The sequence below is a fragment of the Geotrypetes seraphini genome, chromosome 6 (genome assembly GCF_902459505.1).
Source record: "Geotrypetes seraphini chromosome 6, aGeoSer1.1, whole genome shotgun sequence".
In the NCBI taxonomy this organism is placed as follows: Eukaryota; Metazoa; Chordata; class Amphibia; order Gymnophiona; family Dermophiidae; genus Geotrypetes; species Geotrypetes seraphini.
Genome location: NC_047089.1, coordinates 4937418 through 5497031, shown reverse-complemented (window position 1 = coordinate 5497031; position 559614 = coordinate 4937418). Strand labels below are relative to the sequence as shown.

At 44.1% G+C, this 559614-nt stretch overlaps 21 protein-coding genes and 2 pseudogenes across 39 annotated transcripts; 16 read left to right on the top strand and 7 right to left on the bottom strand.

Moving 5' to 3' along the window:
* The first annotated feature begins 19737 nt into the window (after positions 1-19737).
* Positions 19738-20694, top strand: LOC117362328 (olfactory receptor 52E4-like). The gene has a single exon (XM_033948559.1). It carries the CDS (start codon positions 19738-19740, stop codon positions 20692-20694), a length of 957 nt encoding a protein of 318 aa, XP_033804450.1.
* A 16217-nt stretch (positions 20695-36911) lies between these two features.
* LOC117362440 lies at positions 36912-37836 on the top strand (annotated as a pseudogene).
* Positions 37837-53995: 16159 nt separating this feature from the next.
* LOC117362327 (olfactory receptor 52E2-like) lies at positions 53996-54943 on the top strand. Its single transcript, XM_033948557.1, has one exon. The coding sequence runs from the start codon at positions 53996-53998 to the stop codon at positions 54941-54943; it is 948 nt and encodes a 315-aa protein (XP_033804448.1).
* Positions 54944-66700: 11757 nt separating this feature from the next.
* Positions 66701-67645, top strand: LOC117362442 (olfactory receptor 52R1-like). Its single transcript, XM_033948807.1, has one exon. It carries the CDS (start codon positions 66701-66703, stop codon positions 67643-67645), a length of 945 nt encoding a protein of 314 aa, XP_033804698.1.
* Positions 67646-73126: 5481 nt separating this feature from the next.
* Positions 73127-77018, top strand: LOC117362518 (olfactory receptor 52A5-like). Its single transcript, XM_033949014.1, has 2 exons — positions 73127-73135; positions 76065-77018. Exon 2 carries the CDS (start codon positions 76065-76067, stop codon positions 77016-77018), a length of 954 nt encoding a protein of 317 aa, XP_033804905.1. The 5' UTR covers positions 73127-73135.
* A 17680-nt stretch (positions 77019-94698) lies between these two features.
* LOC117363141 (olfactory receptor 52A1-like) lies at positions 94699-95975 on the top strand. The gene is given in 3 exon segments (XM_033950472.1): positions 94699-94741; positions 94962-95431; positions 95434-95975. Coding segments are annotated over 2 exon segments (966 nt in total). The 5' UTR covers positions 94699-94741; positions 94962-95007.
* A 7263-nt stretch (positions 95976-103238) lies between these two features.
* On the top strand, positions 103239-117579 carry LOC117363142 (E3 ubiquitin-protein ligase TRIM39-like). Its single transcript, XM_033950474.1, has 6 exons — positions 103239-103277; positions 104249-104329; positions 104583-104605; positions 110830-110933; positions 115681-115710; positions 116892-117579. The coding sequence occupies exons 2-6, from the start codon at positions 104261-104263 to the stop codon at positions 117410-117412; spliced, it is 747 nt and encodes a 248-aa protein (XP_033806365.1). The 5' UTR covers positions 103239-103277; positions 104249-104260; the 3' UTR covers positions 117413-117579.
* Positions 117580-126070: 8491 nt separating this feature from the next.
* Positions 126071-127003, top strand: LOC117362654 (olfactory receptor 52A1-like). Its single transcript, XM_033949397.1, has one exon. It carries the CDS (start codon positions 126071-126073, stop codon positions 127001-127003), a length of 933 nt encoding a protein of 310 aa, XP_033805288.1.
* An 8189-nt stretch (positions 127004-135192) lies between these two features.
* Positions 135193-144524, bottom strand: LOC117363138 (putative olfactory receptor 52P1). 3 transcript variants are annotated; one of them, XM_033950467.1, is made up of 2 exons: positions 144508-144524; positions 135193-136117 (listed from the first exon to the last, which is right to left on the bottom strand). In XM_033950467.1, the coding sequence occupies exons 1-2, from the start codon at positions 144522-144524 to the stop codon at positions 135193-135195; spliced, it is 942 nt and encodes a 313-aa protein (XP_033806358.1). The 3 variants fall into 3 exon arrangements, with proteins under 3 accessions (XP_033806358.1, XP_033806360.1, XP_033806359.1); XM_033950469.1 differs by lacking the exon at positions 144508-144524 and adding an exon at positions 144481-144491; XM_033950468.1 differs by lacking the exon at positions 144508-144524 and adding an exon at positions 144099-144115.
* Positions 144525-153839: 9315 nt separating this feature from the next.
* Positions 153840-154787, top strand: LOC117363137 (olfactory receptor 52K1-like). The gene has a single exon (XM_033950466.1). The coding sequence runs from the start codon at positions 153906-153908 to the stop codon at positions 154785-154787; it is 882 nt and encodes a 293-aa protein (XP_033806357.1). The 5' UTR covers positions 153840-153905.
* A 14901-nt stretch (positions 154788-169688) lies between these two features.
* LOC117362326 (olfactory receptor 52E4-like) lies at positions 169689-170678 on the top strand. Its single transcript, XM_033948556.1, has one exon. The coding sequence runs from the start codon at positions 169689-169691 to the stop codon at positions 170676-170678; it is 990 nt and encodes a 329-aa protein (XP_033804447.1).
* A 15971-nt stretch (positions 170679-186649) lies between these two features.
* On the bottom strand, positions 186650-187612 carry LOC117362325 (putative olfactory receptor 52P1). The gene has a single exon (XM_033948555.1). The coding sequence runs from the start codon at positions 187610-187612 to the stop codon at positions 186650-186652; it is 963 nt and encodes a 320-aa protein (XP_033804446.1).
* Positions 187613-206612: 19000 nt separating this feature from the next.
* Positions 206613-219848, bottom strand: LOC117362011 (zinc finger protein OZF-like). The gene is made up of 3 exons (XM_033947725.1): positions 219723-219848; positions 217917-217998; positions 206613-208288 (listed from the first exon to the last, which is right to left on the bottom strand). The coding sequence occupies exons 1-3, from the start codon at positions 219732-219734 to the stop codon at positions 206772-206774; spliced, it is 1611 nt and encodes a 536-aa protein (XP_033803616.1). The 5' UTR covers positions 219735-219848; the 3' UTR covers positions 206613-206771.
* A 472-nt stretch (positions 219849-220320) lies between these two features.
* On the top strand, positions 220321-244271 carry LOC117362816 (oocyte zinc finger protein XlCOF6-like). Of its 3 annotated transcripts, none has more exons than XM_033949824.1 (4): positions 220321-220998; positions 225402-225528; positions 226545-226658; positions 238694-244271. In XM_033949824.1, exons 2-4 carry the CDS (start codon positions 225495-225497, stop codon positions 240757-240759), a joined length of 2214 nt encoding a protein of 737 aa, XP_033805715.1. In that variant the 5' UTR covers positions 220321-220998; positions 225402-225494; the 3' UTR covers positions 240760-244271. The 3 variants fall into 3 exon arrangements, with proteins under 3 accessions (XP_033805715.1, XP_033805714.1, XP_033805716.1); XM_033949823.1 differs by lacking the exon at positions 220321-220998 and adding an exon at positions 221009-221297; XM_033949825.1 differs by lacking the exon at positions 220321-220998 and adding an exon at positions 222358-222484.
* Positions 244272-255377: 11106 nt separating this feature from the next.
* Positions 255378-280248, top strand: LOC117362622 (E3 ubiquitin-protein ligase TRIM39-like). 4 transcript variants are annotated; one of them, XM_033949274.1, is made up of 8 exons: positions 255378-256092; positions 261301-261396; positions 263922-264152; positions 268080-268102; positions 270159-270268; positions 271715-271720; positions 271823-271852; positions 278846-280248. In XM_033949274.1, exons 1-8 carry the CDS (start codon positions 255679-255681, stop codon positions 279370-279372), a joined length of 1437 nt encoding a protein of 478 aa, XP_033805165.1. In that variant the 5' UTR covers positions 255378-255678; the 3' UTR covers positions 279373-280248. The 4 variants fall into 4 exon arrangements, with proteins under 4 accessions (XP_033805165.1, XP_033805167.1, XP_033805168.1 ...); XM_033949276.1 differs by lacking the exon at positions 261301-261396; XM_033949277.1 differs by lacking the exon at positions 263922-264152.
* A 9324-nt stretch (positions 280249-289572) lies between these two features.
* LOC117362721 (E3 ubiquitin-protein ligase TRIM39-like) lies at positions 289573-312520 on the top strand. Of its 3 annotated transcripts, none has more exons than XM_033949579.1 (8): positions 289573-289986; positions 295011-295106; positions 296694-296924; positions 299937-299959; positions 300937-301046; positions 303366-303371; positions 303470-303499; positions 312191-312520. In XM_033949579.1, the coding sequence occupies exons 1-8, from the start codon at positions 289573-289575 to the stop codon at positions 312196-312198; spliced, it is 918 nt and encodes a 305-aa protein (XP_033805470.1). In that variant the 3' UTR covers positions 312199-312520. The 3 variants fall into 3 exon arrangements, with proteins under 3 accessions (XP_033805470.1, XP_033805468.1, XP_033805469.1); XM_033949577.1 differs by lacking the exon at positions 312191-312520 and adding an exon at positions 306507-307551; XM_033949578.1 differs by lacking the exons at positions 295011-295106; positions 312191-312520 and adding an exon at positions 306507-307551 and having other exon boundaries at positions 289575-289986.
* LOC117362324 lies at positions 312222-314141 on the top strand (annotated as a pseudogene).
* Positions 314142-323364: 9223 nt separating this feature from the next.
* Positions 323365-333331, top strand: LOC117363130 (E3 ubiquitin-protein ligase TRIM39-like). 2 transcript variants are annotated; one of them, XM_033950453.1, is made up of 7 exons: positions 323365-323779; positions 325823-325918; positions 327925-328155; positions 329580-329602; positions 329751-329860; positions 330987-331016; positions 332459-333331. In XM_033950453.1, the coding sequence occupies exons 1-7, from the start codon at positions 323366-323368 to the stop codon at positions 332980-332982; spliced, it is 1428 nt and encodes a 475-aa protein (XP_033806344.1). In that variant the 5' UTR covers position 323365; the 3' UTR covers positions 332983-333331. The 2 variants fall into 2 exon arrangements, with proteins under 2 accessions (XP_033806344.1, XP_033806345.1); XM_033950454.1 differs by lacking the exon at positions 330987-331016.
* On the bottom strand, positions 328036-368144 carry LOC117363129 (E3 ubiquitin-protein ligase TRIM39-like). 6 transcript variants are annotated; one of them, XM_033950447.1, is made up of 8 exons: positions 367625-368144; positions 364179-364274; positions 358891-359121; positions 357703-357725; positions 354653-354762; positions 344665-344822; positions 340320-340349; positions 331418-332101 (listed from the first exon to the last, which is right to left on the bottom strand). In XM_033950447.1, exons 1-8 carry the CDS (start codon positions 368036-368038, stop codon positions 332006-332008), a joined length of 1158 nt encoding a protein of 385 aa, XP_033806338.1. In that variant the 5' UTR covers positions 368039-368144; the 3' UTR covers positions 331418-332005. The 6 variants fall into 6 exon arrangements, with proteins under 6 accessions (XP_033806343.1, XP_033806338.1, XP_033806342.1 ...); XM_033950450.1 differs by lacking the exon at positions 331418-332101 and adding an exon at positions 338515-338756 and having other exon boundaries at positions 367625-368143; XM_033950452.1 differs by lacking the exons at positions 331418-332101; positions 344665-344822 and adding an exon at positions 328036-328441 and having other exon boundaries at positions 367625-368143.
* ART1 (ADP-ribosyltransferase 1) lies at positions 366377-424144 on the top strand. Of its 4 annotated transcripts, XM_033950457.1 has the most exons (6): positions 405117-405217; positions 405364-405502; positions 415795-415875; positions 416853-417594; positions 420631-420669; positions 423881-424144. In XM_033950457.1, the coding sequence occupies exons 3-6, from the start codon at positions 415810-415812 to the stop codon at positions 423985-423987; spliced, it is 954 nt and encodes a 317-aa protein (XP_033806348.1). In that variant the 5' UTR covers positions 405117-405217; positions 405364-405502; positions 415795-415809; the 3' UTR covers positions 423988-424144. The 4 variants fall into 4 exon arrangements, with proteins under 4 accessions (XP_033806349.1, XP_033806348.1, XP_033806346.1 ...); XM_033950458.1 differs by lacking the exons at positions 405117-405217; positions 405364-405502 and adding an exon at positions 366377-366534; XM_033950455.1 differs by lacking the exon at positions 405364-405502 and having other exon boundaries at positions 405125-405186.
* LOC117362323 (olfactory receptor 52M1-like) lies at positions 377238-378255 on the bottom strand (the record flags this gene model as incomplete). Its single annotated transcript, XM_033948554.1, has 1 exon — positions 377238-378255. A coding segment is annotated over one exon (936 nt), but the record flags the coding sequence as incomplete, so codon positions are not given.
* A 1925-nt stretch (positions 424145-426069) lies between the features above and the next one.
* Positions 426070-439454, bottom strand: LOC117362322 (E3 ubiquitin-protein ligase TRIM39-like). The gene is made up of 5 exons (XM_033948553.1): positions 439059-439454; positions 438153-438279; positions 429045-429248; positions 427231-427260; positions 426070-426582 (listed from the first exon to the last, which is right to left on the bottom strand). Exons 1-5 carry the CDS (start codon positions 439452-439454, stop codon positions 426083-426085), a joined length of 1257 nt encoding a protein of 418 aa, XP_033804444.1. The 3' UTR covers positions 426070-426082.
* Positions 439455-443377: 3923 nt separating this feature from the next.
* On the bottom strand, positions 443378-558933 carry LOC117362480 (protein sel-1 homolog 3-like). Its single transcript, XM_033948902.1, has 24 exons — positions 558811-558933; positions 540590-540683; positions 538452-538980; positions 524658-524784; positions 517692-517813; positions 510134-510249; positions 504103-504155; positions 502370-502580; positions 501501-501639; positions 498448-498591; positions 494843-495048; positions 487602-487781; positions 482838-482957; positions 481509-481649; positions 478473-478535; positions 470370-470543; positions 463610-463737; positions 459844-459927; positions 451245-451335; positions 449814-449901; positions 447855-447964; positions 447602-447729; positions 446298-446400; positions 443378-444266 (listed from the first exon to the last, which is right to left on the bottom strand). The coding sequence occupies exons 2-24, from the start codon at positions 540653-540655 to the stop codon at positions 444165-444167; spliced, it is 3225 nt and encodes a 1074-aa protein (XP_033804793.1). The 5' UTR covers positions 540656-540683; positions 558811-558933; the 3' UTR covers positions 443378-444164.
* Between the last annotated feature and the right edge of the window lie 681 nt (positions 558934-559614).

Here is a 559614-nt window from a genome sequence, read left to right as displayed (position 1 = left end):
ATAACAAGCAGCTAAAGAAGCCTATCCCTGATTTACTTCTCCCAGCTCTCATAGCTGATCACGCCAGCATAAGAATTGCCATACTGAGACAGACCGAAGGTCCATCAAGCCCAGTCTCCTGTTTCCAACAGTGGCCAACCCAGGTCCCAAATACCAGACAGAAACCCAAAGAGTATCAACATTCCAGAGCTGAGATTGTGATGTCATGATGCCTCATTCCACCAATGCCTAAGAGACAACCTCAGCAGTGATGTCACAATGGCTTGATTGTCCTAGACTTGGCTCACATAAGAGTGGCTGTATTGGGACAGACCAAAGGTCCATCAAGCCCAGTATCCTGTTTCCAACAGTGACCAACACAGGTCCCAAGTACCTAGCTAGATCCTAAATAGTAAAATACAGCAGTACGTCTGATATTTGGTCTGAAAAAAATCTAAACATATTACTCCATATGACAAAAAATTACATTGAGGCCAGAATTATATTTAAATTTGTATGTTTATGCTCTAAGATGTTGGTAGGTTTATCACCCACTTATCTTTTGAGACATTTTGACTTTTCAGCAAACTCTCGACCCAAGCAAGGAAACCCTTTGTTTTCATTTCATTTAAAGGGATGTACTTCCAAAAGATTTTTGGATAAAACTTCAAGCTGGTGCTTGGAGCAACCATAAGTGATTTGCTCCTGAACGCATTTTCTTTGACGACCTATCTATTCGATAAATTTGTTTAAGAAATTTCAGTCATGCATTGCATTTGTTCATGTATGTACTTCTCTGTGTTTGGCAGACTCTCTAGATGTAAATCACTCCAAACTGTAAGGTACTGCGGGTTATAAATATATTTTTATTATTATTAAAACAACTGAGCATGAAACTCAGCACCACAAATCCAATACCATTTTATTCCTGTGCATTCAAACAAAAACTGGCAGAGAATTGTTGGCTTTTTGAAAGTTTTTTTCACAGGTTGAAAAGCTCTTTAAAATATAGGGAAATCATCCATGGAGCTCTGAGAGAGAGCGAGGCAGGCTGTGTTAGTTCTTTCTCAATGACAGAGAAAACAGTTTAAAAATATTTCAGGGTCTCCTGTTCGGGAATCAGAGATAAAGCATAGATTTCATAGAAAAAGGAACTGAAAGAGAACACAGCACAGACAAGCAGACCCTGAAGAAAGCACGATGGCTGAAACGTTGGTTCCACTTTTTCAGACATGACAATCAGGACAAGTAAAATAATCAAACAAACTTATCTTGATCAGTATTTGAAATCTGTGTCCAATATTTAAAAAAAAAAAAAAAATGCTGGCAACGCCATTTAAAATATTCACGTATATTCAGCATTGCTTTATGTGTGATCAATGGTGCTGAATATACAGTATGTGCAGCCACTGAGCTACACACAAAGAAGCATAAATATTCATGGAAAAAAGATTTGCATTCGATGGAGGCAATGTATGCAAACCAATCTCGTGCCTATTCATTGTGGATATCCTGAAAACCTGATTGGCAAGGGGGTACTCCAGGACCGACTTGAGAAACACTGCTTTAGGAAGCATGTCCCATCATAATGTATGTTGGACTTGTGCATAACCCCTTCAAGAGGGCCTGGGTCTAGGACAATTCATTGCAGCTGTTTTAGTGCGGCCAGTTCAGAGCCGCCATTTTAGCACTGAAGTGGCTGCAATGAATGCTCTCTAAATTTAGAAGTTTTGCTCTTTTGGGGGGCAATGCCCTCCCAGAACCCCAGCTCATGTAGGCTGATGGACAGCAGGCAGAGAACCAGTGTGCATGCGGTGAGTTTGAGCTTTGGGGGCAGAGAAGCCAATAAATGAGGCTGGAGGGAGGGCTTGGCTGCTCTCGGGGAGGATGTTACAATGCTACCTGCTGCAGGGGGGGGCCAGGGCATGGGCCGAACAGCTGCAGGTGGGGCTGGCAGGCTCTTCAACATCTTCATGCACTTCTGTGCTCAGGGAAGAGAAGCCACTGGCTACCAGCCGTCTTGACTCCACTCAGGGCTCCGTCTCTAGGATGGTTCATCGTGGCTGTTTAGCACAGCTGCGATGAAGCGTCCCGTGATGAATTGTCCCCTGCTGCCTTCAGGATCCACAATATCTCAGAAAAACCAGGTAAAACATTATTTCCAGTTTCCCACGAGCCAATGAAACTACTTCCTTCTGCCATTGCAGGGCACTACACGCTTTCCACACACAGACTTCATGGGGCCTGCACAAATTCTCTTGCAGTCATTGCTTTCATCTTGGTAAAATGATGTTTGTAAAAAAAATAAAATTATAATAATAATAATAATTGATGACTACTTTTAACTCAGAGGCACAGAAAACATAGCGTCACTGAAACTGCATGAAATAACTGATACCAGCACACAAGATTTTCCCCTTTCCAATGCAACTTGCCAGCAGCGATCAAATGGGAAAAAAGTGGGAAAACATTCCGAGGTCTGCGTCAGTAACTCAATCTTTGTTTTATATAGCCCACAGGGCCTTATGGACACCTTATGAAGGGTCAAAGCTATCACAAGAGGGTTCAAAAAACAGCTGGTCTTGTCAGACTGATACAGGAACATCCAGACCCATCTGGTTTGATTGTCCTTTTGTATATCAATTCTGGCAGTAAGTGTGGGGGGAAAATAGAATCTATTTTTAAATTTCATATTCCACTCACATATAAAATTATTTTACGTTCCACCTTAAATAAATATGAAGCTAGATTATTAGAAATATTGATGGGATTGGCACTTCAAATTGGAAGAATAGCTCTCAGAAAGTGCTTGGTGGAATATTTTATATCTAGTATGAAACTAGGAGGAGGTTGCAGCAATAAAAGCATTGTTGCACACAGCATTTTAGAAAAGTTTGGTATTTATTAGATTTGTGCATATTTAAGGGCTTCTTCTAAACCGCGCTGCTCCTGACGCTCATAAGAACTTTATGAGGCCATTCAGCGTGGCTCCCTGCACTAAAACCGCTAGCACGGATTAGTAGAAGAGGGGGTAAGTGATGAACATTTAATGTTAATAGTTAAGTGAAAAACAGCAGATATTCATGGTATTATACTGTGATACTGTATTAAACTATATTCAAGAAAAATATTTTATCAGAGGTTTGACTTTGCAAACGTCCTCCAAGTGAAGCCGGGTCTTGGTGTAGGGGGGAGTTCTGTGATAGCAGGAGAGGAACTGGATGGTGATGGGGGGTGGGGGGGTGATAAGGAACTTCAAGGGAGGGAGTGGTTATTATGGAATGAAGACCAATGGCGGCATCTATGCCAGAGAGTGCTTGTGAAGTCATGTCTCTGCGTGCTTTCCATTCTTATTTTAAATGAAGAAAACTCCTAAAGTTCAGGGTACAGTAGGGAGAATTTAAAGTTGAGAAGATCATGTTTTGCTCCACCTCTTCAAAATACAGTAAACACTAACTCATGCTCAGTAGCGTGGCGAGGGTGAGAGGCGCCTCTCCGTTGCCCTCTTCTCCACCCCCCACCTCCACACACTCCTTTCCTGCCCCCTCTTGCCACACACACACGCCGCTTCCCTTTCCACGTATCTCTGTAACGTTCCTGGCGCCAGCAGAAACCCCCAAGCTGCTGTTTGCGCCAGTGTTGGCTTTTCCTCTGATGTCACTTCCTAGGGGCGGGTCCAGGAAGTGACATCAGGAAGGGCCAACACTGGGTGCAATAGCAGCTTGGGGGGTTGCTGCTCATGCCAGGAGCATTACTGCGGTACGGGGGAAGGGAAGTGGCGTGCATGCGTGGCAGTGGGGGGGGGGCAGAGATGGAGCAGGGGTGCCTGGGGTGGACCACTCCCCCTTAGTACACCACTGCTCGTGCTTACCACAGCTTATAAAGCACTGTTTCGAGTTGCACGCAGGCATCTTGAACAGTGGCGTAGTAAGGTGGGGGGGGCACCTCTTCCCACTCCTCCTCTCGCCACACGCGCACCCCCTTTCCCTCCCCCCGTACCTCTAGTTGTTCAGCACCACAAGCAATAACTTCCTCATGCTCCTCATGACATCACTTCCGGGTGCCGCTCTTATGAAGTGACATCAGAGGGAGAGCCGACAGGGTCGCAAGGAGCACAGTGAAGTTCTTGATGCTCACAGCGGTACGGGGGAAGGAAGGGGGCTGCATATGCAGCATGGGGGAGGGGTACCACCGCCCTGGCCGCCTCTCACCCTCACTATGCCACTGAACCCGCAGTAGTTTTGGGATCAGCACACACTATCCAGGTGCTAAAATGAGAATTTATTTTTTAGCACTGGGGCAAGTCTTGGGGAAGGTGCTTTGAACTAATTGGCGCTAATTAGTGTGCGGTTATCACATGGTGGTGGGTGCTCAGGTGCTAATGGCCATGTGCTGATTGGGAAATTAGCGTGTGGCCATTAACAGGAAAAAATAGGAAATGAAGCCATGTTACCGTCACGCTAAAAGTGGCCTCAGTGCACGTAAGAGACTCGTGCTGGGGATTGTGCACGGCTTAGTAAAAGGGCCACAATATTTATGAGCTAAAGTTTTATCCCTTCTTTACTTTAGGAGCAACCCCCCCCCCTTACAAATCCGTGGAAGCAGTTTTTAATGCAGGCCAGTGTGCTGAATGTTCTGCGCTGCTCCCAACGCTCATAGGAACTCTAGGAATGCCGGGAGCAGAGCAGAGCATTCAGCGCTCTGGCCTGCGTTAAAAAACACTTTTGCAGTTTTCTAAAGGGGGGGGAGTTAAGTGATTAATGAACTAGGAAAAGAGCACTTACCTGTTTTACAATGAAGAACTCGTTATTCCTAATGGCAACCTTCACGTAGGAAGACTTCTTTCAAACATAGGCCCTCTTTTACTAAGGTGCGCTAATCACTAAGGCTTGCATATTAATCTATGGACATGTTGGCGTTTAGCGTGCGCTAATTCAATTAGCAAACCTTAGTAAAAGAGGGGTTTAGGGATCCTTTTACGACTTTATCGCGTGTGACTTTTTATCATGCGCTAATCCCCACGCTAACCGAAAAACTACCGCCTGCTTAAGAGGAGGCAGTAGTGGCTAGCATGCGCGTTAAACCGCTACTGCAGCTTCGTAAAAGGCGCCCTTAGTCTTGAACCAAAATTGTTTTTCGAACGTTTGCGATGAAACAGGGTGTTGCGTCTCTTCCATGACCTACGGGCTGGCTGCCTTTTTTCATAAGTTAACTGTTTCTGAGCCTTGAAAGATTGCGTTCAAAATATCGTGGCAGGGAACAGAGCAGTCGACATTTGTGAAACACAGAATAGCGTTGCAAATGGGCAGAAAAATCACAGTCTACAATTATAAATTCCCTTCTATTATTTGAGAGTTTATCTAATGTGAATTGCAGATCCTAATAGGAAGATACAGAGGCTGGGCTATGACTGGGGACTTTCTTGTCTAGAGAGGACAATTTTCGAAGGGGTTTCCATGGTAAAGAAGTGGCCTGATACCAAATTATCCATGCAACGTGTAAATAAACTTAGGGCTCCTTTTACATAGGTGCGTTAGGGCCTTAACGCGTGGAATAGCAGGCGGTAATCTTTCAACTAGCGTGCGCCCTTAGATATATGTCCAATCTTAGATATGTTGGCATGTGAGTTTACCGGCAGTTTGGAAAAGCTTTTTTCCTGAGGAAGGGAAAGGGGTTTGCAGTCAAGAGCATCATTTTGAAAAATCAAGCGTACGCCTGTAATTGAATCCAGGAAATTTGCGCCCCACCCAGTAGCAGGTGAAAAGGCAGTCCCATACTTTTTCTCAACATGAGAGTGTGTGCAAATGTTTAGTTTGAAAATTCAGCAGAGATCAAGGGGGAGGGATGTGCATGTTGCCTTTTTGTACTTTTCACATACAGGTACTTCAAGCATTTTTCCTGTCTGTCCTGATGGCATTGGAGGATTAAGTGACTTGCTCAGGGTCACAGGAGCAGTACAGGATTTGAACCCACAACCTCAGGGTGCTGAGACTGTAGCTCTAACCACTGCGCAACACTCTCCTCCAATACAATATCAGAAGTGAGCCAGGTATAGAGCAATGAAGCCATTGTGACATCACTGATGAGGCTGGTTCGTATTGGTGGAATGAGGCATTATGACATCACAATCTCAGCTCTGGAATGTTGCCACTCTGGGTTTCTTGCAGGCATTATAACATCAGGGAAAGGGATTGGGACTTGGATACTGCCTTTTTGTAGTTTTACAACCACATTCAAAGCAATTTACATGTGATACTTGAAGCATTTTTCCTGTCTGTCCTGGTCTGTACCTGGGGCAATGGGGGGATTAAGTGACTTGCCCAGGGTCACAAGGAGCAGTGTGGGGTATGAACCCACAACCTCTGGATGCTGAAGCTGTAGCTGTAACCTCTACACCACACCCTCCTCTGAAATTTCTCCCTTTCATAATTATCCATAAATTTTATGGGATTGCTGTTCCTGCCATTTCTAATCATAAACCTTGCTTGTAGGGGGCTTTTTGCAGTTTCAGTGGCAGAGCCTAAATTTTCAGCTCTTGGATAGTAATTTGACTTAAAGACATCCTAACACCCAACTGATCACAGCCTTTGCCCATGAACATAGAACAGAAGAAGTGCCATAGGTCCTTAATATTATTGATGAACATAAGCTAAGCGATGAAGAATTCGATTAAAAAAAAAAACAACCAACCCGTAAACATCTACTTATAGACCAGATGTTCTATTGTGCTGTTAATACACCAGCATTTTCCTAAGAGATATACTCACCGAACTCCAGATAGCACTTGAACAGGCAGGAACACTCGACTCAGATATTTCATCTGAAACTTCTGTGTGTCAGGGTTGCAGTGAGGAAGTATTTAACATCCAGGACGGACCTCTCACGAGGGATTGCAAATCTCCGGGGATCCTCAGCCCTAGTTAGATGTCATTAGATTGAGCTGCTAAGTTGAAAACAGCTTCCTAGGGTAGACGGTCTTAGATGAATTCTGACAACCCTGTTCTTCCCCCTCCCACATCTGGAAGAGGAGAAAGCTTTGTGTTGACATCTACTTGAATTCCTTGTGTTGACGTCTACTTGAATTCCTTGTGTTGACGTCTACTTGAATTCCATCATTTAGGAGTTAGGAGGCTATGCTCTAAGCGTGAATTTTATATCAGTAATTGCACATGAAACTGTATTGAAGAGTGAAAATGTAAGTCGGCATTTTAGTGTCAACATTTAGGTGTGGCTGCCAGTGGATGTAGCGAGGGTGAACAGCGCTTGGGGTGGTGGCACCCCTCCCCATCCCTCTTCCCCGCACCCCCCTGCCGTACGCACGTGCCCCTTCCATGTACCTTTCTAACTTCGGCACGAGCAGCCACTAATGTACTGCCCATGTCGGCTTCGGCGTGGGTCCCGGGAGTGATGTCAGAGAGAGCGCCGAAGCCAATGCAGGCAGCAAGTTGGTGGCTGCTCGTGCTGAACTTTAAAAGGTATGGGGAAGGCAAGGGGGTGTATGCACAGCAGGGGGAGGAGCAGGAAAGGGGGGTCGGTGCCCCGAGCAAGATGGTGTCCGGGGCGGACTGCCCTCTCGCCCCCTCCTTACTATACCACTGGTGGTCGCTTAAGCTATTTCAATGGCTGGTGTCAATAACCATGACTAAATGTTGCAGTCGTGTCACTGACAGTATTCTAGAACGTTAGTGCATAAGTGCTAGGTATGCCCCGATCCACCCAGGCTCTTCTGATGTCCATGGCCCCATCAAAACAAACTAACACCACAAGAAGCTCTTCAGTCCCCCGAAGTAACCTGTTCAACTCTGTAACTCTTCTGGAAATGTCCAGATAACCTCTTTTGTAATCCGCCTTGAACTGCAAGGTAATGGCGGAATAAAAGTCACTAATGTAATGTCCACAAAAAAGAGTACCACCGTTTTTCAAATATATCCTTCTAATGGCCCTTAGATCTTGCTCATGGACAAAACTGATAACGAGGGTTGTGCATTTCATTTCATCAGAAAAAGAACCTTCAAGAAGATCCATAATGTCATGAGTTCTTTATCTTGTTGAACATGGTTCTGAGTCCCAGATTGATTCAAAGGCTGGTCCCATGCGTCATTCTTCTTACCATTATTAACTGACAAATAATATGCCTTATTAATAGACAGAATAGCATCTGAAGGAAATCTCAAATTTTCCAGAAGAAGCTTATAAACACATCCACAGGGGACCTACCTAAGATTTTAGGACAGTTTAAAACTCTCAAATTTAACCATTTCTCCAATTGTTCAATTTTTCTTGAAATAAACTTTTGATCTTTTATTAATGCTGAAACAGTCTCTTTTAAGTTATTTCTCTCAGTTGTACTTGAAAAATCTTATCCAAACAACCTTGACATACTTTATCCACATTATAGTTTATAGTTTATTTAATTTTTGATTAAACGCTTTTTTGTTTCTTCAAAGCGTTGTACAGAATATAAAATAACATTACAGCAAAAAAGAAAATATAACATTTAGAACAAACTTTCTATAAACTACATAACTGACTATAGAACGTACTAGGTAATTATGGGCTGGCATGCAATAAACACAAATGGTAAAGGGGGTAAGAAATACAATTGGTAAAGTAAATGAAAGAAACATTTAAGGTAAACACAAAAGGAATTAGGGAAATGGGCATGAATTAAAAACAAATATTATTTAATCTCTAAAATGAGCCTCTTTTTTTTTTTTTTTTTCCAGTTAAAAGCGTCGTTAAAAAGGAAACATTTTAAGTTGCTTTTAAATTTTTTTAAGTTTTTTTCCATTTTTAAATATAGTGGAAGAGCGTTCCAGATTGTAGGGGCTGTAACTGAAAAAATTGAGGTACGGCGTGTGCCAATATTTTTTAGGGAAGGAATATTGAGGTTAAATTGAGATCTGGACCTTAGGGATCTTGGTGGGTCGTATGGAATCAGTAATCTATCTATGAAGGCTGGGGCATTTGACTGCAGAGTTCCGAATGTTAAAAGGGCAATTTTATATGTTACTCTTTGTGAGACTGGCAACCAGTGGGCATTTTGAAGGAGAGGGGTTACATGATCATACTTCTTTGCTCCAGAAATTATCTTAATAGCAATATTTTGAATCAGCTGCAGACGTTTTAAGTCTTTATGATAAATTCCTTTTAAAAGTGAGTTACAATAATCTAATTTTGATATAACGAGTGAAAGTATCAGAATATTGAGGGAACTAATGTCAAGAAGAGGGGCTAATGATCGGATCATTCTCAGTTTATAGAAACAGTTTTTAACTAAGGCGCTTATTTGTGGTCGAAATGTTAACTTATTGCCTATGAGAACACCTAAAATTTTTGTGGTTGTGACTGATGATAGTGGAATGTTATCAATGGCATTCCACTATCATCAGTCACAACCACAAAAATTTTAGGTGTTCTCATAGGCAATAAGTTAACATTTCGACCACAAATAAGCGCCTTAGTTAAAAACTGTTTCTATAAACTGAGAATGATCCGATCATTCTCAGTTTAATTCTGAGAGATTAAATCCACTTTATCTGAGGAAATACTTTTTTACGGAAAGGGTGGTAGATGTGTGGAACTGTCTCCCAGAAGAGGTGCTGGAGACAAAGATTGTGTCTGAATTCAAAATGGCCTGGGATAGGCACTTGGGAATGGGATCTCTCAGAGAGAGAAAGAGAATGGTTACTGCAGATGGGCAGACTAGTTGGGCCATTTGGCCTTTGTCTTCCGTCATGTTTCTGTTTCTATTTACCTGGCTTTCTTTTCTATTTACATGGCAGTCTTTTCTACCATCCCATCTAGCTTCTTTATCGCTTTCGAAAGTATTCTCAGAACATAAGAACTGCTATCTCCGGATCAGACCTTTGGTCCATCGAGTCCGGCGATCTGTACATGTGACGGCCCAACCAGGGTCACCACCAGCTTCAAAGCCATATTTTCAGCATCTATAAGGTCTCCAGTTTTAACTAGCTCCACCTAAGCCTGGTCCTGGCCTATCTTCCTTGAGTTTCCCAGGACCTAGCACCAAATCTCTTGATTCTTCTGGGCATGGTGGAATGTTAGCCATCGACAGTGGCGTGTAACATTCCTGGTGCGAGCAGCAACCCTCCAACCTGCTGTCATGTCAGTGTTGTCTCTTCCTCTGATGTCACTTCCTGGACCTGCGCCCAGGAAGTGAATCAGAGGAAGAGCTGATGCTGGTGCAACAGCAGGTTGGAGGGTTGCAGCTCGCACCAGGAATGTTACAGAGGTACACAATCAGGCTTCAGAACCAACCACAGCACAGAGACCCTACTGGGCTCACTCATGAACACCGCCAGAGAATGCCTCAGCACAGGCAAAAAAATGCTAATTATCCAACTAGATCTCTCCGCAGCCTTTGACCTAGTAGACCATAACATCCTTCTACAAATACTGGACTCAGTAGGAATCAGTGGAAAGGTACTATCAAGGTTTAAAGGATTCCTACAATCCAGAACATATAGAGTTAAAACAAACAAAGAAAAATCTGAGCCATGGTCTAACCTAGTGGTCTCAAACTCACGGCCCGGGGGCCACATGCGGCCCGCCAGGTCCTATTTTGAGGCCCTCGGTATGTTTCTCATAATCACAAAAGTAAAATAAAATAGTTTCTTGATCATCTGTTGGAGCTACAGCCTCAGCACCCTGGGGTTGTGGGTTCAAACCCCGTGCTTCTCCTTGTGACCCTGGGCAAGTCACTCAGTCCTCCATAGCCCCAGGTACGTTAGATAGATTGTGAGTCCACCGGGACAGAGGGAAAAATACTCAAGTACCTGATTGTAAAACCACTTAGATAACCTTGATAGGTGGTATATAAAAACATAATAAACTTGAAACTTTAGCTATAAATGACAGTATTATTATTAAAACTTAGCCAAAAGGAAAGATTTATCAACAGTTTTACCTCATGCAAAATTGTCATTTCTTTAATAAGACATTAACTATTTTTTTTTTAGGCCCTCCCAGTACCGACAAATCAAAATGTGGCCCTGCAAAGGCTTTGAGTTTGAGACCACTGGTCTAACCCCTGCGGAGTACCCAAAGGATCACCTCTTTCTCCCACACTCTTCAACCTATACATTGCCTCCCTCGGCTCCTACCTAGACAAACAAGGTCTAACCTCCTACAGTTATGCAGACGACATCACCATTCGATCACCCAGCACCATCCATGGCAGACACGATACACAGAACACTTGAAACAACAGCAACATGGATGAAAGACCACAAACTAAAACTAAATCCGGACAAAACAAACTTCATCCAACTCAAAAATAACAAAATCCCAACCGTAACAAACCTTGTCATAACCTTGTCTACAACGTACTACTTCCAACCCAATTAAAAACTCCGGGGAGTGCTAATAAACAGAGGCTGTACAGTGCAGCCACAAATCAACAAAACAATAAAAAAAAATCATTCGCAGTCATGAGAAATCTGAGGCAAGTCAGAAAATTCTTCGACAGAAAACAATTCCAACTCTTGGTACAATTCCTAATCCTAAGTCTAATAGACTACTGCAACATACTATATCTCCCTTGCACAGCAACCATGATAAAACAACTACAAAGAATACAAAACACAGCCCTAAGACTGATCTACTCACTGAAGAAATTCGACCACCTCACAGAGGCATACCATGACTCACATTGGCTCCCAATACAAGCGAAGTACACTTCAAATTTTACTGCCTACTATTTAAAGCAATAAACGGAGACAGCCCTGCCTATTGGAACAATCGACTACCGTAATTCAATCCACCTCAACCACGCACCATTCGCACATCCTCCAACCAAAAACATTTAAAGAAAAAAATTATATGACAATCTCCTAGCCACTTGAGCTGCAACACTTGACCCACAACTCTACAACCTACTGACCACGACCACAAACTACAAAACCTTCAAGAAAGAAATAAAAACCCTTCTATTCAAAAAACACATAAAACCCAACTAACACAATCAAGAAAGTCCCAAGCATCACCTGCAACTACTACATATGTACCTCTAATATCATGACAACTCAGATGTAATCCTTAGCAACTCAAAGAAATGTACAAACTACTCCCTAAATACTTCTAATCTCCGTACAATCCATTTGTAATCTGCCTTGAACTGCAAGGTAATGGCGGAATAGAAATCCCTAATGTAATGTAATGTAATCACTTATTCAAAATTCTAAGCGATGTACAAAAATGAAAATTACAAATTTCAGGAGGACAGAATAAACAATTTGAACTAACCAGACAGAACATACAAAACAAAAGGGAAAAAAGGGAAAAGAAATACAATTGTTGATAGTAAATAAGACAAATAAGGAAAAAAACAACAGGGAGGATAAAAGCGTAAGACTTGAAATAAGTCAGACAATAAAATGCATTAAAGGATCCTAATCTAGCTTACTAACAGTCCAATGTATCTTTAAAAAGAAAGCATTTTAACTTGCTCTTAAATCTGTCAAGAGGAGAAGATAAATTGTCGACATGTATTAATGTTTTTTGTGAGAGGGAACGATTAATAAATGTTGGCCACGGATTTGGACTTGGAGGATGAGATGTACAGCGTCAGCATCTTTGAGACAAACATGGTTTTTTTGTTGCACGGAAGATTTTGGACCCCTGTTAGATTACAAAAGTTAGATAGTTCAAAATCTAATAGATGCTGGCACTGTCATCTAATGAGACTCTAGGCACCCAAATCACCACTTTTTGAAAGAAGAGTATTCCCATATAATATGCCCGTTAACAGTAAGAAGTAATCCCACTGCTGTACAGCACTTCTTTCAGAGTAACTTCACTATTATGTTTAAGGTCCTCAGCGGGCCACCACACACTCAAATCATTTATGCTCCCATTCGTCACTGGACCCATAACTATGATTATAATTTTTGTTGAAAAAGTTTTTATTAATGCTAAAAATACTTAGCTTATGATTTTGACGCTAGCCGGGAGGGTTCAGAAACATCAGCCACCAACATGTTTCGCCCGTGTAACTCTAGGGCTTTATCAAGGCTCCCTCTCCCTATTCAAAAGTAAAAGACATACCTAAGTATGACTAAAACCATAAAGTATGAAATAAGCTAATATTAAATAGAAACTCCTACCGTTCGTAGTCGGTTTACTCCCGCCATCACGCCATATACGAAATGGCGGTCGGGTTCATTCACAGCTGATTTATACGTGACCCAGACGTCGACGTCCCAGGAGTTCAGGGACGTCAGAGTCTGACGTCAAAACTTACGCTATCCATTTCAACCTCTATTTTATATCATTTACATTATTTATCTTAAGAATATACAGAAACCCCAGGATCTAGCCTCATATTAGGGAAGCCCACTCTAGTTCATTATTAAGTCCATAAGGGACCACTGTATTAAGGCGATAAATCCAGCGCTGTTCAATGTAATTAAGTCGGCTCTCCCAATCCCCCTCAACTTCTTTCTCAAGTATCTGATCTATAACCCTCCATTTAATGTGTTCAATCCCATGACCCTTATCCAACCAATGTTGGACAATGGGGGCTTGTACCGCTCTATTATTAATACGAGATTTGTGTTCATTGAGGCGCACATTAATAGCTCTTTTGGTGCGCCCCACGTACACTAGATTACAGGGACATACAATTATGTATACAACCCTCCTGATTTTACAAGTTGTATCAGCCCTAGATCTCACCAGGTAACCTGCTGAGGATCGCCGGCCAGCTGTAGCGAACCTCACAGGCCGCTGTCCACCTTGGCAGCGTTTCATACCGACGGGCCAGATTTACTATAAAATTTAAAATGTCTGGCGGGCCAATTATTAACACCCCGTGGGTCAGATTTGGCATATCTGCATTATGACATCACAATCTCAGCTCTAGGATGTTGCCATTTAGGATTTTAAAGCGTTTGAGGCTTGTGCAGACAAGGGCGGAGGTTGCCGGAATGGGGCAAAGACAGGAAAAGAACTCAGGATGGGGCGGGAAAATGAGTTCCTGCGGGGACAAGGAAAAATTTGTCCCCATGTCATTCTCTAGTAGAAAGATCTTTTTAAAACAATGACATCACCTTAGAACAGTGACAGGTAATGTTGACTGCTCTATGACACACTGCTGGGATTGATGAAGACGGTGAGATTCAGCAGCAGCCCAACGAACCAATTATATTGCTTGAATTTGCATATTTTTGCCTACAATTTTCAGAGCACCATATCTAGGTGAGGGGAAATCGACAAGGGGGTGCTGGAAAGTTCTCAGCCCAACCAAGAAGAGAATGATGTGAAAGTGGCTCAATCAATGATCTGAAATAATGTCAGAACAGAGAATTTTGTTTCTGCATATTGACACTTCGTAAGATGAGATAGTCCTCTTTTCAGCTCCAGTGGCAAAAATAACACTCAGAATTTAGGAAATTGGCTGGTTGAGAACTTTTCAGCATCCCCTCTTAAAAACAGATCGTCTTTACACAAAAGAGCTCAAACAGGTTGAACTTCCAGATCGTTGTCCCCTGAGAGCCTTTCAGCAGAGTCCAGACTCCAATTTATTACATCAATTCACTGAGGATTTACAAGGAGGGATTATAAAATTCCGACGCTGGCTCGGACGATAACATTTTGGCTCCCCATGACATGTCCTATGAAGATGAACAGAGTCATTCCTTTGCTCGTACCAGGCTCTATTCGGCGAGAATATACTCCAAAATACCTGCAGAGCTTTGGTGAGTAGCAGGGTTGAATTATAAGCTTATCTCTGATCTTAAGAAGAATGACCTTGCAATGCTAATCTAACCATTCTCTAGTTCAGGGGTGCCCACACTATTTGGGCTTGCAAGCTACTTTTAAAATGATCTACCAACAATAAAATTTAAAAAAAACACAAAGCACACTGTACGCAGAGAAAATGTGAATTATCATTTATATTCTGGAGTTTTTTCAAAGAGGTGAAGGCAGATGACTTTATGCCATGTCACCTCAGTAACAACTATACAAAAATAGACAAATATACCCCCTCCCCTTTTACTAAACCGTGATAGTGTTTTTTAGCACAGGGAGCTGCGCTGAATGCCCTGTGCTGCTCTCAATGCTCATAGGCTCCCTGCGCTAAAAAACGCTATTGCGGTTTAGTAAAAGGGGGCCATAGTACAAAATATAGACAGCAGATAAAAATTCTCAAAATGGACACATTTTGATCACTAAATTGAAAATAAAATCATTTTTCCTACCTTTTTGTCTGGTGATTTCATGAGTCTCTGATTGCACTTCTTTCTTCTGACTGTAAATCCAATATTTCTTTCTTTCTCTCTCCCCCTGCCCCCCTCTTTCTTTCTGCCTTTCTTTCTCTCTCCCCCCTGGCCCCTCTCTTTCTTTCCTTGTCTCTCCCCCTGCCCCCCTAAGCCATCGTGATGATTTCTCCACTTCCCCGATTCTTTCCCTACCCCCACCCCAAGCCACCAATGCGATTTCTCCCTGCTGCTTCCCGGAGCCAGACTGGCGCGTACAAGTGCCAGGCCCACAAAACTTCACTTCCGACGTCAATTCTAATGTCGGGGAGGAAGTTCCAGGCCAGCCAGGCAGCGATTGGCCGGCCCATAACTTCCTCTCCGACATCAGAATTGACGTCGGAGGTGAAGTTTTGTAAGTCCGGCGCTTGTACACGCCAGGCCTGGCTTAGGGAAGCAGCAGGGAGAAAAAGATCGCAAAGGCAACGCGATTGACTCGCGTTGCCTTTGCGATCTACTGGTCGATTGCGATCGACCATTTGGGCACCCCTGCTCTAGTTAATAGGTTTCACTTGGATTAATTGTGTTTTGCTTTATTTCTACATATTAACTTTAATTATCCCCCCTTTTTTACCAATGCATAACATGGGTTTTAGCGCCAGCAGCGGCGGTAACTGCTCCGACGCTCATAGGAATCGCCGGTGGCGGTGCTAAAACCCACGCAATGTGTCGGTAAAAGAGGGGGCTAAAGCGATAACTTAAACAGCATGGAGTAATCCACTGTCAAGAGGTAAATATGCTTTTTTTTTTTTTTTTTGCCTCATTGCTTCGTGCTCTGCAAATAATTTTAGTGGGCAGACACTTGTATTTTGTTAGTGTAGCAGAAAAGAATGTCATCCATGGTGGGAATGTGAAAAAGCTCCTTTCCCTTTAACCATTTTTAATCCACTTTTATCCCATACACATTTCAGGATTTGAACATTTTAAAAATCAGATACCTCAGCAAAAATCATAAGATTATACCATCTCAGCCTCTAAATTACATCTCATCCGTTCATCTACTGCATTGTAAAGGAACAGAGATCTGACACCCTACAAAAGATTCAGGTTGATTTAAAAATTTGATATATCGCCTTATCAAAAATTCAGAGCGGTTTTACATAATATAAAAACAGAGCATAATAAAAATGTACATTAAAAACAAATTACAAACAATGCTACAGACAATCAAACTCACCAACGAACATAAACTTACCAATCCAAGACGGAGAAGGGCAGAAATACAGTTTGTATGAAGAGAAAGAGAGGAGAAGAGGGATCAAGACCAAAGGAAGGGGGACAAAGTATACAAAGGCTAGAATTATGTAAAATAAGCTAAAATGATTAAAAAATGGCAAGATGACAACACTCAGAAGATAAAAAGCAGGATATTAGCTTTAAAAAGCTTGAACAAACCGATGGGCTGCTGGATATAATCTTGTGTTCAGTTTTACCTCTGTTTCTAATTCACTTCTATTGTCCTGTTTCCCCAATAACATCCAGGTGAGGTTACAAAAGACTTATTTGCAACCATTAGACTAGGGTCCTCTTTTACTAAGCTGCGCCAAGTGTTTTAGCGTGCCTTTAGTGGGCGCTAAACCAACATGTGCGCTAAAGCATCCATAGGATAACACGCACATGTTAGCATAGTGCATCTTAGTAAAAGAGGGGGAAGGACTGTCTCGTGGTCTAACCCACCGTCTGTCCAACTGTGCGCCACGAGGAGATTCCAGAATTTGACTTCATTTTTAGTGAAACGGTGTGGTGGCTGCGTTAGTCCACGTTCCAAGGCAATAAAACAAAAAAACAAAGGAAATACGGTGATACCGTTTCAATTTTATTTTTTTGCATTTAGTCCAATAAAAAAAGGTATCACTTTCCCCCTTTTTTACGAACGCATAGCGTGGGTTTTAGCGCCAGCAGCGGCAATAACTGCTCCGATGCTCATAGGAATCCTGTGAGCGTCGGAGCAGTTACCAGCACTAAAGACCGCGCTATGCATTCGTAAAAGAGGGGGTTTAGTTCCTTTTTTTTATTTCTTTATATTACTTTATTTTAAAAAATTCCCTTCCTAAGTGTACACTAGAATAGATGACACGCAAGAGTCTGTCAGTGTTATGAGCGTCTGCGTGCGTAAGGATACAACCGCCCAGACAAGCAGCTTTCTTTGACGTGATCAGTCCTAGAAAACTAACGGAGAGTAAATTTTTTTTTTTTTATGCCGTCATTATCCTAACTTGAGCAACAAAGCAATCGAGGCTTTGTTACCGTTTGGATCTTCTTATCTTTGCGAACTTGGATTTTCAGCTCTGACAGAAATGACATCGAAAAAAGAGAACAACTGCAAACGGTGGATGACGAAATGCGTGTTTGCTTGTCAACTGTCGAGCCGCATTTTGAGTTAACTTGCACTCAAAAACAAGCGCATCCATCACATTAATTAGCAATTGCAGTCTGTCTACTTTAGTTTCACTGTTGTTACAATTATCCATACGTAGCTTAAAGAACTTTATCTTCACATTTTCGTTGCCTGTCATAATTATGGAAAGTATTGTTCCGCCTTTGAAGCTTCTTCACAAACCCTGTTTCTGGCCAGCGATCGACCATGCCCACAGGTTTCCCTATATCCAGCCTGCTGAAATCTGTACAGGTTTTCTATCCCATCTCAAATATACCCCCTCCTTTACTAATGCGTAGCGTGAGTTTTAGCGCCAACAGTGGCGGTAACTTCTCCGAAGCTCATAGGAATTCTGTGAGCATCGGAGCAGTTACCGCCACCAGCGCTAATCCCCACGCTACACATTAGTAAAGGAAAGGATTACTTTTTAAATTGGTTTTACAGTTTTATAATTTCAATTCTAGTGTGTTGTGAAAAAACTTTTTCTGTATTTAGTATGCTAGAGCTAAAAAAGTTTGAGAGACACCTGGACTAATCCAATTGATATTCAAAGTGTTTTAAGCGGGCAGGAGAGGGTGACTTCCATATTTGGAAGGCTGACCTCTAGTGGTAGTTTGGCTATCTTTCTTTTTTTTAATGCTTTATTGATTTTCCAAGTATCAACAGTGCAATACACAAGTATATATACATATAATAATTCAAGAAAAGCACATTCATCTTACATGTATCCAAAATGTATATGTATTTTTACACGATGTTGCAATCAGAGAAATTCAGATGTACATTTGGATTAGAGAGCGGGGTCAGAAATAGGATGGTCACTGAAGAACAAGCATTGACTCCTATTACAAGCACCTTCTCCACCCCAATCATGTGCTAATTTCTTGTTTATTCAATAAAACATAAATAAGTGACTTAACGTGGAGCCATGTTTTGGCGGAGGAACCGCCCGCTTCAGGAATCTAAATATCTACAAAATCTAAAAATATATGTGAATATCGATTTCCATATATACAAAATAATTTTCAAACATATCTAGAGTTACACAAAACAATAAAAACATAAGATCATCCAAGATATAAAATTTTACAAGGGGCCGCTAAAAAGTTCTGTTGCGCACCATTACTCTTTTGTAACCGTGAACATACCAATTTCAGAAAAGCCACTTTGTACATGTGAATATCCACAAACAAAGCAAACCACAAAAGAGAAAAAGAGACTCCTCCCACACCAATGCGAGCCCTCCGTTCCCTCCGTATGAATTTCTAAATTGTCATTCTCACTTGATTGATCCATATGGGCAAAGTTTGGAGAACATAGAAACCTGATGGCAGATAAAGGCTAAATGGCCCAACCAGAGCATCCACTATCTCCTCCTCTCCCTATTGGCTAAGGCTCTTTACACTTGCATTGTGAGGTCATAGAGCTTTATGATTATAGAAACATGATGGCAGATAAAGGCCAAAATGGCCCATCCAGTCTGCCCATCCGCAGCATCCGCTATCTCCTCCTCTCCCTATTGGCTAAGGCTCTTAACATTTGCATCTCCTCTTCCTATAGGCTAAGGCTCTTTACACCTGCATTGTGAGGTCATAGAGCTTTATGATTATAGAAACATGGAAACATGATGGCAGATAAAGGCCAAATGGCCCATCCTCAGCATCCACTATCTCCTCCTCTCCCTAAGAGATCCCACGTGCCTGTCCCATGCTTTCTTGAATTCAGATAACTCATTCTTTGTAGCATAGATCAGATGTTGTTAAGTGCATGTTAAAGTTCATTACATCATACATCATCCCATTAAACAATGTCTAATAAGTAAAGAGAAAATGAATGTATAAAGTCATTATTGTTAAGATGTTCAGCATCAACTTGATATACTGCTCAAGAGAAGCCTTTTAGAGCGGTTTCCGATGGAATAAAATAAAAGGAACCACATTGGAAATGGAAAAGAGCTACAATGATGGATAGGCCAGGAAAGAAGGAAATTAGGGAAGAGTCAGGAGGGGGAAAGGGGTGATACAAGGAATGATCAAACTTCTCATTTTCTACAGGGAGCGAAAACTCCAGCCTTCTCAAGAGCTCGACAGCTGCAACATTATGTCCGGATCCAACGGCACTCACTCGTTCCCTGCATTCTTCATCCTGCTGGGTATCCCTGGCCTGAAGGATCTGCACTGCTGGATTGCTATCCCTTTCTGTTCTCTCTATGTGATCGCCCTTCTCGGAAACGGAACCATCCTGCTGGTCATCAAAAGCGAGCAAAGTCTCCATGCCCCAATGTACTACTTCCTGTGTGTGCTGGCCGTTGTGGACCTAATTCTCTGCTCGTCCACACTACCGAAGATGCTTGCTATCTTCTGGTTCCAGGCTACCGAAATTGATTTCAGCGCTTGTGTCACACAGATGTACTTCATCCATCTCTTTACAGGGACGGAGTCAGGGGTCTTGTTGGCAATGTCTTTTGACCGCTACGTTGCAATCTGTAACCCACTGAGATACGAATGCATTTTCACCAATGTCTTAATAGCAAAAATAATTGTATTTGTTATTTTAATGAGACCCGTCGTCCTGATCACTCCGTTTATATTCCTGGTGAGGCGACTGGATTTCTGCGGAAACAATGTCATTCACCATTCATATTGTGAGCACATGGGCATAGTGAAACTCACCTGCACAGAAAACATAAGACCTAACATTGCATATGGTTTGTTTTTGGCATTTTTAATGATCGTCGATATTACATTGATAGCTGTTTCATACACAAAGATCCTCAAAACAGTTTTAAGGCTCCCCAGGGAGGCTCGGCTGAAGGCTTTCAGCACCTGTACTGCCCACGTCTGTGTGATTTTGTTGTTTTACACACCTTCTATTTTCTCCTTCCTAACCCACCGATTTGGGCATAACATAGCTCCCTCTGTTCACATACTCTTGGCGAATGTTTACGTTCTCCTGCCTCCTACATTAAACCCTATCATCTATGGGGTGAGGACAAAACAGATCAGGGATAGGGTGCTTCATCTGTGCTACCTGAAGAGACATACAGCGTTAAAATGACGGATATGAAAACACGGGAGATCCCTGAAATGATCTGTTTTCATCAGTCATTCTTCCGATCGATCATTATTCATTTTCCAACATGGAGATTTTTTTCATTCAAAAGCCAGTTTTTCCCCGTTTAATATAGGAAGTGCATCTCAAGTCCAGATGTGGCTATTTTTGGGGACTGACCAAGATGTACATTTATCGTGATCATCTGTACAGTTATTTTATGATAAGTTCTACAGTTTCAAACCTAAGATACACTTGTTGGGGAATTTTATATATGGCGTCTAGCATTATTTGCTATGGGGGTAATAATAATAATAATAAAAAAAAAAAGTCTAAAAAGTGTCCTAAATGGCTACTTGGACGATCAAAAAGCCTGATCATCCAAGTACCCATAACCAAAGCTGACTTTTAGACGTATCTAAAACCAGCTTAGGCCTTTCCCCTGCCTCTAAACGCACAGAAAGAATAGAGGTGTATTTAGAGGAGAGGAAAGGGCGGGAGGTGGGCCGACCTACACCTAGGCGTACAACACCTATAACCAAAACAGTTTAGTTGGCACTTAGACTTGTTTGACTTAGACGAAAGAAAACCAGGTCTAAGTGTCGAAAAAAGGGCCGCTGGCGCCATCAGTTCAGCGGCCCGGCAACCTAACCTAGAGGTCTGCACGGGAACGGGGATCGCGGGGATCCCGCGGGTCCCGCGGGGATCCCGCGGGTTCCCCCCCTGGCCCACGGGACTCCCACGGGGACGCCCCCTGGCCCACGGGACTCCCACGGGGATGCCCCCCTGACCCACGGGACTCCCACGGGGACGCCCCCTTGCCCACGGGACTCCCACGGGGATGAAAACAACCTACCTAAATTCTGGCGATGCAGCTTACAAGTCTGGCGTCGCGTCGGGAAATAGCCATGTTGAGCAGTGAGCTCAGCACGTACACAGATGAAAGCCTTGCTTGCTGATTGGTCCGGCGGCCCCGCCCCACCGTGCCGCCGGACCAATCAGCAAGCAAGGCTTTCATCTGTGTACGTGCTGAGCTCACTGCTCAGCATGGCTATTTCCCGACGCGGGCATTAGGCTGTTTTTTGTCATTTCGGGTGGGGGATGGCAGCGGCAGCAGCAGCCTGAAAAAGAAATCATCCTGGCCGGGTTCGGTGTCATGCTCCGGAGCTTCTACAGCCTTCCTATCTCCCTCTCCCTTCCCCTGCTCCGCGGCTCTCTTCGGCAACTCAGCAGCAGCTTCTGACGTCGGGGCCTACCCTCTGCGAGTCCCGCTTGTTTCAACTTCCTTTTTCCACAAAGGTGGGACTCGTAGAGGGAAGGCCTCGATGTCGGCAGCTTGTCTTGATCACCGCTGCTGACGAGTTGCTTAAGAGAGCCGCGGAGCAGGGGGGTGTTGCCAGGTGCAGGTAGAAGGGAGAGGGCCAGATGCAGGACTCGTGGGTGAGGGAGGAGAAGAGAGAGGGGAGAGAAACAAAAGGAAATATTTCATACTGGGCTGGGCCGGAGTGGAGAGAGGGTGGAAAGATTCTGGCTACAGGGTGCATTAACAAAGGAAAAGGGGGGAAAGCTGAAAATGGAGATAGTGACACAAAGAAGAGAAAGGGTAAGCAGGACCTTCTGAATAAGGATAGAGATACAGAGGGGACATGAAGAGGAGGTGAAATAGAGACATAGAAGTAATGCTGAAAAAGTGTGTGTGGGGGGGGGGAGATAAAGACATTGAAAGGGCAAATGGTGAATATGGGGTAAAAGACAAGGACAGAGACAAATGAAGATTCTGAAAAAGTGGTGAGATAGGGATATAGGTGAGATGGACACAAAGAAGGGTGATGCTGGAAAATAGGTGGAATGGTAATTCTGACAGACACAGAAGGGAAATGCTGGATCAAGGAGAGATGGGGCTCAGGCTGGATGGAATGAGGAGAAATGCCTTGTTGGCCCGGAACTTCCTCTCCTACGTCAGAATTGACGTCAGGGAGCGGAATGCTGGTCAGCGCGACGCTTCTGCAGGGAAAGCTTGGGACAGCGGTGGCTTGGGGACTATTCCCCGATGGCGGTGGCAGCAAACCGAGTGGCTTGGGGGAGGGCACGGAGAAAGAAAGAAAGGGGGCAGACAGAGAGACAGAAAGAAGGGGGAACAGGGAGACAGAAAGAAAAAGTTGGGGGAGAGAATGAGGTCTGGAGGAGAGGAAACATACAGGAGGCTGAAAGAAAGGAAGAAAGATTGGATGCACAGTCAGAAGAAGAAAGTGCAACCAGAGACTCATGAAATCACCAAACAGCAAAGATAGGAAAAATGATTTTATTTTCAATTTAGTGATCAAAATGTGTCTGTTTTGAGAATTTATATCTGCTGTCTATATTTTGCACTATGGCTCCCTTTTACTAAACCGCAATATTGTTTTTTAGCGCAGGGAGCCTATGAGCATTGAGAGCAGCGCGAGGCATTCAGCGTAACTCCCTGTGCTAAAACCTACTATTGTGGTTTAGTAAAAAGGGAGGGGGTGTATTTGTCTATTTTTGTATTTTGTTACCGAGGTGACATTGCATAGAGTCATCTGCCTTGGGAAATGTATATGGCAGATATCTTTGTTTTGTGTTCAAAAGAAAAGGAAATGCATTTCTGGTTTTATTTCTAGTGTTGAAGTACTTGTTGGCCCTTGCTGTGACTGGTGGGGATCCCCAAGCACCGCCAGCAGAGGACCTCCTCTAGAGATGGTCAGAACTCCCCTCCACCAAGCGCAGCAGTCGCTGGCAGCATCCATGAGCCACTGAGGTGCCAGCATCTGTGACTCAGGGACGCTACTGCTGCCTGCCAAGCTTGGCAAAAGGGACCCCAGGCCAACTGCAAAGGAAGTCCTCAGCTGACAGTTTGTGGGTTCTCATCAGCTGAGTATTTATATTTTATATTTACATTAGAGGTTCTGGTAGAAACCCATTTACAAAGTATGTATTCTTCCCAATTAATATTTCCAAATTAATAGTCTCTTTGCTTATTTGTAAATGTGTCTCTACCAGAGCCTTTAATTCAGTAGCATAATTAAATAAAATAACTATTTCTGAAGTTTATAGGGAAGGATGGTGACGGAGGGGATTCCTCGCGGGGACGGGTGGGGACGGAGGGGATTCCTCGCGGGGACGGGTGGGGACGGAGGGGATTCCTCGCGGGGACGGGTGGGGACGGAGGGATTCCTCACGGGGACGGGTGGGGACGGAGGGATTCCTCACGGGGACGGGTGGGGATGGGTGGGATTTTGGCGGGGACGGGTGGGGACGGGTGGGATTTCTGTCCCCGCGCAACTCTCTAACCTAACCATCATGGAAGGAGAGATGCCTCATCTCCCCTACCGCGATGCCATCACTCTTCTACCCGAACTGCCACGACCCGCGGCAGTTCGGGTAGAGGAGTGATGGCATCACGGTAGTGGAGATGAGGCATCTCTCCTGCCGCGATGCATCACTCCCCCCCCACACACAACATCGGGGCAAGAGGGAGCCCAAGCCCTCTTGCCCCAGGCACTCCCGACATATCGGGGCAAGAGGGAGCTCAAGCCCTCTTGCCCAGCCAACCGCGGCACCCCCAACTCGTTCGGGCCAGGAGGGAGCCCAAGCCCTCCTGGCCCTGGCGACTCTCTACCCACCCCCCCCCACCCCCGACTCGATCGGGCCAGGAGGGAGCCCAAGCTCTCCTGGCCCAGGCGACTCTCTACACCCCCGACTCGCTCGGGCCAGGAGGGAGCCCAAGCCCTCCTGGCCCAGGCGACTCTCTACCCCTCCCACTACATTACGGGCAGGAGGGATCCCAGGCCCTCCTGCCCTCCTGCCCTCGATGAACCCCCCTTCCCCCAATGTCTGCCCCCCCCCCCAGAACCACCGACCATCCCCCCGGCCGACCCGCGACCCCCCGGCCGACCCCCACGAACCCCCCACGAACCCCCCACCCCCCTTCCCCGTACCTGGTTTGCAGTTGGCCGTCCGACGGGTGCCCAAACCCGCCAGTCCGGCAGGCTGCCACCGGCAGAATGAGGCCGGATTGGCCCAGCCATCCCAAAGGCCCGCCCACAGGTGGGGCCTAAGGCGCCTGGGCCAATCAGAATAGGCCCGGCAACCTAACCATCGCGGCAGGAGAGATGCCTCATCTCCCCTTCCGCGATGCCCCTCCACAAAGAATCAAAACCTCCACCCCCTCCCCCTTTTGGTTCTACCCTACCCTCTCCCCCTCCACACACTCTCTCCTACTCCTTACAACTTCTACTACTTTGTCGCCTACAACTTTGATCAACTGATATTGTACCATTTGTAACTCTGATTAACTGATGTGAACCGCCTAGAACTCCCTGGGTATGGCGGTATACAAAAAATAAAGTTATGTTATGTTATGTTTGTGGCATAGACGTTGTTTTGTTTCATTATGGCTAAAAAGTGTAGATGTGGTGTGGGTGTACTTTTAGACGTAGTGGAGATTGGGCGTTTAGGCAGAGGAAGGCCATAATGAAAACATGGACGTTTGTTTTGGTTATGGACACTTTCCCTGCTTCTGGATTGAACGTTTAGAGACTTAGGCCAAAAGGGGACTTAGACGCTTTTTTTTGATTATGCCCATCCACGTCTGTGCTGATTTTTGATGCAGAAAAGCATTATAACAGAAGCGAGGCATCCAAACGGGCACAAAGGCCCTGATTCCTTAAAAGAGGCCTACAGTTAGGTATAGAGAATGACACGGGGACAAATTTTCCTCTGTCCCATTCCGCAAGTTCTTTTCCTATCCCTGCCCCATTTCTGCAAGCTCCAACCTCATCTACCCAAGCCTCAAACACTTTAAAATCCTAAGTAGCAACATTCTAGAGCTCAGATTGTGATGTCATAATGCCTCATTCCACCAATGCCTAAGCTCCGTCTTCATCTGCACAAGCGTCAAACGCTTTAAAATCATAAGTGTTCGAGGCTTGTGCAGTTAAGGCAGAGCTTACAGGAACGGGGCAGGGACAAGGACAGCGACAAAACTCGCAGGGATGGGGCGGAGAAATTGAGTTCCTGTGGGGACGGGGACAAATCTTTCCCCGTGTCATTCTCTAGTTAGGAACCAAGATCATCACGCCTGGTCAATCCAGGCGCCTAACTTGGAGCCTCTTTTACAAAGCCACACGAGCGAGCGCTGCACGGCAAATGCCCCATCACTCATTCAATCCTTATGGGCATCGGAGCATTTACCGCATCGGCCTGCACTATCGGGCTTTGTAAAAGGAAGGTTAAATTTTTTAATTGGTTCAGTTGGAGCAGTTAATTGAACAGCACCGTTAAAAACCAATTTTAAAAACCATTAAAAAAAAAATAATTGAGGGGTAAACGCTTAACGTGATAGGCACGATGTGGGCATCTACACCGAGGCACCTGCCCAAAAAGTAGGAGTGGTTACAGGTGGAGTTTGGGCATGGAATATATAGATGATTCTATCTAGCTTCAAATAATTGAGGAAGGAGGGGGAGGAGAGAGGCCTGTACAGGTGCGAACAGATGAAGCTTTGAAGATCTCCATGACCCTGGAGGTGAAGACAGACCCCATGAAATCCCCAGAATGATAGAAATGGGCCAACACTGTTTAAAGGCCTGAAAAACACCCTGAGGCTGTCACTCAATCTCTGCTCCTGCTAAAACGAGCAAGTGAAGCGAAACTTACTCTACGCACAGAACCTGGCTCACATCTGCTGAGAAATGTACGTGTGAGAATGGACATTACCAGAAATGGGATTACCACATATTCTTAAGCATATAAAATTGCCTATTGAGCACATATAGTTTTGAAATAGGCAGGCCCTACTGGAAAATTGATGACCTTGTTATCGAAATGACATATGTCGGGAAAAAGTAGCATTTGTAGTAAATGGGCATTACGCACAGTATGACTCAAGAAAAGCGAAATGTTAACCAATTAAGAAACCGATAAGTGAAATGACAATTGTAAGTAACCAATAGAAACTAAAAATGTAATATATACCAACGTGGTCTCAGGCTGTCAAAAATATATTAAAGGATAGTCTCTTGCGGCCTGTTTCAGGACAGACACCAGCGCTTGATGTATATTATCTGTTGGCTCCATATGCTGAAAGACTTGTTCTTGTTTATTAATAAAATATATATATTATACCAGCATACTGAGTGTCGTGAGGTCAGTTATTGAAGGCCCAAACAGGGGGCTTTTCATAATGCCAACCTAGACCCACCAACAAATAAAAAATAGGTTTATGTTCATCGTCATCTAACACTGATCTGGGTAAGAAAAATAACTTTGCAAGGGAGTGCTAGAAGAGATCATACTCAGTGATGTAGCTCCCTCCTCTCCTTCCTCACTCCTTCCCTGCCCCCAAGCCACCTTTGCGCCCTTCTTCCTCCCGTGTCTCTTTAAATCTTCACCAACTTGAGCAGATTCTCTGGCCTGCTGCTTACGCCGGCACTGGCTTTCCCTCTGATGTCACTTCTGGGCCCTGTGACTCGGAAGTGATTTCAGAGGGGAGCCACGCTGGTGCGAACAGAAGACCGGAGAAGTTGCTGGTGTTGGTGAGGATTTAAAGAGGTGGGGGGAAGGGAGGGCATGAGCATGGTGGTGGTGGGGGTTGGAGAGGTGCCAGCGCCCTCACCAAGATGGCACCTGGGTCGGTACACCCCTTCCTCCCTTACTATGTCACTGGTCACATTCTAGTCTGATCTACATATATGACCCTTCTATAGGGGTACATTACTATAATAAGGCTCCCATAGGAACCCTACACTCTAATCCCACCAGAAAAAGTTGGAACAAAGCCACAGAGGAGCCCTTTTACTAAAGCCTTGTGTGCTCATTTTCAAAACACCAAGATGTCTAAAAAAACCAGCATAAATCGACACTTGGATGTTTTTTTCCCACCAAAATGGCTAAGTGCCGATTCTTGAAAACGGCTTTCTAGCAGACTTTTTCCCCACTGAGCATTCAAAGTTCAAGGGGGCGTGCTGGAGGCATGTTATGGGTGGGATTTGGGCGTACTTAACGCTTGGATGTCTTGCGGCTATAATTGAATATTTCCCAAGACATCCAGGACATGATTTAGTCTGGAGCTAGACCTGATTTTGAAGTATTTACATGCCACAAAGATACCCAAACTGACTGGATGATCCCAGGAGGGATTAAATCATGATCCCCTCCCACCCCCAAATATCTGAATGAAACAGTATATTAGGGTTGTCCAGAAAAACCTAAACTTGGAAAAACTGTGTGAATTGACGCTTTTCCCATTAATTTTATTGTGATTGATCAGAAAATATTGGAAGCTCTTTCAGTTTATGTGGATGAATTTTTAAATCCACTTGTACAGCAGACGCCAGCATATATTAGGGATATGATTAATCACTTTGCACAGTAAACACAGATGGGTTATTGATGGTAACTCATGATCTATGTTCATTAGACCACAGGATGAAGCAGGATGAAGTGAAAACTATTTTTACTAGACCAAGATCACATTTAGTACCAACACATTTTCTTATGTGATTTACTCACTAGTAATGAAAAGGAGTTTTTGTTTCTTTTTGATGATAAATTGTACGGTGAAATGTCAGGGGTGGCGATGGGTATCACCATTGCACCTTTGGTAATGAACTTATTTATGGCCTCCTTTGAAACACGATAGGTATTTCAATCTCCCTATAACGAACATATTGTAATCTGGGTACGCTTTATTGATGATGTGTTTTTTCTTTGGAAAAATACTAAGGAATGATTATTACAGTTTGTAGACTGATTAAATACACAACATGATAAGGTGGGGTTTACTTTGGAGTGTAGCTCTACAAAGATCTTGTTTCTGGATATGAAAATTCAACAGGCAAACAGAAGAACACCTCGCCTTGGGAAATACGCAGACAAAACAGAAAGGCAAGGGAGGTATCTTTTCAACCAATAATCAAGTCTTTATTAGAATCAAATAGTCCCAACAAGGATCCCAGTTTTGGCGTGTAGAAAATGCCTTCCTCGGGGTACACTTGACTGGTGGACGCTAGGTACAAAGCAAGCAGCAGCGTTCATGGCAGTTCAAAACGATCGATGAACGCTGCTGCTTGTCTACACAAGATTGCTTTGTACTTAGCGTCCACCAGTCAAGTGTACCCCGAGGAAGGCATTTTCTACACGCCAAAACTGGGATCCTTGTTGGGACTATTTGATTCTAATAAAAACTTGATTATTGGTTGAAAAGATACTTTCTTTGCCTTTCTGTGTTATCTATGAAAATTCAAACGATTGTTCAGTTCTAAGTCTTCCTTTAGATCTTAACTCCAGCAATTCCACTATATTCTTGTGAAACACTATTTATTTGTATGGCCCTTCTGACTGCAACTGAGCACCACACTAACTCAGGTTCCATGGCCTAAAACCACTTCTTCAGGGGCGCAAGAGTGCTGTGTCGATTCTCCCTCCTTTGACATCCCAGGAGTTCCAGCAGATCTTCTCTCCTCCAACCCATCCCATCTGCCGTCTCAACTGAAAGCTGTACACTTCTTGGACTCCCTCCAAGCAAACAAAAGAATTTGGGGATCCACTGGGCTCTTTCCTAGCTGCTGGACTCGCACCGACACCCAGACTTCCTTGTCTGACCTAAACCGCCTCCTCAACACAGCGTAGCCAATCTTTCCCTGCTCTGCTCTCAGGATCTTTACTTTTTCACCTCTAAGCGCACTTCTTCTCTCTGTTACTCCAGCAGAGGTGACCCCTGTTTCCTTTCTCCACAGCCTTCATTGGGGATTCCCCACAAGATACTCCACAGTAGAGAATGGCACGGGGACAAATTTTTCACTGTCCCCACGGGAACTCATTTAATTGTCCCGTTCCTGCAAGCTCTTGTCCTATCCCTGCCCCATTCCTGCAAGCTCCGTCCTCATCTGTACAGGCCTCAAACACTTTAAAATCATAAGTATTTGAGGCTTATGCGGTTAAGGCAGAACTTGCAGGAATGGGGCAGGGACAGCGACAAAACTCGCTGGGACGGGGCAGGGAAATTGAGTTCCTGCGGGGACAGGGACATATTTGTCCCTGTGTTATTCTCTACTCCACAGGTCAATGGCAGGGATTATGGGCAACCAAAGGCTGCAGTGCGGTAACAGCCCCGAAGCCCATGGAGATTCAAAGGGCTTCTGGGCTGTTGCCGCACGGCAGCCGCTAGCGCAGCTTTGTAAAACAGGCCCTTTGTGCTGTGCTTCACAGACACTTTTTTCATCCAAACTCCAGTGTCAATTACATTCATAACTGTATCAAGGGAAGGGTAAGGAGTGCAAAGGAGAGGGGAGGGAGAGGATACAATGGCTGTAAGGAGAAGGGAGGAGATTAATAACAGCAAGAGAAGAAAGGGGGCATGCGAGGGGAAGGAGAACAGAGAGATGAGCGAGTACAGGGACTGGAGAGGTGTGGAAGGGGGAGGGAAAGACGAGAGAACACAGGAGGGAGGGAGGGAGCAAACAAACAACACCACTGGTTAGACAGCTACATTAATGGAGCTAGACTGACCTATGACGCCTTTAGAAAAGCCATAAAAACTGCCTTATTCGACAGAAATATCACTTAAAAAGTATCTACACCAAACCCTAATTCAAATTCTATTATTTCAAATATGTCCACTCCTGCGTATGTCTGAAATTTTTTAACAATTTTTAACAATCTGTATATTGTAATTCGCTGTTTTTTAAGATTCTCTGATTATCTGCAAATTGTAACTCGCTGACTGTCCAGCTCTCTTCAATGTGAACCGCCTAGAAGTCTCACAACTGTGGCGGTATAGAAGAATAAAGTTATTATTATTATTATTAAGTATGGTGAGAAAAGAGGAGTGTGGAAAGAAGTTGCAAACACCTAAGTGCCACAAACACAAACCTACACTTGTAAACACACCGCATAACATTCCTTCATACATCAGCTTGTTTCAGGTTTCAGGTTGATTAAAAATTTGATTTAAACGCTTTTATAATGATTTCAAAGCGATGTACATAAAAATAAAAAGGTTATTCATAATTAGGACTTACAATGGACTAACAATACTTGGAAACAAAAGAGAAAAGGCTTGAACTACAATTTGGGAAAGAAAAGAACACTTAAGGGGACCCTGTTCATGGAATTACCTGGTCTTTAAAGAGTTACATCATTAAGAGTGGATAAAGAAGATCAAGGATTATCCTCTGCTAATTACCGAAGGCATCTATGAAAAGGAATTTCTTCAATGAGCTTTTAAATCGCTCTAAACTTGTGTTTTCCGAAAGATAAGTGCGAAAAGGGTAACTTTAGAAAATTATTAAAGACGCAGCTATTTGTTGATGCCTTTTTTTTAGGTATGTCTGACAAAGTTGATGAACTAACCATGATCTTTCTACCCAGATTATGGTATCTCTTGTTTATTTTATTATATGTCTTCAATTATTCATCCATTTTAAATATTATGTATGTAAATCTTGTAAACCGTTTAGCTGTAAACAGTATATAAATTTTATTGAATAAATAAATGATTCCATTGCTTTAACAGAAACTATTTCATTCCGCCTTGTATTGATTATCTTTAGTGAAGATACTACAAGAAGGTTTTGGTTTGTTGATCGTAAAATTCTAGAAGACAACTCCACACGCTTCTACCTCCACTCCAAGTTGCTCACAATATGCCCTCACCATCCACGTCTAACCTACTTCTAGTTCCAGCAGACCTCCCTCACATATCCAAACTCAAAAACTATAGTTCCCCTGTAGACACAGAAGCACACTGTGCCCTCCCCACAATTTGCCACTCATAGTGGATATCATACACTTGATCACTCATAAAATCCTTCTAGCCACACAAGCAGCAAAACTAGACTACCAACTCTCCAATTTACTGATAATGACTCCAGACTACAAATCGTTCAGAAAAGAAATAAAAACCATCCTATTCAAGACATCCTTGAAGACAAACTAACACCGCAAGACTCATCCTAATTCTCTGAAGCAACTCGATTTACTCTTCAAGTCCTCTGGAAATGGCCAGATAATCCGACTTGAACCGCAAGATACTGACAGAATAGAAATCACTAATATAATGTAATGTAATCCTTACCACCCTGCTGAGACAGTTTATTAAGTCTCTTTGCTGAACCCTGTATAGACATATTTAAGCAGCTGAAAGAGAAAACACCCCTGTGCAATCTTGTTTTTCTTTTATTTACACATTTGGCATCAAAATTCATTACAAAAATTTTTTTTTTAAACTCAACATTAATCCTTTCAACACAGACTCGGCAGAAGTCCAGTCACTGGTCCCAAGAGCTGGGTGGGAAGTCTCTTCTGAGACTGTTGTCAGGAGTGTGCTGTTACTGGGAGTGGCTATCATATTCCTAGACTCCCCAGGCTTAAGTGACAATTCCGTGGTGGGTTTTTCCGATACAGTGTCAGGAGGGAGAGACAGTTGTACTCCCAATTGTAAACAGGTATTGCACAATGCTGTCAGAGTCATGGAGATCCCCGGAGAGCCATGACCCTGTTAGGATCAAAAGGACATATATATACAGAAGATTCATCAGCCGAGCCGTTATTTACAAAAGGTTCTCCATGTTGAAATGGTAAGTTGCTTGATTGCTTTATGTTTCAAGTTTATTTCGTATTTGATAAAATCGCTTTTATCAAAGATTACAAAGCGATGAACATTAAAAAAATAAATAAAATTATTATTTTAAAAGAGGGAGAGATACAATATAGGGATAGACAGACATACATTTCATAGGGAAATCGGGGAAGAACTACAATTTGATATAGGAAAGAGAACAAATAAAGATGAAACAATAGGAGTTATATTATATTGGATCAGTACTTGCCTACTTCAGAATTGAAATAGTAACTCAACTAAAAGCTGATTAATTAAAGGCGTCTCTATACAAAAAACTTTTTAGTTTTGATTTAAATTTTTCAAAGTTCTTCTCTTACCTGAGCTGGTAGTAGGTTCCACGTTTGGGGAGCGGTGACAGAGAAGAGTGTGTTAGGTCTAGTATTTATAATTTGTAGGGATGGAGTAGTAAGTAGACTTATGTCCTCGGAGCGGGAAGGAGAATACGGAATAATGACTTGGTCTAGAAATAGCAGCGCATTGAATTGTAAAACTTGAAATGTTTATTTATTGATTTTTATTGATTTATTGGTTACATTTAAATAACAAAAACACAGGTATATCCAGTTCAAACATAGCATATAAATGCTCATCAAATAAAGTCAAAGGCAATAGTTTATCAATGATCAAATGTGCCAAAGCTTAAAAGAAAAAATAAAATAACAAAGTTTAACATCTTGGCAGGCTAAGAGATGTGGCACCTTCTTTAAATCATCAGTTACACTCTCCAGCAAACAAAATAATAATTTAAGAAACTATCTCAAAGGTCTATTTCTAAGGATATCTTCTAACTGGACTGGATCCAGAAACACATATTTGTCACTTGCAAATGAGATAAGGCCTTTACGAGGGAATTTTAAGAAGAAGGTCGCGCCCACTGCTAAGGCCTTAGGCCTAAGTGATAGAAACTGCTTCTTCTTTATCTGAGTCTGCTTAGAAACATCAGGAAATATGAACACTCGTTGGCCACAAAACAGAGCTTGTTTCTTAGTAAAGTACAACTTCAAAATAACCTGTTTCTCTAGTTCTGTTTTGGAAACTACCAAGAGTGTAGCACGTTTTGTAATTGTGTCCTTAGAGGACTCAAGAAAATTAGACAGATCCAAACTGTTTATAAGTTATTCTATAGTTGATAGGAAGCCAATGTCCATGTTGATATATGACTTAAGGAAAACCTCTGGAGTCTGTGGTTTCCCAGACCCTCCCATTATCCTTGAAGCATTTTGTCTTCTAGAAAATTCAAAATGTGAGGTATTAGGGCATTAGGCTCACACCTGTTAATCTGTTAAATTTCAGCTTTATATGGAACAATATGTTGCAGACACTCAGCTGAGACCTATTTTTAGGTAGGACACGATTTATTTATTAGGATTTATTCACTGCCTTTTTGAAGGAATTCAGTCAAGGCAGTGTACAGCAAGAAAAAGTCAACACATACCCCTTTTGAGAAAAATGATAAGCATTTCATCAAAACTTGTGATTCTAGCTGAGGCAAACTGTACCCTGAGAAATTCACAGCTCCCTTTTCTGCCTTTTTCCTGACTTTGTCTTCGGTTGAATCCCTTGTTTTTGTGTTTTTGTTTTGCAAAATGCAGCCACTTATCCTTGTTTTCTTCTTAGGCAGTTGTCAGAAAAAGAAATCATCTGAATCATATCTAAAACTGCCCGAGGACTGCTTTAAACATTTGTGATGACAATCACTGATGGACATCTAAGTTACTCCAGAGATTAAACAGATGCCAACATCTGATCACCTACAAATGGAAGGAGAATTGTCCTTGCCAAAGCCCCATCTGCTCTCATTTTATTCCACAGTTTTTCTCCTTTAATCGTTTCGGGGTAAACCATCAAAATTGGCTGTCTTGTGGCTTTATTTAGGGTCCCTTTTACAAAGTGGCAGTGGTGATTCTCCCACAGGAATCGAATGGGCTTTGGTGCATGTGACATGGGGGAATCACTACCTTGGTTTCGTAAAAGGAGCTCTTAACATTTTAGAGTCTGACCGTTTTACTTCTGTATCAGTTGTGGTTTTCTAAGTGCACACCGTCTTACTCTGACTTATTTCTTTTCTATTAGGGATTGGCATTTGTGAAGTTTTGGGGTTTTACGTCGGCTGGGGAAGCCATCCCTCACTGTGTTTCTACTCAGTCTTAATATGTACTATTTACAGTATAGGATCAATTCATATCAGACATTCATATATAGTTCTTCTCTATAAATAATTGCCATTTATGATAACTGACCTTCTGACCTTCTGAGGAACTCTATGAGCGTCAGGAGCAGCGCGGTTCCCTGGGCTAGAAACTGCTAGCGCAGTTTAATAGAAGAGGCCCAAAATATAGTGGAGACAGGGTTTTCCCTGACATGTTTCGCCAGCAGGCTGAATTATGCACATCGCCTAAAAAATCAATATCGCAGTAGATAATCAAGTCAATTCAATTGAGACAGGCTATCTGCAAACATAACAGATGATGCTTTGGGAAACGCTGAGAAGCAGTCAGGTTTTCCTCATGCCGAATTGCTCCACTCCACAGGGCCAGCAACAGCAAAGCCGCTCTTTCTGGTACTATCAAGATGAAAAGTACAAAAGTCCCATTCGGGCGCCAGATGGATTACATTGTTGAAATCTAGAATAACATAACATATAAATGGGTTTTATACTGCAAAACCCTACAATTCTGTGCAATTAACAAAATAAAGAGGACTGAACAATCCCAGCGAAATGAAAACCAGCAAACTTCAGTCATTTCCTAAAATGTAAAGAAGAAGTTGAGCAGGCTATTAATCGACGAAGATTAGGGTTACCACTTACCAGATGTCTTGATTTCCCTGAACATGTCTTCCTTTTGAGGACATGTCCAGGGGTCCGGACAGCTTTTCAAATCGCATCCGTGGACTTCCTCCCTGCCCAAGAGCAGGCAGTGTGGGGAGGGGGGGAAGGAAGGCCTGGGGGCGGGATTAGGGGATTACAGGAAAGAACTGGGCGGGCCTGGGGGCAGGTCTAGGAGAGTCCGGATTGTCCAATTGGAAAATCTGGTAACCCTAACGAAGATCAAGATCCCAGCTTGTAGGTACAGGGAAGAATTCAGGGACAAACACATGTGAACAAGAAAAAGGTTATGGCTTGGAGAGGCCTCTTGGCTTTTCTCCCCATAGGCCTGCTTCACATCAACAGTGGAGTAGAGAGGGTGGTGCCCCTCCCCGCCCTCTTTTCTGTCCCCCTCCCCCATCTGCTCCTTCCCCGCCCCTCCTGCTGTGACGCGTGCCCCTTCCCTTCTCCCATAACTCCTTAAGGTTTCCGTTGCAAGCAGCAACCCCGACCTGCTGTTCGCGTCAGCGTCAGCTCTTCCTCTTATGTCACTTCCTAGGCGCGGGTCCAGGAAGTGACATCATAGAAAGAGCCGACACTGGTGCGAGCAGCTTTAAGCTTTAAAGAGGTACAGGGAAGAGAAGGGAATGCGAGCGTGATAATGGTGGGGGGGTACCATCGCCCCCTCCAAGGTGGCGCATAGGGTGGACCACCCCCCACACCCCTTCCTTATTATGCCACTGGTAATCAGTAACAAGGCACTGACACTGAGGAAGGAGAAGAGGGCCTTCAAATGAGTGCGATTTCCATCCACAGACAACTAAAGTCATCCAGAAGGGTTTTTTAGGACAGTTCTGAACTTCAGACAGCCCTGTCCTGTTGCATTTTCTTTTCAAATACAATACAATACTTATATTCCGCCATTAAACCTCTCAGCTTTGCGCAGATTACAAATTTAATATACTGGATAACAAAAAACTTCCTGGAATTACATAAAAATCATAAAATTCATTCATATATTTCAATCTTATACTTCCCAAACTCAAATCAGTCTAGATATTCTTCAAAAATTATGGCCTTGACTATATTTCTAAATTTGACAGAGTTCATAATCTGTCTCACTTCCAGTGGAATGCTACTGCATATAAGAACTGGTTGATATTGGAAAGGAGAAGTAAGCATTTTCTTAAATTTCACTCCTTTAACTGAGTGATAATTTAACTTTAGACAATTCCTGCAATTAAAAGATGATTTCTTAAATGACGAGATTACAAATTGAATCAAATAGGAAGGCGCCCAATCATGATATATCTTAAACGTTACAATACTCACTTTAAATCTAATTCTGGCTTCTACTGGTAGCCAACATAAAGATCTTAACGATGGAATAAGTTGATCGTATTTACTAGCAGAAAAAAAAAAGCTTTGCTGCAGTAGTTTGAATAATTTGCATTTTTCAGTTGGCGAATTGATATACTCTTGCCCCCAGAGGGATTATATTCTAAGTTTGCATTTGGGGCATGTTGAGCGACTCGCCCAAGATCAAGTAGAGTCGTAACAGGGTTTTAGGCCACTGCCCCAACCGTTCGGCTACTCTTACACTTTAGTTATAGGATCTGCAGGAAAAGGGGGCATCGGAGGTGCAAATTCTAATGAAGAAAATGTTGATGAAGACAGAAATCCATGCAGTTAGAATCCTCTTTCGTAATTATTGTCCTGTGTTTATTTCCAGGAACCAAGTTTCTGCCTGAATAGCCCAACAACGCCCAATGTGTCATGCCAACTTTGAATAACAGCACTGCCAATCCTTCTACGTTCAGCCTCATCGGCATTCCTGGGCTGGAAGGTGTCCAGTGCTGGATATCCATCCCTTTCTGTTTTATGTACACTGTAGCCCTGCTTGGCAACTGTACCATCCTCTTGATTATAAAAACAGAGGCAAGCCTTCATGAGCCCATGTACTTTTTCCTTTCTATGTTAGCTGCCACCGATATCATTCTATCCTCTTCCACATTGCCTAAAATGCTGGCTATATTCTGGTTTGATGCCGGAGAAATTGGTTTTAATGCTTGCCTGACCTAGATGTTCTTTATTCATTCCTTTACAGCAATGGAATCGGGATTCTTTCTGGCCATGGCTTTTGACCGCTACATTGCGATCTATAACCCCTTAAGACATTCGATGATCTTAACCAATCCGGTCATTGGTAAGATTGGCTTGACGGTTGTGTTCAGAGGTGTTGTCTTCTTTTCTCCTCATCCATTCCTGGTTAAGACATTGTCATTCTGCCAAACGAACGTGATCCACCACACCTACTGTGAATTCATGGCCGTCATGAAGCTTGCATGTGAGGACACGTTCACTAGCAAGGCCTACAGTGGCATCTTTGATAGGGGTCTTTGATCTTCTCTCCACTGCCACGTCATATGTTTTCATCCTTCGGTCAGTCTTAAGACTTCCATCCAAGGAAGCAAGCCTCAAGGCTTTCAGTACGTGTACTTCTCACATTTGTGTGATCCTGGTATTTTATAGAACTGCTGTTTTCACATTTTTAACACATAGATTTGGCCCCAATATTGCACCTCAAATTCATATCACTGTGGCAAACATCTACCTTCTTGTGCCCCCCATGTTGAATCCTATCATTTATGGAGTGAGGACCAAAAAAATTCGACAAAGAGTGTTTAAGATGCTCTACTAGAAAACTGTGTGAAGACTGTAGAATATTTTATATATGCTGTAAAACCATTATAATTATTTGATAGAGCTTGAGTTTCCAAAACCAAATTCCCCTTGATGGAACAGAATGGTTTTCTGCTGTCAACCACCATTTCAGTTCCCAGTAGAAGTAGTACTATAGTAGTCTTTTAAGAATATTTTTTATCTTCTCATTTTTTAAAATATACTTCCACCCCAAATGAGACCTGGACACTTTGGACACTCATACTGAAAGCCACTCCTTTGGTTGGCAGGAGTTGCTGCCCTGGATTGAGAACCTCCTCTTTGCAGAGTGTCCGAACGCTACAAAGAGAGTTCAAGTCAATTTAAACAATTAGCCCCCCTTCCAAAACCGTAGTATGGTTTTTAGCACCAGCCGCAATGCTAACAGCTCCGATGCTCATGAGCGTCGGAGCTGTTACCGCTACAACCGGTTCTACGGTTTTGGGCTCATGAGCGTCGGAGCTGTTACCGCTACAACCGGTTCTACGGTTTTGGAAAAGAGGGGGGGGAGGGTTAGGTGCCTAACACTGCCTGACTTACAGGGATCAGTGTGTTTTAACATAAATAGATGAAGGCTCATTTATATCATGGGAGAGTAAACTGGCAAGAGGTTCCGTTTATTGTGGGAAAGATTCAACTGAGATTGATGTGATGACTGACAAGAGAGATGCCAAGCAACACGTCTTTGGTTTTGCTATCAACCAAAATACGCGCTCTGGGAATAACAGTGTTTCGATGACACTTTACGAAAAGCTAAAGGAGGCTTGGGAAATATTATGATCACTATCAATTTTGTTTATTTGCACAATCTCTTTTTTTTTTTTTAATCATTGATAGACTATTGTAATATCATTTTTTTGGATTGCCCTAAACTGTTATTGTGCGAAATACAAACTTTGCAAAAACACGGTTATCAGGCTTATATTTGGATTGAGAAAAGGAGATAGAATTACACCCCATATGTTGAAACTGCAACTGGCTTCTGGTTGAAGCTAGAATTCAGTTCAGATTTTAAATATGTCAAGGAGATGTTCCTACATATATACCTCCATTGTTATGTTATTCAGGAAATTAAATTATAAGGTTTAAGACAACAATCCTTTTTCAATTTCTTCAGGTGAGAGGGTTAAAATATTCTAGAGTGTCTGCCATGGCAGCTGAACTTTGGAGAACTTTACCAGGTCAGATTGGCTTGGTAAATAATTACCAGAGTTTTAAACATTTGTGTTGAAAAAGTTGTAAATTCTTTTGATATTCTTATTCTACTGTAATTTTATTTTTTGAATGTAAACCGCTGTGAATCTTTTGAGGTATTGGCAGTACACAAATAAACCCCCTCCTTTACAAAGCTGCGCTAGCGTTTCTAGCGCCGGCTGCCGTGGTAACAGCTCTGATGCTCATAGAATTCCTACGAGCGCCCGAGCTGTTACCGCCTTGGCCAGCTCTAATAACGCTAGCGCAGAATTTGGATTGAATTGTATCTTAGCATGTCAAATTTGTTTCCAAGTTGTCTTAGATGAAGGCATTACAGAATGACATGGGGAAAAAAATTGATCACTGTTCCCGCCCTGTCCCCATGAGCTCAGTCCCCGTCCCCGCCCTACAAACTGTCAGATCCCACCCGCAGAAGCCTTGAATAGTTATGATTTTATACTGAACTTATTTTATTAAAGTATAAAAAGAGACAATATTCTGTACAATTGTCATTTTATAAACACAAATAATACAGAGCAAGGATCAACAAAACCCCTGTCTCCCCTCCCTTTCACAAATATTCCCTCCACTACAGTATTGTGAAAAGTGAACAAACCAAATTACTACAGAATGCTACATAGAAAAATCAAGTTAACAGAATACTTCAGTCACACACGGCAGGAATAGTGTTAGGGGAGAGCAATTAGGTCAACTGCCCCCTGGTCGGAGAGAGAGACCTAAGCCAGCTGGAAGCTAAAGAAGCACAGCCTGAGCTTTGCAGTTCCCAGTTATGTCTAATACCAGCTCTAGCAGGATACTTATTTCAAATCTGAAATATTCCAATCACAAAATATAAAATAAATTTATTTTTTCTACCTTTTGTTGTCTGGTAATTTTATTCTTCAAATCACATTGGTCTCAGGCTTTGGTATCCTTCTTTCTTCATCGTGGCATAGTTGGCTCCTGTAGGTAAAATAGGCCCAAGAGGAGCTGGGGAGGAGATGACAAGTCTGACATGGGCTCAATTTTTTTACCACAGGAGCAAGACTTTTCACTGCTCCCATGGGGCAGTAAAAGGTCTTATCCCCATTCCTGTGGTAAACCAGTTGCAAATGTCTCCATTCCTGCGGATTTACTACGGTGTCCACGGTTTACCTTGGTAAATGTTCCCCGCGTCATTCTCTAGAAGGTATGTCAAAAGCTTAAGAAGGTATGAATGAGTTGACATGGAAATGTACTTAGATGCCTAGTCCCCTATCGGTGGTTTTAAACAGCACCACCCAGAGAGATAATGCTGGCAAAAAAACACTCTCTAACCGCTACAGCACTCTCTGGATAATGCCAGGGTGGAACAACTAAAGGACCAACTAAATGTGTACCAGCATCTAGGGCACTGTTTGAACATAAGAACGTAAGAATCGTCATACTGGGACAATGCCTACTTGTTTTGTTGATCTGGGAGAGAGCAGTCCATGCAATGGAGAAGAAAAAGAGGCCTCCAAAAACCACAGTTCATGAAAGAAGCCTCTAAAAAGTATTTTCTGAAATATTCAGTACACACAAATACTATATTATTAGGTACAGAAACAGCTTAAAATGCACTGGAGGGGCTGATTCTATAAACGGTGCCTAAATCGACCAGCGCTTACAAAAATGGCGTCAGCCTAATGTCAATTACACTTAGGTATAGGATTACCAGATTTTATGTCTGTAAAATCCGTATCCATAGAGCCACCCCCAGGCCCACTCAGTTCCAGCCATCCCCGCCCCAGACTTGCCCTTTGCCCCGCCCCTAGCCCCACTCCCTCAGTCTGCTCGTCTCGGTCGGGAGGGCATCTGCGATGCGATCTGCTTTTCAAACCCCGGACAAAGTGCCAGGATTTGAAATGCCGTCCGGACGCCCCGACATGCCCTCTAAAAAGAGGACATGTCTGGGTAAATCTGGACGTTTGGTAGCCCTGCTTAGGCCCCATTTATAGAATTGCGGATGGCGGCGATTGAAATGTAGTCCAGGGTTTTAAGGGCCTACACTTCAGGCACCTACGTTTTTGGAGAATCTTGCTCAGCGGCACCTAAATCGTGCTCTGCCCTTGGAAACGCCCACGTAGGCATTAGGCATCGCTGAGCACCATGCAGTAGTCACCTGTCTCTTATAGAATCGGAGAGATGCCTATCGCCCAATTAATTTTTTCCCTAATTATTGAGGCTATATTTTGCCAATTATGAAAGCGCGGAGGAGGTTTTTAGCGCCAGCCAGCGTGCTGAATGCTGTGACGGTCATAGAATTCCTATGAGTGTGGGAACAGCGCAGAGCATTCTGAGCACCAGCCGGGGGATAAGTTAGGCGCTCTTTATGTAATCAGGCCCTGGATGCTTATCAAACAAAAGAATCACTTGCTAGATTTTCTTTCTTTTCCATTCCTTCACCCCTTCCTTAATTTAAGGTCCCTTCCTCTTCACCATCACCTCACTCCAAGTTCTTAATGCCCACCCTTCATATATAAGGTTCCCCCCACTTTTATTTTAGAAATCATTTCTTGTTTTTCCTCTTCAACTGCTTCAATTCCTCTACTGAAGGTGATTGATTGGTGTGATGTGGAAGAGATCCAGAGGGTAAATTACACATCATCTGATCAGCCACCGGTCATTGAAAATGATAAGCTTTGCTTGGAGATGGTGGATTGCTGGCTGGCTTTGTCTTCAATGCTAGTATTTTATTTGCTAAACATTTTGGAAGTTAACTATTTCAGTCGACTTTTCCTTGTCAAGTTTATACAGAGTCGAGCTCCTTTTGGTTGATGACACAGTCTATAAAACTAAAGGCTCCTTTTACTAAGGCGCGCTACCGTTTGTAGCGCACACAGGAGATTACCGCACACTATGCGGTTAGAACTAATGCCAGCTCAATGCTGGCGTTAAGGTCTAGCGCGCGCGGCAAGTAGCGCACGCGATTCCGTGCGTTAAAAGCCCTAATGCAGCTTAGTAAAAGGAGCCCTAAGTTTTAGTTTAGTTTAGTTTCAGATATACAGTGTTCCCCCGGTCGTTCACGGTTGGCAGTTCGCGGTCCCGGTCATTCGCGGTATTTTCCAACCACCGACAAGGAGAGGGCAGCAGGAGAGAGTAGCCGGAGCGCCGCGAGTGCAGGAAATCACTCGTGATACGCTCCAACCGCCTCTTCCTGCACTAAGTCGGGCCTTATCCAATCAGGAGCTGCTTTGACACGCAGCTCCTGATTGGATAAGGCCCTACTTAGTGCAGGAAGAGGTGGTCGGAGCGTACCGTGAATGATTTCCTGCACTCCCGCTGCCCTCTTCAAGCTCCCCCATGAAAAACCGTATTCGCGGTTTTTCGAGATTTGCAGGGGTTACTGGAACGGAACCCCCGCGAATATCGGGGGAGTACTGTAGTATGATAACAGAGATCAAATACATAGACAAAATGGCAAAACAAGTCCTGCTTGTTCATTTTACAATGGAGGTAGGCACTGGGAAAGAGCTGAATCGTCAAGGGTTCCAGGAAAGTGCTGGCCAGAGAGCAAGGGAAGCTATTCACCAGTATGAGATACCTCTGAGCCGTAAACCTAACATCTGTGCCTCTGACATCTGCTGGAGGATAAAGAAGAATTTTAGCCTCTAGGTTGCAGAGTTTCCTTTTGAAGTTAATAATCTGTTGGAAAATCCGGTGGCATTGTCATATGATACTGTTTTATTCGGTATGTCGATGAGAATTAAGAGTCAAATATCATCTAATAATAATAAACTCTTACTCATCATGACAGGGGTTGCTATACAACATATTACGAAAAATTGGAAAAACTGGGATCGTCTACTCTAAATGGTACCTTTTGGTGGAATTCTTTGTGTCACATTTTCAAAATGGAACATGTTCTGGCCATCCAGCAGGGGCATTTAAAGAAATTTAGGGAAGTTTGGGAACCATTAGAAAAATACTGTAAAGACTGATAACATTTTTTCTTTTCCTTTGCTGATTGTACACATCCAGGGAGGGGGGAGGGGAGGGTGGGATACTGAAGGTCTATCGAGTGGGAAACTGATGGGAGGGGAGGGGGGTATTTGTATTGAAGGAGTATTGTAAGAGCTCTAAGTGATGTGAAATGTGAATCGATTGTTATTGAAAGTTTTAAAATGAATAAAGATAAATTAAAAAAAAAAGAAGTTCTGCACGGCTATTTCCACGGGTGGCTGATATACCAAACTGCAAGGATTCAGACTAAGTTTTCAGGCAACACTGGATGGCATTGCAATCTTTGGTTTATTGTTCTGTATTTTAACTTTTATACACCCTTGACATAACCATACTGGGTTTTTAATAGGGTTGTGTTTATGAAAACAATACATTTTATCTATTGTTTTAGAAATATAAGAACATAAGCAATGCCTCCACTGGGTCAGACTGAGGTCCATCGTGCCCAGCCGTCCGCTCACGCGGTGGCCCAACAGGTCCAGGACCTGTGCAGTAATCTTCTATCTATACCCTTCTATCCCCTTATCCAGTAGGAATTTGTCCAATCCTTTCTTGAACCCCAGTACCGTACTCTGCCCTATTACGTCCTCTGGAAGCGCATTCCAGGTCTCCTATCAACTTTTCCGAGTGCCCTCTTGTTCTTTTATTATTCGAAAGTTTGAAGAATCTGTCCCTCTCTACTCTCTCTATGCCCTTCATGATCTTATAAGTCTCTATCATATCCCCTCTAAGTCTCCTCTTCTCCAGGGAAAAGAGTCCCAGTTTCTCCAATCTTTCTCTATCTGTCTCTCTCTATTTCTGTCTCTCTCTCTTTCTTTCTATATCTCTTTCTATATATTTCTCTCTGTCTCCATTTCTCTCTCTCTTTCTGTCCCTCTCTACTCTCTCTATGCCCTTCATGATCTTGTAAGTCTCTATCATATCCCCTCTAAGTCTCCTCTTCTCCAGGGAAAAGAGTCCCAGTTCCTCCAATCTTTCTCTATCTATCTATCTATCTATCTCTATTTCTCTCTGTCTCCCTTTCTCTCTTTCTTTCTGTCCCTCTCTACTCTCTCTATGCCCTTCATGATCTTGTAAGTCTCTATCATATCCCCTCTAAGTCTCCTCTTCTCCAGGGAAAAGAGACCCAGCTTCTCCAATCTCTCAGCATATGACAGAAGTTAAAGGTTATGCATTGTATGATTGCAAATTTTGCTCTAATAATATTTATTTCCATAAAGTCTTACAGTCTGACTGCACTTTGCGTTTTGACATCGTTAACCATGTTTAAGATCCCCACTTGCGTCTCTATCATATCCCCACCCCCACCCTCCTGACTTGCCTCCAAAGTAGACATATTGAGATTTTTTGTTCCTAAATGTCTTATGATGAAGACCACTGACTATTATAGTAGCCTTCCTCTGGACCGACTACATCCAGTTTATATCTTTTTGAAGGTCTCTAGAATTGTACACAATTGTACTTTTTGAAGTCTCTAGAATTGTACACAATATTCTAAATGAGGCCTTTCTTCCCTAAAAATAAAGGAAAATATTTAAACATTCTAATTCTTATGACTTGTTGAAAGGACATGAGATTGTGAATTTAAAAACTACAGAGAGAAATTTTTTGTTGTTGTTTTGAAATGGAACCTATATAGCCAGCTCCATACCAGCCGTTACCAATCCAGTCCTCGGGGCACACCTGGTTCACTGAGTTTTCAGGACATTTACATTCCTCAATGAATATTCATGAGTTAGATTTGCATGCAATCTACACTAGATGGGACTAGATGTGCCTTGGGGAATGGTTGATCCATACTATGCAATACAGAGTTAAAAAAAAGAAACGAGATGAGAATGAGAGTTAATTAATGAGAGATGAGAATGAGAACTCAATAATCTCATAATAACAAGCAGAAGGGTTGGGATTGCTGCTCCTCCAGTGGGATTCTCCTCCGGAACCAGCTTCCACTTTATATTCTCTGATATATTAACTTCTCCAAAGAGATGAGTACGAGCTGTGTCCGGTCTTATCACACCTTCTTACATGGCAGATATTGCTTCTTTATGACTAGATGGTGAGTAAATAGTTTTATTAATTTGTATCCTTTTCATTTTCCAAAGATACGAATAAGATCTCCTAAGGAAGTGGACAGTAGTTGTCCAAAATTTTGAAAGTTACTCGACGTTTACAAATATATTATTTGTCAATTGCTATAAGGCGTTCTGATAAGGACACTACTGATGTGATAGTGGATTCAAATCTGAATGTTTCTGATAGCCTGGGAACTTCTAATGCTGATTTGATGACACCATCTACATTCCTGGTTTCCTTGGCTTTAAGATCAGACAGATCATTCGTGTCCAATTGCCTGACATAGAAACAGAAAAAGGCAGCTAAAGACCATCTGGTCTGTCCAGTCTGCCTTGGAGCGTTGTTAAGGCTCAGCTATGGTCTGGGCAGAAATTGAAGGGAGTAGGTGGAAGTATAGACACTTTGGAAAAGGAGTTCAATTTGGCAAAGAGAAGGTGAGGACAGGTGGCAAAAGAGTTTGTCAAATGGACATAGTATCTTGTTTATCAAGTGCAATAGCAGATTGGCAGAAGGTCAGCAAGACTCTGGAGTGTATGGAATCAGCATGGGCGTAGAATTTTAGCTAAAGGCTCCATGCAGAGCAGGCAGAGGAATGTAAGTAATGGATTCTGGAGGTTTGGTGCATCTTGCAAAATGGAGAATGGGAGGAATGAGAGTGTCCAAAGCTCTAAAGACTAAAGACAGCAGTCAGTTGAGGATGTTAAAGAATATGGGGCTCATTTTCAAAGCACTTAGACACACTTCTTTATGGAGCGTGTGGTTGATGCGTGGAATGCGCTCCCGAGGGAGATGGTGAAGAAAACGGTGACAGAGTTCAAACAAGTGTGGGATGAACCCAGAGGAGAACTTTCCAGAAATGTTTAAGAGATGAGGAATATCGTAAGGATGAGAGTAACTAGAATTATCTAGGAGGTGTTTAAATAGAGGAAATAGGGTACAAATTACTAGAGCAATTACGATGTAAGTATAGTTTACTTAGTTGTAATGGTTAACCTGTTTAGGAGGGTGTAAATATAGCATACTTAGTGGGCAGGCTTGCATAGCCTGTGTCCCATATATGGATATTCAGTTGAGGACGGGCTGGGGAGGGTTTCAATGGCTGGGATGGTTAAGATGGGCTAGAGTGAGCTTGGATGGAGACTAAGCACACTACCGGGCAGGGCTCTGGGTTTCTGGCCCATAAATATCTAAGAAAAGGACCATTTAAATGAAATGATTGATTTATGGAGCATGTATGGTTGGGCAGACTGGATGGACCACTCGGGTCTTTATCTGCCGTCATTTATGTTACTATGTTACACAAAGAACCATAGAAACCTATCGTACCTTGTGTGTCTAGGTGCTTTGAAAATGAGCCTCTATGCATTTAACTCTCTGACACTTGATGAAATACGTGTTTATGGACCTCATAAATCATATGCATGCTGCCTAGACATCTCTTATAAGAGGCTTAGGGTCTCTTAGCCTCCCCAAACCTCAAAGCGGGTATATCAAATCTAATCCCCCTCATTTCCTTCTGCTCTCTCCTGCTACATTCCCAGATCAGCAATAAAAGGAATGCCTTATTGTCTCTCTTCCTCCTCTTCCTTCCTCTTCCTCTCTTCTCCTTTCTTTCTCTTCCCTTTCCTTCTCTCCCTCCCGCTCACCCTTTTGCTGCTTTTCCAGGTCGGGTGGTTCAGTGCTGCGAGCTATGTAAAGTCATGTGGGACCATGTTCCTGTGTGTGCCACCGCTAGCTCAGCTGTACCAGCCCTTCCGACATATGAAGTTTATATCAGAGGGCAGGAAGATAGCAGGAGAGAGGGGAAGAAAACAAGGGGGATTTGATTTGATATACCTGCTTTGGGTAGGACTAATATAGTCTGACCCAGGAAAACTGCAGGGGGAGCAAGAGGGAGTGGAGGGGGGGGGGGAGAAAAGAAAGGAGAGATGTTGATGGATGGGATGGGGAAGAAGAGAGGGAGAGAGAAACTGGACAGTCCTGGATCTTCTAGACTACTGCAACATCCTCTATCTCCCCTGCCTCGCAACCTTGATAAAACAACTACAAACAGTACAAAATACAGATCTGAGACTTATCTACTCACTGAGGAAACACGACCACATCACAGCGGCATACCTCAATTCACACTGGCTCCCAATACAAGCAAGAATACTTGCAAATTCTACTGTCTACTATTTAAGACCATAAACTGAGACTGCCCAGCCTATTTGAACAACCAACTAATCAAAACAACCACAACCAGACATAGGAGAACCCACACTCCATTCATGTACCCTCCAATCAAACGTCAAGCGAAAAAAAATGTACGATGGCCTCCTGGCCACTCAAGCAGCAAAACTAGACTACCTATTCTCCAATTTACTGATCACGACCCCAGACTACAAAACCTTCAGAAAAGAAATCAAAACCCGGCTATTCAAGAAATAGACAAACTAACACAGCAAGAATCATCTCAATCCCCAATAGCAACCCGTTCCACTCCATAACTCCTTATGTATTCCTAAATATCCAAATAACTCCTTATGTAATCCGCCTTGAACCACAAGGTAGTGGCAGAATAGAAATCACTAATGTAATATAATATGCTGATGAAGGAAAAGATATAAAAGAGGAGAGAGAGAGGGAGACAGTAATGCTTAATAGAGGAGAAGGGACACAGTGAGAAAGACAGTGTAATGTTTAATGGGGGAGAAAGGACAGAGAGAGAGAGAAGGGAGAGAAGTGAGACAGAGAGGGAGATGGGTAATGCTGGATAGGGGAGAAGGAGAGAGAGAGAGAGCTGATGGAGAAAGATCCAGGCATGGCAACAGAGCAGTGGGGCACCTTACAGGACACTGCTGTGAACTTCACAAAAAGGGTGCCACATAAGCATCTCAAAAGAACTTCCTTATAGGTTATGATGAGCTCCCCTAAACACCCCAAAACCTACTACAGCCCCAATAGCCCTTAAAGTACTAAATTTGATGGAGCAATGGATGATTGAATTCAGACTAAAGCTTAATTCAGAAAAAACAAAATTTTTTGTAGCTCCGCCTCACCCGTTTGACACTGAAACATCAATGTGCATCAATAGTCTTAGTTATCCTGTTCAATCTGCTATGAAGGTATTGGGTGTAACATTGGACCAGAGCCTGACCATGAAAGACCAGGTGGACTCCTCGGTTAGAAAGAGTTTTCTCACCCTCTGGAAGCTTTAGAGCATACTTTGATGTTTCATCATTTAGAATTCTGGTACAATCCCTTATACTGAGCCAACTTGGATTATTGTAACATCGCCTATTTGGCAATTTCCCAGAAGAATATTTGGCGATTGCAAATGATACAAAATGCGGTGGTCAGGCTACTTTGTGGGTTGAAGAAGTTCGATCATGTAACATCTTCCTACCGACTTCTACACTGGCTGCCGATGGAGGCATGTGTGAAGTTCAAGTTTGGATGGTTCTGCTTTAAGGTACTATACGGTTTAGCCCCTAAATTTATAACTGACCTTTTCTCTTTCACAACCAACAGACATGAGAGAAGCTCACATCTGAATTTGTTTCTCCACCGGTTAGAGGATGTAAATTAAAAAGACACCATCAACATCTTTTCTCACATCAAGCAGCATTATGGGATAAAGATCTGGAACAACTGCTTATGGGGAATTTAGGAAAAACCTCAAAACATATCTGTTCCTGAAGTATTTAGGTAACTGACCTATACAATCTTAGTCCACAACAACTGATCTCTAGAGTTATTAATCACTAACCCTTAACTTTGTTAATTCTGCTCAATTTGTAACATCTTTTAATCATTGTAAACCGCTTAGAACTTCACGGTCCTGCGGTATATAAACTGTTATTATTATTATGGCTGCAGGTGGCACCTATATAGCAGTAGGGTAGGGTTTTGGTGGGCGCACATGTTCCATCATAAATGTAGTGGATAGAGTGGCTTATGGGCCTGGGTCCTCCTCTCTATAATTCAATAGCCCACCCCCACAGCTACTTAAGACACTTGTGTGCAGCTCTACTAGACTTTCCTATACCAGGTGCTGATGTTCCAGAGACAAGTATGTGTGTTTTTATTCTGATCTTTGTGGAGATGTGAGGGGGTCAGTGTGCACTGGGGGAGTGTGTGTGGGTCTTTATTTTGTCTCTGAAGTGGTTATCTGGTCACTTTGGCACTTTCGCCTTCCAAGCAGCCAAGCTGAACCCATGGCTAGCACAAATGATACTAGAGGCCCCCACTTACCTCGGGTTCAGAAAATCACTTAAAACCTACCTATTCCGCAAACAAGACCCGAATTGTTCCCCCCCCTGACAATATCTCCCCCCCTCCCCAATCTGGCCCCCGTATGAGGCCTTCCCCCTTTTTTTCCCCACCTTCCTCATCCTCTGTCTAGTTCAAATAAAGCTGATAAATAATTGAAACTCTGTTACTCTGTAATTCTAATAACAAATCTGTAATTCTGACAAATAATTGTAAATCTGCCTGTCTATGCAGACCCTAATGTAACTCGATGTAAACCGCCTTGAACTCGCATGGGTATGGCGGTATATAAGAATAAACTATTATTATTATTATTATTATATCTGTTTTCACATTGTCTCACAACGTCTAAGTTTCGTCCAGGATGTCTAGTAAAACATTCAATTATCCCTTCAGGACGACTAAGTTTAGGTCCGCCCACATGTTGCCCTAACCACTCTTCCAGATACACCCTTTTCAGCTCTGGGCGCACAACGGCATTCAGAGGCATAAGAAGTCCCGCTGCATGCCCAGAAAGTCGGTTTGGTTAATTTGCTGTTATCATATCTAGTGAATGGCCTTTTTGGTCTGTGGCAGAGCGTGAGGCCTAGAGACTGTTCTGCAGGATCTCTTTTGAGCTGACGTACAGAGCTAATGGTCTCAATTTCTAGGAATCTTTTTCCTCTCTCTGTTGATGTGTATCATCTTGTAGGCTGCTGGGCGAACCTTTAGTGTTACAGGGTCAGATCTTTCCCCCTCACCACATTGTAAGAGCAGTTTATTTGTTACTGACGGGTCAGAAAACTGTGGAAAATAATAGACAAGCTGGTTCTCCTCAAGTTGGCTGAGTTCCTCGAGACATCCACGGAACTTATTTCTGGGAAGTCAACTCTTGTGGTGACATTTGTGTTGGAGCCTGATTGCAATTTGATATTGAACTAACTTTAGATGTATGAATGAGTTGGGTATTTTTGGCTTGATTAGAAGAATATTTACTGAGCTGTTGTGAGTGAGCCAAACATAACATAACTTTATTTTTCTATACCGCCTTAATCAAAAAAATTCTAGGCAGTTTCCACAAAAGAGAAAAACTAGACATTAAAAAATTAAAATTATGTTAAAGATAAAAGCACAGATTAAGAGATAAATTTGTCAAATAATAATAAAGCCAAGGATTCTGGCTCTGGCAAAGACATTTATTGTGAAATTTTCTTCACGTTACTTTATAACATTTGAGTCTAATTCTTTTTTTATTTCTAGAGCTGAAACAACTCTTGGAATTATTGAATGCAATGGAAAAGCCAGTTTCCGTAATGCTTAACCAGCTGTTCTAAGACCATGGTGTAACCCTTTTCTCTGAATACATTTTCTGTTCTTTAATGCAGTCTTGAATATTGATTTCCAAATTGTGGGTTAAAGTACTTTCTTTTACTTCTTGTCTAGGATTTTCTTATTTTTTGATTTTGCTGTATATTTCTAGTTCATCCATAGAACAATATTTAATTGTTCCATCTTAAATTCTCATCCAAGTAATTCATCTTAGAAGTTTTAACAACCCTCAGATACACCACCTTCGACTCCTATAATTCATAGTCTTAGGCTTTAAGTGTTGTTTCCTCATCAGATCTTATTTTTACTAACGATCTTATTTAAATATATAAATAGTTTAGCTTTATGTTCTTAATGAAGTGACTTATCTTAATTGTGGTCTTTCTTCCGGGACAACTTTGCCAACATGTTTCACCGAAAGGTTTTGTCAAGGCTGTTTATCCCTGCAAATATATAAAATTACCATTCAAATCTTTTACATCCTCATCAGTCATATCCCCCTAAGAATCTTGCTAAACCACTCTCTGATAACAGAAATCACTCGATATGTAACCACTTGTAACTACTCTCGCCTTGCTGTTTGCAACTCTATGATCAATTTGATATGTAACCACTCGTAACTACTCTCGCCTTGCTGTTTGCAACTCTATGATCAATTTGATATGTAACCACTCGTAACTACTCTCGCCTTGCTGTTTGCAACTCTATGATCAATTTGATATGTAACCACTCGTAACTACTCTCGCCTTGCTGTTTGCAACTCTATGATCAATTTGATATGTAACCACTTGTAACTACTCTCGCCTTGCTGTTTGCAACTCTATGATCAATTTGATATGTAACCACTTGTAATTTCTGCCTAACTAATGTGAACCGCCTAGAACTCTTCGGGGTATGGCGGTATACAAAAATAAAGTTATTATTATTTTATTTACCTTAGAAAAGCTCTGCACTACTCTGACTGACCACAGTATGTATTAACATGGCCGCCACATTTCACAATGTCTTTTAAATCCCAGCGGGGCGGCACTTACGATGATATCATCACGTACGCCAGAAGATCGCTCCGCAGGGAAACTTTTCTCATAAATCAAAGTGGTACAATGAAAACTTGTACTAAAGATGAAAACTTCTAATATGAATTACTTGGATGAGAATTTAAGATGGAACAATTAAATATTGTTCTATGAATGCAACACAGATAGTTTTCATTGTTCTCATTTAAAGACAGAATTTCAAAAAAACAGTGCTGTATATCAATTTATTTCTATTCGTGCCATTTTTGCTGAATGTATATAATAAAAGTTCTATAAAGAAAACCCAGAAGGCTAGAGGGCAAGGATGTCTGAGACCAGATTGCAGTGAAAGTTACTCAAGAATACTGAAAGCAGCATTTCATTGTAGGGAGGGGCTTGCATGCATCTGCAGGAACGTCAGTGATTGGAGATAGCAGAGTTCTTTATCCTACAATTCTATGCAGATTACAAATGATTCAGGTAAACTAAACCTTAAGTTTGCATACCGTATCATCTCCATAAAGATAGAGCTCGGCACGGTTTACAGGTAATTCAATAAGTGAGAGAAGGACATAATAAAAAATTAGAGGTTATGAACAGGATAGCTAGCTTTACAATTTAAATAGATAGCTTTACGTTTTGGAGAAAAGCCAGGTTTTCAGATGCTTTCGGAATAATTGGAATGAGCCTAGGTTCAGCAGCGGGGCAGGGAGGTTGTTCCAAAGCTCAGTGAATTTGAAGAAAAGGGATTTCCCTAATTTACCTCCATGCATGATGCCTTTTAACGAGGGGAAAGATAGTTTGAGTTTATGGGCGGATCTGGTAGTGTCAGGTCTCGAGGAATTCCAAGGTACTCAAACGTTTTTCCCTAACTGCCCTGGTGGGCTCCCACTCTATCTAAAGTTTGCAGTTAATTCTTTCAATGGAAGGGACATCCCCAAATAAAAAAGAAATCTCTTGATTGCCTGTTGCTTCTTCTATGGTGATACCTATCTCCAATCACTGAAGTTCCTGCAGAAACTCTAAGTCTATTTAATGTGATCTTCCATCAAAGTATACTGTAAGAACAATCAGGAAGTGACAGTTTAAATATTAAAAAAAAAAATCCCATGATCTACCAAGGAAGTTTAATTAATCTAATCTAATCTTTGGTTTATATATCAGGTCATCTCCCAGTGGAGCTCGACTCGGTTCACAGGAGAGAGCATCATATGACAACGATGACGCCATCTCCTTGTGCTGTCACCATCTTAATATACTCAACATCCAGTCTCTGATTGATAGTCTTGTTAATTATACCTCCTTAGTTTCTAATAGGTTGTTTTGGGTGAATCAATATGGTGACAATCTCCACCTACTGGCTTCCACCATCTCCTGCTACTCAAACCTTCCTTGGGCTGCACTGAGAAGAGTGAGAGGCCTGTGCAAATGAATGATCACTGTGAGCAAAGATTATACACTAAGCAGGAAGTAACTACAGTTGTACACCGAAAAACAATACAGGCAATGCATTGTGCAACCAGTCTTGATCACCACATCTTAGGTCTCAGTTTTCAAGTAGGACTCAAAGCGTTTAAATTTTTGGTAAATTCAGAAAGCATAAACGTGTTTTCTAATCACAGAATTTGATAAATGTATTGTGTCGGTCTTGTGACTTCTTGCCCTTGATAAATTCTCATCTAACCATATGGTTTAATATTTGTAATGTTCACTTGCTGAGCAATCCTTTCTTTCAGTTTATTTACTTCCTCTTTTACTAAGCCACGGTAGATGTTTCTACCACGGCCCGGGGCGCTAAATGCTCCGATACTGCTCAGTCCGTCGGACCAGTGTTGGAGCATTTAATGCTACGGGCCATGGTAGAAACCTCTGCTGTGGCTTAGTAAAAGAGAGGGGTTAGTTATTATTGTTCTCATTTCTTGGTCATCTCAAACCTAGGCAGATTACACCCAAAACATACACAATCAGACTTGGGCAGACTTGATGGGCTATAGCCCTTTTCTGCCGTCATCTTTCTATGTTTCTAATAAAAAAACAACATTAAAACATAAAACAATTTAACAGAAATTGCACAGAAATGCCCTCTAACAGTGTTTCCTAATTGAATATTTTAGGTATCACCATTGAAGAAGCAACAGGCAATCAAGAAATCTCTTTTTTTGGGGGGATGTCCCTTCCATTGAAATAATTAACTGCAAATGTTTCCGAAACTACGATATTAGTTGGCTCCTCTATTAAAGGTCTGCTCTTCTCAGCAATCACCCCCTATGTTACTCAAGACAAAGAACTTTTAATCTGCCGATCACCATGTCAAAGTCTAACATCACAATTACCAATCCTGACACATTCATTCTTGTAGGAGTCCCAGGGTTGGATTCCTCCCAGTTTTGGTTCCCCATTCCTTTCAGTGCAATGTATGTTATCTGTCTTATAGGAAACATTTTACTTCTTGTTATTATAAAAACAGATTCCAGCCTACACACCCCCATGTATTATTTCCTTTCCTTATTAGCCCTGAATGATATGTTTATTACCACAGCAACAATTCCTAAAATGGTGGGAATCTACTGGTTTAAGAACCCAGAAATTAATTTCACTGCCTGCCTCGTTCAAATGTATTTTATCCACAGCATCACAGCCTTTGGGTCTGGTATCCTTTCAGCTATGGCCATAGACAGGTACATCGCTATATGTCATCCTCTAAGATATGCAACCATTTTAAGCAATCCGAGAATAGGCAAAATAGTCATGGCTATATTATTGAGAGCATTAGGCATCCTTTTGCCTCATCCAATCTTACTGCAAAGATTGTCATACTGCAAAACCAATGTGATTCCCCATTCCTACTGTGAGTTCATGTCAATCGCAAAGATCTCCTGTTCAGACCTATCTGGGACTAGTGCATACGGCCTGTTTGTCGTGACTTCAGTTGTAGGGGTAGATGTGACTTTGATCATGGTATCTTATGTCATGATTCTCAGGACTGTGCTAAACCTTCCATCAACGGGAAAGAGACTCAAAGCACTTAGTACCTGTGGCTCCCATTTGTGTGTCATCTTACTTACTTATACTCCGGCACTTATTTCTTTTTTAATGCTCAGGTTTGCCAGGAACTCTCCTAAATACATTCAACCTCTCATGGCCAACGTCTACTTGTTCTGTCCGCCCATGCTGAACCCCTTTGTTTACAGTGTGAGAACAAAGCAAATTCGCCAAAGAATACTGTTTGCAATTAAATGGGAAAAGAGACTCTAACACATCCAACAGGTTATACATTAAGGCCCAGATTCTATAAATGATGCCTGAAGTTAGGTGCCTAGATTGACGCTTCTAGCCGATCTACGCACCTAATAATAGGTTTAATAGGTGCTGATGACTGACCATTAGCACCTTGTAATTGTCTATGTAAATTGCAGTCAATTGGATGGTAGGCACCTAAAAAAGCAGGCATGGTTAGGGGGAAGATCATGGGGTACCACTGGGCATGATTCTATAAAGAATGAATAACTTTTATCGAAACACACTTAAGCAACACCTTCCAGGCGCCTCTGTGTTAGGCATCATTTGTAGAATTGGGCCATAAATGCCTGATGATTTAGGATTTTCTCTAATGAAAGCTTCAGCATATACGAAGGGCTCCGTTATTTCACCTTCCTCGTAGGCAATTTGGGAAGGGAATCAAAGTGTGCTCCTGCACAATTTGCACCGTCTTGGGTAGAAAACTGATTGGTGTGAAATAAGTCACTCGGCAGACCTAAACATGCCTCCAGGATACTCACTTTATACTGTGAATAAAAATCATTTATTGCTAGTCCAATTGTTTATTCTTTTCATTTTATCTTTAATTTCATCAGTCCTCTCTCCCTTGCTGGGATGTGGATAAACCTTTTGGACCGTTGTACTTCACATGGTCTGTTATTCCAAAGCTCTTTGGTGAGACAAGAGATTGCGGACATGCTGGCCTTTGGGGAGCTGAGGGGCCAAGAGTAATGTGTCACACGTGAGGTCCCCAAAATATTGGGGGGTGCTTGGGCACCCCAGTGCTAGCACTTATGCCCCTATGCATCACTTGCCGACCAACACCTCCCCCCCCAAGCTCTGATATCAGGCCTCCTAAAGCAGGAGAAGCAACGGCAGTGGACGGCCTAAAGAGGAAATGCTTAGGACAGGCTTTTCGCTGCCAGAGCGCTGCCACTCCTATTTTAGGAGGCATGAAGGTATGCGGGGAGGAGAGTTAGTCACTGAATCAGCGAGACCGATTTTTAAAGAAAATACATCGACTCAAATCAGCGAATCAGGCATTACTACTCGGCATGTAAACTTCTAATGGATCAAACGGTGACTAGTCTCAGAAATAAAAGTGATAATTATATGCACAAAGAAAGAGCAAAGCAAGCTGTGGTACGTCTCAGTCATGAGCTCAAAAGACATCATTCTCCAGACACGAATAAATGAATTAAGCAAAGCAGTAAATGGCCTCAAAGTGACAGAAGACAGCACACCGAATGCCATTATTTATCCCTATTTACTCTGGGCTCCTTTTACTAAGGTGTGCTAGTGTTTTTGGTGCACGCAGGAAATTACCGCGCGCTACACTGCTCAATGCTGGCGTTAAGGTCTAGTGCACGCGGCAATGTAGTATGCACTATTCTGCGCGTTAAAACCCGCAGTAAAAACTCCTTAGTAAAAGGAGCCCTCTGTATTACCCGTTTAATGCCATCTTTAGATCTGCCTCGTTGTATTGTAGGAACAAGCATCTGTTATTTGAATGTTCTAGAGCAGGGGGACCCACACTTTTTGGGCTTGCGAGCTACTTTTAAAATGACCAAGTCAAAATGATCTACCAACAATAAAATTTTTAAAAAACACAAAGCCCGCTGTACGCAGAGAAAATGTGAATTATCATTCATATTCCGGGGTTTTTTTTTTTCAAAGAGGTCAAGGCAGATGACTTTATGCAATGTCACCTTAGGAACAACTATACAAAAATAGACAAATATACCCCCTCCCCTTTTACTAAACGGCGATAGCGATTTTTAGCGCAGGGAGCTGTGCTGAATGCCCCTCGCAGATCCCGACGCTCATTAGCTCCCTGCACTAAAAACCGCTATTGCGGTTTAGTAAAAGGGGGCCATAGTGCAAAATATAGACAGCAGATATCAATTCTCAAAACGGACACATTATGATCACTAAATTGAAAATAAAATCATTTTTCCTACCTTTGTTGTCTGGTGATTTCATAAGTGTCCGGTTGCACTTTCTTCTTCTGACTGTGCATCAAATCTTTCTTCCCTTCTTTCAGCCTGTATGCTTCCTCTCCTTCAGACTTCATTCCCTCCCCCAACTTTTTCTTCCTCTCTCCCTGCCCTTTCTTTCTCCCTGCCTCCCTTTCTTTTTTTTCTCTCTTCATGTCCCCTTTCTTTCTTCCTATTTCCCTTCTTTCCTTCTGTCTCTCTGCCTGCCCCCTTTCTTTCTTTCTCCCTGCCCTCCCAAGCCACTGCCGCCGCTGCCATCAGGTATCAGGCCCCAAACCTGCCGCCGCCCCAAGCTCTCCCTGCTTTCCTGCGTCGGGCCGACCAGCATTCCTCTCCTCGACGTCAATTCTGCCTTTGGAGAAGAAGTTCCGGCCCAGCCAGGCAGCAATTGGCTGGCCCGAACTTCCTTTCCGACGGTATAATTGACATTGGGGAGAGGAAGGCTGATCGGCCCGGTAGATCGCCAAGGCAAAGTGAGTCTATCACGGAGCCCGGGATGTGCTCTGCGATTGACTCACTTTGCCTTGGCGATCTGCTGGTCAATCGCGATCGACCTATTGGGCACCTCTGTTCTAAAGAGTGATTTTTAGGCGCTTCAGTGGTATTATGCCATCATGGTATTATATCTTTGTTATCTGAATGTTCTTCCATGTCGTCTGTTATGTTATTCCTTAACATATTTTGACATTTATCATATTTCTCTTCTTTGATTCTTCTCCAAGGCTGTTAAATGTGTACATTTTTTATACTGTTTCATGTCAGTCTTATCATTAGGTTTCAGTTTATGATTTCCAAGGTTGCCTCAAGTTTCAAGTTTAATTAAAAATTTTTATACCGCCTAATCAGCCTTCTAGGCGGTTTACAAAGTCATAGAAGAAAACAATAGTTAAAATACAAATTTAAAAGGACAGGGGACAACAGACTTTTAGAGACATAAAACCATAACAAGTGGAAACGAGAGGATAATAGGCAGGAACTACAATTTCAAAGATAAAAGATAACAGTTTAAGGGAAAAACCAATAGGAGGGTTAATAAAAATAAAATCATTCTAAGTCGCCCTTAAAAGGGCAGTTAAGTTTCAAAGGCATCGTTAAAAAGAAAGGTCTTAAGCTTTGCCTTGAATTGATTAAGAACTGATTCATTGCGTAAGTAAGTTGGAATGCTATTCCAAAGAGAAGGCGCAGTCGCCGAAAAGATAGAAGATCTCTTTGTATTTATGTATCTTAGTGACGGAACAGAGAGAAGATTATGAGCTGACGATCGAAGAGCCTTAGAAGGGTTGTATGGGATAAGAAGATTATTAATGAATTCTGGTTGGTTCTTTTGTTGGATTTTGAAAGTTAACAAAAGTATTTTATAGGTGATTCTATGTTCTGCTGGTAACCAGTGAGTTTTATGTATGAGGATGATTTGAAAAGTTTGGTAAAAAAGCAAATTAAACAACGTAGAATCCATCGAGGACTACACACTTAGGGCATTAACGCGCTGAATAGTGCGCGCTAAATTGCCACGTGTGCTAGACGCTAACACCAGCATTGAGCTGGCGTTAGTTCTAGCCGCGTAGTGCGGATTTAGCACGTGCTAAAATGCTGCGTGCGCTAAAACCCCTAACGCAACTTAGTACAAGGAGCCCTTAGTCCAGCACGTTTCCCGTTTTGATGTTCATAGGAAAAACAGCTCACCAAAAAAAATGGGAAACGCGCTGGACTAACCCCCCTCCTTCACTAACGCATAGCGTGGGTTTTAGTGCCGGCAGGGGCGGTAACTGCTCCGACATTCGTAGGAATTCTTTGAGCGCCAGAGCACTTACCGCCGCTAAAACCCACGCTACGCGCTAGTAAAGGAGGGGGTAAGTGTATAGCCCTCCAAGGAGACGATGACGCTTAGCTTGCTTTTTTACCCAACCACCCTCGTATTGCATTTATGCTTTTATTTAGTCATTTTACTATTCTTACACTATTAACAAAACTGTACATTTTACGTTAAACTGCGCCTACTGTCCACTGCCTTGGGTGAATCTCTTCATAAAGGTGGTTAATAAATCTCAATAAATGAATAGAATTGCTAAGGTGATCTTTCTCAGTTTGCTATCAAGAAGAGAAATGAGACACATTGAAAAGCATTTGTCAGAATATAAGCTCTCCGTTTTGGACGTGCTCTTTGGTACCCAACATGCATAAAATTTAGCCATAATTAGCCCATCCGTGATGATGTCAACCTCCGTGCAAAGGGGGTTGATCATGATCCATCGAACAAATATGGATGGGTAAAGAACAAGATGAACCACAGCCAAGCCTCTCTCACACAGACCTGAATTTTTAAAAAGAGAACGACCTCAGATGGTGGATAATGAAATGCGTTTTTGCTTGTCAACTATCGAGCCACATTTTGAGTTAATTTGCACTCAAAAACAAGCACATCCATCACATTGATTAGCAATTCGTTTATCTACTCTAGTTTCACCGTTGTTACAATTACCCATACATAGCTTAAAGAACTTTAAATAAATAACTCTCAAATTAAATCTTTTGTTAGTTTTGCAATTTTATAATTTCAGTTATAAAGAGCTGTTATAGACATTTGCTCCATTTAGTGTTCCGGAGCAAAAAAAAGTTTGAGACACTGCCGTAGTGGGTAAAATCAGCTCCAGATTCTGAGGCTCTTTTTCCGTAGATTGCCATAATAACTCAACAAGAGCTGTATTTCACATTTCTCTTTTGCTATATCCACGTGGGTTCTTTGATATTAGTATTTGATACTTGGTAACCACGGGTTGTTATTTCATTGTATTCTATAATATGTCCCAGGTTTGGCACGTTTTGACGAAAACATCTATTTCCCCTCATTCACAGCTTATCTAAAATGGCACTTCACCTGTCTCTTATGGTCTTCTGTTTCTGTGGTGGTCCAGGATCAGAATGGGTTACAAGATTACATACTTAGAACATTCAGTGGAATGCGGTTTCAGTTGCAGGTGATTAATACATGACGCAAAGATCGAATAGAGGTTTATCTACAAGGAATAAGGAATTTGAGAAAGAGAAGCTATAAGGGTAGGGTGTAGGGATAACGCTAGGTATTTTGTTTCTATTCGCCTTTAACACATCATTTCGGATTACAGCTAATTCCAGGGTTGATAGAAGGTAGACACAAGCTACATATGAGTAGTGGTTTCCATACAAGGAAGTTAAGAAATTAGCAGGAGAAGATACGTGGCTGGAAGCATAAGTATGACAAAAGCTAAATTGTTTCTGATTGCTTATGCAGGTTTAGGATTGCTGCTGATTCCAGACTTAATGGCTACTATGGAAATTTCCTCATTGAGTGGATTGGTCCGAGGGAATTAAGTAAACAGATAGAGGGGCATTTTTGATAGTGTGTCTAAGTTTGACTTTGGATGTTTCCTGCAAGACATCCAAATATTGGGCTGGTGAAACATCCTTTTTAAAAAACTGCTAGATGTCTAAAAAATTTTTCCTGAGAGTGTCCTATTTGGACAGGTTGACCTATAGGATGTCTAACTTTTTTGGCCATTTTCGAATCCCAAAATGTCCATGTTCAAAACATCCTAATCCAGACCATTTGGACCTGGGAGGGGCCAGCATAGTAATGGATTGGCCATATAGACATCCCAACAGAGCAATGGGACAGGTTAAAGATCACTGCTGTGAACGTCACTGAAAGGATGTCAGATGTATATCTAATCTAATCTAATTGTGCGTCGCTCAAAACTATATATGCTCAAGGCGACTGTAAAGAGAGGTAAGAGGGGAGAGAGAGGAGGTGGATAGATAAGAGGGAGAGGAAGGGAAGAGAAAAAGAGAGGAGAGAGGAGGAAGGGAGGAAGGGAAAGGAAGAGAGGAGAGGGTGAAGGAGATTAAGTATCGAACAGATGGGTTTTCAGTTTTCTTCTGAAGATGATGTGGCAAGGTTCAGTGCTGGTCTTTTCTGTAAGGCCATTCCAAGTTTTGACTCCTAGGAAGGTAAGCATGGAGTGGAAAACTCATTTATAGTGAAGAGTATATCTCACCATAACCCTTTATAATATATGGTGAGCCCCCCAAAAACTCCTCCCAAACTTACTATACCCACCTGTGTTTCACCCCAATAGCCCATATGGATGTAGGTGGCACTTATATGGCAGTATAGTAGGGTTTGGGTGGGCTTATACTTAATGCAATGGATGGACTTATACTTAATGCGATGGATGTTGTGCCTTATGGGCCTGGGTCCTCCTCTCTATGGTTCAATAGCCCCTCCACAGGGTAACTCTACACACTTGATGCTCTATTAGGCTTCCCCCTACCAGATGCTGCTGTTCTCATTTTTATGTGCTGGAAGAGGGTCAGTGAGCACTGGAAGAGTGTGGGGGTGTTTTACCTCAATGCATGAAGTGGTCATATGGTCAGTTTGAGGACCTTTGTGACCCTTAGATGCTTCTAAAACAGGTCTAGTTCTGAATGCCTAAGTTCTGTCCAGGACATCTTGGAAAATGTTTGATTATTGCTGCAAGATGCCCAAGTCTAACCAGCCCGTATGCACGCTCAACGCCCACCCACAACGTACCTCCACCATGTCCATCTCAAGCGCTGGACACACAAAAGATGGGACACCTTCCTAGACATCCAGAAGGGTGGTTTTGATTAACGGCATTTGGACGTCCTAGCGATTAGGACGTCCAAGTGCCGATTTAGGACACTTTTTGGATTATGAGCCCCATAGGTTTTCACTGCTTTCCTGAAGTTTAGGAATGAATTGAGTGAGCAGATTGGTTGAAGGGTTTGCTTCCAGAGTGTGCGTATGAACTTCTGCATGTAATAGCGAGAGGCCAGGCGGGACTGTCAGGCATTTTTCTTCATGCGATCTTAGAGGGCGGTTACGTGTTCAGGTTGGGAGCTTGTCTTGCTTGAATTATTATTACCATTACAATTAGATATTTACATGCCATTAAAAAGATAGATAATGATTTTTGGTGAGTTTCTGAGGAGGAAACATGTTCTGAATGATCTTAGACTTTGAGAAGCTCTTAATATAATACAATGGGGAATTTTGTTATGATTTATTTTGGTGGTAAAGGAAAAAAAAATTAAGTAGTGTAACTAGACCCAAGATGATGGAAGATCTATTGGGATTCTTTACCATACAGAAACATTTAATTCTCAGTACATACTCTTAACGTGAGGGATATCTTTGTGAGGTAACATCATATTTAATCTCGAGGTTAGTTGCTAATCCAGAAGGGGAGAAGGATGAGATGTTTCAGAGTATATAAATAAAATGCAAACATTATATTATGGTTGAGGCTGCACTGAAGGCTGACTTCAATGTATGCTTTGTGCAGAATCCACCCTGAAGATGCATAACCCCCTAGACATCTAAGCTACTGTCTAAGGTAAGAGCATTGGTGACAGATTGTCTTATTTTTGTCATTGCATGCATTTGGATGAGTGAAAAAGGTTTAATAAAATTTCCCCTCCCCCTCCCTGCGTATATTGACTGGAATATGCTTATTTGCATCATTGAGAATTCAGTCACATGTAAATCTCAGTTGCCTAAGCAGAATTCTCTCGAGACCTCGGAAACTGCCCAGACTCCGAATTGCCCGGAGCTTCTGCTTCAGATGTTTAGAAGTTAAGCTATAAATGATCACGCGTTTATTAGAGAGAGAGATTTCTACATACAGTTCTTCAAAATGCCACTCCAACCTTGTCAACGCTAATATCTGATCTGAGCTGGGACATAATTCTGGTGAGTTATTGTTTGGAAACCTTATTAATTATAAGTAATTCTTAAAAATAAGATGACAAGGTCATATCAATGATTACTTTCATTCAGGTAGTCTGATAGTTCAACTCTCCTACACAATACACTAGTTTCTCCAATTTGCATATCATTTTACTCCAGGCCATGGGACATCAGTGAACGTGTCATTACAAGTCTCTATTCCTAGATGTTAGAGGATCATAAAATGTAAGTCAGAACACAAAGCAAAGGTGAAATTCAGCAACTGCAGACAAGAAGAAGGAGAGTTCTTCAATTTTAGGACTTTTTTCCTTACCTGAGTTTTTATGAATTTATGCTATAATTAGATTGTTTTCAGGTTATTGCAGTCTAATGTTGGGGACCTATATAGCAGCGAAAGATTTCTATAGCTAGCAAAACTAATTTCTGGTGTGCTAAGAGCAGATAGAGTAGCTGGTTTTAAGAAGGGTTTGGACAATTTCCTGGAGGAAAAGTCCATAGACTGTTATTGAGAAAGACATGGGGGAAGCCACTGCTTGCCCTGGATCGGTAGCATGGAATGTTGCTTTCATTGGGGTTCCGGAATCTTGCTATTCTTTGAGATGCTGGAATGTTGCTTCTCTTTGGGTTTTGGCCAGGTACTAGGGACCTAGATTGGCCACCGTGAGAATGGGCTACTGGGCTTGATGGGCCATTGGTCTGACTCACCAAGGCTATTCTTATGTTCTAACATGTGCCAAGTATAGGCCATTGTGACATCACTGCTGAGGTTGGCTCTGAGGCACTGTGGAATGAGGCATTATGACATCACAATCTCAGCTCTGGAATGTTGCTTTCATCGGGGTTCTGGAATCTTGCTATTCTTTGAGATGCTGGAATGTTTCTACTCTTTGGGTTTTGACCAGGTACTGGTGACCTGGATTGGCCACCGTGAGAGCGGGCTACTGGGCTTGGACCATTGGTCTGACCCAGTATGGCTGTTCTTATGTTCTTAATCACAGAATCACGGCTTCAGAAAAACTTAGGCATTGGTAATGTACACCAGGGTTATAGAGGCCTATATTACTGGCGCCCAAGTTTGACTGAGAATCGTGGCTAATGGTGCCTAAGGTGATATCTACCTCTAACCACATCTATGTTGATCTTAAGCGCCATTAGACACCATGCTTAGATTTTAAAAAATAAGCTTTTAATCGGTTTTTACGGTTTGTGCGGTCAATTACCACACTGATTAAAACCAATTAAAGCAGTTAAGTTAAGCAGTGGTAGGGCTCCAACCGCCATTTCTAGAATCCAGGCCATGGTGCCTCTTCTCTTGAGAGGATGGGTGAGAGCGGTGCTTAGTTTGTTGTGTAAGGGAAGCGCATTGTCAAAGCGACCAGCAGCTCCTTATCTGGTCCTGTTCAGACCTTTATCTTTCTGTTTGTACCATGCTGCCTGTAAGCATTTTTCAGAAGAGATAAATTGCAAAGTTAGTAGAGCTCGGACTTTTTTCCCCCTGTATATTGAGCATCACTATAGAATTTACATTTCCTTCTGTTAAATTATGTCGTTACAAAAGATTTCTGGAGAGAACTCTCTCTTTTCAAGCTGCTAAAATGAACGGTTGGTTCGGTAAAATTATGTTGGGATCTTCTTCTTATCTTGATTTTAGAACTATTTTAAAAATTTGTATCGTAACTGCTTTTCTGTTTTAAAAAATTCCACTCTTCTTTTATGTAATGTATCACCTTTTAAATTGCATTTTTACTGTACGATCGGTTCTTATTTGCTGTAAACCGTTCAGAACTATTCTTTTAAATTGTACTTTCCTTTTAAATCATATTCTCCACTGTAGGATCAGTTCCTGTTTATTGTACATTGCTTAGAATTATATTTTCTTTTTAAATTATATTCTTCACTGTATGACTAGTTCTTATTTGTTGTAAACCACCAAGAACCATTTTTAGTTAGACGGTACATAAAAAATAAAATTATTATTATTATTATTATATGTAGTACTAAAAATAGCACTTTGAGGCTTTCAAAAATATATTTGTGAGACTGGGAGCCACTCAATTCAACTAGTGATGCATTAGCAACGAATATACACAGCTGAGGATGGGTTGACTTGTTTCTACATTTCAAAGAATTCTAGAAGGTGCCACAGCCTTCGATTAGTTTATTGGAAAAAAAAAAACCCTCACAAAAAACCTTGGTTCACCCAAGTAATTGTAAGGATACAGTATAGTTTAATATCCAAGTTCCAAGTTTATTCATTTCTTGTTATACTTTCTATCCCAGGTATCTAGACGGTTTACAATAGATATTAAAAAAAAGAAAAATAAAAAGAAGAGAAGAAAAATCTAAAAATATTAAGGAGGGGGAGGACAGACTAGACGTACTGGAAACCTGGGGAAGGGAAGTAAAGAATATAGGAACATAGGAGCATATTGGAAATAGAACATAAGAATTGCCGCTGCTGGGTCAGACCAGTGGTCCATCGTGTCCAGCAGTCCGCTCACGCTGCGACCCCCAAGTCAAAGACCAGTGCTCAAAATGAGTCCAGCCTCACCTGTGTACGTTCCAGTTTAGCAGGAACTTGTCCAACTTTGTCTTGAATCCCTGGAGAGTGTTTTCCACTATAAAAGTCTCCAGAAGAGCGTTCCAGTTGTCTACCACTCTCTGGGTGAAGAAGAACTTCCTCACATTTGTACTGAATCTATCCCCTTTCAGCTTTAGAGAGTGCCCTCTCGTTCTCCCTACCTTGGAGAGGGTGAACAATCTGTCTTTATCTGCTAAGTCTATTCTCTTCAGTACCTTGAATGTTTCATAGAAAACATAGAAACATAGAACATGACGGCAGAAAAGGGCCACGGCCCATCTAGTCTGCCCACACTAATGGCCCACCCCCTAACTACCTCCATGAAGAAATCCCACATGCCAATCCCATCTTTTCTTAAAATCTGGCACGCTGCCGGCCTCAATTACCTGTTGTGGAAGATTATTTCAGCGATCAACCACCCTTTCGGTGAAGAAATAATTACTGGTGTCGCCATGAAATTTCCCACCCCTGATTTTCAACGGATGCTCTCTTGTTGCCTTGGGACCTTTAAGGAAACAAGAGGGCATCCGTTGAAAATCGATCATGTCCCCTCTCAATCTTCTCTGTTCGAGGGAGAAGAGGCCCAGTTTCTCTAATCTTTCGCTGTATGACAACTCCTCCAGCCCCTTAACCATCTTAGTCACTCTTCTTTGGACCCTTTTGAGTAGTACCGTGTCCTTCTTCATGTACGGCGACCAGTGCTGGACACAGTACTCCAGGTGAGGGCGCACCATGGCCCAGTACAGCGGCATGATAACCTTCTCCGATCTGTTCGTGATCGCCTTCTTTATCATTCCTAGCATTCTGTTCGTCCTTTTCGCCGCTGCCGCACATTGTGTGGATGACTTCATCAACTTGTCGATCAGAACTCTCAAGTCTCTTTCCTGTATTCATGCATGAGATTTTTGTCACCTACCATGCATCACTATACACTTATCCAGGTTGAACCTCATCTGCCATGTTGATGCCCATTCCTCAAGCCTGATTATGTCACGTTGCAGATCTTCACAATCCCCCTGTGTCCTCACTACTCTGAATAACTTTATATCATCCGCAAATTTAATCACCTCACTTGTTGTACAAATGTCCACATCGTTTATAAAGATGTTGAAGAGCACAGGTCCAAGCACTGAGCCCTGTGGCACCCCACTGGTGAGTGGTATAATGGGCTATGATTATGTTCATGTTATATAGCAAAAAAAGTTTCTAATTGCAAAGTTTGTATTATTTTCTGTAAATTAGAAAGAGAAAAAATACTGAGTAAAAACTTTTTGAGGACCTCAAGAATTTGACAAAACATTTAGGACTTTCAAGAATATTCTAGAAGTTTATTAAAGCCCCTAATCTCTTTTCCTAACTGCTTTACTATTTCTTTCTTTGTAGAGTATGACAAGCTTTCCTGTTGCTCCGAAGGACCTCCCACGCCCATCATGACACTGCGGAATATGACCAGCCTCCAAATGTCTTCTTTTCTCCTGATAGGTATTCCTGGCCTGGAGGATTTCCACTTCTCTATCGCCTTCCCTTTCTGTTTCATGTACACTGTAGCACTCGTGGGGAACTTCACAATCCTGTTCATTATCAAAACTGAGCAGAGCCTCCACGAGCCCATGCATCTATTCCTTGCCATGCTAGCCATCACTGACCTCATCTTGTCCACGTGCACCATTCCTAAAATGCTGGGCATCTTCTGGTTCAGCTCCAAAGAAATTTGTCTCGAGACATGTCTGATCCAGATGTTCTTTATTCACTCATTTTCGGCCATGGAGTCGGGGATTTTGCTAGCCATGGCCTTCGATCGTTACGTTGCCATTTGCTATCCTTTGAGACATTCAACTATCCTGACAAGCCAAACCATAATCAAAATAGCACTCGTGATTGCAACAAGAGGGGTCACCCTGGTGATGCCGTTCACTTTTCTAGTGAAAAGATTGCATCTGTGTAAAACCAACATTATTTACCATACTTACTGTGAACACATGGCTCTGGTGAAGCTCGCTTGTGAAGATGCGACTGTTAACATTGTCTATGGCCTTTTCGTAGCTCTGTTTGTGGTGGGGTTTGATATAGTTTTCATTGCTCTGTCTTATATTATGATTCTCAAGTCTGTCTTGAACCTTCCATCCAACCAGGCTCGATTCAAGGCCTTCAGCACTTGTGGCTCCCACATCTGTGTCATTCTGATGTTCTACATCCCTGGGCTTTTCACTTTCTTAACACACAGATTTGGTCACCATATTGCTCCCAGTATCCACATTCTACTGGCAAACAGCTACCTCCTCGTTCCACCCATGATGAATCCTATAGTCTATGGGGTGAAAACACAGCAGATTCGGACCAGGGTCCTCAAGGTGCTCCTGTGGCATAGGATCTGAACTCAGCCATGAGTTTTTTTCTTCTTTCAGTAGAAAGTTTAATTTAGTGGAATGTTCCATGTCAAAGAATTAATCATTTCACAATGTACTTTTTGCTGATAATTCAGGGATTCCTAATTTAAAAAATTAGACCAATTAGGGTTGCTACATTTGTTCAAGAAAGAAAAATCACATGTGGCCCCGCCCTGTTCTACCCAAGACTCATCTCCCCCCCCCAAGCATCTTCTCTTCTCCTTCCCGGAGTCTAGACCGCATCTGGAGGGCCTCTGAGTGTGCATGGATGTGAATGGGCTCATGTGTGTGATATCATCGCATCACATGCATGCATGCTTGGAGACCCTCAGATGTGGTCCCGAGCTCAGAGCCTTCCAAAACCTGGAGAAACTGCCAGATTTTGAAAATCCATCCGAACACCTGGACAGCCCTCTAAGAAGAGAACATGTCTGGGTTTTCCTAGATGCCTGGTAATCCTAGACTGAATGATTTTGAGCCAATCTCCTTGCTCGTTTTATCTAATTGGAGCTGAGGCAATTATTCAGAGAGTCGTTTGGAAGAGAAATAGCATTTCTGAGCTCTCGTTTCCAGATTTTCTCACTTTCTGTCTGAAGATGAATCAAAGCAAAGGCCACAGTAATCCCCAAAGCCATAACATAATGAGATCCCCCCTCCCCCCATCCATTAGATCACTAGACAAACTATGGAACTTCAAGAAGGCCGTGAAAACCTTCCTCTTTACTAACCCAGCACCCTCAGTGCCTCCACAACCTGTCTGATGAAACTCAAATGCAACTCCTAGTATGTAATTTGTAAACTGCATAGCTAATATGCGGTGTATTAAATAACTAAATTAAAGTGTTTGCTACTGAAACTCAAATGCCATTCCAAGTACAACTTAAATAAGATATCTAACTTGCTTATCCCAAAATTAATGGGTGTAGATATAAGACCTTCTAGCAACAATTTTGGTTAGGTAAATGTAGTCAGCAAGCTATGTTATTGGAAATTGATTAAGACCACTTTGTTAGATAAGTTTATTACTTAGTGAGTTTTATTATTGAAATTCTATTTTACAAATATTTGTATTTTTTACTATATTATTGTACTTCGCTGATTGTCCAGCTCTTTTTGGTGTAAACTGCCTAGAACGTTTGGTTATGGATAAAAGAATAAAGTTATTATTATTACTACTAATGGCCACTACTAATATAATTTAAATGTGCTACCTTCTATAAATCGAAGGCCACTCCTGGTGTAACTCAGTTGCTACTTACTGTAATGCAGAAACTGTACGCGGAGATGCTGCCTCACTACTTATGTGATGTCTCTCATGTCCTGACCTATATTGCGAATGTACTCTTGTAACCCATTCTGGGCTCCTTTGGGAGGACGGGCTAAATAAAGACATACCCCCTCCCCTTTTACTAAGCTATGATAGAGATTTGTACCCTGGCCCAGAGCACTAAATGCTCTGACGCTCATGGAATTCCTAAGAGTGTCAGAGCAGCGTTGGCTTATATAATGCCCTGGGCCACGATAGAAACCTCTACTGTGGCTTCGTAAAAGAGGGCCATGAATAGAAGGGATCTCAATTGCTGAAAATAAAACGAATAGACTCGGAAATATTTCCAGATGTCTGCTTCTGGGAGATATGTTGTAGACCAGTCAAGAAAATGAGGGTCAGATAAATGGTTTTCCAGAAAAGGGAAAAAGGCCTGAAGAGGTCCATAATAGGCTAAAAGAGATCTCAATGTCTAGCAAAAAGCTGTGTTTTGGCACTTAGAAGCCTGCAGCAGGATTTGTGATCCCATGGCAAATGCACACAAGCAGACAAAACCTTTCATGGCATTCTTGCTAGTGAGTTGCTTCCTCCATGAAAGGCTTGGGAGAAGCTTGCTGAAGCAGAGACAGTATTACGCAAAGTCTTTCTGGGGAGCTCACTCCAGTGTACTCCAGAGAAGGCTTGTGATTGACCGTCAGGTCCTGCGATTTCCTTTGCAGAGACTGTCAGGGCCGCCATCAGGGCAGTACTACCAGTCCTGCATTCAGGGGCCTGGAGCTGACAGGGGGCCCGGGCTCCCCCAGGGTCCTAGGACTCCTAGGCCACCATAGCACAAATTCCTGTATTATGCTTCTGCTGTGCACAACAATAAACAATGAACACTGCTGTCATACTTTTTTTTGTCCCCTTGCCGATTTCCTGATAGCACCCCCCCGGACAAAAGTGGGGGGAAGGGGTGCGTGGGGGGGGGGAGCCCAATAGGATTGCTCAGTAAGGGGCCCAGAAATTTCTGATGGCGGCCCTGGAGACTGTAGTTAGGGATAAAAGTATGTCCTGAATTTCTCCTATTGCACACCATTTTCAAATTGGTCCCAGACAAGTTTTGGCAAGAGTGTTGATATATAGAAACAGTGGCATAGTAAGAGGGGGTGGGGGGATGGGTGGACCACTCCAGGCACCATTCTGCCCTCCCTTCGTGCTCCCCGTACCTCTTTAAATCATCACTAGCACGAGTAACTGCTCCAGCCTGCTGCTTGCGCCAGCTTGGCTTTCCTCTGATGTCACTTCCTGGCTAGGAAATGACATCAGAGGGAAAACCAGCGCCAGTGTGAGCAGCTATTTGCGCTGGCAAAGACTTAAAGAGGTGTGGGGGAAGGGAGGGCCTGAGTGTGGGGTGGGGGTGGGGTGGAGAAGAGGGTGCGGGGGGGGGAGGGGGGAGGGGGGCACCGCCCTGGGCATCTCCTACCCTCGCTGTGCTAGTGACTGTAAATCCCAGCGTCATGGCTAAATGTTAACACAGGTTTTACAGTCTGATGGTAGCCATAGTTCTCTGTCAAGTCAAGTGAATTCCACATCACACGTTGAATATACGAAGGGGGCCATTTCCTTATTTCATATGCATAAAGGACTAAATTTGGGCCCTGATAAAATACACGCTGAGCGCTATTCTTTAAATGGCGCTCTGGGTTGGCTCAACTTGTAGGTGCAAGGATTTACACCAACTGAACCCTGCGCCTCTTTCTAGAATAACGCTTATCAAGATGCATGAATAAATCCAAATTGTTGCCTATTAGCCCAGTAATGAATTGCTGCCACTCAGTTTCAGGCTGTGACCCCGTGTCCGTGTGACTTCCGAAAATGTTAACAATGCTGCTTCTTGGTCTATTTTATCAAATCCTTTTAATATTTTAAAAGTCTCTATCAAATCCCCTCGCAGTCTTTTCTTCTCCAGGGCAAACAGTCCCAGTTTTCTGAGACGTTCCTCGTAGCTCAAATTCTCCAGAAAACTGGGACTTGTTCGCCCTGGAGAAGAGAAGACTGCGAGGGGATTTGATAGAGACTTTTAAAATATTAAAAGGATTTGATAAAATAGACCAGGAAGAAGCATTGTTAACATTTTCGGAAGTCACACGGACACGGGGTCACAGCCTGAAACTGAGTGGTAGCAGATTCAGGACAAACGTCAGGAAGTTCTGTTTCTCACAGCGAGCGGTTGGCGCTTGTAATGCTCTCCCGGAGGAGGTTGTGGCGGAGACTACTGTTCTGGGTTTCAAGCGCAAAGTTGGATGCACATCTTCTTGAAAACCATATCGAGGGATACGGGAAATCCGGGTCTCCCAAAAGATATACTTAAATGGGCCACCGCGTGCGTGGATCGCCGGACAAGATGGACCTCGGTCTGATCCGGTGAAGGCATTTCTTATGTTCTTATGCTAACAGACTTGTTAAATTGCATGTGCAAATTGGACACCCCTCTTTGGGCACCCAGTTCCTCTGCAGTTGCCTCTTGTAAAATGAAAGGCCTTGGAGCGACAGAAAGGACTCGTACTTTTATGTGATCTGCATGTAGGGATGTTTGGGGGATCATGTAGGAGCAGCACACAGGCCAAGTGCATAGAGCCCCATCTTACATAGAACCTAGGGCTTGGAATTCTGATGCTCACATTACTCCTCTCCTCAAGTCACTTCATTGGCTTCCTATCCCTTTCCACATACAATTCAAACTCCTCTTACTCACCTCAGTATCTCTCCTCCCTTATCTTTCCCTATACTCAGGTAAGTCTCTCTTATCTGTTCCCTTCTTCTCTACTGCCAACTCCAGGCTCTGTCCCTTCTGTCTTCCTACACCTTATGCCTGGAACAGACTGCCTGAGTCAGTACATCAAGCTCTGCCTCTGGCAGTGTTCAAATCTAGGCTAAAAGCCCACTTTTTCGAGGCTGCTTTTAACTCCTAACTGACCAATGTCTGTTTTATCGTTCCCTCTGTGAGAAATTCCCTATCTATCCTGTTTGTCTGTCGAGCAGGGATTGTCTCTGACATGCTGCATACGTCTGGCAGCGCTATAGAAATATGGTATTTATTTATTTTATTTTAAAAATTTCTAGACTGTTTTAAGCCAAAGTGGTTTACAAAATGTTACATACGTAAAATTTAACAAAAAATAAAACAGATAAGCACAAATAATCAAATCCTTCGGAAAATCAGCAAAAATCACTCCTTAATGAAACACATTTACAAACAATTGTGTTTTAAGTGCAGTAGTTCTCTGAATGTACTTCGGTCACCATATTTCCGTATTTGCCCAACAAGGGAGTTCCACAATCTTACCCCTGCACAACAAAAAGTCCTTACATTGGATTCCACGTCTTTTGGATTAGCAGCGCTGAATTTTCAGAGTGCAATGATTTTTTTTTCGGTTGGTAACTAGAATCTGCTGACATACAGTTTTTTCAAAATCACATATAGGAATGCACATGTATGTGTAGGCATGTCTGGTGGGAGCAACCATAAGAACATAAGACTATAAGCATAAGACCAACGGTCCATCAAGCCCAGTAGCCTATTCTCACGGTGGCCAATCCAGGTCACTAGTACCTGGTCAAAACCCAAGGACTAGCAACATTCCATTCCTAAAGAACAGCAAGATTCAGGAATCCCAAAGAGTAACAAAAGATTCCGGAATTCCCAGAGTAGCAACATTCCGGAATCCCAAAGAGTAGCAACATTCCAGGGCAAGCAGTGGCTTCCCCCATGTCTTTCTCAATAACAGGCTATGGACTTTTCCTCCAGGAAGCTATCCAAACTTTTCTTAAAACCAGCTACGCTATCCGCTCTTGCCACATCTTAGACGTTCGGTACTAGACCTGCTTTAGAAGCATCTAAGTGCCACAGAGGTGCCCAAAATAACCAGATGACCACTGCATACATCAAGATAAGACATCTCCACACTCCCCCAGTGCTCACCGATTCCCTTCCACCACACAAAAATAAGAACAAAAAGGTACATACCTGGTATGGAGGAAATCTAGTGGAGCATCAAGTGTGTAGAGTTACCCTGTGGGTGGGCTAGTGAACCATAGACAGGAGGATCCAGGCCCATAACCCCTACATTTATAATGGAAAGTATGAGGCCACCAAAATCCACTAAAATTCTACTATACTGTCATATAGGTACCACCTGCAGCCATTAAACATTCTGGTCCATTCCTTAGTTATCTCCTGTTTAGATTATTGTAATGCACTATAGAAAGGAATCACCCAAATAAGAGCTTAGGCGCTTACAAAGGATACAAAACAGTGCAATAAAGATTATTGAAAACGCAAAAAAATTTGATCATGTCACTCCACTTTTAATAAAAGCTGACTGGCTCCCAAATTTTAATAAAACTTGAAACATGTAGGTGCTTGTACATATACCGTCTCTATGGCTATCTATTTCAATAGCGCTACCAGATACAAAGGAGACAGTCCCTGCTCGAAGGAGCTTACAATCTAAGCGGACACGACAGACAAACAGATGCCATGGATACAGTTAAGGGGGACGGTTAATCTTCTGACTAGGGTGGTGGGCATTGGGGAGTAAGATTATGGATTGAAGGCTAATCTAATCTAATCTAATCTAAGGCTTGGCTTTATATACCGAATCATTATTCTAAGAAAGCTCGACTTGGTTTACAAAAGTTAACTAAACAAATAAAAACCATAGAAGATGAAGGATAAATTTCAGGAAAAATTAATTTTCAAAGTGTTTAGCAAATAAAGTGGTTTAAAAAAATTGACGAAAAAATTGAAGCGAACCAGAACTCCTTAAAAGAAACGGAAGATCATTCCATTCAAAAAGGTGGGTTTTCGGTCTGCTTCGGACCCTTCTACCTATGTATATAGATACTCAATGCTCTTTTCATTATATCAGCAGCACGGAATATTCAGTCCTCGGTATAAGCAGATAATTTATCTATTTTGATTAGGTTGGCGATTGATACAGTCAGACTTAAATGTCCCATTGCTGCTGTCCAGTTAAACTTAATCCATGAGAGAAAGTGACCCTTTTGTCACCTCTTTAGGTACCATAATTATTAGACATCATTTTCTGAAAGTAGATTATAATTTAAAAGATTTATGTAATAAATTCCAAAGTTAAGCATAAATTCTTTGGAATGCCAATCTCAGTATACATTTTGTCTCATTGTTACTCTTCTTCAAATAGACCAGGGTGTCCTTCTGGGACAGCTGAGTTGCTGCTGGGATTCCCAGCTGAGTATGAAACCCCGAAGCAAGACGGATAAAAGGCCGTGTGAGCATCCCCTCCAGTTAACATTCGCTTGGGGAGATTACGGCAGACTTGAAGCTCTGGCTGCCAGTGTGGGATTTCTGGGTAAGCTGTTCTGATCTGAGGAAGAAGGGGTGACCTTGAAAGCTAAGTTAGTCCAATAAAAAATGTATTTTTATTTGTTTTCCTTTATGGTTTGGTTTTATTTCTACATATTACCCTACGAATATACTGTCTGCTATGTTGATTAAGTAGTGAGTGTGTAAGGCATCAAATGTTCCATAAGGGATGTCAGATTAACCTCTGCTTATCTGGCTAATAGTTTTTCCATAGCTACGCACAAATGCAGTAGAAAAACGCGTGCTCTGTTCAGTTTCCCTTCTGTAAAAGGTTGTAAAAGCAGGAAATTCCTAAATCACTCTTTAGCATCTTAGGCAGCTTCTCATGAAAAAGAATTTCGATCATTGTTGCTCACAGCTGTTTCTTACAGACATTTTAGAAAACGGCTAAAAACCTATCTTTTCTCCAAATACCTGACTAGCTGACTCCTTCAAATAGACGATTATGTTTAATGTTTAGAATCTTTTGTAAACCGCGTAGAACGTTTTGGTAACGTGGTCTATAAGAATTATGTTATGTTATATGCTATGACACAATTACCTTTATTTTAAGAGTAATTCATACCTTTCTTAAATGACCTTAAGAGACATTCACCCCCATTAGTTCCTCATAACTGTTTGCTTTTTCTGAGTCTGAATTCGAGGAGAGCTACATCTACTTAGACAAGTTATTTCCTTACATCAATAAGTTTACAGTCTATGATGGATGGTCTCATGGCCAAGTGGGTGAACCTTTTGAGATATCTGTGCTGGTCAACCCAGTTGTATATATGTGATGCATGTTATACAACTTCCTCCTTGGTGCCTCCAAGATAAAGAGTTGCTACATACATCCGTGCTGTGACCAGGATACCACACACGAGTGGGCATTTTCACCTGTCATTTGCAAAAGAAATGCTGGCCGATTCTATATAGGTCACCAAACGTCGTGTGTCAATAATTGAGCACGCAAGGCAGAGGCCCGTTCCCGTTAAATAGTCAACAAGGCACAATCAATAATTGTTAAATGGGAACAATTTGCAATTATACGTGCAGCTGTCCTAGTTGCTATCCCGTAACGATCGGCCCTAAATTTCATAGTGTGCAAGTGAAAAGGGGCATGGCCACGGGAGGGACATGAGTAGATCAGGAGCGTTCCCAGAAGTTAAGGGTGATGTTATAGAATACAGTCCTTCGCACACCAAATTTCTAGAAATTAAGGGCCATTTCTACCAGGTTTCACTAGGTATAAATGTTAGTGATAAAAGTCAGACGCGGGAATCGACTCTTAAGCTCTGTCCTACGAGGGTGCTGAGCACAGAGCACCCTTGATAGCATGCAGGTTTGGTGTGAATTATTCTGGCATCTATCTTTGAGATCCATTTATACAATTCCCCCCCAATTTCTTGCATTAAGGTGCGGCAAAATCTAACACATGTTAATCAAAGGACCCCCATAGTCTACATATGCAAACCACTTTGACGATTTATCGAACAGCGGTCTATAAATACCAATAAACATAAACATCTCAAGATGCCTCCACAAATGTCTACTCCTACTGCATTTAGACATCATGTAGGCTGTTGATCCCTATACATAGTTTTAGCTGGGAAAAGTTTGGGCATTTACAAAGAACATATCCACCTAGATGTAGGGTTTTTGAAAATGAGCCTCCCCCTTAAATATATTATAACAATAAATCATTGATTAAATACCTGTCTTTATTGCTTATTTACACAGGCAAAACGTTTTCCTTGATGCCTTAGTGGAAGATGATGTCGTCTTTCAATTCTACTATCATGCGCCCATCGGTCTTCATCCTAATTGGGATTCCAGACTTGGAGACTGTTCATTACTGGATTTCCATTCCTTTCTGTGTGTTCTACATAATTGCACTTCTTGGAAATGCTACTATTATGACTGTCATCTCCATCACTTCAACTCTCCATGAACCGATGTTCGTATTCCTCTTCATGTTGGCTCTCAATGATATCTGTTTATGCAGTACTATAATACCAAAAATGTTGGGTATCTTTTGGTTTGATTTTAAGAAAATTAACCTGGATGCTTGCCTTGCTCAAATGTATTTTATTCATGTACTTACAGGAACAGAATCAGGCGTTCTCTTAGCCATGGCCTTTGATCGATATGTTGCAATCTGCAACCCCTTGAGATATGGTTCCATAATGACTACTAATTTGATAGCAAAAATTGGAATAGTGCTTCTGCTCCGACCTGCAGTTCTTGTAGCCCCCTTTCTCTTCCTTATTAAAAGGTTCTCGATCTACAAAACCAATGTCATCTCCCACTCCTACTGTGAGCATATGGCAGTAGTAACACTTGTACAGGAAGACATAAGAATCAATAGTGCCTATGGTTTGTTTGTAGCCTTTTTTGTTATAATTATAGATGTCATTCTTATCAGCTTATCTTATATCCTGATCTTTAAAGCTGTCTTTAGACTTCCATCCAAGGAAGCTCGTCTCAAGGCATTCAGCACCTGTATACCACACATCTCTATCTTCTTAATGTTTTACGCTCTTGCTCTCTTTTCTTTCTTATCCCATCGCTATGGTAAAAGTATCCCTTCCTACATTCATATTCTCCTATCAAATCTGTACCTTCTTCTTCCACCAACATTAAATCCTATGGTATATGGTGTGAAGACCAAGCAGATCCGTGACCGGGCATTAATGCTCATAGTCTTTTGGAAAAGAACCATTTAGAACAACTAAGCCAGATCTTCATGTACTGTAGAGAGGAGACTAGATCATTGGACTAAGGGAATGAACGTGTGAAGACTAATTTCATAACTGGGAGCTCACTATGGGGGGGGGATTCTATAAATGGTGCCTAATGGAGGAGAGTGTGGTGTAATAATAATAATAATAATAACAGTTTATATACCGCAGTACCGTGAAGTTCTATGCGGTTTACAATGATTAGAAATGTTACAGATTGAGTGAACAAAGTACAGATTGAGCGACAGGTGGTTCTTGCACTCGGTTGTTAAGGACTAAGATTGAATGGGTTGGTCTCCTAAGTATTTCAGGAATAGATGTGTTTTCAGGCGTTTCCTGAATTCTCCATAGGAGTAGCCACAAGCAATTGTTCAAGGTCTTTACCCCATAATGCTGCTTGATGTGCGAGAAGATGTTGATGATGACTTTTAAATTTACAACTTCTAACTGGTGGAGTATTTAGAGCTACAGCCTCAACACCCTGAGGTTGTGGGTTCAAATCCCACGTTGCTCCTTGTGACTCTGGGCAAGTCACCTAGTCCTCCACCTAGTCCACCTAGATAGATTGTGAGCCCACCGGGACAGAGAGGGCAAAATGCCTGAAATTCCTGTATGTAAACCGCTTTGAGTGTGGTTGTAAGACTCAAAAAGGTGGCATACAAGTTCCTTTCCCTAACAAGGAATCTTGATGATATTTGGGATTGTGTCAGGCTCCCGTGACCTGGATTGGCCACCGCTAGAAGCAGGGCTAGATGGACCATTGGTCTTATTTAATCTTACAGTTAGGAGTTAAAACATGAGCCCTAAGTCATATTCAATGACAGCAGAATTGGGTGCCAAATTTGTTATTAGAATGCTAGCGCAAGTCCCTATTTTCATGCCTAACTTAAGGCAGAACCATATTTAAAGCTGGCTTAAATACTGGCACCTAAGATCAGCAGTTGGACACATGAATGTAACTGTTCTACAAAGCATGTGCTGAACTAGTTGTATGCCCATGCCCCGCCCATGCCCCTCCCTTGGGAACACCCCTGTGTACTTATGCACGAGGACATTTTATAGACTCTGTTGTGTAACCCACATTTGAGCCCTCTTTTGGACTCTACCATCCCTTATCTCCTATTGGCACACTCTGGGCTCCTTTTACTAAGCTGTGGTAGCGTTTTTAGCACAAACTAACCCCCGCGCTGCGCGGAAAAACTAACGCCAGCTCTATGGAGGCGTTAGTGTCTAGCGCACGCTAAAACCGCAGGTTTTACTAATGCAGGTTAGTTAAAAGGAGCCCTATAAGTTTGGTGACTAATTTGTGCTTGATTTCTGGTGCACTATATAGAATTCCAACCTATATGCACTGGTTATGATGCTTATGTAAGTTTATTTTATTTAGAAAACAGCACTTTTCTTTATGGAATGCTAGCAGAAATGGTTGAAAACACCTGTACAGTGCTCCCCCGTGAATTCGTGGTCGGTGGTTCGCGGTCCCAGTCGTTCGCCATATTTTCTGACCGTGAATGATTGGGCAGGGGAGGCAGGAGAGGGCAGCCGGATCTCCTTGGATTGGGGTGTGTTTTTTGCAGATCCCCTGGATCTGGAGGGAAGTCGGACCTCCCGCTGCCGACTGTAATCACCGACTGCAGGAGGACTCGAACCTTGGACAGCCCGCAGATAAAAAAAACTCTTTCCCTACCTCTCCATAAAGCCCACTCTGGGGATTGACCAGGCAAGGGAGACAGGAGAGGGCAGTTGGAGAGACAGGAGAGGGCAGCCAGAGCGCCAGCGAGTGAAGGAAATCACTCGCTGTATGTTCTGACCGCCTCTTCCTGTACTAAAGTTGGGCCTTACCAATCAGGAGGCCCGACTTTACTTAGGACAGGAAGAGGTGGTCGGAGCATACAGCGAGTGATTTCCTTCACTCGCCGGTGCTCCGGCTGCCCTCTCCTGCCTCTCCAGCTGCCCTCTCCTGCCTAAAAACCGTATTTGCGTTTTTTAAAAATTTGCGGGTGTTCCTCCTGGAACAGAATCCCTGCGAATTTCGGGGGAGTACTGTACACTAAGGCCTGATCACTCATGCCAATGTCAAATCAATGTCTCCACCATCAGTTCATGACTTGTACTTCACCAGTTGCCAGTATTATATAAGATATTGCCTTCTTGCCTCCGATAACTGGGCAGCTCCTTTGAAAATGACCCTCTTCAAGTTTGAGACTGGAGGCTACATAAAGCAAAGGAGAGCAGAGCATGTCGACTTCTGTATTTTGATATCTGTTGTATGGTTTTATTTCTTATTATTTATTGAAGAAAGAAAAAAAAGTCACCTAAAATGGTGAACAGTAGATTTAAATTAGACACAGGCATTAGACAATTTCAACACATTAAAATATTCATATGGCTGCGTGTATTGAAGCACAGTGAAACATTAATATGCAATTAGGGGGAGGCTTGAGGAGTGGCCTAATGGTGGAGCTGCTGCCTCTGCACCCTGAGGTTTTCCTTTTGATCCTGCGTCCTCCATTGCTCCAGGGTCAAAATAAGTACCGTAGTCATGTGTACGAGAGGGTGCTGTAAAGTTGGTTGGGCTGAGAACATTTAAGCAGCCCCTCGTATGTAATAAAAGCGAGCCAAGTATAGGACAATGAAGCCATTGTGACATCACTGATGAGGTTGGCTCTTATTGGTGGAATGAGGCATTATGACATCACAAGCTCAGCTCTTCACACTGAAAAGTTCTCAGCCCAACCAAGAAGAGAATGACGTGGACATGGTTCAATCAGTGATCTGAAACAATGTCAAAACAGAGAATTTCATTTCTGCAAATTGGCTCTTAACGAAATAAGATAACACTCTTTTCAGCTAGAGTGGCAAAATAACGCTCAGAATTTAGGAAGTTGCTTCGTTGGGCTGAGAACTTTTCAGGAGCCCCTCGTATGTGATAAAAGTGAGCCAAGTGTAGGACAATCAAGCCATTGTGATATCACTGATAAGGTTGACTCTTATTGGTGGAATGAGGCATTATGACATCACAAGCTCAGCTCTTCACACTGAAAAGTTCTCAGCCCAACCAAGAAGAGACAAAGGGCTAACGGCAAAGCAGAATATGAACAGAACATCCCTAATTAATCAAACAAAATAATGAACCTCTTGTGCATTGATAGCAAGGAGAAGGAGACTCTGCAGTGAGGAATCGTAGGAGGAACATGAAAGTGGAGAGACCCAGGAGTATCCTAAGGAAATATATTTCATGGAAAGAGTGGTAGAACTGGAATGGATTCCCAGTAGAGGTGGTGAATGGAATTCAAGCCAGCATGAGACAAGAACAGAAGATCCCTCAGGGAGACAAAATGGAGCGATTCATCGCGGGCGCGATGAAACGGTCGCGCTGAATCGTCCCGTCACAGGGGAGGCTGGACTTCAGGCAGCTCAGACAGAGATGCCCCAACCCCCTCCTTAGTACCTGCGATGAACAGCTTCTCCTCCTCAGTGCCAACCCCCACTCCAGTACCTGCGACAAGCAGTAGAAAGCTCTGGCAGCAGCTTCTCCCCCCCAGGGCCTGGGTTCCCTGCCAGCTGCTGCTGCCTGCTTCTTGGCCTTGCCCAATGGCCTGATGCTCTGGAGCCAACTTTCATGCAGGTCACGGGAGGACTTGCTTGGAGGTCTAATTCTTGGGGGAGGGGCATCATGGTAGAAGTTTTGGGGTGTGGGGTAGCATGGTTCCCCTCAAACACTGAATTGGATTTATTGCGGCCGGTTCATTGTGCTGAAGTGGCCACGATGAACCCATTGAATTATATATGACACAGACCAAAGAGTGGTTTTAATATTATGGCTGCAGCATAGACCGTGGCGTAGCGAGGATAGGATGCGCCTGTGCCCACCTCTCTCCCTCCTCCCTGCTCCTTCCACGCCCCCCTCACCGCCACACTCGCGGTCTCCCTTTCCACCCCCTTATCTCGAAATCTTCGCCTGCGCCAGCATCTTCTCTGACCTGCTGCTTGTGCTGGCGTTCCCTCTGACGAGAACGACAAATGTTGAAGATAGAAAGTGAGGTAAATTGGAAAACTCCACAGTCCAAAAAATTCCCTCACTTATCAGGGTAAATCACCAAAAAGGCAAAATTGCTCAATTTAGAAATGACTTCTTCTTAATGAATCAATCCAGAACAACTGGTCAGTCATTTTTACTCATCCTTTATTGTGATATAAATTGCTTGCACCAACAATAGTATGCCCGACGGGACCTGTTTGGCCTAAGCAGGCTTTTTCAAGGGTTCCAACTGGGAGCACTGCATAATACAAATACAAAAGAATTTTTAATGACACAATTACCCTAAAACTGCATCTTAACTCATAAATTAATCTATATCATTCTTATGAAAAAATTTAACATCTACACATTAAAAATCATCACGATTTACATACATATGTTCAAAAACCCTCTCAATGACAAAATTTCATCAAATACATCTACATATTGAAAATCTGCATCATGTACATTCTCCCCATTACAAAGTTGAATTAAACCTCATATATAAATACATTCAATCGAATATTATTTGATTGAATTCAATAAAAAACCAAACTAAAACCTCATAAATAGATTATTTTGGAAATCGTAAATATCCTAACAATTAAAATCCCTCCATATATCCTAAACCTCATAATGCAATGAACTATCAGTTCAACCCCAAATAATTGCTACCAATACATAAAACATTGTATGACCTATCATTTCCCAAATCTCCATGGTTTAACTCATTTTATATTAAATAATGAAATACATGAACCAAAAGTTTTCTCACTATAAATTTTACATTAAATTCTGATTAATATAAACACAAATGCTTTGAAATAAATTTTCTAAATACAAAACAATATAAAATGCTATCTAATTCATCAAAGATTTATTAAAAGTACTTTTATCCAATTAAATAACGCTCAAAGTACTATGTTTGAACCAATACGTTAATGGTGACAAGTACTAAAACGGCTCTATCGGCCAATCCTATAAAAAACCACCGTTAACAGAAGATATGAACACCAAAGCCATAGGGTTAAAACAAAACTTAATTCCAACTCGATGAGTCATCTATATAAATATCCAATGGTAAAGTGCATTCAACTACACACACACACCTATAGTGCAAAGGCACCTCACAAATCTCAACCACACTAATCGTTCAAATTTACCGACCTGATTTCTGGCATCCTCTCATTTACGGGTCGGGAGCAGCTCTGTGTCCAAGCGCTGACGCTGGACGCCATTTATAGTCAACAGCGCATATGCATTAATCGGGTCAAGACGTGACCCTAGCGTGCTTACTAAAGCATAATTTAACCAAACGTACTGACGCTCTTTGTCAATGCGCTGACGCTGGACGCCATTTACAGTCAACAGCGCATATGCATTAATCGGGTCAAGACGTGACCCTAGCGTGCTTACTAAAGCATAATTTAACCAAACGTACTGACGCTCTTTGTCAATGCGCTGACGCTGGACGCCATTTACAGTCAACAGCGCATATGCATTAATCGGGTCAAGACGTGACCCTAGCGTGCTTACTAAAGCATAATTTAACCAAACGTACTGACGCTCTTTGTCAATGCGCTGACGCTGGACGCCATTTACAGTCAACAGCGCATGCGCAATAAACGATTCAAGATGTGACTCTAACGTGCTTATTAAAGCATTATTTATCCAAACGTACTGACGCATCCTGCACATGCGCAATTCATCCACACGAATGCATTCAACTTTTTATCATCTAATGCAAACTTACAACACCGGCTCTACTTCGCGACGTCAAAGTCGAGCACAGATATCAAAAGCACTCCACAAACATACTGGCCGTCCATAACGAACTCAATCACGGGTAAAACTCTCAAATACATTTCACAAATTCATAATGCTTACATCAAGTGTTTTAAAAAAAACTATGACTATAAAGCCAAGGTAAAATCACTAAAATACAATCTCCTACCAAACCAATCTCAATTAATAAACCCTTTTGTTAAATATAAATAAATACTATCCATCACAAAGTGCCCATGAATAAACAGTAAACCCCAGTAACAAGAAAATACTATATTCTGCAATCAAATCTCCTATAAAATAAAATTTATATAAAAGGCTTCCAATCAATAGATCCATTTAATCCATTCGGTTCTACTGAATTCAATGAAAATGCCCATTTTGTTTCTTTTTGTAGTAACTTTCTTTTTCTATCACCTCCTCTTTTTTCTGATTTAACATGGTCCACTGCTAAACATTGCAAATCTTCAAACTTATGTTGATATTGAAGACAATGCTCCACCATAGGTTCTGAAATCTTAGAGCGTTTAATATTAGACTTATGTTCCGACATCCTGGTTTTAAAGGCACTAGTGGTCATCCCCACATACAACTTGTTACAAGGACAGATGATGACATAAATGACGTGAGTTGATTTACAGTTTAGGAAATGATTAATTCTATATTCTTTATTATCAAAGGGATTCCGCAAGAATTTTGTTTGTAAGCAAATATGACAACATGTGAGGCATTTAAAAAAGGCCAACGGTACATTATTGTTCTTCTCAAGACACATATTCTCACCAGACTTTAAAATTTCTTTTCAATTCCTGCCCCTTGAATAAGCTATTCTCAAATTAAGATGTTTCATGGCTGGATGTATAGTGATGATGTCCCAATACTTATGTAATGTGCTGGAGATTAAACCACTTAAGTCATTATGTCTGATGACACATGTTATAGTGTCCTCATTGATGTTGTTTTCAATAACAACCACTCCCTGTTACAGTATTTAGCTCTTTTAAAAGCTTTCTTCACTACCTTCTTGGGATAATCCCTAGCTTCTTCTCTAGAATTTTTCCTTGTCTTCTAAATCTGTCATCACCTGAACAATTTCTTTTTAATCTGATGAATTGTGAGTAAGGAAGACTATTTTTTAATTTACTGGGATGGTTACTATCATAAGATAAAAGAGTATTTCTATCTGTATCTTTAATATAAACATCAGTTTTAAAGGTATTATGGTCTTGTTGGATTTCCAAATCTAAAAAATTTAACTTCATTGTGGAGTAAGTCATCACAAAAACCAAATTCTCATCACAAGAGTTTAACCAATCTAGAAAGCTCTTTAACATATTTTCTGGGCCCTTCCACAACATGGTGACATCAACTATAAACCTACGCCACAGATAAATATATTGTGAGAAAGATGATTTATTAACCCATTCTATTTCAAATTTCGTCATGTATAAATTTGCTATTGAAGGGGCAAAAGTAGCTCCCATCGCTACTCCTTTCTTTTGAATATAGTATTTATCATCAAATATGAAATAATTCTCTTTCATTGCTATTGAAGTTAATTGCATCAAAAAATCTGTAGGAATAAGATGAGGTCTTTCTCTCTTATCCAGAAATTCTTTCTCTACTTCAATAGCCTCATTTTGCGGTATTGAGGAATAAAGAGAAGCCACATCGAAGGTGACCATAACGAAAGGGAAATCTTCTGCTGATATCTCGGCTAGCAAATTTAATACATGACTAGTATCTCTAATGTAAGAAAAACTATTTTCTACCATTGGATTCAAGAAATAATTCACAAAACAAGATAAAGGTTCCAACACAGATCCTTTCGAGGACATAATGGGGCGTCCTGGAGGTGTTTCTTTGTTTTTATGAATTTTAGGTAAAGTGTAAAAAATCGGTGTAATCGGATGTTCATTTGTTAAATATCTATGGTCTCTCTCTGTAAGGAAGCCCAACTTTACTCCTTCTAATATGATTTTATTGATCTTATTCATCAAACGTTTAGTGGGATCCAAACTAGTGACCTGATAAACATTTTTATCTAATAAGTGATTTTCAATCTCTTTATAATAATCAGTTCTATTCTGAACAACTATTGCTCCTCCTTTATCAGCTTTACGTACAATAACATCTTTGTCATGACACAAATGAAACAAGGCTCTTTTTTCATCTTTCTTTAAGTTATGATGTTTCAAATTGACTTGGGCTTCCATACAGAAAGAGACCGTAGATATTTAACGAATGAACATCCGATTACACCGAAACATGGACCTTGTTGGGGGTTTTTGTCTGATAAACCTTCACCTTGCTTTTAATAAACACCTTTTTACATTTATGGTCTTTTTGCTCTTTTTGTCTTTTTCCTGAATCCATCCTGGTCCTGTTTTAAGTCCACTGTTTTTTTTTTTTTATGCCTATACAAATGCAACCCAGGTCCTTTGCAATCTGCCCTTTGAAATTAGGTACCTACTAGAACAAGCCCTAATAGCTCCCAAATCTTCAACAAACCTACACCTGCTCTGAGGAAACAGGTGCGTACACTCCGTGTGCACTCTTGTATTTTATAAAACACATGCATTCATCACAACTCCAAACCATGACCCCAGGAATGAATACACAAATAGAAGTCTGATCATGTAACACCATTACTATGTAATCTACACTGGATCCCTGTGTACTCTAGAGTCCAGTTTAAGCGTGCCTCTTTGGAATTTTCTCTCCGCTAGTCCCTCTATCTTGGAATCTTTATAGATTCTCTTTCGCAAGGGGCGATCAAAAATTTAAGTTATCTTGTCCAACCAGTAAAGGTATCAAAAGAATTCAAGCTTTAGGCCAATCTCTGCCCTTCATGTTCACCCAACTTTGGAATGATCTTCCACTTTCTCTACGAAGTTTTACTTCTCTTTCATCCTTTTGTAAGTCTTTGAAAACCATTCTGTTTACCAAACATTTTGGTAATTAACTTCTTTTTCACCTCTGCTACACTGTCATTGATATAATTTAATCACTCTTATATCTTTATTATCTTATTTAACCACTGTAAACTGAGTTGAGCTTTCACAGATTGAGGACCTGGTATACAAAACTAAGCATTACATTACACAGGATCCGCGTGAAAGGAGTCGTCTTTCTGAGTGCCCACTTTCATATAGGATACCCACATGCCATTTATAACAGCCCCTGCCTGCTTATAAAACATGCTTTACACATGGAAAAAAACATAATACACATGACTCCCCCCCCCCCGAGACAATCTAACCCCCCTTCTACAAAACCACAATAGTGTTTTTTAGCGCAGGGAGGTGTGCTGAATGCTCCGTGCTGCTCCCCACGCATAGTTCCTATGAGCGTGGGGAGCACACAGGGTGCCTCCCTGCGCTAAAAACTGCTATTGTGGTTTTGGAAAAGGGGGGAAAGTATCTAAATTGTTTAGGATTTAAAAAAAAAAGTTCAGCATTTTAAATTCTGGTGGTACCGTATATATTTAATCACAACAAAAACCATAGAATCAAAAGAGCCACGGAAAACAAACAATGCCAAAAAAGTGGGGATGGAAGTCAACACATCAGCCGTAGATAACAAATATTTTATTTAGAACTATTTGGCAATGAACCGTATATATTAAAATAATTCCTGAGCTCCGGAACTGTTCATTCCATCCCCACTTTTTAATATCACCTTAGTGTTTTTGTTAAGCTATTGAAAACATGAATGTCTTACAAATTTCCTTCGGGGGAAACTGAGGAACTGTTGGGATTTCCAGCTGATTAGCAGACCCTGCAGAGATACAGATATAAGGCAGCATGGATATCCTCTCAGTTCACCAAAGCAGGTCAAGACTACTAAAGATGGAGACCTCTGGCTTCTAGCACAGGATTTCTAGGTAAATTGCTCTGATAATGGATGTTATCTTGGCTACCTTTTGATGATCAAAATTGCAATCAGAATTAGGAAGCTGAGAATGCCGAAGGGTTTCACTTATGTAAACTCAGCTTATGGTGACCTGACTTTTAGAAAGTGCCTGGTTATATTTATATCCAATTTCATTTATATACATAAAGGTACAGTATTCCTTATCAGTGACTGCATGTCTATTCCTCTGCAAAGTTTATTGTTTTATGTCCCTCTCTGTATCCTTTTGTTAAGGAAATTCCGTTTTTAAGACCAAAGGGTTGCATTGGGATGAAAAGTTTGAGATTCATAAGTTTCACCATCCTGGGAGAGATTGAAGATCCATCCAGTCCAGCATCTTGTTTTGCAACAGTGGTCAATCAAGGCAAAATCCCAACAGAGTAAAACAGATTTTATCCCAGGAATAAGCTGGGAAGAAATACATGTTTAAAATCTACTACTTAGTAGCTTCGTTGAATGCCTTTAGTCCTTGTATTTATGGAAAGAGTACTCAAATAATTCAAGTTTTTATTCAAATCTGATTCTGTCGCTTATCATTTTTCTAAGCGAGTTTACTAGTGCAATCGCTAGTGTTTTCTACACTGGACTATTGCAATATTGTTTATATGGGTATACCCAAAAAAACAGTGAGGAAACTTAGAATTGTTCAGAACCCGGCAGTCCGCTTGATATTTGGATTGAAAAAAAGCCCCCATGTTAGCCCCCACTACAGACTGCTTCACTGGCTGTATTTCAAATATGTCCACTCCTGCGTATAAGTCTGAAATTGTTTTAACAATCTGTATATAGTAATTCGCTGACTGTCCAACTCTCTTCAATGTAAACCGCCTAGAAGTCACATGATTATGACGGTATAGAAGAATAAAGTTATTATTATTAATTAAAATGTAAGGGGGAAAAAATTAAAAAGCCAAAACAATACAAGTATTAAAAACCAAGAGAAAAATCAACTTAACTCAAGAATACGGACTAATCAAGACTTACAAAATACGATAAGTAGCTGAGGCAGAAATAGGAAAGAAAAAATTAAGGAATGAGCAAAAGGTGGGAAAACACATGCTTTTTGTTTCTTTAGAAAGACTGATGTTAAGCGAAAATGGAAAAGGATTAGACATTAAAAGCTTTGACTAGATGGCTCTTAAGTAGGCCTTTGAAGCGATCTCGGTCATTTTCCTCCCTCACAAACAAGGAAAAAATGGCTTGACGTTTGGTGCCAATGATTCGCAGCGAGGGAACAGTAAGTAGCGTGCGGTTTGAAGATCTGAGAAGGCTTGAGCGGAATCAAGTATTTATCAATAAATTGGGGTAGGGGGATTTTGTCTGTAGTGTTTTAAATATTAATGAAATTTGTATAGTGAATCCTATTTTTTATCGGCAACCAATTAGCTTTGGTCAAATTTTAAAGCTTTCATTATGAGTTTAATGGCGGCATTTTGAATTATTTGAAGATGTCTGATTTCTTTTTGAGTGGTACCAGTTGTAGTAATCTAATTTAGCTTTGACTCCCCGTTCCACTCCACTCAGGATCTTAGATTTTTCCGTCAGTTATCTTTAGCTTTTTCTCAAAGGAAAGTATTCCCACCCCTTTTATCAGATTAGTCGCCCTTCTCTGTAGCTTTTCTAATTCTGTTATATCTTTTTTGAGATTCAATGACCAGAATTGCACACAATATTCCGGGTGTGCTCACATCAGGGAGAAATGCAAAGGCCGCGCAATATTCTCTGCTCTGCTCTCCATTCCTTTCCTAACATTCTGCCCGCTTAGACGTTGCCACACACTGAGCGGAGAGTTTCAACCTATCAACAGTGATGACACCTAGATCTTTCTCCTGGATGGTGACTCCATAAGTGGAGCCTTGCGTCATGTAGCTATATTTGGGTTCCTCTTCCCTACAAGCATCACTTAGCACTTGCCATTCGGATGCTCAGTCTTGTCATTCGTCATCCATCAAAAGCCAATCTGCTTTTGTCGCCTTTGCCCCAGCATTATGGAATTCGTTACCCCCACACTTCAGACTGGTGCAACCTTGAAAACCAACTTTTAGGAACTGGCTTTTGCTTCTCATTAATTCTATGCAGCGGGGACACTTGAGATCCAGGATGCGAGTGCCATATTCTTGATTGATTGCTTCTTCCCATCCTATGGAGTTCTACTGTTAATTTTATTATAGTTTTGATCCGTAAACCTCCTTGATCTGTGCTGTAGAAAAGGCAATTTTTCACGATCCACTTGTGATTTAACAACTGGGAATAACTTTGGGCTCCTTTTACGAAGCCGCGTTAGCAGCTTTATCGCACGCAACTTTTTAGCGCGCGCTAACCTCCCCCCCCCCCCGCTAGCCAAAAACTACCACTTGCTCAAGAGGAGGCGGTAGTGGCTAGTGAGGCCGGAAAATTAGCGCACGCTATTAGTTGCGTTAAACCGCTAACGCGGCTTCGTAAAAGGAGCCCTTTGTGTCACCATCAAATTTATGTATTTAAAATTTTTTTATACCACCAGAAACTCAGTGGTTTACAAAATTGACATACATAACATTTAAAACACAAATGCAGTGAACAAACGGCCTCTTTTACAAAGCCACGCTAGCGGTTAACAAGCAGCAACAGCCCCGAAGCCCTTTAAGTCTCTATAGGCTTTGGGGCGCAGCTGCTAGCGCGGTTTTGTGAAAGAGGCCGAAAACCTCAATATCAACATACATATAACTATAACATGAAACGCCGCCATGGCGATATTATCAGTAAAACTCTACGGCAATAGCCAACAAAGCAGTTTCCGATTAATAACTATTAAACCATGTCAGCAAATAACTTTCAAATCAATTTAATCACCTTACTCATTATTCCTGTTTCCTGGTCGTTTATAAATAGGTTAAAAGACAGAACAGCAGTTTCAGCTCAGACCCCTGGGGAACACCACTATTTACCGTTCTCCATTGAGAATACATAGAAACATGACGGCAGATAACGGCCAAATGGACCTCCAGTCTGCCCAGCCGCAGTAACCATTATCTCCTCGTCTCCCTATTGGCTAAGGTTCTTACCATTTGCATCTTCTCTTCCTATAGGCTAAGGCTCTGTGCACCTGCATTGTGAGGTCATAGAGCTGCCCATCCGCAGTAACCATGATCTCTTTCTCTGAGAGATCCCACGTGCCTATCCCACGCCTTCTTGAATTCAGACACAGTCTCTGTCTCCACCACCTCTTCCAGGAGACTGTTCCACGCATCTACCACCCTTTCTGTAAAATAGTATTTCCTTAGATTACTCCGGAGCCTATCATCCCTTAATTTCATTCTATGCCCTCTCGTTGCAGAGCTTCCTTTCAAATGAAAGAGACTCGACTCATGTGCATTTATGCCTTGTAGGCATTTAAACGTCTCTTACCATATCTCCCCTCTCCCTATTGGCTAAGGTTCTTACCATTTGCATCTTCTCTTCCTATAGGCTAAGGCTCTGTGCACCTGCATTGTGAGGTCATAGAGCTGCCCATCCGCAGTAACCATGATCTCTTTCTCTTTCTGAGAGATCCCACGTGCCTATCCCAGGCCCTCTTGAATTCAGACACAGTCTCTGTCTCCACCACCTCTTCCGGAGACTGTTCCATGCATCTACCACCCTTTCCATAAAAAAGTATTTCCTTAGATTACTCCGGAGCCTGTCACCTCTTAACTTCATCCTATGCCCTTTCATTGCAGACTTTCCTTTCAAATGAAAGAGACGTAGGTATTTAAATGTCTCTATCATATCTCCCCTCTCCCGCCTTTCCTCCAAAGTATACAGATTGAGATCTTTACGTCTGTCCCCATACTAGCCATGTAACTCTACTCTCTCTTTTCTATCTGTTAACCAGTTCGTAATCCACATAGGACACTGCCTCCTACCCAAGACTTTTAAAATTTTCTCAGAATTCATTCATTTGTCAAATGCCTTCTGAAAATCCAGGTATACAATGTCAACTGGTTCATCTTTATCCACATGTTTATTCACCCTTCAAAATAATGGAGCACATTGATAAGGCAATATTTTCCTTGACTTAATCCATGTTGGTTTTGTCCCAGTAATTCATGCCTATGTATATGCTCAATAATGTTGATCTTTATAATATCTTTACTATTTTGCTGGCACCAATGTCAGACTTGCCAGTCTATAATTTCCCGGGTTACCTCTGAAACCTATTTTGCAGGCTGGCAGAGTTTGAATGGAGTTTAGATGGAGCATGCACAGAGCTTGTAAGTACGTGTATGGGTTATAAAACATGCTAACATGGTGTGGATAACATGAGGAAGGACCTAGTGAAGCTTTAGGAATGGTCTGAAATTTGGCAGCTAAGAAATGCAAGGTCATGCATTTGGACTGCAAAAACCCGAGGGAACAGTACAGTTTAGGGGGTGAAGAACTTTGTGTATGAAAGAGGAGTGGTACTTGGGTTTGATAGCATGTGATGATCTTAACGTGGCCAAACAGGTTGAAAAGGTGGCTGCAAAAGCTAGAAAGATGCGAGAGTGCATATGAAGAGATACGGCTAGTAGGAAAAAGGAGATATTGATTAGAGAATGACGCGGTGACAAAATTCATCACCGTTCCCGTCCCCGCGGATAACCGCGGGAAATAATCCCATGTCATTTTCTAGTGACTATTTCAACCTCAGTCCTTCTACACCAGCATTCTTCAAAGCAAAGCTTGCGGGTCAGTGGTTGTGGCCATTCATACTCTGATTTTTCCCTCTCTCCTTAAAGAATGACATGAAGATGGTTTCCCGCGGTTATCCGCAGGGACGGGAACGGTGATGAATTTTGTCACCATGTCATTCTCTAATATTGATGCTCCTGTGTAAGACAATGATGACACCTTACTTAGAACATTGTTTAAAATTCTGGAGATCGCAGGATGGAGTTGGTCCAGAAGAAGGCTTCTAAAATGATGCATGGTCTTCTTCATAAGGCATATGAAGACAGTGCATTTTTAAATCTAATCTAATCTAATCTTCATTTTATATACCAAATCTACTCCCTAAGGAGCTCGACTCAGTTTACAGTTCGTTAAAAAATGAAACATAAGTAAAAACTGTGGGATAAAAACAGAAATTGGTTAGAAGATGGATGGAAAAAGTTAGAAAAAAGTAAGTTGAATTGCTTAAAATTACTATACGACAACTAAAGTGAAAACAACTGGTTTTTAAACTTTTTTGAAATTGATATAATTGATCTACCAGTCTTGGAGAATTTGGAAGTCCAAAGATGGACTTCTGGCTATGCCCCCGGTAAGTATTATGGGTGGTTAGGCCAGAATTTTCATTTGATATCATTTGTTATATCGTTTATAGAATTTTTAAGTTTCTTGTTTGGTTTCAGTGGCAATGTCATTAACAGTGCACACAATTGCAAAAATAAGACTAAATTCTATAAATGACACTGAAAAATCAGCACAACAAAAAAAAACCAATGCTAAGCACCATTATTACTAATGCTATAATGCAGCCAGACGTACACAGCACTGTACATGCTCAACAGAGCTTACAATCTAATCAAAAGAGACAAATAGGGATTAAGGAATTGCTCATGGTGGGAATAATTAAAACAGACCTGGGCATTTTCCACCAGGATCCATAACTATCTTTAGCCATAGGATTTACACCAACTGAACCCTGGTGTAAATCCTCGTGACTCATTCTAGAATAACACATGTAAATTGTAGGAGCGCCCTGACCCTCCCATAACTGCACCTCCTTTTTGAACTTGCACATTAAAGCATTCTTTTATCAAACTGCGATAGCAGTTTTTAGCGCAGGGAGCCGTGCTGAATGGCCCGCGCTGCTCCCAATGCTCATAGTGTTCCTATGAGCGTCGGGAGCAGCACGGGTCATTCTGCGCAGCTCCCTGCGCTAAAAACTGCTATCGCAGTTTGATAAAAGGGGGTATAAATTTACACATGGACACCCAGCACCTATATGTGTATGCATTAATTTATATTAACCCCAATTAGCACTTCCAAGCGCCATATTTTTGTAAAATTTTCTTACCCACTTAACCCTAAGCAGTTTACAAAATACAGTCATAAATATGACTATAGAATTCTGGGATGGTGCAAGACAAATACGAGCTGAGGTGTTCGTTATTTCCTGCATTTTAGATTTAAAACAGTACAAAATGACAGGTATTGCTAAAATTTCCAACCTAACTATATTTTCCCCAGTTTAGTAGTTACTAAATGTGAAGAACTGCCCCCATTGGGGGTGATTCCATAAGGAGCTGCTCAGTTGTAGGCAGAAAGAGAACATAGTAAATGACGGCAGATAAAGAGCTGAACGGTCCATCCAGTCGGCCCATTAGTTAGACCCATTAAAAATACCTGATTAAATTAACTTGTCTCTTCTTTGATATTTCTGGGCCATAGACTGTAAAGTCCACCTGGTATTGTCTTAGGTTCCAAATGCTGAAGTTGCTGTCTAATTAAGCCATTGTGATATCACTGCTGAGGTTGGCTCTTATTGGTGGAATGAGGCATTATGACATCACAATCTCATCTCTGGAATGTTGCTACTCTTTGGGTTTCTGCCAGGTAACATAGTAAATGATGGCAGATAAAGAGCTGAACGGTCCATCCAGTCGGCCCATTAAAAGTACCTGATTAAATTAACTTGTCTCTTCTTTGATATTTCTGGGTCATAGATTGTAAAGTCCACCTTGTATTGTCTTAGATTCCAAATGCTGAAGTTGACGTCTAATCAAGCCATTGTGACATCACTGCTGAGGTTGGCTCTTAGGCATTGGTGGAATGAGGCATTATGACATCACAATCTCAGCTCTGGAATTTTGCTACTCTTTGGGTTTCTGCCAGGTAACATAGTAAATGACGGCAGATAAAGACCTGAATGGTCCATCCGTTCTGTCCATTAGTTAGACCCATTAAAAGTACATGATTAACTTAACTTGTGTCTTCTTTGATATTTCTGGGTCATAGACTGTAAAGTCCACCTGGTATTGTCCTAGGTTCCAACTCCTGAAGTTGCCGTCCAAGCTCACTCCAGCCTATCCAACCATCCTGTTTGCAGGATATCTACCGTAAAGTCTGGCCAGAAACATCCTCATGTTCCAAGTTAGTGGAATTCCCATTGATGCCCTCCCCAGACCATCCTACACCAAATCATCACATATGGGGCACAGACCGTGCAAGTCTGTCCAGTACTGGCCTTAGTTCTTTAATTTGCATTCTTCTTTTTCTAATTAGAGATCCTCTATGCTTATCCCACGCTTTTTTGAATTCAGTCACCATTTTCCTCTCTACCACTTCCCTCGGGAGGGCATTCCAGCATCTACCACCCCCTCCGTGAAAAAGAATTTCCTAACATTGCTCCTGAGTCTTCCTCCCTGCAACCTCAAATTATGCCCTCTAGTTTTACCATTTTCTCTTCTCTTTGGAATAGATTTGGTTCTATATTAATACTTTTCAAGTTTTTAAACGTCTGTATCATATCTCCCCTGTCCCTCCTCTCCTATAGAGTATTCATATGTGGGTCTTCCAGTCTCTTCTTGTACTTCTTTTGGTAAACGGTGATATTGCAGTCATTTATTTGCCTAAGTGGCCATTTATGTGGGTAAATGACCACTTATAGAATATGACAAGTGGAAAAAGACTGTCATGATTTGATGGTGTGTGTACGGTAAGGATAAAGACTTTGATACACTATCTTTTGTGGTATAACCAACGGGGTTTACATTTATTATATGCAGGGACTGTCTCTGTATCTTGTGGGCTCACAATCTGAGTTGCTGTATTTGGGGCAATAAAGGGTTTGGTGAATTCCCAGGATCACAAGGAGCCTGCAGTGGGAATTGAACCCAGTTTTCCTACATTAGCCAATAAGCTACTCCTCCACTCCACTAGAGGCAGCATTTGGGTAGAACATATAAATATAGGTTCTTGCTCACAGCTAGGTGTAGGCCTATGTACCCAGTTAGAGGGCTGGTGATGTGTTTATGCCTTTCAAGTAAGAACATTTTTGGCTACTTGTGTTAGTATTCTATATATAAAAGTAGATGCCTTTTTCCATTACAAAACAGGCTTGAAATATGCACCATAACCAGTGTCTTTATGATCTCTGTTATAGAATTACCCTCATTAAATCCATCTTCTAATGAAGAGTATCACTATAAAATAGATGGCTTTAATAAATTCATTGGTTAACAAACATTTCTGTTGGCTTTCAGACACAAAATTTTTTGCTGATGTTACACAAGGCCTTAGTAGTAGACGATGCCATCTCTGAATTCTACCACCGTGCATCCATCCTTCTTCATCCTCATCGGGATCCCAGGCCTGGAAGCTCTTCACTTCTGGATTGGAGTCCCTTTCTGTGTCTTGTATATAATTGCAGTCCTTGGAAATGGTGTTATTGTGACTGTTATTACCTCCACATCAAGTCTCCATGAGCCGATGTTCATATTCCTCTCCATGCTTGCTCTCAATGATATATTTTTATGTACTTCGATAGTACCGAAGATGTTGAGTATCTTTTGGTTTAATGTCAAGGATATTACGTTTGATTCATGCCTTGCCCAGATGTTCTTTATTCACGCTTTCACTGGTATGGAATCGGGGATTCTCCTGGCCATGGCTTTCGATCGTTATGTTGCGATCTGCAACCCCTTGAGATATACTTCCATACTGACCCTTAATTTATATTAAGAATTGGGATGATGATTCTGGTCAGAGTCCTAATTCTTATATCCCCCTTGCTCTTCCTTATCTTGCGATTCTCACAGTATAATACCAACGTCATCTCTCACTCCTACTGTGAGCACATGGCAGTAGTGAAACTTGCGCAAGGAGACACAAGAATCAATAGTGCATATGGTTTGTTTGTAGCCTTCTCAATATTGGGATTAGATGTTATTCTTATTAGCGTGTCTTATTTTATGATTTTTAGAGCTGTCTTCAGCCTTCAATCCAAGGAAGCACATCTCAAGGCCTTAAACACCTGCACATCACACATATGTGTCTTCTTAATGTTCTACAGTCTAGCTTTCTTTTCATTTCTATGCCATCGATATGGTAAACACATTCCTTCCTATATTCATATGATCTTATCAGATCTGTACCTTCTTCTCCCACCCACACTAAATCCCGTGGTGTATGGTGTCAAGACCAAGCAGATCCGAGAGCGGGTATTCATGCTCATGTTCTCATCTTGTCATGCTTGTCAAAAAAACATGAGGACATAGATGAATAGAAAATGATGACAGATAAAGAACATACGGCATAGTTAGGATTACCAGAAGGCCTGGGAAACTCGAACATGTTCTCTTTGTAGAGGACTGTCCGGGCTCTCGGACGAACTTTCCAAAACCCAGCATTTGACCAGGTTTTGGAAAGCCCCGATGAGCTCTGGCCGCATCGGGACGGCCTCTAAGCATGTGTGGATGACGTCACACCCACCCATGCATGCTCCAGGCCCTCCAGATGCGGCTGGAGCTCGTCCAGCAGAAGAGAGAAGGCAGAACTGGGTGGGGTCATGTGTCCGGGGTTACCTGGAGAAAAATATGGTAACCCTAGGCCTAGTCAGCAGATCCATCTATACTAACTACGAAACTCTATAATCCCTTTCTCTTTCTATCCCTAGTGATGCACCTAGGGTAGAGCATCCCCTTCTCCTCCAGATACAGTACCCCCTCTCCAGGCAGTGGAGGCTGTGCGGGGTAGTTATGGGGCCCCAAGGCATGGAAGAAGCTGCCCGAATCCCTACGGCAGGCTCCGTCTCTGTCAGTGTTCGAGGTCCAGTTAAAAGCCCACCTCTTTGAGAGTGCTTTGACTCCTAACTCCTCTCACCTTGGGCTCTGCATCCCCAATCCTCTATGTCATGTCTGTCTGTCTAAGTTAAATTATAAGCTCTTCAGAGCAGGGACTATCTATAAATATCAGCCCAACTCTTCGAGACTGCTTTCGACTCCTAATTCCTCTTACCTTGGGTTCTGCATCCCCAATCCTCTATGTCATGTCTGTCTGTCCAAGTTAAATTGTAAGCTCTTCAGAGCAGGGACCATCTATAAATGTCAGCCCAACTCTTCGAGACTGCTTTCGACTCCTAATTCCTCTTACCTTGGGCTCTGCATCCCCAATCCTCTATGTCATGTCTGTCTCTCCAAGTTAAATTGTAAGCTCTTCAGAGAAGGGACCATCTATAAATGTCAGCCCAACTCTTCGAGACTTCTTTTGACTCCTAACTCCTCTCACCTTGGGCTCTGCATCCCCAATCCTCTATGTCATGTCTGTCTGTCTAAGTTAAATTGTAAGCTCTTCAGAGCAGGGACCATCTATAAATGTCAGCCCAACTCTTCAAGACTGCTTTCGACTCCTAATTCCTCTTACCTTGGGCTCTGCATCCCCAATCCACTATGTCATGTCTGTCTGTCCAAGTTAAATTGTAAGCTCTTCAGAGCAGGGACCATCTATAAATGTCAGCCCAACTCTTCAAGACTGCTTTTGACTCCTAATTCCTCTCATTTTGGGTTTTTCATCCCCCTACCCTCTATGTCATGTCTGTCTGTCCAAGTTAAATTGTAAGCTCTTCAGAGCAGGGACCATCTATAAATGTCAGCCCAACTCTTCGAGACTGCTTTCGACTCCTAATTCCTCTTACCTTGGGCTCTGCATCCCCAATCCTCTATGTCATGTCTGTCTGTCCAAGTTAAATTGTAAGCTCTTCAGAGAAGGGACCATCTATAAATGTCAGCCCAACTCTTCGAGACTGCTTTCGACTCCTAATTCCTCTTACCTTGGGCTCTGCATCCCCAATCCTCTATGTCATGTCTGTCTGTCCAAGTTAAATTGTAAGCTCTTCAGAGAAGGGACCATCTATAAATGTCAGCCCAACTCTTCGAGACTGCTTTCGACTCCTAATTCCTCTTACCTTGGGCTCTGCATCCCCAATCCTCTATGTCATGTCTGTCTGTCCAAGTTAAATTGTAAGCTCTTCAGAGGAGGGACCATCTATAAATGTCAGCCCAACTCTTCGAAACTGCTTTTGACTCCTAATTCCTCTTACTTTGGGCTCTGCATCCCCAATCCTCTATGTCATGTCTGTCTGTCCAAGTTAAATTGTAAGCTCTTCAGAGCAGGGACTATCTATAAATGTCAGCCCAACTCTTCGAGACTTCTTTCGACTCTCTAATTCCTCTTACCTTGGGCTCTGCATCCCCAATCCACTCTGTCATGTCTGTCTGTCCAAGTTAAATTGTAAGCTCTTCAGAGAAGGGACCATCTATAAATGTCAGCCCAACTCTTCAAGACTGCTTTCGACTCCTAATTCCTCTTACCTTGGGCTCTGCATCCCCAATCCTCTATGTCATGTCTGTCTGTCTAAGTTAAATTGTAAGCTCTTCAGAGCAGGGACCATCTATAAATGTCAGCCCAACTCTTCGAGACTGCTTTTGACTCCTAATTCCTCTCATTTTGGGTTTTTCATCCCCTACTCTCTTTGTCATGTCTGTCTGTCCAAGTCAGATTGTAAGCCCTCCCGAGCATGGACAGTCTTTAAATGTATGCCTTTCAGCACTATTTAAGTGTTAAGTAGTAGTAATAGTTGCTCTGTTGATGTCAGAGGGGGCAGAGTCTGGGGGAGTCAACGGCATTGCACACCCGTCCATGGCTCTATGGCTTCTCCCTGCACCCTCCTACTGGCTGGACTACCCCCATCACACTGTCCTTGGTATACCACAGTCTACTCTGTCCATTCGTTCTTGAATTCAGATACCATCTTCCCCGCCACTTCCCTGGGAGGATGTTCCGAGCATCAACCATTCTTTCCTACAAGAAACAGATTACCCCCTTGTTTCCAGAGCTTGCTTTCGACTCAAAGAGGCCCACCTCTTGTACACATATACCATGGAAGCATTTAAATGTCTGTTATATCTCTGTCTCCTTCCCCCGCTTTTTTTCAAACTAGGTGTGGCTCAGTGGTTAAGCTGTTGCCTCTGCACCTAGAGGTTGTGAGATCAAATCCTGCTGCTGCTTCTTGTGACCCTGGGCAAGTCACTTAATCCTCCAGGGCCCACTGCTTTGAATGCCAAAGCCACAAAATGGTGGTATACAAGTCCCCTGTCCCCACATGCTTTATGATGAAGCCCACTGGCCATTTTAGTAGCCACCCTCTGAACTATCCCCATTCTGTTTATAAAACCAAACACAGTAAAATGCAAAATTGCAAACAAAAATGAATTTTATTTAAAACAAGGTGCTGAATTATTATATTCATTGCTGAGGCTGCATCAGGGATAAATATAATTACATGAAAAAGATGACCTATATGTTCAAACTCATGATAAAAAATCTGCAGACATCATTGGTTATATCAGAATTCAAAGATAATAATAATAATATTTCTTCTTATATACCGCCCTACCACATAGTTCTAGGCGGTTCACATCAAGATATCATTCCCAATCAAATTGTACAAAAAGATCAAAGCTTATTCTTCTTCCCTTTCTGATGGGGTGACCCCAAGTATCTGACAAACTGGAATCTGGTCCCCAAACACTCATGCCTCAATAATATGGTTATCTCTAAGGAGCCACCTGGCTTTGGCAGTTTTCCAAATGTCCCCTGCAGTGGTGTCCACTAATTCACTTGCAGTCTACGGGAAAATGAGATGCATATTCTGCGATATTGCATTTATACAGGGCATCTAGTTAGAACTTATTCTGTAATAGAAGATAGTCAGCTCCTTTCCTTTATACCAGTGTATCGCAAACTGTGTGCCACGGCAGATTCCAAGTGTGGAAAGGGAGAAGAGGTGCCGGACGCTGGCTGGCTGCTTCGCGGTGAGAGGCATGTCCTGTAGGCAGACAGCCAGCGCCAATGACTCTCCTCCTTGCCGGTGCTGCTCTCCCTCTCCCCGCACCTCCCTTCCTCCAGGATCCCCCCACCGGCGAAGTGACAGGTCCAGGGTCATCGCGTTGACGTCCACGCGCTGGAAACCAATAGCACAGCTGAACAAACACGGTCAAGTCCACCGTTTTCACAGGGCTGAATTCCTGAACAGCAAGATTTAAGACAGGGGAGTCCAACCTTTTGGCTTCCCTGGGCCTCATTGGCTGAAAAAAATGTTTCTGGGGCCACACAAATACTGCAGCAAGACAGAGGAGGGAGCCGGCAAGACGGTAAACATCCGGGGGCAGCAGAGAAAAACACTGCATCGCCCTCGACTGGGGCCGCCCGAAATACTTCACGGGGCCACATGCGGCCCTCGGGCCGCAGGTTGGACACCCCTGATTTAAGATGAGATTATCCGCCGTCATTTGCGTGACGTGATTTGAGTTAGCAAAATCCTGCTCCGGGTTTTGCTGCTTCTTTTGGTTTACTGAGGAATCGTAATTTACGTTTCACTTCCACAAGCATCAGATGCACCTAGGAAGAAAAACCCCAGTAATAACTGTGGTAGAAGAAAAAGTTTCCTATACTTTTATTTCAGCACATTAACTAGTTCTTCTACTTAGGCTCCCGTTGTGGCAAATACTCCGATGCCCATTCAGAGGGGAGAATGCAGACCCAGGTGGAAAGGAGGGGAAGGGGTGGGTAGCCCATGCCAAACGTTACTAGAATCAGAGACAGATGGTTGCCAAAAAGGAAGAAGTCTGGCACGCAGATCTGAAAATGGAGACAATCCCCCCCCCCCCCCCCCGTGAGGGAATTCCGATAACTATATATATACCCAGGGTTACCTGATTTTCCTTTGGGTAAATCCAGACCCATGGCCACGCCCCCTAGGACTGCCCAGTTCTGTCTATGTCACGCCCTGTTCCAGCCCCACCCCCAATAACATCACCGGTTTGCATCTGCGCAGGTGCCCCTTCACGACACAATTTTGTCGGGAAGCTTATCAAAACCTGGACAAAGTGCCGGGTTTTGAAAAGCCGTCCTGGGAAATCCAGACATCTGGTAACCCTATATATACCCTTTATGTGCATTTGTAATGTATTTCCCCTCCCCCTCTCTCCGTAAATGTTTTTCTGTCACGTCTGTCATCTTCTTTTCTTTTAACTTTTACTGTATTTAAATTGTAAACCATCTAGATACTCGTGATGGACGATATAACACGAAACTATTAAACTTGGAAATTTGGTAATCATGCAGTTTTATTAAAGCTCTTCCCCCCACCCCAACACATTCACACAGATAGTACATAAATATTTTAGCATATATTATATTTACTCTGATGGAGGGCTCGAGGTCTTGCTAAATTCTATACAGAGCATCTGCTTTTCCCACACAGTTCTCAGTGCTCTTATCCCTTGGAAGTGACTCTGTTAGAGTCTAATGCGGGGGTCCCCAAAGTCCCTCCTTGAGGGCTAAATCCAGTCGGGTTTTCAGGATTTCCCCAATGAATATGCATTGAAAGCAGTGCATGCACATAGATCTCATGCATATTCATTGGGGAAATCCTGAAAACTTTGGGGACCCCTGGTCTAATGCAAAGCCAATATAGATTTAGTCAAGGAAAATCTTTCTTCACGTATCTACTACATTTCTTTGAAGGGATGAATAAACATGTAGATAAAGATGAGCCAGTCAACACTGCATATCTTGATTTTCAAAAGGCATTTGATAAAGAACTGCAAAGCGCTGATAAGAGAGACCTTGAAAAGAAGATTGCTTTGGAGGCGTAACACAGAGTAAAATTATTTTAGGCATATTAAAAGCACCAAGCCAGAAAAAGAATATTTTTTAGACTTTGCCAGAATTCCAGTGTCTTCTCCAGTAACAACTGGGTCTTCCCTTCCCTCTCCACCGTTTGACGCCACCGACACTAATCCCCCAGAAAGCGCCAAAGCTGTAAGTAGTATTGGAGATGATAGATTGAACTCTTCCGGGTTTGGTGTGAGACCCGGACGGTCCTCTCCAAGTATATTCTGGAGACCCTCCGTGGGTACTAAGTGGGGGTTGGGTCCTCAACAAAAAATTGTTCTCCAAGCTGGGTTCTTCTCTCAACCCAGCAGCAGAACCGCCTGCCATTGTTGGATTAACTGTACATGTTGTTATTACAGTCTGACATGGTGATGAGGTAGCAGGATTGGGTGGAGGGATTGTCCTCTGCCTCCCTCTTCTTTCAGGCATTGAGGAAAAGAAGATTCAGGTAATATTCCAAATAAATTGTCCCAGCTACATCCTGCTCAATTGCCACCTTGTCGCCACTCTCATGTCTAGATGTCTTTTGAAAACATATTTGTTCGAGCAACACCTGTTAAGTGATTAACTCCAATGTGTTCTTGGGACTATAGCCTAATTTCTTATTTTCTGTGATCCGCCTTGAGCCACAGTTGGTTACATGGAATATAATTGCCCAGATTCAATTAGCTCTCGGTTTCAGTGACTCAACTCATCAACATTTTGCTTGGCTGGATACCAACAGCCAGTTCAACAAAGTCAACTCTACTGTTTTCATAGCAGAATTTAAGATGAGTCAAAATGTACAGCACCGTGTACACCTTTCAGCGCCATATAAGTGATAAGTGGTAGTAGATTCTCAACTGTCGTCTGTGTGATGTGATTTGCATTAGCAAATTCCTGTTCCAGTTTTTGGCTGCTGTATTTGGTTTACCAAGGAATCATCATTTATGTGTCACTTCTGCAAGCATCTGCTTTTCCCACACATTGGTCAGTACTATTATCCCTCTGAAGTGACTCGGTTAGAGTCTAATGCTTTATTCGGGATCCCGACAATTGGTAGGATGAAATTGGTAGGACAACAGTTATCAGCCCCCCTTCAAAGATAGCGCTCTTCCCGTCAAGCCTGACACCACCCCCCCCCCAACACTCCTTGGCTTGCTATCAGCTGATTGAGGCAAGGAAATTCCCGATTAAGGATTCATCTCAACCAGCATGGAGATCCCCAATTCCTTCCTCCCATCCCCTCCGGCCAAGCCTGATCTCCCCCATACACACCCTAACACCCGGGTTTGCCATCAGTTGTCTTCCTACTAATTGTCGTAGACCCGCTTTTTCACCTCAACCACAGCTTTACCCAGGTAATTGTCCCGCTGCAACCAGACCATTGCATCTCTGTCACTGGGAGAAAGGGAGTAACTGGGAGGCATGAGAATGTTTTCGATTGTAAGCCGCCCTGACGGTTTTCCCTGGGGTGGGACAGAAAATTTTAAATAGATGTAGAAACTTGGAAGTTGCGCAAAAACCCAAAGATCCTGTTCCACAGAGGTATAGATCCTACTTCAGAGAGACACACCCTAATATCAAAATGAGTACAATGTCCAGTGCAAATCAGAAACTAAATTCTTGCTTTCAGTTCCTCTAGTCTCATAGCTACTGCAAACCCTGAGGACAGTGTGCTAGAAGAAGCTTCTAGTTTTATCTGTCAGAAATATTTTACAAATCCAGTGATGACAGACTGTGGACGCTGTGGACAGTACTTCTGTCGCCCCTGTATCACTCAGATAAGGGGGGGGAGAGATTTTCTCTGTCCCAAGTGCTGGGAAACAGCTCATCAGAGGAACCTCAGACCAAACACACAACAGGTAAATATTACAGAAATAGCGAAACAGCTCAGTCAAGAAAATCTGTGTGTTTTGTGAAGAAGCGCAGAGAGCAATCTCTGTGGTGTGTGGCAGTATCTTAATTATTGATCCAAGTTTATTAAAATTTTGATAAAACGCTATTCATAAATTCTCACGCGTTTTACAATTAAAAAAAGGGGGAAACATTTAACTAAATATAGACTGGACAAACCTGACAGACGGAGAAACATAAGGAATGCAGGGGGAATTACAATTTGAAAGAAAAGAAAACATGAAAGGTAAATAACAGGAGGGAAGTAAGGGAGATCAGAACAAGATCAAGGCAATAACAGAACCGTGTCAGCATTCGTAAGATTTCCTTTGAATTTATCTAAGTTTTGTTGGGTCCTAATATGGGGTACTAAGAGTTCCAAACTGTGGGCGCCGTAGTTGCGAATGAAGAGGCCAACCGCGCACTAATGATTTTTAAAGATGGTATGTGAAGGAGATGCTGGGAGGAGGATCTAAGGGCTCTAGGGGGATCGTGTGGAATGAGGAGCTTATGAATATGAAAGCGGGTTCTTGAGTATTTGGGGTTTTGAATGAAAGAATAGCTATTTTATATAGACTTCGATGTGTTATTGGCAGCCAATGTGCACTTTTTAGTAAGGGAGTGACGTGATCAAATGTTTTCGTGTTTGCAATGATTTTGATAGCAGTATTTTGTATCAGTTGGAGGTGTCATATGTCTTTTTGACAGATTCCTTTATACAATGAATTGCAGTAGTCGAGTTTGGGTATGATAAGGGAGTAGATTAGTATGTTGAGAGATTGAGGGTCCATTTGCTAAATTTGAAAAAACAGTTCTTTACTACTGCACTGATCTGTGGACGGTAGGATAACTTACTGTCTATTATTACTCCTGGTATTTTGGTTGAACTAACAGAATTGATTAGTGCTATGCATAAAAATGAAGTGTTTAATGTTCACAGAAAAATCTTAAGATGCACCTGGATCCTCTGCGAAAGAATCTGGGCAATCTTGAGGAGTTTAAACGTACTGAAAAGCTGAGGGTGAGTGTCTTTATGTCTCCTGTGAATCGTCTGAATAAGAGAAGAATTGTTTGCTATGTCCACCCAGACTTTCTCTTTAGTTTTCCTAGGCAGCTCTATTAGGAGCTCCGGTGCCCGGCCCCTTAGCCAACTGCTCCCTGTCTGTGGGAAGCAGGAGGGATAATCCTGTCCCACTGCTTAGTGGAATATCCTAATGTGTTCTCAGAAACTGCGAAATCTAACTAGAAATATTCTCTGTCTCTTTCTCTTCTAGGATGTGAAGGATGCCCTGAGAAGGTACAAGTTAGTTTTCTGACCTTTTCTATGTGACAATGATTTCTTGGTTTGGATTGGTCTCCGCTCTGGCACTGGCTTTAAGGGGGTAATTCTATGTGTGTTTATATTCAGATGCCTGGAGGGAGCCCAGGTGGTGACGTAACTGGGTACCTACATGTAAATGCATTTAGATGCGAGTATTTGCTCCAGTCCTAAAGCTGCTGTCATTGTCTGTACTTACTGTATTGTAACTTACTGAGTAAATATGAGTCCCAGACACTCTTCTGCCCTGACTTGGTTTCAGGGACTCCTACCTGTAAAATACCTGTAAGGAAGCTATTAACCAGTAGATTTAAAAGAAACCAGAGAAAATATTTCTTCACTCAAAGTGTAATTAAACTCTGGATTTCATTGCCGGAGAATGTAGTGTAAGCAGTTAGCTTAGCAGGAATTAAAAAAGGTTTGGATAATTTCCTAAAAGAAAAGACCATAAGCCATTATTAAGATGGACTTAGGAAAATCTACAGCTTATTCCTGAGATAAGGATCGTAAAATCTGTTTTACTTTTTGGGATCTTGCCAGCTACTTATGACCTGGGTTGACCACTGTTGGAAATAGGATACTGGCTTTCCCGATGAACAGAGTTCCTGGGGATGAAATAAGAGAGGAGAGATACTGAGGGGCTGCAGAGTGAATACAATTGTAGGTCCTTAACCCTTTCAGGACCAAGGGACATATTTGTCCCATAACTTTAAAATCCTATAAATTTTGATTGGGATAGTCTACAGTTCTAAATTTGATATGTACGGATTCCATATGATACTGCCTTTATGTAAACAAACTGGTTCCGACATTCATTCATTAGCGTCGTTGCCAGATTGACGAGAAGATTCACTTGCCACACTGTCCATAAGCCAGAAGTTTGATTTAAAAAAAAAAAAATAATGATATTTCACAAAAAAAATCAATTTTTTGGCATCTGCAAGCCCTTTTTACCATAAAAATGTCGTCAAAACCACAAAAATTGGCCTACGATCCTTATGGTCCTGAAAGGGTTAAGAGGAGTTTGAACTGTATGCAAAGCCATTTATTGTACTTTGATAAGATAAGTACTGAACTGTGGGCAGCAGAGATAAGAAAAAAGTCATAAAATATCTTACTATAAATAACACAGATAAAATATCTTTTCCCATTTATAACATATCAAAAGGCCGAACAAATAATGAAAGCGTCAAACATAATGTAGTCAGTAAAATATAATTAAACCTACCTGGTAACCTGTCACATCAAATTATATAACACAGTTTGTCACAAGATGGGATCAGAACAAGTTTAAGAAAGACACTATAGACAAACAAAATATGGAAATCAGCCCTACATGTCACATATTATAGATTTATATATGTCTTTCAAAATGAAGTGGTTAGAGCTACAGCCTCAGCACCCCGAGGTTGTGGGTTCAAATCCTGCACTGCTCCTTGTGACCCTGGGCAAGTCACTTAATCCCCCAGTGCCCCAGGTATATTAGATAGAGTGGGAAACGCCGGGACAGACAGGGAAAAATGCTGGAGTACCTGGATAATTTGTAAGCTGCATCGAATTGTAGGATATGCGGAATATAAATAATTACAAAATAATAATAATAAAAATGTTTCAGAGTCAACAAGGAAAAGCTAAAATAAAAATAAAATTATGTCTGCATGGAAAACTCATTTTTGCTTATGAGTATAATAGTAAACATTCATGAGACGGATCACCCCCCCCCCCCCATTCCAAATAGACATTTCAGCAATCCCGGCTAGAAGTGACGGTTCAGTTAAGATCTAAATGGTGCGTTAGCGATTACACTGCGATACCCACGTATCTGATTATCACCCAGGCCCTTCAACAGGTGCGGATCGCCACCACCGTTTGGCAAGTGATGAATCAGCTATAAAGTTGCCTCTCGGGCTCCATCTCGGGTTCCAAACCGAACAATTGCACTTAGATCGCCAGTGCTGGCCAACGCACTTAATTCTCGGCTAACGGTTTAAACCACAAAAATATAGACAGACAATTTTTATAAACCTTGTCTTTTCTTAAATAACTTTAAGACCCTTAATAATCCCCCAACGGACTTACCCTAGCACCCTAGCTTTCACTGTCGCTTTTTCAATCTGTTTGGCCACCTTTGGATCATCACATACAATCATACCGAAGCCCCCTAAACTGTGCCGTTCCCTCGGGTTTTTGCAGAGAAGATGTCATAGAGCCATAGACTAGAAGAGGGAAATGGCAGCTGGGGCCAGGGAGTCACCCTAGGGAGTGCTGGGAGGGATTGCAAGGCCTCCTTCGTAAGGAAGGTGGATGCAGTAGACAGGGGTGTCAAATGGGGGTCACAATCTGGTCGGGTTTTCAGGATTCCCCCAATGAATATGCACGAGATCTATTAGCATACAATGAAAGCAGTGCATGCAAATAGATCTCATGCATATTCATTGAGGAAATCGTGAAAGCCCGACTGGATTGCGGCCCTCGAGGACCGACATTTGATACCCTGGGTTTACTTATACGTATAAGGAATGGATGGCTCTGATAGTGAAGAAAGCCACCTGATGAAAGGCCTGGACAATCAGTGTTTCCCCTTGTCAGGATCAGCAGGAGGTTTATGAAGGTTAGTTAAGTGGAGTATAAAGGAAATGTGAGTCTAGGGGTGGGTGGAATGAGGGGTAGGGTGGGAGGTCCCAAGCAAACAGGGATGTTTGGACAGTGTTAGCTGTGAAACCATTCTCAGCATATATTTACCCACCACTGCTGTAGTACACAGTAGAGAATGACAAGGTGACAAAATTCATCCCCGTTCCCGTCCCCCGCGGTATTTCCTGCGGTTATCCGCGGGGACGGTGATGAATTTTGTCACCTTGTCATTCTCTAGTACACAGTTGGAAATCAGTGTCAAAAAGCTCAACAAGAATTATCCCAACTCAACAGAATAATTTTCAACAGATCTTCAGACGGCCAGTTTGAGTATATTACTCAATATTTCTAGTCCAAATCCTCATTGATCCGTTATTGATTTTATGTCTGTTTTCTCAGTACATGTTTAGTGCAATTTTAACTACTAATTTACCCTCTCACCCTTTTACAAAACCATGGTAGCGTTTTTGTAGCGCAGGTCGGCACATTAATAATAATAATTTTATTTCTTATATACCGCCAAAGCCATAGTAGTTCGAGGCGGTTTACAACGAAGAAGGGCTGGACAATCAGCGAAAATGGTACAATGGTACAATCAGAGAAAATAGGTGGCAGAGAAAAAATGGTACAAACAGAGAAAAAAAAAATGGAACAATCAGCGAACAGTGGTACAATCGGCAAAGATAGGTACAATCATGGCAAAAAATAAATAAATGGTACAGGGAAGAAGGACAAGACAATCTGCGTAAAGGACATGGTGAGATAGAAGGGGTCTGGGTAGGGCATAGGGGTCTTTGGGTGTGAATCGGGTGAAAAGGTTAGTTTTTAGTAGTTTCCTGAAGTTTAAGTAGAATGAAGTGTGTGCGCTGCTCCCGACGCTCCTAGGAACTCTATGAGCATCAGGAGCAGCGCGGAGCATTGAGCGTGCTGGGGGGGGGGGGGGCGGGGGTTAATGCAGGTTTATACTGTGGCTCATGTTTGACATTTATTACTCATTTTATTCAACTTATATTTTAATTGTGGATATGCTGACATGAATTCACATTTCATTTTCTTCCTCAGGGTCGAGGTGTCTATCATAGATACATAACTACAACCCCCCCCCCCCCCCCTAAAATGTTACGTCTGAACATTTTTATCAACCAACAGATTCATAGGCATATAGACAAATATCGGCACTAGCACTTCTCATATTTCTTTCTCACTCTTGGTCTCTCTGGTTTAAAAGGATCAGCTGGCCTTACTTGCATCTTTTTGTTTCGTTTTAAAATGTCAATAAAAACGTCATGATCAGCTGTTTCTTCTGTTTCTAAGCAACCAGAAGATATTATTCCATTATTCTGCTTCACGCTTTGCTGATTTTTATTTATTTACAACGCCCGATGATTTCATTCCACATGCATGCTTCTGAGTGAGTTATCAGTCCAACAAGGATGGCTTATCTCCAGCATTTACTGCAATTATTTGCTAACCTGCTAAGGTACTTTCTCTTTCGCTCTGTTTACATAAATCAGCTGTTCAATTTGTTTCTGGCAGCCAAAAGCTTCTCAGCTATCAACAAAACCAACTCTCTACTTTAATGCGTTTCATTCCTAATACTTCAACCACCCGATCGAGTCTCTAAATTAGTGACATCCAATCCTGTTCATTCAAGCCCTCTGGGGCCAGCGTACTTGAATAATAGATCCAGCGTAGTTCTTTAATATTAAGAAGTCTTTTCATATTCTGTTTTCAAGAGTGAGCAGCTGCTTCTGCATATTCATATATTTGTCATAAGAATAGCCTTACTGGGTCAGACCAATGGTCCATCAAGTGGTGGCCAATCCAGGTCATTAGTACCTGGTCAAAACCCAAGGAGTAGCAATATTTTATGCTATCAGTCCAGGGCAAGAAATGGTTTCCCCCTTGTCTTTCTCAATAACAGACTATGGACTCTTCCTCCAGGAAAAGTCTGCATGGGTTCAGCCAAGGGAGATCTTGCCTCACAGATTTGCTTGACTTCTTTGAAGGTGTGAATAAAGGTGAGCCAGTGTATCTAGTGTATCTAGATTTTCAGAAAGCTTTTGATAAAGTTCTTCACGAGAGGCTTCTGGGAAATTAAAGTGTCATGGGATAGGTGGCAAAGTTCAGTTCTGGATTAGGAATTGGTTATTGGATAGAAAACAGAGGTAAGAGTTAAATGGTCATTTTTCTCAATGGAGGAGAGTAAACAGTGGAGTGCCACAGGGGTCTGTACTGTGATCGGTGCTATTTAACTTATTTATAAATGATCTGGAAATTGGAACGACGAGTGAGGTGATTAAATTTGCAGATGACACTAAACTGTTTAAAGTTGTTAAAACGCATGCAGATTGTGAAAAATTGCAGGCGGACCTTAGGAAATTGGAAGACTGGGCGTCCAAATGGCAGATGAAATTTAATGTGGACAAATGCAAAGTGATGCACATTGGGAAGAAAAACTAGGATCCACCTTGGGGGTTAGCGCCCAAGAAAAGGATCTGGGTATTATCATAGACAATACGATGAAACCTTCTACCAAATGTGTGGCGGCAGCCAGAAAATCAAACAGGACGCTAGGAATTATTTAAAAAGGGATGGTTAACAAGAGTAGGAATATTATAATGCCCCTGTATCACTCCATGGTGTGACCTCATCTGGAGTATTGCATTCAATTCTCCAGAAAAATATAGTGGCGCTAGAAAAGGTTCAAAGAAGAGCGACCAAGATGGTAAAGGGGATAGAACTCCTCTCGTATGAGGAAAAACTAAAATGGTTAGGGCTCTTCAGCTTGGAAAAGAGACAGCTGAGGGGAGATAGGATTGAAGTGTATAATATCCTGAGTGGAGTAGAACGGGTACAAGTGGATCGATTTTTCACTCCGTCAAAAATGACAAAGACTAGGGGGGGACACTCGATGAAGTTACAGGGAAATACTTTTAAAACCAATAGGAGGAAATTTTTTTTCACTTAGAGAGTAGAGCGGATAGCGTAGCTGGTTTTAAGAAAGGTATGGACAATTTCCTGGAGGAAAAGTCCATAGTCTGTTATTGAGAAAGACATGGGTGAAGCCACAGCTTGCCCTGGATCGTTAGCATGGAATGCTGCTACTCCTTGGGTTTTGGCCAGGTATTAGTGACCTGGATTGGCCACCGTGAGAAGGGGCTACTGGGCTTTATGGACCATTGGTCTGACCCAATAAGGCTAGTCTTATGTTCTTATGTTCTCATAAGAGAGAAGTTCCATCCACTTTATCATGTTGGTTGCTCTTCTTTGAACCTTTTCTAATTCTTCTATATGTTTTTTGAAATACGGAAACCAGAATTGAACACAATATTCAAGGTGAGATCACCCCATGGAATGATGCTGAGCCATTCAAATATTCTCTGTCCTATTTTCCATCCCTTTCCTAATAATTCACAGCATCCTGATTGCTTTGTTGGCCACTGCCAAGTGAATGATCCCATTGATTGTCTAACCTAGCTGTATATCTCACTCCCTCTGGTGTCTGATCTCTTTCCTCTGGATGTGAATATCTCCGGGAATAATCCCACTGACTCTCTTTCCTATAGGGGTCAGAAGGTGAGGTTTCAAGAACCAGAGGCTGTTTCTACTGATTTGGGTTTGGATTGGAAATTACTATATCAGAGGAAAAAAGTGATTACAAATCCTGAAGGTGAGGAACTGTTCTCTTTTTAATTTGGTTTCTATTTATGTATTGAAACTTGATACGATAGAATATTTCATTTTAGCAATTAGGATTTATAAACTCAAATCTGTACCATTTATTTTATTTTATTAATTTTCCATCCCATTGTGCCCGAAGAGCTCGGAACGAGTTACAGGTTAAACATACATACAGTAGTATTCAATTAACAGGTTACGATTTGCACTGGATTTGCCGTAATTTCAGTACAAGTTTATATCCTAACTTGACATATACTAGGGGGTCTAATATTACTCTACAGTTTACCGGTTACAATTTACCATAGTTATCCTTACAATGCAAGTTTTCCAGTACAAATTTTATCCTAATTGACACACATAGACAGTTTGCCATCGTTAAAGTTCAAGATTTTACAGTACAAGTTTTCTTTACGTGACACATACCGGGTTCTGGTACCAATATTCATCGGTCAAGGTGAAGAGGAATGTTCTTATTGCTTTCCTAAAGTTGAGGAGTCCTAAAGTGGTGTTCTCTGTACATTTTTCGGCTGATTCTATAACTGTGCGTCCCGATTTTAGGCAGCCAATTGGGATGCACATTTTTAGAAAAAATTCTCCCAAGGAAGGACATCTACAGTGTAGGCATCTGTCGCCAGGACTAGGGAGATGGTTAGGGACACTTAAACGCACCCAAGGCTGGCTGTGGGCGTGGCATCGCCTGGAAGCGGCCTTGGACGAGTTTAAGCATCCCTACACGTCATCCTAGAGCTGCAATAGATGCCTGAAATGTTGACCTACATTTCAAATTGGAAAACTAGACATGGCCACCTAAGCTGATCGTAGCATGGGGGATTCAGCTGAGCCGGCAAGACTGCCCCCAAATCGAAGCTTCAGTGAATCCCACTGGCTTAGCTGATCGGGGTGATCAGGGGTAAAATACCCCGCTGCAATCAACTGAGCTGGCAGTGGCAGATGACCCTCCACACCCAAATCCGTGCCCATGCCCTCCTGCCTAACACCGCCTGACAGCCCCCATCTGCAATTGGCAGGAGGGATGCCCACCCCATGATCACCGGACCCCCATGTACCCCTGAAACCTCCTGAACCACGAATGGCAAAAGGTTTTCCCACTCCTCCCTCCTTCCACCGGCTCAATGGATTCCCCAAAACTCCTACACCACACCACCCACATCCAATTGGCAGGAGGGATGCCCACTCACTCCCTCCTGCCGCCAGCCCAATTGATCCCCCAAACCCACAATACTCAACACCCCTCAACACTCCCTGATACCCACCCGACACTCCATGACACCCACCTGACATTCCCCAACACACCTTCTGACACTCCCCGACACCCACCCGACACTCCCAAACAAATACCCAACACTCCCCCATACCCCAACATCTTCCCCAACACCCTTCAACCTCCCCCCATAACTTTAGGAGATGGATGGCAAGAGGGATGCCCATTTCCTCCTACTGGCAGGCCTGCCTCTTCCAAAATGGTAGGCCTTCCCCTTCTTGGTGCCAGGTCAGAGAAGCACACATCCTGGAGAAGAATGTGTGGCTATGTGGATGGTGTCGTTGAGAGCATTATGGCTTCCTGGGGTGATTTTCTAAGGGCTTTGAGCAGGGATAGTATACATCTATCAAATAAGGGAAGAAGTGTCTTTGGTGGGAGGCTGGCTAATTAACCGAAGAGGGCTTTAAACTAGAAGTAATGGGGCAGGGTGATCAAAGCCCTTGGGTGAGTATAAGCCCTCAGGTAAGTAAATCACATGGATGGGAAAAGGGGGCGATGTCTGGAAAGCAGTATATACTAATGCTCAAACTATGGAAAACAAGATTCTGGATCTAGAAGCTGTGATGGAAGAAGAGGAGTTGGATATAGTGGCGATCACGAAGACATGGTTGACGGAGAACCATAACTGAGATGTAGTTATACCAGGCTATAATCTGTTCAGGAAAGACAGGGTAGGAAGAAAAGGAGGGGGAGTAGCGTTATATGTTAAAGATCATATTAAAGCCACACAAATGCAGGATCTTCAGGGCAAGGAAGAGGTAATGTGTATCAATTGGGAAAGAGAGAATGGTGAATATATTTACATTGGTGTGATATACAGGCCTTCTTCACAGATGGAAGAAGTGGACAGAGATTTAATAATAATAATAATTTATTTTTATATACCACCCAATCAGCAATTCATAGCGGTTTACACAATAGCTACTCAACATACAATATAATAATAACATCATACATAATAAAATTCTAAATAACTAATACAGGGGTCCCGAATACATCGATCACGATCAATTGGTAGATCGGGAAGGCAACGCGAGTCAATCGCGGAGCCTTTCCCGGGCTCCATGATAGACTCGTGTTGCCGTCCCAAACTACCGGGCCGATCAGTCTTCCTCTCCTCGACTTCCTCCACCATCGCTCCAAGCTCTCCCTGCAGAAGCGTTGGACCAACCAGCATTCCGCTACCCGACGTCAATTCTGACATCGGAGAAGAAGTTCTGGGCCAGCCAATCACTGCCTGGCTGGCCTGGAACTTCTATTCCCACGTCAGAATTGACGTTGGGGGAGCGGAATGCTAGTCAGTTCGACGCTTCTGCAAGGAGAGCTTGGGGCAGCGGTGGCTTGGAGGCCTGTTCCCTTATGGCAGCGGCAGCAGCAAACCTAGTGGCTTGGGGGAGGGCAGGGAGAAAGAAAGAAGGGGGCAGGGAAACAAAGAAAGAAGGGGGGCAGGGAGACAAAGAAAGAAGGGAGACAGAAAGAAAGGGGGCATGGAGAGAGAGAAAGAAAGAAAGGGAGGCAGGGAGACAGAAATAAAAAGTTGGGGGAGAGAATGGACTGTGTCAGGTGGCAGGCAGGGAGAAAGGAAAAAGTTGGACTCATGGAGATGTTGGTTGGGGAATGGAATGAGGTCTGGAGGAGAGGAAGCATACAGGAGGCTAAAAGAAGGGAAGAAATATTGGATGCACAGTCAGAAGAAGAAAGTGCAACCAGAGACTCATAAAATCACCAGACAACAAAGATAGGAAAAATGATTTTATTTTCAATTTAGTGATTAAAATGTGTCTTTTTTGAGAATATATGTCTGCTGTCTATATTTTGCACTATGGCTCCCTTTTACTAAACTGCAACAGCAGTGTTTAGTGCAGGGAGCCTATGAGCGTCGAGAGCAGGACGTGGCATTCAGCGAAGCTCTCTGCACTAAAAACTGCTATCGTGGTTTAGTAAAAAGGGAGGGGGTATATTTGTCTGTTTTTGTATAGTTGTTCCTGAGGTGACATTGCATAGAGTCATTTGCCTTGACCTCTTTGATAAAACCCTGGAATATGAATGATAATTAACATTTTCTCTGCCTTTCAGTGTGCTTTATGGGGTTTTTAAAAAATTTTATTGTTGGTAGATCATTTTGACTTGGTCATTTTAAAAGTAGCTCGCAAAAGTGGGCACCCCTGTCTTAGACAGAGGAAGAGCTAATGGGCAGACTGGATGAGCCATTTGGCTTTTATCTGCCATCATATTCCTATGGTGCATCCTGGGATATACAGGGAGGGACCTAAGGACCTGATTGGTCCTCTCCCATAGGATGGGCTTTAGGTACCTGTGCCAATCAGGACCTTAGGCCTCCTTTCCAATGCATCCTGGGATACCCTGGGAGTTGCCTATGACTCCAATGGCCTAAGACTCCCATGGGAGTGGCTTTTGGTATCTGGACCATTCGGAGTTTTAGGCCAGTCCCAGGGCATCCCAGAATGCACCAGGAAAGAGGCCTAAAGCCCTGATTGGTCCAGGTGCCTACGTCCCATCCTATGGGATAGGCCTTAGGTATCTGGACCAATTAGGTCCTTAGGCCCTTCCCCAGTGCATCCCATGATATACCAGGAAGACCTGCCATTTTGGAAGAAGCGGACCTGCTGGCAGGATGGAGTGAGCATCCCTCATGCCGGCCATCTCCTAAAGGTACAGAGAAGGAGTTCAGAGGATGTTGGGGGCATGTTGGGATGTTGGAGAGTGTCAGGTGGGTGTCAGTGAGTATCGGAATGTTGAGGAATGCTGGGTGTGTGATGGGGAGTGTCAGGGATTGACTGGGCCAGCGACAGGAGGGAGTTGGCATCCCTCCTGCCGATTACAGTTGGGGGTATCAGGGGTATGGAGGGGAGCCGGTGGCTGCAGGGAGTGGGCATATCTCCTGCCAATTGTAGATGGTGGGGGATGTCAGGCGGTATTAGGCAAGAGGGAGTGGGCATACCTCCTGCTGATTTTGGTGGTTGGTGTTGGGGGGGACCTCTGCCGCACCTGGCTCAGCTGATCGTGGCAGGAGTATTTTCCTCGATCAGCTGAGCTAGCGGGACTCCAAGAAGCCGCAGTTTCAGGGAGTTCTTGCGGTTCAGCTGATTTGGGAGAAAGGACCCCTGCTACGATCAGCTGATCCCTAGTGGGATCCCTAGTGCAATTCTATAACCAGCGCCGGTGACACGAGTGCTGGTTAGAGAATTGGGGGAGTAAGGCATCTGTTCTGTAAGACAGACGCCATTCCGTACTGGACACTTGTGTGTGATTCTCAGCCGCTTCTTAGGCACCTGTCGAGACCGACATCTTATCCAGAATCAGTCCCTTTATTTCTCTACAAAGAATCACATTCTGCAGGACTTGGTAAGTTTTATTCAAAGTTAGCAACATACAATTGTACTTATTTCTTTTCTCTGAGATCTGATCACTCTTCATCTTTCTTTTAATGCAGATTGGTGGATGGAATGTGCGAGATATGCAGGTAACTGAATTTGCTATAAGACTAATTATACCCAATAATCAAATTTGGTGACCGTGATCTCACAATACAGACACCCGAGGCCAGTGTTAGGGACTAAGGGGGAGCACAGTAGGTGGTGTGCTTAGATTTTAGGACTGGCCTGGTTTCAGATTTCCTAGTCAATCATTCTTTCACCGTCCATTTTTCTTCCTCCACCTCATCACGTTGCCCTCTTTTTAAAGTCTGCTTGCTTAGCGTATACGAGAATTTCAAATCAAATGTTACTTCTACGCAGGTGGCATTTTGCTTGTATCCACTCATAACCCTTCCAATCTTGATCTTTCCCACTTCAAACATGCCTTAATATGACTGAGACCTGGATTTAGCAGAATAAGCTGGTGCTGAACCCAACAAAAATGGTTGGACTATGGGTGACGGGCATCAACCAATATCCCAAATGAGCTCCTGTATTATGCTCCATATCCATTCAACTGGTAGATAGATACTATGAAGTATCATGGAGTTCATATCGATACTGCCTGAACATTCAAGAATCAGATATCATCTGTTATGTCTCCTCTTTGCACTATATCTGTTGTATCCGTTCGTATATCATTACACCCAGTTATGCTTGTCTACTATATACATTGGTCACATCTACATTGGATTACTGCAATGTTGTTTATGAGAGTCTTCTAGCATCCTCATTTAAAAGATTACAACTAATTCAAAATACAGGCAGTTCCCAGTTAAGTATGAGTTACATTTTTAAAGCTGTTGTTAAGTTGGACTTGTATGTAATTCAGAATTTATAGATTTTAAGATTCTTGCTGCTTTCCTCTGCTCCCAGATGACAAAAGGGCCAACTGTCCCTACCAGTGTTCCCTCTAAAGTACAATATACACAAATCAAATGAAGGTTGCAAATATATCCTTGGATGTGAACCACCTGGGCAATTATACATATACAGTACTCTGTTCTTCTTGGAACCTCAGAGAGTCGTGCGGTAGTGTAATAAGCACAAACAGACTTTGGATTTTTTTATATAAATTTTTTTGTGTTTACTTGTCTTCATAGTTCATGTTGCAAGCTAGTATTTTCCAAATACTTGTTTACCCCTTCCAATGAGGGTTGGAGGTGGGCGTGTGATAAGCTAATAAGAAGTGTGTGCTCATGTTTATTAATGTGTCTCCTCTCTGCAGTGGACGTGACTCTGGATCCTGAAACTGCTCATCCCAATCTAATCCTGTCTGAGGATCGGAAAAGTGTCAGATGGGGAGACACAAGACAGAATGTGCCAGGCAACCCCGGGAGATTTGATACTGAGCTCTGTGTGCTGGGGTGTGAGGGCTTCACCTCGGGGATACATTACTGGGAAGTGGAGTTGGGGGATGTCACTGGCTGTAAAATAGGAGTGTGTAGAGACTCTGTGAAGAGGAAGGGAGTAAGCACACAGTCACCTGAGGAGGGATACTTTACTCTCCGGCTGTTGAATGAACTGAGATACGTGACCCTCACTTCCTGTGTGACCCCGATCCCCCTGAGTGAGACCCTACAGGCAGTGGGGATTCGGCTGGACAATGAGTCAGGAAAGGTCACATTTTATGATGCAGATAATAGATCACCTCTCTTCACCTTCATGGACTTCTTCATGGTGGAAGTTAGACCTTTCTTCTATACTTATTCTAGAAACCCTCTCAGAATCCGCCCAGTACCAGGCTAAAATTACACAGCCAGGCTCAGGATTTTTCTTATATACATTGATCAAAACTACAAATTAATCTTGGCAGTTTTTTTGCTCATCCTCATGATTTCATGTAATTCAGCTTCTTTCTTGATTTATTTCCTGAAAATGAGCCTGTCCATCTGAGTTTCCAAATGAGCATCTGTATATATGTGTGTGTATGGGATGTGTGTGTGTGAGAGCATCTGGATGTGAGTGCAAATATGTGTCAGGGATCCCCCTCTCTGCCAGCTCGCCTAGCCCCCCAAAGCCAACCCAGTTCTTGTTCGAGCCACGTTCGCTGCCGTCTGAAACTAAACATATCCAAGACTGAGCTGCTCCTCTTTCTTTCTAAACCCTACACTCCTCCGTCGGTTCTCTGTCTCTGTAAATAATACTGCTATTACTCCTGTTTCTCTGCTCGTAACCTTGGAGTCGTCTTCGACTCCAATCTCTCATTTTCTACGCTCATCCAACAGACTGTTAAAGCCTATCACTTCTATCTCTACAGCATCACCATGAATATCCAATCTCCAAAATCATAAAAATACTGGGTATCACTCTAGATACTCACTTAACCATGGCTGACCACACAAACCTACTGGTGAAGATTTACTTTTACACGCTGTAGAAGCTAAGGACTATCAAAAAATACTTTGACACAGCATCCTTTAGATTACTGGTGCAGTCGCTGTTCCTATCTACCCTAGATTACTGCAACATTGCCCAAAAAAAACCAGTAGAAAAATTAAGATTAGTGCAAAACACTGCAGTTCGCTTGATCTTCGGACTGAGAAAAAAAGACCACTACTACAAAAAATTGCACTGGCTACCAGTGGAGATACGAATACTGTTCAAATTTGCATGTATCTGGGGCCTAGCACCTTCCTACCTGTAAACACCCTTCACTCTACACAACCCCACACGAACAACCAGAAACAAAAACATCTTTGCATACCCAAAGATCACAGGCTGCAAATCCAAATCCTTCCTAGACAGAACCTTCATGTTCCAAGCAAACAGACAGCGATCCTGGCTGGGAAACCACATAAATAAAGCCAGACAGACTTACAACGCATTCCGAAAATCAATTAAAACTGCTCTATTTGACAAATTCCTTGCCTAATTAGATGACCTCTCTCAGATATTCTTTCCCCATGTAACCCCAATGTATTATGTAACTTCTTTCTTCTCTCATGTATTCTTTCCCCATGTAACCCCAATGTATCATGTAACTTCTTTCTTCTCTCATGTATTTTGAGCTAGATAAGTCAATTTTAGAAGAGTAAAATGCTTTACGTTTGTCTTTTATCAGTTGTTTATAGATTTTTATATTGGATCTCCAGTTGTTCAGGTCTGACAATTTTCCTGTGTTTTTCCAAATTCTTCCTAGTCGTCTTACTAGTTGTTTCATTTTTAGAAGTTCAGAGTCAAACCGTTTGTTATATCTATTTGTGCAGCTTTTGCTATTTAGTTTAGGGGCTATTTCATCTAAAATGGCTGTTCTAGTTTTCATCCAGTGATCCCAAAAGTCGACTTATTCTCCTATCTCCGCTTGTAGTTCATACTGTGACCAATATTCCTCTGGATTGATATGACCCCTTGTGAGATGTTCTCTTTTTATCCTTGGATGTGTTTTAGATTTTGAATGAGTCCAGATTAACTTGAAATAATAAGTAAAATGGTCAGACCAGATATCGTGACACCAAGTGCCATCAGGTAGAGAGATGGAAGGGTCTGAAATCTCCTTTGTGGACATAACTACCACATCTAAGTGATGGCCTTTTTCGTGTGTTTGTGTGGGAAAAGGGAGTTTGTAGTTAAGCAAAGATAGAAAGTTTTTAAATTCTTTTGCATCTGGGTTGTCCTCTTCATCTAGATGTAAGTTTATGTCACCTGCGATGATATTATATGAAGGAGTAATTGAATTATGTAGCACAAATTCGCTAAAGTCCTCTTTGGCTTTTGGCCAGCTTTTCGGTGGGACGTAGAATAAAATGAAAGAGAGGAATTCTTCTAGTTCCTTATTGCTAATTTTACAGGCTAATATTTCTAACTGATTGGTCATTTTGGAATCCAATAGTTCAAACTCAAATCTTTCCTTAAGAATAATTGCTAATCCTCCCCCTTTTCTTCCATCACGGTTTAGTGTAAGAATTTTAAAGTTATCTGGTAGGAGATCAATTATTATTGGATCTTCTTCAGACAATAGCCATGTTTCCGTTAGAAAAAGACAGGCTATTTGCTTGCTGATGATCCAATCTTTAATTAAAAAAGCTTTATTCCTGACAGATCTAGTGTTAAGATATGCACAGGGAATAGAAGCGGATGTGATAGTTTTCGTAGATATAGTGGTTCTGATGGGTTTTACTTCCCTCGTCTTTTTTTAAGAGTACGTTGATGTCTTCCTTTATTTGAGATAACATTAATCTGATTTGCCCTATCTTCCTGTAGGTTAATTATGTGCCTGATAGGTAGATCAGGATAATGGACTGAATGTAATTGTGGATAGAGTGAATTAACATGGTGTCAGGTCAAAAGCGCACCGGGACAAAGGCGAGCGCAGACAATTGAGTGCAGCGCGGAGGTGCGCGCCGCAGAAAATTACTGTTTTTACGGCTCCGACGGGGGGGTGGGGTGGGGGGGAACCCCCACTTTACTTAATAGAGATCGCGCCGCGTTGTGGGGGCGTTGTGGGGGGTGTGGGGGGTTGTAACCCCCCACATTTTACTGAAAACTTCACTTTTTCCCTGTTTTTAGGGAAAAAGTTAAGTTTACAGTAAAATGTGGAGGGTTACAACCCCCCAAACCCCCCACAACGCCGGCGTGATCTCTATTAAGTAAACTGGGGGGGCTCCCCAACAAAACCCCCCGTCGGAGCCCCTAAAAACTGTAATTTTCTTCGGCGCGCGCCTCTGTCTTGCGCTCAGTTGTCGGCGCGCGCCTTTGTCTTTCGCGGGGTTGTCTATGAACCGCAGTCTAGCAAGTAAAGTGCAAAGTGCAGAAAACCTGAATTACACAAGCGTTTTACAAACTAGCAGGTAAAGTGCGGAGTGCAGATTGCCTTAGCTTATTTCTCGCCCTACTCACAGTTCAGTGAAATGATTGGAACAGTGAAATGATTGGAATCTTGAGTAGCGTCTCTTCTATGAAGTCTGTCCAGTAAGTGAAGGTTCCGCACGCTTTCCGCAAGGCACGAGTCAAAGGCGAGCTGAACGGCGGTGTGCCATTATGCTCTGCCTTTTCACAGGGCTGAAGATCGGCAGGAGAGGCTTTGGGGGTGGGACCAAGGCCCCGATGTTGCCTGTGGTGGTCGGGTCAGCAAGGCAGGGAGGGAAGATGGTGGCTCCCTTCTTCTCTGTCTTGCCGGCAGAAGGAATCTGCGGTGTTGGCCGCAATGAATCCGTGGCTGCCCTTTGCAGGTATCATGAAGCAAATGGGCCAATTAATCACAGCAAACACAATGCTAGGAATGATAAAGAAGGGGATCACGAACAGATCGAAGAAGGTTATCATGCCGCTGTACTGGGCCATAGTGCGCCCTCACCTGGAGTACTGTGTCCAGCACTGGTCGCCGTACATGAAGAAGGACACGGTACTACTCGAAAGGGTCCAGAGAAGAGCGATTAAGATGGTTAAGGGGCTGGAGGAGTTGCCGTACAGTGAAAGATTAGAGAAACTGGGACATGATCGAAACATTCAAGGTACTGAAGGGAATAGACTTAGTAGATAAAGACAGGTTGTTCACCCTCTCCAAGGTAGAGAGAACGAGAGGGCACTCTTTAAAGTTAAAAGGGGATAGATTCCGTACAAACGTAAGGAAGTTCTTCTTCACCCAGAGAGTGGTGGAAAACTGGAACGCTGTTCTGGAGGCTATTATAGGGGAAAACACCCTCCAGGGATTCAAGACAAAGCTAGACAAGTTCCTGCTGAACCAGAACATACGCAAGTAAGGCTAGACTCAGGGCACTGGTCTTTAACCAGAGGGCTGCGTGAGAGCGGACTGCTGTGCACGATGGACCACTGGTCTGACCCAGCAGCAGAAATTCTTATGTTCTTATGTTCAGCCATGATGAAACGTGCCACGATGAATTGTCCCATTCCATTAGCTCAGTGAGTCTCCCTTATGGTAAAAATCTCAAGTTTTTAAATTTCCTCTATCCATCAGTTTGCAATTTTGGATCTTTATTGTGGATTTGAGTTGATCAGCAATCTAGATTTACTTCATATAAATTACTTTTTCCTTTTTTGTTTTAGAGATCACTGATCTGTACAAGTGTGTAGATATTGCTCGATTGTTTAAAGTTTAAATTGCAAAAATAAAAACCCAGGATCTCCCATGACATTGTCTATCACTGCATGTAGCCCAGCTGTTACACTCAAGGTGTGAGAGGGTTAAGTCTTGTTTATCTCCAGAAGTCAGGGACCCAAGTGGCTGGTTGGGAACCCCAAGTGAGATTTAACAAAGCACTCATAAAGACTTCCCCCCCCCCACTCACCCTCACTTGTGGCTCCACTCAGGCTCATTCCTCCTTCCATGTGAAGGAAATTCTGGCCCGAAGCTAAAGGATCACGGTGAGTTTTTTTAAATAACTGATGCAGCTATTACAGACATGAAAGTCTTCCTGCAATAAAAACCTCTGTCTTTGAAAACATTTGATGCTTATTTCTTTATATGCCACAAAAACCACTAACACGTGAAATAAAGTTGTGATCTGTGAAGAAGCTTTAAAGGTGTTTTCTAAAGCGGGCGGTTTGCCTCAGAAAATGGAGCCTTGAACCCAGTTTGGGGTTTTATCGTGACAACTTTTCACTTGCTCTGGCTCCCGTCATAGGCTTCCAATCCCCTCCTGACTATTACTCGTTGTTCTTATGTTTTTATATTCATTTTCTTCCTTTATTCAATAAACCAACTTTCTTCTGTTTAAAAAGGCAGCATCTCCTATCTCATGTTACACCTAAACATCACAGCGTCTAATTGTTCATGAGAAATCTTCATGTACCCTACAGATTATTTCAAAGGGGACTCGGCAGACAGTGCAAGTGCAAAATATGCTTCAAAACCTTCTGGTATCAGTTTAATAAAGCGGCACTTATCTTGAAGACGCTGTCTTATTTCTTTAAGCGTCTCATATAAATCGCCGATCGTTGCTACTTAAGTAGCTTGCTAGCTTTGATATGACTTTGATCCGACGCAGACTGCGTTTCACGGAGCTGTCTGTGCTCCCACTGCGTCAGGGATTTTTTTGCAATAATCCAAGTGGGGTCTCAAAGAATTCAATCAGATTCGTTTGGCACAATTTGGCTTTAGTAAAGCCATGTTGTCTTGGATCTTGTGCCAAATGAATCTGATTGAATTCTTTGACTGGGTGACCAGAGAATTAGACTGAGGCAGTGTGCTAGATATAATTTTATGCTGCTTATCCTAGAAATAAGCAGTGGATTTTACCAAGTCCATCTTAATAATGGAACATGGACTTTTTAGTTAGGAAATTATCCAAACCTTTTTAAAACCCTGCTGAAGCCATACCATTTCTTATATCCCGCAAATTTCAGCCAGGAGTCATTACGGTGTACAGGAAGATTAATAAGAATTCATACAGTAATATCATGGGTCAGACAATATTGAGTTCAAGTCTTGGACTACAGTATGAGTTGATGTGTTTTTAGTGATTTCCTGAATTGAAAGTAGGAAGGGATCTGCCACAAGCAGGCTAGAAGGCAGTTCCAAATCTTGAGACCTCGGACCTCGAAGAGAGATTTTTTCCAGATTTGACATGGAGAGGAGAGGGGCAGTTTGCAGCTCTGGGCCAATATTGAGTTGTAGAAAGAAGGCATGACCTGAATGGTGGATATTAGTCCAGTCGAGATTTTCCCATATATAGCCTTGTGGACCATATATGCAACTTTGAATTGGACTCTGCTCTGCATTGGCAACCAGTGCAACTCTACCAATGGTGCACTGGTCCTCTCAAACTGGGTATTGCGAAGGATCAGTCTAGCTGCTGTGTTCTGGAGCAGCTGCAATTTCTTAAGACCTTTCATTGGGATGTTACCATAGACTAGATACAGGAGTAAGACTGCCAAAGATACTATTCTGAAGCTGATCTTATTGTTCTAAGTTGTCTAAGTCTGAAGAGAAATTTTTTTGACCTGTGAGATAATCTTCTCTCCCATAGTAAGACCAGAGTCAAGGACAATAGCTAGCACCTTTGACGTTTTGTCTATCTAAGTTTCTTGCCTGTAGACAGTGTTAGTTCTGAGTGAGGTAGTGAGTTGTAGTCCCTGAACCAAAGCACCTTCATTAAATGCACACAGGACAATTGTGCCCCATCAAATGCGCAAACTGATAAGTGCGCGCACGACAATTGTGCCCTGTCAATTGCTCTAGTGCAGGGATCTCAAAGTCCCTCCTTGAGGGCCACAATCCAGTCGGGTTTTCAAGATTTCCCCAATGAATATGCATGAGATCTATGTGCATGTACTGCTTTCAATGCATATTCATTGGGGAAATCCTGAAAACCCGACTCAAGGAGGGACTTTGAGACCCCTGCCCCTTGGAGGGTTCCCATAGAGCAAGGGTGTCAAAGTCCCTCCTATATGGCTGCAATCCAGTCGGGTTTTCAAGATTTCCCCAATGAATCTGCATGAGATCTATGTGCATGTACTGCTTTCAATGCATATTCACTGGGGAAATCCTGAAAACCCGACTGGATTGCGGCCCTATAGGAGGGACTTTGACACCCTTGCTCTATGGGAACCCTCCAAGGGGCAAGGGTCTCAAAGTCCCTCCTTGAGTCGGGTTTTCAGGATTTCCCCAATGAATCTGCATGAGATCTATGTGCATGTACTGCTTTCAATGCATATTCACTGGGGAAATCCTGAAAACCCGACTGGATTGCGGCCCTCCAGGAGGGACTTTGACACCCTTGCTCTATGGGAACCCTCCAAGGGGCAGGGGTCTCAAAGTCCCTCCTGGAGTGGGGTTTTCAGGATTTCCCCAATGAATATGCATGAGATCTATGTGCATGTACTGCTTTCAATGCATATTCATTGGGGAAATCCTGAAAACCCGACTGGATTGCGGCCCTCAAGGAGGGACTTTGAGATCCCTGCTCTAGTGTTAGGCTAAGGTTTAGATGAGGATTATGGGAACCCTTTACTTAAGTGAATATCTGGAAGACCCTGATTTGCTCAGATTCCTAAAGGCCCCATCCTTTGGGAGGGGCTTGAGGCGCCTGAGCCAATCAGGGCCTTCCAGATGCCCATTTATGTAAAGGGTTCCCATAATCCTCATCTAAACCTTACCCTACCACTTGATAGCAAGTGAATCTTTTAAGTGTAGGGGGGTTCTGCCCCCCCCCTCAAAAAGACAAAATAGTATCCGCTGTATAGAATGCATTTGTCGGGGCACAATTGTCATGCGCATATTTGACGTGCATGCAATTGTCGGGGTGCATTTGATGGGTCACCCCCTCCTCCTGTATCATGTTCTATGTTCATCTTGATAATTCTAGTTATCTGTACTTTGTTTATCATATTCTCAGCAATTCTGTGTATCTCTACTGTGTTCACCGTATCATATTCCTAATGAGATCAGCCAGCTATCTCTTCTATGTTACATTATGAGTTAAAGTAGTTTGTGAAGAGGAGGGTCTTTATCCCTTTCTTGAACTTTCCAGTGTCCTTTTCTAGTTTTAATTCCTTCGGAGGGGAATTCCACAACCTTGGAGCCATCACTGAAAACATTCTTGTCCTTTCGCTTTTGTATTTGATGCCTCTGAAGGAGGGTATTTCCAACAGGTATTCTTGGCTCATGCTGGTGTATGGTAATATAGTCTGGCCGCTAGATATTGCGGTTCTGAGAGATGAATGATTTTCTGTGTCAGCAATGAGATTTTGAATTTTACCCTGCTTTCAATTGGGAGCCAGTGTAACTCTTTCAGTAGCGGGGTGGCACTTGTCTGCCTCTATTTTCCCAGCAGAAATCTTGCTGCTGCGTTTTATACCATTTGAATCCGCATAAGATCATAAAAATTGCCGCTGCTGGGTCACACCAGTGGTCCATCGTGCCCAGTAGTCTGCTCACGCGGTGGCCCTTTGGTCAAAGACCAGCGCCCTAACTGAGACTAGTCATACCTGCGTACGTTCCGGTTCTGCAGGAAATTGTCTAACTTTGTCTTGAATCCCTGGAGGGTGTTTTCCCCTATGACAGGCTCCGGAAGAGCGTTCCAGTTCTCTATCACTCTCTGGGTGAAGAAGAACTTCCTAATGTTCGTACCTGCTTGATCATGTACTTCAGAATGCCCAGCCGGATTGCATTGCAGTAGTCAAAGATTGAGCGTACCAGGGTTATTATTACATTGGACATTGCTTGATGGGTGAAGTAGGGTTTAAGTCCTCTAACGCAGTAGAGTTTACCATATGTGTTTTTCACAATGCATTTGATCTGTAACGTCATATGAATGTAATGTCAAATGCGTATGCATGCATTTGCATATAGAAATGCATGCATACGCATTTCCAGTAGATGCCACATAGCCTTCTGAAATGGCTTCCTATATTTTGCAACAAATTCACTGGTTAAAGAAGGTTTCTTATTTTCGTTTCTTCCCCACAGGCTTTCCCTGATGCCACATAGGACTTCAGCAGTAGACGATGTCATTTCTCAATTCAACTGTCAGGAACCCATCCATCTTCATTCTAATCGGGATCCCAGGCTTGGAGAATCTTCACCACTTGATCGCTATCCCGTTCTGTGTCTTGTACATCATTGCACTCCTTGCAAACACTGCAATTGTTACCATCATCAGCATCACCTCAAGTCTTCATCAGCCGATGTTCATATTCCTTGCCATATTGGCTCTCAACGATGTTCTCTTGTGCACATCCGTAGTACCCAAAATGTTAGAAATCTTTTGGTTTAATTTTAGAGAGATTACGCTTGAATCCTGCCTCACTCAGATGTTCTTTATTCACAGTTTCACAACTATAGAATCAGGAATTCTCTTAGCTATGGCCTTTGATCGTTACGTTGCAATCTGCAACCCTCTGAGATACACTTCCATACTGACCGGCAAACTGATTGCAAAAATTGGAATAGCGCTTATAGTCAGAGCAACGGTCCTCATAGCCTCTTTGCTTTTCCTTCTCAAGCGATTCTCATTGTACAAAACCAACGTCGTCTCCCAGTCCTACTGTGAGCACATAGCAATATTGAAGCTTGTACAAGGAGACACAAGAATCAATAGTGCATATGGTTTGGTTCTAGCCTTCTCAATATTGGGATTAGATGTTATTCTTATTAGCGTGTCTTATATTATGATTTTTAGAACCGTCTTCAGCCTTCCATCCAGGGAAGCACATCTCAAGGCCTTAAACACCTGCACATCACACATATGTGTCTTTTTAATGTTCTATGGTCTAGGTTTCTTCTCTTTTTTATCCCACAGGTATGGTAAAAATATTCATTCTTATGTTCATTTATTTTTATCATATCTGTATCTTCTTCTTCCACCAACGCTAAATCCTGTGGTGTATGGTGTGAAGTCCAAGCAGATCCGAGCGCGGGTTCTCATGCTCTTATGTTAACGTCATCTCAGTCTGCTGAAAAATAATTGACCTGTTTGTACAGAAGCGAGAATTACTGTCATTAAAAGAGACCTAGTTGATTCTATGTGTGTGGACTAGATAGATTACAGCACTAGTCTACTGACTTATCATTGACGTTTACTGATGCCAGTAGCGTAGTGGGGTGGGAGGGGGCAGGGAGGTGGCCTGCCCCAGGTGCCATGTTGGTGGGGGCGCTGGTACCCCTCCTGGTATACCGACAAATGCGCGCAGGACAATTGTGCCCTGTCAATTGAGTTAGTGATAGAATAAGATTTAGATGAGGATTATGGGAACCCTTTACATACGTGGATATCTGGAAGGCCCTGATTGGCTCAGACTCCTCAGGCACCCGCCCCCCTCTATCACACATTTGCACGCTGCTTTCCTTCCTCTACCCTGGAACACCCCCAAACTATCCAGGTTTCACTTAGGCACAAACACTAAGCCACAATACCATGGCCCTGAGTGCTAAATGCTCCGACATTCATAGAATTCCAATGAGCGTCGGAGCAGCATCAGAGCATTTAGCACTTCAGGGGCCTAAGTACTGATAAAAAATGAGCAGTTACCTCTGAACAGTGACCCGTCATATGCGCGCACGACAAATGCACGCCTCCTTAAAACATTCACTAGCCACTACACTTACAAGAAATTTCGCCTTCCGTTTGCCAACAATTCTGCTCCCATGCCTTCCATTTGCTATGGTATCTGGAAGGCCCCGATTGGCTCAGAGTACTCAGGCCCTGTCCCTTGGGAGGGGCCTGAGGTGCCGCAGCCAATCAGGGCCTTTATGTACCGGGATACACTTAAAACATTCACTAGCATACTGAATGGGAGCAATTGCGCCCCGACAATTCCACTCCCTTCATGCACGCACTTGTCGGTGGGCACATTTGACGGGGCACAGTTGTCGGAGTGCAATTGTCTTGTGCACTATTGTCAGTGTACACCTCTGAACAAGTGATTTGAATGGCCAGGAGCTGTTTCTGGACAGTCAAATCACTTTGAACATTGAGTGGCGTGAAAACGAATACACCATTAAAAGCCCATTAAAAAACAACCCAAAAATAATTAGTTGGTGCTAGGCACCTTTCAGGACCAGCATCCCCTAACCTCCTGTCACGCCTGCATCGGCTTTTCTTCTGACATCACTTCCTGGACTCACACCTAGGAAGTGACATCAGAGGGAGAGCCCACGAAGGGATGACAGCAGGTTGGGGGTTGCTGCTCACACCAGGAGCATTGCGGAGGTGCAGAGGAAGGGAAGCAGCGTGCAAATGTGTGACAGAGGGGGGGGCGGGTGCCTGAGGAGTCTGAGCCAATCAGGGCCTTCCAGATATCCACGTATGTAAAGGGTTCCCATAATCCTCATCTAAAGCTTACTCTATCACTAGCGCAATTGACGGGGCACAATTGTCCTGCGCGCATTTGTCGGTATACCAGGAGGGGTACCAGCGCCCCCACCAACATGGCACCTGGGGCAGGCCACCTCCCTGTCCCCCCCCCCCACTACGCTACTGGCATCAGTAAATGTCAATGATACATCTGTGGTACCTGGCAGTGCGTAGTGAAGCCTGACGCAGAAGTGGGCGTGTTTACGGGCAGTGCTGGACTTAGTTGTCACTAGGCGTCAGTACGTGTGATTCTCTGATGCACAATGTGGGCCTTTAAAACCTTGGCCTACATCACCAACACCTAGGGCTCCTTTGACGAAGGTGCGCTAGCGGTTTTAGCACACACTTAGCACGCACTACAATGCCGCGCGTGCTAAACGCTAACTCCTCCATAGAGGTTGCGTTAGTATTTTTCGTTTAGCGCGTGGTTTGCGCGCACTAATCTTTTGTGCGGGCTAAAAACGCTAGCGCACCTTAGTAAAAGGAGCCCCTAAGTTTTTGGGGTTAGGCGCCGGTAACCGCGATTCTCAGAGTACGTAGCTAGCGGATGATCAGGAAAACCATGAATGAGCAATGAAAGAAAGGAAAAAAAGAAAAAATGTGTGAGTCTTGCTGGACCATTAATGGAATTCAGGCAATAAAAGTTGAAATAAAAATAACTAAAATATGCAGAAGCAGATATCCAAGACTTTTCTTTCCCTTTCTTTCTTGTTCTTGGCTCTGGGCATGTGAACTGGGTCTTTATTTTCTTGTTGCTTCCCCTATACTATCAAATACTTTTATTTTTATAATATATTTATTTAGATCATAGAGTTAAAAGTCTTGCATATTTGATATTTTTCTTTTTATAATAGCTACAAAGAATTGCATTGTGTGTGTATAGAAATGGGCAGCTTTTAAACAGTGTTATAAAAATATATGTTTTGCTCTTCACAAAATATAAAAGGGTGTATACGAATAGTCACCTGAGGCTTCTCTCTTATCTTTATTCCACAGGGATGACCGCAAGGGGCCCTGAGTGCCTAGTATACTGTACTAAGACACAACAAAAAAAAATGCAGGATTAATTTTGATGTTAAATTCCAGAAAATACTATATTGTGATTCATTTATATTTTATTGGGTTGTTGTTATTATTTAAACTTTATTGTATTATATAGAACAAACTGCAAAAAAGAAAGCCCTATGTAATGGAATGGAAATGTTTTTGACAAATGGTATGGAGCCTGAGAATTGACATCACTTCTCCTTTGTACCAATTATCCCCCTCCTCCCCTTTATACAAAACTGCACCTGGGGTATATTTTTATTGGAATTTTATGCAAAGGCTGCATTTGTAATTAATTGGCTTTTAATAAATACTGAATAAATATTTTCAGTTGGAAATATATATAATTGCACAAATGTTTGATTTGGGCTGCCTTTGTTAGGTAGGGGTTTCAGCCTCCCCCTGGCTCAATTGATGTCCCATGTGAGGAGAACCCCATTGGGTGGCGTTGGTAACCCAGTGGAAGATTTATGGAGCTCTGCTGGTTGGGAGGTGAAGCCTCTTAGTTGAGATAAGTATATCCCGCCGTCAGATATGTAAGTAAGGATCCTTTGTATATATATGCATGCTTGATTTATTAAATAGAATTAATTTAGTTACTGTAAAATTATAAAGTAGGAAAAAAAAACTGTGGCTATAGAATTGCTATATGTATATATATAAGCACAGCTTATATATTTTAGTGGAGAAAAGTTAATTTAATAGTGCAATTGTTACTGCTTTATTTGCTATGGATCATATTTTGTACTATCTCCTAATCATCTGTTAATTTCATCTCGACCTGCGAGGTTCTTTTCCTTCTCCTGATGAAGACCCACCAGCCGAAACACGGCCATCTTGAGAGAAAGTGACTGCTTGGAACTGAGCCTGGTTTTCCAGAGAGCAATTTGCTATTAGATGATATATTTTGGACTCTTTTATGCTATATTAAAGTTTATTTGGACTTTGTAGTGTTCCACTTTGTTCATCTGAAAATAATAAATTATATTCGATTAACAAAAAGTGAACATTACATCAAGTTACATTGGCTTATCATGGATTTCCAGGTCCAATATAAGCTGCTGTTGGTAGTTTACCAAAGTCTGCATGAGTTGGCCCCGAAATACCTAATTGATCGTCTGGAGTATTACATTGTACTTCTCAAGTTGCGTTCCTCTGAACATTGGGATCTGTGGATCCCAATAAGAAAGGAGTTGAGACTTCAAACATCAGGGACGGGGGTGTTCTCCTGCATTGGTCCAGAGGAATGGAACAAGAGAATATGGCCACATTTGAAATTAACTGGACCGCAAATGCTTAAAACTACACTTTTTATAGAAGCATTCTAATACGAGATGTTTTGCTCAATGCTGGTTTTAGGATGAATGTAATGTGAGGATCTGTGAACCCACATGGAAAGATCTGTAATTTGAGATGTTTGTGTAAGTCTCGTCTGTTCCATTCTGTGAACGTTACTTTTGTAATGCCGCCTAGGGACAGGGGGGTTGATAATTTTTTTTAAATAAATAAAAGATTGCTGAAACACCATCTTTTCGGTAAACTAAAATATGTCTGTGTTGTGGGAAGGGTGTTGTAGATACTAAATATGATTGCTGTTAACTGTTTTATGTTTTTATTGTGTTTTTGTATGGTTTGATGTTTGTAATGGTATTTATTATGTCTGTTCATTTGTATTTCACAATACAATATACAAAATACGATATTGAGGTCAATATAAATATGATATATACATTTTTTAAAACTTTCAAATAAAATTCACAAGAATACATCTTGCTGGATGAAACACAGAGAAGGAAAATTATTCAAAATGAAAATTCTTATAATAGGTCCAAATCTTAATTCCCTTTCTTAGACCACAATAATAATAGGGGCAGTCAACGTATATAATAAGGAGAAATTAAATACGTGGAGGGGCATAATCGAAAGGAACGTCTAAGTCCGTTTTCGTCTAAGTCGCAAGTCATCTAAAGTAAAAAACAGCTTAGGACACATTTTCAAAAAATACGTCCAAATTTTCTTCCCTTTCGAAAATCATCTAAGTATATGTCCTGCCGATCTGATCATCCAAGTCACTAAATTGTCCATCTTTATACCACATTTTCATCCAACTTTTCGTCCAAGTCAAAAACGCCTAGAACAAGCCCTGTTGGACGTGGGAGGGGTCTGCAAAGTGATGGATTGCACACTCAGACATGCCACCTACACAGTGGGGTACCTTACAGGGCACTGCTGTGAACTTCACATAAAGCCATGTCTTCATCTCACTACAGCTCCCTTATAGGTCACGGTGAGCCCCCCCAAACCACCTCAAGAATCCCCTAGACCCACTTATCTACCACCCTAATAGCCCTTATGGCTGCAGGAGTCACTTATATGCCAGTACAAAAGGATTTTGGGGGTGTATAGGGGAGTGCACAAGTTTCAGTATCAATGCAGTGATTACAGGGACTTATGGGCATGGGGCCTCCTCTCTATGGGTCCCTAACACACCCCCAAGACGACTTAAGCTGCCTCTGTGCAGGACGACTAGGCTTTCCTGTGCCAGGCTGCCAGGTGATGATGTTCTGGAGGCTGAATTTTAAAGGTGTGATTACGATTTTTATGGGGTTGGGGATCGGGGTCGGTGATCACTGGGGTAGTGTGTGGGGGTCTATATTATGTGTTTGCAGTGCTTATCTGGTGACTTTAGGTGGTTTTTTGTGACTTAGACCATGTTTTAAATGGTCTAAGTCACAACGTCCAAGTTCCGTCTAGGCTCTGTATGCCGAGGGATCCCTTGCCATCAGCTGATCGCGACATAGGAATCCACGATCAGCTGAGCCAGCAGGATTCCCAGAAAATATGGAGAATCATGCCAGCTAAGCTGATCAGGGGGCAAATTCCCCTGCCATGATCAGCTGAGCCAACTGCGGCAGAGGATCACTCCCCACTCCGACATCTCCCCTGAGATTGGCAGGAGGGGATGCCCACTCCCTCTTGCCCTAATGAGGACCCCCCTCCCCCGAGATCGGCAGGAGGGATGCCCACTCCCTCTTGCCCTAACGAGGACCCCCCTGCCCTCTTCCTTACCAACACCCCTGTATCCTTCAGTTTGTAATTTTGGATCTTTATTGTGGATCTGAGTTGATCAGCAATCTAGATTTACTTAATGTAAATTACTTTTACCTATTCCTTTTTTGTTGCCAGAGGATGTGGTAAGAGCGGATAGCATAGCTGGTTTTAAGAAAGGTTTTGACAAGTTCTTGGAGGAAAAGTCCATAGTCTGTTATTGAGAAAGGCATGGGGGAAGCCACTGCTTGCCCTGGATCAGTAGCATGGGATATTGCTACTCCTTGAGATTCTGGAACCCTGCTACTCTTTGGGGTACTAGAATGTTGCTACTCCTGGGGATTCTAGAATCTTGTTACTCTCTGGGATTCTGGAATCTTGCTAATCTTTGAGATCCTGGAATGTTTTGGCCAGGTACTAGAGAATGGGCTACTGGGTTTGATGGACCTTTGGTCTAACCCAGTAAGGCTATTCTTATGTTCATTCTTCTGAGCAACCAGAAAGGGACATACTTTGGCAGGAAACCTTGATGGAGAAGACTGACGCCAGATCTCTGTGTCTCTAGATAAAACTGAACTGTCACATCAGCAACCCTCCATTTGAGGGGCAGTGCAAGGACATCCCACAACCGGCTTAAGAACATTCGTGATTGCTCCACCAGGAAAGGTGATCCCCTGAGTTGAATCTTCTATTCTCCCAGATCAGATGCGGCTGGGGTGCTATAGAGGCAGCGATCAAAACACATGCAACGGGGGGAGGAAAAGAGTGATATAGTTGCCAATCAAGAGTGACACCTAGTGGTCATATGCAAGACCCATAGTGCAGGGTTTTAGAAGCAGCTCTGGTTCGTGACCCCTGACTAAGGACTACTGATGCACCTGATGTACACTGGGAGAATATTTTAAAAAGGGAAATGAATAACATAACAAAATTTCTTATTTACCCCAGCTACTTCGCTGTTCTGTACAGTTAACATATATTAAAATGCAAGTATACACAGTATAAACATATTTAATTAATCAAAATATTTACTGATAAGGCCAAAATCCAGTTGGCATGGAGTTCCAAATGGAGCAGGAGGAAACTTGCTCAATATCTATATTGATCTATCTAGAGTATTTAAATACAGTCAACCCTTGATTTAACAGATGAATTAGGGGCGACAGTGTCCGTTACATCAAATTGTCCGTTAAATTGAAATGTCTAAAAAAATATTAAATTTTATATCTTTTGAAGTGCAAAACAATCAGTTTTCATATTTAAAACCAAAAATGGGATATTCACATGGGATCCCTAAGGGAGTGAAACCAGGGGGCGGGTATTTGGAATGGGCAGACTTGGTGGGCTAGAGCCCTTTTCTGCCGTCTTTTTCTACGTTTCTAAATTTAGCTATATTACATATCTTGTATAAGAACTATATACCGAGCATACATATAAATAAATTTTAATTGTTTTGCTTTGAAATTCTGTCACTTTTGAATTCTGTCAACCCTGTCATTATAATCCACACATAGCTACTGGCAATTTGCCTGTTAAATCCAAAATCAGTTATTTATTTAAGTATTTTTATATCACTTGTAGCTTAAGTAGTTTTAAATTGAGGTACTTGAGCATTTTTCCCTGTCTCTCCTGATGGGTTCACACTCGATCCAATGTATCTTGGTCAAGGGGGGATTAAGTGACTTGCCCAGGGTCACTAGGAGCAGTGTGGGATTTGAACCCACAGCCTCAGAGTTCTGAGGCTGTAGCTCTAATCACTATGCCACACACTTCCCATAGGGATTGTTAAATTGAACTGCCTCTGCTTCTGTGCCTGCTCCTCTCAACCCCCCCCCCCCCCCCCCCCCCCCCCCGGCCAGTCTATCATCTCTCCATCCCTGCCCCCACTTCTATGCTTGGGTTCAGTATATTTTCCTTCCTGTCCCCCTCCTTTCCCTCCTGCTGCCGTGTGGATCAGGCATTACTCCAGCACCTCCCGCCCAAGTCCTCCACAGGCAGCAGAGGGAGTGCTGACACCTGCCTCTCTGGCCAGCAGGGTCTTTCCAGTATGCATCCCACCCACAGGAAGTTGCAACAGATACCTGGAAGCAGGAGAGGTGGAGGAGGGAAGGCAGGTGCAACCTCAGACGGCACCTGCTATTGGACGGCCCTGGGCATTTTGCAAGGGTCGCTCAATGGTCTCTAAGTCCTACTGCCACAAGTCCTGCAATCCACTGTATTCCAGAAACCTCACTATTCTCTATTTTAGAAGTATTTCCATTAATTTACTTACCATAGAGGACAGACTAGATGGCCTATAGTTTCCAAACCCCTCACTATGTTGGTTTTGTGGAGAGGGACCACATATGCCCTTCTGCAGCCCTCCAAGAGCACTCCTGACTCTAGAGAAGCATTGGAACGGTCAGAGATTGGAGTCACCAGAACTTCCCTATCCTTTAGATGGGTTCAATTCCCCGCAGCTCCTTGTGACCTTGGGCAAGTCACTTAACACTCCATCGCCCCAGGTACATCGTGAGCCCATTGGAGACAGAGAAAGTACCTGCGTATAATGTGTACAATGCCATAGAAATGATTACCAGTAGTAGGGTTGACTGTATGAAAAACTGTTCCTTCACTCCATAATCCAACTGGTTTTCAATGAACCCTTGTTGCTGCCGTTTCATAAATCCAACTCCAATTTCATTGTTTCTGATGGATGATCCTGAGCACCCTGTGACGAATCTCCTTTGTTCTTACCCCATAAACAATGGGATTAACCATGGGTGGAATAAAAAGGTAGACGTTAGCCATAATGATGTGAACCTGAGGGGCAATATTGTGACCAAACCTGTGAGTGAAAAAGGAGAAAAGAGCAGGCACATACGAAACAAGGATAACGCAAATGTGGGAACCACAGGTGCCAAAGGCTTTGACACGCGCTTCATTGGAAGAAAGCCTTAAGACAGCTCTGACAATCATAATGTAAGACAAGACAATAAAAAACACGTCCAATCCAATCACCACAAGAGCGACAAATAGCCCATACACTCGATTGACTGTCGTGTCGGTGCATGCTATCTTAACTATGGCCATATGCTCACAATAGGTGTGCGAAATCACATTGGTTCTGCAGAAAGAGAGCTTCTTTATGAGAAAAGGACATGGTGTCATTAACACGGTTCCTCTGATTATAGCTATCACACCAATCTTTGCTATTCTAGGGTTGGTTAGCAAAGTCTTGTATCTAAGAGGATTACAAATGGCAACGTATCGATCGAAAGCCATGGCCAACAAAACTGTTGACTCCATGATCGAGAAAGAATGAATAAAAAACATCTGAACCAGGCAGGCATCAAAATTGATTTCTTGGGAATTAAACCAGAAGAGACACAGTATCTTTGGCATAGTCGATGTTGATGCAATCAGGTCAATGATTGATAGCATTGAAAGAAAAAGGTACATGGGTTTGTGCAAATTCTCCTCTCTTGTTATAACAAAAAGAATAGTACAATTTCCTGCAAGAGTTAAGATGTACATTGAGCACAGCGGTATAGAAATCCATACATGTATTTCTTGCAGCCCCGGAATGCCAATCAAGATGAATACTGAAGGATTAAAGTTGGAGCTATTAACAGAGGGTGGGCTGAGGTTCTCTGCTGGCATCCTATCTGCTGTCAGACAATTATTCAGTTCCTATAAACAGTAAAAAGCAAATGTACGATTAATGGGTCAAAATATATACAGTTTGGGGCTAATTTTACAACAATAAACCTAGGCCAACATCGGAAAAAGATGATTGTAGCAGGTTTCTGGGTCTTTCCGTGTCTGTGTAGAAAGAACCGACGTTTTAGCCATCATGCTGAGACTTTCTGCAGTGTGTCTTTATATATATAGTGGGTTCTCAAACAGGTCCGTGCTCCCACTATATATAAAGTCAAAGTATGATGGCTAAAACGTCGGTTCTTTCTACACAGACGCAGCAAGAGCTGGAAACCTGCTACAATCATGATGCCAGCCACGGAAGCCTAAGAGAACGCTGGGAAAAGATGCAATATATGTGACTCTGTGCCTTTATGACACAGGCGTGTAGAACCAACCTCTATGCAGACAAATTCAACCAAAAATGTATACTTGCTTCAAAAAGATGTGCATCTGTATTATGCAGTGTGAACGTGGGTATTCCTGGTGGGGGAGGGGGTAGTTTGGGTGGAGTTATGATGTTTGCAATTTAAAAATAAGTAGGTTCATAAATTTACACATTCTTCAGAGCAAGCATACATTTTTGTGTTTCAATTTTCGTGCCTATATCAGCGCAAAAAACATAAATCAATGCATCGCCCCACTCATGCCCAGAGGCTTTGTCTGTTAGACCTTATTAGAACTAGGTAAAAATGTGCATTTTCTTCAACTTGACCTTCCTTTGACCCAGACTTCACGCACGACTGAAGAATAGGGAGGGCACGAGTTTGACCTTAAACCTTAGACATACGATGAAGGTCATTTTGGATGCACATCCAATTTGCACTTGCCAGTTAATTGAATAATGAGCCAATAAGCGCAGATAATTGGCTCCTTAACAAGCAATTATTAGCGTTAATTGGTTTAAATTTAAATTTGCATGCGTAAATTTAGGCATGGGATCTGCGCCTAAAATTTACGCACTGCGCCAAAAAGGGGGCACGGAAATAAGAGTGTCATTGGTCGATCAGGGACGTCCCTCAAAGCTACACGCTTAGCTGTAGAATAGGCATCATGTTTTTCACCATGTTTCCTTGATGCAAACAAAGTTCGACAGGGTGTATGAATTGTTCTATAAACCGAGCATACAATAGCACTTAGGCATTTTTTCTGCACAGGGTTTTTGAGGCACAATATACAGAATTCCATCTACGGCCTGGCTGCCCCAAGTAGGCCCACTCTCACTATCAGAAGCTAAGCAGGGTCGGGCCTGGCTAGTACTTGGGAGACCGCCTGGAAATACAGGTGCTGAAAGCTGAGGGGCCCTATGTTGAGTAGGAGGGACATGGGGGAGCCACACACTGCACGGGAGCAGACAATGGCAACCCACTCCTGTACAATGTCATGAAACATGAGTTGGTGGCATAATCCATTCCTACAGAGTTAAGTCCTTAATGCCGACTGCTGCAGACTAAATATGGCTCCAGTATTTCCTCAATGCATTGGACAGCCTACAAATTCAACCAAGCAGCTTTTCAAAATAGTGACTGGTCTATAATGCAACCCCCACAACACAGCCAGCCTTCTACGGTTGATACTGATTAGCAGTAAACTATTTCCAACAGTAGCCAATCCAGATCACAGGTACCTCCTCCTCCTCCTCCTCCTTATCATTTCTATATAGGGCTACTAGATGTATGTACATTAAACATTCGAGAGACAGTTTCAAGTTTAATAATTGTTTTGATTAATCACTTAATCGTATTTCAAAGCGATGAACAAATTAAAATTACAATTTCTGGGAAATAAAACAAAACAGAACAATACATATTAACTTACAATATTAAAAAAATTACGATTACAAACTTAAAAACACAAGGAAAGGAGGGAGATGAAATACAAATCATTATAGGAAAGTAGAACAAAAAAGGAAAAATACAAAATGAATAACAAAAAACAGTGTAATGTAGTACAATAAAATATTCTGAGCTGCAATAAGTTTTGTTAATTATCAAAAGCGTCTTTGAAGAGAAACGTTTTTAAGTTACTTTTGAATTTCTCAAGATTCTTCTCTTCCCTTAAATAAATTGGAAGGGCGTTCCATAACTGAGGTGCCGTAACGGAAAAAATAAATTGTCGTCTTGTATTGATGACCTTAAGGGATGGAATAGTTAATAAATTCTGTTCATTGGAGAATATGGTATCAATAATTTGTAAATAAACGCTGGGGTTTTATTAAGAAGGGTTTTGAAGGTGAGTATGCACAGCTTATATCAGGGGTGCCCAACTCGTCGATTGCGATCGACAGGTCGTTCGCTCAGGCGACCCCAGTTGATCGCACAGCAGGTTCCCTTCTTCCCTTCTCTTTTTTTCCCCTCCTGACTGGCCCGCCTCTTCAAGAACGCTGGCCAATCAGAGTGCTGGAAGGGCGGGGTGAAGGTCGGTGGGGGACGAAGCTCAGCGCATCACAAGAAATAGAAGCGCCTGTAATGATTGAGGTAAGAGCGAGGCCTAATGCTGCCCGATATACAATTTTAAAAACCCCAAAATCGGCCTCCCAATCAGTGGCGTACCGAGGTGGGGCGGTCCGCCCCCGCCCCGGGTGCACGGCTTGGAGGGATGCACCGCCGTCCGGGTCCTCCTGCCCTTCCTTTCCACCGGTCTGCGCACGGGGCTCGCACCCGCCGCCCAAATGGTGCTGTTGGTTATCGCGAGACTCGCGGGAGTTGACGGCACCATTCGAGCGTCGGCGCGGGACCAGGCAGGCGCGAGTCCCGAGCGCGGACCGGGGGAAAAGAAAGGCAGGATGACCCGGACCTGGCCGGCTGTGCACCCCTCCAAGCCATGCACTCGGGCGGATCGTCCCCCTTCTAAATCCATTGTACTTGTCTTTTATTCAGTTCCACTAATGAGCATTGTGACAGGCAGTTCTTATGGGGCAGTTCTTGGAAGTATTTCTTTGTTTTTCTGTGCCTAAGTATTCTATTAATTTAACTTCCTTATTCCTGTGGGGATCTCCAAAGGGGACGAATGGGAGACGGCCGGTGGCAGGTGGTACTTTAGCAATTCTTACAGGTTGCCATAGGCCTCAGGAGCTGTCTTCCCTCTGCCGTGGTCCTGCCCCTCCTCTAAGTCAGAGACAGGCTTGGGGCAGAGGGAAGACAGCTCCTGAGGCCTATGGCAGCCTGCAAGGATCGCTAAAGTACCAGCGATCCTCTCTGCAGACTGCTCCCTGCTGGAATTAGGTAAATGGATGTGGGGAGGGTAGGCCTTCGGGGGGGGGGGGGGGGGTGCAGTCCTTCAAGGGGTAGTGCAGGCCTTCAAGGGGGGAGTCAACCTTTGAGGGGGAATGTGCAGACCTTCAGGGGGGGTCAGGCCTTCGGGGGAGGGGGGCTGTATAATAAAAAAATATTTGAACATAAATACAAAGTACACTCGGTGTGTATATATATATATAAATAAATATATATATGTTTAGCATTTTTATTGTTGGTAGATCATTTTGACTTGGTCATTTTAAAAGTAGCTCGCAAGCCCAAAAAGTGTGGGCACCCCTGGCTTATATGTTATCCGGTGGGAGACTGGGAGCCAGTGCGCGTCTTTTAAAAGGGGTGTTACGTGATCAAATTTCTTAGTTTTGGTTATAAGTTTAATGGAAGTGTTTTGAATGATCTGTAATCGTTTTATTTCATTTAAAGAGATTCCTTTAAAAAGGGCATTACAATAGGCAATCCTGGAGATCACCAATGAATGAATTAGAATATTAAGTGATTTAGAACATAAAAATTTTGAGATTGATCGAATTTGTCTTAATCTGTAAAAGGTTGTTTTAATAATGTTACTAATGTGATCATGAAAAATTCAGTTTGTGATCGAAGATCACCCCTAAAATTTTGGTATTACTAACTAATTGTAGGGGAACATTTTTTATAGAAATGGGAGCAGTAAGGGAGGAGTTGTCTTTCCAGGGAAAAAGCATCACATTAGTTTTTTTTATATTGAGTGCTAATCTATTTAAGTCTAGCCAATGATAGATTTGATCGAGTTTTTCGTTGATCGCTATGATATCAGATGTTTTGTTAGCGTCTAATGGGTGTAGAAGCTGGATGTCGTCAGCGTAGGCAAAGACCTGGAAACCCACTGATTGGCATAAAGTAAGCAGAGGGGCAAGGAAAATATTAAATAATGAAGGGGAAAGAATAGACCCTTGAGGGACACCATGTGTCCCTGCTCAGTAGATCTTTACAATTAATCAAGCAGCCAAAAGAACAAGTAGGGGGGTTAGGGAATTTCTCAGAAAGGGAATGATAAAACAGGCATGAGTGAGAATTTAAAGCGATCTCGAAAAAGTGGACTTTTAGCCTAGATTTGAATATTACCAGAGAGGGAGCTTGACACACGGACTCAGGCAGCCTGTTCCAGGCATAAGGTGCAGCGAGAGAGAAGGGAAGGAGCCTGGAATTAGCAGTAGAAAATGGTACAGATAGGAGACATCCAATGAGCAGAATTCCCAAGAAGTGTAGGGACAGAAACCCAAATAGTAGCAACATACCATGTTACCGATCCCAAGGCAAGTAATTTGAGTGAAAAAAATATTTCTTCCTATTTGTTTTAAAGATATTTCTATGTAATTTCATTGAGTGTCCCCTAGTCTGTGTAATTTTTGAAACTAAAAAAAATCAATTCACTTTCACCCATTCTACACACTCAATCCTATCTCCCCTCAGCCGCCTCTTTTTCAAGCTGAGGAGCCCTAACCTGTTTAGTCTTTCCTCATACGAGAGAAATTCCACCCCCTTTATCATTTTGGTCACTCTTATTTGAACCAGAATTGAACACAATACTCAAGCTGAATTTGCACCATGAAGTGGTACAGATGCATTATAATATCTTCAGTCTTATTTACCATCCCTTTCCTAATAATTCCTAACTTCCTGTTGGCTCTTATGGCGGCCGCTGCACACCTAAATACTGTCCTCAGGAACTCCTCCCCAAAACAGGTCAAAGTGCAGGCACTGTGGAACTTTGCTCGTTTTTGTCCCCATAAACAGGGCGAGAAAGTTTCAGTTATTTTTATTATTTATTTTAGCCAAAATGGTTTGCTTCAACTAATAGCCAATCTGTCGATCAAATCAGGAAAGATTCCAGAAGACTGGAAGGTGGTGAATGTTATGCCGATCTTCAAAAAAAGGTTCATGGGGAGATCTGGGAAACTACAGACCGGTGAGTCTGACCTCGGTACTGGGAAAGATGTAAAAGGCGCTGATAAAAGACCGCATCATTGATCACCTTGACGAACACAATCTGATGAGGACCAGTCAGCATGGCTTCAGCAAAGGACTATCTTGCTTGACGAACTTGCTGCACTTCTTTGAGGGAGTAAACAGCCAGATAGACAGATGGGTTAAACACTGGTTGGCAGGCAGGAAGCAGAGGGTTGGAGTGAAGGGCCACTACTCGGATTGGAGGAGGGTCACGAGCGGAGTTCCGCAGGGGTCGGTACTTGGACTGCTGCTGTTCAATGTATTTATAAATGACCTAGAAACAGGGACAAAGTGTGAAGTTATAAAATTTGCGGATGACACTAAACTCTGTAGCAGGGTTAGAACTGTGGAAGAATGTGAGGACCTACAAAAGGACCTGAACAAACTGGAGGAGTGGGCAATTAAATGGCAGATGAACTTCAATGTAGGGAAATGCAAGGTCATGCATATAGGGAGAAAGAACCCGATGTTCAGCTACCAAATGGGGGGGGGGGGAATAGTGCTAGAGGGAAGTAACCTTGAAAAAGACTTGGGTGTGCTGGTGGACACAACAATGAAGTCGACGGCACAATGCGCAGCAGCCTCAAAGAAAGCAAACAGAATGTTGGCTATTATTAAGAAGGGTATTACAACCAGAACGAAGGAAGTCATCATGCTGCTGTATCGCGCGATGGTGCAACCGCATCTGGAATACTGTGTCTGATATTGGTCGCCGTACCTAAAGAAGGACATGGAGATACTTGAGAGGGTTCAGAGAAGAGCGACAAGAATGATAAAAGGTATGGAAAGCCTTTCATACGCAGACAGGCTGGAAAGGCTGGGGCTCTTCACCCTGGAGAAGCGAAGACTCAGAGGAGACATGATAGAGACTTACAAGATCATGAAGAGCATAGAGAAGGTGGAAAGGGACAGATTCTTCAGCCTATTGGGAACTACAAGAACAAGGGGGCACTCGGAGAAACTGAAAGGGGACAGGTTTAGAACCAATGCTAGGAAAATTTTCTTCACTCAGAGGGTGGTAGACACCTGGAATGCGCTTCCGGAGGATGTGATAGGACAGAGTACACTAAGGGAATTCAAAAAGGGATTGGACAAGTTCCTGAAAGATACGGGGATTGAGGGATATAAATAGAGGTAGAGATAGGATTATGGAAGGGATAGGTAGAAGAAAAATGGGGATTGAAAGGTTTTAGACAAAGGATCACTTACAGGTCATGGACCTGATGGGCCGCCGCGGGAGCGGACTGCTGGGCGCGATGGACCCCTGGTCTGACCCAGTGGAGGCACTTCTTATGTTCTTTAGACAAGGGTGACTTGGTCAACATTGTATATCTGGGTTTTCAGAAGGCGTTCGACAAGGTTCCACATGAACGACTACTTCGGAAAATAGAGAGCCATGGAATAGAGGGTGAAATACTCACGTGGATTAAAAACTGGTTGGCGGATAGGAAACAGAGAGTGGGGGTAAATGGACAATACTCGGACTGGAAGAACATCACCAATGGTGCCGCAGGGCTCGGTGCTTGGACCCGTGCTCTTCAATATATTCATAAATGACCTGGAAATGGGCACGACAAGTGAGGTGATTAAATTTGCAGACGATACAAAGTTATTCAGAGTAGTGAAGACGCAGGGGGATTGTGAAGATCTACAACGTGACATAACCACGCTCGAGAAATGGGCAGCGACATGGCAAATGAGGTTCAAAGTGGATAAGTGTAAGGTAATGCACGTCGGTATCAAAAATCTCATACACGAATACAAGACTCCCCCAGGAAAGAGACTTGGGAGTACTGGTCGACAAGTCAATGAAGCCGCCTGCGCAATGCATGGGTGGCGGTGGAAAGGGTGAACAGAATGCTAGGAATGATTAAGAAGGGGATCATGAACAGATCGGAGAAGGTTATCATGCCGCTGTACCGGGCCATGGTATGCTCCCACCTGGAATACTGCGTCCAGCACTGGTCGCCATACATGAATGGCATAGTACTACTCGAAAGGGTCCAGAGAAGAGTGACTAAAGTGGTTAAGGTACTGGAGGAGTTGCCGTACAGTGAAAGATTAGAGAAATTGGGCCTCTTCTCCCTTGAAAAGAGGAGACTGAGAGGGGACATGATCGAAACATTCAAGATAATGAAGGGAATAGACTTAGTAGATAAAGACAGGTTGTTCACCCTCTCCAAGGTAGAGAGAATAAGAGGGCACTCTCTAAAGTTGAAAGGGGTTAGATTCCGTACAAACGTAAGGAAGTTCTTCTTCACCCAGAGAGTGGTAAAAATCTAGAACGCTCTTCCGGAGGCTGTTATAGGGGAAAACACCCTCCAGGGATTCAAGACAAAGTTAGACAAGTTCCTGCTGAACCAGAACGGACGCAGGTAGGGCTAGTCTCAGTTAGGGCACTGGTCTTTGACCTGGGGGCCACCAGCGTGAGCGGACTGCTGGGTGTGATGGACCACCGGTCTGACCCAGCAGCAGCAATTCTTATGTTCTTATGTACATACATAAAATTTTACAATAAATAAAACAGATAAGCACAAATAATCAAATCCTTCGGAAAATCAGTTAGTTTTATATAGGTAAACTTCTTTGCATCTATGGAGATCACTTTGACAGTTGCCCTGTCTATCTTTTTTGGATTGTTGTTTCTCAATGTACTGCTTGCACTCGTTAACAAGATTCATTGTTTTAATGCCTTCAGTCTCTACAGGGAGAAAATTTAACTGACAAAGTTTCAATCATGCTTCCTTGCTCATGGCATCAATAGGAAAGCTTATAAATAAACCTACAGCCAGAATGTACAGTGAATAGTTCACAGTTTATTGATAGTTTCAAACTGCAGATATGATTATTTGAAACTGGGGATTTTTTGCAGCTCTGCTGTTGGTGTTATCAATAGGAAAGTGCCACTAGATTTCCTGATGCTATAAACAAGAGGAATAATGACTTCAAATCTCACGCATTGTGCCCAGTCTAAAAGCAGTAATTTATGAAATGGAAAAATGAGGCTGCTAGAACTACGGAGCTGAAAATCATTGAGCGGCCAGACAGGTTATACATCAGTGCAAACGTTTACATCTTAGCAACAGACATGTCAAGTAGTCGAAAGGAACTCACCAAATCCCATGGAAAAGAAACTGAGAGCCCTCTTCCTATGATGAAAAGGTGATGCTAAATATTCTTCATATAAGTCATATGCCAGGGTAACTAAAGCACCAGGACTTTATGAAGCCATGGGCTAAAATCCCTTCTGAATCACACCTTGCCCAAATCCTCAATGGTTTGCTTACACTTGATTGATTCATTTCACTGGGTTGGTGTTTTCTGCTCCCTCTAGAGGCCATATGGTCTTGTGTGTCTTCCAAAGGCTGCAGAAGTTGGTTCTCAAGGGTTGTAAACTGCTACTTTTGGATTCATGATGGTCTGTAATGAAAATGAAACAGAGACTAGGTTTAGATATTCAGCCCATGGCAGTCAACATGACTAAATTAGACTGACATTTTCAATGCTAGACCTAATCTGGGCATCGGATAAAGTTACAACAAGCTTTTTACTGTCCTAACTTTGTGCAGCTAGTTACCTAATCAACAAACTGAAAATCAGCACTAACCAGATAATCCCCAGCTCTGCCCAGGTAGTCTGCCCAAATCTTCAGTGACATTATCCGAGTTCGCCAGGCAGAAGCTTCTCTTTTCTGATTAATTTGTTTTGAACATTGGGACAACAGAAAATGACAGCAGATAAAGACAATATGGACCCATTTATAACAACTGCAAATATCTACAATCCCTTCCTCTCTCTTGTGCCATGCTTTCTTGGGAAAATCCACTGCTTATTCCTAGGATACGCAGCAAAAAAAAAAAAAAATCTGTTTTACTCTTTAGAATCTTGCCAAGTACTTGGGACTCAGGTTGGCCACTGGGTGGAAACAGGATACTGGGGAAACCTATGATGGCTATTCTATAAATGGGATGCTCACTTTTATGCATGCATTATAAGCTCGTTTCAGTAAATGACAATCAAAATTCAGCACCGAAAAAATCAGCATTCAGAATACTGGGCTTGATGGACCTTTGATGCTGAAAGGACATGGGGAAGACAGAGTGGGGAGAAGACGCTGAAAGGAAATGGGGAAGACAGAGTGGGGAGAAGACGTTGAAGGGAAATGGGGAAGAGTGATTGGGAGAAGACGCTGAAGGGAAATGGGGAAGAGAGAATGGGGAGAAAACGCTGAAGGGAAATGGGGATGGCAGTGGGGAGAAGACACTGAAGGGAATAGAGAAGAGAGAGTGGGGAGAAGACGCTGGAAGGGAAGAAGACAGAGATGTGGTGAGCGAAGGGAAGAAGATGGGTGCCAGACCAATTAGGGGGGGAGGGGTGAAGGGAGAGGCACAGTAACAGAGCAAATGTAAGATGCAAAGAGAAGATAGACAGTGGATGAAAGGAATTGAATGAGAAGACGAGGAAGCAGAAACCAGACAACAAAGGTAGAAAAACATTTTCTATTTATTTATTTTGCTTTAGGATAAAGTAGTATATTAGTTGTGTTGATAAAAATTTATAAACAAAGCTCTGCCAGCTGAACATCGCTTTCTCTAGTTCAGCAGCCAGAACTTTAATTTATAAGGAAGGAATAAGCTAAATATTGCAGTACAGAGGCTTGTATGGATGCTGCGGGACTGGGCCATAGACTAAAGTCCATCTGGTATTGTCCTAGGTTCCAAATGCTGAAGTTATCATCTAATCAAGCCATTGTGACATCACTGCTGAAGTTGGCTCTTAGGCATTGGTGGAATGAGGCATTATGACATCACAATCTCAGCTCTGGAATGTTGCTACTCTTTGGGTTTCTGCCAGGTACTAGTCACCTGGATTGGCCACCGTGAGAACAGGCTACTGGGCTTGATGAACCTTTGGTCTGTCCCAGTATGGCTATTCTTATGTTCTTCTAGAGCAGTGGTCTCAAACTCAAACCCTTTGCAGGGCCACATTTGGGATTTGTAGGTACTTGGAGGGCCTCAGAAAAAAATAGTTAATGTCTTATTACAGAAATGACAATTTTGCATGAGGTAAAACTCTTTATAGTTTATAAATCTTTCCTTTTGGCTAAGTCTTAATAGGTATTATAATTTATAGCTAGAGAGACATATGATCAAGAAACTTTTATTTTACTTTTGTGATTATGATAAACATACCCAGGGCCTCAAAACAGTACCTGGCGGGCCGCATGTGGCCCCCGGGCCGCGGGTTTGAGACCACTGTTCTAGAGCCACCTGCAGTCTTGGAGAAACAAAAGCTGAAGAGCAAAACATTTGTAACTGTAACATTTGCATTGCTTGGCCAATTCTCCGGAGTCAAGTAACGCACTAAATTAATCTAATGAAAGGGTGACACCTTCTAATATTGCCTTTATTTACATGATAGAGTAACAGGAAGCATATTTCAAAGAGAAGATCTAAAGCTCAATGTTTAAACAGCTGTTAGTAATATGTGAAATCTATCAAGAGGACAACGCAGCCTACGTATACGGAGCCTGAATGCCATAGGGAAAAGGCATCCTGAAGATGGAAGTGTGTGGTGCAGTGGTTAAAGCTACAGCCTCAGCACCCTGAGGTTGTGGGTTCAAACCCCCACTGTTCCTTGTGACCCTGGGCAAGTCACCTAATCCCTTCATTGCCCCAGGTGCATTAGATAGATTGTAAGCCCACCTGGTCAGACAGGGAAAATACTTGAGTACCAGTGGTGCCTCACACAACGAACTTAATTCGTTCCAGGAGCAAGTTTGTTATGCGAAAAGTTCGTTATGTGAAACGCGTTTTCCCATAACAATACATGTTAAAAAAAATAATTCGTTCTGCAGCATAAAATATGCTAAGATGACATAAAAAAAGATAAATTTGTCAAAATGGTGAAAATGGTGGTCTTGCTGAGGCCAAACTCTTTGACGAGGTCACACTGTTTTACCCCACATTCACTCCTTCTAATTATTTCCCGTTTCATTTCAACAGAAATCACCTTCCTGCTTTTTTTAGAAGCCATGATATATAAAAAATATTGAGTTTATCTTAAAAGGACGACTGTATACAGTGAGAGAGGGCAGTTAAGTGCAGTGCCTGCGCGGAAGGATGCAATACATCGGCAGCTCGGGCGACTTCGTTGTGTGAAACGAAGTTCGTTGTGTGAAACGAAGTTCGTTGTGTGAAACGAAGTTCGTTGTGTGAAGTTCGTTGTGTGAAACGAAGTTCGTTGTGTGAATCAAGACATGAAGTTCGTTGTGTGCAGCGTTCGTTGTGCGAGGCGTTCGTTATGCGAGGCACCACTGTACTTGAATAAAATTCACGTATACCATTCTGAGCTTCCTTGAGAGAACAGTATAGAAAAATAAAGGAATGGAATTAATAAAGTATCACCAGGATGATAATGCAGCCTGAAACCTATAAGGTAAAGCAGAGGACAGACTCCCTGTTGACACTGAAACTGTAGGGATTTGGGGAAGAAGCATTATAAGCGCTGACACGAGACTGATCTTACAGGGAAGCTGTGTTGTGGGTTTCTATCATGCTCTAAACCATCTTTAAAACTTAAAAAAGAGCAGAACCCCAAATACAATAAGGAGAACTTAGTTTGTTATATTCAGTGGTATTTTGATATATTTTGGAAAACAAGATTACAGGCTGAGCATGTCTACCCAAGACATCCTGGCAAGTCAAGGAATCAGGTATTCCTTCATGGTATTTTCCTTGTTTGTGTTATGGAATTATGTGACATTGTTCAGTTGTCATAGCTCCGGAGTTCAAGCAACAGATGTGTAGGTCCCATGTTGTAACATTTTCCAACTTGACCAAGCCTGGCATTATTTGAAGCTGGAGTCAACATTCACAACTTGTTTCCCTGTTCCTTGTACAGGAAGCCTGATAGTCAACATACTTGTAACTATTACACTATTGCTCGACTTTGAGGCTCATTTTTAAATCAATAAAGGCCCTCTTCCCCAAAGAATCCCCCCGACCCACCTTATCCTACTCCCCAATTTCATCTTCTCCGCTGCCTGCATCCCTGCTCATTTTAACACCTAACTCTATGCAATTCTGTTCAATTATTACTTAACTGCATATAACTATGTTTAATTAATGTAAATCTGTTCAACTAATTCTTAACCGCATGTAATCCATGTTTAACTAATGTGAACCGCCTAGAACTCACTGGGTATGGCGGTATACAAGAATAAAGTTATTATTATTATTAATGTAGCTTCATCATTTAAAAAGGTCTCTGGTTTTGTGATGATTTAAACCTTCCAGTGAATGAGTTGTTCAATATCTTTGTATTCTTGTCAGCACATTTGAACCTCTCAAGGGTCTTTCTTCTGATATAATTTCATAGCAAAGATTGCACACAAATTTAACTTTTAATTGCAAAACTTTACCACTTCCAGAAATTCTCTGCTATATGGTTTGAATGAATAATATTTCCACACAAGGTATGAGATATACACAGTAACCCAGTAGACGGTGAAGGATGAATCTGACTGGCTGATTTGCTCTCTGCAGTTCTCCTGACCTCTCTGGCTAATACGTATCCAAGGGATATGCAAGGCTACCTTCTTTGTTTTATGCAATTCATCTTAGGTGTCGTTCCATTTTTGCAAATAATGGGGTCTTTTTATTAAGGCGCGAAGTCATGAAGTTCTTAAAGAGTTCCTGAGGAGGCATAAACTTAGCTACTGGAATATTTAAAACCCTCCAGTTCAAGGCCATGACTTTGTCTCTTCTCACCTGCCCCATGTCTTTCTGTCTCTCTCCCACCCTCTCCCTTTTGTCTTACACCTCAACTCAACCCCCTTCCTCCTGTGAGACTTATCACTGAAATGCTTTGACACTTCACTTCCATATACTGACAGTTGTCAACATTTGCCTATTTCTGATCTGAAGAAGAGTCACCTTCAAAAGCTAATCAAACAATACACTAACGCTGGGTTTTACCAAAGGTCATGGGCTGGTGAGGTAAATGCTCTGACACACAGAATTCCTATGAGCATCAGAGTATGTACCTCGCCAGCCCATGCTAAAAACCTCTAGCGCCATTTAATAAAAGGAGCCCGAAGTTAGTCCAATAAGAAAGGTATCTTTTATATGGAGAGATATAATTATTATACTGTGATGTTAATTTAAACCAATATGTTCTATAATCACAGTAATCACTGTGATTATAGAACAATAAGAAAGGTATTACCGCTATTCCTTTTGTTTTATTTCTTTTAATTTTATACAGTATAGAATGGATACCAAAGGTGTATTGTACATTATATTTATTGATTTCTATTCCACCATTACCTCACAGTTGTAGATGGATTACAAAATATAAAATCTCGACATTTCCAGGAATTACACTGATATAACTCGTATCACTTATTTAATTACACACGTTATTTTCCAAATAAATATGTCTTAATTCTGCTCTGAAAATCACATTGGTCACTTGCACAAAGCAGCAATGTGGAAACCTCATTATCCAACCTAGCCACCCAATAGGTCAGCAAGGAAGGATTGGATAAATTCCTGAACGATAGGGGGATTGAAGGATACAGATAGAGGTAGAGATAGGTTTTAGATAGAGTATGGATAGAAGGATAAAAGGGATTAGAGAAGGATCACATTACAGGTCATGGGCCTGATGGGCCGCCGCGGGTGCGGACTGCTGGGCACACGATGGACCTCGGGTCTGTCCCAGCAGAGGCAACTTCTTATGTTCTTATGTTCGTAACCCTGCAACGATTTCAATCTCCTTTGTCCTTTAAGAAAAGGGCTCTAACTCTGGCCAAATCAAATCAGGGCAGGAGAGGCCTAGTGGTTGTGAGTTCAGTTCCCACTGCAGCTCTTTGTGACCCTGGGAAGGTCACTAACCATTTCATAGCCCCAGGAACAAAAATAAGTTAGTTAGGTGCCATCGATTCATGTTTTTATGTCATTTTTAACATTGTACTTGTTTCATTTATTAATACATGTTATTTTTATTGTACATCGCCTAGCAAATTATATAGGCGATTCATCAAGACTTAATAAACTTGAAACTTGAAACTTGAATGACAGATCTAGAAAGAAATTGTTTTTTGTGTTAGTCCGGTAAGGTTGTTTTCAACATGTCCAACCATCTGATTGCAGGTCACACTCTTTGCCTGGTTCCTTCGATCTTCCCAAAAATGATGTCCTTCTCCATGATCTCTCTCTCTCTCTTCTGGCAGTATGACCAAAATAAGATAGTCGTAACTTTATCATTTGAGGTTTGAGGGACATAGCCGGTTTGATCTCTTCCAGAATTGACTTACACAGCAATTACACCAATCCAGGCGGGGGGTTTTAGCCTTACATTTATGAGGTGCACTGCATGTGTCTATGGACGAATGTCCATCCATGCCAGTAAGTAAATGCATTAAGTTCATAGCCAGCCCTTCTGTACAGCCAGAAATGAACAGGTTTGGGTTAAAAATAAAAGGCAAAAGGAAAATAACATATATATTTCATTTACAAACTAAAGTTAGTTCTTCTGGCGGTCCACAGTATGCATAACATCCTTCTCTATCACCAAAGCTCAAATGAGTCATTTCTTTCTGTAGTGTCCAGCTTTTGCATCCGTAACTGACCACTGAGAAAATGAATGTGTGGACAAGTCTGATCTCCGTTTGGAGTGTTACCTCCTTGCCTTTGACTACTTTGTCGAGAGCCTTCATTGAAGAGCGACCAAGTGCTATTCTGCTTTGACCTGGGGGCCGCCGCGTGAGCGGACTGCTGGGCACGATGGACCACTGGTCTGACCGAGCAGCGGCAAGTCTTATGTTCTTATGCTAGTTGTCTCTTAGTTTACGAAGGAGCCCAGGAGACTGAAATCCTTTGCAACTTCTATTCTATCGACAAAATTAAGTACCTATGTAAACCACTTTGATTGTGCAAATCACACAGAAAAAGAAGGATGCAAGTTCCATCCCCTCTACCTGTATCTTATAAAGCATACAATAAAATTTAAACCAAACCCTTGCCTGATTTGGGAGCCAATATACCTTTGCATAAAAAACATGATCAAATTTGTATAATATGATGACACTGAAACTGTAGCCATGAAAAATGGAGCAGACCAGTGGTAGACGAAGCTTGAAATACTGTATGAGCTTCAGAAATCCTGGCGGATATATTTGGAGGATTTGCATTCATTTTTCCAGCTCGTGAAGCATTCCTTATTGGCAGACATATCAAGGTCTTGGAGTTTGGAAACCCCTTAGGGATATAACATAACCCTTTTGTAAAGCTTGCCCACTGTACCTTTCGGTGCTTTAATTCAACACTATAAAAGCCCATTAGAACTTTGATTTCAGATATTCTGTTTTATTTTTCTTCAAAACTGGTCTCACTTCACAATTTGTTATTCCAGATCACTTAGATTGTAAATCCACTAGGGACAGAGAAGGTACCTACGTATAATATATGTAAACTGCTTTGGTTGTCCTTACCCTTAACCTTACCTTATCGACTTTCACAGCCTCGACAACCTGTTAAAAAAATGACTTTACATATATTAAGAGAAGAATTCTGTAGCAGGACATTTATAATTAGGCACCTAGGCCCAAATTCTCTAAACATTGCTACTAGTTACGCATCGTTAGCTGCCCTAATGATGCCGGTTTTAATTGCCTTTAATCGATGCAATAATTGATCATGTCATTTTAAAGCAATTAAAATGTCATTAAAAAAAATAAAGATATCACTTGCGCAAAATGTGCCATAACCGCAACTATGAAGGCGTCTACCAGTACCTGAGGGTAAAATAGGTGTGGTTGATGATGGAAGCACCTTTAGGCACGGTAGGCGCCTTGAAAACCCTGACCTACATTTCCAGCGCCTTATGTTTAGGATTAATAGGTTGGAACATTGGTCCTCAACTTGGCAGCTAAGCTTCAATGCTAAAAAATGTAAGGTCTCTGCATCCTTGGCAGCAGAAATCCCATGAAGAACTTACACACTAAATGGGGGAAACCTTAGCTAAGACTAAAGCAGAATGTGATTTAGGAGTGATATATTAGTGAAGACATTGAAAACTGCCAATCAAGTGGAGAAGGCTTCATCAAAGGCTAGACAAATGATGGTTGTATCCAAAGAAGCTTTTTCAGCCCGAAGCCCGAAGTCATCATGCCGTTGTAAATGATCCATGGTGAGACCTCACCTGGAATATTGTGTACAATTCTGGAGGCCACATTACCAAAAAGATGTGCTGAGAGTCAAGTCGGTTCAACGAATGGCCACCAAGATGGTCTCGGGGCTCAGGGATCTCCCATATGAGGAAAGGCTGAATAAATTGCAGCTCTACTCACTCGAGGAACATGTGAGAGAGGAGACATGATTGAGACGTTTAAATATATCATGGGCCGTATCAAGGTGGAAGATGATATCTTCTTTCTTAAAGGACCCTCGGCCACAAGAGGGCATCTGCTAAAAATCAGGGGCGGGAAATTTCATGGCAACATCCAGGAAGTATTTCTTCACCGAAAGGGTGGTTGATCATTGGAATGAAACTTCCACTGCAGATGATTGTGGCCAGCAGCGTGCAAGATTTTAAAAGTAAATGGGATAAGCATGTGGGATCTCTAGGGGGGTAAAGTCGAGGGGGTGGGTCATTAGAGTGGGCAGACTTGATGGCTATGGCCCTTTTCTGCTGTCAATTTTTCTATGTTTCTAAATTTTAGTAGTATATATATTAGCTTATGAGATATATTTAAAATAGAAATTATTGAGATAAAAATATAAAATTTATTATATAAGAAAATTGAGTTTTCATTAATTTTTTGAAACTGTTTGTATTTATATATTGAAACGATTCTGATTATTTTGTTTCCCGTTACTGATGTAATTTGTTAATTCCAGTGCCTATCTGTGACATAACTGTGATTCTATAAATGGCCCCGTCGCGTGATTGACACATGACCAGCGCCATTTGTGGTGGGTGACTGACAATCACGGTGCTGTTTATAGAATCCAAGCCCCAGAGGATACCTGGTAGAAGCTTACTCTATAATGGAAAGCGGGGGAGGGGGGGGCACACAAGTCTGCAGAACTAAGACAGAACAAGGGCCAGACTCACACTAATGTAGTGAACCTTATAGAATACTATAAGTCACGTATCTCTGGCATTTAAGCATCAACGCACCAGTTCTATGGATGGCATTTAAGTATTTGCACTCTGGTTTATATCATCCAAAATACGCAAGTATTCTATAAAGCAAAACAAGTTGTATCAAATTATATATTTATATGCAATCACTGCCTTTTATTTCATTTACTAACTTAAGATGTTTTGCTCATTTGCATACAGGTCAAGCACTTCAGAAACCAAACCTACACGTAAAGCAGGACATCATCAACCCTTGATGGGACACCCAATACTACTACCTTGCGACCTCCACTGCTCATCCTGATTGGCATTCCTGGGATGGAAGCTTTCCATGGCTGGTTTGCTCTCCCTTTGTGTGTGATGTACAGTATAACAGTTATAGGCAACTGCATCATTCTCTTCGTTATAAAAACAGAAGCCAGCCTCCATCAACCCATGTACTTCTTTCTAGCAATGTTAGCATTCAGTGATTTGATTTTGTCCTCTACTACATCTCCTAAAATGGTTGGTATATTTTGGTTCAAATCCCGAGAGATTGGTTTTGATAACTGCCTGATCCAAATGTTTTTCATCCATGCCTTTTCTATCATTGAGTCGGCCATCTTGTTGGCGATGGCTTTTGATCGTTACATTGCAATCTGTATTCCGCTGAGATACACCTCCATTTTAACCAATGACAACATTGCAAAGATAGGTTTAGCAGTTGCCATTCGAGGCATAGTGTTGGTAATTCCCTGTCCAGTTCTTATACAAAGATTGTCCTATTGTAAACGTGTGATCCCTCACACCTACTGTGAGCATATGTCTGTGCTAAAACTGGCCTGTGGTGACACAACCATCAACCGAATGTACGGCATGACTGTCATTGTCTTAATAGTTGGATTCGATCTCATTTTCATTGTTCTGTCTTATTTCATGATTCTAAGGGCTGTCTTCAGCCTATCCTCAAAGAGTGCTCGGACAAAGGCATTAGGGACCTGTGCTGCTCACATTTCTGCCATCTTGGTCACGTATGCACCTGCTGTGTTTTCTTTCCTAACTCACCGTTTTGGGAAAAATGTACCACCCCATGTTCACATCATTCTAGCAAACCTCTATCTCCTCATTCCCCCACTGGCAAATCCTGTGGTTTACAGCATCAAGACCAAACAGATCCGGGAAAGGGTGCTTAGATTCTTCTTTCACAGCAAGAAAATGTAAGCCTTGTTGGTGATTTATACAGTGAAAAATAAAAGCTCATTTTACATGAGTACAATTGAACGGTTTTGATTGTTGTTTTCAAGTCCTTTACTCATCACAGATGGGTCAAAAATTGGCTGGCGGACAGGAAGCAGAGGGTGTCCTCCAGCTGCATTGCTACCACTAGGGGGTGGAATATTTTCAGTCGCTAAGGACAGGTATGTTCCCTGGAGTCCTGCAGAACTTGCCTGTCCCTCACAATTGAAAAATGTGACAGTAAAACAGCACCCTCTATTGGTGAGACTGTGGGTGGAGGACTCCTGCTCAGCTTAGAGGGAACACTGCCCGGGATGACACAAAACTCTCCAGTAGGATCAGAACTGTTGAGGAATGCAAAGATCTACAAAGTGACCTGAACAAGCTGGGTGAGTGGGCAAAAAGATGGCAGATGAGCTTCAGTGTAGATAAATGTAAAGTTTTGCACATAGGAAAAGGGAACCCGATGTACAGCTATACGATGGGAGGGAGGGTATTGGGGGAAGGCAACCTTGAAAAAGACTTGGGGGTATTGGTGGATACAACGATGAAGCCAGCGGCACAATGTGCAGCGGCCTCAAAAAAGGCGAACAAAATGTTGGGTATTATCAAAAAAGGTATCACTACCAGAACGAAGGAAGTTATCCTGCCGCTGTATAGAGCAATGGTGAGCCCGCATCTGGAGTACTGCGTCCAATACTGGTCGCCGCACCTTAAGAAGGATATGGTGATGCTCGAGAGGGTCCAAAGAAGAGCAACAAAAATGATTATGGCCATGCCATGGAAAACCTTGCATATACCAAAAGGCTGGAGAAGCTGGGGCTCTTTAACCTGGAAAAGCGGAGGCTTAGAGGGGATATAATAGAGACCTATAAAATCATGAAAGGTATAGAGAAGGTGGAGAGGGACAGATTCTTCAGGCTAGCGGCGACATCAAAAACAAGAGGTCATTCAGAAAAACTGAAAGGAGACAGATTCAAGACGAATGCTAGGAAGTACTTCTTTACTCAGAGGGTGGTGGACACCTGGAATGCGCTTCCAGGAGAGGTGATAGGACAGAGTACAATAATGGGTTTCAAAAAAGGGCCTGGATGACTTACTTGAAGGAGAAAGGGATTACAGGGTATAGATAGAGGGGGTACTATACAGGGTACTTCAGGATTTAGGGCATAAACAATTCAGGTGGTGGGAACTTACAGGTCAAGGACCTCGAGGGCCGCCGCGGGAGCGGGCTGCTGGGCACGATGGACCCCTGGTCTGACCCGGCAGAGGCAATACTTATGTTCTTATGTTATCTTCAAATGAACCTTGTCCAATCGCTCTTTTCTAGAATGCCACTGTGAAAGGGTATACATTCTGTCACTTAAAGGAACCCAGAGAAATGGAAAATGGATGACTAGATCGATAGGTCAACTGCAATGGTTTTGTAAAACCTTAAAAACTTTGGTATTCTCACAATATTTAAATTGTTTACCTACAGGGTCTACTAACTGACAACTAACTGACAACATCGTAAGATCTACTACTATGATAGACTTACTTAATCCCTTTCTTTTACCTCTTTTCACCTTTAAGTGTATTCTGGTCTTCTGACCACTTGTAAAGTGAGTCCAGCTCTGACAAGAGATGACCCAGTATATAAACTGAAGACTAGATTAGATTAGACAGCAGCAACTAGAACCCAAACGTCAGCTTCAGAACCCAACAGAGAATTGCAGATCAAGCCTGTGCCATTAAACATAAAATCAATCCCTGTAGAAGAAGACAGAAAGGAAAAGCATGCGAATCCTAGAGGCAGGAACTCTAAGTCATCCAATGAGGAAGGCAAGCAATTAGGACCCTCCAACCTTCTCTTCAATAAATTTATGAGCCCTCTTCTTACTCTGGCTCAATCCATAGGCTTTACCATTTTCGCATATGCCGACGATATTCAATTACTTCACCCCCTAAATTCTACTACACTAGCTGAAACAGAAGAAATCAATAATAAACTCAAGTTGATCAACTCCTGGCTTCAGCAAAATAAGCTTTCTTTAAACATCTCCAAATCCATAGAGTGTATTTTTCTCTACTTCCCCAAAAAGCACTCTGAACCATCCGATCAGCATTGACTCATGCACTATCCAACATGTCAATAAAATCAAACTGCTAGGAGTTATTATTGATGAAGATCTCAACTTTCACCACCAAATCAGCAATATCATTCAGAAATGCTTTTACAAATTAAGACTCATCCGTTCTATTTTTTCTTTATTAGATCCCTTCACCATCAATATTCTAATTAACTCCTTTGCCATTTCCAACATTGACTACTGCAATGCCTTGTATCAAGGAATTACTCAAAAAGAAATGTGTCATAAGAACATAAGAACATAAGCAGTGCCTCCGCCGGGTCAGACCATAGGTCCATCCCGCCCAGCAGTCTGCTTCCGCGGCGGCCCGAACAGGTCACGGCCTGTCTGAGTCACCAGAAGGGGCCCCCTTGCCACCTTGGTTTCCCATTGAGTCCTATCTTCCCATCGAAGTCCTAACCCTCCGGTCTTGCACATGCACGACCTGGTTGGATTTCTATACTTATTACCTGGTTAGCTTTCTATACCTGTGTTACATCCCAGCACCTCTCTCAGTATCCCACGATCCCCCTATCCCTCAGGAATCCGTCCAATCCCTGTTTGAATCCTTGTACCGTACTCTGCCTGATCACTTCCTCCGGTAGCACATTCCAAGTGTCCACGACCCTTTGGGTGAAAAAAAACTTCCTTGCATTTGTTTTGAACCTGTCTCCCTTCAGTTTCTCCGAATGCCCCCTCGTACTTGTTGTCCCCTTCAGTCTGAAGAATCTGTCCCTATCCACCCTCTCTATGCCCCTCATGATCTTGAAGGTCTCTATCATATCTCCCCTGAGCCTCCTTTTTTCCAGAGAGAAGAGCCCCAGCCTATCCAACCTCTCGGCGTATGGGCAGTGTTCCAGCCCTACTTACCAGTTTCGTGCTCTCCTTTGGACTCTCTCAAGTACCGCCATGTCCTTTATTGAGGTACGGCGACCAATATTGAACGCAGTCGGTTACAACTATTACAAAATACTGCTTTTAAGCTTATTTACAAAGCTAAAAAATTTGGACCATGTGATTCCCCTCTTGCGCAAAGCTCACTGGTTACCCATTCTTCACCGCATCACTTATAAAATACCTCTGCTAACATTTAAAACCAAGCAGTCCAAGTCACCAGCATTCATCGATAAACTACTTATTCCGTATACCCCTTCCTGGAATCTGCGTTCCTCTACTGAAAACCTATTCTCTGTTCCTCCTATTCGTGAACTATTTCTTGATTCTACCCGTAAAACCACTTTTTCAGTCACTGCTCCCACGTTATGGAACAACCTTCCATCAGATCTCAGACAAGAAACATCCCTTGAAAAATTCAAATGTAATTTAAAAACATTCCTTTTCAAAGACGCTTTTTCAGTTTGACTCTATTCTCCATGAGCCCAAATAGCATCCTTGTAATCGGCAGTACCAAATTAAAACACTTCTTTCGAAACGACCCCTAACCTAGTGTGCTAATGCCCTCCCGTTTCTTCCCTCCCTTTTCACATTTTATTTTTGCCATTGTATTTAAGCTCTTACCATCTCCCACTTTTCCTTTTGATTCCAGTAAGTCTATTTGTTTTGTCATCCCCCCCTTTTTTACTTTAAAGTTTTTATTTTATTTTAACAATACTCTGATGTAAACCGTTTAGGAATGTTTTTGATAAACAGTATATCAAAGATTAAATAAACATGAAACTTGAAGAGTCTACTGCCTTATGAGCTAGCTGGAGCAGAGCAAAGTCTTCCTATTTGAGGGAGGGGGGAAACCAATTGGACCTGAGCCAGAGATGGAAAACTGTGGATCAGCTGAAGGTACCAAACTGACCTTTTTCTGTTTTGCACATTTATTTGAAACTGGTATAAAGCAAGATTATGTGGAAATATTACCTTCTGGCAGTTGAATGTAGCTTCAGCTGGAAGCTATGAGGATGGTGGCAGGTGGGTAAGCTGAGACCAGGCCTGAATGAGCTGGACTAAGGGCCTGTTTTACAAAGCTGTGTGGCAACAGCCCCGAAGCCCTTTAAATCTCTATGGGCTTTGGGGCCGTTACCACGCTGCAGCTGCTAGCGCGGCTTTGTAAAACAGGCCCTAAGTGTGTAGCCCTCGATGGAGACTGCTCCAGCTTTGTTGGTTGGGCTGAGAACCTGTCAGCGGCCATTTTAAGTTAAGAAGTTACTGGAAAGTTTTGCAAAACCGTGAGGGTTTTTCCGTTTGGCCACTGATACTGTGGTAACCATGGAGGAACAGGAGAGGCACCAGAGCTCACTTGAGTGACCTCCCCAGAGGCTGAAAGAGAAAATTAAAAGAAGGTCACCTGGTACCATCAAAGCTATAATTTTTTTATTTGGAAGAAGGAGACTCTGTTACCAAAGAAGCCTGAGAGCTCACAAAGAGTGAACAGAGATGTCTTCATGGTCCCTGGGCCCACGTAACAACTATTAATGTTGAGTACTTATCATTTTATAGGTGGTGAGGGCTTACATGGTAATTTTGAAGTAATCAGCTTGGACTAATGTAGATGTGCTACCAATTAGCACAAAAATTCCCAATTTCCAACCCCCCGACCAAAATATTTAAAATTATTTTAGCATGTGGGTAATAATAATAATAATAATTTTATTTTTACACACAGCCTAACCAGAAATGGTTCTAGTCGGTTTACAACAAATAAGCACAAGTCATACAGTGGAGAATACAATTTAAAAGGAAAAAAACAAAATACAATAAATAAGAATTGGTCCTACAGTAGAAAATATGATTTAAAATAAAAAATGCAATTTTAAAAAATGGTTCTAAGCGGATTACAACAAATAAGAACCGACCATAAAGTAAAAATACAATTTAAAAGAAGATACATTGCAAGATGGAAGCATAGAATTATTAGACGAAACCACCAACAGTTGGGTCTTCCATAGTTTTCTAAAATCAAGATAAGAGGATCCTAGCATAATTTTACCTAACCAATCATTCAGTTTAGCAGCTTGAAAAGAGAGAAGTTCTCTCCAGAAATATTTTGTAACAACATAATTTAGCGGAAGGAAATGTAAACAGACAAACTCTGCATGTGACCTTATTTGGGTGGTTCAAAGAAAAATGGGAAACAAGGTATCCAAGTGACAAACCCAAAATTGATTTGTAACAAATGCAAGCAAACTTAAACAAAACTCTGGCCTCAATCGGGCAGCCAGTGGAGTTTCAAATAATATGGTGTAATATGCTCCCATTTTTTTCAGTCCAAGATCCAGGAATTACTGCAGGACACCCGAGTATAACCAGTAAGCCCTTTAAGGTATGGTAAATGCCACACTAGCACTTACTGTGCTTAGTAAAAGGACCTCTTAGATTGTAAGCCATCTGGGGACAGGGAAATTCCTACTGTATCTGAGTGTAATTCACCTTGAGCTCTACTGAAAGGCCTGAGCTAAATGTATATAAATAAAAAGAGAGTTGCACAGATTAAAAATTTGCTTGTGGCATTGATATTGTTTAACAATACTTTTTTTTAGAAGCCCAGGTCAAATGTATTACATGCATTAGAAAAGACTGATGAAAATCTTAGCCTGAAGAAATAAATGATAAAGCAAAATTATCCATAGAGTCAAAAAATATTTTGAAGATAAAAAAATCCCAGAAAGGAGATGCAAATGTAGACAGAAGGAAAGAACATAAAAAATGCTAAGTTAGAAGTAATAAGAAAAAAACAAAAATTGCCGTATATGAAACAACTCTACCAACAAAAACGGCAAAACTATGAGGAGAGGAGGACGCCTTCACTTATAGATTGAAGAAAGATGAATGAGTGAGTAGAAAAAAGAAAGCTATAAGAGCAATACCTATATGAAACAACTAAAAAGGAGAATCTAAAGAATGGAAACTATTATAGAGACTTCAGTATCAGGGAACTGTAGTATACCGTCAAATAATGCTCTTGAACAGTATCCCCTAGGCTGACAACTGCATAGAGGCTATTAAAAGCCAAATCAATCCGCCCGATACATCATATTGTCTCTTAAATAGTAATGTGTGCAAGAAAAAACTCGAAATAATCAAAAAACTGTGCTTACATCAGCTACTAACTCATTCATCTACCTCTTTCAGCAATGAAAAAGCTCAAAGTTCAAAAAATATCAAAAAATGGAAAAAGTGCCCAAAATCACAAACAACAATAAATAAATGTCTAAAGTTCCGAAAAGGACAAGTCTAACTTATCTGAATTCTAAAGGTTGGATCTGTCCATGACTGTGTTAGGTAAGTCCGAAATGTACCCGACAGAGCTCTGTTCCACTATCTTCTTCAGGAGCCGAACTTCCTTCCAGTTAGAATCCACAATAAATCAGTCTAAAATGTGAGAGAATAAATGCTCAAAGGAATTTTTGATCTCCCACCGCCCTGACATTAAGGAGCATTAAATGGCGACTGAACAATGAGGCTCAGTTTAAAAAGCCCTGCGAAAAGGCCGCACACTCTCTGAAACGTGATGACATCATCAAAGAAGCTTTATTGATCCTAAACTGAGGTGAACAACTTAACGTTTTGAAATAAAAGGAAAAAAGAAAAAAACTAGTATTAAGAAGTAAAACATCGATCCACATTCTCATTGTGGCCTAACGGAGGAAAAGCTTTCAAATGAAAAATCCAGAAGTTTTCACATGTGAGTTAACGGGACTGCTTGTCCCCATTGAAATTACTAGGAATCTGTTCAAGCACACACCACTATAGTTGGGAAAAGGAATGATTGTGGGTTACATTGTGGGTAACCATAGGGGCTGACATTTTCTGAGTATTCGAGCAGCTCCGATGTTCAATTATCCTTTTTCTGATGTTTCTAATAGTACATCCTACATATACTTGACCACAGGGGCAGATGATAACGTAAACCACAAATGTGGAGGAACAAGATGTATTTGATTTAAGTCTGTAAGTCTTACCAGTAATAGGATGAATTCATTGGCTCTCTTCATAAGAGGTATCACAAACAGAACAATGGCCACACGGTCCATGGTGGCCTGTATGAATGGAATGAAAATCAGAATTCCCCAAGGGTTCAGTTCTGGTTTGATAGTCCCAAGTAACTAAATAGTCAGATACATTTTTTCCCCTTGTATACGCTATGCATGGATTAGCTTGAAAAATCCCATTGAGTATCCGGCCCCCTTCTCTCTCTCTTCCTCCACCCCAATTTTATTGAATATCGGGCCCCCATTTCTCTCTCTTTCTCTCCCTCCACCCCAATTCCATTGAGTTATCCTGCCCCCTCACCTTCCCACCATTGCTGCTGCTTTCCCACATGCTCCTGATGGCACAAGATAAACCTTAAGCACCACTTAACCTCTTCCCCTTGCCAGCCCATCTACCTCCCTTCCCCTCATCTTCACGGTCGCCTTTCAGTTTCAAATTGAACATTTTCTTTTTCAGAAGGGCCCTGGCATGGCAGCCGTTCCCTTATGTTGCAAGTGGCTGCTCCTTCCAAAGCTTCCCTCTGACGCAAGCTGCCCAGGCAGAAACAGGAAGCTGCGTCAGAGGGGAAAATTTGGGCCGAGCAGCCACTTGCAACTTAAGAGAACGGCTGCAGCACCAGGACCCATCTAAAAAAGAAAACATTCATTTTGAAACTGAAAGACGACCATGAAGGCGAGAGGAAGGGAGGAAGATGGACCAACAAGAGGAAGAAATCCACAGACCGCAAGGCCCCCTGGAGCTGTGGAGCCCAGGGCAGCTACCCTGTTTGCCCTCACCTAATGCCGGCCCTGATCTTAGCACCACACTAGCAGGCCCTTTTTGGCCTAAGTCCTTAAACATTCAAAGCAGAAGCAGGGAAAGTGTCCATAACCAAAACAAACGTCCTTTTTTTTGATTATGGCCTGCCTCTACTAAACGCCCAGATCACTACTACGTCTACAAGTACACCCCCACGACGTCTACACTTTTTGGCCATAATGAACCAAAAAAACGCCTAAGCCCCAAACGTCCAACAGAAGGGCTTTTAGGCGAAGGAGGAGCCAGTCCTTCGCCTAAAAGCTGGATTCTGTAACCGGTGTCTGTCAAAAACAACACCGGTTACAGAATCCCCCCCCCCACAATGATCCAGGCAGGAGGGTGCCCAAGCCCTCTTGCCCCTTCGAACCGCGACCCCCCCCCGATGGCATCGGGTTGGGCCCATGTGCCTAAGGCCCCGCCTACAGGCCCCACTGATGTTTTCAGCCCGAGGCACATGCCTACTGGGTCTACCCCTCCACCATTGCTTTTACAACAGAAGCATTTTTTCAGTGGGGAGGGGGGGTCACATATGCATTTACCTTACGTACATGCTTCATATCAGCTAACTCAACCATTTGAATATAACGATCAGAAAGCAAGTATCATGCCAAGACTCTCTTAATAATGTGCTACATGAGAGAATTTTGTATGGCTATATTTTAATTTGTACAGGTGTTTTTATATTACACTAATTTAAAGATATTTGTAGCCTTGTGCTTTGAATTGGATAATTGGAAGAGGTACAGGCAAGGATTTGTGATTCCCTGATGAGGAAGGTCCGTGCAGGGATTTATTAGGACATATTACAAAAGAAGGGTGATTTTATAGCCAGGGCTCACACAAGGATTGCTTCTTTCTCACACCTATTACAAGGAGAATATCTTTATTTTCCAGAGCTGTAAGGATTCGGACAGGACACGTGTAAGTTTATCTGCACATGTCTAATATCAAAAGCTGTTGTATAATGTGATGTAGTAGTTGGGGAAACCTAGCAGAAACAGTCAAAGAGCTAAAAACAGTACATTTTGCAGAGAAAAAGCTCACCTATTTATTTTAAAAACACTGCTAGAGTACATGTTTCTTGCCGCTTTCAGAAGCTTCCATTACCGTAAAAAATCTACAATATCCGATTCACTCCTCTGTCAAAATATTAGGAGTTATTCTTGATCAGGTTCTGAATATGCAAAACCAAGTGAACTCGGCAGTACGTAAAGGTTTCCACATTTTATGGAAACTGCGCACTCTCAGAGCATATTTTGATTTCTCGGCATTTAAGCTGTTGGCCCATTCACTGGTACCGAGTCACCTCGACTGCGGTAATGTTGTCTGCCTGGCAGGTGTTAAGAAACACTATTTCCAGGCTGCAAATTATACAGAACACGGACTGAATAAGTTTGATCATGTCACCCCTTTGTTTTGGGAATTATATTGGCTACCGGCTGTGGCACGTATTCTCTTCAAGTTGGGTTGTGCCATTGGACTTGATTGATTTATTCTCAGTTTCTCCTCAAAAGTACTTTCGTAAAACTCATGCTTTATTTGTTTATCCATCAGTGAAGGGTTGCAAGTTTAATAGATATCACGAACATATGCTCTCGTATCAGGCTGCCATTTGGGACAAAGATTTTAAGCATCTGTTTACCGTTTCATTTTCCTATTTAGAATTTAGGAGACTAGATTCATAGGAAATTAATTTTCACCTTATTCCCTAATGATTACATTTTAGTAGATTTGGAAACTGCCTAGAACTGGAAGGTTATTCGGTCTAGATTCTAGAAACTGATTTTTATGTTTATGTTTATCAACTCATCAATATTAATATCAGCAATTCGACTCCTATACAACCTCAGCTTCCATGACCCCATTACTCCAGCGCTCTATGCAGCTCACTGGTTACCAGTCAAAAAGCGATGCATCTTCAAAGCCCTGGTCATGACACACAAGAGATTCTACCAAAAAACCCAGCCTACATAGCATCCAAGCTATGCCTATACACCTCTAACCGCCCCCTACGCTCCAAAGCAGAACAAAGACTCAGCATTCCTGCAGGGAGATCCCTCCGAATAAGTAAAGCATACAAACGATCCTACAGCCATTTCCTACCTCAGCTATGGAACCGACTACCCACACAGATCAGGTCGCTAGACTCACTAATGACCATCCGCAGAGCAGTAAAGACCTTCCTCTTCCACCAATTGAGCTATTAAAAACTGCCTCCTCAATAGACTTTTCCTCGTACTCTTCGCTATGACCAGTCTGGTCTCTAGAATAAGCTCTGTTATTGTCTACTGTAATCTATTTGTTGTCATGACTAGTCTGTTTTCAAACGATTGTGAATGTCTACTTGTAACCCGTTCTGAGCTTCTGGGAGAACAGGATAGAAATCAAAATAAATATCTATCAGCTCATAAAAAATGCCACTTACCTGAGAGGACTGGGGGAGTCATCCTAGCTTTGCCTCTGTTCAGATGTCGCTGTTAGGACTTCCGTAGGCAAGGTTCACGGTAGAAACAAGTAAGGCGGAAACCAAGATGGATCAGAAACTAGACACAGTGCAGGAATTACGTAGGTGTGGAATGGGAATCACAGGTAGAGCGGGAATAGATATTGAAGGGAAGGCTGAAGAGGTCAGGGCTTTTAGCTTGGAAAAGAGACAGCAGAGCAGAATGAAGTACAACAAAGATAACTTAGTGTAGCTGGGTTTAAAAAAGGTTTGGACAAGTTCCTGGAGGAAAAGTCCATCGTCTGCTATTGCCCTGGGATTGAATGCATGGAATGTTGCTACTGTTTGGGCTTCTGCCAGGTACTTGGGACCTGGATGAGTTGCTGTGGAAACAGGATACTGGTCTGACCCAGTGTGGCTATTCTTATGTCCTTATGTAATGTCAGAGGTGTGTGTGCCGTACAGGAATGCATTTCAGTGGACTAAATGATCCATTAATAGTATGTGACGTGCAGGTTTAAGTGAAGAAATTCCTGACAGGAAACATCATTTTGAGCTTGTAAAAGCAGCATTGAACAATGTTAAACCCCTGTGATTGGGATGGTAATTGTGGATCCAGGATAACCTCCAACACTTGCAATGAGGATCCAAAGGATATGCTAAAATTTGCAATCAAGACTGGGGTGGGCAAAGCCAGAATACATTTCCTAGAAAGCAGAAGGTCCTTCGACTTATCTGGGTTCAATTAATCTGTGGGTTTGCAGCCCTTCTGCGATAATATTCATTTTGGCCCAGATTCCATAAATTACACCTAAAGTTAGGTGCCTCGATTAGCATGCCTGACCGATCTAGGTGTCTTATGTTAATTCTATTAAGTGGCTTAATTGGCACTGATAATTGAAAGCATCAAAATGGCAGATGATGTTTAATGTGAGCAAGTGCAAAGCGATGCATGTGGGAAAGAGGTACCCGAACTCTAGCTTTGTGATACTGGGTTCTATGTTAGGAGTCACTGCCCAGGAAAAGGATCTAGGCGTCATTGTTGAGAATATGTTCAAACTCTCAGCTCAATGTGCTTTAGCTGCTAAGAAAGCAAATAGAATGTTAGGAATGATCGGGAAAGGAATGGAAAACAAAGATGAAAATGTTATAATGTCCTTGTATCGCTTTATGGTACGGCCGCAGTTCAAATACTGTGTGCAGTTCTGGTCGCCATATCTCAAAAAAGATATAGCGGGATTAGAAAAGGTACAGAGAAGGGTGACAAAAATGATAAAAGGGATAGGATGACTTCCCTATGAGGAAAGGCTAAAGCAGCTAGGGCTCTTCAGCTTGGAGAAGAGACAACTCAGGGGTGATATGATAGAGGTCTATAAAATACTGAGTGAAGTGGGAAGGGTAGATGTGAATCGCTTGTTCACTCTTTCCAAAAATACTAGGACTAGGGGACATGCGATGAAATTATGAAGTAGTATATTTCTTTACACAACATGCAATTAAAATCTGGAATTTGTTGTCGGACAATGTGATGAAATCAGTTAACTTGTTCTTCTTGTTAGGTGCTATTGACTCGTGCTCGAGTCCTAGCGACTTGATGAATTGCGGATCTAAAAAGAAATCAGTTTTGTCCTAGTCCAGAAAGGTCCTCCAAAGTCATCCCCATGGATGTTTTCAACATGTCCAGCCATCTGATTGCAGGTTGCCTGATTCCTTTGATCTTCCCAAACATGATGTCCTTCTCCAGTGATCTCTTTCTTCTGATGGTGTAACCAAAAGAAGACAGTCATAAGTTCATTATTTGGACTTTGAGTGACATAGCCGTTTTGATCTCTTCCAGAATTGATTTGTTAGTTCTTTTGGAGGTCCACAGCACACCTAAAATCCTTCTCCAGCACCAAAGCTCAAATGAGTCAATCTTCTTTGAGTCTTGTTTCTGTAGTGTCCAGCTTTCACATCCGTAACTGACCACTTAGAAAATGAGTATGTGGACAAGTCTGATCTTCCTTCCTCCTTGCCTTTGAATACTTTGTCGAGATCCTTCATTGAAGAGTGACCAAGTGCTATTTTGTAGAGTATTTCCTCCCTGCTAGTTGCTTCTTTGTTTACAAAAGAGCCCAGGATGTAAAATAGAAGTTGTAAAGGATTTTAATCGCTTTCAAGCTCAAAATGTTCATCATTTCCCGTGTTCATGATCTTTGTCTTGTTTATGTTTTGTTCTAAAACCATGTTATGACTTTCGGCTTTGACTTTTCACAGTAGATACAACATGTCTTCTTTGCTGTTGGTGATGAGCGTTGTGTCATCTGCATAGCGGAGTTTGTTTATATCTCTTCTTTCAAATTTGCTTTTCTGATGATGGCTTCACCGTAAAGGTTGAACAGGTAAGGTGACAAGACGCATCCTTGCCTGGTGCCACATTTTATTGCAAACCAGTCAGTGTTGCCATATTCAGTTCTCACTGCAGCTTCTTGATTTTCATCTAGGCTCTCTATCAGCTGAGTTATGTGTTTGGGAATTCCCATTTGCACTAGAGTTCTCCATGGTTTATTGTGATCCACACAGTCAAAAGCTTTGCTGTAGTCGAAGCAAAGGTATAGGGGTTTTTGGTATTCTTTGCTCTTCTGCAATATTCATCTAACATTGGCAATAATATCTCTTGTTCCTTGACCTTTTCTGAAATCAGTTAGCTTAGGGAGGTTTTAATAAGGTTTGAATAATTTCCTAAAAGAGAAGTCCATAAGCCATTATTAAGACGGACTTGGGGAAATCCAATGCTTATTCCTAGGATAAGCAGCATAAATTCTGTTTTACTCCGTCGGTTCTTGCCAGGTACTTGTGACGTGGGTTGAAGGACAATTTTTATGTTCTTATTTTTAAAAATCAATTTAAAAACCATTAAAAAAATTAATTAGCTGGTAGGCACCTAACTGAGTAGGTTCCTATCACTTTGAGGTAGGCGTCTACACTGAGGCGGCATGGTTTGACTTAGGTGCCGGTAGGGGCACTCATTTAGGCTGAGAAAACCCAGGCCAAGATGGGAGTCTGCCTAAGGTTTCAACACCTACCAGTGCCTAAGATTGCGTAGGCCCCACTAAGTCAATTCTATAAATGGTGCCTAGCGGATGATTGAGAATTGCGCTCAACGGCGCACAGGAGTTAGGCACCATTTCTTTGTGCTTAAAGGCAAAAATATCATTTTGATTACTGAAATCCAAGGTTCCAAGGATCTAAATGTCATCAGCATACACGTAAGGGATTAGAGAGGGGGGGGGTAGGTACAGTAGTTTGTTCAAGAGAGCAGAAGTGACGCAGCGAAAAAGATATGCAGCGCCACTAGTGAACCCTTGAAAAAGCCATTAGAGTTGGCAAAACGGGTCCCGTTGGGCCTGGATGTCTGAATCTTTTTAAAAGATAAGTGATGTATTTCCTTGCTGAGTTTATGAAAAGTAATGACCATAAAAGTTTTAAAGAAGAATAATTCATAAAGAAATTTCAATATAGCGAGGGAGTTTTAGGATGGGGGAGGTACAGAGAATCAATGATTGAAATATGGAACCGGTCAGTCTTGGCTAAAGGTTCATTTGCCAACTCCCAAGCGGGTTTCTGAGATCCTCAAACCCCCTTTATTCTCACTCTGTACAGTCGGACAGTGGGATTTCATATACCATTGGATTGCTTCCTTTTTGATCTCACAGGCCATCTTTCGTTAACATCAGCATGGAAAGAGCCCTATGGAATGCCCATTATGATCTGAAATGCTTGGGATCTGGGATTTTGCCACAGTATTTTGCTAGAGCGATCTGTCAAATACAAATGAAGTAACTTAGGTCCTGCGCCATCAATTTCTATTTCCTGAAGCCCTAATGACGAGAAGGGTATGAGGACAAGCCAATACATCTATTACTATGAGCACGACAGTACTGCCGTGGTCGAAATGATGATATAGGAATCCTTCCCCTCGCTAAAAGGCATTTCCCACACAGGAAAGCTAGGGACCTCCCTCCACTTCAAAATCACTGAGCTCTGGAACAACCTTACCTCCCCTCTTCGGAACTTGAGCTCTCTCCAAGTTTTCTGCAAACATCTGAAAACCTGGCTTTTCTCAAAAAATGTAAGTCTCCCTCCAACTTAGGAATCAAGGAAACTCTTATATCTTGGCATCCCAAGTCCTCTAAATTTTCTTCCCACTTCTACCTCTAACCCTCTGTTATAGTTCCTTCCTATTTCTCCTACTGTAAACCGCGTCAAGCTCTACGAACGTGGAGATGATACGGTATACAAACCTAAGGATTAGATTAGATTAGTGAGACTTATAAGGAAAGTATCCCTACTGATTGGGAGTGTGGAATATATTCTTGGATTTATTAATTTAATATACCGTGGTGTCAGAGCAGTTTACAATTATACTGTGCACTGGGGACACAAAACAGCCACACCACAAATTAATAATGTATATTTTTGTTTAACTACGAGAGTGTGTTGTGTGCGTCCTATTCGGGGTGTTATTGCACAGTGCAAAATTAGTTTCTTTCTTTCATTATATTCAAGGAACCAAAGCTCTTGTGGAACCGAGTCTGACGTCAGCAAGGCATCATGGCCTCCCTCAACACCACCCACTACCATCCTCCATTCTTCGTCCTGAAAGGTATCCCAGGACTGGAAGCTGTGCACATCTGGATCTCCATCCCCTTCTGTGCTCTGTACGTCACACTAGTTTTAGGAAATGCTCTCATTTTGTTTATTATCAAAACGGAAGCCAGTCTCCACCAACCCATGTATTTTCTCCTTTCGATGCTGTCCGGGACTGACATAACTTTATCCACCTCTGTAATACCTAAAATGCTGACTGCCTTCTGGTTTGATTGCAGGGAAATCTATTTTGATGCATGTTTGATCCAGATGTTCTTTGTCCACTTCTTCACAGCTACAGAATCTGGGGTTCTGATGTTAATGGCTTTTGATCGTTACACTGCAATATGTTATCCTCTGAGATACACGTCTATCCTAACCAACTCACTCCTTGCTAAACTTGTGCTTGCCGTATCTTTGAGAAGTCTTTTGGTGATCTCACCATTTCCATTTCTTATTAAAAGATTGCCATTTTGTGCTCATTACGTTATTCATCATACCTTCTGCGAGCACATGTCCGTCGCAAAGCTGGCCTGTGCCGATATAAAAGTCAATACGGTATACGGGATGAGCGCAGCTCTGTCTGTAGTGTTTCTGGATATGCTCTTTATTTCCTTGTCTTACATCATGATACTCAAGGCCGTTGTGCGACTTTCATCCAAGCAGGCCAGAGTGAAAGCTTTCAGCACCTGCACTGCCCACATCTGTGTTATCGCTGTGTTTTACATACCATTTCTGTTCACGGTTTTCTTACAGAGGGTGGGACACAAAATCTCTCCTTCTTTTCATATCATTGTGGCCAATCTCTACCTCATAATCCCACCCACAGTAAACCCCATAGTATATGGGATAAATACAAAGCAAGTCCAGCAGAGGATATGGAAAATATTACATTGTAGGAGAAACAATACTCCAAAAAACAAGAGAGCGGATGAGCTGAGGTCTAAAGTTTAAATATTTATATCTGTTTATCCTAATAAAGTAATTAAATTAATAAGGTCTGGAATAGACATGGAGAGAAGTTAAAATAAAACAAGGGACTCTTGGGGCTAGAGAGACTGACTTGATTGTCATTGTAATGACCCTCAAGAATGATCATGTGATTGTTTATTGATTTGGTTCATTTTATATCCCATTTTCCCCAACAAGCTCAGAATGGATTACAGGTTGACGTATATAATGCTTAGACAGACAGGTTATCATTTCACATGTGTACAGTCAAGTTAGATCATCTTAGGCTGGTATACATCAAGAATCAAGTATAGCTTATTATCAGGTCATCTTGGGTTGACAAGGAAACCCACATTCTTCCATCATTATTTTTGCAAGCTGCAGTGGGCGACTCCTGCCTGTAGCATGGTTTTTCCATCACCAAAAAGCAGAATAGAATTGATAAATTTAGTGCTCAATATTCCGCCTTTCACAACAAATAAAAAGAATAAAAGTGGAAAAGCTTATCATAGTAGGAAGATTATCAGGGATGGAGCGGGGAGGAGACAACTGAGGAATGGTGAACAGGAGAGGAAGAGGAATAGGGTGCTGCATGCTGGTTGATTAGTCAGCCTTTGAAAAAAGTGGGTCTCTAGTCAAGACCTGAATTTCTGATATGCGATTTTGGATCTAAGCTGTAAGGACAGGAAACTCCATTGAAAAGATGCCATGCAAACGAAAGCAGAGTGTCTAGCCATCTCAAGACGAGAGCAAAAACAGGTAGTAGAGTTAGGCATTGCCTAGATGAGGACTTCAAGGAGAAATTAGGGAAGAGAGGTAAGAGGGATAAAAGAGCAGAGAACTTTATGAGGGGACCAAGAAAAGACTGATGTGGAGTCATGAAACTTACAGGTTATTCCACACTTTTCTTGACACTTTTCGTTTCAATGAGGCAAATGGGCACAAATATAGGGAAACCAAGCCATTGTGACATCGCCGATGAGGTTGGCTCTTAGGCATTGGTGGAATGAGGCATTATGACAGCCCAACCAAGAAAAGACTGATGAGTCATGAAACTTACAGGTTATTCCACACTTTTCTTGACACTTTTCGTTTCAATGAGGCAAATGGGCACAAATATAGGGAAACCAAGCCATTGTGACATCGCCGATGAGGTTGGCTCTTAGGCATTGGTGGAATGAGGCATTATGACATCACAATAGGAGGAGCCAAAGAAAAGTTCACAGCCCAACCAAGAAAAGACTGATGAGTCATGAAACTTACAGGTTATTCCACACTTTTCTTGACACTTTTCGTATCAATGAGGCAAAGGCATCTAGTATATGGCCACAAGTATAGAGAAACCAAGCCATTGTGACATCGCCGATCAGGTTGGCTCTTAGGCAATGGTGGAATGAGGCATTATGACATCACAATATAATTGAAACATAAAGTGCTCCACATCATTCTCTTCATGGTCGGACTGAGAACTTTTCAGCGGCCCCTTGTATTGTGATGTTATAATGCCTCATTCCACCAATGCCTAAGAGCCAACCTCACTGGTGATGTCACAATGGCTTGGTTTCCCTATATTTGTGCCCATTTTCTAGATGCATTTACCTCACTGAAGTGAAAAGTGTCAAGAAATGTGTGGCATAATTTGTAAGGTTCATGGCTCCATATCATTCTCTTCTTGGTCGGGCTAAGAACTTTTCCGCAGCCCCTCGTATGTGCTAAGCATAATATTTTAAATTGAATTGTGTAGTGGATGGGTAACCAGTGATGTTGCATGAGAAGTGGGGTAACAGGATTGCATGATTGCGAGTGAGCCACCAGCCTCATAGATATGTTTTGGATAGACTGAATTGACTTAATCACAGAGGCAAGAAGACCAGCAGAGATAACATTACAACAGTCGAGCTTCGAAGCAACAAAGGAGTAAGGTAGCGCTAGATGTTTCATCAGGATAACTATGGATGGATCTGAGATCGCTGAATTCACATGACAAAGGAAAGTCAGTTTAGAGTCAATGACTAAATAGACTTTAAATTAACATGGCTCACTAACCAAGAAATTCATCTTGTATCATATAACATCTCTTGAAAACCCCCCCTGACCCCACCCGGCCAGCTCCATTAGCCTCTTGTACGTCTGGCATCTGAGGCAGCAGGGTTTAGCAGGTGAAATTACCCTCTCTTCTTCCCAGGAAAATTTCCAACAAACTCTTCTGTCAAGTTAACTGTCATAGGATTTTTCAGTCCTCTGTAATCTGTGTTCTGTATTACCCAGATTTCAGAGAGCACAAAAATCACTCTATATTCACTCTTTGGAAACCTCAGCCCTTTTTTGGCCAAGTCCTTTAACTGCAGTTATTCCTGCACTCTGAGGGAACACAAGAAAGCCTTATTGGATCAGAACAATGGTCAATCCAGCCCAGTAGCCCGTCCTCATAGTGGCCAATCCAGGTCACTAGTACCTGGCAATAAACCCAAAAGTAGCACCATTCCATACAACCAATCCAGGGCAAGCAGTGACTTCCCCCTTGTCTTTCTCAATAACAATGGACTTTTCCTCCAGGAAATTGCCCAAATCTTTTTTAAAACCAGCTACATTAACCATTCTTACTACATCCCTGGTAATGCATTCCAGAGTTTAACTATTTGCTGTAAAAAAGTATTTCCTTTGATTACTCTGGAGCCAATCACCTCTTAACTTCATCCTATGCCCTCTCATTGCAGAGTTTCCTTTCAAATGAGAGTTGACTCATGCACATTTACATTACATAGGTATTTAAACGGCTCTATCATATCTCCCTTCTCCCGCCTTTCCTCTGAAGTATACAGATTGAGATCTTTAAGTCTGTCCCCATATGCCTCATCACAAAGACCACACACCATTTTAGTAGCCTTCCTCTGGACCGACTCCAGCCTTTTTGGAATGCACTGCCAGAGGATATGGTTAATGACATTCCAGGGAAGGAAGTGGGAAGAGAGGGGTTTTGATATGCAGACTAGTACCCATCTAATGACTTACTACCAGGAGATCATTTGAGGAGAAGGAGAATAGGAAAGAAGACCACAAAGGAGACACTGAGGTCTAGTAGACATTGAACCAATCAACTGTTTTGTTTCCTGTCTGCTGCTTGCGCCTGAAGTAAGATGAATTCTTCATTCTTGTCTCCACTGTATTTTTGCCTCTGATGAAGGCCCCACTGTAAGGCAGAACCCATTATTTTAATGGAATTTCTGCTTTGTTGGGTTTTCCCTTTTCAAAGCAACAGGCACCAGCTTGTAAATCACTTTTGTGAAATCTACTGAGGATATACAAGTGTGAAAACACACAAAATTTTGCCATCTTTCTGCAATTGTTTGCAGAAAGGGTTAAGCACAAGTTGACCAAAAAAAAAAAATCCTCCGTTATACCACAGCCAGAATTTCTCCTCACACTCTCCTAAAGGACAAACAAAATGAAGGAACAATGAGCTCTGGAAGGACAAGACTTGACACCCTTTTCGAACAATATACATACAGGAGTTGATATTCCAAATGATTGAACCAGCCAGAAACGGTACATGAACAACTGGCCCTATTCAGCATCACTCAACCGGGGAAGTCTACAAATGGAGTTATATTAGGCATTCCGAGGCACGATAATTACAACCAGCTGTCGACACCTAAGTTCAGGATCCACACCTTTTATTTTTTAATTGGCTTAATCAGCATGATAACTGACCATGCCGGTTTTCAGCCAATCAAAAAAACCCCTAAAAACCATTAATTAAACAATGTAAGAGTTTGTCACCGAACTCATAGGATGGCTGTCGCCTACATGGAAGTGCCTTCCCATGCTTAAGGATGCCTAATGAAGCCTATCTTAAACAGCAGGTGTGGTTATGGGTGAAGAATTGACATGGTTGACAGGCACCGCCAAATTAGAAAAGCTGGCAAACTGGAACAGTGCCTATGAATGCAATGCCTAGTGATAAGTCTGCTTAGGCGTCACTAGGCGTGAATGGTGCCTTTTTATGATTGACAACTGTGCCAAGTGGAGCCTATAATGTAGAGACTGCTCAATGCCATTTATAGAATCTGGCTAGTGCCCAACTCAAAACTTGCTATTTTAGGACTATTCTGGGGGCAGAGTCAGCATTTGGCCAATTGCCAAAATTCAGCACTTAACCAGCCAAAATAGCCACGTAAACAGGATTGCATAAATCAGTTCTTCCTTTATGTGGTTCACCATAGCCAATTGAGTGCTGAACAAGTTATAGTTTCGCCAGCTCCATAAACCTGGAAATTCAGTGCCAGAGCCTGCATATGTCCTGGCATCAAATTTCCAGGTATAATGCCAGTGGACGTCAATAAAACATTGAGTGCCACCAACTGAATATCAACCCCCAGAAAATACTTCAACGGCAAAGGAAAGAGATGATGTCCACAATGAAATCTGAAGTGCCTCAGAAATGAAGAAAAATATCCAGTGTACCCAAGAAAAGCTAAATTAATTGTTAAAACATCCCAAACAAAAACCTCCTTCTGCTAGAAGGCTCTTTTATCGTTAAATGTTATGAATGTCGTTATGTTCGTTAGCATGAATGTAGGAGATCCAAGATGGCGTTTGTTACCTGCTGACTGAACAGATGCTGTGAGAGTCGCCGTTTGTTTGGGCAGATTTCCACATCGGTTTTCATGCGATGCGGAAGAGACAGGGTAGGAGTACTGCTACAGCTTTGCGGTGCTCCATAAACCCCCCCCCCCCCTCTCGCTTCAATCGAGCAGTTTTTGCAGCGACTGGATAGGGAGCCTGAGATATCGGGGAGTCACCCGCTGGAGCCATCGACGCAGAGTGACGCCGACCCGGAAGTCCTTGGGCTTGAAACCACCCTGAGCCCTGACCTGAGGCATCCACCTCCCCCGCTGCTGAGCGCTAGCTCACCACGCGAAGGGAATGAGCCAGAAGCAGCAGCACTCCCTGACCGAGAGGCTGTACCACCTGGGAGCCAGCGGATAGAGGTCTCAATGGACTTGTCAAGTCTAGAGACTGTACCAGCGGCAAGAACAACGATGGGAGGAGAAAGCCAGGACCAGCAGATTGAAAGTGGTCAAGGTGAGCCAAGACAAAGTTTGCTGAAGTGACCCTCGATTCAATATGGGACTTGGTTTCCAAGCTAGGAGACTCATTGTCTAAACGGATTAAGGATGGGGAAAAGAATTTAAAAACTCAGAAACAAGTAATAGAAGAAAACAAACAAGAAATTTTCAATGTTAAATTAAAAATAGGAGAAATAGAGAAAGAAGTGACTGAAATTAAACAAGTTCAATTGACAATAATAAAAGAAAATCAGATTATTAAAAGGAAATTGGAAACAGTGGAAAATAGTTACCGAGCCAATGACCCGTGCTTGCTGAATTTTCCAAGAATTTCCTCTCTAAGTCCAAGGGAAATGATAAAAAGGTACTTTATGGAGATTTTGAATATTCCTGAGGACTCAATACCTCCTTTTACTCGGGTGTATTATCTGCCGGATAAAATATTGGATCAGCAAGTGGAGGATCAGATTCAACCTGAGCAGGAACCTCAATTAGATCTGATCGCAATGTTGGAAGTATCTGATAAGGACTTGGCTAAACTAGCAACTCTTCTATTATCTGTGGCATTACTGCCAGACAAAGAATGGATATTAAAAATGTTTTTAAAAACAAATCCAAGGAGTTTCTAGTTTTCCCAGATATTAGTAAAGAAATTCAAAATCATAGACGTCAGTTTCTTTTATTGAAACCAGGTGTTGCTCAGCTAGGTGGTATTTTCTTCTTACGATTTCCATGTAAATGCGTAGTAAAGTACCGAGATAATAAATATGTATTTTTTTTTGAACCGGCTCAACATACAACTTTCCTGACACTGAAACGCCTGGAAAAGGAAGGAACAACACCAGCTAGCTAAAGTAGAAATATAAGCCCCTTGAATCAGTCGTCAGATATCTCTTTTCTTGCTTTGTTTAAAGTTTATTCTTTGAATTCACTCGTAGAGTCTTTGATCACTTGAGAATGTGTGAATAGAGTGAAATTATTGAAAATGAATTACCTTATTTGTCTTTATAAGGCGTTGTATTCATATAATCTTTCTGTACAAAATGTTTGATTTTTGTTAAAATGTAAAACTGATAAAATAAATACATTTTAAAAAAAGCATGAATGTAGGGTTCTATCCTATTTTTAATGACATTCAATTTCTATTTTATTGAGTTATTTCATTGTAAACCGCTTTGAATTGTGCCGCAACTAAGGCGGCCTATCAAGTTTATTAAATGAGAAATGATATTTTTAAGTGATACAAAATCCATACAGGCCCAATTGAGGAGTGTGTGGCGCGGTGGTTGAAGCTACAGCCTCTGCACCCTGGGGTTGTGGGTTCAAATCCCACGCTGCTCCTTGTGACCCTGGGCAAGTCACTCAGTCCTCCATAGCCCCAGGTACGTTAGCTAGATTGTGAGCCCACCGGGACAGAGAGGGAAAATGCTTGAGTACCTGATTGTAAAACCGCTTAGATAACCTTGATAGGCGGTATATAAAATCCTAAGAAACTTGAAGTTATCTCCAACCCTTCACCCCAAATAAAACAAATACATTTTGTAGCTCTGCTCCTTAATCCTACTCATGGATGTCCAGTCCAGTTTTGTGAATTCAGATCTGCTGCTTAAACATGTTCAAAGCTTGAAGCAACGCTATGTGCGAAAGACAGGTCAGATGCCAAAGACAAGAGTCAACTTAAACAGCAGAAAGCTAACCAGGGAGGTCACTTGTAAGACTACAGCAGTGATTCCCAACCCTGTCCTGGAGGAACACCAGGCCAATCGGGTTTTCAGGCTAGCCCTAATGAATATGCATGAGAGAGATTTGCATATGATGGAAGTGATAGGCATGCAAATTTGCTTCATGCATATTCATTAGGGCTAGCCTGAAAACCCAATTGGCCTGGTGTTCCTCCAGGACAGGGTTGGGAACCACTGGACTACAGTGACTTTATGGGCAGAATGATAAAAGGAAATTTTAAGACAATCCAGGAACATCAGCCCTTTTAACTTAAAATGATTCAATGTTGTATTTTGATACCCACCAGACAGGATTTAAAAAATATCTGGGTTTCCTATCATATTTAAACCATCCACCTGATATTCAGAGCTGTCTAGCCAGTCAGGAAGAGCAGCTGGCTGCCTAAATAGTGCTACCATTCAGCGAGAGGCAGCCAGCTATCTTTTGCTGAATATCCTGGTGAAGCGGCATAGCCAGTCAGCACCAATACGAGGGGGGGTTCCGAAAGTTCTCAGCCCAATCAGCTTCCTAAATTCTGAGTATTATTTTGCCACTGTAGCTGAAAAGAGTGTTATTTTATTTAGCAAAGTGCCAATTTGCAGAATCGTAATGCTATGTTTCCGATCATTGATTGAACCCTGTGAGCAAAAAGTGCGGAATTTTCAAGGGTGGAACTCTGGGCTGTCATGAAGTTCCTATTCCAGCAGAAGAAAACTCCAAAGGAAATCCATGGACGTAGATGCAAACATTGAGTGACAAATGCTCCTCGTACTCCACAGTGAAGAAGTAGTGTGCAAACTTTCAGCGTGGAGATTTCAAGCCTGAAGATGCAGCAAGTGGTCTGGGAGGCCTCAAACGGTGTCAATTCCTGAAATTGCTGACCATGTCCATGACCTGATTTTGGCAGATCGGTGAATATTTTGACACGTTAAGGTTTCAGTGCATAGACCATCCACCCTACTCACCAGATCCTGCTCCTTCTGACTATTTTCCCTTTCCAAACCTTTTGAAAGGGTGACAGATTTTGAGTGATTTGGAGGTGATTGATTGTAGCAGTGGAGCGGTATTTCAGTGACCAGACATTGGAGTATTTTTTGGAAAAGGTTACAGAAATTTCAGACACAATGTGCCAAGTGTGTTGAATATGTGGAACAACTTGTTAGTCTCATGGCTCCACATCATTCCCTTCTTGGTTGGGCAGCACCTCCTTGAATTCATTGGCTGAGCAGGTAATCCTGCCTAAGCTCTGGAACGCATTGCAAGAGGATTGGTAAGAGTGGTTAAGTTAACTAAGAAAATTGCACTAGTTACCTTTTAAATCTTGAGTAGTGTTTAAGGGGTTGGTATTGATTTTTCAAGCAATTCATTGAGGCATACCATGGCTAAGTGCTGCTGAAATTCACAGTAGTACCTAACTCAAACCCGTCTATGTTGGGAGTGTGACAGGGGCGGAGTCAGCACTAGGCCACTTAAGGGCTGATATTCAGCCCTTAAGCGACCAAGTTTAGCGCATAAACGACATCACATAAATGTCTGTTCTATCTTTATGTGTCGCTTAAGTGTTGAATAATGACTTAACTGACTATATGAGGGCAACACCAGAAGACGTATGAGGAGAGACTGGAAGCCCTGAATATGTATACCCTAGAGGAAAGGAGAGACAGGGGAGATATGATTCAGACGTTCAAATACTTGAAGGGTATTAACGTAGAACAAAATCTTTTCCAGAGAAAGGAAAATGGTAAAACCAGAGGACATAATTTGAGGTTGAGGGGTGGTAGATTCAGGGGCAATGTTAGGAAATTTTACTTTACGGAGAGGGTGGTGGATGCCTGGAATGCGCTCCCGAGAGAGGTGGTGGAGAGTAAAACTGTGACTGGGTTCAAAGAAGCATGGGATGAACACAGAAGATTTAGAATCAGAAAATAATATTAAATATTGAACTAGGCCAGTTACTGGGCAGACTTGCACGGTCTGTGTCTGTGTATGGCCGTTTGGTGGAGGATGGGCAGGGGAGGGCTTCAATGGCTGGGATGGTTAAGATGGGCTGGAGTGAGCTTGGATGGAGACTCCAGTAGATGGAACCTAAGCACACGACCAGGCAGGGCTTTGGGTTTCTGGCCCTCCCCCTCTCCTTACTATGCCACTGCTCACCACAAAATATAAGGGGGCTATGGTGAGATGTCATCTGAGGCTCACTGCCATGCCCCCTAGGGTGCTCCACTGCTCTGCTGGGATGTCTGCTAAGAATGCTGGTCCCTCCTATATCCCAATGGCTTATTCTGTGCATTTCTTTTGGACTTGGTTGTTTTTTTTTTCTGAAAATGGTTCATAAAGATAGACACACATCTGAAAAATGGCCATCTTTGAAAAAACAAAATAAATGTTTTGCAGTTTTAAAAATGGGTATGTTAGATATTGGATTTTTGTACATCTTCCACAAAACCTCCAAACTTGGATTTAAAAGTCATGTTGAAAATGGCCCTCCGTGTTTACATTGAAGAAGAAGCCAAAGAAAGGCCTCAAGAACGAGGGAAGCAAACACAACAATGGAGTCGTGAGGATAAGATGTCAAGTAATCAGTCACGGGGATGCTACAAAGGCTTATAGACTCCATGTATTAAGGCTGACAAGTATGGATTTAGATATTAATTGTACACTGGCAGATATACATTTCTCTCTCTCTTTAGCTAGCCTGCTATATATATACAGAAATAGATGTAGATAGATTATAGATTTGGTAAATATTTATCTGTTATTGGTTTATGGTTTTATCATTGCTATTTACAGTAAATGCCTAATGAAGATAATTTTGAAACATCTGGTTTGCCCAATTTAATAAAGGTCTTTTAAACATCGCTCTGGATTGTGGACCTAGTCTTGGATCTGCAAACTTGTCTGTTTGGCGTGCATCTTCACTTCTGTTTTCTGCTGTTTTTCTGCATGTGCTTTTTAAAATACTTAGCCATATAATCGGCACATAAATATGGGACTTTGCCTTATAGAATTATCCCTTTAGGCCACAGCGGGTGATTAAAGAGCGGCAGAAGCCCATCTTGAAACAGGGTAAGGGTGAAATTCATTGTTATCAAGTCTTGGTCACCATTGGGGTTCCTTGATTGTGCCTGGCAATGGTAATGAGTCGTATGTTAACACTAGCCAATAGCAAGGCAGCTTAGACAATGCATGACATCACAATGCATGACATCTCAATACAGCTCTCATTCAATCAGAACAGAAGCAGCAGCGACCATGCATTGAATCAACAGGGGGGAGAAATGCCTCTTCTTCACAGATCTGGCACTCGCGCAGAAAGATGGACTTAGAGTCTTCCGGGATAGAGGAGGAGGAAATTTCTATTGGAGACCTATTTGGGACTGCCAATGAAGTGTCGTATTTTATTGAAGAGCTACAAGAAAGTGGCAGCACCATCTCAGACTTATATCCTACCATTCCCCGTGTGTTGGACAATGATGATGACAGGGTTGAGGAAGTAGAGGAAGAAAACCCTGGCTGCTGTTGTTCCTGTTGCTGATGATGTAATATCGATGTCAGGGTCCACTAATGAGACAGAGGAGACCATTAGAGGAAAAGAAAGAAAGAAACCCCCAAAACCTTCCTGGAATTTCTTCAGTGCCACTAAAGAGAAAAAGCAGGGAAGAAATGATTTCTAACAGCTGCTTCTGCTTCTGGTTGAAAATGCACTCAATGTTTATTTCAACTTTATTTCATATTTCTATACCACCCGTTAAGGTTATCTGACAACATTCAGATATCTTTAGTTGGCTGCTATAATAATAATAATAATAATAACTTTATTTTTATATACCGCCAACTATCTTGCGACTGCTATCACCACTGCATGTTGAACCCTACATACGAGGGGGTGCTGCAAAGTTCTCAGTCCAACCAAGAACGTGGATCAATGATCTGAAACAATGTCAAAACATAGAATTTCATTTCTGAAAATTGGCACTTAACGAAATAAGAGAACCGTCTTTTCAGCTACAGTGGCAAAATATCACTCAGAATGTAGGAAGTTGGTTGGTTGGGTTGAGAACTTTTCCGCACCCCCTCGTATTTCTGTTAACCTGGATTGGTCACAGTTGGAGACAGGATACTGGGCTAGATGGACCATTGGTCTGACCCAGTATGGCCAAGTTTAAGTCATTCGTGCCATTGTGACATCACTGAAGAGGTTGGCTCTTATTGACAGATTGAACATTCTAAGTTATATGATGAAGCGTCTCTGGTTTTTTGGGCATAGTGAGTTCTACCTGCACTGTGTGAATTTTTGAGAGACTTATCTTGTTTGATACTGTTTTCCCAATGTTTGTGAGTGGAGCTTTTTTGGCCTATGATGACTGTGTGCTCTCTCGACTATTTAGCAGTAATAATAATAACTTTATTTTTGTATACCGCAATGCCACAAAACAGTTCAGAGCGGTTTACAGGAGAAGAGACTGTACATATTGTAACGGAGCCGGTACCTGTGCCTTCAGTGATGCCGGTCTCCGCTCACCTGTACGCCACCTCGACGTGCTTCCTTTAGGTAGGAAGTCCTGCTGGAACACTCTTCATGACTCAAGAAATATAAATGATATGAAAAATGAGTTCATGATGCAAAATCAAATGCTTTATTGTCAATTGGACTGAAGGAGTCAGTTTTCACACCCAGTCCTGACTCCCCAAATATAGGAAAAATCCATAAACAAAATTATAGCTGAATTCAAAACACAAGGCACAGCTATCACCTTACTGCAGGTAAGTAACGTTATCATAAAGTCCAAATAACCATCCAAAATGCAGGTTCATTAAACTTCAATAGTCTTTCAACAATATAGCAAGCACTGCTGGTAGTGCTGTAATCAAGCCCTGAAGGTCAGCTGGCTTCTTCCCACTCAGTTTAACAGAACTGATGTGGGGGAGGGGAGTAAGTGAATCCACTATAAAACTTTTCTGAATAACAGAATGCCACGAATGGCCCCACTAACCCTCCTTGTATGGAAAGTGGATTCTCCCCAATTATCTCCTCACTTCCCTCAGGTAATTACCACAGCCAGAAAGAAAAATAATTAAACTTCTGGTCTTCAGGTATTCACAGTTTAGCACAAAAAGAAAAACGTTTTTTTTCCTTTCTTTTTTTCTCCTGCTTCCCTCAAGCAGGGCAGTCACAGCCAGCACAAGTCATTTGAAGGAATACAAGAATCAAACATTCCTTCTCACACCATGTAAACCTAACCCAGGAGGTTTATAAATCTTACAACCCTCAGCCCTGCCACTTAACTCATTTCCATTGGCACCTCTTCAGGCAGACTGAAAGTTTCTCCAAATTCCATGGGTTCCTCGCTGAGTAGCTGGCTGGCCAAAGGGTCTGTGTCAGGCTCCTGCATTTCCCAGTCAGGAACACCTTCAACAGGAGAGATCCTTTCCAGGTCTGGCCCTGAGTAGACTGCCCTCCTCCTTCTCAGAGCAGCCTCTAAAGTACCCAGGGGAATCTGACCTGCCCTTGGAGGGGGAGGAGCTTTCTGCCGATTTCCCCTAGCTGTCTTTGGGAGCCTAATCATTCCCTTCAGCTGGGAGAAGCCAGGGGCAGGGAGCTCTCTCAGGGGCTGTTGTGGGTTGTCCCAACTCTCCTCTTCTCCTCCCTGGAGCTCAGCCCTGACTGAATTAAAGGGCAAGCTAGGTTTTTCCTTAGGCTTGGTCACAATCCTATCCCCGTGATTTGCCCTCCAAATCACAGGGCCAGGTTTAACATTAGCCTGCCCTGGCGAAAGCTGCATTTCAGGGATAGGATTGTGACAATATACAGCGAAGATACAGAGAGTTAGATTAACCAGTGTAATAACAAAATAATCCAGTAACAATTACAAGAGAGTGCAGAATGGGGATAATAGAATCCGGGGGAGATGAGGTATATGGGTGAGAAGGGAGAGGAAAGGGAAGGAAGGGAGTTGGGGTAGAGTTAAGTAGATTGGTCAGGAGGGATGGGGTTAGAGAAATTTATCAAAGAGGTATGCTTTGAGAAATTTTCTGAAGAATAGGTAGGAAGGAGCAAGAGAGATGAGGGTGTTCAAGCAGTCATTCCATTTGCCAGTTTGGAAAGAGAGGGTTTTGTCCAGGAATCTTTTGTAGATACATCCCTTTGGCGAGGGGTAGGCAAACAGGTGGGCATTGCGTGTACGGTTGGAGCCTGGGAACACAAAGTGGCGTGACAGGTATATCGGGGATGAGCCAGTTAAGCTTTTGAAGCAGAGGCAGGCAAATTTGAAGATGACCCTTGCTTCAATTGGAAGCCAATGAAGTTTTCTGTAGAAAGGGCTAACATGGTCTGACTTTTTGAGGCCATAGATGAGGCGGACAGCGGTGTTCTGAATGAGTCTTAGACGTTTAATGGTTTTCTTGTAGGAACCCAAGTATATGATGTTACAGTAATCCAGGGTGCTTAAGATTAGGGATTGGACCAGCAATCTGAAGGTGGGGAAATCAAAGTAGTGTTTGATAGAACAGAGTTTCCAAAGAGTGGAAAAGCATTTTTTGACCTGGGCATTGGTATGGTCTTCAAAGGTGAGGCAGCGGTCCAGGATGACTCCGAGAATTTTAATGGTGGGATTGATTGGATAAGTTAGCCCGTTAAGTTGCAGAGTGGTGGTCGTTAGTTTGTGGTTGGGACTTGCAAGGAAAAATTTGGTTTTTTCTGGGTTTAGTTTCAGTTTGAAGCGAGTGGTCCAGTGTTCAACCATAGTGAGGACAGTTGAGATGAGTTGTTCTGTCTCTTGTGACAGTGAGGTAATAGGGATGATGATTGTAATGTCATCTGCATAAATGTAGGATTTCAGGTTTCGGTTCAATAACATGTGTCCCAGTGATGCCATGTAGATATTGAACAGAGAAGGTGATAGGTGGGAGCCTTGGGGAACTCCACAGGGGTTGCACCAGGTATGGGAGAAGGTTCCGTCGTCGTGAACTTGGTACTTGTGGCTTGAATTGAGCAGAGTACTTTGCTCACTGCGGTCTTTTTTCTCCACTTTTTTCTGTGTAGTTTTGAGAGAGTGATTTTGACGTCTTTGGGCAAGAGTAGAGCATTTGGGGGTTTTTTGTTGTTGATCTTTTTTCCTACACTGGTAACCCTATCCCATCCCTGCCCACCTAGGAACTTGTGAGTATAAAAAAGTAGCCAAGCAGGACTACAAATTCCCAGAGCCACAAAGTCTATGTGATCCCCTGTATGATATCTGGCAAATCACTTCATCCCCTGTTTCTGCAGGTAGCAACTTAAATTGTAAGTTCTTTGGGGTACGGGTTCAGAAATGTGAATGACTAAATTCCCTTTCGCTTCATTCCGTCTGATCTTATGGATTCTCTTTCTTTAGTGTTCCCGTTCTTCTTCCTCACTATTTCTGTTCCCCATTCTCTACCTCCCTTTCTTCATGCTTGTAGTCAATAGGAAGCCTGAAGGGCTAAAAGGCCGAAATGAATCTCTTTATAGCACCTTCCAATATAGGAGTGTGAATGATTGTGATGACCAGGATGAACAGGAATTGCAGGAAAAGTGCTGCGCACACTTTGCTAATACATTTGCACTGTAAATTTCACGGGGTTAAGGAACAGTTAAACTCTTCAACCAACAGAAACACCAGCTGCCCCACCCCAAACACAGGGTCAGCTAAAAGTCTCTTTAGCAGTTTTAACTCTGTCCAACTCTTAGAATACAAGTCCAATATTTTAGGGGCTTACCTTAACCATGCTACCAAGAACCTTCTCTTCTCAACGGGCTCTCTCTCCCTTCATTCTTTCCCCAGGGTTCCTCTCAGCCCTCAGCTAGGGAAAAGTTCTCTCTTACTAAGCTCCCTAAGCTCAGGGAAGTCTCTTCCGTCTGGGACCTCTCCTCCCAAGGGACCTCCCAAACTGAAACAGATATACTGCTCTCTGCCTGAGTCCCACCCCTCTGAGTTAGGCAGGACCTGTTCTGGCCAGTTAGCGCCACCTCCCGGAAGAGAGCCTAACTGCCAGGTCAGTGAACCAGCGCCCTCTACTGCCCATTGATATAGTAGCATAATTTGTGAGGGAGAATCCCTGACTCCCTCCTGGATATAGGCACTAGCTTTGAGGACCTCACATGACCACAGATGCACTAGTTGCCCTCAGTCCCTCCCAATCATTACATTAAAAAGTATTGATGAAAGTGGTGAGCCCTGAGACACCCCACCTGTCCACTCTTCGGCAATTTCTCCTTTCATTTTTACACTGTAAGATCTACTTGTCATAAATCCTTCCAGCCAAGAATACACTTTACTACCAATCCCAAGAACAATAAAAGCTGGTGATCCAGCACAACAAACGCATAGCTTGGTTGAATGGGCCAATACTTATACGCTTCCAATAGGGTTTCAGCGCTAAAATGTTTTCTTGAAACCTGATTGTGTAAAATGTAATCATCTACGAGGGTGGTTTGAAAAGTTCTGTAAATAAACAAGTTAAATCTAAAAAATGGGGAAAAAAAAGTTACGTTTCTCAACATAGTCCGTCGAAAATTAGGTTTTGTCAAATTTTTTTTAATATTTGTTTTACTGAACATTTCAAACTACCCTCGTATGATGTTCTAAATACAGTCGAATGCCAATTATCCAGACTAACCTTTTGCATTCGATTGGCGAAGCCAGGAAATGAGTTATTTGAAACCATTTTTTTCAGATCTGGTTTTTCTTTTCTTATTTATTCTGAATAGAAAGTGTATTTTGCTAATTCTGTTTGAGACTTATAAATGTCGATCTTCCAGAAACCTACATTCCCATTTCAAAGAGAGCAGCTGCCAAGGGGTTCCTCTTATCAAGGACCTTCCAATATAACACAGCTCAATATAACACAAGATCATTTAAATCAAGGCCAATGTGGGACTCCCACCTTTTTTATTTTGTTGTTACATCTGAAATAACGAACTGCTGTATTCTTTTTTCCCATTTGTGAACTGACAATGGTTACTACACTGGCATTTCTGACTGGCATCAGCTTTCATTACACATAATTATAAATGGATAAAAGCAATACAACGCACGTGAATTTATAACGCAGTCAAATATCTTGCTCCGAATGACCGCACGGGTCATTCAAATATTTTTTTCATGTTGAGGTACGTCTGATACTTTGAGATGTTCTGCAATCATTTGTCATAGCAGCAGAAGGCTAACTGTAATTCTTCAAATGGGTTTTCCTTTTGAAGAATATTTTGCTTATCCCGTCCCTTATCTCTTTCGTTTTCACTCCATAGACAATGGGATTTAACAGGGGAGCAGCAAGGAGGTAGAAGTCAACCAACAAGATATGAATATGTTGAGGAACCTTATGCCCGTATCTTTGCGTTAGCACAGAGAAGAAAAATAACGTGTATGCAATTAAGATAACGCAGATATGGGCAGCACAGGTGTTGAGGGCCTTAAGATACGCCTCCTTTGAGTGAAGTCTCAAGACTGCCCTGAAAATCAGAAAATAGGACAGAGTTATGCAAACTAAATCGAAGAGAGACACAAAAAAGGCAACAACCAAACCGTAGAGTTTATTAACTCTTATGTCTGAGCAGGCCAACCTTGCTACAGCTATATTATCACAGTAGGAGTGAGAAATTATATTGGTTTTACAGAACGTCAACCTCTGAATAAGGAACGGGATGGGCACTGTCAAAGTTACACCTCTAGCTACTATAGCCAGTCCTAGTTCAGCTATGACTTTGTTGCTTAAAATAGAGGCGTATCTTAAGGGGTTGCAGATAGCTATGTAACGGTCGAAGGCCATGGCCACCAACACTGCAGATCTCATGGCTGAAAATGAATAGACGAAGAACATCTGGATGAGGCAGCCTTCAACGGTAATCTCTTTGATGTTGAACCAAAGTATGGTAAGCAACTTAGGCACTGTGGAAGTGGAGGAAACAAGACCTGTGACCAATAACATAGAGAGCAAAAGGTACATTGGCTTGTAAAATGCCTTCACTGTTAGTGTAAGGAAGAGTACAAGACCGTTTCCGAGGAGTGTTGCAAGATACAACGAACACATGGGGATAGAGATCCAAAGATACACTTCTTGCAAGCCGGGAATGCCCAACAGGATGAAAGTGGGAGGGTTGATGACAGTGCCGTTGATGAAAAGCATCGTATGGTGAAGATGTCTCTGCCAGGTTCAGTGATGCCTGAATAGACTGAAAATAGCAAAAGGAATAATTGTCAAAAAACACAAGAAAGCAGAGGGCCCAATATTCAAAAGGTTTAACAAGGCAGGAAGGCTAGCGTGTCCGGGGGTCCAGATAGCTTTTCAAAACCCAACACTTTGTGTGGGTTGAGTGACTGCTGTGGTGCTGTGCAGAAGGGGCTGGATTTTATAAACTGCACCTATCTCTTAGTCACCATTGAGCACGATTGTCAACCCGCTGCTAGGTGCCTTCTATAAAATCGTGCCTAGCAGCGCCTAAGCAATCTTAATCTTAATCACAATCGAAACAGAAATACATCTAAAAACCTGCCCAAGTCGGTACTTAGACGATCAAAAAGACAGGTCGCCAAGTAATGATAATCAAAACGGGGTTTTAGAGATATCCAGAGACTTTTTAGGCCTCTGAATCCCGCTGTGTGCCCAGAGCAGAAAGGGTCATCTTGGGAGGAGTGGTTAGGGCAGGAGGTGGGCTGACCTAGACTTAGTCATCCTGCAGGAATATTCAAATGTTGCTTAGACGGAACTTATACGTTGTGAATTAGGTGATCTAAAAACAGGTCTAAGTGGCCAAAAAGTATCCAAAGTGACCAGAGAACCACTGCAGGGACAAAGTAAAGGCACCCACACACTCCCCCCACGTTCACTGACCCCCCTCACGCCACCACAAAAATCAGAATAAAAATGTACATACCTGCCTCTGGAACATCAGCACTTGGCATAGGAAAGCTCTTAGGCACCGAAACGCATTGAAATCTTAGGTGCATTCTAATTTAGGCCAGGGGGCCGTTTTGGCCTAAATTAGTGCACCTAAGTCAAACCATGCCCAAAATCCTCCCCAAATCCTCCACGAATCCTACTGAGTTAGGTGCCTACCGGCTAATTAATAATCTTAATGATTTTTTCATGGCACTTTCAATTAATGGCGCTGATTAAGCCAATTAAGAAAATTAACCTTCCCTTTTACTAAGCCATAAGAACATAAGAATTGTCGCTGCTGGGTCAGACCCGTGGTCCATCGTGTCCAGCAGTCCAGTCCTGAGGCGGCCCTTAGGTCAAAGACCAGAGCCCTAACTGAGACTAGCCCTACCTGCGTACGTTCTGGTTCAGCAGGAACTTGTCTAACCTTGTCTTGAATCCCTGGAGGGTGTTCTCCCCTATAACAGCCTCCGGAAGAGCGTTCCAGATTTCTACCGCTGCCCAGAGCGCTAAATGCTCCGACACTCATAATTCTATGAGCGTTGGAGCAGCGTCGGAGCGTTTAGCGTTCTAGGCAGCGGTAGAAACCTCTACCACGGCTTAGTAAAAGGGCGGGTAAGTTAGGCACCTAGATCAGTTAAGCACGCCAAGCTGGGCACCTAGCTTTAGATATCATTGATGGAATGAGGGCCAAAGTGCCAGGGCAGTCTGGGGGCAGAGTCAAGTGATCCTGGCAATATCCAGTGGGAAGGGAATCGGCATTTTCTAATGCTGGTCCTACATTAAAAGGACACAACGCGCGGTATCTGACTACTTTTAACCTGGGATCACTTATGCCCAGATTCTAGAAAAGATGTCTACAGTTAGACACCTAGAGGGGTGCGCCTAGCAATTATTGAAACTCTTAATCGGCACTGATAATGTGCAATTAGCAGCTCATAATGGGCAAAATTACAATTAATTGGGTGGTAGACACCTAGTTCAAGACACCTTAAGATTAATGGGCAATAAGCACTGTGTTCCTTAGCGCCTACGGTTTGGGCACTGTTTATGGAATCAGGTCATAGAAACATAGAAATAGACGGCAGATAAGGGCCACGGCCCATCTAGTCTGCCCACCCTAATGTCCCTCCCCTACCTTTGCCCTGTGAATAGATCCCATGTGCCGATCCCATTTGGCCTTAAAATCAGGCACGCTGCTGGCCTCAATCATCTGTAGTGGAAGACTATTCCACTACAGGTGATTGAGGCCAGCAGCGTGCCTGATTTTAAGGCCAAATGGCCTTCTATTTAGGAAGTGCTAATTGCTTAGCCAGTCAGCATGTGGCAAGTATAATGCCCTAGTTGGCCAACGCTTTCATGCCTAGTTGGCTAACGCCCATGCCACCCCTCCCCCACGAACAGAAACATTCGGTAGCACGGAGTTTAACATGCATAAAGAGGCCTGTTTCTGTGTATTACCCACACATTAACCGGATGATAATCGGCCAGAAACAGCTCCTGGCCAGTTAAATAGCAATTAGAAGTGCTAATATTCAACACGAGCTCAATGCTGAATATTAACACTTAGCAGATAGCCGGCTATGTTGAGTGACAACCAGCTATCAGGCAGGTTTAAAGGAAACAAGTCCAAAGATGAGGTATAAATAATGTGACCATTTATTTTTTCCCTCAAAACGGGACAGGACCCCAACTCCCCCTCTGGACCCCCCCCCCCCCTACTCAGATCCCATTAAATATAGTGCAAAATATAGATAAATATTGTCTGGTGATTTCATAAGTCTCTGGTTTCACTTCCTTCTGACTGTGCATCTGATATTTCTTTCATTTCTTTCTTTCTCTTTCTTTCTCTCTCCCTGCCCCCTTTCTTTATTTCTTTCTCTCTCCCTGCCCCCTCCCCCTTTCTTTCTTTCCTGACACTCCTCACATGCACCCTCTACTGTCCACCTCAAACACTGGCTCACCACAGAGCTGCTTATCTTTCAGGCCATCATGTTTTCCTCTGTTCCATAAAGCTGCAGCATGAAGCTGAACAGAAAACCATTATTGCTGCAATCACCCTTGTTGCGCTGCTCTAGACCAGACCCCCTGTGTATCTTTTCTATCTCCCTGCTCGCACACCTCCACCCAAACTGCTGCCGCTGATTTCTCCAAGCCACCACCACCACAGCAATAGGCCAGGTGTATGCAGCAGCGACTGCAGAAGCCTTATCCCCCCTTGACGTCAATTCTGATATCGGAGAGGAAGTTCCGGGCCAGTCAGGCAGCGATTGGCTGGCCCGGAACTTCCTCTCTGACGTCAGAATTGACGTTGGGGAGGGGGGGGGATGGCTTCTGCAGTCGCTGCTGCACACACTTGATCTGTGGCTGTGTCAGCGAAGCAGGGAGAAGCGTTGCCTTTAGATCACCTGTCCCGTTGTTCCCACGCACAGCTTCGGGATGCTCTTTCTGAAAACAGGACATTTTTGAATCCCGAAGCTATGCGTGGGGACAACGGGACAGGCGATCTAAAAACGGGACGGTCCTGTTCAAAATGGGACGTATGGTCACATTAGGTATAAATAATCCATAAAACGTTGCTTCGTGGTGACCAGACCCTGTTGGAAGAGCAAGGCTTTACTGTCTCTCAGAGGCGCTTTATTTTTTTGACTTTGTTGACGGTTAAACGTCTGATATTACAATTTTGGACTACAGAAGGGCTTATTCCTTTGGATTGTTGAATACATCAGATGATCGAGCTGGCACGTTTTGAGCTTTGCTACCATAAACGCTCTTCCAATCCGGAGGATCAGGCTTATGGCCCTGTGGACGGTGTTCCTGCGGTTACCTCTGGTCTCCAGATTTCCCTTGATTAAATCCAAAATAGGCCACGTTTCGCCCCAAATAAGGGCTGCATCAATGGTTTATATCTAAAATGTTAAAAACATAAATGGGATCCATCCATACAATATAAATATGCAGAAATATAGTACTAACTTTTTGTGTCAAGTGATATTTTTGTGCACACCATCCCCCCTCTTTCACGAACGCATAGCGCGGGCTCCCACGCGTGCCGGAGCAGTTGCCGCCACTGCTGGCGCTAAAACCCACGCTATGCGTTTGTAAAAGTGGGGGCATGTGAGCAATCCAAACTGCAGCTTGCCTTAGACCAGGGGTGTCAAAGTCCCTCCTCGAGGGCCGCAATCCAGTCGGGTTTTCAGGACTTCCCCAATGAATATGCATGAGATCTATTTGCATGCACTGCTTTCATTGTATGCTAATAGATCTCATGCATATTCATTGGAGAAATCCTGAAAACCTGACTGGATTCTGGCCCTCCAGGAGGGACTTTGACACCCCTGCCTTAGGCAAATTAAAAACTGATATAGTCTCATATACACTTGTAATCAGTCAAAGGCACTTTAAAACCTACAAGATATATAAGCATTTAAAAATATAAACAGTCAATATCATTAAACATATTACATAAGAATAATCATTTATATCTATCTATAAAACCTGAAAATACTCCACACAAAAGTCAAGTCATTTCAGATAGAAACCCCTGAGGCAGCCCTTATTCGGGGCGTTGGGTATTTTGGATTTAATAACGGGAGATCTTATCTGATTTGGGATCCGCTCCGTTCATGTTTCGAGTTCTGACTTTATTTCGCAAATATCCTCCATCCGCTCTTAGACAGGCATTGTGGAGGCAAATTTATTTTATAGAGAGATGATTGCTTTTAACTTGCAGCTTTGTAAAAGCCACATTAATTTGGAATAAAGCCTGACAAAGAGGCCAATTGAAGTTTCTGAATTGCCAGCAATAATATCTACCTGTCTCCTAGTCACATAAACATTTTCTTTTTTAATGTGGTACCAGCTAATGCACCAATTTTGGTCAGATAACTCCCCCCCCCCCCACCCCATGTTTCTACTGAAGCCCAGAATGTATCTAATACATATTGGTTATGGGCCCCCCTCCCCCTTATAATCTTCATAATACAATATCTCCATTATTAAATGCTCCGACGCTCAGAGAATTCCTACAAGCATTGGAGCAACGTCAGAGAATTTAGCGTTCCAGGCCACGATAGAAACCTCTAGCATGCGTTAAACGTTAGCCACTACCGCCTCCTCTTGAGCAGGCGGTAGATTTTTGGCCAGCACGGGGATAGCGCGTGATGAACTGTCCCGCGCGCTGAAGCCGCTACCGTGGCTTGATAAAAGGAGCCGTTAGTAAAAGAGAGCCTCAATGTTCAGCCAGAATTTCCCATTTCAATGTAGGTGATCCAGAGCTGAAATTTAACCAGGTAAATCTATTCCGATATGTAGCAGGATAGCTGGATAAAGATATTTGGATGCCAGGATAGCTCCGAGATACCAATTAAACATATATTTGAGCTGTTCCTGCTATTTTTGTTTTTTAGTTATTCTGAAATTGTTAAGCCACTTCTAGAAGTCCTGCCCCTAATTAACCGAAGCACTGATAACAATTTCATTATCTAGACTTTGGTTCATAAATAAACTCACTCATGTCCCATAAAGCAAGAAGGAGTTGGCAGCAATGGTGATAGTCCCTTTGCATCACTCAGCTCTCAGCAGTTCCATGTAGTGCGTTCACCGAAAGGATTATTTATAAGACATCTGTAGAGCACCCAGAGGAGACTCAAAACTCATCGGTCCCTTAACCTTTCCCTTCTGGGTTGAGGTGGTGAAAGAAATGAACCGACGGTCTTCTGAGAGCAGGAAAGTAACCGAGAAAAGCTCTACAGAACAGAAGAACTGAACCTTTGCCTTTGCAAGATGAAAGACCGGGGGGGGGGGGGGGGGGGGAGAAGAAAACTGAATTTGAGGCAACTCTTTGTACAAACGCAGTAACTAGCCAGGCAAAGATGAATGCCTTAGCATTGACAACACAGATCAATAAAGGTATCCCCAAGATATAAGAATTCAAACGCAAAGAACGCAGCATGTAGACACTGATAGAAATCTTGGTAAAGATGTCTGTACAGTATGGATACAATAATGTCCCTTAAAATCCCTAAACTACTACTACTTTCCATTTCTTCCTTACCGTAAGCTTGTATTTGATGACTTTGTATTGTGACCACTTCGCTGTTTTTCCATCTCCTTTCGTTGTAAACTGCCTCGAAATATCATGGCTTATATTTGACTAGTATTTAAGCCCGTTATATTAACGGGTGCTAGAATAGATGTGTAGACTTTTAGCACAATGGGTCGCTGAGGCGTTTCTTTCTTTCTTACTTTATGTTTTTTATCTCTCTTCCTGCCCCCCTTTCTTTCTGTCTCTGTCCCCCTGTGTGTCTCTGTCTCTTCCCTGGCCCCCTGTCTTACTGTCTCTCTTCCTGGCTGTCTGTCAGTCTTTCTTTGTTTCTGTATCTTCTCCCTTCGCGAGTGTGGGGCAGTTGTAGGCGCGCAAGTGCACTCCTTCTGGCCACGGACATACGGAACACGTAGGTAGGAGTGTGCATGCGCCACTTAGGGTTTTATTATGTAGTCATTAAACCCGTTACATTAACGGGTGCTAGAATATATGTCTGTCTGTCTCCCTCCCTCTCCCTAGCCCCCTTTCTCTGTCTGTCTCTCTGTCCCTCTCCCTGCCCCTGTCTTTCTTTCTTTCTGTCTCCCTCCCTCCCGCTGTCTGTCTGTCATTTTTCCCCATTTCCCTGTGCAGCAGCATTTCCATCCCACTTCCCTATGCAGCAGCATTTCCATCCCACTTCCCTCCTATCCCCCCCCTCCTTTCCTGTGCAGAAGCAGCAGCCCCACTCCGCCCTTTGACCCTTCACAAACCTCCCGGCTCCAGCCATGTAGGCAGCACTTTAAACACGCTGCTTCTTGGCCTTCTACTGCCGATTTCCTCTCCCGCGTCTGTCTCCGATGATGTCATCAGAGACGCGGCAGAGGAAATCGGCAGAAGGGCGCGAAGCAGTGTGTTTATAGTGCTGCCTATGCCGCTGGAGCCGGGAGGTTTGTGAAGGGTCAACGGGCGGAGTGGGGCTGCTCTCCATCACTCGGATGCTGGCACTGCCCCACAGGGCCGCAAGTGTGTTGTAGTTGCGTTTGTGGAGGGTCAACGGGCGGAGCGGGGCTGCTCTCCAGCACTCGGTTGCTGCCACTGCCCCACAGGGCCGCGGGTATGTTGTAGTCACGCATGCGCACTTCTTCAGGCCACGGAAATATGGAACACGTAATTGGAAGTGCGCATGCGCGGCTTAGGGTTTTATTATAGAGATAACAATATAGTGTAAACCAGTGGTTCCCAACCCTGTCCTGGAGGAACACCAGGCCAATTGGGTTTTCAGGCTAGCCCTAATGAATATGCATGAAGCAAATTTGCATGCCTATCACTTCCATCATATGCAAATCTCTCTCATGCATATTCATTAGGGCTAGCCTGAAAACCCGATTGGCCTGGTGTTCCTCCAGGACAGGGTTGGGAATCACTGGTGTAAACACTTCGCTGATTGTCCAGCACATCTTGTTGTAAACCGCCTCGAACTATCACAGCTTTGGCGGTATATAAGAATAAAATTATTATTAGTATTATTTAACATTTCTATAGTGCTGAAAGGTGCACACAGCACTGTACATTTAACATTCAACGGTCCCTGCTCAGAAGAGCTTACAATCTAATTTGGACAGAGAGGACATCTCAGGGTTGAGGAGTTTGAGCAGAAGGAATGATATGACCTTCAGAGTGAGTTAAGAGTTCATAACAGCTTCAAAGAACCAGGCTTTTCGCTTGGATTTGAAGACTGCTAGAGACGGAGCAGGACGTATTGACTCTGGCAGCTTGTTCCAGGCATTTGGTGCAGCAAGAAAGAAGGGACGGAGTCTGGAGTGAGCTGTGGAGGAGAAGGGTACAGATAAGAGGGACTTCATGGGGGGGGGGGAGCATAGGGGGAAATGTGAGGAGAGATATTTTGCCTTGCTTGCCTCCTGCTTCAGCAACCTCCTGTCTCCAATAGAGGCAATGGGTAGAAATTCTCTGCCTGTGCGAGAACAAGACTAACCTGACACAGGCACAGGAACCGGACATGTCATGTTGCAACACACCGTCGCTAATCTCTCCAGCTCTTCCTGCTTCCATGTCCTGGCTTCAGGCCTATCTTCTCCCTCCACTTCGCAGTGGTCTGACGAAGGTTCTGTCTACTAGCACAGACACGCAACAGAAATGTGGCTGGGGAGGGACGTTGTAATAATTTTAAGACCAGTGATTTTATTACTTTATGTTTTAATGTATTATGTTTTCCTATGTTTTGCTTTTCTTTAATTAATTGTATTTCAAAACCCTTTCTTACCCTATGTAATGAGAACTTATATTAAGTAATTACCCGATGTTATTATTTAAGTTTGTATTGTTTGTCTCTCATTGAATATATTTTAAAATGTTCATCGCTTAGAATTCCGATTAAGCGATTAATTAAGAAAAATAATAAACTTGAAACTTAATAATAATAAACTTAAGAGGTGCAAGACCACTACAGCTGGATCAGTAGACAGACTAGGGACTCATAATCGAAACAGAAATACGTCTAAAAACCCGGCCAATTTGGCATTTGGCCAATCAAAAAGACAGGTGGTCTAACTGCTTCCTGTTTCTCTTATTTAAATTTTTATTGGAGTCTTCCATAAAGAACTTACAAAATAGTAAACATACAAGTCATTATGTACATAGGAAAGAAACAGCATGAAGTCATTGAAATTCTTATCTCTAATAACTGAGTGGCCAAACAGGATGATTCAGAAAGTCTGTGGAAGAGATAGTAGTGGGTTACTTCCAAAATATGCTCATCTACATAGAACTCACTGCGTAGGCGATCAAGCCACGTTATGATTTCTGTAGCAAAAATTGGAACACACGATGAGTCAACTCTACAACCTCTTCCAATAGGAGCAGAGATACGTATTTAAACACATCCAATCAGTAAAAAGCATACAAGGAGGTCATTTTCTAGACCGTTATTACACAGCCGCTCACAAAATTAGACCACACCTATAAGTATGTCTGGTGAAAGTAGGCGTGTCTGTGGGAGGAGTTTGTGTAGGCCACGAACAAACCCACAATTTACATGTGCTCGGTGCATCCACATTTATGCCCATTCTGGAGCTGCTGTAAATGTCAGCACCCAAAATCTAGATGCCTTTTTTGCAGGGTTTGTACTATTTCATAAAGACACAAAGGCATCCACAGGAATCATTTTCAAAACACATAGACTTCTCAAAAGGCCAAAAGATAGAGTTATGTGCTTGAAACGTCCGAATCCCAATTTTGCAAAGTCAGGATTTGGATATCCAACATTGGTCTACCTAGATATATAAGCCATCTGTAAGCCTGAAAGCTTTCTAAGTGGTATAGATTCAGGCATAATAGGCTTTACAAAAGCAAAGAGTTAAAAGTGGGATTTGAACCTGGGTCCCCGCGGTTTAGGGAAGGGAAAGGGAACTTGTATACCATCTTTTTGTGACTTTGGCATTCAAAGTGGTGGGCATTGGAGGATTAAGTGACTGCCCAGGGTCACAAGGAGCGGCAACGGGATTTGCAGAGGCAGCAGCTCAACCAGTGAGTCACACTTTCAGTCAGTCCTAGTATGGCAATTCTTAAATGAGCTGAGTATAGGACAATCGAACCATTGTGACATCACTGCTGAGGTTGGCTCTTAGGCATGGGTGGAATGAGGCATTGTGACATCACAATCTCAGCTCTAGAATGTTGCTCCTCTTTGGGTTTCTGCCAGATACTTGGGACAAGGGTTGGCCACTGTTGGAAACAGGAGACTGGGCTTGATGGACCTTTGGTCTGAACTCATGTGAATTCTTATGTGAGCCGTTGTGACATCACTGCTGAGGTTGGCTCTGAGGCATTATGACATCACAATCTCAGCTGTCTGGTACTTGGGACCTAAGTGGTGGGCACTGGAGGATTAAGTGACTTGCCCAGGATCACAAGGAGCAACACCGGGATTACATTACATTACATTACATTAGGGACTTCTATTCCACCTATACCTTGCAGTTCAAGGCGGATTACAAAAGAGCTAACTGGACATTTCCAGTAAAGTTACAACAGTTTTGGGTTGGTTTTTTTTTTTTTTGTTACAAGGGAGGAGAGGTACCTGGATTAATTCTGGAAGAACTTGCAAATTGGATATTACATTGACTGTACGTTACTGTGTGATATAACAAATAGATTACAGTTAGAGTACAAATAAGATTACGTTACATTTCAGGGATCTGAATACTTGGTTGGTGTTTTGGGGAGGAAGAGATTATTTAAGTGGAGGTTTTGGGGGAGAATTTATCTAGGAGGAGGGGGAAGGGTTGGGTTAAGATATCTGGATAAATTTTTTGAAAAGTAGGGTTTTGATTTCTCAGGGTGCAGAGGCAGCAGCTCTACCACTGAACTAACCTCTTTATTGAACAGATGACTAGAATGTCCCTCGTTTGCCTCCGTTCCAAAACGTGGACATTTCAGTTTGTGGAATGGACGTTTGTGCTGGACATTTCCAGTTCACAGATGCCCATCTCATGTATTTTCAAACGGGCCGTATCCTGTTCAAAAATACATGAGGCAGATGTTCATTTGGGAGATTCTGACTTGGTTGTCCCTATTCTGACTTAGACGTCCTTACCAAAAGGCCCCTGCATGTGTCTTTATAAAACAGGCAAAGAAAAAAAACAAGAGGGGGAGAAAAACAAGGGGGGAGTGGGATTAGACACATCAACCTTGAAACAAAGAATATTTTTTCATAAAGGCTTAGATAAAAATACATGGGAAAGTACATGGAAATAAAGTCCTATTTCGCAGGTGTATAAACGTAGTATCCTACATATGGAATGACCTTCATGTACCCTTATGCCAAGTATTTGCTGTGTTCTTCTCACACATTCAGCATAGAGTTGCACACATTGGTTTAGTTTGCATTCCCAGCACTTGAGTGCCATCTAGTGGACCGACATCTACACCCCTGAGGCAGGCCTCCATTTGGAGGCCAAAACGCACAACCCGTGTCGGGCCATATCTAGGATGCTACATTTATACACCTGCGAAATAGGACTTTATTTCCATGCATTTTCATCTAAGTCTTCAAGGTTTCAAGGTTGATGTGTTCTATCCCGCTTGTATTTTTCTTTGTTGAATTTCCCGTGAGGTTTCTGTTCCTTTTTTTTGGTCTCTATTTATAAAACAGGCACCAGTAATAAAATTGCCCTCTAAAGGTTGCCTTCCACTTGCTTTAGGTTCTTCAAGCAGCAAATTTAAGGCAGACTTTCTCCCTCCAACCTTTTGGCTTCCCTGGGCCACAGTGGCCCAAAAAAATGTTTCTGGGGCCGCATAAACGCTGCAGCAAGACAGAGGAAGGAGCCGGCAAGACGGTAAACACCCGGGAGCAGCAGAGGAAAACACTGCATCGCCCTCGACCGGGGCCGCAGGTTGGACACCTCTGCTCTAATCTTATTCCACTGCCCTAAGATTTTGACCTATTCAGTCAACATCTTTACACAGAGAAGCCACAGAAACGGTGCCCGATTTACAAACCAGGTGGGGAGCAGCTCGTCAGAATGCAAAACTAATTCCCAGAGAGTCAACCAAGTACAATAAATGTTTCGTAATGTCCAATACTGTCTGTTCAGGAAGAATGAATAATTCTTTGTCACATTTCTCAGCTAGGATACCGGTGTTCCCACATTCTTACCATATTTACACAATTTTTAGTGGATGACTCATGCGACTTCACTGTGGGCTCCTAAGGTGCGCTCGGGCTTTAACGCGCAGAATAGCACATGCTACATTGCCACGTGCCCTAGACCAGTGGTTCCCAACCCTGTCCTGGAGGAACACCAGGCCAATTGGGTTTTCAGGCTAGCCCTAATGAATATGCATGAAGCAAATTTGCATGCCTATCACTTCCATCATATGCAAATCTCTCTCATGCATATTCATTAGGGCTAGCCTGAAAACCCGATTGGCCTGGTGTTCCTCCAGGACAGGGTTGGGAATCACTGCCCTAATGAATATGCATGAAGCAAATTTGCATGCCTATCACTTCCATCATATGCAAATCTCTCTCATGCATATTCATTAGGGCTAGCCTGAAAACCCGATTGGCCTGGTGTTCCTCCAGGACAGGGTTGGGAATCACTGCCCTAATGAATATGCATGAAGCAAATTTGCATGCCTATCACTTCCATCATATGCAAATCTCTCTCATGCATATTCATTAGGGCTAGCCTGAAAACCCGATTGGCCTGGTGTTCCTCCAGGACAGGGTTGGGAATCACTGCCCTAGACCTTAACGCTAGCATTAGTTCTAGAAGCGTAGCGCGTGGTAATTTTCTGCGTGTGCTAAAAACGTAAAAAGAGCCCTGTGTCTGTGCACACCCAGGTCTATCTTTTAAAAATCTGCATTTTTTTCCACGCTGGCTCTGATCCATCTTGTCCATAATCCATTCTTCGGTGCAGCAATGATAAATCTTTTTATCTTTAGGTTTTTATTCGCTGTCCTTTAGCCATTCCTGTTCAATTCTGATCTGTATGTCGTCAAAGTAACACTTTACGCATTTGCCATTTGTTTTCCCTAGTTTGCCGGTCAAAATCTTTAAACGGATTGGGGTTGAAATTCAAAAGTGTTTACCCAGGCATGAGAGGCTCCTGCTCGGTCAAACCTCACTGAGTTGATTGGCCAGTGAATAGTTCCGATGAATATCATTACTAAGGTGCCAAGTAAGCGCCGTGAGAAATGACAGCAACGCAGCCATCCTACCTTTATGTGGGAACTGGCCACCGGTCTGAATATCAGCCAGTGCCCGGTCAACGTCTGACTTAGTGCACATAGCCAGATCTCTGGGGTTAGGGCAGTCCCATTATTTCTTATTTTCAAGGGCTTCTTTTACAAATTTATATGAACGTCGGAGCTGCAGCTGGCGATAAAAAGGTCTAATGCGGCTTTGTATAAAGGGGGGGGAGGGGGAGGTTTGTTGCTTCTTTCCCCAGACGTTCTGGTAGAGCCTCGCTCTTTCCTTCCATTTGTCAGAACGTTTGTCCAGGTTTAAGGACAGAGACTGTTTGTAACCATTTACTTTTTGGGGTTTTGTACATTACAAATAAAATGTCAACTGTGCGGGGCCTCCAGCCACGAGGTTTCTGCATCTATTCCTTTCTCTCCTCTCTTCTACCTCCCAAAATATTTAGATCAATGCTGTCTTATTAAAATGTTTATTTTTATTTTTTAATTTTTCCTCTATCTCTACTTTTCACTTCTCTATTACCCTCCAGGTACTTTAGTTAGATTGTGAGCCTTCGGGACAGTAAGGGAATTTTTCAAGTACCTTTCTTATTTCTAATCTTAATGTATATTTTCTGTAAACCGCTTAGAACCTAACGGATGTAGCGGTATATAAGAAATAAATTACATTATGAACCATCTGCTGTCAGAGTTTCCCTTGTTGTTTCTGTGCTTGTTCTGTTTTCTCTGCTCATACCATTATTGGTTGTATGTTCCCGTTACAGTTGCTAATAAAGATACTTAAAAAAAAAAAGAATGAAGCAGATTTTAAGTACAGTGGTATCTCGGAATCCGAACGCCCCAGAACTTGAACAAATTGGAATCCAAACGATTTTTTAAATTAATTTTTGCCCCGGAATGCGAACGCTACTTTGGAATCCGAACGTACGGGAACTGCAAGCGTTGCTCAGCCCAAAGCTTCCCCTCTGACGCAGCTTCCTGTTTCTACCTGGGAGGGAAGCTTTTGGGCTGAGCACCCTTTGCAGTTGCTGTTGCCAATCTTGCTGCCTATGCCGGTGGGGGCCTGGTCTTGCTGTCTCTGCCAGTGTGTTTACTGTTAAATTTATTTGAAAATCTGAGTTTGTGGGGGCCAAGGAATGGATTAATCCAGTTTCTATTTTTTTAAATGGGAAAAATTATCTTGGAACTCAAATGGGGTTCTGGAACAGATTAAGTTTGGATTCTGAGGCACCACTACATTTGGGTCTGTCGAACGATTATGATACTATAGCTCTGTGAGGATAATTCTATACAGGGCACCTATACAGCACCTACTTGTATACTGTTCTTTATAGACTACCAGTGTAACATGTCACACAGATGCCCACGTGATCACTTACACCAACTATAAAGCTGGGACAAGATTGTACCTTAATTACATAAAAAAGGCACACAGATTACGTTATTCTGTAACCCAATTTTGCGTTCCACATGAACACCCACCCTTTAACTACCTGCTGTCTGGAAAAAAACAGGACCTCTTACTTAGTTTCAAAATACTTTCCAATTGTTTAAACATTTAACATGACCTTTGAAAAATATTAGTATAAAGGGTTTTTCCTTAGTTAATTCATAATTTACATTCAAAGAGCCCGATATTCAAAACAATTTAACTGGTTGGCAACAGATGCTGACTGGTTAACTTGCAGAGAGCACATATTACAGTTAATCGTTCAAAACACTGCTATTAAATTAATCCATGACGCCAAAAAATTTGATCATGTAACTCCTCTTTTCATTGAATCACATTGGCTCCCTATTTGCCAGCGAATAGAATTTAAGGTCTTGTTACTTATATTTAAAAATTTGATATTCAATCAACCTCAGTGCATTTCAAAAATGTTAATTCCCCATAGTTCCATACGCGCACTTAGATCATCTTCCCAAAATCTATTAGTTGTTCCCTCCTTAAAAATAATAGGCACTCGAAGATTAGATATGTTCTCTGTAGTTGGCCCCCAATGGTGGAATTCATTGCCCCAATACATAAAAATTGAAAAAGACATTTCATCCTTCAAGAAATCCCTGAAAACATTTCTTTTTAAACAGGCTTTTAATATTTAAAATTTACTTTATTTTATTAATTTCTGCTTTTAAAATCCCCTCACTCCCTAATGTTTTTTCCTTAAATGTATTTCTCAATATAATAGATGTAACTTTAACCCCCCTTCCCTCCCAATTGTTGTTGGTCATGTTGGATTTCTATTGTTTATTTATACTGTATGTATTTTAACTTAATTTATTTTATTATTATGTACATCGCTTTGTATAAAGATATAGCGATTCATCAAATACTTAATAAACCTTGAAACCTTGAATTATTCTAGCAAGACCTGGATATCGAAAGCAAGTTGAGAAGTGATAAGGGTGGGGATAAGGGGTTTGGTAGGGTGCTCAGAGAGGAAGGCTTGGATTTTGGAGATATTAAAGGGAAAGACAGGTTTGGGCAGAGAAAGAGAGAGAGGAATCAAAGATGACCATGAGGTTGGGAGCTGACGAGACAGGGAGGATGAGAGTGTTATCTTTCATTTGAAAGGAAGCTCCGGAATGAGAGGCCATAGGATGAAGTGAAGAGTTGAGAGGCTCAGGAGTAATCGAAGAGAAAGAGTGGTAGATGCGTGGAAACGTCTCCTAGTAGAGGTGGTGGAGACAAGGACTGTGTCTGAATTCAAGAAAGCCTGGGGCAGGCCTCACGCTCTACGCCCATTATGCGCACTATAGCAGAACAGCGCTTAAGTACCCTGCTGGCACGTTCATGGGCAACTGTCCACTTACATGCATGAGTGTTAGTAGTGCCCAGTTATAGAATTGCCTTTTATCTATAAATGGTGCCCACCCAACTTAATTGAGTAACGAGCCATTAACTAGCCTTCAATTATTGCACTCAATTGGCTCCAATTAAGATTAGAGCACATAGCAATGTGCTATTCTATAAAGATCTGCGTGCAAATTTTATAAGTGCACAACTTGAAAGGGGGTGTGGCCCTGGGAGGGGCTTGGGCGTTCCCTAAAAATGTCTGCGGTATTATTTACATGCTAGGATTTATACCAGGTTTCAGTTTGGTGCTGAAATTGGCTTTAAGCGATATTCTAGAAAACAGAACGAACTACGAGTGTGGTTTATAGAACAGCACTCTGCGTCGATTTTGATCGTACCTAAAACTTAGGGCTCCTTTTACTAAGATGTGCTAGTGATTTTAGCACGCACTACAATGCCGCATGCGCTAGACACTAATGCATCCATTGAGCTGACGTTAGTTTCTCTGTGCAGCGCCGTTAAAAACGCTACCGTAGCTTAGTAAAAGGAGCCCTTAGTCTGTGTAAGCAATTTCTATAAGACCCTCAGATATTGAGATGTACAATCTTGACATGTACCGATGCTTACAGAGTAGCTGAAAGGCATGAAGGAGTTTTCTTAGCAAACTGGCCGAGGCTTTCTTTGGCTAATCTAAGATTTCAAAGCTAATCTATTTCCTAGAAACTTAACTTAAAGGTTATGTGAAATTAATACTTTCGCTGTGAAAAATAAATATGAAATTTGTTATTGCTGGTCTATTAACAATCCCAGAATTTCCCTGATAACCGTGTGTTAGTGTTTGCAGAGTTTACAAACTGAAGAGCTGTATTACCTTACTTTGCCTTTCGGTATACAAATCTTCTAGCAGTTCTTTGGATTATTATAAAGCTTGACGATTCAGATGATCTAGACATTGGTGGGTGCTGGATTAGGTATGGGATCTTCTATGGTCATCTAACCAGATAGCAGAGATCCAACGAAGACGACAAGAAAATATTATTTGAACAGGTACAAGCGGCTGGGGTGGGTTTTTTTTACAGCTGGATCCCGGGATATCTTTTTTCTATCCATGGTAATGTGGACTCAAATCTGACCAGACTGGCTGGGGCAAAGGGTCTTTGTCTGCACTCTCCGATCACTAGATTCCAACAGAATGGTTGCTCCAAATCCTCTCCTGGCACATTTAGAACCTGCCAGACTCCAACTCTGTGGAATGCTCATCCTGATTTTATTAGAAAGCAATAATTTCCTTGCTTTAAAACTGCCCTTAAGATATACTTTTTTTCCCTCCTATATTCCTTCTGGGTGAGGGCAGAGGGTGGGCACCTAAGAGGGACAAGATATTACTTTTTTTTTTAGCCTTATTTTAAGAATGAGTGAAATGTATGGATGTTGTCTTTTGCTTTCCTATTTTTTTTTTAATTGATTTGTTCACTGCTCAGGTCCTTAATTGGTAAATGCAGCATATCAAAATCAATCAATAATAAGTAAAAATGACAGGAAATGAATCTTGTTCATAAGCCAGGATAGGTTGGGGGTGAAATCAATTTTTCAAATTTGCTGCTAAAGTTCTCTCTAAACTTCTACTATACCAGTTTCCTTGAACCACCTAAATAATGTTACATCTATAGAATATCAATGTGCGCTTTTTATTCAGACTGCTGGTACCTAAGAAAACAGTACTTAGAAACATAGAAACATAGAAATAGACGGCAGATAAGGGCCCACGGCCCATCTAGTCTGCCCACCTTAATGTCCCTCCCCTACCTTTGCCCTGTGAATAGATCCCATGTGCCGATCCCATTTGGCCTTAAAATCAGGCACGCTGCTGGCCTCAATCACCTGTAGTGGAAGACTATTCCAGCGATCAACCACCCTTTCAGTGAAAAAGAATTTCCTGGTGTCACCTCGTAGTTTCCCGCCCCTGATTTTCAACGGATGCCCTCTTGTTGTCGTGGAAGATATCTTCCTCCGCCTCGATGCGGCCCGTAAGATACTTGAACATCTCGATCATGTCCCCCCTCTCTCTGCGCTCCTCGAGCGAGTATAGCTGTAATTTGTCAAGCCGTTTTTCGTATGGTAGATCCTTGAGTCCCGAGACCATCCGGGTGGCCATTCTTTGCACCGACTCCAGTCTCAGCACATCCTTGCGATAATGCGGCCTCCAGAATTGCACACAGTATTCCAGGTGGGGCCTCACCATGGATCTATACAATGGCATAATGACTTCCGCCTTACGACTGACGAAACCCCTTCGTATGCAGCCCATGATTTGTCTTGCCTTGGCGGCTACATTTGCATCATCTGGTACCCGATAATCTTCTGTCTCTACACATGTACTTGCTTGGTATTAAAACTTCTGTGAGCAATGCCAATACTTTATTTTTCTCCTTTGCCATCACAGACATTATTTATTGAACGCTTCTATACCGCTACTAATGACTGGGGAGTCGATTCAGAGCGGTTTACATGAGCTTCTGGCGTTATAATCCTTGAGCTTCTGTAGTGATGTCATAATACATTTATGTGTCTTTTATTTTAAAAATTTCTATACCGTTTAAAAAACTACATTCAGTCTTTTGGACGGTGTATATAGAATTTACAAACTATATTTATCAATTTCCCCCCCCCCAACAAACAAAATGGGAGAAAATTGCTAAGCTTGAGTTTCTGACATCTGTTGGTTTGGGGGAAGGTCCCAAGTGACCACAATTTCTTCACCCTCCAGTATTTCTCAGCACAGAAGGGTTATGCCATTTGCACAGCTGTCCTCTCTTATTCTGCCTTCCCTATACAGACCTTCCAACTTCAGCATATTGAAAGGAAAGGATAGGTTTTCTGTCTCTGTCTATGAAAGGACACATTTTAAGTTTTCTGTCTCTGTCCATGCTGGAAGTAATCAAATGTAGAATGTTGGGTGTTTACTCTCTTAATGGTTTGGGAAGAGGTCATTTAATTTATGTTAACTAGGTTAGTTGTCTGAGACATGAAGGCTCAACCCCCCCCCCAGCTCTTAACACCTTTAAGATTTAAACAATGAAGTACATATCCTGCTCATTCATCCCATCCCCCCCCCCTTTCTGGTGTTGATTACTTCTTTGAAGCCTATGTATCCTGTCACTAGATATGGTCTGTACTTACGTCCTCTGCTAATACCACTGAAGATATATAAATGAATGCAGACTGATAATAAAACAGGCAGAATCTCTTTAGAATACTGGCTACCTATCTTTCTTTCTAAGGGGAATTGCCTCCAGATGACAGAGTGTTTTGCAGGGCAGTTTCGGGACCAAGAAACGGATCCTGTTCGTTTCACATATCACATCCAGTGATGAGATGTTGTACAACCACTTGCAGTCCTGTCTTGCAACATCTGCATTTACTTTTTACCAGTTTGTTTTGTCATGTTTGCAGTGAATTCAAGTTGTCTATAGACCTCTGTCCTGTGCTGCAGTTATCACCCTCTTGTCTTCAAGTATAAGTCCTTCTCTCTTTAATAATTCCTCTGTCAGATTCTGATCTATATGTGGTAACTGGCTCTATTTCCCCTCAATATTTGTGCATGTTCGACTTGCTTTTCCTTGGGTTTTTTGGGTTCAATTCTCTAAAGATTTATTTTCCACTTGTTTTGAAAATTAGTCTGTATCTCTCTCTACATATCTTGGTATGATTTAACTCAATCATATTAGTCCAAGTCTAAGGATCACGACTCTGTGTGGCTGTTTGGTTTTTTTTTCCTCAAGTGCCGTTTAAGTATTTGGACCTGTTCAGGGTGTTAAGTGTGCCCGGCGAACTACGATGATTGCTCTGCCAATATAACCTATAAAACCCATACAACATATTCAGAGTGGGTTTTCTGGTGCCTTATAAGAGATGCCTTCTGACTGAAGTATTTACCACACTCGGTACATAAAAATGGTTTCTCGCCGCGGTGAATTTGTTCATGTCTTGTGAGGGCTGCCTTCTGACTGAAAAATTTACTACATTCAGTACATAAATAAGGACTTCTACCCGTGTGGGTTTTTTGGTGTATTTTGAGGTGTGTCTTTTGGCTGAACCTTTTATCACACTCAGAACAAGGAAATGGCCTCTCTCCTGTGTGGATATGCTGGTGCGATGTTAGATGCGATTTCCTGATGAACCTTTTATCACAAACAGTACATAAATATGGTCTCTCACTAGGAGGCTTTTCACCAGTTTGCGTTTTCTGGCGTTTTGTATGGTTGGCTTTCTGAATTAATTTTTTGTGACCTTCAGTAGATGAAGATGGCATTATACCAGTGTGAATATACTGGTGCTTTATAAGATGTGCCTTCTGAATAAAGCTCTTGTTACACTCATTACAAATATACGGTCTTTCACCAGTGTGTATTTTCTTATGAATTGTGAGGCTTTTCTTAAGCCTGAATTTTTTATTACATTCAGGACAGGAAAAGGGTTTCTCATTAGTATGGATTTTCTGGTGTATGGTGAGGTATGCCTTCTGATTGAAGCATTTGCTACACTCAGGGCAGGAAAACGGTTTCTCCCCCGTGTGAATTTTCTGATGTTTTGTGAGGTTTGACTTGCATGTAAATCGTTTATCGCATTCGTCGCACGAAAATGCTTTTACACCGGTATGCGTTTTTAGGTGTATTCTAAGACCTTTCTTGCGTCTGAACCTTTTCTCACACTTAGGACAGGAAAATGGTCTTTCGTCGGTGTGGATTTTCTGGTGTACTGCGAGACTGGTCTTGGTCCAGAATCTTTTATCACATTCAGAACAGGAAAAAGGTCTCTCGCCAGCGTGGATTTTCTGATGTTTTGGACGGTGTATTTTACGCCTGGAACTTTTATCACACTCATTGCACAGAAATAGCTTGCCTCTTGTGTGCATTTTTTGCTTTTGTTCTAGATCTCCATCCTGACTGAAAGTACTTTTGCATTTAGAGCACACTGGAGGTTTCGCTCCTGTGCGCGTTTTCTCTTCGACCTGTAGTTCTTCTCTCTCGAGTTCTTTCCCCTTGTCTGTAAATGGCGTCTCTTCAGTAGAAGATTCCGTCTGTGATTTCAGAGCTGCCAGATTTTTGACACGTATCCCATTTGTATTGCATAAACATCTTTCTTCTGTTGACTCGTTCCTCTGTTCTTCTTCTGTATCTGCGATATTACTGGCATTTTGCTCACACACGTTACACTTCTCAACTGAGCCTTCAGCTGAATTTTTCTGCTTGTTTTCCAAGATCCAGTTTGCTTCTCTGTCAGAACAGGATGACACATCTTCTCTCTCTCTTTCTGAAAAGGTCGTCTTTGAATCCTGGCTCTCCCCGGGAGTTCTCTCTCTGGAATCGTCATTCTCTGCAGAAAAGGTGAACAACATTAAGGAAGTGAAAGGCTCTGATGTCACAGGGAATACAGGCTTTTCAATTACTGATGGAGAAAATTCCCCAGTGGGAGATCCCAGACTCTAGCACAGAACCTGTGATCCCACAACCTACAACAGTAACCAGAAAGCAAAACAAAAGCATTTGTTTCTTAACAAAATAAAACAAAACGAATACGGAGCTTTATTTATTATTTGGATTCAGATCCCAACTCTCCAGTTGTAGTTCACAGCAAGTTACATTCAGGTAAACCAGTAGATATTTTTCTGGCCCTGCAAGGCTCACACCCAAAGTTTGTACCTGAGGAAGGTGAAGTGACTTGCCCAAGATTGCACGGAGCTGCAGTAGATTTGAACCAGGCTTCCTTGGTTCTCAGCCTGACGCTCTATTATGCTACTGAGCAGATCAGACTTTGTAAATTGCAGCCTACTGAGACTAGGCGAGTCCGAATCTATGCATTTGACTTGAGTAAAATGGTGTGGTAGCCGCATTAGTCCATTTTTAAAGGTAATATATAGAAATAAAACAAAAGCATAAATGAAATAAGGTGATAACCTTTTTTATTGGACTAACTTAGGGCCCCTTTTACAAAGCCATGGTAGCGATGCTGCCGTAGTAAAAGCGCTGAAACCCATTCAGTTCCTGAGAGATTTGGTGCATTTACCACGGCTGCATCACTACTGTGGCTTTCCCGTAATGCATTTTTTAAAATTAGCTTTCAAAAGTAACCTTTTTCTTGATCTGTTTTATAGGAAGATTAGGTTCTTACCTTGATAATCTTTTCTCTAGTAGAAAGGCATATGAGTCGTGAACCAGTGGGTTATTGACCTCTAATCTCGAGTTGTGTAGAATGAATCGTCCACCTTTTTTTCTTTCTCGCCTCTGCCTTACTGTCCCTCAGTTTGTACCAAAGCAGTTGGAAAAATAAGGAGGTGGTGCATGGGGAACTCCTCGACCAACCACTTCTGTTCTGCTTTGCAATCTTTAAAATGCAACAAATCAATGCAAATAGGAACATAAAACTAAACAAAGTGGAAACAATCAAGCCACCTGAGTGCAACCAATACTAACACTTATGTAGCTCTCAGTCTCTAATTTGCCTCTTTGTAATATGGTATCTTATAACTCTTCGGACCTGTCTGACAGGAGAAAACCAAATATCTGGAAATACATACATGTCTGAGACAGGAAGCAGGCTGAATGAAATCTGACAGGACGGTCCTTCAAGACTCATATGCTTTTCTACTAGAAAGAAGATTATCGAGGTAAGAACCTAATCTTCCCTTCTAGTGCAAAAGGCATACAAGTCTTCTTGAACCAGTGGGACATACCAAAGCAGTCCCTTGAGTCTAAGGCTGGGCAAATAAGACTGCTGCTAGCACTGAGGACCCAGAGGCAATGTCTATTTGTTCTGCCACATCTACTCTGTAAAATTTCTTGAATGTAAAGAAGGATGACTAAGTGGCTGTGCCATAAATCTACTCGGGAGGAACTGCCCAGGACTCCGCCCATTAAGACGCTTTAAAAGTGTGCTCTTAAAACAATCGGTGGTGTCTTACCGCACCCAATGCACATGGAAGAAATGGCCATGCAAATCCATCTTGAAATGGAAGCCTTAGAAGCCAGCCTCCCCAGGAGGATAAGACGCATTAGAAGAGATGATAAGAAACATGAAAATCATCTGTCACCTTCAGATATCGGAGGACTCTCCTCACATCCAACAATGGCAAAATGTTGTCTTTATTCTTCAAATCCATGCTATGGAATGCAAGCAGTTGGACTTCCTGATTTATGTGGAAGGCCAAAATCACCTTGGGTAGAAAAGAAGGTACCATGCACAGTGAGACACCAGTCTCTGTAAATCTGAAAGGTTCTCTGCATGACTGAGCCGGCAGCTCCGAGACTTGTCTCGCTTATATGGCGCCTTACTGAGGGCATGCAAAACAATGTTAAGATTCCATTTCAGAAATGGATGTTGCATAGGGGGATGCAGCCACAACGCCCCCTTCAAGAATCTGGATATATCAGGATGAGGCCAAGGAAACTTTCTCCACTCGAGCCCTAAAGTACGAGAGGCCTGCCACCTGCATCTTGAGGGAACCTACTGCCAGGCCTTTCTCAAGGCCGTCCTGAAGAAAAGCCAGACTAACTGGCATCGGAGTCGAGAAGGACTCCTCATTCTGTTTAACACACCAGTGCTGAAACATCTTCCAAGCCTCGACATAGGCCGCAACCATCACCTTAGGAGGGAGTTCTATGACACCTCCGAGTAGCCTTCCTGTGCACTCAGGAGCCATGCCGTAAGCCCAAAGCATTCTGGATCCTCCAGGGCAACTGGCCCCTGTGAGAGGAGATTTGGATGAAGTGGCAGTCTGAGACACTGGTCCCTTTGCAACCAAACCATATCCACAAACCATGGCCAAAGTGGAAAGTCTGGAGCAACCAGGATTACTAACCCCTGAATGACCCTGCCTATCATGGGTCATGGGGAAACATCTACAACAGCCCTGTTCCTAGCCAGGGTTCTATGAGAGCATCCATGCCTGCGCTTCCAGGCTCAAATCTACAGCTGAAGAAGTGAGAAACTTTTTTGGTTGCTGCTGACACCATTATTTCGAACGTCCGGTATCTCCATTAGGGCCATGTAGCAGGTTAGACCACGGGAAGGGAAGGGAAGGGAGAGGAGCCGAACGGAGCAGCCAGATCGCAGCAGGCCACAACGTGGGGGAGGGGCCGAACGGAGCAGGCCAGATCGCGGTAAGAGAAGGGAAGGGGTGGGGGAAATGCTGCAACTGCTGCACAGGGACCTGGAGGGGAAGGCAAATACCGCTGCTGCTGCACAGGGAAGTCGGGGGGGGGGAGGGAAATGCTGTTGCTGTTGCTGCTCCACAGGGAAGTGGGGTGGAAATGCTGCTGCACAGGGAAATGGAGGCAAAGAATGACAGACAGACAGCAGGAGGGAGGGAGACAGAAAGGAAGAAAGACACAGGGGCAGGGAGAGGGACAGAAAGACAGACAGAAAAAGGGAGCCAAGGAGAGAGAGAGAGACAGCGGGAGAGAGAGAGAGACAGAAAGAAAGAAAGACAGACAGACATATATTCTAGCACCCGTTAATGTAACGGGCTTAAAGACTAGTTAACAAATAATGCTGTTGAAGGCTTTCTGGGATAGTGAACACATGCAAAAAATCCAACTGAATTGCGGTGATATGTCGAACAAAGAAAAAAAACTGCAGGAATGGTGTACAAGATGCCAAGTCTTTAATGAACATACATTAAAAATGAACATAAAACAGTTTGTATCCAAAGGGGGTTAAAGAACCCGGACCCGACATGGTCCGTGTTTTGAAGAAACACTCCTTCCTCAGGGGTCCAAAAAACAAACAAACCATGTACTGGGGAACCTTATGGATAAACAACTGGAAATAGTGATGTCTTGGACAACTAAGCAAGCCGAGTGAGCTCCTACGCTCTGCAGGCGCAAAAATCTTTCTGGGATAGTGACCATACACCTGGGTCCAGGGTCTGCCAGCTGAGATAGCCCACTCCTATTACATGTGAACTTCTGAACCCCGAAACAACAACTGGGCCTCCCTTCTTAATGGAGCAGTCTTGGTGCCAGCCTGCCTGCTGACATAAGCCACAGCTGTGCCATTATCCGAGAAGAACCCAACAGCCTTGCCTTCCAGGGCATTCTCCATAATCTTCAGCGCTAGACAAATGGCTCTAGTTCCAATTGATTGATGGACCACGTCCTATGAGAAGGTGACTATCACCCCTGAACTGGACAACCCTTGCAATGACCCCTCCAGCCAAAAAAGATTGGCATCTGTGGTCAAGATCATCCAAGAGGATATACAGAGAGGCAAACCTTTTGCCAAGGACTCCGCCCGGAGCCAACAAAGCCAACTGTGATATGCTCTCTCCATCCAGGTCAGCATTATCTGGAGTGAATCCATCTGAAGCGACCAATGTGATGACAGCGTAAATGAGCTTTTGTCCAAGGAACAACCTCTACGGTTGCTACCATCAAACCCAAGACCTGTAAATAGCATCACACCATAGGAACTGGCATCACTAGGATCTCCGAAATCTGCCATCTTAGCTTCAGTTTGCATGGTTCTGGAAAAAAAATACGGCCCTCTGCTGTGTTGAAACAGATCCCCAAGTATTCCAGGGATTGTGTAGGCTCCAGGTGGCTCTTGTGAAAATTGATAATCCAACCCAGCTCACCTGCACCACAGCTTTCTCATGCTCAACCTTGGACGGAGCTCTGATCAGCCAATCGTCCAAGTAGGGATGTACCTGTATCCCCATTTTCCGCAGCTGCACTGCTGCAATGACCACCACGTTAGCAGAGGTGTGAGGCACCGTTGCCAAACCAAATGGAAGCGCCGAAACTGGTAATGTATGCCCAGTACATGGAATCTCAGGAACTTCCTGTGATCCAGTCATATGGGGATATGCAAGTATGTTTCCACCAGATCCAGAGAGGCTGGGAATTCCCCTGGAGCCACCGAAGGTATGACCAAATGAATGGTCTCCATCTTGAATCGGGGCACTTTCAGTGCTGCATTGACTGACTTCAGATTTAGGATTGGTTTCCAAACATCCGAGTCTTTCTAGGGCATGATAAAGTATATGGAGTATCTACTTAAGCCCAATTCTTAGGCTGGTACGGGTTCTATTGCTTGAAAATCCAGTAGCTGTTGAACCTTTGGAGAGTTCACCAATAAGTCCAGTAGAGGATGATAAAATTCAAGCTTGTAACCTTCTCGAATGTTCCAGCATCCAGTGGTCTGAGCAAATCCTTTCCCAGGCCTCCAGTAAGCCAACAACCTCCCCCCTATCCATGGGGGTTCAGTTACTGTCCAGGAGTCATTGGGATTTCTTTAAGGCTACTGTGGAGTGCAAACCAGAGGACTGAGCTCTCCTGGAGCCTCCAAATCTCTACCAAAAGCCTTGAAATGAACTCTGTAGATTGACAAAACTGTCCCGATCCATGAAAATTACCATGACTTGAACCCCCATGGGCATATGGTCTACGCAAAGACTTAGGGCAATGATCTGTCACATTGGTCATGAGATTGTCCAGCCTCTTTCCAAACAGCATTTGGTCCCTAAAAGGTGACCTGCTCAAAGTGGCTTTGGAAGCCAAATCTTCCACCCATTGCCTGATCCAAAGCATTCTACAGGGAGAGACAGAATAAGCAGAAACATCCTATATATCATCTGCAACATAATCCACCCCTGAAATTAGTAATTGTGGCTATGCGAAATTCTATGCCGCCGGAGCCCAATGCAAAATAGCATGGCAGGTGTGTGCAACAAAGGAAGCCACCTCCGCCACCTTCAGTCCCAAAGCCAAGGCCTCAAATTGCCTTTTCAGGACCACATCCACCCTCCTTCAAAATCACTCCACCTTCACGAGGCAGAGAAGTGCATTTTGTAACCTGTGCTACCAATGAACCCACTTTAGGCGAACAAACAGCTATTGGAAGTCAGGTGCCATCGGGTACAAATTGGTCATAGTTCTGGCAAGCTTCAAGGGGCCCTCCAGGGACTCCCGATGCTCCGTCAGTATCTTTGTAATGTCAGGATGCGAAGGAAAAAATATGGTCTGAGACTTAGAACTGCTCAGAGGTCTGGGGGGATTCAAGCTATACCTCCCGCAAAGATCCTGTAATGACCTCCAGCAAGACCGGCGACTTCAAAGGACAACACACCTTGGGGTCCTCTCCCTGGTCCAGGGCTGCCAGACTCGCATGAGACCCTGAAGATTCACTCCGAGGGAGTAAAGGCTTAGATTCTGACCCCCACCCCCCTCAAGTGCTGTTCCGATTGGACCTCCGGTTCCTGCAGATGAACTTTTATTGGAGGAATGGCAATCTGCGAGACCCCCCACCTGGTGCAGGTCAACCCCAATAATTCAGGTAAGCTTCAAACATTCCCAGAGGGCCCCCTGCAGGGTCTCTTCTTGTCTTCTCATGGGCCCAGCGACTGCTGCGCTTTGCTAAAGACACTGAGTCACTATCCAAAGGCTCTAAAGGGGATTCTTGACCCAAAAACCATGCCACTTGCAACTCCATTAGCCCAGAGGGACCAGAGAGGACTAAGCCCGTGGTTCTCACCCCATCTTACATGCCCTATAGCACATAGACGCTCTTCGGTCGGCCATCCAGCACAAATATGGCATGAATGTTAGGAAATTCTACTTTACAGAGAGGGTGGTGGATGCCTGGAATGCGCTCCCGAGAGAGGTGGTGGAGAGGAAAACGGTGACTGAGTTCAAAGAAGCATAGGACGAACACAGAGGATCTAGAATCAGAAAATAATATTAAATATTGAACTAAGGCCAGTACTGGGCAGACTTGCACGGTCTGTGTCTGTGTATGGCCGTTTGGGGGAGGATGGGCTGGAGAGGGCTTAGATGGGATGGAGTAGGTTTTAACAGAGATTTCAGCAGTTGGAACCCAAGCACAGTACCGGGTAGAGCTTTAGATTCTTACCCAGAAATAGCTAAGAAGAAAAAATTTAAATTGAATCAGGTTGGGCAGACTGGATGGACCATTCGGGTCTTTATCTGCCATCATCTACTATGTTGCTATGTTATGAATCAGAGGTAAACAGCCTGAGGAGTCCATCTAGAGTAATTTTAATCAAAATTAAGGTGTTTTGAGGCTTTTAAAACCAAGTTGGGAAATCCAAGATGGCTACCGTGGCAGTGTTTTAGCACCATATGGCCCAGGAGAGCTATATTAAAACATAAAAAATTGTGTAAAGGGATTCTTGGAGGTAGGGGACCTAAATACTAGCCCCAGAAACCTTTAAAATTGAAATCTGAGATCCCTTGATGTCTCCCATAGACAGCAATAAACTGTAGTCACAGTTCTGCTGCAGTTCTTTCGGTACTGTGCCTGCTTCTGCTCTAACAGCAGCTGAGAAATGGCGAAGACTTCTGCCTCAGACGAGCATGCAAAAACAAACCAAACGCTCGTTTCTTTGGCTGCCACTCAGACCAGCTCCACACGCATCAACGGGGGGAGGGAAACTCCAGTCGGCATCCTCAGAACCGACACGAGGCTGCACAGCCTGCGCTCCAGCTCTGCAACCCACCCAGGAGCGAGCTTCGCTACCAGTGGAGCGGTCCCCGAGTCTCCGAGAGCGTTAAAGTAGGCTGGCCAGACAGGTTTCCTGTAAAAGGGCTGCCATCCCAACTACAGTCTTCAGCCACGAGAGTCTGGGTCATCTCCCAGGCAGAGCCGCCCCCAGTAACATTCAAGCATTCAACGTCTTCTTGAGATAGTCAGGATAAAGCCTGTGATGCTGTTGAACTCCTTGCAATCCACAAAACCAAGGTAAAACAACCCCACGTCAGATAAACCAAAACAAGAAACCAAGTGGGAAAAGGGATTGTGCACATCGGCCTTAGAACCAATGAAATGTATAATATTTGAGTTCCTTTAGTACCCTGGCATGTATACCATCCGGTCCAGGTGATTTATCACTATTAAATGCAATCATACATTAAAACATACCACATGTATAAATACAGAGTCCGTTTCATTTGCATTTAATAAATTTCATTGGTTCGAAGGCTGGTGTGCACAGTTCCTTCCCCACTTGGTTTCTTGTTTTGTTCAACTCCTTGCAACAAGGTCTCACGCCGCACTGAGTCTGTGGTGATGTCAGAGGCTAATTCAGTTATCAGTGCAGCATGAGGCCTTGTGGTGAGGAGTTCAACAGCATCGCAGGCTCTATCCTATCTCAAGGAGACATCGACTGGGAAATTCTATAAATGGCACCCTATTTAAGGGCTGCAAGGTGCTCTAATCGCGGCCACCTAGCAACGCCTATGTTCAGGATCTGCGTTGAACTTACTCCGACCCCTTTTGCAAAATCGTAGCGTGGTTTTCACTGCCAGTCGCGGCGGTAACAGCTCCGACTCTCGTAGGAATTTCATGAGGGTCGGAGCTGTTACCGCCACGGCTGGCGCTAAAAACCACACTACAGTTTTGAAAAAAGGGGGAGGGGGTAATTTTTTTAAATTGGCTTAATCAGTGGGGTAATTGACCACGCCAGTTTTCAATCAAAAAAAATGAAGGTATTTAAGAGTTCAGCGCTGACCTCTTAGGACGTCTAGCGATGCCTAAGTGGAAGCGCTCTCCCACGTCTAGGGACAGCTAGCGATGCCTATATTTAAAAAAGTAGGTGTGGTTATGGGCGGAGAATAGGCTGGATTTTGTGTTGTTGGGCATCCGACAGACACCGCCCAAAAAAACTGATAGCGCAGTTTAACAGAAGTGTGCTTAGGGGCCGCTAGGCGTAATTCTATAAATGGTGCCTTTTACAGAATCACTCCCTGAATGCTTGGAACGCCATTGGTAGACGACTACCAAAGTGTACGCGTTTAGCTCTTAGCGAAGAATGTTAAATTTCTGTTATTTTTGCACAAAAAGGTTATTGAAGGTTTATTTAATAAAAAAACTGCCAGATTCTTTTTTGCATAAAATGTCTTTTTATCGATTTATCATTGCCGAGGGTGAAAACATAAAAGTTATAGCTAAGATACCAAGAAATTTGCTCCATTAAGCAAAAATAATAGCAAATTTTAAGAAAAGAACATAAGAACATAAGAAGTTGCCCCCGCTGAGTCAGACCAGAGGTCCATCTTGCTCAGCGGTCCGCTCCCGCGGCGGCCCATCAGGCCTAGTGCCTGAACAGTGGTCCCTGATTAATTTTGTAACTTACCTCTAATCCTATCCCTCTACTCTTATCTGTACCCCTCAATCCCTTTGTCTTCCAAGTACCTATCCAAAGCTTCTTTGAACCCCTGTAGCGTGCTCCTGTTTATCACATCCTCTGGTAGCGCGTTCCATGTATCCACCACCCTCTGTGTGAAAAAGAACTTCCTGGCGTTTGTTCTAAACCTCTCCCCTTTCAATTTCTCTGAGTGCCCCCTTGTACTTATTGATCCCCTTAATTTGAAAAATCTGTCCCTGTCTATTTTTTCTATGCCCTTCATGATCTTGAAGGTTTCTATCATGTCTCCTCTAAGTCTCCGCTTTTCCAGGGAGAAAAGCCCCAGCTTCTTCAGTCTGTCAGTATATGAGAGGTCCTCCATGACCTTTATTAGCTTAGTTGCTCTTCTCTGGGCCCTCTCAAGTACCTCCATGTCCTTCTTGAGGTACGGCGACCAGAACTGAACACAGTACTCCAGGTGCGGGCGCACCATAACACGATACAGTGGCAGGATGACTTCCTTTGTCCTGGTCGTGATTCCCTTCTTAATGATGCCCAACATTCTGTTTGCTTTCCTTGAGGCCGTGGCACACTGCGCCGACGCCGTCAACGGAGCTTTATGTAATCAGTGGCTTTGCGGGACCTCAAGACAGGCTTTAAAATTTTTTTTTTTTAAGTTATTTTCTGAACATGCACAATCAATTTTCACCGTTTTTTCAACTTCAGGTTTTTGTGGACAACCCTAATATACTGGTTCGAAGAGAGCATTTTAACATTTAATATGAATCGACGCGATCCTGCCGCACTCGTTCAATGTCTCCCCACAAAATTCATGCAAATAAAAGTGTGACAGGATCTTACCCACTGCGCTGAAGACTTCATCCCTCTCCTTCTCATCCTCGTGAAGTTCCTTTTGTCCTTCTTCCGAGCGCGGTAACTCTTCCTGGGAGAAACAGATGGAGAAGTCCTCAAACACAAACCCTTCCACTCCCAGCACTTTCCGCATCCCGTTTATCAGGACAGCTTCCAGTACGGGGGCTCAGCGGGGCTGTTTTTCACGTGCGTAAGTCCCAGAGAGAGAGCCAAGTTGGTCTTTTGCTTTCACCTAGAGGTCTGCACGGGAACGGGGATCGCAGGCATCCCGCGGGAATCCCCCCTAACCCACGGGACTCCCACGGGGACCCCCCTCTGGCCCACGGGACTCCCACAGGGTCTCCCCTCTAGCCAACGGGACTCTCACGGGGATGGAAGGCTTTGGAAGCAGGGTTCATCCATATAATATAATGGATACGTCAGCCTTAGTAAAAGAGGGGTTTATAAGTTAATTACCTGAACAGAAAACAAAAAAAGGGTTCCACCAAAGAGATTCCACAAGGAAAACAGCAAAAGAAACTGGAATTGATGATCCTGTCAGAAGTAATTGCTGCTTTTTATGGGGACGGGCAGGGATGGAGGTAATTCCTTGCGGGGATGGGTGGGGATGGAGAGGATCCTGGCGGGGACAGAGAGGATCCCGGCGGGGACGGGTGGGGACGGAGAGGATTCCCGACGGGGACGGGTGGGGACGGAGAGGATCCCGACGGGGACGGGTGGGGACGGAGAGGATCCCGACGGGGACGGGTGGGGACGGAGAGGATCCCGACGGGGACGGGTGGGGACGGAGAGGATCCCGACGGGGACGGGTGGGGACGGAGAGGATCCCGACGGGGACGGGTGGGGACGGAGAGGATTCCCGACGGGGACGGGTGGGGACGGAGAGGATCCCGACGGGGACGGGTGGGGACGGAGAGGATTCCGACGGGGACAGGCGGGGATGAGTGGGATTTCTGTCCCCGTGCAACTCTACTTTCACCCTGTCTACTGCAGCAGTAATTGCCGGGCACATTACCCCCCCCCCCCTCCCGGGAACAGACCAAACAAAACCAGGAAGTGTCAAGGACAGGCAGAAATTTCAACTGGATTCTATAGCAGGTGACTTAATATTGCACTTCTGCAATTTCTTTAGGGCTCCTTTTACTAAATCGCAGTAGAGATTTCCACCATGGGCCGGCAAGGTATTATTTTTATTTATTCAATTGTCTTTCCTGTTCTCCCAGGGGAGCTCAGAACGGTTTACATGGATTTATTCAGGTGCTCAAACATTTTCCCTGTCTCTCCCAGTGGGCTCCCTATCTATCATATACATGGGGCAATGGGGGGATTAAGTGACTTGCCCAGGGTCACAAGGAGCAGTGGGGGTTTGAACCCACATCCTCAGGGTGCTGAGGCTGTAGCTTTAACCACTGCACCACTCTCTCCCTTAGTTTGTAAAAATCTGGAACAGGCAAATAGTGTATCTGAATGTAACATGTCCTGAGCCACTACGGAAAAAAGAACGAGGTAAAAGCAAAGAAGTGCTACTATGGACAAAGTCCCTGCTCGAAAGAGCTTACAATCTAAGCAGACAAACGGGAGTTAGGGCTGACGAATCATCTGCTGGCTGGGGTGGTGGCAAAAGCAACCTTCCTGGTCCAGCAGCCCAGATCCTGTGATTCAACCTCATGGACGTCAGCAGAGAGGGCCCAAAGCCCAGCTCTGGCAAGTGCTATTGGCTTCGGATCTGCCTGGGCAATTCAAGAAAGGAGGATCTGGAGACAGAGCCCCAAAGCCTGATCTGCAAGCTCCTACCTGAGCAGGCATGTTGCTCTCTTTAGGGGGGGGGGAGAGATTGGGGACTCCTGCTGGAAGGTCTCTCTCCTCCTCCTCCTCCTCCTCCTCCTTCTCCTTCCCTGGTTGTTTCCTTTGCAGCTGAGCACCTCCTCCTCTGGCTCTGTTGGGCGCAGACTGATGAGGAGGAGGGGGAGGGGAGCAGGGAGGAAGACCTGGAACAAGAGGCTCAGGATTGAGTCGGGATATTTCGTTTACTAAGCTGCCCCCATTCCACTGAGCCTCGGAAGTCCAGTCCTGGTTTTCAACCAGCCCGAAGCTCTTCTTGTACCCCGGGAAGGCGGTGCTGCTTTTCCCGTCATGCACTCGGATCCTGTGATTGTGTTGTGTGAAGCTAAAGCCCCCAAACCCTCACACAGCACCTGACTTGAGCATGTTAGATTTCTTTATTCTCTGCTAATTTCAGGATCCCAACCCCCCCCCCCCCCAATCATGCATGCCTTACATGCACTTTGGCTGCTATGGGGTTCCTGTAGTTTGCACATGAAGTCTGGGGAAAACAGAGATGCAGCCAGCCCCCCCCCCCCCCGTATACCAAAAATAATGCCTTGCCTGGGTGATTCCTTTCAAAGCGGTTTGTCTGGGGTACTGGAGGGTTAAGTGACTTGCCTGGTGGTCAGGTGGTTCCTTTCAAAGCGGTTTGTCTGGGGTACTGGAGGGTTAAGTGACTTGCCTGGTGGTCAGGTGGTTCCTTTCAAAGCGGTTTGTCTGGGGTACTGGAGGGTTAAGTGACTTGCCTGGTGGTCAGGTGGTTCCTTTCAAAGCGGTTTGTCTGGGGTACTGGAGGGTTAAGTGACTTGCCTGGTGGTCAGGTGGTTCCTTTCAAAGCGGTTTGTCTGGGGTACTGGAGGGTTAAGTGACTTGCCTGGTGGTCAGGTGGTTCCTTTCAAAGCGGTTTGTCTGGGGTACTGGAGGGTTAAGTAACTTGCCTGGTGGTCAGGTGGTTCCTTTCAAAGCGGTTTGTCTGGGGTACTGAAGGGTTAAGTGACTTGCCTGGTGGTCAGGTGGTTCCTTTCAAAGCGGTTTGTTTGGAGGGTTAAGTGCCTGGCCCAAGGTCACAAGCAGCTCCAGTGGGATTTGAACCCAGTTGCGCTGCTACTCCTAAACTGGGATTCTCTTTATCCTATCCCTTCCTATTTCCTGGTCACATTTCTTGCCTTTTCCCCTTTTTCCTGCAGGATCAGACAACTTTGTTCCCCTGCTCAGTGGTTGATTTAGCTCCTCTTTTACAAAACAGGTCGGTGCGCTATAAACCGCTATCGCGATTTTGTAAAACTAAAAAGGGGGGAGGGAGAAACTCGTGTCTCTGATGTCTTTGCTGTGTTTTAATCTGTACCTTATAGTAAATTTCTGGGTCTGCTTTGTTCTGTTTTGCAAACTGCCCCTCCCCCTCCTCCTCATCATCATTTTGCGCCTGCAAAGAGGAGGAGGAGGCGGTGCTGTCGTGCTTTTGGTGAAAGAGGAAGGGGGAAAAGACCCCCATTTGCAGCCTGATCCCCCAAAGAGAGGAGAATGTCTGCTGGATCCTCTGCTCAGGTAGGAGTTTGCAAACCCTGCTGCTAACCCTGCACCATCACATCAGACTTAAGGGCTTTTTCCTCTGATCCCCCAAAGAGAGGAGAATGCCTGGGGGAGCTTCTGCTCAGGTGGTAGGAGATTGCAGACACCGATGCCCAGTCAGATTGGGCTTTAATAGGACCCAGACAGACCCCCATCTGCAGCCTAAAGAGAGGGAGCTTCTGCTCAGGTGCTGCACAGCCAGGTCGGAGACCAGAGCTGGGCTTTGGGCTCTCTGGACTGAAGATTTGTAAAATATAATAAGCGTCTCATTCTGGATCCTTTCACTCTGATGGACTAGTGGAGATACACTTCACCCTATTTCTTTTTTAATTTTGAAACTTCAAATAATGTTTACAAAGAAACATAAGAAATCATTTTACATTATTATCATTACAACATCAGAAATTCCATCTAGCCCTCATTAAAAGAAGAGGTGCAGTATTTAATAACAGAAATCTATTTTTTCTATATAGTTTAGAGCCGAAACACCCAATTGTAATATCTGAGGTGGTCTGTGAATGAGCTGCTGTCCTGAGGGTGTCTGGACTTCTTGGGGTGCCGGCTGTGTCTGGGTCCGCATTTTGGACCTGTGAAAGTGGGATCCCTGAGTTTACTGGGAGCAACCAGAGGTGCCTCATGTAAGGTTTGGTTAGACTGACGATGGATCTGGATCAGTGGTCTCGAACTTAAACCCTTTGCAGGGCCACATTTTGTTAATGTCTTATTAAAGAAATGAGGTAAAACTCTTGATAGTTTATAAATCTTTCCTTTTGGCTAAGTCTTAATCATAATATTGTCATTTATAGTTAGAGACGTATGATCAAGAAACTGTTGTATTTTACTTTTGTGACTAGGATAAACATAGCCAGGGCCTCAAAATAGTACCTGGCGGGTCACATGTGGCCCCCGGGCTGCGGGTTTGAAACCACTGATCTGGATCATCCAGTACTGATGATTTGGGCTGAGAACCCGGCAGGCATTACGATGTGACTAGTTGTGGACAGCCAGAAGGGGGGGGGAACACTTTGTCCCCCCCTCTTTCCACCAGAGAACACCCCATCAAAACCACTCCCCCCCCCCCCCCCCCCCCCCACCCTCCTGAGGATATCTTACACTTCTCCAAAGACCTCCCTGGGCCAACATCTGTGCATCCTTAGGATCAAGTAAGTACCAGCTTGTGACCCTGCTGGAGATCACTAACATAGAAACATAGATGGAAGATAAAGGTCAAATGGCCCATCCAGTCTGCCCATCCGCAGTAACCATTATCTCTTTCTCTCTCACATGCCTAAACCAGGCCCTCTTGAATTCAGACACAGTCTCTGTCTCCACCACCTCTTCTGGGAGACTGATCCACGCATCTACCAGCCTTTCTGTAAAAAAGTATTTCCTTCAATTACTCCGGAGCCTATCACCTCTTAACTTCATCCTATGCCCTCTCATTGCAGAATTTCCTTTCAAATGAAAGAGACTCGACTCATGCGCATTTACATTACATAGGTATTTAAATGTCTATCCTATCTCCCCTCTCCCTCCCCCCCTTTCCTCCAAAGTGTACAGATTAAGATCTTTAAGCCTGTCCCCATACGCCTTCCTCTGGACCAACTCCATCCTTTTTATATCTTTTTGAAGGTGCGGCCTCCAGAATTGTACACAGTATTAGAGAATGACACGGTGGTTATTACCCGCAGGTAACCCACCAAAACCGTGACCAAAAAAAAAAAGGTCACCACGAGATCGGGGACAAGGCCATTCACCGCCCCATGGAGCGGTGAATGGTTAGCACGCGCGGTGAACGAGCGTTCGATCTGGCAGCTCCCTCTCTCTCACCGGCCATGCATCTCCCTCCCTCCCTCCTTTTCCCTTCCCTTTTCTTGTTGAAACTGGCGATTTCTATAAGGCTATGAGCTGTATTACAGCCGGAGCCTTGAAGCTGTGTCGCGTTGCCTGCTGGAAAAGTCTCCTCTGACGCAACTTCCTGTTTCCGGTTGTATCGGAGGAGACTTTTCTAGCAGGCAACCCGACACGACTTCAAGGCTTCGGCTGTAATACAGCGCATAGCCTTATGCAAATTGCCAGTTTCGCCACAAGAGAAGGTAAGAAGGAGGGAGGGAGAGAAATGCACTGCTGGCCGGCGGGAAGGAGCTGCTGGACCGCGTGAAGGGTGCTGGGGGTGGAGGATGGAGAGGAGAAGACGCAGGGGACGGGGCGGTTAAAGGGACAGTGGCGACGGGGACGGGGCGGTGAAGGGAACAGCAGAGACGGGGACAGGGCGGTAAAGGGGACAGAATTTTTCCCCGTGTCATTCTCTACACAATATTCTAAATGAAGTCTCACCAAAGTCTTCAATACCTCCATTTTCCTACTGGCCATACCTCTTCCTATGCACCGCAGCAACCTTCTAGTTTTTGCCATCCCCTTTTCAACCTTTTTGGCCACCTTAACCCTTTCAGGACCATAAGGATCGTAGGCCAATTTTTGTGGTTTTGACGACATTTTTATGGTAAAAAGGGCTTGCAGATGCCAAAAAATTGATTTTTTTTTGTGAAATATCATTATTTTTTTTTTAAAAAATCACACTTCTGGCTTATGGACAGTGTGGCAAGTGAATCTTCTCGTCCATCTGGCAACGACGCTAATGAATGAATGTCGGAACCAGTTTGTTTACATAAAGGCAGTATCCTATGGAATCCGTACATATCAAATTTAGAACTGTAGACTATCCCAATCAAAATTTATAGGATTTTAAAGTTATGGGACAAATATGTCCCTTGGTCCTGAAAGGGCTACGATCATCACATACAATCACACCCAAGTCCCGCTCTTCCGTCATATACATAAGTTCTTCATGCCCTAATCTCTACCGTTCCCTCGGGTTTTTGTAGTCCAAATATATGACCTTGCATTTCTTAGCATTAAATTTCAGCTCATTCTTCAAGCTTCGCCAGATCTTTCTTCATGTTATTCGCACTATCCTGGGTGTCTACTCTATTGCAGATTTTGGTATCATCCGCATAGCGGCAAATCTTACCCGACAACCCTTCAGCAATATCCTTTATGAAAATGTTAAAAAGAACAGGCCCAAGAGCCCTTTCCTCAGAGCGATCTCCATTGATCACTACCCTCTGTCGCCTTCCATTCGATCAGTTCTGGACCCAGCCCGTCACTTTGGGACCCATCCTGAGGGCACTCAGTTTATTTATTAAATGTCTGTGTGGAACACTGTCAAAAGGCTTTGCTAAAATCTTAATACGCCACATCTAGCGAACACCCTCTAGCCAATTCTCTGAAAAGGATATAAACAAGATGGAGTCGGTCCAGAGGAAGGCAACAAAAATAATAATAATAACAGTTTATATACCGCAGGACCGTGAAGTTCTATGCGGTTTACAATGATTAAGAAAGATGCTACAAATTGAATGGAACATACATAGTTAGAGATTAGTGGCTAACAGTTTACGGGTTCAAATTTAGGGGAGAGATTGTGTCGTAAGGCATGCAGAGACAGACTTAAAGATCGCAATATATATACTTTGGAGGAAAGATGGGTGAGATGATAGAGACGTTTAAATCAATTAATTTGACTTGAGACACGTTTAAATACCTACGTAGCATAAATGCGCATGAGTCGAGTCTCTTTCATTTGAAAGGAAGTTCTGGAATGAGAGAGCATAGGATGAAGTTAAGAGGAGATAGATGAACCTAAGCAAAGAGTGGTAGATGTGTGGAACAGTCTCCCACAAGAGGTGATGGAGACAAAGACGGTGTCTGAATTGAAGAAAGCGTTGGACAGGCCCAAGGGATCTCTTAGGGAGAGGAGGAGATAGTGGATGCTGTGAATGGGCCATTTGGCTTTTATCTGCTGTCATGTTTCTATGTATAAGTGCCTTGGAGTAACGAGCTCAGTGTTTATTGCTGTTCTAGAGAGTGTGAAAACAGAAGAGTAACCCTTGTTCCCTCCCTGAGGCTTTCACGCACACACAGAAAACTCTGCTACGGCTCCACTGAGCCCCAGCGCTTGGAGCTGTCCTGACGGACGTCATACAGAAGGTGCTGAGTGTGGAAAGGTTTGTGTTCCAGGTCCCAGTATCCTTTGAGGACATCACCATATATTTCTCCCAGGAGGAGTGGCAGCGTTTAGACGAAGGACAGAAGGAGCTTTACAAAAATGTGATGAAGGAGAATTACGAGGCCCTCAGCTCACTAGGTAAGGGATCATTTTATTAACAACCCAGAATCTTCAGGAGAAAGGAGAGTTTCTTGGAGAGGAACTGAGTGAACTTTTTACTCCTGAGGGAATTCTACACAGAAAAAAATTGAAAATTCTGCCGGATTCTGTAGGGTTTTATACTGAATTCTCCCAAGATAAGGCCTAAAATCTCTTCCTTTCCCAGGCTCCAGCCTCCCCAGTTCCCTCTTTCACTCCCCCAAGAGCCCTAATCCTGTCTGCCCCCCAAGGTCTTCTCTAGTTGAGCTACTTGGACATAGGTGGTACTGAAAAGGATGTCTTGTAGTATGTGGTATACTAGTAGATGAAGGAGTTGTTTCAGAAGTGCATCAAAAGATCGAAGGACGGTGAAGAGGGTCTTCTTATTTCCTGGCTCTGAATTTATTTAATCATTTATAGCCTAAGTGGTTTACATGTAGGTACTGAAGCCTTTTTCCCTGTCTGTCCTGGTGGGCTCACAATCTATCTAATGTATCTGGGGAAATTGTGGATTAAGTGACTTGCCCAGGGTCATAGGGAGCAGCGTGGGATTGGAACCCACAACCTCAGTGCTGAGGCTGTAGCTGTAATCACTGTTCCACACACTCCCTATGAATTGATGCTTAGCTCGAGAAGGCTGGGAGTCTTACAGGAAGCAAGTGTAGGAATACTTTTCCGCCTGTTCTTGAGAAGGATTGGGGTGAATTTTGGAGTGATTTGGTCAGGCCCTGCCATGGGAATTGGGGGAAAGGGCAGAGCAATGTCAAAGTGTGCCATGGGAACTGGGATAGAGTAAAGTCAGAGCATTGCCAAGGGGATTTGACAGGGGGTGGAGCCAAGAAAGCTTAGTTGTGCCATGGGGGTGGGAGCAGCAAGCCGATGTGGGGGGTATGGCATGAAGAGGATGTAGGAGGGATACAATGATAACTGGGGAGAGGAATGGAAAGAATATGGGTGGGTGTGTTTTCCACAAGTCATAACCCAAGGTTTATCCAGTTTTCTCATCCTTGGACCAGGTTTTCCAATTGCCACCCCAGATATTATAACCCTCATTGAACATGGAAAAGAGCCTTACATCAAGAATGAGCCGGGACTAGAGGAAAGATACCAGGGAGAAAGCAACTGCTTGGGTAAGTCTTTAGATAGGAGAGAGCAATGTCAAACCAGCGGAATGAGGAGTTGGGCATGAAACATCTGCGTTGGGGCCAATTTTTGGAACATCGGCACTTGTAGTCAGGACTCTGTACCAGATAATGACAATTTAAGCACACATAATTTGTTTTAATTAAATCATCTTTTCCTTCTCTGATTGAAGAGTTTGTGTGGACACACTATCATGAAAAATAGCTTCCGTTTCTAACAGCTGGTTGAAAGCAGTCCAAAGACTGTAGGATTTTCAACATTCATTCCTACCAGAACACCTGGCCTTGCAGAACCCAGATAACCCCTAGGCAAATACAGGACCACAAACTAAGCCGCTCTAGTGGCTGCAGCGCAGTAACGGCCCCGAAGCCCATAGAGATTTAAAGGGCTTCAGGGCTGTTGCCGCGCGGCTTTGTAAAACAGGTCCTAAAAGTACTAATATACACAAACGAAACCTAAGATGCCAGAAATAGAAAGAAATTAATTTCTTCCTTATCAGTGCAAACTATGGACAGCAAATGTAAATTCTCAAAACTGATAACGTTTCAATCAATAAACTGAAAATGAAATCATATTCCCTACCTTTGTTATCTGGTGATTTTATTTTTCTAATCATCTTTTTCCAGTCTCTGGTTGCACTTCCTTGTCTGTGCTCTTAACTGTGTTTCCAGGGCCGCCTTATCCATTTGCTGGTTTTCTCTTCTTAAACTAAAACTAAACTAAAACAGTTTTATAGACTGGATCTTCAACCAGAAGGAACATAAGAAATGCCCGCACCGGATCAGACCGTAGGTCCATCTAGTCAGGTGGTCTGCACCTGCGGAAGCTCAGCTAGGTGTTCCCCATCGAGGACCTTGGAACTCGACTTGGTTAACAATAAAGTAGATATAATACTTAAACATCATAAGAATGTAGCTGAAATGACTTAGTGCCTCTTCTTTTTTTTTTTTTTTTTTCCGTTCAGATCTGCTTTATTATAATTTGAATAATACATTATCCATTAATAACAGGAAAAAAAAGAGAAATCCACAGTCAAAGGACATAATTTCATCATACATAAATCCTTTTTTAAGCCCACATAATTAGTGTCTCTTCTATCAAACTGCGCTAGCAGTTTTTAGCGCAGAGAGCTGAATGGCCTGCGCTGCTCCCGATGCTCATAAGAACTCTATGAGCATCGGGAGCAGCGCGGGCCATTCAGTGTGGCTCACTGCGCTACAAACTGCTAGCGCAGTTTGATAGAAGAGGCCTTTAATTTCCAAAATGTTTGGAAAACAAAAAAGTTTTCAGAGCTTTCCGGAATACGACGAAGGGACCTAAACTTCTCAGTGTAAGCGGTAACTCATTCCGGAACTCAGTTAGTTTGAAGACGAAAGAATGACTGAATCTCTTGAAAGATCTGTTTTTACCCCTAAGGGAAGGAAATGTAAGTTTTAATTTTTTAGGGCTTCTAGCACATTCCAGTCTAGAGGGACCAGGGTGATAAAGATGCCAAATACAAACGCACTTGAATTGGATTCTAAGGTCCACTGGAAGCCAATGTAATTTCTCAAGCAATGGGGTTACGCTGTTGTCATCCGACTCGAGTCGGATGACAACAGCGACCTCGGGGGACCCTTGATACAGCAATGTATGCAAAACATGTCGGGTCAGACTCCTAGGTTTTGGCTGTGATATAAGCTAAGTACAAATGCACTATTATCCAGGGACAGCAGGCAGCTATTCTCACTAGTGGGTGATGTCATCCGACAGAGCCCCGATACGGACATCTTGAAAGCATGTCTTGCTTGAAGAAACTTAGAAGTTTCGAGATGCCCGCACCGCGCATGCGCCAGTGCCTTCCCGCCCGATGTACCGGGCGTGTCTCCTCAGTTCTTTTCTTTCCGCGGAGCTGAGAAGTTATCTTCAATCTGTGCTGACTGAATTTCAGTTTTTCTTTGCCTTCTTTACCCGCGTTTTGGTTTATTTCTTCGAATTCACTTTACTTTACTTTATTTAAAAAAAAAAAAAAAAAAAAGTTCAAAATTATTTCTTCCGGCGGTTCGGCCGGCCCGGCCTCGTGGCTGCGGCCTACCTCTTTCGACATTGCAGCGTCGATTTTCCGGCCTATGTCACGGCCAATCACCGGTTTTAAAAAGTGCAGCAAGTGCCAGCGTGCGATTTCATTGACGGACCCGCATCGACGCTGCCTTCAGTGTCTTGGTCCGGACCACGTTCCGAAATCGTGCAGGCCTTGTTCCACGCTCACTGCGCGCTCGTTCAAGCGGCGTTGCTTACTTTGGGAGTCGATGTTCAAGATGGAGACTGCCAAGGATCTGTCTGCTTCTACATCTGCTGAGGTTTCGCCGGTCCGCTCGAAACCTGCATCGACGACTTCCGCATCCAGCATCGTGGAGCCAGCATCATTTACACCGGCTGCGGCTTCCAGTTCCGCTGCGGCGCCTGCCCCTGTCTCTTCGGTTCAGGTACCGCCTTCCACTGTCCCTCCCGTGGTCATCAAGGTGCCCAAAGCTACTAAGCAGAAGCACTTGGCCGCGAAGGAGCGCGAAGACCGTGCAGGAGGACCCCCTTTCGGTGCGGATCCCTCCATATCGGCTTCGCTTCGATCCCTGCTGGAAGCTCAGTTTGTCGAGCTTATGCAAACTATGGGACCCCGGCTTATCGCCAACATTCAGGGTGAAGTCCGAGCACCGGTCCCTGAGGGCGGTCCGCCCCCTCCCCCTCGCCGTTCGATCTCGCTGCTCGACGAGGGGGATCGGCGGAGGGCGGCGGATGCCTCCAGGAGGGCTTCCCTTCCTGATATGCCACCTTTAGAGCCCATTACTCCTCCACGGCAACAGGGCGCTGGGACGGTCCCTGATATTCGGAGTCCTGGGCATACTGCATCGCAGGAAGAGTTCTTCCGCACTCCATACCAGACTTGGGTGGCACTGCGTGAGTCCGCGTCCTTGCCACCTCTGCGATCCACCGCTTCGAGCCCCATCCATTCCTTAGAGGCTTCGGGGGATCGTGCGATGCACAGAAGTTCTCGCTCCCCATCCCGGCACCGGGAGGGGCATCGTTCTCGTCATTCATCTCGACACTCCTCACGTCATTCGGAAGTGTCCCCACAGAAAAAGATGCAACGTTTGGGATACTCATCGTCCGATGTTTCCCAACCGGAGGGACCAGAGTATGAGGAACCATCTACCTCTTATTCTCCATGCCGGTCTCAGCTCTCCCTAGACCCGGAGGCTTCCACTTCGTCTAGTCCGTCTCGGCGGCCGGCCTTGGCGGACCAATTGTCTTTCTCATCTTTTCTCCGACAGATGGCGGATGACTTAGATGTGACTTTGGATACTGGATCTAAATATTCTAAAGAGTATTTGGATACGATGCATTTGCCTCACCCTCCGGCGGAGACTCTTCGGCTTCCTTTGCATAAATTGCTGGACCAGACTTTCATGCGCTGTTTTGAGACACCGTATTCTATCCCTGCGGTTCCCAGTAAGCTGGATGCTCGATACCGCATCGTTCACCACAAGGGGTTTGAGGGAGCTCAACTTTCTCATCAGTCTCTTCTGGTCGAGTCTTCTCTCAAGCGTTCTCACCCTTCCCAGGTCTACGCTTCTGTGCCTCCGGGCAGGGAGGGGAGAACGATGGACAAGTTTGGTAGACGAGTTTACCAAAATTCGATGATGGCGACTCGAGTGCTCAATTACAATTTTTTCTTCTCTTCCTATTTGGATTTCTTCTTGCCGGTCCTCCGCAAGTTCGTCCCTTTCATTGATGCTGAAGCTCGTTTCCAGTTTGAGGAGGTGGTGGCAACCCTGTCCCAGTTGCGGCTGCAGCTGATGCAATCCTCCTACGATGCCTTCGAGCTCTCGGCACGTGCTGCGGCCTGCTCAGTCGCCATGCGTCGCCTGGCCTGGCTTCGCACTATTGATATGGATCCGAACCTCCAAGACAGATTGGCTAATGTGCCTTGTGCGGGAGCGGATCTATTCGATGAGTCTATCGAGACTGTCACTAAAAAGCTTTCGGACCACGAGAAGTCTTTTCAATCCATTCTGCGTCCTAAGCCTAAGCCTCAACAGTCTCGTCCATCTAGACCACCTCAAATCTACCAGAGGCGTTATCAACCAAGACAGGCTCCCCTAGCGAGACAGCCTGCGAAGAGGCAGCCTCCACAGAAGTCTCAGCAGAAGCCTCAGATGCCGGCTGCACCCAAGGCCACTCAGCCCTTTTGACTCTCTTCCAGGGAGCATAACCGACGTTCTGTCTTCCCTTGTTTTTCCCATCGGGGGTCGACTCCACCATTTTTATCATCAATGGGAGTCGATCACCTCGGACCTTTGGGTCCTTACCATCGTAAGAGAGGGATACTCTCTTCATTTCCAACGGGTCCCCCCGGACCACCCTCCAAGAGAGTATCCTTCCAACTCGATGCAGACCGCTCTTCTTCTACAGGAGGCGCAGGCTCTGCTTCGGCTTCGAGCCGTCGAGCCGGTGCCAGTAGATCAGCAAAACCGGGGGTTCTACTCCCGGTATTTCTTGGTTCCGAAGAAGACGGGCGATCTGCGTCCCATTTTGGACCTTCGAGTCCTCAACAAGTTTTTTTGGTCAAGGAGCGGTTCCGCATGCTGACCCTTGCTTCTCTTTACCCCCTACTCGAGCAGAACGATTGGTTATGCTCTCTGGATCTCAAGGAGGCCTACACTCACATCCCGATACATCCGGCCTCCCGCAAGTTTCTCAGATTTCGGGTGGGACATCTACATCTGCAGTATCGAGTGCTTCCATTCGGCCTTTCCTCGTCTCCCAGAGTCTTCACGAAGTGTCTGGTGGTGGTGGCCGCTGCACTCCGGAACATGGGTCTCCAGGTGTTTCCATACCTCGACGACTGGCTCATCAAGACACCTTCGGCTCCAGAGGTCATTGCGGCGACCTTGACTACAATTTCTTTACTGCAGAGTCTGGGCTTCGAGATCAACTTCCCCAAATCACATCTTCAGCCCACCCAGTGTCTCCCCTTTATCGGGGCTGTTCTGGATACCATTCAACTTCGAGCATTCCTTCCTCCTCAACGCATGGATGCTCTCCTTCTACTCTGCCAGTCGGTGTCTTCTCGCCAGTCCATCTCGGCGAGACACATGATGGTCCTCTTGGGCCACATGGCATCTACAGTTCATGTGACGCCTTTTGCCAGACTACATCTCAGGATTCCTCAATGGACCCTGGCATCTCAGTGGACTCAGGTGTCCGACCCGTTGTCCCGTCACATTATCGTCACTCCTGCTCTACGGCAGTCTCTTCTCTGGTGGATGACCTCTTCGAATCTATCCAGAGGTTTGCTGTTTCACTCTCCTCCCCACCAGAAGGTTCTCACGACCGATTCATCGAACTATGCATGGGGGGCCCATTTGGATGGTCTTCGCACTCAGGGGTTCTGGACCAGTGCGGAACGACTCCATCAAATCAATCTTCTGGAGCTCAGAGCCATCTTCAATGCTCTCCAAGCCTTTCAGCATCTGCTTCACGACATGGTGGTCCTTATTCGCACAGACAATCAGGTCGCCATGTATTATGTCAACAAACAAGGGGGCACGGGCTCGGCCCCTCTTTGTCAGGAAGCTCTTCGAGTCTGGGATTGGGCGGTTCGCCACAACACCTTCCTCAGAGCTGTCTACATTCAGGGGAAGGACAACGTCTTGGCAGACAAATTGAGTCGTCTTCTCCAACCTCACGAATGGACGCTCCATTCCAAACCCCTTCATCAGATCTTCGCTCAGTGGGGAACGCCTCAGATAGACCTCTTTGCAGCGCCCCACAACTTCAAACTGCCTCAGTTTTGCTCCAGGATCTACACTCCTCTCCGCCTCGAGGCAGACGCCTTTCTACTGGAGTGGGGGAATCGCTTCCTTTATGCGTTTCCTCCCTTTCCTCTCATTCAGAAGACTCTGGTCAAGTTAAGATCAGACCATGCCACCATGATCCTGATTGCTCCTCGGTGGCCCAGACAACCTTGGTTCTCCCTTCTACTTCAACTCAGCAGCAGGGAGCCAATACTTCTTCCAGTGTTTCCTTCACTGCTTACTCAACATCAAGGTTCACTACTTCATCCCAACCTGCAGTCTCTCCACCTGACAGCTTGGTTCCTTTCAACATAACCCCTCACCAGTTCTCTCAAGCTGTGAGGGAGGTCTTGGAGGCTTCCAGGAAGCCTGCTACTCGACAATGCTATTCCCAAAAATGGACGAGATTCTCGACCTGGTGTATTTCCAATGCTACAGAACCTCAGAAAGCTTCTCTATCGTCTGTATTGGACTATCTTCTACACCTGTCCCAGTCTGGTCTCAAGTCTACCTCTATACGAGTCCACCTGAGTGCTATTGCGGCTTTCCATCAGCCTCTACAGGGGAAACCTTTGTCTGCTCATCCTGTGGTTTCCAAATTTATGAAAGGACTTTTTCATGTCAATCCTCCTATCAAACCTCCTCCTGTGGTTTGGGATCTCAATGTTGTCCTGTCTCATCTTATGAAGCCTCCGTTTGAACCTCTCAAAACGGCTCCTCTTAAGTATCTCACCTGGAAGGTGGTTTTCCTGGTGGCCCTCACGTCAGCTCACCGAGTCAGTGAGCTTCAGGCCCTAGTGGCAGATCCACCCTTCACTGTATTCCATCATGACAAGGTGGTTCTCCGTACTCATCCAAAATTCTTACCTAAAGTGGTCTCTGAATTTCACATCAATCAATCCATCGTGCTTCCAGTGTTTTTTCCAAAGCCTCATTCTCATCCTGGGGAATCTGCTTTGCACACTCTGGACTGTAAACGTGCTCTGGCTTTCTACTTGGATCGCACAAAGCCACACAGAACTGCACCTCAACTTTTCGTCTCCTTTGATCCAAACAAGTTGGGACGACCTGTATCGAAGCGCACCATCTCTAACTGGATGGCGGCTTGTATCTCTTCCTGCTATGCCCAGGCTGGATTATCCCTTCCCTGTAAGGTCACAGCCCACAAGGTCAGAGCAATGGCAGCCTCTGTAGCCTTCCTCAGATCGACACCGATTGAGGAGATTTGTAAGGCTGCCACTTGGTCCTCGGTTCATACATTCACCTCTCATTATTGTCTGGATACTTTCTCCAGACGGGATGGACAGTTTGGCCAAACTGTATTACAAAATTTGTTCTCTTAAGTTGCCAACTCTCCCACCATCCCATTGGGGTTAGCTTGGAGGTCACCCACTAGTGAGAATACCTGCCTGCTTGTCCTGGGATAAAGCAATGTTACTTACCGTAACAGTTGTTATCCAGGGACAGCAGGCAGCTATTCTCACGTCCCACCCACCTCCCCTGGGTTGGCTTCTCAGGCTGGCTACCTGAACTGAGGAGACACGCCCGGTACATCGGGCGGGAAGGCACTGGCGCATGCGCGGTGCGGGCATCTCGAAACTTCTAAGTTTCTTCAAGCAAGACATGCTTTCAAGATGTCCGTATCGGGGCTCTGTCGGATGACATCACCCACTAGTGAGAATAGCTGCCTGCTGTCCCTGGATAACAACTGTTACGGTAAGTAACATTGCTTTTAAGCACTTTATATTTATATATATTTATTAGAGGAAATGCTATTATGCAACAAAATTTTTTTTAGATAATTTCACCACATAAAAAGCAGAACAAAGAAAAGTTTACTCTCAAGAAGGTGACAGCCAATGATGAGGCGCCACGTAAGGCTTCCCGCAATTTGCAAAGCGGCTTTGCAGTGGAGTGGTGGGACTGAGGCTTCCCTTTGAGATTTATTACATATGTTAACAATATAGAGTCCAGATGATAAACGCCTATATGAGATAGTCCTGGACTTTAAAGAACATTCTAACTTATGCCACAGTTTATTTGGGCTACATCCATCTTTGGCATTAACTTTTAACATTCAGCTTTCTTCAATTTTTCTGCTTTCTTCTGAAAATCTATCACTTTTCCATGTCTTTCCTTCCCTTCCAATCTATGCATGTGTACCATCTTCTCCCTCTTTCTTCTCTCCTATTCCCATCTATCCATAAGAAGCATTTCTTCTATCTCTCTTCCCTGCCATACCTGTTGCTGTGCACCATCTCTTCCCTCTCTCTGCCATGGTCTGACATCTCTGTCTTCCCCCTCCCATGGTCTGGCATCTCTCTCTTCTCCTATGGTCTGGCATCGCTCTCTCCTTCCCTCCCTCTTCCCTTAGTCTGGCATTGCTCTCTCTCCTCTTCCCTCCTTCCCGAGGTCTGGCATCTCTCTCCTCTCCTTCCCACAGTCTGGCATCTCTCTCCTCTCCTTCCCACAGTCTGGCATATCTCTCTCCCCTCCTTTCCTGGTCTGACAACTCTCTCTCTCTTTCTCTTTCCTTCCATCACCCTTCTCCAGAATCTGACATCTCTCCCTTCTTTGAGTGATCTCTCCTCCCTCCCTGTGTAACATTTCTCCTCCTGCCTCCACCACTATTATTTCCAACAATTCTCCCTCTTTATTCCTTTCCCCATGTATACCATCTTGCTTTCCCTCCCCCTCCATGCACCTATGTCCCAACAATTCTTTTTATCTTCCCTCCCCCACTAGCAGCATCTCTCTTTCCATCCCTTCCTAACCCCGTCCCAGCCCATGCTACATCTGTCCTCCCTGTCTTCCCCTCTACCCCCAGCCCTTGATGTGTAGCATATGTTCTTCTTCCCCCCCTTCCCCAGCGAGACCCTACGGCATGATTTCACTCTTCCGCTCCCGCCTCCCCCACCTACCTCCTCCCTGTTTGCTGTTATTTTAAATCTTCAGAAAAAACAAACAAAAAAACTCTGTGGAGTGACGATGTTCCTAAATGGACTTTATTTGAAAGTATCAAAGTTCCAAAGGTACACTAAAATCATCCACATAAAATAATTCCATCCACATCAAAGTAAATCATCCGCTTAAGAGCCTTAAAGGACCTAGTCCGCCAGGGATACAGGACCCAACATGGTCCGCGTTTCGACAAAAAGTCTTCTTCAGGGGTCCTATAAATAATGAGGCAGCTGCTGCGTAACGCCAATGAGATGAGCCCTGCTGCCGTCAGCCTGCCCCGAAAACCCACCTAGGAGGGAACCGGAAGTCACTGCTGAGTGAAGACTTCCGGGGCAGAGGAGGGAGTTGGGAGCTGAAGAAAGAGGGCATAACGCAGGATCCCGTGGGGTGGGGTGGGAGAGGGAGAGAAGGAAAGAAGAACATATGCTACACACTGAAGATTTAAAATTTCAGGGGCCAGAAAAGGAGGTAGGTGGGGAAGTAGTCACTGCCAATTTGGGGGGAAACCAGGGCCCTTGTGCCCCTCCCCCCCCCCTTCCGATGCCTGTGCCTGAAATTACACTCACGGCTGGATTAAGACATAGGTAAAAAAGGTTTTTTTGTTTAAAAAATGTATAGCCCACTGCATCTAACAATTCTTCGTGGGTCACAGTAAAACAGACACAATAAAAGTAACCCAGACAAACTCAATAAACTTGTACTGTTTCATTTAAGAAAACATTCGCTCAAAAAGCGTGGGGGGGCCTGATCGAAAGGGACGTCTAACTCCGTTTACGTCCATCTCACAAGTCGTCCAAAGTAAAAAAACAGCTTAAGACACATTTTCGAAAGATACATCCAACTTTATTTTCATTTCGAAGATCGTCTAATTATACGTCCTGCTGATCTGATCGTCCAAGCCACTAAATCGTCCATCTTTATACCACATTTCTGTCCATGTCCAAAACACCTAGAACAAGCCCTGTTGGACGTGGGAGGGGTCTGCAAAGTGATGGACTGCACACCCAGACATGTCAACTAAATAGTGGGGTACCTTACAGGGCACTGCTGTGAACTTCACAAAAAGGGCGCCATGGCTTCTCCTCCCTACAGCTCCCTTATAGGTTACGGTGAGCCCCCCAAACCACCTCCAGAATCCCCTAGACCCACTTATCTACCACCTCAATAGCCCTTATGACTGCAGGAGCCACTTATATGCCAGTACAAAAGGGTTTTGGGGGTGTATAGGATAGTGCATATATGTTTAAGTATCAATGCAGTGATTACAGGGGCTTATGGGCATGGGGCATCCTCTCCATGAGTCCGTAACTCATCCCCAAGACGACTTAAGCTGCCTCTGGGCTGGACGACTAGGCTTTCCTATGCCAGGCTGCCAGGTGATGATGGTCTGGAGACTGAATTTTAAAGTTATGATTAAAATTTTTATGGGGGTGGGGGGGTTGGTGATCACTGGGGTAGTGTGTAGGGGTCTATTTTATGTGTTTGCAGTGCTTATCTGGTGACTTTAGGTGGTTTTTTGTGACTTAGGCCATGTTTTACATGGTCTAAGTCACAACGTCCAAGTTCCATCTAGGCTCTGTTGTAAAATTTTCAGTTATACATACTGTACGACTAAGTCTAATCCGGCCCACGTCCCGCCCTCGACACACCTCCCAAAACACCCCGTTTAGCTTTGGTCGTTCAGCGGCACTATGAAGGCCTAGGTCATTTAGAAATACATCCAAAACCCATTTTTATTATCGGCACTTGGACGTTTTTGAGAAATGTTCGTCCAAGTGCCGATTTAGGCCGGTTTTTGGATGTTTTTCTCTTTCGATTATGAGCCCCATAGGTTTTACCATTTTCCTAAGCTGCAAAACACTCGATGCCTTTTTTTTTAATCTCGATGGGTTGTGCATTCCATAACACCGGTCCCTGACAAGAACCTGAAAGCCTAACCATATTCGAGGCAGGAACTTCAAAGAGCATCTGATTCACAGATCGTAATGACCGCAGCGGGTGATGGGAATGCAAAAGAGAAGTCAACACCACTAGACTCTTATCGTTTAAATATCAAACATAGAATTTTAAAATCAATATGTGATCCAATTGATAACCAATGCAAATTCCGCAAAATAGGGGTAATATGATCAAATTTAGAGGCCCGAACAAGCACACACTTTGGCAAGCCGAGGTACAAAGAACTGCAATAATCAAACACAGGGGTCAGCATAGTGGCAATAACGGTCTGTAAATTATCTGCAGTCCCTTAATCTATGCGATAAGCCTACCCCATAACATAAGATGATGTATCCGCATTCAGTTCCCTCAGTAAAGGGAGATAGGTTCAAAACAAATGCAAGGAAGATTTTTTTCACCCAAAGGGTCGTGGACACTTGGAATGCGCTACCGGAGGAAGTGATCAGGCAGAGTACGGTACAGGGATTCAAACAGGGATTGGACGGATTCCTGAGGGATAAAGGGATCGTGGGATACTGAGAGAGGTGCTGGGATGTAACACAAGTATAGGAAGTTAATCAGGTAATAAGTATAGAAACCCAATCAGGTCGTGCATGTGCAAGACCGGAGGGTTAGGACTTCGATGGGAAGATAGGACTTCAATGAGAAACCAAGGTGGCAAGGGGGCCCCTTCTGGTGATTCAGACAGGTCGTGACCTGTTTGGGCTGCCGCGGGAGCGGACTGCTGGGCAGGATGGACCTATGGTCTGACCCGGCGGAGGCACTGCTTATGTTCTTATGTTCTTAAAAAGCTTTCTCTGTCATTAGTATACACCAGTGTATCGTAAACTTTTTGCCTCCTGAGATTTGAGGTGTGCCGTGAGACACTGGGGAGGAGGAGAGGTGCCGGCTGACTGTCACGGCGAGAGGCAGTCCTGTAGGCAATCAGCCAACACCAGCCTCTCCTTATCTCCTGCGTCTTCCTTGCTGACACCCCCCACTGGCGGTTCAGGGCCTATCATGAATGTGTCAATGTCGGCGCATTTCCAGATGCCTCGAGCCGCGGCCACTACGTTTCTGTGCTGCGGCTCGACAAAGTTTACGCGACACTGGTATACACTATACAGGAACAGAAGAGCTTCAGCCCACTTCCTGGTTGTAATCTCCAAGTGGGAAATCCTCTCCGGCGCTGATTGAAGGTCCTCTATTCCTCTTTACCTTGAAACAAGTTACGCAGGATCCCATTTCTTGTCAGGCTAATAATGCTTTTCCTTTATTTTATAATGTAGGAAGTGATCCTGAGAGACGTTGCTGGTATTTCACCGAGAATCTGGAAGCAGACAGGATTCTGTCAGGAGAGCAGGAGGCTACTCTGTGTTCAGGCCAGTACAGAATTTGCATCTTTGAAAAGACACAACGTTTTTCAACAGGAGAGTCGTCGAGAAACTGTGGTATGTTTGATCCAAATGCCGGCAATATCATGCGCGCAAGAGCTCGGCTGAAAAACCAGACAAGAGAAGAGAAAGGGGTATGTAATTCACATGCAGTACCACTCAAGCTTCCTATAACTGTGAAGTCACACATGCAGCGTCCCACTGAAGAGAATTCAATTGCAGCTACAGACTGTGTGGAAACGTTCAGTCAGAAGGAAGAGCTTCTAAACCAAGAGAAACCGTATGTAAGCGAGAAGCCTTTATCATGTACTAATCGTATCAATGGCATACCTAGGAAGAATGATCTAGAACTATATCAGAAACTCCATAGCAGTGACAGGCCCTTTCCCTGTCCTGAATGTGATAAAAGCTTCAAGCGGAAGTTACACCTTAGAAGACACCAGAAAATCCACAGCGGTGAGAGACCTTTTTCATGTGCTGAATGTAACAAGAGCTTCAGTGACAAACTGTACCTTACCACCCACCAGAAAGTGCACACTGATGAGAGGCCATTCGCATGCACTGAGTGTGACAAAACGTACAGATATAAAGCAAGTCTCATACTACATCAGACAGTCCACACTGGTAAGAGACCATTCGCGTGTACTGAGTGTGATGAAAGCTTCTTTAGAAAGAAAACCCTCATGTGTCACTGCCAACAGAGCCATAACGGTGGGGGTCAGTTTTCATGTACTAAGTTAAATAAAGTGGTCCGTGGAAAAAGGCGCAGAAAACCCCAGAACGTGAACATAAACAGCAGCGATAGGCCATTTTCGTGTACTGAGTGTAATAAAAATTTTAGGCGTAAGATACATCTCGCACGACACCAGAAAATCCACACCGGTGAGCGTCCGTTTTCATGTACTGAGTGTAACAAAAGGTTCAGCGATAAGTCATACCTCATGGCACACCAGAAAGTCCACACTGGTGAGAGACCGTTTTCATGTACGGAATGTGATAAAACATTCAGATATAAAGAGAGCCTCCTGACGCATCAGAAACGGCACACTGGTGAGAGTCCATTTTCATGCAGTGAGTGTGACAAAAGCTTCAGTCAAAAAAGAAAGCTTATAAGCCACCGGAATATCCATACAGGTAAAAAGCCACTTTCATGCAGTGAGTGTAGTAAGGTTTTCAGCGAACCATCAAAACTCAGAGAGCACAAGAAGATACACACCGACGAAAGACCTTTCACATGTAGCGAGTGTCAAAAAAAATTCAGACGTAAGATACACCTAAAAAGACATCTGAAAATCCACACTGGGGAAAGGCCGTTTTCATGTGCTGTGTGCAATAAAAGCTTTAGTGAGAAATCGTATCTCACCACGCACCAAAAAGTCCACACCGATGAGAAACCATTTTCATGTTCTGAGTGTGAGAAAAGCTTCAGATATAAAGAGAGTCTCATAATCCATGAGAAAAGCCATACCGGTGAGAAGCCATTTTGTTGTACGGAGTGTGGTAAAAGCTTCGGTCAGAAGAAAAATCTCAAACATCACCAGAAAGTCCATACGAATGAGAGACCGTTTCTGTGTACTGAATGTGGTAAAAGCTTCAGTGACAAATCAAAGCTCACAAAACATCAGAAAATCCATACTGGTGAGAGACCGTTTTCTTGTGTAGAGTGTGATAAAAGCTTCATCACTAAGTCGGATTTTACAAGGCACCAGAAAATCCATACTGGCGAAAGACCATTTTCTTGTGTAGAGTGTGATAAAAGCTTCATCACTAAGTCGGATTTTACAAGGCACCAGAAAATACATACTGGCGAAAGACAGTTTTCATGTACCAAGTGCGATAGAAGCTTTAGTCAGAAAAAATACCTGACAGATCACCGGAAACTACACAGCAGGGAGAGAACTGAAGCATTCCCATTCCCAGCAAAGGGAAGCTCAACGCAAAAAAACTGGACGTGGTGGTAAAGGTGAGCAGCGCTAGTAACGGAAGTGGCAGTATGAAGAATCTGTGAGGGCTGATTCATAACTCGTGTCAACTATTCTTTTTCTCTTGGAAAATGTGCCAACACTGGAAATCTAACGTATGCGTTTGAAAACGTGTGTTTTGTAGTTCTTAATATTGCCGAGAGATGAGTGCAGCGGTCTCTGGTAGGGTAAAAGCCAAAAACGTGACATTTGGAAATCATCGTTTTATTAACAAGTAATAAATGTTAGCTGTTTCAGTAAACCAAGTATACAATCAGCTTGAGAGTGAGTATGTTTAACTGTTAACATCCTTCAAAGCGTTGTTTGTGGCGTTGTGCAACAGTTCTGGATGTTTCTCCCGTACTGCAGAAATGACTTGTAATACTGTGCATTCACCACCGTGTGTCCCTCACGAGCTGGACGACACACAAGACAACCTGGGAGACCTTAACGCTTAAACAGTTTGTCCTTGTACTTTGCTGGTCATGTATGCCATAATAAAACGATGATTTTGAATGTCATGTGTTGTGCTCCTCCCCTCCCAGAGACCGCTGCACTCATCTCTCATCTGGCGGCAACATTAAGAAGTGCATGTCGCAAATTTTCAAACAATTATAATGAGATTTCCAGTGTTGGCGCATTTTCGAGAGAAAGAAATAGTTGCCATGGTTTATGAATCAACCTTTGTATTCTGTACTGCGTGTGGAGAAAGAAAACATCGTAGTGCTAACCAATGAAATTGGAGACCAAGATAATACAGCAGGAAAATACAGAAATTGTTCCAATTACATCGGGCACCATTGGCCTAATATAAAAGAATCTCTTGATATGTTGTCTATGTATATTACGTCTTATGAGAAAAATTAAGTAGATATGAGAGATTCAGATAATCTTCAACAGGCCCTTGGTTATGAGCGAGCTCTATTCCGTTCATGGTTTGTGGAGATGTTACCCCAAGAGAAAGGACAACCTTCAGATGGAGACAATGTGCTGTTCATTTGGAGCCTGATTCTAGAAAAGACGTTTACGGTTAGGTGCCTAGATCTGCGCGTTTTGCCAATCTAAGTGTGTAACTGATTTTCTCTGTAGGCACAATGTAGGCATCTAAACGGAGACGTCTACCCAAAAAGTAGGCATGGTTAGGAGCAGAGTTTTGGCATGGAATGCTGGTAGGTGCCTACCTTAAGCAACAGGATTTTAGGCCAAGAAAACCTTGGTATGATATACCAGCACCTAAGTTATGCAAGTCTTTAAACGGCGCGTAACTTGAATTTTACACAGGTGCCATTTTCCACGGCATCTACCAAATTAGGAGTCCTTTATAGAATCGGGCCCTTGATGCCAAAACCCCTCTATTTAAATCTGGAAGGTACAAAGTCAAAGCTCAGCAAAAAAAAACCAAAAAACAACCCATCAAAGGGAAAAAAAACTGCAAACGTAGTGGAGTAAATTTTAAGATCTTTGATTAGAGAAACTGTAAAACAGAAATAGGTAAGTGATGATGCAGAAAGGGGAGCAGAGATAGAAATAGGAGATCTGGAAAGGAGCCCCAGAACAATCTGAGCTACTGGATAATATAAGGTGTGACACCAGTGAATGATGAGGGTCCAGCACAGAAGCAGAGGCGCAGTGTTAGACTGGCCAAGAAAAGATGTCGAGCAACAAGTCAAATAGGTCAGGAATAGAAGAGCTGATGCTTGAGCTCCTGGACAGTGTGGGCAACATCAGTGAGACCGTAACCCACATATAGCGACCATCCAGCAATATCGTAGAAATACGTTGCAGCAAGAATCATGACTGAGAGAAACACGCCAGAGGAAGGGGTGCTTTGGCCATCCCAGAGTGAGACCAGTCTTAGTTAGGTGCCATCAATTCATGTTCGAGTCCTAGTGACTTGACGAATTACAGCTCTAAAAAGACATCCGTTTTGTGCTAGTCTGGAAAGGTCCTCCAGCGGCATCCCTATGGTTATTTTCAACATGTCCAGCCATCTGATTGCAGGTGCCCTCTTTGCCTGGTTCCTTCGATCTTCCCAAACATGATGTCCTTCTCTTCTGATGGTTTGACCAAAATAAGACAGTTATAACTTCATCATTTGGGCTACGAGTGATGCAGGAAATAATCTGATGTATGAAACTCCATCGGATCTTTGGTGCTGAGGTGATGCCTCAGTCTCTGTGTCCATTGAAGCTTATCCCATTATCTCTGAGGAAGTCTCCTTCAAGGAGTTTGAGGCAATTAGCTCACCTTGAAACCTTAGGATGGGGACCGTCAAACTATTTGACTTCTTGAAGAAGACTGCAACTAAGTTCATGGATCTGTATGAATGTGGAGTGCACTTATTGGACTGTGGGGCTAAATCATTATTATAGGATGTAGACTCTGCTCTCAAGAATCACTTGATGATAAACTGGAGAATTTGGAAAACTTAATTCAGTTGAGGAACACATATATTCGTAAATGTTTCTTGATCTTCAGTTGTATTAACCATTGAATAAAAATGACTTTAATGTATATGTGTAAATTTCCCCGCAGCTTTCCTACTCACCTGCAAGGTTGTTATCTACCCTTGGTTTATATGGATAAGACACTTCCGCAGTAACCATTATCTCTTCCTTGTGGGATCTCTTAGAGAGAGGAAGAGATAATGGTTTCTGCGGATGGGCAGACTGGATGGGCCATTTGGCTTTTATCTGCCATCATGTTTCTCTGTTTCTCTAACCATAAAGCTCTATGACCTCACAATGCAGGTGTAAAGAGCCTTAGCCAATAGGGAGAGGAGGAGATAGTGGATGCTTTATCTGCCATCATGTTTCTATCTAATCTCCTACTCTTAGGAGGTGATTTTAGACGATTTACCTAACCCTTCTGGAAATCTAAGTTGCATATGTAAGTTGGCATACATGTATTCCAGAAAAACGACTGTTGACCTGTGTACCTGTGCAAAATACACAGATGTCAAGAGGGCACAGTTTGGGTGCATCGTAGAAATAGAAACGTAATCCCTATATTGCAATTGGAATATATGTAAATATTGACTTAAACGTTTTTGGGGGTATAAATCTCTGAGTTATACAGAACTATCAGCTAACTCTCTATCTGGTCCTGGGTCATAAAGGGGTGATTGAAAAGGACAGAACCACCAGAAACAAAAATCCACTGTTCTTCTCCTTAATTGAATCACTTTGGATGTTCAAGACATATAAATCCCATCACAAAGCCCTACGTGGCGATTTTCATTTGAATGTTTTTTGTAAAACAATGACTCTCCCTGTACTACTGAGAAATGTTGTGGGCTAAATCCCAAATGCACCCCTCCCCCTCAATTGTATGACTTGTCAAAGCCATGTCTTTTTCCTTAGAACCTTCTGCAAAATAATTCTAATTCAATCTACACTCAGATCATATAAAAGTGTTGTCATATGTACTTTTCCATGGGAGGGGGGTAAATTTATGTAGCATTTTGCATGCATGTCCTAGTTTGTATGTATAAAAATAAAGATCTCTCTTTATTTCCTGACTTATGTAAAGTGATTCAGGCAAAATGGAGTAAGTTTGTGATATGTTACGTTCAACAGTGAAGGTTTTAAAAGAAAAAAGTTCTTAAATCTGATATTTGCAATAGATGTAAAGGTGAGAGTGAGTAATATAGAATACTGTACTGGTGGATTAAGAGTGAGGTTGGAATTAGAGAATGACACGGGGAGAAATTCTGTCCCCGTCCCCGGACCACCATCCTCTGCACCGCCCCGTCCCCGCTGGTCCTTTCACCGCCCCGTCTCTGTCTCTGCTGTCTCCTTCACCGCCCCGTCACCGTCCCCGCTGTCTCTTTCACCGCCCCGTCACCGTCCCCGTCTTCATCGTCTTCTCCTCTCCATCCCCCCATCCCCAGCACCCTTCACGCAGTCCAGCAGCTCCCTCCTGCCGGCCAGCCGTGCATTTCCCTCCCTCCCTCCTTTTCTCTTACCTTTTCTTCTTAAAACTGGCGATTTCTATAAAGCTACGAGCTGTATTACAGCCAGAGCCTTGAAGTCACGTCGGGTTGCCTGCTAGAAAAGTCTCCTCCGATGCAACCGAAACAGGAAGTTGCGTCAGAGGAGACTTTTTCCAGCAGGCAACGCGATGCGACTTCAAGGCTCCGGCTGTAATACAGCTCGTAGCCTTATAGAAATCGCCAGTTTCAAGAAGAAAAGGTAAGGGAAAAGGAGGGAGGGAGATGCATGGACGGCCGGCGGGAGAGAGTGGGCTGCCGGATCGAACGCTCGTTCACCGCGCGTTCACTACTTGTTCATCGCCCCGTGCTACCATTCACCGCTCCACGGGGCGGTGAATGGCCTTGTCCCCGAACTCACGGTGATCTTTTTTTTTGGTCACCGTTTTGGCGGGTAACAACCACCGTGTCATTCTCTAGTTGGAATTTCTGGCTGCAGAAGAGAACTGTTGTTTTTAGTGGAGCTTCCCTGCTGCTGATTTAAGGAGCGAGGCATCCAGATTCCTCAACACCTGGTGACTTGGCTACCGTTAACCAGGAGCGTCACAAGCACAAATGTCCCCTGTGCGACATGGTGCGCTCCTGCCCTGCCCACTTGGTGACATCAGCACAAGGGAAGCCAATGGACGATCAGTTGGCCATTTTTCTTTCGTCAATCAGTCCATATATAAATCTCCACTTTCACATTGTTCTAAACTTTGTTGTATATTATTCTAGTTGACTTTTCCCTCATTAATCTTCTCTTTAAATTCAAGAATAAAGTTTTAAAGAAGGAGCTTGTTTCTATCTGTGTAATCATTTATCTGGAGAAAAGACCTCAATGGCTACAGCCAAACAAACATTTCATTCAAGTTTGGGTTATATGTAGCTACCCTCCTCGGTCAACCACTCCAGTAACAACCATATCAAAGTTTTATTTCTTTTTAATAAAGAATTTTATAGCTGTATTGGAAACGAGCACTTGTATTTAAAGCTGCTCGGTGCTCCGACATGAAATCATGTTTCGCTAGTTTGCCATTTCCAAGGAGCAATCCCTGAAAAGCATCGGCAGTAGAAAATGTCAGAATAATTTCAGAAATATCAGTATATAGATAGAAACAAACTTCTTTAAACTTTATTCTTGAATTTAAACAGAAGATTTCTGAGGGAAAAGTAAAATAGAATAATATGCCATAAAGTTTAGCTCAGGGGTGCCCAATACGTCGATCGCAATCAACTGGTAGATCTCGAAGGCAATGCAAGTCGATCGCGGAGCCCATCCTGGGCTCCGTTTTAGACTCGCATTGCCTTCGCAATCTACTGGGCTGTTCAGCCTTCCTCTCCCCCACCGCCGCCCCAAGCTTTCCCTGCAAAAGCCGTTTTCCCCGACATCAATTCTGATGTCGGAGAGGAAGTTCCAGGCCAGCCAGTTGCTGCTTGGCTGGCCCAGAATTTCCTTTCCAACGTCAGAATTGACGTTGGGGAGAAGGCTGCTGGCTTGTTGCAGTGTCAGAAAGTGAAGAACTCGGCAATGGCAGTGTCTGCGGTGGCTTGGGGGCCTGTTCCCAGACAACAGCCCTGGCAGTGGCTTGGGGAGAAAGAAAGGGGAGACAGAAAGACAGGCAGGGAGACAGAAAGAAAGACAGACAGAAACAAAAAAGGAGGAGTGTGTGGCGCGGTGGTTGGAGCTGCAGCCTCGGCACCCTGGGGTTGTGGGTTCAAGCCCCGTGCTGCTCCTTGTGACCCTGGGCAAGCCCCAGGTATGTTAGATAGATTGTGAGCCCACCGGGAAAGATAGGGGAAAATGCTTGAGTATCTGATTGTAAAACCGCTTAGATAACCTTGATAGGTGGTATATAAAACCCTAATAAACTTGAAAACTTAATAAACTTGAAGAAAGGGGGGGCAGGGAGAGAGAAAGAAAGAAAGGGGAGGAGCAGGGAGAGAGGAAGAAAAAGTTGGAATCATAGAAGGACAGAGATGGTTGGGGAATGGAATGAGGTCTGGAGGAGAGGAAGCATACAGGAGGCTGAAAGAAGGGAAGAAATATTGGATGCACAGAGTCGGAAGAAGAAAGTGCAACCAGAAACTCATGAAATCACCAGACAACAAAGGTAGGAAAAATGATTTTATTTTCAATTTAGTGATCAAAATGTGTCCATTTTGAGAATTTATATCTGTTGTCTATATTTTGCACTATGGCTCCCTTTCACTAAACCGCAGTAGTGGACTTTAGCGCAGGGAGCCTATGAGTGTCGAGAGCAGTGCGGGGCATTCAGCGCAGCTTCCTGCGCTAAAAACCGCTATCGCAGTTTAGTAAAAGGGGAGGGGGTATATATGTCTATTTTTTATAGTTGTTACTGAGGTGGCAGTGCATAGAGTAATCTGACTTGACCTCTGATAAAATCCCCGAATTTAAATGATAATTAACATTTTCTCTGTGTACAGTGTACAATTTTATTGTTGGTAGATCATTTTGACTTGGTCATTTTAAAAGTAGCTCGCAAGCCAAAAAAGTGTTTCCTAGAGGAAAGGAGGAACAGGGGAGATATGATTCAGACGTTCAAATACTTGAAAGGTATTAACGTAGAACAAAATATTTTCCAGAGAAAGGAAAATGGTAAAACCAGAAGACATAATTTGAGGTTGAGGGGTGGTGGATTCAAGAGCAATGTTAGGAAATTCTTCTTTACGGAGAGGGTGGTGGATGCCTGGAAAGCGCTCCCGAGGGAGGTTGTGGAGAAGAAAACGGTGATGGAGTTCAAAAAGCGTGGGATGAACACAGAGGATCTAGAATCAGAAAATAATAGTAAATATTGAACTAAGGCCAGTACTGGGCAGATTTGCACGGTCTGTGTCCCGTATATGGACGTTCAGTTGAGCCGGGCTGGGGAGGGTTTAGATGGGCGGGAGTGAGCTTTGATGGAGACTCCAGTAGATGGAACCTAAGAACACTACTGGGCGGGGCAGTAGGTTTCTGGCCCAGAAATATCTAAGTAAAAGGAACATTTAAACTAAATTAATTGATGGAGCATGTATGGTTGGGCAAACTGGATGGACCACTCGGGTCTTTATCTGCCGTCATTTACTATGTTAGGCTAAGAAATTTGTAAAAATGTGCTTTTTTGTTAAAACAGTACGTGATATGTCATTTTAAATATGATTTTCATGATCAGCAGCCAAACATCTATGTGTGTTGAAGAAGCAGAAACTTTGTAGCCCAGTGATATCTGTAGCTTTATTCCATTTCATCAATTAATTCCCTCAGCATATCAAACTCCTCCAGCTGCCTGTGTGTTTTCCCTCACCGACTACCTTGCGAAAGGTGTTGCCCACCTCCCTCTCTGCTTGCTCAGCCGTGCACCATTTCTCTTGAAGAGCCAAATGACGGAAACCTGGCTTACTGTCTGTAAAGAATGGAACAGGGTGGAGATGATGGCGGAATGGGTCGGGGCTGGGGCCTTGGTCAGTGTTGCCAGTTGGGCGGTTTTCCTGCCCTACTTTTTAAGGCTCTCGGCAGGAAATAAAAAGCTTGGGTGGGTGGTGGGTTTTTGGGCTACTTTTCGAGGCAATTTGGCTATTTTGGGCGGGTGATTGTTTTTTGGGGGTTTTTTTTTTCTTTTCATTGGTTCAGCTGCAGCACAGCGGGCCAATCACAGATGACCTTAGGAACTCTGAGGTTGTTTGCAATTGGTCCATTGTGCCCTAGCTGAGCCAATGAAATTCCGATGCTGCGGTCAGCTTGGCGCAACTTGTTTGAATCTGTACCGGGACCGCAAAGACAAGTTGGAAGGTAGGACTGGAAAGGGGAGGGGTTTGAGAGAGGGAGAGAGGCCCGGACCCGGGAGAATAGAAGGGAGGGGAAGGAGGGAAAGTAGCGGCTCATTGAATGCCTGTGAAGGGCAGCAAATATGTGTCTCACACGCCGAATGGGTGGGATTTGGTGTCTCCGTGTAAAGAGTTGCTCGCACTGTTCTTTTTTCTATCCACAGAAAATACTTCTACAGAGTCGTGATATGTCCTGCTACACCCAGTTTAACTATTAGCCTGACTAATGCTTATTTTTATTTCTTTATAAAGGGGTCCTTTTACTAAGGCATGCTAGCCGGATTAGCACGCGTCCATAGACTTATAATGGGTGCGTTAGCATTTAGACCCCCAAATAAATATCCTGCCTATCAACTGTTCTAAGATTAAGCTGACCCAGTGTCCTGACAGAAATTGAAACTCAGAACCATCAACATGTAAGAACATAAGAATTGCCGCTGCTGGGTCAGACCAGTGGTCCATCACGCGGCGGCCCTCTGGTCAAAGGCCAGCCCCCTAACTGAGACTAGCCCTATCGGCGTACGTTCCTGTACTTTTGTCAGTAGGGACAGTGGGCAGTTGTCAAATACAATATTTACCCGAGTGAATGGCTTTTGCATTTAGTAGGAGTGATTTTATAATGAGCTGTTCGCGTGAGAAGCCAAGAAAGGTGACTGTTTAATAATTCTGCATCCTTGCTAAGGTGTCTATAAAACTGGCTCCTAGAATCAACTCCAATAATGTTCAAATGTTCACACACAAATTTACACCTGCCCTGAAGAAGTGTCTACATCACTGTTTCCCACCTTTTTCAAGCCAAGTACAGTGGTGCCTCACACAACGAACTTAATTGGTTCCAGGAGCAAGTTTGTTATGCGAAAAGTTCGTTATGTGAAACGCGTTTTCCCATAACAATACATGTTAAAAAAAATAATTCGTTCTGCAGCATAAAATATGCTAAGATGACATAAAAAAAGATCAATTTGTCAAAATGGTGAAAATGGTGGTCTTGCTGAGGCCAAACTCTTTGACGAGGTCACACTGTTTTACCCCACATTCATTCCTTCTAATTATTTCCCGTTTCATTTCAACAGAAATCACCTTCCTGCTTTTTTTAGAAGCCATGATATATAAAAAATATTGAGTTTATCTTAAAAGGACGACTGTATACAGTGAGAGAGGGCAGTTAAGTGCAGTGCCTGCGCGGAAGGATGCAATACATCGGCAGCTCGGGCGACTTCGTTGTGTGAAACGAAGTTTGTTGTGTGAAGTTCGTTGTGTGAAACGAAGTTCGTTGTGTGAAGTTCGTTGTGTGAAATGAAGTTCGTTGTGTGAAACGAAGTTTGTTGTGTGAAGTTCGTTGTGTGAAACGAAGTTCGTTGTGTGAAGTTCGTTGTGTGAAATGAAGTTCGTTGTGTGAAACGAAGTTTGTTGTGTGAAGTTCGTTGTGTGAAACGAAGTTCGTTGTGTGAAGTTCGTTGTGTGAAATGAAGTTCGTTGTGTGAAACGAAGTTTGTTGTGTGAAGTTCGTTGTGTGAAACGAAGTTCGTTGTGTGAAGTTCGTTGTGTGAAATGAAGTTCGTTGTGTGAAACGAAGTTTGTTGTGTGAAGTTCGTTGTGTGAAACGAAGTTCGTTGTGTGAAGTTCGTTGTGTGAAATGAAGTTCGTTGTGTGAAACGAAGTTTGTTGTGTGAAGTTCGTTGTGTGAAACGAAGTTCGTTGTGTGAAGTTCGTTGTGTGAAATGAAGTTCGTTGTGTGAAACGAAGTTTGTTGTGTGAAGTTCGTTGTGTGAAACGAAGTTCGTTGTGTGAAGTTCGTTGTGTGAAATGAAGTTCGTTGTGTGAAACGAAGTTTGTTGTGTGAAGTTCGTTGTGTGAAACGAAGTTCGTTGTGTGAAGTTCGTTGTGTGAAATGAAGTTCGTTGTGTGAAACGAAGTTTGTTGTGTGAAGTTCGTTGTGTGAAACGAAGTTCGTTGTGTGAAGTTCGTTGTGTGAAATGAAGTTCGTTGTGTGAAATGAAGTTCGTTGTGTGAATCAAGACATGAAGTTCGTTGTGTGCAGCGTTCGTTGTGTGAGGCGTTCTTTATGTGAGGCACTACTGTACCCCTAAATCAAACAACTTCCAACTGAGGACTCCAGAGCTCCATGCAGCAGAGATTTTGAAATAGACATTTTATTGTTAAAATATTTAACTAATTAGACAACACATATAACAAATATAGGTCACTGCAACTAGCTGTCTGCGAGGGGTATACAGGAACGAGAGAGATGCTGAGGGTTATACAGCTGGCTGGGGGTACAGGGATGAGAGAGAGGGATGAGGGAGCGTTGCAGACGATGGGGTAAGGAAGAGATGCTGGCTCAGGAGTGGAAGATCCAACACATCAAGACCAACATAACATGGAGAAGAGATTCTAGATGGGGACCGAATGTAAATAGAGGGAGACTGAAGTAATGCTGGGCACAGAGAGGGACAGACATGGAGAAGGCTTGATGGGGAGAGAGGGGCATGCATAAAAGGACATTGCTTGAAAAGGGGTGATTCTGACAGAGGGATGATGGAAGCAGGGGAACGGAGAGGAACACAGAGGAGAGAAGTTCGGGAAGGGGATGCTGGACAGATGGGGACAAAATGTAAAATAAGTAATGCGGGGTGGGGGGGAGGAGGTTTCCCTGCTGCAGTGGCTAAACTGCTGGTTAGGCAGGCTTAGGCGATTCTATATAGGACGCCCATGTGCTTCAGGCGGCTTCTGAGACTGGTCGTCCTATACAAAATCCAGCCCGTTATGTCCAGAAGTTTGAAGAGCTTTTAATTTGGGGAAGGACTTTTTACATTAAATGCTTGTTTTTGTTGTGTGTTTCCTGAATGTTTTTCTTTGAGATATTTGCAGTGTATAAATAAACAGGATGTATTTCGTTGATAAATTAAAGGCGTTTCCAGCGGCGATTGTTTGGGCTATTTTGGGGCTACTTTTTGCCATGAGTTGGGCTGGAAATTTTTTTGCCATCTGGCAACCCTGAGCCTTGTGTCCGGATTTGGGGGGCACGAAAAATGATTAGCCTCACAAACTGTTTTTTTTAGCTCCGGCACACTAAACGGAGCAAATGGTTTTCGTGGCACATTATAATTGAAATAAGCAGCTTCTTCCACCTGCTCCCTTCTGAGGTCACGTCCTGGTCCCGTGATAGGAAGTGATGTCAAAAGGGAGCCGAGGCTGGCGCGAGTAAGATGCTGCTCGCACTGGAGAACATTTCTAGAGTTACGCAAGTGGGGCAGAGAGGAGAAGAAGAAGCCCAGGAGTGATGGGCTCCTGCATACATGATGTACACGTCATCTATTCTAGTGTATATTTATTTTCTGAATTATTTCTTATGAAGGGAATTTTAAATTCCGGAATCTCTTTTTGGCACACCACTGAGACACTGTGCCGGACACTAAGGGGCTGCTTTTTTGATTTGATGCTGTTTGAAGTGGTTTACATTCAGGTAGTGTCATCATTTCTCCCTATCTGTCCTGTCTGGCTCACAATCGAACCACAGTACCTGCGACAATCGAGTAGGGTTACCAGACATCCGGGGAAACCTGGACATGTCCTGGTTTTAGAAGACCGCCGGGTGTGCGGCCATATTTTCAAAGTCTGGTAGTTTCTCTGGGTTTCCCGAGCTCCGCCCTTAGTCCCGCCCCCTCATCTCCTTTCCCAAGCTCAGGGCCGCATCTGGAGGGCTTCCTAGCACGCCATGACACATCGCATAGGCAAATGTTTGGAGGCCCTGAGCTTGGGAAAGGAGATGAGGGGGGGGGGGACTAAGGGCAGAACTGGGCAGAGCTGGATGCCGAACAGGGAGGGGCTGGGTTGGAACGGGGGTGGGGCACATGTCCTCTTTTCGTGGAGAAGAAATCTGGTAACCCTACACTGGAGGGTTAAGTGACTTCAAGACACTGAAGAAAAAAGCCCTTTGAGGCTCTTGACAAGGGCTCAATTTTACACCCGTGGCTGAATTATTGATACGACTCCTCTGTTGGGTTAAGTGACTTGCCCAGATTGAACCCACAACCTCAGGGTGCGGAGGCAAGGGTTCTAAACACCAAGCCACTCCTTCCTCCAGATGCAGGCCACTGCATACTCTTAAATTTTTAATATCAACTTTCCTGTTAGTGCCTGAGCCAAGCACTGCTTAGTAGTGCTGTCCGATTTCCAATTTGAATCGATTCTTTTTTTAATCAGCCTGGCCAATTCGGTGACCAACCCTCCTCCCTTCAGGTCTCCTCTTTGCAGCATCCTCTGGCTCACCCCCCCCCCCCCCCCCTGTCCTCCCGGTCTTACCTTTTACCTAATCGCAGCAGCCTGCAGAGAGAATCACCAGTGCTGTAGCGATCCTTGCAGGCTGCCATCGTCCTCATGTTCCCTCTACTGCGATCCTGCCCCTGATGTCAGAGGAGGGGCGAGACTGCGGCAGAGGGAACGTGAGGACGACGGCAGCCTGCAAGGATCGCTACAACACAGGCGGTTCTCTGCAGTCTGCTGCGATTAGGTGTCGAATTGGATTCTGACCCACAAGCTGCTTATTTTCAGCAGGCAGACAATGGTATGTTTATCCGTATGGCTCTGCTTTCCATAGTACTAGGCAAATTCTAGAGGATATGAACTTTGTGCTAAACTACTCAACCAGGACGCCTGAGTCTGATCAAGTTTCTGCAGGTAACAGAACTGAGGGGATGGAATGCAGAAGTTTCTTTTTCTGTCCTTACACAGCCAGTGATTTTGAGCTCAGAGATGTAAGGACTGCAAGCACAAATTAGAGAGTCTAGCGACTGGGAAAAAAGAGAGGAACAGAGATAAAGCTAGCATTGAGACACAACATTTATGAAAGGGTTTAAGGATGCACTCTCTAAGGTCCTTCCTTATTTAAATTTTAAAAAAAAGGTTTGAAGTGGGGAACATGAAGGCCTTCAGGGGAGGGGGGTCCCGTGTAGAAGTACACAGAGGGAGGGAATGGGGGGTTCAAAGAGACATGCATATGCCAGACTGGGGGGAGGGAGAGGGGAAGAAATAATGGGTCTAAAAACACAGGAGAGGGATGATGGACAATAGGATTTAGGGAAGAAAAGAACAGAAAGGGAGAGAAGTTGGACACAAGGGATGGTGTGAAGGGGGGATAGAGATACTGGAAAGGAGGGTAGTTGTGAAGAGAAAGAGAGAGATGATGGACCCTGGGGTGGTGGGGAAGGAGGGAGAGATGCTGGATGAAAGGGTAGTTCAGAAAAGGAGAGATGGTGGATCTGGGGATGGTGGGGTCCATCGCTGCAGTTGCGGGGATGGAGATGTAAAAAAGGAAAGATGCCAGACCTCCGGGGGAGGGAAGGGGAGGGCAGAGATGGATGATGGATGGTTAGCATGGAGAAAGAAGAAAACGGCAAATGGGCAGGAGACTCTGGCAAACGAGTTATCAGAAGACAAACAGAAACCAGAGCCTGACACCAACATGATTCAAATAATGACCAAACAACAAAAGGTAGAAAAAAAATAATTTTATTTTCTGTTTTGTGATTACAATATGTCACATTTGGAAATGTGTATCCTGCCAGAGCTGGTCTTAGACCGCAAACGTGAGCTAGGACTTAACAGAGTGAGGAAAAGTCTCTTTGTTTATTTTGTTTACACTACAATGCCAGTGTGGGTAGGAGATGGCAAAGGGGTGGGGTGGGTGAAGAGGCTATAAAAAGAGTGAAGAGGCTATAAAATAAACACACCAGGATGTTTCGGAAAAAAAAACCTAAAACGCCCAATTGGCAAGAAAATCAAATCAAAATTTTTTTTCCTGAATCGGGCAGCTGTACTGCTCAAGCACTGACAGGAAAGTTGACAATTAGCCAATGGCGTAGTAAGGGAGGGGGTGTGGGGTGCAGACCATCCCGGGTGCCGGCACCTCTCCGTCCCACCCACGCCCCCATACCTCTTTAAAATTTTCACCAGTGTGAGCAACTACTCTAGCCTGCTGCTTGTACAGGCCTAGCTCCCTCTAAAATAACTTCCAGGTCGCAGGGCCAGGAAGTGACATCAGAGGGAAAGCCAACGCCAGCGCAAGCAGCAGTCCTGAGAAGCTGCTCGTGCTGGCGATGATTTAAAGAGGTGCGGGGTGGGGAGGGAGGGCACGAGTGGGGGGGTGCAGAAAGGAGCATGTGGGGGGGGGAGGGAGAGGAGGGCTCAGTGGGTGCCACCTACCCTCACTAAGCCAATGCATTTAGCTCTGAGCAGGAGATTTCTGTCATGATTCTAAAGCAGCATGTGAGTACTTTGGTGGACAATTTTAGGAAACCCCTTTTCCATATGGGAAATGAACTTTACGCGTGGAAAAAGATTTCAAAATTACCCGCACATTCAGCGGTGTAGCCAGGGGTGGTGGCACCTGTGACTCTTCCCCCCCCCATCCCTTCGTACCAGCAGTGAGCAGCTCTTAGCTGTTGAACTCTCCTTCTGATGTCACTTCCTGGTCCCACAACCAGGACGTGCCATCAGAACGAAAGCTGAGGGTGGCACGAGCCTGCTCGCTGCCAGTAACGATTTTTAAGAGATGGGTGGGTGGGCAAGGAGATGCCGACGGCCCCCCCTCGCTATGCCCATATTAGTATTTTAGCAAAAGGGTTCTTTTCACCCCATCGTCTGCTTTTCTACACCGTGCTCTGTGTTATAATCCCTCTAAGACCCTGGTCTCAAACCTGTGGCCCCCAGGTCCTATTTTGAGGCCCTCGGCATGTTTATCATAATCACAAAAGTAAAATAAAACCATTTCTTAATCATATGTCTCTTTAGCTATAAATGACAATATTATTATTAAGACTTGGCCAAAAGGAAAGATTTATAAACTATCAAGAGTTTTACCTCATTTCTTTCATAAGAACCAAGTACCTCCAAACCCCAAATGTGGCCCTGCAAAGGGCTTTGAGTTGGAGGCCACTGCTCTAAAGCTATTTGACTCTTTTCTTCACCTCCTCCCCCACTTTACCAGGGTGGGGTAATTGCCCTGACTTTCCCTTCCTGCTTCAGGGTTCAGGTTACAAGCAGGAAACTGCCACTGCTGCCCCCAGACCCCCGGGAGATCCTGTTCCAGAGAGCCACTCCTTAGGTTCCAGCTCACTGCAATGGCTGCTGCAAACCCTGCTCAGAGCCTGAGAGAAGAAGTCTCTTGCTCTCTCTGTCTGGATTACTTCAGCGATCCAGTGACCACAGTCTGTGGACACAACTTCTGCCGCCCCTGCATCACCCAGAGCTGGGAGGGGAGCAAAGGAGGCTTCCCCTGTCCCCTGTGCAGGAAAAGGTCTCGGCAGAAGAACCTCAGAGCCAACAGGCAACTGGCAAAAGTGGCTGAAAGGGTGAAGAACCTCTATGAGAACTTGGGCAGCCCAGTAGAGGAGGATCTGTGTGAGAAGCACAAGGAGAAGGTGAAGCTGTTTTGTGAAGAGGATCAGACCATGATCTGCCTTGTTTGCAGAGAGAGCAGGGACCACAGGGCTCACTTGGTCACCCCCATAGAGGAGGCTGTGCAGGAATACAAGGTGGGTATCAGAGATTTTGCACAATTGGTCTCCGTTTTTCCTTTTTCTGTCACCAAAATTGAGTTTTAAGCTTGCACAGAACTCCCCAGTTCCATCTCTCACTCTCACTCCGAATCTCTTCCCTGGCCCCCCCCGGGCTGGCATCTCCCTACCCTCTCTCCACTGGCTAAGAATCTCTCCCTCCCTCCCTCTCTGATTTTGGTCACTCTCTCTACCATTCCTCCCCCCCCCCCACTTGTGACTCCAGCATCCATGTCTGCCCCCCCCCCCCACACACACACCCAATCACCTCTTTCACTTGCACCCTGAATCCCTGCTCTGCTTTCCCATGATCTGTCATATCGCCTTCTCTTCCTCCCTTCTCACTCTCCTTTCTGGTCTGGGTCACTTCCTCTCCCTACTTTCCCTCCACCCCCACTTATAGTTCCAGAATCCATGTCCCCTCTCCACCCCTTGTGGTTCTAGCATCCATGTCCTCTCCTCTTCCTCCCTACTTGCAATCCAGCATCAATGTCCCCTCTCCTCCCCACCTGTAGGTTCAGCATCCATGTCCTCCCCACCCCCCAACTTGTGGCCCAGCCTACATGTCCTCTCTCCTTCCCTCCTCCTCCTCTCTCCTCTCTCATGTGGGTCTGGCCTTTTTCCGAATGATACCCCCTCCCCCCCCGGTGATTCAACATCAATCCTATCCGCAGGCCTCCCAAAGCAGCAGCAGCAGTAGTCTGTCAGTAGAGGAAACGCTGTGAACAGAGCCTTCCCTGTGCCACGTCACTTCCTATAGACAGACAACGCGGCAGAGGGAAGGCCGTGGTGGGACCAGCCGCAAGCAACCATAACCCCCCTCCCTTATCCACCTGACGCATCCCCCTGGTCGCTCCACCACCCCTCCCAGGCCATACCTTTACAGGCAGCAGTGATGTCCACTTACGTCTGCTTCTGGTGCTTTATATGGAACACTGACCCTACCCAGTGCATCCCAGAATGCAATGTGCTGGGCCGGGCACTGCCATTTTTCAAGATGTTGGCACTGGAGGCAGGAGTGAATGGGCATCGCTTCTATCTCTTAAGCTAAGGCCTGGAATTTTCTTTGGAGTTGGGAGTGGAGGGAAGAAGGGTCATGTTTGTTATAGTAAGGGGGAGGGCGGCACCTGTCTGCCCTCCCTTCCCCCTGCCCCCTACCTCCTTAAACCTTTGTCAGCGCAAGCAACTTCTCTGGCCTGGCTCCCTTCTGAATTCACTTCCAGGTCATAGGGCCAGAGGGAAAGCCAGTGTCGGCGCAAGCAGCAGGCTGGAGAAGCTGCTCAACTTGGTGAAGATTTAAAGATGTCCGGGTGGGGGGATGGGAGGGCACGAGTGTAGCACGGGGGTGGGGGATGGAGTGGGGGGCAACCAGCAACCTGGGCGCCTCCTACCCTCGCTACGCCACTGGTTAAAATGGCTTTCCCAGTTGTCAGCTTGGGAATATCTCCTGTGGGCCTCACTGGTTTCCATTCACACAACTTAACCTTAGCTTTCGGTTTTGGTTGAAAAACAGTAAAACCGTTTCAGTGGCATTTTCAGTTTTGGCCAAAACTAAAAAAAAAAAAAATCTGTTTTGGTTGGCCTGTGGTGTCTGACCAGTTAACACCCAAACCCCAATCCCTTCCTACAGCCAACATACGTCTGGTCTTTATCTGCCATCCTCTACTATGTCACTACGTTACAACCAACCATCAAAAATTTCAAAGACTGGGGGACACTCGATGAAACTGCAGGGAAATACTTTTAAAACCAATAGGAGGAAATATTTTTTCACTCGGAGAATAGTTAAAGCCCTGGAACGCATTGCCAGAGGATGTGGTAAGAGCAGATAGCGTAGCTGGGTTTAAGAAAGGTTTGGACAAATTCCTGGAGGAAAAGTCCATAGTCTGTTATTAAGACATGGGGAAAGCCTCTGCTTGCCCTGGATCGGTAGCATGGAATGTTGCTACTCTTTGGGATTCTAGAATCTTGTTACTCTCTGGGATTCCGGAATCTTGCTATTCCTTGAGATTCTGTATGGAATGTTGCTACTCTCTGGGATTCTAGAATCTTGTTACTCTCTAGGATTCCAGAATCTTGCTATTCCTTGAGATTCTGTATGGAATGTTGCAACTCTTTGGGATTCTAGAATCTTGTTACTCTCTGGGATTCCGGAATCTTGCTATTCTTTGGGGATTCTGCATGGAATGTTGCTACTCTTTGGGATTCTAGAATCTTGTTACTCTCTGAGATTCCGGAATCTTGCTATTCCTTGAGATTCTGTATGGAATGTTGCTACTCTCTGGGATTCTAGAATCTTGTTACTCTCTAGGATTCCAGAATCTTGCTATTCCTTGAGATTCTGTATGGAATGTTGCAACTCTTTGGGATTCTAGAATCTTGTTACTCTCTGGGATTCCGGAATCTTGCTATTCTTTGGGGATTCTGCATGGAATGTTGCTACTCTTTGGGATTCCGGAATCTTGCTATTCCTTGAGATTCTGTATGGAATGTTGCTACTCTCTGGGATTCTAGAATCTTGTTACTCTCTAGGATTCCAGAATCTTGCTATTCCTTGAGATTCTGTATGGAATGTTGCAACTCTTTGGGATTCTAGAATCTTGTTACTCTCTGGGATTCCGGAATCTTGCTATTCTTTGGGGATTCTGCATGGAATGTTGCTACTCTTTGGGATTCTAGAATCTTGTTACTCTCTGGGATTCCGGAATCTTACTATTCTTTGAGATTCTGTATGGAATGTTGCTACTCTTTGGGATTCTAGAATCTTGCTACTCTCCGGGATTCCGGAATGTTGCTATTCTTTGAGATTCTGTATGGAATGTTGCTACTCCTTGGGTTTTGGCCAGGTCCTAGGGACCTGGATTGGCCACCGTGAGAACAGGCTACTGGGCTTGATGGACCATTGGTCTGATGGACCAGTATGGCTGTTCTTATATTCTTAAAGTTAGATTTGTGGTAGATTTCTGCATTAGCCTCAAAGTGTGTCCCTGAGTCACAGATATTACACCGTGATTCCTATAGAGAAGACTATGCATAAATCTCAAGTTTATTATCACAGTTGTGGCAGGTTTACCAACAAGACAGCAGCTGCTCTGGCTAGATTTTCATAGTGAAACCCGCTGGGCGGAGGAATAGGGAGAGATGCTGGACTCACTGGAAGGAGGGAAGGAAAGAAAAAGAGAAACACAACTGCAGTTGCTAAACCTTAGTGGGGCTGTGAGGGAGGGAAAGGAAGGGAAGGGAGAGAGATACTGTACTGCAGGGGATGGAGGGAAGAAAAGGGGAGGAGAGAAATACTGGCCTGGATCGAGGGATTCGAGGAAGGGAAAAGCTGGACATGGAAAGGAATAGTGTTACATGTGCTGGGCACTGGGGGAGTAGAGGGGCAAGAGCAGAGAGCATAATGCTGGACAGGGAGGGAGTTGATAGGGAAAACCTGGACACGTCCTCTTTTCTGAGGACTGGGTGCCCAGACGTTTTCTTTTTTTTTTAATGGGGGAGTCTGTCCAGGTTTAGCCAGCTCTCCTGATTCCCCCACCTACCCGGCTGCCGCAATTGAATCTTCAGACAGCCGGCAGCAGCAACGAGGTAAGCCTGCTATCGCCAACCTGCCCCAGAAACATAGTAACATAGTAGATGACGGCAGATAAAGACCCGCATGGTCCATCCAGTCTGCCCAACCTGATTCAATTTAAATTTTTTCTTCTTAGCTATTTCTGGGCAAGAATCCAAAGCTCTGCCCGGTACTGTCACATTTAAAGCACATACTTTACAAAATGAAGACCATTTAGGAGGGGACCCTAGAGAAGAACTTTCACATCAGGAAAGACTCCTTGTTAATTCCTGGATTTTCAGCACTACTTGACTGGTTAATGCCACTGAAACTGAAGCATCACTAGCTGATCAGATGTAAGATGGTGGGGGGTAATGCTGATAAACAGGAAGTAACATCAAGACCAGTGTGGGTCCCCGTCAAGGCTCACTCCAGTCCATCTATAAGAATAATAGACTTTATTTTTGTAAACCGCCATCCCATGAGTTCTAGGCGGTTTACATCAAGAAAAGCTGGGCAATCAGTGAATCACATTAGACATCACATGAAAGATCTCATAAATACACCCTCCCCGCCATTGAAGCCCTCCCCAGCCCATCCTCCACCAAACGCCCATATACAGATACAGGCCTTGCAAGTACTGGCTTTAGTTCTTCACGATTTACTCTTATTTTCTGATTCTGGGTCCTCTGTGTTCGTCCCAGGCTTTTTTGAACCCCGTCACCGTTTTCCTCTCCACTACCTCTCTCGGGAGTGCATTCCAGGCATCCACTACCCGCTCTGCAAGTCCTCCTACATGGGAACAGGAAGTCGCTGCAGAGAGGATGTTTTAATGAAACGCCATGGTTGAGGATCTCGGGAGAGCAGCTTGGTCATTGGTAAACGCACCTGTAAGCGAAGCCTCACAGGTTCCTGGTTTTCAATCATTGACCCTCCTATTTTATTCTTCTTTCCTTTAAAATTTTTCCAACCACAGATTCTCTGTGAATAATTTATCAGCCACCCAGCCAAGAAACTGAATGACTTATCTTAAACAGATGCGCAAATTCAGAGCCCGCCTTAGAGTGGCCTTCTCAAGGGATCGATCATGGCGCTGCATCACTTCAGCTTGAGGCTGGGTGCTCAAAAGCTCTAGAATCCAAAATTAAAGGGAGTTTCATTGGGATTTTTCCCAGCTCTGTTGGGGAATGGCCAGAAGTTCTGTAGATGCCAAATTTGTGTGGCTTTAACATCTTATGAGAAGCCACATATTGGGGGGGGGGGGGGCTGAAGAGTGCAAACTCTGGTACTGCCACCCCCCAGCCCTCAATATGGCCTGCAGTTGCAGAATGTGCTGAGTGGGTGGTAGCGGGAGGGGTCAACAGGTGGTGGCTTTTTCTCTTTCAAAAAGCTGACAAGCCCAGTTTCGTGGGATCATGGATTTCATTCTGGAGGCTCAAAATTCAAATGACTCGTAATACTGTGCAGCTGTCATATCAGTCATCAACCCTGTCGACTCACAATCTTCTGTATACATTTAGAATTCAATCGTCCAAAGTGGGGAAGAATAAAGTCTCTCACACCGCCGTTAAATCTGAAATGATGGCTCTAAATAATAATCTCGTCTTCTAACCAAAGATATTTCATGTTCACAGGAGAAACTTGAAATGCAGTTGGAGCCTCTGAGAGAGGACCTGGAAGATCTTCTGGAGTTTAAATCTGCTGAAGGGAAGAAAGCGGAAGAGCTGAGGGTGGGTGTCTGGCTCTCCTTCTGCCCCCGGGGCCTTAGGTCCTCTCAATAACGAGAAAAGAAAATAGGGAGAAGCTGTTGTTTGAGATGAATAAGAGAATTCAATTTGTCTTCTTACTCACAGAATGAAAACGATTTATCGGGCCCTTATTAGCGGAGAACAGGCTGAGGCTCAGGCCTGTCCTCTGCTATTTTAACTCTTTGAGTTGCAGGAAACAGATTTCAGTCGGGTTGTGCCCTGGCTGTGAGACTCTTCTCCACACATGTCAAGCAGGTTCGTCCTCTTGGCTTGTAGACAGTGGCATAGTGAGGGTAGGAGATGCCCCCGCTGCTGCCTCCTCTCGGCCCCCTGCTCCTTCTCCACCCCCACCCTCGTACCTCTTTGAATCTTCGCCAGCGCGAGCAGCTTCTCCAGCCTGGGCATTGACTTTCCCTCTGATGTCACTTCCTGGCCCCATGACCATGAAGTGATTTCCGAAAGGAGTCAGGCCGATGCAAGCAGCAGGCCAGAGAAATTACTTGCACTGGTGAAGATTTAAAGAGAGGGTGGAGGGAGAGCATGTGTGTGTGTAGGGAGGGAGGGCGGAGAGGTGCCAGAACTCCATCAATATGGCGCCCAGGACGGTCTGCTCCCCCACCTCCCTCTTACTATGCTACTGCTTTACAGCATGCATTTAATTTCAGTACCATTTCCATAAGAATAGCCTTACTACTCTACCAATGTAATTGGCAATACTCTCTGTAACTTCGCTGTCTAGGTACAGTTTCTTCCTCTGTAAACCGCTCTGAACTGCTTCTGGTATTGCGGTACACAAAAATAAAGTTATTATTATTATTACTGGGTCAGACTAATGGTCCATCAAGCCCAGTAGCCCTTTCTCATGTGGCCAATCCAGGTCCCTAGTACCTGGCCAAAACCCAAGGAGTAGCAACATTCCATACAGAATCCCAAAGAGTAACAAGATTCTAGAATCTCAAAGAGTAGCAACATTCCATACAGAATCTCAAAGAATAGCAAGATTCCGGAATCCCAAAGAGTAGAAACATTCCATACAGAATCTCAAAGAATAGCAAGATTCCGGAATCCCAAAGAGTAACAAGATTCTAGAATCCCAAGGAGTAGCAACATTCCATACAGAATCCCAAAGAGTAACAAGATTCCGGAATCCCAAAGAGTAGCAACATTCCATACAGAATCTCAAAGAATAGCAAGATTCCGGAATCCCAAAGAGTAGCAACATTCCATACAGAATCTCAAAGAATAGCAAGATTCCGGAATCCCAAAGAGTAGCAACATTCCATACAGAATCTCAAAGAATAGCAAGATTCCGGAATCCCAAAGAGTAGCAACATTCCATACAGAATCTCAAAGAATAGCAAGATTCCGGAATCCCAAAGAGTAGCAACATTCCATACAGAATCTCAAAGAATAGCAAGATTCCGGAATCCCAAAGAGTAGAAACATTCCATACAGAATCTCAAAGAATAGCAAGATTCCGGAATCCCAAAGAGTAACAAGATTCTAGAATCCCAAGGAGTAGCAACATTTCATGCTACCAATCTAGGGCAAACAGTGACTTCCCCCATGTCAATCTCAATAACAGGCTAAGGACTTTTCCTCTAGGAACTTGTCCAAACCTTTCTTAAAACCACATACGCTATCCTTTGAGTGTTGGAGAGCTAGTTTTCTGTGCTGTTCTGGCAGTTTTGGGTCTTTAGTGCAGAGGTTGTGAGAATTGGCCTGCAGGGAAATTCAGTGGTCACTGAGTATCCCAGACCAGCAGGGCAGAACTGCGGCTGAAGCAACGCGGCTGCCAGTGATCTCCAGGCCTCTTCAGCTGAAGATTGTGCCGAGCGTTGCTCGCGGTGCATGTCATTTAAAAGAAGGTGTAACGGTGGAAATCTGAGCCACAGGCTCCCACTGCTTCACCCGTCAATTCTGCACATTCGTTGGCTAACGGGGGCCTGGAGAGTCCTGCCAGCCTCGTCGCTTTGGCCTGCGGTCTTGTACCATTCAACCACATGTTCAAAATGGCAGGGGGAAGGTAGAGAAGGAAGCTGTACTAAATACTAGAAGGGAAAATAGGAGAACGAGACTTTAAATGACTGAATAGTGAGTGAGGGAGGGAGTGGGGAGAGGCAGGGGGTGAATGCTGGGGAAGAGAGAAATAGAAAACTGTTTGTGATAAAGGCTAAGAATAGGAATGGAGGGAGAATATCCTTCTGCCCAATATACTAGGCTGGGCACCGTGCGTATGAGTAGAGAGAGAAAGAGACAGAGGGAGATGCTGGGAAAGGAGGGAGATGTTGAGAGGAAGGGGACTTGCCAGGAAGGGGTGCTGTACCAAAGCTAACATGGAGAGTAGGAGGATACTTGAGGAGTTGGGGGAGGGTGGAAGGCTGAAGATTCGCCTAGGGTGCTTAGTCCCCTTGCACGGGTTCTGCTGTCAAGAGAAGAGATTCCTCGTTCATTGCAAGAAAACCACTCCAGGGTCACTGAGAATTCTCTCTCCTTGTTTCATCCAGAGTGAGACGGAGATCAAAAGACAGAAAGTGGAGTCTGAGTTTGAAGAGTTGCACCAGTTTCTGAATAAGGAGAAGCAGGTCCTTCTCTCGAGACTGGAGGAGGAAGAGGAGAAGATTCTCCAGAGAATCAGGGAAAATGTCAGCCAGCTAGAAGAGCAAAGCTCCTCCTTCACGCAGCTGATCTCCGAGATAGAGGAAAAGCGTCAACAGCCGGATGCCGAGTTACTGAAGGTGAGATTAGCGCCTACTGTATATTTCTAGGAGGAATCGGGGAATTCAAGTACTAGCAGATCACACATATCTTAAAATAACGAGGGCCAATTTTTCAAAGCCCCTACGCATGCAACAGCTGCACTGTCTGCTTCAGGGCTTTTAAAAATAATGTCCTGGAAATTATGTGGCCAACAAAACTTAAACCATCTGTCCTAGGGAAGAGGGGGGATGGGACTTTTATGCTTTTCCTGTGCAGTTTACTTATCTCGTACCTGGGGCAGTGAAGTGTTAAGTGACTTGACCAAGGAGCTGCCATGGGAGTTGAACTCGGAACCTCAGGGTGTGGAGATGGTGCAGTGGTCTTGCCTGTGTCCCCTGGTGTTAAGTGTGGAGTTTCTGTTAGTCTCATGGAAGAAGGGGCTCTTGCTAGCTTTCTCTTTTTACATCCTGATTTTTTTAACCGTGAAAAGGGGCCGATTTATACTGGTAACTTAGGTGTCTTTATAAAATAGTCTCCAGAACCAGCCCCGATGGTGCACAAATACCGATGTCCACATGTCCCCCTGTTCTGAAGTAGCTGTAAATTTGGGCATGTGCTATACACATGTGGAGTACTAAAATGCACGCACGTGTCATGACTTCACCTCCACGCAAACGAGACCTTGGAAGTGTCTACCTGCAGTTCATTGATCGTAGTCACTAACACGGCAGAATTAACCAATAGGCCCGAAATGGTCAGGGGGGGGCCCGATGAAGGAGAGCATCAACATTGTATTTTCCAAACGGCGATGGGACCCTCCAACATCGATCGGCAACGCGGGTAAGAAAGGCAACGGGAACTGTAATGGTGCAAGCGGTGCTCTTGCCCAAAGCTTCCCTCTGACGCAGCTTCCTGTTTCCGCCTGGGCGCGTGGTGGGGTGGGGCGGGGCAGGGGGGCCCAGTGTACTTGTGTGCCTAGCGGCCCTCGATGAATTAATCCTGCCCTGGTCACTAAGGAGGTTTCTGCGTTCTGCCCTGTCCAAAACCTGACTTTCTCATTAACTTTGAAGATTTATTTATTTATTTATTCAATTTTCTATACTCTTCTCCCAAAAGTGCTCAGAACGGTTTACATTCATTTATTCAGGTACTCAAGCATTTTTCCCTATCTGTCCCGGCAGGCTCACAATCTATCTAATGTTACCTGGGACAATGGGGGGATTAAGTGACTTTCCCAGGGTCATAAGGAGCAGTGGGGGTTTGAACCCACAACCTCAGGGTGCTGAAGCTGGAGCTTTAACCACTGTGCAATACTAGAAATCAAACTGTAGTAAAAGTGAGCCAAGTATAGGACAATGAAGCCATTGTGACATCACTGATGAGGTTGGCTCTTATTGGTGGAATCAGGCATTATGATGTCATAATGGTTATCCGAGGCTGAAACTTTTCACACTATTTATTTATTCAATTTTCTCTACTGTTCTCCCAGGGGAGCTCAGAATGGTTTACATGAATTTATTCAGGTACTCAAGCATTTCTCCCTGTCTGTCCTGGTGGGCTCACAATCTATCTAATGTACCTGGGTCAATAGGGGGATTAAGTGACTTGCCCTGGGTCACAAGGAGCAGCGTGGGTTTTGAACCCACAACCTCAGGGTGCTGAGGCTGTAGCTGTAACTACTGCACGCTCTAGAATTCAAAAATGTAGCAAAAGTGAGCCATTGTGACATCACTGGCTCTTAGGCATTGGTGGAATGAAGCATTATGATGTCACAACAGCAGCTCTGGTGATCAGAGGCTGAAACTTTTCACACTATTTATTTATTCAATTTTCTCTACTGTTCTCCCAGGGGAGCTCAGAATGGTTTACATGAATTTATTCAGGTACTCAAGCATTTCTCCCTGTCTGTCCTGGTGGGCTCACAATCTATCTAATGTACCTGGGTCAATAGGGGGATTAAGTGACTTGCCCTGGGTCACAAGGAGCAGCGTGGGTTTTGAACCCACAACCTCAGGGTGCTGAGGCTGTAGCTGTAACTACTGCACGCTCTAGAATTCAAAAATGTAGCAAAAGTGAGCCATTGTGACATCACTGGCTCTTAGGCATTGGTGGAATGAAGCATTATGATGTCACAACAGCAGCTCTGGTGATCAGAGGCTGAAACTTTTCACACTATTTATTTATTCAATTTTCTCTACTGTTCTCCCAGGGGAGCTCAGAATGGTTTACATGAATTTATTCAGGTACTCAAGCATTTTTCCCTCTCTGTCCCGGTGGGCTCACAGTCTATCTAATGTACCTAGGGCAATGGGGGGATTAAGTGACTTGCCCAAGGTCACAAGAAGCAGCGTGGATTTGAACCCACAACCTCAGGGTGCTGAGGCTGTAGCTTTTAACCACTGCGCCACACACTCCCCTTGATCAATGGTAGGTTTCAAACAGGCTGATAGTGAATCACATTTAATGGGTCTAGATTAGGTTTCTTAAGAAGTGGGTGAACTCTTACCTTGTAGATCATAAGATCTTTGCTCTATTGGTTAGATTTGGTTGGCATTTTGGGTCGTGTTTATCTGGCATCAAGATTTTGTATGTTCTCGTTCCTACCAGGTTTTGTTGAGTGGAATTCTTTCTCATATTTGGAGTAATTTCTTTGGAGTCTGACAGGGTTCGCCCCTTTCTCCACTTCTTCTAATATAAACTGAGATTTTGGGGCCAAAAAATGTCCCAGAAATGGGGGTTGGTTTGTATTCAAGATGGCGCCCACCCGTCCCCGACCCGGACTTGTTACAGGCCTCCCACATGCCTGCCCTAAGCTCTGGTAGTCCAGCGGTGAACCTGGATTGGGATCCCTCCCGCCTCCTGTCCCGGCTGACTCGAAAACATCCCACCTCCCAGATCTCCAGAATGTCTACCTTGAAAGCCCTGGTGGTCCAGCGGTGAACCAGGGCAGGAGAGATCTTCCTACGCTCCTGCCTCGTGCGAGCTGCTTTCTGAAATAGTTGCCGCGGTCATGAGTTCCCGTGGTCTTGCGAGATTTGCCACGGGAACTCACAGCAGCCATTTTAAATAGCGGCTTGCACGGGGCGGGAGCTAAGGAAGATCACCCCTGCCCCGGTTCACTGCTGGACCACCAGGGCTTTCAAAGTAGGTGTTCTAGAGGTGGGATGTTTTAGAAAGTTTGTCTTTAAATGGTATTGTTTACACAATAGTCACTATTATAAAAATACCAGGAGTACAATTAGAAATCTCACTATGGGTGCACAAGTAGATGCTGTGACTCATAAAGGATTTTTTACACTCTGGAAGTTACGTCCTATTAGATCATATTTTCATGTTGGCAAACCGTTTTTTCTAATGGACACAGATGCTGTGCAATTGTTTTAAATAAATACAATATCTGTCTCATTAAAAAAGAAAAAAGCCCTCCCCCCCTTCCTTGGCCGATAACGGTCCTCCCTGACATCCCCTGACGAACCAGCACCAGGGACCGATACACCGCGCCTGCGAAAATCGGCAGGAGGGATGCCCAATGAAGGACCCCTCACGCCAGGCGGCCCCCCCAAACCATCCCCTCCCCTCCTGCTCCCTTTTCCCCTCTCCCCAAAAAGGCAGGAGGGATGCTCATTCCCCGAACCCCCACCCCCCTGTTTGGGAGCAGGAGGAGAGATGCCTTCCCCTCCCTGGTGAATCATGTGATGCACAGGGAGGGGCCTAAGGCCCCTCAAACTCAGCCCCTCTCCTTATTCCTTCCCTTTCAGCTCTTCTTAGGAGCTCCAGTGCCCGACCCCTTAGCCAGCTGCTCCCTGTCTGTGGGAAGAAGGAGGGAAAATCCTGTCCCACTGCTTCAAGGTTTTTTTCTCCAGACACAGGGGCTGGGAGTGGAATATCCTAAAGCGTCTACTCTAGTATGTTCTCAGAAACTGCAAAATCTAACTAGATATATTCTCTGTCTCTTTCTCCTCTAGGATGTGAAGGACACCCTGAGAAGGTACAAGTTTCTTTTCTGATATTTTGTATGTGTTAGATGGATTTTGACTGAGGAAGAAGGGAATTGATTGATTGGTGAGGAGGATCGGATTGAGTGGTGAGAAGGTGAATTAAGGTGTGGAGGAAGCACTGAGGAATGAAGTAGGAGAGGGGAGAAGCATCACAGACCTTCCCTCTCTTTCCCCTTTTTTCTCCCTGTACTGGCAGAACTACCCTCCCACCAACTCCCCTAATTTCTCCTCTCCTCACCTCCTATGTTTTCCCTCCATGAATCCTCTCACCTCCCAGCAAAATCCCTATTGATTTCTTTCCACCCCTACCCTGTGTTGGTGATGGTCTGTGCTCTGGCACTGGCAATATGAGGGTAAGATGACCAGAAGACACCTAAGCAACTATTTTCCTTGAAAGAATATTAGTGTAACTGGGTACATACACACATATGTAATTAAGTCATACACACGTATGTAATGCAAGTCTATGTACCTAAATCGTAGAGATACACCTCATTTATAGTTTTCTAAAGTTACTTATATAAATGTGTCAGTTCACTCTCCACCCACATTCTTCTTAAAATACTGAGTGGAGTGGGAAGGGTAGATGAATCGCTTGTTCACTCTTTCCAAAAATACTAGGACAAGGGGGCATGCGATGGTGCTAGTAAGTAGATTTAAAACAAATTAGAGAAAATATTTCTTCACACAACGTGTAATTAAACTCTGGAATTTGTTGCCGGAGAATGTGGTGAAAGCAGTTAGCTTAACAGGGTTTAAAAAAAAGGTTTAAGATAAACTTGGGGAAATCCACTGCTTATTTCTGGGAATCCAAGTTTCCAAGTTTATTAAAAATTTGATATACTGTACTGCCTAATTAAAAAGGAGTTACATAGGACTTAAACAGTATTAATAAAATCAGACAATACATAGACTAAAAGGTTTAACTCTAGCCTCAATGAAATGATATTATAGTTATTTTTCTTATGTACTTTAGTTTTTAATTAGTTCTTCCTTCTATGTTTTCTGCTATGTACTCTTAGTCTTAATTATATGTGAACCGAGTCGAGCTCCACTGGGAGATGATCCGGTCTATAAACCAAAGATTAGGTTAGACTAATAAATTAATAAAAACAATCATCGCAAGTATGGTTAGATAACAAACTTATTACTTGAGACGTACTGGGGTAAAAGGGAAGAACTACAGTCTTGAAAGTAAAGGACGTAAAAGGAGAAGGCAGTAGGGGTGGGGGAGAGGAAGGCACAGGTTTAGTTGAATTGGTTGATTTAGTCCTTGGAAGGATGTTAAAAGTCCCAAAGTATCACCAAAGAGGAAAGATCTGTTTTACTCAGGTACTTGTGACCTGAGTTGGCCATTGTTGGAAACAGGATTCTGGCAACTCTTTTGTTCTAACGAAATTACAGGATAGCACTTGGAGAGACTTTTCACTTTTATGCGCTTATGTTTAAACACACACACATTATTTCAAACCAATGAAAAGCTGGATGTGAGAAAACCGGCAATTTGGGAATTGAGGGAGCATAAAGAGCATATCAACAGGCCCCGTCCTTGATATTGGGGACTAGTCCCGACCCCTCCCCACCCTGGAGGAGAGACCATTCCAGCCACCTCCCGACATTGGGGGAGGGGAAGAGAGAAACCCAAACATCTCCCCGTGCTAGAGAAGAAGAGACCAGTCTAGTCACGTCCTCACACTTCTGCCCATATTGGGGGAGAGGAGAACGGTCCCACATTTCTCTCCAAGGGATAGGAAGAGCCACACAAAACACAGCAATTCTGTGAGGACTGATGGATTATTTGATGCTAACTGAATTTTCAGATTTTGCTTCAGCCACACAATCATGGAAAAGAAAGGATTTATGATCGATTGTATTCCTTCCACATGTCTGATCTCTGTCTCCTGGATAAAACATCTCCCAGAATAATCCAGGTGACTCTTGCCCTTAGGTAGATGTCACTCTTTCCACTCTCTAACCTCAAGGTATATCTTATTCTCTCCCTCTATCCCATCCCCGGGCTAATTCCATTCGCTGTTTAACCCACAGGTGTCAGAAAATGACGTTTCCAAAACTAAAGGCTGTTTCTACTGATTTGAAAATGGATTTTGACTTGAACTATCCTCAGCGCCTAAAGAAATTGATCATAAAATTTGGAGGTGAAGCATGGGTTTTGGTTTTGGTTTCCTTTCGAGATTTTTCAGTAAATCATTAACAGAGATACCAATTGGCGGCTGGCAAAGATTTGACAAAGTACAGGGAAGGTGCATCAGAGGGTGGGGGCCAGGTACCTCCGCTCAGGGCACCAGTTTCCCTGGCTACACCACTGCTTACAGAATTACACAACAAATATAGCCATGTATCCCCCCCTTTTATGAAGCCACGTTAGGGTTTTTTTATCACAAGCCACGGCTGAAAAAGCTCCGATGCTCATAGAATTCCTATTGTTTTTAATTTTTTCTTTTTAAATAATTTCTTGTTATTTTGTTAAGCGCTCTGCTATTGTCTAAAGAAAAGTGATATATTAAATTAAACCATAAATAATACATATTTGTGGAATGAATCAGTTTTAAGTGATTTTGGAATTTGTAATAATCGGAAGAACTTCCCGTATTTTTGCTGTTTCATAATTAAATGTCTTAGACCAGATGGATTTATATCTCTTTTTTGCTTTCCTGTCTGTCTTCTGCTCATTCTGTTTCCAGTGATTGCTGTCCATTTGTCATTGTCATTTCTTCTTTCTCCTCTGATCTTGTTCCACTCCTTCACTATACCTGTCTCTGACATATTTATCTTTCCCTTTTAGTTCGTTCCTCGTTTCTTTCTTTTCTGCCTCTCTGTCCACTCGGATTCTACCTAAACCGCTTTGAAAGGTGGTATATCAGGATCCTTCACTTTTCACCTATCAACTTTCCATCTTCTCGTTCTCCCATTTTCCATCTCACTCCTTTCCCAACCTCTTATTCTCTTTTCTCTTTCATCTATTCATTTACATTTCTACCCTGTCTATTCACTATTCTCTCACTCATCTGCTTGACTAGTCCCCAGGGCCTCTTCCACATAGTTCCACCATTCCTAGCATCTCTCCTCCCTATCCCTCACTCCTTGAAGCGTAATATTTCTCTATCCTTTTCCCTCCATCTCCCTCTTTCTTCCTTGTCATCCATTCATCCCTGTGGTCCTGCATCTCTCACTCTCACTTCCCTGTCGTAAATGTGGGCAAATTATGTTGTGCTATCTCAGATTCTCTAGTGTGGGTCGATGGGAATTTCAGACACCTGGTACAATATAATTGTCCACATTTACCCCGAGGCAGCTTGAATGTGACGGGACATCCAGCATTGTTATGTGCAGATAAGTCTTGTTTAATTTCAGTTCATTTCGTGCTCTGTTTTTACACCCATTAGTTTAAAGAAGGCGGAGGGTGGGTTCTGAGGCTTCTTCCTTCCCTTGTGGGTCGGTTGCTCTTGAGTTTATCGTTTGATAGTTTTTATCTGTCATATATCTTTTTAATATGTTGATTCTTAGACATTTGTAGACACTAAAATCTCTTAACATTTCTCTCTTTGTATGTTTTTCTGTACAAAAAAAATTGTATCCTGCAGGACTTGGTAAGTTTTATTTAAAACAGCTACATTTTAAAAAAATATATATAATTGCACTTATTTCTCTTCTTTGAGATCTGATCGCTGTATTTCCTTTTTTTAATGCAGATTGGTGGATGGAATATCACAAATATGGAGGTAACTGAATCCAACATAAAACTAGTTATACCAAAGACTCAAATCTAGTAAACTGATCTGTGACTGTAATTTCACAATACAGACTTAGGGAGTATTTTGGACCAGATCCTGTAGAGCAGTGAGATTGCAGGTGTGCCACAAGACTGCCAACAGAACGTGCCTCTTCCTGTAGATGGTCAGCCGGCCCCAGGGCCTCTCCTCCTCTCCGTGCCTCTCCTGTTGAGCACCCCACCCTCTCCTGGCGGCTCAGGGCTTTTGCACATGCACAAACGTCATCACATCAACATCCACGCACTTCCGGGTGTCCTCCAGCCGCGGCCCGCTGTTTAGCGAGCCATGGCTCCGGATAGATTGCAAGACACTTCTGAAGAGGACGCCTGTATTAGGCATTAGTTACAATAGTCTAGTTGGGACAGTATCAGCATCTGTGGAAGAAGGGTCTGATCAGTCAGAGTTGTCTCATGCTATGGAAGGTCTTTGTTCGTATGTTGGAAATCTGGGGTTCTTAGAATAGGGTTGAGTCTAGTATGACGCCCCCCAAGTATTTTGGAGGTTTTGTTGATATCGAGATTGGTTCCTGTGGACAAGGTAACAGCTGTTGGGAATTGTGAAACCAGAGAGTGCTGTTGTTTTTTACTGCGTTCAGTTGTAGTTTTTTTTTAGTATAACCCACATTTGTATCTTTTCTATGTTGTTTGTGATTCTCTGGGGGATGTCTATGGTGTTGCACTCTATTGGAATGAGGAGGAGAATAATAACTTTAATAATAATAACTTTATTCTTATATACCGCCATACCCAGGGAGTTCTAGGCGGTTCACATTTGTTTATCAAAAAATTACAAGTGGTTCACATCAATTGAACAAAGTTGGAAGCAACGAAGTAGTTGAGGTTAGCAAGAGAAGGGATGAGTAGGTTAGGGGGGAGAGGGTTGTGGCGGAGGGGGAAGGAGGAGGTTACGGTTCATTGAAGAGGGGCGTTAGGGGTCTTGTCCATGGAATAGATGAGTTTTGAGTGATTTTCTAAACCCGAGGTAGGTGGGGGCCTCAAGGATCATTTGGGCTAGCCACGGGTTCAGTTTGGCAGCTTGGAATGCGAAGGTTTTGTCGAGGAATCTTTTGGAGTGACATAGTTTTAGGGAGGGGAAGGCGAACAGCTGAATTCTGCGGGAGTGCTTGTTTGTGCGATTCAGGTAGAAGTGAGGGTTGATGTAGTTTGGGGATAGGCCAAATACTGTTTTATAACAGAAGCAGGCAAATTTGAATAGGACTCTGGATTCTAAGGGTAGCCAATGAAGTTTGTTGTAAAAAGGGGTGACGTGTTCCCATTTTTTCAGGCCAAATATGAGGCGGACCGCAGTGTTCTGGATCATTTTAAGTCTCCTAATGGTTTTTTTCGTGGAGCTCAAGTAAATGATATTGCAGTAGTCTAGTATGCTAAGGATGGAGGATTGTACTAGCAGAATGTCATCAGCGTATGATCTTTAATTGTTGTCGAAGGTAACTTTGCCTAGTGAGCTCATGAATAGATTGTAGAGTATAGGGGAGGGGGGGAGGATCCCTGGGGAACACCACAGAAGGCCAGCCAGCGTTTTGAGAATTCATTGTCTTCCCAGACAAGGTAGTTCCTGCTCTGTAGGAAGTTTGTGCCCGTGATGTCTAGATCTCACTGAGTGTGTTTAGGAGAAGTTGGTGATTGACGGAGTCAAACTCTGCAGAAATATCAAATTGAAGAAGGATGGCTTGATGTCCTTTGCTTCGTAAATGTTTGTTCTAAAATCAGAACACATCACATTCCTTTTCAATATAATATTCTTTCTCATCAGATTCTATCGAGTGGTCTTCCTTTTATGTATAGTTTCCTGGTTCTATACTCGCCACAAAGGACTCTACGAGCTTCAGAACAATAGTTATTAGTCGTTCCCTCATTCCAACAACTCTTCCTTGATTTTCATAGGGATTCTTCATTTCCTTTCATGGCTCCCACTCTCTGGAATGCTTTGCCTTTTTATCTCTGTTCGGAAAAATCTTTTGTGAATTTCAAGACACAATTAAAGGCTTTCTCTTCTTCATTTTCTAGATAACCTTTCTCAACTAGTTTTCTCCCCTATCATATTGTTCATGTCTTCCCTTTCCCCAAACCTTTCTTTGTTTTCTTGTAACCTCCTATTTCTTTGTTGGTTTGACTGTTAAACAATATTTAAAGTTTTTGCTTTTTATTTGTTCCCTATTCAATTTTTATTACTTTCTAAAACCGCTTAGATTTGCCTTTGGGTTTATATCTGCGTTCTATTAAAGAAATTGAACTTGAACTTGGCAGTAGCAGCTCCGTGCTGTGCTTTCGTCAGAATCCGACCTAAGGGCTCCTTTTACTAAGCCGTGTTAGGGCTTTAATGTGTGGAATAGCGAGCGCTACATTGCCGCGCGCACTAGACCTTAACGCCAGCATTTAGCTGCCGTTAGTTCTAGAAGCGTAGCACGTGGTAATTTCCTGCGTGCTCTAAAAACGCTAGCGCACCTTAATAAACGGAGCCCTAAGTGTGTTGAAGGCACGGGTATTTTTCGATATAGGTTGAAAGTTCTTTGCTTATATTTGTTTCTTGGAGTTTGGTGAGTGTAGGGATGCCGGCTATAGGCCTGTAGTTTGATGAATTTGTTAGGTCACAGTTTGAGGTCTTGGGGATTAGGGTAAGCACAATTTGACCCATCTGGGGTGGGAACTGGCCATGGTGAAGAAAACTGTTCAAGAGGTGAGTGAGCCAGGTTATGATGCGGGCTGGTGCATTGGCCAGGGGTATTTATCAAGGATGCTGAGGAGTTTATCTGAATTTTCTAGTGGTGAAAATGTTCTCTAGATTTGGTCAGCAGCCCAGGAGGTGGTTGGATTAGAGCTGGAGTGTTTGAAGCGGTTTCAACGTCTTGTTGTACAGTCTTTATCTTGTTGAGGAAATGGCTGGCGAGGGTCTGGACATTGGGCGGTGAGATCTTTTTGGCCAAACCTAGGTCATAGGCGCAAGAGGCCAAAAATATCAAGCCCTTCTTTAGGTACGTAAATGGGGAAAAAACCCGCAAAGGAGGCGGTGGGACCGCTGGACGACCAGGGAAGAAAAGGGTACATCAAGGAAGACAAACAGATTGCAGACAGACTAAACTCCTTCTTTGCGTCTGGCTTTACGAAGGAGGACACCGCAACAATACCAGAAGCAGTGAAAGCGTTCAAAGGAGTAATAGAGGACAGCCTCACCACAGTAGAAGTGGACTTGGACCAGATCGACACTCAAAAGTGACAAATCCCCTGGACCGGATAGAATTCACCTGAGAGTCTTAAAAGAACTGAAGGTTGAAATCGGAGAACTATTGCAAAAACTTGCCAACCTGACAATTAGAACTGGACAGATACCGGACGATTGGAAGATAGCGAACGTCACGCCAATTTTCAAAAATGGATCAAGAGGAGAACCGGGGAACTACAGACCTGTGAGTCTTACGTCTGTCCCTGGAAAGATGGTTGAAGCACTGATTAAAGATAGCATAGTCCGGCATTTGGATACACACGACCTGAGGAGAGCCAGTCAACATGGCTTCAGGAAAGGGAAATCATGTTTGACGAATTTACTTCAATTTTTTGAGGCCATGAACAACAAATTGATAGTGGAGAACCGGTGGACATAATATACTTGGACTTCCAGAAAGCGTTCGACAAGATTCCACAAGAGAGACTTCTCAGGAAACTACAAAGCCATGGAATAGAGGGAGATATACTAAGATGGATAGGCAATTGGCTGGAGATCAGAAAGCAGAGAGTGGGCATAAATGGGAAATTCTTAGAAGGGGAGAAAGTGACTAGTGGTGTACCCCAGGGCTCAGTACTTGGGCTGATTTTATTTAATATCTATATCAATGACCTAGAAGAAAGAACATCCAGAGAGATCATCAAGTTTGCAGACGACACAAAGCTATGCCGGGCAATCAGATCGCAAAAGGATAGAGAGGAACTCCAGAGTGATTTGTGTCAGTTAGAGAAATGGGCGGAGAAATGGCAGATAAAGTTTAATGTGGAAAAGTGCAAAGTAATGCATTTAGGCAGAAAGAACAAGGAACACGAGTATAGAATGTCAGTAGCAACTCTGGGTAAGCGCGAACAAGAAAAGGACCTGGGTGTACTGATAGATAGGACCCTGAAACCGTCGGCACAATGTGCGGCGGTGGCAAAGAAAGCAAATAGAATGTAATGCATGATAAAGAAAGGAATCACGAGTAGATCGGAGAAAGTCATAATGCCGCTTTATAGAGCAATGGTCAGACCACACATGGAATACTGTGTCCAACATTGGTCTCCCAACCTAAAGAAGGATATAAAACTGCTGGAGAGAGTGCAGAGACAAGCAATGAAGCTAATACTGAACTCGGAAAAAACTAAATTCCTACTACTAGAGAAGGAAAAAAAACCATCTCTCACAGAACTAGTATTAAATACAATCAAGTACCCAATGCAAAGTACACTCAAGATCCTGGGAATTCTACTAGACAGAAACTGCACAATGCAGTCTCAAATCCACAAAATCATCCAAAGAGCTTTCTTCACAATACGTAACCTAAGAAAAATAAGAAAATTCTTCAACAAAGATCAATACAAGATATTAGTACAATCCCTAGTACTAAGTATTGTAGATTACTGTAACAGCCTATACCTATCATGCCCAAACTACATGATAAAACAATTACAGACAGTTCAGAACACAGCCCTCAGAATCATCTACTCACTAGGCAAATATGACCACATCACCAAAGCATACCTAGACTCACACTGGCTACCAATAAAAGCAAGATCCCAGTTCAAATTCTACTGTCTTCTATACAAAGTAATACATGGAACAGCACCCAGCTACCTAAACAACAGACTACACCGTAACCTCTCACACAGACTAAGGAGAACTCAGAGCCTATTCATTCACCCCCCTCTCAAAGGAACACGACGAAAGAAACTATACGACAGCCTTTTAGCGACACAGGCAGCAAAGATCGATACTACCATCACCAATCTACTGACCAAATCTATAGACATTAAAGTATTCCGAAAAGAAATCAAAACTCATCTCTTCAAAAAACACTTCCCATCATCATAACCTCACAAAAGTATTAGGAAATGCTCTCATGACTACCCTAACACCACTACCAGCAACACCCGAATCCGGACAGTATTATCTCTATTCGTCTAAACAACCTATCACTATCTACTACCTGCTATCAATTTCTCCTGGAAAAGTCCAGACTAACAATTGTAACTGGACACACTCTTGATTACATGTACTGCAATGCTACTGGAAATGTCCAGTCCTCTAACTTGTAATCCGCTTAGAACCGCAAGGCACAAGCGGAATAGAAATCACTAATGTAATGTAATGTAATGTAATGTAATAAAAGATATGGAGAACTTGGAATACGAGGAACGACTTAAGAGACTGGGATTGTTCTCCCTTGAGAAAAGGAGACTGTGAGGGGATATGATCGAGTCTTTCAAAATACTGAAAGGAATCGACAAAATAGAACAGGAAAAAAAATTATTTACACTGTCCAATTTGACACGGACAAGAGGACATGGACTGAAGCTAAGGGGGGACAAGTCCAGGACGAATATCAGGAAGTTCTGCTTCACGCAACAAGTGGTGGACACCTGGAATGCTCTCCCAGAGGAGGTTATTGCGGAATCCACCATTCAAGGATTTAAAATCAAACTAGATGCACATCTCCTTACGAAAAGCATAGAGGGATATGGGTGTGCAAATCACCAGACTTGATGGACTGAAGGTCTGATCCGGAGATGGCACTTCTTATGTAGTAAGCGAAATAGTTTTTTTGATATTGACGTTATCATTTTCAATTTCTTGGGCATAGTAGGCTTTTTTTGTGTTGATCACACAGCCCTCCATGCAGTTTTGTGTTCAGGTAGATTACTTTTTTGCCATCTTCGCTCAAGCCTGCAGCAGTGTTGTTTTTCTGCTTTTAAGGTGGGCATGAACCAAGGAGAGGCTCTAGTCGCTCTTGGGTTGCGTTAGCGTAGCGGGGTTTGTATTTTCAGTGTATGTTCAATCGCTTTGTCCCAGGTAGTCAGCATTATGAGGGTGTTTTTTTGGAATTGGGTCTAACATTACAAGCATCAGTATTAGAAGCCAGAGTATTTTGTGGTGGAAAATTAGTGGAGGGGAGATGTTATTTTTGTTAGTCTGTTGAATTTCTTGGGGGGGGGGGGGTTGTAAACCATGCAGATGTTATACCATGTGTGATGGAGCAAATTAATAAGTTGAAGATGCCTCCAGATAGATAGTTTAGCTACCACATGAATGCAGTGGAGTAATAAGGAGGTTGGAATGCCCGCAGGAACGCTGGCATCTCTCCTCCCCATCCCAACCCCATGCAAGGGCCTGTTAAATGCATTCTCCCTCTCCCCACCATATCTCTTCTGATCTTCACCAGCAGTGAGCAAGACTTCCTTCTGTTACTTGCGCGAGTCCCATCCCTCCTTCTGACTTCACTTCCTCTTTACAGGACCAGGAAATGACATCAGAGGGCTGGCTCAGCCAGCATGAGCTGTGGGTAGGAAACTCTGCTCACGACCGTTGACAAGAAGGGGAAGAATGCATTTGAGAGACCGCCCCATCGCCAGAGGGAGGATGCTGGGTTTCCCTTGCTATGCCACTGCATGAATGTTATTGGGGACACAGGGGGCCAATAGGACTATGAGTTATAGGAAACCTGGCAGTGAATTAACCAATTAGAGTCTTTTAAATTACTTCCTTTGGACATACACTCTGACATCCTGACATCTATTAGGATCAGTTAGTGAATAAGAGTAGCAGAGCCCATGACAGAGAATAGATGAATGACTGAAGAACCAGCCAATAAGGAACAGAGCGGGGTTTGTAAGGAGCAAATGGTGGGTGGGGAACCAATGAGAAGTGTTTGCTAATGTTTATTAATATCTCTTCTCTCTATAGTAAATGTGACTCTGGATGTGAAAACGGCTTTTCCCTATCTCTTCCTGTCTGAAGATCAGAAAAGTGTCGGAAAAGAAGGCAGAAAAGAGACTCTGCCAGACAATCCCGAGAGATTTGATCTGTTTCCCTTCGTGCTGGGGTGTGAGGGCTTCACTTCAGGGAGGCATTACTGGGAGGTAGAGGTGGGAAACGTGACAGCCTGGATAGTGGGAGTGTGTAAAGAGTCAGTGAGGAGGAAGGGGGCCATCATTATGTCACCTAGCAAGGGATACCAGGCATTGTGGTGTTGCAATAGAAGAGGATACTGGGCCCTCACCTCCCCTCAGACCCAGCTGCAGCTGAGGGAGAGCCTCCAGACAGTGGGGATTCTGCTGGACTACGAGGCAGGAAAGGTCTCATTTTACAATGCAGATACTAAATCTCATCTTTTCACCTTCACCGGCACCCTCAAAGGGAAACTCCGACCTTTATTCTCTAATTACTGTAAATTTCCTCTGAGAATCCGCCCAGTGCAGCCTAGGAATTAAACAGCAGGGCCCAGAGTTGGTTGGGCTGAGAATTTTTTAGCACCCCCCTCTTTTCAAATAAAAAAGGAGAAACGCCATTATATTATTCGTAACGGTGTTATAAATCCACTTTGTGGGGCAAGGCGGAATTGCAGGAAAAAATATACCGTAGCTAATACGGAAAAATAAAGGAAATTAAACTCCAAGTTCATAATATTTCCTACGGAGTTGATGTTAAACCTTGGAAAGTTGGCTGAGGGGGGAAGTTTAACAAAATAAAGTTCCCAACTGATGTACCCCTCAAGAAAAGCTGCCTCCTTCTCTGAGTAACCCTGGCCACATCAGGAAAAGCTCTAACTTTGCAAACCAGAAATAAAGTGTGTCTATGACGAACGGATAATCTTAACAGCCAGTCACAGTTGGCGTCCAGCACAAACTTAACGATCAGTGTTGCTGGCTTAACCCCAACCGTTTCATCTTCAGTAGTCTGAGTACTTGCCAAAGACTGATGAGATGATTCTCAGGGTTTCTGTAGCAGGTTTCCTGGTCTCGCTGCATCTTGTCGGGTAGAAACCGACGTTTCAGCCATTGTGCTGTGGATTTCTTCAGGGTTTGCTGTAAGGTCTGCAGTTGGTTTTGTTTTTTGTTTTTTTAAATAGTGGGTCCACTGGCCTGATTGGGAACAGGGTAGTCTGTTGGTCACCAATTTGAATTTTGGTGGGAAAATCAGTTGTTTTCTTTTTTTCCCTAGAATGTTTTAAACAAATGGTGGCATATAATATATTTGTAACTCAAAAAGAAAAAAGACATGGAGGAATAAAAATTCTCAATGCTACTATAGCTCCACTGTTTTAGCTACAGCGCCAAACAATCCAACGTTAATGGAGGAAAAGCCTCAGGCTTGAAGAGAGCAGAATAATTGACTCAGCTTCCAGAACATCATCGGCTTCTGGAGGTTTTTTTAAGCCGGTGATGTTCTGGAAGCTGAGCCGATTATTCTGCTCTCTTCAAGCCTGAGGCTTTTTCCTCCATTAACGTTGGAGTGTTTGCCGCTGTAGTAGCATTGAGAATATAACATATCTGTGCCACAGGAGGATAAGAATGTTCTGAAATCCCTAATATCTCTCTTGATATCATTTAAAAGTTGTTAATGATTCACAGCCCTTGAAGGTACTGATCTTTACAATAAATGTGTGATACGATGTCGGCAGAGACTATTAAGCTCCGAGATGGGATCTCTTTCATTTCTGGGGTTGTTTGTTTTCTCTCATGGGGTATCAGGGATGAGGGGAGTATGGGTTGAATAAAGCTATATGCAGGTACTGAAGTTTGTTGATGGTTTATTTCTCTTTACTGTCTATAACTCAAACCATTCTCGCTAAAGGGTGAGGAATAGGGATGGGTTTCAGGATTTGTTAGTAGTTGTATAACAAAATGGAACACTGGAAACTTTTGTGTGACATTGTTCATTGCATTTTGTGTTCTCAATAAAAAGAATTTATATAAAAGTTATTAATGGTGTCCTCCCTCCCGTTATTCCACTCCTTTGGAACTCCTCTAACCCTAACTCCACCAGATCTTCCCAAAAACTGAAACTATCATTCCCTTCTACAAAAGGTATATCCCTCCCCTTTAGAACCACAGAACTCCGGAACAACCTCACATCCCCGCTCAGAAATTCAAACTCCCTCCAATTCTTCCGCAAACACCTGAAAACTTGGCTCTTTTCAAAAATCTAACACCTGCTCTCTGGGACCCTTGTCCCTCTCTTTCTTCTTGTTCCTTTCTTCCTAACTCTGTAAACCGTGCCGAGCTCTACGCTTGTGGAGATGGCGCGGTATACAAACCTAAGGTTTAGTTTAGTTTAGTCACAGCTGGGAAAGTTTGTGTCTTCTTTCGGGACAAATTTTCTAAATTTTCCTATGAAGCTATAAATTATATCTTTCATTAAAGCTAAGTGCTTCTCAGAAGATTCACCAAAATTTCTCTTTAAAGTAGAGATATCTTGTTCTATATCCATTCTTTTCTTATTTAATATCTCCAGAGATGAAAAAGAATCATAATATTTAACTGTAGTTTCCAGCTTGGTTGTCCCATGATGTTCCAGAGTGATTCTGTGGTGATTGTGGAAGGTTTCTGAGGAAATGGAGACTTTGTAATTGAACCTTAAAAGACCTAACAGACACCAAACCCTACATGACCACTAACCATACCCCACCCCCCTCAACCACCCTCTTAGCAGAACACTTCAAGAACAAAATTACAAATGCCAGAGCCACCCTCAATTGTCCCCCATCCCACCTAAACGAACTCACAATTCTTCCCACAGATAAAGAATCAACTGCAGCTGACAGAACATGGTCTCAATTCTCCAACATACAATGGTCTGAATTCAATAAACTCTACAAAAAGTACAGCCACGCATCCTGTGACCTTAACCACTGCCCATCATATCTCCTTACAACCTCCAGCACAAAATTCCATACTCTACTTCTGCAATGGATACAAACCATGCTCACTGACTGCCTTTTCCCAACTGACCTCAGCGAAATCATCATCACCCCAATCCAAAAAGATCCAAAAGGACCAACAGACCAACCATCCAACTACAGACCCATTGCCTCAATACCTCTATATGTCAAACTGACAGAAGGACTAGTAGCCAAACACCTCACCAACTATCTAGATGACCATAATATACTTCACCCCACGCAATCTGGCTTCAGATCCAACTTCAGCACAGAGACATTACTAGGCTCCCTCATTGACACAGCCAGACAACACCTCAGCAAAGGAAAAAAAGAATGCTTCTCATACAACTAGACCTTACCGCAGCATTTGACCTGGTAGACCATAACATCCTATTGCAAATCTTGGATGCAATAGGCATCTCAGATAAAGTATACTCTTGGTATGAAGGCTTCCTAAAATCCAGAACATACAGAGTAAAATCAGATAAAGAAAAATCTGAACCTTGGTCCAACCCTTGCGGCGTACCACAAGGATCCCCACTAGCCCCTACTCTCGGAACATACCTAGATAATCTAGGCATCATCACCTACAGTTATGCAGATGACATTACCATTCTCATACCTTTTGATCAACCAAAGACCGCCATGACAAACATACTACACCGAACACTAGAAACAGTAGCAACCTGGATGAAAGATCACAAACTGAAACTCAACACAGACAAAACTAAATTTATCCTCCTCGAAAACGACAAAGTCCCAACCATAACCAATATAGAAATTAACACAATCAACTATCCCATTCAAACTACCATAAAACTACTAGGAATGACTATAGACCGATACTGCACCATGCAACCACAAATAAATAAAACAATACAGAAATCCTTTGCAGTGATGAGAAACCTAAGACAAGTCAGGAAATTCTTCGAAAAAACACAATTCCAGCTTATAGTACAATCCCTAATCCTAAATCTACTAGATTACTGCAACATCCTCTACCTCCCCTGCCCTGCTACAATGACTAAACAACTACAAACAATCCAAAATACAGCTCTGAGACTCATCTACTCATTGAGGAAACACGACCATATTACAGAAGCATACATCAACTCACATTGGCTACCAATCCAAGAAAGAATTAAAGCCTTAAACGGAGACAGTCCAACCTACCTGAACAACCGCCTCATCCAATCCACCTCAATCAGACACAGAAAAACACATACCCCATTCACACACCCCTCGATCAAAGAAGTACAACGGAAAAAACTATACGACGGCCTCCTGGCCACTCAAGCAGCTAAACTAGATAACCAAATCTCCAATCTACTGATAACGACACCAGGCTACAAGACGTTCAGAAAAGAAATAAAAACTATACTCTTCAAGAAATTCCTGAAACAGCCTTATCTTCAAATTACCATACTTCCCCCCTCCCTCTTCTCGCCACACTGAAACTATATAACGTACTCTTTACCTCTCTAGAAAGGACAAATGTTCTTCCATTGTAACCCTCCGTTTTTTAATCTCTTTTGTAACCCGTCTTGAACCGCAAGATAATGGCAGAATAGAAATCTCTAATGTAATGTAATGTAATGTAACCTTCACCTTCGGCCAACAACTCTCCAAGACCTAGTTCCTCCTGTAACGGTGGCAAGCACCTCTGAAATCAGCATCTCTCTGGTCACTGGGGAGGTCCTTCTCCAGAACTCTTCTGTAGTAGTAGTAGAGGGCCCCCACCTGTGAACACTAGCATTGGAGGAGGACTCTGCTGATCTGGGCTTAAGAGGGTATCAACCTCTAGCTGTGGTATGGATGGGCAGACTAGATAGGAATAAATACTCAAGGATTAGGGCCCGAATATATCCCTTATTCACTCAAAAACAAGCCCCACACGGACAAACGATACACACACCCAGCAACACTACAAGGCCTTACTTACAACCCACAACATTCACACTCCCCAAAGAGAAAGGGAAAAAGGAAAAAGAAAAGAAGTGGAGAAAAAGGCCTCAGTTCAGCTTCATCTGGCCAAAAAAACTCCACTCCTACAAAAGCTGTTTATGTGTAAATGCTGAAAAATAGTCCAAGAAAACAAGGCAACTAAAGTAGCCTGCCAGGTGGTATCAAAAGGCACGTCTAATACAGATGAAAGTCAGTGGGTGAATGTAACAAAAGGCAGTATAGTCCAGCTCATAACATCCACAGTAAAAGCAAGAAAAAATAACTTAGCTGCTAATGGCCTCCAAATCCAGGCCAGGCAGTCCTTACACCCAACAGGGATTGCGAGTAGATCGGAAGATGTCATAATGCCACTTTATAGAACAATGATCAGACCGCACTTAGAATACTGTGTCCAACACTGGTCTCCATACCTAAAAAAGGATATAACTCTGCTGGAGAAAGTGCAGAGGCGATTTGATTGAGACTTTCAAAATATTAAAAGGATTTGATATAATAGACCAGGAAGCAGCATTACTGACATTTTCAGCTGTGACACGGACAAGAGGTCATAGCCTGAAACTGAGTGGCAGCAGGTTCAGGACAAATGTCAGGAAGTTTTCTTTCACAGAGCGCGTGGTGGATGCTTGGAATGCACTCCCAGAGGAGGTTGTGGAGGAGACTACTGTACTGGGATTCAAGCGCAAGTTGGATGCATACCTTCTTGCATATCATATTGAGGGATATGGTAAATCCGGGTCTCCATAAAGGAGTACCTAAATGGGCCGCCGCGTGTGCGGATCGCCGGACTAGATGGACCTCGGTCTGATCCGGTGAAGGCGTTTCTTATGTTCTTATGTTCACATCAAATCGCTGCGTCAGGGGTGTTCATATCATTGCTTCTCATCCAGATATTCCAGACCCACCATACTCCTTAAACATCCTCACCACTTCATCGATCAAAACTGGAGAAACTCCTGTGAAGTGGAAGCTGATTTTCATCTAATGCAATCATAGAAACATAGAAGATGACGGCAGAAAAGGGCTACAGCCCATCAAGTCTGCCCACTCTGCTTACCCACCCCCTGTCTATGCTCTAATGACCCAATTTTCTTATCTTGACCCTCGTAGGGATCCCACATGGGTATCCCATTTATTCTTAAAGTCTGGCACGCTGTCTGCCTCGATCACCTGCACTGGAAGCTTGTTCCAATGATCAACCACTCTCTGTGAAGAAATACTTTCTGGTGTCGCCATTAAATTTTCCGCCCCTGAGTTTGAGCGGGTGCCCTCTTGTGGCCGAGGGTCCCTTGAGAAAGAAAATATCATCTTCCACTTCGACACGTCCCGTGAGGTACTTAAATGTTTCGATCATGTCTCCCCTCTCCCTACGTTCCTCGAGAGTGTAGAGCTGCAATTTGTTCAGTCTCTCTTCGTACAAGAGACCCTTGAGCCCCGAGATCATCCTGGTGGCCATCCGCTGAACCGATTCAACTCTGCGCACATCTTTACTGTAATGTGGCCTCCAGAATTGCACACAGTACTCCAGATGAGGTCTCACCATGGCCCTGTACAACGGCATTAAGACTTCAGGCTTTCGGCTGACGAAACTTCTATTGATACAACCCAATATCTGCCTTGCCTTAGATGAAGCCTTCTCCATTTGATTGGCAGTTTTCATGTCTGCACTGATGATTACTCCTAAATCTCGTTCTGCTGAAGTCCTAGTTAAAGTTTCTCCGTTCAAGAAGTACGTCCTGCATGGATTTCCACTTCCGAGGTGCATGACCTTACATTTCTTAGCATTGAAGCCTAGCTGCCAGGTTGAGGACCAACTTTCCAATGTAAGCAGGTCCTGCGCCATATAATTCTGTAAACTGCATTCACTTACTATATTACATAGTTTGGCGTCATCGGCGAATAGTGTTATTTTACCTTGAAGCCCTTGAGTCAGATCCCCTATGAATATGTTGAAAAGGAGTGGACCCTGGACCGAGTCCTGTGGCACTCCACTGGTCACCTCTGATGATTTCTGAGAGCCCCAGGGAACAGAGAAGGAAGCTGGGTCTTGAAGAGAAGAACAAGGAGGCAAATGAGTGAATGAATGGAGAGGGAATGTTGGGTACCAGGGGAGAAGCGAGAAAAGGAGGGATGGTGGAGGCGAGGGTAAGAATAGGAAAGGAAGGGGCACCTCTGTTCTGTTCACGTAGAAAAGATATGGGTGCACCAAGTGGTCTTGGAAGAGAAAGACAGGGGGAGTAACTGGAGGAGAGACGGAAGAGATAGCAAAAGGGTTTGCTGCTGGGCGCAGTGAAAGGGGAAGAGAGGGAGTGGGGAGGAGGGAGACCATGCTGGAGTCGGCACTTAAAGGAGGAAGGACCAATTGACAGCAGGAAGGTGCTGGAAGTTGAGAAGGGTCCACCCAAAATGGCAGGGCTGGTTGCAGTGGGTGACCAGACTCTTGACTTCACCAAGGTGCTCCATCTCTTAAAAATAAAGTTACAGGGGGCAAGCGTGGAGTCTGAGAGGATTCAGAAAACAGGATGGTAGAAAGAGAGCCCAGCTGCCGAGTTGCATGTGCCCAGGGATGGGGAGATGGTGCTTGCTAAAGGTGACGGGAGGGGGGGGGCCTCCGGTGTTGAAAGTCCAGGAGTCCTCCCTTGTCCTGTGTAGCAACTTCTCCAGCCACCCTCCTTAGGTCTGTGAACGTGTGTTTTAATTTTTTGCCAGCGATTAATTCAGGCTGCCAATGGACGATGGACTGTTCAAGTTGAAACTCTCTGTTTGAAGAACATCATTAAAGGTCCCTTTTACGAAGCCGCAGTAGCGATGATGCTGCCTATTCAACTCCTAGCTTTGTAAAAGTAGGGTTACCATATTTGTGAATGCAAAAAAAGAGGACCCATGGCCCCACCCACACTCCTCCCACAGCCCCGTCCACACTCTACCCATTTTCTTGGTCCCCCTTCCCATCAGTACCCTTTTAGTGCTTCTCTCTCTCTTCCTTCCTCTCCTCCCCCACAGGGTGCTTCTCTATCTCCCTCTATCTTCTTCCAACCTCCTTTCCTGCCGTTTCTCTCTTTTTTACAGAAAAGGTGATAGATGCGTGGAACAGTCTCCGGTAGAGGTGGTGGAAACAGACTGTATCTGAATTCAAGAAAGCCTGTGTTAGGCAGGAGAGAGGAAGAGATCATGTTTACTGCGGCTGGGCAGACTGGATGGGCCATTTGGCCTTTATCTGCCATCATGTCTCTGTGTTTCCCTTCCCATCTAACTCTACCCTACTCCATATCTTAAAGGCTTACCTATTGAAGTGCCGCAGTAATAGTATATTTTATTCTTTATTTAATTTTATACTTTAATCTTAATTATCAGTGTTCTTTTTTGAAATGATGTATTAATAGCATTTTCATTTTATGTCACTCTGATCTTAATCATTTGTGAACCGAATCGAGCTCCTTCGGAAGATGACCCGGTATATAAACTGAAGATTAGATTAGATGATCTTTCTCCTGCATTCTCTGCTTATCATAATGCTTCTCTAGCCATCCCTCCCTACCTCCATGCTATTTCTTCAGCCCTTCCTCCCTCCCTCCCTGCTTTTTCTTCAGCCCCTCTCCATCCCTCCCTCCATAATATTTCTTCAGCCCCTCTCTCCCTCCCTTTGTGCTGTTTCTCCAGTCTCCCTCCCTCCCTGCTTTTTCTTCAGCCCCTCTCCCTCCCTCCATCCATGCTATTTATTCAGCCCCTCTCTCCCTCCCTCCCTCTATGCTGTTTCTCCAGCCCCCTCCCTTTTCTGACCTCCGATGCTGCTTCCCTCACGATCTCTCTCCTGACTCCCTCTTCTGCCTCCTCCACTGGCCGGCCGCTATAATTTAATCTTTAGGCAGCCGGCGGCAGCAACAGCAAGGTGTACCTGCTGCCATCGGCCTGCCCTGGAAGTGCCTCGCTGCAAGTTCCGCCTATGCATAAACAGGAAGTCGCTGCAGAGAGGACAATTCCAGGGCAGGCCGGTGGTAGCAGGTACACCTCGCTGTTGCTGCCGCCGGCTGGCTGAAGGTTAAATTACAGCGGCCAGCTGGAGGAGGTAGGGGTAGGAGAAGGAGTTGAGAGCAGTAGCATAGTAAGGGGGGAAGGACGATCCACCCCGAGTACCATCTTGCTTGGGGCACGGGCACCCCTCCTCCTCCTCTCCCCCCTTCCCACTCCTCACTCTGCCACGCACAAGCCCCTTCCCCCATACCTTTTTAAATTCAGCACGAACAGCCACCAACTTGCTGCCTGCATTGGCTTTGGCGCTCTGTCTCACTTCCGGGACCCGCGCCTAGGAAGTGGCATCAGAGAAAGCGCTGAAACCACCGCGGGCAGCAAGTTGGTGGCTGCTCACACTGAAATTAAAACGGTATGGGGGAGGGGAAGAGGGCGGGGGAGGGGCACCGCTCCCTCTCGCCATGTCACTGGTTGGAAGATAGAGATTGTGAGGGAAGCAACATCGGGGGCTGGAGAAACAGGTGGGGGGCTCTAAGTGAGGAAATCCTGAAAGGTCTTTGCTTTTCTCTAGAGCAGGGCTGCCCAAGTCCGGTCCTTGAGATCTACTGGCAGACCAGGTTTTCAGGATCTTCACAATGAACATGCATGAGAGAGATTTGCATACCAAGAAGGCAGTGCAGGCAAATCTCTCTCATGCATATTCATTGCGGAGATCCTGAAAACCTGGCCTGCCAGTAGATCTCGAGGACCGGACTTGGGCAGTCCTGCTCTAGTATAATTTAGGGACCCTTTTATCAAGCTGTGAGAGATTAGAGAAACTGGGCCTCTTCTCTCTCGAACAGAGGAGATTGAGAGGGGACATGATCGAAACGTTCAAGATAATGAAGAGAATAGACTTAGTAGATAAAGGTAGAGAGAACGAGAGGGAACTCTCTAAAGTTCAAAGGGGATAGATTCTGTACAAACGCAAGAAAGTTCTTCACCCAGAGAGTGGTGGAGAACTGGAACGCTCTTCCGGAGGCTGTTATAGGGGAAAACACCCTCCAGGGATTCAAGACAAAGTTAGACAAGTTCCTGCTGAACCAGAACGTACGCAGGTGAGGTTGGACTCGTTTAGAGCACTGGGCTTTGACCTGGGGGCCACCCCGTGAATGGACTGCTGAGCACGATGGACCACTGGTCTGACTCAGCAGCGGCAATTCTGATGTTCTTATTTTAGCGCATGCTAAGAACATAAGAATTGCCGCTGCTGGGTCAGACCTGCGGTCCATCGTGCGCTCACTTGGCGGCCCTTAGGTCAAAGACCAGTGGCCTGAGACTAGCCCTACTTGCATACGTTCTGGTTCAGCAGGAACTTGTCTAACTTTGTCTTGAATCCCTGGAGGGTGTTTTCCCCTACGACAGACTCCGGAAGAGTCCAATGCTCATAAAATTCCTAATTAGTCTTACCTCGCTGGCCTGCGCTAAAACCTCTAGTGCACCTTGATAAGAGGGGGGAGGGGGGGGTTAATGAAAATACTGGATTGTGCTGAAATTCTGGATAAGAATGAGCAAAAATATTGTTTAAATGTTGTCAAACAAACTTTCAGAATTAGTAAATTTCGTGCACAGAATTGCGCCTCCTTTGATTCCACTTTTCCAAAACCTCTGCCCTATTCCTGAGATCTTTGCTTGCTGCAGAGGAACCGGGCGGCAGCCCCGGGAGTCTCTCGACGACACAAAGACCCAGTTCCAGACTGTCACTCCTTATTTTCACCGTCACGCAAACAGCAATGTGAAACAGGAACTCAATTCTTGCTTTTCATTTCCTGGACGAAGCATGGCTGCTGCAAACCCGGCTCAGACTCTCCGAGAAGGAGTTTCGTGCTCTCTCTGTCTGGATTATTTTACAGATCCAGTGATGACAGACTGTGGACACAACTTCTGCCGCTCCTGCATCACTCAGGCCTGGGAGGGGAGAGACCCGGACTCCCCCTGTCCCCAGTGCAGGAAGAGATCTCATCAGAGGAACCTCAGACCAAACAGGCAGCTGGCACATATTACAGAAATGGTGAAAAATCTCTGTCAGACTTCAGTGAAACCAAAAGAGGAGAATCGGTGTGAGAAGCATGCAGAGAAATTGGAATTGTTCTGTGAAGAGGATCAGAAAATGATCTGCCTGATTTGTAGAGAGTCCCAGGATCACATATCTCACACCGTGATCCCGATAGAGGAGGCTGAGCAGGAATACAAGGTGTGGGTTGGTCTCTTTATTCTCACAGCATGTCCCAGGGGCACAGCTCAGGAATCTTAATCTAACCCCAACTGTATATCCACATGATGAGTTGTTGTCCACGTGGCCGATCAGATCAGGCGGTGCTTTGGCGGATAGAGAACACGCTAGATCAGGGGAGTCCAACCTGCGGCCCCGTGAAGTATTTTGTGTGGCCCCGGTCGAGGGCGATGCAGTGTTTTCCTCTGCTGCCCCCGGGTGTTTACCGTCTTGCCGGCTCCCTCCTCTGTCTTGCTGCAGCGTTTGCGTATTTGTGCGGCCCCAGAAACATTTTTATCGGCCAGTGCGGCTCAGGGAAGCCAAAAGGTTGGACACCCCTGCGCTAGATCTTAACTTTCTAGGTAAATCTGGGGATAGATGTTGTAAAAAGGAGAATCACAAGGTGTTACAAGATTCTCAAGAGACAGGTTGAATAAAAATGTGCAAAAGTATATTTATTGCACAGATTTATACTCAGAACTGTGAAATAGTCAATTCAGTAAAACTATTAGCATGGAATAGCTTAAAAAAGAGGTTAACATTCAAAATATTTACAAACTAGATAGATAAAATGAAAGACAGCTTCGGATCCAGTTTCAGCACCTATAACCTTCTTGGAGTTTTTAAGAGTCAACAAAAATTCTTTGTCTTTAAACCTGTTTCTGTTTCTCAGTTCAATTTGCTTCTATTTTTTTTAAGTCCTCCCAACTTCTCCTGGTCTTCCAGCTCTCTTGTTATCTGTCTTGACAGGGCAACTTTGTCTTTCTTCTGATCCCTGGTGCTAATCAAAGGGAAAGAAACTACACTCCCTAAGTGCATTCCTTCCCATAGACCAGGGGTGTCAAAGTCCCTCCTCGAGGGCCGCAATCCAGTCGGGTTTTCAGGATGTCCCCAGTGAATCTGCATGAGACCTGGGCAAATCCTGAAAACCTGACTGAGGAGGGTCTTTGAAACCCCTGCCATAGACTCTAATGACTGGGATATCGAAACAAGGAAATCAAAAGCCTATCTGCCCCAATTAATTTCCCTGCTCTAACTACAGTAGATTCTCAGTTATCCGGCACAAATGGAGGTTCGTAGGTGCCGTTAAATGTCATTTCTGGTTGCTTGAGAGTTACGCTTAAATATAGGGCTGACTAATACTACACCCCATACCATAGCATAAACTCTCACACTGACTTGATATTAATATTGAGATGCAGTGAATAAAAGCAAATTAAGACAAAGATAAAAAAAACCCAGCTTTCTCTCCCTTCCCACCTCCTCTTTCTGATCTGTCACTCCCACTTGTAGGTCCAGCATCTCTTCCACCCTTCCCACCCCCCCCTTTCTGGTCTGGTTCACTTTCTATCCCCACTCCCACACACTTAAGGGTCTAGCATCCATCCATCTCCCCTCTCCTTCACCTTGCAGGTCCAGCAGCCATGTCCCTCCCATATACACATACACTTTTGCCCGCCCCCCCCCCTTGTGTCTACCCTCTCTCCATCTGCACAGGTCTGGCCTCCGATGGACAGCCCCCTCCTCACCCTGTAGAGCTGGTATTTCTTACCTGTTGCTTACCCAAAGCAGCAGCGGCAGCCAATCAGCAAAGGCAACATTGTAAACAGGCTGCTTGTGGGCAGCCCCGGCAGGACTCTTCCTCTGTCGTGTCAGAAGTGATGCAGCAGAGAAAGGTTCCTGCCAGGGTTGAAGGAGTGGGGAGGGTTGTCAGACTAGGGTTATAGGAGACGATTTTGGAGGTTGTTGGGTCAGGAGTGCGGGAGACAATTTTTTTTGTCAGTTAGTTGAGTGCTGGTTAACTGGGATTGGGCTGTACCAGGGATCACAGCCTTCAGGGTAGCATTCAGACGTCACTCATGCAAACGAGTTGCTTCTAGGAAATGGTCTCAGAGCAGGATCTGGCCCTCTTTCAAAGTGAAACATTATGATTGGAGGCTTTATAGTTGCCTCCTAATTGTACCAAATGAAGGGCATAGCTCTAAGACCTGAAATAACACCAACAGTTGCTCTGCAGCACATTATGGGGTTCATTTTCAAAAAGAAATGTCCCAAAAGTGACATAAAAGGGTCCTTTGAAACAAATTTCAATGCTGTTTGTCTAAATCTCAAGGGAGCTTCCTTTAGGCATAGTCTGAGTGGGCCTAGGGAGGGTTTATGACTTGGACGTTTTTCAGCAGTAATCGAACATTTAAGAATACGTCCAGGGCACAAATTGGACGTTTGGGGCTAGACCTGTTTTAACACCAAATAAAGGTGCTCAAACTGACCACATGACCACTGGAGGGATGTAAGCATGGCCCCCTCATGCACGCTCCCCCAGTGGTCACTGATAACTCCTACTACCCCCATAGATCTTAGCTTCAGATGTTCTGGGCAGTCCTAGTGGAGCAGCGAGCAGGTGGTCAACTGCAGAGAAGGGGACCCAGGCCCATATCCCCCTTGTGGAAGGTCTGAGTCCACCGAAACCTACCCATCTAGGTGACACCTGCAGGCATAAGGGCTATTGTGGTGCACAATTGAGTCCAGTAGGTTTTGGAGGGCTCACCACACAGTATAAGGGGGTTATGGTGAGATGGTTTTTTTGAAAATGGTTATCTTTTTGACCAATACAAATAATGGCTTGTTCTGAGCATTTTTCTTTTTTTAATGAAAATGGTTCAAAAAGATGGAGAAACTGATTGAAGTCATGCCACAAACTGTAAGATAACCGGTGAAGTCCTTCGAGTCTTGAGGAAGCAGCGGAAGAGCCGTGAAACGTTGACTAGATTTACCGATATATTTTTGACACTCTTTTGACTTATCATTTTCTCTAAATAGCTAATCACGTGTGTGCTGTGAGAAATTGCAACTGAATTGCACTGATTCTGGTAATTGGCCTATGTGAGATACCATTGAAAGAAAGGTTTTTATACCAATGATGTGGTTGGAGCTTAGTAGGGCATATATTTAGAAACATAGAAAGATGACGGCAGATAAGGGCTATAGCCCATCAAGTCTGCCCACACTATTTACCCACCCTCTTAAGTCTACTGACCCCCTAAAATATAATTGTAATTATACTGTCACTCTACTGACCCGCTCATTCAAGTCCTAGTGACCCTATCCCTTGGCATGACCCCGTAGGGATCCCACATGGGTATCCCATTTGTTCTTGAAGTCTGGGATGCTGCGTGCCTCGACCACCTGCACTGGAAGCTTGTTCCAATGCTCGATCACTCTCTCCATGAAGAAGTACTTCCTGGCGTCTCCATGAAACTTCCCTCCCTTGAGTTTGAGTGGATGTCCTCTTGTGGTCGAGGGTCCCTTGAGAAGAAAGATATCATCTTCCACCTCGATACGTCCTGTGATGTACTTAAATGTCTCAATCATGTCTCCCCTCTCCCTACGCTCTTCGAGAGTGTAGAGCTGCAATTTGCTCAGTCTTTCTTCGTACGGGAGACCCTTATCCTGAGGCTTTTTCAGCGTTTATTGTAGGGTGTTTATTATATTTGTATGGGTCAAAAAGATAAACACACATCTGAAAAATCACCATTTTCAAAAAAACAAGATAGAGGCTTTGCAGTTTTGAAAATGGGCCTGTTGGGGTCTGGATTTTTTGTGTGTCTTGGACAACAAATCCTGGAGCAACAGATCTTTTTGTTATCCAAAAACCAATTTGGAGGCATAGAGTGAGAAGCAAAGACTTCTTTGTTTTTCCAAAATAATTTCAAGCAAGTCAGCACAGCTTCTCAATAAGTCTAGCAAATTCTTTCACTTATTTATTTTATTCAGTTTTCTCTCAGGGGAGCTCAAAATGGTTTACTTGAATTTATTCAGGTCCTCAAGCATTTTTCCCTCTCTGTCCCGGTGGGCTCACAATGGGGCCATGGGGGGGATTAAGTGACTTGCCCAGGGTTTGAACCCACAACCTCAGGGCGCTGAGGCTGTTGCTTTAACCGCTGCACCACTCAAATTTTAGCAAGAGTGAGCCAAGTATAAACAATGAAGCCATTGTGACATCACTGATGAGGTTGGCTCTTATTGGTGGAATGAGGCATTATGACATCACAAGTCAGCTCTGGGTACCAGAGACTGAAACTCTTCACACTATTTTAATTTTCTATACTTTTTTCCCAGGAGAGCTCAGAACGGTTTATATGAATTTGTTCAGGTACTCAAGCTCACAATCTACCTAATGTACCTGAGGCAATAGGGGGGTTTAAGTGACTTACCCAGGGTCACAAGTAGCAGTGAGAGTTTGAACCCACAACCTCAGGGTGTGGAGGCCGTAGCATTAACCACTGCACCGCACTCTGAAAGCTTCAAAACTTGCATAGGGGACCTTTTACTAAGCCATGATACGCACTAATGCGTGCTCACTGCTGCTTAAAAAAGCTTACTGTGGTATCCCGTGGTAAATTTGGCAAGTTGTGCATGCTAAAGCAATTTTTATTTTCTGGAAAGAGGGCGTGTTTGGGGGTGGAGAGTAGGCGAGACAGCGTAAATTATTTAGCGCGTGGGGTATTGCTGTGGACTAACTGATTAGTATGGCGTTAGTGCGTAAGTCCTTATCATTTATAAAATCGTTGGCAGTAGAGGCTCACTTGGTGATATTTTTCACGGCTGCATGCTAATTGCCGTTAATTCTGAAAATAAAAAAATTGGCCTATTTCAGGCTGTGGCACAAGTGGCCTCGGTAGGGTTACGTCCAGATTTAGCCAGACATGTCCTCTTTTTAGAGGACATGTCCAGGTGTCCGGATGGCTTTTCAAAACCCAGCACTTTAACCGGGTCTTGAAAAGCTTCCACCTCGGGACCCTGTCAAGAGAGCGTCTGGGTATCTGCTCCCTTACATCCGTTGCTTTCAATAGGAGTAAAACCCGGGTGTCTCAATCCATCCTCCTTTTTCTGGAGCCATATTGTAACCCTACCAAAGTGGAAACTAGATCTCACATTTACTGTTAAGTCTAAAATGGTGGTTACAAACTAATCACATTCTAACCAAAGATGTTTAATGTTCATAGGAGAAACTTAAAATGCATCTGGAGCCTCTGAGAAAGAATCTGGAAGATCTTCTGCAGTTTAAGTCTGCCGAAGGGAAGAAAGCTGAAGAGCTGAGGGTGGGTGTCTGGGTCTCCTTCTGAGCCAGGTTCTGCAGGGCTTTTGTTCCTCTCACTACATCAGTCTCCCGAATGTGAGTAGAATTCAGTCTGCTTAGTTACTCACACTGTGGAAACTGTATCGCAAATTGTGTGCCGCGGTGAGATTCCCCGTGTGCCGTGAGTTGCTGGCGAGGAGGAGAGGCACGTCCTGTAGGCAGTCAGCCAGCGCCTCTCCGCGATGGCCCCTCTCCGTGCCTCTCCTCTACCATCACCCCATCTGGAGGACCTCCGCACAGGCATGGACATCAGCGCGATTACTTCACGCATGTGTGTGACAATATTGCTTCGACATCCACGCATTTCCAGATGCCCTCCAGTCTCAGCCCCGGAGAGTTTGCGAGACACTGGTGCTTCGGTTCCTTAGTGGCTGTGAAGAGGCAGCTTCTGGATCTGTACATGTCCCCTCACTCAGTGGTGGTAGATCTGCCCAGACAATTTAATCATGAATTAATAATGCCTTTGACTCAGTGGACTGTTCTGGACTTTATGTGCCATCATTTACTCAGTTACTATGTTAACCAGGGCTGGTATTACAGACCTGCTAAGTCTCCCACTTTCAGCAGAAGACGGCTGCTTTTGGAGGTCATCTCCTGCTTTCCCACTGATGAGCCTGCAATCTGCTGGGACAGCAGGAATTGACCTCTTATGACACCCTTCCCTGCTGCCACAACAGGGAAGGCAACGCCTTTTGCTTCTGGCTGCCGATTGGCTGTGCCATGGGCAGAGCAATGGGTGGAGCCAGGCAGGGTGGAGTGATGGGCAGGCTGGGGGTGGACCCTGAATCTGCTGCTAAGTGGCTCGTCTTGGCAGCTCTGATGCTATTCTTAGAACTCAAGGGATGCCAAGAATGCCAGAGTTGCTGGCAGGGATCTGAAAATTATGTAGAGCATTGTGAAATCCTATCAAAATAGGCTGGTCTGTGATCCCATGTTTTGAAGACAGCTGCAATGCTGCCATTGAAGAGAAGGCGGGGTACCCTTTGGCTCTGCACAGTCTGTAGCCTGGAGATGCCTACCAACCCATGTTGCTTCAGCCTGCGGTCTCGTACCATTCAACAAAACTTTCAAAATGGTAGAGGCCAGATGCTGGTTGAAGGTCAGGGACAAGATAGTAGAAGGGGAAAGAAGAGAGTGAAATGCTAAATGAATGAATCCTGAGGAAGAAAGAAAATGGGGAGAGGCTGGGAGTGGATGCCAGGATGATTGAATGGAAGGCTGGTTGTGGTAAGGGGTAAGAGGAAGAAGAAAAGATATGGGCACAGCAGTCGTACTGGGATGGGGACAGAGAGAGAAAGATGCTGGGTAGGGGTTGGAGACAGTGAAAGGAGAGGTTGCTGCAGGGCATAATGAGAGGAGGAGTTGCTGGGGGGAAGAGGGAAGGTGTGGTAGAAGTGCTGTACCAAAGCTGCCCCTGATAGTTGGAGGGTGCTGGAGAAGCTGGAAGTTGTTGCAAGACTGAAGATTTGCCCAGCAGAAGAGATTCCTCATTCATTACAAGAAAACCACTCCAGGGTCACTGAGAATTCTCTCTCTTTGTTTCATCCAGAGTGAGACGGAGATCAAAAGACAGAAAGTGGAGACTGAGTTTGAAGAGTTGCACCAGTTTCTGAATAAGGAGAAGCAGGTCCTTCTCTCGAGACTGGAGGAGGAAGAGAAGAAGATTCTCCAGAGAATCAGGGAAAATGTCAGCCAGCTAAAAGAGCAAAGCTCCTCCCTCACGCAGTTGATCTCCGAGATAGAGGAGAAGCGTCAACAGCCGGATGCCGAATTACTGAAGGTGAGACTAACAAATATATTTCTAAGGACTTTACAAATTTTTCAGGAGGAATCAGGGAATTCAAGCAGCAGATCAGAAATATCTTAAAATAATGGGGGCCAGTTTTTCAAAGCCCTTTTGCATCCAGCACTGTGTTGACCACATCAGGGTTTTAAAAAATATTTCTTAAAGATTATAAGGAGAATCCAAGTCATTTATCTTAGTAAGGAGGTGTAAACCAGTATTTCCCAAGTCAGCCCTTTGCTAGTCAGGTTTTCAGGATATCTGCAATGAATATGCATGAAAGAGATTTGCATACATTGGAGGCAGTGTATGCAAATCAATCTCATGCATATTCATTGTGAGTATCCTGAAAATCTAACTGGCAATGGGGTACTCCAGGCCCGATTTAGGAAGCCCTTGTGTAAACCGTTCTGCTACTGCTTTCTCTTCCGATATGGTGCTGTGGTTCTGGTGACTTGTAGGGTTAACTCTGGCTTTTGTTAGTCTCACAGAAGAAGTAACTATTGCAGGCTTGGGGTTCTACGGCCTGATGTTATATCAGGGCATCTATATGAGAAGTCCAAAACAAGGGGCCTATTTTATAAAGATAACGTAGGCTTCTCTGGTGCTCATTTTCAAAGCAAATAAACATCTCAAAATGGCCAAAATATCATCCATCTGCCAAAAACGTCCAGATCACAATTTTCAGAAAACAGAATTTGGAAGTCCTACACTGCAGTTCATTCCAAATAACAAGGGGGGGGATGTTTATGGCAGGACTAGGGAGGTCCCAAATGTTGGGTCATCAAACAGTGATAATAGAACAAGAAGAAGCGACCAAATAAAAAAAGAAGGGCATCCTAAGTTAGATCTCTTTCAATCATGTCCAGAGTATAAAAGTTGCCCTGATTGAGTAGCTGACCACTGGAGGGATTAAAGCAAGACCCCACTTCCTTAAGCCTCCAGTGGTTACTATCCCTCTCCCTTGCCCTTGAAAGTGACCCTCACCCTAACCCTAACCCTGACCCTAACCCTAACCCTGACCCTAACGCTAACCCTGACCCTAACCCTAACCCTAACCCTGACCCTAACCTTGACCCTAACCCTGACCCTAACGCTAACCCTGACCCTAACCCTGACCCTGACCCTAACCCTAACCCTGACCCTAACCCTAACCCTGACCCTAACGCTAACCCTGACCCTAACCCTGACCCTAACCCTGACCCTGACCCTAACCCTAACCCTGACCCTAACGCTAACCCTGACCCTGACATCAGCTATTAGACTAGTTTTGAATCTAGTGTCTGACTGTGCTTCATGCAAAACTTGACAGACAATGATGAAAAATAGTCCTCATGCTTAACGTACCTTGAGCACGGACTTGGAAGAGTCCATTTAGATCCAAATTAAGAACATAAGAATCGCCATATTTGTGTCAGACTAATGGTCCATCTAGCCCAGCATCATATCTCCACAGTGGCTAATCCAGGTCCCAAGTACCTGGCAGAAACCCAAAGAGTAGCAACATTCCAGAGCTGCGATTCTGATGTCATAATGACTCATTCCACCACTGCCTAAGAGCCAACCTCAGCAGAGATGTCACATTGGCTTGATTGTCTTAGACTTGGCTCACATAAGAACATAAGAACTGACCTACTGGGATAGACTGAAGGTCCATCAAGCCCAGGATCCGGTTTCCAACAGTGGCCAACCCAGGTCCCAAGTACCTGGCAGAAACCCAAAGAGTAGCAACATTCCAGAGCTGCGATTCTGATGTCATAATGACTCATTCCACCACTGCCTAAGAGCCAACCTCAGCAGAGATGTCACATTGGCTTGATTGTCCTAGACTTGGCTCACATAAGAACATAAGAACTGACCTACTGGGATAGACTGAAGGTCCATCAAGCCCAGGATCCGGTTTCCAAGTATCTGGCAGAAACCCAAAGAGTAGCAACATTCCAGAGCTGGTATTGTGATGTCATAATGCCTTTCCACCAATGCCTAAGAGCCAGTCTCATCAGTAATGTCTCAATGGCTTGACTATCCTATATTTGGCTTACATAAGAATTGATGTACTGGGACAGACTACAGGTCCATCAAGCCCAGTATCCTGTTTCCAACCGTGGCCAACCCAGGTCCCAAGTACCTGGCAGAAACCCAAATTACTCTTATATTATGACATGTAAAATCTTTATTAGAAATAAAAAGAGAAACCAGTGATTGGGAGAAATCTTGTGTTTGATTTAAACTTGAATTTTGTTCTTTGGACAGAGTCCTGAGAATCTCTGATGGCTTCTTGGATATTGGGCTTGATGGACTTTTGGTCTGTCCCAGTATGGCAATTCTTATGTGAGCCAAGTATAGGACAGTCAAGCCATTGTGAAATCATTGCTGAGTTTGGCTCGTAGGCATTGGTGGAATGAGGTATTATGACATCACAATCTTAACTCTGGAATGTTGCTACTCTTTGGGTTTCTGCCAGGCACTTGGGATCTGGGTTGGCCACTGTTGGAAACCGGATCCTGGGCTTGATGGACCTTTGCTCTATCCCAGTATGGCAATTCGTATGTTCTTAATTAATTGTGATTAAATTTTTTTAAAAAATAAATATTTATTTAGTTTAAAACTAACAATAAGTGCAACAAAATATATAACATTTTACACTTTAACAGCACTTAAATTTTATCAAGTTATATTTCATATCAAATATATGTATCACCCCCCCCATCTATATACCCAACAGTTACACTCAACCATAAGTAAATTAAAGTATTCCCCCATTTTAATTAAATGCAGCCCAAAAGAAAAGTTCCTCAAACCCAGCCCCTCTTCTTATTCCTTCCTTTCTAGCTCTCATTAGGATCTCCAGTGCCGACCCCTTAGCAAACAGCTGTTTGACCCAGGGCTTAAAGTTTCTTTTCTCCATACACAGGGTTGGGAGTGGAGTATCCTAAAGGGTCTACTCTGGTATATTCTCAGAAACTGTAAAATCTAACTAGATCTATTCTCTGTCTCTTTCTCCTCTAGGATGTGAAGGATGCCCTGAGAAGGTACAAGTTCGTTTTCTGACCTTTTCTATGTGGCTGGATGATGTCTTGGTTTTGTTTGGGGAAGAAGGGAATTCTTTGATATTAGTCTGAGGGACAAGGAAAGAGAGAATTCAAACATTCTTATAATGCCCTCCCTCTGGCTTTGGAAAATATCATTTTGGTTGGTTCTGAGACCAGCTTTCATTGTGCATTGATAATGGGCTAGGATCATCGAAGTCTCGTGCAGTGATCTACTATGATTTTATAAGAAGACGGCAGAAATCGTCATTGATCCGTTTTTCCTTCTATGTGAAATTTAATAGCTTTGGTATTGAATAATTTATAATTCAAATATATGCTTAAAAAATTTTTCCTTATTTGAAAGTTAAACACTTCTCTTTTCAGCAAAGTTCTGTCGGCTCTTTTCAGGCTTTTTCAAGGCTGTCCCCCTTCGAGTTGTATTCTCAAGATATTTGTATAACAAGGAATGTTTATAGGTCACACACTAGGGAAATAAGGTTATAAATATAGGGTGATCTAAAGATATTTAGCCATCTAGAAAAACTTGATAATGGACTAAACATAAAAAGCATACTGTATCTTTCAGACCGATTTAATGTTTTTGGTGCACGGAGAAGGTAACAGCCCCGAAGCTCATAGAGATTTAAAGGGCTTCGGAGCTGTAAAACACACTGTATGTGGTTTAACTTGCTTCTGTACCAAACTTTTCAAACCACCTCGTATTTTTCCAATAAGACTAACGATTTAAGAACTCTTTCTGTGGGACCAACTGTGAAGGTTGTCCGTGTGATAATGTCATCAGGGACTGCAAAATTACCTAGTTCTTTATTGCAGATTTTCCAAACATACTCTCAATTTCACTTGACCCAACACCTTCAAAATGGATTGCGGTCTGAAAACATGGTCGTTTACCTTTGTTATTACCCATGGTCAGCCTCTATCTACTAAGATAATCCCAGTGACTCTCTTACCCATAGGTGTCATAAAATGAAGTTTCCAGAACCAAAGGCTGTTTCTACTGATCTGAAAATGGGTTTTGGTTTGAGCTACCCTCAGCAGCTAAAGAAACTGATTACTAAATTTGGAGGTGAGACATTGTTCTCTTTTTAATTAGTATGAATGACCCTGTCCTTTTTCTTTTTAACTTTTTAATTGTAAACCTCTGTCATCTGTTATCCACTATATAGTGTTAGATCAAGAAGAAATAATGTACTTTAACAATAATAACAGCATATGAAAGGTTTTCCATACCTTTTATCAGATGTGTCGCGCTCCTCTGGACCCTTTCGAGTAACGCCATATCCTTCTTAAGATACGGCGACCAAAATTGGACGCAGTACTCCAGATGCGGACGCACCATCGCCCGATACAACGGCAGAATAACTTCTTTCGTTCTGGTCGCAATGCCCTTCTTGATTATACCAAGCATTCTATTCGCTCTCTTAGCGGCCGCTGCGCACTGTGCCCTCGGCTTCATTGTCATGTCCACCATGTAATGTAATGTAATTTATTTCTTATATACCGCTAAACTCCGTTAGGATTCTAAGCGGTTTACAGAAAATAGACAACAGTATGCATTAAAATTATAAGTAATATAGGTTTACAGAGAAAATATACATTAAAGGATACAATAAAAATAAGATGAATAAATAAAGATAAATAAATAAAGAATAGGTACTTAGAACTTCCCTTACTGTCCCGAAGGCTCACAATCTAACTGAAGTACCTGGAAAATTAACAATTAGTTGAGTAATAAAAGTAAGAAATAGAAATAGAAGAAAAAAATAAGAAAATAAAAATTCCAACAAGACTACATTGATCCAAGGACTTTGAAAGGTAGAAAAGAAGAGAGATAGGAATAGCTGCAGAAAGGGGGAACCATTGAGCAATAGAATTCTGGAGAAATTCAAATGTTAAAAAATAAAACAAAACAAGGGGCAAATCAATGAATGAAATTAACAATGAAACATAAACTGGAAAAAAAGTTACAAATAAAAAATCAGAACAGTCGGATTAAAGTCCAGATTGAGATGACTTCACTGTTAGGCCGCCAAATTTCACCAGGTATCATCCAATCCTTGCCAACACATCGGAAGCCCCAAATCCAGTGTCTCTGCTTTTCGAACTCGACCGAGAAGTTCACATCCTCCTCCTGCATGCCAAACCTGATGAATTTGTCTCTTGGACAATGATTAAAAATGCTACAAATTGAGTAGAAATTAGTGACTAACAGTTCTAGAGATCAGCTGTTGTGGGAAAGATTGTGCAGAGCAGCTACCTAAGTACTTCAGATACAGACGTTTTTAGGTGTCTCCTAAATAATTGTTCCAGAACGCAAGTCTTCAGAGTCTATAGGCGAAAGACTGCCAAGGTAGGAAATTTGCCTGGAGTCTTTTGCGAAGACTCTTGTTCTGGAACCAGGCCTAGATTTCTCTGTGGGTGGTTTGGAAGTGCCAGAATCCAATCCCAGCAAGATTCCAGTGGAGCGATAGGCTTCTATTTTTAGCTCAATGCAGTAATAAAGATGTTTCTGTTTACTTTTATACTCTCTCTGTGTTGCCAGGCTGCCACCCGTACAACCACACTCCATGTCCGTTATCATCTGTATGTCCATCCCCATCCCTCCATGTCCAGCATTGCCCCTCTGTATCCATATCCTTTCCTATCCCAGCATTCCTCCTTTGTGCCCCTACCTTTTCCCCATCTAGCATCACCCTTCTATGTTCCTGTTCAAATGCTCCTCCATGCACAACATTTCCCTCCCCATGTCCAGCTTCTCCCCTCTCTTTACCCTTCCTACATAATATGTTCCAGCATCTTTCCTACCTTCCACCACCTCTCTCTTTTCTTCCCCTCTCCCCCTTTATGGGTCTAGTACCTCTCTCTCTGTCGAGTCTCTCATTACACCAGTTGCTCTCTTCCTTCTCCTCAGCGATTTCTTTGCTTATCCTCATGTCCACCACCTCCACTGGGAGGTCATTCCACTTCTACCACCATAAAGAAACATCTTCTTAGATTATTCCTGGGCCTCTCCTTCTTTACCTCCATGTTATGACTCCTGATTCCACGGTCATTTTTCCTTTGGTCTTGGTAGACTATGACATTGCAAAAGAAGTTCATTATCTCGTTTGCTCGGCCCTTTGACTTTTGCCCCTGGTCAGCTCTGCCCACTACTTCTGGCACGATTATCCACTTCTGTGCAGATGGAATATGATCACACTGCCCAGAAGCAGACAGAGGGCCTTTGGAGATCCAGCATGGAGGGCATAGGGCTCAGTTAACTCATCAATAATGTCACGTTCTTACTGTATAACAGAGGAAAGATCCTAAATTGACCATCTTTATAAACTAAAATCTCTAACATTTCTCTATTTCTTTTTCTCTACAACAAAATCACATCCTGCAGGACTTGGTAAGTTTCACTCAACATTAGCAACGTCCATTTTTGTTTTCCTACGTAATTGCACTTATTTCTCTGAGATTTGATCACTGTTCTTTCTTTTAATGCAGATTGGTGGATGGAATATAACAGATATGGAGGTAACAAAATCTGATACGTAACTAATTGTACCCAATGATCAAACAAAACAATGGGAATTCTCACTGTCGTCTCACCTACAGCTAGTGTGTGATAGAGAAGTGTGTGAATAATGGCATTTATGGTGTGAAGTTGCATAACGGATTGGGATATCGAGCTCGAGACTTGAAACATCAGCTCAGTTCACACCTTTGAAAATCATATTGTTAGATTAATCGGGGATTGTAAATCCATCATATATGCAGACATGTCATTTTTTATGATAATGAGATGTGGCACTATTATGAATTAGTATTTCTTTTGGTATTTGAGTATAATTTTTGGTGCACATATATACACACAAGAGAGGTTGTTTTTTTTTAAGAATCCATGATTGAAATCTGGAACCTATAAGTCTTGGATTTATTCCTTGTACCATTAAGGGCTCCTTTTACGAAGCCGCAACTTTTTAACGCATGCTGACCCCTGCGCTAGCCGAAAAGCTACCGCCTGCTCAAGAGGAGGCAGTAGCAGCTAGCGTGGCTGGCAAATTAGCGCTCGCTATTACGCGCGGTAAACCGCTAGCGTGGCTTCGTAAAAGGAGCCCTAAGTTCCGAGCGGGTTTCTGAGATTCTTTTCTTCTCTTATAGGAATATAGTTTATTCTTTTATAATAGTTGGACATTTAATTTATCCAAGTAGAAACCATTTACAGTGGTGCCTCGCATAACGAACGCCTCGCACAGCGAACGCTGCACACAACGAACTTCGTTTCACACAACGAAGTCGCCCGAGCTGCCGATGTATTGCATCCTTCCGCGCAGGCACTGCAGGCAGTCGTTAGTCACTGCGCTTAACTGCCCTCTCTCACAGCCCTTCGCCTGGCTCCCTGTGCAGTGGCGGACCGTCGGCTCGCCTCCTTTTATGGAGGGGCCCGGCGCCTACTGCTGATGCGTTGGGGGGGGGGGGCGGAGCTACTCTCGCCGCTTCCCCGATGCTAGAAAAAAAAAAAAAAAAGAAAAGTTAAGTCCCAGTTTTTGCCGCTGAGACTCTGCCCTCTCTCACTGTATACAGTCGTCCTTTTAAGATAAACTCAATATTTTTTATATATCATGAAGCAGGAAGGTGATTTCTGTTGAAATGAAACGGGGAATAATTAGAAGGAGTGAATGTGGGGTAAAACAGTGTGACCTCGTCAAAGAGTTTGGCCTCAGCAAGACCACCATTTTCACCATTTTGACAAATTTATCTTTTTTTATGTCATCTTAGCATATTTTATGCTGCAGAACGAATTATTTTTTTTAACATGTCTTGTTATGGGAAAACGCGTTTCACATAACGAACTTTTCGCATAACAAACTTGCTCCTGGAACGAATTAAGTTCGTTGTGTGAGGCACCAGTGTATATCTGATACGTAACTAATTGTGCCCAATGATCAAATCCAACAATGTGAATTGTCATTGTAGGTCTTAGTGTGTGTGATAGAGAAGTGTGTGTGTGTATTTCCTGAGCACGGGCAATAGACAACAGACCCCTGGACTGTCCTGGCATTGCGTAGATTGCACCGGGGTAGTCAGAGCCAACTCAACGTTGGGATCTTTCCTACTTGCTAAAGCCACACTGAATAGAGACCCCCTAAGTCTTTACACACAGAGGGCCAGATTCTGTAAACGGCGCCTACAAAAAACGGCGCCGACCACATGTCAGTGACGCTTAGGCGCCATTTGAAGAATCTTGGCTAACTTGAGCATCCGCAATGTAGGCCAGGGTTTTACTGGCCTACATCGATGCCTAAATTCTGTTGAGAATTGTGCCTCACACCCCCTAACCTCATCTTCTGTGACCCTAGGCACCGTCGAGTGACTTGCTGTAGACATGAACACAATGGATATTCCCCAGGTTCACCTTAATAACAGTTTATGAACTTTCTAAAATTTCTGTTAACATGTCAACATCTATCCTTCTGATCATATTCCAAAGGGTGATGGAATGAGCCCTCTGCAATGTGGGAAAATGGAAGGGATTATAGAGCAGAAGCCAACATTTGTCTAATGCGGTACCCTTTGTCACTGCACAGCAAAAGAATGTAGAACGCTGGAGATGTGGATTTTCTATACTAGGGCTTGTCTCTTGAGCGTTTTATTTTATTGTCTGTCTGAAGTTATGAAATAATTAGAATTTATATCAATCTGTACTCCAAGTTCTGGATGAAGGTGAATATCCTAATAAGATGCGTCCTCTCGTATAGCCAAAGCTTTGATTATTATTACATATTTTGGTGGTTGGGAGATGTTAGTTTTGTTGCTCCGCTGGGTCTTTCTCTTGTAGCTGTGGTAAATCACTCAGGTGTTATGGACCATGGGAAATATTTCAAATTGATAAAACTGAAAATTCCCTCTGCGCCCTGGTTTAGCTAACGAGTGGATGTTATTGGATTCATAGGAGTAGGGTTGCCAGATTTTGTCCTCATGAAAAGAGGACCAGTGGCCCCGCCCGGTCTCCCCCCACCCCCCTTTCAACCCACGGCTCTTCCCTGTTCCTCTCGCCCAACTCCAGCCCCACACAAACCCAGTCTCTTCGGGGTCGCGTCTGGAGGGCATCTGCATGGATGCATGCATGGATCCATGCATGGAGGGCATGCATGGATGCCTTCCAGACGCAGCTCCGAGCTCGGCGGTCTACAATACCCATCTGGACGTCTGGACAGTCCTCTAAAAAGAGGACAAGTCTGGGTAAATCCGTACGTCTGGTAACCCTGCATAGGAGACCAATGGAGGTTTGACTTACAGGGAATTTGGCAATGAGTTATCCTGTGAGAGCCTCTCTTTCATTACCTTATTAAGACTTGATATGGGGAACGTTAAAAACCTGATGTTCAGCCAGTGGAAATAGCCAATGGCAGAACTTCTCTCATTGAATAAGTGAGTGACTGAAGAACCAGCCAATGAGGGCTAGGGGTGGGTATAGGGGGAGGGGGCTTCTGAGAAGGGTTTGCTCATGAGTTTTTTAATGTGTCTCTTCTCGCTGCAGTAAATGTGACTCTGGATTCGAAAACTACTCATCCCAGGCTCGTCCTGTCTGAGGATCAGAAAAGCGTCAGACAGGAAGACACAAGACAGAATCTGCTGAACAATCCCGAGAGATTTGATCATTTTCACTGTGTGCTGGGGTGCGAGGGCTTCACCTCGGGGAGACATTACTGGGAGGTGGAGGTGGGGGATAATTCTGGCTGGATAGTGGGAGTGTGTAAAGACTCCGTGAGGCGGAAGGGGGAGCTCACGCTTTCGCCCGGGGAGGGATTCTGGACTGTGGAGCTGTCTTATCTACTTGGCTACATGGCCCTCACCTCCCCCGAGATCCAGCTCCCCCTGAGTGAGAGACCCTGGGCAGTGGGGATTCTGCTGGACTTTGAGGCTGGAAAAGTCTCGTTTTACAATGCGGACAACAAATCTCATCTCTTCACCTTCACCGACACCTTCACCGGGAAACTCCGGTCTTTCTTCAGTACCTATTCTAAAGCTCCTCTGAGAATCTGTCATGTGCCAGCCTGGAAATTAAACTGCAGGGTGCCAAATTGATCAAAAAATACAGAGAAATCGGGGACGCTCTGCTGCCTTTCCTTATGATATCATAGAAACCAGATTCTTTCCTGATACAGAGGTCCGTGTAGCCCATTGCAGACCTAAGGGATGCATAGCACTTAATACGGATAAGAACAATGGTCCATTTAACTCACTATGCTGTTTCCACTGTGGCCAATCCAGGCCACAAGTACCTGGCAGAATCCCAAATAGTAGCAACATTCCATGTGGAATCTCCAAAGAGTATCCAGATTCCATGCTAGCCATCCCAGGGCAAGCAGTGGCTCCCCTCCCCCCATGCCTTGCATAAGAATAGCCATACTAGGTGAGACCAGTGGTCCAGTGTTTGCAACACTGGTCAATCCAGGCCACAAATACCTGGCAGAATTCCAAATAGTAGCAACATTCCATGTGGAATCTCCAAAGAGTAGCCAGATTCCGTGCTAGCCATCCCAGGGCAAGCAGTGGCTCCCCTCCCCCCATGCCTTGCATAAGAATAGCCATACTAGGTGAGACCAATGGTCCAGTGTTTGCAACACTGGTCAATCCAGGCCACAAGTACCTGGCAGAATCCCAAATAGTAGCAACATTCCATGTGGAATCTCCAAAGAGTAGCCAGATTCTGTGCTAGCCATCCCAGGGCAAGCAGTGGCTCCCCTCCCCCCATGCCTTGCATAAGAATAGCCATACTAGGTGAGACCAATGGTCCAGTGTTTGCAACACTGGTCAATCCAGGCCCACAAGTACCTGGCAGAATCCCAAATAGTAGCAACATTCCATGTGGAATCTCCATATTCCATGCTACCGATCCCAAATTTTTGTACCTGGGGCAATAGAGGGTCAGGTGACTTGCAGCTGCAGTGGGAATTGAACCCAGTGGCACTAACCTTTAGGCTACAGAGAAAAATGGAGGTGTAATGTAACCCATACAAATTAAAAAAAGACTTCGATGGTCTTCGGGCTGTTCCGAGCCAATCCAGGAACATTAGTGGCCAGTGATGGACCCATCTCAGGTCCAGATTCGGTCCTGGAGCCGAGTGGGTTGGGGGGGCAGAGCTACAGGATATATATCAGCCTTCTCACACATTGCCATCATCTGCTGCTAATTAATTGGACATGCCGCCTTTTTCCATATTTTACGTTGCTGGTCCAAAACTTTGGTCTTTGACAGATTTTTAAATGGTTCCAACTAGTTTTAAGTATCGATGTTAGTCTGTATTTGATAGGATTCTCCAGTTTTAGTTGTATTAAGATCTTTTATTGTTTTAATGCCATTTAGTTTGTCATTCGGGGCCTGTTTTAAATCTCTATGGGCTTTGGGGCCGTTACCGTGTGGCTTTGTAAAACAGGCCCTTTATGTTTTATTAAGCGTTTTCTTATCTGCTCAGGATTGTAAAGATAGGTGGCCTATAAGTTTTGAAAAATAAACGAAATGCAGACTGAAAGCTGTTTTGGTTAGGAAACTGGGGGTAATTTCCAGAATTTCTGTGGGACCCTGCAAGCTAATTAAAAAAAAAAAAAGCAAAACCTGATAAACTTTCCTACAGGTACTTAACTACTACCATGCTTACCAGGAGACCTGCCAGTAGCAGGACATATGCCATGTACATATATCCATATAGGGTCTTTATGGACAGAGAGGCATTAAGGGGTCTATTTTGATATAACTTTATCATTCCATAACCGTGTTTCAAAGGTCCTAAAATCTGATGTTCTAACCCTGAAACATTTTTGGGAACAATCGGCTCTCCGTAACATTATTGTAATATTATTCACTCTCTTAATACTTATGAACTTAAACGTTTGCAAACATTACAAAACACTGCTGCTGGACTTCTTTCTAACGCTCATGTCTACTCTCACCTTCTGCAATCTCGTCATTGAGTCCCATTTTCACATCGTTTTCAGTTTAAGCTTCTTTGCTTAGCCTATAAGGCCCTTCGCCAGGGATCTACGTCGAACCTTTCCAATTAGAGAATGACACGGTGACAAAATTCATCACCGTTCCCATCCCCACGGATAACCGCGGGAAATAATCCCATGTCATTTTCTAGTGTCTATTTCAACCTCAGTCCTTCTACAAGGTCAGTGGTTGTGGCCATTCATACTCTGATTCTTATGTGAGCCAAGATAATGAAGCCATTGTGACATCACTGATGTGATTGGCTCTTAGGCACTGGTGGAATGAGGCATTATGACATCACAATATCTGCTCTGGATACCAGAGACTGTCATTCTGTAGTGTCTGTTTCAACCTCAGTCCTTCTACATCAGCATTCTTCAAAGCAAAGCTTAAGGGTCAATGGTTGTGGCCATTCATACTCTGATTCTTCCCTCTCTCCTTAAAGAATGACATGAAGATGGTTTACACGGTTATCTGCGGGGACGGGGATGGTGATGAATTTTGTCACCGTGTTATTCTCTATTTCCAATCAAGAGGTCTCTGATCTTTAGGTCCTGCCTCCGTCATCAAAAGTGCACTACGAAGCTACCAGACACTCAGCATTTTTCTTTATTGCCCCCAAAACTTTGGAATCCCCTACCTTAACCAACCAGGAGCCTTCCTACACTGCCTGCTTTCAAGAAAGCCCTGAAAACGTATTTTTATGAGCAAGTTTACAGATGCTCTGTTGGGGTTGGCTTGGCGGTCCCCTGTGTTGGGAGCACAATCTTGCGCATTTCCATTGGTTCATAACACCTTCTCTCATGTAGCGTGAGTGTTGTGTATATGCAGTCCGAGTTCTTTTCCTTTTAATCTACATAAGAAGGTCCATCAAGCCCAGGATCCTGTTTCCAACAGTGGCCAACCCTGGTCCCAAGTACCAAGCTAGATCCCAAGACAAGTCCAGGTCCACTCTCTTTTCCAATAAGGCAACCTCTCAGGACACCCTCTTTCTCCAAAATGGTACCCCCAACCCTTCTCCTTTTCAATCGGGGCATTTTTCTCTTCTGTTCTCCTTCTCCATCAGAACCCTATAGCCCCCTTCCCCCAACAGGGTATCCTTTTTGTCCTTCATAGCACCCTTACTCAATAATAATTGGGATCCCCTACATTTTACCTCAAGAAGTTCTCCTCAGCACATGCTTTCCTTCTCATGGTCTGAGTATGAGTTTTTATTATATGGGGCATAGCTACGGATGGGCTTTGGCTCACTCACCTTGGCTCAGGCCACCCAGCAATGGTGGCCTGACAACACCGGCATCGGGCAGCAAGCTAGGCTCCCGCCACTGTCTTCATACCAGCAGAGTGTAAGAACCCTGTCTTATGGGCTTTAAATCTTTATTGATATCCACAATTCCATCTGTCCAGGAGCTGTGAATGCTCTAACCCAGAGGTAGGAAACTCCGGTCCTCGAGAGCTGTATTCCAGTCGGATTTTCAGGATTTCCCCAATGAATATGCATTGAAAGCAGTGCATGCAAATAGATCTCATGCATATTCATTGGAGAAATCCTGAAAACCCGACTGGATTGCGGCCCTCGAGGAGGGACTTTGAGAACCCTGCCCCTTGGAGGGTTCCCATAGAGCAGTGGTTCCCAAACCTGTCCTGGAGGACCCCCAGGCCAGTCAGGTTTTCAGGATAGTCCTAATGAATATGCTTGAGAGAGATGTGCATATAATGGAGGTGCCAGGCATGCAAATCTGCTCCATGCATATTCATTAGGGCTAACCTGAAAACCCGACCCGCCTGGGGGTCCTCCAGGACAGGTTTGGGAACCACTGCCATAGAGCAAGGGTGTCAAAGTCTCTCCTGGAGGGCCTCAATCCAGTAGGGTTTTCAGGATTTCCCCAATGAATGCAGTGCATGCACATAGATCTCATGCAGATTCATTGGGGATATCCTGAAAACCCGACTGGAATACGGCTCTCGAGGACCGGAGTTCCCTACCCCTACTCTAGCCAATGCAAAGAGACAAAGAGTATTCGTAGGATTTGAACTCTGTCTTCCCTGGTTTCAGAAGAAAAAAAAACCCTAAAAGGAAGCACCAGAGACCAAATGCAGGCTGTAAGATTTAGAGGTCAGTTTATGATTTTGCAGGCCCAAATCCCTTTAGAGTACAATCCCTGCAGGGATTCCACTCGCATCTCCTTTAAATATTCCAGCATTTAGCTAGTCACACCTACACACTGCGTACGGGTAGACCTGCATTGTTTCTCACATTTAAAAGAAAAAGGTGAAGTATTTGCCCAAGTACTGGAGGTGGGTGACAGAGATGAGTTGTTTATTTGTGGCAATTAAGAGTGGTGAAAGCATGGATTGTCTTGTGCTCGTTCTATTTAGAACAACCTCACTCTTCCTAAGCTGAGATTAGTTTAAGTTTCATTGCGAGAACTCTTACCTGGGGTACGTTTTTGTGTGTTCACAGACCACCCCATAATTCACTGCTATTTAACCAGTCAGGAACGGCTCCTGGCTAGTTCTAAATAGCCTTTGGCTGATTGACCAAGTTTAGATAGCGGGTCTATCTTTGGCCACTATGACTTCACTGACCAGCACTCACAATTGACGTGGCCGGCTAAGTTTGAGCCCAGCATTGGACATCTGGACTCAGCCAGCCTCCCTCCTGCAGTCTCAATATCAGCCCTCTAAGGCAGGAAGAGCCCGGTCCTCACTATCAAAGGAGCTCCTAGCTCAGGACTTCAACGTAGGGCTAGATAAACCGACTTTCCATAGCAAAAGTCTCCTTTGCAGAATGAGTTATCATTCCACACTGACTCCCTGAGGATGTTTCTGAGTCACTAATGGGGTGAAACCAATTCAATTATTAGCAATGTACGTATTGCCAGACACTGACTATTGGAAAGGGAAAAGGATTGGGACCTGTATATCGACTTTTTGTAATTATGCAACCACACTCAAAGCGTTTTACATGCAGCTCCTTCAAGCATTCTCCCTGTCTGTCCTGGTGGGCTCACAATCTATTTAATGTACCTGGGGCAGTGGAGGAGAAAGTGACTTGCCCTGGGTCACAGGGAGGAGCACGGAGGTTGAACCCACAACCTCAGGGTGCTGAGGCTTTAGCTCTAACCACTGCACCACACTCTCCTCAAAGACCTGAAGTACCAGATAGGCAATGACTGGCAGAAATAATTTTGCAGAATTAGCTCCCTTTATCTTTTCATTATACACAGGTCATTAATGCATCTGCACGACTGAATCTGGCTTCAGCAGATCAACAGCACCGGCTTCCAGCCTTCGTTCTTCATCTTGACAGGTATCCCTGGACTGGAAGCTGCGCATATCTGGATCTCTATTCCTTGCTGTTTTCTGTACGTCAGCGCAATTATCGGAAACTCTCTTATCCTATATGTTATCAAACTAGAAGCCAGCCTCCACCAGCCCATGTACCTTCTCCTTTCCATGTTGGCCGCTGCAGACCTTACTGAATACACTGCTGTACTGCCAAAGCATTGGGCATCTTCTGGTTTAATTCCAGGGCAATTCATTTTGATGCTTGCGTATTCCAGATGGTTTTTGCTCATTCCTTGTCGGGTGTGATATCTGGAGTTCTGATGCTAATGGCTGTCGATCGTTATGTGGCTGTTTGCAACCCCTTGAGATACACCTCTATCCTTACCAATTCACTCATTGCCAAAATGGGATTTGCAATTCTTATGAGAAGTCTGCTATTGTTCACGCCATATTCTTTCCTTCTTAAAAGACTGCCGTTCTGTAAAAGCAACATCATTCGCCACACGTACTGAGCATATGTCTGTAGCAAAGCTGGCCTGTGCAGATATAACAGTCAATACCCTGTATGGTCTATGTGCGGTTCTTTTGATTGTAGCCATAGACCTACCTTTAATTATTGTATCATATATTCTAATTCTTAAGAAGGTACGAAATCTTAGATCCAAGGAGGCCCAAACCAAGGCTTTCAGTATCTGCACTGCCCATGTCTGTGTGGTCAGTATTTTTTATATACCGATTTTGTTCACCATTTTTGTCCAGCGATTTGGCCATAAGGTCAAGCTGTCTGTCCATATTATCATAGCAAATCTTTTTATCTTAGTACCACCTGTTGTAAACCCCATAATTTATGGGGTTAAAACAAAACAGATCCAGGAGAAGGTGCTGAAAATATTTCAGAGGAGGAAGTTTGCTTTTGGGCATAACTCATAAACAAGAAAAAGAAAGTGTTGTACTTGGAACTGATAAACTAATTAATATTTAAGTGGTGTTATCTACAAAGTTCGATTGTGGGATTTCAGCTAAGGTTTACATGTTATGTGTTGAAAGTCTTAAATTTGCTTATTAACCATTACCAAGGCAGGTTAGGGAACCAGTTAAGTGCCACTGGATATCGTCAGCTGGCCAGCTCAGCGAGGATTAACCAGGAAACTCTCCAACCCCTATATGTCCTGTCTATCTGTCCCTACTAGATTGTAAGCTCTTCTGAGCAGGGACCATCTAGAAATGATAAATAGTAAGAGTAACAGTAGATAGGGTGTCTCAGTTATCTTTTTGTTTGTAGGATAGTTTTGCAGTAGAAATTTTACAGATCCAAGAAGTAGGCAGGAACAGTAGCAGAAATACATTCACGTATAAGCTGCTAGAAAGATAAGACTTTTCATTTTTGATTTAGCAACAGAGTAATAGTAAGAATTAAAGAGAAAAGGACACACCCCTCAGAGTCCAGGTTCCAAAATCGAATCCTGCAAGCTGGCCCTGGGATGATAAAAGGAAAGACAAGCCATTAACTTGCACATAAACGTTATCATCTCAGTAAATAGATAATCCTATTTGAGGACTCAAACATAAGAAGCAGTTTTGCTGCTTATCTTAGTTAATCTGGAGGTCCCAGGAAAGGAAGCCCCTATAAGCGAGAAAAAATGATTTTTAAGGAGGAGTTTCAGTCAAAGAAAGAGAAACTTACTTATCCGAAAGTTGTTCTTTTGCTCACATGTAATTATTCCTGAGTTTTCATTGAAAATATATAATCAAGGCCTTTAATTAAATAGAATTTTGCAGTACCCTGATATCAGGAAAGACTAAAAAGGTTAGGGATCTTCAGCTTGGAAAAGAGACAGCTGAAATCTACAAAATCCTGAGTGGTGTAAGGAAGTTCTTCTTCACCCAGAGAGTGGTAAAAATCTGGAACGCTCTTCCGGAGGCTATTATAGGGGAAAACACCCTTCAGGGATTCAAGACAAGGTTGGATAAGTTCCTACTGGAACAGAACATATGCAGGTAAGACTAGACTCAAGTAGGGCACTGGTCTTTGACCTAAGGGCTGCCGCGTGAGTGAACTGCTGGGCACGATGGACCACTGGTCTGACCCAGCAGTGGCAAATCTTATGTTCTTATGAAAAGAACGGGTACAAGTGGATCGATTTTTCACTCCATCAAAAATTACAAAGATTAGGGGACACTCGAAGCTACAGGGAAATACTTTTAAAACCAATAGGAGGAATTTTTTTTTTACTCAGAGAATAGTTTCAAGTTTATTAGTTTTTTAATATACCGACCATGAACAAATATCTGGCCGGTTGACAATAAAATTTTAAAAAGCGAAAGAAAGAAAAAAGAATAGAATAATAAATATTTGGAAATAGATAGAGTGAACATCAAAGACATTAACTGGACAGACTTGAAAGTGAGGGTAAGAAGGAATGGAGGGGAAAAGTTACATATTTGAGAAGAAGAGGAGAAAGTGGGAGTAGGATAAAACATATAGGGTAGGGTCGCTTTTTTAAAGCGGTTGGTTGCTTAAGAAAGAGAAAAAAATAAATAAATAAAAAAATAAAAAAATAATTGAAAAAGGAAGAGAATAAGTAAAAAAAAAAAAGGAGAAGAGAAGATTGGTCTAAACACAAGCAAATGCGTCACGAAATAAAAAAGTCTTCAGGCTTATCTTGAATTTATCTAGATGTTGTTCATCTCGGAGTTGCTGTGGCAGAGCGTTCCATAACGTTGGGGCGGATACTGCAAAGTTTATTTTCCGGGTGTAATAGAAGTCTTTTATGGAAGGAATTAGCAGGAGTTAAGCTATGGAACCCATTGCCAGAAGTTGCGGTAAGAGCAGATAGCGTAGCTGGTTTTAAGAAAGGTTTGAACAAGTTCCTGGAGGAAAAGTCCATAGTCTGTCATTGAGAAAGAGATGGGGGAAGCTACTGCTTGCCCTGGATCGATAGCATGGAATGTTGCTACTCCTTGGATTTTGGCCAGGTACTAGTGACCTGGATTGGCCATAAGAACAGGCTACTGGGCTTGGTGGACCATTGGTCTGACCCAGTAAGGCTATTCTTATGTTCTTAATGCTCCATCTGTTACTGCCGAAAAGAAATGAAACTGTGTTGATGCTTTATTCAGTCTATAAAATGTATAATTGGAAAATCCACATGTGTGAATGGTGAAGGGGTCCCAATATAAATATATCAAAGCGCATATATGGATCTGACATAAGCCAGGGGTGTCCAATGTCGGTCCTCGAGGGCCGCAGTCCAGTCGGGTTTTCAAGATTTCCCCAATGAATATTCATGAGATCTATTTGCATGCACTGCTTTCATTCATGAATATTCATTGGGGAAATCCTGAAAACCCGACTGGATTGCGGCCCTCGAGGACCGACATTGGACACCCCTGACATAAGCCCTTGTACGTAGGGAACTCTTGAAATGCCTCTCGGAAGCGGTTGCTCCGATAAAGCTCCAAGTGTTATTGTTACCTATTTCTTTTTTCTATAATAAAAATTCTCATTAGCAACACTGAACTGAAATTGCAAATTTCTTCTGTCACCATCTTAAGGGTCCCTTTCCGAATCTCTGCTGTCATGTTTCTATTACAGAAAGGGTGGTAGATGTGTGGAACAGTCTCCCGGAAGAGGTGGTGAAGACAGAGACGGTATATGAATTCAAAAGGGCCGGGGATAGGCACGTGGGATCTCTTGGAGAGAGAAAGACAAAATGGTTACTGCGGATGGGCAGACTGGATGGGCCATTTGGCCTTTATCTGCCGTCATGTTTCTATGTTTCTAATTGCACCAAAGTCCAGGAGCCTTAAGTGAGTTTATAAATATCCACTGACATCTGTTATAATATGAAAAATATATCTAATAAAAATTGTAGGCTCAGCAAGTTATCACATCCAGGGAACTACTGTTTGGCTAACCTCAAAAAAGAGTGTGATGCTGCCAATGACCACAAGGGTGCACTGCACTTATTATAGTTACAGAAGATCATTTATACTCCGCTATTGCCAGCAATTAGCTCTTAGCAGATTACTTATTAATAAGCTAAATTAAAAATTCTAGGACAGGGCTGCCCAAGTCCGGTCCTCGAGATCTACTGCCAGGCCAGGTTTTCAGGATAGATTTGCATAACAAGAAGGCAGTGCAGACATATCTTTCTCATGCATATTCATTGTGGATATCCTGAAAACCTGGCCTGCCAGTAGATCTCGAGGACTGTACTTGGGCAGCCCTGTTCTAAGATATAATGCAAAATTTATAAGAAAGAGAAAAAAAAACATTAACACATTATTTACTTCTAAGGTTAACCCCCGCCCCCCCCTTTTTTTTTTTAACAAAACTATAATGCAGTTTTTAGCACCGGCCATGGCGGGAATTGTTTGAGCGTCAGAGCTGTTGCCGACACTAAAAACTACGCTGCGGTTTTGTAAAAGTGGTGGATAAATTTCTTTAAAAAAGAGTTTTGAGCAGTTAACTCGGTTGTCAACTATAGGCCTAGAGCAGAGGTGGGCAACTCCGGTCCTTGAGGGCCGGAATCCAGTTGGGTTTTCCCCAATGAATATGCAAGCAGTGCATGCAAATAGATCTAATGCAGGGGTGTCCAATGTCGGTCCTCGAGGGCCGCAGTCCAGTCGGGTTTTCAAGATTTCCCCAATGAATATTCATGAGATCTATTTGCATGCACTGCTTTCATTGTATGCTAATAGATCTCATGCATATTCATTGGGGAAATCCTGAAAACCCGACTGGATTGCGGCCCTTGAGGACCAACATTGGACACCCCTGATCTCATGCATATTCATTGGGGAAATTCTGAAAACCCAACTGGATTCTGGCCCTCAAGGACCGGAGTTGCCCACCCCTGGCCTAGAGCCTCCAATTCTTTCTTAGTTAAACTTTTGAGAAGAGGAGACTGTGAGGGGATATGATCGAGACTTTCAAAATACTGAAAGGAATTGACCAAATAGAGCAGAATAAAAAACTATTTACAATGTCCAATGTGACACAGACAAGAGGACATGGACTAAAGCTAAGGGGGGGATAAGTTCAGGACAAATATCAGGAAGTTCTGCTTCACGCAACGAGTGGTGGAAACCTGGAATGCTCTCCCAGAAGAGGTAATTGCAGAATCCACCGTTCTAGGGTTTAAGGGTAAGTTAGATGTACACCTCCTTATGAGGGGGTTTAAGGTGACATAGGTAAGGGTAAGCTAGATGCGCATCTCTTATGAGAAGCTTAGAGTGATATGGGGACTAATACTATTCCAGGGTACACTTGGCGGGGCCTCCGCGTGTGCGGATCGCCGGACTTGATGGACCTAAGGTCTGTTCCGGAGATGGCACTTCTTATGTTCTTATGTCTAGTTTCTCTTCAAGTAACAAGTTATGTGGAACGTTTTGATCTACTGGTTTCAGATCGTTCCATGGTACAGAAACAGTGCTGGTAGCCCTATGGCACCACATATAGGCGCTTCTTAGTAGGGGATTGGGGGCTTTAATTTTACAGTTCAATCTTAGCTGTGCCTTTGACCTTGTTGATCATCCCATATATTACTTCAATGCTTGGATTCCATGGGAATCGTTGGCTGTGTTTCTCAATGGCTTCGTGATTCCTTGTGCTTGCGTTCTTACCAGGTACTATTTGACAATACACGTTCTTAACCCTGGAGCAACCCTTGTGATGTTCCATAAGGGTCAGAGACAAAAAAAACAGTGGAACTGATGATCTTGATAACACCTTTATTTGAACAGGGTGCAGAAAAGTAACAAATTATGACATAGACCCAACACAGGCCGTGTTTTGGTTGTCGAAACAACCTTCTTGGGGTCCTAAGCAATAAACAATACTGCTATACGAGAAATGCAAAACAGCACCATAAAATACCCAGAAGAAGGTTGTTTCGGCAACCGAAATACAGCCCGTGTTGGGTCTATATCATATTTTGTTACTTTTCTGTACCCTGTTCAAATAAAGGTGTTATCAAGATCATCAGTTCCACTGGTTTTTTGTCTCCTGTCTGGTTGTGTTTCTGTGGAACGTCTCTGGTGGACTTTTTTTGTTTCTCCCTGTTCCACAAGGGTCACCCCTTTCACCTCTGCTCTTCAAAGTTTGGGCACTAGGTTATCAGATGGTTTAACTATGCAGATGACATTACTGTCGTCATTTCTAGTGTGTCGGTTCCCTCAAAACATTGCGAGGAAACCTCAAATGTGATGTTGGTTGTCGAGGAGTGGACAAGGGAGGTTAAATTGACACTAAATTTGAATATAACCAAATGGTTCTTTGCTACGCCATGGGGTACAATATCCTTTTCCTTCTATTTTAAAAATATTAGGAGTCCTCTTGGACAGAAATCTTACTATGCGAGCACAAGTGGATTCTGTAGTAAAAAAGGGATTCTCTGTACTAAGGAAATTACGTTCGTTAAGGGCTTTGTATTTCATGACTGCGCATTTCAATGATTGATGCAGTCTCTAGCTTTATCAGTTTTGGACTATTGTAATATAGGGCTTCTTTTACTAAACAGCGTTAGGGCATTAATGCACGGAATAGCACCTTAGTAAAAGGAGCCCATAGTTTGGGGTGAGTTTTGGAGGGATCACCATACATTATCAAGGGGTTATGTTGAGATATGCAGTACAACACCAGAGAAATATATTTCTTCCTGAACAGTGCAAAATATGAGGAAGTGCTAAAAAGATCTCAACTTCCGTAATCTGAGGTTTTTTGCCACTGTAGCTGAAAAGAGTGCTATTTCAATTTTGCAAAGTGCCAATCTGCAGACTCTTACGAACTAAAATAACACTCTTTTCAGCTACAGTGACAAAATAACCTCAGATTAAGGAAGTTGAGATCTTTTCAGCACTTCCTCATATTTTGCACTGTTCAGGAAGAAATATATTTCTCTGGTGTTGTACTGCTTGCAGAGTCTGGTATCGTAGCGTTTCGTTTGTGTATATTGGGGCTTTTAGTTTGCGGTCCTGTAATTTGCATAAGGTTTATCTGTGTTCTGTATGTGTGACCAAGATCAGGTGTTCTAGTAGAAATGAATGTCGAGAAGCGCTATTGGCAACATGGCTAACGGGACCATTTATTTTTTTCATCAAAAGGGGACATCTATTAATTGTTGGTCCCACCCCCAATCCCACCCCTAATTTCTTCCATTCATTTTTCATGTACACATAATATCTTATTAATTCATAATGGTAACCATAAAATTTTTAAAAACTACAAAGCACACTATACGCAAAGAAAATGTTAATTATCATTTATATTTGGGGGGGGGTTTCAAAGATGTCAAGGCAGATGACTTTAAAATATGCAATGTCACCTCAGTAACTTTAGAAAAATAGACAAATATGGTGCAAAATATAGACAGCAGATATAAATTCTCAAAACTGACACATTTTGGTCATTAAATTGAAAATAAAATCATTTTTCCTATCTTTGCCTGTCTGGTGATTTCATGAGTCTCTGGTTGCGTTTCCTTCAGACTGTGCATCCTTTCTTTCATTTCTTTCTTTCTGCACTCGGGCACAATAATTCTCCCTTTCTTTTCCCTCCCTCCTTCCTTCCTATGTCCTTAGTGCTCTCAGTGCCTCCTTCCCATGTCCTTAGTGTCCCCAGAGCCTCCTTCCCATGTCCTTAGTGCCCCTTCCTATGTTCTTAATGCCCCAATGCCTCATTCCCATGCCCTTAGTGCCCCTTCCTATGTCCTTAGTGCCCCTAGTGCCTCCTTCCTATGTCCTTAGTGCCCCTTCCTATGTCCTTAGTGCCTCCTTCCTATGTCCTTAGTGCCCCTTCCTATGTCTGTAGTGCCCCTAGTGCCTCCTTCCCATGTCCTTAGTGCCCCTTCCTATGTCCTTAGTGCCCACAGTGCCTCCTTCCTATGTCCTTAGTGCCCCTTCCTATGTCCTTAGTGCCCCCAGTGCCTCCTTCCCATGTCCTTAGTGCCCCTTCCTATGTCCTTAATGCCCCAATGCCTCATTCCCATGTCCTTAGTGCCCCTTCCTATGTCCTTAGTGCCCCTAGTGCCTCCTTCCTATGTCCTTAGTGCCCCTTCCTATGTCCTTAGTTCCTCCTTCCTATGTCCTTAGTGCCCCAGTGCCTCCTTTCCATGTCCTTAGTGCCCCTTCCTATGTCCTTAGTGCCCCTAGTGCCTCCTTCCTATGTCCTTAGTGCCCCCTGAATTGACGTCAGGAGGAAGGTTTGTGGCCGGCGCCTGGACCTTACTTTGCTCCAGAAAGTTGTGATCTCCTGGCGGGAAGAATTGAGGGGCAGACAGCTCCACCAGGTAGAGTGGGAAGGACACAGCCGAAAGCACTGTTATTTTCAACTGAAATCAAAACAAGGCTGAATTAGGATTTCAGGCCCCTGGTCCCACAATGCATTGGGAGGAGGTGGTTAGAAACCAGAGCGGCCCTACACTCTCCCTCCTGGAACTGGGAAACCTGGCAGCTGTGGGATTAACTCTTTAGTGGGTTCTAAGTAGATAAGCACACTGTATCCTCACCCTTCTAAATACTATAAAAACTTTAAAATCTCCACAAATACAGTTACACTAAGGTCCCATGACCAATCAACTTTCTGGTGGGGAGTGGTGGTGGTAGTTCACATCACATCACCAATTTAAAAAAAATTAAAGAACTGCGGCAACTTCATGCCACCTACTCTCCCCCACAAGCCCAAAAGCTTGTCCTGCTCCTAAGCCTTGCTGCCTCAAATACAGGGTAATGAGATGCAGCCATTTGCTTTCAAGCCTGAGCTCTGTGTGGTCAAAACGCCTCATTCAGCGTTTCCCATTCGCTGCCCCCTCGAGGAGGGAGTTATCACAGGCACTTTTCCCTTTCCTTCACACAAGTTAAGAGCCTAAGAAATTACTGGAGGAATTTTGCTGCCAGACGATAGTCTGTCTCCCCCCCCCCCCCCCCCCAAGCTGGCACTGCAATGGCTGCGCACACCAGCCGGCTTTCTTTCTACCTTGGTTTCATTTACGCCCTGCTTGATGCCCTCCAGGTACCACTTCACCTGCATAAGTGACGGCGGTCGGCAGCGGCGGTGGACGGGGGGTGTTTGAAGCGGCGGTAGGCAGCAGCAGCGAAGGCCAGTCCGGTGGGGGGGGGGCAGGCTTCGGCACTGGAGGGAGGGGAAGCGATCGCCTGTCCCGTTGTCCCCACAGACAGCTTTGGGACGCTGTCCCTGAAAACAGGACATTTCGGCATCCCGAAGCTGTGTGAGGGGACAACGGTACAGGGGATCTAAAAAGGGGACAATCCCCTTCAAAACGGGACGTATGGTCACCTTACCCAAGGAGAGTTCAAAACAGTGCAATATTGCTTAAGGCAACTATATGTCCCGTTTTTGGATCCCCTGTCCCGTTGTCCCCACACACAGCTTCGGGACGCTGAAATGACCCGTTTTCAGGGACAGCGTCCCGAAGCTGTGCGTGGGGACAACGGGACAGGCATTCGCTTCCCCTCCCTCCTTGCCACATCAAAGCTAGCCTCCCACCAGGGCCGATTCAAACCACACACACCATGGTCCGCCGCAACTGCTGTTTGCTGCCCAGAAGCCTTCTTCCCGATGTCAATTCTAACATCAGAGAGGACGTTCTAGGCCAGCCAGGCAGCGATTGTGTGGCCCGGAACTTCCTCTCCGACTTGTAAGCCTGCCACTTGTGCAGTGCACTTGCTGCACACGCCTTGATGTTGCTGGGTCAGGGAAGCAGGGTGCGTTGGGGGGGAGCAGGGAGACAGAAAGAAATGAAAGAGAGGATGCACAATCAGAAGGAAGTGCAACCAGAGAGTCATGAAATCACCAGATAAAGGTAGGAAAAATGATTTTATTTTAAATTTAGTGATCAAAATGTGTCACTTTTGAGAATTTATATCTGCTGTTTATATTTTGCACTGTATTTAATGGGATCCGGAGGATCCGGGATGGATTCTGGATCCAGGGGTCCTGTCCCGTTTTGAAGAAAAAAAATAAATGGTCACATTATCCTTCCCCCTCCCCTTGTACTCTCAGCACTTCCCAGGGTGTATTTCTTCTCTCCCTTGGTTGTACATGTGTCATTGCATAACCAAGTGGAATAGCACGGTATCCCTCTTGCTGCCCACAACTTCAGCCCTCGCTCCTGACTAGAACCTATAAGCGTTTAAAATGTATTAAATTAGTGCTCTCCAAAGCCGACAGTCACCTCCTTTCCTGCCCCGAACCGGTTATGGTACTCCCACGCATGTGCGACCTATGATGTCATCACCACACATGTGTCATGATGTCACGCACATGTGTGTTTACGCACCCGACCCAACTGAAAACTGCTGGCAACTCTAGGCTTTCCCTTGCAGCTGCTCACGGCCTGAAATGGCCGCAAATCCCAAAGAACTTGTGTCTGCCATGATCTCCGCAGCAGACCCCTCAATAAAATCCTGTCGTTACGAAAGGTTCCTCGACAGAACCTTTTCTTTTCAGGCGGCCACACTGAATCCTGTAACTGTTCACTTGTTAATATCCTGTACCTTATTGTAAACACCCCCAGCACCTGCTCACTTTGTATTATCCTGTATCCTATTGTTAACACTGTACTCTCTCTAGACACAACTCTCATTGTAAACCGCTTCAAACTTAGGGTATAGCGGTATATAAGAAATAAAATTATTATTATTACATGGCTTGCCAAAATTGCGTTAGAATCTTCCTCCTATCTTGATTTTAGAAAACAGATAAAAACTCAATTATTCATTAGACTGGCAACCTAATGTATCTTAGTACTTACTTATAATTCTTATCTCATTTTAAATTGTTTGTATCTTCCCACTGTAAGCTTTAACTTTGCCGAAATTTTAGATGATTTCAATTTTAAATATCTATTTGCACTGTATGTATTATGATTGATTGATGTGAACCGCCTAGAACTCCCGGGTATGGCCGTATGTAAAAATAAACTATTATTATTCCTGGGACCCTCCACAGCCCTCAGAAGGGGAGAAAAAACCATTTTATAACCCCTTGTTACACAAAGATCTGGTCCAGACAGCCACGCCTTATTTTCACACTCACTCAAGCTACAAGTGAAACAGAAACTTAATTCTGGCTCTCATTTCCTGTGATAATTATGGCTGCTGCAAACCCTCTGGAGAGTCTGCGAGAAGAAGCTTCTTGTTCTATCTGTCTGGATTATTTTACAGATCCAGTGACGACGGACTGTGGACACAACTTCTGCCGCTCCTGCATCACTCAGGCCTGGGAGGGGAGAGACCCGGACTCCCCCTGTCCCCAGTGCAAGAAAAGGTCTCGGAACAGAAACCTCCGATCCAACAGGCAGCTGGCAAACGTGATCGAAATAGCGAGAAAGCTCAGTCAGGCTTGCGAGAGACCGAAAGAGGAGAATCGGTGTGAGAAGCATGAGGAGGAGCTGATGCTGTTTTGCGAGCTGGACCAGAGAGCGATCTGTGGGGTGTGTGGCAGATCCCGGGATCACCGATCTCACCCCGTGATCCCCATGGAGGAGGCTGAGCAGGACTACAAGGTCGGTACTGTCTGGTCCCAGAGCGGACGATGGACCTCTTCAGGCTGAATCAGCAGAGCTTTAAAACTCCCAAGGCCTGGGAATCTATGTCCCCTTCCATCCTGCGGGGAAGGAGGGGGGGGGGGGGGGGAGATAGGGTTTGTCATATGAAAAATTGTGGGAGGAATGATAGTATTTCATTGAATATTTGGAATGGAAGTCTCACGGCGCTGCGCTAATGGCCCTGAAGCCCATAGAGAATATTTATTTGTATTAAATGTTAAAACAAAACTCATGTCAGCTGTCATAGCAAACATCTTCCATGCACATTTATGGAGGGAGGGGGTCCAGTCCTGGTTAGGTATTTGGGGCTTGCCCTGAATATTGCTGGTGCCCAAGCCCTGCTTTAATTTTGTCCTGGATCAGTAAGGGGGGTAATGGGGGGGGAGGCACTCATCCTCCTCTCCGTCCCCCTGCTCCTTCCCCCCCCCCACCGCACACGTGCACCCCTTCCCGTTCTTCGTGCCTCTTTAATTTTTCCGAACTTGCTGTCCGCATCGGTGTCGCCTCTTTCTGAGCTAATCTAATCTAATGCTTAGTTTTGTATACCGAGACTTCGATCCAGAAAAGCTCGACTCGGTTTACAACGATTAAGTTAGGCCAATAAGGGCATTTAGAGAATTATCAAGAAAGATTAGTTTCCAAAATGTTTAGTAAACAGAATGGTTTCCAGAGACTTACGACAAAAGGGAAAGGAACCAGAACTTCTTAAGCGAAGTGGAAGGTCGTTCCAAAGACGAGTCAACTTAAAAGACAGAGATTGACCAAGAGTCTTGATTCTTTTAATACCTTTACCCAGGGCAGGATTAATTCGTCGAGGGCCCCTAAGCACCCAAGTACACTGGGCCCCACCCCACCATGCACCCAGGCGGAAACAGGAAGCTGCGTCAGAGGGAAGCAACACCGCTTGCACAATTACAGTTCCTGTTGCCTTTCTTACCCACGTTGCTTGCTTGTCTTACTTTCCGTTGATGGGGGTGGGGCCGTGTTGCCAAATGGGGTGAGGTCCGCTTTGCCAATCGATGCTGGAGGGGCCCATCGCCATTTGGAAAAAACAATGTTGATGCCCTCCTTCATCGGGCCCCCCTGACCATTTCGGGCCCTAGGCACGTGCCTACTTGGCCTATGATCACCCCTTGCAAGAGAGAATCTATAAGAGTTCCAAGATAAAGGAACTAGAGGAGTAAATACCACAGAGGATTTTAAAAGTGACACAGGCACATTTAAACTGGATTCTAAAGTATACAGGGAGCCAGTGGAGATTATAAAGCAGTGGGGTCACACGATCAAACTTGCATTTCCCAAAAATCAGTCTAGCAGCTGTATTCTGGACCAATTGTAGTCTAGAAAGACAGGTTTTTGTAATAGTGAGGTCAAGGTGAGATAAAATAATCGACTGAACCAAGATGGAAAAATGGTGTTGATGAAAAAGATGTCTGACCTTCCTCCGCATGCGTAAGTTGAAAAAGCATTTCTTAATCACAGAGTTGATTTGATCCTTGAAGGAAAGTAAGGATTCGAGGAGGATTCCCAGGATCTTAGCAGAAAACTCAATTTGTAGGGAGGATCCAGAAGCCATTGCTACAGATCTAGGGAGACAATCCAATTTTGGGCCGAGCCACAGCATTTTCGAGCCCCGCGCCTAAGAACGGACATCAGAGGGATAGCCGATACGACGCGGGCAGCAAGTTTGTGCGGTTGCTCGCACCTGGAAAATGAAAAGGTTACAGGGGAAGGGAAGGGGCGGGAGGCGGGGGAAGGGCGCCACTGCTGTCCTGGATTGCTGGGTTACAGCTGTGGTCAGGTGGTCTCCACAGATACTCAGCTGCTGCATGTTGGGGGGGGGGGGCCAGCTGCTCCCACTTTAACCCCCAGTTAAATCACTTTGAATACTGACCCTTCAAAATTCATTCATTTCAAAGAAATGATCTAATTTACCATTGAGTGTGAAATTGTTCTTTTAAAAACAATAATATTCTAACAACAGATGTTTAATGTTTACAGGAAAAATTTAAAATGCACCTGGAATCTCTGAGAAAACATGGGGAAGCTCTTCTGAAGTTTAAATCTGCTGAAGAGAAGAAAGCTGAGGAGCTGAGGGTGGGTGTCTGTGTTTCTGTCTACAGTCAATCTCCTGAATTAGAGAATGACACAGGGACAAATTTTTCCCCATCCCTTCAGGAACTCATTTTCCCATCACCGCAAGTTCTTTTCCTGTCCCTGCCCCATTCCTACAAGCTCTGCCCTCATCTGCACAAGCCTCAAACACTTTAACATCATAAGAAGCAACATTCTAGAGCTCAGATTGTGATGTCATAATGCCTCATTCCACCAATGCCTAAGCTCCGTCCTCATCTGCACAAGCCTCAAACACTTTAACATCATAAGAAGCAACATTCTAGAGCTCAGATTGTGATGTCATAATGCCTCATTCCACCAATGCCTAAGCCTCAAACGCATTAGAATCCTAAGTAGGAACATTCTAGAGCTGAGATTGTGATGTCATAATGCCTCATTCCACCAATGCCTAAGCCTCAAACACATTAGAATCCTAAGTAGGAACATTCTAGAGCTGACATTGTGATGTCATAATGCCTCATTCCACCAATGCCTAAGCTCCGCCCTCATCTGCACAAGCCTCAAACGCTTTCAAATCCTAAGGGTTCTAGGCTTGTGTGTTAAGACAGAGCTAACAGGAATGGTATAGGGACAGTGACAAGACTCGCTGTGACGGGACAGGGAAATTGAGTTCCTGCGGGGACGGGGACAAATTTGTCCCCCGTGTCATTCTCTATCCTGAAAAAGAGAATAATAGAAATCAATCTGTCTTGTTAGAGAATGGCAACTATGTCTTGGCAGATTCTGAGCAATGAAACGTTTTAACATTGTATTTACCCAGAGAAATCAGGTGGTTTAGCTGACAGAATGGGAAATTGATTTACCTATTTTCTATCCCGTTCTCCCCCAAACAGCTCTGGACAGTCAACAAGCTCCATTTGTCCTTGAGCAAGAAGCATTGATTTCCAGCTGTTTGGAATGGGGGATTCTGGAGCTGGGCAGGATGGCTGCAGGGCTGGGTGTTCAGGGGCAGGAAACTGAGGACCTGGTGCCTCCAATGCTCCAAAGGGTTCTTGGGGGCTTTTATCGATTGCCATAGCAACCACCAAGAACCCTATGCAAATGCATTACAGGCAACTCATTAGTACTTAAACGAGCTCTCCCTATAATGCACAAAAGGGAATGCCAACCTCTTTGCAGGCAAGGTGCGTCTATGTTAATACAGGCACATCAGTGCATTAGCCTGGCATCTCTTTATCCGTTCTTAGGGTCCTGCTGACTTGCATTTGCTTTCAGCACTGTTTGGTATCCAAGAGAAACTCTTCACAGCAAGTAATCTACACACTCACATGCCACACATTAGCATCTGAACTGAAACCGGTTTCTTCAAGCCCGTGACTTCAGCAACTCCAGCAAAATGCAGGAATAGGTCTCACAACCTCTAAAGTCTCCCATGGGCTCCTGTCATCTATCTCAGTGGGTTTTCAGTTTGCTTTAAACAAGGCAAGGGACTTGGCGGAAAACTGGCCCAAGGGCTTTGAGGGATCATGTGAGGAGCTGGTGCCCGAAAGAGATTGAGACCAGAATTCCGGGTTTCTGAGTGGTCAGCTGGTAGCACAGGGGCAAGCGATGCAGCCTGTACTTTCCAAGGAACCATTGGCATAAGTCTCGCTCACTCTCCAAATTAGAATTGATGATTAATTCTACATTCTAAGGAGAATTTCCTATAAAATATGCATGTTTATTTCCTTTATGGGTTGATCTCCTGCTTTGAGGGCTTGTTATAAATAGTATAATCTTTATATTAAAATTATGTAATCACATGTTTAGACTCAATATTTTATTTCTTTTTAAGCCATTTAGATTTTTTTCTGTTTCAGGTTGTTATCTTGAAAGTAATAATTACAAAATTTCAATAACTGAGTGACACTATTGTGAAAAATGACAAGGCCTGGAATTTACGGTGTGACAGCTGAGCAACTGTGATTTTAATTAAGGTCATGAGCAAATGTAATTAATGCAGAATTATCTGTCTTTGTGTAATGCAGAGTGAGGCACAGATCAAAAGACAGAAAGTGGAGTCTGAGTTTGAGGAGTTACTCCAGTTTCTGGATAAGGAGAAGCAGTTCCTTCTCTCGAAACTGGAGGAGGAAGAGAAGCAGATTCTTCAGAGAATCGGGGAAAATGTGAGCCAACTTCAAGAGCAAAGTTCCTCCCTCACGCAGCTGATCTCCGAGATCGAGAAGAAGAGTCAGCAGCCGGCTGCTGAGTTACTGAAGGTGAGATTAGCAAATATATTTCTCAGGAAGAATCAGGGAATTCAAGTAACACATCAAAAGTACCTTCAAATAATGGGACCGGTTTTTCAAAGCCCCTATTGATCCAGCGACCACATCAGGGCTTTTAAAATAATTTCCTGAGGTTTACATGGCCAGATTCTCCTGGAAGTACAGGATAAAAGGTAAGGAAGACATCCTTTCAACCAAAAGCAAAGTCTTTATTCGAAAGTGTAGTCCCAAAAATGATCCTAGTTTCGGTGAACGAGAACGTCTTCCTCAGGGGACTCTAAGGAAACATTTAAAGCATTGATAAAACACATTTAAAATACAGAAAAAATGTTGCATCATAATGGCATTTATATAAAGCACATATTGAAACCAGCACGTTAAAATCAAAACAATAAGAGTGTGGAGAACTATAAAAGGTTGGCTAGAGAAATAAAAACAAATATGCTAAAATGGTCATAATAAAAATATGATAATCATAGGACAATATCTTACTGGTTTATTTCTTGATTAAATTGTTGGATGGGAGGGGAGGGATATTTTTCTTATGCATTGTTATTGATGAAATTTAAGTGCTTACGTTGATTATTAATGTCTGTATAATTCTTGGCACTTTGTATTAGTTTTGAAAATTAATAAAGATTAAAAAAAAAAGAAAAGCCGTCCAGATCCCCGGACAAGTCCCAATTCCTTTCACTGTTGAGATGGCCAATTTGGATCCAAAGTATGTACCAGAAAGCTCTTATCAGAGATTCCCCTTCAAACTCAGCCCCTCTCCTTATTCCTTCCCTTCCAGCTCTTCTTAGGAGCTCCAGTGCACGACCCCTTAGCCAGCTGCTCCCTGTCTGTGGGAAGCAGGAGGGATAATCCTGTCCCACTGCTTAAATTTATTTTCTCCAGACACAGGGCTGGGAGTGGAATATCCTAAAGCGTCTACTCTAGTATGTTCTCGGAAACTGAGGGTGGTGGATGCCTGGAATGCGCTCCCGAGAGAGGTGGTGGAGAGTAAAACTGTGACTGAGTTCAAAGAAGCGTGGGATGAACACAGAAGATTTAGAATCAGAAAATAATATTAAAGATTGAATTAGGCCAGTTACTGGGCAACTTGTACGGTCTGCGTCTGTGTATGGCCGTTTGGTGGAGGATGGGCAGGGGAGGGCTTCAATGGCTGGGAGGGTGTAGATGGGCTGGAGTAAGTCTTAACAGAGATTTCGGCAGTTGGAACTCAAGCATAGTACCGGGTAAAGCTTTGGATTCTTGCCCAGAAATAGCTAAGAAGAAAAATAAAAAAAAATTTAAATTGAATCAGGTTGGGCAGACTGGATGGAACATTCGGGTCTTTATCTGCCGTCATCTACTATGTTACTATGTTACTGCAAAATCTAACTAGATCTATTCTCTGTCTCTTTCTCCTCTAGGATGTGAAGGACACCCTGAGAAGGTACAAGTTTCTTTTCTGACCTTGTTCTATGAACATAGATGATTTCTTTTTATTTCTTTGTTTTTAGTTTGGAAGAAGGGAATTAATGGGTTAGAGAGAGAGAGAAAGAATATCTCCCAGAATAATCCTAGGATTCTCTAATCTTTAGGTGTCAGAAAATGAAGTTTCCACAACCAGAAGTTGTTTCAACTGATCTGAAAACGGGTTTCAAATTGAGCTACTGTCAGCAGCTAAAGAAACTGGTCACAAACATTGGAGGTAAGGAATTGTTGTATAAGAGCATAAGACTAGCCTTATTGGGTCAGAGCAATGGTCCATCAAGCCCAGTAGCCCGTCCTCACGGTGGCCAATCCAGGTCACTAGTACCTGGCAAGAACCCAAAACGTAGCAACATTCCATGCTACCGACCCCAGTAGCCTGGTTTCTCTAATTGTATTAACTCATGATCAGGTGTAATATATTATATGATATATCTAATCTAATCTGGGATTTATGAGTTGCACTATGTCTAAATAGGGTCAAAGGAGATACAACAGTTAGTGAGATGATACAATACAAGAAGAGATAAGACTAGTACTGTTTAAAGAGTGGAATTACGAGGTAGAAGGTGGAGGTAACTTATAGTCCAAAGTCCTGTGGTCAAAATATAAGTTGGGTATGTCCTAGGACATTGCAGGAAAGTTAACTCCTTAGACTCCACCAAAACTATATAAACCTCAAATCTAAATTTTTAAGATACGGAGCATCCTCAGCGTGAGTTTGAAAGCTTTAAAGAGGAACTCAAAGAGCAGCTCTAGTGCAAAGCCAGCCAGAGATTACCACTCACTGCCAGCCGCACACCATCATCTGGGAGCTCCTGTGTGCTTTAAAGTGCAAGTCAAGTGCAAACAGTGTGCAATAAATGAATATATATAAAAGTGGAAGACAAAAAGTTCACTGTCCTGCAATGCGCCAAATGCCTAATAGAGAATGAAAAAATTAGTAGTCACTTGTGCCTCCAGTTTGCTGTAGTCAAATAGTAGCAAGGAGAGTCCAGCTTTTTTTTGGATCAAAAGCCAAAGTTAAGGTGCAGTCCTCTTTCAACACGGCTCGACCCAGCAGGGTTTCAAGGCAATAGCCCCTTCCTCAGGAACCGAAGAGGCCAACACGACTGTAGGTCAGAGTGATTCCAGGCAGGCAAGGCCAAAAGGGGGAGGAACCGGAGACACAGCAACACCAAAACTCTCTAACATTTCTGTATTTCTACATTGTTTTCAATCCAAAAATTCATGGCCTGCAGGACTTGGTAAATTTTACTCAAAGTTAGCAACATATATTATTGACATCTTTCGACTTATTTCTCTCCTGTGAGATCTGATGGCTGTTCATCTTTCTTTGAATGCAGATTGGTGGATGGAATGTGGCAGATATGGAGGTAACGGAATCTGATATACTCGTGGAACTAATTCTATCCAGTAATCAAATCCGCTCATAACACAGGCAAATACAGCCAGTGTTCAGGATCATTTTCTCTGCTGTGATAGAGAAGAGTGTATGAGTTTCCTGATCATATACTGTAGGGTCGGGAAAGGATCCCTCTGGTAACGATGTTGGGTCTGCTGGAAAATCGTGATCAGATACAAGCTGGTATCTTGAGAGAAGTCACTGACGAAAATGACCAAGGCAGCATTTAATTTTTGAAAGGGCAGCTAAAATAAACTGAAGAAAATGGTTAAAAGAAGCGAAAAGATTAAATCAGAGATTAAATCAGTAACGGGTGCTGTTTTAAATTCCAATATTCTTTTTTTTATATATATATAAATCTTTATTGATTTTCAAGTAGTAACAGTGCAATACATATGAATCTGCACGTATAACAAATCAAGAAAAGCCCTTTGAACTTATTCTTTATTGAAATTTTAATTATAGTATAACAAACTGTAAGAAAGGTTAAATCATTCAAAGAACAAGCGACCTAAACGACTTCTTGACAGGTTAGGGCTCCAAATCTTCATAAACTTTTCAACGGAGTTAGTTTCAGCTTCTACAGACTTATATTTAGAAATCAAACTGAGTTCCACCAAAATGTTATCTTTCTATTCTACCATGATGGTTTTCAATGCAATTGACATTCAAATATCCAATGGTTATCTTATGTGGTTAAGCGTTGACTATCAACATTAACATTGACTCCATTCCCGGCCCGGTTTCCGTTTAGGCTCTAACTGGGCTCTAACTGAGCAACAGTATCTGGTTAAGTGCCAGCGAATATACAATAAAGTTAGCCTCAGACATGAAATTTCAATGGCCAGAAGCCATTTGAATATCGAACCTTTAGTGAAGGTTTGAGCAAAAATGTATGCACTCAGCTTTGGTAAATGTTCAAAGATGTCAATTAACTCAAAATTGGGACCATGAATCCTTTCAATATTGGGCCCATAATATATTTAAGAGCACTTCTGAGTTTTGGATAAAGGCAAAGTTTCTCAGGTGATTCTTCGAAGCTGTTTCTTCCGCTATCTGCCGAGAAGAAATAGTGTTATGCAGCTGATGTAGTTAACAAGTGAATGCTATTGGGGATAAAGGGGACCAATAGGGGTATGAGTTACAGGAAACCTGTCAGTAAATTAACCAATGAGAGCCTCTCTTTCATTACCTTATTCAGACATAGTTTGAATACACTCAGTCCAGTGAAAAAGCTGGTGTCCAATAGGATCAGTGGATCCAAGGCAGCCAAAGAAAAGTAGCCAATAGCAGAGCCCCTATGATAGAATAAGTGACTAAAGAAACAGCCTATGAGGATTAGAGGTCTGTGTGTGTGTGAGGAGCCAATGAGAAGTGTGAGCTCATGTTTATTAATGTGTCTCCTCTCCGCAGTGGATGTGACTCTGGATCCCGAAACTGCTCATCCTAAACTCATCGTGTCTGAGGATCGGAAAAGTGTCAGACGTGGAGACACGAAACAGAATCCGCTGGACAATCTCGAGAGATTTGATACTGAGCTCTGTGTGCTGGGGTGTGAAGGCTTCACCTTGGGAAGACATTACTGGGAGGTGGAGGTGGGGGATGATCCCAGCTGCATCTTGGGAGTATGTAAAGACTCTGTGGGGAGGAAGGGGAAGTTCAAACCCTCATATGGGGCGGGATACTGGACAGTGCTGTGCGGTGGGCAGAGATTCTGGGCCCTCACCTCCCCTGAGATCTATGTGCCCCCAAGAGAGATCCCCCAGACGGTGGGGATTCTGCTGGACTGCGAGGCAGGAAAGGTCTCATTTTACGATGCAGAGAATAAATCGCATTTCTATACCTTCACCGACACCTTCGCAGGGAAACTCCGACCTTTTCTCTGCAATCAATCTGAATTTCCTCTGAGAATCTGCCCAGTACCAGCCTTAAAGTAATCAAAAAGCTTCGCTGCTCTTCCTTATGATCTCATATAATCCTGCTCTATAGGGGTAGGCTGGTGTTACACAAAACACAGACCGACCTTCAAATACAGAAGAATAGATCACGAAACAGAAATATGAACACCAAAACCCCCAAATGTTAAACTTGGCAAGTACTTCATTTTGGCATAACCATGAAGGGGGCTGGACACCTCAGTTTAAGCTTATTTATTGAATTCTTTTTGTATACCAAAGAGCTCAGAACAGGTTGCAGGTTAAATGTACATAAAGATTTAGAATCAGAAAATAATATTAAATATTGAACTAAGGCCAGTACTGGGCAGACTTGTACGGTCTGTGTCTGTGCATGGCCGTTTGGAGGAGGATGGGCAGGGGAGGGCTTCAATGGCTGGGAGGGTGTAGATGGGCTGGAGTAAGTCTTAACAGAGATTTCGGCAGGTGGAACCCAAGCATAGTACCGGGTAAAGCTTTGGATTCTTGCCCAGGAATAGCTAAGAAGAAAAAAAAAAAATTTTTAAATTTAAATTGAATCAGGTTGGGCAGACTGGATGGACCATTTGGGTCTTTATCTGTCGTCATCTACTATGTTACTATGTTATAATACAGGTTACGATTTGCACTGGATTTGCCATAATTTCAGTACAAGTTTGTGTTACAATTTTTTGATCCTAACTTTGACTGTATATATGTTGGTGTTAATTTGGGGAATAGCATTACTTGCACTGAACTAATATTTAAGGAAATATACTTTGAACATTGAGGAAGGACCAGATTCTTAATCTACAGAAGATGTTTATCCAGTAATTTTAGGTCTCAAGGGGAACATGTTGCAATTTAATTGAAGGATTAGTTAGGCTGGATTAAGCGGAACTCATTCCGATTAAGGCCCAGACGTGTTTTTGTTTGGAGTGGTGAAGGAGGTTTTCGGTTGCATCATGCTTAGCCGTGGATCCTGGAGTCTTGGATGCAGATGAGATGGTCCAAAGGGAAAAGAAAAAACTTCTTTTGGGCTTTAGGAGCTGCTGCGGTTATGTCATGGAAATAACCATACGTTAACTTAAAGACCAAATAGTATCTGGATCTCATCTTACGTGAGAGACTTTGAAAACATACTTATAGCTATTCTTTGTATAAATTGCTAGTTTTATAGTATTTTATATGTTATTTCTTATTTTAGTATTATGTTTAATTTTATGTCACTTTTATATATTGTAATTCGCTTAGAAACAATTTTAATTAAGCGATTAATCAAATATAAATAAAACTTGAAACCTGTAGGAGAGAGGTTTGCTTTGATTGTGAGTTTGCTGAGCCAGAGAGATTTTTCTGCTTTGAATTTTGTTTAAAATTCATGTTTGATGTGTAAATGTATTTGCTCATTTGTATATTGTTCGTACACTGATTTGGTATAAAGCAGCATATCCATTTTTAAATACATTAACTTGACTTTGTATATCTAACATTACTGTACAAATGTAAATGCATAATTGGTTTGTCTACGCTTTATGTCTGTCAAACTTGCATTCTGAGGACGGGATTTAAAACTAACCAAAATGAATGAATAAATAGCATCCCAACCACAGCTCGGATGAAAGCGTGGATTTCAGCTGGTTTGGCTGCTCCTATGTTTCCTGACTGACCAAGGTGCTGAGTCCTGACAGGATTAAGAGGGTCTTTGTCTGGGAGCCCCTTTGATTGTTGTAAATGTCTTGGACAATAGAGGTCGTTAGCGCCGCTGCACCAGCCCATCCTTCCTTAGTTATCCACTGATTGGGTAGTTAACTTCTTTTCTTTCAGGCTTACATCTGGCACTGTCATGTCACCTCCCTAATCCCCAAGAGGGTGCTATCTCCCTCCCTCCCTTCCCCCTGAATGTGAAACCTGTGAGGGAATGGACATTCTTAAGTCTGAGGGGTAGCCTGAGAATTAGTACCAAATGTAGAGTGATCTAATTCCCTATATGTAACTCAGAAAGAACAAACCATGCTCTGTGCATTAAGAACTAAAGCATGCAGGTTTCAATCCCACCTTAGCTCTCTGTGGATTTGTGGGGTTTTTAAAAAAAAAATTTTGCGTCTTCCAGGGACAGAAAATTACCTTACTACTGAATACTGCATTGGCTGCCAGTAGAAGCATGAGAAATATCTAAGTTTTCTTGTATTTGTTGTAAGCTGGTTTGGGGATTGGCCCCTAGCTACCTTTTATCTCATTTCGTGGATAACCAGGACTTGTAATTTCTTTGCCTACCCAAAGATCACTGGTTGTAAATACAGGTCTTATTTGGATAGGATGCTTGCATTTCAAGCAAATAAACAACAGTCCTGGTTGGTTAATTATATTGGTGGAGCCACGAAAAGAAATTGACTGTACTATTTGATAAATTCATCTCTTAACTGAAGTTTTTTTTTTATAACAAAAATATTATATCGTCTTTCTCTAGGTAACATGTTGTACTTTTATTATTAATATTCTGTATTTCGCTGATTGGCCAGTTTCTCTTTTGTGTAAACCACCTAGAAATCGTCTGATTGTGGCGGTATAGAAGAATAAAGCTATGTTATGTTATGTAGTGTCTATTCAGCTATAATTTATATTTTTCTGTCTCTGGATAGAACACAATTTTAAAAAAATGGGATTTGAACCTGGGCCCTCTGGAACTCTACTCACTTCCCTAACAATTAGTGGGGATGACAAATGACGCTCACACATCCAAATCTCTAACCTCAGTTTATATTTGAATCAACCTTTTTTTCCTCCTTTTTGGGGGGAAAAAGGTTACCTCAGTTTATATTCAGTTACATCTAACTCGTATTGTTTTATTTCTCTTCTCCTGCCAGATATTATGGCACTTAGTAGCAAAGGTACTAAGCTCTTGTTGGTGATTAGCCGTTCTCCATCCAGGCGTTCCTTTCATCCACTTGTTCAAATCCAATGTAGAGATCCTACAGGGTCATCCCTGTTTCGCTTCCATGGCTTCGTCAGGAATCTTCCAGAACAATCCAAAAAGAACGGGTTCAACGTCAAGCTTTACCAAAATACAGAGTGACCACATACAGGTGGAATATTTCATTTAATAGATTAGGATTTGTATTCTGCCTTCTTGGGAGTTTGGGTGTTTCCAGAAAAGGGGGGCTAGCCTAATATGCAAAACCAAAGGATAACCCAATCACACTAGTGATATCATGATCACCAATTCATTTCATTTTGTTAAGACACGAGGAGAAGTTAAACAAAGAAGAAAAAAGAGAGAATATAGCCAACACATCCAATCTTCTGCAAGGGTCAGTGAAATATGGAGAGGTCTCAAGTATAGGGGAAATCAAGCCTTGAAGCAGCAGCCCGCAAGACTTGAATTCATGTCGGCAAATTTTCCACAGTATATATTTTTAAGATAAGTACAACATATTTAGGTTTATACTCATAAGATTAAAAGACGAAAGTATTAAACACATTTTTTCATCCATATCATTTATTGTTCTTAATTCAAGTGCCGTGTTCAAGATTACCAGATTATCTAAAAGGTAATTCAATTTCGATTCCATTAAGATCAGTATGGAATTAATTATTGAAATTATGGGATTATCATCAGATTGTTACATATTTTTTGCCTATTCAGGGAAATGGAGATTTTACCCCGGGTATGACTAATGTCATTTTTAGATCCTGGGCAAATAAAGGGGTTCAGTTTATTGCTCAGATTTTGGATGAGTCAGGGAGGTTGAGGAGATTTCCAGAACTACCCTTAACTGTTGGAAATGGGCCAAGGTCTATGCAAATACAACATTACATGAGTCCAATAAGAAGAGGGGTCTTTCATTGGGTGTTCGTGAAAGGTTTATAAATTTTTTTAATCAATGTAATGAGTCTCCTATCTCTGTATTTTTGTTACATAAATTGTGGTGGTTGTTTGATTCCAAATACAACATATGAAATATCAGCTGCTTAGTAACTATTTTATAGAAAAATTAGAAAAAGACCAAGCCCAAAAGAAAAAAGAGCGAGAAGAAAGAGTGAATGAGTCTCCACCACCACTTGTTCCAGCAAAACCTGCAACACCTACCAAGAAAAGAAAAAACAGCAAAGGTTCTCCTCCTATTTCTGTGCTGTTATAGGGAGCTTGTTATAAAGCCCAAATGAGAAGGCATTAGAAGTTTAGTATTTTCCCAGCAACATTAGGGCAATAATCCGTATTTCATTCCATCATCAAAGGATCAGTCCCGACTAATGGGATCTCTGCTCAGAAGAGCTTACAATCTAAACTGGAATGTACGTAGGTGAGGCTGGACTCATTTAGAGCACTGGTCTTTGACCGGGGGCCGCCGCGTGAGTGGACTGCTGGGCATGATGGACCACTGGTCTGACCCAGCAGCAGCAATTCTTATGTTCTTATTATACAAAAATGGTGTGATGAATTGGGGATTCAATCACTTCAAGATTTTAGTCAAGCTATTCATCGTTTGCCTAAAATTATTACGGGATATGTTTGGAGAGAATGTACCTATAGAGTTTTGCATAGGGCATATTTCTCACGGGTACAAGCATTTCATGCAGGATTAGTTAATTCTTCTATTTGTATCAAATGTGAGAAAGATCCAAATACTTTATCTCATACATTGTGGAAATGTCATCTTATGAAATCTTTCTGGTCTGCCATCCTATTATTTTTAGGTTCGTTATGGAATTGTCAATTGGTGGAATCTTCAAGGGGGATGATATTTGGTAAAGCTGCGGCTTGTGGGGTTTTTGGTCAGGGAAGAAGTATTCTGTTTCAAAAGGCATGTATGATTGGGCTCCGTTGGAAGCGAAGCTAGCCTGAGATGAGGGTTACTTCTGTCACTCTTGGTCATCGAAACCCCTCCTCATCTTCATAGGCTCTATTCCCATCTCTGTCCCTGTAAATCTCAGATTTCCTCATATTATACTATAATTTCATGTTTGAAACTCAGAAAAGTGTTGTGGCTTCCATGTTAGTCCATTGGGATAGGAAGAAATAAACTTCATGCTTTAAAGAAAAGAAAGAAATCCTGAAACTAATATTTGTGTAACAATGATATCTTTGAACATATTTAACTCAAATCTGTAAAGTCTTTCACCTTTCATAATCATTTCAGGAAATCTATCCGGAAAGAAGCCAGATTATATGAAATCATAAGGAAGAGAAGCAAATATCCCCAGTACCGCATATAACAGACCTTAGCGACCCAGATACAAATTGTTAAATAGAGAGAGAGCTCCGCCGTTTAATTCCCAGACCGGCACTGGGCGGATTCTCAGAGGCATTTTAGAACAATTGTAGAAGAAAGGTCGGACTTTCCCTCTGAAGGTGGTGGTGAAGGTGTGGAGGAGAGATTTATTATCTGCATTGTAAAATAAAACCTTTCCTGCCTCATAGTCCAGCAGAATCCCCATTGCCTGGGGTCTCTCACTCAGGCGCCCTCGGAAATTAGGGGAGACGAAGACCCAGTTTCCATATTCATCTGACACCATCACTATCCAGTATCCTTCCGCAGGTGACATTCTGATCGGCCCCTTCCTCCCCGCAGAGTCTTCACACACTCCCAACATACAGTTGGTCATATCCCCCATCTCCACCTCCCAGTAACATTGCCCCGAGATGAAGCCCTCACTCCCCAGCACACAGACATAGACATCAAATCGCTCGGGATTGCTTGGCAGGTTCTGTCTTGGTTGTCCACATCTGACACTTTTCCGATCCTCAGACAGGATGAGATCATGATGAGCAGTTTCAAGATCCAGAGTCACGTCCACTGCAGAGAGGAGACCCATTAATGAGCATGAGGGCACATTTCTCATTGCTGCCAGCCCTAACCCTCATTGGCTCCCCAGCCAACCACCTCTAATCCTCATAGGCTGGTTCTACAGTCACTCACTTATTCTTTGGCAGGAGCTCTGCTATTGGCTGTTCATTGCCTGACTGACTGTATGTTTACATTTTTTACCAAAGTTGTATCTCGCTTAGTAAATTTAAATAAGCGATTTATCAAATCAAAAATAAACTTGAAACGTGAAACCATCCCCCTGAGTGTGTTCCCAAATGATACTACAGGCCAGATATTCAAAGTGAGTTAAGTGGGCAGGAGATGCTTCACTCTGGTTCGGCCAACCTCCGCTATTCGGCAGGACTAAACTACTACTACTGTTTATGATTTCTATAGCACCAAACATTCAAGAAAGGATAGGCGTGGAATAAACTGGGCAGTGCCGCGAATATCGTCTCTGACCGGCCCAAAAACCAGTGGACAGCTCAGAGGCGAGCCAGGGGGCAGCACTCTTCCACCGAGGCCTGCATAATCTATGTGGCTGAACTCAGCACAGCTTAAAAGCAAGAGGTGGCGGCAAGCATTCTGGATTGCCTCCGCAAGGGGCAAGAGCGGGTTGGCTGTGCTCCTGCCCCCAACAACCTCTGCTGGACCACCTGGCAGAATCCCCAAAAGAGAAGCATCAATATGAACAAAGAAAGTCCGGGATAGATATATGTTACATCAGAACCACACACACACTCTCTCCTTACCAGAGGATTCATTCCCTGACCCCCCCCTCCCCCCCCCCAGTATATGATCAGAGGAAACACACACAGCAGAGAAAATGGCCTCAAACTAGGGTTTCCAGACGTCCGGATATCCCTTTTGAGGACATGTCAAGTTTCAAGTTCAAGTTTATTAAAATTTCATATCCCGCCTTATCAATATTCAAAGCAGTTTTACAAAATTTTAGAAAAACAAAAAGCAGCGTCAACAAAAAAGGGGAAAGAACTAAACCAAGGACAAAAAGACGTAAGACAAAGACAAACAAATAGGCAATGACTATCTGGAATGAGAGGAAAAGGGGGGAAGAACTACAATATCTGTACAGTGAAGAACATAAACGGAAAAGACCAAAGGTGGGGGAAACCAGGAGATCGGCTAACATGAACTTAAAACATCCATAAAAGGACGATCATGCTTCAAAAGAGTCTTTAAAAAAAAAAGGTTTTAAACTGGATTTGAAGTTATCTAGGGATGGAATCTCTCTTAAGTAGTTTGGAGCCAAGTTCCAAAACAAAGGAGCAGTAACGGATAAGCTTTTTCCGGGTTTGGGCAATGATGTCACATGTCGCATCCGCAGATGTCCTCCTGCCTAACGAGAGCAGGCAGTGGGGGGCAGAGCTGGAGCGGGACTGGGGCATGAAGGGGCAGGGATGGATGGAACTGGGCAGGACAGGGGGGCGGGTCTAGGGTTACCAGATTTTCCAAACAGAAAATCTGGTAACTCTACCTCTAACCCCTGATTGGATTTGATTATTAATAATCAAATATATCAGATTCAGTTACCTGCAATTCTGCCACACTCCATCCACCAATCTGTATTAAAAGAAAGAAGAAAAGCAATTAGATCTCAGAGAAGAGAAATGAACTCTTGGGTAGATGGGCTGATCAACATAACTCCAACAAATCATTCAAGTACCAAATAGCACAAGTGTGGACTGAAAGGAGGCTGCTGTCTTTGGTAATGACCACACCACAACACATATGCTGTATCAAGTATATCTTTATAGATAATAAATCAAAAGTCAGCTTACATGATTGGCATCAAATATGATTGATCATACAGCAATGTGCCAAGAGGAGGAACCAGTCAGAGACAGTCAAGTCCTCTCTGTCTAGTTCCTCATTCCTGGCCTTTATATCCCTGAACCTGGAATGTCAGGGTATCGCTCTGATTGGAGGTTGCATTAGCATTCTGATTGGTGGTTACGCTATTTAATTAGTAATTGGTTGTTTTTACAGGTAACATTGGGTCATTGCAAGGGTTGGGTGTTGTCAAAAAGCAACTTCTCTATCTCCCCTGGCAGTTAGTCCTTGGTGCTAATTTCTAAACCCTGTGGACATGGACCCCACCCTCCCCAGTGGCTTCTCCTTCTTCTTCTGCTTTCTGGGTATTACGGTTATCAGCCCTTCTGTATGTTGTGCACTTAGCACATACCAGTTATTCTTAGTCACTGTCTTTTTCAGGGCATGTCTGCAGTTTAATGGGTCAGAGATGAAGTTTATTAGAATCCATTTTGTCCTTGGCCTGTCTTCCTAAGTAGGCCTCTCTTAGCCCTGTGGCGCAGGGTCTTTCTCTGTTGGTTCTTCTCTCATTTCCCTCTCGATGGCACTGAGGGTCCCACCCAGTGTCAGGAACAAGCAGGGGCGGGCAAGGATCCAAAGCATGGTGTCCAGGGCCTTAAAGAGGAGTTAAGGGATTCATAGCCCATGAGTCTAGTTCTGCAAACCAAGCAGATATCTAGAGCAAAGTATTATGTCAAAATAATAGCTACATAAGATACTATAGATACTTATTCAAAGCATAGTCCATCAATGTAATAATTACACAGAAGAATTCAAGTACTCAGGGTCTTCAGTGAGTATGACTAGATAGTCTGGGTCACAGACGGGAGGAATGTGTGTATAATATGCATGGGAAAGCATTTAATGAGGGTCAAACAAATAGTCGAACCACTTTTTAACTGGCATATGGAGTATGTGGTGCCATTGTGGTAGCGTGATCAGATATAATCTTTATGGTACATCAAGATATGAGTTACCTCTAAACCAGTCGTGGTCGAAGAGATGTAAGGGGTACAAGATAGGGGAACCGCAAGGATCAAATTCACTGGATAAACGCCATAGCTGAAATATATGAGATCATTTAGAAAAAGGCTAAACCCAAACGGGGACAGCCACATTTTGTTCATCCTCAAAACAGAAGCCAAGGTTAAACTTACACCAATTAATAATTCCTACAATATTTCCACTACACTGTACTATTATAATAGCAACCAGGAAAAACAGAATATGCTGAGAATAGTGACTATCAGTCCACCAGCTCATGGAATCAAGTAATCACTGGGTTTTTATCTCTGTGGGAGCTGGTTTGATGTCCCTGTAATTTGACTGCAAAAGGATAAGATTCCTCTATGATGCATGGGCCGTGGAAAGCCAGCTGTTTCCAGTTGTTTCTGTGGAAGGCGCGCTTCTATACTTCTGGACTTGAATGCCCACGGCATTGGGACCCTGGTAGAGGACTTTCTTTTGACTTCCAGCAATTACAAAGCAGTCTCTAAAGGAAACACATAATCTGATATAAATTGGGGCAACGCCCTTTGGCCTGGTTGTTCGAACGGGGGAAAATAAGGAAGCCTTCCAGTGCACAGTTGGAATGGACTGGTAGTGAGATCCTTACACTGTAGCGTCCGATTTCAAACAGTGGCATGAATTGCTTGGTTGCCGGTACCATAACGATCCTTGCAGGCTGCCACCTGCCTCCGCAGCTGTTGTTCCCTCTGCCGCGGTCCCACCCCTCCTCTGACATCAGGGGCGGGATCGCGGCAGAGGGAATGACAGCTCCGGAGGCAGGTGGCAGCCTGCAAGGATCGTTACAGTACTGGCAATCCTCTCTGCAGGCTGCTCTGCTGCTGGAATTAGATAATTAGGTAAACAAACAGAACAAAATCCTGGAACCTGTAGCCCTACTCTGTCCCCTCACCATTGGCTGCAAATAGTAGGATGGCGGAGAATCTGAGCCCTAATTGGTAGCTTTCTTCTGTCTATCCGACGAGGTTTTCCCCTGGTTGGATGAAAAGCAGTTTATCTTTTATTTTCTTTCTTGGAGCTCCTGAACGCTCCAGCCCTGCCCCTTCTTGCAGCAATTAGCTCGAAGAATGATTTTATTGTATTGTCTTCCCCCCCCCCCCTGACAAGGCGGAAGGGGAATAGGCTGGGGGAAACGGGGAAGGTGAGTTAGCGAGGACCGCAAACAGCTGAAGTCTGAGTCATACAGGAAGAACTGCGGGAGATACAGATGTTCTAAATTTAAGAGCGGGTGGTCAGGGGGGGGGGAGCCGGAGGTCACTGCGGCACTTCCCGACTGACCCTCCCCCCTAAAGCAGGAGCGGCAACGGCTGGCCAGCCAGCAAGAGGCAGTGCTGCCGCTCCTGCTTTAGGGGTCGAGGGGGAAGGTCAGTCACCGAATCAGGAGGCCAATTTTTTTTTTTTTTTTAAGCAAATCAATTCGAATCTGAAATTGGGCAGCACTAGTGTGCATTGACTATAGAGTGATGAAAGCATAAAGGAGGAACTGGGAGGCACTTTTTCAACTGGTGTATCCGGAAATAAAGCAAATGGTGTTATCTTTCGACCACCCCTCTTGAGAGTTAACAACATATAAATCAACAGGGAGGGAATTTTCTGGGGCTTTTTCTAAATCCAGTTTTAGGGATTTTATGACATCTGTATAACATAGTAACATAGTAGATGACGGCAGATAAAGACCCGAATGGTCCATCCAGTCTGCCCAACCTGATTCAATTTAAATTTTTTTATTTTATTTTTTTTAATTTTTCTTCTTAGCTATTTCTGGGCAAGAATCCAAAGCTTTACCCTGTACTGTGCTTGGGTTCCAACTGCCGAAATCTCTGTTAAGACTTACTCCAGCCCATCTACACCTTCCCAGCCATTGAAGCCCTCCCCTGCCCATCCTCCTCCAAACGGCCATGCACAGGCACAGACCGTACAAGTCTGCCCAGTAACTGGCCTAGTTCAATCTTTAATATTATTTTCTGATTCTAAATCTTCTGTGTTCATCCCACGCTTCTTTGAACTCAGTCACAGTTTTACTCTCCACCACCTCTCTCGGGAGCGCATTCCAGGCATCCACTACCCTCTCCGTAAAGTAGAATTTCCTAACATTGCCTTTGAATCTACCATCCCTCAACCTCAAATTATGTCCCCTGGTTTTACCATTTTCCTTTCTCTGGAAAAGATTTTGTTCTACGTTAATACCCTTTAAGTATTTGAACGTCTGAATCATATCACCCTCTCTCTCCTTTCCTCTAGGGTATACATATTCAGGGCTTCCAGTCTCTCCTCATACGTCTTCTGGCGCAAGCCTCCTATCATTTTTGTTGCCCTCCTCTGGACCGCCTCAAGTCTTCTTACGTCCTTCGCATCCGCAGCAATCAATTTGATCTTGTCTACCTCCTTTAAAGTGTGTTCTTGGCAGTACCGTATTTTGCAGGCGTTTATAGCTCTTTCCTGATAAGTAACTGCATGAGCTTATCAGTCAAGTCCTGGCACACAAACGTGGAATCAGAGGGCTTAGTTTTCTCTGAAGTCCTGCAGATCATATGAAATGACTCAAGCGAATACTCCAGGGCTCGTAACGTAAAATTATGGAGTAAAAAGCTTTTTTTAAAGTCTGTAACAGAAAACCAGGTATGTAAATTTTGTGATGTGAGCAAAGTGACAGGATTTGAAACTACTGGATATTCCTACACTTAGGGCTCCTTTTACAAAGGCGCTAAAATGGCTAACAGGGGGTAAGAGGCAGGTTAAACCTCTTAGGTCATGCACTAAGCAACAACGAAAGGGATCTTTTCCTGCTCTGCAATTTGTAAATGTTTAATGGCAGAGATACTTAGGCTTATTGGTGTAATCATTGCTCATCGAATGCATTCTTCGAAGAGAACCCCTCTGGGGGATCTGGGAAATGTGGGGCATAATCCCAATCATTATTATTGTTTGTTGGGGGCAGACCTCGGCCGAGTCCACCTCCTTTTCCACCTGCCCTTTATTTAAGTCTTGTCCAACATTCTTTGGCATAGTGTCCGTATTTGTGGCAAGCAAAGCATTGAACCTTTGCTTTCTCTCTGCAGCCTGGGCCTGGGCCAAGTCCCCTTCCACTGTAACTTTGTCCAAACCCTCTCTTATTCTGAGCCCATTCGATCTGTGCAAGCTGCACAGCTTCTTCCACTTGTGTGGCAGTGTCAGTTCTGCCACACTCCATCCACCAATCTGTATTAAAAGAAAGAAGAAAAGCAATTAGGTCTCCGAGAAGAGAAATGAACTCATGGGTAGATGGGCTGATCAACGTAACTCTAACAGCCTGAACCTATCATTCCCACCTCTGAAAGATACCAAATTCAAGACGTCTCCCAGCAAATCGTTCAACTACCAAATAGCAAAAGTGTGGACCTCACTTCCCATGGAAATTAGCACAACCTGTTTCACGAAAACCTAAAGACATGTGTTTGGGTTTTTTTTAAGAGACCCAGACTAATAATACAAGTCATCCAAAATAAAGACACTGTTAATGGTCAGCTACTATCACTGATATCTTACCTCAGATGGTGTACACAATTTGATAACTTCCCACCTCCTTTTACAAAACCGTAGCGAGGTTTTTAGCGCCGGCTCTGATGGTAACAGCTCCAATGCTCATAATGCTCATTAGAATTCTATGAGCATCGGAGCTGGCACTAAAAACACACTACAGTTTTGTAGAAGGCCAAATAGATGACGGCGAAAGCTAGAAGGATGCTGCGGTGCATAGGGAGAGGTTTGGCCAGTAGGAAAAAGGAGGTATTGATGCCCCTGTGTAAGACCTTGGTGAGACCTCAGTTAGAATATTGTGTGCAATTCTGGAGGAGGAAAGAAGGTACCAAGCCTCGAAGCAAAGCAAAACTAACAGGAAGAGGCACTGGAGATGTCAAATCCAACCGAACGGTCAGAGATCCTTTATTTGCAGTTTGTATCAAAGTTTTAAAAAAAGGCAAAGTTCCAAAGACAAAGTCCCGACTAGGATCTGAGTTTCGGCGATACCATCGCCTTCCTCAGAGGACAGTTGAAGAGATACTGACACGTTCACAACTGTCCCCTGAGGAAGGCGATGGTATCGCCGAAACTCAGATCCTAGTCGGGAGGACTTTGTCTTTTGGAACTTTGCTTGTTTTAAACTTTGATACAAACTGCAAATAAAGGATTTCTGACCATTCGGTTGGATTTGACATTTCCAGTGCTTCTTCTTGTTAGTTTTGCAATTTTGGAGGCCACACCTTCAAAAAGATATAAAAAGGATGGAGTCGATCCAGAGGAAGGCGTATGGGGACAGACTTTGAAAGAAAGGTGGGAGAGGGGAGATATGATAGAGACGTTGAAATACCTACATAATTAAAATGTACATGAGTCGAGTCTCTTTCATTTGAAAGGAAACTCTGCAATGAGAGGGCATAGGATGAAGTTAAGAGGTGATAGGCTCCGGAGTAATCTGAGGAAATACTTTTTTATGGAAAAGGTGGTAGATGTGTGGAACAGTCTCCCAGAAGAGGTGGTGGAGACAGAGATTGTGTCTGAATTGAAAAGGGCCTGGAATAGGCACGTTGGATCGCTTAGAGAGAGGAGGAGATAATGGTTACTGCGGATGGGCAGACTGGATGGGCCATTTGGTCTTTATCTGCCATCATGTTTCTATGTATAATTCTTTGTAATATGTTTTGCTCCAGAGTCTCTCAAACTGTGTGCCCAGGCACAGTGGGGTGCCCTGAAGAGATTCCACAATTTCCTTCATAACTATACGCTAGAACAACATCGGTGTGTGTAAGGATATAAATGCCCAGAGAAGTGCATTCAAAACCAAGCCCATCCACTGCATTGATTAGCAATTCTAGTCTATCTGCGTTAGTTTCACCGTTGTTGCAATTACCTGTATGTAGCTTAAAGAACTTTAAATAAATATCTCTCAAATTTAATTTTTTTCTTGGTTTTACAATTTTATAATTTCAATTACAATGTGCCTTGAAAAACATCCACATAGTGTGCCATGAAAAACATTTGCTCTGTTTAGTGTGCCAGAGCTAAAAAAGTTTCAGAGACACTGTTTTATGCTGCCTACAAATCTAATTAATGAGGATTCGGTGGGATACAAGGTACAATGATATGAAAAAATATATGTTTCTAACTTTGAATAAAGCTTACTGAGTCTTATAGAATGAGTTTTGTAGAAGAAAAAAATGAAGAAATAGGGAGTTCTTAGAAATTTTGGTTTATAAAACTGTCTATCAATGAACTTATGACTTTTCCTCTGTTACAAATTACCAATGTGACATTATTTATGAGTTAACAGAGCCATAGAAAACTGAAGGCAGATAAAGACCAAACGGCTTCTCCAGGCCATTTACTCTCCCTGAGAGATCCAGCGTACTTGCCCCCAGATTTCTTCAATTCACCTCCACCAAGAAACTGTTCCACAAATCCATCACCCGTTCCATAAAAAAAATATTTCTTCAGGTTACTTCTGAGTCTCTCTTCTATCATCGTCCTCCTATGTCCCCTCATTCCAGATACTCCTTTAAACTGAAAGAGACTCTCCTGTGCATTTATGGTGGGGAGTGTGTGATGCAGTAGTTAAAGGCTAAAGGCTCAGCATCCTGAGGTTGTGGGTTCAAATCTGACACTGCTCCTTGTGACCTTGGGCAAGTCACTTAATCCCCCCATTGCCCCAGGTACATTAGATAGATTGAGAGAGTCCATTGGGACAGACAAGGAAAAATGCTTGAATATCTGAATAAATTCATGTAAACCGTTCTGAGTTCCCCTGGGAGAACAGTAGAGAAAACGGAATAAATAGTGTGAAAAGTTGCTATTATGATGTCATAATGCCTCATTCCACCAGTAAGAGCCAACCTCCTCAGTGATGTCACAATGGCTTCATTGCCTAGACTTGGTTCACTCTTGCTATATTTTGATTTCTAGATTGGTGCAGTGGTTAAAGCTACAGCCTGAGGTTGTGGGTTCAAACCCCATGCTGCTCCTTGTGACCCTGGGAAAGTCACTTAATTCCCCTCCCCCCATTAGATAGATTCTGAGCCCACCAGGACAGACAGGGGAAAATGCTTGAATACCTCAACAAATTCATATAAACCATTCTGAGCTCCCCTGGGAGAACAGTATAGAAAATTGAATAAATCAATCAATTCTAAATGGAGTCTCACCAATATTATACAGGGACACCATCACCTCCTTTTTCCCAGGCATCCTTCTAGCTTTTGTCATCACCTCTTCCACCTGTTTGGCTACCTTAAGATAATCACATACAGTCACACCCCCTGACCACTTCCTGGCATTTTGATGGGAGATAGAGCTTTCCAAAAGAAGAGAAACTGAAGATCAAGGGGTCAGAGGTTAAGGGGAGGAGGAGGAAGACTCAAGAGCACCTGAGGATATAGTTTTCACGCAAAGGGAGGTAGATCTGTAGAAGAGTTTCTCACTTGGGTTGCTCAAACGGATGGATGGCAATCTGCGGTAAGCGAGAAGGGCAGACTGGGTGGGGCTTAGGGAGTATCTCAAGTATTCTCCAGTGGATAATTTCTTGGTAAACTACCCCATCACAGTAGCGTACGAGCGCCACAAACAGATTGTATCCTGTATCTAAGGGCTGCTGAGCAGAGATGATGCCCATCTATCAAAGAAGGGAAGACGTTAGCAGACCGGCTAACCGAGAGAAGATCCATCAGCAGAGGGCCCTGAGTCCCAGGGCTAAGGGATGGGGCCTAATGAGAAAACCAGCCAAGGACAAAATGGATTCTATAAAACTTCGTCTCTGCTCCATAATTGCTTACAACTACTGCAGTTGCTGGGGAATTTCCACACAGCAGTGCTGGTCACAAGATAATGTCTAAAAGCAGAACAACCTAATGTGCGTGGAAAGACAGTCACAGAGAGGTGATGAAAGAATAACTGATACGTCCTGAGTACACATCATGCATGTCCTAAGAAGAAGAAGAGGAAAGAGGAGGCTACTAAGAGGGGTGGGGTCCATGTCCAGAGGGTCTGGTGATCAGCACCAGGAACAAACTGTCAGGGGAGTTGTTTTTCAGACTTGTAATGACTTAAGGTAACATGAGAAATAAGAACATAAGAATTGCCACTGCTGGATCAGACCAGTGGTCCATCATGCTCAGCAGTCCGCTCCCGTGGAGGCCCTTAGGTCAAAGACCAGTGCTCTAACTGAGTCTAGCCTTACCTACGTACATTCTGGTTGAGCAGGAACTTTGTCTTGAATCCCTGGAGGGTGTTTTCCCCTATAACAGCCTCCGGAAGAGCGTTCCAGTTTTCTACCACTCTCTGGGTGAAGAAGAACTTCCTTACGTTTGTACGGAATCGATCCCCTTTTAACTTTAGAGAGTGCTCTCTCGTTCTCTCTACCTTGGAGAGGGTGAACAACCTGTCCTTATCTACTATGTCTTGAATCCCTGGAGGGTGTTTTCCCCTATAACAGCCTCCGGAAGAGCGTTCCAGTTTTCCACCACTCTCTGGGTGAAGAAGAACTTCCTTACGTTTGTACGGAATCCATCCCCTTTTAACTTTAGAGAGTGCCCTCTCATTCGCTCTACCTTGGAGAGGGTGAACAACTTGTCTCTATCTACTAAGTCTATTATCTTCAATGTTTCGATCATGTCCCCTCTCAGACCACTCAGAAAGCAAACATGTAAAACAACTAATCAAGATGCCAATGTAACTACCAATCCAAATAGCTAAGTAGCATGCCATGTAAAGGGATAAAAGAAGGTATCGAATGAGAAACCAGGTAGAGTGGACTTGTTTCCTCCGCGTGGCACAATTGCTGTAGGATCATTTTTCAGATGCTGATCTTGTAAGCTGCCTATTGATCGATTACTAATAAAACTATATCTTTTGATACAGCAAATGTGTTGTCATAGTGTGGTCATTCAAATACAGTGAAAGGCAGCAGACTCCTATCATAACCTACTGAAGAAGGCCTTAAACTAGAACCACTGGGGCAGACTAAAGCCCCCAGGTAAGTCCAAGTGCTATATATATCTACCCAGATGAAAAAAAAGGCACAGTCTAGAAAGCTGTACACTTCCCTCCTCTGCATTCACGGAAACAGGGGATCAGCATGGACGCAAATACAGAAAAACCACAAATAACTTTTCATATGTTGTTCGTGGTTTTTCTGTAAAAAGCCCGAAAAAACCGAAAATAATCTTACCTGTTCCTGTGAAGAAAGTGCTGTGATTTTCTCTATACAATGCTGAGAGGATCAATTTTCTCCGTGCATCGCTGGGAGCAGCTACTTCTTTTGACGTAAATTGGGGGGCGGAGCTGGTGCTCGAAAAACCGCGGACAACGAAACCGCAAATACGGAGAGGGAAGTGTATACGCTAATCTCCGAAGAGGGGAAATAAGGTTTTTCCCTATCTGTCCCGGTGGGCTCACACTCTAACTGATGTACCTGGGGCAAATTCTGTAAGAAGCGCCCAAAAATGAGGCGCCGATATAGGCACCGTTCAGCGTGATTCAAGTCAAATGGGATGCTGTTTAGTGAATCACGCTGAGCGGCACCTATTTTGGAGGCACCCAATAAATAGGCCAGCTCTAGGCACAGCTAAAAGTCAGGCGCCCATGCATGCGCTTAACCGCGCTTAAGAGCAATGATTCTGTAAGAAGGCGCCCTAACACATAGCCACACCCACATCTAACATGCATAGCGCCTATTTTTTTGGAAGGCCGCCTGAATTTTTAGAGGCGTCTTGTTACAGAATCGCGCTTTCTTGATGGGCGCCTACGTTTCAACCAGGGCTGATTAAAAAGCTTAACTGGGCTTGTTATTCAGTTTAGATAGGCGCCTGTCTAGTTGGGCATCGCCAAAATAGGTGCCTACTCTTAGGCGCAGGTTACAGAATTTGGGCCTAAGTGACTTGCCCAGCGTCACAAGGATCAGCATGGGATTTGAACCCACCACCTCAGGGTGCTGAGGCTGTAGCTCTAATCAGCACGCCACACGTTCCGCTAAAAAGCCTAAGTGCAACATACACAATGAAAACATAGTAACATAGTAGATGACGACAGATAAAGACCCGAATGGTCCATCCAGTCTGCCCAACCTGATTCAATTAAAATTTTTTTTTTTTTTTTAATTTTTTCTTCTTAGCTATTTCTGGGCAAGAATCCAAAGCTTTACCCGGTACTGTGCTTGGGTTCCAACTGCCGAAATCTCTGTTAAGACTTACTCCAGCCCATCTACACCCTCCCAGCCATTGAAGCCCTCCCCTGCCCATCCCCCACCAAACGGCCATACACAGACACAGACCACATGACAGTAAAACTTCACAAATCTCCTAACATCATATCAACGCTACACGCCGAAGATAAATATGAAAGCTACACAAAGGCAGGATCTAAAGCAGGGGTAGGCAGTGGCGTACCTAGGGTATGTGGCACCCGGGGCCCATCATTTTTTGACACCCCCCCTCCCCCCCATGTAAAAAAATTTTTTTTTTTTTTTTTTGCAATAACCATGAAATGGAATAAATGGTCAGAATAGAAACAGGCAGTGAAAATTTTCTTTTATTGAACCTCATATATGTAACCATTATTCCAAACATAACAAAACATAAATTATGTCTAAATTGTCATGACATTAGAAGTACATATGGAGTAGTTGCAGGCAGTGGTGTACTTAGGGTATGTGGCACCCAGGGCCCATCATTTTTTGACACCCCCCCCCATCTATATGAAAAATATGATTTTTAGTACCAATCTACATATCGCACCACAAGAGTGTACCTAGGAAAAGGCTGCATCTTAAACATTGCAGTGAGCACTAGAACACCAACACATACATTGTAAAACTAAACAAGCCAGATCCCGCACAGTCAATTGGTCCTGTAGTCAATGCCAACTGAAAACTATGTCTTTTTCATACACACAGAACAGAGATACACCCTCGCCCAAAATGGAATAATCACAAACTAAAAATAGAAATATGTAGACAAAAGTTAAACTGATCCGCCAAGAAACCAGACCCTGGATACAATGCAACACCACAAAAAACAGTAACACATGTCCTCTAATACAGTGCAAAATATAAAGACAGTAGATGTAAATTTGAAAAAACTGATACATAACAATCACCACTTTATAAATTAACAAATAAAAATAAAACAAATAATGAGATATAAAAAAATACAATTTTATTGGACTAATCCCCGTAAGCTCGGTCCCCATCCCCGCAAACCACCTGATTCCATCCACACAAGCCTTGAATTGTTTATATTAAAGTATAAAAAGAAACAATATTCTGTACAATTGTCAATTTATAAATCAGCGTCTTCTCCCCACTCTCTTCCCCATTTCCCTTCAGCATCCTCAGCCCACTCTCTCTCCACTTTCCTTCAGCGCACGCACATAAAAACAAGCAAGTAATTTTATATCATTTTCATTCTATTCATTCATAGAAATTAAAGTCTAGATAATGCCAGTCACATAACAAAACATGATTTTACAAAAATAATTCCCTGCAGTCAAGCCTGCAAGGATTATTAGATGTCTTTCAGCAGTTCCCCTCCCTCCCTCCCCCTTACCTTTGTGGCCAAGTCAAAATGATCTACCAACAATAAAATTTTAAAAACACAAAGCACGCTGTACGCAGAGAAAATGTTAATTATCATTTATATTCCGCGGGTTTTCAAAGAGGTCAAGGCAGATGACTTTATGCAATGTCACCTCAGTAACAACTATACAAAAATAGACAAATATTCCCCCTCCCTTTTTACTAAACTGCGATAGCGGTTTTTAGCGTAGGGAGCTGCGCTGAATGCCCCACGCTGCTCTCGACGCTCATAGGCTCCCTGCGCTAAAAAACTCTATTGCGGTTTAGTAAAAGGGGGCCATAGTGCAAAATATAGACAGCAGATATAAATTTTCAAAACGGACACATTTTGATCACTAAGTTGAAAATAAAATCATTTTTCCTACTTTTTTGTCTGGTGATTTCATGAGTCTCTGGTCCTTCTTCTGATCCTTCTTCTTTCTCTCTCCCCCTGGCTCCCCTCTTTATTTCTGCCTTTCTTTCTCTCTCCTCCTGGCCCCCCTCTTTCTTTCTGCCTTTCTTTCTCTCCCCCTTGACCCCCCTCTTTATTTCTGCCTTTCTTTCTCTCCCCTTGGTCCCCCTCTTTCTTTCTGCCTTTCTTTCTCTCTCCCCCTGGCCCTCCTCTTTCTTTCTGCCTTTCTTTCTCTCCCCCTTGACCCCCTCTTTATTTCTGCCTTTCTTTCTCTCCCCTTGGTCCCCCTCTTTATTTCTGCCTTTCTTTCTCTCCCCTTGGTCCCCCTCTTTCTTTCTGCCTTTCTTTCTCTCTCCCCCTGGCCCCCCTCTTTATTTTTTCCTTTCTTTCTCTCTCCCCCTAGCCTGCACAAAGCCATCGTGCCGATTTCTCCACTTCCACGATTCTTTCCCTACCCTCACCCCCAAGCCAGCAGCCGATTTCTCCCTGCTCCTTCCCCGATGTCCTGATGTTCTGAACTTCATCGGGCAGCAGCAGCATTCACAATTCACTGATGTTGCCCGCTTCAGGCCTTCCTCTCTGTCGGGTCCTGTCTTCATGAAAACTGGAAGTAGGCAGGACCCGGCAGAGAACAAGGCCTGAAGCCGGCAACAGCAGCGAATTGTAAACGCTGCTGCTGCCCGAAGAAGGTAATGGAGCACCGAGGCAGTCCGCTTCTCCCCCCTCCCAGCCGAACCCCCGCTGACCCTCCTATCTCCCCCCCCCCCCGTGAACCTTTCCGACCTTCCCAGCGAGAGCAGCAAACCTCCTTCGCGGCTTTCTCCTCCCTCTGCCGCGTTACTGATGACGTCATCAGTGATGCGGCAGAGGGAGGATAAAGCCGACGCTACTGGAGGGAGGTTTGCTGCTTTCGCTGGGAGGGTCAGAAAGGTTCACTTGGGGGGGGAGAGAGATAGGATGGTCAGCGGGGTTTCGGCTGGGAGGGGGGAGAAGCGGTCTGCCTTGGTGCTCCAAGGCCTGGCGCCATTACCTTTTTCGATAATGGCGCCGATGCTGCTTTCGCTGGGAGGGTAGGAGCGCGATAGGGACCGGGCCAGCTGTGCACCCCCCCCTAAGGCGGCACCCGGGATGGACCTCCCCCTCGCCCCCCTTGGTACGCTACTGCCCTGGGGAAACAGCCTGCAACAAGATCGCGCGATGCCAGAGATCTTTGCCTGCTTCGGCTGTTTCCTCCGCCGCGGTCCCGCCCCTCCTCTGACATCAGAGGAGGGGCAGGACCGTGGCGGAGGAAACAGTCGAAGCAGGCAAAGATCTCTGGCATCGCGATCTTGCTGCAGGCTGTTTCCAGACGCGACACCCGGCGCAGGGGGGGGGTAACTGGACCGGACCGGGAGCACCCCCTCAGGGCTTGGTACCCGGGGCGGACCGCCCCCCCCGCCCCCCCCTTGGTACGCCACTGGGGGTAGGGAACTCCGGTCCTCGGGAGCCGTATTCCAGTCGGGTTTTCAGGATTTCCTCAATGAATGTGCATTGAAAGCAGGGCATGCAAATAGAGCTCATGCATATTCATTGGGGGAATCCTGAAAACCGGACTGGAATACGGCTCTCGAGGACTGGAGTTCCTTACCCCTGATCTAAAGGGTAAGAAGACGCACTGGGTCGATGGAAAATGCCTCCTTCACAGTCAGAAGAAGTGGACAGAGAATTTAATTGAAGACATTCCAAAAAGAGCTGTGGAAGGGGAAGGATTACTACATTTGGAAACCAGATGTTGACTGGGGTATTCCCTAAGGCAAAGGTAATGCCCTAAAACAAATACCCTATCACACTGCTGCCTGTGATAAAAAAAACCCTAACACGATTTGTTAAAAGGGGTGGGGCGGGGTGTGTGTGAAGAATTATTTAAAATGATACGTGTTTAAACCCTTTTGAAATGATAAATTAGACGGAATAGCTCTTAGTTCAACAGGCAAGGAGATCCAGGCTGAAATGATTCAATACAAGAAGAGAAACCGAATTAAAAAGAGAACAACACCTCACCTCCAAATTTAGCTATCACTTCCTTCAGCTGCTGAGGGTAGCTCAAGCTGAAACCGATTTTAAGATCAATAGAAACAGCCTCTGGTCCTGGCAACTTCATTTTATGATACCTGTGGGAAGAAAGTCACTGGGATTATTCCAGAATGGGATGAATCATCACGGCCATTTCACGGCGGGATGTTTCAGCCCTCTCTGCGATGAACCATGAGGAATCATGCCCCAGTGCCCCCCACCGGTGCCTCTCCGACCTCCGTTGGTGCCTCGCGTCGACTCATCCCACCAATGCCTCTTCTCCTCTCTAACCCCCACCCCTGCTGGTGCCTTTCCTCCTCTCTTCCCCCTTCCTCCCCCCCCCCCCGCATACCTCTTAAAAAGTTCACTGGTGCATCTTCCTCCCCCTGCTTGGCTGGTTTTGGCTCCCTTCTGACATCATTTCCTACTTCCTGATTGTGGGACCAGATACATGGGGGATGTGTAGAGGGGAGAGGCACTGTGAGGGGCACTCCTAGGCTAGGGTATCCCATTACCATAGGGATACCCCACAAGAGGTCAGGTGCTGCCATCGACAATTCATCGTGGCCGATTCAGCAATGAAACGGCCTTGCTGAATTGGCCACGATGAATTGTCCTACAGCCTTACAGAACAGAGATGGGACAGGGACAGGGACAGGGAATGAAATATACCAAGAGCCCTTTGTTTTCCATGATTACGTGACTGAAGCAAAGTCTGAAAATCTAGTTATTATAAAAGAATTTGTCAGTCCTCAGAGAATCACTGGAAACCAGTTATGTTATCTGGTCTCTACCCCACCCCAGACCTGAGGCCATTTTGAGAATTAAGTTTGAGGGCTGTGAGTGGAATCCTTAAAATTAGTCGCTCTGAAGAAGCCGTCTCTCTGTAGCAGTGAAACAGGTCCCGCCGGGGAGTGCTTTAAATCTGGAGTGCTATGTTTATGAGGGGACAATTGGAATTAAGATAAGTGTATTCTTTATGAAGTATTTTGTAAAATTTGTAAGCAAGAGAAAAAATATTGAAAATCAGCCTAAATATACTGTATCTTGTGTGTACGATGTTGTTTAAAGGTTTGATGGTAGAGAGATTTTTGTAGGATTGAAGAGATACTTGAATGTGTAAATCACATGCATGTGTTGGTTGATGAGGTCCTTTTCCTCTCATTAAGTTGGTGATTCTACTGTTTAGTGAAATCTCAGTGAATGTGCTTAAAATTTATATTGGTGAAGTCTATGTCCTAATTGTTGGATTGGAAGCTTCTGCTTGCCCTGGGATCAGTAGCATGGAATGTTGCTACTCTTTTGGTTTCTGCCAGGTACTTGGGACCTGGGTTGGCCACTGTGGAAGCAGGATAATGGGCTAGATGGACCATTGGTCTGACCCAGTACAGCTATTCTTATGCTCTTATGTGAGCCAAGTCTAGGACAATCGAGCCATTGTGACCTCACTGATGAGGTTGGCTCTTAGGCATTGGTGGAATGAGGCATTATGACATCACAAGCTCAGCTCTGGAATGTTGCTACTCTTTGGGTTTCTGCCAGGTACTTGGGACCTGGGTTGGCCACTGTTGGAAATGAAGACCAGCTGCGAAAGTCTCCATCAATGACCTCACGACAACCCAATTAGCTGTATAGTGTATATATTTATTAGTAATCAATAATAATCTGTTTTTCAAAGGATAAGTCTCAGCCAATTGAGTTAACATAAAATATACAGAATGTCAGCCTTCTGAATACCTAGTGAGTTGGCCTTTTATACATTCTTAACAACTTGAGACCACGTTAGTACATGTTACGTTCTTAATTTTTATTGGCTATTCATAATTGTCATTTCTCTTATCAGTTCATTGATTGATTAACATTTATACTTTTCTGAGTCATATTGAATGTGATATTCTGTTTACCAAAAGGCTTGTCTAATTTCCCGACATATGTCCTTTTGATATCAAGAATCATCAATTTCTGAGCAAGGGCCTATGTTATTTCACTTTTACTTCTTTACACAGTTTGTCAATTTTATATCCTTGTGGTTGATCTTATTTCTGGTAAATCAACTTAACCTAGGTTATACAGATGTGCTAATTTCCTTCTGATGTCGGTAATTTTCCTTTCTCACAAAAAAAACTTCTGTTGTGAAAGATGAGTTTTGCATGAAACTTGCTAATTTTTTAGCAGAGAGAGAAATTATGTGAGAGCTGGCAGTTTCTTCAGGGTGTTTTCAGGCCTGTAATATGCACTGCCATATTTCCGTTAATCTGGGGATCACAGGGGTATGTTTTCACCTGTACACCTGTACAGGTCTTCTCTTCACCTGTACATGTCTTTTGTCCTTCACCTGCTTCTCCTTCCTCAGAAACAGGAGACTGGGCTTGATGGGCCTTCAGTCTGTCCCAGTACGGCAGCTCTTATGTTCTTATGTAGAATAATGGCATGCACATACATATGTGTGCATGTACATACATAAAAGCCAAAACTCCACCTAAGCACTAGAGGGAGAGCGTGGGTGGAGGTCAGATGTGCCTAACTCAGAGAATACTGTAAGTTATGCACATACCTTCAGGATTTTAGCATTTTGAGTAGGTGTCACATAGGCCTCCTCCAGGCACCTAATTATAGATACAGTGTTATGGAATTAACCAACAACCTCTCCTATACTAGGATTGAGAGGATAACACTGACAGGGTAGATGTGGAAAGGAGACCACAGGATGGATTTTGGAGAGGGTTGAAGGGAGGATACAAGGAAGAACAAATAGGAGGTGAACGGAGGAAAAATCAGGGATGTTGGTGGAGAAAAGTTCTTCCAGTTTGAGGAGAAAAAAGGCAGGGACAAGAGAGGGATGGTCTGTGATCCTTCTCTTCCACTTCATTCCTCAGTGCTTCCTCGACACCTTAATTCTACCTCCCTCTCTCATTCTCAATCCCACGTCTCTTTCTCCCTCACCTGTGGCCATATGGAAATACAGGCACTATGTCCCTTCATCCCACTCAAAAACAAGGAACATCCAGCACTTGCAAAATATCAGAAAACTAACATACCTGATGAAGGCGTCCCTCACATCCTAGAGGAGAAGGAGACAGAGAATATTTCTAGTTAGATTTCACAGTTTCTGAGAACACATTAGACACTTTAGGATATTCCATTCCCAGCCCTGTGTCTGGAGAAAAGAATTATCCCTCCTGCTTCCTAAGACAGGGAGAAGTTTGCTAAGGAACCGCTAGGAATGTAGAGGTCAGGCTGCCAAATAAGGAAGTCGACAGCCTGATCCCTAGCAGAGTTTCAGGGAAAGGTTCCAGAGTTGCCTGATTTAGCACAGGGGATTGAGGGAGGCGGGAGGTCTGGTAGGGGCAGATATTTGAGAAACGCTCATTTCAGACTCCTTCCTGATATTCTCTCAGTAATAAATGCTAGTTTGCCACTTCCGTGACTGCTGCTAGGGTTGCCAGATGTCTGGATTTTTGAGGACATGTCTGGGGGTCCAGATGGCTTTTCAAAATCCGGGGAGATATGATTGAAGTCTACAAAATCCTGAGTGGAGCAGAACGGGTACAAGTGGATCGAATTTTCATTCCGTCAAAACTTACAAAGACTAGGGGACACTCGATGAAGCTACAGGGAAATACTTTTAAAACCAATAGCAGGAAACATTTTTTCACTCAGAGAATAGTTAAGCTCTGAAACGCGTTGCCAGAGGATGTGGTAAGAGCAGATAGCGTAGCTGGTTTTAAGAACGGTTTGGACAAGTTCCTGGAGGAAAAGTCCATAGTGTGTTATTGAGAAAGACACGGGGGAAGCCACTGCTTGCCCTGGATCGGTAGCATGGAATGTAGCTACTCCTTGGGTTTTGGCCAGGTACTAGGGACCTGGATTGGCCACCCTGAGAACGGGCTACTGGGCTTGATGGACCATTGGTCTGACCCAGTGAGGCTATTCTTATGTTCTTATATTCATATGGATAAGCAGACTAGATAGATCATATGGTCTTTATCTGTCTTCATGTTTCTCGGTTTCTATAAATATCATCGTTAATCAGCTAGGTGGCCGCTCTGCCCAAACTCCGCCTCTGTCTTGCCCTTAACCTTCCTGGTTAGGGGCTGGTCATTAAAAGGCAATACTGAGCAGCACTTTCCAGTTAAAATCTGTTGAATAATGACCCTTAGCCCTGACAAGTGATTTAAACAGTCGTGAGCCTCTCCTAACCATTTAAATCACTTTATTAATCTCACCTTCACTGACTTGGCAACCAGCTGCTGACCCTTCTCCTCTATCTCGGAGATCAGCTGCATGAGGGAGGAGCTTTGCTCTTCTACTTGGGTCACATTTTCCCTGATTCTCTCCAGAATTTTCTTCTCTTCCTCCTCCAGTCTCGAGAGAAGGACCTGCTTCTTCTTATTCAGAGTCTGGTGTAACTCCTCAAACACAGACTCCACTGTCTGTCTTTGGATTTGTGTCTCACTCTGAATTAAACAAGGACAGATAAGTCTCAGTAACGCTAGAGTGGTTTTGTTGCAAAGAGCTCCGGATTCAGAATCTGCAATGAACAAGAAATCTCTTCTGTTGCAAATTAGAGAGTGACATGGTAAACGTTAATGTTTTCGCTTGGTATTAGCCCAGCAACGGTTGACCATTCCCTGGAAGTGCCACGGTAATACAGGGCACCCTCCCCAAGCCTACCTTTTCATGTCCCCAGTGGTCTAGTGGCTTCTTTGGGAGCAGGAAAGAACCAATCTCTTTTCTGCTTCCCCCCCCCCTGCTTCTAGAGCTGCCCCAAATTTTTGTCCTTATGTCTCTCTCTAAAGCAAGCAGTCAGTGCAAAGGTCCAGAGCCCCCTAGGATAATGTTGAGGCTTGTCACACCCATCCAAATCACCCCTCTCTCTCTTTCTCTCCCAGCATGCAGTTCTTCCTCTGTCTCTCCACTCTGTCTTTCTCCCTCCCCCAACATCAAGCATTGCCCCCTCTCTGTCCCACCTGCCATACATCATCTTCTCTCCGTCTCTCCCTGATTCATGCAGCATTGCCCCTGTATCTCTCTCTCCCTCTGCCATGTGGCAACTTCTTTTGTCTGTCTGTTTTCCCCAGTCATTCCCCAGCTTTTATTTCTCTCTCCCTCTGCTGGTCATGCAGCACCTCCAGTTCTCTCCCTCCATCTGCCATGAATTATGTCCTATTTCTCTTTCTCCTCCAGCCATATTCTCTCTCTCTCTCTCTGCCATGTAGTACCTCTTCTCTGTCTCTCTCCTGCCCCCTTCAGCCATCCAGCATCCTCCTCTCTCTCTCTCTCTCTGCCATGCAGCACCTCTTTCTGTCTCTTTCTCTCTTCCCTTGTTATCCAGAATCCGTTCTCTCTCCCCACCACCACCACCACGCAACATCTCCTCTCTCTGTTTCCGTCTCTCTCCCTTGTCATGCAACACCTCCTCTGTCTCTCCCCACCCCAGCCCTACCATCCAGCTTCATTCTATGTCAACGTCTTTCACCCCCTCCCCATTGTCCCATCTCTTTTTCTTCACCTGCCTCACTGTTAGCTCACTAACTCACTCATTTGTCAGTCTGCTGCTTCCCTAGGCCCGAGATTGTGATGAAGACAACAAACAGAAGCCCCGCAAAGAGCCACTGCTGAATCTGCTAGTCAGCAAGCAAGTAGGAAGCATGGAGGAGAAGGTGGAGGGTGAGTCTTGCATCCAGTTCAAACACCTCTCATAAGTTTTATTAAAACCTGTTACAACGCCTGTTCTTACATTATATTACATTGCATTAGTGACTTATATTCCGCCTGTATCTTGCAGTTCTAACAGTATAAGATAACAGTAACAGATTACAGTATAAGATAACCGGACATTTCCAGGAAGTTACAATTTGGGGGACGCTTACACAGTAGAAGGTTTAATAGAAGAAGCAGAGGGGAGAGGATGGGGAAGAGAGGAGAATTAAGGAATACTAGTAGGGAAGAAGAGTTTAGGGTCGGTTACTTGTTAGGGTCGGTGGGGAGGTTGAGTAGTTTTTTTGAATAGTAGGGTTTTGATTTCTTTTCGGAATGATTTAAAGTTACTTGTAGTTGACAACAAGTTGGAGATATAGGGGTCCAGTTTCGCTGCCTGCGTCACTAGGAGGCCGTCGTACAGGTCCAAGCGGTTTACAATTAAAAATACATAAAAAGAAAGGAACTCCTTGTTAAATAGGACAAATCTAAGTAGAATACGCAGCATGCACTCCCTCATTCATACCTACAAATTACAACAGTTAAGTAAAAATTCTTGTATCAATTCTGTATCACAGTGACCCTTTTGAAAGACCCATTTCCACTAATATATATACAAAGTCTTCATGAAAATAAAATGTTTTCAACGTTTGCTTCCAATCTCAATTCTCATGGAACATGATTCCACAATTGCGGAGCGATGAAATAAAAGGCTTTACTTCTAGTTGACTCTTTGTCAAAGGAAGAACTAAGCTCTTATCTTGTAAAGACCTTAAGGTTCTTGCAGGTGCCTATGGGATTGTCAGATTATACAAATAATTAGGTTGCTGATAAAAGAAAGCCTCATGTGTATGTGTCAAAACCTTAAAAGGTATCTTATAGAAAACTGTCAAAGGAGGAACTCTATCACGTTTCTTCTTATAGCCCAACCCTTTGATTGCAGTATTTTGAATGGTTTGTAATCTTTTCAAATTCTTTTTTAAAGAGTCCTGAATAAACTATAATACAGTAATCTAATTTGGAGATTACCAAAGCATGTATTAAGGTATAAGTTCTTTTCCTGGAAAAGCCCTCTGATTGCCCGTAGTACGCTTAAAGAGTAAAAGCCAGCAGAGTTGAAAACCAACAACTCCAGGGGATTTAAAGGCCTTCACTGTTGTCATTTTCTGCCCCAAAACAGAGATCTCTTTTGTTGGTTGTGGATAATGTCCTTTATCACTATTCAGAGCCAACCTATGCTCACCCTGCCAATGAACTATTGCTTTAAGACCTTCTGTAATCATCGTCAAGTCTAATGAAAGTGGATCGATTTTTCCAATGATAAGAATGTCATTTTTAAACTCTTTTATTGAAAAATTTTATATAAGAAATTATACAAGTATATCATACTGTATAGATGATACAGACATGTCCATAGGTGCAAGGAAACAACAAGCACCTATATAAAATGAATATAGAATAACCATTATATGAAGCCATATGTAAAAGGAACAGCAGAAAGTCCCTACGAAGACCCATAGCATCTGGTAACTGTGATTTGGGTTATTCTTCCCAATATGCATCACTTTGCAGTTGTCCACATTTCATCTGCCACTTGGATGCCCAGTCTTCCAATTTCCCAAGGTCTGCCTGCAATGTTTCACAATCCGCCTGCGTTTTAACAACTTTGAACAGCTGTCTTCCCCTTTTAACAGCAGTGACTCCAGCACAGTCTCCCTCCTCTCAACACCTTATTTTTCCTCTGCAGCTCCCCCTCTCTCCATGCCCAGCAGCATAAGCCCTTTCACTATCTCCTCCATCCTCTGCACAGTCTTCGGCTAACGGAGCCTGGATATCTCTGCCAGCCACATTGTTTCAGCTGAAATTCCGCCCTGCTAGTTTGCCATTCTTGTTGACCAATGAGTTCTTCTAATGATAACACCAGACCTGGGTACCATAGTTCTGCTGAATTTTGGGGAACCAGAAGGTCCAGTATTCAAAACTCTCAGAAGGTTCTCAGACACTAACCCAAAGTTACAGATACCAAATGATTATAGTAACATAGTAAATGACAGCAGGACCTGAACGGTCCATCCAGTCTGCCCATTAGTTATTCTCATTAAAAATACATGATTCAATTAACTTGTCTCTTCTTTGATATTTCTGGGCCATAGACTAAAGTCCACCTGGCATTGTGCTAGATTCCAAATGTTGAAGTTGCCGTCCATCTCACTCCAGCCTATCCAACCATCCCATTGTTTGCAGGATATCTACCATAAAGTCTGGACAGTAACGTCCTCATGTTCCAAGTTAGTGGAGTTCCCATTGATGCCCTCCCCAGCCCATCCTACACCAAATCACAAACCAGCCTTAGTTCTTTAATGTATACCAGTGTCCCGCAGACTTTCTCGAGCTGCGGCACACTAAAGGTAGTGGCCACAGCTCGAGGCACCTGGAAGGCTCATGCGTGTCATCATCACTTTGATGTCCATGCATGCGAGAAGGCCGTTCAGATGGGCCCTTGGACACCAGTGGAGGGTGCAAGCAGGGAAGAGGGCAGGAGAGAAGGAGAGGTGCTGGCACCGACTGGTTGCATACAGGATGTGCTTCTCGCTTTGAGAGGCACATCCTGTTGGCAGTCAGCCAGCACTGGTGCTTCTTCTCCTCCCCAGTGTGCCGTGGCACACCTGACATCTCAGGAAGAATACAGTTTGCGATACACTGATGTATAGCATTTGATTTTTAATTAGAGATCCTCTGTGTTTATCCCACACTTGTTTGAATTCCATCACCGTTTTCTTCTCCACCACCTCCCTCGGGAGGGCATTCCAGGCATCGACCACCTTCTCCGTGAAAAAGAACCCTGCAACCTCAAGTTATCTAATCTAATCCAATTCATAAGGCCCCTTTTACTAAACCGCGCTAGCGTTTTTTAGCGCCAGGAGCCACGCTGAATGCTGCACGCTTCTCCCAAAGCTCATAGAGTTCCTATGAGCATCGGGAGCAGCGCGGGGCATTCAGCGCAGCTCCCGGCGCTAAAAAATGCTAGCGCGGTTTAGTCATATATACCACTAAGCATAATCTTTTGTTAATCGCATTGAACTAAGGTTATGCGGTCTAGAAATTCGTTGTTATGTTATGTAACATTCATTGACGCCATTGCCTAAAAAGCGATGAAACATCGTGGCTTTTAAGGTTTTGCAAAAGATCTGAAGAGATAAACACGATCTCATTTGAGGAGGTCGTCCATTCCATTTCGCAGTTAGTAAGTATGGCGAGGAGTGTGAGATTTTACTAATGGACTTGATTCCTCTCAGTGATGGAAAAGAAAGCTTAGACATATGAGTTGTTCTCGGACCTGAAGATCTCATGGGGTTTAGAGATAAAGACATCAAAGGAACAATTTTTAAGACTCTACAGGCACATTTAAAATGAACTCTCAATTGAAACGGAAGCCAATATAATGTCCTCAACAGAGGTGGCACGTGATCACATTTTTTTCCTTCTAAAAATCAGTTTGGCTGCAGTGTTTTGAATCAATTGCAGCCGTTCCTCGTTTCCTTTGCTTAATCCCACATAAATGGAATTAGCCTCCACGTCACAGGAGTTAATTTAAGACTGAAACTGTATCCTGCATCAGGACAGACCCATTCCTGGGCGAGTAGACTTGTACAGATCCGGTATCTGCCTGTTCTGAGCTAATAAGGAACCAACCAATAGTTTCCATTCTGTGAGTAACAAGGAAGACTGAATTCTCTTATTCAGGTACTTCGGGGGATTGATATACTGAGAGGAATGAAAACCCTGCAGAAACTGGCTCAAAAAGGAGACCCACCTTCAGCTCTTCAGCTTTCTTCTCTTCAGCAGATTTGAACTTCAGAAGATCTTCCAAATCCTTTCTCAGAGGATTCAGGCATCTTTTAAGGTTTTCCTGTGAATATTAAATATCTTTGATTAGAATGTGATGGATTTTCATAGCCACAATTTCGGACTTAATGTTAGATATAGTTTCTACTTTAGGTAATTTCTTTGAGGTGATTAAATTCTGAGGGGTCAATGATCAAGGCAAGTAAATCACATTCAAGTGGCCATCACCAGCGCTTAAATGAGCTCTCCTCTCTGGGCAGTGGAAGGGCAATCTAGGGGTAGAGCTGGGTTGGAGCAAGAAGATATACAGATACTGGCAATATTCAATACTGTGACCCATATCTAACCAAGCAAGTTCGGCTGTGCTAACTTGGTCCGGTTAGGTAAATAGGTATGGCACTGAATAAAGGCCATAACCACATGGTTTATGGCAATGGTTCCCAACCCTGTCCTGGAGGAGGGTTTCATGCATATTCATTAGGGCTGTCCTGCAAACCTGATTGGCTGGTGGTCCTCCAGGACAGGGTTTGTAACCGATGGTTTATGGTGTTTGGTTTATTTGACTTCCCGACAATCATAACGGAGCAGTTTGCATTAAATGATATTAAAATAGAAGGAAAGGAACACTAAATCATAGAATAGAGGAGAATAAGGAAAGGTTGTGGAATGTTGATAGTCTGGTCCTCACATGCCCAAGAGCCAACTAAATGCCATCCGCTTTCTCCAACAAAGAAGTCTAAACTTCATAAGTGACTGCTCTATACACAGAGCCAAGTGAAGAGACTGTCAAAGGAAGGGGGCAGTGCAGAAAAAAAGCATTGCAAATAGAGCTGTAAAAGGGGAAGTATACTCGTAGGTGATTTGAACATGCCAGATGTTGACTGGGGTTTCTAGAAGTAGGGAGATCCTGGATTCTCTACAAGGAGAACTGTTCCAGCCGTTGGTAATGGAACCAACGTGGGATGAGGCATTCTGCGGATGGAGACCTTGCTCATCACTCTAATAATGTCATCACTCCCAACAAAATCACCTGGGAGGAGTCTTCATCGTCGGACGCTGGAGACCAGCTGAGCCGAGTGTGGCAAGCATGAGCCACAAACAAGGCCGCTGCTGCAACCTTAATTCCTGGAGCTGAGGCTTCAAACTGCCTCTTAAGGATCATTCTTGTAATGGCGTCCTGAAGTTAGGCAGCAATAGGGCTTCCTACCGCCGTCTAACTAACCAATCAAGACGCACGTTTTCAAAACAAATCAATGCTGGGAATAATGCTTACATTGAAGGCGCCGTTTGTGCACCTAAGGACGCCTGAGGCCTGCGTGGGCGTGGTTTACGCCGGAAGTGGACTTAAGCATTCTTAGGTGCACAACAGGCGCCTTTAAAGTGGGCCTATGTTTAAGGCGCCTGTTTTAAAAACAGCTGCAAGTCTATTAACGGCGCCGATGCGTTATTGTCATGCAATCAGCGGCTGTTTATAGGCGGCCACCAATTCTGGCGCCGTTTATAGCAGAGGTTCCCAACCCTGTCCTGGAGGACCACCAGCCAGTCGGGTTTTTGGGATAACCCTAATAAATATGCATGACAGAGATTTGCATATAATGGAGGTGACAAGCATGCAAATCCGCACCATGCATATTCATTAGGGCTATCCTGAAAATCTGATTGGCTAGTGGTCCTCCAGGACAAGATTGGGAATCACTGGTTTATAGAATCCGGGTCCATATGTAGCTCTCCATATAGCAATAACTAGGGTTACAATCGGGACCCCCTAGACCCGCCCCCAGGCCTGGCCAGCGCCACCCATCCCCGCCCCGTTTTGCGCCGATCCCGCCCCAGTCCCGCCTCCAATCCCGCCCCCGCTGCCTGCTCTTGTAGGGCAGGATATCCACACATTGTGACAGTTCTGACCCATTAGTCAGCCCTGACACACAGGGGAGTGAAGAAACTGTGCTCCCAGGCCACAGAAAAACAGGGTTAGTAAAAGACAGTATAAACCACCTAGAGCTGTCTATCCCCCATTTCAGCCAAGGCAGCATCCTTTCAGCAGGAAAATCTCCTCAATGACCACCGGAGGAGCCAGAGAGAGCTGAAGTCAGCTGCCACCTCAGCTAGGCTTGGGTGTGGTTCCAACAGATTTAAGCCTAGCTTACAGAAGCTGGCTAGGGCAGTTCAGGAGCAGTGGCTGAGAAAACCTCTCCAGCCAAGGCAGCAGACCCCAAGGACTGGTAGGATCATGAAGATTCCCAGACACCGGAGCCTGGACTTTCCTGAATCCGAGCCAGTTCCTAACCCGGCAGAGGCCATGGAGATTAACCTGTGCACTGTGGGCAAGTAGCCATTTTTGGCATGTTTTTGTGTTTTTTTTTTAAATCCCAAAAGCCCTGCAGTGTCTTGGAGATGGTGAGGAGTGCATAAGGTTATAGGGGATGTGTATGCTGTGACATCCGTGAGGGATATTTTTTGAGGGACTCTTTCTCTGATATCATTTAAAGAAAAAGTGATTAAGCTACATAGCAGCCTTAACCCCCCACAATCAGCTCTGAGGAGCTGAACACCTGCTAAAACTGATAATAGGCGGGCTTGGAGAACCTGGACTGTTCCTGTTGTTGAGAGCTATTTGCTGAGCCAACAATTAAATGCAAGGCCCTGGTGAAGGGGACTTTATTTGGGACTACAGAAGTCTGGGTCCTTTTTGGCCAGTCCAAAGCAAGGCTTGTGTTTGTATTTTTTCTTTTCCTTTTGTGCTTTAGTTTTGCTTTTCTGATAGTTTTTGTTCCTGGGCCTGTTTGGGCTATGAAAGTAGCCCAGAATGCATTGAACTTTTTAAGAGTTGCCTAAATCCTGGATGCCAGAGTTTGTGAGTTTTTTTTGTTATCTCTTTTGGGCCTACCTGATAAACTTACCTTGGAAAGCTCTCCTGTTTGAGAATTGTTTTCTTTTACTGTTTTGAACTTTGAGCTGAAACTAACTTGGGCAGTTTTAACCTGCTCACCCTGAAGGGCCATTCTCCCTTTGGAGTGGCGTGCAGAAATCGGCCTAGTCACCCTTGCCCGCCCTTGCGCTATCCAGCGGAAGCCGGGAAGGTGACAATGTGCGCGGATGCCCTCCTGGCCGAAGGAAAGCTTTTCAAAACCTAGACAAAGTGCTGGGTTTTGAAAAGCTGCCAGACCTCAAAAGGAGAACATATCTGGGAAAATCCGGACGTCTAGTAACCCTAGAAATAACGCTGCATGTAACCTGCTTTGAACTCCGAGGTGCCAGGATTTGCAGGATAGAAGCTTATTTGTAATACAAATAGCATAACTGGAATGGAAGAAGGCGGTCAGAGAGATGGAATTGGCTGGATGAGAGACAGGTGAAGATGGTGGGAAATTGCCAGATCCAGCCGGGTAGCCAAGATTTGCAAGAGACACACACCTTGTATTCCTGCTCCGCCTCCTCCACGGGGATCACCCTGTGGAAGCGGTGGTCCTGGGATTTCGTACACTGCAGACAGAGCGCTCTCTGGTCTTCTTTGCAAAACAGCGTCAAGCTCTCTTCGTGCTTCTCGCACCGACTCTCCTGGTTTGGCCTCTTTGGAGTCTGCCCGAGCTTTTTCACCATTTCCGTCATGTTTGCCAACTGCCTGTTAGGCCGCAGGGTGCTCATCCGAGACATTCTCCTGCACTGGGGGCAGGGGGAGGCCGTGTCTCTGCCCTCCCAGAACTGAGTGATGCAGGAGCGGCAGAAGTTGTGGCCACAGTCTGTGATCACAGGATCCGTAAAATAATCCAGACAGATAGAGCAAGAAGCTTCTTCTTGCAGACTCTCCACAGGGTGTACAGCAGCCATGGTTCTGCCTGGAAGTGAGAGCGAAAAGCTCGTTTCAGTTTCACGCGGCTTGAAATTGAGGAACAAGATCTTTGTCTGGGGCTTTGTGTAACTTGAACGCTCTTGGGCTGTTTCCCCTCCCCTCCCCCCTCTGCTCCTCCCTAAATTTCTAGTAACAGAGATCAAGGGGTCTGGGAGCTTGGTGGAGGGCAGGAGTAACCTCTCTTCATGGAGAATCCTGTATGTTGCTTTGGGGCTCCTGGGGCCGAGGAAAAGCAAGTTAGTCACTGAAGCAATGCTGGGCACGGAGAGGGACAGACATGGAGAAGAATGCTCGATTGAAAGAGCGCTAGACACGGGGACATTGCTTGAAAAGGGGTGATTCTGACAGAGGAATGATGAATGCAGGGGACGGATGCTGGACAGGACACTTAGGGACAAAATGGACAGGCCATCCTGGGAAGATAGTTATGACAAAACTAAGAATCAGAAAAAGGAACTCTGGGACCTAAATGAACGGAAAAAAAGCTGCTCTGAAAACAGTATTTTTATTCTGAAATTATTGAAATATCTCAGTTTTCAGAAGGCAAAGTACAGTAAAACCTTGGATTGCAAATGTTTTGTAAGACAAGCAAAACATCTCAATACATTTTAACTTGATATATACAAGCAAAGTCTTGCAATACGAGTACATACAGTATACATAAGGTGACCATACGTCCCATTTTGAATGGGACCGTCCTGTTTTGAGATCCCCTGTCCTGTTGTCCCCGCACACAGCTTCGGGATGCCAAAATGTCCCGTTTTCAGGGACAGTGTTCCAAAGCTGTGCGTGATCGCTCTCCCTCCCTCCCTGCTGCACCAAGCCAGCCTCCCTCCTTCCCTCCCTACAGCGCCCGATTTCAAATCCCCCTCAGGTCCGCAGCCGCTGCTGCTTGTCAGCCTCTCTTACCTCTCTCCAGCCAGATTCAACCTCTCCCCCGGTCCGCCGCTGCTGCTTGCCGGCCAGAAGCCTTCTTCCCGAGGTCAATTCTGACGTCAGAGAGAAAGTTCCGGGCCAGCCAATTGCTACCTGGCTGGCCCGGAACTTCCTCTTTGACATCTGAATTGACGTTGGGAAGAAGGCTTCTGGGCAGCAAGCAGTGGCGGTGGCAGACCGGGAAGGAGGGGTTGAATTGGTGGTGGAGGGAGGTAAGGAGACAGGCTGGCAAGCAGCGGTGGCGGACCCAAGGGGGGGGGTTAAATTGGGCATGGGAGGGAACAAGAGAGGCTGGCTTCGGGGGAGGGGGTGGGACAAAGGCTGGAAGGCAGTAGGGGGACATAAGAAGGAGGCACTGGGGGCACTGAGGACATGGGAAGGGGTATTAAGGACATAGGAAGGAGGCACTGAGGGCACTAAGAATATGGGAAAGGGCATTAAGGAAATAGGAAGGAGGCACTGAGGGCACTAAGGACATGGGAAGGGGCACTAAGGACATGGGAAGGAGGCACTAAAGGCATGGAAGGAGGCACTGGGGCCATTAAGAACATAAAAAGGGGCACTAAGGGACATAGGAAAGAGACATTGGGGCAATAAGGATATAGGAAGGGGCACTAAGGATAAGGGAAGGAGGCACTGGGGGCACTAAGGATAAGGGAAGGATGCACCGGGGCAATAAGGATATAGGAAGGGGCACTAAGGACATGGGAAGGAGGCACTGGGGGCACTAAGGACATGGGAAGGGACACTAAAGACAAAGGAAGGAAGTAGGGAGGGAATAGAAAGGGACAATTGTTGGGCCTGAGTGCAGAAAGAAAGAAATGAAAGAAAGGATGCACAGTCAGAATGAAACGCAACCAGAGACTCATAAAATCACCAGACAGCAAAGGTAGGAAAAATGATTTTATTTTCAATTTAGTGATCAAAATGTGTCGATTTTGAGAATTTATATCTGCTGTCTATATTTTGCACTATATTTGTCTATTTTTCTATAGTTACTGAGGTGACATTGCATATTTTAAAGTCATCTGCCTTGACATCTTTGAAATCCCCCAAATATAAATGATAATTAACATTTTCTTTGCGTATAGTGTGCTTTGTAGTTTTTTAAAATTTTGTGCTTACCATTATGAATTAATACGATATTATGTGTACATGAAAAATGAATGGAAGAAATTGGGGATGGGATTGGGGGCTAGGCTAGGGTGGGATTGGAGTAGGACTGACAATTAATAGATGGGAAAAAAATGGTCATATTAAGTAATAACACTTCACATCATCGTGACTGAGCCGATGGTTCTTCTCTGACGCTCCAGGAGTGTAGTGACTGTTCTAAACGAGCGAGGTCTTGCAATACGAGTATATGCAGTATACACACGTCACATCATCACAACTGAACCGATGGTTCTCTCTCCGACGCTGCGGGAGTATAGCGACTGTTCTAAACGAGCGAGGTCTTGCAATACGAGTATATGCAGTATACACGCGTCACATCATCACAACTGAGACGATGGTTCTTCTCTCTCTGATGCTGCGGGAGTGTAGTGACTGTTCTAAACAAGCAAAGTCTTGTAATACGAGTACATACGGTATACACGCATCGCATCATCACAACTGAGCCGATTTTCTTCTCTCTCTGACGCTGCAGGAGTGTAGTGACTGTTCTAAACGAGCAAAGTATTGTAATATGAGTACATACGGTATACACGCGTCACATCATCACAACTGAGCCGATGGTTCTTCTCTCTCTGACGCTGCGGGAGTGTAGTGACTGTTCTAAACCTCTGCTCAGTCTGCAAATCGAATGTTAGTAAAGGAACGGGGAATAAAGCAGTGAATATTGCAATATCTTTGTATCGTTCCATGCTTTAACATAAGAACATAAGCAGTGCCTCTGCTGAGTCAGACCAGAGGTCCATCGTGCCCAGCGGTCCGCTCGCGCAAGTGGTCCCACAGGTCCAGGACCTGCGTAGTAATCCTCTATTTATACCCCTCTATCCCCTTTTCCTTCAGAAAACTGTCCAATTCCTTCTTGAACCCTAATACCGTACTCTGACCTATCACGCCTTCTGGAAGCTCATTTCAGGTGTCCACCACTCGCTGGGTGAAGAAAAACTTCCTAGCATTGGTTTTGAATCTGTCCCCTTTCAACTTTTCCGAATGCCCTCTTGTTCTTTTATTTGTTGAAAGTTTGAAGAATCTGTCCCTCTCCACTTTCTCTATGCCCTTCATGATCTTATAAGTCTCTATCATATCCCCTCTAAGTCTCCTCTTCTCCAGGGAAAAGAGTCCCAGTTTCTCCAATCTTTCTCTCTCTCTCTCTCTCTCTATTTCTTTCTATCTCTCTTTCTATATATTTCTCTCTGTCTCCATTTCTCTCTCTCTTTCTGTCCCTCTCCACTTTCTCTGTGGCCTTCATGATCTTATAAGTCTCTATCATATCCCCTCTAAGTCTCCTCTTCTCCAGGGAAAAGAGCCCCAGTTTCTCAGCGTATGAAAGGTTTTCCATACCCTTTATCAGACGTGTCGCTCTCCTCTGAACATATGGAAAATGTCTCACAAAAGAATTTATCTGCATAAATTTGCACATGGAAATAAATTTTAGTGGAGCAAAACGGAAGAGAAGAGGAGGAGAAGCCCCTAGCGTTTAGAACACAGGGCTGTTCCTGGAGGGCATTCAGTTAAAAAAGAAGAAATGTTAATGGGAGATTTGATCCTGGGTCTGTGGTTCATAGTCTACCACTAGGCTGAATCTCTGCTCTGCCTGGACATCTGCATGGCCGTTTTTTAAGAATGCTGCTATACAGACATCTGTGTCCTTGTGTTCTCCTATACAAAATTTGGATATTTCCGTTTGTAAAATGGATGTTTGTGCTTTCAGTGCCTGGACATCCATCTCACGTATTTATGAGCAGACTGTATTGGGAATGTTCTGTCCTGAATGTCACTATTCCGACTTGGACATCCTTTTGAAAATACAGTAGGTCAAAGGTAAAGGTCGTCTCCCTGTGTTACCAATAACTTGCAGGGGTCATCACTTTTAATGAGGTGGTTTGCCATTACCTTCTAAACCAGTGGTCTCAAACTCAAACCCTTTGCGGGGCCACATTTTGGATTTGTCGGTACTTGGAGGGCCGCAGAAAAAAATAGTTAATATCTTATTAAAGAAATGACAATTTTGCATGAGGTAAAACTCTTTATAGTTTATATATCTTTCCTTTTAACTGTTAAAGGAAAGTTTTATAAACTATAAAGAGTTTAACCTCATGCAAAATTGTCATTTCTTTAATAAGACATTAACTATTAGTTTCAATGGTTGGATACCTCTTGCAAAGGAGAATCGGTAAACATTCCAAAATAAAGGAATAAGAGAATTAAAGAGACAAATATAGAATTTTAAAAGAAATACAAGCACATTTATTTCTGCCCTCCCACCCCCAACTAAAGCCATCTGCTCATTTACCAACTGCAAGTGAATGGATGGATGAGTTGGTCAGACATAGCAGAGTGGGATTTGAATTCCAGTGTTCTGGGCACTGATTGCTACACAATAAAATACTAGGAGTAAAGTGGAAGAAATCATGGCTGGATGGAAGACAGAAATATTTACACCCCGCTCAGGAAAAGGCATAAAGGTTAACTCGGAAAGTATGCACTTACACACGTCATTTATAAACCAGTAATAAATTACATTACATTACATTAGTGACTTCTATTCAGCCTATACCTTGCGGTTCAAGGCGGATTACATAAGAATTGTTGTGATCTTAATACATAAGCTTGTATGGTAAGGTTTTCTAGTTTGCTGAGGCGAGTGAAGTAGGTGGAGTTTGGAAATTTGTTGGTAGAGTGATAATTGGTTTTATGTGTTTTTTGAAGAGTAAGGTTTTAGTTTCTTTTTTGAAAGTTTTATAGTCTGTGGATGAAGTCAGCAGGTTGGCAAGTTGTCGGTCTAGGTTAGCTGCTCTGGTGGCCAGTAGGTTGTCATATAAATGTTAGCTGTTTCACTAAACCAAGTATACAATCAGCTTGAGAGTGAGTATGTTTATCTGTTAACATCCTTCAAAGCGTTGTCATGTAAGTTTGTGGCGTTGTGCAGCAGTTCTGGACGTTTCTCCCGTACTGCAGAAATGACTTGTAATACTGTGCATTCACCACCGTGTGTCCCTCACGAGCTGGATGACACACAAGACAACCTGGGAGACCTACTTTGAAGGACGTTAACACTTAAACAGTTTGTCCTTGTACTTTGCTGTTCATGTTGTACACCGTATGCCATAATAAAACGATGATTTCGAATGTCATGTGTTGTGCTTCTTCCCTCCCAGAGGCCATTGCACTCATCTCTCATCTGGTGGCAATATTAAGAACATATCACACACTTTCAAATGTATATATTAAATTTTCAGCGTTGGTGCATTTTCGAGAGAAAAAAAAATAGTTGCCATGACTTATGAATCAACCCTCGGATATGTGAACTACTGTGATTGTACCACACAAAGGTAAATAGGTAAATGAATAATTCTGCCTCTGTATTTTTGATGGTGAAAAGCAGAAATGGGAAGACCCGATGTTCCACAGAAAAAGGAACAATCCAAGAACGAAAGAAACTGTAGACAAAACACAACATTCTTGACCTTCCTTCATTTCTTCAATCAACGTCAAGATAAATATCCACATCAACCCGACACGGGCCGTGTTTCAGCTAACAAAGCCTTTTTCGAAGGTCCTAACATGGCCCATATCGGGTTGATATGGATATTTATCTTGACGTTGATTGAAGAAATGAAGGAAGGTCAAGAACGTTCACTGTTTCATCCACAGTTTGTTTCGTTCTTGGATTGTGTATTTTAGATATCAAAAAGAGGTCCTCTAAAGCTATGTACCAATATTCAGCCAGAGCAAGCTGAAGCCAGTCTGTCGCACTTATGTGGATACACCACATTTTTACAGTGACCCTTCCCCCCCCCAGCAGAGTTTGAGCTGAAAACAAATGGAACCATTGAGGACATGGTTCAAACTGGCCCCTCCCCCATATGGTTCATTTAAACGCACTCATTCATCACGTTTTACCATTCATCCAAAATCAAACGCACATCCCTCCCCGATTAAAAAAATGCAATCAAGTTTTGAGGTGAGATTTTCTGCTAGTGATACTACAGTATGTTATCCAGAACCCTGACATCCTGGTCAATGATGTTGAATTAAGTTTCTGCAGAAACCCCTAATAATATGCAGCCTATTGATGAGATGATAAATTCTTTCTTTAAACTCTTTCCACCATAAATTATCTGGGTCATCAGGGCACCTGCATGTTAGATAGGCACTGGCCGATAGTCTTACAGGAAAGTCTTATCTGCCCAGTTAGGAGTACAGAAACCAAAACTGAATTATCATTGGTGTTCACAAATCTTCTGGATCTGCCTCGACCTCCTGCCCCAGCCCAGAATGTACCAGGGAACTGAGTAACAACACTTAGTAACACTAGCCAGTTAAAATAGGGTTACCAGAAGTCCAGCTTTCCCCGGTGGTGCGGACGGCTTTTCAAAACCTGGCACTTTGTCCGGGATATGAAAAGCCTCCTCAAATTGTGTCGGGCAGGGAGGAAATCTGAGCATGTGCTGATGCCACACGATGACATCACACATGCGTGTGCGTGCCGTCATCGCGTGGCATCTGGCATGCGCGGATTTCCTCCCTGTCTGGCAAGAGCAGGCAGCGGAGGTGGGACTGAGGGCGGGATTCAGGCGTTACAGGGCAGGGATGGGTGGACCTGGGCAGGCCTGAGGGTGGGCCTAGGGGGTCCAGATTCTCCGACTGGAAAAACTGGCAACCCTAAGTTAAAAGCCACTCTAATCAGCAGACAACCCTTTCAGTGTGCTTTAAGCAGGCAGAAGTCTCTCCTGCCCATTTAAATTATGCTGAATGTCAACCCTTTATATTATGCAATATGTGGACCCACCAGCCTTGTTATGAGCTCAGGACTGTAGCAGAAAGTACACAAATCCAAGTTTCCAAGTTTATTTGTGATTTTTTAATCCTGCTTATTGTACAAATGTCTAAGCGGCTTATAGTTTTTACTAAAAAAAAAAGTGGAGGAGTCTGTGCAGTGTCAAGACTTGACAGTAGTGGGAAAAAAGGGAGGAGTCTGTGCAGTGTCAAGACATGACAGTGGTGGGAAAAAGGGGAAGAACTACAAGAATTCATAGCATAGAGGGGCAGGTACTTGAGAGAGTCCAAAGGAGAGCAACGAAACTGGTAAGAGGGCTGGAACACTGCTCATACGCCGAGAGGTTGGATAGGCTGGGGCTCTTCTCTCTGGAAAAAAGGAGGCTCAGGGGAGAAATGATAGAGACCTTCAAGATCATGAGGGGCATAGAGAGGGTGGATAGGGACAGATTCTTCAGGCTGAAGGGGACAACAGGTACGAGGGGGCATTCGGAGAAACTGAAGGGAGATAGGTTCAAAACAAATGCAAGGAAGTTTTTTTTTCACCCAAAGGGTCGTGGACACTTGGAATGCGCTACCGGAGGAAGTGATCAGGCAGAGTACGGTACAGGGATTCAAACAGGGATTGGACGGATTCCTGAAGGATAAAGGGATCGTGGGATACTGAGAGAGGTGTTGGGATGTAACACAAGTATAGAAACCAAACCAGGTCGTGCAGGTGCAAGACCGGAGGGTTAGGACTTCGATAGGAAGACAGGACTTAAATGAGAAACCAAGGTGGCAAGGGAGCCCCTTCTGATGATACAGACAGGTCGTGACCTGTTTGGGCCGCCGTGGGAGCGGACTGCTGGGCAGGATGGACCTGTGGTCTGACCCGGCGGAGGCACTGCTTATGTTCTTATGTTTGAACAAAAGGTGCGAAGTCCACTTCCAATCTCCCATCCAAACAATTGTCTAGGGCGATAGCTTGGGGTGGGGGGGGGGAGAACGCATTTTTGAATAGTTAAGCTCTGGAGGTTGTGGTAAGAGCGGATAGCATAGCTGGTTTTTGAGAAAGGTTTGGACAATTTCTTGGAGGAAAAGTCCATAGTCTGTTATTGAGAAAGACATGAGGGAAGCCACTGCTTGCCCTGGATCGGTAGCATGGAATGTTGCCACTCTTTGGGATTCTAGAATCTTGTTACTCTCTGGGATTCCGGAATCTTGCTATTCCTTGGGATTCTGTATGGAATGTTGCTACTCCTTGGGTTTAGACCAGGTACTAGGGACCTGGATTGGCCACTGTGAGGATGGGCTACTGGGCTTGATGGACCATTGCTCTTACCCAGTAAGTCTATTCTTATGTATGTATCAGGCCTGGGAGAATAGAAAAGTTTTTATATTGGCCTTAAATTTATCTAGGGATATTTGAAGTCTTAAAAAGGAAGGGTGTTGGTTCCATAGCTTAGGGCCCTGAACTAAGATAATAGCACTACGGGTGGGGTCCAATATAATTTCATGGAAGGTAGGCACAATGAGATGATTTTGATCTAAGGATTTGAGAGTTCGAGTTCTAGGGGGTCAGTTATCTGTAAACGTTAGGGAGGTGTTTCAGCGAGGCAGATCTTGAAAACAAGTAAAAGTGTCTTGTAAGTTACATGTATGCAGTGTGAAATGGGAAGCCAATGAGCTGATGCAAGTGGTCAAATTTGCATTGTGGTGTGATGAGTTTTACGGCAGATAGCCTTTCTGGCTCCAAGATGTGGGGCCAGAAGAGCTAGGGCAAAAGCAGAAGGGCAAGATGATGGCAGTGAAGGATCAGGGAGGGACTCATTGCAGGGTCAAAGGTAGAGAAGATTCTCTTCAGTATTGGGGTGTCAGGGAAAGGAGGGGATTCATCACTGGTCTTTGGTGTTCTCTTCAATACTGGGATATCGGGAATGAGTAGTATTGTCTTCTATTGTGAAGAGAACCAGCCTGCCTCACTTAAGAATTTAGGCAGTAGACCTCTATATATTATTTTTATATTCAAATTGCTATATTGTCTGTTCATCTAGACCAGGGGTGTCAAAGTCCCTCCTCGAGGGCCGGAATCCAGTCGGGTTTTCAGGATTTCCCCAATGAATATGCCTGAGATCTATTTGCATGCACTGCTTTCAATACATATTCATTGGGGAAATCCTGAAAACCCGACTGGATTGTGGCCCTTGAGGACCGACTTTGACACCTGTGATCTAGACTTAGCCAGTTAAATCTTTTTTGATCACCACACCTTTAACTTTCAGGAGCTATACTGGTGAGTGGAAGAATTTATCAAATCCAGAGGGAGAGTAGAGCATGACTGCTCTTTTGGAGACTTCGGTATTACTGGGTCTTTAGTGACCTCCATTTTCTTTCAGCACAAACATCTAAAAATTCTCTCTCGAATTGCCTTTGTCCTCACAGCATAAACAACTGGGTTCAAGACAGGGGGCACCAGGAGGTAGAAATTGGCTAGAAGAATGTGCACAGAAGGAGCAACATTTCGACCAAATCTGTGAGTTAACGATGAAATGGTGATTGGTGTGTAGAAGGCCAAGATGGCACAGATGTGGGAGCTGCATGTTTTGAAAGATTTAAGCCGAGCTTCCAAGGATGTGAGACTTAAAACCACTTGGGCAATCTTAAAATAGGACACAACAATGAGAACTGAGTCTAGTATCAACACAAAGAGCCCAATAGTAAAGCCATAGAAGTTGCTGATGGAGATGTCATCGCATGAAAGCTTCACCACAGCCATATGCTCACAGTACGAATGAGAAATAACATTAGTTTTGTAGTGCGTAAACCTTGTAATAATAAAGAGTGGCAGAGGTAGAATATAGACCACACCTCTCAACACAGCCATTAATCCCATTTTGGCTACGACGGGATTGGTCAAGATTGTTGTATGTCGCAGAGGGTCGCATATAGCAACATAACGATCGAAGGCCATAGCCAAGAAAATTCCAGATTCCATGGTAGCCAATGAATGAATAAAGAACATCTGGGCCAGGCAACCATTGACGGCAATTTCTCTAGAATTAAACCAAAAGATGCTGAGCATTTTAGGGATGGTGGTAGTGGACAGAATCATATCAATGATTGCCAGCATAGCAAGGAACATGTACATAGGTTCCTGAAGACTAGATTCAGTTTTGATAATAAATATAATGGCAGAGTTTCCTACAAGGGCCATAACGTACAACAAAAAGAAAGGGATGGAGATCCAGATGTGTGCGTCTTCCAAGCCAGGAATGCCACTCAAAATGAAGGTTGACAAAGTGAAACAGCTACTGTTGGCCATTGTTAATTACCTACTGTAATACAGCACATCTTCTGAGGAGCTTCATCCCCCTGAAAGAGTAAGAGAAATGGGTTTTATACTATTATTAATTACACAGCATTATATAAAATAACTGATTCTTTCACTTCTAGATTTCTCACACTCACATCCTCAATCAATCTTCAACTGTGCTCTATCATCCCCACACACCAGAATGGCCATTGCCTCAACCTTGCCTTCTCCTCCAACTACTTGATCACCTCCAACTACTTGATCACCTTCAGCATCTGAAGTCTTCCCCTCTTCCACCATCAATCTCTACCACTATATTTCGGAAGCGCCAGGTCATTGACCCTCACAATCTTTGCACTACTTTTTCATCCATCCCCCAACTACTGTGTCACCTACCTCCATCAACGAAGGCGTCTTCTCCTACAATACCATCCTCTCATCTGCTCTAGATACCCTTGCTCTTCCCACTCTGCATTCTGTAAGACATGCCAAACCCCAGCCCTAGCTAACCTCCAAAATCCACAACTTATGCATCTGTGCCTGGTCTGCTGAACACTTATGGCTTAAATCTCACACTCACTCTGATTTCATCCACTTCAAATTCCTACTGACCTTCACTTCCTAAACAAGAATGTTACATGCACTTAACTAACTCTCTTGGCTCCATCTCCCACCATCTCTTTGCCACCCTAAAGTCCTTACTCAAAGTGCCCTCACCTCCCATCCCTAATCAATCTTTCCCCAGACCATGGCTAAATACTTCCACAACAAAGTTCACAAAATCAACCTTGAATTCTCAATCAAATCACCTCCCCTTCCCCACACCCACCCACACCCTACCCCACACCTACCCACCCCAACTCACCCTACCCCTACCCACCCAGTCTCCCTCCCATCTATCCTTGTCACCTCTTCCTTCTCTGAAATCACTGAAGAGGAAGCTACTCATCTCCTCTCCTCCTCCAAGTATACTACCTGTTCCTCTGACCCACTCATCTGCTCAGCATCATCTTCCCCATTGTCATCCCCTCTATCTGTCATATCCTTAACCTTTCGCTTTCTACCACAATTGTCCCCGATTCCTTCAAACTTTCTGTAGTCACTCTCCTCAATAAACCCTCACTCAACCCTATCTGCCCCTCCAACTATTGCCCCTCTGTCGTTACCTGGACTTCCTCTCATCTCAACATATTCTCAACCCACTTCAGTCACGCTTTCACCCTCTGCATTCCACTGAAATTGCCATTGCTAAAGTCTTTAATGGCTTCTTCCTGACCAGATCCAAAGGCTTCTACTCCATCCTTATCCTCCTTGATCTCTCGGCTGCCTTTGACACTGTTATCTACCACTCTGACCTCCTGGGATTCAAGGGCTCCATAATCTCCGGGTTCGCTTCTTACCTTGCCCAGTGCATTTTCAGCATATGCAGTGGTGGATCCTCTATCAATCGGAGCACCTCAAGGCTCTGTCCTAGGACATCTCCTCTTCTCCATTTATACTTGCGTCCTCAATACACTACTCTCCTCCCATGGTTTCAAGGAACCTCTATATCGATGACTCCCAGATCTACCTCTCAACACCTGAAATCTCTGCAGGCATTCAGGCTTAGGTCTCAACCTACCTGTCTGACATTGCTTTCTGGATGTCTCATTAGGGCTAGCCTGAAATCCCGATTGGCCTGGTGGTCCTCCAGGACAGGGTTGGGAACCACTGGTCTAGAGAATCAAGGACACACATACACACACAGTCCATTGACCAGTTAAGTCCATAGTCTCAATAATAGACTATGGACTTTTCCTCCAGGAACTTGCCATTTTCATAATGCATAGAATGGCTGCAATACAATTACCCTGTAAATAAAAGTAGACTTGTAATCATACTGGCATCAGGTGGAGGTGTGATATAGGGCACATTTTGGACGTCGTGTGAGCAGAGGCAATATTTACACATATACTTTACAAATTTACACAATGAATATATATCATACGTGTCTACATTTTCTCCTGCACCTTTTAGCTTAAATGTAACCAGGCACTGTTTGCTCACAATTACCGCGAGATTTGAGCTACAATTCTATAAAAACACATAGGATCTTATATACTTGTATCTTTAAAGTATAGGCTCTATAAAGTGCCTTTTTTCCCCCGTTTAGTCCACGTAACTTGTTATAAAATTACCTTCCATGAGTCTGCCTGTAGCTCTTCACCAATCCAACACCGTCTCAAAGTCTTCTAGACCACAGATACAAATAATCTTCCTGAACTTATACAAGTATACCCTAATCCTTTGGAAAAGCTACTCAGAAAGGTCAGGCTGAATTTTTCCACCACATGTAAGAAGAGAGCAAATGACCACTGAGGTTTTCTTATTAGATGACAAGAAGGAATCTTTCTCCTTCACTGTGTGGAAAATGAGCTCAAGGTAATCTCAACAACTGAAACATGCATAGCAACATAGAGAAATGACGGCAGATGAAGGCCACATGGCCCATCCACAGCGTAAACGATCACACATGCCTATCCCAGGCCTCTTGCGGGAGACTGTTCCACACATCTACCACCTGGACCCAGTGATCATAAGAACATAAGAAGTTGCCTCCGCTGGGGCAGACCAGAGGTCCATCTTGACCCGCGGCGGCCCATCAGGCCTAATTGCCTGAACAGTGCCCCTGACTAACTTTGTAACTGCCACTAATCCTCTAATCCTATCCCTATAACCTACCTCTACTCCTATCTATACCCCTCAATCCCTTTGTCCTCCAGGTACCTATCCAAACCTTCTTTGATCTGTGGTACATTGTTGTCACCTAAACCTCCATTGGATAGATATAAAAGTAGACTATTTTCCATAATAACTGGGATAGCCACGCAAATGGTTACCAAGAACTGGAAAAATTGGGATAGACCTAATTTCTCATTTTGATGGGGTTCTTCATGTTTATGTTACAAATATGAGAAAATGAATTCAGAAATTTTGTGTAATAATAAGCTATTTAAATTAACGTAGGGTCCATTGACAAATTTTGTTGGCTGGATTAATCCCTTATTTCCAGGGAGGGGGGGATTATATTTTGTTGTATTCATTGACCAAATGAAAGTGCTGTTTAGGATTTTTACTGTATGTATCCACTTTGTTTTTGTTCTTGAATTAGTATCTATTTGATCGATTGTAAGTGCTGTCTTGAAGTCAGTTGTATGTATATTTTAATGCACTGTTTTTGAATGGAAAATTAATAAAAAGTTAAAAAAAGATTACTCCGGAGTCTATCACCTCTTAACTTCATCCTATGCCCTCTCATTGCAGAGTTTCTTTCGAATGAGAGACTTGACCCATGCGCCTTTACGTCATGTAGGTATTTAAACGTCTCTATCATATCTCTCCTCTCCCGCCTTTCCTCCAAAGAATACAGATTGAGATCTTTAAATCTGTCCTCAGACGCCTTATCACGAAGACCACATACCATTTTCGTAGACTTCCTCTGGACCAACTCTGTCCTTTTAATATCTAGAATTCTACGCAATCTTCTAAATGAGGTCTCACCAAAGTCTTATATGGGGGCATCAATACCTCCTTTTTCCTGCTGGCCATACCTCTCCCTATCCACCCTAGCATCCTTCTAGCTTTTACCCTGCACAAACCAAAGTGAAATCCGTCCTCAGAGCAAGTCAACAGGATCTCGTAGCTCCAATCACAAACAAGTTACGCTCATCACTGTATCTTTGACAAAGCGGCATCTTTCTACAGTTATTATTTAATCAAAACCAATAACATGACCAGCATAAATGGTGTGACAGCAAGTTTTTCAATAATCAGTTCCACTTTACCTTTCCACTAGACGTCTTCCCATGAAATACGAGAGGCGTGCTTCCAGGTCTTCATCGTAACACTCGGCTGACGCATGGGCACGAGAGCTGGGAAATGTCTGCTCTCTGTGCTGGAATGATTGGACTTGAAATATAATGCTGGGTGCTTTATAATGTATCCGTAGAGGGATCCCCACTGGTAGCCCAGCTTCAGCTCCTCCAGGAGCTCTGATCATTCCTCCAATTCCTTCAAAGTTCAGAGGGAAAATCAGGCAAGGGAGGGTCATTAGTATTCTACCTAGCCGAAGCTCCAAACACCTTAAAGTGATATATGACATTCATTGTATTGAAGCTCTCAAATGAAGCATGCTTTGAATTGGTGCTCTTCTTTAAAAAAGTGCAATAAAGCTGTTTTTTTTAAAAACAGTTTATTCAGGAAATAAAGCCTAGAGAAATACAAACAGAAAAGAACAGCAAAACCTAACAGATACAAGAGAGATGAAACAATCAGGCCCGGATTCTATAGACGACGTCCCGATTGTAGACGGCCAACTGCTGCCTAACCAGCCAATCGGGATGCATGTTGGGGGCACCTCCGGGAGCTCAGGGAGGCACGCAAGCCTGTCTAAGCTCGCCTAAGGCTAGGCGTGGCTTGACCCGGAAGTAGCCTTAGGCAGCCGAACGCATCTCCATAGGCCCCTGGTAGATGCATACAATGTAGGCCAGCAAAATATTGACATGGCCGCTGAGCTTATCACGGCAAAGGATCTTCCTGCTGTGATAAGTTTAACGGCTGCAGGTGTGATTGCCTGTGCCCCCCCCCCCCCCCATCACCGGCAGGAAGAATGCCCAATCCCTTTTGCCACAACCCCACCCCCCAAATGATCACGGCAAGAGGGATGCCCCCGAACGAATGCACTGGGAGACGGGCCTAAGATTCAGTTTGGCCAAGTTGCCTAAGGACCCTCCTAAATCAGGCCCTTAGGCCCCTTCCCGGTGCATCCCATGATGCACTGTGAAGGGGCAGGCCCGCCACTGCATCGGAGGTTGGCCTGCTGGACAGTTGCAGGTAGGAACCAGTTGGCCAACAATTCCAGGTTAGGGGTGGTCCGGGGGGGGGGGGGGCCCTGGTGAGGGAAGGCATGAGGAGTGTGGAGACAAACTTTGGGGGGGGGGAGGGGGGGTGTTGGCAGGAGGGACTGGGCATCCCTCCTGCCGGCGATGTTCGAGGGAGGGTTCATGAGTGGTGGGCAGGAGGGACTAGGCATGTTGCTACTCTGGGTTTCTTGCAGGCATTATAACATCAGGGAAAGGGATTAGGACTTGGATACAGCCTTTTTGTAGTTTTAAAACCACACTCAAAGCAGTTTGCATATAGGTACTCCAAGCATTTTCCTTATCTGTCCTGGTGGGCTCACAGTTTATCTAATGTACCTGGGGCAGTAGAGAATTAAGTGACTTGCCCAGGGTCACAGGGAGCAGTGCAGGGTTTGAACCCACAACCTCAGGGCGCTGAAGCTGTAGCTCTAACTACTACGCTGTAGAGAAGGATACTTTATTGAAGAAACTTTGCCCGTTGCTAAAGACTAGGATTAATTCACACATATATTAAAAATGGCAATGTCAGCCAGGACAACATTTCAGAAAACCAGAACCCTGCATCAATGAATTTACGGTGAGAATATTAAAAGGAAATTTTAAGACAAATCAGCTTCCTACGTACTTTAGTATTGGCAAGAGTAAGTAATTGTTTCAGATCGTTACCCCATAATGCTGCTTGATAAGAGAGAAGATGTTGGTGATGTCTTTTAAATTTACATCCTCTAACCGGGGGAGAAACAAAATTCAAGTTTGAGCTTCTCTTATTTCTATTGATTGAAAAGGAGAATTGGTCGGTTATGTATTTGGGGACTAGGCCGCAAGAGCCTTTGAAGAGATGATGGGACGCCCAGGGGGATTTTGCAGACTTTTATGGATCTTTGGTAGTAAATACAGGACCGGTGTAATGGGATGTGGAGCCATTAGAAAACCATATTCCGTCCTTGTGATGTAACGTAACTCTAAAGCTTCAGTGAGAACCACATCAATTTCTGCTTTAATTTGTACAGTGGGGTTATGATCTAAAGGTTGGTACAAAGTGTAGAAATGTACAAGTTCTCTTCCCAGCACCATTGCTTACTGATGAATGGTGCCACCTATTGGTGTTTCAGTACATAGCACCAATGGATAGTGTCATTTAACTGTGGACAGTGGGGATGGCTGGAGAGCCCACACGTCCCTCCTGCCAAGGAAGATGAGAAGCCTTCAGGATCATAAGTTGGGAGGTGTCTAGGGAGGGTGCATTAACTTAATGCTGGGATTGGAAGGAGTAGGGTAACCATATAACTCCAGATTGAGATGATCAGATTTTACTTCCTTTGCTTTCAATGGAAGTCAAACCCGGATGTCTCGATCCATCCTCCTTTTTCTGGAGCCATATGGTGACCCTAGGAAGTAGGGGTGGGTGAAGTCCCACATGACAGCTGAGAAGGAAATAGAGAGTTGCGCGGGGACAGAAATCCCACCCGTCCCCGCCAAAATCCCACCCATCCCCACCCGTCCCCGTGAGGAATCCCTCCGTCCCCACCCGTCCCCGTGAGGAATCCCTCCGTCCCCACCCGTCCCCGCGAGGAATCCCCTCCGTCCCCACCCGTCCCCGCGAGGAATCCCCTCCGTCACCATCCTTCCCTATAAACTTCAGAAATAGTTATTTTATTTAATTATGCTACTGAATTAAAGGCTCTGGTACAGACCCATTTACAAATAAGCAAAGAGACTTTATTAATTTGGAAATATTAATTGGGAAGAATACATACTTTGTAAACGGGTTTCTACCAGAGCCTCTAATGTAAATATAAAATATAAATACTCAGCTGCTGAGAACCCCCAAGCTGTCAGAAGAGGACTTCCTTTGCAGTTGGCCGGGGGTCCCTTTTGCCAAGCTTGGCAGGCAGCAGTAGCGTCCCTGAGTCACAGATGCTGGCACCTCAGTGGCTCATGGATGCTGCCAGCAACTGCTGCGCTTGGTGGAGGGGAGTTCTGACCACCTCTAGAGGAGGTCCTCTGCTGGCGGTGCTTGGGGATCCCCACCAGTCACAGCAAGGGCCAACAAGTACTTCAACACTGTAGAAATAAAACCAGAAATGCATTTCCTTTTCTTTTGAACACAAAACAAAGATATCTGCCATATACATTTCCCAAGGCAGATGACTCTATGCAATGTCACCTTGGTAACAAAATACAAAAATAGACAAATACACCCCCTCCCTTTTTACTAAACCACAATAGTAGGTTTTAGCACAGGGAGTTACGCTGAATGCCTCGCACTGCTCTCAATGCTCATAGGCTCCCTGCGCTAAAAAACAATATTGCGGTTTAGTAAAAGGGAGCCATAGTGCAAAATATAGACAGCAGATATAAATTCTCAAAACAGACACATTTTGATCACTAAATTGAAAATAAAATCATTTTTCCTATCTTTGCTGTTTGGTGATTTCATGAGTCTCTGGTTGCACTTTCTTCTTCTGACTGTGCATCCAATCTTTCTTCCTTTCTTTCAGCCTCCTGTATGTTTCCTCTCCTCCAGACCTCATTCTCTCCCCCAACTTTTTCTTTCTGTCTCCCTGTTCCCCCTTCTTTCTGTCTCTCTGTCTGCCCCCTTTCTTTCTTTCTCCGTGCCCTCCCCCAAGCCACTCGGTTTGCTGCCACCGCCATCGGGGAATAGTCCCCAAGCCACCGCTGTCCCAAGCTTTCCCTGCAGAAGCGTCGCGCTGACCAGCATTCCGCTCCCTGACGTCAATTCTGACGTAGGAGAGGAAGTTCCGGGCCAACAAGGCATTTCTCCTCATTCCATCCAGCCTGAGCCCCATCTCTCCTTGATCCAGCATTTCCCTTCTGTGTCTGTCAGAATTACCATTCCACCTATTTTCCAGCATCCCCCTTCTTTGTGTCCATCTCACCTATATCCCTATCTCACCACTTTTTCAGAATCTTCATTTGTCTCTGTCCTTGTCTTTACCCCATATTCACCATTTGCCCTTTCAATGTCTTTATCTCCCCCCCCCACACACACTTTTTCAGCATTACTTCTATGTCTCTATTTCACCTCCTCTTCATGTCCCCTCTGTATCTCTATCCTTATTCAGAAGGTCCTGCTTACCCTTTCTCTTCTTTGTGTCACTATCTCCATTTTCAGCTTTCCCCCCTTTTCCTTTATTACTGCACCCTGTAGCCAGAATCTTTCCACCCTCTCTCCACTCCGGCCCAGCCCAGTATGAAATATTTCCTTTTGTTTCTCTCCCCTCTCTCTTCTTCTCCCTCACCCACGAGTCCTGCATCTGGCCCTCTCCCTTCTACCTGCACCTGGCAACACCCCCCCTGCTCCGCGGCTCTCTTAAGCAACTCGTCAGCAGCGGTGATCAAGACAAGCTGCCGACATCGAGGCCTTCCCTCTACGAGTCCCACCTTTGTGGAAAAAGGAAGTTGAAACAAGCGGGACTCGCAGAGGGTAGGCCCCGACGTCAGAAGCTGCTGCTGAGTTGCCGAAGAGAGCCGCAGGTAGAAGGGAGAGGGAGATAGGAAGGCTGTAGAAGCTCCGGAGCATGACACCGAACCCGGCCAGGATGATTTCTTTTTCAGGCTGTTGCTGCCGCTGCCATCCCCCACCCGAAATGACAAAAAACAGCCTAATGCCCGCGTCGGGAAATAGCCATGCTGAGCAGTGAGCTCAGCACGTACACAGATGAAAGCCTTGCTTGCTGATTGGTCCGGCGGCACGGTGGGGCGGGGCCGCCGGACCAATCAGCAAGCAAGGCTTTCATCTGTGTACGTGCTGAGCTCACTGCTCAACATGGCTATTTCCCGACGCGATGCCAGACTTGTAAGCTGCATGCTTGCATCGCCAGAATTTAGGTAGGTTGTTTTCATCCCCGTGGGAGTCCCGTGGGCAAGGGGGCGTCCCCGTGGGAGTCCCGTGGGTCAGGGGGGCATCCCCGTGGGAGTCCCGTGGGCCAGGGGGCGTCCCCGTGGGAGTCCCGTGGGCCAGGGGGGGAACCCGCGGGATCCCCGCGGGACCCGCGGGATCCCCGCGATCCCCGTTCCCGTGCAGACCTCTAGAAGGAAAGTCTTTCTTTTTCAAAATACCTATTTTAGGCAGGCAAATGTTCTGTAGATTGAGGAGCTTACTTTCACTTTATTGACCAGTCATACACTAAGCTAAGTGAAGGCTTATTGACAGGCGCAGTGAGTCTGCCCTTTGACTGCTTGAACGTGTAACCTCTAAAAGTGGTCAGCGGTGAATATGCATGTTAACAGAGTAGGGGTAAATGGACAATTCTCAGACTGGAAGAGCATCACCAGTGGGGTGCCACAGAGCTCGGTGCTTGGACCCATGCTCTTCAACATCTTTATAAACGATATGGGCATTGGTACGACGAGTGAGGTGATTAAATTTGTGAATGATACGAAGTTATTCAGAGTAGTGAAGACACAGGGGGATTGTGAAGATCTGCAATGTGACGTAATCAAGCTCAAGAAATGGGCATCGACATGGCAAATGAGGTTCAACATGGATAAGTGCAAAGTGATGCATGTCGGGAACAAAAATATCGTGCACGAATATAGGAAGTCCGGGGCGGTACTTGGAGAGACCTCCCAGGAAAGAGACTTCTGCACAATGTGCTGCGGCAGTGAAAAGGGCGAACAGAATGCTAGGAATGATCAAGAAGGGGATCACGAACAGATTAGAGAAGGTTATCATGCCGCTGTACCAGACCATGGTGCACCCTCACCTGGAGTACTGGCCACCTTACATGAAGAAGGACACGGTACTACTCGAAAGGGTCCAGAGAAGAGCGACTAAAATGGTTTAGGGGATGGAGGAGTTGCCGTACAGTGAGAGACTGGAGAAACTGGGCCTCTTCTCCCTTGAAAAGAGGAGACTGTGAGGGGACATGATCGAAACATTCAAGATAATGAAGGGAATAGACTTAGTAGATAAAGACAGGTTGTTTACCCTCTCCAAGTTAGGGAGAACGAGAGGGCACTCTCTAAAGTTGAAAGGGGATAGATTCCGTACAAACGTAAGGAAGTTCTTCTTCACCCAGAGAGTGGTAGAAAACTGGAACGCTCTTCCGGAGTCTGTTATAGGGGGAAACACCCTCCAGGGATTCAAGACAAAGTTGGACAAGTTCATGCTAAACTGGTGAGACTGGACTCATTTGGAGCACTGGTCTTGACCTAGGGGCCACCGTGTGAGTGGACTGCTGGGCAGGATGGACCACTGGTCTAACCCAGCAGCGGCAGTTCTTATGTTCTTAAAAGTCCCCGCCTCATAGAGCTTACAAACTCAGGGTTTACATAGGAAGATGAAGTGACTGACTAAAGAAGGGGAGGGGAGGATGGGGTAGTGGGCTTGAAATCCGAGGATGAAAACATTTCACACTTCTGCCTTATAACCACAAGGCCTTGCCCTACTATTCAGCACAGTGGCTGAAATGTTAACAGTGCGCCCCTCAGGTGGAAATTAAAATTCAATCAGAAGGAAGTAGAGATAAACATCAGGTGTTCTGCTCTGTCCCAGCAGGATCCCTAGAGTTTAATAAGAGCAATGTATGCAATAAGCAAACATAAAATGCACAAGGGCTTCTGAAGGGGAATGTGATGATGTGTGGTCCAGGAGAGCCCTCGTGTGGCTGAGCCCTGAATTGCAGGAAGAAACACAGCCGGGCGGTCAGTCAGTGCCTTTCTTTGCCCTGCAGGAATCATAGTCACAGCTTAATAATGTACAACTATAGCGATGATGTTTAACTCTTCCTGGGCTCAAGGATTCAGATCACATTATATAAGCATCCCAAATGCACATAGTTTATTTCAGAGCACAGTGATATGCTGGATCACTTCAGCTCGAATGTGGCTGATGTCACAGTTAACTGTTTTTATGACATCATAAAGGCAATCTGTCAGTTCGAGGAAAACCAGAACCAGCACCAGCATTCAGTTTAATGCAACTAACACTTGCACAGCAGTGAGAGAGTGCACTGGGCCATGCAAGGTGTTATTACATTTAATACACTGGATTATACAGGAAATAACAGCAGATCAAGACCCCCATCCGCTTGTACCCGTTCTACTCCACTCAGGATTTTGTAGACTTCAATCCTATCTCCCCTCAGCCATCTCTTTTCCGTTTTAGTCTTTCCTCATACGAGAGGACTTCCATGTTTATTCAAGTTTATTTAAGATATTTGATATAATCCCAATATCCAAATCCAATGCGATTTACAAAGATTAAAAATAGGAAAAATAAAAAAAATCCAACAAACAGGACATTAAAAACAATTATGACTTAAAAATGCAATTGAGAAGGAGGAGGGTTAAAAAAAATTGGATTAAATACAATTCCAAAATAAATGAAAAAGGGTGGGAAAGGAGACAAAAGGTTAGGGAACTTTACCCACTTAATTTCTGCCTAACAGTGTTCCTTGTCCAGATAAATTCCAGAGTTAGGTCATATGATTTTAATTGGGTCAGTTAAAGACGTCCTTAAACAGCCAACTTTTTAGGAGGCCTTTGAACTTATTAAGTCATTTTTCTTCTCTTATGTTGAAAGGAAGCAAGTTCCAAATTTGAGGAGCTGTAACAGAAAAGATCATATCCCTCCTTGAATAAATGATTTTTAATGAGGGAATTACTAACAGAGATTTTTCTTCTGATCTTAGAGATTTTACAGGGATGTATGGTATTAGAAATCTTTCTAAAAATGCTGGGGCTTTATTTACTAATATTTTATGTGTGAGTAAAGCTATTTTGTAAGTAATTCTATGGTTTACCTGTAACCAATGATTTTCCTTTAACAGTGGAGTTACATGATAATTTTTATTGCGGTGTTTTGGAGAATTTGTAGTCTACGTATTTCTTTTAAGGCCGTCCCTTTGTATAGGGCGTTGCAATAGTCAATTTTAGAAATGACTAGGGAATGTATTAAGGTGTTTAGTGATGATTTATCGAGAAACGCAGACAGTGATCTAATTAATCTTAACCTGTAGAAACGAGTTCTTACCAGAGAACTAATTTGGTCGTGGTAATTGAGCTTTTGGTCTAATATGACCCCGAGAATCTTTACCTTAGTAACTACTTTAAGGTTAGTTGTGTTTATGATTATATTGGCTCCTAATTTCTGACCCTCCCTACACGGAAAGAGCATAGTCTCGGTTTTGGATGTGTTGAGGGCCAATTTATTGTCATGCAACCATTTTGATATTTTAGAAAGTTTCTCATTGATTGCTGTAATTTCTCCATCTGCACTAGTGTCTACGGGGTATAATAGTTGTACGTCATCTGCATATGCACATGGGATAAACCCAATTGACTGACTGAGGGTTAACAATGGTGCCAGGAATATGTTGAATAATAGTGGAGATAGAATTGAACCTTGCGGGATCCCGAAGTTTGTCGAGGTTATCCTTGCCGAAGAGTTGTTAAATATAACCTTAGATGAACGTTCGTGAAAATATGATTGAAACCACTGAAGAACAACTTCCGAGATTCCCATAGATCTTAGTCTGCGTAAAAGGAGATAGTGATCAATGGTGTCGAGCGCTGATGATAAGTCTAAGGATATAAGGAGAACTGATTGATGCTGATTCCAAAAATATAGTACAGAGGATGTCAGGCCGATTAAAGAGTGCTCGGTTGAATAATATTGTCGAAATCCTGTTTGGTGATGGTGTAATACTCCAGTTTTCTCTATGAATTCTGAAACTTGATTAAAAACTAATTTTTCCGTCATTTTTTGCTAAAAATGGAATGTTTGCTATTGGCCTGAAATTACTGGAATCGTTCAGATTCCCTTTAACATCTTTGGGTATTGGGTGAATGATTGAGTTTTTCCTGTTTTGGGGTATAGTCCCTTTCTCTAGTGAGGAAGAGATTAGTTGGTGAATGTATTTGCCGAAAATGTTGAAAAGTTTTTCATAATACGTGGGGGGAGTGAGTCTTCTTGTTCCCCTTTGTATTCAGTGAGGTAAACAAGCTTCTCAGATCTGATAATGAGGGTAATGTAAAGTGGGAGCACTTTAATGTTGGAATACAGGAATCTGGATCTGAGTTGTTTTCCTTATCCCTTGAATCTTCTCTACAAAATAATTAGCCAACTCTTGAGCTAATTGCACCCTGTGCTGAACTTGATTTGAATGTTGTTAAGGATTTTAAAATGGAGAATAATGTTGCAGAATTGTTTACTATTCTAATGCGGGAACCATAATATCTTTTTTTTTTTTTTTGTCTCTTTGATTTTGTTTTTATAATATTGTGCTTGACTTAAATATCTAGCTTGATTGGCAGATATTTTTTCCCTACGCCATTTTTTTTCTAAGGAACGCAGTTGTTTTTTGATAAATGATAATTGTTTTTGTTACTATTGGAGCGAGTTTGTTACGTAGTGTCTCACAAAGATACTCCCACTGACTTATTTGCTCATCACTTGATAATTTTTTAAAATCTTCTATGGATAGGTCAATCGTTGCATTCAATTTGGGTTCGTCTAGCTTGGTCTCTTTTCTTTGAACCTTTTCTAGCACCACTCTATCTTTCTTGAGATAAAGAGACCAAAATTGAACACAATAGTCCAGATGAGGTTGCATCATGGAGCAATACAGGGGCATTATGACATTCTTAGTCTTGTTAACCCTAATTCCCAGCATCCTGTTTGCTTTTTTGGCCGCTGCTGCACATTGGGCGAAAGGTTTCGTCGTGTTGTCTTCAGTGATATCCAGATCCTTTTCTTGGGTGCTAACCCCCAAGGTGGACCCTAGCATCTGGTAAATGTAGACAGGTAAAAGACTGGTCTTGACCAGTTGCTTTTTTTGGATCGCTAAAAGCGTTCACTTTTTTTAGTGCATCGGGAAGCCATGTTAGAGCATCAGTCGCTCTACTAGTTTACATGGCATTTTAATATTAATGAGCTTATATGCATGATTGGATCGGGGAATGAGTGATCGTGCAGAAAACCATTTCCTGCATTGGGTTGGCAAATGCACGCTGGCTTTAGTGCATTTGCCCAGAGTTACATGGAGCTGGCTGGAATTGAACTGAGGCAGCAGTTCTAAACTTCTCCCGCCCTATTCGCTGTGATAGGGGATTAACAGACCCGTGAATACAGAAAACCGCAAATAACTTTTTCATATGTTATTTGCAGTTTTCTATTAAAAACCATCGTGAATATGGTGGGAGACGTGGCCTGTTCCTGAAGGAGAGGCAAAACACGGTGAAGAAAGTGCTGGGAATCGGCGATTTCTCTATACAAGTTGATGTAGTTGGGGAGGAGCCAGCAAGCTAAAAGCCATGAATAATCGAAACCGTGAATACAGAGGGAGAAGTGTATCTACTACGTGCGAGTGGAAAAATGAGGTGTTATATTTTTACAGTGCTGACAGGGATCATGTAAGCTCGTATTACAAAAAAACGACACTGGCTGCCAGCAAGGGTCATCTTTAAGTTTGCCTGCCTTTGCTTCAAAACCATCACAGGTTCATCCCCAATCTATCTGTCTCATCATTTCAAATGTCCAGGCACAACTTGCACATGTAGTGCTTACCTGTTCGCTTTTCCATTCTTGAAGGGCTGTAAGAACATAAGAACATAAGAAGTTGCCTCCACTGGGTCAGACCAGAGGTCCATCGCGCCCAGCGGTCTGCTCCCGCAGCGGCCCATCAGGTCCATGACCTGTGAAGTAGTTCCTGACCATTTTTATAACCTACCTCTACTTCTATCTGTACCCCTCAATCCCCTTATCCTTTAGGAATCTATCTAAACCTTCCTTGAACCCTTGTACTGTGCTCTGGTCTATCACAACCTCCGGAAGCGCGTTCCATGTGTCAACCACCCTCTGGGTAAAAAAGAACTTCCTAGCGTTTGTTCTAAACCTGTCCCCTCTCAGTTTCTCCGAGTGTCCCCTTGTACTTGTGGTTCCCCACAGTCTGAAGAATCTGTCCCTGTCTACCTTCTCTATGCCCTTCAGGATTTTGAAGGTTTCTATCATGTCTCCTCTAAGTCTCCTCTTCTCTAGGGAGAACAGCCCCAGCATTTTCAACCTGTCAGCGTATGAAAAGTTTTCCATACCTTTTATTAGTTTAGTCGCTCTTCTCTGGACCCCGTCAAGTACTGCCATGTCCTTCTTGAGGTGCGGCGACCAGTACTGGACACAATATTCCAGATGTGGGCGCACCATTGCAAGATACAGCGGCATGATGACTTCCTTCGTCCTGGTTGTGATACCCTTTTTAATGATACCCAACATTCAGTTTGCTTTTTTTGAGGCTGTCGCACACTGTGCTGATGCTTTCAATGTTGAGTCCACCATCACCCCCAGATCTCTTCCAAGGTTGCTCACCCCTAGCAATGATCCCCCCATTTTGTAGCTGAACATCTACAAGAGATTCCTTGATAAAACATTATCATTCCAATCAGGCAATGGAATTTATTTATTTATTTACAAAATTTCTATACCGGTTTATTCCAAAACGGTTTACAATAAAATTACATGCATAAAATATTGCAACAGGTCAGAACAGATAAAAGCAGAAAGATTCAATCCTTGCAATAATTGCGTTTTCAACAGTTTAGTGAATGAACTCCTAACCCCACATTTCCGAATTTGACCAAGGCCATTCCACAGTTTTACTCCTGCACATGAAAAGGTCGTGGCATTCGTTTCCATATACTTGGGATTGGCCTTTGTTTTCAACAGTGCTGAATTTTCAGAGCGCAGACATCAAACTCTTAAAAAATTTGGGAATCGTGCCATATAATCGCTTTATATTGGGTTCTAAATACAACTGGTAGCTAATATGGGGTGATATGTTCATATCTTGGCATTCCGGTTATCAATCTAGCCGCGGCATTCTGGATCACCTGGTTTTCGTTATTCCCAGGTACAGGACATTGCAGTAGTCCAGCCGCAACAAAATCATTACTTGTACAACCAACTTTATTATCAAACTTTTAGGAAGTCAATCAAAACTTATCGCTTTGATAAATTTCTCTGACTCCATTTCTGCCTTGATGTATTTTTAAGACACTTCCAGATAAATTTGATTAATCTTAGTTTTCTGTAATATCACTGTCTATATACAGTCTCCTCCTCAGTAAACCGCTCTGAACTGTTTGTGGTATTGCGGTTTATAAAAATGAACTTATTATTATTACAAGTGGCAATATGAGATAACATCATATTTATACAAGGTATGAGTGGCAGTAGGAGGTGTACAGGGTCATTAAAGCTAGTTTTTTATTTATACAGTGCTATGAACCCTATAAGGTGTTATATTATATTTATATTCATGAGTGGTTGTACAAAGTGTTATGATATTTATATGTACAATCCAGACAGAGTGTGCAGGGTCATAAAAGTTCATTTTAAATTTACACAGGTCTAATGAGGAGCAAGAAGTCCTCAGAGCTGTTACTGGCTTTATACAATGCTGACAAGGTGCCAGGGACTGTATGAGGTATTATTAACCTCTATTTCCTAGTGCTCAAAGAGCGCAAAGCCTCCCAGTAAGGGTTAAAGCAACCCTTTAAACTCCAGTAGGGCAGCCAAGTGGAAAAACTTTGCTCGTTCTGAGAATCCACAGACCCCAGGGACGATTCCTGTTTTGTCAACAATTTAATAAGGTCTGTCCAGTCCCAGTTCACAGGGCAGTGAGAATAATTAACCCCAAAGCACTTTGCAATTAGTCTGACCTGTGGCTGTCCAGCACTGCCTGGCACTAACATGGGTTCACCAGGGGATAGAATAACACAGGTGGGCGCTTTGCATGCTGGCTCCACAGGCTGCCCTGGATGAGGCTTTGACAGGCCGATGTAATCCTGCTGTCACCGTTACTGCACCAGAGGCAGCCAGTGGGTGTGATGAAATGGGAACCATGATAACAGCAGCAGCTGATATAGTGATGGGGGAAGGAACTGAGTTTATGGCCAAGGCTGTTGGGTTCAAAACTTCTGCAACACTAGGTAATGGAGCCACCTTTAAACTGGAGGAAGGAGAAGGTGAGGGTCAAAATAATCACCGGAAATGGAGGGAAGGATGACCTTAGGACGAGAGTGAATAACGGAGGCTGCCATGGTGCTGAGAGGAGCCACAGCCCAGTGAGCTAGAGAAGCAGATGCCGAAAAGAGAGCCCGAGACAATCAAGGCACAACAAAGGTGTCGTGAGGATGAGATGTCAATAATTCAGCCACGGGTTCAAAGTTCACTCTGCGAGGACTCGAAGACTCGACACTATTGAGCCTTGACAAAACCAATAATAAAAATAATATGAAGCACATAATATAAACTCATAATGTTCGAGTCCTCGCAGAGTGAACTTTGAACTTTGCACCCATGGCTGAATTACTACATAACATAACATAACTTTATTCTTCTATACTGCCAACAATCAAATGACTTCTAGGCGGTTTACATAGAAGAGAAATGGACAATCAGCGAAGTACAAAGTATTGAGAATAAAAGTAGAACATGTTATCTAAAGTACAGACAGTTTAAAATTATTGTTAAAAATAAAACTTCAGTTAAGAAAATGAATTGATCAAATAGTACGATCTTAATCCCCTTTCGAAATGCGCTGTAAGATTGCATGGTTCCGTTAATATAATTGCCCGACCAGGACTGTAGTTTACTTGCTTGGAATGCTGGCATCTGATCCAAAAAAGACCTGTATCTACAGCCAATGGTCCTAGCATAGGTAAATAAATTGCAATTCCTGGTTATCCTGGTAGGGTTGAATAGCCCAAAATGAGATAACAGGTAGGTAGGGGTCAGTCATCCTCATAGAAACATAGAAACATAGAAGATGACGGCAGAAAAGGGCTAGAGCCCATCAAGTCTGCCCACTCTGCTTACCCACCCCCTGTCTATGCCCTAATGACACTCGTAGGGATCCCACATGGGTATCCCATTTATTCTTAAAGTCTGGCACGCTGTCTGCCTCGATCACCTGCACTGGAAGCTTGTTCCAATGATCAACCACTCTCTCTGTGAAGAAATACTTTCTGGTGTCGCCATGAAATTTTCCGCCCCTGAGTTTGAGCGGGTGCCCTCTTGTGGCCGAGGGTCCCTTGAGAAAGAAAATATCATCTTCCACTTCCTCACGCAGAGAAGCTGCCTCAGCTCTTTGAGGCTGTTGTGAGTTCGATCCCAGCCTGCTCCCCATGACTCTGGGCAAGTCACTTAATGCCCCCCATTGCGCCAGGTACCACAGTTGCAGTAGGCAGATAGGGAAAATACTTAAGAGTGCCGAATTACTATTGTAAACTGCTTTGGGTGAATCTCTTTGTGAAAAGGTGGTTAATAAATCTAAATACATGATGGGAGGCTGCCATGATGCTGAGAGAAGCCACAGCCCAGTGAGGTAGAGAGCCAGATGCACCAAGAGACTGAGGTGCAGAAGTGAAGAAGTGATAGTTTTTATGTGCCAGTATCGCTGTATGGAGCTAGGGGGAGGGGCTGGGCAATATTGGATTTAGCTCAGGCCTTGTTCAATGGTAGCTCAAAGAGAGTTACATAGAGGTCCAGTAGGTATTTCCCTGGCCGCAGAGTAGACTTGCACAAATCACAAGAAGTCACAGTGGGATTTGAACCTTAGCTTCCCATCACACTGTTCTACTCCTGCACAGGAGTCAGTGTCCAGTGGCCCTGAGGGAGGGAGAAGAGCCAGGGCTCCACACTGATGAAGAGAAAAGAGGGAAGCTAAAATAGCAAGTCCTATGTGATGATCACCCTACAGTGATATGACCAATGTCTGTCTGAGCACTAGCCTTGTAACCTAAGCAGGCAATGTACTCATCTTGCCCACTGCAGGTCTCTTCTGATTGTCCCCTCCGAACCAGTCCTGAATGTTCATGTTACAGCCTCCCCTGCTCTGGCTGTCTACACTGGTCAACCTGATCGTCTCAGAGCTGCTGGGCTGGGCTGGCTTAACCACTGGGCAATCTAGGCAGGGGCCTAGGGTAGCATCTTCTAGAGAAGACAGAAAAGAGCAGCTGCAATGAAAGCAAAATAGATCCTGACTGCCAAACCAACTTAGAATCCACCAGCTCATGCTTTTCACCTGTTTATTATTTCAAAGTACGACATCCAATTACGTTTTCTACAAGGTCATTCTGGAAGGGATGGTGTTGGGATCGATTGCTGAGTTTAATTATGAAAATGAGACCTGGACATGTGAAGGGGAATGGGAGGGATGCAAGGCCGAAGGATCATCTTGTGGAGTGGTCTCCAATCTTTTTCATGTCAAGGGGTCACATTGGGATTATGAGGAAGCTCTGAGGGTCACCAAAAGATTTCAAGCTTACACATACTACTGACTTTGTAAAACCATCTTGACCTGCTTGGTCAAACTCGATATTGAACATTACAAATTAATACTACTATTGGTTCTACAATGCTTCAAGGAACTTCAAGGATACGTTTTTTAAAAACTCACTTTATTGTGGATTGGCAACAGTAGCAAATTCCATGAATGAGACACCTGGTGAAAGAGGACGTGTGACCCCGGCCCACCCTATTACTCCCCTGGGTCTTCCCCAATCCACTCCCAGCCCCACCGCACTCTGCCCCCAAACCCAGCCCCACACAAACCTCGTCTCTTTGGGCCGGGGCTGGAGTGCAGAGGCGCGTGATGTCATCACACCAGCTTTTCAAAACCCAGACAAAGTGCCAGGTTATGAAAAGCCATCCGGGGAAATCAGAGCATCTGGTAACCCTACATCTGAGTAACACAGATGTTCGCGGTTACTCTATTAAGCGGGCAAGATTGAAACGACCACTTTCACAGGATTTGAAGAGCATTTCGGGCCTTTGAGGGCTGCAAGTGACCCTGGGGCCATATGTTGGAGTCCACCATCCTTCCTCCAGCCCTGATGCTCTGCCCTGTCTTTGGACTCCTCCAGACCTTGTGAAATATACAAACATATCCCCAAAGTACAAGCACTTAGCTGATATCACTATTCATTAGCCTCAGGCTACAAATGGTGATATGCCATAAAGTGATGTAGGAAGTGTGAGAAGCACCCGGGGTGGTGGCATCCCTTCCCGCCTTCTTCTCTGCCTCTCCCCATCCCACATGCACCACTTCCCTTCCCCCGTCCCTCTGAAACGTTCCTGGCACGAGCAGGAACCCCCAACTTGTTGTCGCACCTGCATGGGCTCTCCCTCTGACATCAGTTCCTAGGTGCAGTCCAGGAAGTGACATCAGAAGAAGAGGTCCAGGAAGTGACATCAGAAGAAGAGCTAACGCAGGGGTGACAGCAGGTTGGGGGGTGAGGAAGGAGCAGAGGGTGGAGAGGAAGACAGGTACCGCAGACTGTTCCCCCCCCCCCACTCCCCTCTAACTATGCCAGTGATCCCATAATCCTCCTTCAGTGCAACCACAGCATAGGCCGCAACTCAAGGCCCAGGACACAGATCATAGAAATGTCAGTCTCAAGTGCAGAGATGTCAAATGTCAAGTCTCAAGCAGTGGCTTAGTAAGAGGGGAATGAACCACCCCGGGCACCACGTGGTTGGATGCCCCAGCACTGGCACCTCCTCTTCGCCCACCCACCTACCTCTCAAAATCTTCTCCACTGCAAGTCCACCCCCTCGGCTCTCCTTCTGAAGTCACTTTCAGGTTGTGAGAGATCTGAGGCTGGGCTGAGTAGCAAGGAGAGGGGCTGCTCGCTGCCGGCCATGATTTCAAGGGGCACGCATGCACGCAGCAGGGAAGCACATGCCACTACTCCAGACGTCTCCTTCCCTAGCTTACGTCACTGATGCCAAGTTACCCAGTTCCATCCTGGAGATTTTGAGCCACTCCTATTTTTGAACTTACACTCCAAAGCTGAGTGGGATTTTCAGTGTCTGATCCTGCCCATTGAAATCAGTGATGTAAGTCCCATAATGCACCAGGATGAGTTGCTCAGAAATCCAGGTCTGTCCCAAAATCTCCAGCCTGGAACTGGGTAATTTGGTACCTTTGCAAGTAATTAATCTGAATCGTGTGTAGAGGGAAAAGATCTTCAACTATTAAGAAATCTACACACATACACACCCATTTTACAAAACTGCACTACAGACACAGTGAGAGACCAAGAAAATGGGGCAGAAGGATACTGAACTATTTCCCATTATTTTGGGTGCCACAGGCTGCATTAAAATGAATTCCAAGCATTGCTGGATACGTGTAACACCTTATGAAGTCCAGAGGGAAGCTATCTGCGCAGGATGCATGTTCTGTGGTGAGTGACTGAGGTCATAGTCCACCCGCCCAGGCTTAGGAGTGAGGTTCAGTGCTGTCACTGTATGCACGACTATCCCATTTGGAGATGGAAAACTCTTGTCCTTCTGCCCAATTCCTCTTCTAAGCCCTGTCAGATGCACCCGTGCAGCACGGGTGCCTGGGTGCTATTTCCACAGGATACCTGCTGAATTATCACCCTGAGGCCCTAGATTTTCATAGGCCAGACAGCACCTTTGATCTCACCAGTGCATACAAGACCCAGTTTTCACTTTTTGAACCCAGGACTCTCTTTGATCAAAGCCTTCTTGGCTTTAACCATCTTTATTCTAAAAATAATTTTCCCGGAGTTTCCCCTAATTGTTGTCTTCTCTGTGTAATTTGATTAGACTGTAAGCGCCACGAAGCAGGGACAGTCTCTTCTGTGTGTAATGCTTAATAAACTTGATATGTCACTCTTTGAAAGCAAACAGTCCATATTTTATAAACATGATAGACATCGGTCGAGTCCAGATAATCACAGACAGCCTGAGCCAGTCCGGAATTTACTTTCTAGGTTTTCATTAAAGAAGGTGAAACAGCAATGCCATAGAACAGTGGTCTCAAACCCGCGGCCCACCAGGTCCTATTTTGAGGCCCTCAGTATGTTTATCATAATTAGAACTCTAAATTTTCTTCATACTTCTACCTCTAACCCTCTGTTGTAGTTCCTTCCTATTTCTCCTACTGTAAACCGCGTCGAGCTCTACGAACGTGGAGATGATGCGGTATACAAACCTAAGGATTAGATTAGATTAAAAGTAAAATAAAAAGAGTTTCTTGATCATCATATGTCTCTTTAGCTATAAATTACAATATTATTATTAAGACTTAGCCAAAAGGAAAGATTTATAAACTATAGAGTTTTACCTCATGCAAAATTGTCATTTCTTTAATAAGACATTAACTATTTTTTCTGAGGCCCTCCAAGTACCGACAATTTGGCCCTGCATAGGGTTTGAGTTGGAGACCGCTGGCTAAAGTATAACCATGACATCCTGTTTGTCTTTGGGAAGCAGAGCTGAGATTATGATGTCATAATGCCTCATTCCACCAATAAGAGCCAGCCTCATCAGTGATGTCACAATGGAATGATAACAGTTTCTTGATCATATGTCTCTTTAGCTATAAATTACAATATTATTATTAAGACTTAGCCAAAAGGAAAGATTTATAAACTATAAAGAGTTTTACCTCATGCAAAATTGTCATTTCTTTAATAAGACATTAACTATTCTTTCTGAGGCCTCCAAGTACCTACAAATCCAAAATGTGGCCCTGCAAAGGGTTTGAGTTTGAGACCACTGCCATAGATGTACCGAGGTAATCCAGGACAGGCCCGGGCTCTCCCCGATGGCTAGGAGTTTGCTGGCGACTCGAGTTTACACTTATTTCTAAAGAACAGGCCGCCCTGGCCCTGCTCAGCCCACACAGAGAGCTTCGGTCCCAGAATCCCAGCCTGTTGCCGTGGGCTGAAGCTGAGCTTTCTGAACACAACAAGTTACAGAAGCAGATCACTGCCCCGGGACCTGTGGCCGGAGACCTGTTGATGAAAGAGAGCTGATGTAAAGCCCTGCAGGAGTAGCTCCGTGAGGAGGAAAGCAGGCCCAGTAATTGAGCCACGGGTGACTGGAGAAACTCCTGTGCAGGCCGCACACAGGCCAGAGCTTCTAGCCACCGCTAATCAGCTCCCTGGACATGGTTATTAATTGCTGTCCACCTCATTAGTTTAATTGGCAACCAGGGTCAGCGGAGGCAAAGGCTCTAAGGGAGTAAAAGGAAGAAAATAACAATTTCTGTGTAGCTTTAGAAGTATGAAGCAAAACAGGAATGAGGACTGGGTCCAGGGAGATATTTTTGAGCACTGGATGTGTTTTTTTTCTTTTGTTTTGAAATTCTTGACAGCATGGATTGAGTGGAAGCTCTGAGGAGATCGAGCGCAGCTGCCCTCCTGTTTCGTGCTCTCAGAAGCTGTGTGCACACTCCCTGTCGACCCACAGAACACGTCTGTGTGTGTGTATTCATGCCTTCCCACCTCATCTACTTCCTTGCATAGAGGAAACCTAAGAATGACAGGGGTCAGCTACAGAAGGGGTTTCAAATGCTATCGTCACAGCAGGCCTGTCTCTGCCATCTACATGCACGAAGTGAATTCAGCCAGCCTGCTTCTCCCACCGTCCTGTTTGTATCACATCGACACCATGTGCAGAGCCTGCTATGTCTCTCTGGTCCTCCTGTCAGCGTCACATGCTCATAATGTACACAGCCAGAAAGTCTCTCTCCTTCATTTTAGTTTATTTACTTATGAGAGTTTCTTTGCATATTTCTTTTATTTAAGGTTACCAGATTTTCTCGAAGGAAAATCTGGACCCATGACCACGCCCCCCAGGCACGCCCAGTTCTGCCTATGTCATGCCCCATTCTGCCCCGCCCCGCCCTCCAGACGGCATCCACACATGTGCGGACACGACGCAATGACGTCATTCGTCTGTATCATATCTCCCCTATCCCTCCATTCCTCTAGGGCAGGGGTGTCAAAGTCCCTCCTTGAGGGCCACAATCCAGTTGGGTTTTCAGGATTTCCCCAATGAATATGCATGAGATCTATTAGCATACAATGAAAGCAGTGCATGCAAATAGATCTCATGCATATTCATTGGGGAAATCCTGAAAACCCGACTGGATTGCGGCCCTCGAGGAGGGACTTTGAGACCCCTGCTCTAGGGTGTATATATTCCAATTTCTTCTGATATATCTTTCGGCACAAACCCAATAGTATTTTTGTCATCTTTTTCGGAACCACTTTGAGTCTTTTTACATCCTTAGTGAGAAACGTCATCAACACCTCCTTTCTTCTTCTCGTTATGCCTCTCCTTATGCAATCTAGCAACCTTCTGGCTACAGCTACTGCCCTGTCACACTGTTTCTCACCTTCAGATTCTCAGATACTGTAGTAGGGCTCATTTTCAAAACAGAGACTTCCAAAGAACGTCCTAAAGTGGCATTTCAACATCTTAATTGCCAGCATGTCCAAACCTCCACTTTCAAGAGCTTAGAGGAAAGGTATCACTGTTTGCCGACGACGCCAAACTATGCAACATAGTAGACAAAAGCAGTGTGCCTGACTTTATGACGCAGGACCTACGACAGCTAGAACAGTGGTCATCAACTTGGCAGTTAGGCTTCAATGCTAAAAAATGTAAAGTAATGCACCTAGGCAAAAAAAATCCACACAGAACTTACACACTAAATGGTGAAACCTTGTCCAGGACCACGGTGGAACGTGATTTAGGAGTGATCATTAGCAATGATATGAAGGCTGCCAATCATGTGGAGAAGGCTTCGTCCAAGGCATGACAAATGATGGGCTGCATCCGTAGAGGTTTTGTCAGCAGAAAACCTGAAGTTATAATGCCACTGTACAGATCCATGGTGAGACCTCATCTCGAGTATTGTGTTCAATTCTGGAGACCGCACTACCGGAAAGATGTGTTGAGAGTTGAGTCGGTTCAACGAATGGTTACCAGGATGGTCTTGGGACTCAGGGATCTCACGTATGAAGAAAGGTTAAAAAAACTGCGGATGTACTCACTGGAGGAGCGAAGAGAGAGGGGGGACATGATTGAGACCTTTAAATATATCACGGGGCATATAGAGGTGAAAGATGATATCTTCAGCCTTACAGGGCCCACAGTAACCAGAGGACACTCGCTGAAAATCAGGGGAGGGAAATTTCAAGGTGATGCTAGGAAGTACTTCTTCACCGAAAGGGTGGTCGATCATTGGAACGAGCTGCCTCAGCAGGTGATTGAGGCCAGCAGCGTGTCAGATTTTAAGAGAAAATGGGATATTCATGTGGGATCTATAGGGGAGTAAGAATCAGGGAGTGGGTCATTGGTATGGGCAGACTCGATGGGCTATGGCCCTTTTCTGCCGTCAATTTCTATGTTTCTATGTTTCAAAACTTACCACTTCCTGGACATCTTCAAGTTTCAAGTTTCTTTGTTTTTGATATACCTTCTAAATAGTGTAGAATAAAATAAGAGTCAAATTAAAAGAAATATCTTATCAAATGTTAAAAATATTGGAAAAGTGCATCTGAAGTTCAAGGGGGCATGTTGGAGGAGTGTTTTGGGGGGGCCTAGGTCAGACTTAGCACTTGACCACCTTGTGGCGATAATCGAACATTGCCCAAGACGCCATCTAGACATCCAGAGCTAGAACTGTTTTAAAAGTGCATAACCAGATGACCACTGGAGGAATTAGGTCATGACCATCCCACACTCCCTCAGTGGTCAATGACCACCTCCCACCCCCCAAAGATCTGAATAAAACAATATATACCTGTCTATAGAACAGCAACACCTGGTGTCTGGAGTAGCCTGATGGGTTGGGTAGTGAACTATAGAGAGGGGGATCCAGGCCCATATCCCACCCTACCCACTACATTTATGGTGGAAAGTGTGAGCCCACCAAAACCCTACTGTACTGCTGTGTAAGTGCCACCTGCAGCCATAGGGACTAATGAGGTGGTAGACAGCTGGGTATAATAGATATAGGGGCAGTTTTGGAGGGTTCACCATACATTATAAGGGAGTTATGGTTAGATATGTACTTGGCACTCTTTATGTGAAGTTCACAGAAGTGCCCTTTAAGGTGCCCCACTGCTCTGGTGGCATGTCTGTGTGGCTTGTCGACTAAAAATTCTGGCCCCTCCTACCTCCAAATGGCTGTCCCATGGCTCAAAAATGGTCAAAAAAGATAGACCCAGAGGCCCGGATTCTGCAAAGAGCTTAGGCGGTCTTGCGGACCTCCCTAGGCTCCCAGAGGCACCTTCAATATTGGTGGCCTGCCTGGGGAGCATTTGATTTTTTTAAAAGCATGTGTCCCGATTGACTGATTAGACAGCTGTAGGACGCCTACAGCTGCCTAAAATTGGGACGCTTGCTTAAAAAAAAAAAAAATGCTCCCCAGGTAGGCCACCAATATCGAAGGTGCCTCTGGGAGCCTAGGGAGGCCCGCAAGACTGCTTACAATGTAGCCAACAAAATGCTGGCCTACATTTTAAGTAGACGCGGCCACTATACTTATCACGGCAAGGGATCTCCCTGCCGTGATAAGTATAGCAGTCGCAGCTGCCTGTCTCCTCCCTCCCCCCCCCGATCGCCGGCAGGAGGGTGCCCAACCCCTCCTGCCGAAGGACGCCACCCATCCGGATCCCCCGCACTAATGCCCCCCTATGCTAACACCGCTCCCTGTGCTAATACCCCCCCTGATAACCCCCCCTAACCTCCCTCCCCCCAACTAACCTCTAAATTGTTGGCCGGCTGTATGGATCTTGCTGCCGGCCAGCAGGCCTGCCTTGTCGAAATGAGGCGGGCCCGTCCCTTCCTAGTCCATCCCCACTAAGCCTAAGGCCTGATTGGCCCAGGCTCTAGAAGCAACCCTAAGGATGGGGGACCACCAGGGAATACCAGGTGGGGTAGGCTGCAGTGATATAGTGGAGTCACACACAGGAGAAGGCAGTAGCAAACATCACAGGGGGGATTCCTCACTATGCATTCGGCCTTGGGTCAGTGGTCAACTCAAAGGCACATTCACACACATTTATAATGACAAATATGACCTCTATGTGGCCATTATCCCTGTTTCCTGAAGATCATATTGCCACAAGTTATTCTCAGAAGCGAAGGACATGAAGACAGTGGCTATAAAAAGCACAGCCGAGGGAGGGGATGTTCCTCGGCTCTGCCAATGCTAAGCTCTGCACTCAGTGTGAACAGAAAGCAGAGGTGAGACACAACCGTCAACGGGCCAGAGAAGGTAAAGGTTTTCACTCTTTTAGCTTAGGATCTGGACAAACATGAGGGGTAGCCCCGATGCCCAACTTACAAACATTATAAATATCATTGATTTATAGCACAACTTCTTCTAAACATTATGACTCGTGTGTTTTCTTGGTGCTGTAGTGAATGTCTACAACTCAAGCCTTAGGAGACAAATAAAAACCACAATACGTACGGGATTGAATGACGCGCTGAATATCCGGAACCTACAGATACAGAGAGAGCGGACGAGGGTGGTTGGAAAAATTCAGTAAAAAACAAGGTCAATATTTTTTTTAAACCGTTAGATTTCTCCGCATAATCTCCATCAAGGGCTCTTTTTACTAAGCTGCGTTAGTGTTTTCAGCGCACGCTAAACCCGCACTGCGCGGCTAGAACTAACGCTGGCTCAATGCTGCCATTAAGGTCTAGCGCACACGGCAATTTAGCGCGTGCTATTCCGCGCGTTAAGGCCCTAACGCGGCTTAGTAAAAGAAGCCCTTAGTCCAACAAGTGTCCAGTTTTTCCCTCCTGTCGGAAAAATAGATTTTGTCCAGTTTTAAAATGTATTTGTTCAACTTGGTTTTTTTTGCTGAACTTTACGAACCAGCCTCACATAACTATTGGTACATCCCAGACTCGATAACACAGAAAAGCGTCCCAGGGTGCCACCCTCTGGGCAGTGTGTGAATTGCATCACCTGCTCTGCTTAGACACGGTTTCATTTATGTCATGACTGCTTCTGATCATGTCTTGAATCCATGCGTATCGATTGATGGTTGATGTGTCTGCGTGTAGGCCCAGTGTCTATATTTCAATTGTTTTAGTTCTTCACTACTTAGCATTATATCAGGCAGATTATGTTTTTAATTAATTATTAGTTAAAACAAAGCCTTCTATAAGTGCTACCTTGCTCAGGCCCACTTGAAAAGGCCTATGAGGTCCTGATTTCGCTCTATCACCTGCATGAGGCTGTAGTTCTGAATCCCCCACTCAAGGGGGTAAAACCAGGGCTTCATCAACCTTTCTAGGCTGATCCTGGAACAGGGCCTGATGATAAACACTGGGAGAGATGCATTGTATAGAGTTACATGACATTAAAAGAGTTAATGTAGCTCAGGAAAAACCCTGGCTGTAAGATGAATATACACAATTTAATTCCCAGTTTTTTTGGAACAAATATTTTGCTCAATATGCTTCACATTTAAAAAATATATATATTTGCTCTATAATACGTAGGGAAGGGGCAGTGAAATTGAATCAGATGGGGGGGTTGCTTCTATTTTTCTTTTTTATCTGGGTGGTGGGGGCAATGACAAAACTCAACTGGTTGTTTGCTTCTTTTTTCATGTCACTGTGTCAGTGCCTGAGCCATTCGTGGCTCATACACAAGCAGGTAAGATGGCATTTTTCCATACCACTGCTGTGATTTTTAACATCGCAGTAGTCCACATGCTCAATGACATACGGCATCTCATGGGCTCTACCTTGTGACTTTCTGCATCAGCCCCTAACTGAGAAAGGAGAAGTTTTTGAACCTCATTCTAAGTTTTGATGCCTTTATTGAAGTACGATACTAACAGGGTAGCGCTACAGGAAAGGGCATAGAGAGGATGCCTGAGGGCTCCGGAAATAAAGGGATCCATATTCTACAGCACATATCTGGGTAGGAGGGGCTCGTTCCTAGAAATATGCCGCTCGCTGGAGCCAGTTCTTCATTTCCAGCAGCACTATCCAGATACTGTTGGGTTGGTTGGGGGAGGGGGAGCCAAAAGTTATTTGGGCACTGGTGCTGTCCTAACAAATTCAGAGAGTCGTCTGGCTACTGGGACTGAACATTGGCGGCACCTGGATAACCTCTGACGGCCATTTTAAACCTAGTTATTCAGTGCCAATAATCTTTATCGCTTATTGAACTTTTTCTACTAGCGTATATCTAGGTGACCAAATGCTCAATATCTGGCTATTTTTTTTTTTGTTATAATGAAGTAATCAACCTGGATAAGCAATTTCTAGATAGAAAGAGAGAGTGAGGGCTTTGAGGTAGTTTTAATGCCTTTCAAAGATAACAGATATAGCATCGAAGTGGATTGTCTTTTCATAACTAGCTGTGATTGACTATAGCTTTCTTGTTAACCATCTGCAAAAAAACCTTCACATTCAACCCTCAGTCTGCAAAACCCCGATTGCTCTTCTGCATTGAGCATTTAAAACACATGCTTGAGAGTCTCTTTCAGTTCAGCACCTTCCAGTTAGCAGGAACATTAAAGATTAGCTTAAAACATTTTCAAACAATTTATTCCTTTTCATTAACCTTCCTTGACAGATGGCCTGGAAAGAGTTTGTATTTGATTCCTAAGAAGAAAGGCAAGAGAGAGGAAATATGATTGAGACTCACACACACACACACACACACACTTACACAAGCAGGCATAGAAGAGGCACAAGCAGGCACAGAAGGGAACACACACTCACACTCACACAAGCAAAAAAGGTACCAGTGAAATAAAAAGAGAGCACTCCAAAAAGGCGGACTGCAATTGAAGCAGAGGGAATCCAGAAGATGAGCTTTCCAGTGTTCTGCACAGTCTGTCATATGTATGACTACCTCCCCTCGGGGAGGCAGTCGTATGTATGCAGTCGGTGTCAGGAGCTGAAAAGCTAGAAGAAGGAAGTTAGTCGATTGAAGTACAGGATTCATGAACTGGAGGGACTTTACATCACAGAAGACCCAATCAGGACAGCTGAAGATCCTATGAGAGAGAGGCACATCAAGGAACAAGTCAGGGAGCTCGAGGAATTCATTGAGGGGGCCTACAGGAGGGTGGAAGAACACGAACAGCATAGGGAAGACGAAGATACACCCACATGGAATGGAGAACAAGAGCAATCTGATTCCAAGGAAGAAGAAGCCCATAGAGGAATCCCGCAGGAAGGGGAGGCAAGGTCTTGCCGATGCCTAGAAGAGAAATCAGCAAAGCACACTGAGGACACAGACCTGCGACCGGAGTGAAAACTGAAAAAGGAAAGTCTGCGATCCTAGTGGGAGACTCAATCCTAAGGCAGTAGATAGCCACATAGCAGGAGGAAGAGAGGATCGACTAGTGACCTGCCTCCCAGGAGCAAAAGCAAAAGACATCGTCAAAAAAATTGAAAGGATCCTAGAAGGAGCAGAGACGGAAGAGACTACAGTGATGATCCACATTGGGACAAATGATGTCAGCAGGAGAGACTACAGTAGGAATGCACTGATCGAACAGTTCAAGATTCTGGGAAGGAAGTTGAAGATGAGGATTCAGAAGATAGCATTCCTACCAGTGCCAAAGGCAGATGTGAAGAGGCAGACGGAACTACAATCAATAAACGCATGGATGAGGAGATGGTGTGAGGAAGAGGGGTTCCACTTCGTGAGGAACTGGACAACGTTTTGGGGCAAGAGCAAGCTCTTCAGGAGAGATGGACTACACCTGAGCGCGCCAGGAACTAGACTTCTAGCAAACAACATCAAGAGAGGAATAGAACAGGCTTTAAACTAAGAAGAAGGGGAAAGCTGACAGTCGACCAGGTGTCGACGATTCGGAAGAAGGTATCCTGTGAGCATACTGAGTGGGAAAAATGCTGGGAAGACACAATGGGGAAGACACAATGGGCAAAACACAGGAGATGACTGATCCAGAGGAAAATAAGAAGATTGTAGCACAGGAGAAGAAAATAAAGATCGTAGCACAGGGAAAGGAAATGAAGACAATAAAATACCAGGACCTAAATTGCATGTATACTAATGCAAGGAGCCTAAGGAACAAAATGGGAGAATTAGAAGTCATGGCCAAGAAAGAGAACCTGAACATCTTTGGGGTCTCTGAAACATGGTGGAATGAAGAAAACAAATGGGACATAGTACTGCTGGGGTACAAACTCTATCGCGAAGACAGGTCAGGTCAGAAAGGAGGAGGAATAGCCCTATACATAAATGAAAGCATACACTCGACCAGGGTGGACACAGCAGTGACGACCAACAAATTGTAATCACTATGAGTTAAAATACTGGAAAGGAAAGTGCCTGAGATAAAGATGGGCCTGTACTATCATCCACCTGGGCAAACCGAAGCTAACAACAAAGAAATGGAAGCCGAGATGAAGCGAGAATGCAAAGACGGTAACACGATTGTTATGGGAGACTTCAACTATCCTGGGATAGACTGGAGCCTTGGAATCTCACAATGCGTTAGGAGACCGGATTCCTGGAGGCTATACAGGACTGCTTCATGGAACAGCTTGTCAGAGAACCGACGAGAGGGAATGCCACTCTGGATCTAATCCTTAATGGGCTAAGAGGACCTGCAAAGGAAGTAGAAGTAATGGGACCGTTGAGAAACAGCGATCACAATATGATCAAGTTCAAAGATGAAGCAGGAATACCGAAGGGAAAGAGAACCACAGTGACAACTTTTAACTTCAAGAAAGGAAACTACGAAGCGATGAGGGTAATGGTAAGGAAGAAACTTAGGAACAGCTCAAAGAAATGGCAGACTGTAGAGCAAGCCTGGTCTTTATTCAAGGACACGGTGAGCGAAGCGCAAAATCTGTATATCCCTAGATTCAGAAAAGGGTGCAAAAAGAACTGAACAAAAGACCTGGCGTGGATAACTAAAGAAGTGAAGAAAGTGATAGGAGATTAGAAGAATTCATTCCGGAAATGGAAAAAGGACAAAACCGAGGAGAATTGGAAAGAGCACAGGGAGCATCAAAAAGAATGTCACCTCGTGGTTAGAAAAGCAAAAAGAGAATATGAAGAGAGGCTAGCCAGGAAAGCACAAAATTTCAAAACGTTCTTCAGATATGTTAAAGGGAAGCAGCCAGCTAGGGAGGAGGTGGGACCGCTGGATGACGGAGATAGGAAAGGAGTGGTGAAGGAGGAGAAAGAAGTCACGGAAAGACTAAACATGTTCTTTTCATCAGTATTTACAAAAGAGGACACATCCAACGTACCGGAACCTGAACAAATCTTCAAAGGAGACCAAGCAGAAAAATTAACATCCATTGAGGTAAGCCTTGAAGACATACACAAGCAGATAGAAAGATTAAAAACTGACAAATCTCCGGACCCGGATGGAATCTACCCTAGAGTACTGAAAGAACTAAAGGAGGAAATAGCGGAACTACTACAGCAAGTTTGTAATCTATCCCTGAAAACAGGCGTGATCCCGGAGGATTGGAAGATAGCCAATGTTACGCCCATCTTTAAAAAAGGATCAAGAGGTGACCCGGGGAACTACAGACCGGTAAGTCTGACCTCGGTTCCGGGGAAAATGGCGGAAGCGCTGATAAAAGATAGCATCAATGAGCATCTAGAAAGGAATAAACTTATGATAACAAACCAACATGGCTTCTGCAAGGGAAGATCATGCCTAACGAACTTATTGCACTTCTTCGAAGAAATTAACAAACGGATGGACAAAGGGGACTCCATAGACATCGTATACTTAGATTTCCAGAAAACCTTTGACAAGGTACCCCATGAACGCCTGCTTCGGAAACTGAAGAACCATGGGGTGGAAGGAGACGTACACAGATGGATCAAGAACTGGTTGGCAGGTAGGAAGCAGAGGGTAGGAGTGAAGGACCATTACATGGACTGGAGGAGGGTCACGAGTGGAGTTCCGCAGGGGTCGGCGCTCGGACCGCTGCTGTTCAATGTATTTATAAATGATCTAGAAACAGGTACGAAGTGCGAAGTAATAAAATTCGCAGACGACACCAAACTATCCAGTAGGGCTAGGACTAAAGAGGACTGCGAAGATTTACAAAGGGACCTGAACAAACTATGGGAGTGGGCGATCAGATGGCAGATGAAATTCAATGTAGAGAAATGTAAAGTCTTGCATGTAGGAAACAGAAACCCGAAGTACAGCTATACGATGGGAGGGCTGTTATTGGGTGAGAGTACCCAAGAAAGGGACTTGGGGGTAATAGTGGACAAGACAATGAAGCTGTCGGCACAGTGCACAGTGGCCGCTAAGAAGGCGAATAGAATACTAGGTATAAGCAAGAAGGGTATTACAACCAGAACGAAAGAAGTTATCCTGCCGTTGTATCGGGAGAAGGTGCGCCCACATCTGGAGTTCTGCGTCCAATATTGGTCGCCATACCTTAAGAAGGACATGGCGATACTCGAGAGGGTTCAGAAGAGAGCGACACATTTGATAAAAGGTATGGAAAACCTTTCATATGCTGAAAGATTAGAGAACTGGTGCTCTTTTCCCTGGAAAAGCGGAGGCTTAGAGGGGACATGATAGAGACTTACAAGATCATGAAGGGCATAGAGAAAGTGGAGAGGGACAGATTCTTCAAACTTTCAAGAACTACAAGAACGAGAGGGCATTCGGAAAAATTAAGATGGGACACATTCAGAACCAATGCTAGGAAGTTCTTCTTCACCCAAAGGGTGGTGGACACCTGGAATGCGCTTCCAGAGGGTGTGATAGGACAGAGTACGGTTTTGGGGGTTCAAGAAGGGATTGGATGATTTCCTGAAGGAAAAGGGGATAGAAGGGTATGGATAGAGGATTACTATACAGGTCCTGGACCTGATGGGCTGCCGAGTGAGCGGACTGCTGGGCATTATGGACCTCTGGTCTGACCCAGCAGAGGCACTGTTTATGTTCTTATGAGACATGTAACTATCTCTGTGGTGCAAATCCGCAGGAGGCAAGTCTTTTTCAATTGAAAGGAAGAGGAGAGATATCATAGAGACATTTAAATACCTACGGAATGTAAGTGCACATGAGTCAAGTCTCTTTCATTTGAAAGGAAACTCTTCAATGAAGTTAAGAGGCGATAGGCTCCGGAGTAATCGAAGGAAATTCTTTGTTCCATGCATCTACCACCCTTTCTGTAAAAGTCTCCCAGACGAGGTGGTGGAGACAGAGACTGTGTCTGAATTCAAAAGGGCCTGGGATAGGCACGTGGGATCTCTCAGAGAGAGAAAGAGATAATGGTTACTGTGGATGGGCAGACTAGATGGGCCATTTAGCCTTTATCTGCCATCATGTTTCTATGTTTCTAAGCTCTGGAACAAGAAGGCATAAGATGAAGTTGAAGGAGGGATGCACATGAAAATAATCCAAGGAAATACTTCTTCACAGAAAGGGGTGGAAGATATGTGGAATGACCTCCAAGTGGAGGCAGTCAAGACAAGGACTGTATTTGAATTCAAGAAAGCATGGGACAGGCATGTAGGATTTCTTAGGGGCAGGAAGAGACAGCAGATGATGTGGATGGACAGACTGAATGGATCATAAGGTTTTTATCTGCAATCATTTTCTATATTTCATAGTTCCACTCACTGTGACTGCTGGAGAGGCAGTTTTTGGAGCTTCTGTGCAGATGACACCTCTCTGCTAGAGATAGAGTGCATAACATAACATAACAAAATTTCTTATATACCACAGCTACCTTGCGGTTCTGTGCAGTTAATTAAAATACAAGTATACACAGTATAAACAAAATTAATTAATGAAAATATTTACCAAATAGATCAGTCTTCATAAATTTTCTAAATGCCAGATAAGAAGTAGAAATAGAAAGATACAAACTAACTTGTGCGCCCACATCTGGAATACTGCATCCAATTGAGCAAGGGACATCGACGCCTCTTGAAAGCTTAGGTTTGAAAAATAATAAAACATGCACAATGACACCAGCGCAAGGTTTTAAAAATTAATTAAGATTTATTGAGTTATTGTTTCTATTTTTCCATTATGAGATCAAAAGAATCAAGCATAATTGCTTAACAGTTGTGCTAATGGGAGATCGTTATAGTTGCCAAATGCTGGCCTTCTCATAACGAGCTCATCTTAATAGCTCCGGTCATTCTGTTATATACTTTTGGCTTATTGTGACATCATCAGGTTGACAACCAATAAAATAACATGGGTGGTCTTAAAAGTTAGACAAGGAAAAATTCCTCCATGTTTCAAAGTTAGACAGTTTTAGAAAATTACTTTTGATTTCTGAATTAATATTATAACATTATAACATATTCAAGAGAATCTACAATTATTAACAGGGTGCTGAGAAGTTCTCAACCTCTCCCTAAATTGACAGGTTCAAATTACATAGCCTTAGCCTGGAGGAGGAGGGGCTGGTCTCCCCCTCTCCTCCTAAGCTGACAGTCTCACACACAAAGAGCAGGAGTCTCTGACTTAATTACTTCCAGATGTTGCTGTAGGATTTCTTTAGGTTGCAAAGATATATAAATATGTTTTTCAAAACTCATTCCTTTGTTTAATACAGTCACACAAATCACTCCAGGGGCCCCCATTCATTCATAACTCGGCCATTCATACTTAATGCATTTTATATCTTAGTTTAGGACACGTTATCTTCCTAGCCAGTCTACAGCACATGTGGTATTAATTAACACCACGATGCTAAGAACAAAGACCTGGAAACACAAAATGGATTCCATCCTCTGGTTTCCTTCATGATCTGGCACAACAGCAAAGTACATAAAAGAACACCATTCTTTCCCTTATATTAATCTGTAGTGTGTTTTTCTGGCCTTGGCTTCATATTTAGATTTTTATTCACCCTTTTTCGTACGCTTCTATTTGGGCGTAGTCCTTAACTAACACATATATTTGTATCTAACTAGAATTACCCAGAATCATACGAAAACAGGCGCTTTTGTAGAAAAACTCCACAAAAAATACTGCACAATTATGTTCTGAAATCCATTCCATTACCTTCCCATAAACATCACCCCCTGCTGGCCACGAGCCACTACTCCTCACCAATACTGGTCGCCATACCTTAAGAAGGACATGGCAATACTCGAGAAGGTCCAGAGGAGAGCAACAAGGATGATAAAGGGCATGGAGAACCTTTCATATGCCAAACGGTTGGACAAGTTGGGACTCTTTACTCTGGAAAAGCGGAGACTGAAAGGGGACATGATAGAGACTTATAAGATCATGAAAGGCATAGAGAAGGTGGAGAGGGACAGATTCTTTAGACTAGCGGGGACATCAAAAACAAGAGGTCATTCAGAAAAACTGAGAGGAGACAGATTCAAAACGAATGCAAGGAAGTTCTTCTTCACTAAACGGGTGGTGGACACTTGGAACTCGCTTCCAGGAGAGGTGATAAGACAGAGTACAATAATGGGGTTCAAAAAGGGACTGGATGACTTCCTGGAAGCAAAGGGGATAGCAGGGTACAGATAGAGGGTTACATCACTGGCGAACAGGGTATGGAAGTTGTAGGTTAGGAGCACTTACAGGTCATGGAACTGGGGGGGCCGCCACAGGAGTGGACTGCCGGGCACGATGGACCCCTGGTCTGACCCGGCAGGGGCAATGCTTATGTTCTTATGTTGTTTATCCCGTAATGCTGCCTGATACGCTAAGATCTTACTAAGGAAGAGTTTATACACACATCCTTTTACAGAAGGACAATCAAAGAGCCAAAGATCACATAGTTGTTTTCTACTGGCAAATATAAAATGATCCATGAGATAACTGGGTAATAACCCATTGAGAGCCTTGAAACAGATATAGCCGAACTTAAAAATCACACTTGCCTCTATTGGCAACCAGTGCAGTTTATGTAATACTGCGTCACGTGATCGGATTGTTTCAGTCCAAAACTCAAATGCAAAGCAGTATTCTGGATAATCTGCAACCATTTTCGATTTTTCTTGGATATCGAAAGATAGAGCAAATTACAATAATCCAATGTACTGAGTACAAGAGATTGAACCAGCAATCTAAATGAGAAAAAGTCGAAATACGAGTTACAATTTAATTGTTCTTAGTTTCCAGAGTAAGAAATAAGATTTCCTAACTAGAGAGTTAATGTGGAAGTCAAAAAAGAGTTTATGATCAAAATATATTCCCAAGATTTTTACAATCGGCAGAATAAGGGGTCCTTTTATCAAGCTGTAGTAGGAGTTTAACGGGCGTAATATGTCGTGTTAAACCGCCTGCCACGCTAGCTGCTAATGCCTGCATTGAGCAGGCATTAATTTTTAAACGGCCACGGGGGTTAGCGCGTGATGAAATGTCCAACGCGCTAAGCCCGCTAGCACGACTTGATAAAAGGACCCCTAAATTGTGCCATTGAGTCGTCTTTGATCGTATCGGATGGAGAAGCCAAGAAAAATTTTGTTTTATTTGGATTAAGCTTTAACCTGAAATTCTTCACCCATATTTCAACAACCTCAAGGATCAATTGAATAAATGATAGGGTGTCCTTTGTAGGAGCTGTTATAGGTATCAGTATGGTAATATCATCCGCATAACTATATAATTTTATCTCCAGAGAAGAAATTTGGAACCTGAGGGGAGGAAAATAAAGATTGAACAATGTAGGAGATAGATAGAGTGCATGCTATCCAAGGTCCAGAGAGATCCATGGCTTGTTGCCCTAACTGACAAATACAGTATAAAATGCAGAAATCCCCAAGTGGTTGTAAATGAAGGATCTTAGTTCAACAGTCCAATAAAGTCTGGTTTCAACTGACTTGGAAACGTGTCTGTCGTCAAAAATAAATGAACTTCTTTTTGGTTTCAGAAGCAGCTAGTAAGGATGGGGCCCCCATACACACCAGTCCTCGGCCTTCTCTCAATTGTGTTGTTGATGGACGTCCCTCAGGTAATCAACGCTTTGGTGTTTGACGCTGTAATTCTGGTCTGCCTCAACTCTCTTCTTACAAAGAACTAAACATCCTTCTGGTTCCCCTGACTTCAAAGTCATCACATTTACACATTTCACTTGTATTTAATACACTGCAAATAAAATATCTAGTCGGTTTTACATTTAAAAATAATAAGTACTAGAATAAGAATGAGGAAAGTTACATAAAAAGAGGCCTAGGTTACAATCAAATTTAAAATAAAGAGAGGAAGCAATTTTCCTCCTAAGGACATCGGAGCAAATACAGGATTATTATCTGTGACTGTTACATGAACAATCCTTGCCTTGGTTATTCAACTAGTCTAGAGGGTAATGATTTTTTGTCATTGTAGACAGAGGCCCAAAATGTCCAGAAACCAGATTAGACATAGAAAGAGTGAGACAAGCATTGTCCTATGGACCTACAGACAAGCCACAAAGCAGCACTTCTCTAAAGAAACCTAGTGCCTCCCTTGTGGTCACTCATGGGCAGGTTACAGCAGTTCGTTGCTTATTTCTGCTTGGGGTAAAATATGGAACACAAATGACAAAGAGGCCAATGATACCTTATAGACTAACTCATTGGTTGAGGCTATTGTCCTTCGTGCAAAATGGACTCTTATCCAAACTGGATGTCTCAAAGTATTAGTCTACAAGGCGCCACCAAACTCTGTCATTTTTGCAGCAACTTCTCAACCTACACTTCTACTTGTAAAGGACGGTGTGATGCCACTCTTTTTCTAGGAGGTATAGGTTTCTGAAACTGGCTCCCACTGGTTTTGCCAATATTCTTATACATATGCAATTAGCAGAGCGTATTGTAAAATACTGGGGGAATTGAGAGCATCCCAACCTGGATGTCCCATCTCCTGCATAGACATTCTATGTAAACAGGGCTCAAGTTAAGGGGATGTCACTATCCACCCATAGCTTGATGTGTCTGTTTCCTTCACCAGGCAAGATCTTACAACATCCAGAAGCGAGGCATCTTCTCACCACATGAATCAACATTAGACATGGCGCGCGCCTCTTTTGACGACCAGTATGTGGGATGTACAGATGTGATGGAGGCAGAGCTTGGCCAGCTAAATCAGACAGAATACACCACAAACAGAGATTATGCTGAAGCCTGGGAGGCAGCGAGATCCCAATGGGAAGACAGAAGAAAAAATTTTGCTTTGCCCCATGGCTTCAAGGATGAACATGCCATAGCTATATTGACCTACACCACCAATAGCCCTCTCCACAAAGAGTTCAACGCAGCAGTGAGAGAAGCAGGTCGATCCAGAGAATATTATCTAAAAAACTTCAGATTCAAAACACTTCATTTCCTACTGACCAAAGCCCTTCAGATCCTGGATAAGGAAACAACCCCAAAATGCCACAGGGTGTACCGGGGTATCAGGGGCATCCGGTTCAGATCGGAAGAGAAGAAACCTGTCCGCTTTGGCCAGTTCACATCATCATCATTAAGTAATGAGAACGCATTACAATTTGGGCAGGACACCCTCTTCAACATAGAAACCTGCTATGGCGTCAACATCAAGAACTTCTCCTTCTTCCCGCTGGAAGAGGAGGTGCTAATTCCACCCTTCGAAACGTTTAAGGTGACCAATTTCACCAAACTCCAGAACAGGACTGTGATCAACTTGCATTCAATAGATGTATCCAGCAACTACAACTGTGAATTTGCGAAAGGTGAGTCTGCCATGAGGGATTCTCTTCTTCATCTACCTGGAACATATGGGGCTGAAGAAATCGTTCCTAGTAGTTGATCTTTCTCCAGGCATTAATATCCATTACTCAGTATAGCCACTCTGATCAGTGGCATAGTAAGGGTGAGTGGCACTGGGGCGGTGGCATCCCTGCCCCCTCCCCTGCCATGCGGCTGCCCCCTTCCCTTTCCCTGTACTGTTTTCACTTCTCTGGCATGAGCAGCATGTCTACATCAGTGTCAGCTCACCTTTTGACGACACTTCCTAGAGGCAGGTCTTGGACGTGATATCAGAGAGAGCACCGATGCTGATGTGGGCAGCAACCTCACGCCGAGGAAGTAAAAAAGGTACCAGGGAAGGTAAGGGGCGGATGTGTGTGGAAGGAGAGGGGGAGGGGTGCCGTGCCCTTTGCAAGACGGTGCCTGGGGTGGACCACCTCCCCCCCTTGCTATGCCACAGACTCTGATTAGGGTGTGTCAATTTTAGGGTAGGTAGAATTCTATTTTTACAAACTACTAGTGAACAAATGATACAATGTTGCATGCTGAATCTAAATCTGTCTTCAGAAACTGCTAAAAGTAGCTGGTTTTAAGAAAGGTTTGGACAAGTTCCTGGAGGAAAAGTCCATAGTCTGTTATTGAGAAAGACATGGAAGCCACTGCTTGCCCTGGATCGGTAGCATGGAATGTTGCTACTCTTTGTGTATAGGACAATCAAGCCATTGTGACATCACTGCTGAGGTTGGCTCTGAGCACTGTGGAATGAGGCATTATGACATCACAATCTCAGCTCTGGAATGTTGCTCTCATTGGGGTTCCGGAATCTTGCTATTCTTTGAGATGCTGGAATGTTGCTACTCCTTGGGTTTTGGCTAGGTACTAGGGACCTGGATTGACCACCATGAGAACGGGCTACTGGGCTTGATGGACCATTGGTCTGACCCAGTATGGCTGTTCTTATGCTCTTATGTGAGCCACGTATAGTACAATCAACCCATTGTGACATCACTGCTGAGGTTGGCTCTGAGGCACTGTGGACTGAGGCATTATGACATCACAATCTCAGCTCTGGAATGTTGCTCTCATTGGGGTTCCGGAATCTTGCTATTCTTTGAGATCCTGGAATGTTGCTACTCTTTGGGTTTTGGCCAGGTGCTAGTGACCTGGATTGGCCACCATGAGAATGGGCTACTTGGCTTGATGGACCATTGGTCCTAAGGCTAGTCTTATGTTCTTAAGGTGAGTCTTACGTACCTCAAATCACAGTTGAAATATGTAGAAATTAAGTAATATTTATGTGAACATAGAAATAGTCTGAACTATATCTGTAGCCACATCCTTGTCTTTATAATGTCATTTAAGCAGTTCATTTAATCTAGCAAAGAGGCCGTGAGATCCAGAAACCTGCAACAAGCAGGCCACATCTGGTTTGCTTCTGTTTTGGCTCATGAGCTCCCTGCTGACCATCTGACCCCTAATCTAATGTTCCCTCCGCTCCTGATTACATACATGACCAGCAGCCTCATTTGCCATTTCTACATACCTTTCTATGGATTGAGTTTGGGATGGCCAGTCTAGAACTACCATGGGCTTGCTCAAATATGCCTCAGTCTCTGCTGTCATGGTGTAAGTGGAGGCTCAGAGATTCCAAAGCTCCAGTCAAGTGAGGGTGAGTGTAGTTGCTTCACTGTTGATGGATGGTGTTTTCCTGGTGTCCCCAAGCTGTGTCTTCTCATCTCCTTCACCTCCGATCTTCAATCTCTCTTCCACTTCATCTCTTCTCTCCTGTTTGGCTTCGCCGCACAACATAGCTTGCAGAACCGACGGGCTGTAACCATACCAAGCTGACCTTCTCGTTGTAAGCATGATTATCGTCCTTACCTCTTCACACCGTTCTTTCAACAGTTGCAGCTGGAAGAGGAGATGCCTGGGACCTTGTTTCCAGGTGCTATTTATTTTTATATTGAACCAGTGTACCATATAAACCCCAGCAAAGAACTCTACAATCATTCTGGGTAAATACGAGTAAATAAGTAAGATAAATTTCTAATTGAGACACAAAGTTCCAGATTCTATAAATGACGGTGGCCAATCCAGGTTACAAGTACCTGCAGAAGCCCAAAGAGTAGCAACATTCCATGCTACCGATCCCAGGGCAAGCAGTGGCTTCCCCCATGTCTGTCTCAACAGCAGACTATGGACTTTTCCTCCAAGAACCTGTCCAAACCTTTTTAAAAGCCAGATATGGTAATTGCGGTTACTACTTCCTCTGGCAATGAATTCCAGAACTTAACTATTTTTTGAGTTACAAAAAGCAATTCCACGTATTTCTTTAAAAACATGCTAAATCAATCTTTCTTCAGTCGAGACACCACTAGCAGCACCATCTTACTTATTCGAAAGACAGAAAGTGAGAAATGTCTGTCTCTGTCAAGGTGCACTCAAGCGATTGGGACTTGTATATTCCCTTTTTGTGGTGACACATTCAAAGTGGTTTAGATATATATAGGTGCTTATTTTGTACCTGGGGTATGGAGGATTAAGTGGCTTGCCCAGGGTCATGAGGAGCAGTGCTGGGATTTGATCCCACAACCTCAGGGTCCTGAGGCAGCAACTCTACCACTGGGCCACTCTTCACTCCTCACCTCTGTGTCATGTGTCAGAACATTGTTCCTCTATTAGGCATCACCGGTCTCTTTGTCCTGTTTTACTCTCAGATCTAACACGTTCCTATAATCGTAACGGGAATATGTTTTTCCTTCGTAATAAGCTGACTGGGTACGGCGCTAGGTACGCCTGTCAGCCTTTTAGAAATGATCACCAGTAGTAGTTCTGGAGCCCTTCACACACACACTGCCTTTCCCTCTGTAGCTGCCTTTTCACCGGCACTCCTAACATACAGGGGTTCCTTCAGAATTGTAGGGTCTCATCTGAACTTGAGTACCTCACGTTCTTCTGAATTATACACAGTTTTTCATTTCATTTTTTTAAATAATTAAAATTGTGTACTCTTATTTCAGAGAGAAAATGCAAATCACCAAAGTGTCGTTTCAATTCAGGTAAGAAAGCCAACTGCAACGGTGTTTACTGGCTAGTCACAGCCATCCCTCGGTCATTAGAGTAAGGGGGGTCCAGTCCTGTTTGTCTAAATTTAAATCAGAATTAGTACAAGGGGGGCACTCGGAGAAATTGAAAGGGGACAGGTTTAGAACAAACGCTAGGAAGTTCTTTTTTACCCAGAGGGTGGTGGATACATGGAACGCGCTTCCGGAGGTTGTGATAGGCCAGAGCACGCTACAGGGGTTCAAGGAAGGTTTAGATAGGTTCCTAAAAGATAAGGGGATTGAGGGGTACAGATAGCAGTAGAGGTAGGTTATAGGAATAGTCAGGGACCACTGCACAGGTGATAGGCCTGATGGGCCGCCGCAGGAGCAGACCGCTGGGCGCGATGGACCTCTGGTCTGACCCATAAGAACATAAGAACATAAGCAGTGCCTCCGCCGGGTCAGACCATAGGTCCATCCCGCCCAGCAGTCCGCTCCCGCGGCGGCCCGAACAGGTCACGGCCTGTCTGAGTCACCAGAAGGGGCCCCCTTGCCACCTTGGTTTCCCATTGAGTCCTATCTTCCCATCGAAGTCCTAACCCTCCGGTCTTGCACATGCACGACCTGGTTGGATTTCTATACTTATTACCTGGTTAGCTTTCTATACCTGTGTTACATCTCAGCACCTCTCTCAGTATCCCACGATCCCCCTATCCCTCAGGAATCCGTCCAATCCCTGTTTGAATCCCTGTACTGTACTCTGCCTGATCACTTCCTCCGGTAGCGCATTCCAAGTGTCCACGACCCTTTGGGTGAAAAAAAACTTCCTTGCATTTGTTCTGAACCTATCTCCCTTCTGAACCCCTTCTGAACCCAGTGGAGGCAACTTCTTATGTTCTTATGGGTCTGGCATAAACTCTTTTTGGTTTGACCAGTGCACAGAGCATTACAGTTGTCTAGTCGTGATGGATCATGGCTTGAACCACTGTGTTCAGATTCATCGTTTCAACTCATATGAAGAGAGATTTTTTTAGCTCCTGAAGGTGATAGAGACAATTTTTAAAGGTTGTTTGAATGTGCAGGATCGGAGTGAGGAATGAATCTAGCAGTATCCCAAGATTCCTGACCTGTGAATTTAGGGGGAGTTCATACGTCCAAAAAGGTATTTTGAAGTCAGCTATGGATATCTCATCCATTTTATGTGGATTTTCAGCAGTGCTATCCACATAAGAGACTCCGTTGAAAATTCACACCTAAAGTTAAATGGATCAGATACACATTTAACCATATATTTCTTCTTTATATGCTGGTATTGAAACAGATACATTATTCATGTGAAGGATAATTTTAAAAAGTAATTTTCATGTGTATTCGCCAGTATACCCATGTAAAATTATTCTTTTACCTTCATTGTGCAAAACAATTGTAAAATTTTTCAGTGACCCAATATTCAAAACTCACTTATCTTACAAATTATCTTGAAAAAACTGCAGATCGGGTCAGACATGAATCTACATTCGCACGGGGGGGGGAGCATCTATTGGCAGGAGGGAGTGGGCATCCCTCCTGCCATATTTTTTGGTTCGGGAAGGGAACGCTTTGTTGGGAAGGGGGAGCGTTTTTTCGGGGAGGGGGGGCGCTGTCAGGAGGCTTTTTTTAACTGGACAGATATTTTGCATGTATAATACACACAAAATATTTGTGTCATTAAAAAAAAAAACCCCGGCAGAATCCCTGACAGCAGTGAGAGGATGCTTCCCCTGTCAATCGCTCACTGAGTGTTGAGTCAGTGGGTTTGCATGCAAATGATTTGCACCTTGCAAATTTAATAGTGAATCAATCGCTGTTGTAAAATCGGTCAGAGAATAGGCCAACAGCGATTAAGTCGCTATTGTTAGTGAATCTAGCCTGTAGTGATTTACATGGTCAATTATCCCTAACACGTAGGCCGGATTTTCACACAACCCAAAGCATTCAATGAAATAATATCTAACTCTTCCTAAAAGGGGAAACCCTAGCTGCAAACAGATTGTCAAATAATTCATAGGCTTCAGTGACTTGTGTAATCATCGCTTCAGCTTAATAAACTCATTGCACAGTATCGATTTTTGATGTTATGTATATATAATTTTGTAATGTACCATCACATTGTTCTTCTTCATGTTGAAAACTTGGCATAAGAAAAGTCGATGATCAACAAGGTTCTACGGTACAACACTTCAAAAACTCTAGAAATGATAACGTAGCTTTCCAATTTTCCAAGAGGAGGACTGACACCTTCTATTAAACACTACATAAGAGGATGAAGCTAGAATGTCCAAAGGTCTTCACTGCCCCAATATAATTACCCTCCAAAATTTGTGTTTCAGCATCCAAGAATGCCTTCTCAAGGAGTAACAATATACCTTAAACAATTGTGCGACTAAACATTTTCTGGTTGTGAGTCACTGGGCCATAGCCTCTATTTGGAGACCAGAACAACATTTCAAATGCAACCCGGAAGTTCACTGTCAATACTGCTATACACACGGCTTCAACCCCAGGCCAGGCTTCTGCTCTTCAGGCTGAATGGGGCAAGGGATGCTGTGTTGGAAGTGTTCATAGCTCAAGGGGTGGGGGGAAGGAGAAAGGGAGATGCTTCAGCTACATCATGATGGTGACACCAGGTTCTGGAGGGTCACGAGGCTTATAGGGTAGCTCTTGGCCACAATCTGCCCTTCTGATGGCCGATCTACACTGGAGTGTGTGTCTGTCTGTGTGTGTGGGGTAAAAGTAAAATGGGAAAAAGTCATAAATAGTTGCAAATGAATACTCTTGGTGCCATAAATCCAGGGGGAACTTTTTCCCCAGTTGGCCAAGAAGTCCAGAGTAACATGAGCCAATCAATAAATGAGTCAATTGATCAATATATAGCATGCAGGACATTCGAGTGACTCTAAAAGTCCAGAAATCCAACACGAAAGCAGGCCTACAATTCCTGGGTTTCTTCACTCTGTTGGAGCCTACAATTTCAACCCAGCCCTTCTAGACTTCAGCAACATGCGCAAGACCATGATTTTGGCTCCATTGAAATATTTTGAAAGATAGCGGGGTCTTGACAAAATTCATTAATGACTAGACCAGCATAAATCGCAAGACCCTATCGCAGTATCATGGGACTGTAGGTCTCTGTATCCTCAAGACTTATCTCGTCTGTTCTCTCTCTCTCTCTCTCTTTCCTCATTAGCGGCAACTTATGCTCGAAGTTTGGCTTCAGTCCTGCCACTGCTGTCCGCCTGTTGGGGACTGGTAATGATGATGGATGCGTTGGAAATTTCATGTCTACTCCACTGAAATCTGTTTTTCTTGCCCTCTTCTGGGTAGTCTGTTTTCATGAAATCTCTGGGCTCGTTTCCTCTGTGTACATTATGGTTCCAGTTTCCACTGGCCAGTAGAAAGTATTTATGGTGTCTGATGTAGGACATTCTTAAATAAAATCATGTCATGCCTACTTTTGATGATGTTTAAAGATTTAAGACTAAAAAAGGCTCAATTCTCCAAAAACTTAGGCCTACATTACCAGCGCCTACGTTTTTTCTTAGGCACCAGTAGCGCTTAAGTGTGATTAAGACCACAAAACATGCCCCAGACACACTAAATCCTAAAAACACTTCAAGCCATTTTCTTCTGTGCTCAGAGCTGTTGTAGATATCGAGACTGTTGAGAGAGCCAAAAGCCCACTGTGGGAAGAACCGAAGCAGAGACATCGTGAGTAGAGTCCTTTCAAGACCAACAGGGTTCTCTGAAGCAGCCGTTGGTGGAACGGGTCAGGACCCGTTAGAGGAAGAGTCACCCTTTTTTCTCAACAAGTTAAGTGCATGGTGGTTTATACAATTTAAGGAATGTATTGTTGAATAATAGTCAAGTATACAAGTACAGCTGTTCGATGAACAGGAAAAGAGCCGTTTAACAACGGGCTTTTGGCTTTCTCAACGGTCTCGATATCTACAACAGCTCTGAGCACAGAAGAAAATGGCTTGAAGTGTTTTTAGGATTTAGTGCATCTGGGGCATGGTTTTGTGGTTTTACTCAAAGAGGTCTTTTGCAGCAGGTGTTTCCCAAACTTTCTTTTTGGGTTTCCTGCCTAAGTGTGACTGGCATGCAGCTGGTGCCCTTTTCCTAGGCGCTGGCCGATTTAGGTGGCGTTTACAGAATCCGTGTCTAAGAACCTACATGTGCTGCAGCGAATGATAGAATACAGTGGTGCACCCGAATTATGAGAAGGAGTCCCAATCAGCTATGAAAATTCAGTTACAGAGTATTGGGAGCAGTGGTGTATTAAGGGGGGGGGGGTCCACCCCTCCTCTCCGCCTCCACCTCTTCCCACTCCTCCTCCCTTCCCTTCCCCGTACCTCTAGTCATCCATCACCGCGAGTAACAAGTATAATGCGCTCCTCACGACCATGTCATCTCTCCCGCTGACATCACTTGATGTCAGCAGGATCGCAAGGAGCACATTGAAATTCTTGTTTCTCGCGGCGGTTAAAAGCTAGAGATACGGGGGAAGGAGGGAGCGCTTGCTGAGCAGGGGGGGGCAGAGATGAGGACAGGAGAGGGGCACCACCAACCAGGGCACCTCTACCCCTCTTGATGCCGCTGAATGGGAGTGCTTTATAAAAAATGAAAGCTATGAGGGGGGTTGGGAGCAGGGTGGCGAGGACTAAAATCAGCAGATAACCAAGCAGAAGGGAACCAAACTTGCCAAAACAGCAAAGGGACAGAGGTTTTTATATTCCTTTTTGCTGGAGAAAAGGAAATAGGCAAGTGGAACATGCTGTCATAATAAGAGCATGAGTGGAATAACTTAGGCCCCTCTTTTACAAAGCCAATTACCGTGGAAGGCCATTGGGAATTAACGGGCTTCGGTGCAGTGCAGCTTTGTAAAACGGGGGGGGTTAGCTTTTACGCAAAATTTTTCCCAAAGCTTTGTCCCAGAAAGTTCAAGCAGCTCAGGAAATGGCCCCTCCCTGCCAGACACAGGCTCAAAGCACAACGGCGGCCAGACTCTCAACCCCACTTCCCCATAACAAGACTTTCCAAGACTTTGAAGCCCCACCTTTTTCCCAGACCAGAACTCAAGGCATTGAAACCGAAACCTACACAAACTTCAAACCTGAAACCCACAGGGAAGGTCAGGCTGGGCGGATTCTGAGAGGAGTTTTAGAATTAGTGCCGAAGAAAGGTCGGAGTTTCTCTGTAGGAGGAGTGTGTGGCGCAGTGGTTGGATCTACAGCCTCAGCACCCTGGGGTTGTGGGTTCAAACCCCGCGCTGCTCCTTGTGACCCTGGGCAAGTCACTTAATCCTCCATAGCCCCAGGTACGTTAGCTAGATTGTGAGCCCACCGGGACAGAGAGGGAAAATGCTTGAGTACCTGATTGTAAAAACCGCTTAGATAACCTTGATAGGCGGTATATAAAATCCTAATAAACTTGAAACTTGATGACTTTTCCTGAAGGTCAGGAGATGAGATTTATAATCTGCATCGTAAAATGAGACCTTCCCTGCCTCGTACTCCAGCAGAATCCCTACCGCCCTGGGGATCTCACTCGGGGAGAGCCGGGTCACATGGGAACCGAGGGCCACGTATCCCTGCCCACCCCAAAGCCCCACTAGCCAGTACCCCTCCCCAGGTAACAGTTTGATCTCCCCTTTCCTCCTCACAGAGTGTTTACACACTCCCAATATCCAGTCAGTCCCATCCCCCACCTCCACCTCCCAGTAATGTATTCCCTTGGTGAAGCCCTCACACCCCAGTACACAGGAACCAGTGTCAAATCTCTCGGGGTGGTCCGGCAAATTCTGTCTTGTGTTTCCCAGACTGACACTTTTCCGATCTTCAGACACGATAAGTTTAGGATGAGCAGTTTGAGGATCCAGAGTCACATCCACTGCAGAGAGGAGACACATTAATAAACATGAGCAAACACTTTTCATTAGCTTGTCACACACCCTCCTCTAACTCTGATTGGCTCGTAATATACCCACCTCTAGTCCTTATTGGCTCCTTACACAACCACCTCTAAACCTGGATCTTCAGTAACTCACTTATTCATTTGAAAGGAAACTGGATTGAGAGGGCATAGGATGAAGTGAAGAGGTGAGAGGCTCCCGCGTAATCTGAGGAAAGGGTTGTAGATGCGTGGAACAGTCTCCAGGAAGAGGTGGTGGAAACAGAGACTGTCTCTGAATTCAAGAGGGCCTGAGATAGGCAAGTGGGATCTCTTAGGGAGAGGAGGAGCTAATGGATGGGTCATGTTTCTAGGCTGCAATAGCACCTAAAGCCAAACAGGGCTCTTTACCAATGGAACGTATTATTTTATTCTAGTATTAGATTAAACAGTAATATCTGGTGTTTTCGCAGATTTTTTGGTCACCCCCTTCCCACCCTCACTGTATTTTCCCCCAGATAGTAAATGATATGTATACCAAGTTTGGTTGAAATCTGCCCATGCGTTTCAGAGCTATGCTGGAACATACATGCAATCAAACATACATATATACATCCAATTTTATACCTATAGATTACATTCAGTTACCTCCATATCTGCCACAGCTCGTCGTCCAACCTGCATTAAAAGAAAGATGAAGAGTCATCAGATCTCAGAGAAATAAGTACAATGATATGAATTTTTTTGCTAATGTCAAATAAAATTTAAGTCCTGCAGGATGTGATATTTATTATTTTTTTTTTTTTAATGTAGAAAAAGTGTAATATTAAAGATTTTGGTTTCACTGATATTTTTATAACTTAGGACATTTCTTCTGCTACAAAGTAAGAACAAGATATGTTTTTAGCAGACCAAACACACCTATTTCAGCCAGAATATGTGCTTGATGTGGCCACGTTTCACCTGGAGGGTGCATCAGAGGCAAGGATTAGAGAGGTATATAACCATACAATACACGTCTTCCTAGAACAGGGGTAGGCAATTCCGGTCCTTAAGAGCCATAGGCAGGTCAGGTTTTCAGGATATCCACAATGAATATGTATGAGAGGGATTTGCATGTACTGCCTCCTTGAGATGCAAATCTCTCTCATGCAAATTTATTGTGGATATCCTGAAAATCTGACCTGCCTGTGGTCCCCAGTTCTGCCTCTGTCATGCCCTGTTCCGCCCCAAAGCCCCGCCCCTAGACAGTATCCAAGCACGCGCAGACACAGGTGTCAGGTCAAAAGCGCGCCGGGAAAAAGGCGCGCGCAGACAATTGAGCGCAGCGCGGAGGCACGCGCCACACAAAATTTTTATGGCTCCGAAGAGGGGGGCGTGGGTGGGAACCCCCCCACACTTTACTTAATAGAGATCGCGCCGCGTTGTGGGGGGTGTGGGGGGTTGTAACCCCCCACATTTTACTGAAAACTTCACTTTTTCCCTGTTTTTAGGGAAAAAGTTAAGTTTACAGTAAAATGTGGAGGGTTACAACCCCCCACAACGCCGGCACGATCTCTATTAAGTAAACTGGGGGGGCTCCCCAACAAACCCCCCCCCCCCGTCGGAGCCCCTAAAAACTGTAATTTTCTTCGGCGCGCGCCTCCGTCTTGCGCTCAGTTGTCGGCGCGCGCCTTTGTCTTTCGCCGACTTCATAGGAACCAATGCATTAATGTCTTGCGTGCGTGACGTCACCGTGTTGTGTCCGTATGCGTGGATGTCCCTTCCTGATGAGATTTTGTCGGGAAGCTTATCAAACCCCAGACAAAGTGCCAGGTTTTGAAAATTCGTCCTGATCCCCAGACATGTCCTCTAAAGGAGGACATAGACGGGAAAATCTGGACATCTGGAAACCCTATTGAGGACCAGAATTGCCTATACCTGCTCTAGATTAACAGATCAATAGGGAAAGGGAATGGGGACTTGTATGTACAGTACACTGCCTTTTTGTGAGGCAGCAGCTCAATCAGAGAAGGGAAAATGGTAAAGTAAGGATGTAAATTGAGGTTGTGGGGTGGTAGACATTGGAGTAATGTTAGGAAATTGTTTTGCATGGAGAGGGTGGTTGATGCCTGGAATGCCCTTCCAAGAGATGAAGACAGTGACGGAATTCAAAAAAGCGTTGAATGAACACAGTGGATTTTTAACGAGAAAATGTGTGGAAGAACCTCTGTGGCCCATAGATGGCAATTCAGTTGAGGATCGCCTGGAGAGGGCTTCGATGGGAACTCCAGTAATTTGGAATGTGAGGATGGAGCAGTCTGTATCCCACAAATGCTGAGATGGTTCAGATAGGCTGGAGTGAGCTTCGACAGTAACTCCAGTGGCTGGAACCCAAGGACAGTACCGGGTGGACTTCTATGGTCTAGGACCCAGTAATGTCAAAGAAAGAATTCAATTTATAACATAACATAATCTTGTACTTATTAACCGCGTAACCATAAGCTTGTGATTCTTCTCCTTTATCTTGAGGATCAGCTGCATGACGAAGGAGCTTTGTTCTTCCGCTTGGGTCGCATTTTCCCTGATTCTCTGGAGAATCTGCTCCTCTTCCTTCTCCAGTATCCAGAGAAGGACCTGCTTCTGCTTATTCAGAAACTGGTGCAACTCCTCAAACTCAGCCTCAACTTTCAACAATAAAAACAGAGAAACATAACATAGAAACATGATGGCCCATCCAGTCTGCCCATCCGCAGCATCCGCTATCTCCTCCTCTCCCTATTGGCTAAGGCTCTTTACTCCTGCATTGTGAGGTCACAGAGCATTATTGTTATACGCTAAGGGGCTCATAATAAATTTAAAAAGTCCAAAAACCGGCCTAAGTCAGTACTTGGATGACCTAAAATACAGGTCGTCCAGAGACTTTTTAGGCCTCTAAATCCCGCCGTGCACCCAGAGCTCAAAGGAGCGGTTTTGGTGGAATGGTTAGGGTGGGAGATAGGCAGGACATGGACTGACCTAGGCTTAGTCGTCCTGCAGCGATAATTGAAAGTTTGATGAGGTTGCCTAGAATATTCTGGAACTTCTACATTGTGACTTAGATGAAGTTAAAACAGGCATAAGTTCCAGATCGGCTTGCCGCTGAGCTGATCGCAGATGCTGGGATCAGTTTAGCGGCCCAGACAACCTGTCCCGTTCCTCCCCCCCCCCCATCCCCCGCAAAGACTACTGGCATGAGGGATGCTCAGTCCCTCCTGCTGGAACCATCTGCGTACCCCCGCAAGCGTCGCAGCAGGATGGATGCCCAATCTCTCCTGCTGGAATCCCCCCAAGTATTGTGGCAGGAGGGATACCCAGTCCCCCCTGCTGGACACCCTCCACCCCCCAATAGTTAGGCCACCAGACACCCCCCCACACCCAGATCCCTCCCTCCACGCCCACCCGGCCAGACCCACCCCCCAAAGCCTACCCAGACCCCAAAAAGTACCTTAGTACATTGGTCAACCGGACAGATGCTTCGTCTGGCCAGCCAGCAGGCTAGCCTTCACCAGAATGATGGGCCTACCCCTTCCCAGTGCATAGGAGGGGCAATAGGCGCCTGGGCCGACTGGAATCTTAGGCCTGTCTCCCAGTGCATTCTGGGATGCGCTAGGAGTGGCCTAAGATTCCGATTGGCCAGATCCCTTAGGCCCTCCCAGTGCATCCCAGAATACACTGGGAGACAGGCCTAAGATTCTGGTTGGCCCAGCAGTAATGTCACAGTGGAGTTGCCCTACTGAGACAGACTGAAGGTCCATCAAGCCCAGTATCCTGTTTCTAAGAGTAGCCAACCCAGGTCCCAAGTACCTAGCTAGATCCCTGGGAATAAACAGTGGATTTCCCGGTCTACTCTAACCTAGTCTGAACATCTGTATCACACTTAACCAAAATAGGTTCTAAGTTATTTAGAACTAAAGAGGCCCTTATTATAATGCGGAATGACAATGACAGTTGAAGGATCCCTAGCTAGCTGACATAGCCGGGTCACGGTGTAGATGAAGAAAATTCCATTTTAGATCAGTGGGTCATAATTAGTATAAAGAACAACTTGTGACTCCACTTTATTGCTCTGAGAAATCACGTATGCATGCAGGCCTGTTCTATGTATCTGTCTTAGTGCCAGGCACAGCCAGGAGGCAAAGGAATGTAGATGTTAGCTAGCCATTGATGTATAGATTATAGGATGGATTTATGGTTTTGTTTTTCTCTCTGCTGTTACCTTTTGGTCAGAGCTGGTTAGAACTGGTTTGAACTGGTTAGGATCCTATATAACTTTGGTGTCCGAGATCCTCAGGGTCTTCTGTTTATGCAGCCAGTTCTGCCCAGAAGTCCAGCATATATGCTTGTTTAATAAAAGCCTTTTTAAATCTCTTCAGTCTCTGGCTCAAGTCTCTGCACTACTAACGGAGGGCCTTATCCTAAAAGGTACCTTCATTTGGCGCAGCCGAACAGGGACTTGATCTACAGACTTGAGCCTGTTTGGCACGATCGTCTCCCTCGGAGGATTTCAAACCTTGCCTCCTACGAGACCCGTAATAGCCGGCATTAACCTGGTGGTTGACCAGGAACGGTTTCTCGTCGAAGACAACGGATTGCACCTCGAGAAGGAACGAATCGGTGGAGATTTCTGGCTCCTGGTTTTGTTGTGCCGGTACCGGACCTGTCTTGGTAAGTGAGAAGTTGATTCCTTCTCTATCCTGTCTCTATCTCTTCTGTCTAGTAACTTCTTAATCTGTTGTGAAGCACAGAGAGGTATATAGGATTCTGGTTTCTGGAAATTGGAACTTTTGTTGGGTGCATATATAGATTGTATAATATGGGTCAGAACACCATCGAGCCCCTTCAGATCATGCTTAAATATTTTACAACTGCCTTTTCTGGCGATTATGGCGACCCTAAGATTTTTTATTGTTTTCTTCACCCTTATTTTTATTGTTGTCAAAGGCTTAGTATTTGGAATTTAATCAACTTTTTGTCATACTTGTCAAATTAATAAAACAAAAGCTCTGGGGACACCTGACAAGACACAGAGAACAAGAAATTGGTGATGTTGAGAAATTACCCAGGGAGATGGAAATAGCATTTAGGTTGGAAACCTGGGAAAAGTTGGTAAAGTAAGCCAGCATGATTGTTTTGCCGAAAGTTGCAGACAGGATAGTGTAAGTTGCTTAACAGGGTAAAATGCATGTGGATCAAGACAGAATTAAGAATGTGAGTTCGCACTGATGAACGAGAATAAAGACTGTGATTTTAGATATATGTTGCGTGCAGTGGATTTGTTACAGACAGTGAGTAATTTAAAGAAAGTTGAGCCAGATAGTTTACGTGTTCTCGCAGTTGTCAAAGTGTGTCTGCTGGTAATAAAAAAAGAAAAAAAAAAAGCAACCGTTTGTCAGACATGTGGGGTTTGTGTTGGGCACATCCCTGCCTTTGTATCCCAGTGTTGGGGGATTTAAAGTACAAGACTAACAATGATAGAGGTTAAGTATCCATATTTTTCTGAAAATTGAAATATTTGCTAAACATGGGCTTGATAATTCAAGTTCAAGTTTCAAGTTTTATTATTATTTGATGAATCGCCTATACAAACATTCTAAGCGCTGAACAATTAAAAAAAAAAAAAAAAAAAACATTTTAGAGGACAAACAATTTTAAGACACAAGTACAAAGTTAAATAACAAAGTTTTTAAGAGTTTTATAAAAGAGATAAGATCTTTTTCTTTTCTGATGTACAGTAGCAGTGCATTCCACGTTTGTGGCGCTGTAACAGAAAACATGTCATTTCTTCTTGTACCCACAATTTTTAAGGAAGGGACAGTTAATAAGTCTTGTGATGATGATCGTAGAGAACGAGGGGCATAATAAGGAATGATCATTCTAGACATGAATTGAGGCTCATTGAAAGCTAGAACTTTAAAAACCAAGAATAATATCTTAAAAGTAATTCGGTGGCTAATAGGTAACCAGTGGGACTTAATCAATAGCGGTGTAATGTGGTCAACTTTTTTTTTTTCCTTTATGAATGAGTTTTATTGATAACGGATGGATTGAGATTACTTCTTTTGTGCTAACAGTCTCCCTTGCTTTCCCGTATTGTGTCTTTATCCTGGTGTTCTTTATGAATTCTTTCTTCCCATGCATGTTTGTATAAAGTGTTATTGTCAATCAGATTCTAAATACAATTGGAAACAGAAATACCTTTCAAATAAACTTGGTAGCTCAAACTCCAGAGGAAGGGGGTAGTTATTATGTAAGGACAGTGCAGAGTAAAGTAGCTACATCTAGTCTGCAGCAGTGCCCACTCCTCAGAGTGTAGCGGGACCCAGGTGGCAGACAAGGGTTCCAGGTCTGCCTGCAGGGAACATGGCTAAGTGACCTCAGGGGTGGTGTCACGTTAAAATGTCTCTTCTTTGTCTTCGCAGTCATACATACAGAGCTGTTCTGGACCTGTTACAATGAGTCTTTATCTACCCAGAGAAGGAGGACAATGTTCTGCTTTCAGTAACCTTGAAATGACCTTGCACTTAACATTTAACATGTTTCTTTTTTTCCCCTTTGAATTGACATTGCCATACTTCAGAATACCTCTATATTTAACATTGTACACTGTATCTTACTTTACCTAGTAAGTTTTGCTTATTTTTCAAGATTGAAGCACACCCTAGCAGTTGCGTCCCTGTCTGTCTTATGAATGTAATTGGCAGGGCACCAAGCCAGAGTGATAACATTCTTACGTTTTCTCTTTCGGACGTTCCAGTAACCATTTAGATGCCTTTTATGATTATGTGATTATTATGCCATGTGTTATATCACACTTTACTTTGTCACTGTGTGCACCCAATTATGATTCGTGCTATGATGGATGTTTGTTTTTGTATCACTGTGCATTTATCTGCAGATTTAAGTTCAGCTCTGAATCCTTGCCAGCTGGAAGAAAAGTTCCACGCCTTTTGTGTTTTCTATGTTTGTTTATGCCCTGTAATCTTTGTGTTGTCTATCTGTTTGGTTTGTGGGGTACCCCGGGGAAACTAACTATACCATTGGCCATTTTTGGAGATTTTTCTCTCCCTTTTTGCATTTTTGTTTTTTTTCCTATCTAAATTGCCTTTCTAGCTGTTCACGCCCACGCTGTCCTCTGGCGCCAGCGTTCCTTCCTCACCTCCTCTGGATCCCCTATCCAACACCACCAACTCATCCTGGACCTTTTGGATGCTATCCTGCTACCCTCCAAAGTTTCTATCATGCGCTGCCGGGCCCACCGTCGCCTCCATGATTTCATCAGCCGCGGTAATGCCTTGGCTGACCGCTCGGCTCGCCAGGCGGCCCTCCAAGGTCCGCCCACACCCCCTCTTCTGTTATCCCTTTCCTCCCCTCAACCTTTCCTTCATTCCCTTTCCCCCCAGTACACTGACCCCGAGCGCAAGTGGGCCACGCAGCAATCTGGCCATTGCACCCTCCCATCTGGATGGATTACTATACCTTCCTCTCACACATCCACCCCCCTCCTGTACGTCCCTCAACTCCTGGCCCTCACTGTTGTCCAACGTGCACACGATTTTTCTCATGCCGGTAACCCACCTCTCCGCACTCTTCTCCGACAGAATTTCTATATCCCGAATCTCTCTCAACTCATCTCCCATGTTCTGCTCCGCTGTGTCATTTGCCTCCGACACAACCCCTCTTCTGTCAGATCCCCCGTTCCTGGTCACCAGCCTATCGGTTCACACCCTATGCAAGTCCTCTCTACTGATTTTACCCACTTGCCCCCCTCCCATGGGTTCCGTTACCTCCTGGTTTTCATTGATTCCCACACTGGGTGGCCAGAGGCCTACCCAGTGCGCACAGAGAAAAGTAGGGAAATAGTAAAGGCTTTACTCCATGACATCATCCCTCGCTATGGCCTGCTCCTAGTGATTGGCAGCGATAATGGCCCCGCCTACATATCACAAGTCACACAAGCTGTCTCTCAGACTCTGCAAATCACCTGGAAATTATATGCGGCCTATCACCCCAGAGCTCTGGCCAAGTTGAACGCATCAATAGAACTATTAAAACCCTCCTCGGCAAAGCAGCAGAAGAAAGCCGCCTGCCATGGCCCAAACTGATCCCTTCTGTTCTATTTCGCATCCGTTGTACCCCAGGTAAACGCAATCAGTTGTCCCCATTTGAGCTCATGTATGGCCGACCCCCGCCGATAGTCAGCCCAGACCCTGAGTCTCTTGAACAGATAGGGAACGCTATCACAGACGCAGAGATAAAGCAGCTAGGAAAGACCATTATGAAATTACAGAACTGGGTCATTTCTAGAGCCCCGCTGCCAATTACAACCCCTGTTCACCTCTACAAACCTGGGGACCAAGTGTGGCTGAAAGTATGGAAGAAAGAACCGCTGAAACCCCTTTGGACAGGGCCTTTCACTGTCTTACTTGCTTCCCCCACAGCTGTCAAATTGTCCCGCCACGAGTCTTGGATTCACTACAGCCGTGTGAAGCCCGCTGCTGAGTATATTTGTGAAAAAGGGCCTACTGACCTTCAACTGAAAATCACACGGCTGCCCCACACTCTGGAAGAGTAATCACGCACATCTGATCCAGAGATCTGTCAAGATATTTAATATGAACTCTGTTGTGTATATACTGCTTGTGATTTGCGTCTTGCCAACATTGTCCATGTCCCCTACCCCTCCCACGCCTGGGTGTGCCCCTTGTGTGGCACTAGTGGACAATGGGGGCAAAACGGAAAATGTTATTAGATTTCAAACTAATTATGAGTGTAAGGGTCAACTAGTGACCCCTGTATGTATATATAACAAGGTTGAATATTCTATATGTAATAATGGAGATTCACAGATCTGTTTCGACCCCAGAGCAACTAATAGGGATACTTGGATAGAGGTCAGGTCAGTCTGGGATCAGGGCCCCCTGATTCAACAAACCCTGGTCACTAATCCCTATGTCCCGGCCTCAGTCCTCTTTGATGCTTGCCATGCCATGGACCAAAACCCCACCTTCCTTGGACGTTGTGGTGCCCTAGCATGGAGGAGGGAATATATGCACAACGATAAATACATGTGCCTGGCGGGACAGAAGCCGTCCCACTGTGAAGGGTCTTCCGAACACTACTACTGTAACTACTGGAGATGTGTATCCTGGGCTACTTGGGGTATGACCCGACTGCCCACCACCCGAGCCATATTATCCAAAGTGGTGACTACCTCTGACTGTGGCCTCCAGAACTGTAATCCACTTAACTTCACTATTCTACAGCCGTTTAAATGGAACCTCGATGATAGCCTCCGGAAAGCTTGCTATCTTTTGGGCCTACAGATATACGGTAAGGGCACAGACCCTGGTACTGTCTTGCACATCAAACTCGTTGAGAGACACCGAATCCCTGAACAACACAGCCTTGTGTTTCCTGACTTTTATGAACATATGAAACTTGACCAACAAGACTTTGTGCCCTCTGACACCACTCGCAACCTTTTCATACAGTTCGCTGAAGCCATAGGAGCCACCTTAAATCTGACAAACTGTTATGTCTGCGGGGGCACCCAGCTGGCCTCTGAAAAACTCCATTCTGGCAAAACACTGCATACAGCGTCTCGGACCATCCTTTACCACTCGTGTTGGACACCTGCAGTGCCAATCCTTATGGACTACCCCACTCTACCCTCAAATTGGACTGGCACTTGTGTTCTGGGCACTATCAAACCAGCCTTCTTCCTCCTCCCGTTATCCGAAGGAGAACATCTGGCTGTCCCAGTATTCGATCAACGGGCCCGTTCTGAAAGAAGCCTGGAAATTGGTAAATGGGAAGACACTTGGCCCCCGGAGCGCATCATTGCTGTCTACGGTCCTGCTACTTGGGCTGATGATGATATGTTTGGACTTAACTCACTGACTGATTGGGCCTCCAAACCGGGACTCTTTAAAGCCCTCACCATAATTTTCCTGGTATTCTCTGTCATATTTTGTGTTCTTCCTTGCCTGTTACCATGTTTATTGAAAACCCTTAACCGTACTATTAGGACTACGATTGACAAAAGTACCACCGCTCTAGTCCTGGCCCTTTCCTCCTATCACCCAGTCCCCACCTCTGATACAGATGGCCCTGACCTCCCGTAACCCAGCTAGTCAGCTAGCCTACAGAAGAAAAGTTGGGAATGAAGGATCCCTAGCTAGCTGACATAGCCGGGTCACGGTGTAGATGAAGAAAATTCCATTTTAGATCAGTGGGTCATAATTAGTATAAAGAACAACTTGTGACTCCACTTTATTGCTCTGAGAAATCACGTATGCATGCAGGCCTGTTCTATGTATCTGTCTTAGTGCCAGGCACAGCCAGGAGGCAAAGGAATGTAGATGTTAGCTAGCCATTGATGTATAGATTATAGGATGGATTTATGGTTTTGTTTTTCTCTCTGCTGTTACCTTTTGGTCAGAGCTGGTTAGAACTGGTTTGAACTGGTTAGGATCCTATATAACTTTGGTGTCCGAGATCCTCAGGGTCTTCTGTTTATGCAGCCAGTTCTGCCCAGAAGTCCAGCATATATGCTTGTTTAATAAAAGCCTTTTTAAATCTCTTCAGTCTCTGGCTCAAGTCTCTGCACTACTAACGGAGGGCCTTATCCTAAAAGGTACCTTCAACAGTGACATTTTGAATACATAGTCAGATACGTAAATTCCAATATTTTTGGAGGTTTTCCACGGTCCATCTTTATAATGGCTTATGGACTTTCCTTTGGGAAATTATCCAAACTTTTTTTAAACACCTCTATGCTAACTTCTTTTATCACATTCTCAGGCAATGAATTCCAGAGTTTAATTACCCGTTGTGTGAAGAAATATTTTTTCCACTTTGTTTTAAATGCACTACTTTGAAACTTCATCACATGTACCCTAGTCCTAGTATTTTTGGAAAGAGTGAAGAAGTGATTCACAGCCACTCTTTCTAGGGTCCTCTAGACCCGCCCCCAGGTGTTCCCAGTTCCACTCATCCCTGCCCCGTTACACCCCAGCTTTTCCCTCAGCTCTGTCCCCAGCCCTACTGCCTGTTCGTTGGGCAGGATGACATCCGCGCATGCGTGGATGCCTCCTCCTGATGCAATTTCTTTTCAAAACCCGGAGAAAGTGATGGGTTTTGAAAAGCCATCCAGACCTCAAAAGGAGGAAATGTCCGTGGAAATCCAGACATCTGGTAACCCTATCTGTTTCCACTCCACTCTATAGACCTTTATCATATTCCCCCTGAGTCGTCTCTTCTCCAATCTGAAGAGCTCTAGCCGCTTTAGTTTTTCCTCATAGGGAAGTCGCCCCATCCCTTTTTTCATTTTTGTTGCCCTTCTCTGTACCTTTTCTAATTCCGTTATATCTTTTTTGAGATGTAACGATCAAAGTTCGATACAAGGGCATTATAACATTCTCATCTTTGGTTTTCATTCCTTTCCTGATAATTCCTAACCTTCTACTTGCTGTCTTAGTTAGACTGAATTCTTTTATTCTCTTATTCAGGGGATTGATATAGTGAGAGGAACAAAAGCCCTGCAGAACCTGGCTCAGAAGGAGACACACAGACACCCACCCTCAGCTCTTCAGCTTTCTTCCGTTCGGTAGACTGAAACTTCAGAAAACCTTCCAGATTCTTCCTCAGAGGATCCAGGTGCATTTTAAGTTTTTTCTGTGAAGGATTAAACATCTTTAGTTAAAATGTAATTAGGTCTATAACCACAGTTTCATACTTAGCGATAAATAATTTAGTTCATATCTTTGAGATGATTGAATTCTGAATGTATATGGAAGATTCCAAATACCGTATTTTTCGGTCTAGAAGACGCACCTGACCATAAGACGCACCTATGTGTAGAGGAGGAAAAACCAAGAAAAAAAATTTGGTTCAGAATTTTTTTTCTTGATTTTTCCTCCTCTACATGTAGGTGCGAAGGTACGAATCGCAAGAACTAAGGGCAGCCATTCATGGAGCGGCACGGGACCAGACAGGAAGCGAAAAGTTCACACTCCTGCCTTATGCGCCGCTCTGCAGCAAGAAAGGAAGCAGCCGTCCAGCAGGAGCACAGAAAGCTCCTGGCGAGACCGCGCTGGACCACTGACATTTTCAAAAAGGTACCGGGGGAGGTGTTAATAAAAGAAAAAGAAAAAAAAAAAAAAAAAAGAAAATTGTATTCGCTCCATAAGACGCACCCACTTTTCCACCCACTTTTTTGGGGGAAAAACTGCGTCTTATGGAGCGAAAAATACGGTAGATATCAGTCAGGGTTGAAACCTCAATAGTAACATAACTGTTCACCAGTTTGAAAGAGGTAAATTTTCAGTAATGTTACTAAATATAAGCACTTGTATTTCTCAACAGCCTCCGCTCTAGGGATCATAGTGTGAAGTCTGTGACACCCCCCCCCCCCCCCCTTGACACAGTTTGACAATATAGATATTGATACACACCTTGTATTTCTGTACAACCTCCTCCATGGGGACCACGGTGTGATATCTGTGCTCCCGGGATTTGTCACACACCACGCAGATTGGCTTCTGGTCCTCTTCACAGAACAGCTTCAGTTTCTCATTATGCTTCTCACACTCAATCTCCTCTTTTGGTTCCTCTGAATTCTGATGGAGATTTTTCACCATTTCTGTCATGTTTGGTCTGAGGTTTCTGTGCAGAGACCTTTTTCTGCACTGAGGACAAAGGAATATAAATTTCCCCTCCCAACTCTGAGTGATGCAAGAGCGACAGAAGTTGTGTCCACAGTCTGTCAGCACTGGGTCTGTAAAGTAATCCAGACAGATCGAACAAGAAGCTTCTTTCTGTAGACACTCAGCAGACTTTGTAGCAGCCATGATTCGTACAGGAAATGAGAGCAAAGATTTTGTTTCTGTTTCTGTGAAATTAGGAGTGCCTCTCTGTGTAGGTATCTGAGTGTCCCCACCCTCTTTCCTCAGGGTTTCTCGCTTCCCAGCGACAAAGATCTAGGAGGCCGGGAACTGCAAGAACTTTCCTGTGTGTAACCTGGAACCTGAGACGGGGACATGGCTCAGCTCTCTACAGTAAGCAAAGATATCAGGAAGGAGACAGAGCAAAAACCCTGAGACTCAGGTAATCCCTGCCTCCTATGCTGTGTGAGTTACTATCAGAGGCAGTGACATAGCTATGGCTGAAAATATCCCCATAACACAATCACTCCCAAGATAGGGAGGATGCACATTTTCCAAAGCTGCAAATTACAATTTTTAATAAACTCAGAAAAAAATACCTTTTTTTTTCCTACCGTTGATGTCTGAACATTGGTTTGGAGCTAGCTTTCTTCTGCTTTTCTGGGATTTTAAGAATTCTCTCTAGGGTCAACTGCCCTTGTGACTTTTCTTCTCCGTGTCCATCATCCATCATTCTTGTGTGCCTCTATCCATCCCTCTGTGTCCCCGTCCTTATGCTACCTCCAGAGCCAGCATTTCTTTTGTGTCCCTGTCTCTCCCAATGTCCAGCATCATTCTTCTATCTTTCCTTCCTCCTGTGTCACCCCCAACCCCCCCCCCCCCATCCACCCTCTGTGGTCTTGCAATTCTTTCTTTCTGCCTCCATTGGTCCAGTATCTCTCCATCTTTTTTTCCAAGGTCCAGTCTCTTTCTCTCTCTCTTCAACTTCCTCCCCTCCCAAGTGCAGAATCTCTTCCCCCTCTCCTTTGGATCAACAGGTCTCTCTCTCTCTCTTTTCTCAGCTCCCCTTCTATCTTAGGCTAGCATCTCTCCCCCACTCATTTGGCCCAAGCCTCCCTTGATCTCTCACTATTTCTTCTGTTCTTCACAACCCTCCCTCCCTCCCACCGCCCACACCACTCCTGTAAATGCTGCAGGAGGTGGCAGCAGAGGTGGCACTGAAGGTTACTCTTTGTCCGACAGGACCTTTCCTCTGCTGTATCCCATCTGTTATAGTCCTTGCAAAATGTTGTCAGACAAAAAATTAAGCTTGCTTCACTGCCAGTTAAATCAGAGTCACCATATCTCAAAAAAGATAGAGCAGCGCTAGAAAAGGTTCAAAGAAGAGCGACCAAGATGATAAAGGGGAGGAAACTCCTCTCCTATGAGGAAAGACTAAAAAGGTTAGGGCTCTTCAGCTTGGAAAAGAGACGGCTGAGGGGAGATAGGATTGAAGTCTACAAGCCTGAGTGGAGTAGAACAGGTACAAGTGGGTCGATTTTTCATGCCTCAAAAATTACAAAAACTAGGGGCCACTCGATGAAGTTACATAGAAATGCCTTTAATACCAATATGAGCAAATTCTTTTTCACTCAGAGAATAGTTAAGCTCTGGAATGCGTTGCCAGAGGTTGTGGTATGAGCAGATAGCGTAGCTGGTTTTAAGAGAGGTTTGGACAAGTTCCCGGAGGAAAAATCCATAGTCTGCTATTGAGACAGACATGGGGGAAGCCACCGCTTGCCCTGGGATTGGTAGTATGGGATTCTGGCAGGTACTTGTGACCTAGATTGACCACTGTGGAAACAGGATAATGGGCTAAATGGACCTTTGGTCTGACCCAATATAGCTATTCTTATGTCCTTATTTATAGGACATCACTGAGGAAACTCAAAACTCTTGAACAAATCTTCTCTAATGCAACAATCAAAAAAAAAGATCATAACTTACAGTTGGAGTGTGGTACAAGAGTCTTGCGTTTGCAACTGGCAGTCTGTCTCTCTCTTTCTTCAAGCATGAGAGCTGGACAGAATTCAGCACTGTGTGTAAATACTTTTCCACTGGTGAAAAGTTGATGAGTTTATACATTAGCAGCCAGAAACAGGCAAGCATGCTCTTTGCTCTTACCAGCTTGGATGGAACAGGGCAGTGGCGTACCAAGGGTATGTGACACCCGGGGCCCATCATTTTTTTGACACCTCCCCTCGGCACGCCACTGCTACGTTTCGAAAAAGACTGTGGGTTCAAATCCCTGCTCCTTGTGACACCCTAGGCAAGCCAGGTACATTAATAGATTGTGAACCAACAGGACAGACAGGGGGAAAATGCTTTAAAAATGCCTGTACATAAACCGCTTTGAGTGTGATTGTAAAACTAGAAAAAGTGCTATATAATCCCTTTCCCTGATGTCATAATGCCTGGCAGAAACCCAAAGAGTAGCAACATTCCAGAACTTGTATTGTGATGTCATAATGCCTCATTCCACCAATGCCTAAGAGCCAACCTCAGCCGGCGGGGGCGGCGAAAGCATCCTTTAAATAACACCTTGCCTGAGTCGACCAATGGCTGAGAACGCTGTCCAGTGGCGTCATGGAAGGGGGCGGGATAGAGCCAGATCGAGAGGGTGTTCCTTAAAGGATGCTTTCACCACTCCTGCCAGCTTCTTAGCCTTTTTCTTGGCCGCAGAGATGGACCAGAAGCCGCACTGAAGTGCAGGACCCAGGAGATTCCGGACCCGGCCAGCCGTGCACCCCCCTAGGGCGTGCACCCTGGGCGGTCTGGCCCACCCTCCCCCCACCCCGCCCTTGGTACGCCACTAGAACAGGGAAAACAGGGTCCCATCAGACACAGGGATCTGGGGCATGTGCTCAGGAAGAGCCTATCACAGAGAACTACAGGATGCAGAAATGTGTAGTCCTAAGTCACATTTTCTTTCTTAAAGGCATAACCACTGACTACTTTATAGGCAATGCTTTAGATATATACTGTGTATATATATGGAAGTATATTTAGTCATGTGGAAATATTCAGGTCTTTATTAAGAAATATTCACATAACGATGTCAAATCTTTTTTTAATTTCTCGCTGGAAAAGAAATTGATGTAATTGCAGGTAAACAACAAAAGTTTTCCTTGATTTACTCATGAAACAAAAGATATCCACAACAATGTGTATTCTAACAGAGGAATAAATTAGGACACCCCCACATATCTTCCCACTTAAAGTGGCTCAAATCACATCAGGTGCACATGATTAGAGCATCGTTATTCAGCATTTTCAAGGAGGTTTGCCCTACTCAGACGCCCAGTTTCAGAAGCCTCCTCAGCAGCTTTTGAGAATTGCACCCAGGTGTCCTATAGAGAATCATGTCTGTCCTCACGGACAGATGCCTAAGCCCACCTAATAACCGGATTCCATGTCACAGGCACTGGTTAGAAAATTGGGTGACCACTGAGCTTATCGCAGCAAGGGATCTCCCTGCCGCGATAAGTTTATCAGCCGCCCGTCCCCCCCATACATTGCCAGGAGGAGGGATGCCCAGTCCCTCCTGCTGAAAACCCCCACCTTCCTGTACATCGCCGGCAGGGGGGATGTCCAGTCCCTTTTGCTGGACCACCCTCCAAACAATGTGGGCAATCCCCCAACCGGACCTCCACAGACTGCTCCAGCCCCACAAAGTCCCCCCTACCTTAAATCATTGGCTGACCAGAGGCATCATTCCTGCCTCCAGCCGGCTGGCCCACCTTCTCAAGAATGGCGGGCCTGCCCTTTCCTGGTGCATCCCATAAGACCCCTCCCATAGGAGGGTCCTTAGGCAGCTGGACCAACTGGAATCTTAGACCCAATTCGCAATGCATTCTGGGATGCACTGGGAGTGGCCTAAGATTTCAATTGGCCAGATCCCTTAGGCCACTCCCATGGGGAGATTGTTCCACACATCTACCACCTTGTCTGTGAAAAAGTATTTCCTTATATTACTCCTGAACCTATCACTTCTTAACCTCATTGCAGTTCAGGTTTTTCTGATTACACCAGGATAAAGTGGTCCTTCTGACAGGAACAACGCTTTAGACATAAGTACCATAAAGATTTATTCTCCAAACAATGATAAAATAAATCACGAAATCCTACTTACACAAATCTCATTTTGATCCAGACTATTAAAAGAACTCTAATGTATGATTGCACTTCCCTTTAACAGTGGGTATGAAGGTCACACAAAGTGCTCACTCCTGAAGCAGAGATGGAACTTCATACCGGAGGCTGCAGGTTCTTGGACACGCTAAACTAGTACAGAAGTGGTTTCACATTGGAAACTAAGTTCTTTGGCATATTGAAACAGTACAGGGGGATTATTTAGGAGGCTCTGGGTTCTAGATTTCTTTGGAGCAGTGTGAGAGAATTCTAGGCATTATTGAGACCACATAGGAGGATCCTGTTGAAAGGCACAGATTCTCTGATTCACTTAAGCAATGGTGGAAGTTCATACTATGAGGGTCCTATAGAGAGATTCAGGTTCTGGGCTCCTTTAAGACAATGGGAAAATTAAATAGCAAGCTAACAAAATAAATTATATTGTGTCAACAAGAAGAACATATGAAGTGATGCTGGTTCAAGATTCTTTTGAAGTCTGGGCAGATCACACAGAAAACTAGGTTCTAGGCTCAGCTGATGCTTTGGAAAATCAAAGGGTTGTAGTTTCCAGGCTCTTTCAACATCGGACAAAAAGCTTTTGGTTCCAGCCTCTGTTGAGCAATTAATGATGCTACAAAGAGCTGCAGGCTCTAGGTTCTGTTGAACAAATGAAAAGATGCTCCAAAGAGCCACGGGTTCTAGGTTCTCTTGCTGCTGTGCATACCATCATACTGTGTTCTGCCTGCGTACTCCTCCATTCTGTAGACGGTTCATTAGAGTCATCACACAAAGAGCTATGAGAAAGGTGATTGCTATAGCAGTAGAACACTGAAATAAAAATTAAAAAAGCAAAGAAAACATGGCCTCAGTGCTATGAAATATGAAGCATTCCTCTCCATCTGTATTTGCAGAAAGAGGTCAAAGCATTAAAATGTGATGATATGATGCATTAATTAACCCCCACTAAGGGCCCATGGTAGAGGCTAAAAGCAGAAACAAATTAATTATAACTCCAAAAGGTGAAGTTGCACTTTTCACACCAATGGCAGTGTGTTTGCATTCATAATCATTTCTAAAACTATCTTTGCACCTAAACTGCTGTTTTATGCATGGAAATGGCTTTGGACTTTTCCTCCAGGAACTTGTCATTCAGTATGAACCAATGGGGCACCAAATTTGATAATCTTATAGAATTATCTCCTACATGTCAATGTATCATCTCCAGATGGTGAGGACTCAGAACTGAATACTTATATCTTATCCTTATCATGAGGGACCTACCCACTGCAAGGTCCTTTCTTAGGAGGAAAGTCTGAAGGAGCTGGATAGATAAAGACTGAGGAGGAACCTAGGCAACAAGAGGCTGGAGATCTGTTGTACACTGAGGAAAGGGCATAAAGTAAAGGATTTAGATCATGGCAGGGGAGGCCAAGGTCTGACATCTGGATGAACTTTCAAACCATAAAGGTAGTTAAGCACTGGAACCAGTTACTGACCCTGGAGGTTGCAAATATCTGTCCACTCTAGATCAGTCTGGTGTTTGGGATAGCCCTAATGAATATGCATGAGAGAGATTTGCATATAGTGGAGACGACATGCAAATCTGCCCCATGCATATTCATTCGAGCTATCCTGAAAACCCAAATGGCTTGGGGGTCCTCCAGCACAGGGTTGGGAACCACTGTTGTAGATGACCTCTTATAATTCCTTCCAGTCCTATCTGTCCATGATTATATAGACTCTTCCAGAACTCTGTTACATAATACGTGCGTTCTTGCTGCTTGCTTGATTCGTGTAAAATTCCAGAAAGAGCTTTTTAGGTAGCTAATCGATATGCTGGGGCAAGATGAGGTTCCTAAACAAAAAGGCCACATTATCATTACCAACCCCCCCCCCCCCCCCCATTATAAAAGACCAGAAACTTCCAATAACTCAGGTCTCTAATTACAGACCCATTGAGTCCATAATGGAAGGCATAGTTCATATTTAGAATGATCTGCCCTATTGCATAATTCTCAGCCAATATTCCAACCACTTTATAGCACCGAAACAGTTTTGGCTTCAACATTGGACCATCTATTTACTTTATTTAATAGAGGGCAAGGAGTATTGATACTGCTTTGCCGCTTTTTAGAAAATTATTAAACACTTTTTTATATGTTAAAGATCTTACATTACATTACATTAGTGATTTCTATTCCGCTTGTGCCTTGCGGTTCTAAGCGGATTACAAATTAGAAGTCTGGACATTTCCAGGAGATTGTATGAATGATTGTAGCAGATTTCCAGGTCTCGCCGCATCTGTGTAGAAAGAACCGACGTTTCAGCCATCATGCTGTGAGGTGTGCCTCTCCCTCCATCACACAAGTTCCAGCCGCTTTTCTGACAATCATCCTGGATTTCCAATGAACTTTCCCGCCTAATTTCAAACTCATGACCAACAGATTTCTCTGTTCTCAATCAGGTCAACCCAACAAACTTTCTCGCCAAAAATTCAAATTTCTTACCCACAGACTGCTATGTTCTCAGTCAGGTGAACCCACTATGTAATAAAGACACACTGCAGACCTCAAAGCAAACCCTGAAGAAAGCCACAGCATAATGGCTGAAACGTCAGTTCTTTCTACACAGTCGCGGCGAGACTCGGAAACCTGCTACAATCATGACGCCCGCCACGGAAGCCTAAGAGAACATCTTTCTGAATGATGCTGTTTAATTCACTATTGTTCAATATTTTTTTATGAATTGTAAGCCGCATTAAATTTCACGATATTGCACATTATAAATAAAATGTTATGTTACTATTATTAGGAAAGGACACTTCTTAATCGATTCCTTCCTTGCATTGGGGCGTTTTACCTGCACTGTGAACCGGTGGAATGTCCAGATGTATTGCAGGTGAGTGTTGAGTAAGGCCAGGCTACAGGCCATGTAAGAAGCATCTCTTTCATGGTCTCTGCACCTGTGAAGATAATGGAGAGACTGACCTCAGTCCAGCTGGATGTCTATTAGATCTGTTTAACGACCCTTATAACTAATTCTCGCTACATCTATGCTCCGGAGCTGCTACAGCATTCAGTTGTTAATAATTCTAGGACACTATTCACATAAAGTACACAGCACTGAACCTCAGAAATTGTGGGGTTTGACAGGTCCTACGTATGGTTCTTCCAAAAGACTCAGAGGTACACTGAAGTACCCAGGTGGGAGCCTTTGTGGAAAGTTCAGACTCACCTCCCTGATCTACAGATGCATTCGCTCAGCTGCCCCTCACTATCTCTCTTCACTTATCTCCCCACACCCCCCCTCCCCATGAGCTCTGCTCAGCTAGTGGGACCTCCTGTCTGTGCCCTTCTCCTCCTCTGCCGTCCCATCTATCTTGCTGCACTGTATGCCTGAAACAAACTGCCCGTAACCCTACAGCGGGCTCCGTCTCTGGCAGTGTTCAAGGCCCAGTTAAAAGCCCACCTCTTCGAGAGTGCTTTCAACTCCTAACTCCTCTCACCTATACTGTGTCATGTCTTGTCTGTCCAAGTTAGATTGTAAGCTCCTCCAAAATGTACAGCGCTATATAAGTGATAAATAATCCTGGGAAGGACATAAGAACATAAGAAGTTGCCTCTGCTGGGTTAGACCAGAGGTCCATCCCACTCAGCAGTCCGCTCCCGTGGCGGCCCCTCAGGCCTATCACCTGTGCAGTGGTCCCTGACTATTCCTATAACCTACTTCAACTCCTATCTGTACCCCTCAATCCCCTTATCCTCTAGGAACCTATCCAAACCTTCTTTGAAGCCATGTAACGTGCTCTGGCTTATCACAGCCTCCGGAAGCGCATTCCATGTGTCCACCACCCTCTGGGTAAAAAAGAACCTCCTAGCGTTTGTTCTAAACCTGTCCCCTTTTAATTTCTCTGAGTGCCCCCTTGTACTTGTGGTTCCCCACAGTCTGAAGAATCTGTCCCTGTCTACCTTTTCAGTGCCCTTCAGGATCTCCTTGCTAGAAAGGTCTGGGTGGGAACACCTCCTCTGTGGCACAGCCCGTGAGAGAACAAGTAGCACGGCGTGAACACCACCTTCTCCAGCACCTGCTATGCAGGAACCACTGGTTAAGTGTCACCTGTTGGTGTCGCCCTCCAGTAATGTCTCTTTCTATGACCACCTGACCTTTTGTAGAGCTCTATGAGGATGGTAAAGTTATCGGCAATGATGGAGCGGTTTAAGCCTAGCATCTTCAGCGTGGAGAAGGGGAGAGAGACGCCGTCTTTCACCAAGATTCCCAGGCTGTACAATCCCTGCAGAGAGAAGGGGGCCGTGATTCAGGGACACCCAGCATATCAGAACTTATCTAACACAGATAGTGCGCATTTGAATGATCTTCTGTTCCTTCGGTGATGACGACCCCCAAAGCTCGTCTTACCTGCGGGTCCTGCTGTAGAGCTGCCGCAGTATACATTCTCACTGCCCCTTGAATGTCTCGCTTCCTCCTGGGGTGTGTCACATAGAGCAAATCTCCCATTTTAATTTGAGCTGGAAGGTTCAGAGGTAAAAGGTTAAATCGGCTTGCTGTCTGTCATCCTCAGGTGGTAGGGTTATGTCATGACACATTGCTATATTTGTTGGGGGTGGGAGGGGGGGGGGGTTTGACGAAAACTGTGTGAACTAAAACAGACCTGAGGCACGTATAAAACCAGCCCAGTATATCCGTGTATTAAAGCCAGTTGCTTACAAAATAGATTGCTTTCTTTTTTCCGAGATATGGGGGTAGACTTCAGTGCAATAAAATGTTAATTCAAAACACAGCAGTGCGTTTAAACTTTAGTCTGAAAAAAATCGGAACATGTAACACCTTACTACCTAAAAGTTACCTTGGCTTCCAGTAGAAGCGAGAATACTTTTTACATTTGCATGCTCACGTTATAAAACACGGTTTACTCTTCCTCCAAGCTCTCTTTTAAAACATTTTGAATTGTCTGAAATGAATCGCCGTACCCCTGGTATCACTTTGTTTTCGTTTCCATCTTTAAAAAGTCCTACATGTAAAAGATTCCTTCAAAGGACTTTGGCCTTCCAAGCAGGTAAATGGAATGAGAATTTAAGCGGTCGTCTGATTATTACATTACATTGGTGTCTTCTATTCCGCCAATACCTTTCGGTTCTAGGCGGTTTACAAGAAGAATTGGCCTGGGCATTCCCAGGGAGAATACATGTTTAATAGATGTAGCATGCGTCGGGATATGGAGAGGGTTGATCAGGTTTAGTGGGATCATTTGACAAATTTCTTGAATAGTATAGTTTTAAGATTTTTCCTCAATGTTTCCTAGTTGGGCGTCATGGTCAACAGATTGGAAAGATGTGGTCTAGTCTCACTGCTCTGGTGGCTAATAGTCCATCATATATTTTTTTGCTTTCCATGCCTTTGATTGGGGGGTGGGTAAAGTGTGCTTGAGTTCTCCTTGGTCTGGATGTGTTTTTCCTGATTAGGCGGTTGCTCAGATAGCTTGGTCCGTTTCCATTTTGTGTCTTCCCTTTCTTGCCAGGATTTTAGAAAATTATTGAAAATCTCTTTGATAAATTTGTATAATGATTTTAATGATCTTTAAGCAGAAAATAATTGGTATATATTGAAGGAACTAAGGCCAGTATGTGGACCATATATGGACATTCAGTTGAGGATGGGTTGGGGAGGGCTTCGATGGCTGGGATGGTTAAGATGGACTGAAGTGAGCTTTGACGGAGACTCCAGTAGATAGAACCTAAGCACACTACCAGGCAGGGCTCTGGTTTTCTGACCCAGAAATATCTACACTAAATAATTAATTTATGGAGCATGTATGGTTGGGCAGACTGGATGGACCATTCGGGTCTTTATCTGCCGTCATTTACTATGTCACTATGTAGTCAATTTTAATGAATTTTTGACTTTACTGATAATGTAACTTGATGTATCATCGCTGTATTTGCACCGTTTTTTCTTGATGCAAACTGCATTGAACTGCGCGGTATTGCGGTCTACAAATAAAGTTATTATTATTATTATAGAGCAGGGAAGGGATTTGCACTTATTGTGAATTTTATAGAAAATACATGCTCATATGCTGATTCCTACCAGCAGAGCAGAAAGAATGGTTTCTCCTGGGAGAGCAATTTCTACACATACTATGGCACAGTTTGTATATTTTAACAAATCAAGGAATGAAAACATTTAGGTTCGTTCCATTGGATGGGGCCTCCGGGGGTGCACAGATGTCAGTCTCCTTGCTTTCCCTGGCTACAACTCTATTTCATGTCATTTAGGAGCAATCGCTAATCTTCCATCCTGGTTCTGCCGCTGCCCCATCCCGTATCTCTAATAGGTTTAATTTAAAGTCACACTTACCATAGGATGGGGGCTGGTCACTATGGGCTGAAAGGTTGTAATATTTCCAAGCGCAGTCTGTTTGCATGTAACGGCTGATGAGTCCTTCCTGCCAAAGAACCAGCACAGCTCAGCACAGGTCTCACCTGCATCAACATTAAAGCAGAAGAGCTTTTTCCCCTGAAGTCTACATTACTATAAAGACTTAAGAAGAGTTCATTAGTGTGTGGTATGTACTCTTAAGCAGTCCTGGCTTGTACACGTCCATCCATTTGGATTCCAGCTGCTTCCATTTGACATCAGAATGTATCAGGAAGAGGTGTCGGAGAGACCAGCATTGACAAAGTCGCCCTCCCACTTACATCATTCCTCCTCTCTCTCCCCATGTCAAACCGCCACCATTATTTCTCCATTTAATCCCTAGTCTCTCTTTGTCCTTCATGTCACCGTCACCACTCCCTGAGCCATTGTCCTCACTTCTTCACTTCCCAAGGAGATACCACTAAAACTCCTCTCCCTTCCTCTACCCCCGTTCTTCTTCTCGTTATCCCAAAGTGCCCGATCACTCCTCTTCTTCCCCAATCTCCCTAATGGCCTCCTCTTGTTGCTCTCTGGGCCACTTCACCATTGTCCTCCCGTGTTCCTGACCTCCTGTTCCCCCCCCCCCCTTTTATTTCTCCTTTCCTCATCTCCAAACACCACCTTGGTTCCCGAAGACCTAAACACCATCACTCTCTCTTTCTCCTGTCTTGGGCTGCCACTATCCTCCTCTCCTTTTCTTACTCCTGAACACTGACATCCACTCTCTTTTCCCTGTCCCTGAGCATCATCACCACATCTTCTCCACATCTCTGAGTGCTGTTCCAGCCCCTAAAACTTCCATCAACATTCCACATCTCTTCTCCTTAAGGCTGTTGCTTTCAGAGTTCTTCATTTATCTGCCTTGGCCCACCAGCACCATCACTTCTCCCTACTCTCCTCACTGCCTCAAAAAGCATTCCTCCTCTCTTCCTCTCCTCCCATAATAGATACCAGCAATCCCCCCCTTGATGCCAGTCTTCTACAAACTCTCCTTTTATCCCCCATTCTATTACCACTTGCCCTCATCTTACCCTGGGCCCTGCTTTCATAACTGCTCTATTGCTCTCCTAATCAGCTGCCACCACCATCACTTCTCCCCTTATCCACAGCCTGCCACTACCACCACCAGTTATAAAGAAGGGGAGAGGCTAATAAAGTCCTCACATTTATTCAAACTATTTAAAAGGCAATGCTGGAGAAAATCTAGAGCTCAGAACCTTCAAATGGATGCGTTAATGGTAAGACATGGTTTCTGGATCAGCACCATGAAAGCATTGTAGACCAGGATTTATCATTTAATGGTTCTGGATTCCAAGTATAGGAGAAACAGAGGGAGAGAAAGGGAGGGAGGGAGAGTAGACTGCTGCTTACCGGGTCCTTCTCACAGAGGTAAGCCATGTTAAACTGAGCCACCTCAAAACCTGCCTCGGACGCCTGGAGGTACTGAAGAAGTGTCTTTGACCTGAGATGGTGACAAGAAAAGGCAGGAATAATGTCAAGTCGCTCTCTCTTCCTGCACAGACACAACACTCTGGGGTGAAAGAGCACTCATCACTCACCTTCCAGACAACAAGAGCTCGTTTGTACTCTGAATCATTAAAAATGGCACCCAATCGATACAACACCAACAAAAAACGTTACAGAACTCATGTCAGTAAGGAAGAAAGAAAACATAAGGCCCTTAGAGGGTTACAAACCATTTAAAGACGGAAACCTGCCCAGTCTAACCATCCTACTGTAATCCCAGAGGACCAGCTTGGTCTCCATTATTATCCCACACTAAGCATCCTCTGTGTTTATCCCAGTCTATACCCCTCACATCCCCCCCCCCCCCCCCACCACTACCACAACAACAACTAAGGATCTTCTGTGCCAGTCCCAAACTTTCTTAAGTACTGTTACTCGCTTTCAGATTGCCTCCCCGGGGTAAAACAGAGACTTCTAAGATGGAAAATCGCAAAGATGTCAACTGATGGTTTTCTGTCGCCCAATGCTGGGTGAGAGGGGCTTCCAAAACTCTAGTGGAAATCCTGCTTAGGGGCTCCCCAATTCGTACTCGAATGCTTCTGATAGTGTGTCCTATGTACAGCGAGATTACATGTTAGAGAACAAAACTGGGTTTTCAAATTGAACACCTTATACCCACAGGGTCTCAACAGTGAGATCGAGTGTCGCGCTTTTCTGTAATGGTTTATTTAAAACGTCTCTTTTTCTTTTTCAATTTTTGTATATTTTTATTATTCATTTTTTTTATTGTATTTTATTTTTATTAGTTTTAAAAAATATCACTTGTTACAGAAATACAGAAAATAAAAAAAACATCAAAAGGAAACAAAATCATAAATGTGGCGTTTCAGTTATTATCCTTCTTAGACCACTATAAAGGAGAGGGAGATCTATAATTCCATGGAGAGAAAAATAAACAAACAATCTATTATTTAGGAAAGCTGACTACGCTAAACAGTTTATTGTTCATTTTTCATTTATGTTGAATCAATTTTTATTATTATCAAATAACACAGAACAGACCAATAGGTCAGAACCACAGTAACAATGGAAAACAGCAGAAACAAAATAGGAGATCCAACAATCCCACCCACACCACCCCCCCCCCCCAAACCCCCTAGTCTGAAACGAGAAAAAGTGAGTGCAGTAGGCTTGGACTCAGATAGCCCACTGCCCAAGACAATAAGGAACACCAACACAGAAAGAAAGAAGGAAGAGAGCAAAGAAGAAGAAGAAAGAAAGAGAAAGAAGCATACCTGGCGCCCCTCAAGGATGGAACACAAGCCCAGGTCTCCGAAAAAGTCACAAGGAATTTAGAATGTCACTTCTAGCCCGTGGTGAGAGTGAAAAAAGGTAAGAATCCCAGATCCGAAGAAAGAGTCGCCTCCGTCGTAAGCTATAAGACGCATCTTTACACTCCAGCAGCAGCAGAGCATGCAAACGGTTCCTCCATTCCCAAAAGGATGGAGAAAGTTCCCCAATCCAGACAGATAGAATTACTTTCTTCCCCAAGACCCCCACCCGTCTCATAAACTGCCGCTGACCCGAATCAGACAAGCGGAAGGCCTCATACTTATCCAGCAAGAGACCAGCGGCAGAAAAAGGTAATGTAGTACCAAAGACGCTCTCCACATATGTTACAACCTGCCGCCAAAAACGTTTGATTTTCACACAAGACCAGAAGGCATGGATAAACGAATGGGGTTGCTGGAGGCACTTAGGGCATAAAGGAGAGTCCGTGTAACCCGAATAATATAACTGACTTTTCGTAAAATAGCCCCGATGAAGAACCCTAAACTGACACTCCCGTAGATCTGCATTAACGGAAACTCCCGGGAGTCTTGCAATCAAGGAAGGGAGATCCAAAGCGTCTCGTGCTATCCCCAGATCCTGGCACCAACGGGCGTGTAGGACAGCTCGATCAGCCGGACCCAATAATCGATGGAGATCCTTATACAGACCCGAAACTGTAAACCCATCCTCCAAATAGGGATCCAGCAGCGCCGCAAATTTGTTCTCAATAGGAAAAACCAAAGCGGCTCGGGGGAGGGATCGAACATAATGTTGAAGTTGCCGAAACGCAAGGAAGTCTCCCACAGAGAAAACACCCGACCGGACCAAAGCATCCCAGGACATTAAAGAACCATCTGCCTGAAGAACATGGGTAAGTAACGTGAAGTCCCGGGATGCCAATTTACGAAAACTAGCAGTCTCCATGCCCGGGCTGAATTGCAGATTCCCCTGAATAGGTAAGTATCTAGTAGTCGAGGGAGTACCCTTCCAGGAGTCCAACACATAAGACCATATGACACGCAGCGAGTGCAACAACAAACTCCCCCGAAGAGCCCCCGGCAAGGCAGAACGGGGCGCGTGCACCAAAGACAAAATATGCCAAGGTGCAAAAAATTCTTTCTCATAACATTTTGGAGTAAAATCCCGACGATCCGAAAGCCACTCCCCCAAAAAACGCATCAAACAGGCAGCATTATATAACCGAAAATGTGGTAGTCCCAGTCCCCCTCCTCCCCACGCGCCGAGCAGATAACGCAGCGCCACCCTTGGTCGCCGTCCCCCCCAACAAAATCTAGAAAGCATAGAATGTAACTTGGTAACATCCCGTTTCAAGAGCCATAAAGGGAGCAACTGCAAAGTATAAAGCCATTTTGGAAAAAGAACCATATTAAACAAATTGATCCTACCCGACAAGGACAGAGGAAGAGGAGACCAACGAGCAAAACACTCAGCCGAAGAACTGAATAAAGAATCAATGTTAACACGATATAACTCGGAAGTACGAGGCGTCAGCAGAATCCCTAAATAACGAAACGAAGAAGAAGCCCATTGAAGGGGAAAGGATCCAGGCCAAGAATCCCGCAAGACCGAGGATGTGGCCAACGCCAGAGATTTATCAAGGTTAAGCTTAAAACCCGAATAGTCTCCATATTCTTGAAAAGTGGCCATCAGATTGGACAGAGACACCACGGGTTCCGAGATATGGACCAGGAGATCGTCCGCAAATGCCGAGATCTTAAATTCGGAAGAACCAATTCGAATACCCGGAATAGCTCCATTAAGCTGAATATCACGGATCAAAGGGTCTAACGACAGAGCAAAAAGCAATGGTGAAAGGGGACAGCCCTGACGCGTGCCACGACATATGGGGAAGGAAGGAGAACAAAGACCATTGGCCCACACAAAAGCTGTAGGAGAGTGATAAAGCACCCGAATCGCATCCTGGAAAAAGCCCGTAATGCCATACCGAGTTAAAACCTCGAATAAAAAATTCCAAGAGACCCGGTCGAAGGCCTTCTCAGCATCGAAGCTGACCAATAGAGAAGAAAGTTGGGTTCTCTCCACGAATTCCAAAGACGCCAATATAGATCTAATGTTTTTCACACTCGTACGCCCCTGCACAAAGCCCACCTGAGGGGAAGCGATCAACTCAGGAAGAACACAAGCCAATCGATTAGCCAAAACCTTGGCGAACAACTTGGCCTCCACATTCAGCAGCGAGATGGGGCGATAAGAAGAAGAGAGGGCTGCATCCTTATGGGGTTTCAATAGCACAACTATTTGAGCCGAAGTGAGAGACTCCGGAAGGGCACCCCGTTGAATAGCTGCTGTGAAGGTATCAGCTAAGACTGGAGCCACCGTAGGAAGTAAGAGTTTATAAAATTCCATCCGGAAACCATCCGGTCCGGGGGCCTTTAACAAGGACCCCTTCTGTATGACGCCTGCCACCTCCTCTGCCGTTACAGGGGCATTAAGTTTAGCTACCGCCCTATCAGACAGGCATGGAAGGGAGAGGCCATCCAAATATGCCGTGCCGTCCATTAAATCAGATTGCTGTGAATAAAGCTTCCTATAATAGTCAAAAAACACTGCATTAATCTCGGCGTCCGTCCGGACCAAACCCCCCCCTGCCGCTCGAAGTTGCAAGATATGTGTACGTCCCGCCGAACGACGGAGCACCTTTGCCAGAAGCGCCCCTCGTTGATTCCCATGGCGAAAGAATTGATATCTATAATAAGCAAGTGACTTGACTGTTCTAGCATGCAACAATTCCTGAAGCTTACACTGGGAAGCTAAGAGCTGGGAACGCAAAGAGGAAGCGTGAGATAGACTATAAAGCCGACGGAGGTTACCAATCCTACGTTCCAACTGCAAAAGCTCCCTATCCCGAGCACGACGTTGATGGCTGGAATAGGCCATAATCTCACCACGGAGGACCGCTTTCGCAGCCTCCCAGAAAAGCGTAGAATCAGCCCGATGGTCCATATTATGTAGTTGATAGTCAGACCATTTCTGAAGCAAGAATTCCTGAAATCTCGAGTCCTGATACAAACGGAGCGGAAATCGCCAACGGAAAGAACCCGGTGGGGAGACATCCAAGTGCAAGAGTAACAATAGCATGGCATGATCGGAAACGTCAAAGGAACCAATCGAGGCCGATTCAATCTGAGAAAACAAAGCGCTAGAGGTCAGCCAGTAATCAATCCGGGATAAGGACGCATGGGCTCTAGATAAATGAGTGTAGTCACGCTCACCTGGGTGAAGCGTCCGCCAAACATCAATAACGTCCAAGGAGGAACAAAGTAAAGAAATACCTTTAGTAGGCTGCATCCGATCCTGGGGAGCAGGAAGTGATTTATCCAGCAAGGGATCATGAACACAATTAAAATCTCCCCCCACGAGCAATGGCACATCCGACTGTTGGCCCAGTAGGCGAATAAGTGAGGAGAAAAATCGAGAGTCATAAGTGTTAGGAGCATACACATTACAAAGAATCAGGGGCCTATGATTAAATAGTACCTTGGCTATGATGTACCTACCACCAGGATCCGTCCATTGCTGTTGAATAACAAAGGGTAGCCCCTTCCGAATCAAAATCAAAACCCCGGCCTTACGATTGCTCGCAGGTGCCCCCAAATGCTGACCCACCCACCAGGTCTGTAGTTTAGCATGCTCCGCTGCTGACAGATGCGTCTCCTGCAGAAAGACCAGATCAGCTCTCTGACGGTTCAGGGCTCTCAAGATCTTATGTCGTTTAATAGGCGAAGTGACACCATTTATATTCCAAGAAATACATCTGAGAGGCTTCATAAGAAAATGGATATAGACAAAAATCAGGCAAAAATCCAGAAAGAAAACCGAGAGCAAGGCCGTCCCAGCCCGCGACCAGCTCCCAGAACCTCAATCTAGACCCGAGCATCCACCAAAGGATAAAAGCCAGCCACAGGGCACCAGGAATACGGAAGGAGAAAAAGAAAAGAAGAAGAAAGAGAAAGAGGAAAGAATAGAAAGAGAACAGAAGAAACCCCCAGCATATCCACCCCCCCACCCCTCCCCCCGCCGCCCCTTCCCCATCCCTCATGTGACCCACTAGTGGTCCTAGGGTCCTGTGGAACAGCTCCCAACTCCCCCTCCCAATAAACCACACCAAGAAGAACCACCCCCCAGCCCCTCACAACAATCCCACCGCCACACATCCAAAATGAAAGCCCCCTGAGTCCTACCCAACCCATACAGAAACCGATCCAAGAACACGTGTGATGTCCAATAACAGGTTGGGCAGCAAAATAAACCACTACAGGGCAGAACAATAGAATGCTCGTAAACAGTATATAGTGGCCTAGCGAGCCTCCATATGTGCCACCCAAACCACCCACCCCGCATGCAATCCTTCCCACCCGTATCCTCTTCATACACACCACTCCCCCAACCGGTCAACAACTGCAAGAAGGACGTACCCCCCCCCCCTCCAATACAGAACATAGCATCCCCTTCAACACCAACAAGCTCTCCCCCCCCCACCATCCATACAGTCCCTGAAAGAAGAAAAAGAAATGTCCCACAAAAGTCCAGAACAGTCCATCGCCCCAGGCTCCAGAACAAGGCTGTCAGGCCAGCAAAAAGCAGGCACTGCAACGATCAGGCCCCCGCCTGAGCAGGCCAGCAGGTGCGAAGGCCTCCAGGAGATAACAAGCTGAGGCAGTCCCCAGAGCTCTGTGCATCAAACTATTGCAACCTACAACAAAGAACGAACTCCAAAGCAGTCAAGGAGCCGGGTCTGGTGCCTGCATGGAATGTAGGAATCGTAGAGCTTCAGCCGCCACAGTAAAGAAGCGGGTCTGACCAGCATGTCTGATCCGCAAGCGGGCAGGATACAGCAGAGCAAAAGGAACTTTCATCTGGTACAGCTGGGAGCAAATGGGGGTGAATTCCTTCCGTCTGGCTTGCAAAGCAGGAGAATAATCTTGGAAACACAGCACCCTGGAGTTGTCATACATCAGGGGTCCCGAAGTACGAATAGCTCGCAGAATTTCTTGTTTATGGGCTGAGTTCAATAACTTGAGTATGACCGTGCGAGCTCTCGAGCCAGGCTCACCCAGCGGGCCCAAGCGATGCGCGCGTTCAATTCTCAGGGGACCATGCGCTGTGGATAGTGCTAAAGAACGCTGCAGCCAGGTTTCCAGAAAGGAATGGAGCTCACCATCCTTCACAGATTCAGACAGGCCAATCAATCTCAGGTTCCCCCTGCGAGACCGGTTCTCAAGGTCCTCAAGTTTAGCTTCCATGGCGACAAGCTGAGCCCGCATTTGCTGGTGATCCCCTTCACAGTGCTGCACTTGATCTTCCAGAGTGGTGAGACGCTGCTGGTAGGAGGAAAACTCTCCCTGCAACGTTTCCAGCCGAGTGTCCACAGAGTCCAATTTATCCACGATAGGCTGTAGTTTTGAGGTCAGGGATCCCTCCAGCAGCAGCTTCACCTCTGCCACAATCTCGGACACCCACGCGGTCGGCGCCGGGAGCGGCGGTGGAGACTCGCGGTCGGCCATCTTGGCTTCACCCACGCGGCCGCGGTCTCTCTCCCGGCGGGGCAGCCTGCTGGTCATAAAGCCCCGAACTCCTCCAAACACCTCACAAACGCGGCAGCGATGTAATCGCCGAAATGCAGGGGCGAAATCGCGGCGCTCCGGGGTCGAAAAACAGCTGATGGTGGGAACGGGATCGGGAGCTTACCCCACCGACGTCTGCTCAGCAGCTCGACATCACGTGACCCCCCTCATTTTTCATTTATAACTTTTATGCGATTGAGTGTGTGTTTTGTGCCGCATTAGTTTTGCAGTCACTCAGTTTTACATTTGAATTCTTTGGCACCTTTGGCTTCCCGTTGATCGGTGACGTCACCACGTGATGTCATGTGCGTGGTGACGTTTCAGAGACCTTTAAATTCGTAGCGGTTTTACCGCCCTGGTTACTCCTCAAAGAAGACGAGCTGTGACAAACGTTTTTCTTTTTAAGTGAGACAGGAGTTCCTTTTCCTTATAGCCGATAGTTATGTTCATTTCACTAAATTATGCATATTTTAAGTCTAGTTTGAATAAAACATTAATTCGTTTAACTTCTATATTTTCCAGAATCTTTAATGCCCACCGCATGAGTGTTTTTCTACACATCTCCGTTGGTTCCACTCGCACATTAAGATCATCTGACCAAAAACTTCTCTATATTCCATCCCTTAAAGACTTTTATTATACGCGCAAAACAAACTTCGCTATAACAGCCCCTACATTATGGAACTCACTTCCACAACACCTCCGCGACGAACAACAACTAGTCAAATTCAAGATCAATCTAAAGACTTTCTTATTTCGAGATGCCTTTAATCAAACCTAAAAAAATAAAAAAAAATTTTTTTCTTTCTTTTTTCTCTCTCTTCTTTCGGCTAGCAAGCTTTCATCATTTTATCGCTCCCCTTCCCTTTGTTCAATCCTCCCCCCCACTCTCTCCTTCTCACCTATACATTGTAACTTTTCCCCTTTCCTCTCTTACTGCCCTCACACTCCAGTACGTCAAGTCTTTGTCATTTATGTTTAACTTAGACATCTTTTTGCACAAACCACTATATTTAATTCTTTTTTTTTTAATTTTATTGTTAACCGGCCAGACAATTGTTTGATGGTCGGGATATTAAAAATCAATAAACTTGGAAACTTGGTTCCCTGAGGCAGGAACGAAACGCGCACGTCGGAACCTGCAAGCTGAAAGTTAAGTTTGCTGAGTTTCCTTAAGCATGTTTTTGACGTATGCTATTTAAACAACTTGTTTAGCCCTAGTGGCCTTCTACAACATGATATAACATTTTGTCTACTTTACATGCGATGATTGGGCGGTGAGGTGGTTTTTCCTGGGGTTTTCCCCAGTTTCCCCTCCATGATTCTGAGCAAAAAAACTTGTAGACCTAATTATATCATTCATACAGTTATTGATAAGGTCCGAGTGATTTTTTCCTTTATTGCAACCTGGAAAGCCAGAGCATTATGATTCCTCGCAACCTTCTTAGAATGGAATTTAGCTCAAACCATGTGGCCTCCTATTGACTGATGAGAGAACAGCATCCCCGCACTGCAATCTGGCATGCAATAGATGTTGTCTACGCACGTGGAAGGGTGTTACTGACCATGCCTGCTGTATATAGCCATCCAGAGACTTCCGAAGGACAGCACCCAGGTACCCGTTCTGTTCCGAGGCCCATTTGGCCCATCTGGAAAAGAAGGGCAGAAGCAAAGGCCTGTTACAGGGGGGGACATCATACAGCTAAGGAAATGAGGTTCACTCTTTCTGTCATCGGAAAGCATAAAGCCAAACCTGGGATGGGTCAAGGCAGCAATCATCTGGGAATTAATGCACTCCTTAACAAGCAGAGGGCCAGAAGGAGAGGTGAAGCAGAAGATGGCTTTTGGTCCTGCTTAAGCTTGTATGACTAAGAAAGCTTAATGAGGGGCCTGGGAATCAATCTTAACAGCATCCGGCCAGACATGATATAATAAAGTTGCTGATGCTTGCTTTCAGCTGAGGTGCAGCAGCAAGGACATGCAAAGTAGAGAATGACACAGTGACAGAATTTGTCCCTGTCCCTGTGAATAACCGTAGGAAACCATACTGTGTCTTTCTTTAGTGTCTATCTCAACCTCAGTCCTTCTACACAAGCATTCTTCAACGCAAGGCTTGAGGGTCAGTGGTTGTGGCAATTCATACTCTGATTCTTATGTGAGCCAAGTATAGGACAATGAAGCCAGTGTGACATCACTGCTGAGGTTGGTTCTTAGGTATTGGTGGAATGAGGCATTATGACATCACAATATCTGCTCTGGAAACCATCCTGTGTCATTCTTTAGTGTCTATTAGAGAATGACACGGTGACGGTTTACCCGCGGCCACCGCATTTAAGCCGCGGGTCACCGCCGAAAACGGGGAAGAAAAATAGCAGTCGCTGCGGTGACGGGGACAAGGCCATTCACCGACCGCGGAAACGGTGAACAGGTTTGTCCCCGCGGGCCAATGTACCCCCTTCTAGGAACCGCTATTTCACCGTGCTCCTCATTTGTCATTTCAACCCTTCCTGCCAATCGCAGCAGAAGGGTACCCAACCCCTCCTGCCGGTCCTCCCAATGGCCTCCCCTAAGATCGCCGGCAGGAGGGTACCCAACCCCTCCTGCTGGACCCCCCCCCCCAACGAACCCTCCCACCCCGGAACCCCCTTAGTCTTACTTTTCAAGTTGGACCGGACAGCTCCTCGCTCGTCTGGCCAGCAGGCCTGCCTCCGTCCAAATGAGGCGGGCCCGCCCCTCCCCTCCCCTCCCCTGCCTCCCAATGGCCTCCCCTAAGATCGCCGGCAGGAGGGTACCCAACCCCTCCTGCTGGACCCCCCCCCCAACGAACCCTCCCACCCCGGAACCCCCTTAGTCTTACTTTTCAAGTTGGACCGGACAGCTCCTCGCTCGTCTGGCCAGCAGGCCTGCCTCCGTCCAAATGAGGCGGGCCCGCCCCTCCCCTCCCCTGCCTAACCCACAGGATCCTAGGGCCTGATTGGCCCAAGCACCTAAGGCCCCTCCTATAGCGGGAGTGGCTTTAGGTGCCTAGACCAATCAGGCCCTAGGATCCTGTGGGTTGGGCAGGGTAGGGGCGGGCCCGCCTCATTTGGACGGAGGCAGGCCTGCTGGCCAGACGAGCGAGGAGCTGTCCGGTCCAACTTGAAAAGTAAGACTAAGGGGGTTCCGGGGTGGGAGGGTTCGTTGGGGGGGGGGGTCCAGCAGGAGGGGTTGGGTACCCTCCTGCCGGCGATCTTAGGGGAGGCCATTGGGAGGCAGGGGAGGGGAGGGGAGGGGCGGGCCCGCCTCATTTGGACGGAGGCAGGCCTGCTGGCCAGACGAGCGAGGAGCTGTCCGGTCCAACTTGAAAAGTAAGACTAAGGGGGTTCCGGGGTGGGAGGGTTCGTTGGGGGGGGGTCCAGCAGGAGGGGTTGGGTACCCTCCTGCCGGCGATCTTAGGGGAGGCCATTGGGAGGACCGGCAGGAGGGGTTGGGTACCCTTCTGCTGCGATTGTCGGGAGTGCCGTTGGGGGGGTCTACAGGAGGGGTTGGGTGCCCTCCTGCCGTGATCGCTGGGGGGAGGGGAGACTTGCAGCCGTAGCCGCGGTCACTATGCTAATCACGGCAGCATTTAAAGTACATGTCGTGTTTGTTTTTGCATTGCTAGCCCCAGGGGTGGTGGAAGATTAGTGATTGAAAAACTGTATGAAAAATAACTATTTTAAATTTAGTGATCAAAATGTGTCAGTTTTGAGAATTTTTATTAATTAATTTTTTCTCTGCGTGTTTTGTTTTTGTATAGTTATTAACTAATATTTAACTAAGTTTTAAAGTTTTAAAGAATGTTTCCTTTATACGTAAATAAAGAAAAGTGAATGGGATTGCAGTGGCGGTGACGGGGCGGTGAATGGGGTGGCAGTGGCGGTGACGGGGCGGTGAAGAGGATGGTGAGACGGGGACGGGGCGGTGACGGGGTTGGTGAGACGGGGACGGGGCGGTGACGGGGATGGTGAGACGGGGACGGGGCGGTGACGGGGACCAATTTTTTCACCGTGTCATTCTCTAGTGTCTATCTCAACATCAGTCCTTCGACACCAGTAGCTGAGCCCATTCATACTCTGATTCTTATGTGAGCCAAGTATAAGATAATGAAGCCATTGTGTCATCACTGATAAGCTTGGCTCTTATTGATGGAATGAGACATTATGACATCACAATATCTGCTCTGGATACCAGAGACTGTCATTCTTTAGTGTCTCTCTAAACCTCAGTCCTTCTACACCAGCATTTTTCAATGCAATCAATGCAAGGCTTGAGGGTTAGTAGCTGGGCCCATTCATACTCTGATTCTTCCCTCTCTCCTTAAAGAATGACATGGTTTCATGCAAGGAGACAGTGACAAATTCTGTTGTGCCATTCTCCAAAAATTACATGCTCTCTCTTGCATTTTTTTCTCTTAAAATTGTCTCTATGAATCATTTCCTTTACTATAACAAGAAAGTCGATAGCAGCCCCTCTCCCAGTCAACCAGGATGCAACTAGGGCATAGCCTCTGGTGGTTCTGGGTAAGTCATGCCCCCTTCCTTTGAAGCGATGCCTACAATGACACTGCTACAAAGGCGGTATTAATATTCACACCGCACGCTGCCCACCCATGCCAACCTTGGGCCCCATCAAAAAGTCAACCCTGCTCACATCACTGGGATACAGCATGGTAAACCCCAGTTTGACTGGTGGATGGGTCATGGCATTCAAAATTCACAGGTAACAAAAGGAAGAGTCCCTAATTGTCAAAGAGTTATATACATTGTATCATCTTCATAAGTGCTCAGAAACAAAGTGTTTTAAAGAGACCAGGCTTTAGGCCCCAGCCGTCTATTTCCCTCCTTTTTTCAATCACAGCACTTTTTGTAATTTCATATTATAAGCAAAAATGTCAGCTGTTGACAAAGCTGTGGCTGGGGCCTAAAGTCTGGTCTCTTTACCACATTGAATCCTTGTTGAAACTTGCGGGATATAAGAAACTGAGCACTTATGAAGATGATACAATGTACATAACTCTTTGACAATCAGGGACTGTTTCTTTTGTCACCTAGTATCAACTTTTCCTTGGTGATTATATAGTAATTCACTTCCCCGGTGAGCGTTGGCTTCTCCATTCATAATTCACAACCTTTGTCGGCATCACTAGGAAGAGCGAGTGCTTTTGCCATTACTTCAGAGTTACGTTCTCTTTGTCTGGCAAACTAGGTCCACATTATACCAAGACTCCAGCACAGAGCAGTTCTTTGGATTTTTGCGGGCCCTCTGAATGATCGACCTGCCCTGCTATCTTGAGAATCCGATTATACGTACTCCACAGCATTGCGTGGCAGCCTGGGCACCTTATCAGGGATCCCGCGGTTCCAGTAAGCAGCTAGGTTGACAGCTCCATCAACGTGACCTCGGCTAGCAGATTTCCAGTAATACTGGTAAGCTGTGTACTGGGGGGAAAAAACAGTCCGTGAGACCCTTTTCTTAAACTGATAGGACACACATCCGTCAGTCACTCATCTAATAGTCGCTAATCCAGCGAATGGAGTAGTAAGATGGGAACCAGAAGACCCTGCTTCGGTCATCCAACTTCACTTTAGACTTGGGCCGTCCTTTGGTCACACACACAGCAACGAGAAAGTCAAAAATAGAATTAATAATAATAATAATAATAATAACTTTATTTTTCTATACCGCCATAGTCAGGCGACTTCTAGGCGGTTTACAATGTAAGAAGGCTGGACATTCAGCGAATAACAAAGGTCTTAGTATAGTACAATGCTAATACAATACAATAAGTCCACATTACAGAAAATAATGGAGAGCAAAGTGAGAGAGAAACAGAAGAGGGGAGGGGCAGGCTGCAGCACCCCAGAGCACCTTGAACCCTCATGAAACACCAGCTGAACCAGCCAGGTTTTGACACTTTCCTAAATTTGATAAGAGAGGCTTCCTGAAGGATATGGAAGGCAAGAGAATTCCAGAGAGAGAGGAACCAAGGTACAAGAAAGCGGCATCGCTAGACACATCCAAGTGAAAGTAGGAAAGGGGTGGCAAGGCGAGTGCAGGGGTCTGCAGTGAACGAAGAAAAAGGGACCACAAGGTGTCAGGAGAGATGGGCAGGGGTTCTGGAGAATCTTGATTTTAATGCGTGCCAAGACTGGAAACCAGTACTGAGATACAAGGAGAGGAGAGAAGAGAGCACAGGGTAGGAATATGACTACCATAGATTGAATACATTGGAGGTATTTGAGGGAAGAAAGGGGGAGACAATCAGAGAGTGCATTGCTATAGTCAAAACGGAAGAGTACCAAAGATAGAAAAGACTTCACGGATCTAATGTGATGCAAAGAGTAGAAGTGTTGTAGAGGACTCTCCTTCCACAACACTTATACAAAATAATAGCTGGTTTTAAAAAAGGTTTGGCCAAGTTCCTGGAGGAAAAGTCCATAGTTTGCTATTGAGACAGACATGGATCGATAGCTTGGAACGTTGCTACTCTTTGAGATTCTACATGGAACCTTGTTATTGTCTGAGATTCTGTCTAGAATCTTGATAGTCTCAGATTCCGGAATGTTGCTACTCTTTGGGATTCTGCCAGGTACTTGGGTCGGCCATTGTTGGAAACTTGATGGACTTTGGGGCTGTCTCAGTAGGGCAACTTTTATGTTCTTTCTCTTTCTCTTTCTCGTACACAGGGTAGCTTCACATCAACCCCACAACTCACCCTGAGGAACAGATTCCAGATCTTACAGGAAGGAACGGCTGACGAGAATCAGGAAGAAGCCCATCACACGACTCCAGTTCCTGGGACATCTGATCGACATCCCCAAAGGAAGCGCAGAGTAATAGTCATAGGGGACTCCATGTTGAGGGGCACCGAGGGACCAATATGCAGACCAGATATGCAGTCGAGGGAGGTCTGCTGTCTGCCTGGAGCCAGAATACGAGATGTGACAGCCTGTCTAGATAGGCTTCTCAGGCCCAAGGACCACTTCCCAATGCTGCTCATCCACGTCGGAACGAATGATACTGCCAAGAACACTCTAGAGGGCATAGCTAGAGACTTCGGAGCTCTGGGGGAGAGGCTGAAGCAGACAGGAGCACAGGTAGTATTCTCTTCAATTCTTCCTGTTAGGGGCAAGGGAAGAGACAGGGACGAACGTATTCTGAAGACAAATGAGTGGCTACAACGATGGTGCTGGGAAATGAACTTCGGATTCCTGAATCACGGGGAGGCACTACAGGGACTCCAGGGATCAGACGGACTCCACCTGACCAACAGAGGTAAGAACGTCTTCGGACACCGAGTAGCCCGCCTGCTTCGAAGGGCTTTAAACTAGGTAAGTTGGGGGAGGGTACCCATTTATATACCGGAGCAGTAAGTAACAATCCTGATAAGGTGAACCAAAACTCCACTTCTAAGTCAGAGGTAAGTACCCTTGCTGCAAAAGATTCGCTAGGAGACACTCTAATTCAGATGGGTAACTCTCTAAAGGAGTTTAGACACAAAGAGTGGAGAGCTATGTATGTAAATGCACACAGCCTAGGGAATAAATTTCTAGAACTAGAAACAGAAATAGTAAATGCAGACCTAGATGTGGTAGCAATATCCGAAACATGGTTCACTGACTCTCATGGGTGGGATATAACTATACCAGGATATAACCTGCTTCGCCAAGATAGAGAGGGTAAGTTGGGAGGTGGGGTAGCACTTTACATCAAAGAGAACATCAAGACAACTAGGATCACAGATGTCAAGTACACTGGGGAATCCATCTGGGTAAACCTGGCCAGAGGCGGAGAAAAATGCCTATACCTCGGTGTGGTATACAGACCTCCAAGACAATCTGAGGACAAAGACACAGAATTAATTGAAGACATTGAGAATATCACCTTACGGGGGGACGTTGTCCTGTTAGGGGACTTCAACATGCCTGATGTAGACTGGAACACATTCTCAGCAACAACTTGTAGTAGCAAGAGGATATTAACATCCATGAAGGGAGTACAGCTCAAACAAATGGTACTAGAGCCCACTAGGGCCCAGGCCATCCTGGACCTGATACTTACGAACGGGGAAAGCGTCACGGAAGTCTCGGTGGGAGAAACGCTGGCAACCAGTGACCATAACATGGTATGGTTCAACCTTAGAAAGGGCTTCCCTAGATCACAAACAAAAACGAAGGTACTCAATTTCCGGGGCACTGACTTCGCAAGCATGGGCGATTTCGTCCATCAGACGCTACAGGCTCAAGAAACAACTTACGAAGTGGAAGCTATGTGGTCAACACTGAAAAGGACACTACACGAAGCAACTATCCGCTACATAAAATCGGTAAATAAACAACAAAGAAGGAAGAAACCCCGTTGGTTCACTGATGAGGTCTCACACCTAGTCAAGGACAAGAAAAAAGCATTTCTTTCATACAAACGCACCGGGGAGAAAGAAGCTAACATTGAATACAAAACAAGGTCTGCGGCGGTAAAAACAGCAGTCAGGGAGGCCAAACTTCGAGTGGAAGAAACTCTAGCAAAGAACATTAAGAAAGGGGACAAATCCTTCTTCAGGTATATTAGTGACAGGCAGAAGAACACAAACGGGATAGTACGTCTTAGAACAGCAGATGGGATTTATGTGGAAACAGATTCCGAAAAAGCCAAACTACTGAACGATTACTTCTGCTCAGTCTTTACCAGCGAGGCACCTGGACACGGGCCACAGCTGGAAGCAAAGCCAAGCAAGGAAGACCCATTTCAGAATTTTGGGTTCTCACCAGCTGATGTTTACAGCGAACTGTCAAGACTCAAGGTGAGCAAAGCCATGGGACCAGACAAATTGCACCCACGAGTACTCAGGGAGCTGTGCGATGTCCTGGCGGAACCATTAACCATGCTCTTCAATCTCTCCCTAAGTACAGGGAGAGTCCCCCTGGACTGGAAAACAGCTAACGTCGTTCCTCTGCACAAAAAGGGTTGCAGAGCGGAGGCTGCAAATTACAGACCAGTGAGTCTCACATCAATAGTGTGTAAACTCATGGAAACATTGCTTAAATGTAAATTAGACACGATTTTGGATGAGGGGAATCTAAGGGATCCTAGTCAACATGGATTCACTAGGGGTAGGTCATGCCAATCCAATCTTATCAGCTTCTTTGATTGGGTAACAGGAAAGCTGGACTCGGGAGAGTCTCTGGACATAGTGTACTTAGATTTCAGTAAAGCTTTCGACAGCGTCCCACACCGTAGACTATTAAACAAGATGAAATCTATGGGGTTAGGTGAGACACTAATTGCATGGGTCAAAGATTGGCTGAGTGGAAGACGTCAGAGGGTGGTGGTCAACGGCACCCTCTCTGAGACATCGGAGGTGACCAGCGGAGTGCCACAAGGCTCGGTCCTGGGTCCACTCCTTTTTAACATATTCATAAGAGACTTGACCCAAGGGCTTCAGGGTAAAGTAACTCTATTCGCTGATGACGCCAAACTATGTAATATAGTAAGTGAAAGCAATCTGCAGGATAGTATGACGCAGGATCTGCTTACGTTGGAAAACTGGTCCTCGACATGGCAGCTGGGCTTCAACGCTAAGAAATGTAAGGTTATGCATCTCGGTAGCAGAAATCCATGCAAACCTTACACCTTAAATGGAGAAACACTAGCTAGGACTTCAGAAGAAAGAGACTTGGGAGTAATCATCAGTGCAGACATGAAGGCCGCCAAACAAGTAGAGAAGGCCTCATCCAAAGCAAGGCAACTTATGGGATGTATCAATAGAAGCTTCGTTAGCCGCAAATCTGAAGTCATAATGCCACTGTACAGAACCATGGTGAGACCTCATCTGGAGTACTGTGTGCAATTCTGGAGGCCACATTACCGTAAAGACGTGCTTAGAGTTGAGTCGGTTCAGCGGATGGCCACTAGGATGATCTCGGGGCTCAAGGGTCTCTCGTACGAAGAAAGACTAAACAAATTGCAGCTCTACACTCTAGAGGAGCGCAGGGAGAGGGGGGACATGATTGAGACATTTAAATACATCACGGGACGTGTCGAGGTGGAAGAAGACATCTTCTTTCTCAGGGGACCCTCGGTCACAAGGGGGCATCCATTCAAACTCAGAGGAGGGAAATTCGATAGTGACATAAGGAAGTATTTCTTCACAGAAAGGGTTGTAGATCACTGGAACAAGCTTCCAGAGCAGGTGATCAAGGCCACCAGCGTTATTGACTTTAAGAATAAATGGGATGCCCTAGTAGGATCCTTACGAGGGTCGAGTTAAGGAACTAGGTCATTAGTACTCAGACTTAATGGGGTGGGTCAGTAGAGTGGGCAGACTTGATGGGCTATAGCCCTTTTCTGCCGTCATCTTTCTATGTTTCTATGTTTCTAATGTGATTCTGAGTGGGTAGACAGGTTACATACACATAAATAGTAGTAGTATGTTATTCAGAACATCATTTTTCCTGCCCTTCTAACTCCCATCTTCATGGTGACTGGTAGCCAGATATTTTTGCAAATATCTGCAATCAATCTCAAACAGTTAAAACCACAAGTTTTATGTCCAATAGAGGTTTGGCAACAGAAGGCCTCTCTCTGGCTTTGTTCTTTCCTCCCCCACCCCCCCATCCCTCCCAACTACAGAGGGACCCTGGCCTGGACCTCATTTTGTCCATCTAGTTCTGTTCTATTTCTGTCTAGACTTGGTTGGAGGTGGTTTACTTTGCAAAGTCAGCATAACAAACAAATGGCCTCTTTTTGAATTTGTTCATAATCAAAATTGAGTCTGCTCACAGGCATATGGCAAACTCCACAGTTTGCAATCTCCATCTACTCTTATCTAATCTGTTCTGGAAAGTCCCAAAAGTTGGGTATTGTAATCTCTATCTAGAGGAAGAGCAAAACACAGCATTAACAGAGGGTTTGAAAGAGAGAAAGGAATCCCATGTCATACCAAGACAGTAGGCAAAAGCTTGAAAAGCCATGTGGGACTTGTCAGTCAGAGGCAGGGAAAGAGTGACAGTGTGAGGGCATGAGTCACATTTGGAGATGTTGTCCCATAGCCAATTATCAGTGAAGGGGTAGAAATGTCAGTGGAAGAGAAGGTAGCAGGGAAGAGGATCTGGAAGTCATCAACAGAAAGATAGGGACTATATCCAAGGAACTGAAACAAAAGAGGAGTGAGCAAAATCTTAAAGAGGGTTGAAGTGATTAGGAGCCCCATGAACAAGACGTAGAGAGAGAAGACCCACTAGGAAGCTGAGAACAGTGGCGCAGTCTGAGGACATGAAGATGACAGAAGAGTGATCAACCAAGTGAAGGCTGAAGAAAGTCTAAGGAAACAAGATCAGAGTTAACGTTGGTCAACTGCTGTTAAGACGTCTACTGCTTTGGCGTGTAATTCCTTCTACTTCTGACTCAGTGTCCCATTCTGCTTAGGTTATTCCAGTCTTACTCCCACTTCAGTTCATACTTGGAGGATTATTCCTAGCTTATATGTCAATTATTTTTTTTTCTGTCATTCTATCTTTTCCCAAAGGTCAACCATTGACTTTACAACCCACCATGTCCTGACCATGCAAGATCTCAGAGTACTAAACAATTTGAATACCTGTAGGTGCACATGCAGCCACTTCCAAGGTGCACATCCCTGCTCCAGTATTATGTGAAGGAAAAATCCCCTAGGATAGAAAGTACTGAGGTGCAAGGAAAAGCTGACAAGCCCAAGGTCACACATAGGGACTTGATGATGGAGCAAAGAGAGAGCATGGGGTGCCCAAGGTCACACAGAGGGAGTAAGGAGCAGACCCAGGAATAGAACTGAGGTGCAAAAAGAAAGTGATGTACCCAGGATCAGCCGCAGAAGATCATTTAATTAGCAAAGATTAGAACTGAGTCACATGGAGAGAAAGAGATTTGTTGAAGGTCACACAGACTTATGGAAGAGCTTTGATCTGAATTTGTTTTCTAGACGTTTTCCTGACTTCTTGTTCCAGCCTTTGCCTCCTCCAAGAAATGACTGACAAAGAAGCAAAGAGTACAGTTTGGGAGAAGAGGTGAGGGCAGCCATTGACGTTCAACTCACATCATCCTGCCCTTTCCCTGGGAACAAGCCTGTGGCGTACAAATGGCCCAGATTAAAGGGGGCCTCTAAGTTTCCCAGTGCATCAGCTTTCTCCCAGTACAACACCGCCTGCTGATAATCCTTCTCAAATGTCTGGTAGTACCAGCCTAAACCATTAATCGCAGGAACAAAGTTCTGTCGAGTGGAAGAAACAAGGAGATGGTTAGAACTGGACAGATAGAGGATGGGTTAATTTCCATTCTGAGATAGTCAAAAAAGCTGTCAATAAATGGGACTCTCGTGACATCAGTTTGGGTTATTACTGGCGTGTACAGCTTGGGGTCTTTTCAAATTCCATTACTGGGGCAATTCTATAAATTGGTGACTAGAGATAAGCGTCACTTATGCAGTCAAAAGTGCCATAAATTGACACCTACAGTACTATGATACCTAAGTACAAGGGGAGTGGCATACGTGTGGGTGGATCATGGGCATCTCCCACATAGGCCCAGCACCTGAAAAAACAGAGCCGGTCGCACGTCACTCAAACTACGGCACCGTTTTGAGAAACGCAGTCTACATTGAAGATAGGTGCCGGAAATATAGGTCAGGGTTGTACAGGTCTACATTTTTGGCACCTATCTTCGACACAGAATCCTGCTTAGTGGCGCCGAATGTCAACCCCGCCCATAACCATTCCTCTTTTGGCATGCGGCACCAGTAAGCATCTGCATAGACGCGATTCAGGTGCCTTTTTTGTAGGTGCTTTTTTCTTAATTAGTTTCTAATTGTTTTTCAACGGCGCGGTCAATTACCGCACCGTTAATGGCCAATTAAAATACTTGACTTAGACGCTGTTCGGGCACCTTCCAGCATTTTCTTTTCTTTCTTTCTTTTTATTTATAAATTTATTGGTTTGTTACAACATATAACAACTTCAGGTAATATAAACAGATGTCAAGAAAATAAATTACATTAAGAAAAAACAATTTTATCAAGTCCACTTTATTTGAGGGCTGGTTATCCTGTAGAAGTCTAAAAAGACAAAGAAAAAAATAAAACCAAGAAGTATACTAACACACTCTAGAGTCAGGCATTTTCCTATCTCAACCTTTGCATTAGTTACAGGTAATATATCCAATTTAGGTTTATCTGGAAGAAAAGTTTCTAAAGAAGCTGGATCAAGAAAAATATATCTAGTATTCTGATATGTCACTAAGCACTTGCATGGGAACTTTTTTTTTTTTTTTTTTAAATCATTTTTATTAACAAGTCAACAAGAGAAACAGACATGGTGCATAATACAGGCAAGCACACAATATCAAACTAAGGAAGAGTACGTCGATCATCACCACGAAACTTAATACAGCAAGAGGATACAAGACCATTCAAGAACAAAAATAGCCCGTCTCCCCCAGCGACTCCATATTTTGCAAGTGGAAAAAACAGGGCCTGCCTACCCCCTACAGTAACATGCAGAAAGATACACCATGCCACTCAAGCCAAACACTCAAACAAGCACACTCCAATCACCCACCACAATCACACAGCCCCCTCCCTACCCCCCCCAACTCGGGAGACCAGAGGCAACCGCAGGAACACCGTCCACAAGGCCAAGTAGGCCCTGATCTCAGGGTTAGTTGAGTGTTTATGATAGCAAAGTTCAAAGCGGGCCAGTTCGATCATCTGATTGATCTAACAGTCCAAAGGAATAGACCCCTCCTGAGTCCAATATTGTAAAATAATAATAATAACTAATAATAATAGCTTTATTTTTCTATACCGCCACAATCTTGCGACTTCTAGGCGGTTCACAAAGAAGAAGAGCTGTACAATCAGCGAATTACAGTAGATGAATACAAGGTGGTTGAAAGGAAAATTATACATAGGTTGAATTATAAGAAATTAACTATTTTACATCTTACAATTGAAAATAGTCGGACACCAGCGAATATCAGGATACAATTATGAAGAGGGAATTTTAGCAGACAGGGAATGTGGATACCTAGTGTGAGGAAGAAATTCAGGATAAGGTGTGGAAGTTATGTTCGCGGGAGAATGTCTGGCTAGGACAAGTATTTCTTAAACAAAGTGGTCTTTAGTTCTTTCCGGAAGATGCTGTAGGTCAACCTAGCGGTATCGATGAGATAGCCTAGCCATGATTGTTCATTTTACCGTCAACAACGTCAAATAAATGAAGCGCCGCTGGGGCACAGTGAGACCCTGTTCCTTCAGGAGATCCTGATCGCCAAGAAGTCATGTTTTGTAGTCCCACTCTAAGTCACGCTGTAAGACTAATTGAAGATTTGCAAAGGAGGAGTTCCAAATGGACAGTTCAGGGCATTTCAGAAATGAATGTAAAAGAGTTTTGCATGGGAACTTAAGGAAAAATGAAGCTCCCACACCCAAGACTCTGGCCTTGAGTTGCCGGAACTGTTTTCTCCTGTATTGCGTCTGTGTAGAGACGTCTGGAAAGATATTTATCTCCGGCATTTTCTAAATGGCCCCTTTTTGAGAATCCGGGTCATGGTTTATAGAATTATAGAAATTGCACATGTCAATTGTCGCACATAGGAATGCCAACTGATGCCCACCTAAGAGGGTCATACCAGAGCCAAACTACAATTGTTCTTTTTGAAAATTAGTCAAGTCTTCTCTGTTTGACAAATTCATTACTTAGTTGGGTATTTTTAAGATTGTAATCACGTTTTTAACTTTTTGTATGATTTTATTTTTATGGTATGAATGTATTTCGCTGACTGTCCAGTTTCTTATGGTGTAAACGGCCTCAAACTTTTGGTAATGGCGGTATAAAAGAATAAATTTATTATTATTTTTATGACAATGGCATTTTGGCACCAAGATGCTGTTATTCAGTTAGGACTGTGTGTCTAGACCGAGGTGCCAATTCATAGAATTGCCTGCTCTATGTTTTTGGAGATGCGACAACCTCCCCTCCCCCTCCGATTCTCTATATGGTGCTCAAAATTGCATTTGGGTGTGTGCCCAATTTAATTGATCAATGAGCGACTTAGTACCAGTAATTGGGATCTTATAATCAAATATTGGCAATGATTTGGATTTAAGTGAGCATCTTGCAAGTTATCAAAATACCGCTGTTCGTTTGACATTCAGTCTGAAAAAAATTTGATCAAACATTGCACTGGCTGCCAATTGAGGCGAGATTATTATTCAGGTTTGGTCGTCTATGTTTTAAGTCTTTCCATGGTTATTTTCTTGACCACTTTGAATTTGTTAATAGAAAACGCCCTAAACGGGGTTCACGGATTTCCTGACTTTCCATCGATTCTTTGGCAGAATTCTATCCTAACGTCTTGGTAATTTTATATTAAGTTCCAACACCTATCTGGCATTTAGAAAACTGTTAACAGCATACTTGTTTGGTAAATTTTCAAACTAATGGATTGTAATTCACTGTGAATGTCCAGGATCTTTACTGAGAGGTCGCTGCAGTATAGAAGCATATTGTTAGGCTATGTTATAAAAATCTTTAGCGGGCAACTGAAAGGGGGACATGACCCTGGGTGGGTCAGGGCAGTCACTAGAGATGCACATTGGCATTTTAAAATTTGGCGACCCGCACCTAATTTACGCACAAACATTTACACCAGGTTTCAGCTGGTGTAAACACTGGTACCCAAAGTTAGGCACAGATCCCAGCGCCATGCGCTATTCTATAAGCAATGCTCAACTTGGAGTGCCACTCAGTGACGTAGTAGGGGGTGCGGGGCTGGTGGACGACCACGGGCACTTCTCTTCCTCTCCACCCTCCTGCTCTTTCCTACCCCTCCCCTGCCGCGTATGCCTGCTAACTCTTCACTGGCGCAAGAAGCAGCTCCAACTTGTGATCGCACTGACCGTGCTCTCCCTATGATGTCATTTCCTGGTCCCACAACCAGGAAGTGACATCAGAGGGAGAGCCGAGGCCGGAGCAGGCAGCACGTTGGAGATGCTGCTCATGCCGGGGAAGTTAAGGGGCTTACCTATGCAGTTGGGGGGGGAAGCAGGGGGATGGAGAAGAGGGTGGGGGTGTCACCACCCTAGGCACCTCCCACCCTTGCTATGCCACTGGTGCAATTTATAGAAAAGTGCTTAGCATGCATTTTTTTTAGAGTCCAATTTGGGCATCATTTATTGGGTCTTGTTTAAAATATGGTCCCACCGTGGAGCGATTCAGAGATACTAGGACATTCTCTGCTCCTTTCCCCCAATTCCTAACATCCTGTTTCTTTTTTTTGACCGCTTCCATGCCCTCTACTGAGGATTTCAATGTGGTGTCCTCCGTGGTGCACAGATCCTCTTCGTGGCTAAAGATTCCTGATATGGAACCTAGCACCATCTAGCTATTATTGGGGTTATTGTTCCCAATGTGCTTTGCTCTGCACTGGTCCACGTTCAATTTCATCCATCTTTTCGATATCCAGTTCTCCAGTTTGACAAAGTCCTTTTGCAATTTATTATAAACTGCTCTTGATTTAAGTACAGGCAGTCCCCGGGTTAAGAACGAGTTACGTTTTTAGAGCTGCTCTTAAGTCAGATTTGTATGTAACTCAGAACTTGTAGATTTTAAGATTCTTGCTGCTTCCAGCTAACCAAAGGGTCAATTGTCCCTACCAGCGTTCCCTCTAAGGCAGTGTTCTTCAACCGCCGGTCCATGGACCGGTGCTGGTCTGCAGAAATTTCCTGCCGGTCCGTGCAAGGCCAGTGAGGTCAAGGCTTCCTCCCCTCCGCTCTCAATACTTGCCTGTTGCGTCAGCGCGGCGAATCACTTCAGCAGCCTTGGGGCTTTTGATGAGTCACGGGCCGCCTCTGATGATGCAACTTCCTCTTTCCTCAGAGGCGGGCAGGACCCATCAAAAGCCCCAAGGCTGCTGAAGTGAATCGCTGCGTTGATGCCACGGCAGGCAAGTACTGAGAGCTGCTCATCCCCTCCCCCTCCGATTCTCTATATGGTGCATTTTCTCTACATTTGTGTCTATAAAAACACACCTGCACTGGCTCTATTATGCATAGATCTGTATTTTCCTATATTTTTTCATGGTGGTTGTGATCGGGGGTATTTTCTGAGGAGCTGGCCTGAATCTGTGCCCGATGTTCTCCCATCCCTTAACCCTTTCAGGACCAAGGGACATATTTGTCCCATAACTTTAAAATCCTATAAATTTTGATTGGGATAGTCTACAGTTCTAAATTTGATATGTACGGATTCCATATGATACTGCCTGTATGTAAACAAACTGGTTCCGACATTCATTCATTAGCGTCGTTGCCAGATTGACGAGAAGATTCACTTGCCACACTGTCCATAAGCCAGAAGTGTGATTTTTTTAAATAAAAATAATGATATTTCACAAAAAAAATCAATTTTTTGGCATCTGCAAGCCCTTTTTACCATAAAAATGTCGTCAAAACCACAAAAATTGGCCTACGATCCTTATGGTCCTGAAAGGGTTAAGTTCTCTCAACTTGTACTTCACTAATCTTTTGTAAACCGCATAGAACTTAATGGTACTGTGGTATATAAATTCTTATTATTATTATTATGTGTTCCCTACTCTGTAGGTGAAAGGTTAGCCTACCTTATTATACAGCATTGGTTGCCATCCCTTCCCCCCCCCCCCCAATTAAAGCAGCTATAGAAAAGAAAATGCTTCCAGTTTCCTCTCCTTGTCATGTCTGCTTTATTGGGATTATCTGAATGATACAGACCTCTCATCAGAGCCCCATTTCCTTTCCTGCCCCTTCTGGGACCCTTCATGCTGTATTCAGGATGAAGTCGGGTGCCCCGTCGCAGATATCCAAGGAGAAGATGTACAAGAAACAGAAACTCAACATTCTTTTATTTCTCAAAGAACTTTCTGTGCAGATGGGGGGGGAAGAGGTGGTGGGCATTAGTTAAAGGTTTAGGTACATTGTTTTTTAATTTTTGGTAACAGTTTAGGGCACAGTGTGTCAAATTTACTTTTCAGAATAGTCTATTATTGAGAAAGACATGGGGGAAGCCACTGCTTGCCCTGGATCGGTAGCATGGAATGTTGCTACTCTTTGGAATTCTAGAATCTTGTTACTCTCTGGGATTCCGGAATCTTGCTATTCTTTGAGATTCTGTATGGAATGTTGCTACTCTTTGGGATTCCCGCAACACGGCTCCCTGGATTAAACGCGGCAATCCCACCAAATTCCGGGAGACATTCCAAGAAGCTAGATCCAGATGGAGTTCCGAGGCCCAGCCGTCCCGAACCCATGGCAGATGGAATTTAACGTGGACAAATACAAAGCGATTCGCATTGGGAAGAAGAACCCTAATTATAACGACACAATGTTAGGTTCCACATTAGGAGTTACCACAGGGGAAAATGATTGAGTTGTGGTTGTCGGCAAATACATTGCGATCTTCAGGAATTCTTAGGAAAGAAGTCGACAATAGAATAGAAAATGTAATAACGGCAATATAGCACGCCATGATGCAACTGTATCCTCCGTATTGGTGTCACTTCTTAATAAAAGCAAGAAGGACCTTGAAAATGTATCAAGAGAGGGGCCTCCGAAATGATAAGGGAGATGCAATGACTGACTAAAGAAGTTGGGGTTCCAAAACACATCAATCAAGTTAATCCATAATGCAAAAAAATTCGACCATGTCACTCCTTTACTTATTAAATCACACTGGCTTCCCATAACTCATAGAATAACCTTTAAAATTCTGTTTTTGGTGTACAAAACATTATGCTTCAATGAACCCCAATTTATAGCAAAAATGATCATCCCTCACAGACCTTCTCGATCCTTAAGATCCTCTTCTTCACAACTGCTTTCAATCCCTTCGCTTAGAATAATAGGCACACGACGCAATGATATGTTCTCTGTTAAAGCCCCTGCATTGTGGAACTCTCTTCCAAATTTTATTAAAATTGAAAAAGACCTTGCCTCTTTTAAGAAAATTTTAAAGACTTATTTATTTCAAGATGCTTTCGATGCATAAAAATTAATATTTCAGGTTTCCATATTCTTCTTCTTTTTAAAACCCGTTACTACCCAATGTTTTTTCCCATTGATGTTAAATTCTTAACTTAAAATTGTAACTTTCCACCTTCTATCCCACCCCTCATGTTTGTCCAATGTTATGTATAATTTGTTGAAAAAAATTTTTTGTTACTTTAATTGTATAACCACACTCTGATGGTTTTTATATTGTTAATCGCTTAGATATTGTTATAAGCGATCCATCAAATGAATATTAAACTTGAAACTTGAAACTCAGCTCATAGAAGAATCTCTGAGAGGAGACATGAAATCATGAGTGGAGTAGAACAGTTATTTATCCTTTCCTATAAAATTAGAACCAGGAGACACTCCATGAAACCAATGGGTAGCAGGTGTGAAACAAACTGGATTTTTTTGCTACAGAATGTGGTCAAGGCAGTTAGCATAGCTGGGTTTAGAAAGGGTTTAGGCAAGCTCCTTGAGGAAAAGTCCATAACCCATTATTAGTCATGGACGTGGATAAGCCACTGCTCATTTCTAGCTAGATTAAGTTCAAGCTTGGGTGTTTTTGCTATAAAACCCTGTTTGGCCTAACCCCAAATTATCTCAAGACGTTCACATGCCATTTTTTGGTTTTCCATCAGTAAAAGGATGTAAATTCAAAAACTTCCACCAACGTCTCTTATCCTATCAGGCAGCGTCCTGGAACGAAGGCTTACATCTCTTAATCATGACTTCCAGTACCTATTTAGATTTCAGAAGGCATCCGAACATACTCGTTCACCAAATACATAGTAAACTTAAGTCATTCTATTCAATTGTAACAACTTTCTCTTTTGTAAACCGCGTAGAGCTTTACGGTCCTGCGGTGTATAAGTAGAATGTTATGTTATGTTACTCCTTGGAATCCTGATCCGCCTGGACCTTTGATTGGCCCCAGTTTGGCACAACTCATGTTCTTTTTTTCCAGATCATTAATAAACAAATTAAGCAATACTGTTCCCAGCAGAGATTTTCAAGGTACTCCACCATGTACCGTTCCTCTTATCACAGAGACCTCAATGTTGTCCGATAATTGAGTCTAGATTAGGCTATCAGTAAACTTGGCTCCCTTCTCACCTGGTCTGCAGCCTTCTTAAGGAACTCCAGCCCTTTGGGGATGTCTTGCTGCACTCCTTGGCCCTTTAAGAGAAAACACAGATGATGCTTCAGGATTTCACGGAAACATGGGTCATGTACAGAGGATCTCTAAAGGATAGGGAGGGATTGTGAGACTTAGTACTTGGTAGGATGGGAAGACAATATACCTTATGGTCTTGACCTGTCATTGTGTTCTATGTTTTTGTGCTTCTCAAAATCACAGCAAACTCTGATGGTAGGAGAAAGTAGATGGGGGGAGGATGGGCTTGGACAGAGTATTTGATGCTCTGTTGCTGCGGGTAATTATTCAGCCCTTGATGATCGGGGGGGGGGGGGACACAAAAAAACAACCACCGCAGCCTTTTTATACCCTGATGTAATGTGACCTCCAAAACTTATCAGGTGCCAGCAATATATATATTTTTTTTAATGCTACAGTTCATATTCAAGTACTCGAGCATTTTTCCCTATCTGTCTTGGTGGGCTCACAGTCTAATATACTTGGGGGAATTAAGTGACTTGCCCAGGGTCACAAGGAGCAGTGGGGGGTTTGAACCCAAAGCCTCAGGGTGCTGAGGCCGTAGCTCTAACCACTGCGCCACACTCTCCTCCAATACAGTATCAGAAGTGAGCTAGGTATAGAGCAATGAAGCCATTGTGACATCACTGATGAGGCTGGTTCATATTGGTGGAATGAGGCATTATGACATCACAATCTCAGCTCTGGAATGTTGCTACTCTGGGTTTCTTGCAGGCATTATGACATCAGGGAAAGGGATTGGGACTTGGATACTGCCTTTCAAAGCAGTTTCCATCCAGGTACTTCAAGCATTTTCCTTATCTGGCCTGGTGGGCAGTGGAGGAGGATTAAGTGATTTGACCAGGGTCACAGGAGCAGTACAGGATTTGAACCCACAACCTCAGGGTGCTGAGACTGTAGCTCTAACCACTGCGCCACACTCTCCTCCAATACAGTATCAGAAGTGAGCCAGGTATAGAGCAATGACGCCATTGTGACATCACTGATGAGGCTGGTTCGTATTGGTGGAATGAGGCATTATGACATCACAATCTCAGCTCTGGAATGTTGCCACTCTGGGTTTCTTGCAGGCATTATGACATCAGGGAAAGGGATTGGGACTTGGATACTGCCTTTCAAAGCAGTTTCCATCCAGGTACTTCAAGCATTTTCCTTATCTGGCCTGGTGGGCACTGGAGGATTAAGTGACTTGCTCAGGGTCACAGGAGCAGTACAGGATTTGAACCCACAACCTCAGGGTGCTGAAGCTGTAACTCTAACCACTAAGCCACTAGACCAGTTATAGCTAGGTTAATGCTTTCCTGTCCTACCTCTATCTGGTTATCAAACTAAACATTGCCCAGACTCTGCCTGCTCTATCCAGGAAAAGGCTCTTTGAATAGCCAGGTTTACCCCACTTGAAACTCCTGTCCACATAACTCCATTTCAATACTGCCCGATGAAAGATGAAATCTGTTTACCACTGGCTCCCTCTGGGATCTGGACTTGTCACTCTAACTCCCTGTGTCTCAGTTCTAATCCCAGCTCCGTCACGACATGCATGGCAGTGGGGTGAGTCACTTGACCACTCTGTACCACGTTATGTGAAACTGTTCACATTCTTCCCACCTGCGTCATTTTCACCAACTGATCACAACACACAGTGTCACATAAGAGCGTAGGGAGAGGGGAGACATGATTGAGACATTTAAGTACATCACGGGACGGGTCGAGGTGGAAGAGGATATCTTTCTTCTCAGGGGACCCTCGACCACAAGAGGACATCCGCTCAAACTCAGGGGAGGGAAGTTTCGTGGAGACGCAAGGAAGTACTTCTTCACGGAGAGAGTGATCGAGCATTGGAACAAGCTTCCAGTGCAGGTGGTCGAGGCACGCAGCATCCCAGACTTCAAGAACAAATGGGATACCCATGTGGGATCCCTACGGGGTCATGCCAAGGGATAGGGTCACTAGGACTTGAATGAGCGGGTCAGTAGAGTGACAGTATAATTACAATTATACTTAAGGGGTCAGAAGACTTAAGAGGGTGGGTAAATAGTGTGGGCAGACTTGATGGGCTATAGCCCTTATCTGCCGTCATCTTTCTATGTTTCTAATCTTTCATTGTTTGCTCTTTTTTTTCTCAACACATATCAGTCCTGAAAAATACTGTCTAAAAACATTGGCCGCATTGCTGCTGTTTCTCTGAAGACATCTGATGGAGCCTTTGATTCCAAAACATGGCATCCTACAGCCACCTAACTTACCGTAATTGTTATAATTGGTGCTACACGATGCAGTAATTGACTGCATCATTTAAAACCAATTAAAAAGTAATATTTTTTAAAAAGGCACTGCTAAGTGGCCTCCAGGTCTCGGGTGGCTAGCAGCGCATACTGATGCCAAAGACCGGTTAGGGGGAGGCACTGGACTTCAGCGTCACTATACACCACTGTCTGCAGTTCTGACCTACATTTCTGGAGCTTAGGGTCCTGTCAGCAATTGACACACATCAGATGCCACTTACGGTTTATGGTTTCTTTGTTTGTCAAATGATCTAACCAAACCGTATCGACCCTTCCCAGCTCCTGACGCAGACTATAGCTATCAACCTTGTAATCTCCCTGGGAATGCCCAGGCTAATTTCTGGTTGTAAACCGCCTAGAACTGAAAGGGATTGGCGGGAGAGAAGACATCAGTGGAATGGAATGGATTTAATATACCGCCCTTCCTTATACAATAACAGAGTGGTTTAGGAAACATAAAATAACCTATTTCTCAAAATGAAAGAAAAATGAAAAATTGAAATAAAATTAAGATTCAATTTTTTATAAAATATATATATTTATAAAATTACAGAATCAGCCTCATTGTGTGCAATGCATTCATTGTCCATCGATAGCATATTATCCCAGGGCAAAAGCAGTGCCGGGGAGACCCCAGGAAATGTAAAGCGAGCTTCCCACCCCAAACAAGAGCTCGTCCCTATTGCTCACCCGCAGAAGGACGATGCTGTAGTCATACATCAGGACAGGGTCTTTTAGCTGACTTGCTCCTTTCTCGTAAAGCTTCACTGCAGCCTTGAGGTTAGAGTTGATGCCCTGCTGTCCCCAGTACAGCATCCTGCTGACGGCTTGCTGGAACAAGAAAAGAAATGAGCTTTGCACATCTGGGACCTGCACAAACCTGACATGTCCCTCACCTGAATAATTCTTGCATGTCTGGGCTCTATGCAAACCTTGCATATGTGGAGTCTGCATGCACCCTGCATGCACGAAACATACATAAACCCTGCATGTCTGGAACCTGTGCATTCACTGCATACGGATCAGTTCAAAATCTGCATTTAGTCAACTGACTCCTTTCCAAGTCTTGGGTTAATCGCAGGAGTCCCTGAAGAGCCTTTGTATAGGAGAGATTTGGAAGGTATGTATCGGACATGTCGGATGAGCTCTATTTTAGAGAATGACATGGGGACAAATTTTTCCACATCCCCACGGGAACTCATTTTCCTATCCTGTCCCCATGAGTTCTCTTCCTGTCCCTGCCCCATTCCTGCAATCTCTGTCCTCATCTGTACAAGCCTCAAACAGTTTAAAAACATAAGTGTTCAAGGCTTGGGCAGTTAAAGCAGAGCTTACAGGAATGAGACAGGGACAGGGACAAAATTCATAGGGACAGGATGGGGGAAATTGAGTTCCTGCAGGGAGAGGGAAAAATTTGTCCCCGTGTCATTCTCTACACTGCACCACTCTAGAAATCAGAATGTAGCAAAAAATGAGCCAAGTACGGGACAATGAAGCCATTGTGACATCACTGATGAGGTTGGCTCTTAGGCATTGGTGGAATGAGATATTATGACATCACAAACTCAACTCTGGTTACCAGAGGCTGAAACTCTGCACACTATATATTTATTCAGTTTTCTATACTATTCTCCCAAGTAGAGAATGTCACGGAGACAAATTTTTCCCCGTCCCTGTGGGAAATTATTTTCCCGTCCCATCCCGGCAAGTTCCTTTCCTATCCCTGCCCTATTTCTGCAAGCTCCGTCCTCATCTGTACAAGCCTCAAACACTTGAAAATCATATGTGTTCGAGGTTTGTGCGATTAAGGAAGAGCTTACAGGAATGGGGCAGGACGGGGACAGTGACAAAACTCATGGGGCTGCTATGAGGAAATTGAGTTCCTGTCCCCGTGTCATTCTCCATTTCATGACAGTCCCTTGTCTCGTGCATTCACTAGTGACTACATGGGACGGGTGCATTTATAAGCTGATCCCCAAATGGTGAAAACTCATTCCGCGTCCCTCTCTCCAGTGGTACCTGAGCCGAAGAGACGCCCTGCCTTGCCTGGAACCTCAGCCACACGAAGAGGTGGGCGTTCTCCTTCGTCTGCCTCTTCAGAGCTTCTTCATCTGTCAAGCGAACATATTCAACGAAAGACTGTGGGGACAGGAATGAAAATGAACTGTGGCAATTTTCAAACAATGCTCACTTCCTGAACTTTAGGAGAATTTTCAGTGGAGCCCAGCCTAAATCTAAGTTCCTAAGGCTTAAGTCTACTGGCCTAGATTAGCCTAAGCAAGCTGCCTAGTGTTAAAAATTTCGGCTAACTTTTTTTTGTGCTCTGACTGCACCTTTGCAGCTATCTAAACTTAGTCAGGTTTCAAAGGGGCTGATTTAGGTACATGCCACCCAGAGCCCACCATGACAAGCACAATACACAGAACCCTTGAAACAGTAGCAACACAAACTAAAACTTAACCCTGACAAAACAAACTTTATCCTCCTAGAAAACAGCAAAACCCCCAACCTTAACAAACCTAGTAATAAACTCAATCTCATACCCCTTTCAACCCACGCTAAAACTTCTTGGAGTACTGATTGACAGAGGCTGTACCGTGCAACCACAAATCAACAAAATAATAAAAACACCATTCGCTACTATGAGAAACCTAAGACAAGTTCGAAAATTCTTCGACAGGAAACTATTCCAACTTTTGGTACAATCTCTAATCCTTGGACTAATAGGCTATTGCAACATACTATACCTCCCCTGCCCAGCGACCATGATAAAGCAACTACAAAACACAGCCCTAAGACTCATCTATTCACTAAAAAAATACGACCACATCACAGAGGCATACCACAACTCACACTGGCTCCCAATGCAAGCCAGAGTATACTTCCAATCCTATTGCCTACTATTTAAAGCTATAAACGGAGACAGCCCAACCTACTGGAACAACCAACTAACTCAATCCACCTCAACCAGAAACAGGAGAACCCACTCACTATTCACAAACCCGCCAACCAAAAACGTCAAACGAAGAAAACTGTAAGACAACCTACTGGCCACCAGAGCAGCAAAACTAGACAGACAACTCGCCAATCTGCTATCTTCGACCACAGATTACAAAACCTTCAAAAAAGAAACAAAAACCCTACTCTTCAAAAAATACATAAAACCTATTTAACATAACCAGATCGGTCCCAAGCTTCATCTACTATACTATCTACTCCTTATCAAATCTAAAATGTTCAAATTACCCATTATGTATTACCTAATTTCACGACAATCCTTATGTAATCCGCCTTATATATTTCATAATATCATGACAATTATTAATTAATCCACCTTGAACCACAAGGTAATGGTGGAATAGAAATCACTAATGTAATGTATTCAGTTGGCAGCACTTGGCATGTTTTTCAACACTGACCATCATTGACTAATTAGACCTGGATATTCATTGCTGGACTCTTTCCAAGTACCAGAAATAACTATCAAGTAAATTTGGACATGTAGCCGCTGAAACATTTGCAGGTCCTGACCAATGTTCCCTCTAAGGATTGATGAGGTGTGCGCAAAAAAAAATATGCATGAGCGACAAGTTACATACTCCACAAATGTATGAGCAGGCACAGAAGATGCATTTTTAAACAAATGTAGTTTATCCTTGTACTCCTTATGTAATTTTAATCATCTATGGATATGTTTGTATGTTTATTGTTCAAATGGTTTTATTTATTTCCCCAAATTTATTTTTGTTATACGCATTGAAAATATTTGATATTGTGTTTAAATCAAAATCTCAATAAACTTTAAACTTAAAACGAGTGCCCGTGAGATTGTGGGAGGGTTAAATACTCAAAGCTCAGAAGAATAACAATTTACTTAAAGTTTTTGGTACGCCAGCTTTCTGGTATCTTTACATACAGTGGCGTACGTAGCATATGTAACACCCGGGTACCATCATTTTTTGGCACCCCCCATCTGTAAGAAAAACATGATTTTTAGTAACAAACCACACGTCACACATGAGTACCTAGGAAAAGGCAGCATCTTACATATTGCAGTGAGCAGTACATCAATACACCCATTGTAAAACTAAACAAGCCAGACCAGCACAGATCAATCCTACACCGTCAATCCTAACAGAAAACCATGTCTTTCGAACACAGAACACAGAAAACACCTTCGCCTAGTATGGATTATGTCATCACAAACTAACCCCTCCCCCTTTTACAAAACTGTAGTGTGGATTTTAGCCACGGTAGTAACAGCTCTGATGCTCATAGAATTCTGAGCATCAGCGCTGCTACCACCACGGCTGGCGCTAAAAAACGCTCCACAGTTTTGTAAAAGGGGGGGATAAAATAGAAATACACAGCTTCAACGCTCTAGCTCAGGGGTGCCCAAACGTTTTGGGCTTGCGAGCTACTTTAAAATGACCAAGTCAAAATGATCTACCAACAATAAAATTAAAAAACACAAAGCACACTATATGCTGAGAAAATGTTAATTATCATTCCTATTCTGGGTTTTTTTCAAAGAGGTCAAGACAGATGACTCTATGCATTGTCATCTCAGTAACAACCATACAAAAATAGACAAATATACCCCCCTCCCTTTTTGTTAAACCGCAATAGCAGTTTTTAGCGCAGGGAACTGCCCAGCGCTGCTCTCGACGCTCATAGGCTCCCTGCGCTAAAAAACACTATTGCAGTTTAGTAAAAGGGGACCATAGTGCAAAATATAGACAGCATATATAAATTCAGACACATTTTGATCACTAAATTTAAAATAAAATCATTTTTCCTACCTTGGCTGGTGATTTCATGAGTCTCTGGTTGCACTTTCATCTTCTGACTATGCATCCAATCTTTCTTCCCTTCTTTCAGCCCGTATGTTTCCTCTCCTCCAGACCTCATTCCCTCCCCTAACTTTTTCTTCCTCTCTCCTTGCCCTTTCTTTCTTATTTTTCCTCTTGATGCCCTCTTTCTTTTTTTCTGTTTCCCTTCTATCTCCCTGCCTGTCCCCTTTCTTTCTCCCTACCCTCCACAAAGCCACTGCTGCCACCATCGGGGGAAACATGCCCCAAAGCCACCGCCGCAACCATCGGGGGAAACAGGCCCCAAAGCCACCGCCGCAACCATCGGGGGAAACAGGCCCCAAAGTCACCGCTGCGGCTGCCCCAAGCTCTCTCTGATTCCCATCGGGCCAACCAGCATTCCCCCGACGTCAATTCTGCCGTCGGAGAGGAAGTTCCGCCCAGCCAGGCAGCGATTGGCTGGCCCGAACTTCCTGTCCGACTGCAGCCTTAGGGCGGGTGCACAGTCGGGGCGGACCGCCCCCCCCCCCCCCCCCTTGGTAGGACACTGAAGACGTGGCAGCGGCTCCTCTCACGAATCCCCACCTGCGTCGGAAGTCCAATGCAGTCGGGGATCTTGAGAGGAGCCGCCGCTGCATCTTTTAACTTTAAAATACAGGCTGCCACCGCCGCCACTTCCTCTCACCTCCTCCCGCCCTTGAGTGAGCAACAGAGGAAAGCGTATGAGCGACGCCACTGAAAATAGTGAGCGATCGCTCATGCGCTCACCTTAGAGGGAACACTGGTCCTGACCAATATTCAGCCGGGTCCTACATAACACACTTAAAGTGGGTCATAGTCGAAATCAGCCAAGACCCGCATAAGGGGATTTCTGAGGTTACTGAATTCCCCCATTCCAATCCACCCTGCCCTCAAATCAACACCCAAACAATCTCCTGGCTGCAAAGGCAACAAAGACCCCCCCCCCCTCCTGATGACCCCAAAGGCAACAGACTCCTCTGATGTTCCTCCTGCTTTAAAGGGGGGTGGGATAAGAGGAGCATTTGGGTAGGAGTCTCTCCTGACTACTTAAATTGCTTTGAATATTGACCCCCCTCCCCCCCTAATTCCCAAAGTCAGGCACTTTAACCCTTTGAAAATCAACCCCACAATGATCTCTGCCACTCACGGAGATTATAGAGTAAGAAATGTGTGGAGAAGCCGAGCAACACTGACACTGATGCAATGGACAGAGCAAGGTCTGTGACAAGAGGTGACATATTGACCAGTAGCATTGATACAGACCATAGTGAGTAAAATGCTAGAAAAGAATGCGATCATTCGAGCTCTGTTTCGATTAAGAAAGAGTGATCATGTGACAGAATGCTATAGATCTTTGTATTGGTTAAAATTAGAACATCGAATCCTTTATAAATTACTGCTCAAGGTGCATCTTTGTATATGCAATAAGGCTCCGACACATTTGATGGCTAGCATTCTGCCATATGACCCACAGCGCATGTTGCGCTCGGTGACTCACGACGACCTACATATTCCGACAGCGAAACAGATGCGGCCAGCCGTGTCTAGAGCTCACATATTTTTGTGTGTGGGTCCTCGGGAGTGGAATAAGCTTCCGGGATATTTACAACAGCAAACAAGTTTGAGTAGTTTTAAGAAAATGTTGACGAAACACCTCTACTGTAAGATGAAATACGGGACTTCATTAATAGTTTTTTGATGCGAGGCTTTTAGGAGTCTTTACATTAGCACTGTTATGTTTTATTCATGTTCGATTTCATGTACTGTATGTGATTGTGTTTGTGTATGTACTCTATGGCGGGGCATGAATAAAGAAATACAAATACATAGAGATGGTTGTAAGACACAACCGCAGTGGATTAAAACCTCAGCTTTTCTGGGCTAAGGATATCATTCGTCTGCTGTTCCTAAAGAGCAACACCGTCCTGAGAACTGTGTGCCCCGGTGATACCTGATTCCTGGTCAGCTGTATTCGGTCCGCTATAGTCTGCTGTGCAATGTTGGCGTAGTAGGCGTAAGAGAGGTCGAGGTCCATTGGGAAGCTGTCCACTCCCAAGTAATGCTTATGTCCCAAATACATCTCGGACAAACGCTCATCTGCCTGGGCAGCGATCAGAACAAACCGTAAGGCCTGTGAGACAGATACAGAGAGGACATTTGCTCAGGCCGTGCAATTTAATCAGTCATTAAAAACTGTACACTGTGCCCAGAGAACAAATCAGTCAGCATTGATGGAGCTCAAACCTAAACTCAAATGATTTCAGCTTTCGTGCTTCAGGCACATCCTCAACGAAATAGGTCAGCCAAATGGCCCATCCAGTCTGCCCATCCACAGTAACCATTATCTCCTCCTCTCTCTAAGAGATCCCATGTGCCTATCCCAGGCCCTTTTGAATTCAGACACAGTCACTGTCTCCACCACCTCTTCCAGGAGACTGTTCCACACATCTACCACCCTTTCCATAAAAAAGTATTTCCTCAGATTACTCCGGAGCCTATCACCTCTTAACTTCATCCTATGCCCTCTCGTTCCATAGCTTCCTTTCAAATGAAAGAGACTCAACTCATACGCATTTACATTACGTAGGTATTTAAACGTCTCTCAAGATTACTAATTATAATAACAATTTAACTTCAAAATATGACTAAAAATGTTATTAGCCAGATGGTGGGAATACCATATGAAAAACCATTTATAATCAGTGGAGAAAAAGCCTCAACCATCAACTATATACGGACGGCAACCAAATGAATTTTTTGGCCAGTCCTGGTCTGTATCATAGGCAAGAAAACTCCACTACTTTTTCAAATGCAGTTTTTGAAAATAGGAAAAATCCACCACTGTGCAAAGGGAACAGAGAAAAAGAACCAAAAATACAGTTCACTTATCTTCATAGATGTTCATTATACACTCAACGAATCTTCCTGCTATAGCAATTCTAACGCTGAGCTGAAGACTCTGGAACTAGCTGTTACTTCCAACAAGGCTCTTGTTTCGCCATGTAATGACTGAGTCAGGGAAATTAACGTTTTCTCCTGCTCCGTCCACAACAAGCTCAGAATGGCGCTTGGATTTAAGCTTCCGAACTCATGACATCATTTCCAGTAGAGTTCATTCAAACTATTCAGCACATCATTTTATATATTCAATAAAAGGCACACCATTCTACTTTTTGGTTCAATCCATTAGGCCAAATGGTATTCAGAAAAAAGATGGATCTTTGTTCACTTTTATATAGCAACATCTTTATATCACCATGTCGCTCCGTAAGTGGAATATGATCTAGTACAAAGCACTTAAACTCCTCAAAGGAGTGATTTATTTCTGCACAGTGCCATGTCAACATATCCACTTGTCTTCTCTGGGTAATATTTGAGCGATGCTCAAATAATCTAGTTTTTAAACTTCATGCTGTATAATAATAATAATAATAATAACTTTATTTTTCTATACCACCATAGTCAAACTGACTTCTAGGCGGTTCACATAGAAAGAAGGCTGGACAATCAACGAATTACAAAATGCAAGAAGGAGGATGTTACATAATAAATTGGAGAAGCACAAGTCACATGGGCAAAGTATCGCATAGACAACCCCAACACTTTCACACGTAACCGCACATGTCATTCTAATGGGTTTTCTACCAGGAATACAGATCTGATCTCCCTCACTCATTAAAGGGCAAGCAGTACAATGATTATAAATGGTTTTTCATTTGGTATATCCACCATCTGGCTAATAACATTTTTGGTCATATTTTGAATTTAAACATCTCTATCATATCACCCCTCTCCCGCCTTTCCTCCAAAGTATACAGATTGAGATCTTTAAGCCTGTCCCCATACGCCTTATGACAAAGACCACACACCATTTTAGTAGCCTTCCTCTGGACAGACTCCATCCTTTCTATATCTTTTTGAAGGTACACAATATTCTAAATGAGGTCTCACCAGAGTCTTCTACAGGGGCATCAATTCTTTCTTTCTCCTACTGTGCTTAGCAAGGTTGAAGACCAATGCAATGGATTGATAGAAGAATAGCAGCTCTGGAGACCACTCAATCAACAATTACACACAGGGAATTTCCAAATAGGCCATTTACACTCAGGTATTGGTCAAAGGCTTTGGACATTACCCTCATTAGGGGTCCTTTAATTAAGGTACGCTAACCGATGTAGGACGCGCTAAAGATTAGTGCATGCTGTATGCTAAGACATCCATTATATTCCTATGGGCATCTTAGCATTTAGTGCACCTTAATAAGAGAACCCCTAGGTGTATAGCAACATAGTACGTGACGGCAGATAAAGACCTGCATGGTTCATCCAGTCTACCCAACAGTCAAATTCATTCTCAGTTCATGAGTAAACCAACATCCAACAGTATTATTAAAACAGTTTATTAAATTCCACTATATGAACTTAGTGAGTAAAATGTTTTAATATCACCAATCTACTATATATCTATGAAGGAGTGGAGGAACATGTGGGTAAAGGTGAACCAGTTAATATTCTATACTAGCTGAAGCCCCGGCGTTGCACGGGTATTTAATTATAGCAATAACACTGTAAATGGATTCAAATAAAGATACTTTATAGTGGTGAATGAAATTATTGTTTTACAGCTTAATAAAAAGTACAATATTCAAATAATAATGTGAAATATTTGACAAAATAAATACAATACAACTAACGCAAAACGTGATTATAAACAACATTTTTAGTTTCACCTCCAGGAGCAAGAACATATAAATTGTTGGGTGAACCCACCCTTGAGCAAGCAACATAGAGTTGTGGCCCGCGAGACCCCCAGAACATATCATCCCAGGTAGTGAGGGATCTGCATACCAAGTTTCGTTCAAATCGGTCAAGCCGTTTTTGAATTACTGTGAGAATGGCAGCTGTTTACATTTTTTCCATTGACATGAATGGGTGAAAGCTGATTTTCTGTTTGTAGCTCCGCCCACGTGTGCAGGTGGGCCGCGAGACCCCCAGAACATATCACCCCAGGTAGTGAGGGATCTGCATACCAAGTTTCGTTCAAATCGGTCAAGCCGTTTTTGAATTACTGTGAGAATGGCAGCTGTTTACATTTTTTTCCATTGACATGAATGGGTGAAAGCTGATTTTCTGTTTGTAGCTCCGCCCACGTGTGCAGGTGGGCCGCGAGACCCCCAGAACATATCACCCCAGGTAGTGAGGGATCTGCATACCAAGTTTCGTTCAAATCGGTCAAGCCGTTTTTGAATTACTGTGAGAATGGCAGCTGTTTACATTTTTTCCATTGACATGAATGGGTGAAAGCTGATTTTCTGTTTGTAGCTCCGCCCACGTGTGCAGGTGGGCCGCGAGACCCCCAGAACATATCACCCCAGGTAGTGAGGGATCTGCATACCAAGTTTCGTTCAAATCGGTCAAGCCGTTTTTGAATTACTGTGAGAATGGCAGCTGTTTACATTTTTTCCATTGACATGAATGGGTGAAAGCTGATTTTCTGTTTGTAGCTCCGCCCACGTGTGCAGGTGGGCCGCGAGACCCCCAGAACATATCACCCCAGGTAGTGAGGGATCTGCATACCAAGTTTCGTTCAAATCGGTCAAGCCGTTTTTGAATTACTGTGAGAATGGCAGCTGTTTACATTTTTTCCATTGACATGAATGGGTGAAAGCTGATTTTCTGTTTGTAGCTCCGCCCACGTGTGCAGGTGGGCCGCGAGACCCCCAGAACATATCACCCCAGGTAGTGAGGGATCTGCATACCAAGTTTCGTTCAAATCGGTCAAGCCGTTTTTGAATTACTGTGAGAATGGCAGCTGTTTACATTTTTTCCATTGACATGAATGGGTGAAAGCTGATTTTCTGTTTGTAGCTCCGCCCACGTGTGCAGGTGGGCCGCGAGACCCCCAGAACATATCACCCCAGGTAGTGAGGGATCTGCATACCAAGTTTCGTTCAAATCGGTCAAGCCGTTTTTGAATTACTGTGAGAATGGCAGCTGTTTACATTTTTTCCATTGACATGAATGGGTGAAAGCTGATTTTCTGTTTGTAGCTCCGCCCACGTGTGCAGGTGGGCCGCGAGACCCCCAGAACATATCACCCCAGGTAGTGAGGGATCTGCATACCAAGTTTCGTTCAAATCGGTCAAGCCGTTTTTGAATTACTGTGAGAATGGCAGCTGTTTACATTTTTTCCATTGACATGAATGGGTGAAAGCTGATTTTCTGTTTGTAGCTCTGCCCACGTGTGCAGGTGGGCCGCGAGACCCCCAGAACATATCACCCCAGGTAGTGAGGGATCTGCATACCAAGTTTCGTTCAAATCGGTCAAGCCGTTTTTGAATTACTGTGAGAATGGCAGCTGTTTACATTTTTTCCATTGACATGAATGGGTGAAAGCTGATTTTCTGTTTGTAGCTCCGCCCACGTGTGCAGGTGGGCCGCGAGACCCCCAGAACATATCACCCCAGGTAGTGAGGGATCTGCATACCAAGTTTCGTTCAAAGCGGTCAAGCCGTTTTTGAATTACTGTGAGAATGGCAGCTTTTGACATTTTTTCCATTGACATGAATGGGTGAAATCAGATTTTCTGTTTGTAGCTCCGCCCACGTGTGCAGGTGGGCCGCGAGACCCCCAGAACATATCACCCCAGGTAGTGAGGGATCTGCATACCAAGTTTCGTTCAAAGCGGTCAAGCCGTTTTTGCGTGATCGCGGCACATACACACACACACACATACACACATACATACCTCTGATTTTATATATATAGATTTGGATTTTCAAAAGGCATTTGACAAAGTCTTCTGAGGAAATTAGAGAGTCATGGGATAGGAGGTTATGTCCTATTACAGATTAAGAACTGGTTGAAAAACAGAAAACAGAGAGTGGTTTAAATTGCCAATATTCTCAGTGGAGAAGGGTAAAGAGTGGGGTTCCCCAGGGGTCTGTGTTGGGACCGATGCTTTTTAAAATATTTATCAATGATCTAGAGATGGAAATAAATAATTAAATTTGCTGATGACATAAAGTTGTTAAATCGCAAGAGGATTGTGAAAAAATTGCAAGAGGACCTTGGGAGACTGGGAGTCAAAATGGCAGATGGCGTTTAATGTGAACAAATGTAAAGTGATGCATGTGGGAAAGAGGAACCCGAACTATAGCTATGTAGTGCTGGGTTCTGTGTTAGGAGTTATTGCCCAGGAAAAGGATCTGGGTGTCATTGTTGCCCCCATATTGCTCTATGGTACGGCCGCATCTTGAATACTGTGTGCAATTCTGGTCGCTGCATCTCAAAAAACATATGGCAGAAATAGAAAAGGTACAGAGAAGGATGACGAAAACGATGAAAGGGATGGGATGACTTCCCTATGAGGAAAGGCTCTTCAGCTTGGAGAAGAGACGGCTCAGGGGTGATATGATAGAGGTCTCGAAAATACTGAGTGGAGTGGAAAGGGTAGATGTGAATCACTTGTTTACTTTTCCCCAAAATACTAGGACTAGGGGGCATGCGATGAAGCTTCAAAGAAGTACATTTAAAACAAAGGGGAGAAAATATTTCTTACCCAATGGGTCATTAAACTCAGGTGGTGGAAGTGGCTAATTTCCTAAAAGAGAAGTCCAGAGGATATTTGGGATCTAGCTAGGTGCTTGTGACCTGGGTTGGCCACTGTTGGCTTGATGGACCTTCAGGATGGCAATTCTTATGATCTTATGTACTAAATAAACTTTAATCTTTAAATGGATGATGTGACGTTACATTTTTACAGGCTTGTTCTGGGAAGTGTGTCTTTGAGGTGATCGTAATTGCTGAGTGTATCAGAACCTCAGAGGGTTGCCTAGGGGCCTTGACATTAAGAGAGGCTGGCGCAAGGCAGATACCCTTGCACCAGCCCTGGATCTAGGGCGCTGGAATCGCTGGTGATGAGCACGCCAGAGCTCAGTCACGCACTCAGTACCCAAAGGCCATGGGTTGAGGAAAACCAACTGAGAAGCCCCTCCCTAACCAGGAGGCTTTCTAGCTATTGTACCCCCCAGGGCAGAGTGTAGTAGAGCATATGGCACACGGAAGATGAGAGCTTTTTGCTTAAAGATGATCTCAGTATGGGAATAACGGAGGCTTTAAGAGAATGGCGAGGTCTTCCTCAGAGACAAAAGAACACAACTAAAATGAACATTCCTTCACTGTGGGAGAAGAAAAACAGAAGAGCTTCAGGGATGTTTGGCCCACTTTTCCATTCATAGCATCGTCAGAATTCAGCTGTAACCCATCCCTTTCTCGTAGCGGTGGAACTCGTGGGGTAACTCTGTAAAGGGTTTTCCATGTATCAAGCGTGTTTAGATGCAGAAAAGGTCTTGTTATGACTTTGCTGGGTACACGTGGGTATAAGTATTTGCACCAACAGGTTGGCATTTACTTAAGCAGCATGTCGGAGGTCCTATGGACAGGGGCAGAGTATACGCAATGCCCTTCGCTCTATGACCTGCCGCTTAAACTTACATGCAAATCACATGTGTAAGTTGTACAAATCTCGGACTTCCGCTCCATGAAATGGTCTAGCAAACTACTTCAGACCTTTCCAGTTGGTGCCAGTTATCACCATTTTGCCTGGTTCATAGACATAATCGCGGAAGACAAAGGCACGCACCGACAACTGAGTGCAAGACGGAGGCGCGCGCCAAAGAAAATTACTGTTTTTAGGGGCTCTGACCGGGGGGGGGTTGTTGGGGAGCCCCCCACTTTACTTAATACAGATCGCGCCGCGTTGTGGGGGCATTGTGGGGGGTTTGGGGGGTTCTAACCCCCCACATTTTACTGGAAACTTAACTTTTTCCCGAAAAACTGGGAAAAAGAGAAGTTTTCAGTAAAATGTGGGGGGTTAGAACCCCCCAAACCCTCCACAACGCCCAACGCGGCGCGATCTGTATTAAGTAAAGTGGGGGGGCTCCCCAACAAAACCCCCCGTCGGAGCCCCTAAAAACAGTCATTTTCTTTGGCGCGCGCCTTCGCGCTGCGCTCAATTGTCTGCTCGCGCCTTTGTCCCGGCGCGCTTTTGACCTGACACCATTTTGCCTTTATGTCTTACTGAATGATTCCATCTGAGGCTTTAAAGGCAGTGATATGAAAGGAGACATTTTGATTCCATGACGCTGGAGTTCCTCTGCAAGCAGAAGAGGATTTCACTCTGGTACTCTACCTTTTCAGGATCCTTTTTCACCCCAAACCCAGTCTGGTACAAAACAGACGCCAGGTAGTAAGCCCGGTGAACGCCCAGGCAACCAGCCTGGAGCAGCAAAGGTAGCAATCTCCTAATGCGGGCAGTGCCCTCGTGCCCCATCACCCTTTTCTCAAATGTGTGGAACAGTTCCAGGCCCAGGAGTTCGGTTTTCAGCAGCCGTACACCTACCGACATGAGAGAAAAGATCAAAGTAAAGAACGGATCAGAACAAGGTCATAGCTACATGCGAATCGTTTACTTCACAATCCTCTTCCCAAACAGAGACCCCAAAGAATAGAATAATAATAATAACTTTATTCTTCTACTAGTTTTTTTAGCCCGTTACATTAACGGGTGCTAGAATAGATGTGTAGACTTAGGCATTTCTTTCTTTCTTTTTCTTTATTTCTTTCTGTCTGTCTTTCTTTCTGTCTCTCTCCCTGGCCCCCTGTCTTTCTTCCACTGTCTGTCTGTCTGTCTTCTATTAGGAATCCCTCGCAAAAGGGGGAAGTAGCAAAAGAAAGGGAAGAGTGGGCCGAAACGAAACAAAAAAATCTGAAGAGGCAGGGATGGCCGAGGATTGACGGTCCCTCCAACAAACCTTTTTTTCTTTTTTTAAGAAGACTCCCCCCTCCCCATCGTCCAAAGTGGTACAAGAGTGCCAGGGTATCCCAGCCCGAATCCTGCTTACCTTCGTCGGCGTTTCGTTTCGGTTTCGGCTCCAGGTACGTTTTACATCGCAGCTGTGTTAACCCACCCCCCTCTGGTCTCTCTCTCGCCATGTCCTTCCACTCGCATTGGGGGCTCTGTTGGCTGCGCTTCTGCCCAGGTTGGGGGGGGAGAGAAGGAGGCGTTTCTTACCTCGTCTACGGCTGAATTGGGGGAGAGTGTTGGAGTGGGGTGGGAGGGGGGCTTGGGTTATTCGCAGCCTGGATAGTCCCGTCCTTCTCGCAGCCTCCCCTGGTCAATCCCTGCCAGCTTTGGGGAACTATCAGAAGGAGGATTCCGCCATGTCAACGCTGTCAGGAGGGGGACACACATGGGATGGGAGGCCGGCCCACTTTACCGTAATCTCTGAAGTAGCCGGGCTGCCTGCGACTCTCCTCTTGATGGTTGGGGGGGGAGGGGGACCTGAGGATCGGCGCTGTCTCCAACCCGCCGCCGAGCCAGCCAATAGACATCACCGTTGTGGCTGGCGTTGTGAAGGGACGGCGCGGGGCTGTGGTTACGTAGTAAGTGCGCATGTGCACTCTTGCCGGCACATCCCAACAGATCAGATCTCAGGGAACACGCGGTGAGAGTGCGCATGCGTGCTTCGCATTTTATTATTATAGATTCCGCCATCACCAGTAGTTCTAGGCGGTTTACACCAAGAGAAGCTGTACAATCAGCGAGAGTACAATCAGACAGAATATACTAGTTACAGTCTCAAAAGCTCCTGAGTTAGGTAATGAATTTGTCTTAACTGATTTTCAAAAAGAACAATAAGACATAGCATAATGGATACATCCACCCAAACAAGATTGCAATTTGCCTGCTTGAAACGCCAGTGTCCTGTCTAGAAAAGTCTTCTATTGGTAAGCTTTTACCCTTAGGATAGGTAAATAAATGAAATCTGGTTTCCCTCACCGGTCTATATATTTCAAAGTGAGGGAAAAGATCGATTGGAGACAATTTAAAACAAATACAGGCAAACTTAAATAATACTCTTGCTTCTACAGGTAACCAGTCAATAAGATGATAGTATGGGCTGACATTTTTGGATTATCCTCAGTCTACTTAAGATTTTCTTATAAGATCCCAAGTAGAGGATATTGCAGTAGTCCAAGATGGACAGAATTAGTGACTGTACCAGAATGAATTACTCCCCTTCTTTTCTCTAACGCCTAAATCCCACTGGCCACTACCCTACAGATTCTAGGTCTTATCGTTGACAACAAACTGACCAACCAGCCACAATGCTGTTTGTTTAAGGTTCAAATGATTCCTCTACTGTTCAGCTTGTAATCAGCTATTTAGATCACTGCAATGCCATCTATCAAGGCATTCCATGTAAGGACCTCCAGCGCCTTCAGCTAATCCAAAACACTGGAACTGTGGATGCAGCGGGATAGAAATAAAGCTGATCCCAGGGGCTATAACATTCAATCATGTTACTACACTCCTTAAATCTGCACATTTGTTCCCTGTAATTCCCAGATTGACCTACAAAATTCTGCTGTTGGTGTTCAAAACCTACCAGTCATGATCTCTTGATCAATTACTGAGTCCGTACCTGCCATCCTGTGCCCTTCGATCCCTGCAACAGAACAGTACCCTACAAAGCCCTACTTGAAGAACTGTGTTCAGTTTTGGAGGCTGTATCTGGCTAAGGATGTACAAAGACTAGAAGTGGTCCAAAAGAAAGGACTAGAAGACCCGAATATGTCTACTCTAGAGGAGAGGAGGGACAGGGTAGATATGATACAAACGTTGAAATACTTGAAAGGAATTAATATGGAAACAAATCTTTTCCAGAGAAAGAAAAATGGTAAAACCAGAGGGCATGAATTGAGGTTGTGAGGTGACAATCTTAAGAGTAAAGTTAGGAAATTCTTTTTCATGGAGAGAGTGGTAGATGCCTGGAATGCCTTCCCCGAGGGAGGTGGGGGAGATTAAAGAATGACACGGGGGCAAATTTTTCCCCGTCCCCATGTGAGCTCATTTTCCTGTCTCATCCCCATGAGTTATTTTCCTGTCCCTGCCCCATTCCTGCAAGCTCCGTCCTCATCTGCACAAGCCTCAAACCCTTTCAAATCCTAAGTAGCAACATTCTAGAGCTCAGATTGTGATGTCATAATGCCTCATTCCACCAATGCCTAAGCTCCGTCCTCATCTGCACAAGCCTCAAACGCTTTAACATCATATGTGTTTGAGGCTTGTGCAGTTAAGGCAGAGCTGACAGGAATGGGGAAATTGAGTTCCTGCGGGGATGGGGACAAATTTGTCCCCATGTCATTCTCTAATGGAAATGAAAATGGTGACGAAATTTAAAAAAGTGTGGGATGAGTTACAGAGGAATTAGAAAATGGATGGTATAAAACAAAGTAAGGCGTGTACTGGGCCGTCTTGCATGGTCTGTGTCCTGTCTATGGTGATGCAGGGTAGGATGGGCTGGGGAGAGAGAGACAGAAAGAGAGAGAAAGGGAGGGAGGGAGAGAGAGAAAGAGAGAGAAAGGGAGGGAGGGAGAGACAGAAAGAGAGAGAAAGGGAGGGAGGGAGGGAGAGACAGAAAGAGAGAGAAAGGGAGGGAGGGAGAGAGAGAAAGGGAGGGAGGGAGAGACAGAAAGAGAGAGAAAGGGAGGGAGGGAGAGAGAGAAAGAAAGAGAGAGAAAGGGAGGGAGGGAGAGAGAGACAGAAAGAGAGAGAAAGGGAGGGAGGGAGGGAGAGAGAGAAAGAGAGAGAAAGGGAGGGAGGGAGGGAGAGACAGAAAGAGAGAGAAAGGGAGGGAGGGAGAGAGAGAAAGGGAGGGAGGGTTCATTCAGCCCTTTTTTCCTTAGGTATCCGTTCTGGGCTTCTGCTAAGATGCTTGATACAGAGCTCACCTTGTTCCAAGACCATAGTCCTCAAGAGCTTGGAAACCGTTGCTCGTCGTAGTGGGATGGGGGATTCCCAAACTTGACACTGGGCTTCTGGAGGGACATTGCTGTACTGAATAATATAGTCCCAGTACACGGTGCCACAGGTCTCTAGGAGAAAGGAAGAGACATTCAGCTGGATTACAGTCAAGCAGTCATCAGGCATTAGCAAAATTAAGTGATAGAATTCATTGTATTTCAATAGAGCTTAGAGCAGTGTGCCTTGGCACACTGAGGAGGAAGAGAGGTGCCTGCCAGCTGACTTCCCTACCAGGTACAGTGCTGCCCGATTCACCCAAGGCCTGCAAGTTTCCCCCTTCTCTCTAGCGTCCTCCAGCTTCCCCCCTGGCCTCCTGGTCTCACCTTAAAGCTAATTACAGAAGCCTGCAGAGGATCGCTGGTAGGTAAAATGACTTTATTTTCAATATAGTGATTGAAATGTGTCAGTTTTGAGAATTTATGTCTGCTGTGTATATAAAAGGGAGAAATGGAGAAAATTACATTACAATTAGTAAATGGGGTGGGATCTGGGCAGAGCTTGGGTGGGCCTAGGGAGGTCTGTGGTTGGGGGACTCAGTTCATATTTGTTAGACTGAAGTAGCTGTAGGCAATCAGATGGCACCAGTGCCTCTCCTTCCCTGCTAGCACCCCCTACTGGCGTCTCAGGGCCCATCTGGAGGGGCTCTGCACATGCACGGTCGTCAACGTGACGATGTCATGCATGTGTGTGATGTCATCACGGTGACGTCCGCGCTCTTCTGGGACTACCTTTAGTGTGCCCCGGCTGGAGAAAGTTTGAGAGACACTGGCTTAGAGGCATCATACGGTCCTTTCACACACAACTTACAAACAATGTTTGTCCTCAGTGTGTCAATCATAAGAACATAAGAACATAAGAAGTTGCCTCCACTGGGTCAGACCGAGGTCCATCTCGCCCAGTGGTCCGCTCCCGCGGTGGCCCCTCAGGTCTGCAACCTGTGAAGTGGTTTCTGACCACTTCTATAACCTACCTCAAGTTCTATCTGTACCCCTCTATCCCTTTATCCTCCAGGAACCTATCCAAACCCTCCTTGAACCCCTATACAGAGTTCTGGCCTATCACATCCTCCGGAAGCGCGTTCCATGTGTCCACCACCCTCTGGGTGAAAAAGAACTTCCTAGCATTTGTTCTAAACCTGTCCCCTTTCAATTTCGCCGAGTGACCCCTAGTGCTTGTGGCTCCCCACAGTTTGAAGAATCTGTCCTTATTCACTTTCTCTATGCCCTTAAGGATTTTGAAGGTTTCTATCATGTCCCCCCTAAGTCTCCTCTTCTCCAGGGAGAACAGCCCCAGCATTTTTAACCTGTCAGCTTATGAAAAATTTTCCATACCTTTCCAATCTTTCTGAACCATTTTAAACAAAACAAACCAATCCAAAGGAAATGCCCACAAAACAAGCCCTTGGGATGTAAGAGGACCAGCCACACAGACACCCCAGCAGAGCAGTGGAGCACCCTAGGGGCACCTCAGTGAACTTCACATAAAAAGGCCCATAACTCCCTTATATTGTATGGGTAGGGTTACCAGACTTTCCCAAAGGAAAATCTGGACCCATGGCCACGCCCCCAGATGGCATCCACGCATGCGCGGAAGCAACACGATGACATCACACGCTCATATGACATCACCATGCGCGGATGCCCCTTCCCGACGCCATTTTGACGGGAAGCTTTTCAAACCCTGGACAAAGTGCCAAGTTTTGAAAAGCCATCCGGACCCCCGGGCATGTCTTTGAAAAGGAAGACATGTTTGGGGAAATCTGGATGTCTGGTAATGGTATGTATGGGGAGCTCTCCAAAACCCACCCAAAACTTTCTGTAACCAACTGTACACCACACCAATAGCCCTTATGCCTGTAGGTGTCACTTATATGTAGGTAGAGTGGGATTAAGGAGGGCTTTGGAAGGCTCATATATTCCACCGTAAGTGTAGTAGTTGGAGTGGGGCATGGACCTGATTCCCATCTCTATGGTTCACTACATCTCCCACTAGGTTACTCCAGTAGGACTCCAGTAGGACTATATCTCCCACTAGGTTACTCCAGTAGGACTACAGTAGGACTACATCTCCCACTAGGTTACTCCAGTAGGACTACAGTAGGACTACATCTCCCACTAGGTTACTCCAGTAGGACTACATCTCCCACTAGGTTACTCCAGTAGGACTACAGTAGGACTATATCTCCCACTAGGTTACTCCAGTAGGACTACATCTCCCACTAGGTTACTCCAGTAGGACTACATCTCCCACTAGGTTACTTCAGTAGGACTACATCTCCCACTAGGTTACTCCAGTAGGACTACAGTAGGACTATATCTCCCACTAGATGACTCCAGTAGGACTCCAGTAGGACTATATCTCCCACTAGGTTACTCCAGTAGGACTACATCTCCCACTAGGTTACTCCAGTAGGACTACATCTCCCACTAGGTTACTCCAGTAGGACTACATCTCCCACTAGGTTACTCCAATAGGACTACAGTAGGACTATATCTCCCACTAGATGACTCCAGTAGGACTCCAGTAGGACTATATCTCCCACTAGGTTACTCCAATAGAACTACATTTCCCACTAGGTTACTCCAGTAGGACTTCAGTAGGACTACATCTACCACTAGGTTACTCCAGTAGGACTACAGTAGGACTACATCGCCCACTAGGTTTCTGCTGTAGTAGGACTGGCTTTAACATCTGGGGGAATGTGGTAGGGTCATGCTTTCATCCCTCAAGTGCCGCTTTTTGGACATGTTTCATTTTTGAAAATGTGCCCCATAATCATTTTCTATCCACGCGACAGTCTTGGTCTCTTGGCTAAAATCATAGTGCAGCTTCTGAAGGGCTGAGGTGAGCACCTCAACTCGTTGTTCACTTTGACCAGGAAATCAATGTGTAGGTCACTGTTAAAGGGTCAACAGTATCATGAAACGGGGGAGGGGGACAGGCTGAATGAGGTTTCAGGTTAAAGGGAATTCTGCCTTACTGTTTGGTTCCTGAGACTCCGCTTCCAGCTTGTACACCTGAAGCCACCGTAGACATTCCTCTCGAAAGATTCTGCACTTGGTAAACCAGTGGCTAAAGTCCAAGCTCTTAATTAGGTCTGGCAACCTTCTCTCTGGAACCTACAAAGCACGGCGAGGAGAAGGGTATCAGGCTGCATAGAGAATGCAAAGGCAAGGAGAAAAATCCCCATCATTGTACTGTAATAAAAAAAGGTCAGCAAGGTGAGAGCATGCTGATGCCACAGGAAGGGCCGGCCCAACCATTATGCAAGACTAGGAAGTCACCTAGGGCAGTTTTTCTCAATTTCTTCAAGCCAAGTACCCCCTAAGCCTAACAAATACCAACCAAGTCCCCAAGCTCCGCCCTTGTCTCCTCCCCCTTAATAGTAGTACTAATTGTAATGCAATTTCTTCCATCTATTTTTCATATACACACAATATAATTTTATTATTACATAATGGTAAGCACAAAATTTAAAAAAAACACAAAGCACATTGTATGCAGAGAAAACGTTAATTATCATTTATATTTGGGGGGCTTCAAAGAGGTCAAGGCAAATGACTTTATAATATGCAATGTCACCTCAGTAACAAGTATAGAAAAATAGAGAAATATAGTGCATCTTCCCACCCTCCCCAGAGCTAAGCACACCACCTCCATTGCTGTGTCTGGGTCCAATAATCACCAGAGGGAGGAGAATCTGAACCTAGAACTGCAGCCCGAGTCACGAAACCTGCCACTGATGCTCTCCACTGAAAATTCCTTTCATTCTGTTCTTCCATCTCTACGGCAGAAGCTCTCACTGGGCAGCAAAGTTTCCTTTATGGGAAAAGGCTTCAAGTGCAATACCTGTGAGTGTCTGTGAGCGGGGTAATTCAGGTGCAAGACCCGTTCTTCCCTCTCTGACTGCAGATCCCTGGGATGCCACTGGGAAAGTGTTTGCAAGCAGTTACGGTGGAAAATGGTGGGTCCAAAGAATGCATTTATCCCGCGGGCAATCTGAGATCCCCCCAAAAGTAAATGGCCGTTTGTGTCGTCCAGGACAATGTTTTCTTCAAACCTAGGGAAGAGCAGAATTGGAGTGAGACATTAAACCCCACCCCGGCTGAAGCAAATGGCCCTTCCACCTCTGGTCACCAGTTCAGCCTCGGGTCAGCAGTGGCTATGCAGACTGCGTTACCCTCTTAGCCTGGGAGCATCCCTGTCCAAAAGAGGATCGAGGGGACCCGGCAAAGACTGGAGGCAGTGCAATGCTTCTGTGCGTCCTCTCTCAGGAATTTCAATTTCAGCGTTGTTCAGACAAAGAAGCTGTCTTTCCAGATACGGTAGGAGGCTGGTACAGAGCGGCTTGGCTCTGAACTGGGGAGGGGGGTCACCTCCCCCTCCCATCCCAAGACACTATTATGCTTCTGTCAAAACTTTACTTGGGTGGAGTAATTTTATAAAGAACAAAAGCAGCAAACTCGGGGTTTTCTGCTTTTCTTCTTTGTAGAACTTTCTTTGGGGAATTAGAATGGATTTCTCCTATTTTGGAGTTGATATATGGGGTAATTTTATCACATGTTTATCGCCAATTCCCCCGACTGAGCCCTGTGTATTGATGCACCTTCATGTCCATTTTGTCTCTCTTGACTGTAAGCTCTTTGAAGCAGAGACTATCTCTTCTAGGTTTTCATGTACAGTGCTGCATATGTCTTGTAGCGCTATAGATCAGTAGTATCAGCATGGAATGTTGCTACTCTTTGGAGATTCCAAATAAAAGCAACATTCCGGAATCTCAAAGAATAACAACATTCCGGAATCCTGATTCGATACGTCAGGCTCCATCTCTGGCAGTCTTCAAATCTCAAGTTCAAGCCTACTTTGAAGCTGCTTCAATTCCAACCCCCAACCCTCCTTCTAAGCACCAATATCTGTCTTGTCATTCCTTCTGTAATTCCCCCACCTGAGCCCTGTGTATTGATGCACCTTCTTGACCAGTTTGTCTCTCTTGACTAGATTGTAAGCTCTTTGGAGCAGGGACTGTCTCTTCTAGGTTTTGATGTACATCTATAGAAATGATCAGTAGTATTAGCATGGAATGTTGCAACTCTTGGGGGATTCCAAATAATAGGAACATTCCGGAATCTCAAAGAATAACAACATTCCGGAATCCTGATTCGATACCTCAGGCTCCATCTCTGGCAGTCTTCAAATCTCAAGTTCAAGCCTACTTTGAAGCTGCTTCAATTCCATCCCCCAACCCTCCTTCTAAGCACCAATATCTGTCTTGTCATTCCTTCTGTAATTCCCCCACCTGAGCCCTGTGTATTGATGCACCTTCTTGACCAGTTTGTCTCTCTTGACTAGATTGTAAGCTCTTTGGAGCAGGGACTGTCTCTTCTAGGTTTTGATGTACATCTACAGAAATGATCAGTAGTATTAGCATGGAATGTTGCTACTCTTGGGGGATTCCAAATAATAGCAACATTCCAGAATCCTGACTAAATACATCTGGCTCCTTAGGAAAGTGGGAGTAGGACTTCATTTATGCATGAGGTAAAACCAGGTTTGGACCTGCCTGCTCAGGACTCTGAACTTACTTGTGAAATGTACTGAACATTCTTTCCTCATTGCAAACCATGGTCAGGTTTCCCTGGAGAAAGAAACAAATGTGTCAACTTGCAGTCACAAATCCGAAGCTGAGAGCCAGCGTGGACAGGGCTCCTTTGGCCCCCTTGGCCCTGTCCTGATCCAGCTTCATGAAATACAAGCAGCTCAAAACTAGAAGGGCCTCATTCTGTAAAAGGCACCGTAAGGCACCCTACTACTGCCTAACTTAATTGTTTTAATTGGTTCAATCAGTTCAGTAATTGACTGTGCCGATTAAAAACCAATTAAAATTTTCTCCAAGTTGACCACTATTCAACTACAATCTATTATTTGTTACTTAATGCGTGCTTCCAAACCGTTAAATTCAAAACCGGCCTCAGAAACGCCCTTCCACCGCCCAGAAGAACTTTCACTGCGGCAAGCTTTACGGGTTGAATCTTCACTGGCCTCTCTTTCTCTGTCTTGCTCTGAAATGTTAAGGAGAGTCGAATGACGACAATGACTCGGGGGGAGGATCCTCGATCAAGCTTTGGAGAAACGTGTCGGATCCAGCCCTCCCAGGTCATAATTATTAAGATAAGTACAAAGAGTGCCAATTGAAACTATTGATAATATTGGTGAAGGTAGATAAGTGCTTGGGATTCAAACAACTGGGATCTGACCCAGTAAGGCTATTCTTATCTTCTTAAATTTAGAAGTTTAATAATTTCTTGGAAAGAAAGAAAGGCCAGTGAAGATTCAACCCGTAAAGCTTGCCGCAGTGAAAGTTCTTCTGGACGGTGGAAGGGCGTTTCTGAGGCCGGTTTTGAATGTAACGGTTTGGAAGCACGCATTAAGTAACAAATAATAGATTGTAGTTGAATTGTGGTCAACTTGGAGAAAATCTATAGAGGACATTCTGTTGGTATCATCTCCAAGTAATAACATCCATTAAAACACAACCATCTTAAGATTCTTAAAAATGGAGGCCAAAACAGCACCGTTGTCCCAACTAAGGAGGCGCCTTGCGATGCCTAAGGCCACTTTAGGCGTGGTTGATGCCAGAGGTGACCATAGACGCCATTAGGAGCCTCCGTAGATGCGAGTCTCGTCAAAGGTAGGCGCTGCAAATGTAGGTCTCTAATCCCCTGATCTACATTTCCACTTCTTTCTATTTTGTGATTCCAATATGTCAGATTTGAAATGTGTGTCCTGCCAGATCTGGTGTTAGTGAGTGTGAAGGCAAAGGTGGGGGGGGGGGGGGGTGGCCATTAAAAAAAAAAAAAAAGTGAATCGAATTGAAAAATCAATTCAATAAGCCGAATCGAATCGAAATTTTTTTTTCCTTGAATCGGGCAGCAGTGCTCTGTACAGGATCTCTGTCTCTCAACCTTCTGGTTGAGAGGGGAGGGTTCCCTCCGTAGCAGAAAACCAGTCACAGGCTCCAGAGGACTGGAATCCGAGAGAGAGAGACTGAATCTGGCAGGCAAACGGCCCCAGGAGGCTTTTCCTGAACACAGTAAATCAGCCCCCAGCAGCAGAGCAGCCCTTGAGGGTAAGGAGATCCTTGGGCGCAAGTTCAGGGCAAGGCAGAAGACCTCGAAGGGCACGATCAGTGCCTGAACCCAGCAGAAAAATGACTCCTGGGAGCACAATTGGCACTCAGAGCCTGATAGACGTGGAGACTCCTGGGATCAAAATCACCTCAGAGCTTGGAGAAGGCTCCGGGGATTGTAATATTAAATCCCCTGGGACACTCAGAGCAGAGACTGTCCCCTTATGAATGTCCAGCAGCCACCAGTTGGCAGGAGGGACTGGATTGAGAGTTGAATTTGTGTTTTGCTGTTGGATTGGTAAAGCAGACTAACCCGGACCTTGCCGAGCCCCTACGCAATGCCACAATACTGAAGAGGATGGGGTAATATTTGGAAAAACAGACAACTAGACCGATTTGCCATCAGTTCTTGTATGGAAACATACCTGAATTGTTTAAAAGTAAGACGTCAAAGTATTTACCATCGAGGTCTCTGCGTTCTGAGAATTTAGCGTTATTAAGATCCTACACGGTATCCTCCCTCCCTTTATCCCTCTTTCTTGGAATTCTTCAAACCCTAATACCACCAGACCCTCCCACAAATTAAAACTTTCCTTCCCCTTGCTAAAAGGCATTTCCCATTCAGGAAAGCTAGGGACTTCCCTCCCCTTCAAAATCACTGAGCTCTGGAACAACCTCACCTCCCCTCTTCAGAACTTGAGCTCTCTCCTAGTTTTCCGCAAACATCTGAAAACCTGGCTTTTCTCAAAAATGTAAGCCTCTCTCCAACTTTGGTATCCCAAGTCCTCAAAATCTCTTCATATCTGGCATCCCAAGTCCTCTAAATACTTTTCATACTTCGACCTCTAACCCTTTATTGTAGTTCCTTCCTATTACATCTCCTGTAAACCGTGCCGAGCTCCGCGAACGTGGAGAAGATGCGGTATACAAACCTAAGAATTAGATTAGATTAGATTAGAATAAAAACAATTTCTCAGTAGCAGCCCCAACTTTATGGAACGCTCTGCCATCTCAACTTCGTCATGAAAAACTAATCGATAAATTTAAGACAAATTTAAAAACGTTCTTATTCCAAGATGCATTTAACTGCTTTTGAACCTTTTCCTCTTCAAATCCACCAACCGCTTTAAAGAAGCGGTCCCATTCCCAATGTTTTATCCTTTTTTCCCTCCATTTCCCTTCAATTTTTTTTTTCTTTATTTTTATTTTTATCTCCTACAATGTAACTTTACCCCTTTCCTCCTTTTTAATCCTCACTCTCATTTCCGTCTTGTCTGTCCTCAATGTACACTTCCCTCCCTTTCTATAAACATTACTTTTAACAAGTATTGCTTTTATTTCTATTTTAGTATATTATTGTAAACCGGCTAGATACCCCTTGATGGTCGGTATATTAAAAATCAATAAACTTGAAACTTGCTAACCCAAAATATGCCAAGACCAGTAAAATGGCCTTTTGCTGTGCGGGGGTCAAACTGGAATTCACTTGTCGGTCAATTACGAAAATGTTACGTCAAGGGTAATGTCAGAAAACTATTAAAAACGCATTTTTCTAGGATCTGATCTTTGCGATTGTTCTTTTGACGGGGATTTTACATGATTTTCCGATGATTATGGGCTCCTTTTACTAAGCTGCGCTAAAATGCCCCACGCACTAGACGCTAACACCACTATGGAGCTGGCGTTAGTTTTTACGCACGCCAAAAACGCTAGCACACCTTAGTAAAAGGATCTCTACATGTTAATGTTTCTTTGATTTTATTTGTCATACTGAATTATGTATGTAATGATATGGAAACTTTTTAAAACAATTAAATAAATTATCCAGAATCCTGCTGTGCGTTTGATTTTTGGACTGAAAAGATGCGATCACGTGACACAGTATTACCATAAACGGCACTGGTTGCCAATAGAGGCCAGAGCAATCTTCAAGTTTGGCTGTATCTGTTGCAAGTCATCTCATGGATCATTTCAAATTGGCCAACATAAGAACTGCCATCTCCGGATCAGACCTTCGGTCCATCAAGTCCGGCGATCCGCACACGCGGAGGCCCTGCCAGGTGTACAGAAACATCTAACTTTCCATTTTGCTGGGCCAGTTTATGTTTAGGGTACGGTTCATAGACAACAACGCGGAAGACAAAGGCGCGCGCCGACAAGTGAGCGCAAGACGGAGGTGCGCGCCGAAGAAAATTACTGTTTTTAGGGGCTCCGACGGGGGGTTTTGTTGGGGAGCACCCCCAGTTTACTTAATACAAATCACGCCGGCGTTGTGGGGGGTTTGGGGGGGTTGTAACCCCCCACATTTTACTGTAAACTTAACTTTTTCCCTAAAAACAGGGAAAAAGTGAAGTTTTCAGTAAAATGTGGGGGGTTACAACCCCCCAAACCCCCCACAACGCCCCCACAACACGGCGCGATCTGTATTAAGTAAAGTGGGGGGGTTCCCCCACGCCCTCCCCCCGTCGGAGCCCTAAAAACAGTGATTTTCTTCGGCGCACACCTCCGCGCTGCGCCTGCTCGCGCCTTTGTCCCGGTGCACTTTTGACCTGACACCTTAGGGTACAAATGTGGATATGTTGGGGCACGGCAAATTATTTAATTTGGTTTGGGGGCCTGTTGACATCCTTTGTTAATTCATCATAGTTGTCTTGGTTTAAATTTTCTGTTTATTTTTATACATGTCCAGGACGGGGAGGGTGGGTGGTGGGGATATCATTTTGGATTATTTCTTGATTAAATTGATGGAGGGGAGGGATATTTATCTTCTGTATTGTTATTAATTGAATGTAAGTGCTGATTTTGTTTTTAATGTCTGTATAATTTATGGCACTTTGCACTAGCTTTGGAAAATTAATAAAGATTTAAAAGAAAACATCTACGTGATCTTTGGCTCTATGATTGTCCTTCTGTAAAAGGATGTGTGTATAAACGCTTCCTTAGTAAGATCAGGCAGCATTACGGGATAAACAAATTAGTATGAATCTTTCTATCTCTGCTTCTTATCTGGCATTTAGAAAATCTTTCCACAGAAAAAATATTAAAAGAAAATCTATGAAAACTGATCTATTTGGCAAATACTTTGATTAACTATGCTAATACCGTGTATTCTTGTATTTGAATTTTTGTTAACCGCGCAGAACCACGAGGTAACTGCGCTATATAAGAAATTTTGTCATGTTATTTGGCCTTGTTGCTCAGAAGCAACGTTTCTTCTGTGGCTCTTATGGGAGATCTGCGTCTCCAATTACTTGGCACGGTTGCTCTCGTTCAACATTAAGTTAAGTAAAGCTCTTGTCAATGGCTCCCCTGAAAAATGGAGGACAGATATAAGTACCCTTCTAGCTCAGCCTATACAATCCTTAATCTTATAGATTTCTAATTTCTGATTTCTTATTATAATTTTCGCCGATTCTACATCTTGGTTTAAGAGGACTTGAGTTAAAGTTAAGCTACATATATGTGTATGTATATATATAATGGTGTTATGTTAGCAGATAATAATCATTATGCCATTGTATAGATCCATGGTGAGGCCCCACCTGGAATACTGTGTGCAATTCTGGAGGCCGCATTATTGCAAGGATGTGCTGAGACTGGAGTCGGTGCAAAGAATGGCCACTCGGATGGTCTCAGGACTCAAGGATCTACCATACGAAAAACGGCTTGACAAATTACAGCTATACTCGCTCGAGGAGCGCAGAGAGAGGAGGGACATGATCGAGACGTTCAAGTATCTTACGGGCCGCATCGAGGCGGAGGAAGATATCTTCTTTTTCAAGGGTCCCACGACAACAAGAGGGCATCCGTTGAAAATCAGGGGCGGGAAACTACGAGGTGACACCAGGAAATTCTTTTTCACTGAAAGAGTGGTTGATCGCTGGAATAGTCTTCCACTACAGGTGATTGAGGCCAGCAGCGTGCCTGATTTTAAGGCCAAATGGGATCGGCACATGGGATCTATTCACAGGGCAAAGGTAGGGGAGGGACATTAAGGTGGGCAGACTAGATGGGCCGTGGGCCCTTATCTGCCGTCTATTTCTATGTTTCTATGTTTCTATGTTTTGTATTGTATTTTTCATTGTATTTTATTTTCTGCTTAACTTAACCTTTCTGTGATATGTTAATTGAAAAATGATAAATAAACAGAAAAAAAAGTTAAGTAAAGCAGCTGTTTTCACCGTCTGCCAATTAAAGGGTTAAAGTAGAAGGTGGGGCTGACAAAGGTGAATTCAGGAAGTCACTCTCAGCAAAAGCTTAAGAGTAACAACAGTGGGGAACTCACTTTTCGGCATCAGAGTAGAAAGGGAGAGTCCTGTAGGTAAGTCGATGGGCGGTAAAAGGTTTCCCTTCTTCTGCAACTTGATAACTTCCTCTCTAAGGGGTCCTTAGCGCACCTTAGTAAAGGATCCCTAAGTTATGAGGAGGGCGGGAGCCCTGGATGGCCAGAGGAAGAGCAACCCTGTTCTGAAAGCGGAAACACTTACCTGATTCTCGTTCAGTCGCAGCTCCAGCAGGCACCACTCGTGCACAGGTAAAGTGAAAGTGCTGTGGAATGCTTTGGCTATCCCAGAGGTTGTCACCAACTGCACGTGCAGGTAATCTGATAGCAAGAAGGGCAAAAAGTATAAAAAGAACTTTGGTTTTAAATGTAAATAGATAACTTTGGCCTTTAAGTCCCTAAGGCATTCCAGTCATCTATCACGTAATGGTAGAGCTGTCCGCAAAAACCTAATGTTGGAAAAACTGTGAGAATTGAAGTTTTCTTATGAATTTGATTGGGCTAAATCAGAAAATAGCATTTAAAAAATTTTTTAAGCCACTGATTATGTAAAGCTCTGTTTTCCTTAAACTTTCCTCTTCTATTTGCTTAATGGAGCTTGTTCCTTGGTGTTATAGTTATAACTTTTAAGTTTCACACTCAGGAATTGAAGGAGAATCCCGGTTGGACCCCTCCCCTGAAGACCCCCAGGACATGACTTCAGGATTTCTGTATAACTTCATCTGTCCAAGAACTTTGTTCAAAGATGCTGTTTCTGTGGCAATTTCCGTCAACATCTGCTGATCGGGATAAGTAAGACACAGCGCACAGCACAGATCAGTGCTTGCAGGGAAAGATCATTATAATAGTGGTCCCCAGCTGGAAGACAGAGACAGGGATGTAGGTGTAAGGCCTCCAGCAGCCATTCCTGTATTTCCTATATTCTCTGACCAAAGGTGAAAAAATGAACAGCGGGCCAGGCATGAGGCCTCTGCACTATATGCACCGAATTCACGTTAATTAGGGACATAGCTAATTAAATGTATCTGTTACCACAAAATTAATTTTGCTAATGATGCTAACAAATCAAACTACATAAGAACATAAGAATTGTGCCCAGAAGCCTGATCCCGCAGTGGCCCTTAGGTCAAAGACCAGTGCCCTAAGTCTAGCCTTACCTGCATACGTTTTGGTTCAGCAGGAACTTGTCTAACCTTGTCTTGAATCCCTGGAGGGTGTTTTACCCTATTTGAATCCCTGGAGGGTGTTTTCCCCTAGAACAGCCTCCGGAAGAGCGTTTCAGCTCTCCACCACTCTCTGGGTGAAGAAGAACTTCCTTACGTTTGTACAGAATCCATCCCCTTTCAACTTTAGAGAGTGCTCTCTCGTTCTCTCTACCTTGGAGAGGATGAACAACCTGTCTTTATCTACTAAGTCTATTCCCTTCAGTATCTTGAACGTTTCGATCATGTCCCCTCTCAGTCTCCTCTTTTCAAGGGAGAAGAGGCCCAGTTTCTCTAATCTCTCGCTGTACGGCAACTCCTCCAGCCCCTTAACCATTTTAGTCGCTCTTCTCTGGACCCTTTCGAATAGTATCATGTCCTTCTTCATGTACAGCGACCAGTGCTGGACGCAGTATTCCAGGTGAGGGCATACCATGGTCCAGTACAGCGGCATGATAACCTTCTCCGATCTGTTCGTGGTCCCCTACTTAATCATTGTAAGCATTCTGTTCGCCCATTTTGCCGCTGCCACGCATTGCACGGATGGCTTCATCGACTTGCCAACCAGTACTCTTTCCTGGGGGGGTCACTCGGAGTACCGCACCGGACATCCTGTATTCGTGTATAAGATTTCTGTTACCGACATGCTTCACCTTCCACTTATCCACGTTAAACCTCATTTGCCATGTCGCAGCCCATTTCTTGAGCAACTGATCACTTATGATAATGCTAATAACCAATCAGAAACTTTCCAACAGATTGTAATGCAAGGCTAATAATATATCAATTCATGTAAGATAAGCAAGGGAGACAGATAGGGATTTTTTCTGCATTTCCACAGGGTGTGGAATCATATCTACTCCGTGACACTTTGAATGCTGTCAGTTTGTTAATCTGCTCTCTTTTTCATATGCTGCCTTTTACTTTGTAATAAATCTGCACTTTTAAGCAACAGCATTCCTGGTATGGTCTGAGTCAGTTTATGGTAAGGATCTAATCAGCCTGCCCATTCCAGAATGATACATTAGTGAAAAGACATTTTATGCAAAATAATCTAGCAGTATTAAATGAACCTTCAACATCTGTACTTGATTGTGGAAAAGAACAGAAATTGAACATACTTTGCTAAGAGCTATACACTTTGGTGTTAGTCATCTACCAACGGCGTTCCAAACACTCAAGCATTCAATGTCTTCTTGAGATAGTCAGAATAAAGGCCTCGAGGCACTTTGCTCTAGTCATCTACCAACGGCGTTCCAAACACTCTAGCATTCAATGTCTTCTTGAGATAGTCAGAATAAAGGCCTCGAGGCACTTTGCTCTAGTCATCTACCAACGGCGTTCCAAACACTCAAGCATTCAATGTCTTCTTGAGATAGTCAGAATAAAGGCCTCGAGGCACTTTGCTCTAGTCATCTACCAACGGCGTTCCAAACACTCAAGCATTCAATGTCTTCTTGAGATAGTCAGAATAAAGGCCTCGAGGCACTTTGCTCTAGTCATCTACCAACGGCGTTCCAAACACTCAAGCATTCAATGTCTTCTTGAGATAGTCAGAATAAAGGCCTCGAGGCACTTTGCTCTAGTCATCTACCAACGGCGTTCCAAACACTCTAGCATTCAATGTCTTCTTGAGATAGTCAGAATAAAGGCCTCGAGGCACTTTGCTCTAGTCATCTACCAACGGCGTTCCAAACACTCAAGCATTCAATGTCTTCTTGAGATAGTCAGAATAAAGGCCTCGAGGCACTTTGCTCTAGTCATCTACCAACGGCGTTCCAAACACTCAAGCATTCAATGTCTTCTTGAGATAGTCAGAATAAAGGCCTCGAGGCACTTTGCTCTAGTCATCTACCAACGGCGTTCCAAACACTCAAGCATTCAATGTCTTCTTGAGATAGTCAGAATAAAGGCCTCGAGGCACTTTGCTCTAGTCATCTACCAACGGCGTTCCAAACACTCAAGCATTCAATGTCTTCTTGAGATAGTCAGAATAAAGGCCTCGAGGCACTTTGCTCTAGTCATCTACCAACGGCGTTCCAAACACTCAAGCATTCAATGTCTTCTTGAGATAGTCAGAATAAAGGCCTCGAGGCACTTTGCTCTAGTCATCTACCAACGGCGTTCCAAACACTCTAGCATTCAATGTCTTCTTGAGATAGTCAGAATAAAGGCCTCGAGGCACTTTGCTCTAGTCATCTACCAACGGCGTTCCAAACACTCAAGCATTCAATGTCTTCTTGAGATAGTCAGAATAAAGGCCTCGAGGCACTTTGCTCTAGTCATCTACCAACGGCGTTCCAAACACTCAAGCATTCAATGTCTTCTTGAGATAGTCAGAATAAAGGCCTCGAGGCACTTTGCTCTAGTCATCTACCAACGGCGTTCCAAACACTCAAGCATTCAATGTCTTCTTGAGATAGTCAGAATAAAGGCCTCGAGGCACTTTGCTCTAGTCATCTACCAACGGCGTTCCAAACACTCAAGCATTCAATGTCTTCTTGAGATAGTCAGAATAAAGGCCTCGAGGCACTTTGCTCTAGTCATCTACCAACGGCGTTCCAAACACTCTAGCATTCAATGTCTTCTTGAGATAGTCAGAATAAAGGCCTCGAGGCACTTTGCTCTAGTCATCTACCAACGGCGTTCCAAACACTCAAGCATTCAATGTCTTCTTGAGATAGTCAGAATAAAGGCCTCGAGGCACTTTGCTCTAGTCATCTACCAACGGCGTTCCAAACACTCAAGCATTCAATGTCTTCTTGAGATAGTCAGAATAAAGGCCTCGAGGCACTTTGCTCTAGTCATCTACCAACGGCGTTCCAAACACTCAAGCATTCAATGTCTTCTTGAGATAGTCAGAATAAAGGCCTCGAGGCACTTTGCTCTAGTCATCTACCAACGGCGTTCCAAACACTCTAGCATTCAATGTCTTCTTGAGATAGTCAGAATAAAGGCCTCGAGGCACTTTGCTCTAGTCATCTACCAACGGCGTTCCAAACACTCAAGCATTCAATGTCTTCTTGAGATAGTCAGAATAAAGGCCTCGAGGCACTTTGCTCTAGTCATCTACCAACGGCGTTCCAAACACTCAAGCATTCAATGTCTTCTTGAGATAGTCAGAATAAAGGCCTCGAGGCACTTTGCTCTAGTCATCTACCAACGGCGTTCCAAACACTCAAGCATTCAATGTCTTCTTGAGATAGTCAGAATAAAGGCCTCGAGGCACTTTGCTCTAGTCATCTACCAACGGCGTTCCAAACACTCAAGCATTCAATGTCTTCTTGAGATAGTCAGAATAAAGGCCTCGAGGCACTTTGCTCTAGTCATCTACCAACGGCGTTCCAAACACTCAAGCATTCAATGTCTTCTTGAGATAGTCAGAATAAAGGCCTCGAGGCACTTTGCTCTAGTCATCTACCAACGGCGTTCCAAACACTCTAGCATTCAATGTCTTCTTGAGATAGTCAGAATAAAGGCCTCGAGGCACTTTGCTCTAGTCATCTACCAACGGCGTTCCAAACACTCAAGCATTCAATGTCTTCTTGAGATAGTCAGAATAAAGGCCTCGAGGCACTTTGCTCTAGTCATCTACCAACGGCGTTCCAAACACTCAAGCATTCAATGTCTTCTTGAGATAGTCAGAATAAAGGCCTCGAGGCACTTTGCTCTAGTCATCTACCAACGGCGTTCCAAACACTCAAGCATTCAATGTCTTCTTGAGATAGTCAGAATAAAGGCCTCGAGGCACTTTGCTCTAGTCATCTACCAACGGCGTTCCAAACACTCTAGCATTCAATGTCTTCTTGAGATAGTCAGAATAAAGGCCTCGAGGCACTTTGCTCTAGTCATCTACCAACGGCGTTCCAAACACTCTAGCATTCAATGTCTTCTTGAGATAGTCAGAATAAAGGCCTCGAGGCACTTTGCTCTAGTCATCTACCAACGGCGTTCCAAACACTCAAGCATTCAATGTCTTCTTGAGATAGTCAGAATAAAGGCCTCGAGGCACTTTGCTCTAGTCATCTACCAATGGCGTTCCAAACACTCAAGCATTCAATGTCTTCTTGAGATAGTCAGAATAAAGGCCTCGAGGCACTTTGCTCTAGTCATCTACCAACGGCGTTCCAAACACTCAAGCATTCAATGTCTTCTTGAGATAGTCAGAATAAAGGCCTCGAGGCACTTTGCTCTAGTCATCTACCAACGGCGTTCCAAACACTCAAGCATTCAATGTCTTCTTGAGATAGTCAGAATAAAGGCCTCGAGGCACTTTGCTCTAGTCATCTACCAACGGCATTCCAAACACTCAAGCATTCAATGTCTTCTTGAAATAGTCAGAATAAAGGCCTCGAGGCACTTTGCTCTAGTCATCTACCAACGGCGTTCCAAACACTCAAGCATTCAATGTCTTCTTGAGATAGTCAGAATAAAGGCCTCGAGGCACTTTGCTCTAGTCATCTACCAACGGCGTTCCAAACACTCAAGCATTCAATGTCTTCTTGAGATAGTCAGAATAAAAGCCTCGAGGCACTTTGCTGTAGTCATCTACCAACGGCGTTCCAAACACTCAAGCATTCAATGTCTTCTTGAGATAGTCAGAATAAAGGCCTCGAGGCACTTTGCTCTAGTCATCTACCAACGGCGTTCCAAACACTCAAGCATTCAATGTCTTCTTGAGATAGTCAGAATAAAGGCCTCGAGGCACTTTGCTCTAGTCATCTACCAACGGCGTTCCAAACACTCAAGCATTCAATGTCTTCTTGAGATAGTCAGAATAAAGGCCTCGAGGCACTTTGCTCTAGTCATCGACCAACGGCGTTCCAAACACTCAAGCATTCAATGTCTTCTTGAGATAGTCAGAATAAAGGCCTCGAGGCACTTTGCTGTAGTCATCTACCAACGGCGTTCCAAACACTCAAGCATTCAATGTCTTCTTGAGATAGTCAGAATAAAGGCCTCGAGGCACTTTGCTGTAGTCATCTACCAACGGCGTTCCAAACACTCTAACATTCAATGTCTTCTTGAGATAGTCAGAATAAAGGCCTCGAGGCACTTTGCTCTAGTCATCTACCAACGGCGTTCCAAACACTCAAGCATTCAATGTCTTCTTGAGATAGTCAGAATAAAGGCCTCGAGGCACTTTGCTCTAGTCATCTACCAACGGCGTTCCAAACACTCAAGCATTCAATGTCTTCTTGAGATAGTCAGAATAAAGGCCTCGAGGCACTTTGCTCTAGTCATCTACCAACGGCGTTCCAAACACTCAAGCATTCAATGTCTTCTTGAGATAGTCAGAATAAAGGCCTCGAGGCACTTTGCTCTAGTCATCTACCAACGGCGTTCCAAACACTCAAGCATTCAATGTCTTCTTGAGATAGTCAGAATAAAGGCCTCGAGGCACTTTGCTGTAGTCATCTACCAACGGCGTTCCAAACACTCAAGCATTCAATGTCTTCTTGAGATAGTCAGAATAAAGGCCTCGAGGCACTTTGCTGTAGTCATCTACCAACGGCGTTCCAAACACTCTAGCATTCAATGTCTTCTTGAGATAGTCAGAATAAAGGCCTCGAGGCACTTTGCTCTAGTCATCTACCAACGGCGTTCCAAACACTCAAGCATTCAATGTCTTCTTGAGATAGTCAGAATAAAGGCCTCGAGGCACTTTGCTGTAGTCATCTACCAACGGCGTTTCAAACACCCAAGCATTCAATGTTTTCATGCGAGAGTCAGGACTCCATTGATGTTCAGCTCCTTCCAACTAGGTAGGCTTTATCCTGACTCTCTCATGAAAACATTTAATGCTTGAGGTTATGCAGTCTAGAAGTTGATTTTTATGTTATGTTATATCTCTGCTTTTTGACAGTATGTTTAAAATGCTAAAGTGGAGTTTTTTTGCCTGTGACTGGGTGTGCATGCGTCTTTTTTCTCCACTTTTTGTTAATGCATGAGGCAGAGGTTTGAACTCCTTCAGAAGAGAGTATAGGTTTAAATTTGATGAGATTGAGATTGAGGAGATTGAGAGGGGACATGATCGAAACATTCAAGGTACTGAAGGGAATAGACTTGGTAGATAAGGACAGATTGTTCACCCTCTCCAAGGTAGGGAGAACGAGAGGGCACTCTCTAAAATTGAAAGGGGACAGATTCCGTACAAATGTAAGGAAGTTCTTCTTCACCCAGAGAGTGGTGGAAAACTGGAACGCTCTTCCGGAGTCTGTCCCTTCCAGGGATTCAAGACAAAGTTAGACAAGTTCCTGCTGAACCAGAATGTATGCAGGTAGGGCTGTTCTCGGTTACGGGACTGGTCTTTGACCAGAGGGCCGCCGCGTGAGTGGACTGCTGGGCCACCGGTCTGACCCAGCAGAGACAATTCTTATGTTCTTATGTTCCTGCTCTTGCCCTCGGGTACATTTTTCTGGGTGTTCCAGAATTTCCCCCTTTGTGACTGAAACCTTTAATTTGAATGAACAAACACCTACAGACCATGTAGAGGGACCGACTGGAAGTCACCAGGAATGAGCTAGCACACAGTTGACAGCCACCCCCTTGAAGACTCACCTGTTTTGGTTAGTAAGAGAGTTGGACTGCCATATTTGAAGGCCCGGTCCATCTGGTACAGAATGCCACAGAAATTGTCTGGACAGCGCTGCATGAGGTAGAGCCAGGTGGAGAAGGTGCAGCTGACCAAGGAAAGGAAAAAAAAAACAACCCCGTGAAAGGATTAGGATGCAATGCAAACTCCAAACTATTGAAGCATCTCTGATTTGGTTCCATCTCTTGCTTTGTGTGTTGATTGTAGGTGCTGAAGAAAGAGAGGGGCTTGCTGTGTCTAAGTACTTGAAGGGTGAATCAAAGAAGAAGTTTGGTTTCAGGATTTCTTTTTTCAAACGTAAAAGGAAAGAATGAAATTCCATTCGTAACATTTCTCTAGAGCAGGGGTGTCAAACTCAATCACATAAGGGGCCGAAATCTAAAACACGGGCCAAATTTTTTATTAAGATACTTAGGGGTCCTTTTATTAAGGTAGGCTAATCAATTTAGCACGTGCTAAATGCACACCTTAGTCTTAGTTACAACCTCTCCAACCCCGCGCGCCAGCTCTGTGATGTAAACAAAATAAATAAAAAAGACTTTTCCTCTCTCTTTTAGGTCCTAGAGATTTAAAGCACCATCTAACTTCTAAAGTCCACAACTTAATCCCAAGTACATTTCTTAAACAGGCAATAAAATTTCCCTCTTCGACTCGTCTAATTCTCCTCTGCAGAGTTTACAAACTAGAGACTTAGTAAATAAAAGCTGCTGTGTTACTGTACTTCAAGTAACTCTGACATGTATTTTCTTTAGAATGCTACATCGTCGCTTTTGATTTGGGCTTACAGGATCGCTGGTTCTGCTATAGCAAACCTAGCAGGCTGATTCGGACTCCACAGCACGTTCCCTCTGCTGCAGTCCCACCCCCTCCTCTTACGTACAGGATCATGTCAGAGGAAACGTGCTTCGGAGGTAGACGGCAGCCTACAAGGTTCGCTACAGCCGGCCAGCAATCCTCGGCAGGCTGCTTTGAAGAGGAGACCAGGAAGCCGGGATGGAGGAAGGGAAGGAATGGCGGGCCAAATCGCAGGCCGAAGTGCAGGCCAAATTTAAGTCCCCTTTGGGCCGCATTTGTCCCGCGGACCAGAGTTTGACACCCCTGCTCTAGATCATGGGTTCTCAACACAGGCCTCAGGGATATCAACAATGAATATGCATGAGGAAGATTTTATTGTACTTTCTCCTTTGTATGCAAATATATCTCATGCATATTCATTGTGATATCCTGAAAACCCAACTGGCTGGGTGTGTCCTGAGGACCAGATTGAGAAGCTATGACCTAGATGAGAGCTGAGGGATATTACGAAGAGATCGCCAAGACTCATCAAGTCGACAGACTGTTATTTGCTGTAGCTCAGTGGCATGAAGTCATGACCTTCAAGGGATTCACCCCACCCTCTAAAGACCTTGAGAGCACTGCCCTGAATTTTATTGTTAAGTAGGCAACAGGCAGATGCTGCTCAGCCAGTCAAATTCAGATCAGTACTGTAGGGGCCTTCGGGGGGTTCAGAGAATCCCCAGCCTAAGAGCCCTGGCTGTTTTTGTTTACTTTTTGGTTGAGCAGGCTGCCTACTCAACATATCAAACTGCATCGAGCAAAAAATTAAACAAAAAAAGTAGGGCTCTTGGGCTGGGGATTCACTGAACCCCCTGAAAGTCCTCACCGCTGAAGCTTGTCCATGTTGTCATGAAGGATATTGCAATGTTCTGCACAGAAGATGTCACAAGTGTTTTCATAACTTTTGGAGACAGTGAAGCAAACGGAAAGCCAGGGATTATTCTTTCGGTCAAGGATAAAGGTCAAAGGCAGAGATTTATTTATATAAAACACATCAAACATCTATAACAACAATACGTGACAGATCATTATAACATATCAACATACAGTAAACAGCCTTAAACCTATACCTTAAAATAATTAAAGCCAAACAGTTACAAGATTACAAAATGGCCAAATTTGAAAAAGCAAGTTGAAAAAAAATAGGCTTTCAAGCTTTTTCGAAATGCCAGGAAATCAGAAATCAAACGGATGGAACCTGGAACCGAGTTCCATAGTGAAGGTCCAGCTACTTGGAACAAACGTGATCGATTTACGACTTTAGTGGCAGAACAAATTGTGAGAACAACCAGAAAAATTTCTGTTGTGTGATCTCAAAGAACAAGAGGGTCCATATATCTGCAGAAGAGAAGCAATCACCTTGGCCAATAGGTCACGGACAGATTTGAATACCATAGTTAAAAGCTTGAATTGTATTCTCCATATAACCGGCAACCAGTGTGACATGGGAACAGCGGGCCAATCTAGCTATTACCCTAGCAGCGGTATTCTGAGCCACTTGAAGTGCTCTGAGTGATATCTTCAGTAAGCCATAAAGGAGAGAGTTGCAGTAGTCTAGGTGTGGTAAGAGATAGTCCTGCATAACTAATCTAAAGTTTGCAGCTGACAACAAATCCCGTAATTTGAGTAGGATCCTAATTTTAAAGAAAACAGTCTCAAGTACTGAGGCAATGTGGCTATGGAATTTAAAGGATGTATCTAGAATTACTCCCAAACTCTTAATTTCCTGCTGTATTAGGATGGTAACACCAGAATACACAAAATTCAGCGGAGCTCCTACAATACCAGTGCAGGAAAGCCATAAAATCGGTGTCTTCGTGACATTCAGGCAAAGATAATTCATAGACATCCTCAGTAGAATCTCATCCATATAATGCAATGACTGTGTGGCTCTGTAGATGGCATTAATAAGAACATATTGGCTACCTGGACTGTGGATATCAAGGATTGTTGAGTAGATTTAGGGTCCTGCTGGTTTTAAGAAAGGTTTGGACAATTTCCTGGAGGAAAAGTCCATAGTCTGTTATTGAGAAAGACATGGGAGAAGCCACTGCTTGTCCTGGATCGGTAGCATGGAATGTTGCTACTCTTTGGGGTTCTAGAATGTTGCTACTCTTTGGGGTTCTGGAATCTTGCTGTTCTTTGAGATTCTACACGGCATCTTAATACTATTTGGAGATTCCACATGAAATGTTACAACTCTTTGGGTTTTGGTCAAGTACTAGTGACCTGGATTGACCACCATAAGGAATTTCCTCAACATCCTTCCTTCTTACCCAGTAAGGCTATTCTTATACTTGATGGGGGTTGCAATGTACGTGTGTGTTAAAAAAAACATGTCTTATGCACATATCTTAAAAGCGCATCTCATAAGAACATAAGAATAGCCTTACTGGGTCAGACCAATTGTCCATCAAACCCAGTAGCCCCTTCTCACGATGACCAATCCAGCTCCCTAGTACCTGGCCAAAACCCAAGGAGTAGCAATATTCCATGCTACTGATCCAGGGCAAGCAGTGGGTTCCCCCATGTCTTTCTCAATAACAGACTATGGACTTTTCCTCCAGGAACTTGTCCAAATCTTTCTTAAAACCAGCTACGCTATCCACTATTACCAGAACCTCTGGCAACGCATTCCAGAGCTTAACTATTCTCTGAATGAAACAAAATTTCCTCCTATTGGTTTTAAAAGTATTTCCCCTAGTCTTTGTAATTTTTGCTGGAATATAAAATCGATCTACAGTGGAACCTTGGTTTTTGGGGTTTTTTTAAATTTTAACTTCTAATAATGTAACTTTTCCCTTTCCCTTCTTTTCTAACCATCACTATTTAGTATGCTCAAAGCCTTCTGGTCTCGCTCTCTCCGAGATTCTCAGATTCAGAATCTTGGAGAGAGTGAGACCAGAAGGCTTTGAGCATGCGCAAATGCTCAAGGCCCAGTCCAGCCCAGCACAGGCAAGAGGAAGGATCGCCGATGCACCGCCCAGCCCAGCATAGAAGAGGAGGATCTTCGGGCACCGGCATCAGCATGTCCTGTGCGTTGGTGCTGGTGCCGGTGCCCAATCGGGGTAAGGGATATCGTTTTGGTGCTCGGGGGAGCATGTAAGATCGCGGGGGGGGGGGGTGGACGACTCGAGCGGGGGGGGGGGGGGGATGCCGGATCGCTGGGGAGGGATGCCGGATAACGGAGGGTGGCACTCGTAAATCAAGTCAAACTCGCTTTCCGAGGCACCGATTTTACGAATGTTTTGCTCGTCTTGCAAAACACTCGCAAACCGATGCACTCGTAAACCGAGATTTGACTGTATTTGTACCTGTTCTACTCCACTTAGAATTTTGTAGACTTCAATCATCTCCCCTCAGCCGTCTCTTTTCCAAGCTGAAGAGCCCTAACCGTTTTGGTCTTTCCTCATATAAGAGGAGTTCCACCATTCTGGGATTCCAGCGCAAGTTGGATGCACACCTTCTTGCAAATCAGATTGAGGGATACAGGTAAACAAGGTCTTCATCAGGGAACACCTAGCTTGGCCTCCGCGTGTGCGGGTGGCCAGTCTAAGATGGACCTAAGGTCTGATCCGGTGAAGGCATTTCTTATGTTCTTATCTCCCTTTACCATCTTGGTCGCTCTTTGAACCTTTTCCAGCACCGCTATATCTTTCTTGAGATAAGGAGACCAGAACTGAACGCAATATTCCAGGTGAGGGGCATTATAAGATTGCTTGTCTTTTATAAATCAGAAATTTACTGTCACCACAGAATTTTAACAGTAAGTTTAGAATATCTGGGCCTTACACTGAAAGGGGGATTCTATTTTGGGGAGGACAGTAATGAAGGGACCAGAAAGAAAGTCACCTCAGGAAAATTCTGAAGCTAGAGTTTAATGCTGAAGTTGACATCTGAATTGTGGATTTGAGGAAAATTCACTGCTTATTCCTCTTTTCGAATCTTGTCAGGTACCTGTGACCTGCATTGGCCACTAGTGGAAACAGGATATTGAGTGCGTCCCGGTGCGGCGAAGCTTATGCTCTTGTTTACTTATGAACTTAAGTACATTCACGGTCTGTGCAAGAAACATTCTGTTGTGCAAACACTGCCACTGTGAACTTACCTTTGTGGCTGCCGAATTTTAAGCCTTGACTGCAGTCAATTTCTTTTGTTGAATACACTACAAATAAAGTTGTATTTATTTTGATTTCTGTCCCAGCATCTTGTTCTACTGCAGGGGTGTCAAAGTCCCTCCTGGAGGGCCGCAATCCAGTCGGGTTTTCAGGATTTCCCCAATGAATTTGCATGAGATCTATTTGCATGCGCTGCTTTCATTGTATGCTAATAGGTCTCATGCATATGCATTGGGGAAAACCTGACTGGATTGCGGCCATCGAGGAGGGACTTTGACACCCCTGCTCTAGGGGGAATGAGATGATTCAGCAGAACCAGTTCGGCACAACACTTTCAGAGTGGTCTTAATATTAAGAGGCCCTCTCAAAATCAACCTTTCACCCAGGAAGTCTTCCCACTGAGCAACTTTCTGTTCCAATATAAAGTGAAACCTTTTCATGCACCTTATTGATCTGTGATGATGCCCAACTCCACCCCTTCTTTCAACCTTGAAGTCACCAGATGATGTGGATGCAGGAGAAGAAGATCGTGGGTGGGTGAAGGGAAAGGAGGTGCCCTGGATGTACTCTTAAATGTTTGATTACGGCAGAAAAGCGTCCAAGTCATCAACACCACACCTCTAACATGCCCGCTTGAAATTTAGACGAACTGCAGAGGAACAACATGGATATCTGCCTAGAACATAGGTTTCAAAACTAGTGAACTGGAAGGATTTGGCAAGAAAAATGTCCATCTGGCCCTTTAGGCCACTTTTTGGATGTTTTTCTTTTTTTTTTTTTTTTTTTTTTTAAATGAGCCCCACTACTTTTTATAGCACTGGATTATACAGTATTTTTTTGAAAGAAGTGGTCTTTATTGCCAATGAGTGTTCTGTACAGAAATCTGAGCTACAAACTAGAGAATGACACGGGGACAATTTTGGTCCCATCTCTGCAGGAACTCAATTTTCTTATCCCATTCCCATGAGTTTTGTCGCTGTCCCTGTCTCTGCCCCATTCCTGTAAGCTCTGCCTTAACTGCACAAGCCTCGAACACTTATGATTTTAAAGCGGTTGAGGCTTGTGCAGATGAGGGTGGAGCTTAGGCATTGGTGGAATGAGGCACTATGACATCACAATCTGAGCTCTAGAATGTTGCTACTTAGGATTTGAAAGCGTTTGAGGCTTGTGCAGATGAGGACGGAGCTTAGGCATTGGTGGATTGAGGCATTATGACATCACAATCTGAGCTCTAGAATGTTGCTACTTAGGATTTGAAAGTGTTTGAGGCTTGTGCGGATGAGGATGGAGCTTAGGCATTGGTGGATTGAGGCATTATGACATCACAATCTGAGCTCTAGAATGTTGCTACTTAGGATTTTAAAGTGTTTGAGGCTTGTGCAGATGAGGGCGGAGCTTGCAAGAACGGGGCAGGAAAATGAGTTCCCACAGGGATAGGGAAAATGTGTCCCCGTGCCATTCTCTATTATAAGTACTGTTGATTATTTTTCTTAAATCGTTTATCACTTGTGCATCTACTGAACTCAGACGATGAAATTTTGTTCTCAGAGAAAAGGCCAGCTTCTTTTATTCAAGCTGTGTTTCATCGGGTCACTTTCTTAACCAATCAGGGATGTTGTTGGAGGTGTCATTGTCCTCAGTCAGGCCTAGATGCACTAAGAGGATCTGCTCCGATCTGATTTTTTTGTCCGATTTTGATCAGGCGTGGCTGTGGCTCTTTTCTCAAATATACTGTGTCAGTGATCAATGATTCTCCACCCAGCCCATCAGGTTTTCAGGATGCCCACAACCAATGAACATGGAATAGATTTGCATACAAAGGAAGCAGTGTATGCAAATCTGTCTCATGTATATTCATGTGGATATCCTGAAAACCTGACTGGCTGCGTGTGACCTCAGAGGCCACTACAGAACAAACGAGGCAAGAATGGACAGTACATTAAAGACAGACAGACAGACAGATGGGAGCTGTTTTACCGGGTCGCTGTGATGCCTCTCTGTCTTGTCATCTCCAGAACAGGGTCGCTATAAGGGTTTAACTTCTTCATTATTCCAAAATATTCCCCAGTAGAAGCGAAGATAAATGGCAGGATGTCTGCAATCTCTGCATGACAGAAACAGACCAGAACTCAGAACATTCTAGAAGGAATGACTCTAAAGGGGAAAGAAGTCTGTGTGGAACGGATTTCAATCCATCCCCCAGCCTCCAGACACCCTCTTTAAGTCACCCTAGACTCGGGGGGGGGGGGGGGGGGCGTATTTTTAGCAACTTTTACTGCACTTAAAACCCTGCTCTCACCACATGAAAGGGTTTTTTCTTTTTTTTTTTTTAATTCTTTATTCAATTTTTAAGCTACAGATGTGCACAATAATTAATACACATACATAGAATATTTAAATTAAAGCACATTAAACTTACCAAAATTTATAAGAAAGAAAATTATTTTTCCCCACCCTTCCATCTATTAATCAATCAATAAATACCTTCAAGAACAATCAAAACATACCCCCTAAACCAGGGGTCTCAAAGTCCCTCCTTGAGGGCCGCAATCCAGTTGGGTTCTCAGGATTTCCCCAATGAATCTGCATGAGATCTATGTGCATGCACTGCTTTCAAAGCCTATTCATTGGGGAAATCCTGAAAACCCGACTGGATTGCGGCCTTTAAAGGAGGGATTTTGACACCCTTGCTCTATGGGAACCCTGCAAAGGCAGGGATGTCAAAGTCCCTCCTTGAGTCGGGTTTTCAGGATTTCCCCAATGAATCTGCATGAGATCTATGTGCATGTACTGCTTTAATGCAGATTCACTGGGGAAATCCTGAAAACCCGACTGGATTGCGGCCCTATAGGAGGGACTTTGACACTCTTGCTCTATGGGAACCCTCCAAGGGGCAGGGGTCTCAAAATCCCTCCTTGAGTCGGGTTTTCAGGATTTCCCCAATGAATCTGCATGAGATCTATGTGCATGCACTGCTTTCAATGCATATTCATTGGGGAAATCCTGAAAACCCGACTGGATTGCGGCCCTATAGGAGGGACTTTGACACCCTTGCTCTATGGGAACCCTCCAAGGGGCAGGGGTCTCAAAGTCCCTCCTTGAGTCGGGTTTTCAGGATTTCCCCAATGAATCTGCATGAGATCTATGTGCATGTACTGCTTTCAATGCATATTCACTGGGGAAATCCTGAAAACCTGACTGGATTGCGGCCTTCAAGGAGGGACTTTGAGACCCCTGCCCTAAATCAATTCCAAAACGTACCCGCCCTGGATGTGTATGTTTAAAGGGACATTTAAAGAGATTAATCCTTACAGAATTTAGTTCATGGTTCCCAAACATCCATCAATTTCTTGTAATTTCCCTGCTGAATGGCCTAAACCGCTCCATTTAAAAAATATAACCGAGGGATTCCCACCAGAATGTGCAATTTAATTCAATCTATCAAAAACAGCAGAAAAAATGATAACCCTATGGACGATGTAGCAGCCAATAAAGTCCAACATGAAATCCAGTCTGCAATTGGTTCTGCTCAATTACTTAATTATTCACTTTCTTATGAATTTTGTAGGAACTCTATTTATTTCACTTTAAGGGCTTCTTTTACACGCTAAACCGTCGGACGTGCCAGCCGCAACCGCCTCCTCTTGAGCAGGCGGTAGTTTTTGGCCAGCGGGGGGGGTTAGCGAGTGGTGAAAAATCACGCGCGTTAACCCCGCTAGTGAGGCTTAGTCAAAAGAGCCCTAAGGGTTTTAGTATTTTTCTGCTCGTTATAATAACAGTGTTATCTCATGGCGTTTTTATTAAATTCCTTAATCATTAACCCTTTCAGGACCATAAGGATCGTAGGCCAATTTTTGTGGTTTTGACGACATTTTTATGGTAAAAAGGGCTTTCAGATGCCAAAAAATTGATTTTTTTTGTGAAATATCATTATTTTTATTTTAAAAAATCACACTTCTGGCTTATGGACAGTGTGGCAAGTGAATCTTCTCGTCCATCTGGCAACGACGCTAATGAATGAATGTCGGAACCAGTTTGTTTACATAAAGGCAGTATCCTATGGAATCCGTACATATCAAATTTAGAACTGTAGACTATCCCAATCAAAATTTATAGGATTTTAAAGTTATGGAACAAATATGTCCCTTGGTCCTGAAAGGGTTAACCCTTTCAGGACCATAAGGATCGTAGGCCAATTTTTGTGGTTTTGACGACATTTTTATGGTAAAAAGGGCTTGCAGATGCCAAAAAATTGATTTTTTTTTGTGAAATATCATTATTTTTATTTTAAAAAATCACACTTCTGGCTTATGGACAGTGTGGCAAGTGAATCTTCTCGTCCATCTGGCAACGACGCTAATGAATGAATGTCGGAACCAGTTTGTTTACATAAAGGCAGTATCCTATGGAATCCGTACATATCAAATTTAGAACTGTAGACTATCCCAATCAAAATTTATAGGATTTTAAAGTTATGGGACAAATAGGTCCCTTGGTCCTGAAAGGGTTAAGCACATCATGCAAAGGCGCATGAGAACTTTAGCATAAGAACATAAGAAACGCCTTCACCGGATCAGACCCTAGGTCCATCTAGTCCGGTGACCCGCACACACGGAGGCCAAGCTAGGTGCTCCCTGTTGGAGACCCTGATTTCCCGTATCCCTCGATGTGATTTGCAAGAAGGTGTGCATCCAACTTGCGTTTGAATCCCAGAACGGTGGTCTCCATCACAGCCTCCTCCAGCAGAGCATGAATTGTGTGTGAGCACTTTGCACTTTATACTTTACTCTTATCAGTTACTGTGTTGGTTTCTTGGTAGTGTCTTCATTTATTGTGTATTTTCCACCCTTTCTCCCTCGGTGTGTAGGTCTGGTTAGGATTTAAAATTGGGAGTCTGATTGGACTTACCAGTTTGATAACTTTGAAAAGGACTAAATGATGTATGGGGCAGTTCTCATTTAGACTTTGGTCTGGTGCTGGTCACCTATGAAGCCTGAGCCATAATTTCCCGTTTGTACACCAAGGGCTCATACTGATGTCCATTATTTAAAGAATTTTTTTGCATTGATTTTGTATTCTTCCTAGTTCAGACATTCTTCCCGAGGGATTACGTGTGTTAGCCAATTGTAGACTGGATTTAATTTAATCTATCCCAATTTTTCCAATTTTTTAAAATAAGCTGCATGGCAACCCCTGTCATTATAAAAAGAAGTTTGTTATTTCTCACAGAAAGTTGACTCTTCGCTCTCATAAATGTACCAAATAAAATGGTATCATATGATAATGCCACTGGATTCTCCAATAAATTATTAACTTGATCGGAAAAATTGAGAGGGGACAAATTCAGAACCGATGCTAGGAAGTTCTTCTTCACCCAAAGGGTGGTGGACACTTGGAATGCGCTTCCGGAGGGTGTGACAGGACAGGGTACGGTATTAGGGTTTAAGAAGGGATTAGATATTTTCCTGAAGGAAAAGGGAATAGAAGGGTATGGATAGAGGATTACTATACAGGTCCTGGACCTGATGGGCCGCCGCGTGAGCGGACTGCTGGGCATGATGGACCCCTGGTCTGACCCAGCAGAGGCACTGCTTATGTTCTTATGATCCCAAATAGATCTCCAAAATTTCAGTATCAAGGGACAATAGTATAACAAATGGTCCAACGTCCCAGGTTCAAGATGACAGTGCCAGCATCTATTAGACTTGGAATTATCTACTTTATGTAAATGAACTGGGGTCCAAAAAGCTCTATGTAATAAGAAAAACCATGTTTGTCTTACAGATGCAGACACTGTACAAATTCGTGGCCATTGAGACGCAGTAATCTGTTGCTTTATCTCAATGCTCCAAATGTCACGCAGACCACTCTTTGGTTTCTTATTCAAAAATCCAGATATTAATTTATACCACTGAGTGGCCTGGTGTCCCAGGAAGTCCGTCTGAAAACATAAGACCGGCAGACTATATTGATTTTTAAGATTTTTCCAATCAGGGAACCCCTCCTGAATGGCCTGCTTCAACCGCAATCATCTAAAATTTTGTGATTTATTAAGACCAAATTTGTGTTGCAATTGTGAAACGTCAAGCAGCATCTGAAGTGCGTATACCTGCCTGCATCCAGTGCTTCCAGATGACCTGAAAGGGTTTTTAGAAAATTACTCGTGTCCAGGGTACAAAAAAGATGCTGGAATCGTGTCTACAGAGGCACCTAATGGCGTCTAAGGTCAAAGTAGGCCTGGTTTTGGCTAGAAGTGACCTTAAACATCTCTATGCGCGATTCTCCGTCAAATATAGGCACCGGTAATTGAGGCCTTCAAAACCCTGGCCTACGTTACCAGTGCCTGTGTTGACAGTAGCCGCGATCCTGGTAATGGTGCCTACGTGTGATTTGGCACGTGTCTGGTGCCATTTTAGGAGGCACCGGCCAATGTAGGCGCCGTTTCGAGAATCTGGTCCATACTGTCACATGATGAGCACGTAGACATATTCTGTCATGGAGTCTGGTTTAGGGTTGCCAGATTTGACTAAAGTAAAATCCGGACCCATAGACCGGTCCCAGCCCCGCCCAGTTCTACCCACCCCAGCCCTGCCCCCCGCAACCTGCTCTCGTCGGCTAGGAAGAAATCCACACATGCACGGATGCCACGCGATGTTGTCATGCGTGGATTTCCTCCTGCCCGACGCGATTTAGTGGAGGCTTTTCAAAACCCGGGCAAAGTGCCGGGTTTTGAAAAGCTGTCTGGACCCCCAGACATGTCCTCAAAAGGAGGACGTCTGGTTGGAGTACCTAGTTTTTATATGTGTGGATATTTCCCCCAACCCCCAATCCTGCTTATCCTTCAGCCTAACCCCCAGGTTCCATTATTAAATAGGCTACACACAGGTGTCTAGTCCCCCCTCCCCCCAACCCAGGCGATCTATTGTAAGCTTCTAATCTAATCTAAATCTTGGACTTATATACCGAGTCATCCCTAAAAAAAATAGGGCTCAACTCGGTAAGGAATAGTTATATTGCGAAAAGACATTACAATCCTTAAGAATTATCAACTAAGAAGTGTTGAAACTGTAGTTTTTGAGATTTTTTGGAAAACCTGAGGAAGTAAATCAGGGAAAGAATGAGCAATTTTACGAACAGATCTAATAGTTTTTAAAGAGAGAAAAGAGTTTATATGTATGAGTTGGTTCTGTGGATTTCCAAGAGTTTAAGGACAAAGGAATGAAGGAGTCAAAGAGTCCATCTATAATTTTAAAAACTATATTACATTAGAGATTTCTATTCCGCCATTACCTTGCGGCTCAAGGCGGATTACAAAAGAGTTAAAGAAGGTGGGTTACAAAAGAAGAACATTGGTCATTTCGAGTAACAGTAAAGAGTAGATCAGGTAGTATCGGAGTCGGGAGGAAGATGGTAAAGAGTAGATCAGGCGCATTTAAACTGCACTGTCAGTCGAAAAGGGATAGGATTACCAGATTTTACTGTAGTAAAATCCAGACCCTATAGACCCGCCCCCAGTTCTAACCATCTCTGCCTTGCTACTCCCAGTGCCACCCCTAATCTCGCCATAGCCCTGCCCTAGTACCCCCCTCTCCACTCCCCCTCCCTCCCCCCTCTGGCTGCCTGCTCTCGTCGAGAAAGCTTTTCAAAACCCAAGCAAAGTAAGAACATAAGAATTGCCGCTGCTGGGTCAGACCCGTGGTCCATCGTGCCCGGCAGTCCGCTCCCATGGCGGCCCTTAGGTCAAAGACCAGTGCCCTGAGTCTAGCCTTACCTGCATACGTTCTGGTTGAGCAGGAACTTGTCTAACTTTGTCTTGAATCCCTGGAGGGTGTTTTGCCCTATAACAGCCTCTGGAAGAGCGTTCCAATTTTCTACCACTCTCTGGGTGAAGAAAGAACTTCCTTACGTTTGTACGGAATCTATTCCCTTTCAATTTTAAAGAGTGCCCTCTCGTTCTCCCTACCTTGGAGAGAGTGAACAATCTGTCTTTATCTACTAAGTCTATTCCCTTCAGCATTTTGAATGTTTCGATCATGTGCCGGGTTTTGAAAAGCCGTCCGGACCCCCGGACATGTCATCGAAAAGGAGGACATGTCTGAGGAAATCCGGACGTCTGGTAATCCTAAAAAGGAAGCCAATGTGTTGAGCTTGTTGACTGGGGTGAGGGGCGTGCATGGGGACGAGTGGTTGGCGGCGTGTCTGATGCGATGGGTGCGGAGGGGGGGAGGAGAGTTAGAGTGGGGGTTTTGGGGTTCCTGTTGAGTATGAGTTTTGGGGTTCATGGTTTTCATTCTCAAGGGATATTAGGGGGTGGATAGGGTCTGGGATTAGGTTCCTTTGGGTCGGGGGGCCCTTCCTGGGACACTGAGGCATTATATGAGGCTGTCTTGAGATTGGGAGATGGGTTCTAATTCTGCAAGGTTGCTCTTGGGGGTTTGTCCAGTTCTCTTCGCTATTTTGGGGGGGGTTTCTGTGGAGGGGGCGTCTGTAGTGATTGGGTTCCTGTGGGGACCAGAAGGGTTGGGGTGGATGGGATGGGAGGAGTTTAGTGGGGTAGGATTGGTCTGGTTGGGTTTGGGGGTTGGGTTGGGGTGGGTGGTGGGTGGGGGTGGGTTGGTGTTGGGGGGGAGGGGAGGGTGGGGTGGGGAGGGTTGTTGTTCTTGTTCCATGGTGACCGCAGGCACTGGCTTCCGCAGGACTGTGGCCTTAGGAGGGGGGCTTGCTGGGACGCCTCTTCCTAGGCTTTTGAATTTTTTGATTCCTTGTTGGGTATTTTTGTTTCATTTTTATGTCCCTTAAGTTATTATCTTGGAATGTGGGGGGCATTCATTCCCCAATAAAGCGACAGAAGGTGCTTCGACAGCTGCGGAGGAGCCGGGCGGACGTGGCCTTTTTGCAGGAGACGCATTTGACAGCTGCGGAGCATGCCAAACTGCGAACCTGGTGGGTGGGGGATGTCCTGGATTCCCCGGCGTTGGGTAAGAGGGCTGGAGTGGCTATTTTGGTGGGCAAACATCTTCATTTGGAGGTACAGACTGTCCTTAGGGACCCGGAGGGTAGGTATGTGATAGCCTCGGTTAGTTTGAACTCTAAACCTTACATTCTCTGCAACCTTTATGCTCCCAATAGCCCGGGCGTGGGTTTTTTTCATCATTTAGCAGACCTTTTGTCGGTCTATGGAGATGTTCCTCTGTTGGTGGGGGGGGATTTCAATGAGGTGGCGGATCCTCTTTGGGATAGATCGTCGGGGGTGGGGAGGGAATCTCGGAAATCTGCTACTGGAATTGAGATTCTTTGTGCTTCCCTTGACTTGGTGGACGCCTGGAGGGTCTTGCATCCCTTGGAGAAGGATTTCACTCACGTTTCTCGGGCCCATGCTTCCTTATCTCGTATAGACTATATTCTCTGTTCCCGCTCTGTGTTTGCAGAGATCGTAGAGTCTACGCTGGGGCCTATTGAGGTATCGGACCATGCTTGGGTGGCGTTGGTATGGCAGTTATCTCGGACGCCGGGGACCCCTCGGGGTTGGCGCTTTCCTTGCCACCTTTATCGTGATAGTAAATTTCACGAACATCTGGTAGCCCGGTGGCGCTCTTTTCAGGATACCAATGCAGCTCATTTTGGTACTCCTTCGTTGGCTTGGGAGACGGCAAAGGCGGTCCTTCGGGGTGAGATTATTTCCTATGCTAGTTTTCAGCGGAAAGCGCGCACGCGAGAGCTGCTTCGGCTGGAGAGACTGGTTTCTTCTCTCCGTCGACGCTACGGCACCACTCGGGCACTCCCGGATAGGGCTAGATTGCTGGAGGCTCAGTGTTCGCTTAATTCTCTGTTACACCAATACGCTCGTCGGTCTATGGAGCATTATAGGTATCATCTTTATCGCTTTGCGAATAAGAGTAGTACGTTTCTTGCAAAGCTAGTTCGACAGCAGCGGGGTAGTTCGCGTATTGCTTCTCTGCAGACGCGGAACTCGGAGATAGTGCATACTGATGGAGACATCAACCGGGAGTTGCGGGATTTCTTTGAGAACTTGTATTCTGCTCCCTCTGACCCTCTGCTAGATGGGGAGGTATATTTGGCTGGTCGGGATCTCCCGACTCTTTCAGCTTCCTCTCGGGAGCAGTTGGAGGCGGAGGTTACTGCAGGGGAGATTGAGCGGGAGATCCAGGCTAGCGCTTTGGGTAAGTCTCCTGGCCCGGACGGGCTACGTAGCGAGTTTTATAAGATATTGCGAGCTGAGGTGGCGCCTTTGTTGGCTTCGGTGTTTAACGAGGCGGTCGGCTTGGGGGAGCTCCCTCGCCACTTGAATGTAGCACAGATTATTGTTCTGTTGAAATCGGGGAAGGATTCGACAAGACCCGAGTCGTACAGACCGATCTCTTTATTGAATTTTGAGGCTAAGCTTTTTGCTAAAGTTTTGGCCACCCGTCTTGCCTTGGTACTCCCGAGTCTTATTTCTGATCAGCAAGTGGGTTTTGTGAAGGGCCGTGCGATTGCTAAAAATGTCCGCCGTATATTGGCGGCTTTGGAGCGGACTGCACAGGATCAGGTGCCTTCTTTGATGATCAGCTTTGACGCCGAGAAGGCCTTTGACCAGGTAGATTGGGGCTTTATGTTTGAGGTCCTGCGAGTGTACGGTCTCGGCCCCTGGTTCATTCAGGCGGTGCGGACTCTTTATGAAAACCCGGTGGCCCGTGTGTGGGCCAATGATACCCTTTCTGATCCTTTTCCAATTTGTAGGGGTACTCACCAGGGATGCCCCCTTTCACCTTTGTTGTTTATCCTGACTCTGGATCCTCTCATTCGGGATGTGCAGGGTAACCCGGACATTATGGGAATGGTCGTGGGGGCTCATCATTTTAAACTGGCGGCTTTTGCCGATGACCTCTTGGTTTATTTGACGGATCCTCGGGCCTCCCTCCCTGCTCTTTTGGAGTGTTTTCGTGAATATGGGGATTTTTCTGGTTTCCGTTTAAATAAGCAGAAGTCGGAGGCTATGGCGTCTCCGGAATCTTTGCGGGTGGAATGGGGGCCGGATTTTCCTTTGCGCTGGGCGGGATCCTCTTTTCGATACCTTGGTATTTTGTTGTCTATGGATGTCTCCGCGCTTTACCGTTTGAATGTTGATCATTTGTTGCAGGGAACTAAGGGGCTTTTACGGCGCTGGTTGAATCTCCCTCTTTCCTTGATGGGCCGTGTTCATCTTTTTCGCATGATTATCTTCCCGAAATGGTTATTTGTCATGCAAACGCTTCCATTTTTTCTTTTGGAAAAAGATATCTTGGGTCTTCAGAGACTGGTGATTTCATTTTGCTGGGGGGGTAAGAAAGGTAAAATGCATCGTTCTTTCCTTCAGGGGTCCTGGGCACAGGGAGGATTGGGTCTTCCCTCGATTCGTTTGTATAATTTGGCATGCTTGCTTCGGCATGTCCGGGATTGGCTTTTTCTTGGCTCTCAGCATACTGATCGGGAGTTGGAGGTTGATTATTTCTTTCCGTGGGCTCTGCCTTATCTTTTACAGTGGGACGGGAAGGTGCGATTGGGGCCGGGGGCCCGTAGCTGCTTGGTGGAGCCGCTTCGTCGGGCTTGGAGATGTGTTTCGCGGATGTGGGGTCACTCGTCTTTCAGTTCTGTTCTGCTGCCCATAGTGGGCAATGCGGCCTTCAGTCCGGGTCAGGACAATGTTGTTTTCAAACGGTGGGCGAGGAAGGGACTCCGAACTTTGGAGCAGTTTCTACAGATGGATGGTAGCGCTGTTCCTTTTTTGACTCTCCAGGCGTCCTGGTCTTTGGGGGCGACGGATCGGTTTGCTTATATGCAGCTCTCCCATTATGCAGCCTCCTTGCCCAGGGACTCATTGACCCAGTCTTTTGCTATCACTGTACGCGATTTTTTCTTTGATGCTCAGTGGGATTGGCTTTCTATCTCTCAATATCATCGCAGATTGGTGGCTCTGCAGCCTCGGCGGGATTATCAGCAGCTTTTGGCATCTTGGGCCCGGGACCTGGGATGTCGCCCGCGGGTGGCGTCCTTGGCTCCTCTGGTGCGCCGGATCCCTCGGGTGGTGCAGAGCGCCGAGCTCCGGGAATGTCACTTTCGGGTTTTACATCGGGGATATGTCTCTCAGCAGCGGGCCTTTTATTTCGGATGTGCCCCTACGGCTATTTGTCTGAAATGTCACCGGGTTGATAATTCTTTGGCACATGGGGTGTGGCTGTGTATTTCAATTTCTGCCTTTTGGATGGAGGTACGCTGTTATTTGGAATCTTTGGTTGGTTATCGGCTCCCCTCATCGGTGGAAGGGACTATTTTTTTGGCGGAGGGCTATTTAGGCGGCCTTTCTGCAGGGGATAGCCAGCTCATTCGTAAGGGATATATTGTGGGAATGAAATGTATTCTTACTCATTGGCTTCAGGACTCCCCGCCCACCATCTGGTATTGGCGCAATAAATTGCATCTTTTAATGGTCTGGGAGTCTATGTCCGCTCGATTCTCTGGATCTCGGAGCAAGCTTTTTCTGTCTGTTTGGGCTTCTTATTTGGATACTCTGCCCCCTGTGATAAAGAGCCAGGTGGTCAATCGCTTGCGGAAGCCAGTTGCCCCCGTCTTGCCAGTGGGTTGAGGGTGGGGTTTTGGGGGTGGGGGGTGTTGGGATGGAGCGGTTGGGGGGTTGTGTCTAGTATGGATTTGGAGGGCTCCAGGCTATCAGAGTACAGGCCTGGACTCTCGCTGATATCTGAGATTTCTAGTTGGGTGTTACCATGTTAATCTGTATTGTGGCATTGTACTGAGAAAATAATTGTGTTCTCTCTGTTCTGTGTATATCTTTCATGTTGGTGAATAAAAAAGTTTATACTAAAAAAAAAAAAAGGAAGCCAATGTAAACTCCTTAGTAAAGGTGACACATGATGAAATTTTGTTGTTCCAAAGATCAATCTTGCAGCAGTATTTTGAATTAACTGAAGTCTTTTCTCATGTCCTGTACTTAAGCCAACAAAAATAGAATTACAATAGTCCAGTTGAGCGATATATCAAATTTCAATGAACATAAACATATCCCCGGACAGACCATCATTTCCCCAGTTCTCAACTACCCTCATAGAAAGTTCTTCCCATTGAGAGCAGAAGCCAAAGCCAAAGCCAAACCTCCTGAATAGTGGACGGAAACGGACAGAGCGAACCATGTCCCTGCAACTTATCGTCCCACAGCAAACATACCGATAGTGACTAAATTAATTGAATATATTTCAGAATAATTGGACACATTCTCTATTCTGCTCCCTTTTCAGCATGGGTTTTATACAAATTATAGCACAGAAACACTACTGATTTCTTTGGTAGCGAAAGTTCAGGGTCGATATACAATTTTGCTACAATTTGACTTATCAGCGGCTTTTGATGTCGTTAACCCTAATATTTTGATTCAATTGTTAGCTAATATTGGTCTTAACAGAAAGGTATTAGACTGGTTTAAAGGATTTTTGATGTTAAGATCGTATGCAAGTTTTCACCTATCTGGATCTCCGTTTGTGGGGTACCGCAGGGCTCTCCACTGTCCCCTATTTTGGTTAACATTTATAGGACTACTTTGCAATCTTTGAAACTATTTCCAATCCAGTTTATAATTATGCAGATGATACTTTTATTTTGTTGGAAGTCGATCCTTCTCTGAATAGTTTGAAATCATATTCATTCCTGCATCTTAAGAATCCAAGTTTGGGCATTTTCAGTGTGCATGAAATTAAATACTACCAAGACAAAATGATTATGGTTTGGGCAGTTGCCCAGCTCCATTTTGTAAGCCTCTGGTGACTCATTGAAAATGGATTTTTCATCTAGAGTTCTGCGTTTTGTTCTGGATTCTTCACTCTCATTATCTGCTCAAATTAATCATGTTACTAAAAAAATGCTTTTTCAGTTTAAAGATGCTTAGAAGAGTACGTCATCTTTTTTTTTTTTTTTTTGCAGCAACATTTTGCATTATCTCAGCTGTATGCTTATTTAAGTAAATGTAATTTGAGGAGGCTACAACTTCTCAAGAACACGGCGGCTAAGTTGATATACGGTAAAGAGAAATTTGACCATGTCACACCTTTACTGAAATCCCTTCACTGTCTACTGGAGGATCCAATTTAAATGTGCAACTGCAATTTTCAAAATCCTATCTGGTATTTTTTTCTCCTTTGGTTCCAGTCTCATTTAATTCACAAGAAATCTCTAATTCTAGGAGCTTTCAGAAATATAAACTTAGCTTTCCCACTGGTTAAAGGAGTAAAAACTATGGCCGATTTTTGTCAATGGTTTTCTTTTTTTATTCGTAAAAGTTTGCAATGACCTTCCTTCTATAATTAGAGTTCTCTCATTTACCCACTTTTCGTAAAGTACTAAAAACATATCTATCAGAAATTTACTAATGATCCTTCTTTTTCAAATAATAAATCATAAAAGATAAAATTCTGGCCTAAAGATATACGGCCTCTTTTACAAAAACCACGAGCAAAAGCCCCGAAGCCCTTTAAATCTCTATGGGCTTCGGGGCCACTTAGCGCGGCTTTGTTAAAGAGGCCGATAGTTTCTGTTCTAATCTCCTGTATAATTTTTATTAATATTTTGTTAACCGAGTCAAGCCCTCCTGTTGGGATGAATCAGTATAAAAAATGAAAGATTAGATTAGATGAATCTCACGTTCTGTCAGTCACCTTCACCCTTTGGGTGGGAACGTGTCATAAATGACTTTATATGGCATGGCATCTGATTGGTTCATAGACGTGTGATGTCAGCTTTAACATGACAGTGATGAGCCTTTCCTGCGGTACCTCAAAAAAGTTTCATTTTTTGACCCACCACAGTTTTTGAACTCTAACATGGTGTGATACTTTAGGAGAATACAACTCTCAGTTGGCGGGGTCTCCTGAAGCAGACACCGAAACGGGGCCGCGTCAGGACTCTGATGAGCTGTTCTCTGAAATTAAGTTAAGTGAGGTTTTCATATTTCCAGTGTCAACCTGAGTGCAAAAATTTTTTTGAAATCATTGAATTTTGCATTTCTATTAAGAGCTATATATACAGATACTAATTAACTTCACATCTTTGAGTTCGACCCGCTTTTATCAATAATTATGCTATGATTGGATGATAAACTCTTGCCCCAAGAGGGGGTGACCTCCCCCTCTTCAGAGTTTTATGTCTCTGAGCTGAGTTACTGTACAGCGGTTCCGTCTTGTGGGTGGTATAATTTACTTGAGTCAGTCTCTCTATTATAGTGCTGTTCTTATCCGGCAGTAAGCAGGGAGTTGTGTCAATGCTCATGCTGGCCCCCTTTTTGCAGGGCCGGGAAGTTTTGTCAGAGGGCAGACTCAAGCCACCAGGAGCAGCGGGAGGGAGGGAGGGAGGAGTGCATTTAAGAGACCCCCACCCCATTGCCAGGGAGGTGTGTGATGCTGGGCCCCAGGTTCTCTCGCTATGCCACTGCTTTCAATCACTCTGGACAGGCCCTGGAGTTAGGGTTACCCGATGTGCAGATTTACCTTTCGGACAGCTTTTCATAACCCGGCACTTTGTCTGGGATTTGGAAAGCAGATCGCATTGGGAGGGGAAATCCGCTCATGGATTTTATGTAAATTATATCAAGACTTTAGTCTTTTCTTAATGTCAGAACATTGCCACCAGGTCCTTTTCACAAGTGAATTTCTCTCACATCTTGTGGTCCGCATAAATAAGTCTGACACCCACAAACTCCCACTGCCCTCTGCCCCAGCCTGCCCCTCTCACCTTGCTCAACCGGGCACTGTGGCAACGTGTCCTTCCTCATTTGCCAAACAAGCTGCTGGTCCCAGTTTAGGCTGTGTTGATGGTCTTTTTGGGGTCTGCTGTAAGGTGGTAGCGGCTGAATATGGTGAAAGATCTTAGCCACCGCAAGGTCATATGAACTGTCTGAATGAACTGAGGCCGAAGAGTCATCTGCGATCCAGGCTCTTAACACCACGTAAGATACAATGATAGAATGTTTAATGAAATAATCCTCCCGGAATACTATCTGGTCTGGCAGGTCCATCCGCACCCGCCGAAGCTTCATGCGCACTCCAGGACTGCAGGCCCAACGCTTCTTGAACACAGGGATGGCCGTCTTCAATAACGATGAAGCCAAAACCTCAACATGCACCACCTGGTTCCTTTCACAATGATAGAGGACCTGTAGGATGTATCCGGCCACCAGGTTGTGCGGGGCATTCAGGAACTGCACCGAAGAGCTCTCAGCCAGCAGGGGCTCACCAGTATCCACGGTCTGTGATACCACAAGCTAAGCAAGGAGAGAACTGTGTGAGTAACACTATAAGGAGAGTAAGGCATGGGGGACTGGGGGAGGTGGAAATTACATACTTCGCTGCAAGAACAGGCCAAGAAGCTGGGACAACCAGTTGGAAAAGATGCCACAGCAGCCCGGGATAAAGAGGGAAAGAAAAGAGAGATTTCCAGGGCACAATTTTAGGGGAGAAGAGTTCCAAGCAGCAGCAACTAGAGTGGCCACCCCACACGACATTAAAAAAACAACAACACAGGAGGAGATCCAGCATTTGAGGGATAAGTTCTGCATGGAGAAGAGTGATTTGGACTGGATAGGCAGGGGAGCAAAGGTGCCAGTGCCAGTGAGGTGTGTGCATGCCTCTGAGTTGACCACTGACCCATGGCTGTGTGCACAATGAGGAATCCTCCCTGTGATGTTTTTCCTGCAGTGTGTGGCTCCCCTTTGTTGTTGCTGTCCGACATAGGGCCCTGCAGCCTACAGGACATGGTGTTCCCCAGTGGTCCCTCATTCCAGGTACTAGCCAGGCCTGACGCTGCTTAGCTTCCAATTAGAGAATGACACGGGGAAAAAATCTGTCCCCGTCACCGCCCCATCACCGGCCCACCATCCTCTGCACCGCCCCGTCACCGCCGATCCCTTCACCGCCCCGTCACTGTCACCGCCATCCCTTTCACCGCCCCGTCACCGCCACCGCCATCCCATTCACCGCCCTGTCACCGTCCCCGCTGCATCCATATAAGCCTTTTTCCTTTCACTCCCTCCTTCCAATTTGAGCCGGGAACACTAACGATCGCACGGTCCCCGCGGCCACTACCTGCCTGCCCGGTCGATCCTGGTGTTTGGCCGGCTCTCTCCCTTCTCCTCACCTTGGTTTGTGGGTTTTCTTTTTCGGCAACCTGCGCGCTTTCCCAGGGAGCCGCACACGCGCGGCTGCTCAGTGTTCGATCTTCTGCTCTGCTGCAACTTCCTGTTTCCAGTTGCGTCAGAGCAGAAGATCGAGGCTGAGCAGCGGCGGGTGTGCGCGGCTCTCTGGTAGCGTGCGGGTCGCCGAGGAGGAGGATCTGCAGACTGGGGTGAGGAGAGGGGAGAGAGCTGGCTGGACACTGGAATCGATTGGGCGGGCGGGTGTGAGCTGCGGGGACCGCGCGATCCTTCATGCCTCACTGCGGGGGACAAGACCATTCACCGCCCCGCGGGCGGTGAATGGCCTTGTCCCCGTCGCCGCAGCGACTGCTAGTTTTCTTCCCTGTTTTCGGCGGGTGACCCGCGGCTAAAATGCGGTGGCCGCGGGTAAACCGCCACCGTGTTATATTACTAGGGTTTTGAGGATCTGAAGTGAGGGGTTATAGTAAGGGAGTGATTTTTATTACTGGGGGTGTAGAGAATATGTGATGGGATGAAAAGGGGGAAGTGATTTTTATTGCTAGGGGTATAGAGAATCTGGGGGTGAGGGCTATGGAAGGGGATGGATTTTATTACTGGTGGTATTGGTGATCTGGGGTGGGATGTGCTAGCAGGGGATGGGTGATGTTTATTACTGGAATTTTGAGGGACATGGGAAAAGGATTCAGACGAGGAACAGCTAACATTTTATATGTCTTACCTTGAGGGAAAAAACACAGCCAAGAATGAGCTTCAGCCAGCAAGTGGCAGGAATGATCGCTTCCATATTATCAGCTGAAATGTGATGGACACACCTGAGCAAAAAAACAACCATGACGAGAAATATGAGATTAAGTGCCATCAGTCAACACTTTACAAACCTGCTTCGTAAATGTTCCCTGACAGACTGAAACAGTGCTCCCACGTCAAATCCCAGCTGTAACAGAATCTATCCAGTTACCTGGTTGTGACATGATCTATATCCCTAAGTCCATCCCCGCAACTGTCCTGGCCTCTCTGTGAAGGGCAGGTCCAATCTCATGCTCATATGGAGTGACTGGATCCGAAGGCTAAGCTCCTGCATATAGAGCACATGGAGCAACTCCTCTGCTTGAACCAAAGTGGGCAGTTCTCCACCTTCTTCCTGGTATTCCAGTTGTGCAGTCTGCACAACTGCTTCTAAATCTCATTCACAGAAACATGATGGCAGATAAAGGCCAAATGGCCCATCCAGTCTGCCCATCTGCAGTAACCATTATCTCTTTCTCTCTCACATGCCTATTTCTTGAATTTAGATACAGTTTCTGTCTTCACACTTCTTTCGGGAGACTGTTCCACGCATCTACCACCCTTTCTGTAAAAAAGTATTTCTTTAGATTACTCCGGAGCTTATCACCTCTTAACTTCATCCTATGCCCTCTCATTACAGAATTTCCTTTCAAATGAAAGAGACTCGACTCATGCGCATTAATGCCATGTAGGTATTTAAACGTCTCTATCATATCTCCCCTCTCCTGCCTTTCCTCCAAAGTATACAGATTGAGATCTTTAAGTCTGTCCCCATACACCATATGACGAAGACCACTCACCATTTTAGTAGCCTTCCTCTGGACCGACTCCATCCTTTTTATATCTTTTTGAAGGTGAGATCTCCAGAATTGTACACAATATTCCAAATGAGGTCTCATGTAGACACACAGAACATGATGGCAAAAAAGGCCGTGTGGCCTGTCCAGCCTGTACAATTCCTTCTCCCTCGGGGATCCTTGGTGCTTGTCCCATGCTTTCTTCCCCTGTCACCAGTACCCTTTCCATAGAGAAATATTTCCTTTCACCTCTTTCGCCCTCTTCCTATGCTCTCTTGTTCCAGAGCTTCCTGTCCACTGAAGGACACCTGCTTTTACGCTTTAATCTTTGGAGACCTTGTGATGTGTAATTCTATAAACCAAGTGCTTCATATACCCCTGTGTTCTGAATAATGATACACTCATACATACATAAATGCCGGTATTCTCCTAAGGGCTCTTCAATAAATACTTGTCCTAGCTCACACAGCTTGTAGTTTCAGAAGAATAGCAGGAGAATGGCAGGACATAGGTTGGCCTCCAATGTACATGGGTCACTTACAGAATACTGGAAGCAACTTGCATCTTCCAGGACTTTCACCAACCCTATGGCTGACGTGTGGATGCCCTGCTAGTAATCATTTCTCAAATGCTATACGCATTATAATTAGGAATGCAGATGGGGTGTTTAGGTGAGAAGGGAGAGCGAAGGCCCTGCAGGATGAGAGGTACTAAGGGGTCAATACTGGAGACCACTCATCTGGCCTTCTACCAGTGAGGAAGGGAGAGAATGAGGGGAGTAAGGAAACTTAAGAACGCTGCTGCGTCAAACCAGTGGTCCATCGGGCCCAGCAGTCCGCTCCCGCAGCGGCCCTTAGATCAAAGACCAGTGCCCTACTTGAGTCTAGCCTTACCTGCATACGTTCTGGTTCAGCAGGAACTTATCCAGCCCTTTCTTGAATCCCTGGAGGGTGTTTTCCCCTATGACAGACTCCGGAAGAGCGTTCCAGATTTCTACCACTCTCTGGGTGAAGAAGAACTTCCTTACGTTTGTACGGAATCTATCCCCTTTCAACTTTAGAGAGATTTATACCTTGGTGCATTTAGAACCGGATGTATAAAGCTACGTCTAAATCTATAGGGGATGGTAATTGGCTATTTATTTGATGGGAGGCAGATATGAAGATGCGTTGCCAGAGGATGTGGTGAGAGCACATGTAGCTGGTTTTAAAAAAGGTTTGGACAAGTTCCTGGAGGAAAAGTCCATAGTCTGCTGTTGAGATAGACATAGGGGAAGTCACTGCTTCTCCCAGGATCGGTAGCATGGAATGTTGTTGCTATTTGGGGATTCCACATGGAATCTTGCCACTATTTGGGATTCTGGAATCTTGCTGCTCTGGAGATTCTGGAATGTTGCTACTCTTTGGGTTTCTGCCAGGTACTTGGGTCCTGGGTTGGCCACTGTTGGAAACAGGATACTGGGTCCGTCCCGGTATGGCAGCTCTTATGTTCTTATAGGACAATGAAGCCATTGTGACATCACTGATGAGTTTGGCTCTTAGGCATTGGTGGAATGAGGCATTATGACATCACAATCTCAGCTCTGGAATGTTGCTACTCTTTGGGTTTCTGTCTGGTACTTGGGACCTGGGTTGGCCACTGTGGAAACAGGTATACTGGGCTTGATGGACCATTTGTCTGAACCAGTATGGCTGTCCTTATGGATGCCAAATTCTGGACCATTCTGGACATCATTCTATCCTTCACAATACCAGCAGCTCCGTAAGGACACATCATTTCAAGATATTTATGTGATGTCTCAAATGGTTCTTTTATTACTTTATATATTTAAAAATCTTTATACACTGCCAGTGCACCAACTAGTTTATGGTGGTTTACTTCATCCAATTCAGTTGTTTTCCCTGTTTGAAGACTACATTTTGCTTAATTGAAGGAGCCAAGAGAACATTCCAGAAGAGCCCAGAACAGGGAAACACCGCATGTTAAGAGAACCATGTGCTTACAGAAGTTGGCCCCTAAACACCTGGTCCAGAGCATCTTTCCGCATGAGCCAGCTCAACTGCTCCGCTCAATTGAGCATTGCGATCTGTCTGTACTCTCTGTGCTGGAGTTAAGGCTTTCCTCTTCCAGAAACAGTGAGAGTGGAACAATCTTGCAGGATACGTTCGCCAGCAGCAAAATGTTCCGAACTTTAGGAAACTGCTGAAAAGACCCCGATTCTGTGAAATGAAATATAGGGTCTGAGTTTGGCTGAGAGAGGAGGAGTGATGACTTGAGTGCTGAGTGCTGGTCACGGAAGTGTTCGATGGTCTGGTTTGTTTTATTTGGTTTAATGATGTCTGTTATTGAGGCAGCTTGGATGACGTATGGAATTGTATATTTTGATGTATGTGTGGGTTTGGCCAGTTTTGGCCTTAAATTAAATTTGTCATTGATGCAACGTGCATGTTATATGTAATTTGTTATATATAGTGTTTTATAAAAATAGTATATATTTGTTATATATAGTGTTATATATAGTGTTTTGTACGATAAATGTAAATCTTTTTATTGTGTATGTTAATATGTAACTCGCCCTGGATAAGGGCGGGTGAGAAACAAACAAACCAGTTTCTCCCAAAAGGATGTGTCAGTTCCAAGTGACTATTCTGTACTACGTCTGCAGAAAGAGAGTCAAGGAGATACATGGAAAGGCAGAGAAATTATTCCCATTGTACTGGGCACCAGTGGGCTGATTAAAAAGCATTTCCAAATGCACATCCCTGTGAGATCAGACGGAATCTCTCGGAGGCACCATGCAGGATTTGGCAAGAGATTCTGTGTGCGCAAATCTGTTTGGAGGCCCTGCCCAGCGAGATCCTGTTTCAGATGGCAGACACTGGGCAATGTTTGTGCAAGATTACCTTCTGCAAACACCTTGTCTAATTACCATTATTAATGAAGCAGAGGAAATAGAAAAGATACTTTTGTGAATGAGCTTCACTTTGTTCCAGCCAGGAGTTGCCGGTGTGCCTGTCCTGATCCCATCCTGGGTTTAACCTACGGACGAAGAAGACCTGCTGTTCTTAGGGGACATCGTGGGAGTTGTAAGAACAGCAATCATTGACCAGACCAATGGGTCTATTTTAGGTTCACATTTGAGACGCCACAAATCAAGGGATAGTGTATGAACTGGAAAAATAAGAAAACTGGACAGTGGCTGATAAAGGGATGCAGAGCCCAGACACCCGAGAAGAACCACTGAACGGGTCTAAAGGTCACTAAAAGGAGAGGGAAGAGAGCTCGGAACAAAATGGCTGAGTTTTAACAGAAGAGTTGCCCTACTGGAACATAACAAAGGTCCATCAAGCCCAGTCTCCTGTTTCCAACCCACGTCCCAAGTACCTAGCTAGATCCCAAGTAATAAAACAGATTTTATGCTGCTTATCCTAGGATTAAGCAGTGGATTTCCCCAAAACATCTCAATAATGGCCTATGGACTTCTATTTTAGGAAACTTTCCAAGCCTTTTTTTAAACCCTGCCAAGCTAACTGATTTTACTACAGTCTCTGGCAACAAATTCTAGAGTATAATTACACATTGTGTGAAGAAATATTTCCTTGGGTTTGTAGCTTCATCGCATGCCCCCTAGTCCTAGAATTTTTGGAAAAGTGAACAAACGATTCACATCTACCCTTTCCACTCCACTCAGTGTTTTATAGACCCCTGAGCCTTCTCTTCTCCAAGATGACGAGCCCTGGCCGCTTTAGCCTTTCCTCATAGGGAAGTCTTCAGTGTCTTTATAAAGGTTTTGGAACAGATCTCCAAGTGTATGTCTAAGGCAGTGGTTCCCAACCCTGTCCTGGAGGACCACCAGTCAGGTTTTCAGGAGAGCCCTAATGAATATGCATGGGGCAGATTTGCATGCCTGTTACCTGTTACCACTTTCTATGTTTCTATGTTTCATTATATACAAATCGCTCATGCATATTCATGAACTGGCTAGCAGTCTTCCAGGCAGTGGCGTAGCGAGGGTGAGAGGCACCCAGGGTGGTGGTGCCCCTCCTTCCCTCTCTCCTGCTGCATACACACCCCTTCCCTTCCCCTGTATCTTTAATTTCACCGGCACGAGCAGCATCACAAACTTGCTGCCCACATTGGGTTGACTCTCCCTCTGATGTCGCTTCCTAGGTGCGGGACCCAGAAGTGGTGTCAGAGGGAGAGCCGACGCTAAGAGCTAGAGGTATGGTGGGGAGGGGGGACGTGAAGGTGTGCGCACAGCAGGGGAAGGAGTGGGGGGCAAAGAGGAGAAGGAGTGCCGGCGCCCAAGGAGGACCAACCCTGCCTCCCTTACTATGCCACTGCCTCCAGGATAGGGTTGGGAACCATTTGATCTAAAGGGAAGCCATTCCACACACTAAAGTATGAGTGACTCGCATAAGCATTAGAAGGGGGGGGGGGTTTCACCTCAAAATTTTCTCAATGGCTGCTCCTATCTCTTACCTACACAGTATTGGCATAGTTTGGGAAGGGGTGGTGAAAGGGGCCTCACCAATGTTGTGGTCTTAGGGGATGGGACCACCGGCCTCTCTTCTACTTGCATGGTCTTGGTGAGGCATCTTCCTATGTTCCCCACTTCCCGCAAACTTCAGTCCCTATTGCAGCAACGTTAGACTGGTTATGGGGGCTGCAGAGCCTCAGTATTTGGGCACCCCCGTGGCAGCAGGAAATGTGTGTTACAGGGGTGAGTCCTAAATGCTGAGGCCTGGTGCTATCTTAACCAGTCTAACACTGAAAGAGCTGTGAAAGGAACTGAGATTTGAGGGGAAACGGGAAGATGCCTGGAGCACAGGTGGAGAAAATAAGAGAGGGAAGATACTGGACAACAGGGAGCAAGAAGGAAATGCTATGGGGGAGATACTAGACCTCAGAGGAAAAGGGAGTGAGGTAAAATTACTAGACCATGGGGAGAAGGGGAGAAGCCTAACCTCAGGAGATGGGGAAGTGGAGAGGATGAGATGCTGAACCATGGGGGAGAGGTAAGAGAGGGAGAGAGCCTGAGCCACAGAGGGGAGGGGAGAGAATGGGATCATGGAGGAGATGCTGGAAGGGAGAGAGAATGACAAAGAGGCAAATGGTAGGATGGGCAATAGATGCAGTGGTTAGAGCTACAGCCTCAGCACCCTGAGGTTGTGGGTTCAAATCCCACACTGCTCCTTGTGACCCTGGGCAAGTCACTTAATCCTCCACTGCCCCAGGTACATTAGATAGACTGTGAGACGGGGAAAAATGCTCGAGTACTTCAATATAAACCACTTAGATTATATGTGCTATATAGATATTATAAATGAATAAATAGAAGACTCTGATGCTGGCTTGTTAGAGGAGAAGGAGTGGGGGGAGCTGGCTCCCTTTTCCTTGCATGTATTTGTCTGAGTGTTAGCTGCTCCCCTCTGGGTCATCCTGTTGTCTTGCCCTACTGGGACAGACTGAAGGTCCATCAAGCCCAGTGTCCTGTTTTCAGCAGTGGCTAATCCAGGTCACAAGTACCTGGCAAGATCCCAAAAGAGTAAAACAGGTTTTATGCTACATATCCTAGAAATCAGCAGTGGATATTCCCAAGTCCATCTTGATAATAGCTTATGGATGTTTCTTTTAGGAAATTATCCAAACCTTTTTTTTAAACCTTGCTAAGCTAACTGCTTTCACCACATGTCTTGCAGCGCTATAGAAATGATGAGTAGTAGTGGTAATGAAGATTTTTTTTTTTGCCAAAGTGGCCCCTGTTTGGACCACAGTGAAGACCACTGTTCTGATAGGAGGAGAGAAATTTGTTGCTTAGTACCATGAAGTCACAGCCCCTCTAGTCTTCTCTCATGCTAACCAGGTCAGTCATGATCAGGTCTTATTAGAGCCAGTTTTCAGAGTGTGTAATCAGTGGAGCTGTACAAGATGCCATGTACAAAGCAACATGATCAAATCATCCCTCCCGCCCCCCCCCCCCCCCCCCCACCCAGCACCATTTTCTGTCATATGGATGGGAGAAAGAGAGAGAAGAGACCAGGAGGGTTTAAGAGGAGGGCAGAGTAAAAGACTCAAATTTTCCCTCTTTTCTCAGGAGTCTTTGGAGAAGAATATCTACTGTGCTGGATCGGGACCTATTACAAAGACTAGGGGACACTCGATGAAGTTACAGGGAAATACTTTTAAAACCAATAGGAGGAATTTTTTTTCACTCAGAGAATAGTTAAGCTCTGGAATACGTTGCCAGAGGATGTGGCAAGAGCGGATAGTTTAGCTGGTTTTAAGAAAGGTTTGGACAAGTTCCTGGAGGAAAAGTTCATGGTCTGTTATTGAGAAAGACATGGGGGAAGCTACTACTTGCCCTCGATAGGTAGCATGGAATGTTGCTACTCTTTGGGTTTTGGCCAGGTACTAGTGACCTGGATTGGCCACCGTGAGAACGGACTACTGGGCTTGATGGACCATTGGTTCTGACCCAGTAAGGCTATTCTTAGGTTCTTATGTACCAAAGCAGGGAGCCCCAGGCCTGGAGCTGCCACAGTTACAGTTTTCAGGCAGGCTCCAGTTAGTTTGGAGCTGCCTCTGGTTTTTATTACTTCTTTAAGTGAAAGGCCAGCCAAGAGGAGCCTGGCTGGATCTCCTTACGAGAGGAAAAAGAGACACGGGACATTCCAGCATTACAAAAGAGCTCAAGCCTGAAACAATTGCACAAAGAAAGACAAGGAAAGCGCTGAAAGGCAGCCAAAGTGCTGCCGGCGAGGAATTTAATTTATTGAAGTGTGCAGAGGATCTGAGCCAGGAGCAGGGTGCATCTCCCTGAGAAAGTCACAATTCTTAACAGGAGCAGATGCTCCCCTGTTTGCAGGGTGGATATATTGCTCCTTCTCTGAACCACCTTTGCTTTTAGCCCAGAAATGTACTTTTTGTGTCCCTATGAAAAATTGGACTGCATCTCCCTACATGCAGTGGGGCAAATCCAGGACCGGCTCAGGACATGGAGATTTATGGTCATCCTGCATCGTATGTATTTTGCAGATAACGGGAAAGTATTTTGCATGTAACACTTTAAATTATTTACACATGTAAATATATACGGTGCGTAGCTTTACACGACCAATGTGAAAGCGTGAACAGGGACGTGGTTGGCTGGGACATGACTAAACATTTACATGTGCTTCTAAGCAGGCATAAATATCTGTGGCTTCAATCTTGCCGTGATGTCTGCTGCTTTGCTCCTACTGGGCACCTGTGTATCTTTATAAAGGAAGTTATAAACCGGTGCAGACTTGGCCTTCATACCTAGGGAATCTGACAAAATTACCATCCACATGCACAGAAACAGGTGGTCTCGTGTATGGAGATTTTGGAGGTAATCATATTCACGGTTTGCAGAGTAGGTAAGACAGTGAGCAGAGCCCAAGGGATACTCAGTTGTATAGGGGAAGATGCATGCAGCAGAGAAAGAAGAGTCCACAAAGCCAGTATTTCAACATTGGCCAAGCCAGGTGCCAAGTACCAAAGAGATCTTTATGACGAAGACCACACACCATTTTAGTAGCCTTCCTCTGGACCGACTCAATCTTTTTAATATCTTTTTGAAGGTGTGGTCTCTAGAATTGTATGCAATATTCTAAATGAGGTCTCACCAGAGTTTTATACTGGGGCATCAATATCTCCCTTTTCCTACGAGCCATCCTCTCCCTATGCACCCAAACATCCTTCTAACTTTCACCATTGCCTGTTCAACCTGCTTGGCCACCTTACAATACACCTCTAAATGTCCCATGCCTATGTGTGGGACACACACTCACACCAACCCCCTTGGATCCGCAGAAAGTAGATGTCCAGATCAAAAAAAAATGTAGAGCCCGATGTTTACTGATACAGGCTTTATTAGGATTCAATGTATAAAACAGTACAATTGATCTACAACTTTGGTAATTGGAGAGGACCCAACACGGTCCGTGTTTCGACCAAAAAGATCTTCCTCGGGGGTCCTTTAGATATGGATAGGGTTACCAGAAGACATGTCAGGGGGTTTGGACGGCTTTTCAAAACCCGGCACTTTGTCCGGGTTTTGAAAAGCTGTATCAGGCAGGGAGGAAGTCTGCACCTGCGCGGATGTCATGCGATGACATCATACGCATGTGTGCATGACATCATCACATAGCGCTCGTGCATGCATGGACTTCCTTCCTGCCCGACAAGAGCATGTAGCGGGGGGCGGGGCTAAGGCAGGCTTGAGGGCAGGGCTAGGGCAGGGTGGGTGTAACTAGGTGGGCCTGGGGGCGGGGCTAGAGGTCCGATTTTCCAATAGGAATATCTGGCAACCCTAGATCTGGATAGGCGTGTGAATAAAGGCATAATGTAAGATAAAAGTGGATTTTGGTTTGTCAACTGTGCTTGAATCAATGCGAGTAATATACCCTATTTTCTTTTGTTCTGGACACACGCTCACACAACACATGCATAACAGCTGTGCCCATTTCTCGCTTAAATTTAAAAAACAACAACACACAAACAAGGCCGAATGTCCCAGCTTTCTCTACCAGCCTGCTGAAATGGAAGAAAAAAGAGAGCACAACTGAGCCAGTAGAAAGGGAAAAAAAAGGGGGGAGGGAGCAGCGATGGGCACTGCTGGCAGGACAAGAAAGAAAAAAAAAAATAGGAGAAAATCCAGGGTCTGCTCAGGTATCAGCTACAGTTTCTCCCGCCTTTTATCGGGCCACACGATTCGTGCTCAGCATGCCCTGCTACAGAAAAATCGTTCCCAACCTGGTATTTGCCAGGCTGCCAGAGCTCAAGTGCTGCCTATTGTATGAATATTCATAGCCAACGTTGATCTGGACTGAAGAATCCATCCAGCTCCAAAAAGGTCACATGGCCCGATGACCTCGAGCCCCAGAAAGAATGCAGCCAGTCCGTACACGGCGAGTGAGGATTGCTCCTCCCGTTATTTTTTTTCTTTATTGAATTTTCACATAATTCACAAGATATCCTTGCACAAGAAAAACAGATGAAACAACCCTATAATGTATCAAAAGTCCAAAGGTAATAAGATAAACTTTCTTAGAACACTATAAACGAATAGGAAGGATCCGAAAAACAGTGAAGAGAAACTAATATCAAGAAAAATCATAAGATAAAAGGAAAAGGCTTAACAGAGATTCCCGTTACATAGTATGTGTTCCAAACAGTGCCCAACTTCTTCACATCAAGAAATGCTCGCAAGTGTTCAGGCACAAAGAAAACATATTTGACTCCAAGGTACTTTACTAAACATTTCCATGGGTAGGCCAAGAGAAAAGTTGCCCCAAGCGTCAGAGTTTCAGATCTCATCATCAGGAAAAGTTTTCGCCTCGTGACATCTGGGTAGTCCCAGACTCTTTTCCCCAGAAATAGAGATTGAGAATTCTGAAAGTATATTTGTAGGAAAGAATTTGCGTCTTGCTCAAAAGTAGCTCGCTCTGTGGTCTCTGAAACAGAAGTTTCAAGTATTTCAGTGAGATTCCGTAAATCCGTAGCTCCAGCTCCTTGACCCAGGGGAAGCCCCTGTTTCCTTCTTTGGGAGGATATAGTATATACCATTAATTGGTGGAATTAGGTCTGAGGAATACTTCAAAAGTTCCATAAGATATTTTTTAAACATCTCTATAGGGGTCGTTCCCACTGATCTTGGAAAATTGAGAATATGCATATTCAATCTTCTATTGTAATTTTCCTATTTAGATTAGTTTTATCCTTAACCATTTCTGTGGATAGAGTCTGTAGGTCCGTCACCTTACTCTTAACCTGGTTAAGTTCTGCAGTAAAATGTTCTGTGGTGCCTTGGAGCTTTTCTGAAAGAGGATTTATAGTACTCACAAGCGTCGCAATTTCTTGGGAAGATTTGTTCACTGTAGAGTTGGTCTTCATGAGAGCTTCCCAAATGCTCTCTAATGAGACTGCTGATGATTTTCTGCTTTGAGAAGAAACCTCCCTGGTTTCTCCTACCTCCAGAGGTTCTAACGCGGCTACAACCCCTGCTGCAGGTGTCTCCCTTAGAAAAAGCATATCGGGAGATACTTCCTGCTCAGCCGCAGTAGTCTCCGGGTGTGGTGGTGGAACGAACATCAGGGGGGAAGAGAAACCTCCCAGTCCAAGGCCTCAACCTCTCTTCCGGTTAGGGAACTGCCAGACATTCCTCCGATGTCCCCACGGGAACCAGCTCCGACGAAATCCAGCATGGAGCACTGTGTAGGGGTAGAAGTTCAAGCCACAGGGGGCTCGGCTCAAACAATTCCCTTTCGTTTAGAATGCAGCATACCGCCGCAAAAAGAAAGAGCTAAGGAAACAAAGAATAGCGCCTGCAGCAGATAGAATGGAGATGCCGAAGTTAAGCTGCCGCCATCTTGGATCTCTCTCGCTCCTCCCTTTACTAAGTAGAAAACTCTCACTCTTCATGAACGCGGAGCCCAAGTGGTCAAGTGCTCAAGTACTCCATCTGAAAACAACTTATATTGGCTGCATTTTTTCTGGGTTTTGGGGTCTGGTAGCTGATGTTTTCTTACCCACCAGACTCATAGAAGCATAGAAACATGATGGCAGATAAAGGCCAAATGGTCCATCCGCAGCATCCACTATCTCCTCCTCTCCCTATTGGCTAAGGCTCTTAACATTTGCATCACCTCTTCCTATTGGCTAAGGCTCTTTACACCTGTATTGTGAGGTCATAGAGCTTTATGGTTATAGAAACATGATGGCAGATAAAGGCCAAATGGCCCATCCGCAGCATCCACTATCTCCTCCTCTCCCTATTGGCTAAGGTTCTTAACATTTGCATCTCCTCTTCCTATAGGCTAAGGCTCTTTACAGCTGCATTTTGAGGTCATAGAGCTTTATAGTTATAGAAACATAGAAACATGATGGCAGATAAAGGCCAAATGGCCCATCCAGTCTGCCCATCCGTAGTAATCCTCTCTCTAAGAGATCCCAGGCTTTCTTGAATTCAGACACAGTCTCTGTCTCCACCACCATCTCCACGCATCTACCACCCCGAAACATAAATCATGTTGAGTCGATGTCATGAACGAAGAAATCTATTTGTTGGAACACCATAGGTGTGTGTTTCTTCATTTCCTCTGCTGTCGTACTCTCTAGTGCAGAACTGGGACTAGCTTTCTTAATAATTGGGGAGGGGGGAGAGTTTGCATAGAACAGCAGTTCTCAGGATAAACTGCCAGTCAAGGTAGGAGCAGGAAGGCAGACGGATCACTAGGGCTAGACTTGGGCTTCTCAAGCCAGACCTTAGGACGCACCGAGTCAGTCAGCTTTTAAGGATACCCATTAGAAAGAGATGCAGGCAAATTTATCTCATGCATATTCTTTGTAGATATCCTGAAAACCAGACTGGCTTGGCGTGTTCCAAAGCCCTGCTCTAGACAGATGAATTTGAGGTGGAGATAGATGGGCAAGCCTAAGAACATAAGAATTGCCGCTGCTGGGTCAGACCAGTGGTCCATCATGCCCGGCAGTCCACTCACACGGCGGCCCTTAGGTCAAATACCAGTGCCCTGAGACTAGCCGTACCTGCATACGTTCTGGAACTTGTCCAACCTTGTCTTGAATGCCTGGAGGGTGAGTTCCCCTATGAAAGACTCCAGAAGAGCGTTCCAGTTTTCTACCACTCTCTGGGTGAAGAAGAACTTCCTTACGTTCGTGCGGAATCTGTCCCCTTTTAACTTTAGAGAGTACCCTCTTGTTCTCCCTACCTTGGAGAGGGTGAACAAGCTCTGTGACCTCACAATGCAAGCGCAAAGAGCCTTAGCCTATAGGAAGAGGAGATGAAAATGTTAAGAGCCTTAGCCAATAGGGAGAGGAGGAGATAGTGGACGCTTCCCAACATCATAGCCCATTCCCCACCTTTAAATACGCTACAAAACAGTGTTTTTCAATTCAGTTCTGGAACACCCCTTTGCCCGTCAGGTTTTCAGGATATTCACTTTGTGTATGCATGAGGTTTATTTGCATCCACTGCCTCCATTCTCTGCAAATCTCGTTCATTGTGGATATCCTGAAAACTTGGCTGGCATGGGGTTACTCCAGGACCGACTTGGGAAATGCTGCTGGAAAAGTCTGAACAGGAAATGGCTCTGGGGCAGTGGTAGAGTGAGGGTGAGAGGCATCCGGGGCGTGGCAGCCCCCCTCCACCTCATCTCAGACCCCCCACCCCCACATGCATCCCTCCTTCCCTTCCACCGTACCTCAAGTTGAAGTTGTTGCTCGTGGCAGTCAACCACGTGCTCCTCGTGACCCCGTCGGCTCTCCCTCTAACGTCTCTTCCTATGCGTGGCACCCGGAAGTGACGTCAGCGGGAGAGCCGAGGGGGATTGCGACGAGCACATTGTTGACCGACGCGAACAACAATTTCAACTAGAAGTGTGGGGGAAGGGAGGGGGCACGTGCGTGGAGAGGAGGAATGGGAAGAGGCCGGGGGTGCCCCCACCAAAATACCCCCCTCATCCCCCCTTACTACACCAATGCCCTGGGGCTTTGTATACATAAATACCCCACCCCTAGCCATCTGTAGAAATACCATTCGAGCTGATAGTATCATTTGGCTAATGATTCTGTGAGGAAATAAATCTGGAATCTCAGTCAAAAACCTGTAGCTCCAGTTCTCTAATACATACCAGCCGCATAGCCAGAAGGCAATTGTGATGAGCCCACGTTCTCCACCACGAAACGTACAAACTTAATATCTTCAAATAGGCTCAGCTGGTCCGTCAGTGGACCCCTCCCAGCTGCCAACACTAGTAGCCCGTGAATGCTTTGTTGACATGCGTGACCAGAGCTGGCACAGGGTTCTGAGGGCCCGAAAGTATCTTGAGCAGGTGGGACCCAATTCGATTTTCTTCCCCATTCTCCGCTCCAACCTACTGTTTCCAACTGTCCTTTGGCTGCTTTGAATCAACTTTCAGGCCCTTCAAATTCCTTCTCTTCTTTTACCTCTACCCAGCTTATGTTGCCCCCATTTCCACAATCTCACTTGAGCATCTACAGCCCCCCTTCCCTTTCCACTCCTTCCTCCAGAGACTCTCCCACTTTTCATCCCCCCTTCCATTTCTGAGGATTTTTTCACTTTCACACCTCTTCACTTCTGACACTCTTCCCTTCACCTTCCTCCCTCCCTCCAGATACTCCATTCCCTTCTTACGCATTCACTCCACTTTCTCCCCTGACACTCTCAAAGCCAAAATTTCTGGAGGATGTATTTAGAAAGCCCAGTAATAAATCTTTTCTCCCACTTTTAGTTTGTGCAAAAATCTGTGTGGACTCAAGTCTCCGTGAAAGGATAATAAAATTGAAGGGAGTGGGAGACACCAGGGAAGAACTGGACTTGTGTTTTTGAGGACATGTTTTACTTAAATAATTCATTTATGAAGTATTCTTACCAAATGGGACAGGGACAGTTCCTAAAGATCTGCTACTGTCTATAAACCCAGGACAGGTAGATCTGTTCAGGTGGGATCTGTTCTTTCGCAGGTGCTGAAGCTGGTCTATGAATTCTCTGAAGAACATAAGAGTTGCCCTACTGGGACAAACTGAAGGTCCATCAAGCCTAGTATCCTGTTTCCAATAGTGGCCAAAAGAGGTCCCAAGGAGTAAAACAGATTTTATGCTGCTTATCATGGGAATAAGCAATGGATTTCCCCATGCCACCTCAATAATGGCTTATGGACTTCTCTTTTAGCACATAAGAACATAAAAATAGCCTCACTGGATCAGACCAATGGTCCATCAAGCCCAGTAGTCTTTTCTCATGGTGGCCAATCCAGGTCACTAGTACCTGGCCAAAACCCAAGGTGTAGCAATATTCCATGCTACCAATACAGGGCAAGCAGTGGCTTCCCCCATATCTTTCTCAATAACAGACTATGGCCTTTTCCTCCAGGAACTTGTCCAAACCTTTCTTAAAACCAGCTACACTATCCGCTCTTACCACATCCTCTGGCAACACGTTCCAGAGCTTAACTATTCTCTGAGTGAAAAAATGTTTCCTCCTATTGTTTTTAAAAGTATTTCCCCATAACTTCATCGAGTGTCCCCTAGTCTTTGTCATTTTTGATGGAGTGAAACATCGATCCACTTGTACCCATTCTACTCCACTCAGGATTTTGTAGACTTCAATCATGTCTTCCCTCAGCCGTATCTTTTCAAAGCTGAAGAGCCCTAACCATTTTGGTCTTTCCTCATACAAGAGGAATTCCATCCCCTTTTTCATCTTGGTCGCTCTTCTTTGGACCTTTTCTAGTGCCACTAGCCCCCTCTCTATTAAACTGCGCTAGCAGTTTATAGTGCGGTGAGCCATGCTGAATGGCCTGCGCTGCTCCCAATGCTCATAGAGTTAGAGTTCCTATGAGCGTCAGGAGCAGTACAGTCATTCAGCGCGGCTCTTTGCGCTACAAACTGCAGTTTAATAGAACAGGGGGTATTCTTTCTTGAGATAAGGAGACCAGAATTGAACGGAATACTCCAGATGAGGTGGCACCATGGAGCAATACAGGAGCATTATGACATTCTTAGTCTTATTAACCATCTGTTTTTAAATAATTCCTAACATACTATTTGTTTTTTTGGCCGTCGCCACACATTGGGCGGAAGATTTCATCCTATTGTCTACGATGACACTCAGATTCTTTTCTTGAGCGCTAATCCCCACGGTGGACCCTAGCATCTGGTAACTGTGATTCAGATTATTCTTCCCAATGTGCATCACTTTGCATTTGTCCACATTAAATTTCATCTGCCATTTGGACACCCAGTCTTCCAATTTCCTATGGTCCGCCTACAATTTTTCACAATCTGAATGTGTTTTAACTACTTTAAATTTGCAGATGACACTAAATTGTTCAATCACTTCACTCATCGTTGCAGTTTCCAGATCATTTATAAATAAATTAAATAGCACCGGTCCCAGTACAGACCCCTGCGGCACTCCACTGTTTACTCTCCTCCATCGAGAAAAATGGCCATTTAACCCTACCCTCTGTTTTCTATCCGATAACCAATTCCTAATCCACAACTGAACTTTACCACCTATCCCATGACACTTTAATTTTCTCAGGAGCCTCTCGTGAGGAACTTTATCAAAAGCTTTCTGAAAATCTAGATATACTATATTAACCAGCAGTGACATTGCTGAAGGGTTAGAAGGAAAAGTGTGCCTTTTTGCAGATGATACCAAGATTTGTAACAGAGTAGACACCGAAGAGGGAGTGGAAAATATGAAAAAGGATCTGCAAAAGTTAGAGGAATGGTCTAATGCCTGGCAACTAAAATTCAATGCAAAGAAATGCAGAGTAATGCATTTGGGGATTAATAATAGGAAGGAACCGTATATGCTGGGAGGAGAGAAGCTGATATGCACGGACGGGGAGAGGGACCTTGGGGTGATAGTGTCCGAAGATCTAAAGGCAAAAAAACAGTGTGACAAGGCAGTGGCTGCTGCCAGAAGGATTCTGGGCTGTATAAAGAGAGGCGTAGTCAGTAGAAGGAAAAAGGTGTTGATGCCCCTGTACAGGTCATTGGTGAGGCCCCACTTGGAGTATTGTGTTCAGTTTTGGAGACCGTATCTGGCGAAAGATGTAAGAAGACTTGAGGCGGTCCAGAGGAGGGCGACGAAAATGATAGGAGGCTTGCGCCAGAAGACGTATGAGGAGAGACTGGAAGCCCTGAATATGTATACCCTAGAGGAAAGGAGAGACAGGGGAGATATGATTCAGACGTTCAAATACTTGAAGGGTATTAACGTAGAACAAAATCTTTTCCAGAGAAAGGAAAATGGTAAAACCAGAGGACATAATTTGAGGTTGAGGGGTGGTAGATTCAGGGGCAATGTTAGGAAATTCTACTTTACGGAGAGGGTAGTGGATGCCTGGAATGCGCTCCCGAGAGAGGTGGTGGAGAGTAAAACTGTGACTGAGTTCAAAGAAGCGTGGGATGAACACAGAAGATTTAGAATCAGAAAATAATATTAAAGATTGAACTAGGCCAGTTACTGGGCAGACTTGTACGGTCTGCGTCTATGTATGGCCGTTTGGAGGAGGATGGGCAGGGGAGGGCTTCAATGGATGGGAGGGTGTAGATGGGCTGGAGTAAGTCTTAACAGAGATTTCGGCAGTTGGAACTCAAGCACAGTACCGGGTAAAGCTTTGGATTCTTGCCCAGAAATAGCTAAGAAGAAAAAAAAAAAAAAAAAAAATTTAAATTGAATCAGGTTGGGCAGACTGGATGGACCATTCGGGTCTTTATCTGCCGTCATCTACTATGTTACTATGTTACCTGTATCCACTTGCTTATTCACACCTTCAAAGAGGTACTAGACGATTTTAGCAACAGGTTACAGATCACTAACAGCAGGTTAGCAATATCATGTTTGAGTTCTTTTAGTACCCTGGGATCTATACCATCCGGTCCTGGCGATTTATCACTTTTTCACTTGTCGATTTGGCTCAGTACATCTTCCAGATTGACCGAGATTTCTTTCAGTTCCATCAAGCCCAGTATCCTGTTTCCAACAGTGGCCAACCCAGGTCCCACATACCTGGCAAGTCCCAGGGAGTAAAACAGATTTTATGCTGCTTATCCTAGGTATAAAGAGGGGACAGTTATAGCAACCCCCAAAGCTTCGAGGCACCCTCAACATTACAAAGATTTAATTATAACAATACATGGCACTGGCGAACGAATACAGGGACTGGCTTTGCTTAAAGCTCCCCAGGCATGTCTGGAAATGTCAAACACCTGCTGAACATGTGGAAAATACCCGAGAGGGACAGGGGAGCCTGCGATACGAAAGGACCCCATGGAAGCAATATTTCATTTCTTCATTTTTCGATACCATTTTCCCAGGAGATCTCAGAACGGTTTACATGAATTTATTCAGGTGCTCAAACATTATTCCCTTCCTGTCCCAACAGGCTCACAATCTGGGGGGGACGCAGTCAGCATTTTGTCTACCGACAGACAAAGGCGTCTGTGCGTGCAATTACTCCCTCCATGCTGTTATTGGGGGCCCATCTTACCTCCTCTCAGTACCTCCCCCACCCCTCTTTCCCTGCATCCCTGTGAGAATTGGGGGGGGGGGGGTTAGGGCTCTGTCTGTCCATCTATCAGTCTGTCTAAATTTAAGAAAAAAACCCTGTTAATATGATGTAAATAAAGCCACTTCTGTTTACGCCCCTCACACAGAACACAATGCAAGCAATAAAGATATTGTATGATAAAGATAATGAAAAATGAATGTACTTGTCCAGATGCCACCCCCCCCCCTTTCCCCCCTCCCTCCAGGATAATATCCTCTTTATTTTACCTTTCTTAGACAGTTTCTCCCTTCTTTCCTTCTCTGGTGCTCTCTCTCTCTCCCCTTCTCCAGTGATTGAGAAACCAGCAGTGCCTGCACCCAGGAGTCCAGGAAGCAGGGATCCGGCTCCTTCTCTCCTCCCCCAGAGCAGTCCACCTAGAAACACTTCCCTTCCCTCGGGCAATAAAGCCTCTAGCCTTCTGGCAGAATCCCTTCTCTAACCCTCAGTTATCCCCCTTTTCCCTCCCCCATCTAGAGGGGCACTCCCTGCCCTCACTATCCTTTCCCTCCATCGCCCTCCTCATTCCTCCCTTCTTCCAATGCCCCTTCTGCCTGCTTTCTCTTCCCTCCCTTAAAAAATAAGTTAGGTGTGCTCCTGAGAATCTGAGGCACCTTTATGAGTCAGAAAGACATTTCATTAGTGGTTCTGATTTTTATTTACACACATAAAGGCTGACTCTCCTCTTTTCAATAAGACACAAGTCTGCAGTGCACCCGCTTGGCACAATCACTTCTTATCCCAGTGGTGCATTGCATCGTGAGGGCTGCTGGCATTCGTCTGAAGGTAGCCAAAAACCACAGGACCAGACAAATATTTCTGCAAAGAGAGTGGCTGAGGCCCAGGACAGTTTCCAGTGGGATAATATCCCCTACTTTCAGGCATTGTTCCTGAATTTCAAACCTGGCCCCTGACCGATCAGCGTCTGCAAATTTGTTCTCCGTCTGTGGCGTCTAAGACTAGTGTACAAAAAAGTTGAACGAAGCTCTAAGCATCACCCAAAAGTGTATTTTGGTGGAAGGAAATGGCCTGGG

Excerpts from the sequence above, each read along its gene's own strand:
- LOC117362328 (XM_033948559.1), top strand. The coding sequence starts at position 19,738 with ATGTCCGGATCCAACGGCACTCACTCGTTCCCTGCATTCTTCATCCTG.
- LOC117362327 (XM_033948557.1), top strand. The coding sequence starts at position 53,996 with ATGTCAAAGTCTAACATCACAATTACCAATCCTGACACATTCATTCTT.
- LOC117362442 (XM_033948807.1), top strand. The coding sequence starts at position 66,701 with ATGACACTGCGGAATATGACCAGCCTCCAAATGTCTTCTTTTCTCCTG.
- LOC117362518 (XM_033949014.1), top strand. The coding sequence starts at position 76,065 with ATGATGTCGTCTTTCAATTCTACTATCATGCGCCCATCGGTCTTCATC.
- LOC117363142 (XM_033950474.1), top strand. The coding sequence starts at position 104,261 with ATGCACCTGGATCCTCTGCGAAAGAATCTGGGCAATCTTGAGGAGTTT. Across the intron at positions 104,330-104,582 it reads AACGTACTGAAAAGCTGAGG|GATGTGAAGGATGCCCTGAG; the intron begins GTGAGTGTCTTT and ends TTTCTCTTCTAG. Across the intron at positions 104,606-110,829 it reads GTGAAGGATGCCCTGAGAAG|GGGTCAGAAGGTGAGGTTTC; the intron begins GTACAAGTTAGT and ends TCTTTCCTATAG.
- LOC117362654 (XM_033949397.1), top strand. The coding sequence starts at position 126,071 with ATGTCATTTCTCAATTCAACTGTCAGGAACCCATCCATCTTCATTCTA.
- LOC117363137 (XM_033950466.1), top strand. The coding sequence starts at position 153,906 with ATGGAAGCTTTCCATGGCTGGTTTGCTCTCCCTTTGTGTGTGATGTAC.
- LOC117362326 (XM_033948556.1), top strand. The coding sequence starts at position 169,689 with ATGGCCTCCCTCAACACCACCCACTACCATCCTCCATTCTTCGTCCTG.
- LOC117362325 (XM_033948555.1), bottom strand. The coding sequence starts at position 187,612 with ATGCTTTTCATCAACGGCACTGTCATCAACCCTCCCACTTTCATCCTG.
- LOC117362011 (XM_033947725.1), bottom strand. Across the intron at positions 208,289-217,916 it reads TGAAGTCTTCAGCGCAGTGG|AGAATGACGATTCCAGAGAG; the intron begins GTAAGATCCTGT and ends CCTTTTCTGCAG.
- LOC117362816 (XM_033949823.1), top strand. The coding sequence starts at position 221,274 with ATGTCTGCTGGATCCTCTGCTCAG. Across the intron at positions 225,529-226,544 it reads CGAGGCCCTCAGCTCACTAG|GTTTTCCAATTGCCACCCCA; the intron begins GTAAGGGATCAT and ends TCCTTGGACCAG. Across the intron at positions 226,659-238,693 it reads GGGAGAAAGCAACTGCTTGG|GAAGTGATCCTGAGAGACGT; the intron begins GTAAGTCTTTAG and ends TTTATAATGTAG.
- LOC117362622 (XM_033949274.1), top strand. The coding sequence starts at position 255,679 with ATGGCTGCTGCAAACCCTGCTCAGAGCCTGAGAGAAGAAGTCTCTTGC. Across the intron at positions 261,397-263,921 it reads AGAAAGCGGAAGAGCTGAGG|AGTGAGACGGAGATCAAAAG; the intron begins GTGGGTGTCTGG and ends TGTTTCATCCAG. Across the intron at positions 264,153-268,079 it reads CGGATGCCGAGTTACTGAAG|GATGTGAAGGACACCCTGAG; the intron begins GTGAGATTAGCG and ends TTTCTCCTCTAG.
- LOC117362721 (XM_033949577.1), top strand. The coding sequence starts at position 289,573 with ATGGCTGCTGCAAACCCGGCTCAGACTCTCCGAGAAGGAGTTTCGTGC. Across the intron at positions 289,987-295,010 it reads AGGCTGAGCAGGAATACAAG|GAGAAACTTAAAATGCATCT; the intron begins GTGTGGGTTGGT and ends TAATGTTCATAG. Across the intron at positions 296,925-299,936 it reads CGGATGCCGAATTACTGAAG|GATGTGAAGGATGCCCTGAG; the intron begins GTGAGACTAACA and ends TTTCTCCTCTAG.
- LOC117363130 (XM_033950453.1), top strand. The coding sequence starts at position 323,366 with ATGGCTGCTGCAAACCCTCTGGAGAGTCTGCGAGAAGAAGCTTCTTGT. Across the intron at positions 325,919-327,924 it reads AGAAAGCTGAGGAGCTGAGG|AGTGAGGCACAGATCAAAAG; the intron begins GTGGGTGTCTGT and ends TGTGTAATGCAG. Across the intron at positions 331,017-332,458 it reads GGAATGTGGCAGATATGGAG|TGGATGTGACTCTGGATCCC; the intron begins GTAACGGAATCT and ends TCCTCTCCGCAG.
- LOC117363129 (XM_033950446.1), bottom strand. The coding sequence starts at position 368,038 with ATGGCTGCTGTACACCCTGTGGAGAGTCTGCAAGAAGAAGCTTCTTGC. Across the intron at positions 364,275-367,624 it reads AGGCGGAGCAGGAATACAAG|GAAAACCTTAAAAGATGCCT; the intron begins GTGTGTGTCTCT and ends TAATATTCACAG. Across the intron at positions 354,763-357,702 it reads GTGAGGGACGCCTTCATCAG|GTATCATAAAATGAAGTTGC; the intron begins GTATGTTAGTTT and ends TTCTTCCCACAG.
- ART1 (XM_033950455.1), top strand. The coding sequence starts at position 405,130 with ATGTTCCTCGGCTCTGCCAATGCTAAGCTCTGCACTCAGTGTGAACAG. Across the intron at positions 417,595-420,630 it reads CAACTGTGAATTTGCGAAAG|AGAGAAAATGCAAATCACCA; the intron begins GTGAGTCTGCCA and ends CTCTTATTTCAG. Across the intron at positions 420,670-423,880 it reads AAAGTGTCGTTTCAATTCAG|CGGCAACTTATGCTCGAAGT; the intron begins GTAAGAAAGCCA and ends TTTCCTCATTAG.
- LOC117362322 (XM_033948553.1), bottom strand. The coding sequence starts at position 439,454 with ATGGCTGCTACAAAGTCTGCTGAGTGTCTACAGAAAGAAGCTTCTTGT. Across the intron at positions 427,261-429,044 it reads TATGGTTACGCGGTTAATAA|GTTGGACGACGAGCTGTGGC; the intron begins GTACAAGATTAT and ends CTTTTAATGCAG. Across the intron at positions 426,583-427,230 it reads GAGCTGTGGCAGATATGGAG|TGGATGTGACTCTGGATCCT; the intron begins GTAACTGAATGT and ends TCCTCTCTGCAG.
- LOC117362480 (XM_033948902.1), bottom strand. The coding sequence starts at position 540,655 with ATGGAAGCGATCATTCCTGCCACTTGCTGGCTGAAGCTCATTCTTGGC. Across the intron at positions 502,581-504,102 it reads ATGTTCAGTACATTTCACAA|GTTTGAAGAAAACATTGTCC; the intron begins GTAAGTTCAGAG and ends GCTCTTCCCTAG. Across the intron at positions 487,782-494,842 it reads TGAAAAAGGATCCTGAAAAG|GCCTTACGGTTTGTTCTGAT; the intron begins GTAGAGTACCAG and ends TCTGTCTCACAG.